The sequence below is a fragment of the Mustela lutreola genome, chromosome 10, assembly GCF_030435805.1.
Source record: "Mustela lutreola isolate mMusLut2 chromosome 10, mMusLut2.pri, whole genome shotgun sequence".
Lineage (NCBI taxonomy): Eukaryota > Metazoa > Chordata > Mammalia > Carnivora > Mustelidae > Mustela > Mustela lutreola.
This window is the reverse complement of record NC_081299.1, coordinates 27876380-28411389: the sequence shown is the minus strand read 5'-3', so window position 1 is coordinate 28411389 and position 535010 is coordinate 27876380. Positions and strand designations below refer to the sequence as shown.

At 51.1% G+C, this 535010-nt stretch overlaps 1 protein-coding gene across 1 annotated transcript; it reads left to right on the top strand.

Moving 5' to 3' along the window:
* Nucleotides 1–247639: 247639 nt before the first annotated feature.
* GRIK3 (glutamate ionotropic receptor kainate type subunit 3) lies at nt 247640–472770 on the top strand. The gene is made up of 16 exons (XM_059137080.1): nt 247640–248950; nt 380113–380289; nt 390962–391219; nt 397925–398106; nt 400665–400718; nt 410250–410423; nt 411009–411152; nt 416391–416498; nt 419587–419700; nt 428284–428487; nt 443757–443980; nt 449413–449531; nt 451935–452152; nt 462802–463024; nt 463539–463789; nt 466600–472770. The coding sequence occupies exons 1-16, from the start codon at nt 248836–248838 to the stop codon at nt 466792–466794; spliced, it is 2760 nt and encodes a 919-aa protein (XP_058993063.1). The 5' UTR covers nt 247640–248835; the 3' UTR covers nt 466795–472770.
* The last annotated feature ends 62240 nt before the right edge of the window (nt 472771–535010 follow it).

Below are 535010 nucleotides of genomic sequence, written 5' to 3'. Positions count from 1 at the left end.
ATTAACCTACTCACCACCCCCAACGTTAAGCATGGCAAGCATCACAGCAGCTAATGAGACAAAATACAAAGTGTTTGGTACACTCAATTATCTTTTCTCAGCTAATCCCTAAAAAGCATATAATCTGGTGCTCCCGTTCCTTCAGAGAAGGCTTTTTCTTCTCCTAACACCCAGGTTTGCTTCAGTTGGTCTCACCACCCCACTGCGGCTTCCTTCTGCTCTGGCTTCTTTTCACCTATTCAGCCAATACTTAGCATTCTTCCGCTCTGTGCCAGGCCCCGTGCAGTGTATGTTCGGTCCTGAACAAGCTCAGGGTCTAGCGGGGGCAGGCTTGATGCAGACAGAGCAGGAGGTCCCAACTCCAAATGCTACAGTGTCTGGGTGGGGCACAGAGATGAGTGCCGCAGGTCTGGGGTGAGAAGGGTAGGCACCTGGGGGGTCTCGGCCATCTGGAGCCTTGGGACCCAGCTACTGGGGGACACTGGCCACTCAACTCCACCTGATTCTGTTGTCAAGTGAAAAGATGGCTTTGTATTGCCAGATTATCCTCTTCTTCAAGAGAAATTAATATACTGATTTTTTTTTTTAAATATATAAGATCACTTACTTTCAATCTATTCCCAGGCCAATTCGGCCCTCGGGTTGTGAGTTTGAGACTGCGAAAGGGAGGCCAGTGGCTGGGCCTGAGGGGGCAGTGAAGAGCTATGTCCAGGGGACTGTAGGAGCCTGAGGAGGGGAGCCCCAGCTCTGTCCTGAGCATGCACGCATTCATCCATTCAGCAAGTGTTCATTGTCTTCCTATTGTGTGCAGAGTTCTGTGCTGAATACCGGGGGTTCCTAGGTGCCGTCCGCCCTTCACGGAGCACACAGCCCAGTAGGGGAGACACATACCCAATGTCGCATTCCGCCAGCTGTGGTTTGGTTGTAAATTGTGTCTCAGGGGCCGGTGTACTGTGCAGTGAGAACCTGGGGATGGGTCAGGGAAGGCTTCCCGAAGGAAGTGACATTTGGTCTGAGCTCTGAAGAATAAATCGGGGTTTATCTGATCCATTTCCCAGGCCAGCTGCTCCCTCCTTCTGAGTTCTGTTTTTCTCTCTGCAAGTTCCTGCCTTTCGCTGTCCTCACATTCACCAACTCAGAGTTTGTCCCCTTTCCCCACCCCTAAGCCCTCAAGGTCACATGGAACATCTTCAAGGTCAAAGGTCCCCACTCATGCCTGCCCCTTCTGTCCATCCTCAGCCTCCCCTGGGTTTGTCCTGACCACTCCTTTTGCACATATCTTTCTTTGAACACTAAACATTCAACAGAAAACACAACCATACATTTTCTGGTGTGTCCTCTTTGAAATGAGAACAAGGTCATGCCGGTCCCCAGCTGGGGCTCTCCGGGATCTCTGGGAGAGAGGCCCGCATCCTGGCTCCACCATCACAGGCTGTGTGACCTTGGGCGGGAGACCCTTTACAGATGGTACTTTGTATTTCGTGGACTGGTTTGTGACCGGGAGGTTTTCCTTGGCACTTTGCTATTGCTTCCCGCCCAAGTGGAAGACTCGAGCTGTTTCCCCCAATCCGATTGCTGAATGAATTCAGCGTGGTTTCCGTCAGTGAACCAGTGCACAGCGAAGCTTTGCCTTCAGCTGGGCTGGCGTGAGGCTCCAGGGTGAGAGGAGGGGGAAACGTGATGTCTTTGCTGGAAACCTCCCGGACGGGGCTCCTTAGAGGTGGACCCCAGTTCAGGGCCAGGTCCTCTGCTTGTCCGCTCTGGGACTGGCCGCCCTTAGCTGCCCGCCCTGACCCTCACCTTCCTCGGTGAGGTCTCGATGTTATCATTGATGACATGTGGGAAGTTCGCATCAGGGATTCAAGACGCCATTGTTCTCCCTATGAATCGATATTTACAAATGCAAGCACGTGCATGAAACCCATGCACTTACCTGATGCGGATTAGCTATTCGTAATAATCAGGCTCACAGTCATTATAAATACCGTGCAGACATGTTTGCGGCTGGGGGCGTTGGTTCTGAGTCCGTCCTTGGGAAAGGTGGTTTGGGACGTCCAGGGGGATTCAGATTGTAAACCGGTGTCCCAGGGCCTGCTGAGAGGTGGGGCACAAGCACAGAACGGGCATGGGGGGAAGCTGCCCCTTCTCCCCACTGTCGGTGCTCCCTGCGGTCCCACTCCTACTCCTCCTGGTCCAGGCTGGATGGGCGGCTCCAACACCGCCAGCAGCCTCTCTGGGCTGCTCTTCCCAGCCCATGGCCATCCTCGGACAGACGGGGCTCTCGTCGTGTATGGCTTCAACCTGGATCTGAGTGCAACTTCTCAGTCCCCATCCTGAGCGCCACCCTGACTCTACTATACCCAGAATCTAGGTAGGAGGAGGGCACTCTGGCCTCTGAACCCTCCTCCGCCCCCCCCCCCCCACCCCCGTCCCCAATCCCCAGCTGAGTGCGAATCCTCAGCCAGGCAGTTCCCAGGTGTTGGGACAAAGCCTGGTTGAGCTATGAGGACCGAGGGGCCTGTGCTCAATGCTCCCCCCGCCCCATCCTCCCAGGAGGCCTGGGAGAGCTGGGTATACTGTGAAGTTCCACTCTGCCTGCTTCGGGTGTACACCTGAATGCTCACATGCGTGTACCACACATACACTTACAGTCCATCATGTGCACATACAGAGGTCTCTACCCGGACAGCCCTACCTATCCCCAGGCCCTTGTGTGGGCCTTATGCTGTAGCACACTCATGCATATGCGCACACACGCATGCATACACACATGGAGCTACTGTTGGATGCTGTTGCACACCAGTGGAGGCTCCTGATATCCTGACACGCGCATCTGAACACACACCTCCAGACTCTCCCCTTTCCTCTCACACGGTACACATCACACCACCTCCTGCCCTCACTCACGGACACACATTTGCACCCCCCCCACACACAAAGGACGTGCACCCTTGCAGGGACGCTCCCTGCCCTTCCCAGGCACAGACACACAAAGGCATGTCCCCACACACCTGTGAGAACCTCCCACTTGCCGCAGACCCTCACACCCTGGCCCACTCCCTCCTCTAAAACGTGGCTCCGGGCCCCCCAGGGCCCCCCACAAGTACTCAGACAGCCGGCACGCGCACTGCCCCCCTCATTCGGGGGCCCTCCAAGAGCACACTTATGAAAACATTCTTCCCCGTGATGGACTGCTTCCTTTGGGCCTCTTCGGCTCGTAACAGATTAAAGGCGAACAGGCATTTGTCACAGGGAAGTGTACCCAGTTGTGCTGGAAAATGGACTTTCTGCCGAGCGTGAGAGCTTGAACCTGTCACAGAGGGGAGAGCCCGTGTTATTGCAAGCCGCTGGCTGCGGGAGCCGCGGCAGGCGTTATCGGCTGTGGCAGGCGTCACCTCCGACTGAAAGGATCCCATTACGGTAAGTAATGGCTTCATCATAGCCAGTTTGTAATGGAGATGACCTCTCCCGTGTCCCCCTGGCCTCCCGGATGGATGGCACCTCTCCATGCCGTGACTAACAGCACTCAGTTCTGCTCTCCCGTGGAAGGGCCACCGCACCCAGCTGGGACACGGAATCAGGTGGCGACGGGAAGAGGCTGCAGCCGGGGAGAGCGAGGGCAAGGGCGGGGTGAGGTGGAAGGCACCAGAAACTCCTGGGTGGGACTCTGGGTCCTGGTGGGGAAACAGACCTGGGGCTGCCGGCGCTAGCCCCTGTCCTGACTTGACTTCACTCCCTGCCTTGTCTCAGAGCATCACATTTACAGCAGAATGTGAGTGACAGTGAGTTTCTATTTCTTGGACTCTAGGGTCTGTTTGGTGTTTCCCATGCTTGATCTCTCTGCAGCCCCGGGAGGCAGAGCTGTTGTCTCCACTTCACAGAGGAGGAGGCTGAGGCTCGGGAAGAAGACAAGACTAGCCTAAGGTCTGGGAGCAAGTGAATGGCAGGACTGAGACTCGACCTCAGGCTGTGTGCCTCTGAAGCCAGTGTCCTTGGCTGTTACGTTCAGAGAGATTCCCATCAGCCTTTGGGGCTCCTTGTGTTTTTCTGCCTGGCAACTGTGTATGCTAGGTGTTTGACCTTCATTCCACAGCCAGCCATGGTGGGGGCCTGAAGGTCACCTTAGCCGCAGCCCAAAGTCAGGGTCTTCTGCAAGCCCGGACTGTGTATCCCGGGGGCTGCCTGGAGGGAGCCGTAGGGCTTGGGATCCTGGGACACCATCCCCCCTTGCTCCATGCTGTTCTCGCTCAAGCCAGTGGGACAGTTACCCAGCAGGGTCCAGGATCGAACATCTGGAGACTCAAGTGGGAGAACTAAAGGTCTTCAGGATCACAGTGAGTGCCTGGGGAAGAGGCTGGAACTTAGGAGCATTTGGGGTGGAGTCCTGGTTCCACCACCTGCGGACAGGATGAGCCCGGGGCTGGATGAAGCGTAGAAAGTGCCAAGTGGTCTCTGGCACCTATCAATGGGAAACGCTTGCTGTCATTTTTTTTTTTTTTTTTTTTTTAAATCTTTAAAAAATTTTATTTTTTATTAACATATAATGTATTATTAGCCCCAGGGGTACAGGCCTGTGAATCGCCAGGTTTACACACGTCATATCACATACCTTCCCCAATGTCCATAGCCCCACCACCCTCTCCAGAGGGAAGAAGTCTCTCTCCCTGGCAACCCTCAGTTTGTTTTGTCAGATTGAGTCTCTTATGGTTTGTCCCCCTCCAAATCCCCTCTTGTTTCATTTATTCTTTTCCTACCACCCAAACCCCCGACATTGTCTCTCAACTTCCTCATATCAGGGAGATCATATGATAATTGTCTTTCTCTGATTGACTTATTTTGCTGAGCATAATACCCTCTAGTTCCATCCATGTCATTGCAAGTGGCAAGATTTCATTTCTTTTGGTGGCTTTGGCTGCATTGTATATATATATATATACCACATCTTCTTTATCCATTCATCTGTTGATGGACATCTAGGTTCTTTCCATAGTTTGGCTATTGTGGACGTTGCTGCTATAAACATTTGGATCACTACATTTGTATCTTTAGGATAAATACCCAATAGTGCAATTGCTGGATTGTAGGTAGCTCTATTTTCAACTTTTTGAGGAACCTCCATGCTCTTTTCCAGTTGCTGTAAATGGGAGCCTCTGACAAGGCGGGGAGTGAAAGAACATCAAGACAGGGTCTGTGTGTGGGGAAAACCTCTGGGGGCCTCAGTTTCCCCACCTGGGCAATACCGAAGCCTCCCTCATGGAGGTGCGAAGATTAGATGGTGCTGTATGTTTGGAGAATCCCCAGGCCAGCCTGCTTAGCTGGTTGGGACTGGCTAAGTTGAGAAATACCTTCTACAAAGCTTCCTGGAGAGAGGCCAGGTGGGGGCTGTGTTGGGTCCCAAGAGTGTGGTCCATGGGTCGTCGTGATTGGAATCCACCATAGGATGGTGATAAGGATGGGAGGTAATGTCTGTTGAGCTCTGACTGTGACAGGCACGAGTGACACCCATGGATTTCTTAGGTAATTCTCCCCAAACTCGAGGCCATCGATAATCCATTTCTGTTCCCATTTTACAGATGAGGCTAGTGAGGTTAGCCACGTTGTCAGCATTGCCTAGCTGGAAGACCGAGCTCCTGGATACAGACTCAGGCCATGTGGCCGAGAGTCTGTGCCTTCATCCGTTCTATCGCGTTTGGGACATTTGGGAAGACCTCAAGCCTCTTCTCTTTGCCTTTGGATTACCATGTGATCACCCTCCCCCACCCTGGCCCCATTGCCTTTGGACACCAGTGTGATCAACATTTCGGTTCAGGGCAAGGATGGGACCCATGGGCAGCAGGAGGGACAAGGCCCGAAGGCTCTGGGGTTACAGACAGGAGGGGGCCTGGGTGGGAGGCCCTGCCTCTGAGTAGCTAGCCTCAGAGTCTGCAGAGAGAGCCAGGTCAGGAGATTCCAAAAATGAGGCCTACAGAGGATGGTCATCTCTGCCACAATGCTGTCTGCAAGGCTGCGTGAGACAAGCCTGCTGTCACGTGACAGGAAGGACCCAGCCACTGGGTCTCATTTGCTGAGCAACAGCATTCAAGGAAGGTCTAGCGAGTGCCTACTGTGTACCAGCAGTACACAGGGTGTACTGGTCCAAGCAGCCATAGGGTGTCATTCGTTTTGTGATATTTATTCAATAAGCATTTATTAAGTGCCCAGTGTGTCCTGGCCTGGTGCTGGGATTCAGTGGTGAGCAAGACAGACATGATTCCTTCCTTCGTGGAGGCAAGCCAGACAAGGAGCTACAAAGAAGGCCCAGCTTAGCACCCTCCAAGTGTTCACAGAGGATGTCCTCGGCCAGGGGCAGGGACATCCCCTCCTCGTGTTCTCCTCCCAGCGCCGGGAAGAGGTAGTAGCAGAGTGCTGCTCTGGTTCTCAAATGAGGCAAGCGAGTCTCAGAGAGCTTAGGTGACTTGCCCAAGGTTGCACAGCTGCCGTGTGCTGGAGCTGAGCCTCGAGCCCAGATCTGCGGAAAGCCTGTGCTCCGAGCACCTATGCGCGTGGCTCTGTGCTCCCGTCTCCCGGTGATGTCCCTGGGCATCCCGGGGCCACCCTGCCAAGTGGACTGGGTGGTGGGGGCAGCCCGGCCCTCTCCCTCTGGAGGGCGCTTTCTCCTCTCAACCCCGCTTCTCCCCGCAGCCAGACTCCCGCAGCCTTGCCTTCTCTGCGGTTGGGGAGAGCTTATTCTCATGCTAATTGCAAAACTAATTGTTCTTATTGCAAAATCCATTATATAGTATATTTATATTGCAGATAATGAGCTGTTTGGATTAAATAGCTCACTAAAAGTCAATAAAAAGAAATTTGCTTTACTGTTCCTCCCCTCGTTTTTCACGGGCTCCGTTAGCACAGCCGCCCTTCTCCCTGAAGGCTGGAATTCATTAAAACGCCTGGAGCAGCGAGGGGGTGTCGCCGTGCATTTCCTCCCCCTTCCTTTGAAGACGCTTTGGAAGGAGAAGGTGGGAAGACAAGAAGCAGGTTCTTTCCTCGTTTTAGTGACGCACGGTGACTAACCAAGAACAGTGCATCTTAATTTCTGGCAGCGTCGAAGAGCATGGCAGCTTTAGACAGCAGAACCTGGGGCTCGAGGGGGTGGGGTGGAGCTGGGTGTGGGTGGGGACAGGGTCAGAGGGGCTGCTGTCAGTCCCCTCCAGGAGACCTCATGCTGCTGGGCTCAGCAGGAGGACGCATACTCTTTCCGAGGCCTGGCTTGGGGACAGGAAGGAGAGGGCAAGAGGATAGCTCTCGGGTCACGCTCTGGGTCACGCTCTGGGACAGCGGATATCAGGTTTGAAGTCAAGGGACTGGACTTCCAGGTTCTGGCCCCTTCTGGTGCCGCAGCACCTCTGGTGGCTTCCAGAACTTTCCTGGTCTTTCTAGAACTTTCTCTGTCCTTGATTCTAAAGCTGAAGGTAGCTTGTTTAAGCTGAGCACCACCGGCAGGAGGCGTGGGGCGAGAAGCTGTGGGGTTACTAGCTCAGGCCCTTTGGTATCACTGAATTTCCCCGCAGTGAGGTGTGGATTTCCCAGGAAGGGCTGCGCTCAGGACTTGAACCCACATCCACGCCCTCAGCTGTCAGTGGCACTGCTCTGGGCCATCCAGGAAGGGCTGAGAAGAAGGGCCTGTTGCTGATTTCTTTCCCCAGGAGCCAAACTCACATGTGGTCTGCTGGAATGGCAGGATGTGAGCTCGCCGTGGCCTGGCCGAGGGCTGCTCGCTCCCTTAAACTCAAAACCACCGCTTCCTTCATTCACTCGGTAAGCAAGGTCCGAGTGCCTGTGATGGTCAAGACAGGGTGTTAGGCCTTGGTGACGGCTCTGAGTAAAAGCACACCAAGTCTTTATTCTCATGGAACTTAGTGGGGCAGCAGATTCCGATCACACAGGCCCAGGGATGAGTGATCCCTTATACCCAGGGAGAGGGCGGGAGCACGGAATCCCGGAGGACCGAGCCTGCATGCTGGGGCTGGAGACTTCCAGGGTCTGTACCATGGGATGGGGTGGACGGGAGTGGAGGGCGGGCTCAGGCCTGCCCCAGGGAGGGGGCAAAGGGCTGTGGTGGGACAGCAAAGAGGCCAGTGGGACACACGGGTCCCATGAGTGGCCCCGTGTGTCAAGACGTTAAGGGGTTTAACCTTCAGTGTGGGAACCCTGCGAAGCCATTGTGAGCCATTGCGAGGTTTACTCCGTGGGGGGAAGTGACCTGTGATTTGCAAAGCTCACTCTCACAGGGCGGGACATAACAGCAGGGAAGGTGGTGGAGGGGGCAGAAAGAACAGAGAGAGAACAGTTGGATGGAAGACACAAACTTGGGGAGGATGGGGGAGAGGCAGTTTGCCCGAAGGGAATCAGCGCCGCATTAGCAGGGAACAGGGATGCTGGCTGTCTTCCCACTCCGTGCAGTGCCGAGCCGACCATCACGTGGGGGCGCTGATCTGAGACTTGCAGACGACGGTGGTGTGGGACCTGGCTCCAACACCACAAAGAGTTCACCACACCATTGCTAGGAGCATTGGGACCTCGATGGCATCCCCAGGGATGCTTGGCTCAATGTCTGCAGAGCTGTCTCCTGGGAGCACAGCAAACGAAGGTGCTGGATCAGTTCTGCACAAATGCCCCAGCCTTGTGGTCTGGAGAAGCCCTGGCATTGGCCAACCTGGAGCAGGGTCTTCGGGGGACCCCCAGACAGAGCAAATAGCCTAAGAGCAAAGGGAAGACAGCCGGAGAAGGTCCTGCCCCAGGCAGCTGAAACTGCAGTAATCTATCATCATCTCTACATAGCAACTTCAAAGGGAGATGGGAAGGGAAAGGCGGCTGGGTGTCAGAGCGACTGGAGTGTGGCTGAGATCAAAGACAATGCAATGGACCACCACCTGCCCCTCCCAGCCTCAGCACCACCCCCCGCCACCGACATTCTGGCATGGAAGTGTTCTCCGGGGGGAAACTGAGTCCAGATGAAGGGGCATGAGAAGCCCCTTGCAGGGCAGCTCAGCCCAGCCCCTCCATAGGGTTCGTGGAGTTCAGGGTCCCCGAGTTCTGATGTCCCCCCAGATACCCCTGGCAGATGATCAGGGACCCCCAGGAGAAAACAACACTCTCTTTGAGTCTCCATGGCACCCGCTGTGTGACTTTGTGTGTGCCCGAGGTTCTCATCCAGTCCTTGGGGAAGCTGAGACACTGGTGTGGCAGTGGGATGTGGTGGAGAAGCACGACCCGATGGACGTGCTCCAGGAGAGGCTGGTTCTTTCTGATGCATCTCTGAGGTTGATTAAGAGTTGGAGACTGCCCTCCCCTTGCCTGGCCGGTCTGAGACCTGCCATGCTTGGGAGCAGGGGCATGGGTGAGTCGGTCCTTTGGTTTCGAGCTCTTCTTATGTCTCCATGGGACCCTGGATCGGGCAGGGTCATTGTCTGTTGACTTGTAGCCAGCAGTGTCCTGGTCCCGCTCTGAGGCCCCTCTCTGCCCTGGGATTTGGTGCTTCTGTGAGTGTCTGGGTCTCAGCAGATGGCAAGCTCCCTGGGGGCAGGCCCCTAGTACTGTCCATCCTTTTGGATGTAACTCAAAGTGAGCAATAATATGTGTTTGCTTAGTGAACAAATGAGGGACCATGGGACTGAATAACTATGGACGTTCTTAGTGGTCTGCGGTCAGAGTAATGAAGAGATAGCCTTCGCTGGGAGCCAGCAAGGACCGGGGGGGCCAGGGTCCCTAGGCTTTGGGGAGGGTTTAGTTTCCAATAAGCGGAAGTCAGGATGGGGACTTGGAGGAAGACCATGGGCCATGTTCCTGAGGGTCCAAGGTAAAGGCTCAGTGCTAATGTAGGTGACCAGAAGAGGGAGTGTGGGGAACCAGTGGGTTAGGAGAGCCTTGGAGAGTGACCGGTGTATGCTGGAAGTCTTTGAGTGTTACAGAGACAGAGGGAGCCCTGGGAGGAGCCCATGGGCTGCAGGGAACACAGAGCTCTCACATGGCTGGTGGGTCTGGAGACTGGAGGAGTGTGTACATGTGTGTGTGTGTGTGTGTCCTGGGGCTCTACAGTTTGGAGACATCTGGGAAGATTCTGGATCTGGGACTACAGGAGGCATTTGGGGGTTCCTCCGTGAGGTGCTGGAGTAAAGGGTGTGGTCCTGAGAGGTGGGGCAGCCTTGGGGCTCCTGGGATGCCAGACAGGGCCTCTGAGGGGGCTGGTGCAGGGTCTGTGGAATGTTGGGGGGGGGGGTTGTTCCGTTGACCCACGTCTGCCCAAGCATTAAGCAGAGTGGCTGGCCAGGGAGTGGCTGGGGCAGCGGGCTCCTTCCCCTTTGGCTGGGATGAAAGAGTTTCTGTTCCTTTCCAGTTCCCTCCTTAGCAACTTTGCCTAAGGCAGGAAGTGACCTGTGGGGCACACATGGGATCATCTGACCCCAGCTGGCACAGCAGGTGGAGGGAACCAGGGGGCTTTGCCTTGAGCCCACTCAGCCTTCCCCTCTGCCCTTTATCTATGAAGGAGGAATTGGACACAGAAAATATAGGTTTCTCTGTGTGTGTGTGTGTCAGAGTAAGTGTGCACACATGTATGTGGGGGACAGAGTATGTGTCTGAATTTGTGTGTTTGGGGGGGTTTGTGATGGGTAAACTTACATGAAACGTCTCTGCGTGTGTTTGTGTTGCTCTGTGTGTGTGTGTGTGTGTGTGCGCGCGCACCCCTACTGCACGGTCCAAGGGCAGTAAGCGTTGTGCTTCCCCAGGGCAGGAGGGGCACCCGGGAGGGAAGGAGTGTGTGTGCGTGAGCGTGCCGAGCAGCAGGAATGACAAATGATTAATCTATAGAAATCTATATTCTATTCTTCCATGCGTCCACTCCGCCCTTCTCACGCTCCCATGCATCACCTCCGGAAATCCATCACCCGACTCCCAGCCAAGGACAGGCTGTGAGGAGCGAGTGCTTGCCTTATTGATGGACTTGCCTGTGCGTTTTACACATTTGGATATGCGGAGAAGGAGCACTTACTCGGGTCTCCTCGTTCATTCCCTCATTCACTTATTCCTTCCTTGGATCCCTGGTCCAGCAAATCATTCCTATATGCCTACTGTGTGCCGGCTACGGAGCCAGATGCTCCGGGCACAATAAGGAAGAAGGGAGAGAGAGTCCTTACCTTATGGGCCAGTGAGGCTTCCGGACAATATGTGGGCAATTTTGGTAGAATGTGATGCAGGAGGTATGGGGGGCTCTGGAAGAATAGAGTGGGTGGGGAATTAACTTGGTTTCGGGGTTGCAGAGGCTCCTGAAGGAGGTGACACCTCCGGGGAGCCCTGAAGGGTTGACAGAACCAAATGAGAGGGAGAGGAGAGGGTGCACCAGCCCGAGAGAACAGCATGTGCAAAAGGACAGAAGCAAAGAGAACGTGCCCCCTGGGGGACACTAAGACTGGTTCAGTTGGCTGGGTCTGGAATGTGGCGAAGAAGAGGCGAGGGATGAGGGTACAGAGGTTGGGGACACCAGCGTGAGCCTTAAGAGCTCCGTTAGGGAGGTTGGATTTCACCTCAAGGGCAGTGGGGAGCCATGGAAATATTCAGGTCGGGGTGGCATGACATTGTGTTTTATCAGGCAATCTCTGGTTGATGGTGGGGAGACCGGAGGCCACAGCAGCCGTTCCAGGAAGGGAAGGTGGTGACTTGGGTCTGGGTGGTGGTGGGTACGGAGGGGAGGGGGCTGAGTCCAGAGGTATTTTGGAGGAGGACTGAACACTGGGGCGAGGGAGGGGCATGCATAACCCCACATTCCTGGGCGGGTTATTCTACCCCTCTCGGCCTCAATTTCCCCATCTCTAAAGTGTGGATGACGATCCCTGGGGGCGGGGCCATGTGACTCCGTCTGACTCAGTCTCCATTTCTGATCACCACTGGAGTCCTTTATGTCTGTGCTTCCTCTCCCACAGCTCTTTTCTAGAAGGTTTTGGGCGGATTCACCCCCAGGTGGGTGTTCCCAACCTGGGGGCAATCCCAATTGCGGGGGGGGGGGGTTAGCCCCAGAGGTCATCCAGGCCCGCCGCCGGTCCACAGAGGGACCAACAGTCTCTCAGAGCCTGTTGTCCACCCCTGCTGGTATCCCAGAGCTCACAGACATGTCCTCAGGCAGGCGGACTTTCTGAAGTCACTATGTCCCCACCCTCTGTCTTCAGGCCCCAGGATCTCTGCTTCGCAGATGACTTTCTGTTCCTAGAGGTTATCAGGGAGACTGGGAACTTCCAGGCCATCCTGGGGCAGAAGGGCCGCCAGAGGGGCCCCTCAGAGGCTCTGAGGGCTGCTGCAGTTTCAACCGGCCCCTGTGTGGTGTGAGGAAACCCCCAGAGACAACCTCCCGCTCTGATTCCTCCCTAGGGCGGCCCCTCGACTCCTCATCTAAGAAATCTTGCTTCAGCGGATGGCTTCTGCGTATTTGGATAATGTTCCGTTTTGCAAAACAACCAGTCCTTTTATATGCAGGCAGGGTTGACGCTTATCACAGCAAAAACATCTTTTTTTCCCCCCTCTTTCCTCCCTCTCCCTCCCCTGTGTGCTTTGGACTAACACTGTAAGGCTTCGGAGCAAAGGCCTCTCCTCTGGGGAGTGGCAGCGAGAGACAGCTGCGCCCCATGGCGGCGGCTGTGTGCGGTCCCGGGAGCCTGGAGGGCATCCTGGCTGGCATTTTTGTCCGGATCTTGGAGGCATTGCTGCATTTGGGGGGGACATGGGGGCTGTGGGCAAAAGGGGCCCAGGCTCTTTTCAGGAAGGGCTGAAAAGTGCCAAGAGGAAAGCCCTGCACACTTAGAATATTTTCAAATTAAGTGACAGCAGGTGCAACAGGATGAGAGAGACGGCTTGTGTTTCTTTGGAGCGCTCCCTCCCAATTTATCACCACCTAATTTTTTTTCCCTTGGGTTTTCTCTCTCACACATTTTTTATCCCCATCTGACAGCGAAAGGAGGAATCGCATGCCTAGGTTATCTGTTTTGTTCGGGAATTAATCCCGTCGTCAAACATGGACTGAGGGTGAGCGGAGCTGGGCTGCCCCACCCTGGGCAGCCTCGGGGTCAGCACGGCCCTTCTAGCTGCAGCTCCCGGAGCACCTGCTTGGAGAGGGCGGCCTGCAAGGAGAAACACAAGTTTTCTGATTTTCTCTGCCTGTCCCTGAGCCCCGGCCACGGCACCTTGGACAGAAAAACCCTTTAGGGATGGCTTTGCCCCAATCCTTGGTCAAGTTCATGGTGACGTTGGACATGAAGTCAGTGATTGGAGGTCATGCTGCCCCTCCGTCTGCCTCTGGTGGCTTTGAGAAGGGAGGCACGATCGCTGACCTCTTGGAAGGAGTTAATTCAGTGACAGTTGCCCTCTTGGGAAACCCTCCAATACTTAACTCTTTCCCCCACCACTGTGTTCCTGACGGCTGTCTCCCACCTTGCAAGTGCCCGGGGGGCAGCTTGAACTGCAGGCAGAAGCAGAGGAAAGCAGAGGGCTTCTGGGGTGCATTTGGGTTTCCAAAAGTGACCACGTGTCTTCCCTTTGTCTTATTCTTTTTTCCTCCTTACCTCATTTCTCTCCTTACTCCCTTCCTTTTCCCTCTCCGGTGCTTCTTCCCGTGCTCCCTGCCTTCCTGTGCTCCTCTTCCCGCAGTTTTTGTGACAGTGATGAGTAAGATCCAATGGCAAATAAGACAGACCTGGTCTTTGCAATTTAGTAATCGCATATGGGGTGAGTTCTTGGATGGGGAGGCACAGGGCAGTCCCAGACTGTGGTTGGAGGGGAAGCTGCGGGAGCAAGGAGATGGACAGGGCGAGGCTCGGGACGGAAAGAGTACATGGGGCAGGGGGGTGGGAGCATGCGGTCCCCAGACCCTTGGCTCCATTTGCAGACACACCTCCTAGCATGTCACGGCTTGACTGATGGTAGCCTCGCCCATAAAGCCACCCAAGTGTGCGTGAGACTGGGACCGTGCCTGGCTTTGTTCATCCACGCCACCCAGCTGTGAGCCCAGAGCAGGTGGAGGTGATCATAGGTGTTCCTGTTAGGTACGAGTCCATGAAGGGGTAGAGGAGAGAGGTGGGGGGCCGTGAGTGGAGGCGTGGGTCCAGCCCACCGTCCCCAGGTTCCCCCGTTGCTGGCAATTCCCTGCCAGTAACTGGCGCTTCTCAAATATTCTCATCTATCAATGTCACCTTGAATGGCCCCCAAACTTGTGCCGGGGAGGGGACACCACTGCGTAAGGGAGTGAGGGAGGGGTGCAGCCCACCCACTTAGGGCGAAACCCCACAGCCACGCTTCCCGGCTCAAATCCAGGGTCTGCTGCTTCCTGTTTAAGAGACTGCTGAGCCTCTGTTCCCTTCTCTGCGAAATGTGGATGGCATGTGGATGATGGGAACGGGTTCTGCCTTCTAGAGACGCCTCGGAGACCCCTCAGAGACGCCGTGAGGATGAGATCAACGACGAGGAGCTGGGGCCTGGCACCTCACCACCTACCCACTTACGGCAGCTCCAGCCCCATTTTAGCAGAACCTGAGGAACCTGGCCAGCCCTTCCCTCTCCTGCTCCAGCCCCCAGAGTGTTCTTGCCCTTGTCCTTCTCTGGCCAGCACGGTGACCTACAGATCCACGTGCCCCCACCTTCCCTTCATCCTGGCTAGGTGGGGATGCTGGTGAGGAAGCAGATGGCAGCTGGGGCTGAATGTGACAGTGATTATGCTGTGGAAGGGTGATAATTTATTCTGCTCAGCCTTGACTCCGAGTTGGAAGGAGAAATCTATTACTTCTGGAAGGCAAGGTTGAGGGCGACCTCCACTCTCTGACCTCTAACAGGGGCTGGCCCTTGTTCCTCTGGCTCCTTATCTGGGGGAAGGTAGGGAGCAGGTCTCGAAGGACCCCGGGGAGCTTCCCTGGGTGGGGACCTCCAGCAGGTGTTGGGGGCAGGGGGTGGGCTGCAAGGCTGGCCCCAGAGGCAGGAAGCTGGCAGGACCCCAGCCCCTTGTAGGGGGATGGCAGGCCCCGAAGTGTTCCCTTGGCCTCTCTGGCATGGCCGGGGGGCACCAGGCCCAGCTCACACTTGGGCCTTTCCCTCATTAATCTGCTCATCTTCCTCGTGAGTGGCGGCTGCCTTCTATGCAGTGAGGAGAAAGATGTAAAGCTAATCCCCACTCTAATAAAAACAGCCTCCCGATTAAATATGTATGAACACATATTGATTTGGGGATTACGCGGAAAATAATATTGAGCCTGTAATTGAGCCGGGGAACATGGACGGGGTGAGACTTGGGATGTACTTCTCCAAACACACCTGCTGGGGGTGGGCCTAGGCCCGGGGCTGCCTGGGGCAGGGGTGTGGGGAGCCATAGGTGACACTCAGCAGCACCCCAGGTGCTCCTCAGTAGGTGGGAGCGCCTGAGGAAATGAAGAAGCTGAGCCAGGGTTCAGCCTACAGCCTTCTAGCTCCAAGTCCGAGGTTGTGCTCCCTGGTGGCCAGACCTGGGCCGTCTCATGACCCCAGAGCTTGCAGAGTCGCAGAATTCTGCATGCTCCAGGCTGGAAGGGCTTTTGGCCTTGAATCCAGCCTCCTGTGGGAAATGTATCACCTTCCTCCACTGACACAAGGTCATTTGACTTTTCCTTGGATGTGTCCAGGGGTGGGGAGCTCACCCTCTATCAAGGGGGAGAGGAGAGATCTTAGAACTAGAGCCTGTCTTCCTACCATATCTGCTCACTGGGTTGAAAAAAAGGAGGACAGGGGAGACTGAATTGGTGATTGTCGAGCTCCTATTGTGTGCCAGGCCCTGTGCTTGGCAGCTTACATGGACTATGACCTTTAGCTCCCCAAGGACACTGTGACATAAATCTGGTTATTTCTACTCCGTAGCCTAGAAAACAGACAGGGAGATTTTTAGTAATCTGATCATCATCGCTGTGATCATAATGGGACCCATTTACCAAACACCTATTGGATGTCAGGCACGTCCCGTATGTGCCACTCCTCCCGTAGCCCTGCAAAGTAGATCTATTTTCTCGGTGGTACAGAGAGGAGCCCGAGACTCAGAGGCTAGTGACGAGGCCAGTGCTGTGCACAGCCCTGCCCCAGCCCGCCCCAGCCCGGCCGATTCTCGCTCTGCCCTGAACAGGTGCAGTCTCCTGGTCCCTGGCTGCTGGCTGCTAACCCCTCTGGGTGGTCCAAGCAGGACACCCCCTCTCTCCCTGAGCCTGGCCCCCACTCCTCCTGCTCACAGGTCCTGCAGGACTCCTCTCCCCCAGAATCTGCTAGGGCTCCTTCATCCATTTCCAGCTCAGGTCCCCTGCTTTGCCCTTCTCTGCCGCTTCCCAGCCCCACCCTGACATCTGCGGGGAGGCTGCCTTTCCCCTGAAGCTTGAGGCGGCCACATCCTCAAGGTACCTCTCACTCTGCAGGGCACAGAGCAATTCTGCTTTCTTACCTCCTCCGAGGTCAGCAGTGGCCTGACGCCCCCTGTAACTGATGAGGCACTTGAGGCATAGCGAGTGGGGCAGTTGGCCCCACGTCACAGAGCCAGAGAGTGACGTCGCCAGCTGTGTCTGCCTAGGTGTTGCTGCGCCTGTCCCAGGGCCCACACGGGACACACTGAGGCCACGTGATGGAGTGGAAGGAGTACATGGACTTGGGTTCAAGCCCCTGTGCTTCCTCTAGCTGGCTGTGTGACCCTGGGAAAATTGTGTAAGCTTCCTGGATTATAACTTTTTTAGGATTAGCTTGAAAGTTTTCCGGCTTGAGTCAGAACTTACACGGGCATCTGCTTTAGAGGTACCCCCAGGACTCGGGGCTTGCCCACACAGCGAATGGTCAGAGAGGTACCTGCAGGGACAGCTCCCCCCTTGGCATGGCCCTGGGAGAGAGGAGGGAGAACGGTCTCAGACCGGGGCGTGGTGGGACAGGACCACCCCAGGGCCCCGGGGCAGGCAGTGCCTCACGCATCAGATCCTCAGAAATGGCGGAAAGCCCGCAGGCCTCCAGCTGCAGCTGCCTCCGCCCCATGGATATTAAAGCAATGACTTAACTTTAATATGAGTGCGAAGAGTTCTTCTGGAAGCTGCTGCTACCACTTCATCCCTGATTAAAGGAATGAATCAGGCAGGATCCAGCTCCTACCTAGTGAGGCGGGGAACAGGAGCATCAGGCTGGGCTCTTTTTTTTTTTTTTTTAAAGATTTTATTTATTTATTTGACAGAGAGAAATCACAAGTAGATGGAGAGGCAGGCAGAGAGAGAGAGGGAAGCAGACTCCCTGCTGAGCAGAGAGCCCGATGTGGGCCTCGATCCCAGGACCCTGAGATCATGACCTGAGCCGAAGGCAGCGGCTTAACCCACTGAGCCACCCAGGCGCCCCAGGCTGGGCTCTTTATAGAGACTCCAGCATCTATAGAGGGAGCCCAGGCTTCAGGACCCTGTCCCTAAGGATGGGGGTGCTGGTAAGACGGAGCCTGGGGCTCCCTCCTGGCTTCATCTGCTCAGCTGCAGGAGTAGGAGTGAGGGACTCAGTCCCTCTGAGCCCATTTCTTCTGCTGTGAAATAAGTGTGAGAATACCTAGCTCGGACTCTTGGTACCATGATATAAAGGGGGAAGTCGGGGACACATGCAGAGCCGGTGCCTGGCTCACGGGCAGGTGGCCCGCGAGCCCGTGAAGCACTACCCCAAACATTAGAGTCTTCTCTCTCTTCCGCACTGTCTCTTGCACCTGTGATGTGCAGGCTAGGATTCAAACCCTGGGTTTCTGAGTCCAAGTCGAGGTGATTTATTTCCTTTGTCTCGTATCGCCATCACTTGGGCAGAGAGGGGGCCCGGCGCACTCCCTCCCTTCTTCTGCATCCCTGCCTTAACCTTCATGATGGCTGGAGAAAGAGGCACGTGGGCAGGCTCCCAGGGGCGGCTCCCCCCATTTCACAGCCTGGCAAAGCCGGGTCTGGGAAGGGCTTCTGCCTCCTGCTCAGGCTTCCTCGGTCGTTCTGCAGGAGGCTCTGGAGGAAAGCCTTGGGCATTCTCTGATTTCTTAGGGAGACCAAATTCTGTCCTGTTCAGGACGCTCTCCTGTGTTTGTCCCCCCGCAGGCTGGGGTCCCTGGGGTTCTTCCACTCATTTGTCTGCTACAGGCCTGCCCGGGGGTGAAGGGTTGGGGGGGGGCTTGGTTCCAGGACATTATCTCAACTTTCTTCTTCCTCCCAACCCCCAATGCAAAGTGCTTCTGGAAGACGTTTGGTCCAGACTGCCAAGGGCAGAGCCCGTTCCATTGCCTCCCTGTGGATGGAGGCGAAGGATCCTAGTGATATTTTATTGCTCTTATCCTTGGTATTTTTCCACTGTGCTTAGCCTGAAATCCAAACCTTTTACTGTGATTTTCCAGGTCCTCCATGATGAGAGGGCTGGACATTTTCCATTTGTCTCCTAAGATCCAGGCTTCTCTCTTCTCCAGGCTGTTCCGGATCTCAGGAGGAGGAACTGTGGGCATGTTGTCCGGGTCTCGGGTAGCAGGGGCCAGCGGCTGTCAGCAGCAGCAGAGCGGGGACAGGGAAGAGGCTGGGTGTGGGTTTCACTGGAACGTTCCCCGTGTGGTCACTGTGGCTGTGTCTGGGCTTCCTTCAAGGCAATCCTCTGTCTACATAATTCTGTCTGCTTCTGGTGGCTGCTGTGTCTTCTCGCCCTCTCGTCTGGGGTTGCTGTACTCCTAGAGATCTCCACCGGCCAGCGACTTCCCTGCACACACGTGCATCAAAGTCCCTTGTTTTCACAAGACCCAGCTGCTGGGCGCCACTGTGGTTCTGCTGGGCCCCCGCTGATGCACCTCTACCCATGGGTCTGGTCCCCCAGCACACTTATCCGCCAGGGGCAAAAGTCCTTTATAGCTAGGGGTTCCTTCTCTCTGAGCGGTGGTTGTGCTCAGCCAGCTGTTAACTATTTCGAATCTCCGACTTCATCTTCCCTCCTTCTCTCCCTCACTTAGCACATACTGACTATCTTTCTGTGTCTTGAACAACTGAGGCTTGATCCTGCTATCTTGCCTACCCTGTCTCTCAGCACTTTCAGCAGCATCCGCCTGTATCAGTCAGGGGCCCGGGAGGAAAGGCAGGGCATGCTTAGCTGGGAATGTGAAGAGGTATGATGAGGACAAGGGAACACAGCATCCAGCAACTATGGGAGGCTGTCAGCACCCAGGGCCAGGTGACAAGGCACAGGGGAGCAGAAGAGAAATCCCCAGACCTCTCTTCCCTGGGGCTTTCATTCCTGCCAGGTTTCCCGTTGTCTGAGCCCAGCTAGAAGCAGGTGGGATGAAAACCCAGGGATGCATCACAGGGCTCAGCCCCTCGGAGCCCAGAGAATTCTGGGGGTGGCGGGAAGGGGAGAGGAATGGAGTTGAGGTCAGAAGACCCAGCACAGGGGCACCTGGGTGGCTCAGTGGGTTAAAGCCTCTGCCTTCGGCTCAGGTCATGATCCCAGGAACCTGGGATCGAGTCCCACATCAGGCTCTCAGCTCAGCAGGGAGCCTGCTTCCTCCTCTCTCTCTGCCTGACTCTGCCTACTTGTGATCTCTGTCAAATAAATAAATAAAATCTTAAAAAAAAAAAAAAAAAGAAGACCCAGCACACCTTTGAGTCGCCTTTTTTGTGCTTATAACACCATCTGAAATAGTCTTATTTCTTTGGTTGGCTCATTGTTTACTGGCTTTCTTTTCTATAAGAATGTCAGCCCCTCAAGGGCAGGGACCTTTCCGCTTGGCCACGACGGCACTGTTGGTGCTGAGCAAGGTGGCTGGCACAGGGTAGGTCATCGATGCCTGCACTGAATGAAAGAATCAGGAAAGAAGGAGGCTCTGCATTAGGCTGCACTGTTGCTTGGGGCTCCCTAAGCCATCTTGGTCCATCCTGGGTTTAGGCCACCCAGGGGAGGGCCACCCAGGACAGGGAGGGGATGCGTGTGCATCCTGCCAGACTGGAGCCTGACATTGGCCCAGCGGGCTCCATGGCCATTGTAATGATGCAGGAGTTAGGCCAGGTGTGGGGGATGGGGGACAAGGGTCAGGCTTGGGGGAGCCCAAAGCTCCACTTTCCCTGTCCTCCGTGCTGAGCTGCTGGCTCAGCTTTGGAAGGAGAGTGGAGGGTAGACAGCTTCCACCCCGGGAAGGTCTGGCTTGGTGGGCGGGTCTCTGCAGGGATGAGGGGGACAAAGGTCCAGCCATAGTGTGAGGGATGCCTCCGGGCGGGCACCCTGTGTGATGAGCATAGGGACCACGGGAGGGTGCATGGAGTAACATACTTTGTTTCTCTTTGTTTTCTTTCTAGGCACAAGCCAGAGACTGAGGAAGAGAGAGCGAGAATGAGAGAGGGAGCAAGAGTGCAAGGGGAGATAGAGTTGGTTCCTTAGATGACCTGCTTCCATTGTATCTGTGGCCCCGAATCTGGGGCAGGCCCTGGGAGCCGTGCTGGGAGAAGCCCTCTTCAATGGTGGGTGCTGTCACCTAGGGTACCTGGGCGCAGTGCTGTTCACTGGGCTCATCCATCTGTTTGCCTAGCAACGATTTGTTGAACACCTACTATGTGCCAAGCCCCAGAGATAACCACGAACAAGGCTCAGACCTACTTTATCTGTACATTGCCCACGTTTCCAGGGCCCCCTAACAGCGGTGCCCCTCGTATCCCCCACCCTTCCGACACAGCGATGTACTTGCTGAAATCCCATCTGACAGAACAGTGGACCCAGTTGTGGGCGTTTCTCCACATTAGCAAATCACGGCAGCAACACGTGGAAACCTGACCCTGGCAGTCTCTGCCTTCCTCAGCAAATCCCTCCTCGGCCATTGCTTATGTTACTCTGTGCACCCTCCAGTGGTCCTCACGCTCATCTCTGAGGGTGCCCTTCCCGACGCATCCCTCACACTATGGCGGGACTTTTGCCAGGCACATCTCCCAGGACCTGGATCACATACGGTCTTTATGTTATGGAGCCCATAATGAACTGAGTCATTTCTACCTGAACCTCCCAAACCTGCAGGAAAATATTGTCCCCAGCTGTTGGTGGCCGTGGAAGGGGACAGAATAAACGGCAGAAGCTGGATCAGAAGAGGCAGGAGCCAAACGCTCTTGGAGCAGGAAGGGACTTTAAAGAGGGTAGCAGCTCCTTGCAAATGATGAATGAAATGCAGAGCATATGCTGTGAGTGGTCGTGGGCAGGAGCTTGGCTTGGCTTCCCAGACTCTCCCAGCAGAGCTGTTTGCTGCGGCCCCACCTACTCAGCCCCTACCACACTGGGGGCCCTCTGTGGGTGAGTGCCAGGACCCTCGGCAGACTGCGGCAAGCCCACAGCCCTTCCTCTCTCTGGTCTCTTCCCTGGAGAAGGTGCTACGTACACTATGTCTTCAACCCAGGCGACAGACTCTTTCTGCCTACCCTGGTCCCCCAAAGTCCAAAGAGGAGGAATGAGAGTCATAAGGAACTGAGGAGATCGTCAAGCCCAAGCTGGACATTTCCCAGATGGAGACCATGAGCACGGAGCTGGAGGGGAGCTCCCTCAAGGTCACATGGGGAGTGAGTGGCCCAGTGAGGGCTGGAACCTGACTCCTCACCTCTAGCTCCAGAGTCATGATGACACCCATGGGTGAAGGGCTTTGTTTCTCCTGGTGGCTCCCAAATCTTTATTTTTGAGTGCATTTTTTTTTTTTAAAGATTTTATTTATTTATTTGACAGAGAGAAAGATCACAGGTAGGCAGAGAGGCAGGCAGAGAGAGGGGGAGGCAGAGAGAGGGGGAGGCAGAGAGAGGGGGAGGCAGAGAGAGGGGGAGGCAGGCTCCCTGCTGAGCAGAGAGCCCGATGCGGGGCTCAATCCCAGGACCCTGAGATCATGACCTGAAGGCAGAGGCTTAACCCACTGAGCCACCCAGGCGCCCCTGAGTGCATGGTTTTGGTCAAGCCCTGTAACTTCCCTGAGCCTCTGTTTCCTCATTCGTAAAATGGAGACAGGTGTTCTAACCTGATAGAGTTTTTTACACAGTGAGCTGGGCTCAGGGCTTGGCTCACTGAAGGCACACGGAAAATGTTACTGATTTCCCTCCAGCCCTGAGCTCTCTGCAGAGCTCCAGCAACTGGTGCCTAAAATTTAAGACGTTAAGGATGAAAAGTCATACCCTCGGTGGAGCCTGTATGTCCCATGAATGAGGCTGCCATACTCCTAAGCACCTGGGGTGGAAACCCCAGAGTCCTTTCTCCCCCTCCTTCCCACTCCCCACCCAGCTATCTGTCATCTGTTAGTCTCTGTATTCATCAAGATTTTTTTTTTTTTTTTTTTTTTAGTGATAAAATTCCAGCTCAAATGGGCTTAAGCATAAAAAACAATTTCTTGAGGGGAAGGCTGGGTGGCTAAGTGGGTTAAACATTAGCTCTTGATTTCGGCTCAGGTCATGATCTCAGGGTCGTGGGATCGAGCCCTACCTCCAGCTCTACACTGAGCGTGAAGCCTGCTTCAGATTCTCTCTCTCCCTCTGCCCCTCTCCCTACCATGCACATGTGTGCACTCACATGCAATCTCTCTCTCTCAGATCTCTCTCTCAACATCTCCCCTCCCCCAAGCCAGTTTATTGGTTCGTGGCAACCGCATTCTTCCTGTTGTTCAGGCCAAAGTTCCTGACACCACCCTTGACTCTTCTCTCTCTTACCCCACATCGGATCCATTAGCAAACCCCACTGGCAGCATCTTCAGAGACCATACTCTGGGTCCTGCCTCACTGCCACTCCTCTAGTCCCAGGCACCCCCCTCTCTCACCCAGACTGCTGCAGTAGCTTGTTAACCGCCCTCCCTGCTCCTTCCCTCGTTCCCCCGCACTTGATCACCATATAGCCTGGAGCTGTCCTTTTAGGACCCACATCAGATCCTGCCCCTCCTCTGCCCATGACCCTCTGAAAACTGTCCATTTCCCTTATGTCCTCCAGTGGACCCTCGCTCCCATATCCAGGAACAGGCCAAGCATCTACCAGTCTCAGGCCGTCTGCACTTACTTCGCCTATGACAGAGAATGCTATTCCTTTAAGTACTGGTGTAGCTCATCCAGGCTCCACTCAAGCATCTGAAAGAACATTCCTGAAGATCAGATGTAAACCTAGCACAGCCTGCTCTGGTTTTCTTTTCTCTCTCATCACCACCTGATATGTGGTAGTTTATTTTATGTGTCCCTCCCCTAGAGTGAATCCTGCATGCTATAGGCACCTGGCACATAGTAGGTACTCATTTAAAATGTTTGCATGGGGGACGCCTGGGTGGCTCAGTCGGTTAAGCCGCTGCCTTCTGCTCAGGTCATGATCTCAGAGTCCTGGGATCGAGTCCCGCATCAGGCTCCTCGTCCAGCAGGGAGCCTGTTTTCTCTCTCTGCCTCTGCCTATGACTCTGCCTGCTTGTGCTCTCTCTCTGACAATAAATAAAAAATCTTAAAAAAAAATGTTTGCATGGATTGATGAATTGATGCCAGGTAATTGCTAGATGCTGGGGAATATGATAGAAAACAAGGATAGAAGGGTCTTGGACCTTTAGAGCTTGATCTCCTGGGGAGGTGATACATATTAAATGATAATAGAAATGATATAATTCTTGAGGAATGTACTATAGGGGAATAGCATAGGCCAATATGTCAGGGAACTAATCAAGGGCCCTGAAGCGGGGAGAGCGGAGGCTGAAGGTCCATCAGGGAAGGCTTCCTTGAGGAGGTGACATTCTGGAGAAGAGCTGAAGGATGGGGAGTTGTCTCTTTAAGCAGGGACCGGGAAAGCATTCCAGTGTGAAAGGAGAGAATGTTCAAAGTCTCTGACTGGGGAAAAATTCAGTGCTTTTATGGAGTAATAGGAAGTCAGGGCAGCCAGAGCAGAGTGGAGGGGCAGGTGGTTGGAGGGAAGAAGGTCAGGATAGGAACGGGGCTATGAGCTCCTGCTTCATATGTCTCCAGGGTAAGCTCCATCCTGGCATGCTGCTGGCCAGGCCAAGAGCACCGGACAAGGAGCACAGCAGATCTGGAATCTACTCCTCACTTGCTGTGCATCCTTGAGCAAGTCCCATTGCTTCTCTGAGCCTATCCGCCTCTCATCTCCTGCCATAAGGACAAATGATAATACTACTGTCCCCCATGTACCTGCTTGGTATCCCGCAGTGCCCAAGTGGCTAGACAGCTTGCCAGCTACCAGTGCTGCATAGCTGGGGACATTCAGAGCTTAGGAAACGTCCTTTCCTGGACAGCTTCTGGGATAGGAGCTAGGATCCTTGGATAGGGCTGGGGCCTCCCCACCCAGAGACAGAGTCAGAAACCAAACCAAACAGCCCTGGTCTCCAGCCACCCTGATCCATTCTCCTGCTCCATGACTCGGGAAGCCAGGGAGCCACGTCACCCTTGGTGCCTTCCCATCTCCCCCCTAAGACTCTGCCCGAGTGTGCAGCCTGCTTCGGACACGGTTTGTGTCTCCTGCCAACAGCGTGATGTTTACGGCGAAATGAGATGCTCGCGTCTTGCGGGGCTCGATCATAAAGGATGGTGATGACAGGCTGGAAGCAATAGGTCATGTTGATATTTTCACATTAGTTTTCTATTCTTATTACATTTTGATGGATGGAGAGAGTGGGGATTTTATCGTAATCTCATTCCTGTCTTAAACTGCTAATTCATGCCTGAGTTCCCTCTTCCATTTTGTTTCTACAAATTCAGTCAAGAGCTGATGGGATGAAGATTTAATACGCAGCTGCAAGACGGAGGCGCGGCCCGCCGGCAGGAAAGCGGGAGCTGGGGAGCGGTGTTTTTGAGAGAACAGTCTAATCAAGTCATTTTGTTACGGAAGTGCCTTGTTACCCTGGGAGGCTCATCTCCCCGTGTATAAATAGCCAGAACTGCATAACACTGGAACGGGGGCTTCCAATCATAGGGTGCTTCCTATTTTTTGTTTTGTTTTGTTTTGTCTGGAATCCTCCCGACGGCCCCGTGTGTGCGGGAGTGTGCTCTTAGTCCCACTTCACCGATGTAGAAACTGAGACTCAGGGAAGGGATGTGACGTAGACTCGGCACCTCTCAGAGTGGAATGAACCGGCTCGTAGGGGACCGACACCAGCTCGTAGGGGACCACCATTGGTGTGGCTCCTGTGCTGCGATGGGCCTTCCCTGAGGCTTCCTTTTAACGGCGCTCCCCCTGACTATCCACTTTGGCAGCTGAAACCTCCTTCTTCGTCCTTCCCCAGGATCCCAGAGTATTTGCAGGCTCTCCCGCCCCTCCTGGGGTCTCCTGGCGTACCTCATTTTGTCTTGCCCACTGATGCCCCTCTGTCTTTGGTTTCCCTTTCCCCTGGATCGAGCCAGCGGATGCCTCGTCTCAGCCCTGCTGAGAAACCCTCCCTGGTCCCCCATTCTCCCGCTGCCCCTCCACTCAGCACCCCCAGAGCTCTCAGTGGGACCTCGTGCCTACACCTTCACATCTGGGGCTATGTGGGCTGGATCCCCTACTGCAGCGGGCCAGGGAGCAGGGCAATGGGAGGAAGCAGCCCTTCAAATCAGGGGACAGAATATTGAAACAGATGCAGGAATCCTGGAGCCTTGCAGAGCCTTCTGCGCCCACGGCCCTTTCCAGTTACCAAGTGCCTTGGCAGCCCTGCACACTCGACCCTCATAACTGTCCCAGGAGGTCCGTCTTGGGACACCCGAAGAAACTGAGGCTCTGAGAATGTCCATGACCTTGTCTAAGGTCACAAGCCACTCTGGGCACAGCCTTAACTCTAAGCCAGGTCTTCTGACCCCCCCAGTCCAACGCTATCAGCAGAAACCCTCAGGGTGGCCTTGAACTACATCTGGGGCAGCTCTTTCTGGCAGCATTTATACCTTTCCCCGCATTTTGGGTCGGCAGAGGAAGTCACACTGCAAAGCCTTCCCGGCGGCTCCCTGCCAGCCTGCAGCACATAGTACGCAGCACTCTGTAAACATTAGCTGGGGACAGGGACCACATTGGCCTGAAACCCTCGCCAGATGCCCCAGCTCTCCCCGCCCCTCTCCAGGCTGCCCGGCTTCTCCTTCCTTTCAATCCCTTTCTCTCGCCTGCTGCTTTCCCTCTTCCTCTTTTCCCCTCTCCTTGTCTCTCTCTCTTTTCGGAGAATAAGAACGACCGGACTTGGCATTATCTGCTGGTTTCCATGGTAATAAAATCTGTTTCCGATAATGGCCCTTCCCTGGCTGTGGTTAGTTTTGGTAATTTTAGCAACACTGTTGCACAGAGGCCACCTGCATTTCAATACCACGCAAGCTGCACACGACTGCCGCTTTCAGGTTGAATAGAACTAAGGGAAAAATGCTGGCTCTAAAATTTCTAGGCTGGATAAATGCTCGAGAAGAAAAAGAAAAGTTATGTAAACCCTGCAGGCTTGAACGTGCGCCTTGCTTAAGACGTGAGTATGATCCTGTTACACTCCTGCTGAAAACCCTCCTCACACCATGACCTCACTGCCTGCAGCCCGAGTCCAGCCTCACCTATGACGCCGGCGTCCGCACAAACCCCGGCCTCCAGCAGCTCGCTTTGCCGTTGTCTCCCGGCCTCATTCTCAGAGGCTCTGTTTCTTCCCTTTGAGTCTTTGTATCCATCGCCCCATCTGCCTGCTGTGTCTGTACTACCTTGGCTGCCCGGTGAGCTCCTCCCCAGTCCTCAACAGTCCCTCCACACTGACCCACATCTCTCTCTCAAGCTCTCCTTTCTCGTGCCTCCCGGTAACAGGTCCATTGTTCTCTGCTGCAAACGTTTCCCACCGTATGGGCATTTTTGTTTACCTGTCTTGCTCTTCCACGTCCTAGTGAGCTCTTCGAGAATAGGGAGGCAGGTTGGCTCCCCCTGCGTGGGTCTGGGGCCAGGCGCACAACGTGGACTCCGCGAACACGAAATGCACCTAGTAGCAGCTGCGGCGCCTGGTTCACGGGCTCTGTGGGCCAGGCGCTTAGCTAAACGCTTTGTGGGCAACTTCTCATGGCTCTTCGCTCACCCTCGGATGTAGGTACCCTCCTGTCCCTCTTTTTACAGATGAGGAAGTCGAGGCCCAGACCGAGACGCTGGCCCCAGATGACCACGTTACTCAATGGGAAGGATAGGAGCTCAATGAACGTGCTCACGGACGGATTGGGGCGGAAAATGTGAATGACTGAGGTTGAGCTTTTTGGAATCTGCAGGAAGATTTTCCAGGAAATCCTTAGGAGGGGCTGTGAGGGCTTGGGCTGCAGGCAGGAGTCTGGCAGGGCTGGGGGAGGGGTGGTGGGAGGGCGGGAAGGAAGGAGGGAAGCTGGGGAGCAACACAGATGTGAGGGAGCCGCACAGGTATTTCACTGATACTGCAAACCTCTGGGCAGTGTCAGGCAAGGCAGGAGGGCTGGACCCTTGAGCTGCCCAGCCTGAAAATGGGCTTGCACCTTGGCCCCCCGAGCCGTCCGGGACTGCTTTGGAAGTGCTGGGGAAGGTCTGCTGTGTGTCGAGGGCCTCATGAAAGATTTAAGGCTGGGGAGCCTCTCAAGCCGCTCAGAAGGCAAGAAGAGAAAGCTCTGGAAGAGGCGGAAGACACTCCTTTCTGCTGTCTGGGCCGGCTGCGCTCTGATTCGTGTTGCAAGCCCAGCCCATGGATCCCCCAGGACTCCCTCTGCTGCCTCTGTACTTGGAGTTGAAAGGGTTCCCGGGAAGCACTTAGCTGGGCCCGAGCGTGTGGGGTGCGGGGGGACTCTAGAAGGAAGCTTTGTTTAAGCAGGTCACTGTCCCCCCAGCCCCTCCCAGTCCTGCGGGATTGGAACTTTCATGAGGCCGTGGGGCTGGGAGCTTTCATTCCCTGTCCAGAGTCAGCCAGGAGGGGCCTGTGGTGCTTGTCCGCAGACCGGGGGCTGGGAGGGTTGAGGGCAGTGGGGGCTGCTCTGCCCACCGCTGGCTTCACGAGGGCCAGGGTTGAGCTGAACCTCCTCCCCAGCCTCCTTCACCACACTAGCCGAAGGCATCTGGCATGATCCCCAAATTGGCCTGATGTTGCCTCCTCATTTGCCCTCATGTGAAATTTGGTAAGGTATCCTCAGGGGCTCTGGAACGAGGGCTGCCAGGAGGCAGTTATTGGTAATAATAGCCAACACCAATGGAACACTTACTATATGGAAGTGAAGTCCTTCCTAATGTTATTCCCATTTTACAGTTTAGAAAACTGAGGCCTAGAGAGGCTAATTTGCTCAAGGTCTCACACACTCACACACATGTTGGAGCTAAGATTTGAATTCAGGTACACAGTCTTTACACTACCAGGCAAGGAGTCACTGGTGGAAACACAACCAGAACCTTGAAGAACGTTCCCTCCTTCTTCGGTTCCATCAGTAAATATTTGTGAGGATCTTCCATGGGCTGGTGTGGGCCCCACGGCAGTGGGAGGGGAGAGTTTCAGGGAGGGGAGTCCTGCTGGTCTCCTGTGCCCTTAGGAGATGTTGCAGGCCAATGGGGCTGGGAACCCATTGAGGACCCACAGCTGGGTTTTGGAATCAGAGACCAGGGTTTGACTCCTGGCTTGGCCACTTCCTGTGTGCATGGTTTTGGGCAAGAGATTGGGATGCCTCTTAGCTCTGGTTCTGTGTCTGCCTAATGGGGACCACATATGTCCCAGTGGCTCTCCTGAAGGCTGACTTGTGTTCCCAAGACATGATGGTGTGGTGTGATGCAAATGTAAAGATCTTTTAGAAAATACACATTCTAGAAGGAATAGTCCACTTTACCTCACCATGGGGACCTTGGCCAGGGACCTCTCAAAGGCTCACTCTGTGTTCTAGATGCTTCTCCTTTTCCTCCACTAAGCCCCTTCTTCCTGGCTGGGTGTTGGGAATCGCATCTCTGCTTTGCACATAATGTCAATAACTATTGAATTGAGATGTGAGCTTGGAGAGAGGGCAATTGTTAGAGTGGCCTCTGGCAGACAAGGCCAGTCTGGGACTTCTCAGATTCAATTTAGATCGACTTTTAACTCTGGCATGGAGGATGGCTGCATACATTTACGCCTTGTCACTCCCATTTTGCAGAAAGTGAAACTGAGGTACGACCTGTCCAGCCGGTGATAGATCTGGAAAGTCTGGCTTGCAACAGGGGACACACCTTAGTTCCTGCTCAAGATTTTACCTTAAGCCAGGATCTTTCCCTGGGGTCTGTGTGGGTGGCGGGGCATTGACCCATGAATCGCCCCAAGGATTTAGAGGAGCTGGATGCTCCCCCACGTGACTCCTGAGGCGCCTTTTCTCTGAGCTGGGGCTTCCCTCTGTGGGTCCACGATCCCTGCTTGGCAGGTGCTCTGAGATGGCCTGCCTAACGTTCTAGCAAAGTGTCACCTTCCTATCAATAGGTAAGAGTTAGAAGGTCATAATCTCAGGAGAGGGGAAACTGAGGCCCAGAAAGGGGGAGGGGCTTTGCCCAAGGTCACCGTCCAGGTGTCCTTAGTGAGTGCGTGCCCCTTGTCATTTTGCCAAGCCAAGATCCTCATGAAAGGACACAACGCTCATTCCACATTCCCGCTTCCTGTCAGGTAATAAGTGTCTTGTTTAAACTGTCTCTAGGATTAGTCAAACAATCAGAGATCACAGCCAACAGCCACCCTGTTCTCTCATTACCCGGTGCCTATAATTAATATTTATAAACCAAGAGGGTGCTTGTCTTTCTTTGCTGAGAAGGAATTCAGGATTTCCAGCCAGTGCAAACATGCGGCCTCTTGTTACTCATCATGGAGAAAGAGCGGGGCTTCTTCAGCAAACATGCTTGCCATGTAGCTGGCGGGGAAAAGGCAGCCCTGAGTTGGGGTGCAGGGGGTGGGGCGAGGGGAGGCAGGCTGGGGGAAAGGCACAGAGACCGTGAGAGGGCTAGAGTCCCAGAGACAGGGAACATGACAATCTTGGGCAAGAGGGAGAAGGGCTGCTCACGCTCAGCGAGGAAAGAGATGGAGCCAGAAACCCCAGTGGAGTGATGGTGGCAGAGGGTGACAGAGCTCACGTGGGAGGCAGGGGGGCGGGGGAGGGGCGTGGAGACGCAGACACAGACAGAAAACTTCAGAGGCAGAGAAGAGAAGTAAGTGGGAGGAGAGCAAGTTGGCAGAAGCCCATTGAGAACAAGGGGAGGAAGACAGAACATCCAGAGAGAGAGAGACAGAGGGATGGCAGAGTGACTGGCCGGGAGGCGGAGGTGGCGGAGTCCTTGGGCTCTCTGTCATGGAGTAGGTGGCCTCTGGCATAGAACAGGCACATAGTGGGCTCTCAGCCAGCTCATGGCCTGGCCCCCAGGAGCTCACCTAGCCCAGGTCCTGGTATAAGCTCCCCAACACAGGACCTGACATCGAATAGATGCCCCACCCCCCAGCACAGATCTGGCCTATGGCAAGGTCCCCTTGCCTCAGGGTTGCCTAAGTCAGCAAAGAAGTAAATTTATCGGGGCGCCTGGGTGGCTCAGCGGGTTAAAGCCTCTGCTTTCGGCTCAGGTCATGATCCCAGGGTCCTGGGATCGAGCCCCACATCAGGCTCTCTTCTCAGCAGGGAGCCTGCTTCCTCCTCTCTCTGACTGCCTCTCTGCCTACTTGTAATCTCTGTCTGTCAAATAAATAAATAAAATCTTAAAAAAAAAAAAAAAGAAGTAAATCTATCCCAGCCTCCAACCTCTGCCTGTGAGCTGATCCTCCTCTGACCAGCAGGGGGCAGTGGAAGGAGCACTGAGCTGGAAGTCTGGGAATCTGGTTCCTGACTCTGGCTGGGAATCATTGACTTGGGCTAGTCTGTTTACTTCCTCATGCCTTGGTGTGTTCCCATACCTTAGATGACTTATGCCTCAGTTTCCCCATAGGCTAGATGAAGGTTGGTTCCAGGCAGTCCTAAGACTCCACGACTTGAGGCCCTCCTGTCTCACAGCCAGCTCAGGTGGGCCCCTTATATGGGTAATCCAGCCCAGCCACCCTCCCCGGGCTCACCTGAGCCGTCCTGGCAAGGACAGGGCTCTTCCTGGGGCTGCCTGCGGCTCTCTGATTTGCACATCAGAACCAGGGCGTTGGTGCAGCAGCTGGAGAAGAGGCAGCAGCAGTAAAGAGAGGCTCTCAGGAGCCATGAACTTGGCCTTGGGAAAGTGGATGCCGCATGGTTATTCATGAGGGCTGACACAAGGCAGTGGCGTGTGTCAGAAGGGGGAGAGGACAGAATTGGGAAGCTGGGAGCTGCCATGGTTAAAGAAAAACCAGAGACTTTGGATGGAGATGTTTCAACCAGCCCCAGGAAGCACCTTTATTTTATAGGCAGAGAAGATGGATATAACATGCTACCCCCAGATCACAGTGGCTTACAACCCCAGTTACTTCTGTTCCTGGATCTGGGGGTCAGCTGCCCTGGGTTGGGCTTGCCTGGGGGTGGTTCTCCTCCCCTTTCTGAGACCCATGGGTGAGCCTGGCACATCCTTGCCAGGGTGGCAGCAGATGTGCACAAGGTCTCTTGGGGCCCAAGCTCGGAGAGCCGATGGCCCTTTCCTCCTTATTCTACTGGCTGAAGCGAGCCATGTTGCCAGGTTCAAGTGGAGAGGTGGGGAGATCCATCCCAGCCACAGTGGGAGAGCACTGCGAGGTTCATGGCAAAGAGCACAGGTGCAGGGAGACCAAGGACCCGAGGCCAGTGACGTACTCTGCAGAGCACCCACCCAGCGCCGGGCACTGTGCCCAGAGCCAGGGATTCGCAGTAAACAGGCAGTCGTGGTGACTGTCCTCACAGGCTTACAGAAATCCGTGAACAAATGAATGAAGGCACAGATCATGAAATCACAGGGGGTTGGGATGGGGAGAAACTGAGGTATCACCTGCTCTGATATGATGGGCAGGGACAGCCTCTCTTGAGGAAGAGGGGTTTGGACAGAACCAGAGGGTAAGAATAAAGAGATGGATAAAGGATACAGCATGCGGAGGCTCCAATTTCAGGATTCTCTCCAGGGTGACGCTGCCACCTCTTGGGAGGGGAGCCCTGGGGATCCTAAGGGTACCCCTTTTCTCCATCACCATAGCCACTACCCTGATCACCTCTATCCCGATGACTAATAGCCTCTCCCCTGGGCTCCCACCTCCCGCCTCTCTCCTTCTCATTGGTATACCCCCATTATAATCCCTCTTTGTAAACCATAAATCCATGTCATAAACCATGAATCCAGGACTCCTGAGGGCCTAAGGGTTGCCATCCAAACCCCTGAGCCTCAGATTTTGGGCTCTGTTCAAACCATCCCAGCTCCCTCTCCAGCTTTATCTTCCTGCCCCAACCCCTTGCTCCTCTGTCTCCCACCAGATCAGATGGACTTCTAAACCCTTTCCTGCGCTCTCTCTCTTCTGCGACTTCTACCTGTGTTGCCTGGCCCTCTTGTCTGTTCAATGAATTCTTGCTTTCCTTCAGGGCCCAATTCAAACCTCAAGCCCTCTGTCAGGTCTTCCCTGACACCCTCCAGGAGTTAGCCACTCCCTCCTGAAGGCCCCCTGCCATGCCCCATTCAGCACCTACGGTGGCTCTGGCCACATGAGCTGACGTCATCTGAGGGCAGTACGATCGGCACTTTTAGGGGTTTGGTGCTCTTACTAGACACCCAGTAGGTGAGGAACCCAGAGGGGCTTTGGATGACCCTTTGCTCCATCTCCAGCACCATAGTCTATGTCTGCCACTGGACTGTGAGCTTTTCAAGGGCTGGGGCCGCATCTTAGCCATCTTTCTGCTCCTAACCCCAGCTCAAAGACTGCCAGTATTTGGGGTGATGCTCTGAGACATTGGCGTGCTTGAGGTCACACCATGGGCTGCCCAGAGGAAATGTTTAAGCCTTTCTTCAGCTGCAGGATAATCCACACTCTGGTTCAGGTGGTGGGCAGGGTCTTGGGGTGTGTGGTGGGGAGAGAGGCCTACCAGCCCCCCACCACCACCCCAAGCAGGCACTGGCTGGGAGAGATCTCTATTTGCCTTCATGTCTAAGGTAGCAGGATTTGGGGCCACGGTCAAGGGTGGGAAAGAAGCTGTGTCTCTACCGGCTTGAGGGAAAAAACTTCCAGGGAGCAGCCCAGGGCCTGGCCCAGAGTGGGGCTCCATGATTTGGTAAATGAACTCTCTGAAGATCTGTGAATACTGCTAAGCGCCTAGAACTTGGTTCTCAGGCCTGACATTAGAGACAGCTGGGGAGATTGAAAACACACCACAACCTTGGCTCTATCCTAGGGAACAAAGTCAGAATCTGAGGCCAGGGCTCAGGCATGTCCCTTTGGTGGCTGCCTATATTAAGGTGGTTGGGTTATGGACACTGGGGAAGGTATGTGCTATGGTGAATGCTGTGAAGTTTGTAAACCTGGTGATTCACAGACCTGTACCCTTGAGGCTAATAAAACATTATATGTTAATAAAAAATAAAAAAATTTAAAAAGTCCTATATTAAGGTAGCCTTAGGGATTCTAACAGACAAACTTTTGAAAATCCTAATGGCCTAGAGTAGGAGAAGGATTTCTTGCTCCTGTAAAGTTCATTCTGTCCAGAGGTTATGCTTGCACAGTCATTCAGGTCCCAGCTGTTGGAGGCTCTGTCATCATCAACTCATGGCTTCCAGGGTCACCTGGCCTTCTACATCTAGTCAGCAGATGGAGGATTGCTTGGGAGGATTTTACGGGCCAGCTCTAGACGCGATGTACATGACTTCTATCCACATTCCATTGGCAAGAGCTCAGTCAATGGTCCCATCTCTATGCAAGGGAAATTGGAAATCTAGTCCTTGCCAGGGAGGCTGCTTCCTAGCCATACTCAGAGGGAATCATAAACCTTGGTGGCCAGATGGCCACTTTGTTACAGCTTCCCAGGTGATCCTAATGTGTGGTGAGGTTGAGAACCACTGGTCCAGAGCTTCCCGGCATGATGAGAATATCATTCCAACTCTTCCCTGCCCAATCTCTAGTGCAATGGAGCTATGGATGAATATCCTCCTGGGTGGCCATGCCTTCTAACACCATGAGAAACCTGGCTGGGAAGCACAGGGAGTCTCAGGAGATAGCCCTCTTCCCTGAGGGAAGTGCACATCAGGGAGTCGTGGAAGATGAGGCTGAAACAGAAGGAGTCAGACCCTGGAGGACCATAATAAAGACCCAATAGCGTTGGTCTCTATTGTGAAGCCATCAATGTTTGGAGGTAGGCAAGTTACAGGATGAGAAGGAGCTTTAGGAGGACTGATACGGTGGAAGGGGATGTGCAGAAGCCTGGAGGAGGTGATGCTGGTCCATTGTGTTTGGATTCAGCTTTCTGTACAGTCCTGCCTGTTCTGGGGTCTCCTCAGTGCCTGGGAGGAAAAGAGAGTGGCTAAATCCAGCCTCACCTCCAATGTCCCCTTCTAGGAGGCCTTCCTTCTACTCTTCCTGATTTGTCAACCCGAGACTATTCAGAGGAATATATTATAGTGTCTGGAAGTAATTCTATAAAAGAAATGTCTAATGTAGTATGCCATGGGAGTTCTATTGTAAGAACTATTTATAGTCTCCCAAGAGGAGGTCTTTGTGGAGAAAACACTCTTTTGTATATGCAGGTCTGGATTGTTTGAAAGGGAAAATCAGTCCTCTTATCATTAAATTCATTCACTTGTTCATCCAACAAATATTTATGGCCCCCATTTCCCGCGGCGGGAGCCGGGGACACAAGAGTGAAGAGGACAGGCATAGAGGTCCCTGACTTCATGAACCTTGTGGTCCTTGTCTCCTTTGCTTAGGATTGGAATTGTGTCCATTTGCAGATGAGCCTTCCTGTTCCTAAATGCCCCATTACCAAGACCCATTTAGGTCTTTTCAAATTCGAGCAGGATACTGGCATCCTTTGATAGAGACCTAATCGGAACACAGACACAAAAGTACCTTTACAGCATGTGGAGTAAACAAAACAATTTTCTCTTGAGAAGGTGTTTGTAAGGTATTCAGGCTGAGAAAATTGTGCCCAAAGATGGTGAAAGTCACAGGAATAGTTTCTGTGCAGGCAATGGTTTGTTCATAATACTCAATTTCAGTCAGACTTAATGGCCTCGGCAGTTAAAAAAAAATAATGTTTATTGTGTTCCTGATTACAAAAGTAGTATGTACTCATTGTAGAACATTGAGAAATAACCAGCACTGACATTTTGGGGGTTTTCCTTCCAGTTTGTCTTTTAATGCTTACATTAGAAAAAAGTCATTATCAAGACGTTATGTTAAAAGCATTTCCTCATTTTATTAACATTCATCATAAGCATCTTTTAAAATGACTGCTTATGGGGCACCTGGGTGGCTCAGTCGTTAAGCGTCTGCCTTTGGCTTGGGTCATGACCCCATGGTCCTGGGATGGAGCCTAGCATCGGGCTCCCTGCTCAGCAGAGAGCCTGCTTCTCCCTCTCCCACTCCCCCTGCTTGTGTTCCCTCTCTCGCTGTGTCTCTCTCTGTCAAATAAATTAAATCTTAAAAAAAAAAAGATAAATAAAATGACTACTTAGCATTGGGATATATGATTCTATCATGATTTACTTAACTAATTCTCTGTGTGAAGCATTTAGGTTGTTTCTTTCTTTCTTTTTAAAAAATTTGATATTATAAGCAATGCTGGGATGTATGTTTTCATGCATGAAGTTGCTTCTCTGATTATTTTTCCAATATTGATCCCTCTAGGGCACCTGGGTGACTCTGTTGTTTAAGCATCTGCATTCATCTCAGGTCATGATTCCAGGACCCTGGGATTGAGCACGGCATCAGGCTCCCTGCTCAGAGGGGAGCCTGCTGCTCCCTCTGCCTGCTGCTCCCTCTGCCTGCTGCTCCCACTGCTTGTGTTCTCTCCCTCTCTCTCACTCTGTCAAATAAATAAAATCTTAAAAAAAAAGAAATTAAGTTGTCCATTTAAAAAATGGACAAATAATTTAAAGAAGCACCTCACAAACAAGATATACAGACAGCTATACACACATGAAAAGGCGTTCAGTATTGTTACTCATCATAGAAAGGCACAGTAAAACCACAATGAGATTTCACTCTATACCAAATGGTTAAAAGTCCAAATACCGACAGTGCTAAGTGTTGGCAGAGATAGGAAGCAACTGTAGCTCTCATACGTGGCTGGTGTGGTTGAAAATGGTATAGTCATTTCAGAAAATGGTTTTTACTCAAGTTAAACACATACCTATGCTATGACCCAGAAATTTCACTTCCAGGCACGTACTCCAGAGAAATGAGTGTGTGTCCATAAAAAGACATATCTAAGAATATCCATAGCATCTCTAGTCATCATAGTCCCAAACTAGAAATAATTTAAGTAACCACCAATAGTTAAATGGATTAAATAAGTTGTGTTACTTTCATACAGTGGAATATTATATAGCCACAAAAGGAGAAAACTATAAGCACACACGACCACATGGGTGGATCTCACAGGTATTATAATTGAATGCAAAATTTTTTTTTCATGACCTCATTTATATGAACTTCTATAATAGGCACAATGAGTTCATGTTTACTGAACCCAGAATAGTTGATCACGTCTGGGGGGAGACACAAACAAACACATGGCATATGATAAAAGCTTACAGGGTGTTAGAAATGTTGCTTATCTTGATCGTGGTGGACATTACATGAGTCTAGAGAACGGGAAAACCCAGTATCAAGCTACACAATGAAAACAACTACACTTCATATCTGTACATTGTGTGGCCTATCCCTCCATCAAAAAAAATACAGAAATTAGGGTGAAATTTCAATGCTGTTACTATTCCCAGGAATTCGGACATGCTGGAGTCCAGCCTTCCCCGGCACGGCTCATCTGCCTTTGAGGATACAGAGAAGCCATAGGGCAGGAATCACAGCAGGACTGGGATTAAGTGCCACTTTGTTCATGACCACGCAAGCACCCACAGTACCAAATTCTGACTCTAGTGCGAGGCCAAGTTGGGGTTCCTATTAGCGGTGGTTCTCTAGAGAAATAGAATCACAAGGGTCTGTATATATGTAAGAAGAGATTTAGTGTAAGGAATTGACTCACATCATTATGGAGGCTGAGAAGCTGCCATCTGCTGTCTGCAGGCTGGAGACCCAGGAAAGCTGGTGGTATGATTTTGTCCTAGTCCGAAAGCCTGAAACCAGGAGTGCAAAGTGCAGGAGAAGATTGATGTCCCAGCTCAAGCAATCAGACAGGAGAGGCTGAATTCCTCTTTCCTCCACCTTTTATTCTATTCAGGTCTTCAGTGGATTGGGTGATGCTTAGCCATGCTGAGGAGGACTAACCATTGACGGAGTCCATGGATTCAAATGTTAATTTCATCCAGAAACACCCCCAAATAATGTTTAGCTAAATCTCTGAGCACCCCACGATCAGTCAAGTTGACACATAAAATTAACCATCCCAGGGTATGGGACTTTGGCTCGAGGATCCCGTGGGGCCAAGTACTCCCCTTCTCCTTGGGTCTAAGTCTTGGGGCCATATCCTCAGGTGTGCTCACTGAGCCCATCGCAAGCATAGGGATCATGCCCCAGAGCACACTGCAGGGACCTGGCTTCAGGGTCCTGCTGCTAATGACCTTGGGCTGACGGATGCCTCTGACCAGTAAGAAGGTGACTTCTTCTTTTTGATGGGGTGGAGGGCATGGGAGTTATAAGGGGATTGGGCAAAAAGGGGTGTCTGGCATGCGGGGAGTGGCTGAAGCATGTCTTCCCCCTCCTGATTCCAAGAAGATAAAGGGAACGAACATTCTGAAGGTTTTGTTAAATTGTCCTCCAGAAGGTTGGCATCAATTTACTCCATCACTAAAGCACATAGGAATGTGCATTTCACCACATCTTTGCCAGGAAGGAGTATTATTATTTTGTCAGGTGGGCGATGAAGCCTCGAGGAGCTTGCTTTGGATGCCATCTCCAGGAGACTCTGGAGACTCTCACTTGTGGCCAAGTGGAAAGAAACTAGTCACTCCTGCCACAGTGGGTTAGTGCTGGGGTGGGGGAAGGAGTCTAAACCAGACCAGAACATGGCCCCAGGGAGACCAGAGGGGAGGCCCTTGTTGGGTGGAGTGACCATCAAACCCGCTCTCTGGGTACCATTCAGGCAGGTACAGACAAGCAGAGGAAGGTGGCTCAGCTGTACCCAGAATAGGCAGGGCCATTTCTTCCTACTTCAGTCAGGCTCTGTGCCCATAGGCTCCAAAAACACTGTTCCCTTGTGACCCATTCCACCCAGGTGTCTTGACGATAAACCCCCAACACCAAAGGAATCTACCCAGGATCTTATCTTTTCCTCAATATCTTCACAGGCAACATAAGCATCTCCCCCCACCCAAAACGTTTTCTAATTTCACCCACAAAAATGGTACTGTGGTTGTTGTCATTGGTATCCGACTTCTCGTGAGTTTGAACCTTCCTTCTTAGGTTTATTGGCGTTCCATTCCGTGGACTCTTCCTGTCCTGTACTCATTTCTCCCTGGAGGGTTTCCTGGAGTTTCGACTGGCCTCCAGAGCATCCCTCCCTTCCTCTGGGTGGGGTGTGGTCTCAGTCAGCACGGGCCTCTTAGATCCCGAGCCCTTATGAGTGTGCTGGATGTATTTTTGTTGGTGGTGGTAACACTTGGCATTTTTGTCTACAAGTACTTTCCCGGGAAGCTGTGTCAGCCCCGCAATTAGCTCCCTCAATCAGGAAAGCAGCTCATCGTGAGATTAGACACATCTCAGTGGCTGATTGCCGGGAATTTGGGAGAGAGCTGGCGGGTGATAATCTCCCGCTTTCTCTCTTTCTCTGTGTCTTTTTTCCTTTTTCCATTTTAAATAACTGCTTGATTGTAAAGAGGGATGATGATTCACCACTCGAGATTTCTTCTGTAACTTATTGGGGAGGTTAAGAGAAAAGAGCAGCCTCACCCTCTTGCCTCTCCCTTCCCTGAGTCCCAGATCCCTTCTGTTCCAGTTGCTCCCTTGGGAAGGAAGGCAGGGAGAGGGAGGCAGGAATGCAGCCCTGCCTGGCCTTCCCCACACTGCCGGGGGAAAACCAGATGGCCTCCCTCCCTCTGACCCTCGCTCTGCAAACACAAAACCTAACTGCAAATCTCCTCCTACCCCTACCCCCACCCTGCACCATCCAGCTCCAGGACCTTACTTATGACTCTCACTGTCAAAAAGTACTTCCTCTATCTAACTCCAAACGCTCTTACTGAAGTTCAGTTTGTTTGATCCTAAAGAGTAATTTATTCCCTAATCTCTCTGACGCCTTCCCTCTCCCCTTCTGCAGGCACTGGCCAGCCTTTTCCTCCCTCCCTCTTCCTGTCTTCCTGTCCTCCCTGCCTTCTCTTCCCTTTCTCTCCTTCCCTTCCTCCAGCAAATATTTATGGTGCACCTAGCGTGTTGTGCCTTGTTCTAGGCATTGAGCAAATCAGACACAGTCCTTGCCCTCACAGAGTTTACATTCGACTTGGGGAACAAGGCAGTACAAAATATATATACACATACATTTGCATTGTGATGGCAGGTAGTGATCAATGAAAACAGGCAGAACAAGAAGGTCAATAGCCACAAGGGATGCTGTTTTGTGGTGGGCAGTGATAAGCTCTCCAAGGAGGTAACCAGGCAGAGAGCTGAATGAGGTGAGGGAGAGGATCACATGAATATTCCCCGATGAAGGAGCAGCAAGTGCAAAGGTCCTGAGGCAGGAATGTCTGGCATGTTAAGGCAGGAGCACCAGAAATGAAGAACAGAGATTTGGCAGTAAGCCCAGACACGGGCAAGGACCAGATCATGCCGGGTCTAGCAGGTCACGAATAAGACTCAGTCTTTTGTTCTACATAGAAGGAGGAGCGACTAGCAGTTTTCAAGTAGAGGACATGATTTAAGACATGATATGACTTAAGTTTTTAAAGCCTCCTCTGGCTGCTCTCTGCTGATTAGACTGTAGAGGGGCAGGAGTGGAAGCAGGGAAATAACCCAAATAACCCCTTTTATCTCAGTGAAATCACCTCCTCCCTCCAGCTGACAGTAGGGGAACAAATTCAGCTGGAAGTGTCACAGGCAGCTCAGCGACTGTTCAGTGAGGCAGAGCCCAGAAGCCACCAAGGTGTAATTTGTCTTTTACAAAGAGAGGAGTTAAAAGGACAGATTATAAAATTCAGCCTAGTGGGTTTTTTTTTTTTTTTTATAAGCATCCACTGATTTTTTTTCTTTCAGATGTTTTGTTGATCAAATTATATTCTTGACATTTTGGGGACCTTCTATGTTTTCCCAAATGCCGTCTAATGATGCCAGAGTGCAATTAAGACTAATTTGTTGGCAGAAATAATGGGAAGTTGTTCGGTTCCACGAAAGAAGAAACCTCAGCACTCTTATTATTATTATCCTTATTATTGAGGCCATTATTATTGCTCGAAGCATGTGTCAGGCTGAAAGAAGCAGGAGGGAAGATGAAAAACATCTGGGAAGGGAAAAGAAGGTGCCTCGGAGGAAGTCAGAGCACTTGGAGTCAAACTTCCAGAGTTTGGATGTCACCGGCACCATCTGCTCATTGTGCGACCTTGGACGAGTGACTTAACCCCACCCAGCCTCAGTCTTCTCATCTATAAGTTGGGTGTCTTAATATTGTCTCTATCATTGGATTATTGAGGAGAAACTGAGATAATTGCCAGAGATTTATTGGGGGTTATTCTATCATTCAGGATTAAGTTTGGTTGTGACAAACTCGAAATAATAGTGGCTTAAACAAGTAGATATTTCTTTCTTTCATGTGCAAGTCTTATGCAGGCAATGGAAGGTTGGTGCCAAGTCTACTCCATCAAGCCCTTAGGGACCCAGGTTCTTTCTAGCTCCCTGGTTCAACCCATCATACCTACTGTGCAAGAATCAGTTTGAAAAAGGGAGATGAAGAGGTGGTCAAAGAACATTTGCCAGCTGCCTTTAAGGAAGGCTCCCAGAGCAATCACATGACACTTCCACTTATGTAGCATTCTCTAGAATTCAGTCACGTGGCTGTATCAAGCTGCAAGGGATGCTGGGAAATGTAGTCTTTATCCTGGGAGATATTTTGTCCAGCCAGAAACTGGGGATTCTAAAACAATGGGAAGAGGGGATATTGGATATTAGGAGATAAGTAGAGGTCTCGCCCACAGGTGGGAGGAAAGAGAAGGTAGGGAGACACCCACAAATACCAGATTTTGTTTCTCCTTCTCCCTCTCTCTTTTCTCTGTAGTCAGTCAACCACCAAACCCTGTTGGCTCTACATTCTAAAATTCTCTTAAACCCACTCTCCTCCTCCACCACCTGTCTCCATGGAAAGAGCCCTAGTTCAGACTTCATCGTTTTCTAGAACCGTTACAAAGGCTCCTCACTCCCCTTCATCCCAATATGTGGGGCCTCCTTTTGACTAGTGAGTTGTCTGTGACTGAGAGCCAATGGGGTGCTCCCTGCCTACGGGATAAACTCCAATCCCCTGAGCTCAGCCTTCAAGGCCCTATAAGACAGGCCCCAGTTTCTCGTTTTTCTGCAGCTCATAAGAAGACTATTTTACTGTTAGCTGAATAAGCCACCTCCTCTGTCTTTTTAAATTTTTTTTTAAGATTCTATTTAGTTGACAGACAGAGATCACAAGTAGGCAGAGAGGCAGGCAGAGAGAGAGAGAGGAGGAAGCAGGCTCTCCGTGGAGCAGACAGCCTGATTCGGGGCTAGATCCCAGAACCCTGGGATCATGACCTGAGCCAAAGGTAGACGCTTTAACCCACTGAGCCACCCAGGCTCCCATCTTCTGTCTTTGAACTTGGTTTTCCCTCCACCCTTTCTCTCTTTCCGGCTTGGAAAGCTCCTATTCATGTTTTAAAACCCACACCAAATGTCCTATGCCCTATATCCTCTCTCTGCAAAGTTTTTAGGACTGTGCCCCTGATTTGACTGTTTGCCCTCAAATCCATCCCTTGTTCTTTCCCTTTTTTCCTCTACCACAGGGGAAGGGGATGGCTGTCTCCTACTGGTTGTGTTTTCCAGGCTCCTGGCGAGCTGTCTTTTGGCTGGGTTTAGCAGATAAGAGACATTGGCAGGAGACTGGAGGATAGAAGGGAGAAGCTGGGGGCATTTCTCACCTTTTCGCCGCCTGGGATACATCTCTGGCAGCAGCTGCCTCTCCCATTAGACAGTGTACCCTCTGTGGTTCCAGATTCTTTTGGGCAGCCTTCCTGGGTTTAGGGGGTTGTCTAGCTCCCTGCAGGGCAACTCTGGTTTCTAGGATCTACTAAAACCATCTCCTCTCCCTATCGTTCTATTCCTAGGGGTTCTGGTGTCTTCCTGCTGTTGCTAATTTTTTGATTGTGCTAATTTGACCTCTCAACTCCTCCATCACCTGTGTAACCCATATCCTGCATTAAGTTCCCACGGTGTGAAATGCCTAGAATGGTTTCTGTTTTCTTAACCAGACCCTAAATGAGCCAAGTGCCTGGCACAGCACCTGGCAGAGAGTGCCTGTTCAATAAATAGCTGTTGAATGAATACACAAAAGGAGCTTGCCCACCCCATCTAACCATGAGCTTCCCAAGCCCCTAGGTCACTGGATGTGTTTGTTGGCACACCTGTCTCCCCCATGAGACATTGTTGGTAGTTGGGAATGTAGACACAAATATCCAGGCATCCTGACTCCTAAAGATTCTACTTTCTGCATCTGGGAGCTGGGAAGAAAAAGGAAGGGGAATGGAATGGAGGGGGGATGGTGGGGCAGAGTTCTCTCAGGGTCTCCCTGCCTCTCATTTTAAACACAGGGCTTTGCTTCTGGGTTCAGGCAAAGATTTATGAGTGTGTTTAGGCAGTAACACGAGGGGACCTTTGGCGAGAAATGTTCCCTGTCACGCTCTGCCAGCCTAAGGAGGGAGGCAGCAGAAAACATGAGAAAGATTTTTCTTGAGCCGGTAGAGACTCCAACCCAACCACTGCCACACTTCAAATACCACCTGAACACACTTGGGGGAAGAGAGGAGGCTCCTGTTTTTCAGGTGGGATGTGTTTTGTCAGAGAGGGGCACTCGATGAGTTTTCTCAAATTTCAGTCTGTTTTTCACTGAGGACAGAGCGAGGGAGTTGGAAGGATTGGAATTAGATGCTGGGAGGAGCTGTCATCTCATCCTATATGAAGATGTGAAGATAGACTCAGCGACAGAACCTCATTATTAGCTCCTGCCAGTCTTCCTGTTCTCTCCCCTCCCGCCAAGCTAGTCTTCATTTTGTCCCTTACATGTACCTCAGGGCCTTTGCACTCATTGTCTCTGTCTTGGTTACCCTTCCCCTTCATTATGGGATCCTTCTTATTCAGATCTCAGTTGCCATGCTGCCTCCTTAGGGAAGTGTCCCCTACCCACTCTCTCTAAAGTGACGGCTCACCATCAGTGAATCCCAGACCATTGCCTATTTTTTTTCTTTATTGCATATTACTCTTTGTAATTACCATAGTTCTTTATTTCCATACCTGTTCTTTTTCCATCTGAGCCTAACTGATTACAGGCTTCCCAAAGGCAGGAATCCTTTCTATTGTTTTTTTTTTTTTTTTTCCCCACTCAATCCCGGACATACAGGACAGTGTCTGCTACCTAGGTACTCACTAATTTTTTGAATGAGTGTGTAAATTAGTTATAATGCCTAAAAAAGAAAACAGAGGTTCAGAAGTGACCTTGGGTGTGCTTAACTGATGTCAGTCTGGGTGGGAATGGGAGCGAACAGGCGTAGAAACTGGACTCTAGATCACCGGTTGATACAGGAATTGGATGACACCGTGTCTGCAGTGCGCTCAACCCAGGGCCTGGCGTTTTATCAAGGGCTCAGTGAGTGTTGGCAGCTGTTAGGCTCAGATGTGCTCCCTGCTGCTCCATGTGGAGCCCCTCCTGAGCGTGGTGGGGTGGGAGGTGTGCTCTCTGGGCTGAAGATCGCTGGGTACCAGGCCTGGGCTTGAGGGTGCCTGAGGTGGCCCTATCATGGAGGCTGCTGGACCTGGGCCCAGGGGACAGCTTGCTCCGGAGAGCTGGAAAAAGACTGCCTACATGGACAGGGAGCCTCTGAGGGCCTCGCAGAGAGGCAACTGGGATTGTGGATTCTGGAGCCAGCTGCTTGGGTTTGAATCCCAGCTCTACTGTTTGCTAGCTTGGCACGTTACTTGACCTCTCTGTACCCCACCTTTCCTATCGGTAGAGTTGGGACAACAGCAATACCCGTCCTGTAGGACCTGCTCAGCTCTGTGAGGATTTCAGGAGACCCTGTAAAGCACCTAGACCAGTGTTGACAGCACCAACAACAGTGTCCCTATTAGTTCTCTGGGGGTTAAGGGCTGAGTTGGGCCTCCGTGTGCCTCCCCACCCCCACTCATTTGTTGAAGCTCTGACCACCCCAGTACCTTAGAAAGTGACTATCTTTGAACATAAGGGCTTTAAAGAGCCGATTCAGGGGAAATGAGGCATTGGGGTGGGTCCTCAGCCGGTCTGACTTGTGTCCTTACAAGAAGAGATGAGACACATGTCCACACCAGGAATGCGCCCGTGGAGAAAAGGCCACTACAAGACCCAGAGAGAAGACGACCACGTGTACCCACAGAGGAAGTCCACAGGAGAAACCCAACCTGATGAAACCTTGATCTTGGATTTCCAGCCTCCAGAACTGTGACAAAATGAATAATCTGGTGAAGCCACCCACTCTGTGGTCTTTTGCTATGGCAGCCTGCACAAGTGAACACACGGGGTCAGGAAACTCAGTGGTCTGGAGAACCTGTTGTATCCTCAGGCTCTGGGACCTCCCGGGTGTGGGGACAGCCTTGGAACAGTCCAGGCTTTCCTCTGCCTGGACCTTCCTGACTCCATCCACAGCCCACCCCAACCCCCCACCTCGGGGTGACAGAAGGGTCCTCCTGGATGGAGTTCATCACTTGTCCTGTCTGTGACTTGCTCTTCCGGTCAGGGCAGTGACAAGGAGGCTGAGGGCATCCTTCCTGAGATCTGTACCCGGTGATAAGAAAGCAAGCTAGCAAGAAGCCCGCCTTCCTGGGCACCTCCGCAAACACACCGTCACGCCCATCAGTCCATGGGTCCCGGACAAGCTCTGCTCTTCCCAACGACCTTACCACTTTTTTGCCTTCCAAACACCCACCGAACTCCGAACTCCGGCCTCTGCCTCGGTCCTTGGAATTTTATATTCCCCCTTCTTCAGCCTGAGCCAATCCTAGGGAAGTAAGTAGGAATGGGACCACCTGATTGGAGCAAAAAGTGCCTGGAGGCGGGGCCGAGCGGTTGACTGACCGGAAGGGGAACCCGCAGCAGTGGCCAGAGCTGGGGCTGCCGGGAGAGTCTGGGAACTTGCTGGAGGGCAAGGTGGGCGGAGGCTCTGGGAGCAGCTGGTCAGCCGGGGCCCTTGGCAGGGTCGGGAGCTCTGCTCAGCTGGTGAAGTGATGCTCTCCTCTGATGCAGCTAATTATGTTGATTGAATTTCCTCCTTCTCTCTCCAGTGCCTCCTTCTGCCTCCTCCACTCCCCTGTCTCTCCCCTCCCCTCTCTCCCTTTAGAGAGAAAGGGAAAGGTTTCCTTAATGTGACTGGTAATTGTTATGCACACAGTGTCAGATGTTAATGTGAGCTGTGATTGACAGCTAATCAGCCCATCAGCTGTACAAAAAGAGTGAATAACTCGGTAATTTGATTTCCCCTGATTCCCCTGCGTGGGATGGCAGGAAAGTCTAAATTAGCAATCAGGGAGCCCGTGGCAGATCCTGGAGGGCGGTGATGAGGAGCGAGGGGCTGCGGGTGCAGCTGTAGCCTTGCTGGTCCCAATACCTAGGGTGAGACAGCTTCTACATGCCTGGACCTGGTGCCAGAGGAGCTTTGTGAACTGCACAGGCTAAGTGTAGAGAGACTGGGGCAGTGGGTCAAGTCCTTGCCGGTGAGCTGCCCCTTCCTCCGTGGCAGCGGGAGTGGGGGGGTGGGTGGGTAGGGAGGGAAGCCTCAGGCTGGCCTCCCGGAGAGGGGAGGGGCCAGGGCTGGAGGTGCTCTCCCACTGTTGTCTAGGAGACCACCATGGAGGTAGATGGGATGTTGCAGCCAGGAGCCTCCCATCCCCCATCCTTTTGGAGCTGGTTGCCAGGGTTTCCACCCTATGACCCAAATTCTTCCAATTCAGGGAAATAGTTGTCCCCTCACTCAGCTTCTGGCAGATTCCATTCAGGTAAAATGGAGCACAGCAGAAGCACATTGGGTTATCTGGTCCCATCGGAAGCCATCTCTGGCCCTCTTGGGCAAGCAATAGTAGTTAGACACACGGGGTCCAAGGGACCATGCCAAGGGTTTCATCTGCATCCATTGTAAAGAGGAAGGAAGACTGGGTACCTGGCTCGAAGTCCCACAGTGAGAAACTGATAGAGCTGGGATTCGAACCCAAGGCAGCCCCGGCTTCTCGGCTGTGGAAGCAGAGGCAGCATGAGCTAGAGTGTCCACTTTGGCCTGGCCTCAGGTGGCCTCTTACTCCTTAGAAGGCCTGCCCATTCCCTGTGAGGTCCTAATCCCCAGACTCTCCAGCCAGAGAAATGCCCATGAGTATCTCTAGGCATATGTGAATGTTTGTCCTTTTATAGACTGGGAAACTGAGGCCCAGGGAAGACAGGGACGGGCTGGAGGGCACATACAGAGCTACTGACCCAGCTAGGGCTGAAACCCAGCTCTCCTGCCCCATCCTACCTGTGTCCACGCCAGACTTTCCCCTGTCTTAGCGCTCCTTCCACTCCTAGCCATCCTCTTCCCAAATCCCCGCCAAATGTGGGAGCTAGCTTGGAGCTGGGGGTGGGGCTGACAGCCAGCAGAGATGCCCAGGGATGACTCTAGGTGGCGACAGCATGTTGCTGGGTAGGAGCCAGCCCTCAGCAGCATCACTTGCTGCAGGAGAGGCTCTGGGGAGGGTAGGGGGTGTGGGATGGGTTCTGAGAACGCGGTGGCTGGCCCTGAGGGCCAGAAAGGCTGACTGTCCCTCCCATCCAAACTGCCTGGCCCACCTCCAGCCTTGAAGCCCTCAGTCCTTAATTCCTTTTCCTGGGTGCAGCTTGGGTATGGTGGGGGTTGGGACACTCCCTGATGTGGTTCCCTGAGTTCCATTCTCAGGCAGTGGGCACCCATTCCACTCCGCACTTCATGCGTGTGCACATTTAGCAAACCGGTGTGCATATAAAGCCATGTGGGTGTGCGTGAATGCTTGTCCTTGCCTCGGTGCTCACGGACTGTACAAGTGGGTTCCCGCGTGCACACACTGAAGCACACCTTACCCATGCTCATGCGGCATGTTGCAGCCCATGTATGGGGATCAGGACCCCTTCACGGGGCCTGGAGGGGTTGGGGAAGCTGGGCCTTCTTAGATCAGCCACTTGGATGCCCAGAGAGGGATAAAGGGTCTGGGAAGAGACATGAGGCAAGAGCCACAATCTTGGTCCTCAGGGATGCTTGGAAGGCTCAGTTTAGAGGGAAGCAACAGCTAGATGCCGCAGGAGTTGGTGTGAAAGCCATGGATCATGTCCTTGACCTTTACAGGGTCAAGGGTGGGGAAATGGCCTTGGGAGGGGCTGTGGTCAGATCTGAGTCAGAAAGAGGTGACGTCCAGTAGGGGTGGCATTTAGAAGACACATCCCTGGGGACAGTTGCAGAGCCTTTTTTTCCCCCAGCCTCTGTGCTGGCTACTGAGAGGTGTTACCTCCATGTACGGAGGAAGGAATAGGCTCAGAGGGGGACGAAAAGAAGTTGCTCAAGGTGACACACCTAGGAAGAAGAAAGTCGAGATTCTGCTTTATGCTGAAGCCCACCCTTGCTTCCCTGTAGGACCCAGCAGAGGCTGGCAGAGGCAGGGAGAGGAGGGGGAGGAGGAGGAAGCCAGAGTAGCCATCCGTCAGGAGCCAGAGCTTCCAGCAGCGCAGGAGGGCAGAGAGGAGTTGGATCCTCCCAGCTACTGAACTCAAATATTTACATGTCTTTCAGCCAACAAGTGTTGACTGGCAAAGTGCTGTGTGTAAGGCACCACCTCTGTGAACCACGCAGCTTACAGCCTGCTCTTGTGGGGCTTACGGTCTTTCAATGGCCTGTGCACGTACATGTGTGCCCTTGCATGTGCCCTGGTGTGTGTCCATGCACGTGCACATGATGGGGGGAAGTGGGCGGTGCTAGTCACAGCTCCAGCAGGAGTGATCATAGCTCACATAGATTGAGCTCTTATTAGCTCCTTCAGTCCTCTCTATCACTGTGGTGTTGCTCTGTTCTTCCCATTCCACAGGTGAGACAACAGAGGCACTGGGAAGGTAAGCAGCTTGCACTGGTTTGCATGGTCATAGGGCTGACTTCTGAACCTGGGCTGTTTGGCTTCAGGGACACCACTTTTACTCTTCATACAATAAATACTTACCAGCAAGTCAGATGGGTGCAGTGGAAAAGGACAAAGGGGAGTCTGACGGTGCAGTGTATCTGCAGGGTCTTAGTGTGCACAGAGCGCCCTAGAATTTGCAAAGTTCTTGCTGTTCATCATGGCCTTTCGTTGCCGCAGTGGCCCGGAAGGCTGGGTTAGGACCCCATTTATCAGATGGGGCTGGTGCAACTCACAAGAGGCAAGTCACATGCCTGATGTCATGCTCCTTGGGAGGCCTGGAGCTGACCACCTGAGCTCCCACTTCCAACCTATGGGCCGGCTTCCAGGCTGTTGAGGCGAGCAGGCTTTGTGCTCACCCTCCACACTCTGCAATCCCTGCCTATAGCCAACCTTGATGTTTCCTAGCGACATTTCTGTGGTCTGGCTGCTTTGGGTTGCCAGCTGTCCCCTGGGGCAGCCTGTCACACCTAAAGTGAAGGCTGACAGGGCCTCAGCTGTGAGAGGCATTTTGATTTTGCCTCTGAACTTTCCCCTTTCACTTCCTCCCCTCAATGCCAGCTGCTGCCTCCACCTTCTACTACTCTAGAAGCTGGCGGGGTCTGAGGCTGCTGCCCTGCGTCTCCTGGGGGCCGGGGCTCTGGGATTCTAGACCCATGGGCTCTATCTCTGGACTCCTGCTCAGCTCCTCTTTGTGACCTTGGCAGCCCCACAAGGACCAACTCTCCAGGAACACTGGGCATTTCCAGGGCGACCTCACCCTCTCCTGACCCGGTCTGACCCTAAAGGTTTATGTTCTCCTTGGGTGGTGTCAGGAAAGACCCTCCTGGCCTACTGACACTGTGCCTTTCCCTGGAAGTTGGTATCATGTGCCCATTTTTCAGATGAGGGAACTGGTGATTGGAGAGGGTGAGTGCCTTGCCCAAGGTAAGAAGTAGAGCTGACAACCCGGAACCCAGCATCTGTAGCCTAGAGAAAGATGTGCTTTCTCCATGCCTCCTTGTTCACTGCCCCTGTCCCAGAGGTTGGCTGAAAGTCCAGTACAGAGCATCTGTTTGGGTGGAGAGGCCTTCCTGGTAAAGCTCATCTGAGAGGCACGGGGAAGCTCTTGTCTCGAGTCCGAGCCTGGGTGCCTAGTGTGGGGTGAGGTGAGGGAGGGGAGAGGGGATATTTAGGATAAACTGAGTCAGAGGCCAGGCACAATGGTCTAGAGAAAAAAGGGCAGGAGGAGGTAGAATGAATTACAACACTCCATCTGTGTGTCCGTTGGTTCATCCATTCATCCATCCAGTAAGTATTAAGCACTTACACTGGCCAGGCACTGCTGTGAGCACTGGGGAAACAGGAGAGAATAAGATAAGAGAAACTTCTATATTCAGGAACTAACAACATTCAACAGGGGTAACAGACAAGATAACCGAATAAAGACAGAAGGGGAGAAGGCAGGGAGGCAGATGGGGGAAGGAAGCCACTGTAGTTAGAGACAGTGTAGCACCCTGACTAAGGATCCATACTCTGAAGCTAGAATACCTGGCTTCGAACCTGAACCATCTCTGTGTGGCCCTTGATGAGCTCCATGCGTCAGTTTGCTGACCCCTAGGTGGTTATAAAGTACCAAGTGCCATGCCTGGCATCTAGTGAGTGCTTCTTATTACATGGGGTGGTCTAGGAAGCTTTCTTGGAAGACGTGATCTTTAAGGTTGAATAGGAGCCAGACATATACAGATCAGGAGAAAGAAGAACAGCAAATGCAAAGGCCCTGAGGCAGAAAAAAGTTGGACTTGTTTTGGGGAACTGAAAGAAGGCCTGTGTGGTTGGAGCAGGTGCAGGAGGGAGAGGAGATCAGATTCAGGAGGGGCCGGTCAAGTGCTCTGGCATCGAGATCACTGTCGCTGGTCAGATTCCAAACCAAGGCCAATGGGGCATCCATGAAGGGCTCTAAATTTTCAGACTTGAGTGTGCTCTGTATGGAGGGAAGTTTTCAGGGAGCCAGAAGGAGGTGGGCAGCCAACCCTAGGCAGGGCTCTGAGCCAAGGCCATAAACCCAGCGGGGGGGGGGGGGGGAACTTGTTCCATAAGGTTGGTGGGAGAAGTGCCTCCTGACTGTTTCTGAATCTTTTTAATCCACCAGGGCCTTGAAGGGAGAAGCAAGGAGGCCCAGAGGGGAGCTTTTGAAGGATGTTATTTTGCATCTTAATTGCATGCTAAGCAGGCCCGTGGGCAGGGCCAGCTGCAGAGCAGTAACTGCCACCAAACTCTGGTGACTCAGGCCACAGAGCCTTAAAATATTTATTTTTTGCTGCATTTGGAATTCAGTGCCTGCAAGGGAGCCACCCCTGGGAAGCAAGATGGGAAGCGGGTACCTGTTGGCAGCAGCAATCTGGAAACAATGCAGGGCTGCTCGGGTCCTGCCTCCAGAGCAGGGAGCAGTGCGGGCAGACATGCACGCGAGGCCCTCCCCGCGTGTATGGGTGGCAGGTACCTGGCTTCCTCAGCTGGCCAGCCATCCTTGGCACCTCTGGGAGATCGTGGCTCTGTCTATTACAAATTGATTTTTCACTTTATAGCCTGAGCGCCTGTTTTGCAGCCCATCTCACATTCCTTCTGGGTCCATTTGAGGGAAAAAGATCTGACTTTGAGTCCTAGACCCATGAGGCTGGGAGTGGGCATATTCTGGGAGTGTATACATATAGCTGCATTGACATGAGGCCTTGACTGTCCCCAGGGATGCGTGCCAGTGGGCTGGGGCACAGTTAGCAGGGCGGTTCAGATGGTGGAGGAGCTGTAGTTCTCTCCCACTCCTTGTGGGCACTGCAACCTTGGCCAAAGCACCATACCCCACTGCCCTTCATCTGAAAAATGGGGTTAACACCCCTATTTCACATGGCTGTCTTGAGTCTTAGATGAGGTTACTTACTCATGCAAAGCACTTGGCCCTGTGCCCGGCTTGGCTTGGCTGGTTCTGAGGTCTCCATAAATAGTGGGCATTAGTATTGGTGCATTCTGTAGGTTGTGAGCCAGGCTCCCAGGGGCAGGAGACTGTATGACCTATGGGAAAGCTGACCACAGACCCTCGGACACCTGGATCCCCGGTGAAGGGCTCAGGCTGGGGAGGACAGGCAGCATCATTCTCTCCTCCTAGGCATGACTGCTGGGGGGATGGGGTGGTGGGGGAGCTTAAATGTTTGATGACTCAGTTCCAGCTTTTTTATTTCAGAGAGTCTGCTGAGGCGGGGAGCGGGGCTGGATTACCATGAAGTGCTCCTAATTTGCACAGAGAGATAAGGAGCTCATCATAGCTGAGAGAGGGGGGACTGTTATTTCCAAGCAGCTGCTGCGAGCTGGTCTAGGTGAGCCAGAATCTCTGTGCTGGGGGTAGGGGGACCAGCATGTGCTCTGCCTCAGTGGCCCTGCGAAGGGTGATCTCCGTCCTGGCCACCATGGCAGGAGGTGGCAGGGGAGGGACAGATGCCTCCAGGCAGAGGTGCTTGGGAGAGAGACTTGCATGCAGAGGAGCCTGAACTCATATTCCTGAAAACTGGACAAGTTTCTAGGTGTTGTGGATGCCGGTCTTGCCCGAGGGATATAAGGCTATAAACTGGAGCCTGGGCTGCCCTGTATCTATGCCCACCCCCAGGCCCTCCCCCAACCCTGAACTTGACTGAGGGTCTGCAGGGAGGATGATCCAGAAGCTTTTATTCATTGGGCTTGCTCAACCTGCAGTCTGGGCTCCCACTGCTGAAAGGACAGAAAGCAGATCCTGGGAAGAATTTCTTAAGGAAGCATCAAGAGGGGCCTGTGCAATCTTAGCCTCAGGTGGCCTTTAGGGAGAGGCCTCAGGCTGATGCCTCCTTTCCCGGCTTGGAGCCCCAGCAGACACTGGCTTTGCTGGCCGGTAGGGGGTGGGGGTTGGCTGGGCCTGACAAGGAGAGAGAAGTCACTAAACTTCCTTGGGCTTGGGAGGAGGTGAGGTGGGCAGCGGAGAGGTCTAGTGGACTTCCTTCTGGGGGGAAAATCTCCTCACATCTGAGCATGGGCATTGTAGTCTCAAGAAGTAGGAGTCATCAGCCCCATTCTGCAGAGCAGGAAACTGAGGCAGAAAGGGGCAGTCTCAGGAGGAGTGCTAGGGATGCTGCTGTTCAGGCATGCAGTGCTGAATGCTGTCCCACAAGGCTGCTCCCTGTGGGGCAACTGCAGAACACGAGACCTCTCACAGCGGTTGGGCCATCTCCCTGGGCGGCAGGAAGGATGGCTCTGCCAGGTGGGGGTCTTGGAGCCGAGCTATGTGCAGTGAGCAGGCTCATGGAAGGCACCTCTCAGCTGGTGTGTCCTGCTGCCCTGCAGGTGCCTCAGGGTGAGCAGAGTGGGCAGTGACTGCAGAGTAGGAAGAGCACTGGACGGGAATCTAGCCTCCATCCAGTTCATACACATTTATTGAGCACCATGGGATTACCCCCATTCAATTCCACAGCAGCTCTGTGAGGCGGACACTTGTTCTGTGGTTCACTGATTCTGAGATACAGTCTTAGAGGTGGGAAAGGTGTTCTGGCCAGTGGGATTATATTGGAGAGCATTTTTCCTTCTCAGTGGTCTATGCAACAGAGGCGTGTTTGATACCAACGGATAGTTCTATGAAATACAGAATTCTCCCAATTTTGCAAATAAGGAAATAATAAGGAATAATAAGGAAATAGTAACTATAATAACTAAGTGTTAATACACGTTAAAAATTTTTTTTTGAATTTTTTTATTTTTATTTTTTTAAAGATTTTATTTATTTATTTGACAGAGAGAGATCACAAGTAGGCAGAGAGGCAGGCAGAGAGAGAAGAGGAAGCAGGCTCCCTGCTGAGCAGAGAGCCCGATGCGGGACTCGATCCCAGGACCCTGAGATCATGACCTGAGCTGAAGGCAGCAGCTTAACCCACTGAGCCACCCAGGCGCCCCATATTTTTTTTTTAAAAGACTTTTATTTATTTATTTGACAGACAGAGATCACAAGTAGGCAGAGAGGCAGGCAGAGAGAGAGGAGGAAGCAGGCTCCCTGCTGAGCAGAGAGCTGATGCGGGGCTCGATCCCAGGACCCTGGGATCATGACCCGAGCCGAAGGCAGAGGCCCTAACCCACTGAGACACCCAGGCGCCCCGTTAATACACTTTTTAAGTGTTGAACACATGCCAGTTACTAGAGTAAGAACTTTATTGTTATGATGATGATGACTTCCATTTTGCAGATGAACAAACTGAGGCTGAAGAGGACTTGAGGCCACACAGAGCATGAAGGGTAGAGCAGGGATTGGAACCAAATCCTGCTGACTCCGGCTCACTGGGTTCTGGATGCACTGGGGAGGCCAGTGAGTCTATCTGCCCTGGGGGAGAGCTGTGAGCAGGGCAGATGTGGTGCTGGCCTGCTCAGACCTTCAGCAATGTGGCACAGGTGAGGTAGCATCACAGGTGAGGTTCCTTGGGGGTCCCTGAGGAACTGCTGATGAGGGTGGGGTGGGAAAGGGGGCAAGTCCAGTATTTCACTTTAAGTGTCTTTGCTGCTAGCATTTCCACCCTATAAGTAATTCGGTATCAAGCAATTTTGCCCTAAAGCATAAAAAAATTACCCATTGACGGGCTGATTTGACAGTTTGTTTCATCGACTGGTTGGCAGTTTGTTTTCATTTCTCCACTGAACCTATCTTCCCATTTTTATTTTATATCAATCTTAGCCCTCATAATGGTCTGGAGATGCAAAGTTTGAACTCACATTTCCTAGAGGACTTTGGATTGACTGTCAAGGGACATGGGACGATATGCCAAGAACAAACAACAGCGAAGAAGGATTTCACACCGTAATACGAAGTTCATTTATGAACATGTAGCCTAGTTTTGGGAAACAGATACTTCTGAAGGAAGACATTTTAGTAAAAACTGAAGAAGTGTGATGCTGGACAAGAAGTTGAATCCACCAGGAGCCTGGATGGCTCAGTGGGTTAAAGCCTCTGCCTTTGGCTCAGGTCATGGATTCCAGGGTCCTGGGATCGAGCCCCAAGTGGGGCTCTCTGCTCAGCGGGGAGCCTGCTTCCTCCTCTCTCTCTGCCTGCCTCTCTGCCTGCTTGTGATCTCTGTCAAATAAATAAATAAATATCTTTTAAAAAAAAAAGGTCGAATCCACAAGTGAAGAGAAATGTGTAATACTATGGCCAAAAGACTCCAAAGACAGTGTATAGGTACCATCCACTAAATAAAATCAGTTATTTGCACAGCATTGCCAGGAATCTATACATATTTTAAAGGCATTCAAATACTTTGTATTTTGCAATATAGTCTTTCTTTTTAGAAATATTTTATTTATTTATTTGTTTGTTTATTTTAGAAAGAGAGAGTGAGAGAGAGTGGGAGCAGTTGAGGGGTGCAGAGGGAGAGACACACAGAGAATGTCTTAAGTAAACTCTGCAGTGAACATGGACCCCCAAGATGGCCCTCAGTCTCAGACCCTGAGATCATGACCTGAGCCTAAACTAAGAATTGGACAGTTAACTGAGCCACACAGGTGCCCCTGCAATAAAGCCTTTTATTTTTTATTTTTTAAAAGATTTTATTTATTCATTTGTTAGAGAGAGAGAGAGAACACAAGCAGGCAGAGGGTCAGGTAGAGGCAGAGAGAGAAGCAGGCTCCCTGCTGAGCAAGGAGCCTGATGCAGGACTCCATCCCAGGATCCTGGGATCATGACCTGAGCTGAAGGCAGATGCTTAACCCACTGAGCCACCCAGGCATCCCTAAAGTCTTTTAGATTTTGTTCTTCATTGTTTGTGTTTCATTATGTCCCTTTTAGGCTGTGTCCCTCTTGTGGTTTTTTTTTTTTTTTTTCTTTTTTTTTTTTTGTGGTTTTATCTGTGATGGCAAAATTGCCTAAGGGCCAATTAATTTTGTGGTGAAAATATGACAAAAATATGTACAGCAAAGATGTTCATGGCAAAACTACCTAGAACCAGAAGGTGGGTGAAGTGACTACAACAGAATGCTCAGGAATGAGTGTTGAGGGTGCCTAGGAACGTGACAGGGGTGCTTTACAAAGGACATGACAATTGGCTCTCCTACCTCCTTGCCATCACTTCCCTCCCTCCCCTATTTCTTTGCCACTGTCTTGTACACCACCACCTTCTCCAGGCAGGGGATGAGGTCATGTGCATATATCCAAGGTGACATCAGAAGTCATGGGATTGCGAGGTCTGGGTGGCTCAGTGGATTAAGCCTCTGCCTTTGGCTCAGGTCATGATCCCAGGATCCTGGGATCGAGCCGTGCATTGGGATCTCTGCTCAGCAGGGAGCCTGCTTCCTCCTCTCTCTCTGCCTCTCTGTCTATTTAACAGATCTCTGTCTGTCAAATAAATAAATAAATAAATAAATCTTAAAAAAAAAAAAAGTCATGGGATCAATGTGCCTCAACTGACTCTCATGAAGAAGTGACTGAAACCTCAAAACCCTACAAAGGCAAATCCCTGAACACGAGAGCCACAGACAGATACATACAGGGGCTGATGATATAACCTCATAACATGTGATGGGAAGGCCAAATAGCTTTGGAGTGTAAGGCCCCAGAGTGGAGGCAGGAATGCATGGTGGACAAGAACGCAGACATCAAAGTCAGATAAACTTAAGTTCTAATCTGAGCTCCTCCACTTATTCCCTGTGTGAATAAGGGAGACAAGCTTGGTGATTTCTCAGAGTCTTGGTTTCCTCATCTATACAATGGGAATAATAATTTTATTAGTTTCCTATTGCTGTATAGCAAATAGCCAGCCCTCCCCCAAATTTAGCAGCTGAAAACCATTTACATTTATTATCTCACAGTTTTCATGGAAGGGTTTTTGTTTTTTTATTCTGGAAGTAAAAAATTTGAAGTTTACATTATTGCAAAATAAATAGAACTATGACTTCTCTTTCACAATTGCTGTAGCTCCTTTATGTACTTTTGGCAGTTCTAGCAGGTTACTGAAAGTTACAAGATTTTCTCTCCTTCTGGAAAATTGGGGGAAGGAGTCATGTGATACCTTCCCACTCTGAATGTTCTGCTCATTAAAGATGAGGAAACCATCACTCAGAGTGGTTAGGTGATTGGCTCAAGATCACAAAGAGGTGGAACCGGGATTTGAAGCCAGTTCTGTGGTTCCAAGCCCATGCATGGTCTTTATATTACCTTCATTCATTTGTTTATTCAGGAAACATTGTTTAATCTCAGCTATGTGCCAGTCTCTGTGTCAGGCACCGGGAATAGAGAGAGGCACAAATTTTTATTTCTGCTCTAAAATACTCCTAATGCTCCTCTTTTCCCCTACTCCCACTGGATTACAACTTTTCCAAACAGAGTCCTTAGTTATTCAACATCGTTCCTTCCCTGTGTCTATTACATGGTTTTGAATTTGAAGGGGGTTGTATTTAAGGAGGGGCTCTATCAGTCATTGGTTGGGGTGGAAATGTGGCAGGAAATGGCTTTAAGGTCTCAAGAGAGAAGGATCTGAGGGGATACAGATTTGGATGGAAGGTGGTTAGAGGCCCCGGAGAAAAGCAAAGCATGAAATCTACAGATGAAAGCAGCTGCTTGACTTTTAAGAGCAGGCCCTTCTCTATGCCTTGACGGTGCCAGACCTCTCCCCCATCCCCTCTCGCTTCCATGGTCCTCGAGGAGTTAAACCCAAGCTACTGCCTTCCTGCCCAGTGAGCCAGGTGATGGGATTGCAGTTAATGGCAATTCGAACAAGTTTGGTCAACTAGAAATACATAAGGAGATTGAAACATGAAAATGCCCTCAAAATTTATACAATTGATATATTGTAGCTCAGCCAGCTGTTAACTCCATTGTATGAAAGATGGCAGAAATAATTTGTAACCAGCCTCACATTTATTTACTGAACCTTTGCAAAGGAGGACATGGAGGAGTCAGTCATGTCACCAGGAATATCTCCACTCCCCCACCCCCCCATCAGAGCCCCCTAAGAGCAGTCCTTCAGCCAGGCACAAATTGCAGTTCAGTGGGACATTTGTGTGCTGGTTACTCAGCTAGGTACTGGGCATATGGTGGTGAACAACAAGGGAATGGATCCTGCCCTTTGGAGCTCACTAACTAACTAGAGAGAGACTGTAACAGAGGAATATATCAGTAATTAAAGTCAGGCAGTGAGAAGTCCTTTGGAGAATAGAAGGCAGGGTAATGGGGTAGAAAGAGATGGGAGTTGGTGAGGGGGGAGACTAGGAGAGCTTCCAGACACTGGGGCCGAAATAATTCTTAAGATTGTGTAAGTGTAAGCTTCACCTGGCTCACTGCTTTATATCTTCCTGCTCCATTTACTAGCTGTGTATTTTTGGAAAAGTGATTTTACCTCTCTGAGTTTCAGATGACTCATCTGTGAAGTGGGAATAATATGGGTGCCTGGGTGGCTCAGTGGGTTAAGCCTCTGCCTTCGGCTCAGGTCATGATCTCAGAGTCCTGGGATCGAGTCCTGCATCAGGCTCTCTGCCCGGCAGGGAGCCTGCTTCCTCCTCTCTCTCTGCCTGCCTCTCTGCCTACTTGTGATCTCTGTCTGTCAAATAAATAAATCTTTAAAAAAAATAAAAGTTAAGGTGGGAATAATAATATCTGTCATGGGATTATTTGAGATAAAATGTATCAAATCTCATTGTTCACTGTTCTCTATATATGAATTGTTAAGACTGCAATTACAATGGGAGGTCATTCATACATTCACCAAATATTTATCATGTGGCTTCTGTGTGCATTAAGGGGCACTCCACTCCTGATCTGCTATTCTGTCCCAAGCATTGGAAGACTTTGGCTTAGTTCAGACTGTACTGGAATATTTAAACAAGACTTTACCGGAGTATTGGGGATGACAACAGGGAGATAAACATGGTATAATTTGAAGGTTGTGTATAAATGAACTTGTTCATATCTCTGTGTCTGTGTGTATGCATGCATATTTGTGTGTGTACGGGGGTGTCTTAGAGGATCATGCTTCATCTCGGGGGCAAAGTGACTTTGTCCCATTTAGAGTCTGTAATATTTCTAAACCTCTTATACCCCATCACCCCATGGCAAGGAACAGCACAGAGGCTGCCATTGCCATTTGGCTGATGATGTTGAGTTTTCTCCGGATCTCTGGTTTAGAGAAACCAGCACCACGTGGCACCGAGCTCCTGCTCATCCTCCATCCCATATCCCCCCCCCCCCCCACAGCATCCTATATGTCCTTCTCCTTCTGCCTTGACTTCTCAGGCCTCCCAAACCCCATAAGTTCTCTCTCCTCTCTTCTGGGGACAAGGGAGGACCAGGCCTGACAGGGGGTTGGTGTGGCTCTTCATGCCCTGACCAACCTGACTCTGGCTTCAGTCCCAGGTGTAGACAGTTGGCAGCATGGTCCTCAGCATGGGGCCACAGAAAGAGCTTTGCAGTCACAAGCTGGGTATGACCAGGCAGGGCATGTAAGCTCTCTGAGCTTCATTTTCACATCTGTATATGAAATATGTTCATCACTTCCCCCAACCAGTACAGTGATCATTAGTAGTAAAGGGATGATGTATATGAAACCCCTGCACAGGGCCTGGCCTCTAGGAGCTGTGCAGGGAATACTCATTCCCTTCTCTCCAAATGCTTCCACTACTCCCATCCAGAGGGGCTTCTGGTTCTGACTGGTTCCTCCAGGACAGCATCTGAGTACCAACTTTGGTCCAGGAAAGTGGGGCCCTGGCTCTTTTGTCGAGTTCCTGCCAGACTCCTCCTTCCTGAGGGCAGGACCAGCCTGTCTCCTGTGCACCTGCAACTGACATGAGCCATGAATATACTCAGTCAAGGCCTCCTTGTCCCATAATGCTCTGATACTTCCATATCGCTCCGGAGTGTTGCTTCTGCCCAGGGACATCTGTCACACCACCCCTTACCCATAGGCCCCCCTGGAAAGTAGGAATCCTGGCCACATGGCTGACTCCTCTCTGTTATTGTTTCTTTCTTTCTTTCTTTCTTTCTTTCTTTCTTTCTTTCTTTCTTTCTCTTTTTTAAAACAAAGATTCAGTAGACAAATGTGAGGTTGATTGCAAATTATTTCCACCACCTCCACTCTGATTGTTCTGGCTGTCCTACCTGCTGTGCCTCCATTGCTAACACCTATAGAGGAGCCAGACATTGGCCCCGACACCTTACACCAGCTCACTCCATTCCCAGCCACTGCTGGTCCACCACCCTAGGATTCCAATGTCGTGGGACAGTGTCTTGGGACAAAAACTGCTGGCCTGCCACCACAGGATTCCAATGTCTTGGGAAAAAATCCATTCACATGTCTTCTGTTCTCTGGAGCTACACATGGTTAAGTGCTATCCTTCGTACCTGTGACAGCCTTTAGAGCAGTGGTTCTCAAATTTGGCTGTATGTTATAACCACCTGGGCAGATTTTAAAAACTACTAATGCCTGAATCCACTTCAGACCAACTGAATCAGAGTTTCTGGGAAGGAGGTCTGTGCATTGGCATTTTCTAAATGTTTCTCCATATGATTCTAAGAAGTAGCCAGTGCTGAGTATCACTGCCTCCCCCAATCCACATCTCCCAGGAGATACTTGCAACTCTCATAGGATTCAGTTTTCAGACCTCTCCTTATTCTAGCCACTTCACTACTCTGTTACTAGTCAATGTCACTTGGGAAACATGACTTCATATACTGACTGTCTAGGGCAAGACCAAACCTCCTTTGCTCATGATATTATACCTCTATTAATATGATCCTAAGTCAAATACATTCTTTCTGTCTATATCCTCCTACATGGTTTATTTAAGCTCACTCAGTCCCTTCCCTTTAGCAGCTCTTCTACTTCTCTACTCTGTTTCTACTAACATAATTCCTGTCCAAGCAGAGTAAAAAGTTAATGCCACAAATACATTTGATTAATTCTAGGAAAATCTGCCAGGACTTGATGCAACCTTCTGTAGGGTTCAGAGTGATTATTAGCTCCTCTGTTTCAACAGGTCCATCCTGAGGTTAGCTCCATCCATTGCTTCTGATTTGAGATGCACATAACAGGTATCTAACTCCCATATATTCGATACCTGCTCTTAAACTTAAATAACAGATTCCATTAAAAGAGCATTAGCATGGTAGTCCCGTAATTAATCTTCTCCGGAGAACTAATAGTTCAGAAGGCACGCAGTGGAGCAAGGGCATCATACATCACTAAGCTCATTTATCCTAATTGATTTATCTAAGAATTGCTGGGGCAGCCAACCTTGTGCCCGATGACCCGTGGTGGGGGCCCCACGGGTGCCTGGAGTTGGGGGGGAAAGAGCAGTGTGCGTGGAACTAGGGCTGGCAGGGGCTGGCTTCATCCTGATCACAAGGCAGCAAAACAACATAATGGGCCAGCCTCAGAGGCAGGCTGGCCCGGGAAGCTTTTAGAGTCTCTCAGCAGCCCTTGTAGTGCACCCAGATTACACATGGAGCTATTTCACATCATTAAAGCCCCCAATTTGGTCCCTGAGTGCTGCCCGCTCTCTGCATCAGGCTGGGCTTCAAAGTAACTACTTTGCCAAAGCAGGTGTAGCCACTGCGGCAGGCTGACCCTGGGGCACAGGGACACACTGGCTGGATGTTTGTTTGTTTGTTTGCTCGCTGGCCTCCCAGCCCTGGAGCTGGGAATGATGTGATGGGGACTTGTATCTGCTCAGCCTGCCTGGTTAAGTTCCTGCTGCTATTGGTGCAGGAGGCTACAGAGTGGGGATTGCTGGGCACCAGAGGCCACTGAGGTAATGACTCCTTGCCCTCCTCATCCCCTTCAACCCCAAACCCATAATTCTTCAGGCTGGCCAACAGCAGGTGGGCATTGGAAATGATCTCTTAGTATAGAACAAGTCTGGGTTCCGTGTAATCTTTTATCTATTTTCCTTAAGAAGCAGGAAATCGGGAGACAACAAGGCAGAATGGAGCCTAAAGAGACAGACCCTTGTGCCAGGTGACACCATCTCTGGTCTCTTGGAGCTCTTCTGCTTAGTGCTCTGTGCCAGTACTGACCCTTTCCCACATTCATCTGGTTTTCTTTCATAACCTTCCATGTGGAGCCCTTCCTGATGTCGAACCCAGAGGGTGTATTTAATTCTCCTTCTGTATCCACTCCCCAGCTACCATCTGCATTCTCCTCCCCTTGCATCCGGGCTCCAGCCCATCCTGAACTCTATTCTTCCAGACTCCATCTTTCCTGGCTTCTCCCTTTACAAACACAAGCTGGGTGAGCCCCCAGACTGCAAACCCCCTGGCCAGCCCCTGTGTTATTGCCTTGGTTTATGTGCCACCTTCTGCATTGATTTCCTGGTTGTGTCTCTCAGGTCCAAGCTGGAAACAGAGTCCTGCCCTGCATACCAGCCCATCTGTCTGGAGCACAAATCACCCAGCCCCCATTCAGATTTTGCTAGCTTTGTTCTCTCCTCAAGGCTGAATCCTGTTCTCTGTATCCCTGGCCAAACCTGACAGGCCGCAAGGAGTCATGATGTTGCTATCCTATTGACCCAAGTACCATTTTTGTATCATGCCCACTAGATATGACAGATCCTTGTTCATGTGACCAAGGTCACACCCTTGGAACCTGAAAATTCTGGATCCTATTTTGTCCCACTTTGCCCACTTTCCCTGCTATAGTCCTAGCTTGCATGAAGGCTGCAGAATGAGGGACAACTGCGGACTCAGTGGCTCATGCCTGTGTGACCTTGGGCAATTCCCTTTCTTTAAGCTTCAGTTTCTTTATCTGTGAGATGAGAAGGTTGGGAATAATGATTCCCAGGGGTTCTTTTACCTTTGAAATAAAATGGAAAACAAGAGACCTTGAAGACAAGGAGGGATTAATATGGTGGTCAAATCAAGCTGGTTCTACTCTCCCCTCTGCCTGGGGCTTCCACATCATGCAGAACTTGGCAGTGGATTTACAGAAGACTCAGCACAAGGGCCCTGGGCTTTCACCTTTGGAAAATGGTACAATTTAATGGTAATGCAATTACAGATGTGCTGAGATTGAAACAGCCCATCTTATCTCAAACTCATCTTCCCCACCAAGTATCAGGGCAGGTGTTGATCCCTAATAGCTGCTGAAATGAATTCACCAGGCAGCTGGGGGCTCCTAGAGAGGATATCTGTGTGCAGAGAAAGAGAGAATGGGAGGGGGAAGAGATATGGGAAGAGGGAGGAAGGGAGCAGGGAGAGAGTGAGAGAAAGGGAGAGGGAGAGAAACAACACACAAAGAAATGGGGTGAGATAGAAGGAGGAATGGAGGGGAAAGGCAAGAAAAGAGGGGGAGAGAGGTGGGCAAAGAGAGAGAAAGAGACAAAGCAGGGAGAGAAGGGGGATCTTGGAAGAGTGAGGGAGGGAAACAGAGAGGAACAAGAAAGTGGTGAGAGAGGAAAAGAGAGGGAAAAAGAGAAAGTGTAATGGAGAGAGATGAGATAGAAAGACTGGGAAGACCATGAGAGAGACAGAAGATGGAGGGCAAAAGGGGGAATAGAGAGATGGAGTAGGCTGGGGTTTCTGAGGACAGAGTGGGAAAGAGAAGGGAAGAGAGGGAGAATGGAGGGAGGGAAAGAGGGATTGAAAGTGTCAAGGAGGAAGGAGGCGTAGAGAAGGAGGAGGCAGGGCAAGGACAGGGACATAGGCAGGAAGGGGAGGAGCAAAGTGGGGGACATAACGATGAGACAGAAAGAGAAATTGAGGGAGAGGAAGCTTGAGTAAAGGGAATAGAGATGGGTCTGTGTTTCTAAAACATAAAGCTTCTCAGATCCACCAGAGGCTCTGTGTCATCTTAAGGAAGAGTTCAAACAAGAAAAGAAAGGAAAGAAAAATCATGAAATGACTAGTAGGAACGAGCTCCTCAGGACGAAGGCAGCCACCAGAGAGAGGGAGCACAAGAGAAGGCACTAGAGGATTGGATCCAGAATTAAGAGAGAGGATTGGGAGCTCTGGAAAGGAGGAAAATGTAATGATCCAAGACCCTAGAATAGGCACAGCTCCCCAGACAATCAGCCAGTCCCTCTAGCCAGTATTCATTTCCACTCACTGGCAATTCTGGGACAGCTTGGGTTCAGCACCACGGACAGCTCCAAGCCTCCCTCGAGGGTGCAAGCTCCACAGACCAGGGTAGCAGCAGACCGAAGCCCCCTCCCACGTTGGCCCCTGGCTTCTCCCGAAAATGGCTCTTTGGGGGCGGTTGGAATGCAGGCCTGTGAGCTGCTGACTAGATCAATTATTTTTCAGAACATGGATTTGATCTCGATGTTACTTCACTGGATCACTGAGTGGAAAGGGCTCGCAGAGAAAATGGCATTTTTTATAACCCTGGCAAAATGCTCCCGCGCTGATGAGATGAGCCACCCAGCGAGCGCGCGCGCGCACATATGATACATAACTAACCAGAAGCATAATCTTCTAAATTGAAAGCCATAATGTTTGCTGTTGGAGCTAAATATTAACAGGGCGTTGTCTCCCAATGACCCTCGGGAGGCAGCTGGCTTAGCGGGAGGCTGTCGTCATATTCAAGCAACTTGATTAAATTCCTTTCTGCCATCAGAATTAAGAAATGAATAGTTTTATGAGAGTCATACCACAAAGGACAGGGAAATGAAATGCTTGGGAAAGAGGGTGGGGCCGGGTGCCTGCCAGTACCTGCCTTCTGCTTCTGGAGGAGAGGCCTTCCGCTTCCTGGGGAAGGCTAAGGACTGCAGGCAGACTGATTGCTGGGTGTGATAGCTGCCCTCTTCTCCCTGCTGACCTGGCTTTGCAGCTTCCTTTTCCCCTGTTCATCTGAGAGCAATATGGATACGATCTTCCTCTGGAGGCCTTTCGATTATTCATACTGGAGGCAGAAAAATGTAGAGGCTTCAATCATGACCTCTGGAGCTAAACTACCAGGGTTCAAATACCAGCTCTTCCCCTTACTGACTATGCAATCTCAGACAAGTTATGTAACCTCTCTGTGTTGAATTTTTTAGGTATAAAATGAATTTATTGGGGGTGAATATGAATTTATTCATATAATAATAAATAATGAATTTATTGGGTGGCTCAGTCTGTTGAGTGTCTGACCTTCATTTTGGGTCAGGGTGTGATCTCAGCGTCGCGAGATCGAGCCCCACAACTGGCTCCAAGCTCAGCGTGGAGTCTGCTTGTCCCTCCCCCTCTGCTCCTCCCCACTCTCTCAAATAAGTGAATAAATAAAATTTAAAAAATGAATTTGTTGTATAACCTACCCTTAAGAGTTGTAAGGATTTAATGAGTACTAAGATGCTTAGAACAAGGCTCAGTACATAGTAAGTACTGCATAAGCATTTGCTCTTGTTATTACAGGATTTAGATTATTGAACTGTATAAAATTGGTGTTTCGTAGATAACATATCCAATATTGACAACTAAATATAAAGTTTGTACAGCAAGATTTTTCTTCTGGGGCCACTTGTTTTTGCCCCAGAACCCAGACAGAGGCTCAGCAACATTGCAAAGGTCTGTTACTTGAAGACATACTGTCAAGGTGCTATTTTTGTGTTCAAACAAGGTACTTTTTTATTAGAAAAATACAAGTTAACCTTAGGCTCAGAAAGTTGAACCTGCATTTGTTCTGAGAGGAGGAAGGCAAGGGGATTACTGTTTAGTGGCCACCTTACTACTCTTCATGCACTGTGTGGCTGTATTGCGTGGATTAACTTTGTTTAATTGCCCCAATAATACTGTGTGGACAGGTGAAGAAACTGAGGGGCAGGGAAGTTGAAGGCTTTGTTGAAAACCACATGGCTAAGGCAGCGGAACAAGAAATCAACCCCCCTGCATCATTCTGGAGAAAGAGAGTGAGGCGGAATTCACGTTTGATGAAACCTGGCTGACCTTCTCCATCCTTTTCTTTGGATTTATCTTCCTACCTTCCTCCCAGAAGACCCCTTGTGTCTGTGTCTCCCACTTGGGCCTCTTTCTTTTCCCTTTTGTGAAGTGATAAATCTATAAGATCATGTGGAGAGCCCTTCTGCCTACCTGGGAAGCCCACTCTGCCCTTTAATAACCTGGTTTTAGGAAGAGCCATGGTGAAATGGGTGGTCCAAAACTTCTAGGAGAGCTGCTCCTGAAAATAAAATCCTTTCCATAGTAAACAGTCCAGGAAAAAAAAAAGTGGGAGGGAGTAGGAATTAACAGAAATGGAATGAGTGGGCTGGTGAGAGGAGGACTTGGAAAAATCCCCTGAAACATAATTTATATTGAAAAAGAAATAGTCATGGGAGAATGGGAGGGAGGTGATATAGGAAATCCCATTTCCCCCTTTTACTCTGAGTCCAGTTTTTAGTTCCAGAGAGAAGCAGGTGGAGAGCATTGTGTTCTGACTGTGCACAGTCTGACCTGGGGAGCTACCTCTAGTGGTTCTTAGGAGGGTTACAGAGAAGGATGAGTGTCCTAGACAAGCTTGGGGTGGGCATGGAGCCAGTGGGAGGGCTGGCTTCTAACTTAGAAGGGAGTTGAGCCCCACGTGTGGCTCCCAGCAGGCGCTCAGCCTTGGAAGGCCCAGGAAGGGCTGTAGGGGCAACTGGGGACTCAGATGTGGGAGGAGGAAGAAGAAGTGATGTCATTCATGCACTCACATCATTTGTGCTCACCCCAACTCTGTGTGATCAGTATTGTTATCTCCATTGCCCAAGGTAACTCTTCATAAATAGCAAAAGTAGCAGTGGGGGTAGTCCTGGTGGCAGCTGAAATAGCCATTGTGACTACTTATGATGCACCTGAGACACTTCTGTAAGCATTTGCAGACTTGAGCGGACATGACCATAGGCTCATGTCCCCTTCCCCTCCCATACCGTAGAGCTGTCATTGGGAAGTGCTCCCCAGCCAGAGACTGTTTCTGTTTCTAATCCTTCTTACACCCAGAGGGGACCCATGACTTTCATCTCATGAATGGAATGGGAGGGGAGATCATGTATATTTATTCTGGTCCAACGTCAATGGGAATTACCTCTATCTTCTCTAACCTCTCTTTCCTGTTGATTGGCTGGATGCACAGGGCTCATTGCTTCTAAGCGAGGGAAACCCACTACACAGAAGTAGCCTGGGCCCCAAATCATCATGTGAAGGAAAGCCATAAACTAAACAGAAACAATCTTATTCAGCTATTATGGAAATGAAAAATACACTTCTCTTGTGATAAGCTACTGAAATAGCAGGGTGTATTTGTTACTTTAATACACATATGTAGAATTATCTCATTTAATCTTCAAAACAGCCTGTAGAGGGCTGGTATCAAGGACCTATTTTAAAGGTAAAGAAATCTAAACTCAGAGGTGAAGTGCTTTGTTCAAGGCTACACAGTTACTAAGTGATTCAGCCGGGGTTTGAACCTAGATCTCCCCGACTCCAGGTTCAGAGAGTAGAGTTCCTTTACTGTGACCTTAAAGTGAGGGGAAAGCAAAGAACAGATCGTGGGGTGCAACTGGTAAGAAGGCCTACCCTGACCCCAGAATCAGAACCAGTCCTGAGCATGGATTTCAGAATGACTTTAGGACTAACGAATCCGAAAGAGAACCCTGCAGAGAACACATACTGGGCTTAGGTCCAGGAAAAGGAAAGGCAGGGTAAAGAATGGCATTTTGGGGGACCTTGAACCTGAGCGTCCTGCCCTGGGTAAGGGGGCCTCCATGAGGCTAAAGCGGGGACTTGCTTCCAAGAGCATGAGTGTGATTTTTCCTCTCCAGGGTCCTTCCTCTGAGACATGGAAGACAAGACAAGAAAGACAATCCTAATCATTCTAATAGCAGAGGTAATGGTAGAAGTAGTAGGAAATGGTACTTACGCAGAATTTCCTACATGCTGGGGACTCTTCCAAGCTTTACATACATAAATTTAGTCCCGAAAGCAGCCTTATGAGGTAGGTGTTGAACGATCTCTATTTACAGAGGAGGAAACTGAAACACAGTTTGTAATACAGCTATTAGGAGAAGGAGCTGGGAGGTGAACCCAGGCACATACTCTGCAATCCACGCTCTTCACCTTCGAGGAAGCGTGGAGCTGATTCCTGGTTCCCAACTGGGCCAGCAGTGTTGGAGATCAGAGTCCAGGTCTGGCCTCTGGCAGAGCCACCTTATAAGACCAATGAGAGGATGGAGATCACCTGTGCCTGTCTTGGACGAGGCTGACCTTGGTGCCTGTATAGATTTGCCTGTAAGCCTTCCAAGCTCTTGCTTAGTTTTCTTGGGTGATTGTCCCTGAATTTCTGGCTGAATTCATGTGGGGTCTTCACGGGGGCAAAGTCAATTGTTACTTTTCTTCCCCACCAGGAATGTAGGTAGGACTTTTAATTCCTCACCTGGGAATTCTTCACTTTGTGGCAAAATCTCAGCCTCCAAGATGACTTAGCCCAGCTCCTTGCCCACCTCTGGAAGTGGCCTCACTCTTCACCGGTGTGCTCTGGGAATACGAAATCACTTTAATATTGGCTAGAGACAAGCGTAATTAGGAAGGTAAATCTGCTGGAAAAAAAATCACATTATGCAAATGTGATTAGCAGTGACTTTTGGATTCTTTGTTTTCTGAGAGTTTGTCTTCCTTGGCACAAATGCGGGCAGTTGGCTGGTGTGTTCACTGGGACGACTCTTACCAGGTGCTCAGGAAATGGGAGTTTGTGAACACAGAAGTGGGGAGAGGGGACTGCAGGCCTGGGCAATTGGAAGGGGAATCCCCTGTGAATTACCCTTAGGGGGTGTCTGTGGGTTTCCTGTCAGAGCCAATTCCTGTGGAGGAGCCCTAGGGAGCAGCCCTCACTGCTGATAAGGCTCCCCAGGAGGGAAAGGGCTCTTTGTTCCAGGCTAGAGCTGAACACACAGCAGAATGAGCTAGAGGTATAGTCCCAGGATGGCTGGTTCCTAGTGGGGCTCCCCTATTAACGGTCTGGTGAGACCACTATGGTTTGACGGTGTGACCTTGGCTGTGCCTATGTGAACCACCAGGAAGTAGTCAAAGTCTGGCATGGCTTCATGCCTGCTGGGGCCGTGTGTATTAATTTGCAGGAAGGATGTTTCTTCCCAGGATTGGAACACACAACAGGTTCTGCCAGATTCAGGCATTCTCTGGAAACTGCTGCGGATGTCACACTCTGTCTTTTAGAGCTTCTTTTATAAAGGTGATAATGTTGGGGACACCTGGGTGGCTCAGTTGGTTGGGCATCTGCCTTCGGCTCAGGTCATGATCCCAGGTCCTGGGATGAGTCCCCCATCAGGACTCTTGCTCCATGAGGATCCTGCTTCTCCCTCTGCCTGCTCATGCTCTCTCTCCCTCTCTCTCTCTGACAAATAAATAAAAATCTTAAAATAAATAAAGATGATAATGTTAAAAAAAGAGACATCTGCTTAGCTTACTAAATACCAGGTACTGGGGGCGCCTGGGTGGCTCAGTGGGTTAAGCCGCTGCCTTCGGCTCAGGTCATGATCTCAGGGTCCTGGGATCGAGCCCCGCATTGGGCTCTCTGCTCAGTGGGGAGCCTGCTTCCTCCTCTCTCTCTGCCTGCCTCTCTGTCTACTGTGATCTCTGTCTGTCAAATAAATAAATATAATCTTTAAAAAAAATACCAGATACTGTGCCCACCTCATTTAATTTTTCTAACAATTATATGAGGTGGGCGCCCTTATAATCATCTCTTTATTTAGATTAAGAAACAATAGGAGATGATGGATGTTAACTCAGTTTAACTGTGATCATCAGGTAACAATACATGTTACATCGTTTTGCTGCATGCTTTATCCAAGGCTATGGGTTAGTTACATCTCAGTACAACTTGGGGGAAGTCACTGAAAACCAAGAAGAGGAAACCAAAGCACAGAATGTTTAAGCAGTTTTCTCCAGGTACCCTCTGTCAGTAACAGAGGCAGGATTTGAACTCAGGCTTAGCTTCATTCTGAAGGCTACACTGCCAACCACGAGGCTGGTCTTTCCTGCGGGGCATCACGTGAGAGTGAGGCGTAAGTAACGCTCCCCTGCTCTCATATTCCTGTCTTGCCTATGCACACCCCTGACCATGCCCAGATGACCCCAGTGAGACTTCCAGAAGTTTCTGGAAGCTGGCAGTCACTGCTCTACCTGGGAGGGTGACTCTATCACTCCTGATCATAGTCTGCCTTCTGAGGCTGTTGGACATTTGGGTCTGGAGTGGATTAGATTTTTATCGGTTCCCTTATAACTTGCCCTCTAGCCCAGCCCCTCTCTAGACTTCTGGGAACCCACCATCTCTTTATGTACCCCCATTTCTCTCCTGTCCCCTTGGAGCTCCTCACCAGGGGTTCCTCAGTGTGGCTCCCTCCCCCACCTCTGGAGGGACCTCAAAGCCTCAGGGATGTTCTCTGAAGACTCACCCCTGCCCCAGATATGTTTCTGCTGGTGGGTCTTGGAGAGGCCAGCACCATGTCTCAGGGACAAGGCTTGGCCTGGGTGTGGAAAATTGCTGGCCCAGTCCAGCCCAGCTCAGGGCCCCAAGTTCTGTGCAGTCTCTCCCAGGCCTCTCTGGCCAGTAAGCCAGGCACACACAGGCCCTTCTCAGACCTTCATTTCCAGCAACCACTGGGTCACGCTTCTCCCTGGGGCTCTTCGGGCCTCTCAGACATGACATGTCCAGAGTTGGCCTCCTCTTGTCCACAGACCTGGTGTCTGACAGCACTCCAAGTTCAGGGATGGCATCCGTGACCCCTTTCTGTCCTTCACTGGCCACATTGAATGGAGGCCAAATCTCTCCCAGGCATGCTGTTTCCTCCTTCCTCCATCCCTGCTGCTTTGGATTAGCCCACCACTTCTCTCCTGCATTCTTGCAAAGACCCCCAAGGTCGGCACTTGGCGCCAGTCTTATCCTGGTTCACTCTGGCACTGCAGCCACAGTTGTCTTCTAACGCAATCCATCCGTGGCTCTCTGTTGCCTATGAGAGACAGCATCCAAGTCCTGCCATGCCTGGCCTCTCCCTTTCCAGCCCCTGGCCCTGAAGTTCCTCATGGCATGCTCCAGACCAATCTGCTTTTCCTTATTACAGACCCCTGTGTCTGCAATGCCTTCCTTTCTTTCCCCAGGGACAATAGTCTGCATCCCATGCTGCCATGTGAACGCTGGTGGCTCCCAAAGCCAGGGCATACCTTCCTTTCCACCTTTCTCCAGCACTCTGTTCGCTTCCCTATTACAGCCTGGATTACAACCAGTTATTGCTTTGTACACCTGCCTCCCAATTGGCTGACAGCCCCCGGAGGGCAGGAACACAGGCTTATTTATTGCTGAATCCCCAGCCCAGCAGAGGGCCCAGCACATAGTAGGTGCTCAATTAGTGTCAGTTGAATTGAATTTCCTCAGAACTCATGGAATTGATTCAATTTGGAAACAACATTGCATCCGTAGAATTGATTCTCGCCTCCCCCAAGGGCCTGTGATGATACAATTCACCTCCTCATTGGCTTCCCTTTTTTAAAAGTCTTTTTCCAGGAAACAAAACTCCCATTTCTGGACAGAACTGAGCTTGTAGACTGTGTGGGAGGGGCAGGAAGCCTTGAAGTGGAGTGGACCTTGCTTTTCCCAGGGAAAGGTGTTTGGCTGCCAAGGTACCCCATCGTGTCACGGAGATGAAAAAGTGGAAGATGCTATATTACTCTCCACAATTGAGCCAGAGGCTAAAAGTAGCCTTCCTTCCTCCTGGCTGACAAATAGGGGGAATAAATTACCCAGGCACTAAAAGTTGCATTAGGCAAATAAACATTTCGACAAGAATTATATGTGACATTCAAGAGAAAGCAAATAAACCCTAAGTTATGGGGACCTGTCAAAGCTCTAGGAAAATTAAGTAACTAAAAATCGTTAGAAGCTCTTAAACCTTCCCTGCTCCTGCTCCCGCTGTAGGGGCTCAGAGCGACACCACGAGTCACCTGTTGTGTGTCTCCTGAGAAATTCCCAGGTTCCTGGGACCTTAGATCTGGAGCAACCTCAGAAAGCCTCCAGACCAATGTTTTTAAACACTGTTCCATGGGACCATAGGGTCCTGCTGGAGCAGGACCAGCAGACAGGGCTCCCACGCCCTCCACCTAGGGAAGCTTCTCTTCAATCTGGATTCTATGAAAGAGGGATTCCAGGAAGTTCTCTTCTGGTAGAGGGTTCTGGTTCTGTGTGATTTGAAAACCACTGTATGTGTGAGCAAACATACACCTGATAATGAAATCTGTCAGAGCACTTCAGTAAATCATTCTTCAGCCTCTTTTGAGCACCTCCAACGACAGTGGAACTCATTCCAAGACTTTTAGTCAGACCCAGGTCTACCTCCCTCTGCACAGGATTCCCATCCCAGGACTCTGGTGTCAGAGGCTCAAGTTACTCACTATTGAATTCTGGGCAGCTACTGAAGTTCCCCATGTCTCAATTTCCCTATCTATAAAAAGGAGATAGTGTGTATTGTTTTCCTATGGCTGCTGTAACAGGTAACCACCAACCCTGAGGCTTAAAACAACACAAATTTGTTATTGTACAGTTTTGGAGGTCAGAGGTTGAGACTGGGTCTTAAAGAGTTAAATTAAGAGGTCTCAGGCCACATTCCTTCTGGAGGCTCCAGGGAGAACTCTTGCCTTTCTAGAGGCCACCTGTATTCCTTGGCTCATGGCCCCTTCCTCCGTCTTCACAACACATCAAACACATCACTTGAATATTGGTCTTCTGTGACCTCGTCTTCTTCTCTGACTCAGACCCTCCTGCCTCCCTCTTATAAGACCCATCCAGATAAGCAAGATAACCTCCTCCACTCAGGATCCCTAACCTAATCACACCAGCAAAGTCTCTTGTGCCATGAAGGTGACAGATGTGCAGGTCCCAGGGGTGAGGATGTGGACCTCATTGGGGGCTATTGTTCTGCCCACCTCAGAGGACCATGGTGAAGGTTCAGTGAGGAAGCTCACTTCATGAGCACTTTGCATGGAGCCCAGCAAACAGATGGAGCTCAACAGATGTAAGTTAAATATTCATTCTGTAGGTGACTCACCTCCTCCTCCACGCCCTCCTGCAGTTTGAGGACAGAATGTACCAGACCGTGGAATTTAGATAATGGGTGTCTTGTAGGAACTGCTCAGGAGTTTGGACTTAGACCTGTGGCTGTAGGCAGCTCTGGGGGCTTTGAAGGCCAGGGAGGGTCATGATAGATACATTGTTTAGGATGAACTTGTTGACCACAGTGTGGCTTGTAGGAGACGAAGAAGGTGCCAGCGCGATGGGATGGAGGCTGCACCTTGGTCCAAGTGAGATGAGCAAGACTGGACCTGGACTGTGAAGCAGTGTTTCAATTCAAGAACCATTTCAGAGGTGGAGGTGGGAGGCCTTGACTGGTTGGGGTCATGGGGTAAGGAAGAATCCAGGATGACTCCTAGCTTTTGACTTTAGTTGTTGGGGACGTTAGCATCATTGACTGAAGATGGGGAGCAGGGTAGAGGAGCAGATTCCAGGGGGTGGGGAATGGTGAGCTCAGCTCAGGGCCTGCTGTGTTAGAAATGCCAGTGCCAGGGCAGGAACATTCGAGGGAGTCAGATAGATGGGTCTGCCCCTTGGGGGAGAAAATGGGGCCAGGGACAGCTTCTGAGAGCCGAGGTGGGACCTGAAAGCCTGCTGGTGGGTCAGAGCCCCACAGTGGGAAGGAGAGGGATGGAGGATGGCCATCAGGAATCCAAAGTGTTCATGGAACTGAAGAAGAGTGGTCAATGACAGAGGAGCCATAGCCGTGATGGGGGTGGCCCAAGAATGCAGCCCCTCACACTCATCCACAAGCAGCTGGACCTGCCAGAGGACTCTCATCCATGTCTGTACACCTGGAGCCACACTTGGGTGGCATGAAACATCCCTCCCATTTTCGAGGAACTTACAGGTATAACCAATAGCATCACATCGTTGGGTTTAATCTGTAGAACCGACCTGCTCTAGAGGGATTTACCTCTTCTCTTTTAAGATGAAGATGTCGAGGCTCCACAAGGCCCAGACACTTTCTTGAGGCCCATAGCAAGTAGAGGTCTGAGCAAGGGTTTGAATCCATGTCTCCTGACTGCCACGGGTTCTAAAGCCTTCGTGCAGACCCCATGCATGTGGACATTCCAGGCTGCCCAGTCACAGGCCTTCTTCAGCTATGTTTTGAGTGAAGCTGAGACTTGGCTTTGTGCTCAGACTATAGACCCAGGCCCTGGTGTGGAGCATCCCTTGGGAATTCCAGTAACAGGTGGGAAGCCCCAGGGGGCCTCAGGGGTCTTGGGAGCCTGGAGACTTACAGAGATGGGGAAAGAACTTCAGACCCAAGACCCTTTCTTTTCTCAGAGGAAAAGAAGGTCCCACACTCCGCAGTCTCAGGCATCTCATTGACGACCCACCCATGAGGAGCTGACAGTGGAAGCTGTCTTTGGAACCTCAAGGTGGGATCTCAGGGCAAGGGTCCTAAACAGGGCTGGCCTCCAGCCTTCCAGAATGTCATAGTCATTTATAGTAATAGGGCTTCTAATATGTGCCAGGTTCTATTCTGAGTGCTTAACATAAAGTAACTCAGTGACTCTTGGAACACTGAAAAAATAAAATAAAATTTAAAAAAATTTAAAAAATAATACGTTATTAAAATATAAAACCTTAAAATGTCAAAAAAAGAAAAGAAGAGAAAAGAAAAGAAAAGAAAAGTAAAAGTAACTCATTGACTCCTCAAATGGCCCTGGGAAGTAGGTACTACTGATATTCCCCATTTTAGGTGAGGGCCCAGGTGTAATGGTCACCGGGCCACTTCTGCTCATTCCTACGATGTTAGGGACAGAGAGGTAGGAGGCAGGACAACCCAGCCTAGCTTCTCCTCGAAGAGGAGAAGGTTGGATGCATTTTGGTCTTTCGTTCCCTTGAGGCAATGGGAGGGGAGCGGGGAGGTCACAGGAGGAAGGGCCAGAGTTGGGCAGAGTTCCCTCCAGCAGGGATCAGGACTCTGGGACACCTTCTTCTTCTTCTTCTTCTTCTTCTTCTTCTTCCTTTTCTCCTCCTCCTCCTCCTCCTTCTTCCCCTTTAAAGATTTTATTTAGGGGCGCCTGGGTGGCTCAGTGGGTTAAAGCCTCTGCCTTCAGCTCAGGTCATGATCCTCAGGGTCCTGGGATCGAGCCCTGCTTTGGGCTCTCTGCTCAGCAGGGAGCCTGCTTCCCCCTTTCTCTCTGCCTCCCTCTCTGCCTACCTGTGATCTCTGTCTGTCAAATTAAAAAAAAAAATTATTTATTTAAAAGAGAGCAAGTAAGAGAGAGCATGAGAGGGGAGAAAGTCAGAGGGAGAAGCAGATTCCCCGCGGAGCTGGGAGCCCACGTGGGACTCCCAGACCACGACCTGAGCTGAAGGCAGTCGCTCAACAAACTGAACCACCCAAGCCGCCTCTGGGACAGTTTCTGACCCTGAGCAGCGCCACCGCCTCCCCCACCACCGCTCCCCTGCAAGCCTCTCTGAGCTTTAATTTCCTCATTCACAGAACAAGACAAAGTGCTCCTTCCTCCCACGGGGGGTGGTGGTGGTGGTTGTCCCCTCCCAACTCTCCTTCTCCTTTACCACCGTCCTCTCAGCCAGCAGGGACCATTACCTGCTGGCCAGGACCTGTTCCAGGCGCTTCTCATCATTGCCCCTTTCCCCCCTCCCTGCAGCCCTGCAAAAGAGGCGTTAGGATCCCCGCCCCCCCCACCCCCACACGGACAGAGGAAGACACTGGGGCACAGAAAGGCAAAGTCACTTCCCTGAGGCCCCCCCAGCCTGTAAGTCACAGTCAGGCCTGTACACCAGCCTGAGATGCTCCACCACACGGTCACCCAGGGATCGGGTCTGGCACCCAGCGGGCACACACGGCACACACGGGTTTCCCTTCTCTTCTGCTCAATATTCCCTTGGGAAAGGCCTCCCTCCTCAGAGTCCTCCCTGCCAAAAGCCACAGGCTTTCTGTTGGGAGTTAAAGATCCCCGTAGGCCTGAAAATGGGGCAAGAGGCCCCTGCTCGCCTCCCCCTCCACTCTCCTCTCCTGCAGCCCCATTGGACACCCCCATCCCAGGGACCCGCCTTCCCCACCAGCATCTTTGCCAGCTCCCCGGAAATTTGGAGCCCCTCTACAGCAGGGAATCTAAATTTAGACCCCGAGCTCTGTTAACTCTGTGAATAATGCTAATTAGCATAACAATTCTTCCTGCAATTAAGTTGGGGAGGGGGTGAGGAGGTGGTGCTTGGCCCAAGAGGAAATTACACAGGGAGGCCTCCCTTATTGCTAGTTTTGGGAGGCCTCACTCTAGGTGTCTACTTGGCGTGGCTCTCTTCTTGGATGGCTGGATTCAGAAAATGCCCATTTGGGGTGGAGGGAGGGAGTGTCTGTCTCTAACCTTATTGTGATGTGTTATTGGTGCGTGTATCAGAGTGCAGCTCGGGGCCCTGCATGGCAGTGAATTAGGTTTTGTAAGCAAGCTGTCACCTGCTCTGAAGGGTGTGAAAAAATTATGAACTGCATTGTCCTGGAAACCACGAAATAGCACCTCCTCCCTGAAGTAAACACATAAGTTTGGGAAAGAAAGTTAAAATGAAGTTATATTTGGAATTTAGATTTATCCATTTCAGGAGATTTGCCAACGCTCTTGTTTGACCCAGCAATGGCAAGTTGCCTAGCCGGGGGTCAGGATCACCCTCCAGTCCAGAAGCCACCAGCCGAGCCCTGAGACTCCACCTGCTGCTTCCATCCTTCCCTGGAGGATGTCAGGAAGTCCGACACCTCCACTAGCTGGGCCAAGGTGTGGCCTTTCCCTGGATTTCTTGAAGACTGTCATGGCCTTTTTTTCTTCCCCAGACTCTACCTCCATTCTCATCTCCTTCTCTGGGCTTTCTGAGTAGCATAAAACAGAGAAGAACTCTCCTCCATTGTTCTGGGGACTATACCTCTATTGATCCAGCCTAACTTAAGGTTACACTTTCATCAGCAGCCATAACTCTCTTGGTTCATTTGGAGCTTGTGGACAGCTAAAACAGCAATGAAAGTCTTCCTTTCTTCCTTCCTTCCTTCCTTCCTTCCTTCCTTCCCACGTTTCCTATTTGTGTTAGGTATTTTGCTGTTCTCTGGGAATATGAGTGAAAAATGAATCAGACCTAGTCCCAGCCTTGGTGGAAGGCACAGACTACACGGGGAGAGGGAGAATGGGCATGGGACCCAGTATGAGGGGCATTAGGAGGGAAGCAAGTGTGAAGGGGACCTCTGGGGAAGGCTGCCTCGGGGGGCGTGAGGTGAACTGGACCAGGAAGGATGACAGGACTTTGGCAGCTCGTGTTCACAAGACCTTCTGCCAGTTCAAGTCCTTTCATCTTTTGTGACGGAGACTCTAGTACTTGAAAGTAGGGGCAGGATGTTAGGCAGATCTTCATGAAAAGCTGTCTTGGTGCTGGACCATCCGTGGTGAGCCTGGGATGTGCCATTCAAATAAATGAGCTCCTTGTCTTGTTTTGGGCCATCCACAGAATTGACCCAGGTGCCCTAATATGTTCCATCTGTGCCACTCTGGAACATTATAAAGAAGAAAGGGCCAGTCTGAGAATCTTTGGCAAGTTCGTTCAGTGGCTCAGTTGCACACATTGATTCTTCTGTTCTCACTTGCCCCCCAAGGCCTTCTATCCGTTCCCTCACCGGGGGTTAGCCCTGCCCCTCTTCTGCCTGCTGCCCTGACCACTCTCCTCCTTCTGCGTGCTTACCTCGCTATCCCTTGCTGCCCTAGGGTTTCTCGGTGCTGCACGTTGAGTGCTTTCTCCTTTCTAGGCTCTCTGCTAGGTGTTGGGGACATGGAGTCCTTGGAGGTAGATACCGTTCAGTTTGGTCAGCTTGTTAGCTGGAACCACAGAAGTTTCTATGGCTTAATCCAGGGTTCCTGGGTCAGGAAGTGGGAGAGCTGGGATTTGGTACCGCATCCCATGCACACTTCCCTTTTCCTCAGGGCAGAGCCCTTGGAAAGAGATTCAAGTTCCGTACTCAGTTCAACGGCTGTCATTTCTGGAGCCTGACAAGCGACTGCTAGGTGGTCTGACCCACGTTCTCACTTACAGGCTGCTGAGAGGCCCGGCCCATGACCCACTGTCGCGCGGGACCCTCGGTCTGACCTCTACGTTGGCACACAGTCTAACATGTGGATAGATGAATAAAAAGCTGAAATCCAGCTCAGCCCTGAGCTTTGAGCTGTCCGATCCTCCCTGCTCTCTGGAGCCAAAGCCAGGGCAGAGGCAGGCAGACCGGTCTACCGTGAGAGGCAAGGCCACATTCTTCCTTGTGAAGACAAGGCCCACTGAAGAGAACTGGGCAAATGGGATGACGCTTGGTGTGCATGCACGTGCACGCGCGCGCGCGCGCGCGCGCACACACACACACACACACACACACACGTGAGGGCTGGTACCCTCTGCATCGCCATGCAGAGCGAGCTGCTGGCTCTCGGGGATGATGGATGCCTCTCCGTGTGTCGCTCAGCTCTGCCTCCCTCCTTATTCTGCACGCAGGGCTCGCTGAGTAAATGGCTCTACCCGGCTGCCTGGCAGGGGTGGTAGATGGAGGGACTGGGGGAGGGAGGGAGGAGGAGAGCCATTTGTCTGGGGCACCGGGAGGGGAGCTGGCCACTTACGGCTGTGATGGATGGCGATTCTGCTCTGCCATCTGTTGGGGCTGGCAGGCTGCTTAGCACAGTTCTGCACACCTGGCTGGGGCGTCCCTGTGGAGTGGGCCCCGCCTTGACTGGGGCCTGGGGACAAGGCTCCTGATGCCCTGGGGCAGGAGGCGGACAGGGAGGAGCTATGCAGTGCTCTCTGAGCCCCAGTGAGGGAAAGATGACACATACCCAGAGGACCTGGGGGGTCAGATCTGCCCACCCCTCACCCACTCACCTGCTTTCTTTACCTGTAGCCCAGGGCCTCCGTGAAGGGAAGCAGGGTCACCCCTCAGCATCCCTGGGCCAGGCAGAGCCCATCAGAACTCAGCGGTCTACTTTCCTTGGTAAGGAAGGTGTGCAAAGCCCCGGCACTGCATTTAGTCCACGCGAGCTGAAGAGAAACAGAGCAAGTTGGGCCACACTTCTCACCCAGCCCCCGTGAGCGTGGGGCCATAATGATGCGTTTAAGGTCAGCCGGCTGCTTGCATGGAAGACGGGAGGGAAGTGTCTTGGCCCTGCCAGCCACACTTTCTCTGGGCTGTGCCTACCCTCGAGGATTCCAGAATGTTCGCGTTGTCAGGGTCCCTGGAGGTCAGTGACTCAAAGTCATTGAATCTACAGGTGGGAAGCCCACATGCAGAGAAGGAGGCTCAGGCCTACAGCAGCCTGTCTTTCCTGTTCTAACTTCCCCTCGCTTCCCAGCTGGCCTTGACCAGGGGCCCAGAACTAGACCGTGGCTGCCAGGCCCTGCCTTAGTGCTTGGCCTCCCTTGGTTGCCCCTCCTCGGGGCTCTGCTGCTCCCCCCAAACCTTCATCTGCCGGTCTTACCTCATTCTCTCCTGCAGGTCACACCGTATGGGCTCCAGCCTCTTCCCAAGAGCTACCTCACTGCCCACGTCAGAGTCCAAACCCCATGACCGTGGGGCCCCCCTCCTCCAGGACGAGAAGGGCAGCGCTGGGGGAGCTCGTGCAGTGCCCGGCTCAGGCTGATTGGGGAAGGCACGGTGGAGCCTGGAATCTAGTCCTCCTGGCCGGTCGGCAATGAGCTGACCTTCAAGCTCAGCCCTGGGTGGAGTTTAGATCGAAAAAAAGAAAAACAGAAAGTGGGACATTTTCTGTTTCTGCCCTGAATCTTCAGGGGCAAACCCACAGCTGGTCCAGGCGTGGGATGCTTCAGGTGGAAGAGACGGGGTGAGCAAAGGCATGCTAGTGAGAGAGTCAACAGAAACCACAATTTTTGTTCGGTTGAAAGCGAAACAGCAAAGAGCCATCACCTGCTGTCCCTGCCTTCGTGGAACTGCTCCGCTGCAGAGAGGAGAGAACTGCTCCGCTGCTCCGCTGCAGAGAGGAGAGAAACAATGCAAGGGAGAGAACAAAATGCTCCTAATTCAGAGGGAATTAAGAAAGGAGGACATGATACCGCTGCAACCTAGCAGGGCTTCTTGGAGGAAGTGGCATTTTAACTTCCGGGTCTTGCTGGATCCTCCTTTCCTGTAGGATTTGGGGACAAGAGGCAAGAACACTCTCAGGGACCAGGGATAGCAAATAGAGGGTATCACCCACCTTCTCTCCCAGCTCTGAAAAAGGAAGGGAAATGCTTCTGGCCCCGTGTGTGTCTGCGCTGGGAGGGGCTCATTCCTCCAGAGCGCAGTTTTGGGCAACCTTGGGAGAGGCATTATTATTTCCCCTGCCGCCACAGAAAGGGAGGTTCAGAGAGGTCAAGTGATTTGCCAGAGGTCATGGAGCCTGGAGGTGGCAGATTAGGGATGGCACAGGCCAGGTCTCTGACTCTCTGACTCTAAAGACAGCCTGTGCTTTTCCGGCACCATTAACACCCTGTGGGAGACTCAGCCCTTGGCAGGTAAGTGGAGCTGCCCACAAGGCAAAGGGTTGGTTCCTCGGGTGGCCCTGGCCACCGGAGATGAGCACTGAAATGCCAATCCTGCTTCTCGAAGTGATAGCTGGGCTTTGTTTGCGGGGCAGCTGTGGGCTGCAGCGCTCCTATGAGCTGGGGAAGTCGGGTGCCCCAGAAAAAAGCAGGAGCATAATTTGGCTCCTCTTAATTGATTTGCAAATGTACTGAAGAATGGTGATAATTCCTGTAAATTTTACTCTCATTCAAATTTTGGAGGTAAACATAATGAGAGAGGAAAGTCAGCATCACATAATGGAGGAAGAAAAAGGTCTAGCATTTTATTTTATTTTTACCCTGGGCCCAACGAAGGCAAATTCACTATGAATACCTCATTATTTGAATTTCAAATATTTCTCGCGAGTTGAGCACAAAAGGAAACTTAAAAAAAATATTAACACACACTCACATACTTTTATACCCTGAGCCATTTCTCCTCTTGAATATGTGACTCAGAATGTCCTAGTTTAGGTTATAATAGCACGATTGCAAGAATCAATCAGCACAAGATAGGGGTGTTTACTCAGAAGCGCTTAGAAAGGACACCACTCAGAAGAACATTAATATCTTAAAACATTGAAATTATCTTTACCAAAGGACGTTAGCTAGAAGCATTAATATTTGGGAGTTCTCTTTTGCTTGCAAAGTGTGTACATGCACATAAGCCCAGAGGTCAGGGTGTAGAGGAAAGCCAGGAGGTATTTTCTTCCAATGAAAGCGAGGCATGCTGGAAAAGAGCTCCAGGACTGGATTCCTGGGGCCCCTGGGTGGCTCAGTCATTAAGCGTCTGCCTTCAGCTCAGGTCATGATCTCAGGGTGCTGGGATAGAGCCCCACATCAGGCTCCCTGTTTCTCGGGAAGCCTGCTTCTCCCTCTTCCACCCCCCACCCCCGCTTGTGTTCGTTCCCTCTCTGGCTGTGTCTCTCTCTGTCAAATAAATAAAATCTTAAAAAAAAAAAAATGAACTGGATTCCTTCCTTCCTTCACTCATATGTGCTTACTCAGCAGTGTAGCCTCCAGATTAAACCCCTGGGCTTTGCAGGCAAGCAGACCCAGGTGAAAAGCCCCGCCGAGCCACTTGATTAACCGTGCCACCTGAGTGAGTCACTAAATTGCCCAGGGCCTCAGTTTCTATACCGGTAAAATGGGATTAATAATAGTGTTAGTCCAGGAGTCACCTTTCAACACACTCAGCATGGGACCAGAACAAAGTAAGTCCTCAATAAATAGTCGTGATGTCGTTGCCTTTCCCATCGAGTGTGTGTCAGGGAGGCTGAGTGGGGACAAAGGATAAACGAGATGGCCACGGTATCTCGCCTCCTGGAGTTTCTCATCTAGAAGGGTAAAGGGGCAATTACAGTCATGGTGCTCAAAAGACTGGGCCTGAATGCTGGCTGAACCTAGCCTTTTGCTGTGTGACCTGAGAAAGCCACTTAACCACTCTGGTCCAGACTCCTGTATCTGTGACATGGTCAGGAAGCTCCAACCTGCTACTTAGGGAGGTGTGAAAACCAAGGAGATAAAGCACAAGAGATCTTGGAAACAAGAGTTCTACTGTAGCAAGGCGAGGTCCTAGCTAGGGAAACTCGTGTTCTGGTGTGTTTAACCCCTTCTGAACCCAGGACTCAGGACTCAGGAATGAACACTGAATAATTCTCTTTCTTCTGGGTCAGGTTTTCCAGGACTCTCTGGGTATAATTGACTTACCTTATGTGATCATCATACTAGGAGTTCATGTGTTATTCTGAGAAGAGTGCGGCAGGGGGCAGGGGGGGGGTGGGTGTCAGTTTAGATGAGATCAGACTGGGTTTAGGAAGACAGTTCTGGGTGTGGATGGAGGGTGAGCCGGAGGAGTGAGCAGGGAGACAGAGGGCTCAGGGAGAGGTGACAGAGACTGGGGCCTTGACCCGCTTTGGTTAGGCTCCTCTGAGCCCTTCTCTGGACTAGCCTTGACCCTGGTTTGCTACGCTTGGTCTCTGAGCCTAGTTTTACCAAGAATCCCGCCAAAGCCACATAAGCAAGACTCCTGCCTCCTTCCGTACCTAACCAAATTCCTCTTAGTCATTTTCCACACCTGCCCCAGCATGCTCTCACCCTGCCCTTTGGTGATAAATCCCCAATTTCTCCTGCCATATTTGGAGTTGAGCTCAGCCCTGTACTGACCTAAGATCTGTCTTGTCATTTTTAGCAAATGTCCGGTGCAATTTGACTTAGACACGGGGCAAATTCCGCACCAAGCAGAAGACGGGCCGGAGGGAGTCAGAGGGGAGAGAGCATGCTTTAAAGGTAGAGGAAGCAAGACTGGTTGCAGGGCAAGGACAGGAAGGCGTCATCGGGACCCACCGTAGGCTCCCCAGGGGAGCCGCGTTGTAGAATTGGCGAGGCCGTGTGGCTTTTGGCAGGAGAATGCTAAGTTCAGTTTGGGATTGTTGGATTTGGTCCGGTTTGCCTTTGGGACCTCCCTTTTGTGCTTCTCCACCTCCTTCCCAAGACGACCACCGAGTTCCATCTGGGCCTGCTACCTCTACCAGTTCCCCTTTCCTCTTCCCAAAACTCATGAGCCTCATTCCCTTGAGAAGCCGCTCTCCCTGGTGTCAGGTGTCTAATTTAAACAGCAAATCTGGGCTAACATGCACAGCTCCTCCGCTCAGCTGAGGTATTTGCATTTTAACAGGGACAGTTAGGAGGTAATTTCTTTACCCCACAGACAATGAAATGAGGTTTCAGAGGACACAGACTAATGGTGGAGGAAAGATTTCCAAAGCAGTGCCAAGGGCTTGGGCTTGGAAATCAGGTAAAACGGAGTTGAAATCCAGGTTCAGAAGAGTTCTTTCTCGAAGGCTGGCTGCTTCGGGCTGTGCCTCTTTCAAGGAGCTGACCTATCATATCTGGGCCTGTCCCTCAACTTTCTGGGTCTCATGGGGCCTCATTTCTCATTTGGAAGGGGGATGGCACATGCCTGAACAGGCACACGTATCTTCCCCATCCTAGTAAGTGCGTACTCATTCCCACCCCGCTCCCCAACACGCACATTGGTACTCTTCCTCATGGGTGGCCACCTGCTCACTCCACTCCTCTCTCCCTTGACCTTTGTGTGTGCCGGGTGTTTGGTCTGAATCTCCAGTGTAGCAGAATTCCAGCTGGAAAGCTTGTTGTTTCTAAAGATGGGTGGGGAGGCCCACCCTTGTTGCACTGCAAGGCAGGAGCAGCGGAAGCCAGGGCTCGCAGAAGGCGGCCCTATAATTAATCCCCCAGCCCTCACCACCATTGTCTCTTCCCTATTGAGATCGGCCAATTAGCAGTTCTGCACTCCTCTGTGTGGCAGCCACTTATTAGCGAAGACAAAGGCAGCATTGATTCCAATTTGTCCTGCATTTGGCTGTCTCTAAAGTTAAAGATTGCATTTGGCTATCAGTGCTCGGGAAGAAAACACAGGGGCAATGCAGTGAGAGTGCCTAAATTTAGTTGAAATAATTTTAGCTCTATTGTGAATGGCTAAACTAAATATAAACAGAAGAGAGAAGAAAAATCTCTGTAATGTTAATTACCATAAGCATTAAGTACCCAAAAATGAGGTGTACAATTTGTTTGGTGACACTCTGATAATTAAATCATTTTCTCCCATTGAGGCTCCTTGCAGGTTTATGCAGAGCCTGGCTCTTCCTGAGTGGTTTACTCTGGCTCCAAGGGGTGCTCAAAATTCTGTTTCCCACGTTTTTGAGCCTGCAGTGTCGCTCCAGTCCAGGTGAGTTGGGCTATGTTACTGCTCACTTGAGTAATCACTCAAGTGGTTACTAGATCTTGGTTGAGCCTGAGCCCATAGAGGATGAGCTGAGTTTGAGGTCTGGGCTGACGTGGACAGGAGGACTGCTCACTGCCCATCCATCCAGCCATCTACCCATCCATCCATCCATCCATCCATCCATCCATCCATCTATTCATCTATCCATCCATCTGTTGGTCTGTCCATCCATCCATCTGTCCATGTTCATGCACCTTTCTGTTGATTCATTCAACCAGCATCTTCTTTTGTGCAAGGCATTGAGGATACAGAGAGAAATAAGATATGGTTCTTTTTCTCAAATCTTCTTGTTGGGGAGGAGGAGGGTGACATTGCATAAAGAACCTCTTATAACACACTGTTAAAAGCCCTATGACAGAAGTATAAAGAAAGTATTTTGAAAGCATCATAGTGAGAAACGTTAATTTTGCCCAAGGAGTCAAGGAAGACTTCTCAGAGGAGGTAACATTAGAACGGGCACTTAAAGGAGGAGTAGGCATTCGTTGAGTGGGAAAGTGGAAGAAGGAACAACCCCACCAGAACAGACTGGGCAGAAACAAAGGCCCACGGTTTGGCAGACTTTAGTGAGGGTGAGAAGGCTGGTTTAGGAGGAGAAGAGGGTGAATGAGGGCGGTGGTTGTAAGAGAAGTGGGAAAAACATCCCTGATAATGATGCATTTATTCAGCGCTTACTATGTACCTTGCACTGTGCCGAATGTTTTACCCCCCTTATCTCATGTCATCCTCCCCTCTCGAGATGATTGTCTCCTCCTTATATAAGGAATTCTGGGACTCAGAATCTACAAAGCTGGGAAGACTGATGACTCACAACTGTGTTCTTAGCCATGACACATCCTGTCAGACTGTGGGCCAGACAGAGAAGGGCTTTGAAGCTAAGGAGCTAGGCTTCCTTCTGCAGCTGCTGTGGACATGTGTCTAGGAGAAGACACTGACCTGGAGCTATCCACCTCATCCAGTTAAGGAAAGAGGGGTCCATCCATTGTGGACGTAGGTGGGGTGGTTTTGCTGCCTGCTTAGTCCTCCTCTTGGCTCTCTTCTTGATTTTTTTTGTGCCATGTACTTGTCCTTGGTGTCCATGGCCCCACAAAGGCACCGATCCAGGCAAGGAGAAGGTGATTGTGCACAAGTCACTCTCCATGAAGCCCCTTTTATACGTGATCCCTTCTTGCAAAATGGGTCTTATCATCCCATTAATACTGGGAAGGCTCAGCGCTTAGAGAAGTCACATGACTTGGCCAGAATGTCATGGTCCTGGACTCTTACTGGCTCGAAAGCAAAAGTGACTCACTCTTCCATCCTTGCTTCCTTCCTGTTTCTCACCCATCCTGTATCTTTGTGGAAATGACACTCCATGGAGGGAAGAGGGCTTAGAGAATTCTCTCCAATTTCTCAGTGTCCCAGTGGGATGTGGGGCCTGGAACCCAAAGGAAGCATGATCTGAAGGTGGCCTGACCAGGACTGAACCAGGTTGAGTGTGGAGGGTCCACTGCCTCTGAGGTGACACCGTGCCCCTGCCAGCTACCACCCCATTTGCTTTGGTCTCCTGCGTGTCAAAACTTCCTGAAAGGCTTTCTTTGATTGTGGACTCCAATCCGTCACCCCCCCATTCTCTGCTTTGCCCTCTCCAATCAGGCTCTGGCCCCATCACTCCATGGTCAATCAATTTCATTAGGCTCATTAAGGACCTCATGGCCATCTCCCCCTCCTGTTGCTCCTCATCTCAAGGGACTCTGCTGTGGTGTACCCCGTCTCTCTGGCTCCACTCTTGCCTGCTTTCCTCCCTGTGCTCAGATCGCTTCTTCTGGGCTGGATCTTTTTCTCTTCCAGAACTCTGTTTCTTGCTTTGCTCCTTCACTCACTGTGCTCCAGACCCTGGTTCTTCTTTTTTTCTCCTCTCCTCTCACAGTAGGTTCCTTTTTCTTTTTTTTTTAACCACAATTCATAGTAAAAAAAGGCATTTTATGTTCCATCTCATTAACCACTCCTATATACCACTGAAACAAAGCATTACAAAACCACATATTAATCCTTACTAGGTGCAAGGCATGCTGGTATTTTCATTCTGTTCTCCTCTATTTTATTTCATTGGAAAAAATTCTGGGATCTTGACCCACTAAACCGATTTTGCAACCCACCAATAGGTTTTCGCCCATCATTTGGAAAATATGGCTCCAACATATCAAACATGTTGCACCTCAGGCCCTTTGCACTTGCCATTCCCACTACCTAGAATGTTCTTTCTCCGGAGAGTCTCATAGCTGCCTCCTTCTTTTCTTTCAAGTTTCAGCTCAAACATCTTCCTCAAAAAGTCTTGCCCTCACTACCCCATCTGAAGTAACTAACTGTATTACCTCTTCTTTCTCCCTCCCGCTATCTGCTCATCCATGCTATTTGAAATTATTATTATTCTTTTTTATACATTTACTCTCCATGATCCTGCCCTAGAGGAGAGCACTTATCTAGTTTTTTCATGAATATGGCTTCAGTGCCTAGAAGAGAGGTGACAAAAAATAGGTGCTTACTATGTGTTTGTTCATCGAGTGATAAACTCCGGCTCTATTTGGGCAGCAGCCAACCACACACACTCGTTGAGCAGTTGTGTCAAATCACTGAGTCATATCTATGGGACATTCAGGTCTTATGTGGTGACCTGCAAAAACACTCACAATGGAGAATCATAGAAAATGAGCTGACAGACCAAGTTCAAAGGTAAAATGAGGTAAGTAAACAAGAGAGCCAGTGTGTGTCAGTTAGGCTGGCTTTGGCTGCAAGTATTTAACAATGAACCTGTTTATCTGACATACAAGCAAGTCCAGCACCCACATTCCTTCTGTCTTGGTCCTGGTATCATTTGGGGGTGTGTGTATGTGTGTGTGTGAGTGTGTGTGCGCACATGCATACCTTATCCTTAGGCTAATAGCACTTTAAGGGATCATATCCAGAGATCCTGATGCTCCCAAAGAAGGAAGGCCACCTCTTCCTAGGAGAGTAGAAAAACTTTCAGATATGCCCCTTTCCCCCAAGCTCACTACTTCTTATTGCCTGGAATGAGGTCCCTTATCTACTGAGCCAATCACAGATAAGGGGAATGGAATTTCATAGCTGACCAATACAAATCACATGGGCTGGAATGAGTAATGGGGTATTGGGGTGACATACATACCATGAAATATCCAGAAATATACATCATGTGCTCCCTTACTGCTGCTAGAGGTGGGCTGCGAAATTACTTCTGAGTTTCCCAGCAGCCAAGGCAAAACAGGGAAGCCAAACTGTTTACATTTTTACAGTTCCCTTAGGTTTTAAATAAAGCAGGCGCTTGGAAGAACCCCAGATTTTTCTGAAACTGAAATCTGAAAACTTCTGCTGTTGGTCTTCGTAAGTACAACCTTGTGATGGGTCATTTCCAGGCCATACTCCCACGCTCAGTACAGTAGCAGACTGCGTAATGACTATCTCTTACAATGCCTCAGTGCAAGCTAAAGGAAAACTTTAAAGCCTTGGCACCAAAGTACAATTTAAAAAGTCATTCAGGGGCAGCAGAGAGTTCGAGGTTGTATTCTCTGGCAAGGACCTACGTGCAGATTTCCTCCAGTATTCATGTGTTTTGACAGTTGGCAGAGTAGGTGGGACATTTTTTGAATAAGAATTGAGGAGTCTAACTAGCACATGTACCCGAGTGGATGTCACAGATGTGAGGGTTGTCACATGCTGTCTCCCCTGTGCTTGTGAAATTGATACTTTAACGCTGTGGCCAGGGCTTCATCCCTAACTAGGGTGACCACGTCCCAGCATCCCATTTTTCAGTTGGTGTCCTTTGTACTCTTAAATGTGATCCATCTTTCAGAGAAATTATATGGCCTCTCTACACCCATCCCAACTGGAGGTGACCTTGCTAGCCCTCCAACCCAGCTGAACCTCTGAATCTTGAGTCTTTACAACATATGCTTGCTCCTCTACCTGCAGATCTGATAAAAAAGATGCCATCCCTGTCTCTATTGAAGGCCCACAGGTGAGAAACAGGTATAGAACTATGGGATGCTGCTGCTGCTGTGTGTGTGTGTGTGTGTGCGTGTGTGTGTGCATGTGTGTGTGTGAGTGTGAAGGGGAGGGTGAGAGTGTGTGAATGTTCTTCTGTGTGTGAAGATATTTCAGCATGGGTGTGTCCTGACTGAGCCCGTCTGTGTGTCACGGCATGGCATCCACATTTGAATATCTGTGCAGGTCCTGTCCCTTTAAATGAGCCATAAGCCAAGGTCAGATTGTGGGTTTCCTTCTTTTCGCTAGGGCAACAGACTCCAAACCTGACCCTAACAGCCTCTGTTCCCTTATATTCACATCCCTCCCGCGGAGTCTGGCTGGCCTATGGCTCAAAGAACAGAGAGAGAGCAGAGAGCTGGGGCTGTGTTGCATCCTGTCCTCCATCTTGGGAAGTCTGGAAGATTCCTCTTCTGTGCGTTTTGGAGTCTGAGCTGGGAACCACCTTGGAGAGATGCGGAGAAGATGACCCGGGACTCCCCAGAGGAGAGCCCCAGTCTGCAGCCACTCCCTTCAAGCACAAGGCATGGGAAGGAGCTGCCCTGCAAATTCCAGCCCAGCCGAGTCCCCGGATGACTGCCGGCATTCCTGGCTGACCTTTTGTGAGCAGAACCGCCCAGCTGAGCCCCATCAAGTCTCAGAACGAACCCTCCATGAACTGGGTGCTGGCTCGAGTGCGTCGGTTTTGGGGGAATTTGCGAGCCATACTAGAGAGTTGTGATACTTGGGTATCTCTCCCTCTCCCTAGCTGCACACAGGAAAGGGCTGCTGAGCTGGCTGGGGTTGGGGGTCAGGCGGTGAGGGGTTGTGGGCAGACAAGGTCCTGGAGAAGGCAAAGCCTTTCCACCCTCCCTCACGCCCCTTCTGTCCTGCTTTTTTTTTTTTTTTTCTCTTCTCATCCAGCCTGCATGGGAAGGAGCTCAGGCTCAGGTCTGCCAGGGTCTAAGCAGACGGTAGGCAGTTGGTACTGGGGTCTGGCCTGGCAGTGCCCTCGGAGCAGGGTCGTAGGCCTGTTGGAATTCCACTAGCATGCCACCGGGCAGACAGGCATCTGCTTAAGTGGGTAATTTCATCAAGGGGGAGAGGCAGTCTGCACTGTGCCTGGAATCCTAATGGGGGAGGCCACGCAGAGAACACACAGAAGCTCAGGAGTATGGTAGTTGGACCCCAGCTAGTGCCTAAGTTGTGGTTCCTGCCTTGAGATTCAGACCTTTCTGAGCTCTGCAATCAGAAGAAAGCAAGAGAGAGAGAGAAAGCAGATTTGGTATCTACAGACAAAAATGTCCAAGAGCCTCCTGGAAAAACTTGCCTTAAGAAAAGAGGGGAGGAGGGATACAATTAGCTCAAGGAAATAAACCAGCTGGGCAGGGAGAGCTGAGTTGGGTAGGAGGGTTCTCTTGCTAGGGTCCCCAGCACAACCTCTGGGCCTGCTTGAGTTCCGGGTCAGAGAAGCCGCTCATTTCTCTGCTTTCTTGGGCTGCAAGTAGCAGAAGCCCACTGGAGCTGGCTTAGGCAGAAAAGGATCTGTGTTGTACAGGTACAGGGAGTCTCCTGGGAGCCAAGGGTAGGGTTGCAGCTAGTCTGGGAGGGCAAGAACCAGGAGCTCTCCCGTTGTTCATTTCTGCTTCCTTCTCATTTTGCTGCATTTGGCCTTCCTCTGCTTCCTCAGGCCCAGAGTACAGCAGGACCCCTCTCAGACCCGGCATTTATCTGTGGCCACCTGCAGAAACAGATTGGTATATGGCCTCTGTCCAAATGCCTGGGAGAGATCTGACTGACCCGCAGGGTCAGGTGTCTCCTCTTACCCCGTCAGCGAGGGTTGGGGGCATAGCCTGGCAATATTCCAGATGTGGCTTTGGGGCCAGTCTGTGTGCCCGAAGAAGTGATTTCCAGAGCAGGCTGGGGCAATCTCTGACTTTCAGTCAGATGCTGGCGTGCTCAAAGCAGTCAGTGGAGGCCCACAGGGTAACACATTGCCCTGGGAGGATGTAGGGGGCACTTCTGTCATGTGTGGGATTGGCAGCACTAGGACATCATTTCCATGAGTCATAAAGTAGCAGAGGCTACACGGTGGCCCTAGTGTCCATGAAGGACTCCTGAGAGGTCCTGGAGGCTTGTGGGAGGTGGGAACTGGGTGACAGTAGAGTTCCCCTCAAGTGGACAGAGGGCAGAGCCAGAGAATTGCCAGCTTGTTGCTGTGAGTGTGAGCTTTTCTTACATCTGGAGCTGCAGTGGCTTGGAAAACAGGTCACATTGCCATGATGCCCGGTGTCACCTTCCCGTGCCCAGTATCAGCTGGTCACACCAACAGCCCTGGGCGTGGACGGGCATTATCATCTTGCATGCATATATGAGCCAAGTGAGGCTCTGAGGGGCCCCTTACTTCCCAGTTCCTGTCACTGACATTTTAGACAGGAAGAGTCCGCAGAGAGCTCCGTCGCCACCTGCCCTGTGTACAGGCAGGGAAACCGAGGGCCAGGACATTGAAACGTGTGCTCCCCATCACACTGGGAGTCAAGCAATGGAATAAACCCACTGAGCCTTTTTCTTTAATTTCTAGTTATCTTTCTTGCATCACCCAATGGAAGCTTGGCTAGCACACCGTGCATTTCTAACCTGAGGACAAATCCCCCCAACCTGTGGGGTGGACAGGCTCCTGCCCCTGTGGACTGTTTTGGGGCACACATTGGTTTTCTTTTCCTGAATCCCCCACATCAGCCCCCTACCCCCACTGCAAGTGTCTCTTTGGGTTTAGCTGATGTGGGACAGCTTAACTAGGACTCGCCACGGATCCTCCTCAGCTAGAAGATTGTAGTCCAGTTCCTGGTCATTCCCCGCTCGGGGGCTCCCCTCACCTTGAGGGAAAGCAGAAGGACAATAGCCGGCCAGGCAGCAGTGTGAAGGACACCCCCTCCTGGTCAGACGGCTCTTTGCCCAAGCTCCAGCCAGGCAGCCACTCAGTCTTCAAAGCTTGAGCCTGTGTTACTGCTCTTTTAAAAAAAATTTTTTAAAGCGATAAAATCTGTACATTAAACACTTCATCCTGGCGGTAGCATCACTGACTCCAGCAGCCTGGCAGCTTGATTTTGCAGCAGCTCTGCTGGGGGTTTGGGGGGGGGGCGCTCCATTACCTCCCGGCTCTGTGGAACTTCACCTCTAAAACACATTTGCAAGGGATATGCTGCGGGTTTGAAGGAGATGCAAAGCAATACTCTTCTCAATAACCCTCAGGTCAAAGAGGAAATCACAATGGAAATAGGAAAATATTTTGAATTGAACAGAAATGAAAATAGGAACAAATCAAAACTTGTGGGAATGCAGTTAAAAGAGTTCTCTGAGTAGGTGTTCTTAACCTGGGGTAAGAACCCGGGGACACTGTGAACTTGGGTGGAAAAATAATGATATATTTATTTAAAATAGCCTGGAGCAGAAATTTAGCATCTCCTTCAATTAGGACTGCCGGTAGAGGACCGCGATGGTATTAGTGGTACGTGTGGTGTCACCAATAGATATCACAGATAATGAATCAACACTGCCCTCCCCAATTTAAGGATCCAGCTGAGTCATTTTCCCCGCCTCACAATGTGGTCTCACAATGTGCTCCCAGGCTTGCCTAGATATTGGGGCACAAATGGCAACAGTTTATGTTTTTTCTTGCTTTATGAGCTATGTCAGCATAAGCACTCAGGAAAGATGTGGCAAATGTTGTCAAAGAAGCGGCATGGGCAAGATTTTCAGGTTACCATACGTAGAGACATCCACAGATGGACTTTGCAAAAAGGACAATTTGCTGGGTTCTTAGAGCAGCCTCCAAAGGCCTCAGATCCACAATCAGCTTCGTTTACTTTTTAGAAAACCTTTTCATTTTGAATAGATATAGATTCACAGGAAGTTGCAAAGTTGGTAGAAAGAGTTCTCACGGACCCTTAACCCAGTTTCCCTCACTGGTTACATCTTATGTAAATGTGTAAAAATCAGGATATTGGCATTGATAGACAGTGGTATATATTTCTTTTTTTTTTTAAAAGATTTTATTTACTTATTTGACAGACAGATCACAAGTAGGCAGAGAGAGAGGAGGAAGCATGCTCCCTGCTGAACAGAGAGCCCGATGTGAGGCTTGATCCCAGGACCCTGGGATCATGACCTGAGCTGAAGACAGAGGCTTAACCCACTGAGCCACCCCGGCGCCCCCCTCTTTTTTTTTTTTTTTTTTAAGATTTTATTTATTTATTTGACAGATCACAAGTAGGCAGAGAGACAGGCAGAGAGAGAGAGAGGACAGTGGTATATATTTCTATGTAGCTAGCTATATGTGTAGCTTTATGTAACCACCACAATCAAGATACAGAACTATTCTATCACCACAAAGGAAGATCATGCTCCACGCTCATACTAGCCTTCATCAGTAAAGATCTCACTCATGCTAGCCTTCATTACTCATGCCCAGCTGTGTTCTGTTCTCTTCGGTGAAATGCCTCCTTGTGCCTTTTGCCCCATTTCTAATTGGATTTTTTCTGTACTGGTGAGTTTTTAAAAATCATGGTAAAATACACATAATATAAAATTTAATCATTTTCACCATTTCTAAGCATACCACTCAGTAGTGTTATGTATATTGATTGACATTATTGCTGAGCCAATCTCCACAACTTCTTCATCTTGCAAGACTGAAACTCTGCATTCAGGAAACAACTCCCACTCCCCTTCCCCCATCCCTGGTGACTACCATCATACTTTCAGCCTTTATTAATTAGACTACTCTAGCTAACTTACATGGAAGAGAAGGGAATCATACAGTATTTGTCTTTTTGTGACTGGCTTATTTCATTTAGCACAATGTCCTCAAGGTTCATCTATGTTGTAGACTATGCCAGGATTTCCTCCCCTTATTATGGCTGAATAATATTCCATGGTAAAGATACACATTTTTTGTATCCACTCATTCACTGATGATCACTTGGACTCCTTCAACCTCTTGGCTATTATAAATTATGTTGTAATGAACAGGGATATACAAATAGCGCTTTGAAACCCTGCTTTCAATTCCTTCAGAGAATTAACCAGAGTTGGAGTTGTTGGGCCATGGGACAATTCTATTTTTAATATTTTGAGGGAATGTTATTCCATAGTGGCTGGACCATTTTACATCCCCACCAACAGTGCACAAGTGTTTCAATTTTTCCACATCCTTGCCAATACTCATTAATTTCTGTTTTTTGGTTTTTTTTTTTAAATAATAGCAATCCTAATGGATGTGAGGTGATATACTGTTGAATTTGAGAATTTTTTATTTTAGATGTTAGTTCTTTATCAGATACATGGTTTTCAAATAGTTTCTCCCCATCTGTAGCTTTTATCCTCTTAGCAAGATTCTTTTCAGAGCAAATTTTATAATCTTAGTGAAGTTGAATTTATTGATTTTTTTCTTTTATGGTTTGTGCTTCTGTTGTTCTAAGATCTCTTCACCAAGTCCTAAGTCCAGAATATTTTCTCCTAAAAGTTTTCATAGCTTCAGGTTTAAATTTAAGTCCATGATACATGTGAGTTCTTTTTTTATATAAGGTGTTCAGTTTAAGTCAGTTATTTATTTATTTTTTTTGCCTGTGGGTGGATATTCAATTGCTCCAACATCATTTATTAAAGACTATTGTATCCATTTCTTTAGCCTGTTAATATGGCAAATTACATTGACTGATTTTCAAATATTGAATCAACCTTGCTTCCTGGAATAAACTCCACTTGACTGTGGTGTACAATTCCTTTTATATCTTGCTTCACACATTTTGCAGCTCTTTTGTTTGGTGCATGCATACTTAGGATTACTATATTTTCTTGGTAGGTTGTCTCCTTTATCATTATATAATGTCTACCTCTGTCTGGTCTTTTTTTTTTTTTTTTTTGCTGTGAGTGCACTTTATCTGATATTAATGTAGCCAGTCCTGCTTTCTTTTGATTAATGTTTGCCTGATGTGTCTTTCCCATTCTTTCACTTTCAATCTGCTTATATTAATATTTTTGAAGTGAATTTCCTGTTGCTATCGTGTAGTTGGGAAAAAATTCATTCTGCCAATTCTCCATCTTTTATTTGGTGTATTTAGATAATTACAGTTAATGTAGTTGTTAATATGTTAGGGAGTAAGTCTACCTTTTTTGTTTGTTTTCTCTTATCTCTTTTAAAAATTTCCTTGTTTTCCCCACTTTTCTGTGGATTATGTGAACATCTTAAAAAACTCATTTTGAATTATCTATTGAACTATCTATTTTAAAAATATTTTATTTATTTATTTCAGAGAGAGAGAGAGTGAGAAAGAGCATGAGCAGGGGTAGGGGTAGAGGGAGAAAGAGACTCCCCACTGAGCAAGGAGTCCAATATGGGACTGGATCCCAGGACCCTGGGATCATGACCTGGGCCAAAGGCAGGCACTTAACTGACTAAGCCACCCAGGTGACCTGAAGTATCTATGATATTTTGAGCAATCTTAGCACAGATATTTTTTTAAGTGTTTGTTGTAGGCATTGCATTATATATACACAACCTTATCTCAGTCTACTGGTGTCAACGTTTGTCAGTTTGTGTGATGTATAAGAAATCTTATTTCCCATTGTATCCCTTTACTTCTTACATTTATAATGTAATTATCTTAAATACTTCCTCTATATATACTGAGAACCACTTCAGTGATAATTTTTGTTTCACTATCAAACATAATTTAGAAAACTCAAGAGAAGGAAAGTCTATTTTCTTTGCCCATAATTTTACTCTTCCATTGTTCTTCATTCCTGATGTTCAAAGTTTCCTAATTTTATCATTTCCTTCCTGTATTCTCTTATTGCTCTATCTTCAACTTAAATTCTTTTAGCTATTATTTTAGGGCACATCTCTTGGCTACAAATTCTCTTAGTTTTCTTTCAACTAATAATATTTTGATTTTTCCTCATTTTCAAAGGATATTTTTGCTAGATATAGGTTTTTAGTTTGACAGCTGTTTCAGCATTTGAAAAATGTCATGCCACTTCTTCTGGCCTCCATGGTTTCTGATGAGAAATCATTCAAATTGCTTTTCCTCTATAGAAAGAGTATTGTTTTTCTTACTTTCAAGATTTTCTTTCTTTCTTTCTTTCTTTCTTTCTTTTTTTTTTTGTCTTTAGTTCACAGAAATTTGTTTATAATGTATCTTGGTGTGGATTTCTTTGGGTTTATCCTGTTTGGGGTTGCAGCTTCTTAAGTTCATTGGTTTGTGTTTTGGCAAATTCATGAAATTTTTAGACATTATTTGTTTGAATATATATATTTTTTTCAGCCCACTCTCTTTTTCCTCTCCTTCTTGGACTCCGATGACATGAAATTTAGGACTTTTATTAAAGTTCCACAATTCACTGAGTTTCTGCTCATTTGTTTTTCAGTCAGTTTTCTCTGTTCAGATCTGTTTATTTCTATTCTAAAAGGTCACTGGTTTTCTTCTGTCCTCTCCATTTTACTATTGATTCAATCCATTGAATTTAAAATTTTTAGTTATTTTTCAGTTCTAAAATTCCCATTTTGGTCTTCTTTGTGTGTTCTATTTCTTTGCTGAGAACTTCTTTTTTTTTTTAATTTTTCAAATGTGTTTGTAATTTTTTGTTTTATCATTTTTATGATGACTGCTATTAAATTCTTGTCAGATCATCTTAATATCTGTGTCATCTCAGTGTCAGGCATCTGTTGATTGTCTTTCTCATTCAATGGGAGATATGCCTGGTTCTTGGTATGAAGAGTGACTTGATTGAAACTGGGACATATTGGGTATATTCTTATAAGATGCTGGATATTATTTCAATCAGATGTTTTAGCATTCAACCTCCATTGACAGGATAGTGGGGGAAGGATATTTGCCCCACAGTGTGGGAGCAGGAGTGCAGGCTCCCTACTAGGCCTCTGCTGATACCACCCTGGCTGGTAGAGGCAGAAGTGTCTTGTTTCTGCCCTCCACATGGCCTCCACTCACACAATATAGATTATGGTGGTGATAGTACTGGTGGTGGAGAGGCCTCATTAAGTTTGAGTGATGGTGAAAGTCTGAACTCCTCACTAATCCTCCTCTGACACCACCTCAGCAGGAAGGGGGAGGGAACTTTGACACAGCTGGGTGGGTGTATCTCTACTGACATAGCATAGAGAAGGCTCAATACCACTTAGTGGATGTGAAGGTCCCAGTTCTCCACCTGGTCTTTTTTGACACCACCTGGAGCGGGGGGTGGGGGGAGGATGGCAGAAGGCTGAGCACCTCATTTCATCCTGATGTAGATGGAAATCTAGGCTTCCTCCTCAGCCTTTGCTGGTGGGGGTGGTGATGGAGTCAAAGGTTTTCTTTGATGTTTGGTTGGATAGAGTGCTTATTATCTAGAAGTTTACTCCCTTGCTAAGATGCATTTTTCTTGATCTTTTGTCTAGAGAAAGCAGTCTTTACTCAACTTGTCTTTTTTCTGCACCCATTGACATTTCCAGGTTGCTAGGTTCTCTGGTATCCAGTGGGTTATATAAGGCCAAGAAATATCCAGGGAGCTCACTTGAATCATTCCTTGGTTCCCAATATCCTTAGCCAGTCTGTCTTCTTTTCACTACCTTTCAGAGCCTTATGTTTGTTTTGAATGTCATGTCCATGATTCTAACTATATTTAGTAGGAGGAAGAGGGAAAAACACATCTTCAATTTCTTTCTGGAAGCAGAAGTCCAGTCTCACTTACGAAGACTATGACCTAAGAAAGAAAGAAACACCAAATCAAGCTTTTTTTTTTTTTTTTTTGCACATGTTGAGCAATTTGATTATTTTGTTCTAAGACTATGTCAGCAAATTCAAGAGCCAATCTGCTGGCAGTTCGAGGTGTCCTCATAATTAAGACCAGGACTTGGTGTGATTATTAATAGTGTACCTCCACTGTTTGGCCTTAAAGATTTTGATGGAGTGTGTTCAACCTTGAAAGAAGAAACTTGCTAAATAAGCTGGTTTGGGGAGCCACTTTGTCATTAAGATAAGCCACAAATTCCTTCCGCTCATCAATGATTTCACACTGGGTTTTTGTGTCTCAGAAACGCGGGGCTGGGATCTGGCCTTATAAAACCAGTGTACAGTAGTGAGGTAGAACAAGCTTTTCAAGGCACCTTCCACCAGATGAGTGTTCTGCGATAAGGAGTTTCTTCCCCTTATTACAAAATTTACCCATTTCACTCCCTCACTGAGAACGTGAAGGCAATCAGGAGGCAGACCCTTTGAGGTGAAGCATGTAGATGACTGAAGCAGTGGTTCTGGCTCACTCAGAGTGTGCCTGAGCCTGCTACTGCCACTCTTGCAGTTGTGCCTGTCAGAATTTTACCTCCATCTGTTCACTTTCAACAGCCAATACCATGTTTTGCTCAGGAACTCATATTATCTTGGTGAAATTTTCTTAAACAGTTATCTTGCCATCAAGAAATTTGCATTTAATGTCTTTACAGGCATCATCATTATAAACATAGTGAACAAATACCAATAAAATGCCCTAAACATCAACATCTGTTCAGTCACACGACTGTAAGGTAAAGAATCCACTTAAGCCCCATCTCCTGACTGGTTGTTCAAATATGTCTTTTCTTTTATCTTTCTTTTTCTTTCTTTCTTTCTTTTTTTTTTAAGATTTTATTTATTTATTTGACAGACAGAGATTACGAGCAGGCAGAAAGAGGAAAGGAAACAGGGTCCCTGCTGACCAGAGAGCCCAATGTGGGGCTTGATCCAGGACTGAGATCATGACCTGAGCCGAAGGCAGAGGCTTAACCACTGAGCCACCCAGGTGCCCTCAAATATATCTTTTCAAACACATTATAATGTGGTGTTTTATGGTTCAGCCTATAAGGGTATGTTTTTCTATCTTGGCTACCCCTTTTGACCCCAGATCTTCAGACACATTTATGGTTTGGTCCCTCATCTTCTTTCCCTTTCTCCCAATATGTGGGGTCTTTCATCCCAAGGTGTTTTTTAGAAGATTGTGATAAAATGTACATAATGTAAAACTTACCATCTTAGCCATTCTTAAGTGTACATGGATGGGAAATGTGCTTTCATTTCTTGAGTTAGGATTTTCCCATGAAGTCTTTGTCTAACTTCTATTTGCTTTGTCACGATAGTTAGTAGTTTGCCACCATCTTTGTCTTCTCTTCTACCTTCATTTTTTCTGCCTTCTGTTCCTCCTTTCTCTTTTCCTCCTTTTTTTTGGTAGTATGTTTGGTGACTGTCCCATGTAGTGGTGGGCTCTTGCTTAATGTGGAAAATAGACCTTCTATTTTCTCTAACTCAGTGAGTACCTTCTGAGACAGACCAGGCAAAGTGAATTACACACTAATGACCAAGCTCCTAGTGGTATCACCATTTTAGAGTTTTCTTTGCTGGCATGGTGGTGACATACTCAGCACAGCTGCACATTTAGCTCAGGTAATAGTGATGCTGTCACCCAGATTCCTTGGCTCAGGATAAGACAGCAAGACAATGGGAAGGGACATTCTTAGTGTGTTTCCCCAATTCTAATAGATGTTTTCAGAGAGCAACAAGAAAATATCGCATCTATAAAACAATAAGATATGATAAAGAAAATGACAGAGGAGTAGGGAAACTCATTGCCACTGGTCCCCTGAATTGCGCTGGATATCTACCAAACCATCCTGAGCACCCACGAAATCAGTGTGAGATTGGTGGCTTCCGACCACTCTGGATTTTCCTTGGGTTCATCTTGTCTGGGTTGTGGTTGATATTTTGGATTCTGTACATTCCCTCAACCATCCCTCAAGAGAATGACTAGGAGGAGGAACTCCCAACAAAGGAAAAAACTAGAGACAATGGCCTCTGCCACAGACTTAATGGATATGGCTCTAAGGAAGACTTCAAAGTAACATTTATAAAGTTGCTATTTAGACTTGAGAAAAGTATTAGTTACAGTATAGAATCTCTAAGCGCAGAATGGAGAGGTGACCTTGCCAAAATTAAAAATGCTATAAAGGAGATGCCGTCTAAACTGGATACTCTGAATGGCAGGATAAATGAGAAAGAAGAACAAATTTGAGATCTAGAAGATAAGCTGACAGAAAGGAAGGAAGTCAAGAAAGATAGGGGTAAACAACTATAAGCCCATGAGATCAGAAATAGAGGGATCAGTGACAGACACCATGAAACATTCCAAAGTCAGAATTATTGGGATCCCTGAGGGGGTGGAGAGAGAGAGGACTAGGGTGTATACTTGAGCAAATCATAGCTGAGAACTTCCCTAATCTGGGGAAAAAAGAAGGATCTGTGACCAAGAGGCAGAGAGGACCCCTCCCAAGATCAATAAAAATAGACCAATACCCCTATATGATAGTAAAACTTACTAATCTTAGAGCCAAGGAAGCTATCCTGAGAGCAGCCAGGGGAAGAGATTTCTTATCAATGGAGGGAGGAACATCAGAATAACATTAGACTTGTCCACAGAGACCTGGCAAGCCAGAAAGGGCTGGCAAAACGCAATCAGGGTACTAAATGCGACGAACATGCAACCAAGAATACTTTATTGAGCAAGGCTTTCATTCAGAATGGATGGAGAGACAAAGAACTTCCAGGACAGGCAAAAAGTGAAAGGATATGTAATCACCAAGCCAGCCATGGTGGGGGGGTTCTATAAAAGAAAAAAGACCCCAAGAGTAATATAGACCAGAAAGTAACAGAGATAATCTACAGAAACAGGGACTTTACGGGCAATATGATGGCACGAAATTCATACCTTTCAATAGTTACTCTCAATGTGGACAGCCTGAAAAATGAAATGCCATAGGGTTTCAGATTGGATAAAAAGGACCCATCCATATGCTGCCTATAAGAGACTCATTTTGAACCTAAAGACACCTCCAGATTAAAAGTAAGGGGATGGAGAACTATTTATCATGCAGATGAACCTCAAAAGAAAGATGAGGTAGCAATTCTCATATCAGACAAATTGGATTTTTAAACCAAAGACTGTAGTAAGAGATGTAAAGGAACACTGTATCATACTTAAAGGATCTATCCCACAAGAAAATCTAACAATTGTAAGTATCTATGCCCCCAACATGAGAGTGGCCAACTACATAAACCAACTGTTAACCAAAATAAAAATTCATATTGATAATAATACATTAATAGTAGGAGAGCTCAACACTCTACTCTCAGCAATGGACGGGTCATCTAAGCAGAAGATCAACAAAAAAGCAAGAGCTTTGAATTAAACATTGGACCAGATGGACTTTGTAGATACATACAGAACATTCCACCCTAGAACAACATAATACTCATTCTTCTTGAGTGCACAAGGAACTTTCTCTAGAATAGATCACATACTTGGTTACAAATCAGGTCTCAACTGATACCAAAAGACTGAGATTATTCCATTCATGTTATCAGAACACAATGCCTTGAAACTGGAACTCAATCACAAGAAAAAATTTGGAAAGATTTCAAACATGTGGAGTTTAAAGAGCATCCTACTAAAGAATGACTGGCTCAACCATGAAATTAAGGAAGAACTTAAACAATTCATGGAAACTAATAAGAACAAAAACACATTGGTCCAGAACCTATAGGCTACTGCAAAGGCTGTCCTTTCAACAGTGTGGCAGGATATAAATCAAAACCACAATGAGATATCACCTTACACCAAATAAAGGTGGAAGGGCAAAAATTAACAAGACAGGAAAGAACAAGTGTTGGCGAGGATGTGGAGAAAGTGGAGCCCTCTTACACTGTTGGTGGGAATGCAAGCTGGTACAGCTGCTACTCCAGAAAACAGGATGGAGGTTCCTCAAGACGTCAAAAAGAGAGCCTATGACCCAGCAATTGAACTACTAGGTATTTATCCCAAAGATATGGTGTAGTGAGAAGAAAGGGCACATGTACTCCAGTGTTCATAACAGCAATGTCCACAAGAGCCAAACTGTGGAAGGAGCCGAAAGGCCCTTCAACAGATGAATGGATAAAAAATATATATGTGGTTCATATATACAATGGAATATTACTCGGCCATCAGAAAGAATGAATGCCTACCATTTACCCTGACTTGGATGGAACTGGAGGGGATTGTGCTAAGCAAATAAGTCAAGCAGAGAAACACAATTATCATATGGTTTCACTCATATGTGGAATACAAGGAATAGTGCAGAGAACCATAGGGGAGGGGATGGAAAACTGAAGGGAGAGAAATTGGAGAGGGAGATGAACCATAAGAGACTATGGACACGGGAAACAAACTGAAGGTTTCAGAGGGGAGGAGAGGTTGGGGTGTGAGGTTACTGGGTGATGGGCACTAAGGAGGGCATGTTTTGTGATGGACACTGGGTGTTATACACAACTAATGATTACTGAACACTACATCAAAAACTAACGATGGCTATACGGTGGCTAATTGAACATAATAAAAAAAAGTGAAAAAAATTATCTGCTGCTGAAAAAAAGATATGATAAAGTTCTCATGGAAATAAAAATGGTATTTCGCATTTCAAAAATGAGTAGAAGACAAAGTCAAGAAAATATGATATAAAGCAGGACAAAAAGATAAAATTTTGAACAGTAAGAGAACAGTAAGAAGAGACAGAGTATATGCCTTAGAAATCCCACATCTGACTAAGAAGTCCCCAGAAAGAAAGAAAGAAGAGAGGAGAGGAAAAGATGCAGAAGAAGCTGAGAAAAAAGTTTCCAAAATGAAAGACATCAGGCTTCTGATTGAAGAGGCTAACCTCATAAAGGGGACACATCAGAAAGAGAGAAAAAAATACCCATATCAAGAGACATCATAGAAAGGTTTTAGAACCCAGGATTAGGAGATCCCTTAAAAGCTTCCACAAAGCAAAAATAATGCAAAAAAAGTCACCCACACATGACTAGAATCGGAATGACATCAGACTGCTCGGTAACAACACCGGATACCAGAAAGCAACAGAAAAGTAGCATCAAACATTTACAGAATATAATTTTCATCTGGAAATTGTGTACCATGCTAAGCTATTAGTCCATTGTGAGGGTGGAATCAAGACATCCTCACCCCTCCTTAGGCAATTTGCTTGCTTGAAACTCTTTCACAGAAAACATTGAGAAAATGTTCTAGCAAATTCCAAGTATCATCCAAAAGAGGGGACATCATGGGATTCAGGCAACCAGGGATTCAACTCAGGAAAGCCTGGGGGAGAAGGTGCAGGTTAACAGCTGAGAGAGATTCCAGCCCAGAGTGGAAAAAGAGGATGGACCCAAGTTTGTGGAAAGAATTAAGGATATGCATACAGAGCATTCTGCAAGTAGAAATGATAATTAATTTTCAAAAACCACTTAAAAAAAACTACAGGAAAAGATATGTGATCATATACTGCCCCGCTCTGCAGAAAATCATAAATAATTTGCTGTGTATCAGAATGAAGCAAATCCTGAAGCTGGTGAGGAATCTTTGCTTTGCAAGTAACTCAAAGTGGCTTAAACCGTAAAGGAATTCTAGTAGGCAGCTCGCAAGATTGGTAACTTTGAAGGCAGGTTAGGCTCCAGATAAGCTCGAAGCAGGAGCTCCCTAAAATCTTTAATATTAATCATCCTCTGCCTTCTGCAGTATTTATTAAAGTAAGATTGCTTTTCCTTGTAGTTCCGAGGTGGTTTCCAGCACCTGCTGGGGGCTTCGAGTTTCCTCCTTCATGTCTATCAAGAGAAGAACACTTCTCTAGAGGCTTCTACAAAAAAGCAAGGAAATTTTGTTCCAGTTTCCACCAGGAAGCCTTTCATTGGTCAGTACTGGGTTGCATAGCTTTCCTTGGCCAATCACTATAGCTTGGGGAATTGGGTTCAGCCAATCAGAGCCTCCCTCTCCCCCCCACCTCCGGCTGGAGCCAGTGTCAGCATCTAGAAAGGGCGGTGCCTGTGTAGAGGAGCTGTGGATTCCCAAATGGAACTCAAAGCGCAGATAAAAGGGGAAAGAGAATGGTTGTTACGTGGCCATCAAACAGCAAATATGTACTTCTCAGCCCAAACTGTTTAACTACAAAGAATGAACTAGCTGTACGGGGTTATGCAGATTGGGGAAATGAAAGAGTCAAACCCACAGCCATCATAATTCAAAATCAATAGAGAATGTCTGAAATGTATGGATCAATAAAGAGCAGTTTAAACAACATTATGTAGAAATATGGAGATAGCTGGTAGGAAAAAAAAAAAAAAAACAGTTGCAAGAGTTATAAAGACTTATAAATTGTTAACCTCGGGGGATGCAGGCTGCCCGGGGGATAGAGTGGGATAGAGCAGGACTTTATGGTTTTTCATGAGAAGTTCTTTGTATGATTTGATTTTAAAACTGTAACTTTATTAAAAAAATACAACTGTAACTTTGTGTGTTACTTTGATTAAACGTTTTTAAAAAAACCTCCAAGCTTTCATGAAAAAATATGAAATTACACAAAATGGAAAGCAGGAGGGTGCTGCCTTTGCTTTAGGAGAAAGATGTGTGTGACTGGCGAGGTTCAAAACAGCTCCCCTGCCTCCTGCCAGCCATTTTTCAATGAAATCCGAATGCCACGGGTGTGTGCGGTATTCGGTGCCTTTATGTCCCCCCCAGTACGCCACTGCACATCCCTGGGGGAAGGGGAAATTGTGCCCTAGTTTGAGAAGTATAGATTAAGACACATCAGGGCAAAGAGTTTGAAATGCTTTAAAAAGGGAAAACTCAAACTTTACCCAGAGGAACTCCAAGGCCAAGGCTGCCTGTGCGCAGAACACAATGCAGTAACACAAAGAGGAGTCTTAAAAGACGGTGGTTTGGGGTGCTGTCAAGAGTCCTGCCCTGCCTTCCTTCCTTCCATGTGGTCTGATCGGTACTGCACTGTCCTTCCTTTGTTGCTGGCAGTGTGGCTGCTGGTGTGGTTTCTCCTCTTAGCACACAAAAACCTTTTCTTTAGTTTGTGCCACCAGCTTCATCCAAAACGGTTCCTTCCTCCAGGGACCCTGGACCAGCAGGGTAGCATCCTGGAAAGAGCAATTTCTGGGACAGAAATGTAGGATGCCCCCCCCTTAGGGAAGCTTAGGGGTGAGAGGAATGAGACAGTGGGGGAAATTGGTTTAGGTACCATCCGTCCTTCCCAGCAGCTGTGTTTGGAGATCACCTCTGAAATATAAAGGCAGACCCCAAAATTGATGTTTAGAAGTAGCAGGAAAAGCTCCTGTGTTAAAAAAAAAAAAAAAAGGATTGTATTTATTTATTTTTATGAGAGAGAGAGAAAGAGAGAGTGCAAGCATGAGCAGGGGGAGGGACAGAGGGAGAAGCAGACTCCCAGCTGAGCAGGAAGCCCGATCCTGGGACTCTGGATAATGACCTGAGCCGAAGGCAGACCCTTAAACATCTGAGCCACCCAAGCATCCTAAGACCAATCTTCTTATGGGACTTTTGGTTCCACATCTGTAAGACACAACATTCTTTTCTGAAATGGAGTTTTGTGGCAGTGAGGAATGAAACTGCTCTTCACAATGGTCTGGACACTTTGTCTTCACTGGGGGTGGAGTTACCTGTCAGCAGATCATGGGAAGCAGAGGCTGCATGTCTTCTCCTCTTGTTGGACCACAGAGGAGACCGGATGGGGACAAGGAGCTGAATAATGGTAGGGAAGAGAGAGAGAAAGCATCTGTGTTGTAGAGAGGGAGGTGAACCTGTTGGTAGAGCCTCAGACTGGAATCCAATGAGAGAGATAACCCCCTGTACCAGAATTCCCCTTTTTCTTCTGACAAGGCTTCAGTAAAATGTTGTGAAATGTTATAGTCTGGTCTCAGCTGTGTTCTATGTGGAATTTAGTGTGGGATTTAAAACAAAATTTTTTTTAAAGATTTTACTTATTTATTTGACAAATGGAGATCACAAGTAGGCAGAGAGGCAGGCAGAAAGAGAGACAGGGGGAGGCAGGCTCCCTGCCAAGCAGAGAGCCTGATGCAGGGCTCAATCCCAGGACCCTGGGATCATTACCTGAGCCAAAGGCAGACACCCAACGACTGAGCCACCCAGATGCCCCTAGTGTGGGATTTTTAAGAGAACAGAAAATTATTACAAGTAATTCTCATTGACTCCTGGGAAAACCTTAGAGTCTTTTTTTTTTAAGGAAAAAAAAAAGAATCAGAAAAACACAGAGAATTCTAGATTGGCAATCTTTCCTGATTTCTAAATAACTTTCATGTCATTTAGGATGTCAGATTATTTGCATGAACTACATTTTGTTTGTTTGTTTTTTATGATTTTATTTATTTGAGTGGGGAGGGGTAGAGGGAGAGGGGGAGAGCATTTCAAGCAGACTCCCTGCTGAGCCTGACACAGAGCTTGATCTCAAGACGACCCTAAGATCATGACCTTAGCCGAAATCAAAAGATGGACCCTTAACCAACTGAGCCAACCAGGTGCCCCAAAGTGACCTATACACTTAATGCCTACACTGGAATTTTGCCTTTTGTGTTGACGGCATAGCCCTCCCACAGCACACCAGGTAAGTTTGCTACTGCTAAAAATTTTCATTACACAGAAATAACTAAATGTATACAAAAATTTTGATTCAAACTATCATCATGAAACATAGAAACCCTGACCTAAAGACTGCCCCCAATTCAAATTATATTAGAGGAGTCCCAAATTTGTATTTCCAATTTCAGTGATTGAATCCCCCAGTTTTCCCATCATTTTGCTGATGAACAGAATGCTGGCTCCAAAGAGGGCTGAATTTTCAGGGAAATGGCCCCAGCCCCCGGGAAGCCTCACAATGGGGGACCCCTCCCTGATTGCTGAGCACCTGCTCTGTCTGGATGAAGGACATCTCTGGGGACTGGGGAGCCCCTCACAGATAGTATTTCCTCTTCCCCTCCCTTGCCTGGAGCAGAGATTCCCCAGGGTTATAGATTTTCAAGCAGCTGTCCCTTGGAAGCCAATGTCTCCTTTTCTCTCTGGCCGTCTGGTCCACAAGGTCCCTGCTCTTTGCTTGTGGCTGAAAAATTGACAAGTGCCTCACCGAGGCATTCAATGGGAAGTAAGAGAGTGCCACCATTGAGCACTGCCTTTGGCATCAGAGAGCCCGACTCAACTGTTTACCTTCCGTATGACCTTGTGTGAATGATTTCAATTCAGATCTGAAATAAGGGTTTGTACAGTCCTTGCTTACAGGGTTGCTGATGACTGAGATACGTGCAGATAGCACTTGGTACAGTGCCTGGCCCATTGGTAGGCATCCAATAAAATCCAGTTATGAATATCACTTCCTGCTGGAAAGCAGGGAAAGGGAAATCCTTGAGTTGAATCTTAAATATAAAATCAGTACCTCCGTGTGAACTTCAATTGATAATAGGAACTGTTAAGCCAAAGCCTTGATAGTTCTCATTTTTGGCTTGTCCCAGAGCCGAAACAGATGAAACAAACAAGACCGAATTGTTCAAGAACGGATTAACTCCTAGTTAATCAATATGTAACTAAGGTTGAAAGGCGAAGTAGACATTAGTCTGGCAGATAAGGGGCCGGGTAGAGACATGGCTGGGAGCCCGTGCTCCCCTGCACTCCCCAACCTCGCTGTGTCTCCCCTGCCTCGGGCAGACATCATGAATCAATCATAGCATCTTGTCTTGCTGAATCTCGATTCTGCCTTACGATAATTTTCTCTCTTTTCATTCCTCCGTATTGAAGTATTTCAGAGCGTATCTCAGCCACTGTGTCATTACAGCCCTGCGGGATATATTTCTAAAAAAGATAGATGTTTTCTTCCATAACAACAAGGCATTATCACACTTAACAATTAGCAAAAAATCCTTTGTATTGTCTGATACTGAGTTCCTAATCAAATTCCTCCGACTGTCTCAAAATATTTAGGATTATGTTTAATGCAGCTGTGCATCAGTGGCCAGGGTTTCAGGCGGGAGAAGTGACGTTTTCAGGCACATGAGTCAGAAGCATCACAAGCTGCTCTTGGATGAAAGGGAAGGAGGGGCCTCTCCTACCTCAGGATAGCTTTGTGCCTTCAAGGGTTTTTTCCTGGGGTGTGGGAGCATCTGTTGTCTCTCTTCCTTTCTGAGGATTGCCAGTTCCCTGAATCCTTTGTTCTGTCAGGAAGCAAGGGTGCCTTCTTATAAACAGGACTCTAGGACCCAAGGGCCCCCAGGGCTTTTCAAGGGTGACCCAGCTGATTAGGACCTGTGCTACCATGAGTGGGTGGAGGAGACAAGTAGGGGAGTTATGGGGACCCTCGGTCCTCAGGAAGTTGCTTATGCTACCCTGGAAGGCTGACCGTGGGAGTTAGACCTCCCCGTGCCCAGGCTGTCCCAGGTCATAATCCCCTAGGCACCCCAGGGAGTAGATGCCCTGTGTGATTTGGAATCAAATCCCAGAGTGGCAGCAGGGACTGGCATGGATTTTCCATTTCCTGTGCATGTTTGAGGGAAGATTGGAGACTCAATTTCAGGATGCCTGGGCTTGCACAAAGGCGGTGATGATGTCTATTGTTTGGGAAATGGTCCATTGTGGAGACGGGGTTGGGGGGGAGCAGCAAATTAGGGAGAAGAATCTCCGATCGATGATGACTGTCGATTCCTTACTCGGGGAACTGAGACTGTGCTCCCACAGACAAAGGTCTGATTTAGTGCAGGACACACTGGAGTCAGAGAGAAGGTCTTGGGGTGCTGCAGAGGATTTTAACTCAGATCTACAGTACTCAGTGTTTAGAGACGGTCAGGGGCTCAGGCGGCAGGGCAGGAAGAGGAGCAGGGCAGCCCAGTAAGGGGTTGCGGGGATCACCGGGAAACACTGGGATGGAAAAAGAGAGCCGAGGATTTGTATGTCGACTTCATGCTCTTTATGACACTGTCTCAGCCCTTCTACGGAGAGTGGGACATTAATCTTTCCTGTGTCTCTGTCCTTTTTGTTTCTTTTTGTTTCTCCATCTCCCTTTTCCTCTCCACTTCCCTCTGCCCCTCCCTCTCTCCACTCCCCTTTTTTCTTACTTCTTCACTCATTCATTTATTCACTCTTTTGTCCAATGACCAATTATCAAGGGCCTTCCTGTATGTCAGCCACTGTACCCACAACTTAGGTTAAGAAGATCAAAGAGGCAGACATGGCTCCTGCCCACTTGGGATTTACAGGCTCAGGAGGAGACAGGCACCAACCAAGTGACACGGAGGTAACTGTAATGAAAGTTGGAGGAAGTGTGGGAGATCATGTGTTGTGATAGAGCACTCCATTGTCTCCTTCTTCTGTTTCCACCTACATGCCATCCACTAGCCTTCTGCAGATATGCCAGATGTGCTGTGCTGACCTGTCCCCTGCCCCTGTCCCTCTCTTCCCTCACAGTTGTGACTATGTGTCTCCCTCCTATGACTTTCTGCTCCATGTTGAGCTGCCTGCCAGTGGTGGGGAATTTGAGAGCTCTGGTCCAATCTCCTGGGACTCTGTGTCCTGATTCCTTGGCTGCTAGTTAGGCCTTGACCTTTAGCCTCAGACCTATTTCTGTGCCAGAGAGCCCATCTTTTCTTTTTAAATTTATACAAATATGTATGTTATTTTTTTTATTGAGATACAATTCAAACATAGTGAGTGAAATACACAGATTTTTAGTTCAATCAATTTTTGCTTCATGTGTTTTGAGGTTGGTATTAGATGCATACACATTTGGGATTGTTCTGTATTCTTAGTTATTTGATTTTTTTATTGTATCATATGTCCCCTCCTTACCTCTAGTAGTCTTCCTTGTCTTGAATCCATTTCATCTGATATTAGTATATTCATCTTGGCTGGCTTTCTTTCTTTCTTTTAAGATTATTTATTTATTTCATTGTCAGAGAGGGAGAGAGAGAGAGACTGCATAAACAGGGGGGGTGGCAGGCAGAGGGAGAAGCAGGCTCCCTGCTGGACAAGGAGCCCAATGTGGGACTCGATCCCAGGACCCTGAGATCATGACCCAAGCTGAAGGCAGATGCTCAGTGAACTGAGCCCCCCAGGTGTCTCTCACCTTGGCTTTCTTTTAATTAGGGTTTTCATAGTGTATCTTTTCCCTATCTTTGTACTTTGAATCTTTCTGTATTTTTATGCTTAAAGTGAGTATCTTATAAAAGGATATAGCTGGGTCTTGTTTTTTATTGTCAATTTCTGCCTTTTAATTAGAGTGTTTTGTTCATTTACATTTAATGTAATTATTGATTTGGTTGGACTACCATTTTGCTATATGATATCTGTTTTCCCATTTTGTTATTTTTAAAAGTTTGTTCCCTTTTTTTCTGCCTTCTTTGTATTCTTGAGAATCTTTTGTATTCTATTTTTTCTCCTCTACTAGTTTTTTTTTTTTACATCTATATCACTTTTAAAATGGTTGTTCTAGAAATTGTCGCATACATTCTTAAATTATCAAGGTCTACCTTGAACTTATATTACCCCACTGTACACAGAATATAAGAATCTTAGAACAGTAGATTTCTAATTTCTCCCTCTTTTGTCCTATTTTTGGGATTTATTTTATTTTTACATATGCTAACTCCCAACATGCATTATTATTATTTTGGCTTTATTTTAATTTTTTTAATAATTGTTTTAAAGATTTTATTTATTTATTTGAGAGAGAGAGATAGAGATGGTGGGAGAGAGAGCGAGAGCGAGCGCACAAGCACAGGGAGGAGAGGGCGAAGGAGACTCCCTGCTGAGAACAGAGCCCGATACAGGGGCTCAATCCCAGGACCCTGAGATCATAACCTGAGCCAAAGGCAGATGCTTAACCGACTGTGCCGCTACTTTTTGCTATAAATGGTCATTTTTCTATAGAAGAATTGAGAAAAGTCTTCCACATTCACTCATACATATTACCATTTCTGGTGTTCTTTACTCTTTGATGGGAATCTTAGCTTCCTTCTGGTACCATTCCTGTTCAGGGGGAGAGGAACAGGGAGCCAATCGGGGGAAGGGAGCCTGGAGAAGGCAGTTGGGGTATCACTTGCTATATTTTGTTTATAGTCTCCCAGTGGGACCCCAAAGAAGGAGGCAGCTGTGTGTTATTGAGCTTGTTGAAGAGGCAGGGAGAGAGGGGGTGCTGGAGAGTGCAATTAGCCAACGGTTTGAGACTGATGAAGTGGATAATGAGAGGTGCTAGCACAGATTTTTGTGCTAAAAAAGGAGACAGAGGAGAGACTGTTGCACATTAACCGGCTCAGGCCTGATCTGTCAGGAATAGACTCCTTGCCAAAAGGCCAAGGGCTAGAGGACTCCAAAGCTGGGCCAGTACCTCCTTCCCAGGCAGCCTCCTTGGCGATTCCTACCATCATTATCCTCATCAGCAGTACCTGTGGTCATATGGGCCAGGTCTCATGCTGAGCAACTTTTATGTTTTACCTCACTTGATGTCCAAAACAACTCTATGAAGTCGGTTTTATTAGAACCCACTATGCAGATGAGCACACTGGAGTGTGAGGAATAAAGGAATTTTCCATTGTCACTGTGGTCTGATACCAGTGCCTGATATATACAGTCTTGATGTCTCTCTCATGGTAAAATTATGCTTGGCTCCAGTGAGTTGCCTCAGAAAAGCAGGGGCACATCTTCCAGCACCTGCTGTGCATGAGACTCTGTGCCAGACTCTGAGCCAAGCATGTTACGTTTCTTCTGTTCGGTTTTTTACTTATTTCTAACCACGCTCAATGAGAAAGGTACTATCTCACCCCAGTTATATGGAGGAGAAAACTATTAGAGAAACTAAATACTTTGTCCAAAGAATTAAGTCCAGCAAATTGTAGAATATTAGAATGTATTAAACTTCTAGCAAACAAGTATATATCGAATGCCTACGATGTGCAAGGTTTTATTCTAGGTATGAGAGATATAGCACTGAATAGAACAGATGAAAATCTTGTCCTCAGGGACTCTTGTTTGTGTGTGTGTGTGTATGTGTGTGTGTAGGGAGGGCATGTGTAGACAATAAACAAGCCAGATGAAGGTAAATGATATAGAAATATAGAGGAAAATAGGCAGCGGAGGTGGGAAGGGACAGTGTGATATGGAGAACACAATTTGGGGTGTAAAATGTTAGGAAGGTCTCAGTGAAAATGTGACTTTTGAGTAAAAACTTGAGGAAGCTGAGGGATTTGGACCCTGGATATGTACGGAAGAGTGTTTCAAGCTAAGGAAAGAGAAAGCGCAAAGATCCAGAGGCACAGAGTCACTAAGTTGTCCAACTCCATGGACAGCATTCCCAGAGCAAAGCGACGATATGAGGGTATCTTCTGGTGTTGTGCAGCAAGTGGGCCCAGAGTGAGGCAGAGGGGGTGCGTGGCTGGAGCAGAGTGACGGAGGGAGAGAGCAGTGGTCATGAGTCAGAGGAGTAACTGCAGTCAGGCTGGGGGGCTGTTTTGCTCATTATACAGACACAGAGTCTTCTCTCATGTGAATAGAGAAGATTGATCCCCAGAAGGGCAGTTGGCCACTTTGATAGCTTCCAACGTGCCCCTGAGCTTTGCCTTCTTTTTGGGTTCTGCCACCCTGCTGCCTCTTGCCCTCTGGTTGTAGTGACGCCACTTTAAATACCAAAGCATCCCATCAGCTTTCTCCCTTAGCCCAGGTAAGACAGCCTGACACAGAGAAAAAGACTCAGCCCAAACCTGCCACTTGCCCACTGGGTGATCTGAGCAAGCACCTGCCCCTGGGGCTGTCCTCCCCCACCTATTGAGGGCCAGAGGAGCACACACCTGACAGTGTGGTTATAAGGCTTGAATGAGGCAATGCCCAACCTGTGGCAGTGGGTGGAAAGTCATTCTCTCACCCCTGTGACGTGTAACCACTCCCTCCTCTTCTCCCACCCCTGGGAGTTTGGTCTCCTTTTTCTCCACTCATCAAAATCCTACATGTCAACTTTGAAGTCCTCAGAGACCTTCCCCCCATTCTCACTGATTAACATCTCCACGATTCCTAGGCATCATGTTCACTGGATATAGTAAGGATAAGGGTCTCGGCATTGACAGATTCCTGACTTGCCTCCACCTCTGGGTGACTTCAGGAAGGTCACGGAACCACTCGGGGCCTCAGTTTCTTCATCTGTAGACAAGAATCTGGTCATGGAGACATTTTGAGAATGAAATGAGATGATACGTGGAAAGCATTTAGCAAGGACAGCTCAACTCAATGTCACCAGGAGAATTTCAGTAGGATCTTATAACGTGGCCCTCAGATCGACCACCCACCCAGAGTTTATCTAAACCAGAGGTTGGCAAACTTTTTCTGTAAAGGGCCGGATAGTAAATATTTTAGGCTGTGCAGGCCATTCAGTCTCAGCTCCTCAATTCTGCCATTGTAGCTAGAAATCAGCCATAGAGGATATGTAAATGAATGGGGGTGGCTGTGTCCCAGTGTAACTACTCACTAAACAGATGATGGGCTGCGTTTGGTCATGGCTTACCAGTCTTTGATTTAGTTCAATCCCCTCACTTAAAAAAAGAGGCAAAAGAAGCCCAGAACCAACAAGCCACCCATCTCAGGTGGTTGAGTCACCCATGCACAGAAGGAGAGCAGGCAGGCAGGAAGCCTGACTTGGGGTTCTGTCCTGAATTGTTCTCTTATTGGTCCATGTGGGTTAGCTTCCTCTCCCCTTTGGTTTGTCAGTTCGTGCACATGCTAGTTACTCATTCAATATTCATTTGATGGGTTTAATACAACCATACATCTTTGACACCACCTTGGAAACATCTCAATTTATCCTTTGGAGATGGCCATGAAAACAGAGGTGAGGAAGGACTCCTGAGCTGGCCCAACATCCCGGGAAAGTCAGGAGTTCCCCGCTTCCCAGCCCCAGAGGGCATTGTCAACATGACAAGGACAGTCTTACAGAACCAGTGGGGCAAACCTCTGCAACCGTGAAATCCTTCCTTTGGTTTCTCCAAGAAAACAATCCTCTAAAAAGAAGCTCGTCCATTAATGTGATTATTAATCTGGAAAAAAACCACTTCTCAATAAAATGAATCTATGACAAGACAGATGTAATAAACCTGGTTAGGATTTATGATGTGCCCAGGCAGCGTTTTGCAAAAGATAATGTTCCCCTGTAATGTTGATTTGCCGGATGAGAACCATGTAATTTATTCTGTCAATGTACATAAGAAATGTTATCTGTGTGGGGAATGACTGATGGCCTCATGAAAGCTGGCAGGGAAACAAATAAAACAATTTGTGCCTTAAAAATATAATCATCTAATGATCATGTCCCAGCATTTGCAATGGGGAGAACAGAACTGGGGAGCTGTGTATGCCAAGAATTTGCTGTCCAGATTTAGGACCATTTACCCTTGGGCTTGGCACCAGAGGGCAGCAGGGAGTCCTAAGAATCTCTTAACTCCAGATTCCTCCCTCTGGGTCCTTGCTCAGGTTGTTCTGTCTTCCTGACTGTTCTTCCACTTCTCCTTCAAGGTCTAGCTCAGCGGTCTTTCTTCCATGGTGACTTTCTGTGCCTGGAGCTCCCCACACACATCCCTTGGCAACAACGGGGGTTTTTCCTTCTTAGACTCTTGCACTTACCCGCTGGGCCTCCTTTATTCAGCTCAGCACTTGTTCCCTTGGAACTGAATGATTGATGTCATCTCCACTTTGAGAAAGGTTCGTCTCATCTTGGTTCAGCATCCTCCAAAGGAAAGATCATTTCATGAGTGCTCATGGGTGTTTGCTGAGCGAATTAATGCGCAGAGGTAGAGCTAATGCTTGTTGAATACTTCAGATGTGTCAGGTGCTGTGCTAGGTGCTTTATAATAAAGTCACTTTAATGGAACCACCCTGGGAGGCAGGCACCGTTGTTGCTCCCTTTTGAACTGTGATGCAGCTCAGAGGCCACCCGCCTTGTCAAAGGTCATACATCTAACAAGAAGAGGAGCCAGTTTTCAAATCCAGATTGTAGAGTCAACTGTGATTGGGTATTGAGTGAAGTCCTCACCCTGTTTGCCTTCTTCATGGTGACTGCTGCCCTTCTTGAGGCCCTTTCTTCACATGGTTTCCATATTCTATGCTCTCCTGGTTTTTCTCCCAGTTTTCTTCCCAGTTTTCATGCCACATTCTTCTTTCCAGAACCTTTTCCCTTAAATCTTAGTGTCCATCAGGCTTTGTGCTCAGCCTTTCTTCCTCACTCAGCAACATCCTTTCACCACTCAGCTTTCAACGCAGGGTCTTGTCTCTCAGTTTTCTACCCATGTCCCAATCCCTCTACCTGCTGTGCAACCCAAGTGCACATTCCTAATGCATTTCAACACCAAAATGTCTAAAACTGAATTTATTACCCCTGATTCCATGCCTGGCTATTCCCAAAATCTGCTCCAACTTCCATGTTCCTATTCCCAGAGATTGGCAGCACTTCCATCTACCTAAAACAAAACATAGATTTCTGAGGAGAGGTCAAAGTGCAGGACTGAGGACCAGGCAGTGATCTCACCAGGGCAAGGCTAGCTGGGAAGTGACTGTGCAGCAAAGAGCAGTCCTGATGAGCATGTGATGGTCAAGGTGCAGCTGTGGGGCAGGAAAGCCTACTCTAAGATACAAGCCTAAGTCCTATAGAGGAACTTGGGTCTGAGAGGTATCATAGGGCATAGATTGGTAGGTTTAAGACCATCCACCATGACTGAGTCATTGGACCTTGAGTCTGGCGGATATGACTGTATCATTTGAGGTCTGGTGAGAAACAGAATTCATCCAGGATGATCTGAACGAAGAGGTCCTAATGGGTGGACTACTTACAGAGGTAATGGGCAGAATTGAAGGAATCATCAAGGGATCGCTCAGAAAGGCACAGCAGCAGAGAGCTGGCACCCACCCTAGGGTTGAAAATACAAAGGGAGGAAATAATGTTCCCAGGGCCCAGTGAGAGCTGGACCCAGGAGGATGGCTGGTAAGAGTTGTTAGTCACATGTGGCGCCTGGGTGGCTCAGTGGGTTGGGCCGCTGCCTTTGGCTCGGGTCATGATCTCAGGGTCCTGGGATCGAGTCCCGCATCGGGCTCTCTGCTCAGCGGGGAGCCTGCTTCCTCCTCTCCCTCTCTCTGCCTGCCTGTCTGCCTGCTTGTGATCTCTGTCTGTCAAATAAATAAATAAAATCTTAAAAAAAAAAAAAAGAGTTTTTAGTCACAGACGGAGGTAGGTACTGCCAGAAACATGGGGACAATGCAGGAAGTAGTGGAAAAGAAATGATCTGTCTTCTTTCTCCTCCTACCTTGCCAGGGACTCCCATTGGTTGAATCCAGTAGCAAGGTCCAATTCCTGGGTCATGGAGCAGTTGAGAAATGGAAACAGAGTTGATCTGGGGATAAGGAGAGACCAACAACACAGTGACTCATTATTGAGTCTCCTAGTGCAGAACTGACTCATCTACTGGCTGGTCTACTGGCAGGCTGGGCCATAAGGGAATCTAGCTTTGACATCTGGGGAGGCAGAGGCAGCAAAGGAAGATGGGGAGTCCCCTCATGGAGTGGGAGGTCTCCCTACTTGACCCTCTGTCTTTACCTTGCTTGATTTCAAACAAGGGTCAGATACGGGGTCTGGGCTGTGATGAGGCTGAGACCATGACCCCAGGATTTAGTTTTCCTAAGGCTAGAATGGAGCATTAAATCAAAGCAGCAACTCTCAATGGTAAAACACCAGAGCCCCAGAGCTTAGCAGAGGTGTTGGCGCCCCAGAGCTTGGCAGAGATGCTTCAAGGATTGGTACGTATGCAGAGGAGGAGGCAAAGAGAGTTAGGTTGGAGAGACCCTTGACAAATGCTGATCCAGCCAGGTGGTTAGTGCAGAAAAATCTTCCTTGCATTTGACTTCAGGAGAGCAGCTTGGATGAACTAAATTTGGAGCATTTCAGCCTCGATCTGGCTAATGCCAGAGAAAGAGGTATGGTAATAATGAAAGTTTTTGGCAGGCTTAGACTGTGGTCTATGATCCAAGAGGCAAGATATTGGGAGACAGTTAGGTTGGGTTCTGGGCCTGGCCTGGAAGATGCTATGCACCAAGACAGATTGCTGGGGGGAAGAGAGAAAATAAAAAATCATTCAATGGGGGAAAAAGATAGAAACATGTCCAACCAAGTGTATTTCTCTGAGGATCTTCTGGCTGAGCCCTAAGTTTCTATGCCAAATTGGTTGTTTCTTCAGACATAAATGGAAATTCTTTCAAGATAGGTAGAGAGGGACAAGTTTTTACCAAATTCTTTGATGCATAGAAATGCTGATCTTCAGGGAGAGCACCTGCCAACCCCCTCAGAACTTTCCAGGCCCCATTAGCACTTTCCCTCTTTCTGAAAAAGGCCCTGTTTGGATCTTCCCCAATGGCAGGCATCTTCTGCTCCCTGCTTGTTTGTACTGGAGTCTTGGGCAGCCAAACTCAGCAACTGTGGCTTTTGCCAGCCCGTCTCTGGCTTCTACTTCTTGGACCCTCTTTTCTTCCTTATTCTGTTGATGTCACCATGTCAGTGTCTCCCAAGGTTGACACCCTCCTTAGGGTTCTGCCCTGAGCAACACTTGCCCAGTTTAAAAGATTTCACCTCTGACTCCAGGTCTTAGGAACCCTCAGCCCTGCATCAGTCTCCCCACCTATCCTGCCAGGACCCATGGAATTTCTAGCATAAGCTTTAAGTCACAACCACAGGGGGGATCTGCTCTTTGCTTCAATGTGCATAGAAAAAAAACCTGAAAAAATGTTAACCAACACCTTTGCATGTACAAGATAGTTCAATTTGTTTGGATGTAGCTTCCATTCATAGTAGTGGCTAACAATTATTGAGCAACTACAATGAGCCAGATACTGTGTCAGGTGCTTCACACACATTACTTCAGCCCTCTGAGGGTTGTGCTCTTATTATCCTCAATTACACAAGGGAGGAGATTGAGACCCAGAGAGGAAGTACCTCGCCCAAGATCACACAGCTAAAAAGTGATGGAGCCTGGGTCTTGCTGTTGGAGACTGTGTGCTCAGTAACTATTCGGTATTATTTTGGGCTTGGGGAGGAAGTGCAAAGTTCCTCCACTGCCTCTGAAAGGGCCCTTCTCAGCCACAAATTGAGCAAATGGTACAAAAATGCAGATGAGTGACCCAGAAAGGCTGATCAATAAGGCATCATCTTCAAGAAGCAGAACAATTAACTGAGGGAATGGAATAGCTTTCCTGTCTCTAAAATAATGGGCTCATATTAATTTAAAAATATTTTCACCTCATTGTCCACGATAAGAAATCCAAGTTTGGTTCCTTCTGCTTGGATCACTCCTCCTTGTCTCTTTGCTGGCTGAGCTTTTCTCATCCTTCAGGTTTTGGCTTGGATGTCACCTCCTTCGAGAAGCCTTCTGTGACCTTCCAAACAGAAAGTAGGTCTGCCCCGAGGTTCTGTGCTAACCCTTGGTTTCTTTCCTTCACAGCAGTTATTTGCATATCGTGATTTGGAACTGTGTGTGTGTGTGTGTGTGTGTGTGTGTGTGTGTGATTATTCTGTCCCCCACTAGACTATAAGCTTGGTGAGGCTATACATGACCTCTCTTGCAGTCACCCCTGTAAACCCCACACCCAGCACCATGTCTGATACGTAGTAGGCACCTAGCAGGCATTTGTCAGAAAAATAGATGAATAAGTGTGATGTATCTTATTTACCAGAGTTCAGAAATCTGTTTTTATGTTCTCTGATCTTATTTAATAACATATCACTTAAGAACAATTTGATACCATTGCAGTATGTAAACTGGGAAATCATGTAAATGTGGTTACTACTTTCTGGCTCTCAATGATGCCTCTGTGTTCTTAGAAGGGAGAGATACAGAATAAGGAAAAGAGCATTGCCCTGGGAGTCAGAGATCTGGGTATGAGCCCTGGCTTTGTGGCTTACTAGCTGTGGGACCTTAGATATGACCTTTTCCCTCTCTGGTCCTGAGTTTCCTCAGCTGTAAAATGAGCTTGGACCAGCAACTCTCTAAGGTCTCTTTCAGCTGTAAAAGTTTAAACTCTGAGGATTACATAAACTGAACTTGTATGTGGCTGAAATGATTGGATTGGGGACATCAAAGCGTGTTCTGGTCTGTGCTGGAACTAGAATGGTATTTTCTTGGGATCCAGTCCCAACCTAATGCTGGATGGCTTCTTGTGTCATCTTTAGTGTGATAGGAGCCTTCCAGTCCATGCTAAGCAGAGTTGCAAATGCAGTGGAGGCAGAACTGTTCCCGTTCATCCTTGATTGGTCTCATCCTTTGTCTGACCCATTCCACCCTGAGAAGCCCTGCCAAAGGAAGCCTGGTAAGGAAGAAGATGCAGAAGAGGAAAAATTTCCCCTTTGTATCCCCCACTGCCATCTCCTTGTCCTCAGACCACAAGGCATCCAAATGCTACTTGATGACTGGACTTGAAAGACAGTCAGGGAAGATGCATTGTGAGTTCCCAGGCACCATGGCCCGAGGAGCTCAGAGGAGGCTGGGGTTGCAGGGTCTGTCTGGGCCAGTGCTGCAATGCCTATTAATCGGTATTTAAGTAGCGTGGTGTGGCTGCCGCCGCTGCTGAGCTCAGCCCGGGCCCAAGGAGCTGGGTTAATAACACCTTATTTAGCAGAAAATTCCACTCCACTGGAGCATGTTTCAGAGGAGTTTGATTTGAATGAGGATTGATGTCAATCCTGCAAGGCAAAGGCGCCTGAAGCTGCTGCCACAGTCACCACCATAAAACGAGCCATTTGCAGTGACCGTGGGGATGCACGTGGAACATTGCAGTGCCCCTCCTCCCTCCACCCCCACCTTGCCATGCAGGCTTGTCCGTCCTGGATGGGTAGAATGGACAGTCTTTAGAGCACTGGCCAGTGGGAACCCTGATGCACTGGAGATTCCTGGGCACATTTTTGGCTTTGGATCCAACAGACCAGATTTCAAATTTGGAGTTGCCAATTCTTAGTCATGTGATCCCGGGCAAGTTGCGTAACCTCTTATGGTCTTGGTTGACTCATGTCTGCCATAGAGATATTGATGCCTACCTCTCAGAGCTGATGGGAGGATTAAAAATGCTGGGATTCAGTGAGTTAGGGAACTAACAACTCTTGCCATGGAATTGACCCTAAATTTACTGAAGTCCCATCTCACTCTTGTGGGGATTTATGGGCTCCCTTGAACTTAGTGCTAGTGAAGAATCAGACCCTGTATACCTTCAGTGCCCAAAAGTGGGGTTGGCGGGGCTTGGTGGCTTAGGGTCCAGGGGTGTCCTGAGAGGTCCAGATTAGAGGTAGTATTGTTAGATGGCTGGGCTCCATAGATCTAGTGAGTAGAGGTGATGAATAAAGGTCTCTCCCCCCACCCTCTGCTCTTGCTGTATTCTCAACTTGCATTTTACAGCCCTGCATATGCAGTGTGCTGTTGGAGAAAGCAGTCAAAGAGGGAACCAGGAAGCCTGGGTCCTACCATTTCCTGAGTATGTGGCTCACTCTGGGACCTTGGGCTCTCCTCCTCTGGTTGGCCTCAGGGGTCCTATCAAAGACCCAAAGCTATAGTCTCCAGCAGCTATAATGTTCTCAGATATTTAATCCAAGCAGGGGAGAAGTTCTGTGTCATTGTCTTCACAGCCTTGCTGGGAGCCAAGTCCCTTCTTCAAGGCAGGAATCAAGGGCCAAGTCTGCATGATTTGCAGCTGTAGAAGGACAGGGCCCTGAGAGTGGGTGCATGGCTCCATTGTGTCTCCACAGAAGGGCCCAAAGCACTTTTCATGTTTATTTTTAAATCTCTTGGGGCTTGCTGTGCTTTGATGGTACTGGTTTTAATTCCTCTTCTGCTCTGACCCTTTCATGTGGGAGCTGGGTGACAAGGCATGGGCATGATCGTGTTTGCCCAAGTGCAGGTAAGATCAGTCTTGGAAGATCAGCTGAGCCCCAGCTGCCAAAGAGAAATGGAACATAATAAACAGGTACCATGGGAGATAAATAAGGAGGATTAAATCTGAACAAAGGTAGGAACATCTGGGACATACAAAAGCTTGTTCAGAGGATTTCTTGGGAAAAAAAGAAATAAAGAAGAAAACAGTGCACTTCACTCTTATTTGGCTTCTTTCCTGGGTTCCAGGAATACAATGCACTCAGGTACAGCCTCGTGAAAGGGGCAGATGAGGTTGGAGCAGAGAAGAATCGATGGTCCTCAAGGATTTGGTGGCAAAGCTCTGGTTGGCCCCCTGGCTGTTCCTACAGAAGAGGCCAAGGAATACTCAGGTCCCCAGTCCCTGATATTAGCCCTTGTTGTCCTTCCCCAAGACTTATTTCACCCCCCATGGGGGATCCCCTGAATCTCCTCTCTCACAAAGCCTCCTTGGACTGCCCAGAGATAAGTAAGCAGCCTCTGCTCTTCCTTTCATTGTGTTTGGGCTGATTCCCTTCAGATTTGCTTGTCAGGTAGAGCATAAGCCCCATTTCAGCTTCTGGTTGACAGGGTAGACCAGAAGAAAGGGAAAAAAAAATATATATATATATATATATATATATATATATATATATATATGTATATATAGTGAGTCTCTTGGACTGATCTACTTCTTCACAGTCAAATTGCTCTTACTGTTTTGGTTCCAGCAATCAACACTTCTCCCCAGTAAGATTCTCTTAACTGTCCTCTTGCTGCCTGTTCCATCCTTCCAATCTATTCTCAATGCAGAGGCTGGACAGATCGTAACAGTATGTTCTAATCTTGTTAGGCCCAGTTAAAGTCCTCATGAAAAGAAAGAACTTCTGTAATGGAAGAGTAAGAACCCTCAGAACTCTATTCTTCCATAAAAGCAAGGAAAACACTGGAAAAATAGTCAAAACCAATATTTTCAGAATGCTGGAAATTAATAAAGGCTTTCAACAATCCAAAGAATGTCTACTCTGGGAAAATGGCTTAATCTCAGCAAGAACAGTGAGCTTTGTGGCATTTTAACTTGTCCTATTCCTATGTCTCTTTCCACAGGTCTGGAGTAACCTTGAGAACCAGCAGCATGACAATCACAGTAGCTGTGAAAACCAGCAGCCTAGCAGTCACTGGATGGAGAAATATGAGTTTAGAGCTTCCCCAAAGCTCTATCCTCAGAGAATTTTCACTATTTGATTTGCACAGCAGTTTCCATAAAAGGGCTTGTCTTTGTTTTGAACCAAAGCTTGTTCAGCAAGACACTTTATCTGCACAGCATTTGTCAAAGACAATCATAGGCAATTGTTTAACATTACAGTTACCCGAGGTGGTAATACCTGTTGGGAAAACAAGAGGCTGGCCAAAATACTTAAATCTGGTGAATGAGATGTTCCCATAGGGAGCTTTGAAAAGCTCTGACGTATTCCTGGGAATTTAGAAGACCACATACATGTGCAGGGCTCTGTGCATCCCCAGGAAAGCCTTGAGAAGGCTCCAATGTCTCACCTCTGGCTGATCTTAGGACTCTGCACAAGCAGAAAATGATGGGTTCAGACAGAGTTGCAAATTACCAGAGACTTCAAGGTGTGTACCAACATACACAGAGAGCCCCTCAGAAAAAGATGGAAGACTTATTTGTTGACACCATATAAGGAAATCTCTTCAATCATTAGATAATCACTAAGCTAACTGAGCAGAGATTTCAGTGGCTGCACATGACAAATAATACAGGCTTTATAGCATTGTATCAAAAAAGCAACTAAATAAGCAGTAATAGTAACAACAACAAACAGCAACAATGAAAAACCCTATGTGAGGGAGGGAGTCTTATTTGAAGAGTTGTCACAATATATTATTTAAAATGTTTCATTCTCAACAAAAAATCATGATACCTACAAAGAAACAGGAAAATGCGATCCATACATAGGAAAAATGCAGTCAGTGGGAATTCTCCCTGAGGAAGTCCAGAAGTTGGATTCTAGACAGAGACTTTAACCATCTATTAGAAAGTGTTCAAAGAACTAAGGGAAAACACTTCCAAAGAATTAAATGAACATATAAGAATAATGTGTCACCACATAGAGAACATTAATAAAGAGATGGAGACTATTAAAAAAGAACTAAGTAGAAATTCTGGAGTTGAAAAGTACTATGACTGAGATAAAAAATTCACTAGATAGTCTCTACAACATATTTGAATTTGCAGAAGAAAAGATGAACAAACTTGAAGATAAGTCCATTGAGATTATCTAGTCTGAGGAACAGCAAGAAAAAGAAATTAAAAAAATGGAAGAACCTCAGAGACCCATGGGACACCATTAATAATAGCAATAAGTGCATAGTGGGAGTCCAAGAAGGGGAGGAGAGAAAGGGGCAGAAAGAACATACAAATAAACTTCTAAAACTTCTCAAATTAGATGTAAAATATTAATCCAAGAACCTCAACAAATTTCAAGTAGAATAAATTCAATGAGATCCACACCTAGATACATCATAGTCAAATGGTCAAAGGTCAAAGACAAAGAAAGAATCCTGAAAGCAGCAAGAGAAAAGTGACTTGTTACATACAAAGAATCCTCAATAGATTAAAAACTGGCATCTCATCAGAAACTATGGAGGCCAGAAGGCAGTGAGATGACATATTCAAGAAATGAAAGAAAAAGGTCAACCAAGACATTCCAGCAAAACCATGCTTCAAAAATGGAGATATTAACACATTCCCAGATAAATAAAACCTGAGAATTTGTTGGTAGCAGACCTGCCCTACAAGAAATACTAATGGGAGTCTTTTAGGCTGAAGTGAAAGGACACCAGACAGTAACTTGGAAACACACAAATAAATAAAGAGCACAAATAAAGATAATTACATAGGTTAATATAAAAATAATATAAATGTATTTTTGTTTATCATGTTTTTATTCTCCCTTCTGATTTAAAACTCAACAGCATAAAACAACAATTATAAAATTGTGTTGTTGAAGGGCTTGTAATATGTAAAGACCTAATTTGTATGACAGTAAAACAAAGGAGGGAAGAGATATATTAAAACAAAGTTTTTGCATATTATTGAAATTAAGTTGGCATCAGTTCAAACTAAATTGTTTAAGTTTAGATGTTAATTGCCATTCCCAGAGCAACCCACTAAGAAAATAACTTTAAAAATATGAAAAAAGAAACAATAGGGAATTAGAAATAATACATTTTCTAGTGTACTTCTAACATAAATAGAAGCACAGAGGGCCAAAAATCATAAAACATGTAGAAAACAAGTAACAAATTCCAGCTGTAGCTCCTATCTTATCAGCAATTACTTTCTTTTTCTTTTTAAAAAGATTTTATTTATTTATTTGACAAACAGAGAGAGAGAGAGAGATCATAAGTGGGCAGAGCAGCAGGCAGAGAGAGTGGGAAGCAGGCTCCCTGCTGAGCAGAGAGCCCAATGTGGGGCTCCATCCCAGGACCCTGAGATCATGACCTGAGCTGAAGGCAGAGGCTTAACCCACTGAGCCACCCAGGCACCCCCAGCAATTACTTTCAATGCAAATGAACTAAACATCCAATAAAAGGCTGAGATGGCAAAATGAATAAAAACACATGATCCAAGTGTATGCTCTCTATAAGAGACACGGTTTAGATTCAAAGACACCAATAGAAAAGGATGTGCCATGCTAAAATTAACCAAACAAGACCCGGAGAGGCTATACTAATGTCAGACAAGTAGATTTTAAGACAAAAATTATTAGTGGGGACAGAGAAGGACATTTTATAATGATGTCAATTTCTCATAAAGACATAACGATATAAACATACATGCACCTAATAAGGTCCCAAAATACATGAAGCAAAACATACTAGAATTGAATAAAGAAATAGACAATCCCAAAATAAGACTTGGAGGCTTCAACACCCCACTTTCAGTGGGATAGAACAACTGGGCAGCAGATCAACAGGGAAGTAGAGGACTTGAACAACACCATGAAGCAGATATCTGTAGAACGCTTAGCCTAATTAATAGCAGATTACATTCTTTTCAAGTATACACGGATTTTTCTCCAGGTTAGACCACATGTTAGGGCATAAAACAAGCCTCAATAAATTAGATAGAATTAAAATCATGCAAAGAATGTTCTTTGACTGCAAGGGATTAAAATTAGAAATCAATAACAGAAGGAAGTGCCAGAAATTCAAATATATGGAAATTAAACAACACATTTTCAGGTAACTGATGGATCAAGGGAAAAAAAATCACAAAGGAAATGAGAAAATATTTTGAGATGAATGAAAATGGAACCACAACATATCAAAATGTAGGGGCTGCAGCTCAGGCAGAGTCTAGAGAAATGTATGACTATTAGCATCTCTGTTACATCAGAAGACAGATCTTAAACCAATACCATAGTTCCCACCTGAAGAAACTAGTGAAAGTAAAGCAAAGTAAACCCAAAGCAAGCAGAAAGAAATAATGAAGAGTGAATAATAAAGATAAATGAAACAGAGACTAGAAAAATAATAGAGAAATTTAATGAAATCAAAGTTGATTCATTTTTAAATACCAGCAAAATCAACAAACCTCTAGATAAACCCGCCAAGGAAAAAAAAAAAGAGAGAGAGATTGTTTAAATTATTAAAATGAGGAATGAAAGAGAGGACATTACTACAGACCTCATAGAAATAAAAAGGATTATGTGGTAGTACTATGAACAACCATATGCCAACAAATTAGATAATCTAGGTGAAATGAAAAAAATTCCTAGATAGACACAAATGACTGAAAATGACTTAAGAAGAAAAAGAAACCCTGGGGGACCTGGGTGGCTTAGTTGATTAAGCATCCAACTCTTTTTTTTTTTTTTTTTAAAGATTTTATTTATTTGACAGAGAGAAAGCACAAGTAGGCAGAGAGGCAGGCAGGGGGGGGGGAAGGAAGCAGGCTCCCCGCGGAGCAGAGAGCCCAACGCGGGGCTCGATCCCAGGACTCTGGGATCAGGACCTGAGCTGAAGGCAGAGGCTTTAACCCACTGAGCCACCCAGGCACCCCAGCATCCAACTCTTGATTCTAGTTTAGATGGTGATTTTAAGGTCATGACCAAGTGCTGTGTCAAGCTCCATTTTCAGGAAGGAGACTGCTTGGGATTCTCTCTTTCCCTGTGCTGCCCACACCCCCACTCCACCTCAATCCCTCCCCTCAAAGAAAGGAAAGAAGAAGGGGAGGGAGGGTGGGAGGTGGGAGGGAGGAAGGAAGGAGGAAAAAAGAGAAAAAGAAAACTCTGAATAGACCTATTACAAGTTAAGAGATTGAATTAATGAGAAACAACAAACACACTTCCAATGAAGAAAAGCTCAGACCTATATGGTTGTACTGGAAATGCTACATAACATTTAAAGAAGAATTACTACCAGTCTTTCACAAATCTTTTCAAGAAACAGAAGAGGAGGAGGCCCTTGCCAACTCATTCTATGAGGCCAGTATTATCCCAACACCAAAATCAGACAAAAACATCATAAGAAAAGAAAACCACATACCCAAATCCCTTATGAATACAGACACAAAATCCTCACCAAAATACTGCCAAAATCAATCAAGCAATATATAAAAGTGACTATACACCATAACTAAGTGGAAAATATTCAAGGAATGCAAAGAAATCAATGTAATGCACCATATTAATAGACTAAAGGACAAAAATGACATGATTATCTCAATAGATGCAGAAAAAAATTCAATAAAACCCAATTCTTTTTCAAGATAAAAGCATTCAATAAAAAAGGAATAAAGGGGATCTTCCTCAACTTAATAAATGGTATCTTCAAAAACCCATAGCTAACGTAACAGTGAAAGACTGATTACTTTCCCCCTAAGACTCAGAGTAAGGCAAATATATCCACTTTCATGACTTGTATTTAGTGTTGTAATGGAGCTTCTAGCCAGGGTAGATAGGCAAATAAAAGCAAAAAAGAAATGTCCAATTGGAAACGAAGAGGTAAAACTATCTCTATTTGCAGTTGATACAATATTGTGTGCAGCTTATAATAAGAAATACACACACACACACATAGATAACACACAGACAGACAGACACACTATTAGAATTGGTCCAGTGTAATTACGGAACATATGATCAATATACAAAAATCAATTATATTTCTATACACTATCAATAAACAATCCAAAATGGAAGTTAAGAAAAAAAAATGCTGGTTTACAATAACATAAAAAGAATGAAATACTTAAGAATAAATTTAACAAAAGTACAAGACCTGTACATCAAAACTACAGCTGAAAAATACTATTAAAAAGTTAGAGGATCTGAATAAGTGAAAAGACGTTCCATGTTCATCATGGGATAACTTAATTCTCCTCAAACTGATCTACAGATTACATGTCACCCGTATCAGAATATAAATTGACTTCTTGCTAGAAATTGACAAGCTGCCTCTAAAATTCATATAGAATTACAAGGGACTCATAATGGCCACAAGTACCTTGAAATACAAGAACAAAATACGAGTACTCTCAATTCCTGATTTGAAAACTCACTACCAAGCAACAATAATCAAGACAGTGTGGTATTGGCATTAATATAGATGTATTGATCAATGGAAATAAACCCATATATCAATGGCCAGTTGAATTTTGACAAGGTGTCAAGACAATTCAATGGGGGAAGGAATGGTCTTTTAAATAAATAGTGCTGGGACACTGGACAGCCACATGCAAAAGAATGAAGTTGGAGCCCCTACCTCAGTCATTTATATAAAGCAACTAAAATTGGATCAAAGGTCTCTGCTATGCAGATGTCTTTAGCCTTTCCACCAGGACTATGAAGAGAAGTTCTGCCGCTTGGTCCCAGCATATAATAAGGCATATATATTTTTTTAGATTTTATTTATTTATTTGACAGACAGAGATCACAAGTAGGCAGAGAGGCAGGCAGAGAGAGAGGAGGAAGCAGGCTCCCTGCCCAGCAGAGAGCCTGATGTGGGGCTCGATCTTAGGATCCTGGGATCTTGACCTGACCTGGCAGAAGCTTTAACCCACTGTGCCACTAAGGCGCCCCAGGCATATTCTATTTTTTTTTTTAAGATTTTTTTTTAAGATTTTATTTTTAAGTAATCTCTACACCCAATGTGGGGCTCGAACTAACAACCCCAAGATCAAGAGATGCACACACTCTACTGACTGAGCCAGCCAGACACCCCTGATAAGGCATACTCTGTTGTTATTCAGTACACTTTCCCATTGAGCTTGCGCCCACGATTTTCAAACTCAAGCTCTCCTGCCGCAGAGGTCTCCCGGATGACAGCCTTGGACCTTTAAGTTCTGTATATTCCAAAGTGAATTCCTATCTTTCCCTTCCTTACAAGTCCCTCTGAACCAGCTACCTGTCAGGTTTTTCATTTTCTCTATTTTACAAACAAGAAATTTGAGGTTTCAAGGGGTTAAGTAACTTTCTTCCGTTCCTCACTCTGTATAGTAGGTCAGGCATTAAACTCAGGTCTGTCTGGCCCTTGCTCTTTCAAGTACACGGATGGGGTCAAGCCATTCCCCTGTTCAGAGAACTTCCATATGTCCTATGTCTTATTTCCCAGAGATCAAGGCCAAAATTCTCTCCTTGCCGCTCAAGACCCTCCATGAGCTGGCTTGCCTAATCTGGAATGCCGGCTAAACTGGCTGGCTGGTTGCTCATATTTTCCTTTTGTTCCTCTGAATTTTCATTTGGCTATTTTTACCTTGCAGAGAAAAGTTCTTCCTCTTCAGGCTGGAATGGTCCCCGAGTGCAGACAGGAGAGCCCCCTTTTGCTCTGTCGTAGGAGAAGGGCTTTGGCAAGGTCTGGACACGCTTCTGGGATGGGAGGGGCAGAGGATCCGGGGAGGGAGGGAAAGCAGCGCATCTGTGATGACCAAACCCAACAATCATTATTGGGAATTATTAGGATGTCTTTACAATTTATGATCCAAGGGGAATCACACGTGAGAGTTAAAAGGGTGCTATTCATAATTACTCTGAAAGAATCGTGTTTTGAAGCATGTAGCAAGAATTACTCCAAGAATCTCTCACGAAGCCAGGATGTGTGGCTCCACCTTGGTCACTTCTTCTATTCCGAATCCACCCTTCCCGAGAGAGAAGTCAGAGCTCGCTTTCCCAGCCCTGGTGTTAGGGTCCAGGGAGGCACATGACTTGGGATCCTGCAACCGGCTCCACTGGTGAGCAGCTTTGGTTCAGAAGATGACACACGGAAGAAAGAGGAGCCCTGGGGAAGCCAAGCTCTCAGCCGGGGGCCGGAGAGCCAGCGAGCTTTCAGACAGCCGCAACAGAGCCCTGGGGATGGCACTCCACCCTCCTGTGCCTGTGCGCAGGATGGAGACCCTAACTGCAAATGGGCCAGCTCCCCAGCTTGAGTGTAGTGTGGAAGACCAGTTCTCTGAGCGTCTCTGAAATTAATTCAGAGCTTCTCTGAAGTTATCTAATAACTTCTGGTACATTTACTTTCTTCTTAAAACCAGTTGAGAGTGGGTTGTGTGTTCTGACTCATACAGGAGGGAAATGTGTAGGTTTTTGTTGTTGTTGGTTTGTTTGATCTGTGTGAGTGTGTGTGTGTGTGTGTGTGTGTGTGTGTGTGTGAAGGAAGCAAATTTTCCAAAGTGTAGAAGATGGCAGCCTCAGGGCTGTAAGGACTAAAGTTGACGACAGCTGTTCACAGCCCTGGGCCTTCCTACGGGGGCTTGTGAAGATGCTTTTTAGTTCCCAACGTCCCAATCCCACCTAGCAATTAGACACGGTGTCTTGTTTAGAACTGTATCACATGTCTTCAAAACGATCGCATTTGTCTTGGGATCCTGTCTGGCTTCCTTGAGTAGATGGCAAGCTCTTTGAGGGAAGAGACAATGCCTTGTACTCCTAATTTCCTCTCCTTACCCCACCCCCTTGACGGCATTAACTGACTATCTTCCTTGTAGGAAATGCCCAAAAATATTTGTTGAAAAAAACAAACCCAAACTCAAGTATGAAGTCGAATCAAATGGGAAGTAAGAAGAGCTAAGCTGTTTGCTTTGGTTCTCTCTGCTTCTGCATTGTTGGCTGAAGTACTCAGAGGCCCGCTGTGCTCACATTGGGTTCAGGATAGGTTCTGTGTGCGTCCCCACGGGAAGGTTCATTCCCCTGTGAAGTCACAAGCCACCCGTTGAGGAACAATGCGACCGAAGAAGATATTCTGCTCTCTTCCACTCCTGGGGACGACTGCTCTTTGGAGCCAGCATGGGTTGCGTCCGCGTCTGCTGGGGCACACCCCATATCAAAGGCAGCGTGGTCTACAGTTTGAGAGCAGAACCTCCAGGGCCAGGTCCCCTGGCTTTGATGCCCACCTCCTCCACTCTCAGCTGTCACACTTCAGGCAAGTTATTGAATTGCTCTGTGTCTCAGTTTCCCCGTGTGTACAATGATGCTGGTAATCATATTCACTGGGATTGTTGTAAGGATTAAATTAGCTACGGTATGGAAATGCTTAGAAGGTACTTGGAAAAGTGCAGCTAGGAGCATTACTGAAAATTATAACGGGGGCACCTGGGTGGCTCAGTGGGTTAAGCCCCTGCCTTCAGCAGGTCATGATCAGCAGGTCAATGTGGGATCGAGCCCCACATTGGGCTCTCTACTCAGCGGGGAGCCTGCTTCCCCACCCCCCTCGGCATGCCTCTCTGTCTACTTGTGATCTCTGTCTGTCAAATAAATAAACAAAATCTTAAAAAAGAAGAAAAGATAATGTAAGGGGTGCCTGCGTGGCTCAGTCGGTTAAAGTGTCTGCCTTCGGCTCAGGTCATGATCCCAGGGTCCTGAGATCAAGCCCTGCATCAGGCTTCACACTCAGCAAGGAGTTTCCTTCTCCCTCTCCCTCTGCAGCACCTCTCTCTCTCTCTCTCTCTCACTTTCTCTCTTTCAAATAGATAAATAAAATCTTTGGAAAAAATAATGTTATTAGAAAGATAAAAAATTTGTGTGCAGAACCAGGGTCTAAAAGGAAGATCCCATAACACTGTGAAGAGGTTTACAAAATTCTCTAGCATGTGTGTGTCCCTATGCCGGTCTCAGAGAGACACAAGGAAACTGTGGCCCCCTGTAGGGGCCTGGGGAGAAGCCCACTCCCCTGGCATCTGGAGGCTCTATGTCAAATGACCCCAAAGGGCTGAGTGCCTGGCCAGATCCCTATTCATCCTAAAACAAGTGTTTCTTGTTCCCGAGTCACACGGGCTATCCCAGCAGAAAAGCAGCTTTAGTCTTCAATTGGGCAGGTCTTCTGTGTCTCATCCATTCTGTGATGCTCTTCCCTATGGCCCCCCCCATCCCCTCCTTTTTCATTTTGCCAGAGAACCCTCATTTCTGTTTTCAGGCCCACGGCAGACTTTGCTAGAGCCCACACGTATCCAGCCCAGCTTTCCTCCTGAGCGTACAGAAGACCGCAGCTTCTTCGCAATTACGCACTGACATGTGGTGGGTTCTGGCCCATGGGATAGAAGAAAAGGTGACAAAGTGTAGAGGAGGACATGCTGGTTCTCTCTGCACGTTCCTCCCCTGCCCTGCCGCAGGGACTGAGAAGACCAGGCTGCAAAAGGTGGCGTCTCTTGTCCTCCCCCGGGGTCCCTGAGGGAGACTGTAAGGGGCAGAGAGCCCTGGCCCATCCACGATGAGCCGGCAGGATGAGTAAGAAATAAAACAGGGCTCGTGAAAGCACAGAGGCTTGAGGTTTCCCTTGGTGTCCTTGTGTAGCCGACGCTCCCCTGACTAAGCCAAAGACCAGCCAGCGGAAGCCGCTCCTCTGGGAATTCGAGGACAGGCACATCCTCCGTGCGCCCCGTCCTGACAGCTCCCTGCGGTTCCCGCAGCAGTTACCTTTCTCAATAGCAACGAAAGCCAGGACGCTCTGCTGGCAATTTCACTCCTATTGAACTAGGTATTGTGTTCACTCTGTTATTATCTCGCTCCCCTCCAATCCATTCTGCACCCAGCAGCCAGAGTGATCTTTTGAAAAAGCACAAAATCAAATCAGATCATGTCACTCTCTTGCTTAGCGCCGGGCAAGTCCCCCTCCACCCCGCCAAGCCCTGTCCCCCCGGATTCCTTGCAGTGGGAGAAGAACCCCCCCCCACTTCTCTGACCTTGTCTCCTGCTCTTCCAGCCACATTTGTTCCTGTGTTATAGTCTTCTGGTCCTGCTGTCCCCTCTGCCTGGCTTGCTCTTCCCTCTTCTTATTAATCACGATGCAGCTTAAATGTCATCTCCGAGGGGCCTCGTCTTCCCTGACCATGGCTGCTACAATGCCCCTCACCCACACACTCTCTGCTCTCCTGCACCACTGTTAACAGCTGCTGTGGCCCTGATTGCCACGGAACAGCAACCGGCTTAATTCTCTGTTTATCTACTTCTCCTCTTTCTTCCTCACTAGAGTATAAGCTCAAAGAGGGCTTGTGCCTTACTGTCTTGTTTACCATCCCATCTCTGGTGTCCAGCACAGTACCTGATACGCGGCAGACACTCCGTAAATAGTTTTTTCAATGAATGGCTGAATAAATAAACAGATTGTCAGCAGTATTACTACTGATCAGCCCTCTTCCGTGAAGCTGCCTGCTTTTGAACTTGACCTTTCTGGTGGAACAGCTAGTTCCTTGATTAGCCATTCTGACCCCACACTCCTTCAGAATAGTTCTGGGGACATTCTCTTCTCTCTAGGTCAGTTGTGCCTCTGAGCCTTCGTGCTGCAGATGGATAGACAACACACCAGAATCGTAGAATGGTGATCTCAGAGAGGAGCCGAAACACTAATGTGTTTACCTTTGGCAGACGGGGAAACCGAGGCAGCAACCAGGAAGGGGAATTGCCTAAGGCCTTCGGCTCATTGGATCATTCAGCTGATTGCTGTGGTAGGTTTCCCATTCTTGCGAACCCCAGTCCTACGAATTCTCCACCTGATGACTCCCCCAACTTTCATTCAAGGAAATAAAAATGCAAAGTACTCCCAGCGCCAGGGTCTCTTGCCACGGGGGTGGGGGCCCCTGACCCAGACTGTGCCCATCCTGACACCAGCCTCAGTCAGGCTCTCAGTCAAGAGTTAACAACATGGGGGCGCCTGGGTGGCTCAGTGGGTTAGGCCGCTGCCTTCGGCTCGGGTCATGATCACGGGGTCCTGGGATCGAGTCCCGCATCGGGCTCTCTGCTCAGCAGGGAGCCTGCTTCCTCCTCTCTCTCTCTCTCTCTCTCTGCCTGCCTCTCTGCCTACTTGTAATCTCTGTCTGTCAAATAAAATAAATAAAACATTTAAGAAAAAATAAAGAGTTAACAATATGATGAAGCGGGAGGGACGGGGGGGAAGCAAGTTCAAGTTCCCAAAGGAACAGGGGCACGTGGTTGCTGGAGGTCAGGGGCCAAGGGTCCGTGGGTGGGGGGGAGGGGTGGAGGAGTCAGCAACAGGCACTCACTCTGCTGGACGATGGCAGTGGTGTCTGCACCGCAAAAGTCCAGGCAGGGTTGTGCTCTGTGGTCTTGAGCCTGTTTCTCTAGAGCTCCCGGGAGATAGCCTTTGAATACGTTGTTTTTTTCCCCCGCTTAAATCAGATGTAGTTGGCTTTGTTGCTTGCAACCAAGAATCCCAACTGATTTGTTTAGTCGTTCACTTAGGCAGTGTTTGCTTCTAGAAGACCTATTGTGTGCCAGGCCCTGTGCCAGGTGCTGGAGAGAAAATGCTGAACCAGATGGATTATGTGTGGCCTCTTTTTTTTTTTTTTTTAAAGATTTATTTATTTATTTATTTATTTGACAGAGAGATCACAAGTAGACAGAGAGGCAGGCAGAGAGAGAGAGAGAGAGAGAGAGAAGCAGACTCCCTGCTGAGCAGAGAGCCCGACGCAGGACTCCATCCCAGGACCCCGTGATCATGACCTGAGCCGAAGGCAGCAGCTTAACCCACTGAGCCACCCAGGCGCCCCTAAGTGTGGCCTCTTGAAGCTCACACGGTAGATGGTTAGATGATTGAATAGAGAAAATACACTAAATTGCATTACACACTCCACTGGCGGACATCTATGGGGACATGGCGGGGGGATTAGCAGCTTGATAACTGATGACAGTAGAGTACTTCCTGGAGGAGGTGACATTCAGGCTGAAGGATGAACAGGGTTTTCTGGGCCAAGGGGGAGGGAAAAGACAGCGGCAGGAACATCTCTGAGGGTCAGAAGAATAGGGAGCTGCTCATTGTAGCTGGAAGGGAGCATTCCTGAGAAATGACAGGTCTTGATGTGCTGTACCTTGCTGACCCCACCCCTCACTCCCCACCGCCAAGGTGTCTGGAAATCATCTACAGGACAAAAGTCACTGAAGATTTTTAAACAGGTTAATGATGAAGCTAGGATTGGAACCCAGGTATGCTTTTCCCCAGCTGTCTGCTGTCCCTGTGCCGAGGGCCTTCCACGTTTCCACAGAAACAGGACCTGGGTCCTGCAGGATGCAGCTAAGACAATTCGACACAAGAGGGGCACGTCACACGGGCTTCACAATGGTCTCGGAGGAAATGCAATTTCTTTGCCTATTTTTCCCTGTGACTGCAGGACTGTCTGTGCCTTCACAGTCCAAGGTGACACTGCCAGGCCCGAGAAAGCGCGATGATATGGGGAGGAAGATTGAGGAGAGCTGTGGCTGCCTCTGAAGGATGGTCCAGGGACACGTGGAAGAGCTGTCCTCCGGGCCTGCTCCATGCTGGGCGGAGGGATGGCCAAGGGGACGGGAAGGGGCGTGAAGAGCCCTGCTGGGAGATGAGTGGAAGATGCCCAGCTCTGGGCCAGAGCCTCTTCGGCAGAACCGCAGACACCGGGGATGTGGGAACGTGGGAAGGCGGGCCCTGAAGGACAGTCCCCGCTCTCAGGCCCTGAGTTTGACATTATGTAGCAAATCTGAGTTTCCTTCAGAGACTATTTGTATAAAGCAAAGGCTTTGGAGTCGGTCTGCCCTATGTCCAAATGCCAGCACAGCATTCTTTATTGTGTGGTGTCGGGCAAGTCACTTAACCCCTCTGTTCCTCAGTTTCCTCATCAATAAAGTGGGTATAATAAAAATAATAATAACACCCACTCAGAGGATGGTTGTGCAGTTTAAATGAGATAACGCCCTAAAACATCAATTCTTGACTCTGGTGACCTAGAGGGTGGGGACTGACATCGAGAGCCCAGGGACCCGGGCATTCACCTGCGGCTCCAGTCAGAGCACCTCCATCTTGGCGATGCTCAAATCAGTCCATCTGCAGCTGGGTTGGCTCTCTGGGGACCAACATACAGGTGTTCACTCTGCTCCAAGAGTGGGGACAGGAAAGGGCTTGGAAGGTCCCAGACTTTGAGTTAAGAAGGGCAGGGTTAGGGAAGACAGGCTCCTGGTCTAATCAGTTAAACTGAGGTAGAGATTGAGCTGTTACTAGTTCCCTCTGTGCTGAGGGAAGCAAAAGGTGCCATGGAGCAGGGGGTACCCACTGGCATGAGGAAGTCAGGGAAGGCTTTCTGGAGAAAGTGGTGTTTTAGTTGAGAACTAAAGGAGAAGTAGAATTCACCTAGAAAGGTGGGCAAGGCAGGAAGGAGAGCATTGCAAGCAGAGAGCACAATGTGTGGGAAAGACGCTGGCAGAAAAAACATGCTTCTTTGGGAAAGGGATATAAATCCAGTGAGACCAGAGATAGAGATGAGAGGATAATGTTGGGATATCTGTACAGGAAGACCAGATAGGGCACTGGGAACCACACTGAAGAGTTGTAGCAGTAGGCAATGGGAGAGTTGTCAAGAACTGTTTTTAGGGGCACCTGGGTGGCTCAGTGGGCTAATGCCTCTGCCTTTGGCTCAGGTCATGCTCCCGGGGTTCTGGGATCAAGCCCCGCATTAGGCTCTCTGATCAGCAGGGAGCCTTCTTCCTCCTCTCTCTCTCTCTGCCTGCCTCTCTGCCTACTTGTGATCTCTGTCTGTCAAATAAATAAATAAAATCTTAAAAAAAAAAAAAAGAGCTGGTTTTAAAAGGCAGGTGAATGGCACTAATGGGGATACATTCTCTAGAATTGTGCAGTGAGCAACCAGCACAACTGTATGAGGTGGTCCTGCGTGAAGCAGTGGGGCAGAGGTGGGGAGTGTTTCTTCCTGCCTGGGTCAGGATGTGTTCACAGGGCGTGGGTGTGGTCAGAAGTGTGGTGAGGTCTCCTTAGAACCTTGCAGAAGAGAAGCTGGCGGCCACACGAGGCAGGGAGGGTTCTCATGTGCCCTTCAGAAGAAGAACAGGAGGGCCCCTGTCCTCGAAGCAGTTGCTGCTGGGTTAGGGGTGGGGCGGGAGCCCTGAGGGGTGTGGGGAGTCAGCACCGCAGGAGCCCCTGCTGGGCCCCTTGATGGCACGGATGGAAGTTACTATGACGCTCCAGTGATTGACTTCTGGGATCAAGACATTTCTCAGTTTGAAACCCAGTTAAAAAAAAAAAATCGATGTTTCACATTCAGCGGTGTTTGGTTAAAAAAAGAAAAATAGCTCCAGCTTGTGCTTTAACGGCAGCAAAGAGTGAGCCCCATCAATTACAGTGGGGAAAACAACAGTGTCTTGCGGCAATTTTGTTCCTTCTGCTCCAAAAATATTAAGCCATTTAGCCCTACAAACTGTCCACTTGGCAGGCGGCAATGTCTTCATTCTAAAAGCACAGGGGCTGGCGTCCTGGGGACCAGGGCTCCTTCTCCCAAACAGGAGTGCGGGGAAGCCCCGCCACTCGCCTGACCTGAGACATGTCTAAGGGAACCCAGATTCATCACAGGGCCTGACCTCATGCCTCTCCCAGGCCATTGACCCCAGGCCCCAAGAGGCTCCCCCTCTGTGCCTGGCAGAATTTAGTACTGACTTTGAGTCCCACCTTTAGGAACTGACAAGCACCCCATTCCTTCAGCCTCTGTCCGGGTTCCCCATGCCTGGTACCCATCGGAATGCCCTGGGCTTTTGCCATGTGCCACATCACCCTGATCAGAATATATGAGGTGGGACTCTTGCAACTATGTCTTTACAAAAGATTGCTAGTTGAGTCCAATGTACAGTCAAGGTCAAGAACTAAGCAATGTAGAATCACCTGGAGGGTCTAGTGTGAGTCAAGTTCTACCCTTCATAGGCTCCAGTTTGTCTTGTTGAAGTTGAGATGTGATGGGTGGCTCTTCAGGATAAGCCTCATTAGGGGCTATATTTCGACAGGAATAGCCTGATTCAGCTCTACAGGTTCAGATACTAATACACCTGCAGGGAATGACACTCAGGCAACCCCCTTCAACTGACTAGACTCACAGGTGCCATATGTATAAGCCTGTTGCCATGTATTACAGTGCAAAGAGATGGGGGGGGTGGACAACTTTATATCTATGACTAGAGCTCTTATTCACCATTCAGAGAAACTTCCTCAGGGTAAAACAAAAAATCTGCTATTTATTTCCTTCCTAACCTTTTTCCATACTGTAGTTTTTTAAACAAACTACAGTCAAATGATTCTTTAAAGATTTTTTTATTTATTTGACAGAGAGAAGGAAAGCACAAGCAGGGGAGCAACAAGCAGAGGGAGAGGCAGTCTCCCTGCTGAGCAGGGAGCCCAATGAGGAGCTCAATCCCAGAACCCCCGGGGATCATGACCTGAGCCGAAGGCAGCCGCTTCACTGACTGAGCCACCCAGGTGCACCTACAAGTCAAATGGTTCTCACAATATTTCAGTTCTAAGTAATTTCTTGTGTAGTTGCATACTATTCACAGTCATTGTGCAAAAGTGCCATTGAGGAATTATACCATTGGATTTTTAGATATTTTATTATTTTCACATTTCAATTTTTTTTAATTTTTTAGATTTTTTTTTTTTTTTGAGAGATAGAGAGAGAATGAGAGAGAGAGAACATGAGAAGGGAGAGGCCAGCAGGAGAAGCAGACACCCCGCCAAGCAGGAAGCCCGATGTGGGACTTGATCCTGGGACTCCAGGATCATGACCTGAGCTGAAGGTAGTTGCTTAACCGAGCCACCCAGGCACCCCTATTTTCACATTTTATTTTTTTTAAAGATTTTATTTATTTATTTGACAGAGAGAGATCACAAGTAGGCAGAGAGGCAGGCAGAGAGAGAGGGGAAAGCAGGCTCCCTGCTGAGCAGAGAGTCCAATGTGGGTCTTGATCCCAGGACCCCGGGATCATGACCTGAGCCAAAGGCAGAGGCTTTAACCCACTGAACCACCCAGGCACCCCTATTTTCACATTTTAGATATGACATCATACATGTAGTTCTTTCCATGTTAAGCACTCTTCTTTTAGGCCAGATCCTCAGAAGTGGGACCTCTGAGTCATGACAGGACTATCTCTCGGACAGTCAAACATCCTGAATCTTCTCTCCACCATTGTGCATTGTGTGTGTGAGATACATTTGACGAGGTCAGTAATTTCCAAATCTTCTAGAAGGTGTAAATAGGTGTTGCTGAAGGGGATGAGGGAAACTGTCCTCAGAGTGAAAACACAAAGTTGGGCTAACCAAAGTTAATCATGTAAGTGTCTTTGTGTCTGACCTCTGTGAAAGTTCAAGGTTGAACTTTCAAGGTTGAACAACCTGGAAAGAGGACCGTCTTTGGGGAGGGGTTTGGGGGGGCGGGGGGTGTGCGCGGAGGGAGGCTGCGGATGTGGGGGGGAGGCGGGTGGGGCGGGGGAGACAGAGGAGGAGCCTCTCTGGGCCTTTATAATGCTAGTATGATGCTGGGTGGTTTTCCAGTGGAGCCAGTTCTCCAGGAAAGGAGTTTTGGAAAAAGCCAGACTCTATCTTGGATTCCTACACGCAACCACACTGAGGTTCTGAGACTTTGAATCCAAGCAAAAACCCCGTCTGCCGCCCCTCATAACTCAAGTTCATTCTTCCAGGGCATTTTCCCTGAGGGGGCTGCCCTGAGCCAGGTCAGCATTTCCTCTTACTTGAATTACTCCAGCAGCTGCCCCCTGCCCCTTCTTTCCTCAGCTCTGCCCTCCACAGCTTGGCTGACCCACCAAGCCACACCTCTCTGCTCCTGTCATTTCTGTACTCAAGAACTGAGGTCCCACCTCCCCACCAGGCCTCCCTGACCTGCCTTCTGGGGCCATACCAGCCTCCTTCTCCTCGCTCACTCCATCAGCACGTGGGCCAGGACCTTCCTCCCAAGGAGACCCAGCCTTATGGCTGCCCAGGGAAGTCTTGAAGGTGAGTGGGAGGCAGTGAGGACACCAGGGGGAGATGGGGGAGGACGGGGCAAAGTGTCCCCCCTCCATGCCTTCTTAAGTTGGATAAAATCAAGAAAAGAAGATGCTGACACTGGTGGAGAGGTCAGTGCCTTGGGCCCCTGCACTCCTAATCTCCATGGCAACGAGTGGAGGAGGTGTAAGTGATGGAGTTGTGGGGGGCCAGGCCGGGTCCTGCCCCTGACCTCCTGGAACCTGAGCACACACGCATGGGAGGGGCCCTAGACCTTGACCCTGGCATTTGTACTTCCCTCCTTCCTCTCTCTTCCTGCTCTCTCTGCCTTCCTCTCGTCCGCATTTATCCAACGCAGAGCTGTGGAGCTTCTCCAACTGCATAAAGATCAGGAAACGGTGTAGGCCTGGTCGCTGGATTCCAGCGGAGCGTCCATCAGGGGCTCTTGTGACACATGTAGACACAGCAGTAATAATGGAGCCCATTTATTGCATCCCTACCATATTCCAGGCCTCCTCCATATATATTATCTTATTTACTCATAAATCATGAAATGTCAGAGCTAGAAGGGGCCCTAGGGATGAGCACTCCGGTGGTTTTCAAACTTGCTGGCAGCGAAGAACTTTCTTTTCCAAAGTGAAACTTTGCAGCAGAAGCTCTGTACCCAAAACAGGGGAAAGAATTGCTGCTTGGTGGAAGCAGGGGAACGAAGTGCTGCTTGGTTGAAGCAGGGTTGCACAGAGCTCTCATGTTTGCTCCCCAGGGTCCCCTTTGCCTTTAGGGGACTCATGGGCCCACTGGAAACCCCTGGAAAGCCTCTGATTGAGCCCCACCCCTTATTTCACAGAGGAGACCTGAGGTTCCCAGAAAGGAGAACACTTCTGAGGTTACCCAGCCAGCGAGAGCTGCCTGGACACCCATGCCCCTGCAGCTGCTGACCCCACAGGACGTGCCGTGCTTCTCCATCATGTCCAGGGATATGCTGCAGCCTGGGCCACATTCTGACAGCCCCTGGCTGGCTGCAGAGGCAGAAGCCAAGCCTTCTGTTTATATGGTGACCCAGCTGTGTGCAAGATGGAGAGATGCCCGTTGAGCAGGTGGTGTGGGCGGCTTCCACAGATGCCGTCTGGGGTGGCCAGATGTGCGGGCACCAGATGCCCCTCACAGGGCAGGCTCATCTCTCATGAAGCTGAGATCCACCCAGTACAAGACCATAGCCATTCTGAATGTTTCTAACACCTCCTGGGCGATGGGTGACCCTCAAGTCCCCAGCATAGGCAGGCTCACATCATGTGAGGATGGACAATGGCTGCTCTTTGCCCCAGACGTGGCTGATCCTAGAGGCTCTGTTGGCCTTCGGCAAGTCCAGACTCCCAGCACCCTGCCCCCCCCCCCGCCCCAGGGAGGGCCTCCCTCACTAACCTGAGCTGTCATGTGCCCCAGGCCTACCCTGGAAAAATGTCATTGGCTGGCCTGGCGGCGTGTTCACAAGAGAGCACTGGGAAGTGCCAGAGTGGGAGGGAGGTGGGGCCTTTGCTCATCTCAAGGAAAGAGCTTTCTTCCCAGGCTCCTCAAAGGGCACCCACATCCCTCACAGGGGAGGAAGGAAGGACACCCCTGACACTCATTTGGGTAAAGTGAGGTGTGAGGCTGTCTGCAGAGATGGGGATGGCGTGGCTGAGAAATGGAGCAGGGGAAGGAGACCGAGAAGGAGAGGGGACAAGACGACTTCCTTAGTCACTGCACAGACATGACTCATGACGTTGTATGCCAGACTCTGTGAGGTGCTGGGAACAAGGAGAGATATCCACACTCCCCTCCAGGGCCTTCCCTCAAGCTTTCCCTGACTCTGTTACGCTGTTACTTGCTCTCAGGAACCATTGGGCTTTTTCTTCAGAGCACACGCCACTGTGTGTAATTAGATATTTGTGATTGATTTCTTCCTCTAGCCACCTGTAAACTGTGAGTTTTGCTCCCTGCTGTACCTTCAGGCCAAGTGCAGTGCCTGGCACATACTAGGTACTTACAAAATATTTACTGGATGAGTAAAAAGAGTCACCTTTGATGATCTCAATATGCACTCCCTTCAAAGTTCCAGAATTTACCCTTTAGAGTAAAGACCGTACCTTCACAGGCCAGGGACAGCACATGGCTGGTCAGGGACAAGCTAAATGAAGGCACTTTTGGATCAAAGGATGGAAAATTCTTGAATGCTGATGGGTGGGGTGGACACCATTGATAGCAGAGCCATGGGGTAGGAGGTCATCTAGGGAGGAGAGGGCTGTGGTCTTATCAAATGGAATCACCAGCTTTTCTTCTGCCTCTGGATCCTTAGTGAGAGAGATTTAGGAATGGGAATAGGAAGTGCATGGGTCAGGAAACCATGGGAAATTATCCCGCTCATTTGGACTTTAAGGGAGAGTAGGGGAAATTGAGGTCTCAATGTGGTGATCATGCACCATTGGCATCTAGATTCTCAGAAGTGGGCTGGGCATAGAATAGGCACCACAGCAGTCATAGTGGGGAGGGAGAAATCCTCCCACCCAGGGAAGGAACCATGTGCCTGTAGTGTCCACTATTGCACGCTGCTCCAGAACCTTCCTCCCAGAGACTGCAGAGAAGCTTGCTGTGAGGATGGGGGTGGGGCAGGGGCAGGGGCAGGGGAGTCTCCTCAGGTGGCTCTTAGCAGTGACTTCTTAACCCCAGAAGCTTGAGGAAACATTGAGACAGACATTTTGAGAGGAAGTGTGACACCTGGATATTACACACTGTAATGGAACCAGCCAAGTGGTAAATGTAGCTTTTAAATAGGTTTTGTGTTCCCCATTAGCTGCTCTGATGTTGATTAGCCCTGACAGCCAAGGAGAAGGGACTGGTCAGCAACTTTCCCCTGACAAGGCCTCCCTGCTCCCCAGGGCTGTGAGAACTCAGCTTACAAATTCAGCCACGTAGCAGAGATTGCATGGACATGCTTGAGGAAGGGAGGGGGGTGTTTTTTGAAGGAATCTGGTATGTGGGTTTAGCCCTGGTGCCTATTTTCTTTCCACCCTTTCCCCTACCCTTGCACCTCAAGTAGAGCTGACCATGGAGATTCAGAACCAGGTGTAAGGGCAGGGGGGACCTCCCTTTAGTATATATGTGTGGAAAAGGGGTCACACTAATGAGGGACTTGCTCAATCTAGAGGTGCCCTGGGAAGAGAATTACCCTCCAGATTTGAAGCTCTTGAACAGTCAACTGGATCTGATATCTTAAATGGTCTTCTCTGGATACACCTTCAGACTTGGTGCTGGAGATAGGTAGTTCCACACTCAAGAGTCAAGGAGGACACATGGAGGATAACTAAGAACTCAGGGACCATGCCACCAGGATACCAGGTTTTCTAAAACAAGGATAATAATTGAAACCATGGAAGATTCCAGATGTACAGTAACTCTCAGATGTATCCACCTTCATGGAACATCAGAAGAGATTATAATGAAAGAATCTGTGGGATTGTCCTTGGGGAGAAAGAGGCAGGAGGGGCTGGAGAGATTGAGTCCCATCTGGGAGCTATGATCAGGATTCATAGCTATGTTGGTAGCTCCAGAAGATGCAGAAGAAAGGATGTGTCTTTTGTTGTTAGGAAGAAAGAATTCAGAGAAAGTTGATCAGGGGCAGAGAAGTGACCCTAGAGTTTTAATCCCAGGGCCTTAAGCTTAGAGGAACAGGTGTGGGGGTTGCTTCTCAGCCTACTATTGTCATCATTTATTCCCAAAGCAGGGTTTTGTCAGCTGATCTTGTTTATGTATCACCCAGTTCAGGCCCTGGGTCCCAAGTATCGGACCAAAGGAGAACTATCCCTTTTATGTGCCTTTCTCTGGGTGAATAGATTTTGGTCAGCCCCAGATTTGAAGAGGCAAAGCTGCAAAGCCTAGGAAGTTTATCACAAGTAGCTCCTTCCTCTTTTTGCATCTGTCTCTGTGGGTGGCCTTGCTCTACCTCACAATCCTCTACTCCACTGCTCTGGCAATGTCTACCCCCACCCCATCTCCAGGGTGAAACCTCTGAGAACTTTTTCAACTCAAATAGCAGAGTTGAATTTTAACTCTATTCGATCTGACTCCATGTTCATGCTCCTTCAAGCACCCCATGTGGTTTTTATATAAAAGTGCTCATCATAGCACGATCTGTGAAATAAAAAACCTGGAAATAACCTAAATGCTCAACAATTAGGGGGTTGTTTAGTAAATCATGGCACATTCATTTGTTAGAACATTAAAGAAACATTAAAAGTATCATTACAGAGACTGCATAGCAACTTGGGGAAAGGTTTATGATAAGAGACTAAGTGAAAACACAATGCAAATACTACAATTGCTTCGATTGCAATGACGGAAAATATGTCAGTGTGTCAACAAGGGCTGAAAGATAATGTGCAAACGTTAAAAATGGCTGTGTCAGAGGAGAGGAGTAATGAGGTGGGTTTTTTTGTTTTAAAATAAGTTGCTTCTCTCTCTCCCTTTTATGTTTTGTTTGCTTTTTTTTTTCATTTTTTTTTCCTCTGAGATAATTTTTCAAGATTGGTATAGAACATACAGAATATAAGATCAGACAAGATCAGAATCTGGGAAAATCCCACAATGGGAAACTCCCTAAAATAGTGATGTAGTTAACTCCTTCACATTAAGTGGGGTCCAGCTCAGACAGACAACCACTATATTGTGGCTAGGAGAATGAGTGCTGGAATCAGAGAGACATGGTCCAGAATCCCATATCTCTTATTACTATCTGTATGAGCCTGAGCTAGAAAAAGCATCCTTAACTTTGCAAAAGTGCAGAGTCAATGCAATCTGATAGAGAAGATAAACCTCTCAATACATTTTAATTCCATAGAGCACCTTCTTAACCCCTCTTCTATTATCTACCATGAGTACTAAGTGTTTAAATTTCCCTGCTCTCTTCCAAAGCAAAACCTAATGTTTGGGGGGAGAGAGGAAGGATGGCTTAGCGGTTGCTGTCCATGGTTCTGAGTCAATGCTGCGCATAGGTACATGGTTATTTCCCTGGGAGGTTGTGGGGGCTGACACTTCCCCTGCCTATCCTATACCTCTCTGAAACTAGATTTGTGCTACTAACTTCAACATAGTCTTCATCAATGGGAGAATGAAAACCATTGGGATTTCTGGAGCTGGGCAAGAAAGGGAATTGGAACCAGCTACAGGTCAGGGACAGGGAAGGCAGATGGCATGTCAGCCCTGCCTGAGCTACAGTCCTGGTTAATGGCAATAAGACGTATCATACATTTCAGCAGGAAGTGAAAGTTTTAAATACTAGTGTTCTTTGTAAACATCAAAACCAGGAGTGAAAAACTAAAGGAAAAACAGTTGGTGTTGGTGCCACTTCTCTAATCTGCAGTTGTCACAGGGTCTTGGTATATTCTGTAAGGTGTAAAAAAGTGGCTTTGATGATCTATTTCATAGACTATCTCCAAAATGTTGCTTGATAACAACCAGCAAACAGCAACTCCAGTAGGAAGTAATCTGTGTTCACTCTATCTCTGTCTCTGTCATATTCCTTTTCTATTTATCTCTGTCTTTCTCTGTGCTCAGGTAGAGTCTCTCTCTCTCTCTCTCAACTGCATTCCTCCCCCTTACTCCCCTCAATCTATTTTTGCTTGTCAGAAAAATACTATGTAATTTTCTTTAAAAATTAATTCTACTCTACAAAACATGTCTAAAATATTCAAGAGGAAAAGAGTTTCCTTTAAGAGTAGTTTGTATTAGAACTGTTTCTTCCAGGATAATTGAGTTAATGAACACCCCCCTTGAATTTAATGCAAAGTAACTTTCACACTAGTGGTGAGCTTCAAAGATGGGTGAATAGAAGACTAATAACATGATTCCCTTTGGCAACGAAGGTAATCCTGATTGGGCAAAATAGTCCAAGAAAGGATGGAATTAAGTGCAAACAGCCATATTTGTCACCTGTGCTCTTTGAAGTAATGGGAAGAAAAGAAAGGCAATCATGGAAGGTTAAACAAGGTAGGAATGGATTATGAAGCTGAGGTGAGTCGCACAAGTTTTATTTTTGGTCTGGGCCTTACTGGAGAAACGAGGAGGTAGGAGTGACACCTAAATCCAATCAAACCAAGAACAAGAAAAAATTCGTTCCCGTGTGTTTGAATATGGAGGCTGGTTAGTCCATGAGTTGCTGCAGCTGGCCAACAGAAGAGATGATTCCATGTTGCTTATTAGCCCTGAGAGACAGAGCCCAAGATAGAGTACACACAATCCAGGTAGGTTGCTGACATAAGGACAAGTTCAAAGAAAATCTGCTTCCCAGTCAGACTTTGAAGCCTATGGACTCTATCTAATATCACTTTAATTCACCCATTTTCTCCATTCCCCACGGCCTTCAGTCAAGCTTTTATCATGTCTCACCTGAACTACTGCACAATCTTTCTAACTTATTTCTACATTGGCCAGAAGGGTTCTCCTCAACCACTCAAATCCGGTCAGACCATTCTCTACTTAAATCTCTTGGAAGGGACAGGGATACTTAACATGAGCATGCTTGATACAAACTCTCTAGCATTGAATATAAGGCCTTTCATGATTTCGCTCCAGCCTTCCCCTTGCTGGCCAGGCACACCTCTCATCTCTCCCCGTGTCCTGCCCCACCATGCAACCTGTTATTAGACATTCTGAACAATCTGCCACTCCACTAATTTTTGTGTTGTTCTCCCCTTTTTCTCTGGGTTAATCAATCTGAATGAATTCTCTCTTCCTTTCCTATCCATTTCCAACTACCTCATATGCTTTAGGATTCAGATAAGGTATCACTCTTGCCTTCCTTGACCACTATCTCTTTCAAAATATTAGCTGACTGTACTTACTATATATTTCCAAAACATCAGCACATACTCTATTGTAACCCTTATCACCTTCCCCCCTAACTGCTGATTTTCTTGTCTTTCTGTCTTTACTACTGGCCTAGAGGACAGGCACTGTGTCTTGCTTCTTGTGGCACTTGAGTTCTTAGCATGGTGCCTGGTATATGCTTGGCACTCAGTAAATGTTTGTTGAGTAAATGAATAAACCCAAGATTTCCAAGGCAAAATTAATTACAGACAAGGTTGAAAGTGAGAAGGGAATAAATCTGCCCCTTAACACTATGTTTGTTTAAGTCTTTCTTCAAATAGAATTTTCCCCTAATTTTAATATATAATTGAGAAATTAATGTGGCCAATATTTGTGAAACTTCATGCTTTCAATAGAAGAAAAATAGCACCTGTGTACAAACTGCAACTGTAAGGGTGCCCAGGTGGCTCCTTGATTGAACACCTGACTCTTGGTTTCAGCTCAGGTCAAATCTCGGGCATATGGAATCGAGCCCCACACCAGGTTCTGTGCTCAGCAAGGAGGCTGATGGTCCTTCTCTGCCCCCCACCCTTCCCCCTTAAATCTTTAAAAAAAAAAAACCCACCGCATCCTCGCCAGCATCTGCAACAACATGGATGGAACTAGAGCGTATCATGCTTAGCGAAATAAGTCAAGCAGAGAAAGACAACTATCATATGATCTCCCTGATATGAGGAAGTGGTGATGCAACATGGGGGCTTAAGTGGGTAGGAGAAGAATCAATGAAACAAGATGGAATTGGGAGGGAAACAAACCATAAGTGACTCTTAATCTTACAAAACAAACTGAGGGTTGCTGGGGGGAGGGGGGTTGGGTGAAGGGGGGTGGGGTTATGGACATTGGGGAGGGTATGTGCTTTGGTGAGTGCTGTGAAGTGTGTAAACCTGGCGATTCACAGTACCCCTGGGGATAAAAATACATGTTTATAAAAAATAAAAAAAATTAAAAAAAAGAAAAAAAACCCCACCCAGCAGCTGTCTGTGAATGATGAATGGTGAGAGGATGAAGTGCTTTGGGAGAGCAGAGGAGAGGGAGAGGTCATTATTGAGCATAACAACAGAGAGGTCCTTTGTAGCACTTAGGAATTGCCTACCCTGAGCTGGGACCTTTAACTCACATGGTACCCTCTCATGCATCATGACTGGGGGCTAACATGCTCAATTTCTGGAACCTCAGCTCTGGTCATGGCAGTGGGACAGTATCTTAGTTTTTTCCACCCCTATTCTTATCCTTAGTTGGTCCCAAGCTCTCTCTGGCTTTTGATCCTTCTGGTTTGTGTTTTCCCTCCTGGGCCCACGCCTGTGTAGAATATACACTCTCTATGCCTGCCTTATTGGAATCCTAAGGTTTAGGTCAAGTTTTCCCTGCTCCTAGACGTTTTGGGTAACCCCTAAGATCTTACATATGGAGTCCAGTTTGTTCCCTGCACCAGCGGTTGGAGAAAAAGGATCTTAAAGGATGGTAGTAGCTTAATAGACAGAAAAGAAGGATGGGCATAAAGTCTTCAAAACAAGGGAGAAAATGAGTAAACACCTGAGTGGGAGATCAGTGGTAGAGTGCTGATTTGGGCATGGTGTCTAATCCAACCACAGCTGGTACTCAGCAAGAGAGCATGGCATGAGGAGGGCTGTTGCTGAGAGTAGTAATAATGCCTTGGTGAATGCTCACCACTGAAGACACTGGGAGAAGAATACAAGGCAGAAGAATGCAGAGGAATACAGACAAGGCAGCGAGCTGCAAGAAGCACAGCCAGAGAACCTGACAGACATTGAGATGGGGGGTCAGGCAAGATGCCAAACCAAGGACAGTCCAACTCTTAGAGCCCAGGAAGCCATTACATACACCCTTCAAACCAAGTTTTTCCCACAGTTAAGAGGTTGAGGGCATGGCTAGGGTCACAGACCAGGATGACACGGTAAGAAATGCCAATTTCCATGGGTCATTTTAGGGCTCAAATTTGACAGGAACAGCCAAGAGACAAAGACCAAGACCAAGACCAAGAGGGATGTGTGGTTGGCCTTACCCAAGGTCATTCTGGGGGATCTGTCCCTACAGGCAGACCTACATTCACTGTGAAGTCTTCTGGATCAGAATCTAGCTTCTGCAAACTTAGGGTGGGAGGGCGGCATCCACAGTGCTGGACAACAGAGATAACTGAGTTTGAGAAAGTCATTGGTTTGGGCAATTTGGAGGACAGTGGGAGACTTTCCAAGAAGAGTAAGAGTACTGAGCCAAGTTATAGGAGGTCAGAAGAAAGGAACCATCCTCCCCTGATAAGTATGGCTATGGAGGAAGGCAAGAACTAAGACAGTAGTTAGTGGGGTAAGTGGAGGCTTTTATGCTATTATTTTAGTAGTTATAGTTTGCATGTAAAACATAGATACCATGGGTCTGTTTCCCGCCGTGCACTCCAAAGGAGGAGCCCACCTTAATGAGGACCTCTGCTCTAGTGGTGCAGCCCAGTGCCTGGCAGGACAAAGGAAATTCCTGGGACTGTCATCTGGAAATTGGGCCCGTGGCTCTGCAGGGATCTGTGAAGACAGCAGGGCCTCCCTTTGTGTCCTTTGAACTATTGTCAACATCCCCCAAAACTCTACACAAAGGATGCATTTACCTGTGATCAGGCTGCACAAGGCTGATGACTCAAATGGCAGATTTCTTTGCTTTTGGCTGGAAGTACAGCAACTGAGTGTGGCAACATGAGCGAGCTCCTGCTGCTCTGAAGCTCTGATTGCCAGTTATAGACGTCTTTGATGAATAAAAAATGGGAAAGCGAATTAATTATTACTTATGAAATGCAGATTGTTTGGTAGACAAATATCTTTCAAACTTTGGGGCCCATCAAGGAGGATAACAAAAGGAACGATAAGAAGGTTGGAGTCCAAGGATCCAGGGGCAACTTTGAAAACCCAGCTCCATGATGAATGATGGCAAAAGTCTTTGTGTCTCTCCCTCTGTCTCTGTCTCTCTCTGGGTTTCTACCCAGGCTTTCCATCCTCCTGACTATGGCTTTTGAATTTTCCCTGCTCATGCCCTTCTCATTTGGTTCCTATCTTCAGTGTCCCTGAGTCAAGGCATGACTCTGGTTTTCTCATTCACACAGTCTTGGGTTCTCAGGATTCTTGACTACTTTTGGTATCTGTATCGTGGCCTCCGCATCTCCTGGTTTCTTTGGTGGTGGCTTTTTCTTGTGGCTTCTCTATCTCTGTCTCCTGTCACTCTATCCTTCCTCTTTCCCTCTCACCTCCTCCTCCACCATCTACTCCTCCTCCACCCCCCCTCCCTCACCATCTCCTCCACCCCTTCCTCCTCTTCTCCCTCTTCTTCCCCATCCTTTTTGGTCTGCTCATGGTCTATATGACATTTTCTGTCTCTTCCCTGGCATCTCCGTCTCCCTGGTTCCCTGGTTTTTCTATCAAGTCACCCTATTTTATTTTCATAGTTATCTGAAGTCATGTTTTGGAGGGTTACTTGTGGATGGTCTGTCTCTCCGACCCTGACCATTACTCCACTGGACAGGGAGATCTGGGAGAGCAGGGTTTTGCCTTACTCATGTCTGTATCCCCAGGGCCTAGAATAGTGCCTGGCAAATGGTGGGGGACATCAATAAATATTTGCTCATTGACTGGGCTCTAGGTTTCTCAGGGTCTCTACTTTTGTTTTTATGTCTGTGTAGGTCTCTGTGAGTCTGGAGTCTCTCTCATGATCTCTATCTCTGTCTTTTTCTGTTCTGGGCTTTCTATCTCTCAGTTGAGGTCTCTCTTTCTCCTTACCTCCTACAGCTTTCCCCTGACCTCTGTCTCTGTCTAACCTGCCATTTACCTCATGTCCATCATCTCTCTCCTCTCTTGGCCATGTGGGAAGGCGTTGGAGGGCATTCTGGGCCAGCACAGCAGCAGACCCCTCCTCACAGACCTTGCCTTCAGTGCAGCCTACAGCTGAACCTCCCTCTAGGACCCTACAACAGGGACAATAAAAAGACCCCTCCTTTGCTCCCTGCCCCACTGCTTTGAACAGTCAGAGCTTTAAAGGGCTGCTCAGGACGGTGACTGCAGCTGGCTTGACGCTCACTGGCTGGGCTGTGGTGTGGGAGTCCCTTTCTTAGAAGTTCTTGCCTGGCTCGTGGACTGAATCATGGACAGATACCTGGTTACTGAAACTCACAGTTGCCTCTCTGGACCCATTACTCCGGTTGGCTTCATGCAAACATACTGCAAGAGTCTGAACCCAGGGGAAGGGTCAGCCCTGGGGCAATGTGGGATGAGGTTCCCTATCATTGTGGTTAAGAGCATGAGTCACACAGATGAATTAAAACCCCAGCTAAGACACTGACCTCACATCTCAGTTTCCATACCTGTAAAATGGGAATGGTGGGCTCTGTCTTGTAGGGAGGTTAGTGGATTGAATGTGGTAATACATGGCAAGGATGGTGTCCAGCCCGTGGTAAACACTTGGACAGCAGGAACTATTAGAAATGCTGGAAGGCAGACCTTACGCGTGAGGTCTGCTGAAGACAGCTCCTTGATGGCTGTGTGTAGTTTGAGCAGTAACACAGGAACTCTGGAGAGGGAGGGAGCCTCGGCTGGCCATCTGCTCCAGCCCCCTACCTCAGGCAGATGACTTTGCAGCCCACAGCAGGTGGACAGAGGTGTTCTGTTCTGGAAGCCCCCCAGGGGACAGACACTGCAGCCTGCCTCTGTCCCCTATCTCCAGCCTTTCTCCTGTGACAGTCAAGGAGGCTTCCTCTTGTCCCCATGCAAAGACTCTTGCTTCCACACAGCCTGGTGACTTGTGGCAAGTGCTCGCCAGACCTGAGAAGAGAAGAGCTCTTGTGCTCTTAGCCGTCATGGTGGCCTTCCAGTGACAGTGGCTCCCAGATGGGAGTCTTCACAGTCCCCCCTTTCAGCAAATTACAGGAAGTCAAAGATGACACAGAGTCTGCAATGCAGAGCCAAGAACTCACTTGAAAATCTCTTAAGTCTTTTCCCGAGTTCCTGGAAATTGACGAGTATTTCTAAGACTCAGCCTTTGGGACTGGGCCAGACTCGGCCCTGCCTTTCTCGCCAGCACCCCTCCTAAACCTGCGAGCGCCACCCCACGCCCTGCGCCTGTCTCAGTGTGGCTCTTCGCCACCCCTGGGCCCGCCACTCTGGGCTCCTCCATGTGGCCCCGCGGATCTCGGCACCTGCAGATGTCTGCAGAGTGGGAAGGGAGGTTGGGGCGAGACTGGTTCCCATCTTTGCTCCAGATGACTCACCACCTGCCTTAGCTTTTCTCTTCCCATCGTTACGTAATCCTGATTCCAGGATTAAAAATACTTCGCTGACTACCCCGTCCATCTGTCATTCTCCCTCTCTCCCATATACTTGTATGTATGTGTGTATATATATAATCTCATTTTAAAAATATTTCAGAAAGAGCGCTTTCATCATTCATATTATATCAGAGATGGGTTTCCGAGTCAGCACTGGCTTCCTCCAGAACAGCAGTCCTGGGGGAGTGAGACTTCCCCAAGCCTCTAGGATCACAGTCTGGTCTGTGTCTTCGTTCAGGGGCCTGTGTTTGAAGTGTCCAGTGCTTCCCTGGGGCAGCCCTTTGGCCCTTCCCACAGCCAAGGCTGGTATTTATGACATGGAGTTATCTTCTTCCCCAGCCTGGGAGTTGGAGGAAGTGGTGAACTGGGTCGCCTGGCCTAATAGGGGTCCTGGTGGTAGATGACCTGAATCCAGTCACCAGGATGGGGAGCCCCTCACTCTCTGTTCAGCTCTCACTTTACAAACCAGGTCCCCCATCCATGTACCAGAATCATCCCCGGACTGACGGAGACAGAGGGTAAGAGTTAAGCTCTGTTTTTCCTGTTTCCAAAAAGTCTGAGGACTCTCTAGAGCTGGACGGGGACACACACTCCTCCTTGGAAACTCATTCATCTTTTGCTCCTCTGATATATACTTGTTGGGGGATACTAGGCGCTTTGTGGGTCAGACAGATGGTACCTGCTGAGAGGCTGCGGAGAAGGTAGACAAGATAGCCCATGAGGACGAAGAAATTTAATGTCACTGATTAAGTGACAGGACCTGGGTGGGGTTCTATCTCCTCCCGATGCCATCAGAGGTCCCAGAGCCCTGCTGTCCTCCTCTGTGCAATGGGCATGACACATTCTGTCTCCCAGGGCTGGCACAACATTCATGGGAACAGAAGTGCCTTGGAGGCAGGGACATTGAGCAGGAACATGTTCGCTGGTGTGCATGCTTTCAAAACCTGAGACATCTGTCAGGAAAAAAAAAAAAATGCCTGTGGGAGCGGCCTCCCTCCTGACCACTGCCTCCAGCCTCACCTCCTCCGTCGGATCCATGATCCACCCTCTGCAGGGACGTCCGACTGATTTCTCCCTGCTGGTCACCGCAGTCAGTTTAAGTTCCTGAGAATGTGCTGGAGTCCTCCTCCCTCCCCTGCATTGCCTCAGGACCCCATGGCTAGCCGAATAGGTCCTGGCCTTCCAGCTCTGTGTGCTCCTGGTCCAGGGATTATGTCCCCGTGTCTCAGTTTCCTCAGCTGTATAACGGGCCAATGAGAGTAGGTCTCCAAGAGTGTAAATGAGCAAGCACATGAAGAGCAGTTAGGACAATCTCTGGCACACGGGTAAGGACCAAACGGCCATCAAGGTTTGTAAGGGGCAGCAGCTGCTCCTCTGTGCCTTGGAAAATGTTCTTTCCTGTGCCTGGAATATTCTGTTTCCACGACCTCCCCTCCCCGCAATCCGGCAAACTCTCACTTGCAGCAGGGTTTGTTGTAAAAGGTGAGCCAGTCCTGGTCCTGGCCTTTATGGTGTCCAGGCTCTCAGACACCCAGGCCTGCGCCCTTCTCTGGCTCTCCGCAGATCTGTGCACATCTTGGATTCTCAGCACGCTGTCTTCCACAAATATTTATTGAGGACTTGTCACACACCAGGCCCCCACCTTTCTCCCCCCACTTCCCCTTTATCTGGTGCTTGCTAAGTTCAGATTCTGTGAGCCAATCCTTGTTTACTTTTCGGAAAGCCTGGGTTGAACCATGTTTCCTTCCTTCCTAATGACACCACTGGGCCCCATGAACTCTACTAGGCACCAGGTGATGGATCAGTGACCCCTCCGAGTAAACCCAAGAGAGATTGTCCTACAGCAAAGGTGAGGAAAATCAAGACCAAGAGGACAAACCCCTGCCCCAAGGGGATGACGTTCCCTTACTTTGCTTCAGGATCCTGCACAAGCCTCCTGCCTGCGTGCTCCTGGCCTCCCAAACCTGGGGTGCCTAGATGTGCCTTCTCCATTCCAGCCTCAAACTGAAAGCCTGGCAGGGACCCAGCTCCGTCGCCTGGGCAGGGGAGACCAGGCCCCTGTCACTCTGTCTTGGCCCAAGCCGTGAGTCTGTCTCTCCAATAATGTGCCCTCCAGAGCAGGACCTGCATCCCAGTGAACCATCAGAGAACCAGAATCAGAGAACCATCACCATGCACAGGAACTTCTACTCTGGGTTCACATGACCTGGACCTACTCCAGCTGCCTGTGAAAGGCTGGCCTCAGCTTAGTGGAGAGGTCCTGCAGGAAAAGCAGAAGAAGAAAGGGAGGAAAATTGCTTTTTTTGCTGCCCCAAATATAATCGCCTCCAGGATGTTATATAATCAATAAAATATCAGAGCCTGTGATGGAGCTTTGGGCTCATACCCTTGAGAAGATCCAGCCTCTGTCTTGACCCAGTCAAAGTCTGCTCTGTGATTGTTGCTTGGCGACTGGGTGGGATGGCTCTCAGGACAGTTTGGTGGTAGAAGGTGGCCAGCATGCTCACTCCCCTGTTGGGTGAGCTTGCTGCCTTTTCTTCTTCCAACAGCTTTGGCTCTTTCCTCCCCACTCTGGTCTCCACTGTCACCAAAGCCATTGAAGGCCCAACTGAAGCTCAGTTTTGTTTGTGCCATTTGTCTGGTGGTGGGACTCGAGCAGATGACAGAGGGCTCACGAGGGCACACTCACACCTCTGCTCAGTTGTGCACGCATACACACTCTCCCCTTGCACACACAGCCACCCTCGCACACAGAGGTGACCTGACCACAGGCCCTCCCGCAAACCTACCCCAAAGCTGGAGACATACTCATGCTTGATCCCCTTGCAGACCTTCCTCACATCCTGCTGAACCACGAAGGCTCGTCCTTCCCCAAACATAGAGTTCTTGTCCTCTCCTGTGTTTTTGTGGTTTCCGTCTCCCTCTCTTCCCAGTGTTTCTCTCTCTCTCTCTCTGTTGGGGATGAGAGGAATTTGGCAGCAATATCTCTTTGTCTCTGGCTCGTGGCATCTGCACACACCCTCCCACCCCTACACACAGATGTGCAGGCCTCTCAGTCAGGGGCTCTGATCTGTGGGGTGGCCAGTGAGGGATTCCAGGAGGTGGTCCAGTACAGAAGCCTGGCAGACAGCCGTGGTGCCAGGCTGTCTGACAATAGAAACAACAATGCCCAGAACAGAACCAGAAACACTGGCATTCACGTAGAAGGCAGGTGCAGTGGGGTGATTCAGGATGGACTCACCAGCCAGCCTCCCTTGGTTTGAGCATGTGGTCCTTCCACTCCCTAGCTGTGCAGCCTTGGACAACTTTCATAACCTCTCTGTGCCTGGGTTTTGCTGTTTGTAAAATGGGAACATATCAGCACCCACATCACAAGGTGGTGATGAGTTCAGTGAATTATATGTGTTGAATGCTTAGAACACCAGACACGTCACACTAGGCACTGTGATAAGCACTATCTCTCTATTATCATATTTAATTCCCCCATCAGCCCTGTAAAGATATTTCCCCTGGAGATGAAATGACCTGCTCCAGGCCACATGGTTATTACTCGAGCAGCTCATTGATTCATAAGTTGTATACTCTGCTACTCACCTGTCCATGAGAGCTCTCCTTTCTGGAGGCAGAATCTGGGGTGGGAGCAAGAAGAGCAGCCTTGCGGAAGGATGGCCACAGAACATGGTAGGAACTAGGGCCTCACCGGGGACCAAGGTAAGAAATTCCATGCAGATGCAAGGCTGGGAAGCAGGGCAAAATTCCAGCAGAGTTGACTGGCCAGTGGCTGAGGGGAAAGAAGGCTTGGACTAGTCATGAGGTCTTGGTAGGGGTGAGAAGGGCTGGAGGACTTCAAAGTCTCCTGGGGCCAGTTTTGGGCTGCCTGCTTGGGTCAAGTGGACACGGAAAGGGATTTGGGGCTGCCCGCTGCCATCCCTCAGGCCCCTGTATCAGTGTGTAAGACAAGGCATAATCTGCTACTCTTCCTTCTTGGGGACATGATGGGGACCTGGGTGGGTTTGAACATGCAGAGGCAGAATAGAGCATTGCCAGGGGCAGCTGAAGGCCCAAGGAAGGACACAGAAGCTCACTGATATGTTCTGGGCCTCCACGTATGTAATCTTACTGAATGCTTACCAGAACCTACCCACAAACATACTCATTTCCATTTATAGAAGCAGAAACTCAGGCTAAGGGAGCTTAGGCTGCCTGAAAGCACCTGCTGGGCTGTACTTGGGCTCCTTGACCTCCTGCCTAGGGCAGCCTGGGGGCAGGACTTGGTGGGGGGATGGCTGAGTCATGTCCAAGTAGCCCCGGCCATGAGGGGGCTGGGTGTGGCATGGCAAATCAAGTGGATGCTGACAAGTCACAACGTCCACCTTTACAACCTGGTCTCATGACCCAGCACTGGCAGCGTAGGGCTGGGACAGGAATAAAAGCAGCTTTGTGTTTAGCAAATGACTACACATCTCTTCTATCCCCCAGGAGCAATATATTTCTTTTGCTTCCCTTCATCAGTGGGCACTGAACTGTTCCTTCCAACTGAGTGGCAGAAAAAGTCAAATTCCACAAGGCAGTGTAGGGAGAGGGAGGGTGAGGGGCAGGCAAGAGGGCTGAATCACCTGTCTCAGCTGCTGGGCACAGGATGCAACACTTGGATGGATTAACATTCGGGCTAATTAACATTTTTTTCTAATCAGCATTTCACATGGAAAAGCAGGGCTCTTGGGGATGGCGGCGCCCCTGCTCCAGTCTGGGACAGAAATGGATCTTCTGGCTCTTCTGCACAAGTGGAGTTATTGGCATTATCACATTTACAGTGATGGGCAGGGGGACATGGTGGGTGCTGGGAGGATATCGGGAGGATGTTGCCAGAATGATGCTATTGCCCTTGGTGACGGGGTCTGGGCGGAAAAGACCCCCTCTGAGGATCTCTGGGGCTGGCGGAAAAGATCTCATAGCCCCGCTGTATGGATGTAGCTCCTACCACCATCCAGAGCAACTTCACATTCATCCACTCAGGGCAGGCACTGCGTCTTAGTCATGTCCATCTATGTGGGCCCTGAAGACCTACTGTGTGCCCGGAGCTGCCCTAGACGCCTTGACCCCTGCCCCTGTGGAGCTTGCAGGCCAGGAAGGGAAACAACCCATAATGACAATACACCATGAGTTCCGTTATGCAGGAATACAGGAGCTGAGAAAGCATGTAGCGGACATACAGCTCTGCACCCAGAGCCCAGGCGGAGAGCTCCACAGGGCGGGGACCATTCCAGCTTTCCCCCACCAGGTCCCCAGGCTTTGGCACAGTAGTTTGCACAGTTTAAAAGGTCAGGAGATATGTGTCAGGTGAATGGAAGAATGAATGTTTGATATTCAAATGAGATTTGAAATATGAAGCGTTAACCAGACGAAGGAGAGTGACAGCGGTGTTCCAGGCAGAGGGAAGAACATATGCAAAGGCCAGGAGGCAATAAAATGCATAGCATTGGTTTAGCACTTCTGGAGGAATGGGGGCAGACATGGGGTGGACTTGGAGGAGAGAAGAGGAGCAGGAGATGAGGCCCCAGAGGAAGAAAGGGCCAGACATGATGGGCTTGTGACCCGCTGAGGAAATGAGGGATACACGTGACCTGCCCCGCCACCTCCGGCATGGAGGCAGGTTGGATTGGGGTACCCTGAGGGCAGAGAGACCCTCGGGGGCTAAGGCAGTATCTGGGAAGGGAGAGGATGGCGGCCTGCCAGGGCTGAGAGTGGGGGTGGGAGGTGGGGAGGTGGCCACAGGGTTGGAAAGAAGAGATGGGAAGGCCAAGCTTGCAGGCAGAATAGATGCCGGGGGAGTTGTGGGTACTCCAGGCTTCTGGTCAGAGCCATTGGACAGAAGGTGGTGTCCTCCCCTGAAACAGAGCAGGCAGAGGGTAGAGGAAGAGGCATGGAGCACGCATGGGAGCACGTGTGTTGAATGAATTAAACAGAGATGTCTCTGGACCAGGGATTGGACTTAGACACAGCTCTGCTCAGCTCTCCTCACCCCCCAACCCCAACTTCTCCAAGTAGACCAGAGGGATCTCTCTGAAGCACAGATCTCACTACATCATTCCTGAAAAACCCTCAGTGACTCCCTGATGCTCCCACCGCAGACTTTCATGTTGTTATCGTGTCCCCAAAGACCCTGTGTGATGTGGCTGGGCTCCTGTCCCAGGCCTTTTCCTTTTGCTCAGCACCTGGCAACCCTGCTGGCCTGGTTCTACTTCCCCTCATCCTAAGCTCCTCCCTGCCCGGGGGCCCTCGCAGGCTCTGTTTCCTCTGCTGGCTTGCTTTCCCCCTACTTCCTTCCTTGATCAACTCCTGCTCATTCTTTACATCTCCAAAATCACTCCGTCAGAGAAATCCCCCTTCACTCAGGCCAGGTAGGTCCCTCCGGTAGAGCACCCCATCCTTCCTCGCTTTCACAGTTGCCCCAACGTAGCAAAGCGGTATTTGCATAATTGCACCTGCTGCACCCCACCCCCTCCTCTAAGCTCTAGAGGAAGGCAACCCTGTCTGTTTAATTGACCCCCGAAGCCCCAGCACCTTGCACGGTGCCTGACACATAACAGGTTCTCAGTTACGATTTGTCAACGAGTAAATGTGCTACGTGATAGATTTAAGATTATTTGTACCACGGTGAATGTTTGGCAACAGCTAATCTCCAACATTAGTCAAGTCAACGGAGACCGGAATAGCAGACACATTCCACTTTAAATATAAACCTTTATGGAGATGACTCTCAGCCTGCACTTCCAGCAGAGGCTCTTTCCCGACTTCCACTCTGGGTCTTTAGCTGCCTGCTGGACATCTGACCTAGGATATTTTTGTGTAAATTGCCTCAAAGCACTTTGCTGCAGTTCCTGCTTTGGTCCCTGGCCTGTGTTTTGTCTTTCAGGGACCCCACCCCAAACCCAGGCTGAGCCTGGGCTCCTCAGGTCCCCAGCTGGCTTGTAGGACCGTGAATTAGTGACCCTGTACCACCACAAGGTCATCTCCCTTTCAGTGTGTTCCATGCACTCTTGCTAGGGGAGGTGGGATGCATGGGGCAGGAGATGGAGATGCCCAGCAGCAGGGAGTGGCTGAGAGCCCCGTGGCCTCCCCAAGGGACTGGTCAGTATTCCACGAAGGGGCTGGGTTCTGGGCAGGGCCATGAGGCCACAGTGGGAGTATGGGCAGAGGGTGTGACCAAGGAGACAAAAGGGTCTGCAGCTCGAGGCAGAGACCATGCAGAAATGCAAAGGCATAGGCAGAGAGTGCGTTCATTTATTTTTCTATAATTTATGATCTTGCCTACATCCAAAAATGATGCAACGTCACTTGCTACAAATATACTGGTAAAAGCCTACAAGGAGAGTCAAAATAGATGGTTGGAGATCAGCAACCAAATAGATGAAGGGGAAGAAAATGGCATTAGGCATAAAGTTTGAACTCCCATTAGGACAGCGCTTGTGGTTTCCAGACTTAGTCGTGACGATCCTGGCCTCACTTGACCTCTATGGTGTCCTCTGATTCTACAGATGGCTGGGGAGGCAAAGCCACTCCCATCCAAAATCACTCAGCTGGCCAGCACCAGGCAGGGAGAGGGGGCTGCAGCCCAGAGAGAAGGCCTGGATGAGGCTTTTCCAGAAGTGCCCCCTCCTCCATTTTTGCAGCTCCCCCCTACCCAAGCCAGTTCCCCGGTGCAGGCCTCTGCTCTGCAGAGACATCCTGCCACTTGGTCCACCCGGAGCACCCTGTATGCAAGGACCGGATTCATCTACTATGATCATGGACCTGTGGTTTAGAAACCCCAGCAACTCTCCATCTGCAGCAGCACCCCCTACCCCCCATGCCAGCACAGCTCAGGGCCTTCTCTGCTCAGGCCCAACTTGGAGGGTCAGCCTCAGGGCCTGTTTCCCTGCCTCTCCCACCAGGGAGCAGCTGCAGTGGAGTCCGAGCCCCTCCAAATCGAGGAGGGACAAGTCCCCACGTCCGTGCCTCTCCACTTGGATGGAGAATCTAGCAGAGCGGCCAAGCACACGGAACCCAGAGCCAGATGGCCCGCGCTCACGTTCTCGGTCCACCACCTTAGCTGTACCACCCTGGACATGTCCCATCCCCTCCCTGCTCCTCAAAGACCTCAGTTGTCAAATGGCCGCCCGACAGCTGTCTCTTTGGGAGGGGGTTGGGAGGTTGAAGGGAGGAGAGAGTGCCCGCAGAGGGCTCAGAGTTGTGCCCAGAGCTTCCCCGGGGCAGGAAGTATGAGCCGTGCCTGTCATTCACCCCTCTCTCCTGGCTCGGAATCCCCGACTCCCTCTCCCTCCACATCAGCCACTGAGACCCTGAACACCCTGAGGAAACATTCTAGGGGACCTCCTCTCCTGCTTCTGTGACCCCCTTTGCTTGCCGAGATGATTCCAGCTATGACTTACCCACAGTCTGAGCCTCCGTCTGAGTCCTAGGATGCTATCTTTGATCAAGAGGGTATTTTCTCTGACTTTCAGAGAGTGTCTTAATCCCTACCACAACGGTGAACTCCCAGGACAGGGACCCTCTCTTATCTCTCCGTAAGACTCATAGCAGGTGCTTTGCAAACACTTGTTGGGTTTACATCTTATGACATATGCCCCCTCTGCCCTGGTAAATCCCTCTGCTCCCTCTCAGAGGGGGATTCTCTGGGCTGGGGGTGTGGACACATTGGACAGGTTCCTAAATACATGTCATACAGAGGCTGCCTCGAGCAGCTGGAGGCAGGTGGGGGCAGGTGGGACAGAGCACGGCACTACCAGCCCCGTCAGATGGCAGGGAAGCAGCTTTCCAGACCCAGAGGGTACCATGGGCCAGAGAGTCAGACCAAGGCCAAGACAGGGCAGGTTGTCCCCACTAAGGACAAGAGTGGCCATGGGAGCTGGGGCCCAGAAGGCTGACAAGAGGTCACGGGACCGGGAGGGAGGAAGCAAGGTAGTCATCTCCTATCGTTGTAATCTGTTCTCTTGCTTCATTCATGCTGCACATCCCACCCCCTCAACCCCCACCCACCTCATTTCTTTACTCTCTTACTAAGCACTCTTCAGTTGCAGCCCCAGACCTGGTGGTTGCTGACCTTGGGAAAATACTTGACTTTTCCAGTCCCACGTAAGAAGAGGGACCGACAGCATTCTTCATTCTTCAGCATTCTGGTGGAAAATGCGATGTGAAGCATTGGTACCCATACCTAGGTGGGCGGGGGAACACCTCAGGGATTACCTACAGAGGCAGGTAGCAACCCCACCTCAGTTCAACCAAACCAGAATTTCCATGGCAAGGAGATCATGAATACGTAGTTTTAAAAAAATAATCCACAGGTATTCCAATATAGCTGGTCCTTTTGGGAACCACAAGAAAGAAAGAAAGAAAGAAAGAAAGAAAGAAAGAAAGAAAGAAAGAAAGAAAGAAAGAAAGAAAGGTATGAAAATAATAACTGAGGTTAATATCAGCTCTTCTTTCCTATTTTCCTTCCTACCTAATTAATAGGGTTCCCAGGCTTAATTAAGGAAAATTCCCCTATACTCAATTACTCAATGGTTTAAAAGAACTACTGCATGGTTGCTGGTCAGAGCACTTGCCCCATTGGGCCAGAGTGCCAGTAAGTCCCAGTGAGGCCCTCAGAAGACTCTGGTCACCCCCAGAATGGAGTCTGCAGGTATGGGAGGGACGGTAGGAAATGGGCTTCTTTAAACAATATTTGCCTCTCTTCAGGAATTCAGACCTGGCCATGATTTTTTTTTTTTTTTTTTTTTTTTTTTTTACCCTACATATTTGCTCAAAAACTCTCACTGATTCAACAGACACAGAGCATCTCCTGGGCACCAGCCCTCTGCTAGGGACCCAGAGATGAAAAAGCAAACACAGAGTCCCTGACCCACAGTCCAGTGAAGCAGATCAGAGAATGAAAGTGACAGATCCTGCTGAAATAGGCTGGAGCCTGGGGGAGGGTCCCAGAAGAGGGGAGGCTGACCTTGGACTAGAGCCCTTCTAGAAAGTCTCACACAGCAGGTGCTGTTTGGGTAGATGTGCAGTGTGGTGGTGGGAGGCATGGCCTCCTGAGCCAGGATACTAGCTTCATATTTGGCTGTGTGTCCTTATGCAAGTTACACAACCTCTCTGCTCCTGGATTTCCTTCACTGTAAAATGAAGATGATAATTTCCTTCATTTTTTTTAAGGATTGTTGTGAATATGAGAGAACTTAACATATGTAAAATACTTAGATCAGTGCCTAGCCCATAGGTAATTGTTTTGAATGTATGCACACATGCACTATTTTTATGACTATGTTGAGAATGCATGAGACCTTCCCACACGGAGAAAGGGAAGTCATGCTGGGCAGGGGATGTTGTATGGAATGTCTCACCAAGGTGAGAACATGCAGGGTTCATGGGTGGTGAGCAGTTTGGTGGGCAGGAGGTCAGGGGCGGGGTCAGATCTAGAGACAAGGTCCTTGGGATGCGGGTGAATTTTGGGGTGCTAATAGGGTGCCCTTCCCAGTCCCTGCCCATGGTATCACTAACTGGAAACCAGTCAAGGTCAGACAAACCAGATTTAATGGTGATCTGAATGGGCAGGGCTCCCTTTGGTAGGTATTGTGATCCCTTCCTGACCACTAACCTAAGTCTCCCTCAGCCCTCCAACCCTGCAAAAGGCCCTCAAACTGAACAGAGCTCTTTAAAAAAAAAAAAAAAGAAGAAGAAGATGAAATTATTTGTTTTAGAGAGAGAGTGTGTGTGTGAGCATTAGCAGGGGGGAGGGACAAAGGGAGAGGGAGGCAATCTCAAGAAGATTCTGCACTGGGTGCAGAGACCGATATGGGGCTCCATCTCACGACCCTGAGATCATGGCTCAAGCCAAAATCGAGAGTCAGATGCTTAACCGACTAAGGCACCCAAGCACCCTGGACTGAGCTATTACCTACCACTGCTTCACCTGATCTAGTCAAGGGCAGGTTCTAAATCAGACTGCCTGGTGTAGAGCCCAGTGGGGAGTGGACATTTGCCTTGTTTTCCATTGTCTAAACCCTTTGGCCATCCTGTGATGTTTGGATAATTCCCAGTTCCACATGCCCTGTGTGTCCAGGGGAAAACCCTGAACTTCTTGCAACAGGGAGGTGGCAATGAGCTGGGTTCTTACTGGCCAAACCCACGGGTCCTGTCTGTCATAGGAAGTGAGAAAATTGGGACAGGAGACTCATGGAATGCGTTTTGCTGTTGAGTGGGACCGTCAAGGCTGCTGACTCGAAGTGGCGAGGGTCAACACGGGATTCCTGGGACAGAAGTGGTGTTGATGCTGGAGCCAAAGGCAAGTTCTCAGCCACAGGGGAAGCAGCAGAGTGCGCTTAGCAGCTGCCTCAGTGGCACATGTGGCTTCTTCATCAGGCGAGATCTGTGGCATGTGTTTGGAATCTCAACCTCAAGCTGGTTCCATGGCCACGCACCACCCTTTGGATGACCATATTTTCTGCTTATGCATCTAGGATCAGCTTCCATTGCTTGCAGCGAAATGCCCTCTTGTTCCACAGCTCTGACACTTACTGGCTGTGCGTCCTTGGGCAATTTACTCAACCATTCTGTGCCTCCGATCCCTCCTCTATAACATGAACTACAAACAGTAGCTACCTTATCGTCTTGTTCCTCAGATTCAGTGAGAGACTTTGCACATTCTTAGCACATGTAGTAAGCCCAGAATCAATATTAGCTATTATTTTCACTAAATCTGAGAAAGATAAGGAAAATACTTTTGTTTCATAAAGAGGCACAGAGAAGTGGAGCGACCTATTCAAAAGCGACAGAGTGAGCAAGAGAGAAGGTCTCTGGTCTCCAAAATGCAGATTCTTGCCTCTCTCCTGCAACCCTACGTGTGTACGTGTGTGTATGTGTGTGTGTGTGTGCACGTTCTTTATTGCATAAAGTCACTGTATTATGTGTGCTGTCAGATATCCTATTAAAAAGCAAAGTGGAAAAAACAGTGAGCAGTCTTCCTCTGCCTGTGCTTCCACTGATTACAAAATTAAATTAAGCTCTGTGGCTTGCTGCTGCTGTTTGATGGGGAGTACAATGAATTGCTCTTTGCCTCCCTGTAAGAAGTCCCAGAGAACAGTGCTGTGGGAGCTCGGCCCAAGACAGTATTTCTTCCTCCCAATGCCCAGGGGGCAGAGCCTTCCTCTCTCCAGAAATGTTAAGCCCCTGAACCAGACTGCCTTTTTATTAGGTTAATAAAACACCAGGCCCATCAAGTCTCAGGCTCGTAAAGGTCAGTGAGTCACGTCTGAGTGCAAGGGAGAGCTCGTAGGGCAGCGGCCTGCTCCGGGGGATGGGGACGGGGGTGGGGTGCGGGGGGTGGGGAGGGAGGAAGCTCTCTCCCAGGCCAGCGCTGACTCTGGGGCCAGGACCAAGGATGCAGGCAGGGCCACAATGGCAAGATGAATAAGAATCTTTAGGTGCCATCGGGGCTTCGTGGGCCTCGTTCTAGCTGGGCCCCCAGGGAAGGGTCAGGGCCAGGAGACGGCTGACAAAGTCAGAGCAGGCAGGAGAGCAGGAGGTGGGCAGGCAGACGGCAGGGATCTACACCAGGGCGGCAGCAAATGAAGAGACTTTGATGTTACCTAGTTGGGTGGATAGAAGCAGGATCTTGGAGTCACTGAGTTCTGGGTTCAAATCCTGCCTCTCCATCTACTTCTCACCAGTTCCCTATTGCTGTGCCTCATACCACCCCAAAACTTAGTGGCTGAAAACAGCAACACCCAGTTGTCTCTCAAAGGTCTGTGAGTTGACCGGGCTCAGCAGAGTGATTCCTGGGTTCCGCGAGGCGGGGGCCGGGCTATCGTCACGAGCTGCGGTGGGAAGCTCAGCCGGAACCCGTACCTGGAACGCCTCCTGCACAGGCCTCCCTCTGTAGCTTGGGCTTCTCACAAAGATGGCTGAGTTTCAGTGGGTGGGGTTCCAAGACGCAAGAACAGAAGCTGCGCACTTTGGAAGGCCCAGGTATAGAAATTACACCGCATCACTCTGCTGCCCCCTATGGGCCAATATAGGTCAAGGGCCAGATCTAGGGGGAGAGGAAATAGACTGGGCCTCTCTGAGAGAAGAGCAGCAAAGAGCTAGTGGCCATCTTCAACCCTTCACATGCCCTGGGCCAAACAATGATTTTTAAATGTATCCCTGTCCGCTTCTCCCTTTGCTTTTGGATAAATTTCAAACTCCTTTGCCTTGGTGACCTCCAGGTATCGGACCCCTCCTTACCTCTCTAGACCTCATCTCATGCTACTCAAGACATTGCTCATTGTGCTCCAGCCCCACTGGCCTCCTTCCCTTCCTCCCACTTGGCATCCTCTTCCTACCTCAGGGCTTTTGCACATGCTATCCATGCTCTCTGGAGTTAGCCACTCTTTGCCTGATGAGCTCTTTCTTATTCCTCAAATGTCAGCAAAAATGATACCATGTGACTTTTTCATTTAGTCCGCCAGCAAATGTTTACTGTGTGCCTACTCTGTACTAGGGACCGTCTAAGGCCCTGCTAAGAATAGATCCTGTGCTACTTTCTACTTTAGCATCCTCTCCCATTTTTTGCTTTAATTAAAGCCTGTAATTACCATGTTGTATTTGTTTTCTCTCCTCATTATCTATATCCTCCAGTAGAATGAGGACTGTCTGGCTCACCGCAGTTTCCCTTAGCACAGGGCCCATCACAGAATAAGTACTCAACAAACACGTGCTGTTTGAGTGAATGTTACCTACTTAAGCATGTGACCTTGGCCAAGTGGCTTGCACCTGGCTTAGTCCCAAGTTCAAGGGCCCTGGGCCAATGTAAGGCAGATGTAAGGGGCAATGTTTTTGGCTTAAACACTCCTGGAAAAGCAGGTATGAGACTTGGCTTCACTGCAGCTTTCTGTGTGACCTCAGGAAAGTCACTTAACCACTCTGGGCCTCAGCTGTCAGAAGGAAACAGTAGTCTCCCATTGCCCAGGACAGTTGGGAGTCAAGGTGACAGCAGGGCATGGACACGGTGCTATATGATCTTGGCTGTCTGAGGCTGGTAAGGACATTGGATGTATGGGAGGGGGTCCCAGGTGCCCACTCTTCCTTCAGCAAGGCTGTTCCCTGGGTGGAGGGCCCAAGCAGCCACTCTTCATCAGAGTCCATGTCCACCTCCACAGACCCAACCTGGGCTAGCTTCTGGTCCTCGGAGGGGACAATGAGGTTTGCCCACCAGAGAGATGAGATATCCTGCATCGAAATCCTCATACCTGCCTCCAGCCTGCCCGGTCAGAGACTTGGCTCTCCTCCTTGGCTGGCACGCTGGCCTTGGGCGCTAAGGCTGCTTACGTCCTCCACCTGCATGTGTAAATGTTAAGAGCTGCAGAGGGCAAACACATTCAGGAAGCCCCCAGCTGCCTTTCCATTTACCTTCTCCTCCAGGCAGAGATCAGTCAGCCCACGAGATGGGATGCAAATTTCAGCCCCGGGACTGCAAGAAAGAGCAATGACCCAGAGACCCGTAGAGGAGGAGCGGAGAGAGACCCTGTCCTCTGGGAAGCAGAGGAAACCCTGCCTGGGCTGGCTTTGTGGGAAAACTAGATTTGAAGCAAGGACCTCAACCCAGGGACTCTCTCCCAAGTTCTACAAAGACACCTGCAAAAGAAGTGTCCTCCTGTGGGCCATGACAGCTCCTCTTGAGGACAGACCTCACACTTTCACCCATATCATCTCAGATGACCCTCACCACCGTCCTCTGGGGTGGTCACACATCATTGGGCAGAGGGGGAAACTGAGGCTCCTGTGCCCAAAGGCTGGAAGGCGGCAGTGGCTCTTCCCCCAATGCTCATTGCTGCACATCACATGCATGGAGGCAAGAGATGGTACAGGTAGAAAATAGGGCTAGGGAGAGAGATTTTAGATTAGTGCCTCATAACTGGCTATTGGGGTGAATCAAGTGGCCTGTCTCGGTAGTGAGCACTGGAAAATGAAGATTCCAGAATGCCCCTCTGGAGTTGGGAGTCTGGGGAGGGGCCAAGGACAAGGCAGCGTAATGGATGGGAAAGTGTCTTGTAGCCCGCACGTCTCTCACAGGAAGGCGTGTTATTCTTAAGAACAGCAAGTTCTCAGCAAACAGCCTTTCAAAGGTCAGCATGGGAAGGAAATTCTTTCAGAATCCTTGCCTCCTGAGACTCTGCCCGTGGGTCTCTGCCCATCCCCATGTTTGTGTGCATCTCCCCCACGTTTCTGTGCCTCTCCCTCCAGCGTGTCTCATCTCTTCTGTCTCTCGCACCTGTCTGACTCATCTCTGATCTGTTCTGCCTGCTCTCCGTCTGTCCTTCCTCTTCCCCAGGCCCCTCGCCATCCCTTCCACCACTTCTGCCAGCTGCTGCTTCCGAGTCTGCACACAGGTTTCTCCTGTCCCGAGTGATTTATGGGCCTGGCTCAGCCCAGGAAACGCTGAGTGGAGTCCGTGCTGTTCTGGGAGCTGGTGGCTTCGAGGCAAGCTCCGCCCTCGGTCCCCAGGCAACTGTCTCTGGGATGTGTTCTATTGTTTCTGCTTTCCCACTGCTGGTCCTCACAGATGCCTAGGCTTTGAGCTGCCCCCTCCCTAGCTGTCCCTGCTCTGTCTCTCTGGGCCCCAGCTTTACCTTCTGGCTCTGCCTCCATGTGTCTTTGCTCCTAGCGCAGTCTCTGTCTCTCTCTGTCTCTGCGAGTCTCTCTCCCTAAGCCCAGCCCCATCTCTGAGTCCCCCTCCACCCATCTGTCCCTCTGACTGTAGCTCTTATTAGCCCCCTCCTCGTCCTTCCCTGATTCAGCATACAACACTTCCATGAGGCCAAAGGCGGCAGAAACAACCTGCGAGCATGTTCTCCGAGCTCCAAGCCAGACTACCCTCAGACAGCTCGGACCTAACCTGGGACCTCGGGCCACACTGCCCCCATCCCTGCCCCCTCTTGTCTTTCATGTCACGTTGGGGAAGTTTCCTGAACTCCCGGTGACACTGCTGTCAGGGCCCGACTTACCAGGAGAACATGAATAATTAAAAGCTGTAGCTGAGGCTTGTTCCGATTTAAACTGTATTAGTGTTGCCAACTGTCCTGACCCATTTAATATTCATGCCATTCTTGGCTCTTCTAAAGAGAAGGGAGTTTGCTACCTGATTTAAATTGTGCCTGTCAGTTTCGATTAAAGATCAGGTTGACCACAGTTGCAGGGAAATTAAATGAACATTCTCTTAAGCAATATCATAGAATTTAATGTAGCAATTAATATCTATTGCAATGTGCTGCCCTCACGAGCTGCTTGGAGTAAAATCCCGGGCTTACGGAGGCGAGGCCAGCAGTGGCCCCAAATCTCTCGGATCTCCACAAACGGGGCCCCACCTGGGTCTGGCTGTTGACCCGCCTCTTCCTGGAGGAGCAGAAAGGACAGGTAACCGCTGCTGTTCTTGAGGGCCCTGGACTGATCACGCAGCTTTTTGTCCAGTTCACATTTGGGGAAACTGAAGCATGGGGCATCAGAGGTTTATTCAAGACCAGTTTTCATCTGTAACAGAGGTGGAGCACTGGACAGAGGCAGGACCAGCCGCCCCGGCACCAGAAGTGCCCAGGGGGCAGTCAGAGTCAGACACTGTTGAGGAAGACTGGCAAAGCTTTCAGACAGAAGGGCTGGGAAGGTCTCTGCGCACCTGCAGAAGCAGAGCTCGTTCACAGCCGAGGGGGGCCGAATAGGTTCCAAGGTGTGGGCCGACTCTGATTAATGGCACCTGTCTCCGGAGGGACCTGAGTTTGTGCACGAGCTGTCAGATGGGTCTGCCGTGGGCCTGGCAAGGGGTACAGTGTATGAATGGGCACTGCGCCTGCCCAGAGATGCTTTGGTTTCCTCTTCTGGAAGATGGGGAAGAATAAGCGGCCCCTGAAAGGGCCGGTGGGAGGATGAAACATGCTAATTGAGGCAAACCCCAGGCTCAGGAAAGGCTGTGCTGTCCGAGGGTCGAGGGCAGAGTCTCAGGAGCTGGGGGGGTGGGTATGCATTTTGGCGCGGCCACTTAGAAGGTGCATGTCCTCGGGCAAACGGACCTCCCTGACTCAGTTTCCCCATCTGCAAAGTGCAGATAATAATAGTACTTTATCTCATTAGCTGTTCATGGAGGTTTGATAATGTTAGTCCCTGCAGTGTTCAGAGCAGGCCCTGCTCCAATGGGTCCTACGAGTACTTGCTGTTATAAAAGTGGAATAAGGACTCAACAGGCAAAAAGATGGGGATTTCTTGTCCTTCTAATGTCAAGTTGCTTGTGTGGCACAATACGAGAATAAGGTGCTGGTTTAATGTCTCTTTATTTCATAGGACTCCAACAAAAGCATGTGTGTGTATAATACATATGTGTGGGTATAATATGTGTATATGTGTATACATCATGTGTATGTATGTACATATATGTCTTTGGCATGTACATCTATGATAATAAAATGAACGCCAATGTTCCCACCCAACCAAAGAACGAGAACATTCCCCAACCAATGAAACTCCGATGTGCTCCTCCCCAACTACGATTCCTTGCTCCCTGCCAGGAATAACTAGCTGAGTTTTGTGTGTATCATTCCTTTGTTTTCTTTTTTTTTTTTTTTTTTTTTTTTTTTTTTTTAATTTTTTATTTTTTATAAACATATATTTTTTATATACATATATTTTTATCCCCAGGTCTGTGAATCACCAGGTTTACACACTTCACAGCACTCACCAAATCACATACCCTCCCCAATGTCCATAATCCCACCCCCTTCTCCCCAACCCCCTCCCCCCGGCAACCCTCAGTTTGTTTTGTGAGATTAAGAGTCACTTATGGTTTGTCTCCCTCCCAATCCCATCTTGTTTCATTTATTCTTCTACCCACTTAAGCCTCCATGTTGCATCACCACTTCCTCATATCAGGGAGATCATATGATAGTTGTCTTTCTCTGCTTGACTTATTTCGCTAAGCATGATACGCTCTAGTTCCATCCATGTTGTTGCAAATGGCAAGATTTCATTTCTTTTGATGGCTGCATAGTATTCCATTGTGTATATATACCACATCTTCTTGATCCATTCATCTGTTGATGGACATCTAGGTTCTTTCCATAGTTTGGCTATTGTGGACATTGCTGCTATAAACATTCGGGTGCATGTGTCCCTTTGGATCACTACATTTGTATCTTTAGGGTAAATACCCAATAGTGCAATTGCTGGGTCATAGGGCAGTTCTATTTTCAACATTTTGAGGAACCTCCATGCTGTTTTCCAGAGTGGCTGCACCAGCTTGCATTCCCACCAACAGTGTAGGAGGGTTCCCCTTTCTCCGCATCCTCGCCAGCATCTGTCATTTCCTGACTTGTTGATTTTAGCCATTCTGACTGGTGTGAGGTGATATCTCATTGTGGTTTTGATTTGTATTTCCCTGATACCAAGTGATATGGAGCACTTTTTCATGTGTCTGTTGGCCATCTGGATGTCTTCTTTGCAGAAATGTCTGTTCATGTCTTCTGCCCATTTCTTGATTGGATTATTTGTTCTTTGGGTGTTGAGTTTGCTAAGTTCTTTATAGATTCTGGACACTAGTCCTTTATCTGATATGTCGTTTGCAAATATCTTCTCCCATTCTGTCAGTTGTCTTTTGATTTTGTTAACTGTTTCCTTTGCTGTGCAAAAGCTTTTGATCTTGATGAAATCCCAGTAGTTCATTTTTTCCCTTGCTTCCCTTGCCTTTTGCGTTGTTCCTAGGAAGATGTTGCTGCGGCAGAGGTCGAAGAGGTTGCTGCCCGTGTTCTCCTCAAGGATTTTGATGGATTCCTTTCGTACATTGAGGTCCTTCATCCATTTTGAGTCTATTTTTGTGTGTGGTGTAAGGAAATGGTCCAATTTCATTTTTCTGCATGTGGCTGTCCAATTTTCCCAGCACCATTTATTGAAAAGGCTGTCTTTTTTCCATTGGACATTCTTTCCTGCTTTGTCGAAGATTAGTTGACCATAGAGTTGAGGGTCTATTTCTGGGCTCTCTATTCTGTTCCATTGATCTATGTGTCTGTTTTTGTGCCAGTACCATGCTGTCTTGATGATGACAGCTTTGTAATAGAGCTTGAAGTCCGGAATTGTGATGCCACCAACGTTGGCTTTCTTTTTCAATATCCCTTTGGCTATTCGAGGTCTTTTCTGGTTCCATATAAATTTTAGAATTATTTGTTCCATTTCTTTGAAAAAGATGGATGGTACTTTGATAGGAATTGCATTAAATGTGTAGATTGCTTTAGGTAGCATAGACATTTTCACAATATTTATTCTTCCAATCCAGGAGCATGGAACATTTTTCCATTTCTTTGTGTCTTCCTCAATTTCTTTCATGAGTACTTTATAGTTTTCTGAGTATAGATTCTGTGTCTCTTTGGTTAGGTTTATTCCTAGGTATCTTATGGTTTTGGATGCAATTGTAAATGGGATTGACTCCTTAATATCTCTTTCTTCTGTCTTGCTGTTGGTGTAGAGAAATGCAACTGATTTCTGTGCATTGATTTTATATCCTGACACTTTACTGAATTCCTGTATAAGTTCTAGCAGTTTTGGAGTGGAGTCTTTTGGGTTTTCCACATATAGTATCATATCATCTGCGAAGAGTGATAATTTGACTTCTTCTTTGCCGATTTGGATGCCTTTAATTTCCTTTTGTTGTCTGATTGCTGAGGCTAGGACCTCTAGTACGATGTTGAATAGCAGTGGTGATAATGGACATCCCTGCCGTGTTCCTGACCTTAGCGGAAAAGCTTTCAGTTTTTCTCCATTGAGAATGATATTTGCGGTGGGTTTTTCATAGATGGCTTTGATGATATTGAGGTATGTGCCCTCTATCCCTACACTTTGAAGAGTTTTGATCAGGAAGGGATGTTGTACTTTGTCAAATGCTTTTTCAGCATCTATTGAGAGTATCATATGGTTCTTGTTCTTACTTTTATTGATGTGTTGTATCACATTGACTGATTTGCGGATGTTGAACCAACCTTGCAGCCCTGGAATAAATCCCACTTGGTCGTGGTGAATAATCTTTTTAATGTACTGTTGAATCCGATTGGCTAGTATTTTGTTGAGTATTTTCGCATCTGTGTTCATCAAGGATATCGGTCTATAGCTCTCTTTTTTGGTGGGATCCTTGTCTGGTTTTGGGATCAAGGTGATGCTGGCCTCATAAAATGAGTTTGGAAGTTTTCCTTCCATTTCTATTTTTTGGAACAGTTTCAGGAGAATAGGAATTAGTTCTTCTTTAAATGTTTGGTAGAATTCCCCCGGGAAGCCGTCTGGCCCTGGGCTTTTGTTTGTTTGGAGATTTTTAATGACTGTTTCAATCTCCTTACTGGTTATGGGTCTGTTCAGGCTTTCTATTTCTTCATGGTTCAGTTGTGGTAGTTTATATGTTTCTAGGAATGCATCCATTTCTTCCAGATTGTCAAATTTATTGCCGTAGAGTTGCTCATAGTATGTTCTTATAATAGTTTGTATTTCCTTGGTGTTAGTTGTGATCTCTCCTCTTTCATTCATTATTTTATTTATTTGGGTCCTTTCTCTTTTCTTTTTGATAAGTCGGGCCAGGGGTTTATCAATTTTATTAATTCTTTCAAAGAACCAGCTCCTAGTTTCGTTGATTTGTTCTATTGTTTTTTTGGTTTCTATTTCATTGATTTCTGCTCTGATCTTTATGATTTCTCTTCTCCTGCTGGGCTTAGGGTTTCTTTCTTGTTCCTTCTCCAGCTCCTTTAGGTGTAGGGTTAGGTTGTGTACCTGAGACCTTTCTTGTTTCTTGAGAAAGGCTTGTACCGCTATATATTTTCCTCTCAGGACTGCCTTTGTTGTGTCCCACAGATTTTGAACCGTTGTATTTTCATTATCATTTGTTTCCATGATTTTTTTCAATTCTTCTTTAATTTCCCGGTTGACCCATTCATTCTTTAGAAGGATACTGTTTAGTCTCCATGTATTTGGGTTCTTTCCAAACTTCCTTTTGTGGTTGAGTTCTAGCTTTAGAGCATTGTGGTCTGAAAATATGCAGGGAATGATCCCAATCTTTTGATACCGGTTGAGTCCTGATTTAGGACCGAGGATGTGATCTATTCTGGAGAATGTACCATGTGCACTAGAGAAGAATGTGTATTCTGTTGCTTTGGGATGAAATATTCTGAATATATCTGTGATGTCCATCTGGTCCAGTGTGTCATTTAAGGCCTTTATTTCCTTGCTGATCTTTTGCTTGGATGACCTGTCCATTTCAGTGAGGGGAATATTAAAGTCCCCTACTATTATTGTATTGTTGTTTATGTGTTTCTTTGATTTTGTTATTAATTGGTTTATATAGTTGGCTGCTCCCACGTTGGGGGCATAGATATTTAAAATTGTTAAATCTTCTTGTTGGACAGACCCTTTGAGTATGATATAGTGTCCTTCCTCATCTCTTATTACAGTCTTTGGCTTAAAATCTAATTGATCTGATATAAGGATTGCCACTCCTGCTTTCTTCTGATGTCCATTAGCATGGTAAATTCTTTTCCACCCCCTCACTTTAAATCTGGAGGTGTCTTCGGGCTTAAAATGTGTTTCTTGGAGGCAACATATAGATGGGTTTTGTTTTTTTATCCATTCTGATACCCTGTGTCTTTTGACAGGGGCATTTAGCCCATTCACATTCAGGGTAACTATTGAGAGATATGAATTTAGTGCCATTGTATTGCCTGTAAGGTGACTGTTACTGTATATGGTCTCTGTTCCTTTCTGATCTACCACTTGTAGGCTCTCTCTTTGCTTAGAGGACCCCTTTCAATATTTCCTGTAGAGCTGGTTTGGTATTTGCAAATTCTTTCAGTTGTTGTTTGTCCTGGAAGCTTTTAATCTCTCCTTCTATTTTCAATGATAGCCTAGCTGGATATAGTATTCTTGGCTGCATGTTTTTCTCGTTTAGTGCTCTGAAAATATCATGCCAGCTCTTTCTGGCCTGCCAGGTCTCTGTGGATAAGTCAGCTGCCAATCTAATATTTTTACCATTGTATGTTACAGACTTCTTTTCCCGGGCTGCTTTCAGGATTTTCTCTTTGTCATTGAGACTTGTAAATTTTACTATTATGTGACGGGGTGTGGGCCTATTCTTATTTATTTTGAGGGGCATTCTCTGAACCTCCTGAATTTTGATGCTTGTTCCCTTTGCCATATTGGGGAAATTCTCCCCAATAATTCTCTCCAGTATACCTTCTGCTCCCCTCTCACTTTCTTCTTCTTCTGGAATCCCAATTATTCTAATGTTGTTTCGTCTTATGGTGTCACTTATTTCTCGAATTCTCCCCTCGTGGTCCAGTAGCTGTTTGTCCCTCTTTTGATCAGCTTCTTTATTCTCTGTCATTTGGTCTTCTATATCACTAATTCTTTCTTCTGCCTCATTTATCCTAGCAGTGAGAGCCTCCATTTTTGATTGCACCTCATTAATAGCTTTTTTGATTTCAACTTGGTTAGATTTTAGTTCTTTTATTTCTCCAGAAAGGGCTTTTATATCTCTCGAGAGGGTTTCTCTAATATCTTCCATGCCTTTTTCGAGCCCGGCTAGAACCTTGAGAATTGTCATTCTGAACTCTAGATCTGACATATTACCGATGTCTGTATTGATTAGGTCCCTAGCCTTCGGTACTGCCTCTTGTTCTTTTTTTTGTGGTGAATTTTTACGTCTTGTCATTTTGTCCAGATAAGAGTAAATGAAGGGGCAAGTAAAATACTAAAAGGGTGGCAACAACCCCAGGAAAATATGCTTTAGCCAAATTAGAAGAGATCCAAAATCGTGAGTGGGGAGAAAGGGGATAAAAAGAGGTTCAAAAAGGAAGAAAGAAAAAAGAAAAAAAAAAAAAAAAAAAAAAAAAAAAAAAAAAAAAAAAAAAAGAAAAGAATTTTTTTTTAAAAAAGAAAACACCTAAGAAAAATGTAAAAAAATATATATATATATTAGATAAACTAGTAAAAAATCGTTAAAAAAGAAAAAGGTAACAGTTAAAAAAAAAAAAAAATTTTACCCGAAGGCGAGAAAAAAAAAAAAAAATGAAAAAGAAAAAATTAAATTAACTGCAAGACTAAAAAAAATCACAGGAAAGAAGCCATGAGTTCCGTGCTTGGCTTTCTCCTCCTCTGGAATTCTGCTGCTCTCCTTGGTATTGAAACCGCACTCCTTGGTAGGTGAGCTTGGTCTCAGCTGGATTTCTTGTTGATCTTCTGGGGGAGGGGCCTGTTGTAGTGATTTTCAAGTGTCTTTGCCCCAGGCGGAATTACACCGCCCTTACCCGGGGCCGGGGTGAGTAATCCGCTCGGGTTTGCTTTCAGGAGCTTTTGTTCCCTGAGCGCTTTCCGTAGAGTTCCAGAGGACGGGAATACAAATGGCGGCCTCCTGGTCTCCGGCCCGGAGGAGCCGAGAGCCCAGGGCCCCACTCCTCAGTGCGCCCTCAGAGAACAGCGCCCAGTTACTCCCGTCTGCCTGACCTCCGGCCGCGCTCCGAGCTCACCGAGCCTGCGACCGGTTCAAGGTAACACGGAGCTGCGAGCTTACTGTCGGCTCTGTCTCTGTAGCCGGCTTTCCCGTTCCAATACCCGCAAGTTCTGCGACACTCAGACACCCCCGATCCTTCTGTGACCCTGCGGGACCTGAGGCCACGCTGACCCCGCGTGGGCTTCGCTCCGGTTTAGCCTCTGGAGCGATGTCCCTCCGCGGAGCAGACTTTTAAAAGTCCTGATTTTGTGCGCGGTTGCTCCGCCGCTTGCCGGGAGCCGGCCCCTCCCCCCGGGGTCTATCTTCCCGTCGCTTTGGATTCACTTCTCCGCCGGTCCTACCTTTCAGAAAGTGGTTGTTTTTCTGTTTCCAGAATTGCTGTTCTTCTTCTCTTCGATCTGCCGATGGATTTTCAGGTGTTTGCAATCTTTAGATAAGCTATCTAGCTGATCTCCGGCTAGCTGAAGCAGTCTCAGCTTGCTACTTCTCCGCCATCTTGACTCCTCCCCATTCCTTTGTTTTCTTTAGCAACATAAAGTCTGGGGGTTTTCTTCACTTGTTTCGGTAAACAAGAAAGGTGTTTATTTTGCGACGTTTTCCCTCCACCTTATTCTTTAAGATCCCTTCAGTCTGCTTGTCCAGCTGCAGCTGGTGTTCAGGGCTGTGGCGTCTTCCACCGTATGAGGACAGCACCCCTCATTTGTCCGGGGTTCGGTTCTATGATCACTGCTGCTCTGAACATTCCTGGCTGTGCCTCCAAGTGCCCATGACAAGTGTTTCTTTAAGACGTGAACTTGGAAGGGAATCCCTCGGCAGGGGGATGGCTGTCTAAGACAGTCTGATTTTTTCTGACTTTAATCCCTGCTGGGTTTGAAATGACAGGGAAGTTAGACTAGGTCAGTCCTGGTCCCACCAGAGGCTGGGGATGGGTGTAAAGACCTCAGGGCTCTAGAATCCCGTAGCACCAGTGCCCACCCTTCTGCTTTTGTCCTATATGTTCACTTTTTTGCACTTGAACCTTGCATGGAGCTCCACAGACCCAAGCTCCTTGAGGGATGAAACAAAGGGAGTCCGGGGGATGCTGTTGAGTTAGCAGACTTGGCTTCTGCCAAGGGCTGGGGGAGCCCCATTTGTCTCTCACCTCTAAGCATCAGCATCAGCATCAGCAAGAGAAAAAAGGCAGCATTCGCAGAAAAATGGAAGCATTAACGACGCCTTATAAAGAGAGCTCTGCTGAATACTTGTAAATCTTATGGTACCACTTCCCTGTCTGTTAAATGGGATAATAATATGTGCTCATAGATAGTTAGGAAGATTGAATGAGTTAATACAGCGCAGTGTTCAGAACACACCTGGCATATAGTAAGCACCCAATACACACTAGGGATGATATTATCACACACACAGATGCACAAACGCACATCTATGCCCATAGAATGCATGCACGCGCACCCATGCACACACACGCATGGATTAATACGGCCCATTTGCTTCGCTCCTTGATCTTTCTAAAAACCCTGTGGTAGAGGGATTACTCTTCCCGTTTGACACCTATGGAAACTGAGGCCAGCAGGCAGTACTTGACAATTCAAGTGGAGGCCTCTCCATCCTCGAAATGCAGGCTTATCCTCTCCATGCTGTCCATGCTCTTGGTCCCTCCTGGTCATCACACATCTCCCAGGCAGAGTAGCTCCTTCAATTCGCTAACAATTCAATTCGACAACCCCTACCATGCTGGGGTGGTGAGTCTCAGGGCTGTCAGAAGTATGTCCTGTAACCATTGTAACTGTGGTAGGTGGTTATTATTTTATCTCCACTTGACAGGTATGACACTACCAAGATGAAATGGCTCACCCCATTTACCCACTCTGGAAGTGGCAGAGCTGGGACTCAAATTCATCTTGTGCCCTGGAGCCCATGCGGTCAGCCTTCATACCTTAAAGATAGGGGACAGTAAGAGTCAACATATGCAACAGGTATGGGCATCTCTGCCCTGCTTAGCTGTATGCTGGAGAGGGATGGTGAGGGGATGTTGAGGCAGGATGCGAATCTTCCTGGGAGGACCTCAAGGACGTCACCTAATTCATTAGCTTTGTTCCTGCCTGACCAGTGGCTGGGAAAGCAGAAGTGTGGCCAGAGAAGGACATTGTTTAAGTGCTTCTGAGTGGTCCCAGAGGAAGGTGCCCTATTTGGTCCAAGCAGGCCATCTCTCAGGTGAGTGGACAGGGATGGTTGGGGAAGTCTCAGGCCACATGGCTCAGGCTGAGATCCTTTAAAATCCCCTTTCTCAACAGCCTGGGGGCTGATTCCGGAGTGCCAAGTGGTCTTCAGATGGAAATTCAGTTTCTTTCATTTACACGAGTCCATGGAGAAGGAGTCCTGGCCAGCTACCCCAGGATTCCACTCAGTCCGACAGTATAATTTCTCACCCTAAAGTGATAGATTGGCTCCTTTGAGTGTGGCTGAGCAGTGAGTGGTTCTGAAACTTCAGGGAGAATAAGAATCTGTTCTTGATTAGACTGCTTGCTGAGATCAGGCCTCCCCAGGATCTGTGTTTCCAGGTCCTCCAAGGTGGAGCCAAGAATGTGTAGTTCTCTCCAGCTTTTGGGGGGATTCTAATGCTGGTTGTCCCAGACCACACTTGGAGAAACTCTAGGTGTTAACCTTCTATAGTCAGGCTGGCTGAGGCTCTGCAGCATCAATAAATACACTCAGAAGTCTTGGTAGATTAACACAACAGAGGTTAGTTTTTGCTTGTACCATGGTCTGAGACAGTTAGGACAGCTATCTTAGAGCTTTCATCACAGAAAAGACTCTGGGATCCATGCTCCTTCCATCTTGCAGTGCTACCATTGCCAACACATGGCTTCCAAGGTTATTGATGAAGGGGAGGAGAAGGTTGGGATGATCACCTAACCAGGGGGTTTTATCATGCAATGTAGAAGTGCCTGCTATCAATTCTGCACACAGCCCATTGGCTAGATCCAGTCACATGACCTCAACTTAACTGTGAGGAATGCTGGGAGATGTAGTCTTACTGCATGTCCAGGAAGAATGCAATGAAATGGGATTTGGTAAGCATATAGCTTTGTCTCTGTCACAAAGCTTGGTCCAGTTTGGGTGCATTAATAATACCAAGTTTCTGCACCCACAGAGCTGCAGACAAGTGGCTGGGCTGTGTCTGTCCCTAGGAAGCCCTGTTTTCTCCCACACCTTGTAGGGTAGTTTGAAAGAGGGTCCATCCCTGCTTCAGTTGACCATTCACAAGATGGTCACAACTCATACATCCTGTCTTTATGGTGAAGGACTGGCCTAGAGGATTCCTCTTCGACTGAGCACAAAGTTGGGTGGATATTTGGGAAGAGGATATTTTGAAAGCCAATTGCACCAAGAAGATCTAACAATTGTAAATATTTATGCCCCCAATATGGGAGCATCCAATTGCATAAGAAAACTGTTAATCAAGATAAAGAGTCATATTGATATGAACATTAATAGTAGGAGATCTTAACATGCCACTCTCAATAATAGACAGATCATCCAAGCAGAAAATCAATAAAGAAGAGCATTGAATGACACATTGGACCAGATGGACCTCAGAGATATATACAGAACATTCCACCCTAAAACAACAGAATACACATTCTTCTTGAGTGCACATGGAACCCTCTCCAGAATAGACCACATACTGGGTCAAAAATCGGGGCTCAATCGATACCAAAAGATTGAGATTATTCCCTGCATATTCTCAGATCACAATGCTTTGAAACTGGAGCCAATTTGGATTCAGTGAGCCAAGTTCCATGATTCAGTAGTGATGTCTGCCATAGGCTGGGAGGGGTGAATGGTGGCATGAATGCTACACATTTACCCTTATCATGGCCATTATTAGGGCCGAGTCTGACTCTGTAAAGCCTGCAACCACTCCTATACATCCAAATCTATTCTGCTGGGAGAAGAGTTAAGAATAAGTTAGGAGTGGCATCTGGCACACAGTATAAAATCAATAAATGTTAGCTGTTATCCCAGGTGGATTCTCTGAACACAAGCTAGTCTCTGATTGTCTCTTATGGTAAGATTTCTCAGAGTTAAATTTAACTTTGTTGATGTGGACTGATCGAGACAGTAGAACAGGGTTTTCACCTTGCCTTTTCTACACTCTACCTCTATTCTTCCACCAAAGACTAGACTCATTTTTTGGTAACATCATTCTAGTGACACACAGTGATCTGTTTTCTAACCCCACAAATCTGTCTCATCTTTATTGCCACAAAGCCCTGTGTCTCAGCCTCCCTGTCTTTGTTCAGGTTTTCTTTACCTGAACGTAGAACTTTGCATTTACTCTTGTTTTATTTTATCTTGTTCAATTCGCCTTCCAGATCATCAAGGTCTTCTTTTTTTATGCCATGAATTCTCTTTTGTCTGCTCTTCAATTAACTTTTCACAACCAGCGTGAAGTCTGGGTTGGCTGGCAAAGAAACCCGAGCTGTAAGAATAATAACAATTGTCTATCCAGCATTTTCTATGTGTCTAACATTGTGCGCTTTACATACCTTATCTCATTTGGGCTTTACAACAACCCATGAGCTACATATTACATTCACTGCTATTTGATAGGTAGAGAAACCCATCTCAGTCCCAAGGTCTCATCGGTAGAAAAGAACCAAGCTGACTTGAACCAGTGTCCTTGTGAAGCTAGAGTGGATGCTCCTTACCGGCATACATACAGCTAGAGAGGAAGGAAGTCCAAGGGAGAACTTGCTGCTATCTTTTGCAGACAGAGTCTACTCCAACTGCTTGAAATAGAAAGGGATTTATTCTAGGAATTAGGTAGCACACAGGATTTCTTGGAAGGTCAGGAAGTAAAGCTAGGAGGAATGTCCTGCCATAAAATAGAGCTCTTCTAGTGAAGCCCCTTGGCCACTGCCTCCCACTGCTCAGCACATATGACTAGAAACTTCACTGTGGACACTGAGTCGAAGCTTCTGTAGAACATCCCATAGCTACTGCCTCCCCTGGCTCATTTTCACCTTCATGCCTCAACTGAACTGTCTGCTCGGCAAAACCTAGGTCACATGAAAAACCTAATTAGCAGACGATGTCTATTGAACAAGAAGACATCTCTACAGGGGAGAGTGACGTACCTGCCATCCTTGGGACGCTCTGGGAATTTAAGGACAGTTCTGGCATCCTGCCCTCTGAATAAGCTCTTACTCAGCTGACCTGTCACTTCCTGGGTGAAGCCTGCTCTAATCCCTCAGACTTGACTCAGCATGCCTTTCATGGCCCTCTAGAATCCTTTATACCCACCTCTGCTAAAAACTACTGCACTGTATTTTATTTCTGTGTTTCTATGCCCCACTAGCTGGAGCCTTTCTCAAGATCTGGACCGTGTGTTTTTATCTGTATCTGAGATACACAGCATACGATCTATCAGAGAGTAGGTACCAACAGACGTATATTGAAAGCATGGATAAATTGGTGGGTGTTTGTAGAAGAATCTCCCCTTTCCTTCCTGTTTTCAGAAGTGTGATTCCTGCAGGGAGGAGTATGGCATGCTCTTCTCTGAGTATGAGGGCAGTGCGGAGATTTGACCACTCTTGCCAGGAGTGCGTGTCATCTTTATTGTACTCAGAATACAGAACATTCCTTGGGAAGCCTGGAGTGAAGTATGCAGTGATCATAGCCATCAGTCTGCCTCACAGAATCTTAGGAAACTCAGTTGATCTCATAATGCACAGGGACCATGGGTCTAGGCAACACTACCTCTGAAGACCAGCCCATGGAAGTGAGCTTCATAAAAAAGTACAATTGTCCAAATCCTTTCCTTGTTTGTGGCTGCCTGCCAGGTCAGGCTCTCTCCATGGCCACTGCTAACTGCATCCCACAGTAGACCATACTAAACCATTATCCCAGGGAGTTTTTGTGTTCATCTCAAGGGGTCCCACCCCGCTGTGGTCTTTGCAATGTGCTGGTGTAATTTCATATATGCTCTGTGTATGTGCATTGTGATCGGTTCCTGGTTGCAAGTAACAGAAACTAACTTCAAAAATGTAATAAAAAAGGGGCTTTATTAGAAAACTCATGTGAGGGACGCCTGGGTGGCTCAGTGGGTTAAGCCACTGCCTTCGGCTCAGGTCATGATCCCAGGGTCCTGGGATCGAGCCCCAAGTCGGGCTATCTGCTCAGCAGGGAGCCTGCTTCCTCCTCTCTCTCTGCCTCTCTGCCTGCTTGTCATCTCTCTCTGTCAAATAAATAAATAGAATCTTAAAAAAAAAAAAAAAGAAAACTCATGTGATAATTGAAGGGATGCAACTTGGCCTTGGGGAGGACTAGAACTTCCAGGTTTTCCTGTCTCTCTGTTTCTCTAACTCCCTCACCTTCATCTTTGTCACACTCCATCTTGCTCATCTTTTTTTTTTTTTTTTAAGATTTTATTTATATATTTGGCAGAGAGAGAGAATGAGCACACAATCAGGGGGAGCAGCAGGCAGGGGAAGAAGGAGAAACAGACTCCCCACAGAGAAGGAAGCCCAATGCAGAACTCAATCCCAGGACCCTGATATCATGACCAGAGCCAAAGGCAGACACTAAATCAACTGAACCACCCAAGTGCCCCCAACTTGCTCATCTTTACATGCCAACATTGTCCTTGCCTCAGATCAACTTCCTCCACATGTCAAGAAACAATCACTGACATATTCCATGCCTTGCACCCCAATGTTTAGCCACCACCAAGGACCAGCCCTCCTTCCCTTAGCTCTAGTCCAGAACTCTCAGGGAGGACCTCTCCCTGGCCCAGTGCAGGTATCTTGTCCACGCTTAGTCAATGTCTGGACTCAGTGCAGCCGTGAAGTAGTTGCTATGACTGGCAGCCCCCACAACCTCATTGTGAAGAGAGAGGAGGAGTCATCATGCCAAAGAAGGCTCAGCTGCTCCCAGAAGATGAGTGGTGTGCTGGGGAGACAGAAATTAATGAGCCCCATCCAAGCAGCACTTGATAAGACTAGAAGTGGATCAGGTGTGTTCAGCCTTCTGGGGCCAGACTTACTTCTTGGAAACATCAACATCTTCGAGGGCCCTGTACTAGTATGTCAAAGCTAAAGCAAAGGCTGAGTAAACCATCCTTTGTGTCCAGTAGTGGGAAGGTCAACAATTCTCACTCTGACCCAGCTTAATCAGAAACGGAGCTTATAATGCAGACTAGCAACTAGGCTTTATTTCATGTGTGGTTGGTTGTGGCTAGCTGGAGCTCTAGGTTGAAGTAGTCTGAATCTACATCCAGCCTTAGTAAGGAAGAGTGCTGGGATTGATTAGTGATGTCTGCCACAGACAGAAGAAAGTGGAGGACAGTCGAGTATGCCACATCTGCTTTAAATTCTCCATAACGGAAGGGATTGTGGAATGGAGCCCCAAATACTGACAGGAATGGGTGCATGTCTAGGTGTCCATTGTCAACCTTTGCAGTCTCAGGTCAGTCTCAGTGCACAGTTAGCCACAGTCCCGTCTGGGATTCCTCTTCTTTGGCCTCCCTTGTACTCACAAAGGCTGATTCCCAGGTAGAATTGTGGCTTTGGCTGTGTACGTGGATCTGGAGGCACCTTGTGATTTAAAGTAAGCCACTCACATTCTGACTGCATAGTCATGGGGTTCCCTAAGTGGTACTGAGATGACTTGGCTTTTCCCGTGGGCTCGGACTCTAGGGATATCCTTAACAGATGATTGTCTCTTTTGCTGCCCTAATTCATCTTAATGGCCGAGGGTGGAGGGGTTAACTGAGCAAGTGGGAACCCTTGTCAGGCTGAGCAGAAGCCCAAACAAAACTTACTCCCTGTGTTCTGGAATAATTGCAGTAGTTTTTTAGTAGCACCTTGTTGATGGCTCAGCTGCTCAAAAGGAACTCTGATTCCAGGCTTTCCTCTTAATCAGTTAAAAATAGTCTTGAGTCTTTGATTAGATTGTTCCAGGAAAGCAAGAGGCTTGGGCACTGAGTGGTGATGACACCCACATCCAGGTTCTGGAGCATTGGTTGGAGCTGTTGGTGAGCTGGGGCCAATGCTGGCAAAGACAGTGTGCACAGACGTGGTCTGCATCCTGTCCTCTGTGAGCTGAGGACTCTGTGGTCCTGGTCACGAGCGGCCAGCATCGCGAGAAAGGAGGATACTGTCCCCAGTGACCTAACTGGCTCCTAAACCAATGAGCCTTGAAAGTGGTTTTAAAGCTCTGCTAGAGATTTGCCCTTGACTTCCAGGGTCAAGTTCAGTCTGGCTTTCCAAGACCTGAAGAGTTTTCCTATTGCTAGAGACTATCTCCACTAGGAGCCCTCAGGGTATGTGTGGTCATCTAAAAAAACCCACCACCCAATCTTATCAAAAAGGAGTGTGATGATTGATTGGTGATGTCTGCCACAGATGGAGGATGCAAGATTAGCGAGTGTGCCACCAGCTGGGCTCCATCTCCCTGGTCCTGAGCCCTCTGGAGCTTGTGTCACTTGTTTGCCTACCTCCCTCTGAGGGAGGGAGGGAGGATCTCTGTAATCAGGGTATCCATTTTTTTCTGTTTCAGGGAGAAGAAAGAACTGGCCTACCCCTGGGCTCTGTAGGATGGTCCATTCATGGGAGCCTATAGGGTTCCAGGTCATGTTCTGTCTGTCTCTTCTCTGATCTCTCTACATCTGTCTGTCTCACTCCAGCCAGTCCCAGGTCTTCTCCAACCACAAGCAGCGCTCCCAGAGTAACAGGCCTTCCCCTCCCCCAGGCTGAGACCTCTGGGTGGATGGACCAGAGACACCCCACTCAAACCTGCACAACCCAGGTTTTTTTTTTTTTTTTAAAGATTTTATTTATTTATTTGACAGACAGAGATCACAAGGAGGCAGAGAGGCAGGAAGAGAGAGAGGAGGATCGATGCGGGGCTTGATCCCAGGAACCTGGGATCATGACCTGAGCCAAAGGCAGAGGCTTTAACCCACTGAGCCACCCAGGCGCCCACCACCCAGGTTTCTAAGTCCTCCTTTGGGACAGTGGGCATGAGGGATGCCATGAGGTAGTATCTGGAGCATTGGCAGGAAGCCTGGTCCCCAGCAGCAGGGAGGCCCAGGAGGAAACTTCCAAGTCCTCTGCACCATGGACTGTGGAGTCAAGTTCATTTGTGTGTGAATCTGGTGGTCGCATACTAGCTCTAGAGCATCATGAGGTTGTGAGCTCCCTGTCAATGGAGGTTTGCAAGAGGCTCTGGCAAATGGTTTCTTGGGGATTTTTCGCCAGGCAGAGATCCAGTACACTTATTGTCTTCTATGTAAAAGGAGCATAATAGCATTGACCTCACAAGGTTGTGTGTGGGTTAAATGAACTGTACTCAGTGCTCTGGGATCTGTAGAAGACAGTGGTCCCCTTGTGCTATAAGGCCCCACCTGGTTCTAAGATGTCACCCCAGCTTGGCAGCATTCTCCCAGGGCTCTTCTGCCCCACCCCCTTGCAGGGCTGGTGCTTACCCAGCGGGTAGCTTCTCCAAACCTCCTCCTGCTGCTGTGAATTCAGGTCTGGCTTCCTCTCCAGTCTGACTCTATCTACTCTCCTCCTGCTCATCATTTGCTTCCCTCCCCCAGGCCTTAATCTTTCACCCACTGTTTTGCTTCCTACCAGTCAACCTCCAGCCCACTCCCAATTTGCATTTAATCAACCTCCTCTACATAGAACACCCATCTGAGGGCTCCTGAATCCTGGGAACAGGTGCGTGCTACTGCACGATCCTCTGGGAAGGACTATGCACCTCACTTTTTCCCACTTCAGGGCAACTCATTGTCTTGACAGCAAAGCCCAGTTACCCTGCTGATGTTTATGTTAAGAGATATGGGAGGTTGAGGAAGCTATAAGCTTTATGTGAGCCAATGGAGCAATGTGGCTGTGAGGCTATATTGATAGAGGTCTGATGTCTGGAATGAGGGAGGAGATGGACTGTTCTGACCTTGCCCTTGCCTGGGCTTTTAACACCACGTTCTCGAGCATGCCAAGCTCAGCCTGGTAAGGGCTATTGTGGCATCCTTTGGGGGGAGGTGCTGTGATGGCCCCATTTTACAGATGGGAAAATAGACTTGGGGTAGTTCATGTACCACGTGCAAGGTCACTAAGGTCGTGACTAAGGATTTGAACCTCCACAGTCTAACCCTGGCCAGATTGTCTTGGGAGAGAGCCAGGGAGGGCTGGGCACTCTGGGTCCTTAGTGCTGTGAGGACAAGTACTAAAAGGCACTGTGGAGTGTTTTATTAATAGACTGGACTGCAAGTCTCATCTTTGCCATTTCCCAGCTGAGTGACCTTGGGAAGTCACTTAATTTCTCTGAGTCCTACATCAACTGTAAAATATGGGTGATGTTTGTCTTGGGCCTGTAGCTGTTTCAAGGACTAAGTGAGTTCATGTATGTAGAGGGACCAGCACAGAAAGTCTGGCCCGTGCACACAATCTGTGGGAGTCAGAGGTTTGTCCCCACATCGTCCCACCCCCTGTCATCCCTGTGGAACCTGAGCACAGGAGCAGAGGGGCGGAGGGAAAGAGGCCTGAACCAATTGCTGCTTCTCCTTCTCATCCCGCAGGTACCTGAAGGCTCGGAAATTCTGTCTGCCTTTCTCTGAGGGGTCTGACAAGTGTAATCACACAGTTAAGCAGTAACACCAAAGAGTCTCTGGATAGCAGGTTCGTCGCTGGCTGCGAGCAGGGCTGGCTGCAGGCACTGCCTCCAGAAGACACCTGAGGACACCTGCAAGGGATTTCTACTTGATTCCCAGTCCCGCCCCTCTCCCCTCCTCATCAGAGCTGGAGCTGGCCTGATGGGTCGGGCACATGTCGGACAGGGTCGGGACCTCTGAGCCCTCCTGACCTGTTTCTGGAGAAGCTCATCATGTGGAAAGCTGAGCCAGCCTGTGGAGGGGCTGGATGCTAGTGGTGCACTCTTGGGGCCCCTAGGGTCCTGGATAGGTGTGGGAGGGATGGGCAGCTCAGGGTAGAGGAGGTTGTGTCCTTTTTACCCCCAGTAAGTCAGGATTGATGCAGGGAGGGCCTGCCCGTGGGCTGCTGGACATAAGTAACCTTGGGGAGGAATCGCCTCTGACCCCTCCCCGCTGCTCCTCACAGTCAGTTGGCCACATTCCCTTTTATTTCCCTGAGAAAACAGAACAACCCGACATGGACTTCAGGAACACCTACCACCACCTGTGCAGAGCTCCCGGGGCTCCAAGGTCTGTCCTCCTCCTGTGACTATGGAGGACCCAAGTTGCTCCTGTGCCAGACCACCCCCTGCCCTTGCCTGCTGGATTTCATCGTCTTGAACGACTTGTGGAGATGGCCCTGCCATTGGCCTCTGCTATGTCATCTTTTCCCACCATGACTGGATCCTTCCCATCAGAAATACAAAGCTCTATCCCTCTACTCAGTCTTCTAGAAACTGATCTCTTGACCTCACCCTTCCCAACAGCTCCAAGCCTGCTTCCCTGACAGCTTCCAGAGAGAAGGCTGGTGCTCATTGGGTCCAGACCTTCCCGTCATGTTCTCACATGAACCCGAGGTCTTGGTCCTCCTCCACCTTCATGCTGCCAAGCCCAGTAGGCAGTCCTCCACTGGCAACAGGTGCCACACCCACCATGCCCTTCTGCCCATGTCCTCCCTGCACTGAGTTTCCTCCGTGGGATGCTCCTCAACCCCACTGGCAGTTTTCTCATCATCTCCCGGACCTGAACATCAAGGGACCCCAGAGTGTGGGTTGCAGTCCATCCTTCTTCCCATCTGTACACAGCCCATACACGATTCCAGTCCATTCCAACTTCCCCTCCTGCTTCCAGTACCTTCCCCAGATCCAAGTTCCCACTGTGACCCCAGGACATATGCATGATCAAACCCCACTGATCTCATCTCCAAGCATGAACAGTTGTTCCGTGAACAAGAGGAGGTCATGACAGCCAAGCCAGGATGCCACACTCCCTCCTGCCTCTCTAACCCTCCAGCTGCCCTGCCTCTGAGCTCCCTGCCCCAAAGAACCTTGGAGCCCCTTTCCCTGTCCTTCATGGGATCCACCTTCTCAATGCCTAGCCCAGGCGCCTCCTCAGATGGTCTTGCTGGCTTCCTCAGCTGCTGGGCTATTCCCTTTATTCTCTCTTTCCATGATGGCCATGGGGGCAGCTGGGTCAGTCCAGGTCAGGCTTCCTCATACTCCTGCCCCTTTGCACCTGTACACCTGTACATCTGCCTGGAGTGTCTTTCCATCCCGGCTGCCCCTATTCTTTCTGCACGACCCAGCTCAGGTGTGGTCTCCTTCAGAACCCCTTCCCTCAGGCGCACCAGCAAGGGGTGCCTAGGGGACCTCGTTATCAGAGACCCTAACTCGCTGTGGGAAGCTTAGAGATGTGGGGAGACTTGTTTAGAACTCCTCTCAGCCAGGGTCCTGGGAGACATCCTTTGCGAAGCAGTTGGGGGTATGGGTGTCAGTGGGGAGAGGAGAGTGGGAGGGTCTCTTTCATTGTTGGGCTTTTGTTTTGAGAGATGGGAACACAAGCTGGGAGGCAGAGCTGAGTTGTTCAGAATCTGGAGGACAGGCTGAGGCTCCAGTCAACACATTAATAATACTGGTCTAACTCGTGCCATATCATGTCCTCTGCAGGCTCCCATGGGTGCCCATTGGCTCTGCTTGTCTGACCTCTCCAGCCTGGACTGGCAGCCCCCAGTTCTCCACTCACTTAGTGTCTTCCATCCCAGGGATGGCTGCCATCCACTGTGAACTTCGATCTACACATCTGTCTCTTTCCTGGACTCTGGCCCGTTGGAGGCTGGGTCTGTGTCTTTTCTACCTTCACAACCCGAGCTACTAGCCTAGAAGGCTGGCATGCAGTAGGTATCTAAGAAAGGTTAGGTGGCCTGATTTTCCCCTTTCCACCCACAAGTACATAGGCTTATTTCTTCCCACATGTGAGGCTTGAGGCTGGAATGGCTTCCAGCTGTGTGTGCTGGCTTGCAAGATTAGACTTCACCTGTGTTAATAGACGCTTAGGGAACCCTAGAGAGGCACTAGACTCAGACCCAGCAAACACACGATGTGGTCTCGAGTTGGCCATTTTCCTCTAAGGATGTACCGCTCCTGAGCAAGAAGTTGGACTGGCGTTTCTCAGAGGTCCTCACTCTGGGAGAAGCTGTAGAGGAGGGGAGGGCTCCCAAGATTTGCAGTCGAAAGAGCTGACTCGTCCTCTGGAGACCCCTTTCCCCATCTCTAAAAGGGGGGCAGTGGCAAGGATGTAACCCCCTAACACATGGGCACTGGTTTGCAGAGCTACGTGGGGCCCCGGGCACAGAAACAGCTGTGGGCAATGGTTGCCACACATGATCCCAGCCGAGGTCTAGCAGGTGCCATCTGCCTTGTACCTTGTACTCTAACCAGGGTCCATGGCCCTAATGGCCTCGGAAGCCTTCACGCATACTCTCACTCTGTCCTCCATGTCGTTCCTTCATTCACGGCTTTTACTGGTGCCACTCTGGGTTAGGCCCTGGGGGACAGCTGTACAAAACAGAATGGAACCGAGGATAGCTCCTGCTCTTAGGGGCCAGTGGGCAAGAGGGGTGAGAATGGCTATTACCATTGTCGGGGCTTCCGTGCCAATCCCTGAGTCAGAGGCTTTCATCCTCATGTGTCACTGGCTCCATTTCTTAGATGTGTAAACCGAGGCACAGAGACACTGAGTTCCCTGCCGAGCTAGAATGGCAGGCATTAGGTTAGAATCCGGGTCATTTGTCTCAAAAGCCTGAGCACCCTCCTATCGAGCTCTACAACCTCACGGGAGGAGCGCGTGACATCTGCCAGGAGCACCTGTCCTCCGCCCCCAGGAGTGAGGCGGCCCAACCCAGCCCAGGGGCAGATGCCACACAGGGCCTCCTGCGGAACAAGCCTTCCCGGGCCCTTGAACGCCTGCTCACCAGGGTGAAGCAGTCAGGACCCAGGGTGAGAGAACCTTGGCCGGTGCCCCTGGGACCCCCCCCCCCCTCGAGTTGAGCAGCCCCTCCCTGCTGCACCCACGGCACTTCTGCCGAGGCCTTTGTTCTTGCTCTCAAGTCACTAAGTGACAGCGCGCTCCTCCTTCCCTGAGAAGCTGGAATCTGAGTCAACACTGGGGCAGGCCTCTGCCGGAGCTGCTCAGAGTTGGGGGGGGGGAGGACAGAGTGTTGAAATCTATAAAATAATTTTGTGGCAAATACCTCGCACTCCCAGACTCTCCACTGGCACCGAGAAAGAGCCCTCCACCATGCCTCCTGAGATGGAGGTACCCTAGGGTAGGGTTTAATTCCCACTGTTGTCTCCTACAAGCCCTTCTGGGACTAAGCCGGGTTCTGAAACCGGGCATGTGCAGAGGCATGCCCATGTGTGTGCACGGGGCCTGTGGGTGTCTGTGTACATGTCTCCGTGTGTAGGTGTCTCCCTGGATGTGTTTGCTGGTGAGCTCTGGTTGCGGGCAGAGCTCACCAGCTGCTGGTGTCCATGCATCGGGACTGCGTAGGCTTGGCTGATCTGCACTGGGCTTGGCGCCACATGTCTGTCCCCTCCTGCTGGGACCAGCAGGCCAGCCCAGGCATGTTCTTTCCAGGTTGTTGGCATGAGGACGAGAGGGCACGTGGAGGCCTCACCCCGGAGGCGGCCATCCATCGCATCTGCCTGACTCTGTTGCCCAGAGCCGGTCATGTGGCCAAATGCAAAGTTAAGGGAGGGTGCTCTGTTCTCCTCAGTGGGAGACACCAAAAAGTCAGGCAGCGAAGGACTGGGGCTCACACCGTGTTCCACCTCACCTGCATGTCTCTGTGTCTGCACAAGCTCACGCACGTGCGGGGAAGTATTTGCACGTGTGTAAGAGAGTGGGTAGATGCCTGCGTGCACAGCTGCCTTATCACACGTATCACACGTATCACACGGGCAGAACGTTGTACGTGTATGAGGATGCTGAGCTGAGCGTGTGCCTGCCCAGAGCCTCCCTCAGGCACACGGAGGTGTCCCCCAGCCAGGGCCCGCCGGAGGAGTGGACAGGCCAGCCCTGTGGTGTGAGCTAAACCCTCGCAGAGATACCTGTGGGACCTTCCGCCACGTCTCGTGCCATTTGCACGTGCTGAGGTAGATCTGGCCCTGCTCGTGGCCCCGAGAAAATGCACTGGTCAGTTGCCTTCTAGTCTGTTATTACCAGATGTATGTGTGTTCCAAACAATTGTTTTTAAATTGCTTCATTAGTCTGTCTCGGCAGACCCAAGCCTGCTACACTTGGCTGGCTCAGACTCTCCGGGACGGAGCTCTGGGCAGGCAGCTCGCTAGCTGATGCATGTCCTCCGAGGGGTGCCGAAGGGCGTGTCTCCGGAGGTGATGAGGTGAAAGTGCCCCCGCCCACTCCACAAAAGAGGTGGTACGAAAAAGCGCGGACTCTGGAGTTAGAGAGGGCCGGTTGCAACTCCAGAATCTGCCATTTACAAACCGCATGACCTTGTGTACGCTCTTTGAGCCCGTTTTCCCCTCTGCAAAATGGAGTCATTGTCCCAATATTGTGGGCGGGGGCAAGGATCGAAGGAGATGATGCGGTGTGCAGAGCCCCTGCCCAGCCTAGGGTCCCCCTGCCTGGGCTCAAATCCCTGCTCTCCGCTCCTAGTGCTGTGACCTTGGGCTAAGTGAGTATCTGCTCTAAGGCCCCTTGTGCTCCTCTGCAAGCAGGGATCCTACCAGGACCCAACTCACATGGAACTTTTCCACATAGTCGAAGCTCTTTTCCCAAACCCCTGAAGTTCACCTTATTCTCTGGGATGAAGACCATCCTAAAGTCTACCCCATCCCTGCCTCACCAGCCAGGGATCTTGAAGATACAGTCTGTCTCAAGAACTCAGAATACTGGTGTTGGTACCCACTGTGCCATGCAGGGAGACAGCTCTGGGCTTCTGAGTTGTTACCTCCTCCTGTCTCCAGCAGCTGGGGCACTCCGGAAAGGTCCTTGCAGCCCCGCTCCTAATCCACGGTGGACACCTTTTCTGTAAAGGGCCACATCATAACCATTCTAGGCTTTGTGAGCCACATATGGTCTCTGCCATGTATTCTTGTTTAGTTGTTTGTTTGTTTGTTTGTCTCAACCTTTTAAACATGTAAAGCCCACGCTTAGCATGATAGCCACACAAAACCACCATGTGCTCAATGTGGCCCATAGGACGGGCTCACGGACTCCCGGAGCGGCAGGTAAACGTGCCAGTTAAAAATGTTGATTCAAGGGGCGCCTGGGTGGCTTAGTCAGTTAAATATCTGCCTCACATTAGTTCCTGAGCTAGGTTGTGACCCTGGGGTCCTGGGATTGAGTCCCGCATCAGGCTCTCTGTTCAGCAGGGAGCCTGCTTCTCCCTCTCCCCACTGCTCGTGCTCTCTCTCTCTAGCTATTTCTCTCTCTCTCTCTTTCAAATAAATAAATTAAATATTTTTTGTAAATGTTGATTCAATAAATGTTGTCTTGGCTCTGGGTAGAAATGCGGCCTGGCTTTGGGTAAGTAATTTCAGGTAGCAGAGAGAGGCTGTGTTCCCAAGGCTTCGAGCTCCTGAGTCTGGCATGAATGTGGGCCAATGGTTACCAGCAGCAAACATTCATTCGGTCTGGGCGATGCATGAGGCACAGTCCTGGGGCCTCCCCATCACTGATCTTGCTTGTATCTACAACAATCATCTGAAGTCAAAATCCTCATGCCCATTTCATAGACAGGGAGTCAGAGCTGACATTCATTCTGGTCACCCCACTCCAAAGCCATCGCAGCAGACAGACTCCCACATAAGTATTTGGGGCGGCCGCAGGGAAGGGGTGGGGAGGGGAGACGGAGGAGGAGGAGGAAGGCGGACACTCCTTCAGCCCTGGTCTTAGATTAGAACACTGATTAAATTGCACAGTGGGTTTTTGGCACGCATTTTTAAGGTTTTGTTGTTGTTGTTGTAAAATAGGATACGTGCTCATTGTTATAAAAAAAAAAATAAAAACCACTTCTTTCATTTGCTAAAAAAAAAAAAAAAAAAAAATCAGTCACAGAAACAAACCAAGAAGAAAGTAAAAAATCAGCCCGAGTCCTGCTCCCAGAGACAAGCCCTGGTACTCTATCGGTGAGAGTTCTCAGGCACCTCTCTCTGATTACAAACACGTATGCACATGGTTTTAAATGAACAGGAGCAGACTCCACAGGCTGTTGTGTAAAATGCCTTTTCCTCTCGACAATATGTTGTGGATATCTCTCCATGTCAATAAATACAGAATGGCGGTTTCGTGTTAAGTGGTCGCATACTGTTCTCTCCCGTGTGCAATTGGGATGCATAAACACACACACACACACACACACACACACAGTCCAGTCTACCAAAGGGGCTACCAAAGGGAGCGTTTGTGGGACTGTGCTTGGGGGCAGCCCTGGTGGCAGAACCATACCACGGCTGCCATGGTTGCCATGGCTGCCTCGGCAGGGGTCTCAGACTCGCCAAGTGAGAGGGTGAGTCCCTCGAGGGTGGGCCCCCCGGGGCGGTGTCGGGCAGGGCTGTTGGAGAGGGTGGGTGGCCCCAGTTGGCTCCCTGGAAAGGCTTCACTGTCCTCGAGGACCCAGCTCCCCTTGGGGTTCTTTTTGAGGTGCCATAGTAAGGCATGGCAGATGTCTCCATTTTATACAAAGACCATGCTATTCCAAACCTACATGTCGGAAAAGCAGAGACAGTTTTTCCTTGGGAGAGTGTGGTTAGTGATTAAGAGCATTTCAGTGCTTTTGTGATCCTGGGCAAGTTGTTGAAATCTCCAAGATGCAGCTTTCCCACCTGTAGAGTGGGCGTAACAGTGGTCCCTATGCCATGGAGCAGCTGTCAGGAGTACGTGAGAGTCTGGGACCAAGTCTGATCCTGTCTGGCTTGTGTTCAGTGACTGTCGCTTCCCTCCACCCCAGCCATGCCCCAACCCCTCCTCTTCCTCCTCGTCCTCCTCTTCATCTTCCCTGGAGATGTGCAGCTTTCCTCTGACACCAGCCTAGACAGACGGGGGTTGGGGGCAGGGAACAGAATCTCCACTCTGGGATGGGCTTCTCCAAGGAAGGCCTAGGGGTTCTGGGGGTCAGATGGGAGGAGACAAACCTTGGGGCGTGTCATTATTTCTCCAATCCCTGTAGGAAGCCAACAGGGGAGATGAGGGACTGGGGATCAGACCTCCATCCTCAGGGGAACTGCTGGGTCTCCCAGGATGGTCAGTAAGGAAGGGCAGAAGGGGGGTAACAAGTACCCATCGCTGCAGGGCTGTGGGTCTAAGTGGGGATGAGCTGAAGGAAATCTTTCAAGAGCAGTCTGTGAGAACAAAGGTCAGTGGACGCTCCCTGCTGAAGCTCTTGATGGGAAGTGGAGGGTACAGGGGACAAAGACAGAAGGTGCTGCTTCTCACCTGCTCCCGGGGGGGCAGGCGGGGCCCCAGCTGCCGCTTGGGTGATTTGCATTCAGCCCTTGTCTCTGACAAACTCGGCATGCGCAGCCTGCTCCCAGAGATGTGCTATTTTAAGTGCTTCCCCTCCGCCCCTAAGGGTGCCATGTGTTTATCTTGCTTTCGAGTTAAAAGGGAAAATCAATTTCACTCTTACCTTAGGAAGGTTTGGGGGTGGGGACTGTGGGGTGGCTTCATTTCATTAAAATGAAAGCAGGAGTGGGGGCAGGGAGGCCTTCAGAGTCCCGCCACCCCACCCCGCGGGCTAGTTATGAATAGACAACAGCCTGGTCCACCCAGATTGTGGGGTCCCTGGAGGCCTGGGGCTCACCTGTAACCCTGGGGCTGGAGCTAGTCTAGGGATGGATGGATAGATGGGCCTGGCTTAGACCTGAGCTTTGGGCACCATTCTCTAGGATGGACAAAGGGCTCTGGTCTGGGCTCTGGGTCTTAGCTGGGATGTTTTAAGCTTGGTTAGGCTAGGCTGGATCATCCCCCCACCATAATGGCTGCCCCCTTTGGTGTCTGCATTTCTACCACCCATCTTCTCAGCAGCCGATGAGAAATCCCAGCTCCAGCCTTTGGTCCAAGGAGGCTGCTCATGCTGCCTCCTGCTCTGAGACTCAGGGCCCAGGGGGCTGTCCTGCTCCAGAGAGAAGCTGAGGCAGACGAGGGGAGCTTTCTGTCCATAGCGCAGAGACGGCTGACCAGAGAAGGACCAACCAGAGGTCCCTCTTTCCTGTCTCTGAAAGTTTTCACTGAGAAGAACATGTGGAGTGGAAGGTGTAGGGAAAGGGGCTTCTTGGGGGGGATTCTGGAGAAGGGGTCTTCCTGCAGAGCAGTAACCCTCGTAGTAAAAGGCAGTCGTCTTTCCCCAAAGATCACCAACCCTGATTAAAGGCTGCTGGGTTAGAGCGTGGGTTTGTGAGTTGCTTTTCTTTCCCATCCATCCATTTATTTAGCTAACATCTAGGGAGAACCTTTAGGTTCCAAGCCATTTAAAAATCTCCTTACCTTCCTACTGAATGCCTCCTCCCATCCATGGGACTGATAGGGACTGCAGCAAGGGCCAAACAATGCTTCTGTCCTCAAGGAGCTTCTGATCCAAAGGGGACCAGACCCGGGAACAGACTCATCATGTCAGGTGCTCTGAGAGTGGCATGAACAAAATGCTGTGGGAATGCACGTGTGCTAATGATTCCCTCCAATGGAAGGAGAAGAGGGAGGGAGAAAGGCTCAATGGGGGGAAAGAGAGCTTCAGCTGTCCCTGAAGGGGTGAGCCAGGATTTAAAAGTGCCAGAACAGGTGAGGAGTGACCCAGCCTAGGGGAGTGGCCCTGACAGATGATCAGTGATCTGAAGTGTGTGGTGGCCAGGTGGCAGTGATTGGGCGGGGGGAGGAGCGGGGGCAGGGGCAGCGGTGGTGGTGGGAACATGTGCCAGAACCATGGTATCCTGAGGCCAAGGGGGTTTGGTACTCTGCTTTCTCATTTTATCATTGTACTTATCCTTCAAGGTCAGCATGAGTGTCCCCAGTTGACAGATAAGAAAACTGAGGCCCCCAAAGAACAAGTGACTTACCCAAGGTCAGTGAAATGGTAAGTGGCAGAACCAGGATTCAAATTTGAGTGCCATCTGACCCCAGAGGTCCTGCAGCCAGAAGCAATGGGTTTAGGCATTTGGGATTTATGATGGAGGCAATTGGGAGGGGCCAAGAGTCTTGAAGGTTTTGAGGAGAGGAATGGAAGAGTTTCAGCTGTTGCCTTGAGAAGATCACTTGGTAAGATTGGTGGGAGATGGACTAGCTCCCGGGAGAGCAGATGGTTTGGGGAGCCATCACTGGGCTAACCAAACAGCCCAGGCTAGAGAGAAGGAGCGATGGCAGTGGCAATGAAGGCTCTGGGGAGGGCAGGAGAAGCAGAGCTTTGTGATGCTAGATGGAGGGGAAGGGACAGGACTTGTGGAGCTGATAGTGGTGGGGTTCCCGCCACCATCTCGCAGAAACCATGGGTTAGAGGTACCCACAAATTCATACCCATAAATTCATGCGGTCCATACTCCCGTCCCTGCCCCTGTGCCTGAACCCCCAGGTAAGCCACCTGGACTTTGGGAATCCAGAGAATGGCTCCTCCAGGATTCAAAAACACCTGACCACTCCACCTCAGAGCGGTGTTTACATCCTTCCGGCTGTTAGAAAGGTCACCTTTCAATTTAAATGAAACTTGCTTCTCTGCAGCCTCCCTTGGTCTGTCCAGTTCTATTTCTTGGGATAAAACAGAAACGGTTTGATACATATATCATATGCCTGGTCATCAGATACTCGGTGACAATTCTCCCGTCCTCCCAAACTATTTTCCTCTCTAGGCTGTATAGTAAAGATGGTAATAATGTGAATAGTTACTGTGCTTTTCCTATTCCGGGGCTGGGCTGAGAGCTTCACATATGCTATCTGGGGGCTGGATCATGAGTAGCTTTGAAACAACTTCATAAGGGGTTCTGTCGTAATCACAAATACATGAGGGCTCTTTGCAGAATTTTAAGTAGGAGACGGGATATTTTGGGAAGACCACGCAGGTGGCCAGTGTGAAAAGTACCTGAAGGGATGAAATAAAGTGGGGAGGTTGTTGGTGAGGAATAAGGGTCTGAACTTGAGTGGTGGTAAAGAGTGTGGCAGACAGGGATAATTAGAGGAACATGCAAGGGTCAAGTCGATAGAAGCTGGGGAGTAGTTGGACAAGGGGGATGAAGGGGAAGAGGCCAGGGTATCTTCAGATTTTTGCCCCAGGTGGATTCTATGAAACAGAAAGTCTAAGAGAAGTGTCTGGATCATTTTGAAGGTGATGAGAAGGAAGAGAGATTACATTTGGCTTGCCCGTATTGTGCTGTACATGTCAATGGGATAGTATGTATTGATTTTTAACAGGCCTTTATTGAGGATCAGCTATGTACTAGGCACTCTGCTAAGGTTATGAAAATTTGGGCACTCTGTTCTTAATGGGCTTGTTATCTATATGGAGGGAAACATACGTATAAATTGTTCGGTGTAAAAAAGATTCGTATTATAAGATTTTCTTTAGTAGGTGAATGGATAACCTGTGGTACATTCTTGCAAAAACATATTATTCAGTGCTAAAAAGAAGTGAGCTATCAAGCCATAAAAAGACACGGAGGAAGCTTTAGCATATATTACTAAGTGAAAGAAGACAATCTGCAAAGTCTACAAACTCTATGATTCCAGCTACCCGGCATTCTGGACAAGGCAAAACTATGGAGACAGTAAGAAGATCAGTGATTGCCAGGAGTTGGGGGAGAGAACAGCATGAGTAGGCAGAACATAGAGAACTTTTACGCAGTGAAACTGCTCTGTATGATACTATAATGATGGATAAATGTCACTGTACATTTGCCAAAACCCTTAGAAGGTACAGCACCATGAATGAACTCTAATGTGAACTATGGGCTTGGCGTGATAATGACTTGTCAATGAGGTTCATCGATTGCAACAAAGGCACCATTCTAGTGGGGGAGGTGGATATAGGGGGGGATGTGCATGTGTGGGGACTGTGGGTATATGAAAAACTATCCATAATTTTTGCTTAATTTAGCAGTGAACTCAAAACTGCTCTAAAAATAAAGTCTATTTTAAAAGTTAGTATTACAAGATGTGAAGATTGAAATCTGTGTAGGGAATAGAATTCTGAAGGGGGAAGGGTGGTCAGGAAGGGCTTCATTATGGAGGGGATCTTGATTTGTGAGGGTCATTCAGTGGAGGCCAGTGGATAGCTCAGGGAAAGGGCTCTAGGTAGGTGATAACAATTCAGAATTCATCAGGTCATCAGTGGAAGCCAGGGAACCTGGGGAAGAATGAGTCAAGATCAGAAGAAAGGAGTTATGAAGGTGAGATCCCAGCTAGGCCAGTGGCTGCGGGGAGGGAAGACCTTGGGGAGGATGAGACAAGAAGAGCACGAGATGAAAAGAGGGTGCTGGCAAGTGGAGAGTGTACTAGAGTGGGGCTGGGTACCTGGGAAATGAGGGAAATAGTTAAGCCACTGAGATTCATTTTGAAGCCATGGACTAAAGGAGAGATATGCTGGATCATCTAAAAATGAAAAATAGCTCAGGGACTGGGAGTCCTGGACTGTAGCCCATTTTGTATGTCTAGGAAATCTAAAATAAGAATGTGTTAGCCAGAAGGAAGTCGGTCACAGAGCAGAAGAAAGGGAGAGTGGCCAGAGAAAAGATTGGCAGTGGCCATCCCAGGGCTGTCTAGAAAAGAGGAGACTTTGACCTTTATTAGCAAATTCAGCTCCTAAAGACAGGTACAGAGGGTTTAAACCATAACACTTTGGGTTTTCTTGTCCCAATGCACGACCATCTCAAGGACAAGATGGATGGATGCAAAAGGCTGTGGTGGCCTCTAGATCCTTCTTTTCACCAGCCATTTTTGCTGTGAGTCTATTCATTAAGGAGCCATCCAGCACTCATGCAAATTTGCCCTTAAGTTGCCAGGTCCTAGTCTAGCCTTTCCCAGTGGAGACTTAGAAATTGGAATTTGTGTATTTACCTCCAGCTGCTCACCAAATCCCCCACATGTCTTTTCTTCTCCTCACTTGGTCTCATATTTCATTGACAGAATGAAACTCCCTCATCGTCCACCCTCACCACCACATCTACTAATCTACAGATATTTGTGTCTAAACCTATAGTCAGAGTCTTCCCTTTCATAACAGGGATGAAGGACTCTTGCCTTTATGTCTTAATCCTCCATTTATGCCCTGGACTCATACAACTCACCTTCTCAAGGACATTATTCCTTCCATTTCCTCCTGTCCCTCTGCCAAATCATCCTCACCTGCAGATGTACAAGTTCTGGAATAACCCATCTTTTGAAAACCCCTCTAACTGACCAGACATCTCCCTCCAGATACTGTCCTATTTCCATGATTCTCTGCACAGCAAATCATATCAAATACATAATTAGCTACAATCACTCTCATCATTCCTCCACCTCTGATTCTCCCTTTGAGCTTTTCTAACTTGTCTTCCGTTCCCACCATTCCACCAAAACTCCTCCTGTCAAGATTACCTATGATCCCCATCTTGCCAAATCCGACAGTTGTTCCTCATTGGCACTCAACCCTAATGACTCCTCCCTCTTCAATAAAACAGCTCCTCTCTTGGCTTCTGGGACACCTACTCTTCTTAATTCCTTCCCACTTCATGGCCTCTCTTCAGTCTCTTTGGCAAGCTACTCATCCTTAACTTGTTGGAAAACCACTAACTCCCCACACAATGTCCTCAGCATTGACTGCCACTGAGCCTCATACTCGAACTGTCATACCGCATAGTTGACAGCTCTCCATGGATGTCTGTCAGACCTCTGGGATGGCACATAGCCAAAGCTGAACTCTTAATTTCCTCACAAAAACCTGTGCTCCATCTTGGGAATGGGATCACCACCCTCCCCAGTTCTCAAACCAGACACTTGGGAGCCACATTTGACTCCACCCATGTTCTGTCCTACAATGAGGCCAACTATGAGTTCCACTGGTTCTACCCAGAAATGATATTCTGGTTCTGTCCGATGCTCCACATTTCTCTAACCACCACCTCTAGTCGATGCCATAACATGCCCAGGCACTTATTCCTCCAGTGGCTTAGTCCTTCTCCAGGAATTCCTCTCAGCTGAAGAGAACCCTCTTGACCAAGGCTGTGTTCCCCCCAGGCCTACATCCCACCATCCAGGGACTGGTTGATTCTAAGGTGTGAACACCTGACCCTCTGTCCTCCATTCAGGACAGCCCTGCAGGGGTCTCCCAGCTCAGGGGGCATCTTTTGCCATGGGCCGAGGGCTCTGCTGTAACTTCTTCACAGCTTTATTTCTCCCTGTGCCCAACCCTGTTTTTCTCACTCCCCTACAGGGGTCACACCTGAGTGCAGTCCCCAGAAAATTACCTGTATGCAAATCACAGAATTCCAGAGTCTGTCTCCTGGGAAACAATCTACACCATTCTAGTCAAGATCACTGACTTTCCCCCACAGCAACCACTCAATTAGTCTCTCTGCTTTGGCCCTTGCCTCCCTATAATCTATTCTCCGTGTAACCACCAGGCTGTTCTTCGTAAAACAAAAATTGCATTGACTCCCCTGCTTAAACCTCTTTCCATTCACTGTTGCACTTCTACTAAAATCCATCCTTCCCACCACTGGGCCCAGAATGGTCTGAGGTTAATGACATCTCTAGCCTCATCTCTCACCACTCAGCTGCTCATGCAGCTCTGCTGCAGGCAAGCTGGGCTTCTTTCCTTCTTTAGACATCCCAAGCTGTTCCCCACTTTAGAGACTTTGCATTAACTGCTCCCTTGGCCTAGAATGCTCTTCCCCCGATCGCCCCATGTTTTGCTCCTTATTTTCATTGAGACCCCAGCTCAAACGCCACCTATCTAGAGAAGCTTTCTCTGACTACCTGGTCTAATGTAGGTTCTCTATGTAGGATGCCTTCCCACCCTGCCTTATTATCATCATAATACTTACACACATGAAATCTTACAGTTTGTCTATTTCTTGACCTAATTTAATCAGTGCCCTATGCCTCAAATGCAATCTTCATTGAGAGTGAGGACTGTGGCCATGTCATTGAGTGTTTTAGTGCTGTATCTACAATATTCACAAGTGTGCAAGGGGTAAAAGGATAAATGAACAAATGAGTGAATGAGTGAAGGACAATTTCCAGGAGCCAGCATGCCAAGATCTAATCACTCTTGAGTCCTCCTAAAGAGGTTTAGATACAATGAATGTCTCCTTAGGACAAAGCTCTAAGCCCCTTTGGTCACCAACATCAAAGGCCACAGAGAAGTTAAGTACAGGAAGGACACAAATCATTCATCAGATTCAGTAACTAGGAGATTATTGGTGACCTTGAGAAGAATAGCTTCAGTGGAGTAGAGGAAGCAGAGGAATTGAATTGCGGCAAAACGAGAGGGCAAGAAATGAATACAGAAAACTCGTAGAAGGAATTTGTCAGGGATGGAAAGTAAAGGCTTACTTGTTTCTGTTGATTGTCTGAGATGGGCTTTGCTTGGTTATAGTCTAGGGGAAATTTACTGACTTGGTACCTTTAGGAGCATCCACTAACACTCACAGGCTACTGGGCAGTGCCAGACTGTCTTCCAAGCTCTTTATGTGTGTATTTGTTTTCTGTTACTATGGAACAAATTGCCACAAATTCAGCATCTTAAAACAACACATATTTATCATCTCATAATTTCTTTGGGTCAGGAGTCCTTATATGGCATAGTTGGGTCCTCTGCTCTGGGTCTCACCACCTACAACTGAGGTGTCAGCTGGGTTGCATTTTCATCTGGAGGCTCAACTGGGCCAGAATTCACTTCCAAGCTTACTCAGATGGTTAGCATAATTTATTTTCTTGTGTTTGTAGCACAGGGGGCCATGGATTCCTGCTGGCTATTGGCTAGAGACTCCCCTGAGGTCCTAGAGGCCAAGTGCAGTCCCAGGTGACCTGAGGATGTGCAGGGTTCCCTGGTGTGGCTGCTTATTTCATTGAGCCAGCAAAGAAAGTGTGTATCTCAAGTCTTCTAAGACAGAGTATTATGTAATGTGACATAATTATGGGAATGACATCCCATCACCTTTACCAAATGCCATTGGTTAGGAGCAAGTCACAGGTCCTGCCCCTACTTCTGGAAGGGGATTTCATGATGACCTAAATAGTAGGAGGTGAGGATCTTGGGGGATCTTAGAGTCTATCCACTTAACTCATTTAATCCTCCCAAAGCACTATGAAGTAGATCTTATTGTTACCTCATTTTATGGAGGAGAATGCTGGCAGTGAGAAAGAAGAGGTGACAGGCAGAGCAAGACACCTCAGGCAGCAGGGATGGGGACAACACAGAGCATAGCTGGAGAATTCTTCTGTAATTGGAAGAGAAATTCCTTGGCCACTGATCCTGGAGAAGAATGAGGGAAGGATCCAGATTAGCTTATAATATTGGGGTAAATTCCTAGGTATCTACTCAAAAGAAATAAAAATATGTGTCCAAAAGATGTGTATCAAATATTCATAGCAGCATTGTTCATAGTAACCAAAAAGTGAAAACAACTCAAATGTCCATCACCTGGTGAATAGATAAACAAAATGTGTTTTATCGGATGATGGAACACCATTTTGCAATAAAACAGAACCAACTTCTGTTGCAGGCTACACCATGGACAAGACTGGAAAATGTTATGCTCAGACACAAAGGATTACATATTGTATGATTCCACTTACATGAAATGTCCAGAAAAGTCAAGTCTATAGAGACAGCAAGTGGATTTGTTGTTGCCTAGGGCTGGGGGGGAGGGATGGAGCATGACTGGAAGTGGGCACAGGATTTCCTTTTTAGGTGAGGGTAATGGTCTAAGATTAGAATGGGTGATGATTGTACAATTCTGTCAATACATTAAAAATCATTAGATTGTACACGTCAGCAGATTAATTTTATGCTACGTAAATTATACCTCATTAAGCTGCTAAAAAAAAAAAAAAAAAGACTGGGGCAATGAGTTGGCAGAGTACTTCCCACCAATTGGTCTTTTTCTTTGCCATGGAAGGAAGGTCATAGGCTGAGAGTGAGGGGTGTGGTGTGGGGGGTGCGGGGGGAGAGGGATTATCCAGAGGTCATGAAGACTAAAAAGCCAGGAGTGGCAGGGGCGCCTGGGAGGCACAGTCATTAGGTGCCTGCCTTTGGCTCGGATCATGATCCTGTGGTCCTGAGATCGAGCCCCACATTCGGTTCCCTGCTCGAGGGGAAGTCTGCTTCTCCCTCTCCCACTCACCCTGTTTGTGTTCCCTCTCTCACTGTGAAATAAATAAATAATTTTTTTTTTAAGTCTAGATTTAAAAAAAAAAAAAAAACAGGCAAGCCAGGAGTGGAGACAATAGATGAAGCTGATGTGTGGAAGGTCATCACCAGCAGAGCTGAAGGTCCAGGCCTGGGGGAGACAGTCAGTGGTCATGCCCCCGTCTACAGTATATTTTACAAGTCCCTAAGGGGAAAAACAAGAGTCACCGGATTAAACTGGTGGCATTTTGCTGGATGAGATGGGGAAAAGGACGAGGAGGTTGAGGGCATTGGAAGAAGGGGATCGATATGATGGTGACAGCATCTCAGATAGACAGGGAAGGAAGAGATGCCGGGATTCCAGGAGTAGCTGATGGATGGGACCCTGCGGAGAGTTCAGACATAGGGGTTGCAAGAAGGCCAAGGGCCAAGCACAGTGGGAGTGGGAGTCTGCAGGGGCAATCAGAGGTGGTGTTGCATATGTTTTTCCTTTCATGAGGCCTGGGTGTCCCATCCCAATGTGCTGTAACCCAGACAGAACAGAACAGATGGCCACTTCCCTTAGGATAGGCCAAGTTTAAATAGTCTTTTTGGCAGCCCAAGCAATAGGCTTTGCAGCCAGCTTGGGTATATTTCAAACCCTGCTTCCACCACTTTCTGGGTTCCTTGGGAAAGTTGCTGACCAGCTCTCAGCTGGTTTGTTTCCTAGCCTGCAAACTAGGAATAATATAGTATTGTGTCTTGTAGGGCCATTGTGAGGAGCAGATGCGACTTGGCCAGAAGTGCGGAGTATGATGCTGGCCTGAAGGGCACCCTTACCAAGTGTGTGTTGACACCAAGTGTCAGTCACAGCCTCAGAATTACATGGTGGGGCCTGCTGTAAGCCCGCAGTTGGGCTTGGGACCCAAGAGCAAATTGCACACTTATGCTTGCGACATTCATCTTCTCAATCTCAGCATGTTGGTCCAGCTTCAGGACGTCTGTCTGATCCCAGCTCCTCGGCGATGGGAGACTCCGTAGTCTGCGCAGACTCCCCCTGCCTGCAAGCAGGTACCTTCTGGTCTTCTCTGTCACTGGTAGAAATGCAGGCTCCTGGGCCGCCAGGGCTCTTCATGCTGACTGTGGCTGGGGCCCTTGGATCATCCATCTGAGGAAGGAAAATACAAAAAGACGCAAGACCTTGGATCTTCAAATGCTTGCTTGGGGAATGGGGTGGGGGTGGTCTCCCATCAAATGCCTCCCTGGGGCTCAGAATCTCCTCTTGCCAGCCAGCTGGGCTTTGGAGGAGAAGGCAAGTCCACCCAGCCTCCCTTTCACGCTCCAAGTCCCACAGGAAGGAGGATCGATGCTTTTTGCATCTCCTGGAGACAGACCGCACATTCCTGCAGGCTATTGACAGCCTAGCCGCTCTCTCGTATCTTCCATACTTCATTTGTGAAAAGAACTGTAATTACCCTCAAGGAGTCATTGGAGAAAAGTGTACAAATTGAAAAGGACTGGAAATGGGCACCTCTGGCTGCGGAGAAAACACTTTCCATATTGAACCGTCCTCTCCCGGGCCCGTGTGTTCCCATTTGCTCGGCCCTTAACATTTCTGCCGAAAACTGTGGCAGCCTTTGTGCAGACCCCGACAATGGGCGTTTGACATGGAGGGCAGCGAGATTAATGAAAGACCCGAGTTTTCTATTTCTCCCTTCCACAGCTAACTACTTTCCTTTCAATTCCTACTGCTAAATAGCTCGGACAATTAATAAAGCTCTGGTTTTGCTTCTTTTTTTTTTTTTTTTTTTTTGTTACTCCCTTCTTTTCTTCCCACAGAGTTGGTTGTTGACACTGCCTTAACCTGACCATTCAGTGGCCTTGTTAACTGGTCCAGAGACTCAGGTCTTGCCAAGTGTGGACAGTTATAGGATCTGGGGAAGAAAAGGTCCCTGTTATGGGGGCAGTTATCTGAGGTCAAGACTCTGAGAGTCCTGTCCCAGGTCCTGAAAGGTGACCTTGGGCCAGAGCCAGCCACTGAACTCCCAAGCCAGCTGCCTGGCCTCACAGTGCACTTGGCCTTGAGACTTTTCTGTTTGGGAAACTGTATTTGTTTCCTGGGGATGCTGTTAACAATGGACTGCAAACCTGGTGGTTTACAGCAACAGAAATTTATTCTCCTGAAGTTCTGGAGGCTGGAAGTCCAAAATCAAAATGTCGGCAGGGCTGGTTCCTCCCAGAAGCTCTGAAGGAGAATCTGTTCATGCCTTTCTCCTCACATTTGTTGCTGCCCACAACCTTTGGTGTACCGAGACTTATACCAATCTCTGCTGTCCTCACATCACACCCTCCCCTTCCCACCACCTCCCTACTTCTCCATGTTTCTCAGAAGGACATTCGTTTGTGGGTTTAGGGACCACCCTGATCTAGGATGATGATCCCATCTTGAGCTCATTACCTTCATCACTTCTGCAAAGACCCTCTTTCCAAAGAAGTTCACAATCAGAAATGCCAGGTAGACGTATATTTCAGGGGACACGACTCAAACCATGGTAGAACCCACACAACTCCTGTGCCCCTAGAATTCAGAGATTGAGCTGCTTCCTACTCCATTCCTTGCCTGGTGCCCCAGGTGAAAGCCCATCATGTCACAGCAGCCATCAGTGTGAAAGTGGGGCCGGCTGTGGGACAGGCTCGAAAGGAGGAGTGCAAGTGCAAACCACCACAGTGGATCCCCGTTCCTCCTCCTGCTCCTAGGCTGTCCACACTCCTCCAGCAAAGCCTCCAATCCTGCTAGGAAGTTGCTCAGGAGCCCTCTCCTAACCCTAGTTCCACTTCATCCTCTTTCCCCAGCTCTAAAAGCTCAGCTCCAGGACACTGAGGGCAACTTTCCTTGCTTTTGACTTCTCCCTCATTTCTGTCCTTGGACCTCTTCTTGTAGGCTCTCTGGGCTCTTTCCCCTTGCCCTGTGCCCTTCTCCTGCCCTGAGTGACAATCACAGCATGAGTAGCCCACAGGCAGCATGAGTAGCTACACCAGGCCCTGTTCTAAGCACTTGGTCTACATTAGCTCCTTGAATCCTCACAACAGCCCTATGAGAAGGGTGCTGGCTGTGCTGGTCCCATTTCAGTGATAAGAAAACTGAGGCACAGTCATGTTTGGTAATTTGTCTTAAGCAGGGTTTCCCAACCTAATGATTCTTTGTTGTGGAAGCTCTTCTATGTGTTGTAGGATGCTTGGCAGTATCCCAGGCCTCTGCCCACTAGATGCCAGGATTACCCACAATCCCCTCAGTTGTGATGATCAAAAATGTCCCCTGGGGGAGGGGGCGAAAGCACCCAGGCTGAGAACCACTAGCCCAAGGCCATATAGCAGTGAGAGTCAAAGCTAGGATGAAAACTTAGCAAGCCTACACCTGGTTCTCTACTTACCTCTATTTGATGTCCACTCTGGATTTGAATCTGTGCAGACATTCCATGTTCAAGGTCCGGCACCTTAGTTCATATTGCATGAAATCTAATGTCTGTCCTTGTCTTTCATTTCACACCAAGACAGGCTAACCAGGCACAGGGAGGAGGGGGGCACACTCTTTAGGACAGCTACAGGTCTCCAACCCTGCACAGTGTTCCTAGCTGTGGCCGTGCCCCTTAGCGGCCCAAATGGCTCAGCATTTGGGTGTGAACCCCTCAGCTCCATGTGCTCCCAAGAACTCGGATTTCCAAGCACACCCCGGGATTCTCCCTCGTCTCCTGTTCTCAAGACAGGGTGTAAGGGGCTTTGCCCTAACGCTGGCCTCCTAGGGAAATTCAGGGACTCCACCTGTTCTCCTTAAGAACATGAAAGATTCCTGCTTGTGCTCACTGCGGGAAGGGATGGCCTTTCAAGGTCCCTTCAATCCTGGCTTTTGTTGATTCTAGAAATGGTGAGGGTTTGGGAGTCTTCAGAGAAGGACTAGCGATTAAAAGACAGAGTTAACTGCCCCTGGTGGTCATGACTACTGCCCTTGGCTTATGTCCATTCCTTCTTCTGCAAGGGAGAAAGGAAGGTAATAAATGAGGAGAGCCAGAGAGGGTGGATTGCTCTGGGTCCCCTCCCCTCCAACACGAGCGTGTACAGTGATGGCGAAAATCTCTGCATTTCTTTAACAAGAGCTCCTCTCTGCCTGATTTCATAATGAAGGAGAAAGGACCAGATCGTGTCATTCTCGGGGGAAATGTACCCACTCTCTCTAAACATACAGTGGCTCCGAGGCGCTGGCTGCTTTTCATCGTCTGCTATAATCGCTCGTTTTTTATTGGCACATAAAAGGCCTTCCTGTAAAACATATTAAAGCTTCCAATTCTGAATGAAAGGCACTTGATGTAAAAATCTCTCCGTGAACAGGAACCACAGTCAGCCGGGGCTGGTGGCATCTCCCCTGTGCGGGAGGGTCAGAGCAGCCCAGGGCATGACCTGCGCCCCCCACCCTCGTCCCAGGAGCTGGGGGCAAGGAACCCATCCTGGGGAAGACACAGCCTGGCCAGGCCCCCACAAAACCTGGGCTTCTGCTCCCTCTCCTACAGCAGAGCCCTCTCCAGATGTGTTCAGACACGTACCAAGGAGGATCCGAAGCCCCAGGCAAACATGATACATGGCTCCCGGATGCCTGTTTTATTAGAAGATTCAGGGAAAAAAATGTTATTATCTTTATGTGCAAATAAACATGGCAATATTAGGGAGTAGAATACAAAATATGTATGCATTTTTAAGATTCAAACGCAGGATTTCAGAGAAACCGCCTGGCTCTGGGCAATCCTCCTAACTAATAGGGGCCGTTTAACGGAAAAGTTTGAGCAGCATTGATGTTTGGGCCCAAGCTCTAATTCCTGAGTGTTCAGAATCCTTTATGGTCTGGCTTCATAGCTGGGGTGGATAAGTCCACTGCCTAGAACAGAAGCTTCCTGAATGCAGGTCTATTTTTTTCCAGTTTAAGAGAACTCTGGCTTGGAGGGAGAAAGGATTCCCACATCACACAGCAAGCAGATCACTGAGCTGTCTCTGCCCTCACTGAGGCCCCCTGCCACAGGCCAGCCCCAGCTTCCCTGGTGTCACAGTTAAGAGCTCTGAGCTAGGGACGCCTGGGTGTCTCAGTTGGTTAAGCAGCTGCCTTCGGCTCAGGTCATGATCCCAGGGTCCTGGGATCGAGTCCCACATCGGGCTCCTTGCTCGGCAGGGAGCCTGCTTCTCCCTCTGCCTCTGCCTGCCTCTTTGTCTGCCTGTGCTCGCTCGCTCTCTCTCCCTCTGTCTCTGACAAATAAATAAATAAAATCTTAAAAAAAAAAAAAAAAAGCTCTGAGCTAAAGAGATGTTCGGGGATGCCTGGGTGGCTCAGTGGGTTAAGCCTCTGCCTTCGGCTCAGGTCATGATCTCAGGGTCCTGGGATGGAGCCCGGCATCAGACTCCTTGCTCAGCAGGGAGTCTGCTTCTCCCTTTGCCTGCTGCTCCTCCTGCTTGTGCTCTCTCTCCCTCTCTCTGACAAATAAATAAACAAAATCTTAAAAAAGAAGAAGAGGAAGAGGAAGAAGAAGAAGAAGGAGAAGAAGAAGAAATAGAAATAGAAACACATGTTCTCGGTCTGCACCCTGGATCTCCTGAATCAGAAAACCCAGGGCTGAGGAGCTGGTGTCTGTGATTTAGAAAGCCACCCCAGTGGTTTCGTTTCCTGCTAAAGTTTCCTGCTAAAAATCACTGCTTTGGAGGGTTAAAATGAAATAATGTTTACAAAATTCTTAGCACAGCATTCAACAAATGTTGGCTATTATCATGACCGGCTTTATTTGATAAGAGTGAAAAAACTGTTGTGAGGAATATAAAAAAACACCTGCCTCCTTGGTAAAGCGCCATAGAAAGCAACTTACACTGGCAGAAAAAGAGGAAAAGTATTCAAGCGCGCTGGGGAAGAGAGAGGCCGACAAAACCATCATGGCACACCTGCCACCTGGAACTAGATCCAGTCCAGAGAGAGGCAGCCCCTCCAAAGGGGCAGAGCCCATTTTGTCATTTGAAGGACGCCGACACCTCCTCCGTGAACCCAATGTGATTTGCTTAATGTGCTGGCCCGCTGAATCGCCGGCTGGCTGCGGCGCTGGACCCCAGTCCCGAGTCCCCTCCTGGGCACCCCGATCCCTGCCCGTATGGCGTGCCAGCTCAAGACATGGATGCCACACCCCTTAGCCCCCTATGCTTGCTCAGATATCATGCAGTCCCTTCCCTGTGGGCGTGACCTGTCCCTCAGTAGGGTGATGGGACTTTCTGTCCCTGGGCCGGGTGTGTAATTGGCCTGGCATTCCCCAGCCATCTCCTGGGAATTGCTTCTGTCAGGAGCGGAACAAGCTTATCTGTTTAGCTTGAATTATGTCACCATGTGCTCAATGTAAATCTGACCGCCTTCCCGAAGCGCTGGTCCTGGATGGATTTGTGAATAATTTTGCCACCACAATTATTTTATAATTTTGAATCTTCGCTGGCAACTTAATGCATAGTTTGCAGCAAGAAGCTGCATAAATCAGGACTTCAAACAAAGGCTCTCCAATCAGGCGAGGAGCTCCCAGTGCTGGGAGGGGGGCAGGGCGGGGGCGGGTGAACCTCGAAACTCAGGGGGCGGGGGCTGGGCTTCCGGGCCCACACTCCCCCAGAGGCGCCAGGGCGTGGAGCTTCCATGTGCCCATGGGGCCTTTCCAGTGCTCTCCAGGCTAGCTTTTTCTTGTGATCTTAGTATTTAAGTTGATTTCCACTTTTATAAATGGGAATGCGGTGGGGGGGTGCCTCACCTTTCTTTTTCCTGCTTCTAGAGTTGCCTTTCCTAAGCTCCTCACCCTCCAGGACAGAACCTAGCCGATAAAGATTTCCAGCATTTTAAAAAAAGAGATTTATATATTTTAGAAAGAGACAGGGGGAGGGGCATAGGGAGAGGGAGAGAAGGAATCTGAAGCAGACTCCCTACCTGAACTGGGGGCCGGGCTTGATCTCACGACCTTGAGATCGGGACCTGAGCTGACATTAAGAGTCAGTCACTCACCTGACTGAGTCACCCAGACACTCCTCCAGCATTCTTAAATGTCTGTCCTCCAAGGTCCTAGAGGTGCCTCAGGGGCTGCCCTGGGGACAAGGGCAGTGGGGGAGAGGCTCTGGGCAGTTCCCTTTGGATTTATTTCACACATTGGGGTTCTGTCTGAATAAAAGTGTTCAGCTGCTAAGCCAATGCTGAAAACCTCTAGTCTAATCTAATCCTTTTGTTTTACAGAATAGGAATCTGAGAAAGTGACATTGCTAAGTGCATTCGCTGTGAGAAGTACGTTCTCACCCAGGGGAGAGACGCAGGCTCTGGCAAAGGCCCCCTCCGCAACCAGCTTCTTCTATTTCCTGGCTTGTGTGACCTTGAGCTCAGGCTGCTTCCCCCCACTCTAAGGCTCCGTTTCCTCATCTGTGAAATGGGAATAAGGGCAGATTTGTTCCGTAGACGGAAAGACGTCCCATCCAGAGCGCCCAGCCTAGGGTCGGGCATATGGTAAGTAATCAACAAATGGATAAATGTGAGCTCGGAGTATAACTTGGGTGGGCTAAATCCCCACTCCAAGAACACACGTGGGAAACTGTGTGTCAGGAAAGAAGAGACTGGCGTGAGCAGAGCACCTGCTGCCTGCGCGGGGCCTGTCATTTCATCTCCATGCCTCTGGCCTGGGGGTCTCCTCTTCTGCGATTTGCCGGGGAGGAAACTGCACTCCACAGGCAGACGGATTGACGCAGCCTCCTGGACGGAAGTCCACCCTCCTGAGACCAGACATGGGCTGGGCAGGGCTCTGCAACCATTTCAGTAAAAGGATTTGGCTGGCACCCAAGCTGCGTTGTTAGCGGTTTCTTGAAACCCCGTGAGCTGTGCTCCTCAAGTACATTTATTAGCAGACTTCGGTGTCTCTGCCGCCTTCTGACTGTGTTTACTTTTCTAGCATTCTTTTCCGGCAGTATGTTGTTCTACTAGCTCCCTCTCCTCCCTAGTTTTGTTTTGTTTGGATACTCTCTCCACTTTCCTAAGCGATGAAAGAGACCCGTGAGGGGCCTCTCACTGGGGAGGGAGCCCCGGGAGAGTGGATGATGCGGAGGTTTACAAGGTTCAAGGCTGGAGACACAGGAAGGGTATTCTTTCTCCGCACAGACAGAGAAATTCATTCCATTACTTAGCAGGTCTTCGTCAAGCCCCTCCAGATGCTCCTTGCAGGGGTAGACAGAACAGACCTGGAACTGGGGGCCGGTGGGGAGTGGGGGAGGGCAGATAGTCTAGCTGCAGGTAAACGGAGCCGTGTAGCTGGGAGGAGGAAAGTCCTTGGTGTGGTTCGGGGAGCACCTCACCGGGGCCCCACCTCTCACCCAGCTCAGGCATGGACCAGAGGAGGTCTCAGGAAAGATGCTGAACCAGGACTTGTGAGAAAATCCTAATGGCATCAGCTCCTCACCTGTGAGCCCAGACCTTTCCCTGGGGTCCACAGGGGGTGTCTGCTCGGGCTTAGAGGCATCCAGGGGAGCCCTGGATGGATTTTTGCTCTGCTTATCTTCAAGCCAGTGTCCCGTGCTCAGGCCATTCTGGTGACCTTGACTTTCCTTCCCTGGAGTCTGCTGGACATCTGCGAGATCCCAGCTAGGGCAGGGTAAGCCAAAAAAATAAAATTCCTGCCATTTCTCATACATGTAGATACACTTACATACATGTATGCGTCTCTCCTAGCTGCACAGACTTGTCACTTAATTCTTCTTGAAAACCTGCATACACCAGACTCCATTCAAGGCACAGGGAATAGTGGGGTTTCAAAGAAACACGCCATATCCTCACAGAAACAAAGAACGGGTGAGTTAATGCAGAAATAAATGTACAGTAACAAATGCGCCTAAGTGCCTTGAAGGAAAATAATAGAACGCAATGAGAAAAAATTGCAGGGACCATGTTCTTTAAGTTGGATGAGGAGGTAAGTAGCAGAGGAAGTATTTGGGGCATGGGAGCATACAAGCAGAGGCCTGAAGAAAGAAAGAGTTCTGTACATCCACGGGGTCAAAATACAGAATCAGTGTTCATATGAACAAAGACATATGTACATATGTACATAGGAATCTACACAGATGAACCTGTGCCCCAAGCACATGGACCACACACATATAGACAAGTGCATGGAGCACTCACGCCAAGTCTGGTGTGCATGTATCAGTGGGGATGAGCACACGCATCCACACACCTATGAGTATATGCATGCACCTATGAGCACACGTGTACACACACCTATGAGCACACACACACGCACTCACCTATGAGCACACACATGAATGTACCTAAGAACACACACCTCTGAGCACACACAGGCACATACCTATGAGCACACACATGCATGCACCTATGAGCACATGTATGCACATGCCTCTAAGCATGCACATGCCTCTGAGCATACGCATGCACCTATGAGTACACACACACACCTATGAGCACACACACGCATGCACCTGTGAGCACACGCACACACCTATGAGCACACGTGTGCACGCACTTATGGGTACACAGGCACATACCCATGAGCACACACATACACACAGCTATGAACAGACACATGCACGCACCTACGAGCACACACATGCACGCTCCTGTGAGCACACACACACGCATCTACGTATACACACAGAGCAGTACAAAGCAGTACACGGAATCAAGTGTGTTGCTGGCCTTGGGACAGACATGCACAAATGGACAGAAGAACGCACCTAGAGATCCTAAGCACATACACGGGTCTGCCCACAATCACCCCCCCCATGTGACATGCACACACAGGCACACACAATATGTTTGAGGAAAGAGCACGTGCTCCAGAGTATCAGAACGCATGGGGGTTCCCGGCCCCGGGTCACTAAAGTCAATGGCCATTAAGTAGCTGATCCCTCATTTAATTCCATGAGCACTTGAGGACGTCATCGGTGGCCCCCTTCCTTTCTACACAGCTTTGGAAGGACTTTGGAGGGTGGGAGGAGGGAGGGAGATTGGGGTCTCAGAGCATGGACATTGGTAAGCCTTTCCCGCGGCAGCTCTTTACCCCCTGCTGCAGGCAGAGGAGCTCTCGTGTTCCAGAGCGGGCTTGGCTCCTTAATCCATTTTCCTTGGCCTTTCTGTGGAGATTAGCCAAGTGCCCTGTTGGCCATCGAGGTCAGCTAACATTCCCTGGGAACCAGAAGCTTTCTTTTTCCAGCTGGGGAGGTATTGCTTGAGCGTCTAGACATCCCTTTCCACTGCTGGGGGTGAGCGAGGTGGAATCTGGGAACCTTGCTTTCTGGGGACATGAGGGACCCAAGAGAGGCAAAGTTCAATTCTCAAGGTCAAAGAAGTGGCCAACGTTTAAAATGAACCTTAACAAAATCAAGTAAGCCCTGTCTGGGAGCTGCAGTAGGAGCTAAAGTGTCAGCTGAGCAGCCCAGACAGAGTCCCTTATGCTTCCTCGCCTTGGTTTTGTCCCCTGTAAAATGCATTTCTTCATCTGATACCTTGGCTCTCACCTCCGCTAAGAAGACTAGAGGACAAATGGGATAAGGGACCCCCAGTTTCTTTGATGGACCTTCAAGGCCCCTCTATGACCCAACCCCTCTTACTGTCCTCCTCAATCTCAATGCTAACCTCTCCCTCCCACTACAGTCCAGTTACACAAAACAACCTGAAGTCCTGCAAACACACTCTGGTCTTCCTTGGTGCTGCATCTTTGCCCATGTCCTTGGAATGCCCTTTCCTTACGTGTCCCCTCAACAAATTTCTTCTGACTTACTGAGATGCCCCCTGAGCTGAGGTGACCCCCTGAGGTGACCTCTTGCGGGGAACCTGCCCTGATCAACCCACGCAGCAATGGACATTTCCCCCTCTGTGTCCCTGGCCAAATCTCTGCCCCTTTGTTGTAACTGGTCACTGTGTGGGGTGCCCCATGGGGGGCCCTATAAGGACAGAGACCATGTCCTGGCCATCCCCAGGAGTCCATAAGAGCTCATCTGATGCCTGTGGATGATGAGTGCACTGAAAATGTTGGGGCATGTAGGTTTTAAAAAGAGAGCAACTGATTTCTTAAAAAACAGATGCAGAATTCCTCTAACAACCACTTTTATTTAGCAGTTATGTTTGGGGAGTGAAAGGTGATGTTTGGAGCATAAAAAGTGAAGTTCACTGCCATCCTCTTCATCTCAAGACGTGGTCAGAATGGGCTAGAGAGAGAGGGGGAAGAGAGAAAGAGATGAATTGTTTTACAAAACTGAGTGGAAGAATTTGGAGTTTCTGGAGCAGCTAGGAAAGAGGAAAGCCAGGAGCCAGGAAGGGGCGGTGGGGAGGAAGACCTCCCGACACTGTGGGCCGTCAGGGCTCCTGGGAGGAACCCCAGTCTCTCTGATGCTCTCAGAGTGGACTTCTGGTTTGTGCCTAGTGCTGGCCACAACGTAAACCTCCCCAGCCCACCTTCCAGACCTCAGTAAAGTCAGTTGCACACAAACGCCACGTGTTGGTGGTCCTTGGAGGACACCAAAGGAAAGGGGCCGTGTTGGGTGTATGTGTGGGGGGAGGCCAGCAGTTCTAGAAGGAAGAGGATGCTGCAGACACCGTGAAAACCTATCTCCGCTGATGGGCCCGACCCAGGCGAGGCTCTCACCACCACAGTGGCTGGGGGGTGGGGTGCAGGTCCAGCACCTGCTGGGAGGACTTGGCGACACTAGGCAGCCAAAGGTTTATTAGCGTGACCATAGGAATCACTGGTCTGCAGAAGCCCTGTGGCCTGGGGGGTGGGACTGAAGTGGGGGTGGGGGTTGGTGGAGTGGGGGAAGGGACTTCCCGAGGTCACATGCCCAGGCCTGGATGCGCTCTTAGGAGGAGGACCAGAGCAGTCTAGCAATTCCTGAGGATCTGCAGGGAGACTGGCCATGCTGAGCCTGCAGTTAATGGGGTGCACTGGGAGGCAAGCAGGAGCTATGCTGGGGGCCTACAAATCTGGGAGAAGGGGAGCCTACTGGGGATAGGCCCCCACATGCCCCCTGGCCCAAATGGGCTGGACCTCCATTAAGACAGCTCCAAGCTGTGCAGCAGCCTCTGTTCCAGCCCCCCTACTGCCGCCTCCCTCCCCAGGAGACCCACACAGTGAGCACGAGTTTCCCAGCATGTTCATGATGCTTGCCCCTGGGGAGGCTGCAGAGAGTACCCAACTCAGCCATTCAGCACATCCATGAAATTAGACTGAACCATCGGGCTGTATTAAAGATATGGGGCAGGAGTAAGTCATGCCAGCCAAGGGGTCCCCATCCCTACTTACACAGCGAAGCCATGCTCACAACCACAGAGCATTGCGCCTCCCCTGGCCCATGGGCTCTGGGGTCCTGGGAGCTCAGGTCAAGCTGGGGAGAGAACTGTCCGAGAAGGAAGAATGAGAAACATGAACCATGGAGGGAGACAGCTGGAGGCTCTGAATCTGGTTGATCAGAGAGGAGGGTGCAGGGTGTAACCATAACACAGGGAGTCTGTGAGGTGCTCCTTAAAAACCACTCATTTTCAGGAAAGGAAAAGAAAGGGCTTCATTCAATCCCCAAACATTTCCTCGGCACCTGCTAATGTTCCAGTTCTCGGCATCCATAGGAGTTCAGGAGAGCAGTGAGGCTGGAATTTCAATGTCTGCACAAAGAGCAGAAACCTGAACCTGAGCAGCGGACTTGAGCCCCATGTTCGCAGGCTCCAATTTCCTCATGATCCAGAGAGTTCAGAGGAAGAATCCTTGGCTTGATGGGGAGGTGGGGACCAGGAGAGAAGCCAAAGGTGGAAGTAGGAAGTGGACTTGGAGACATCTCTAACAGCCTAAGGAGTCTTCAGCGCCCACCCAGCAGAGGTGGCTGTGCCCGTGGCAAGGCCACGTGTGTGCTGAAGACGGCAAGATGAGAGGACTGGGGGAAATAAAAGCAAAAGGACAAAAGGCTCACTTGGGCAGTGGCAGGAAATGGAGGCAGGGCTTGCAACCCTTTGCGGGATGAAAACCGTATGGAACCCCCCTTGGAGGTCCCTTTTAAAACCTTGGTCCAGCTCTCCCAGTGCGCCCTGGGGTGTCCCCAAGTTCCATCTACCCCTTTTCTACTGTCTCCTCGCTCCTACCATGACCCCATTACTTTCTCCGGGCATCTCTCTGAGCTCAGCCTTGAAAGGATGTTCTGAAAGCAGAACCATGGGAAGAGGGGACCCCTGAGATGAGGGTCCCACGCTGCACCTCCAGACTGCAGTGCAGGGAGGGCTACTGGCATTCAGTAAAGAGTGCGTGGAAGAATGGCTGTCCCCATGTCTGAAGTTGGTCCTCATCTTTCTCCCACTATCGGCGACTTTCTGATGTCCCCCACAGCGCCTTAGTGCCCACGACAGGTTGTGGTCAGTGTTGGGGGGCACTTCTTGTCAAAGATCTACAGTCTCCAAAATTAGAGAATCCTACCCCTCCCCCACGTCCCTGTCCCAGCCGCATCACTGGCTCCTCTTCTAGAACTGCATTGATTTGTTCAGATGCACTTGGTTAGAGTGCCCTTGTGTGCCAGGCGCTGTCCCAGGTGCTGAGAACGCAGCAGTGAATAGAAAAACGCTAACATCCTTGCCCTTGGGGCACTTGTCTTCTTGGTGAAAAGGACATTTTTGGGTGATATATAGGGTAGTGAGTGTTGTGGGCGGGGAGAGGATATCAGGGCTAAAGAGTCGGCTGCCATTTTAACCAGAGAGGCCAGGGATGACCTGTTGAGAAGGTGACATTTGTGTATTGATCCAAAGGAGGCAAGGGGGTGAGCTATGGGGATACCATTGGGGTGGGGGAGGAAACTTCCAGGCAGAGGGAACAGCCAGTGCAAAGTCCTCTGCAGTGAGGAACTAGGGAGGGGAGGCGAGGTGACATAAGAGCCAAGGTAAAGCGGACAGGAAAGGAGACGAAGGTGACACCTGGCAGGGATCAGGAGTGACCTGGACCAGGCTGGTGGCCGTGGAGGTGGTGAGAAGTGGTTGGGTTCTGGATGCACTTTGAAGGTGGAGCTCATAGGGTGGCTGTGGTGTGAGGTATAAGAGAGGGGTCAACGATGCTACAGGCTTTTAGTCCTGAGGCCCTGGAAGGAGGGTGTTGTCATACACTGAGATGACAAAGCCGAGCAGGACTGGTCTGAGAAAGAGAGGAATTCCATTTCAGATGTGTCAAGGCAAGATGGCTGTGGGATGTCCAATCCAATGGTCAGTGGGCAGTACGAAGGATAAGTGGGGAGGCAGGGCAGAGCCCTGCTTCCAGAAGACTCAACGTCCCTTTACCAGCCACACCCCCATGGGCCTTGAGGCTCAGGGAGAGCAGGAATCATTGCCTGAGCATCCTGGTTTCTCAGTGCCCACTACAGGGCCTGGCCCATAGGCAATAGTGAATGAATGATCGAATGAATGCTAGAGAAAGAAGAAGGTGTCCCCTTGCTGGTCTGACCCACACTGACCGTGTATGGACAGAGAGGAGGAGTTGAAGCAAGGTGTACATAACTACAGGCCCATTTTCGGAGGGGTCTGTCTAGAGACAGTGACCCATTCCCCCTTTGAGGACTCTCCCAGGCGCTCGGGTGAAACTTGACTAGGGGGGTGTCAGAGAGGGTGACAGGGGTCAAGCTGGGTTCGGGGTGCTTGTGCTGACATCATTGCCTCTACAGCGCCTCATCAGCCCCAAAGAGGGGAGCGAGACCTCTGCAGAGGACCTGGCGTCTGGGCAAAGACAGTGTCTCCTTTCCCCTGAGGTCTCCAGGGGCCTCCCTGCCCTCTTTCCGATGGTTTGGTCCAGAGCAGTGGTTTTCAAACATTCTCTTTTTAAGGTCATGGAGCCCTGTAATAAATCTCTCTGGGAGGAAAGAGAATCCCTAGGGGTAGGGGGATCCCAGGGGGCACTGAGCACAGTAAAAGGAAAGTGGGGTCCCCAGTGCCGGTCAGGGACCAGCTATATTCTGCCACACAGAGTCCTAGGCCTTGCTGCAGAGACCCTGTGGCTGTTCTTTGCCTGATGGGTAAGTTCTCAGCCTCCGGTTTCCATTCCTGTTCCCCAAGATCCCCTTCTCCACCCTGAGCCTCAGTTTGCTTCTCTTATAAAAATCCAGATTCTGGGAGTACCTTGTTTATAGACAAGGATTCAGCAAGACAAAGGCCCTAAAGCTTTCTCTATTGTGATTCTCAAAAGTCTCCTCCAGGCGGAGGAGCTGGGAAGCCACCACCCCACGGAGGACACCATTGTCAGATTTCATGAAGCATCTCCACCATCTTCAGAGCGTTCAAGCACTTTCCCGCAGCTGCGATGGTCTGCCTCTCTCCTCGCCCTTCCTCCCCCTTCCTCCCTCCCACCTGCCTCTCACCTGCCTCCTCTCAGCCCTGCCCTGACCCTGGAGAGGGACGCAGCCGTTCTGCACAGCATCACCTGTGAGACTAGCAGGTGCTACGGGGACAATGGACTTCTGGCGCAGCCTCCTCTTCCCGAAGCCTCTCAGAAATTGGGGGCAGCTTCTGAAGACGCTGTTTTTGGCCCAGGCACCAACCAGCACAAACAAAGGCATTCTCTACGGCTGCTGAGAAGGCGACAATTGTTTTCATTCAGCAAACGTTCGCTGCTGATGCCAGTGTTCCCTCTTGGAAGCCAACGTTTGGTGGAGCAGACAATGCCAAGCTCAATATTTTCTCTGCATAAAAATCCCTTTAATTTTTTAATCGTTTGGCAAACAGCTCCTTCCTCCCTCCCCTCGCCCTTCTGTTCTTCTCCCCTCCTCTCTCTGTCTCTGGCTGGGTCTCTGTCACACTCAACATCTGGGCTGGAAGGGAAAAGTTCAGTGGACCACACAAGCATTTCTAGACCTACAAAGGGTGGGCTTTGTATGGACTCACAGCTGGTTGACATGTTCACATTGTTGTTTTAGATGTTTTATCTGGATAATTGAAGTTGATGCAGCCTTTAGCCCCCTCCCTGTCCCATTCCAGCTGCTTATATTAAGCTCTGGCTAAGAGAGGCCAACCACACAGCGGTGCGGGGTCCCTATGCTGCCAGCCAGGGCTGGGACGAGGGTAGTTCTCCATCACTCTCTGGCTGATGGCTGAAGCAGCTGTGGGTCAACAGGCTCCTCTTGCTTCCCGAGTACCCCCTGGAGAGGATACCCCCATCTCACTCTCTGTGCCAAGATCCAAAGGTTCTCAGAGGTCTGGGCTTCCAAATTCCCTAGATCTAGGAGAAAGAGTGCCCTGCCCTGTGCCCTGCCATGCCTCCTTCCCAACAGCACCACAGCTGGGCCTGGACCATTCTCTCCCATCTCCATCATGGTGTCCGTCCTTCTGGAACTGTCCTCTCACATACCTGGCATCAAACCTCCTCCCCATCCTCTTCAGATTCTAATGTATATCAGGAATACCTCAATTTGGAGTGGACTCCTGTCCCCCCCTCCCTGGAAACTTGTGTGAACACAGCCCATAGGGAGACGTGTATCTGGGCAAGAATGCATATCTGCAAGAATCTTGCAGAAGGAACGGATTAATGGGTGAATAAGTCCAGGAATGGATGGATGGATGAACACGTGAGGAAGTGAATGGGTGAGTGAATGAATGACCCACACTTAGTGTGGGAGACCAAGTGAATAAATGAACTCAGCCTTGTGTTTGTGCCCACAGGCACTGTGTGCGCCCTGACACTGGAGCTGAGTCCGATAAATGTGAAATTGTGGGGAACAGGTCTCCATGGAGCTGGTAAAGGGCAACTGTGTTTGTTCCTCTTCATTGATAAAAGCTCCACTGTCCGCAGGAAGAACACCAGCTTTGGACACGGGACCTTTGCTGGGTTCGACTGCTGGCTTTGTCATTTTTTTGGCTTGTGACCTTAAGCAACTCACTTCATTTCTCTGAGCCTCAGTTTCGTCATCAGTAAGACGGGATGAGTGGGTACCTATCTTTTGGGTGGTGTGGAGGATATAAAGATTTGAACATAAGGCACTTGCTGAGTGTTCTGGTATCCCTAAAGGAGGGTGAGGTTTTCAGGTCAATGGAGTGGCAAGACAAGGAGTAGCTGATCATTGCCTGGCAGTGGGTGAAGGTTTTCAGGTCAATGGAGTGGCAAGACAAGGAGTAGCTGATCATTGCCTGGCAGTGGGTGAAGACCACCTTTGGCTCCAAAGGAACATCTCTCTCTCTCTCTTTCTGTGGAAAGACATCTGGCTCCAAGGACATCTGATGGAACACAGATATGCCCAGAGGTCACTGCCAGACTCCTCTGTCTTTCCCCTTTCTGTCCTAGCTCCCAGGGGATGTTTAACATCACATGTACTAAGCCAGAGTGGATGGATTTAGGATAAATCCTTCTCGATGTGAACGATGGAACTTCCTAGGAAAAAACCACTACTAAATATTAGCAGGGGCACACCAAACGGAACGTTCGGTTCACTGGGGCTGAATAGGCTCATTGCCAAGGCTTACTGTTAGGTCCATTATTAAATGAAACGAGACTGAGACAAAGTGAAAGTTATTTAAAGCTTTATTTTATGATAAGTATTAGAAGTTAGACTGATTGGTCAGGGGAACGAGACTGAGACAAGGTGAAAGTTACGCAAAGCTCTATTCTAGGCCAAGCATTAGAAGTCAGACTGATCGGCCAGGGCCATCTCTGAAGAGAGCGACCACCCCCAGCTTACAGGCTCAAGAATTGACTGACTGACCAGTCAGGGCCGCCTCCGAAGAGGGCGACCCCTCCCCATCTTACAGACTACCTTTTATAGAGCAAAAGTCTGTCCACACATAGGTGGCCAATGAGATTGTAGTCATGTTAGGTCACACACAGGTGGCCAATTGAATTACAATTTACCCTATAGTAGCTGTTTGACCCAGCCTATTACTCTGGTCAGAATTGGTGCTCAAGGTTGGCACCCAAATGGCGGGGTTTACATTCTTTGGTGGTTAGGGAAAAAGTATGTGTGTTTCTTGCTGATTGGATATCTCCATCTGGTCCAACTCCTCCTTGTATCCTTGGCTCTGTTATCAAGAACTGGCTGACCTGGCCTTGTATTCTGGGCTCTGTTATTAGAAACTAGCTGACCAGGGTGCCTGGGTGGCTCAGCCTCTGCCTTTGGCTCAGGTCATGATCTCAGGGTCCTGGGATCGAGTCTCGCATCAGGCTCTCTGCTTGGCAGGGAGCCTGCTTCCTCCTTTCTCTCTCTGCCTGCCTCTTTGCCTACTTGTGATCTCACCCTCTCAAATAAATAAATAAAATCTTTAAAAAGAAAAAAAAAGAAACTAGCTGACCATATTTTACTGGTTTCCCAGACTTTTTTCTAAGTAAGTTTCTCTGGGGGTAGGGGGGACAGGGTCAGTTTAAGTTTTACTGCACAAACAACAAAATGGCTTTTAACCAAGATGGAGTCACTCTGGCTAAATAGATCCTTAACACCTACCATCACCATGAGCACCATGATGGAGAGCCTGGACACCGCTGCTGAGGTGCTCCCTGGCTTGTGGCCTTGGCCATGGGATTTCGAGGGTTGACCTCTGTTGACTCGATGCTTGGAGTAGAGCCTGGCACACAGCAAGCGATGTTGCAAGTGTGAGCTAGTACGGTAGATGGGTTAATGTGTCTTCTTGTGAGGGGATCAAACAAGCTCTTGGGCACGTGACTTGTTTTGACCAATGGTGCCTTGGTAGGTGGGACAGTGTTCCAGTTCCCAGAAGAGATTTTAAGAACATCTTCTGACGGCTCTCTTTCTCTTGCCTCTCCCATGAGAACAACATATTCTAGACACTGGTTTTCTTCAGCCAAGGTCCTGGTACAACGAGACACGTGGAGTCCAGCCAAGTCTGGCCAAGTGCAGGCAAGCTGCAGCCCCCATGCAATGAAAGCAAGAACAAATGTTTGCTAGGATAAGGCATGAGATATTGGTGTTGCGATCACTGAAGCAAAGCTGACCCGTATAGCTGCTGTTACTGTCATCCCCATTTTACAGACGAGGAAGCTGAGGCTCTGAGAAGTGAGGGTATTTGCCCACAGCCACCCAGTGAGTAAGGGGCACAGATAGAGTTCACACTCAGAATCACTCATTCATTCAACAGCTAGCAACTGGTCCTGCAAAGGTAGGTGGGGGGGCCCTGCTCTCGGGAGCTTACATTCGGCTAGGCAGAAATAGAAAAATACAAGCCAACCAGTAAATAAACAAGAAAACTGGGGCCAGTTATAGATGATTGGAAGGATGTAAAGCAGGGTGATGTATCGTGCATGGGGAGCGGTGAGGGAGGAGCTCCGACAGGACAGTCAGAGAGGATCCTCCATCCCCCCACCTCATAAAAGTCACATCTCCTTCAAGATGCCAAGGATAAGAAGAAGGTGGCTCTGAAGACAGGGGTGCAGGGGGAGAAGAGCCAGTCACCTGTGCTTTGTCATCCCTGCTCCGGAAGGCGGGTGGCAATGTATTCTGAAAGCCTGGAGGATTCTAAGCAGAGGGGAGATGTGTTTGCATTTACATTCTAGAATCACCGTGATTTTGGATGGAGAAGCCTTGCAGGAGGCCAGCTGGAGACTATGGTGGTCGTGTAGGAGGTGCTGGTGGTTCGGCCGGGGTGTCAGAGTGGAAACAAGCAAAGCGAACTGACTGTAGGTACAGTTTAGAGGGAAAGGCTGCTTGTTCTTTGGAGGTGGAAATGAGGTAAGGAGGTAACTCAAGGATGACCTTCAGGTGACCTTGGGTGAGGGTATTAGACTCTGACCTGGGGAAAGCTAAAGTCCAGATAGATCTGGAGGGAAAGCAGTGCCTTGGGGGAGGGGGTGCCTGGAGGGGCCTGTTTGCCACCAGGGAACTGTTAAGCGGGCATTGGGCTGTAAGGGCAGGGTGGGAGTTCAGGTCTAGAGGCACATAGGTGTAATTTAAAGGGACAAGGTGTGGGCACCTGGATGGCTCAGTGGGTGGAGCATGTGGCCCTTGATCTTTGGGTTGTGAGCTCAAGCCCTGTGTCGAGTGTGGGGATTACTTAAAAATAAATCTTCTTTAAAAATACTTTTTAATACAAAAATAAAAATTAATAAAATAAAATGATATAAAATAAAATAGTTTATTGACATTACAGGAGCCAATAAAACAGTCTGAGAAGGAGAAGCCAGCAAGGTACTCCTGTTCAATTCCAGAAGCGGGGCTCCTTATTCAGAAGCTCTGTGATCCCTGAAGTCTGAGACTACGCCCTGTCTGATCCAGTAGCTGCCAGTCACAGGTGGCCACTGGGCACTGGAAATGTGGCCGGTCCCCATGACTTGCACTCAAAGTGTAAAACACCCCAGTCTCCAAAGACATATTGTGACAAACAAAATGTAAGATATCTCATTAATAATTGTTTTATTGATTACATGTTGAAATGTTGATATTTCAGATATATTGGGTTAAATAAAATATAAGGACACAATAAATTTTACCTATTTCTTTACATTTATTTTTCATTTTTATTATGACTTTTTTTTTTACCTGTTTCTTTACTTTTAAAACTATAGTTAACCAGAAAATCGAAAATCACAATGGGGACCCCATTTGTGGCTTGCACTATCTTTCCACCGGGCTCTGTTATTGTAGAAGGACCTCCGCAGAGTGCCCCCCACAAAAAGGCATAATTGCTGAAGCATCGCCCAAAGACGTCCCCAAGACTCTCCTCCTCTTGTCCTCCAGGGTCCCTGGGCTCCTCCAGCCAAGACGAGGTGTCAGGTTTCTCCACAAAGACTGACAAGTTCTCGCTCCAGCCCCTCCGGACCTGTTTCTGCCTAGAAACCACATGCAGTTTCCATCAGAAAGAAAAATACACACAACATGAAACTAAAGAAAGGAGCAAAATTTCCCTGACGCACTGCCAAGCAACTGTTCCATTTCCCACAACGCCCTGCAGTTTCTTCAAACACAAAGACGTTTGCCACATGGTCAATGAAATCATTTGGGAAAGTGTCAAAAGACCATCCACGGCTCTGGGAAGTTTGGAGCCCTGAGATTTCCCTATTTCTCTCAATAGTGTTGGGGTCATTTACCTAGCTCAGAGCTCTCCCCCGGGGGGGGGGGGTCCCTGAGATCACACCCCTATAACTCCGCACCCCCTTCAAGACCTTGCACTCACAGGGATTGCCGCTGAGGGTCCGCATGAGCCCTGGGGGCACCTTGGGACTCTGAACAATGATCATTTCTCTTCCATAGGAGGTATTTGAGCACAGCAGGGTCAGGCAGTCTTTGAAAAGTGTCATCTTCCATGCCTGCCCACAGCCTAGACTAGATAGGTAACCTTGCCCTGGGGCTGTTAAGGTGGACTCTCAGTAGAGTGAGACAGAGACTTTAATGTTATAGGAGAGAGACAGAACCCCAAGAGATCGCACAAAGAGAGATCCCAGAGACAGACAGAGGGAACACACAGCAAGGAGGATACCTTGGGTACTTAGGTAGGGTCAGGCCTGAAGAAAGCTCAGAAGGGAGTGAATTCACTCATTCATTCACAAAAATGGAACTGAGTATCTTTTACATGCCAGGCACAGTCCTGGGCATGGCTAACTCAGCAGAGAGCATAGCAGATCTGGCGTCTGACCTCACAGGCTGGCAGACCTGTTGGGGAGATTAAACAAAGGACGTGTGCATGTATTTATAATGAAAACTGTAAATGCTTTGCAAGATAAAGATAGGACGCTGTGAAATCCCAACCAGAGATGTTTGAGCCAAACTGGGAGACCAGGAAAACCTTCCTTGAGGAAACAACATTTGAGCTGAGATCTGAAGGGTGACTTGGGGTTAACTGCACAAAAAGGAAAATGAGCATGCCAACCAAGCAGAGGAAATGGCATGTGCAAAGGCCCTGTGGCAGAGGGAACAGAGTGAATTTGTGGAACGGACGGCAGAGCTAGCTAAGGAAAGCTTGGTAAGAGATGAATCTGGAGGTGAAGGCAGGGCCCAAGACCACACGGGACTCACAGAGGCTTCAGAGTCAGGTCAGAAAGTAGAGCTGAGATTCTGAAGCCACAGGCTAGAAAGAGGGAGAGACTTGTTCATTGCCAAGGAGAACAGGTGCGTGGCGACACATGGTGGAAGCAGTGATAGAAATGGGGACTATGCTGGGAGTCGGTTGCACCTGCAGCCAACCATATCTGGGTTCACAGCCCCAAGGTAATTTGTACTTTATGGGGGTATCCTGATGACTAGAGGAAACGATGCCTGGAATGCACTTGGCAGAGTGTTGGCACCTGGTGCATGAACACACTATAAGCAATTACATATTGGTCTATTATTCATATTGTGTAGATGGGATAGCAGCCCTGGACAGGGAGCCCCACAGCAGAGCTGAGAACTAGTGACAGGATGGTTTAGGTCCATGGAGGAGCAGGGTTGGTGAGAAACAAAGCAGTCAGGCACAAGGTGCCAGGCAGGGCACTGCCAGGCGTCCCCAGTCCTTGCCACCCTAGTCCAGGGACCTTGGTTCCTGCCTCCCCTTCCCACCCTCCTGGGAGTTGTTTGGTGTTTCCATGAGGGTGGCAGACAGAGGTGATGTCCCAGGGCTCTGTTTGGCATCTCCCCCTAAGGATCTCAGCCTTGGAGTTTGAATTGAGGAAAGAAGACCCTTGTTCCTCCTGTGACCATCCTGGCACCAGCTTCTTAGTCCTACCCTGGAAGGCAGGCGCCCTTTCCCTTCTGGGTGGAGCCTTCAGGGAACCTGTGAGGTTAGCATCAGGGATGTGAACAATGGCTGGTGAAGCACCCCAGGCTTCTTGAAGATCCCAAACTTTTACTCTGCCTTAAAAAACATTTTTTTTTTCAATTTCTAAGGTTTGGGGCTTTTTGGATTTTTGTTGTTGAGTTAGGTCAGAAGAAATCCAAATGAAAGACCCTGGGGATTCAAGAGGCAATTAGTATACATGTAAATTTTTTTGTTTGTTTTCCCTTAATTATAAAAGTAACATATACCCAACCTGGAAACTTGTAAAACACAGAACAAGACAAATTAAAAAATTGACCTAAACTAATTTTCCACAGATACTCACTGTTAACAGTATTAACGTATAATGTATGTGTGTGTATATATATATATATATATAGAGAGAGAGAGAGAGAGAGAGAGAGAGGGAGTCAGAGAGAGAGAAAGTTCTTATTACAGGATAGACTACCCACTTCCCTTGGAGCATTTTATGCATGATCTTATTATTTCTTTTTTTAAGACTTACTGACTTTATTTATTTATTTATTTATTTGAGAGAGAAAGGAAGAGAGAGCACAAGCAGGGGGAACAGCAGAGGGAGAGGGAGAAGCAGGCTCCCCACTGATCAGGGAGCCAGATGTGGGATTGGATCCCAGGATGTTGGGATCATGACCTGAGCCAAAGGCAGATGCTCAACTGACTGAGCCACCCAGGCGTCCCAACTCACGATCTTTTATTTTGTCCTTACAACAGCCCTATAAGGTGGTAGTAGTAGTAGTATTCTCATTTGAAGGATGAGGAAAGTGACTCTCAGGGCTTCTACACCGTTTGTTCAAAGTCATTCATATTAGATGAGGAGAAGTAGGTGTGGAATCCAAACCCAAGCCTGTCTGACCCTGAGCCCCACCCAGACCTCCAGCACAGCCAGCTCCAGACGTGGGTCACGACCTTGCCTTCTTCCTTCCTTTCTTTCTTTTTTTTTTTTTACTTTGACACAGAGAGAGCGAGAGAGAGCACAAGTAGGCAGAGTAGCAGGCAGAAGGAGAGGGAGAAGCAGACTCCCTACTGAGCAGAGAACAGGACGTGGGGCTCGATCCCAGGACTCTGGGATCATGACCCCAGCCAAAGGCAGCCGCTTAACCAACTGAGCCACACAGGCGCCTGCCACCTTCCTTTCTACACACACACTTAAACACACCTCTAGTAATAGTAACCCTTATACTGATTGCACAACCCAGATTATTTTGCTTTTTCATTCTACAGCATGTCGTGTGTATTTTCTCAAATCAACGATATTCTTCTATGGCGCCGTTGCGAATGTCTGGACAGCAATCTACGGTGTGGACAGGAAGCGGTTCTCAAACCGTGGCTCCGGTGTCATCTGGGAACTTGTTGGAAATGCCAATTCTCAGGCAATACCCCCAGACCTACCGTATTAGATACACTGGTGGCAGGGTCCGGAAATCTGTGCTTTAATAAGCTGTCGGAGGATTCTGACACGGCGGACATTTAAAAATAGACCCTTCAGACGTTCTGGGTTTCTCTGAACTAATCCCCCATCATAGGCGTGTTTCGATGATTTCCAGGTTTTGGTTATCCACAGCCAGGCAAAATAAGCATCTTCATTTGCCCACATCTGTGAAGATCAAAAAAGCCGTTTTAAAATAAAACAGGTGTTGAAACCAAATCCAAACAAAGGAAGAAACATGGATTACTAGATGTTATGCTCAAAAAAAGGAAACTAAAGAAAAGCACGAGAGGTTTTGGTCAGATCCAGGAAGGACTTTCTTTCCTGGCAGGACGACCTGGCAGGAAGAAGGTCTCCAGAGCACAAGAATTGCCTGTGCGGACAACTCTGTCCCGTGGGCAGCCCAGGAGGCACCGGGCACGGCTTTTCGCACTGTCTCTGGGCTTTGGAGCGGATGGGCAAGACGTTTATGAAAGAGACAGCTGCTGTCTGGCCCCACCCAGTGGAGGAGGGCAGAGGGGCCGGGAGCCTCAAAGACAGATCTGGAGGGCAGGCTGGCCCTTCACCTCCCAGCTGGTGATTTCATTAAGCAGGCGCCTGATGAATGGGCTCTGCCCCATTGCTCACTGCGGCTCGGCCATGGCCACACCACATGGGTGGCTAGCCTGAGTCCAAGCCCAGACTTAAGAAATCAACTCCAGGTTGCTCCCCGGGGTCTCGGAAGACACCCTCCATCTGATGCCGAGTGGAGATCTGTTCTGGAGCGTCGGGCTATCACGAGCGCCTGCCAGTTCTGATTCCTGTCTGCCTTTCTAGCCTGCCTGTTGGCAGGAAAACTTTCCTGGAACCTGATGGGCCTGAAGAATGCCTTAACAAAGAGTTAAGAGAAACGATTTCCCCTTTCCTGGCATGTCTCTGTTTTCTCGCCTGTGATGTGGGAGCAGCAATCACCATCCGGTGAGAAAAGGGACTGCATGGGGGTTGTAAATGGTAAAACTTGCCTATTATGTGGGGTTTGGACGTTGCTGCTGCTCCCTGTGATTCTAGAAGGTGCTGTTGTGGCTGGCTCCTAAGAAAAGCACAGATCTTTGGGGACAGGTTGGCCTGGGGTCAATAGAACTCTTCTGCTTAGTTACTGTGAGACTGTGGGCGAGTCCCGTCTCCTTCCCGAGCGTCCATTTCCCTGTGGGCAAGCAGAGGCAATGAGGTCTTGCTCACAAGATGACGGAGAGAGCCCCACACAGTAGGATGCTTGGCAGCGTCTGTCCCTCTGTCTGGGAGACGGTGAGACACAGCAATCTGTGTTTTGACCTCAGACATCTGCAAATATTTTTAACTGGCTTTTCCAGTTAGTGGGCAGCTTTGGACGCATTACTTTGCCTCTCTGTGCCTCGGTTTCCCTATCTGTAAAATGGGGGGAAAATCACCTACTTTCTGGGGCTCTTGAGAGAATAAAATGGTATCCTTAAAAATGGGGGTGAATGTTCAGTATCGTTATTACCATTTCTCCAGATGTGGCCCAGCCTGTACCAGCCAACACCTGGAAATAGGGACACCCCGGGAGAGCCCGCGTCTCGTTGGGATTGACGGGACGTTGCATCGGCAGAAATTCATCAGCCACTTACTGATCCCCGGGTACCTTGAGTTTGGGGTTTGTGAAGGCCGTATGGCAGAGAGGCCTCAGGACCGCACAGGTAGGAGGGTACAGAGGGGTCCCTGTGAAGGTCAGAGGAAGTGCACGGACCTCGGCCACCCTCCCACAAGGAAGTGGAGCTCTCTGCTGGTGTGGTTGCGTCTCAGGGCCCGAGAGCCCCTCTCCCACAACCTCCAGGAAAGCAAGACCTTGAACAATTGCAGGTTAAAAATCAGCTCTCAGATTCCACGGGAGGTTATTGAAGGGAGAAAAAGAATAAAAAATCAATGCGAACCCAGTCTCTGGTTCTGAGAACCAGTCGCATCTTGTTTGTAACCTGAAGGGATCAATAAGAGATGCTTCTTTGGGTCCATTTTTAAGCTCAATACCATGGATGCAATTTGGTTGACAATTATGAGCAATCAATTATCTTGTAGAGCCTTGCTCCCACTGCCAGCCGGCCGTTCAGGCAATCATGAGCTATTACTGGGATGGGGGGGGTGGCGCTGGGTTGGTGAGGGGCTGCCTCCTAGAATGCGCTCACCAATGATCACTCAAAAGTAAACAGAATTTGCTGATCAATTAAGTCGTTGGGATGGAGAACTTATGAGTGCTCCAACGCAGAAGCCTCGTTTTTTTTTTCTGTTCATATCCATTAGCCAAGACTAGGTTGTTATTGATAAAATGATCTGTCTCCTTGGCATTGGCAGTCACAGGGGCCAAGTGTCTAGGTTAGGACTCACAAGAGTTCAGAACATCTAGTGCCCCTTGCTGCCATCAAGAACACAGAGGGATAGTCGCCTTCATGACACAGAGAGATCTGAGTTGGGTGGATTAAAAATCTATGGGGTGCCCCTGGGTGTAAGGCTTTCCACAGTGGGGCCTGAGCTAGGGCTTGGCAATGCCCTGGTGGGGAGCTTTCCTCCAAGATTCTTGGCTTGTGGCACACAGGAGGTGCCCTAGGCAGAGTGGGTGAGCGCCGGATGAGTCATGGGCTGCTTTGAAAAACGGGCACAGGCTCTTCATCCTTTCTCTAGAAAATTGCTCAGATCACCCCAGTTTTGCATATCAAATTAAGGCAGCCTATGAAACCCGTGATAAGAATGTAAAGCCAAAGTTTTTGGAATCCAATAAATCTGAATAATTCCTTCCCATTGCAAGCCATGGGATCCTGGGCCAGCAACCTTAGCTCTTCAGCCCACATTTCCTCCCTGTAATGAAAATGATAATAGTATTGACCTAATAGAATTGCAAGATGGCCCATGTGAAGCAGTGATCCGCATGCCTAACCTGTAGTAAGTGCTTAGTAAACATTAACCAGTATCATTATTAACATGAATAATAACTACTATAGGGAGTAACTATAAATCATTTACTCTCTCTAGGCAGCATCTGTAAAATGAGGATATAATGGTTCCTGCCTCTCAGACACATTTAAGGAAGTTACTTAAAGGGATGTGTGGGAAGCACTTAGCCCAGACCTGGAACATTGTAGGTGCTCAATAAATAGTAACTGTTTATCATGATTCTGATTGTTCATAATTTTATCCTAATGAATAGGACTGATTATTTCCTGACATCCCCTGCTCCCCGGTCTCCCCAGGACAGGCTTGGGCAGTGAGGGATTCTGTTGAAGGCCTTGGCAGGTGGCCTATGACAAAGATGGTGGTGTTCATGATGGACTGTAGTGGGGGATAGGGAGGCCACAAAACAACCCCATGATGCAAGCTCCCAGCCCCAACTCTGTGATGGATATGCTGTGTGACCTTTGCAAAGCCTCCTTCCCAACCTGGCCAGCACTTCCCAAAACATATGCTGGGCAACAGAAGTTGATGATTTGCAATGGTCTACACTGCAGTTGGCTCAGCCCATCTAGTTAATTGCTGGAGAGATTTCCTGTAGCAGACTGGGTCTGGACCGGTGTGCCCTGATGCCAAGGGTGGACCGTGGGGAGGCAATAACTTGACCAAAGGCAAAAAATGCCCCTCCTTTGCCTTCTTTCCTTGGGAAAAATAGGGCTCACTGACTACAGGTGTCTCTGGAAACCTCCTGGCCATTGTGGGTCATCTCCTTCTATCACATCTAGAAGCTTCAAGTTGGGCCAAGATTGCCCTTGTCACTATCCCAGCAGGCCAGGCAGCCAGGTCCTCTCTCCATTCTTCCCCAGACTTACTTGAGACCAGGAACCAGGGGCTGCCTTGTGCTCAATGCCTCGCCAGGGTGTTGGGATTCCCAGCCTGTGCTGCCTCCACCATTTGCTTACAGATCTCTGACGGCCTTCATTTCTCCTTCTGGGGAACAGGATGAATAGTCCTTGCCTCGCCTTATTTCTGTGGCAGAAAGTCAGGACCTCTCCACGTGGAGCAAGAATAGCAATGTGACCACCAATGAAGCCACCATCCCCCTGACCAGCCCTTGGAGTGAGCAGGTGCACCCCAGCCATCTCTCTTTAGGGTCCGATGGAGGACCAGCTGAAGGTGGTGTAGACGTCGTTTCTCACCCTGGATTTGCTCCCTCCAAGGCCAGCCCCCTACTCTGGAGTGTTTCTCTGCAGGAAATTCCTAATGCTGTCCCTCCGCCTTCCTCCTCTGTCTCCCTGCTAGTCCCTGATTCCATGTTCACCCTGTTAACCTTAAAAATCAAACTGCTCGTTACTTTACCAGGAAAAGATGGGTTTATTCAAGAACCACAAGTGACCGTCAAGAATACACAGGCTATGGTAAAACCACAAGCAAACCAGGAAATGAAGGAGAGAAACTCTCTTTTATAGAGGAAAGTGGAGAGTTGGGAGGGGCAGTTCTAAACAAAAAGTCCATTGGAATTAACCTAGGAGCTGGAAGTCTAGTGGCTTTTCATTAGCTGAGTCGTGGTGAAGGGTCATTGGCTGGGTTGTTGCTGGGGAGGAGGAAGCCTGCTTACTTCCTGCAGGACAGTACAGTAATGAAAGTCCTTCCCTTTCTGCTGGGTCTGCCGAGGACTTCTAGTGGTAGGACTTGTGAACTCTAGACTCCATTCTAAATGAGGTTTGCCTTCATGAATTTTCACAATCCGCACCCTTTCCTGGCACTGCCTCAGCTCCCACACTGTTCCTGTTGGCCAGTTCCCGACCTTCCATCTCAGGACCCCTACCCTAGTCCCAGGTCCTTCCTTGGGCACTATTTTCATACATGTTCACGGCCAGTGTCTCAGTCTGTCTTCCTAGGGCAAGTGAGAGCAAGAAGGTCTGGGGTGACTCCAGATATCCTGGGCTGCATTGTTAGAAGCATAGTATGCAGGAGGAGGGAGGTGACAGTCTAGCTCATGGCTCTGATGGGCCACCCAGGTGTTATATTCAGTTCAGGTCCCTTGTTACCACTTCCAAAGAACTTCCCTTTAGAAAACACATCTCGCTGTCTGTAATTATTCACTTCAATGACAATTTTTTCACGTATAGCTTCCTCTCTAAACTGCATACTCCACGAGGCGAGGGGCCATATACATGGGTGTAGTTCACCTTGTGTTTACAGTTCCTGCCCACATGTTGCCATGTAATAGGTACCAAATATCAATTTATTGAATATATGAATGAATGGTAAAATGGATGGAGAGACAAGTTAAGAGGTAAAGACTTTCTGTAGAACCAGCCCCATACAGGTGAGTTTAAAGGAAGTTATGTTAACCTCAAACACAAAGCTCTCTGTTATTTTTGGAGCAAAATTGGTTTATTTGGGGATAATAGAGAAAGGCAATTCAAGACAAACAAGCTATGCCAAAACCATAGGCAAGTCCAACAAACATGGGAGAGGAAACTTTATGGAGAAATGGGAGGAAGCTGTGAAGGGTTGTTTTGGTAAGTCCGCTGCAGAAAAGCAAGAGTTCCTGTTGATGATGGTTTCTCATTGGCTGAGTTTTTGGGGTAGTTGATTTCTTCTAGGAAATGTAATCTACATCTCTCCCCCTTAGGACTGCTAATTGATGACTCTTTCCTCCTAATAATTCTCCTGTTGAGGTCTGTAACTAACAATCCTTCCTGAAATTGAGGCTGAATGGTATGGCTCCCCCTCCAGCCTCCCTGTCTAGCTTCACAAATCTACTTCAGTGAGGTTTCCTTTTTTAAAATGTCATAGTTAGAAGGGGGAGGAGCCCTATATGCAGAGGTCAGTGTTCTGTCTGGAAAGGCAGCCCAGTTCTGAACCAGAACTCAGGTCTCCCCTCCCCCAGCTCAGGGCAGAGTTGGTGGGGAGGTCCAAAAAGAAGAGTCTGGACCATGGGGTCCTGGATATGCTTCTTCCCGGCCCCAGACCACCACCACCACCACCACCACCACCACCACTTTATCCCATGGGATGGTAACCTTGTGCCCCCAGCCATCTTGCTTTCAGGAAATTACATGATCCTTTTAGGAACACCTGAGACTCAACTGGATTCCATTCTTGGGGTTATTTGCATTTTAATGACCAGGAGAAAATGACTTCAGTCCAAGGGATGATGCAGATGGGGTGACAGCAAAAACCCTTGCATGAGGCTCTTTAGGGCTTTAGAGAGAAGTCTCTAGGTGAGGAGGGCTTGATGGCTGGTGGTCTGGCTGATGTCCTACTGGCAGTTTTGTTGGCCATGAAGATTCTCATCCCAACCCCTGTTCGCAACACGTACTATTCCAGAAACATTCTTTATTTCCGGAACGGGGCTGTTTCCTCAATGGTGGGCATCATGGCAGCCTTTCAGAGCCCAGCTGCAGTCTCTCCTTTTCCTCCTTTCCTCAGGCGAGGGCTTCTCTACATGCCCAGGCCACCCAGGCTGGCCAGAAGCCCCAGTGCAACTCCTCCCAGAGATGCTGGCTCTGCACAGGGACTATAGCTTTTGCAGAGATGGGACGGGAACAGCCAGGCTGCTAAACAACCAGGAGTGGGTTTGCAGCAACCCCCAACCCCTCCCTGTAATTAGGCAGGCCCTGGTGGGAAAGAGGAGGGGAGTGGGAGCAGGCAAGCAGCACCAGGCATCAGAAAAACAACCACATGACGGGCCTGAGAATTCTCAATGTAAACAGTCTCCCAGAAGGCCCAGATGGCTATCTGTGTCCCCAGAGAGCACCCTGGGGTCCTCTGGGGAGGGCAGAGATGGGTTGAAAGAAAGGGGCTTTTTCCCAGCTGACCGAGGTGGGTGGAAAATGCTCTCGCAATAAAAAGCAGACCCACTTGAGCCTAAGTGGCTGGTCTGTGTAGCACATTCATCTGGCATTCCTGAGCCTGGCATTAGCTCTGATGGCAAGGCCCCGTGGGCTGTGATTGCGATACTCAGCACAGCCATGCCACCCCCTTCTCGGCCACTCTGTGATTTCCCATCAATGAAACAAATAGGCAGAACTCAGATGACAGTGGCCTGGATGGCCGGGCATGGGCATACACACACACTTACACATGTCCTCCGCACACATAGGCACATTGGCCTGGGTTCTGACCCAACACCTGGATGAAGAACCCAGCTAAAGATGCTCAGGGACCAGCTTGGGAGCTGCTCCGTCACAGAACACTCGAGAACCCCAAATGGAGAGCAACGGACTTGCAGTCTAGAGAACCGGGTTCGAGTCCCAGCTAAGAGCTCAGAGTTGCCAGGGGTTACTGTACCCTAACACTGTGCCACGGGCCGAGTGTACCTTCTGTCCTCACGTCTCAAAACAGATGCTCCAGCAAATGTCCTCAATCCCATTCTACGGATTAGGAAACTGGGATCGACTTGCCGGACGTGTCAGAGTGAAGAGGCAGCGCTGGGATTCAAATCAGATCTGTCCGAGTCCATTGGGACACAAGCTGGTCCTGTCACTCTGCTGCCTACTCACCCCACACCCTGCCGGAGTCTCAGGCTCCTCCTCGGCGTACCGGAGGTACGGACGTCCCCTACCCCCATGCACGGGACTGTGACGACGCTAGCAGGTTCCACACATCCGTCTCCTCACACTGAGCTTGTTAAGTCTCTTGACGCACAGTAGATTCTAGGCCAGAGATTCAGACTGTCTGAGCTCACAGAGACCATTTTCACTATGAAAACTCTACTCTAACAACTCGAGAAACTTGCCTTTCCTCGTGAAAAAGAACGTGCCAGAAGCAGCCCCAGTCAGTCTTGGCAGGGCCTGAGCCTGAAAGGACTCCAGGGGATGAATTTCGGTGAGCTTGCCATTTGGCCTCCCTTATTCATTGTCTCTAGGACAGAAGAAGGAGCCAGGGGGAGGAGGTCAGAGGCAGCTGACCCTCCAGCAAGCTCCCCACCAACTCTGGCCCACACTGGAAATAGGGGAGCCGCCCCTGCCTTCATCCGTGGAACCCTCTTTGTCTTGGGCTGTCTCCCTGGCCTAGAGCAAAGGACACTTTTTTTTTTTTTTTAAAGATTGTATATATTTATTTGAAAGAGAGACAGTGAGAGAGAGCATGAGAGGCAAGAAGGTCAGAGGGAGAAGCAGACTCCCCGTGGAGCCGGGAGCCCGATGCGGAACTCGATCCTGGGACTCCAGGATCGTGACCTGAGCTGAAGGCAGTCGCTTAACCAACGGAGCCACCCAGGCGCCCCAAGGACACTTATTTTGTTCATCCCTGAATCCGCAGCCGCCAAGAAAGCAGGAGGGGTCTTTCTGGGAAGAGGGCTGGGTGGCCAGGAGGCTGAGTTCTCCCGTGTCCTGGTGAGCTGTTTTCCCGTGATGGCTGAAGCCACCAGGTCTAGGCTGAACTGACAAGACTGAGGTGGCAGATTCCCATCCCGAACAGCAGCCGTCTTCTTGCAGCGTCCTGAGCACGAGCGAAGAAGCCCCAGCCACCTACGTGGTGGAGTTGGAGGGCTGCCCAGCCCGCCTGTCTGGCAGCTCCACGCTGAGGCGTCCCAGTTACAGGCACACGGAGACACATGTGTGCCGAGGGCCAAAGGCACAGGGAGACACAGCCGTGTGACGAAGCTGAGTTTCTTGGGGAGGCCACGGCCCAGGGAGGGGGTGGGTGTGCGCAGCGCTGGGCCTCCAGGAGCTACCATCTGGCAAATGCTGCCCGACTGCTTTCTGCTCGGGCCCCAGAGCAGAGGAGTCAAGAGTCTCCTTGTCTTGCTTCACCGGGAAGCCTCTTCTCACTTCGCTTTGCCAGAGATTTTGCCCCAGGCATGCATCTGGTCACATCTGGTTGTATGAGCCAGTGTGCATTTATGAAAATGTGCATATATACACTTATTTGTGTGTGTGTGTGTGCAGATGTGGGCAGGCTGGTGTGTGTGTGTGGAGTGTGGACACATGGAAGTACATGTGTGTGCCTACCAGTTGTTGCAGACAAGCACAAACCTGTGTGTTTGCACGTGTGCGTGTGTTCTCAGCCTGCCTGCTCCCAGACTCTTCTCCCTGCCTGGGTAGGGGGACCTCCAGGCTGCTTCTCTCCTGGGTCTACACTCGCATAGGGGATCTCATCCTGATCTGTAGCTTCTTTTCCTCCCCCGTGAGGATAAAACTCCCAAATCCCTACCTCCAACCTCCAGTCTCTTTCCCAAGCTCTAAAGCCTTGTTTCCGATGGATGACTTGTGTACCTCTCAAAATCGACGGTCCCCAACTGTCTCTTTTCACCCGTTTCGCCAAACCAGTTTTCCCTCCAGCCCTGCGTATGCCAGGGACTGGCATGGCTACCCTCCCAGCCTCCTTCGTCCCTCATGCCTTGTGACAGAGGCCTGTGGCTCCTTCCTGTGAAATCTTACCTTCTGATTTCCCTGCTGCCGTCCTAGGCCATGGTGGTATCACCAAACACCCATCCACCCACGAGTCCTTCACTTGTCACCTGGGATCCAGGCTCCGTGGCTCCATTATGCCCAGTTGCGGTGAGTGTGGCTCTTTTTAAAAGCACAAGTCTGGATCATACCACTTCTATTAAAACCCTTTTTAGTAGGTTTTTAGTAGAAAATCTATTTAATTTAATAGAAAACCTGGGTTCCTCTGGCCTTTGAAGTCAGCTATACCTGAACCCAAATCTGTCCCCTGCTACTTGCCCCTGTGGGACCGTATCCACTTTATCAGGGATCTCTGAAGCACACCATGGTTTTCAGACTTACGGTCAAAACTAGCAAGACGACATACGAAAGTGCTGCAAAGTGTCTTTTCTGTAATATATACATTAAGAAATATGTTTATATATATGGTATAAATATGTGTACATATTATATAAAATATGTATTTTCTTAACTCCAGTTCCTTGGTTTGGGGGGAGAAGTAGGCGCCCGTGCATGTGTGAGTTTGCAAATATGTAGGAAAATGAGGGTTACATAAACTATATGCACACAAACACTCTTATTTATCTCTCTTGTCATTCATTCATTCATTCATTCAGCATGCAAGCATGACCCTACTCTGTCCCACATGTTGGTTCAAACTATAAACAAAGACCCAAGCTCTAGCCCTTAAGAATTTGGCATCACATTTGAACTTCCTCTCAAGTCATATACCCTGAGCAAAGTCCAGAGTCATCTGTCAAATCTCACTTCCTGATGAGTCCCAGTTCAAGGAGGTGTGATTCTGTTTTCCAGGAGGGCAGTCCTGGTCCCTCCATCCCTGAGGGCCCCTCACCTGGAGTTATTGGTCTTGGAAATCACCAGGCTCCACAGAGCCCTTCGGGAACCTGGCCAGCCTGTCTTCAGTCCCGCTTTGCTCTACCTACGGAGAGGCCGCAGTCCATACAGACAGTGGTCAGCACCAAGGGGCAGAGGGCCGGTGAGGGCCCTCTCCACAACCTTCCAGAGAAAGCCATGCTTGCCTTTGTTGGGGGCAGGGAGGTGGAGGTCGGCCAGACTCCATCAAACGGAAGGCTCTCCAATTTACTTTCAGGAAGGAGCTCCATTAACGCGAGCGTTTGGGGAAAAAAACAAAAACACTAATCACCATCCGAAATGTACATGCTATTTCCCATCTGGTGTGCGGAATTGGATCGTCTCGGGAGTCTCGGGAAAATGCAGCAGATGGGCTGGGTTTGGAGCTCGTCTCCCCACAGGCAGTGGGGAGAGAAGGAAGAGGCTTGGCACAGGCAACCAGCCTGCATGAGGAATGGTGGGCCCCGCCAGGCCCCCATCAACTGGGTCCTGGAGGAACCCTCCCCACTGTCACAGGCCTGCTGCAGCCAGAGCAGCTGTGTTGGCTGCCCCTGTGGCTTCTGGTCCATTCTGGGAGGCAGTGGCCTGTGCTCACAGTTTGCAGGACCTCTATGGCTGCTCAGGCTGCAGTGGAGACAGGGAACATTTAAGGGGCTCAGACGCTGGCTGGTACTGCTTCCTAGCTGTGCAGTATGGGCCTGTCACTCTCCAGGGATCATAACCGGTGCCTCCCAGAGTCACTGAGAGGCTCCATGGGGCCAGGGCTATCACCCCACTCTGGGCCCACACACATTATTACTTGGTTTGGATGCCCCCCAGATGGGAGATTTAAGGGTGCTCCAGAGAGGATGGGGGCATCATTGTAGACCTCTTTGGGGAGGAGGCCTCAGCCTCCAGCTCACGGCCAGGTCCCCACGCTGCACCCCACGCGGCAAAGGGGCGTGTGTGTCGCAGACAATTGCTCGTCCTGTGACCTGTGAGTGGAGTCAGGAAGGAGAAGGGCAGGAGACTCCCAGCAGGTGGACAGAGAGACACTGGAAGGGAAGGGAGGACCGGGCTGGGAAAACAGAGCTCCTGCAGAGAAGGACAACAGAGAGAGAGCGCAAAGCATGAGCTATGCTCTCAGAATTCTGCGTGGTGGGGTCCCTTCTGGAGAGGGGTGGCCCCCCTCCTCCACGTGACCCCCACAGATGACTGCTGTCCTCTCCAGTGGCAGAATGCCGACAACACCTTTCTTGTCGGCAGTGACTTTCAGTCCCCCTCCCTGGGCCACCCCTCCCTGCAAGATCTAATTAAAAGGAGGAAAGTAATTAAGGAAGGGCATGTAACATTCCCTGTAACACTGAACTTAATAACACCCCCGCCCCTCCCCCACTTCCAATCCATAAATATGACACACAGAACAACTCGCTGCAACACCAAATTGTTTATTGCTTGCTAAGCTGGAAAGCACTTGAATTAACCTCCTGCATAAGTGGAGTTAGGAAAGATCCAGGCATCTTTAAGTGGAGGGAGGATGTGAGCCAGACAGAGTCCTTTTCTGGGAACCCGGAGGCTGAGGCTTCACTCACTCTCTCACGCACTCATTCATACAAGCGTTTGAGTGCCCACTGGGTAATAGAGCATTTGGTCGTGCTCGGGACACAGAGGAGAATGAACCAGCAGCATCTCTGCAATTTGACACATGTTGCCTTCTGCAGCTTTGAGAGTGGCAGCTCTGAGCCAGTGAGGGGAGGGGACCCTCCTGGGGTGGGGGCTAAAAGGAGACAGCCAGCGGGACAGCCCCTTGTTCCTGGCAGGGCCATTGTTGTTCACCAAGCCTATCCTATATGCAGGCACCGTGGGGGGTCCAGAGATGAAGCAGCCACTGTCACCTAGAGAAGCTCACAGTCAAGTTGGGGAGAGCGATGAGGACTCCGCGGGAATCCCAGCATTAGAACTGCCAACACTTAATTGAGACATGTGCCACGTCCCAGGAACACAGAGGGGCAGAAGCATCCATTTTGTCTGGGGGAGTGCTAGGAAGGATCCCAAAGGACCTGACATTGAAGGTAGGTTTTGAAGCATAACCAGGAATTCCCAGCGGGGAAAGGGGTGCGGGAAGAGCTGGGTATGAGCAAAAGCTGGTGCAAAAGACTCAGAGGTGTGAAAGGGGAGGTGATAGGCTTGGCTGCTTGGCTGAAGTTGAGAGGGGTGGGGACAGGTTGGGGAGTGGGAAGGCATGGAGGTAAGAGAGAGGAAGATGCTCTGTCCTAGGAAGAGAAGTAGGGTACCGTCTGCCGGTCGGGTTGCCTAGATTCAAAACCAGGTTCTGGCACTTCCTAACTGCGTCCCAGTTTCCTCATCGGCAGAGTGGAAAGGATAATAGCACCTACCTTATGGGGCAATCGTGTGGAATAAAGTAGTTGAGACCTGTCAAGTGCCTAGGACCTCACTCAGCATGACACCTACACGACTCATGCCTCTGATTACTGTCTGTTTCCTCACCAGCGCCCTGCCCCACATGATTATCTAGCAGACAGCCGTGGGTTTTGGACAGAAGGACAGCACCCTCTTTTAGCATGTTGCATTTCGGAGAAGTCTGTCCTGCAGCGGTTTAGTTACATTGTGTCCCCGAACATCCCTGCCCCGAATCCCCTAGGAAACGTGCTCAAAACCATCTTCCCAGACCCCGCCCCAGAATGACTGAGTCAAAGCCCCTCAGGTAAATGGGCCACCAGGGATATTTTGGGGATGACGGAAATGTTCTAAAACTAGATTGTCGTGCTGGTTGCACAACTCTGTAAATTGACTAAAAACTGTTGAATTGTTTTTTTTTTTTAAAGATTTTTATTTATTTATTTATTTGACAAGAGAGAAAGATCACAAGCAGGCAAAGAGGCAGGCAGAGAAGGGAGGGGAAGCAGACTCCCAGCTGAGCAAAGAGCCTGATGTGGGGCTCAATCCCAGGACCCTGAGACCATGACACCAGCCGAAGGCAGAGGCTTAACCCACTGAGCCACCCAGGTGCCCCATTGTATTATATTCTTTTTTTTTTTTTTTTTTTAAGATTCTATTTATCTGTTTGACAGAGAGAGAGAGATAGATCACAAGTAGGCAGAGAGGCAGGCAGAGAGAGAGCAGGGAAGCAGGCTCCCCGCTGAGCAGAGAGCCCAGTGCAGGGCTTGGACCCAGGATCCTGAGATCACGACCTAAGCCGAAGGCAGAGGCTTAACCCACTGAGCCACCCAGGCAGCCCCCCCCCCCCAATTGAATTATAGTCTTAAAATAGATGAAGATTATGGTATGTCAATGATGCCTTAAAAAGCCATTGAAAACCAATCACTTACAGGTGATTCTGTAAGCAGCTCTGCCTTGGAGGTGGGGGCAGGCCGGGGCGCAAACTCAGAGCCTGACTGCAGAGCTGGTGGATGAGGTGGAGGAAAGGGACGGAGAGGTCACGGAAATCCTGCAGGCGGCGAGTGCCGCACTCGCCTGGACTTGAGGCCGCTTCGCTGGGCTTAAACCGCTCTCTCATCTTTATCAAGGAAGCCATTGGATTTTGCTGAGGGCTCTCCATCCTCAGGGTTCCCCCAGCCCCGGCTTAAGTCCTCCTGCCATGCGCACGTGGCCCCACTGGTGGGCTGCTCTGCTTCCAGGCCTGGTCTCCCTCCCACCAGTTCCAGGAGCTCCTCAACGTCAGGTGCATGGGGGCACAGACTAGGTTAGTCCCCTACCACATAGCGGGTCTCCGCGCCTATGACACCCGGGCTTCTTCTGTACGGGGTGTGGATAGTGCTTCAGAGCTTAGGTGGAAAAGGCACTAAACGTGGCCTTCACATGCCGGTTACTCTAAAACCACTCTCCTCTGGCCATCAGCTTTATCTGTGGCGTGTCTCTTCTTCAAGGCCGGGAGCTGCTTGGGGGAGGGGGAGGGGAGATGTCCCCTCTTGGGTTCCCAACTTTGTCCCCTCTGCTCTCTCCTGAGTTACCACCATTCCTAGCTGTCTTTCTCCAACTCTTGTCTGGGTTCCAAGAGCTCCTGCTTTGGATCTGGCTCCTTGTTTGCCCCTTCGTCCCCTCTTTGGGTTTTCAAGTTCTCACCTGTCCCATCAAAGTGTCCACATGTTACCCTTCTGGGACCCTATGATCTCTGCCTGCATCTCCTCTGTCCCTCTCTGTGCCATTGGGCCTCGGCCACTTGTCGCCATGAATGCCACCTCTGGCCTTACAGCCCTCCCTATATCACAACGGCCCTTCCTGGCCTCCCTGGGACAGAGGGTTGCCAGCAGAAAGGAATAAATGCAGGAATGAGGGGAGCAGCTTGGCAGAAATTTGGAACTAGCTGCAAGTGTGGTTGGTGTAAAAGGGTTTTCCATTGAATTATCTGGAAAATTGTTTCTATGTTTTGCTCAGTGGTATGTGAGAAGATGCAAGCATGGGCCTCGACACCACACCATGCTCTGTGGAATTCTTGTCCATACCCTTGTCCTTCTGCCTTGGCCTCTGGTCACAGGACAAGAATCAGCAAGATAATAACCACGTAGCTAAGGGCTCTTGATTCCCTGGGGCACATCCCACACATCAGCTCTCTCTGAGGACATCCAAGGAGTGGGTGTCATGGAAAAAGCCATTTGGGGCCCTTTTAGCTGCTCTGTCAAGCTCCTCTCTTCCCTGGGGCATTAAGGACACCATTAAAGACCCAACACATAGGAGCCCTCTTGTCCTCGACATGGAGAGCCTGTGCGCCATGTCACATTCCCTCGTACCCCAGAATGGGCATCAGAACCTTGTTCTCTGGTTCCCAGCTCTCCTGAAGCTGCTCAGAGCTTCTCTGGGCCTCTCTGGGTGTCTCTGAGCATCCTGGTTCTTGGAAGGGACGCAGGCGCATGCTTGAGAGCAAAGGGACCCAGTTGGCAGAGTCAACAGAATGTCATAAAGTCAGATCAAGGAAATGAGGCTGTGGCCACTGGCACCTGTTCCTGCCCAGCCCCATGAATTCAACCCAACCAAACCCAGGTAGGGGGTGGGAGACTGGGATTAACTGATGAGCAGAACCTAGACCCCCTGGTGCCTCAGAAATAACACAGAGCTGGGGCTGGCTCTGGTAGCCAGGCCTCCTCCACCCCAAGTCCAGGTTACTGCCCAAACTTCCTCTCCCTGCTGCATCCCCCAGCTGCACCCATTCTGTCCTCAGCATTAGCAGCAAGGGAGCTAGCCTGGGGACCCCAGTCCTCCCTGAGGCTTCTGAAAGCTCCCAGTGCTGGATGGGAGAGGCAGGCATTCTCTTCCTAAATAGGATCTCCTGAATTGTTTCTCAGGCCAGAGGCCAGAGAATAGCCCTGGAGATGAGAAGATGTTGGACTGAGATGCAGGGAGAGCACGTCATCTATGTCAGGACTGAGAGGCAGCCCGGGCTGGTAGGGGTGGGAGCTTGGTGGGAAGGAGCCTGGAGAAATGTCCAAGCCTGGCAGCAGGTTTGGGGTACAAGCACCCCTCCTCCTCCCGACGGTAGCCAGTCTGCCCACTACAGAACATGAAGACCCCCCCACCCCCACTGCCAGCAACCCCAGCTTCTATGGGCATTCCACGCAGTGTTGGTGGGTGGGGGAGAGGGGGAGAGGGTCTGGTGGACACAGCGTTCCTTCTGAGCCCTTCCCCACCCCAGGAACCCTGGAAGGCCTGGAGTGTGAGTGATTGTGTGTGTGTGTGTGTGTGTGTGTGTGTGTGTGTGCGTGTGTACACACCATTCTTCCTACTAGATGCTTACAAGAGAGGAGGGTTTTCTCCCACAGCCTCCTCAAGGCCCACCATGGCCATGCAGCAGAGCGAGTTAATCACTAAGAACACACTCTAACCAGGTGTTGGGGACTATTCCAAGCATATCACATGTGTTAACTCATTTAATCCTTACAACAACCCTGCAGGAAAGATATTAGTATCGGGCCCATTCTGCAGACAGGAAACAGAGGTAAATTGCCCAGAGGCACTTAGCTGGGAAGATACAGGGCAGACGGGAGCCAGTCCGCCCTGCTCCAGAGTTCATGCTTTCCAGTAAAACAGGCCTGCCCAGCTCATTCAATGAAACCTTGAGGAATCTGTCCCTTCTCCTTCCCCCAGAGGAGTCTATAGCTCCCCCCTGCCCAGGCTGCCCCTGCCTTGGACCAGCTCTCTGAGGATGGTGCTCCGTGTCACCGTGCCCTTGCTGTCCACGGACAAGGCAGCAGGAACAGCCACAAAGCAAAGACATGTCTGAACTCTGAGTGCTGGGTTTCAGGATGAGCTTGTTTTTAGCCCCCGCTGCAGCTGGAATTTTGGCCACCCCCAGCCCTCTTCCCGGCGCAAACACCAACACCTTCTGCCATGTTGGGCAGTTGCTAGAGGAAAATCTCTTGCCGGAACAAGGTTGGGTAGGGGCTCTATCACTGGGGATCTGCCGCTCCATGGGGTGAGGGCTGAGACTGCCAGGATCAGAGCCCGGGACTAGCCTCCTGGGGAGTTTAGGACTATCCACCCTGGACCTGGAGCAGGGAGGCACTATCTCTTCTCGACAGCCCATCATCCTTATCTCCTTCTGGGTGCTCCTCTGAGTGTCGCGGTCACGTGCTCCTCTTCACGCCCAGCCTGGTTGCCTGCCGCCTTATCTGTCTTGCAGGCAGAGAAGGGCCATACCTGCGTGCCAGAGAGACACAGGTGTGCCTGCGCCGCTCACACAACGTACCACCTGCTGGAATCTTGGCGGAGGGTGGACTGGGGATGGGATCCACGGGAGAGACAGTTTGTGGCATAATTAAGAGGGAGCAAAACACAAAACAAAACAATGTTTTCCTTCCTCTCTTTTCTACCACTTGCTCTAATTATTTTCCCACTTTAAAATTCTACATCAACTTTAATTAAGCTGGCCTCGGGCAGGGAAGTCTGGCAAACTTGGAGAGAAGTTCACTTGTTTATTTTCTTATCACTGAGTGATTGGGTTTTTGAGGCTCTCTCGCACTCTCTCTCTCTCTCTCTCTAAGGGAGGATGATGGCAGCCTCCTGCCTGCGGGGGGACAGGTGCGGACAAGAAGAGCTCTGTGCTCCCTCTGAGGGAGGCATTTCCCCCAGAAAACTGTACTGCTGGCCCGCTCATGCTCTCTTTCTGCCTCACCTTCCCCTCCAACTCTGCTGTTACCCTGCAAGGTCGAGGTGTGGTCGAGGGGAGCAACTGTTGAGCAACTGGGAGAGCACTGGGCCTGGAGCCCAGAAACTTGGGTCAGAAGCCCCGTTTTGCCACTTGTTCGTTGGGCACAAGTCGTTCTTGCAAGTGCATTTGTTAATTCATTTGCTCATTGATGCATTCATTATTCTCCCTTACACATCATTTATTTGTCCATTCATCCCTATCTCCCTATCACACGGAGCCAAGGCACACGCTTGCTTCTGCCACACTCGCCCCTAGCAAGTTATGTGTGGGAACTTGACGCTCTGAGCTCATTCCTTCAACCCTGGGTTGTTTTAAGGATGAAGCCGTCACATGAGTGGAAGCCAGTGTGGTGTCTGTGGCCCAGGGAGGTGGCATCAGGTGACACCTCTAATATTACACCCAACATCAGACCTGGGCCCTGGGTTTTTGTGAGTCCTGGATTTGCTGGCAAGTCCAAACCCAAGACCGACTACCAACTCCACAGTCAGAGGTGTGAGCCGGAGGCTGAACACTGCTGAATTTCGTGATTCAGCGGGGGACAGGAGAGCTGGGGGCCGTGTAGGGGCCAAGAAGCCCAGGTGGCTGACCAGGGAGGGCTTAGGACACCGCGGGGAGCACCCCAGGCCATCCCATGAGGTTGGATGGTGTCGGACACCCAGCCTGAAAAGTGGCCCCAGGGACAGGAGCCGCAGGTGGGTCTCTGCCGGGGCTGGTGGGCAGAGAGTGCATGAATGACTGGGTGAGGGAGGGAAGGAGTGGGCGTGTGTGTGTGTGTGTGTGTGTGTGTGTAACTGAGCGAGTGGGTGATCGAGCAAAGGACTAAATACATGAATGAATGTGTGGACAACTGAGTGATTGAAGAGAAGAGTGGATGAGTAAGCAAATGAATGAGTGAAGGCGTGAGCAAGTAACTGAGCGGACGAGGGAAGAATGGGATGAACGAGTGAAGGTCTGAGCGAGGCATTGAGGGACTGAATGAAAGGATGGGTGGACGGGTGGATGATGGAAGAATGGGGAAGGAACTGGGTAATAAATTAATGAACGAGTGAATGACCGAGAGCATGAATAAATCAATTAGGGAACGACTGAGTGACGGACTGACTCTCATCCACTCACCAGGAATCAAGGCCCACCGGACAGGGAAGTGACCCCTGGCTGCGGGCATTGTCCCCTGCTCCCCTCCCCCTCCCCCTCCAGCAGCGGAGCGTCGGGCCCATCAGCGGCTGCACGGTTATGTACAAATACAAACAGGATCGCGGCGTGTCATTTACCCCTCCTCCCACTGCGCCCGCGCTCCTGAAACGCACGTGTCAGTAAAATAACATATCTCTGGTGGCTTGTCTACCTGTCTCCCTCACTGCTGAGAAATAACTCACAGCAGCGGGTTAAGCTGACAATAAACACAGGAATTGACTTCAGTGGGAATGAACTTGCTTGACTGTTGACAAAAATCTAAGGTGATACAACCTTTGCGGGGCCTGTTGCCTGCTCAGGGGACAGCAGGGCCGCTGCTGTGCTTCTCCCTTCCTGGGACAGGGACGAAGGACGAAGGCTCCAGGCTGAAGAATGAGTCTCCCGTCCCTGGGCCCAGAGGCAAGTCTCGGTGTCCTGTAAAGGGTGGAGGCTTGGTTTTTGTGGTTGGACCCACTTCCCCGTGGAGAGCATGCTGGCGAGCCAAGCACGGGTTTAGGGATGTTGTCTCCCTCCTCCTCCCTGCTCTGGCAGTTCCCAAAAGATCCGGGGACCGCTGACAGTGGCCTCCTTCTGGTCCAGGCCCCCTCTGGGGTGAGAGGAGGTAAGGCAGCCTGTTCCCTCATCCTCTAGGAGGCAGCCAGCAGGCAGGTGTGCACAGCAATAGCTGGGCGGGTAGTGGGACACCGGCAGGAGGAGGGGTCTCCAGCATCCAGCCGCCGCCCGCAGACAGCCCGCCGGGGCAGCCTGAAGGGAGATGACGGGAGGCAGGCTTCAGCAGAGGGCACTCCAGTGCTAGGAATCTGCACTCAACAACCGCAAGCCGGTGCTCGGTGGTTTCCCTGGGAAGCGGAGATCATGAATCTCGGTAACTCGAGCCCAGGGCCTCATCACTCACCGTGATTGTGGGGGGATTGAGGGCTGGAGTGGATCGGTCTAAACAAAATGCACACATAGGGGACTCGTCCAAATGAGCCTGCTTGGCCACCACTGGGAGTCTCCCGCAGAAGCCGGGAGGGGCCGGGAGGGGCCGGGAGGGCCCAGGGCGGGTAGGGCTTCTTCCTCCCCTACCCCCACCTGTGAGCCAGCGGGAGACATGAATCTCGCTGGCAGGGACTTGGGCCAGCTCAGCCATTTTCGGGGATGTTAATGAAATGCGGGAGCACTTGTCCTTTCAGACAGCGGCCCCTTTTATTTTGGAATGAAAAGCTGCATTAGTCTGAATGAGGTTTGGAGGCCTCATAAATCCGGCGCTGGCTGCCTCTCGGGGGAGCTAGGAGCCGAGCCCTGGCTGGTGGGTAGACTTGTTTACCAACAATTCGAAAAGCCAGGACTGGTGGCTCCCAATCCCATGGGATGCAGCTTGAGAGCCCGCCAGCCTCCGTGGCTGCTGGTGGCAGGACAGCCTGGAAGAGGCACCACAGCAAGGGAGAGGGGGCTGCGGGCTTCTCCACCTGAGCCTGGGGGAGTTCCAGTTCCCTCTAGTAAAGGGCCCAAATCCTATTCTACTCTAAGCCTTTCCTTCAAACAGCCAGAAGCCCCAGTGGGCCTCCAGCAGAGCTGAGGGGATCTTCTGCTAGAGCCTGTCCCCTGCTCAGTCCAGGCAGGACAAGACAAGGGTCAAGCCTACCAGCTTAAGAAGCAGAAAGGACCACATGCAGACGCAGGCTCCTCTCCCACAGTACCTGGCAGGGATGGCGCATGTGTGTTACAGGAAGGAGGGCAGAAGGAGAGAAGAAAGAAGGAAAGAAGGAAGGAAGGAAGGAGGGGGGAGGGAAAAAAGAGGAAGGAAGGAGGAGGGTGGAAAAGGGGAGGAGGGAGGAAGCGAGGAGAGGAAGGTCACATACTAGCTGTGTGACTTTGGACCTCTTAACCTTCCCGAGGCTGAGTCTTCCCTGAAAAATGTAAACATCACAAGGATTCTAAACTGCCAGGCTGTGGACAGGGTTAGATGGAGCGATGCACACCCGTAAGGTAGGTTGCGTGAGTACGTAGTCTGGAATATAGAAGACATGTAACAAATACTAGCAGTCATGATTACCATTGCTGCTGTTTCTGTTGTGATAATGCAACCCACCCTTTCCCAGACCGGAAGGGAGCCGGCTGCTGTCAGTTTGGGAAGACCACCATGGTACCAAAGGGCTTGCAGCTAGGTCCACAATAAGGCCCAGCTCTGGGTCAGGGACAGCCGGCTTCCTTTTAAGCCCAGGGCTCCCAATGGGGTGCGGGCCCCATTGAATTAGCCCTACAGCCTCTGCAACTGGAGGCTGTTTCCCACCGCAGCCAACGTGGCAGCAGAGGGAAGCCTCCCTCCGCAGAGCTCGATGGCTAACACCTGCCCACTCTGGGATGCCGCAGGAGTGAGGCCCAGCTCCTGCTGCTTCTCTGGACCAGGCGAGGGTCCAGGGAGGGTCTCGCAGGGGCCAGGGGCACATCATGCCCTGGGGCCCTCAGATTCCCCCTCTGCCTTTATCCATTGACTTCTCTAGTCCCTCTCTGCTGCTGGTTTTCTTGGAGGCTGCTCCTTCTCCTGCTCCCCAGCTTTCATCCCTCCCTCCCTCCCACTGGCCTTTCACTGGCTTCTAATCTAGGGTGCAGATCTGCCCATTCCCCCCAACTCCCCCCTCTCCCCTTCTGCTTGGGCAGTTTCCCTGCCAGGCCACTTCTTCCCTGCTCCCTACCCCTCTCCTGGCAACAGGCTGCTTGCTGGACAAACAGACAGAACTAGCATCCAGGCTCTTCCCTCCTACCCAACCCCTACCCATCCTGGGGCGCTGTTGGTGGTACTCTGTGAGCCCTCGGTTCCGGTCCCTTGCCTTAAATTCAGGTCCCGCCAATCCCCATTCCCATCCCCCATTAGGACACTTGGATCTCCTCCTTCCTTAGAGAAGAGCCAGGATTTTTTGGTTCCTTGGAGCAACTAACCCAAGTGATGAGGATGGGGTGTCCCATCTTCAATGAAGAGCCTCCCCCCGCTTTGTCCTGGAGGGTGGGGCCCTCTGCTCGCCTCTCATGTGCTTCCTCCTTGCTGGTGCCCACTGGGGCCCATTACTCTCCACCAAGGGGTGGTAGCTGCCACTTCTCTGGCTCTGGTCTGCATGGCCTTCCTTCTGATCTCTTGGGCAACATTTTCCAGTGGCTGCTTGGGGGAACCAGTGGCTCCTGCTGCCGGGTGAGGAAGGCCCAGGTCCGGCAAAGAAGGTGGCTTTAAGGATGGCCTCAAGACCTGTACACCTCTTCCCCTTCTCAGAAGAGCCCCAGGGAAATCCTCCTTCCACCACCAGAGCTGCCTCCCCCATCGGGTGGGAAGGAGTCCACTTGCAATGGGTAGGATTGGCCACGATGGAATGTTCACATCTCCACACAATGCCAACGTCCCTTACTTCCAGAAAGCAAGAGAAAGTAAAGACAGGGAAATTAACAGCCGGAATAGAGCTGGACTGATGGGCTATTTGTAAGAAAATTAAAGATTCGCTTTTCAGATGTTGGGGGCCACGCTCTTACCAGACAGCTGGCAAATGGGAGAGATTGGGAATGATGGAATAGATCAAATTATTTAAATGAGAAAAATAAATTCACACACAGCCTAGCCGCTGCCGGGTGACAGATCCGTTTATTTATCTACTGTATCGGCACCGCTTTGTCTCTGTCAAAAAGGTCATTAAACTCGCCTAACTGCGTAATTCCCAGCCTCCTGCTCCAGACTCGCTCCACAGCCCTTCCTTTCCCTCGACACCCAGCGCCACTTGAAAAAAAAAAATTTATTATTGCTAATAAACAAGGTTTTTTTTTTTTTTTTTTTTTAACCCTTTCTAGTTTGCTCCCCCTGGGTCTTGCTCCATCTCACGGAAATGACAGTTTCTCTTTATTCTTTTCTCAGGGGGGAAGACGAAGGGGGCTAGCCCTTCCTGCATAGTAGGGGAAAGGCGGATGGGAAGTACCAGGGTGCATCTCAGATGCCCTCCGAGTACAAGGATTTAGCCATTTTCCTCCGAAAGCCCTGTCTGTGGCTGCAGTGCGCGGTCAAGTCCTGCCTTCCTCGGTAGAGGGTCTGGCCTGGGCAGTCCCACCCCTATCAGATCCTGCAGCTCCCTTAGCCCAGCGTGCACAGTTCTCTTCGAAATCTGTCTCCCCGGAGCCCCAACCCCAACTGTGCCTCCCCGAGGGCTGGACTCGGAAGGGCAACCGCTTCCCGGGTCGGTCTCCCGCCGCCGCCGTCCAGCCTGCGCCCGCTGCGTGGGAGCTGGGAAGAGAGACTCCGCAGACGGCGGGCTCCGCATCCCTCTGCTCCGGCGGGCGCGTCTCCTCCAGCTGGTCGGGCCGCTAGGCTACCGACGTCGCCCAGCTCGCGGTGCCAGCTCCCTTGCTCCACGCCCGGCTCCCAGGCTCCGTGCCCTCGCAGATGAAGGGACTGGGGGGGGGGGGCAGGGCGGATGGGGACATCTGGGAAGCGAGGAGAGTCCTCGTTCTCCGGGCGTCCCCCTAAACCGGGTCCAGGGTCCCCTTCCCCGCCCCCTGCGCAGGTGTGAGCGCGCGAGTGTACGCCTCGGCGGGCGTGAGTGTGAAGTGTGTGTGCGCGGGGGAGTGCGCGGAGGGAGCGCGGGCGGCGGGCGGCGCGGAAGGCGGGAGGCAGGGCGCGGGGAGGGGGCTGGGAGGGAGTGTGTGCGCGCGTGCAACTCCACTCCGGGGCTTTGTGCGAGCCCGGGCTATAGCATTGGCGGCGGCTGGAGGAGGAACGGCCGGAGAGGCGTGCAGCCCGCCCGCCAGCGCCCGGCAGCCAGGGCAGGTGGGAGCCCGCGCGGGAGCCGAGCCGAAGCGAGCCGGAGCGGAGTCCGAGCGGAGCCCGGGCGGAGCCCAAGAGCCTCGCTCGCGGGCGGCCCGTGGGCGGCAGCCGGGCGGGGCGGACGCCGGCGGGGCGGCCCCCCAGTAAGATGTGCGCGGCGCCGCGGGGCGCCCCCCACTCGCAGCGGCGCTCCGGAGCCGGGCAGCTGGGCCAGGCGGCGCCTCGGGGGCTGCTGCGCGCCCGCGCCTAGAGCTGCCGCCCCAGGGAGCCCGCCACGGCCGCGCCCCGGGCAAGCTCGGCGGCGCCCAACGATGACCGCTCCCTGGCGGCGCCTCCGGAGTCTGGTTTGGGAATACTGGGCCGGGCTCCTCGTGTGCGCCTTCTGGATCCCGGACTCGCGCGGGATGCCCCACGTCATCCGGATCGGTAAGGGCTCTCCGGAGCCGCGGGTCTCTGTGCGACCGGGCGGGGGCGGGAATGGGGGGGGGGCAATGAACGCGATCCCAAGAGATTTTCACGATCTCTCCGGGCAGCCGGGGCCAGGTGACCACCGGCAGCTCATCCCGATGAGGACAAAGTTCCAAAGCCGAGGTCACGGGGCCTTACTTAGTGGGGGAGGAGGCGGCCGGGCCGAGGCGGGCGAGGGGCCCTTGGCGCGCTAGTGAGAGGCCAGACCGGGCTGAGAGTAACGAAGCGTTCCAACCCGAACCCGAGTGGCGGGCGCATTCCCCCGCGACTGCCAGCACGACCGGCCGCAGACCGAGTTCTGGGACCCGGCTTCCCCGCGGAGCGGGAACCCTGGGGAAGGCGCCAACTTCTCTTGCCTTCTGACTCCCCGCAGACCCCTCGCCCCCACCGAGGACACGGTTCCAGCGGCCGCGGCGGGGACGCGGGCGACGGCTTCGCAGGACGGGGGCATTGGGTCTCCTCTCCCGGCGGCCGCGCACGTCCTCGGGGGCCCCATCCGGCCAGATAGCTTGGGGCAGAGTAGGGGCAGCCCCCCGCCGGTCGCTCCTGCGGTCGCCCGCGGCTGGGGGAAGGGAGCGACCGAGCCTAGCCGCCGAGGCTGGGAAGGCGGCGGGAGGGATGCGAGCGGCTTTGAAAGTTAGCCGAAATCCCTCCGCAGCTGGCGGCGGCTGGCGGGGCTGCGCGCGGCTTTCCGGGGCTTCCGCGTCTCCGCTCTCTTCTCTTACTCCGGGCTTTAACTTTGTTGCGGCCGCCCCAGGCGCCCTGTAGGCAGCGCTCTGGGCAGTGCGGGGGGCCGTGAAGGGGGCCCTCCGGGTGCGAGGCCCGTGCCCGCCAGGGCTGGGCCCGGCCTGGCCACGCGGGAGCCTCGGCCACGCAGGGCCTGCGCCCGCCGTCAGACCGGACACTTGAGCCGCTTGGGTTCTCGAGGCGCCACCACCACTTCTGGCCCCGGGCGGGCCGAGCTCTGCTGAGCCAGGGCCACCTTCCTCCCTTGTGGCTCTTCTCCGGGCGCGGACTGCTAGAGGCGTGAGCGGGTGCAGGGAACCAAGGTGGGGCTTCGTTTCGGTACTTGAGGTTTTCCTAGGAGGCAGTCAGGAATCTGGGGGTGGGGGTCTGTCTTCGTGGCTTGCTCTTGGGCCCCACAATCTCTTGAACTCAACATCGGGTTGGGGGTACAGCGCAGTTCCCAAGCGCTGCCCACGCCGGGGTCTTTCAATCCATACCGACCGGACTGGCAGACTCACACAGATCCAACCCAACCCCGAGGCAGAGGAGGCCAGGCACGGGGCTCTGGGGACAACCCTCACGGTCAGACTTAACCCTTTGCAGTTCATGCTGCTCTTGCAAGCCAAAAACCAAACAAAACAAAACAAAAACAAACAAAAAACCCCACCGTCCTCTGTCTCAGTTCTTTTGCCTGCTCCAGCTCCCAGTCTGGTCACCATTCCAGGGGCAAAGCAGTCCCTTAGTAGTGGGCCAACACTTCTTTTATTCCATCCTTCCTTCCCTGTTTTTAGGGTGCCCTTGGGAGGAGGGAGGGGAGACCAAAAGGTGCTGTGTGCCCATCCCATGCATTGCAGGTTCCTCTTCTGTGGTTCTTCCCTCTGCAGGGGGAGTGGGGGGAACTGGTTATGCTGTAGCCCTGCCTCAGGGATGGAGGTCTTTTGAGGGCCTGGGAAGTCAGGAGCAGATGAGGACAGCCCCTAAGGATGAGCCAAGGAGGGGCAGAATGATGTATCCTTACCTGCCCCCTCTTACTGTGAAATTGACTTGCACTGGGGGCTCCTCCCTGCTCTGAGGGGAAGCCCCAGCCTGCCTGCCCTTTCTTGGGTTCAGCTTGTAATAATGCAATTAAGGATGGCAAAGCCCTCCTCTCTTCTAATCTTCTTCGTATTAAGCCCCAGGATTAATTAGCGTGTCGGCCCAAGCCATTTATATCTGAGAGCCCTGCCCCATTTGATTCCTAGCCCGAGGACTGGGGTGCTGTGCAGATGCCAAACGTGACCACCGAAGCTGTGCCAGCTTGGACGGAGGATGGGAAGGCTCTAAGGCCTCTGGGTTTCTCTGGAGCTTCCTGGGGAGCTGAACTCCCATCGTTCTGAGCCTAGGCTGGAGCCTTAGCTGGAGCCAGGGAACCGCAGTGGACATGGTGTTTGCATGTGGACATGGTGCTTGCACACACACACACACACACACACACACAATTGTATGCCGAAACCCAAACATACCGCCTTGGCTGGGTCTGACACCATCCTTCCTTTTCTGATCCACTCATGGGATTCCAGGGCTCTGGCTGGGGCTGCAGGAATTGAGGTTCTGGAAATTGGACTCTGGAGCATGCTGGGTGCTTCTGATTCTCCAGACGGGTGCCTGAGCCCCTGTGCCTGAGCCTCCAGCAGGCAGGCATCCCTGAACACCAGCCTGAAAGTGGGTTTTCCTGCAGGTGTCTGAGGGGCTCTGTGGGCCAGGGAGCAGCGTACCCGCCCCTCTCTTTGTGCCGTTTTTTTGGGGGCTGAAATTTCCTCTTAGACAAGGAGATGGATAGCTCAGCAGTGTGACAGAGTGTTCAAACAATCCATCTTGAATAGATGAATTGCATTGCTCTGTCTTTTTGTAATTGTGTCTATCAGAGGGAGAGGTCAAGGCATTGATTGCTTGGATGGTTTGCAAGTAACAAAGGAGAGCGAGGAGAGAGCGAGGGAGAGAGAGTAATTGGATTGTAGTCTACGGGAAAAAATGATCATTGATTATTTTTTATGAATATGTGGAAGATGTATCTGCGTGTGATTATCAAGTGTTGCTCATTGAAGGTTTTCAAGGCATATTGTTCAGCATTTTATTATTACTGTTATCATCGTTATTATTGTTGAGATGGATTCTGGTCTTAACTCATGGAAAGCAGTTTAATGTACGGGTCCTCTCAGCCAGACGGGCTTTACTGACCTCACGTGGGAACCTGGATCCCCTGGTTACGTGACCTAGAAGCTGAAGCGGAGGGGCCTTAGGGTGGAAGCTAGGAGGCCTGGGTTTCCTGCTCTGTCTTCTGCCCATTTACTAAGCCATTTTGGTCAAATCACACTGTTCTCCCCAGCATCAAGCCTCAGTTGCCTCATCTGTTACCTGTTGGGTTGGCTGTGACAGTTTGAGATATTCTGCGGCTTTGAAGTACGTCTGACAGCAGACTGGTCGGGACTGCCCTGTCCGTGACATTGTAGGTTTCGTGTTTCCCCGAGGAACCCTTGGGTTATATGCACACTGTAGGATTGAGGGCCAGCTTGGGACTTGAAAAGGGAACCAGACAGTGGGGGCAGCAGCTGGGAAGCTCTAGTGGATGATGATGCTCTCTAGCCAGGCAGGGGGAGGTTCAGAGCCAAGTGACTGCAGAGACATAAAGCAGGTGTATGTGTTGGGGTGGGGGTGTCAGGGAAGGGCTGGCTCGGCCTGAGAATGTCCGAGCATCCACAGACAGAGCAGGACAGATGAGCCTCGAACCCCAAGCCTGGGCTGGGGAGCCCAGTGGGCAAGCGCAGCAGTCTGTCCCTAGGGAATGAGATCCCATCCCCCAGAGATCCCCCCACCTGCCCCGTCCACTGTCCACCTCTTCTGCGATCAGTTCACCCACATGGTCCTGAACGTTCATCTCCTGAGTTTGGGAGCCGTGTGTAAAACAATGAGGAATTTCTCACTGTGACTGGTGATGCGCTGAGACGTTGCTGCCTTGTAGGAGCAGACAGGAGCTGAATGAAGATCAATAGGGCTTTCCCCCCTGGAAGTAAATAGCTTCAGACAAGACCTGGGAGTGGCCCGAGGGGCCTTGGAAAGCATTAACTTGAGGAATTTCTGCCTCCACTTTACAGCCCAACCACTCCTGTCAGCCCGGGCTTCCCTCCTCCTCCAAGCTGGAGTTTAATTTCTTCTTGATGCCTGCCTGGCACTGCACTAAACAGTCTTCCGACGTCAGGATGATCTGGGGTTTTTGGAGGTGGCTTATGCAGGGCGAGTCAGGCATTGTGTCCTGCCTGGGCTCTTCCAAGGTCACTTGCATCCCCCTGTTGCTGGCATGACAGCTGACTTCAGAAGTCCAACTCGCTGTGCTATTTTGAAAGGGCTTTGAGGGGCAGCTCTTTGTCCCCCACCCCTTCAGGAAGGCAAGGCTGCTTAGCTGCTTTTAGGATCCTTGCTAGGGCTTGTGAGCCTCCCTGAGTCCCTGTGTTCCACAGACTCTCTGTGTTCCGGCTCTAGGAAACAAAGTCCCCCCAAGGAAGAAGCACAGAGTCTCCTGTGGACGTTAGAAGTCTCCCTCCTCTTAGGGCTGGGCTCCAAGGCCATATATAAGGGAGGTGGCCTGAGGCTGCTTGGGGTGCCCTTTTGGGAGGAGACTCGGTTGTGCTCAGCAACTCGGTTTGTTTATGATCTGCTGAGGCCACACTTCCTCCATCCCATGACAGACAGCTGCCCCTGCCTCCTGGGACTTGAGCCTGAGCCCCGCCTTGTTTTCTCCAGACCCTCTAGAGGGACAGTAGAGAAACTAGAGCCAGGGCTCCATTTGACTGGGCAGCAGCAGCAGCAGCAGCAGAGAAGAGCCTGGAGCGCTCCAGGCCCTGCCCAGCAACAACGAGGAGCGAAGTTCCAGGAGCAGGGTTTGTCCTCCTGAGGCTGGTGTGACTGGACTGGAGCTCTGCATGGATGGAGGGGCCCTAGGGCCAGGTGCACACAGCGTCGGGGGCTCCTGGGCTGGAGTACCCCTTCTCCCAGGTGCCAATTCCCCCTCAGCAGCACCAGGGGGCAGTGTGCCTGTGTTGAGGTATCAGTGTGTGTCTCCTGCCTGGGGCCCCACCTGGGGCTGGAGCAACATCACATCACACACATCAGGGACAAAAGGAGGGCCGCAGGTTACAGAGCACTTACAAGGTTCCAGGTACCGTGGGGTTCCAAACGCTGACCAGCCATGCGGGGGGATACTAAGCATTCAGTAAATGCAGCTGCTGCAATGTCCCCGCCCCCTGCCCCCGCTCCCCCATCTTACTTAGCCTTCGCTGCCCAGAAGGCATTGTTTCCTTTTTGCAGATGAGGAAACTAAGCTTGGCAAAGTCGCTTACTTACTTGCCTGAGATCCCAGGGCCAGAAAGAGAGATAGACGCGGGATAGGAACCCCTGGCAGCCTGACTCCAGGTCCTGTGTGTCTGACTGTGTGATTGGAAGTGTGAAAGCACCGGGTGGCAGAGGTGCTGAGCGGAGCTCCCCAGCCCCCATGGCTCTGGGTGCTGCATGTGGCCTCGTAGGGCTGGGCTCTATCTGGCCTGGGGTTGGAGAGGGCTGTGTGGATTCTGCGACGTTTAACCCTGCCAGTGTTGGTTTGCAGAGTCCCGCTGTCCTTGCGGATGGCCGCGTGGCAGATTTGCTTCGTCTAGAGGAAAGGATGGGTGGTCTTTGCCACCCCTCCCACCAACACACTCATATGGACTCCATCCCACCTTGTTCGGGCTTCTGGACTCTGTCCAATGCTCCAGTTCAAGCCTGAAATGAAGGATGGCCTTTCCCTTGGGGATGGATGTCCCCCCCCCAACCCCTGCCATAGGAATCCTTCTGCTCTGGGGACTCCTGCCTACTCACTCCCTTGGCAGCCACTAGGCTGTCCTCACAGACATCGTCAGAGCCTTGCGGAAAGGGCCCCATGGCTGTGTCTCCCCCCACCTCCATCCTTCAGCCAGTGAGCTGGCAAGAGCAGGTGGTCGGTGAATTGTTCTTTGTTCTTCCTTTTCCCCTCACCTCCCTTTACCCTCCCCAATCCCAACCCCTCCCCCTTCCAACATCCTTTCCAGGCTAATAGGTTTTATGGTCATTTGATTTTTTTAAGCAAGAGTCACATTCCGACCTTCTAGATAGAGCCCGCTTGCCAGGAATTGAGACCAGTGGACAGAATGCGGGGCAGGCCCGCTGACGCTGGGCTCTGGAACCTGAACTCTCTCCCAGATTCTCTGGGCTGGGTGTGGGCACCTGGGTGCAGCCCTTCTGCCAGGCCACCTCTACAAGAGCAAAGGCAAATTCAAATTTACCTTTCTCATTCACATGTTCCTTCTTCCTGGGGGATGCAGGGAGACTGGGGTGATGGTGGCCACCAGGGATGGAGTGGTTCTGAAAGTGGGGGAAAACTGCACTGCTGAGAGCCCCTGGAGAGGTGACAGGTTTGAAACAGGCACAAGCAGATGGGTCATGTTATTTCCCAGGACCTTGTTTTCCCCATCTGTAAAATGGGGATGATACCATCTGCCTCCCGGAATCAGAGAGGTAGGATGTCTTTGCAGAAGAGATTAAATGCTGCCCAAAGACTGGCCTTTCTTCTTGCTGGTGTTCACGGGGTGTGACAGCATCATAGGGCCTGGATGAGGGGGAGGTGAGTGAGCAGGCTGGGGGGTTCAGCAGGCTCTCACATAGTGACCCTGGGCCAGTGCCCCTGACCGCAAGAGGGGGCCCTTGCTGAAATGTTGTGCCCCTGAGAGCCTCGTGGGCTGGACCAACACCTATGCTTGCTCATGGAGTCTCTGCTTTCTTCTGCTTCTCCCTGTGCCCCAGAGACAAAGTTCTATTAGAATGGAAGTGTGGAGACTGGGTGGAGGCCCAAGGTGTTGGGTTTGAGGATCACAGGTCCTTCTGATCTTGCTTTTGTTAACCTTTGGCCCCATTCTATGGCAGCCATGACCAGAGCAGCTCAGCACCCCACCCCCACCTGGTTTTATTTCCTTTGGAGTTATGTCTGGGATCCTTCTGCCTCTGACTATAAGCCTGGCAGTCCCCTCTCCCCAAAGGTCACTCTGTCACGTTCTCCGCCTTGCTTCCTTGGATCTCTCTGCCTTGTTTACCAGGGCTGACCGGTCTTGGCCGGGGTTAGGCTTGTGGGTGTGTCTAGGGCTTTCTCCTGGGCATGAGTGTGTCTAGGGCTTTCTCCTGGGCATGAGTGTCCTGCCTCCCCCGTTGGACAAGAAGCTGCTCCAAAGGGTAGAAGGCCACCTCTCCCCCCATCACTACCAAGAGGCGGAATGAGTTGTTTTGGAGTCAAATAATATATTTCGTTGGTTCTAAGATGGACTTCCTGCCTCCACCTTCTCACTTCCCTGAAATCACTGTGTGTCGCATGTCATAACTGGGATCACATACAGGATTTTTTTCTTTCTTGGCCTCTCAACACATCACGGTGCATCCGGGGTTTGGCAAAATGTGGTGGATCTGAGTTAGGCTGTGAGTCTGACATGTCTGCGCCTTGTGACGTTGGGCAAGTCACGTGACCCCGGAGCCTCCGTTTCTTCCTCTACCAGGTAGAAATACTACTATTAGGCAGAACCGTATTCAGATGTTTTTGACCTGCAAAAATTTCATATGGTGGAACCTTACAGTATCATCTTCCCAGAGTTAGTGTGAGGATTAACGAAGATAAAGTGTCTAAAGCTGTTTGCACGGTGCCTGATGTTTAATAAATGTTAGGAAAGAAAGGATCCTCTCAGGGAGGGGGCCATGTCTCTGCCGTCAGACTATGAGCTCTGAGGCTTATGTACCCTCTGCCTTGGGGCCAACCCTGGTGCCCAGTACTCCGTGCAGCTCAGTACATGGCATTCACCCACTGCCTGCACACCTGTGTGTCCCACAGCGGAAATGGTAGGATCTGGCTGTCTGTGACTATTATCCACGGCATTAGGGAGAGAGAGAGAAAGAGGTGCCCTTCAGGATGCTTCTGCATGTTAGCTCCCAGACTCCTCCTGGCCTGCTATTTATCACGTACTTGCAGCCCATGGGCATATTTGCAGCCTTTTCGTTGAAATGTATTTTGCATGTGTTCAGAGCTGAGAAGACCCTGGCTGTGGGATGCTCTGTAGGAATTGATCCCGGAGAGTCCTGATCCATCCTTCTTGGAGATGAAGTTCCATCTTGCATCTTGGGCAGGCGGGTGCAGCCCAGAGAGGGTCTGCGGCTGAAGGCTGGACCTCAGGGGATAGACACTGCTGTCTCTGCTGGGAGACATCAGGTAATGAGGCCACGGCAAGAGCCGGGGAGGAGAGAGTCCCCATGGTGATCATACAGATCGGGGATAATGAGATGGAGTGAGATCCGGGGGGAGTGGCAGCTTCGACTCCAAATCCTTTGGTGCCATGCTGAATGGTGGCTAAGGAAGGCAGGGGAAAAAAGGGAGCGAGAAGGAGCTAAGATTCTAGTTTGTGTGAAGAGGGTTCCAATCCATAGGAGACAATTAAGTCTTGCGCTATTAAAGGGACGGATGTAGATAGGCTGCTGATGGAAGGGGGTTTATAGAGTTCTCAGAACAACTGCAGGGATGAGCTCTTTAAATATGGGAACGAGGGGGACTTGTGCAAAGCCTTCCTGCATCTGCTTTGCAGAACTGAAATATGCTATTCCAAAAAGCCTGCCCAATTGGGCGGAAAAGCAGGAGCAGGGAGCCAAGGACTTCCCAGGGCTCCACGGCATCACAGCATCACATCTCCTGTCGGTGGTGGAGAATCACAGGATTGAGGCTGAAAAGGACCCCAGGGGTCATTCTAGGCCTCTGGTTCTCAAACATCAGCATGCATCAAAATCACCTGGAGTGCTCGTTAAAATCCAGATCACTGGGCCCCACCTGCAGAGCTTCTGATTGGGTGGGTCTGGGGGAGGCCTGGAATTTTACATTTTTAACAGGGCCCCAGATAATGCTGAGGATGCTCATCTGTGGCCTACCCTGTGAGGACCACTGTTTTAAGTCACTGCAGGACCCCCCTCCTTACGGGTGGATCTCTGGTCTCTATTGAATACCACCTGAGACAGGAAGCTCACTACTTCAGACTCTGTTTTGTTCCTGACTGCAAATGTTTTGGCTGATTATCATCTTTGTTGCAAGTTTCCCCCTAAAATTCATCTCCCCGCAGTTCTGGGGAAGGCCACAGAACTTGGATGTTGAGAGTGTAGGTTCGGAGATCTACCTGTCTGAGTTTAAACCCTCTTAGTCCTCCAGACTCTGACACTTTGGGTAAGTCACTTAACTTCTTGGCCTTAGCTTTCTTCACCTGACAAATGGGGATAACAATAGATTTGACCTCATGGGGTCATTGTGAGAATGAATCTGCCTGGCACCAGAGAAGTTGTCCGTGCACTTTCACAGTCCAGTATTGTGGGTCAGTTCGCTGGTTCTGGAATCTGCCAGCCCCTGACTTCAAAGCCTGCCTCCATCATGTACCCCCCTTCCCACCTCGGGTGATCTTGGGCAAATTAATCTCTCATAGTAATGATAATAATAATAACAACAACAATAATAGCATCTGCCTCGCAGGGTTGTTGCAAGGCTTAAATGAGTTAATGCTATACGGTGTTTAGACCACAGCCGTGGTGAACACTTAACAAATGCTGTCCATTAATCTTATGTTACAATCCCCATGCCCACTGATTCTGGTTCGTGTTTGCTTCCTGTCCCACCATGCAACCCTATAGAAATGTAAAGGCATTTCTCCAAATTAAAATTTTCCAAATTGAAGATGCTCAGTTCTAAAAAAAAAAAAAAAGTCTTCGTTCTTCCCCCAAAAAAGATGTTCCATTCTTCCTCCGAGGTGTTGAGAGCTATCCATGGTGCTGCCTGTGAGTTGCATCCAGTGAGTGCACCGCTTCCTGGGGTCTCGGCTGCCACGTCTTCTTGTACAATCCAGACCACCATCTCCAACCTTTCAGCAGTTATTCCGCCTTGCCGAGTTGTGCTGAGCTGGTGGTCTCTTAAGATCACCTGGTCTTTTGCACAGGCATCGCTGCTGATCTATAACTTCTCTCATCTCCCCTTTGGCAGTTGATCTTTGGAGACTAAAGGCAGGACCTGTCATTTATCCTCAGTAAATCCTATCACTGAACCTTCAGGCGGTTATTCTCACTTATTGTTTCTGGATCACCAAAGCCCATTCTGGGCCCTCCATCCTCAGGAGGTAGACATGAATTTCACCCTCTTGGTCGTCCCGCCCCAGGGGTCTGTGGTGGGGGAGAGGCTGGGTGGTTGTGGGCCTACACTACTGTTGGGGCTCGAATCCTGTGCTCTGGGCGGTACGGCTTTTGTGGCTCCCTTTCCGCTCTGTGCTGTCGGAACCTGGGATGAACCCGCCTGCCCTCCCTTCAGTTGTATCTGCCAACAACACGCCAGGCAGGGTATGGCCAATGTCAGAGTCTTGGCTTAATTCAGTGATCTTTGGGCCACTATCCTATACTTTAACCAGCTTCAAAACCCCGCTAGCTTGCTTTTTGCTTTCAGATCCTTCATCTCCTGCTCTGGTTGGCAGACTCAGACTCTGTCTCTCCTTGCCTCACCCATACTCTCTGCTCCCCTCTGCCGAACACCCAGGTCTTCAGGGGTCACTGTGCCTTCCTTCCCACCATGGGCCTCTATTCTTGCTGCTCTTTCCAAGAAACTCCTAGTCATTCTTCAAATCTCAGCAAATGTGCCTCTTCTTGCAGGAAGATTTTCTTGACTACTGCCTGCTTCTGTGGGTCCCCGCAGCACCCTACATTCCCTTGTCATAGCATTTACTATACAAGCAGGGACCCAGATGGCTTATTCCCAACTTTATCCAGTGTCTCTACTTAGTACGTGACTAACAACTATTTGTGGAATAGATGAACACATGGGTGGATACAGTCATTTGAACAGAATTCACCCACCTGCTCTGATATTCAGCTCCACACCTTTTCCATCTGGTCAGCAGGATTGTGTGAAAGACACCATTCGATTCTTCTACCAAGTCAAAGTTCTAGTGAAGTCTGTGGTGTCCTGACATGCTAATTCAGCACCCTCTATGCTAAGACTTTTTCCACGTAGTTAGCTTGGGCAGAACTGGACTATTTAGAGGAATAGGTCCTTCTTTTCCCCAGGCCTAGACTGGTATTTACATCCATTGTCTGGTTTGTATCATGATGATTCTCCTCTTGAGAGGGACACAAGCTGTCTACTTCAAGGAGAAACTGAAGAAGAGCTCACGGTCTCACTCGTCCCTCCTCCCCACTAGCCCCTCAGCATCTTTCCTGCTCCCTCTGGAAAGTGAGCCAAGAAAGGGAACTTTGGCTGTTTGTCCTTACCAGGCAGACCACTCTGGATGGCTGGAAGGCAGGGTTAGGCCTCTCTGTTTTCTGTCTCACCACGTCACTTCCTTCTGCTAGGGTGTGTGTGTGGATAATAGGTCTCCTTGTCAGCTCTGTGTAAAGCAGAGGTATTGATAGTTGACCTGGAGATTCAGGCTGTATAGACAGTCAGCCTGGGCCTGGGGATGTGCAGCATCTGTGTTCTTGGGAGTGTGAGTGTGTACACATATATGTGTTTGTGTACTTAGAAGAAATGACCACTTGAAGATTTGCTTCTCTAGCATACACTTCCCAAAGTGCAGCTCAATAGCCATTCTTTATCCGAATAAGCCCAAAGAGTGACTGTAGTGACTTTCCTTTGGGTCACTGGGAAACTGAAGACTTCAGTGGTGCTTCCAGTTCCTGGCAGACTGGGCTGATGGGTCTGCCATATTTGTGTAGCCGAGAGTGAGGCCGGGCCAGATTCGTGCTAGAGCCCTGGGCTTCCCCTCTTGCACTGCACAGCACTGGGCTCTCCCCTGAGGCCATGCCCTCCCCTTTCTTGCTTCCTTCCCCAAGGAAACAGATGACACATTATGAGCAGAAAGAGCCTGTTGCCTACATGGCCATTTTTCCTGCCCAGTTTAATAGAGGTGACAGCCGTCTATTTTACTTGTCTCGTAACATCGAATCAGTAAATAAAATATGGGTGAACTCTCAGGTTTAGCTGAATTATGGCTGGTCCATGGGGGCGGAGGGCTGGGGAGAGCTGAGCAGAGAGATTGAATCCCTGGCTTGTTGCAAGAGAGGCTGAGCCTTGTGTCCTCTTCTGGCTCCAGGAAATCTTTCAGTGATGAAGAAGGCCAGGCAAGGTCATCCTGTTGACAGTCTCTGAGTTCATGGAAATCCAGAACACAAAGAGGGGGTCCCCAAGTGTTGGAGCTAGAAGAGTATAGGACCTATTTTTACTTTTTCCTATCATAGATTGGGAAACTGAGGACTAAAAGAGGGACATGCTTTGTGCCTCATCCCTTGGGGAGCCATAGGAGAATCAGATGAAAACATGGGTCTCTGACCCCCAAGTCTATTGAGAAAACTCCCTCCCCATTCCTATCTCACACACACGCTCACATGCACATAGGCATGCACACATTTGAAGCTTTACATTTACAGTTTTGAGATAGAGACTCAGTTTTTCCAGTGCTGAGAAACAGACCTACGAAACATTTTTCCACGTTGAGAGGAAATACGAAACCAGATTCATATGTGTTTAGAAAGGCTCTTAGATAATTGATACACCCTATGTAGTTCCCCAAGAGACCAGGAGATTAAGGTTCACCCCTAACCTCTGGGTTCAGCACCACGGAGAGCAGTCAGGCCCTGGGGTACGGAGTGGGCATCATCTCCCACTGACTCTCCTAGCAGGGGTGATGTGGTTGTTGTCAGGTCTTGCTAAACAGGCATTCTTTTTCCAAATGCTATTCCTCTAAGACTCTGGTGTTCATAAACCGGACTGAGATGTTTAGCAGGCACACAGTAGGCTAAGAAGAATGATTATCTGTGGTCATTTAAATCAAGTAATTCACAGTAAAAGAAAATGAAAGAGAACAGATAGAATTTTCTCCCTCCTCCTCCCTCCCCCAGCATAAATTGTTCCTAAGCCTTTGGTGCCTTGTACGGCTTGTCTGCTAGGGAGCAGTAGCAGATGACAAAGCGAGTGAACATTCTATTGTCAAAGATCACACCTGATACCAAGCGTCTTTGCTCAGCTTGTCAGCGTCAGCTTTCACATTGCATTTGGTAAGCAGGCTTGTGTTATGTATTTTTATCCTGCTAAATGTGATTCCTTAAAAGTATTTTGTGTGTTATTATTTCCTGAGTTGTGGAACCCTGCATACCTATAATAGAGCCACATTTTCTGCTAGTAAATAAAATTACTCCTCGCTCAGGTGATGGGAATTAAACGTGTCACAGCTTCGTGGTTTTCCCCAAAGAACCCCACAAGTCCCAGGTGCTCCGCCACCTGGATGTGTCTGAGAAGCCTGGCGATGGGGCTGGGGAGTGACAGAGGTCTCTCCTAGACAGGAAAGGCACTCCGGGAGTGGCCTCCATCTGCCTCAGAGAAAGGGAACCTTTTGTCAGTCACTGAGATGCTGGGAGCTGGCTGGAACACCTGGCCTAGAAGCCCAAGGGCACAGGATTCTGAGAATATCTGAGTGACAGAGGCAGAGGAATTGGCACTTGCCTCTGAACAAGGAACGACATTTAAGCCAATGGGTTCCGAGGAGGCAAGATGGCCCCTTTCAGTCAGAGCAGATTGATGTGGATTAGGCAGAGGGGACATGGGCTAAGGTGCCTGCAGAACAGGACTACTTCCAGGCCCTGGCTGGAGAGATCTCAGTGAGAGGGGATGGAGGGGATGAGGGTTCTTTTTTTTTTTTTTTTTTATTCCTCCTCCTGCTTAGATTCACAGAATCAGAAAATTTTGCTTTGAAAATGCGGCTATTTTTATGCTGTTTGTAATTTAGTGTTTATTTCCTGCTGTTTTCACATGGACTCTGGGCTGACTCATTGATTCACCAAATATTTATGGAGCGCCCACTCCGTGGGCTGTGGAGTGCACAGGGAAGGGGGTTGTGGAGGGTCTGGGGGTGGGAGGCAGCCTCCCTGGACCTGGTGGTAACTCGTTGGCCTCTTGGTAAGTCCATGTAGGTAACTTTCAGGGATGGCTCTGGTTCCTTGAACAAGAAGATACATGGAATGCAGACCAGAGCCCCACACTGAGATCTTCCTCACTCTCCTGGGTGCTGGGGAGGAGCTGTAAAGCTCAGAGAGGAGAAGGAACAAGCTAAAAGTCACACAGCAGAGCCAGCTGGGAAGCCATGTCTCTTCCCTTGCAACGTTCATGCCCATACTCCTGCTTGCCTTGCTCCTTCGAAAGCATGTTACCCCTTCCATTGTTCTGAGACTTCCTTCGCTCCTGAGCTGTCACACCCCATTCTCAGATACCCACTCAAGGCTCATTTTGGCCAGTTCTCTGTCTCATGTCAGAACGGAACCTTCAACTTTTCTAGATGGGACAGGTACATGCATAAGTAGGGAGGAGAGGTAGGGGTAGGGGGTGGCATCCCATTTTTGTCTCCAAAGAAAGGCTTTTCTTTCTGGCTGATTCAGATTCTTGCTGCTGCAATGTAAATCCGTCTTGTCCATGACATGATATGGCCATTTGTGGAGTTTGGGAAGGAACATCTCGATTGGGAGCCTGTAGCTTCGGGGACTGTAGCAAAGAAGCTCTCAAACAATTAAGTTGAAATGGCTACACTTGCCCTCATGGGGGCTTGGACAGATTTATAATATTTTCTTTCTTAAAAAATTGGGATTTTTTTCATGGAGACAATGATTTATGGAATAATCAATTTCTTTATCTACCTAATACATTGGAGCGATCCGTCAGCACAGGCATCCATCTCCTCCAGGGGCTGGAGAGGGCCGACAGCCTTTGAGCCTGACTCACCCAGCAGAAGGTGGCTTTTTCTGTATGTTGCTTTGATCCCAGAGTGTGGATCTGAGGCCTGCAGAAAGGAAGGTCTGGGGCTCTAGCTTCTGTGCTAACGCTTTCTCCTTCTCCATGTCAGCCCCACCTGGAGAGGAGCAAGGTCCAGCACTCGCTGGCCCCATAGTACAGGTACAGAGACTGAGAGGAAGGTCAAAACCCAAAGCTTGGAGATATGAAGGCAAGGGTTGTCATCCCTTAATCTCTGAAGGCTGTTGTGTAGGAGGGTGAGCAAACCTGGTCTTAGAAGTCCCAGCAGAGAGAATTGGAGCCAGTGGGAGGATGGCCCAAGAAGGCAGAATTTGGTTCAATACCAGCCATCTCATAGGGCTATTTGAAGATTAAGTAAAATAACCTCAGGGGAAGTATGATAGTGAGCTTCCTGTTAGGGGAGGTAATCAAGAACAGATTGGCCAGGGATGTTACTGAGGGGCTCTGGATTCCTTTCACTGTGAAACTGCAGGCATCCCTAGCTGGGCAGCTAGAGAGGCTATAAAAACCCAGGCTTTCTAAGTTGCCTGGAATGAACATACCTGGTCTGATGATACAAACTCCTCGAACTCACATACTCTGAGCTCAGAGGGGTGGTTGTGAGGAGACATCTTAAGATCAGACTCTTTTTGTCCTGCCTATCTCCTGGAGCAGTTTGTCCCTTGGCAGTGCCCAGAGGTCAGGAGGAGACTGGTGGCTACAGCCAGCTCCAGGAAGGACCTGTCAACAATTTTGAGCAGTCTAACGCCAAACACACTGGCACGCCTGATGTCACGGCGTCTCTGTGCAGTAGGTGTGATAACCTTCTTTTGCAGAGGTAGGAACCAAAGTCTACAGGCGATGGATGGTCCAAGGTCATACAGCTGGTGGGGGTGGGCCTCTGTATCATTCACATGAGTGCACAGCGGCTATTTCCTCCTCAAGCCTTTACTGCGCACATACTACGTGCCAGCCCTGGGCCAGGTGCTGGGACCATCAGGGTAGCAGTGTAGACATGGTCCTTCCCCTCATGGAGTTTGCAGTCTGGCGGGAAAGACAGACATCAAAGAGTCACTGCAGGTTCAAGGCATGTTATAGAAGGGAGGCACAGACTGCACCGGAGAACATTGGGAAAGACTTTCTGGAAAAAGTGATATTTGGGCTGAGACGTGAGGGAGAAGGAAGGCACAGTGACATCACGGTGATGGGGAGAAGTGAAGGCTGTGTTCTAGGTGGAGGGCATAGCCTGTGTAGACAGCCAAGGAACAGACAGTTGTGTTGAGTTGAACCATGCAAGACAATCAGCTTGTAGGTCGAAATGTGGCCAAAGAGCAGCATTTCATGTGTTCCAGACTTGTATTTAGAAAACTCAAGGAAGAGTTTTCTAAATGGAGTGGATAGAATAAAGGGAGGGGGGTGTGGAAATAGAAGCCCTTAGTAGTGGGCCACATGTAAGCCTCTATAAGCCATGGGAGAAGGCTAGAATTTATCCCAAGGGTACTGGGGAGCCATTGAGAACTGTCAGAAGGGAGCAACACAATCAGATTTGTTCCTTTGCAAAGTCATCCCTGTGGCTGTGTAGTGTGACTACAGGGGCAGGGGCTTTGAAAGTGGAAGCTGGGGAGCCATCAGGAAGTTGTTTAAGTAGTCCAGGTGAGAAAGGGCAGGGAGATGTGTGGGCAGATGGAGGGTTGTTTAAGAGATCAGGTGTCCTCATTCCTGGTCCAGGGCTCTCCCCAGAAGCCAGCTGTTCCCTTGGCCCCAGGCCTGAACCCAGGAAACCAGGCCATGGTACATATGAATGGACCCTCCACAGAACTCTGCACTTGTTTTCTGAGCCCTCTGTCTATGGATATCACACCCGGTTGTCTGACAGCTCAGCTGGGCCTCCAGCCCCACTGCATGGTTCCCTGGTTGGACCAGAAAACCCTTGGTGTGTTCTGTCCCATGGTGTGCAAGACAATGAGCACTCCATGGGCTGTGGGCTGCTCACAGTCTCTTCCAGCAGGCCGATGGGACTTGGAAATGTGGTCGCCTGGCCAGACCTTCTGCAAATCCTAGCTCTTTCTGACAGCCTGGCCAGGAGGCTTGAGAAAGGAAATCCTGTCTGTCTCCACTTTCCTCTTCAAAATCTATGAGGGGCTGGGAGCTTCTCTGTGGGTGAGCTGAAACCCTTCTCCCACTGAGGACGGAGCCCTCCTTCTCCTTGGCAGAAGATGGAGGGAGTAAGAGCTCAACCTGCAGGACAGACGCCGGGGTCAGTGCCCCCGAGGACTGCAGCATCAGGCAGGGGTGGGGGGGGGGGTAGGGACAGCCACATGCAGATCTGGCTGGGCTGTGCTTCCCTTATAGTTTCCATCTCCAGCCCCAGTTGCTAACACACTGTTACTGTGCTCCTAGACATAACAAGAGTGATCTGTTAGAGGCTCGTGATGTGCCAGACGCTGTGCTAAGCATCTTCCTGACATTCATTCACTTAACACAGCAAATCAAAGAGGTAAGGACTTTGTTCCCACTTTAGAGACCAGGAAACAGAGCCTGGAGGAGTGCATGCAGAGAAAGCATTCAGAAGGGTTCATTGATACCATCATTGTCATCCATCATCAGGGCTGGCAAATAATGGATCCAGGACCTGTCACAGAGCTTGGCATAAAGTGGGGACTCAGGGGATATTTCTTGATTTTGCTTATACAGATTTGGGCAGAAAATGGGGTGAGTGGCCTGGGTCAGGAAAGGGGGAAAGGGAGATGGAGTCCATCTCCATCTCCCTTTCCAGCTTTCTAGATCATTGAGAATCTCTTGCTCCCATCTCCCACCCCTGGCAGGTGGGGCTGTTTCTGCCTTCTAGCATCTTCTGTGCTTCACACCTGGATGCCCTTCCCTCTGGCCTCCTGCCAAATTTCTATTTTCTCATACTTCCTGTTCTGTCACCTCCTCCAGGAAGCCTCCTTTGATGCACCTGGGCAGAGGCATGACTTCCTCTGCGCCTCCTGGAGCCTCACTCCAGCCTCTTTTTTACAGCCTCCTTTTTACAGGTGCAGAAATGGTCTCCTTCCCCTTGAGCCCCTGGTGGCCCCAGAGCTCACAGGGAAGCTTGGGTACCTTGTGTGTTTGCTTCCAACTGTTTTTTTGTTTTTGTTTGTTTGTTTGTTTGTTTTTTGTTTAGTTTTGTTATTAAAACAACAACAGCAACATCTTTGGCTGGTGTGCTCTCTTGAAAATGAACTTCTTTGCCTCAAATTTAAGGAATTCCACTCCTGAACTCTTTTTCTAGGTTCTGCCCTCTCCCACCTGTACCCCCATCAATTTAATTTTAAGCTGAATTAGTTTTCTAAGTTGAGTTAGCCAACATTCCAAAATTGGGATGTTTTATGTAACAGTTTAGGTTTCTGGCTTCTTTTACCCCGTTGCCACATGCCACAGCCCCCACCTGTCCTTACAGCACATCCTCTGAGATAGGGCCATTCACGGTCATGGTCAGGCATGAGCTTGCATGCAGCAGCATTGAGCGGGAAAGGGGAAGCATTCTTTTTTTTTTTTTTTTTTTTTTTTTTAAAGATTTTATTTATTTATTTGACAGAAAGAGAGAGGTCACAAGTCGGCGGAGAGTCAGGCAGAGAGAGAGAGAGAGAGAAGCAGGCTCCCGCCGAGCAAAGAGCCCGATGCGGGGCTTGATCCCAGGACACTGAGATCATGACCTGAGCCGAAGGCAGCGGCCCAATCCACTGAGCCACCCAGGCTCCCCAAGGGGAAGCATTCTGTGTGACTGTGTTTTTATTATCAGGAGCAAAGAAGAGGCAGAGCAAGGGGGCCGTCTATTTCAAATGTCTGTGTCTCGCCAGCCCTGCTTCCCAGTAGGGTTCCTTTTGTCTCCCCACAGGCACTGGGTCCCTGACCCTCACCAGGACCAGGAGCTTCTCAAAGGCAAGGACCTTATCTCATTCCTCTTATCATGATGGTAAGAGCGAGTGTTCTCAGAGCCTTCCCATTCCCCCCTCTCCATCTCATTTAACCCTTACAAGGTTCCTAAGGTCGGTGCCATTATTCCATCTTTCCAGTGGAGGGATCTGAGCCTAGCACAGGGAAGGACCCATTCCGGAAGGGATGGTTGACGGATTTGAATGCTGGTCTGCCTTGCTCCAGCTTGATTCCCCTGAGTGAGCCCAGCATCTCACCAAGCGAGGCCCACAATAGACAATTCAGTGCCTCACAGATCACACTCAATCCCAGAGTCATGGATGGACTGGAGCTTGGGATAGGTCCTCCCAGCAGTGGGCAGTGAGTGGCATGTTTGGGATGCTCCTGGCTCTTCTTTGGGCGCCTGGATGGCTCCAAGTGGTGCTGTGCATCTTGAGGCAGCATTACCCAGAGTTAAGTTAACATGTTCCAGGCAGAAAATCTGCTGCGAGTCCCTTCACATTACCATGTCTCTCAGGCACCAGGAGATGGTGGGAGTGTTCTAATAGCCTCTGTCCTTGCCCACTCCCTGTAGGCCTGGCCGTGGCCACAGGCGCACTGCGCCGACACATTCCCAGCCACTAACCAGGCCTGGAGAAGAGGCCACGCAGACACCCACTCTTTCCCTCCTGCCTCCAGACTCTGAGCAGGGGACACAAAGTAGGAGGCCCCGCAGAGCCTCCATTTCTGCTCGGCCAGGGTTGGGGAGAGCGGGGAGAGACTGTGCCCACAGCCCGGCAAGGGTACCTACAGGGAGAGGGTGGGCTGGCTGGTGTCATGGGTCAGGCAGCAGCTGCAGAGGGAAGCTTTAGCAAGAATGAAGGGCCGGCTCTGCCTGGGAGAGTGTCTTTGACCAGACACATTCAACTTGAGATTCTAGACATCTGGCCTTTCTGGGTCTGGCAGCGGGTCCCCTCACGAGGAGGGCAGCCGTGGCTGATGTTGTTAGATAGACATCACCGCAGGTATGAGGCGTGGCTGCCTTATTCCTGCCACCCACTCAGAGCCTGCCTGAGGTCTCCTGGCTGCACAGTCCAGGGCCTCCGCCCCCCCGGCGACTGAGCTCAGCCCCGCCCCACCCCACGGTGGGACCCGAAGGTCTCCATTTCTGGAAATTGTGGTGGCCCTTCAGATCTGATTGTGGAAGTCCATTTGAGTAGCCTTATTTCTTCCCAGTGCTAAGCAGTCATGCGGGGGTCGTCCAGCCCCAGCACCACGTCAGTGAATCTTGGGTTTCCACCTCCCGGGGTCTTAGGCCTGTTAGAGGAGTGAGAAGACCATGAAATATGCCACCTCCCTCAGGGTCAGCACTTTGGAAGTGACTTGGGAACATTGTTAAAGGTGAGACACAGCCCCCTTGCCTGGGGTCATGCCAGCCCCTCGGGAGGACATGAGAAGAGACCTGGCAGGGGACCTTCCAGAGCCCCCCAGCTTCCCTGTGCTTTAGCTCATGGTCTGCAAGGAGACAGGCTTCCTCTGCCTTGGGGTGGGCAGCATGGCCTCTGTCATCGACCCATCCCTGCGGACAGGCTCCCACTTAAAACAAAGAAGCAAAAAGAGAACTGATAGACCAGGACCAGGAAAAAAACAACTGCTGCTTACCGGGCGCCTACAGCTCTGGGTGGTATAGAGCAATTCCGAGTGCTCATTCTTTAGTCCTCATCAAGACCCTGTGTGATGGCCCAAGTATCCCCATGTTGCAGGTGAAGAGCTTGTTGGTTCAGGGAGATGAAAGGATGGGCCAGGGTTACTCAGCCAGCAGGCGGCAGGGCCTGGGTGTGTTGCGTCCTGGAAATCAGCCTCCGAGCCCCGGCCCTCAGCCATTATGCCAGGCCATGACTACCTCCTTAGAGAAAACCCGGGATACTGGGGAGTACGGATTTTTCCAGATTCCTGAACCTAGAGTCCTGATAAAACCCAGGCAGGAGCCTCCTGGGCTTTAGGATCCCTTGATGCTAAGACAGGAACAGGATGTTTAGACTCTATTTTGAGCCCACTGTTTTCATCCCCGAATGAACCCGTGTAGATGAATTCTGAGCAAGAGACAAAGAGTGAGTCAGGAAGAGGAAGCCGGTGTTTGAGACGGAGACACTCAGAACAGAGGAGAAAGGGAGAGACAAAGAGATGGGAGAGAGACAGAGAGGAGAAAGGGAGACTCCGCACGTTCGGTACCGAGACAAACCAGCCCTCAAGTCGCCTGGTGGGATCAGAACGACCTCATAGTCAAAAGGGCAGGTGCAAGTGTCTAGATGCCCACTTGGGATTGCCTCTCTCTGGTGCCCCACCAGTGCCTCAGGCTTGCCTGCTTATCTCCAGCTGCTCAGCAGAGGCTGCTGGGTGTGGTTTATCTTCTGTTGGTGGATGGGCACCATATGCAAAATCCTTGAGGTTGTACCAGCCTGGCAGGGCAGGGTTCACTGGGCTACAGACAGAGTTGTCCCGGAGGAAACAGATCTTCTAAATGGGATCTGAAGAGATGTCTGGGAGTCAGCCGGAAAAGGAACTCTTAGGCCTGGAATACACCCATGCTGGTCGGTTCTCAGAAGCTGGTCTGCAGCTCATCTCGCTCGCCTGGCTCCTTCCTGCCTTTCTCCCTCCCTACAGCTTTTATTCCTTCCATAAGTGCTGGTCGAGCATCACTATGCGCCAGGTGCCCCAGGTACTGGGTCTAGAGGGATGAGGGTCCCTTCTTCATGGGATCTTGTCTAGTCTATCTGGGATGACGAGCACTAAGCAAGTAAATGCACAGTTGGAGATTAGAGCAAATGCTTTGCAGGAACATACTTGAGAGGCCACTCTGTGCTTCTGGAAGCAGGGAGGGCCTCCCTGAGGAGGTTGCATTCAGGCAGAGGCCTGCAGAGTGGGAGGAACGGCCATGGGAAGGATGCAGGGGAGCGTTCTCAGCAGAGGGAACGGCCTGGATGAGGGCCTTAAGAGTGGGAAAGAGTGTGGGCTGGCCAAAGAACAGAGAGAAGGCCCGTGGGGAACAGAGTGGGGAGGTGGTTTCCAAGGTTCTATGCTCAAAAACCAAGCTGGCACAAGTTCTAGGCCGAGGCACTGGCCGGCTTCATACCACAGACCATTGGTTTCTCTTGGAGAGTGACAACTTTTCCCAGCATGAGGGCTCACCCAGGCCTGCTGGGACAGCAGTGGAGGAGCCAGCACTGGCCCACAGAGTCCCAGGCTCTCTGCTGTTGGGGGGGGGGGGGGTAGTTAAACATTGAAGACTCTGATTGGCTTGTTCCATGCACCGTGTGCCAGAATGTGTACCGAGGCTCGGCCCAAGCCTCGACTGGGGGGGAGTCCCCATGCTCTTTGAGGCATCTGGAATTTTGAGGATGGGTCACCAGGCCATCTGGCTCAAGCCACTGATAAATGATTCAACACATATTGGGGCCTGGGTCCAGGCTGGGGGCGCTTTGAGGAACCCTAAGAAGAGGGTCCATCATTTAAGGTAGCAGAATTCTCTCCGGCTTGCCAAGTGCATGCACGTCTGTGTCTTGTTCAGTGCTCCCAGCAGTGAGCTCCGCAGGCAGGGGAAGACGGAGGCTCCCCAGTTCGCTAGGAAGAGATGGAGGTTCTGTGAGGCCAGCTCATTAATTCAAAGTCACATGAGTAACATCAAGAAAACCCTGGTTTAGGTTTGAACAGTGAGCCACTCCTTCCCCATTTAGGGGCTCTGCGACCTCAGGAGCACAAGGTCGGCCTCATTTTTCCTCATCTGTAAATGCAGGAGACATGCTAAGCATAAAAGCACGTAGCTGGGGGCCTGGTAAAGAGTAGGGGCTTTGGAAATGGTCAGCTCTGCTTCCCTCTGGCCCTCTGACCCAGCTGTGGGGGCCTGGGCCTCTCCGAGCCCATCCGTCCTTCTCTGCCTCGAGAGTTTCAGGTTCATTGTTGTGACCTTGCACAGAAATGTCTTGATATTTGCTGCCAGGTAGACAAAACATCTGGAAGATTGGCCCATCTTTTTCCTCTCCATCCCAATGTTTTGGTGTCATGAAGATAAAGCCACGGAGACGAAACTGCCAGGGCCCGGTTCCCAGAAGGCCATAAAACACGGGCGGTTCTGCCTGGCGCCATTCCCCACAATCCAGTAAAGTGCTCCTTGCATCCAACACATGGTTATTTTTTACAAAATCGCTGAACTAGCCGTGTTAGCTGTATTGATCAATAAATTACTTTGATGAAAACTCAGTAGGCAGTGTCCCCTTGGCACTCGTTCCTACACAAAGGAAGGGCTCTCCACACTTTTCACTTCTCAAAAACCTTGGTGCCATTTCCTGTCCCATTTCTCTTCTCTACATAGGGCTCCCAGGGCCACTGCCCAAGCCAGGACGCACCCAGACAGGAGAGCAAGTATTCTGGGACCACTGGCCGGGCTCCGGTCTGTGGCATGGAGTCTCCCTCATGGGACAGTTCGTTGCTCCATCCACCTAGACCTCCAAAAACAGACTCGCTTTCCAGGGCACGTTGTACCCAGAGCCACCTGCTGCTGGGTGTCCTCCCATCTGTGAGAAACTCCTCATTAGCGGCCCTGCTGTGGGGATGACAGCCAGTTACAGCATCAGTCTTCTTGCTTGGAAGAGCCAGGAGCCAGAGCGGACCCACGGTCTTTCCTTCAGTTCTTTCGTTCTTTCATTCACATGACATACTTTTGAGCCCCTGCTATGAGCTGGGAACTTTCTGTGTCATCTTACCGAATCATTACCGAAAGGCAGGTGTTGGAAGTTGACTTGCCCCCTCCCCCCCACCTTTAGGTGTAACGACACCTTTATTGCATGTTTAAGGAAAGCAGGTGTTGTCCTAAGCGTGCCTGCATTGGGCGAAGCAGCGGGGCCTGCTAAGCAGGAGTCCAGACATGGGGCTTTGCTGCCTGGGTTCAAATCCTGGCTCTTGACCTTGGGCACGTTCTGAACTTCTCCGTGCTTCAGTTTCTCCATCTGTAAAATGAGGATGAGAAAGCGTTTACCTCCTAGGGTTATAGTACAGACTGAGTCACTGTGGGTAAACACCCCGTGCCTAGAACTTCTGAGCCCCATGCAAGTGTTGGCCACTCCCAGCTGGTGATTCAATGGGCTAATATGGCAGAAGTGCTTATAGCAGTGTCTGCCACATAGAGCTTGGAGCATGTAAGCTAAAGTCAGTCTCATCCGATCCCCCCAGCCACGCTGGACCAGGAACACTTAGCCTCCCCGTGTTACAGATGAGGGAACTGAGGCCAGGTAGATCACCCAGGATGTTGGAGCAGGAATCTGGCCATGGCTGGTCTGATCGCAGCCTCCGGGCATTTTTCTGTGGAGCGATCATGTGCTATTGTGGGGGCTGGAAGGCCCCTGGGAGATGCTTGGGCCAGCAGAGTACACATGGTACAGAGCGGGGAGTCTATCAACTAGAGCGGTAAAGTGACTGGCCCCTCGGGGAGGGGTGGGGGTGATTCCTGGGTGCTTCCTGCTTGCATTGTAGGCAGGGACCTTGTGTCTGGACGTGGACTGGGCTGTCATGGCCACGCATGCCCCCTACCCTCCAGGAACATCTTGAGAGCTCCCAGCGTAGCTGGTAGGCCAGTAGGTTCTTGAATCAGACTTGCTGGGTTTGATCCCGGTCCCGCCACTTCCCTTCTGTCATGCTTTCTGTGCCTTGGTTTCCCTTGCTTCTAGAAAGGACCGGGCAGGAGAAGATGCCTGGTGTGTAGCAAGCCCTGGGTAGATTTTACCTCATTTTTATTCGTCTCAAGAATAAACACTGAAACAACAAGAATAAACGTCCCTTTGTACAGCTCTAAACATTTACAACTCCTCCTGACCCTTGGACAGCTCTGGAAGATAGAACGGGTACTGTTGGGTCCTTGGTAATTTGTAGCTGAGTGAAGAAAGGTCCAGCTTAGGGGGCTTAGGGGCTGGGTCACACAGCTTGCGGGGGAGGGAGGACAGTATCAGACGATCTGCAGGCCTGCAGGGGAACCTTCCACCTTGCCGCTGCAGCTGCCCCCCTACGGAGGTTCCCAGCCACCCCCAGGACACCCCCCATGGAAGCTGGTCTCCCAGGCCGCTTCTCACCCACCCTGCCCCAGGTGTGGGTGCACTCTCTTGCAGGCACAGCGCCGCCCTGTCACAAGGGGTGGGTGGCCCCACTCTTGCCCCCTCTTCATTATGGGGACATTGGCTGCCTCCAAGCTCTGTCTTCCCTGCTCCCTGTCCCCTGCCCCCGCCCATCTGCATCCTGGGGACTGTGGCTGCAGGCCAGGGGACATTTTTCCCAATTACTGCTATCACCCAAGTTCCTGATTCAGCCTGGCCCTGCCCAGCCCCATTTGCATACCATTAGCTATGATGCCATGCATTATGGATTCATATTTAATTTTAGTACTTTTTGGAGGCAACTCTAACCTAATTAAAATCTCCTTCTCCAAGAACCTGACATTTCCCCGAACTCTGGTAACATGGGTTCTGCACAAATGGACCACACACACACACACACACACACACCCTCCTCCAGCCATAGACCCACACTGCCATTTCAGCCCCCGTTTCTTAGATTCTTTTTTTAAACGAAAAGGGAAAAATGAAAAAAAGTCTCTCTCCTCCAAGTTGATTTGTATGCAGACTTATCTCTGCGAGCCCCCTGGGGCTTGTGCCTGGAGAGGCTGCCAGAGCTGGGCTCTGCAGAACATCTAGGGCTGGGGGAGTGAGGGGACCCAGGCTCCGGCTCAGCCTCGACCTGCTTCACTCAGAGAGTCACCGTGCCTGCCCGTGCCTCAGTTTCCCCTTCTCCTTGAGATCACTGCAAGATAAAAATCTCAAGCACATCGTACCATTATCTTTTGCCCGTTCGCACTCAGGTAATCTGAAATGAAGTATGTGGAATTCTTTTTCCTTAATCGAATGAAAATAAAGTAGTGGGGGGGGTGAGGGATGGAGAGGGATAGATGAGTAAGTGGCACACAGGGGATTTTTTAGGGCAGTGACTGTCTTCAGTATGATACTACAATGGTAGATGCAGGTCATTACACATTTGTCAAAAACCACAGAACATACAACACCAAGAGTGAAGTCACTGTAGGCTCACGATTGTACCAAACCTACCCCTCTGACTGGCATTGTTGATGGGCATGGAGGCTGGACACGTTGCAGGGGTAGGTGGAAACACTCTCTGTTTTCTGCTCATTTTTTCCTATGAACCTAAAACTTACCTAAAAAATACGTTTTTAAAAAAATAATAAATAGCTCAATATTTCTTTATTTAAGACTTATCTATTTTAGTGGGGGAGGTGCAGAGGGAGAGGGAGGGAGAGAATCGCAAGCAAACTACCCACTGAGTGTGAGCCGGACACTAGGCTCGATCTCGTGACCCTGAGATGATGACCTGAGCTGAGCCCAAGAGCTGGACCCTTAGCCAACTAAGCCACGCAGGTGCCCTGAGCTCAGCCTTCCCCATATGTTAAGCATTTCACATGCATTAACTAATTAATTCTCGTGGCAACAACTTGAGGTCACTGTATAATTATGACACCCCCACTGGGCAGATGAGGAAACGGAGGCTTGGAGGGGTACATGGCTTGCCCAAGGTCACACAGTGAGCAAATAATAGAGATGGGATTAATTCCTAGTCTGTGGCCTTGACTATCACCCAACGGCCTCCTCCTTTTCACCAAAGAAAGAATCAATTGCTTCTTTGATCCAATTCTGTGGTAATGACTTCCTTCTTGCCTGACTTGGGAGCAAGGGATTGGTCACTCTCCAACTCCCGGATGCTCTTCAGAAATCAGCTGGTCAGAGTTTTCCAATCGCACATTGGAGGTGCTCGAGGTGCTGAAACACAGACCCCACCTGGGCAAGCTGGGCCCTCCCTTGTCTGGGATGGGCGTGGTGAGAGCACAGACGTCCCCAGGAAAGGGGGACCATGCACCATCCCCAGGCTTTCACCATGACCTTCCCACATGTGAGAGAGCCAGAAAAATGCATCTAAGTGGGTGGCTTGGTCTAGGGCTGACCCTAGGTTTGCAGTGTCAGGGGAAGAAAATAGGGTATTGACTTTCCCCCAACTTTTTTTTTTTAAAAGATTTTGTTTATTTATTTGACAGACAGTAGGCGGGTGGGGGGGGAGGCAGGCTCCCCACTGAGTGAAGAGCCTGATGTGGGGCTCAATCCCCGGATCCTGAGATCATGACCCAAGCTGAAGGCAGAGGCCTTAACCCACTGAGCCACCCAGGTGCCCCTCCCCTAACTTTTAATGACAAAAAAAAATATATATATATATATATATATATATATATATATATAAATGTACAGAAATGTTGAAAGAGTTAGACGTGAATAGCCAGACACTCATGTGGTATTTCTTTAGTGATCGTCTGCCTTGTGCTCTGGCATTGGCTGCCACTGTGGACAGTCATTTCAGCCCTCGAGCACGACCCGGGGGAGTAGGGCTTCTCACACCCACTTTACAGATGAGGATACTGAGGCTCAGGCAGCCAAAGTTGCCTGTCCAGTGCCATCCGGCCTGGCAAGTATAGAGTCGTAACCAGAGCTCTCTTACCCCCAAGGCTGCTCTTTATCACTCTTCTGTCTGTTAACCCATGAGACTCCGAAGCCCCCTTTCTTTCTTTCTTTTTTTTTTTAAATTTTATTTATTTATTTGGCAGAGACAGAGAGAGGGAATACAAGCAGGGGGAGTGGGAGAGGGAGAAGCAGGCTTCCTGCTGGGCAGGGAGCCCAATGTGGGGCTCCATCCCAGGATCCTGGGATCATGACCTGCGCCGAAGGTAGACGCTTAGTCAACTGAGCCTCCCAGGTGCCCACGAAGTCCCCTTTCTAGTGGCAGGCAAAGCCATCCTCACCCAAGCCCCCTTGGGTGCCAGGAGGACATATGTGTGGCAGTCAGAGAGCAGAATGGAAGCGGAGGCAAGATGCTGGGTGTTCCTCTCAGGCAGACTTGTGCTGGGCCCATCACCCTCAAGGACAGGCGCTCCTTCTCCTGAGACTCTTGGCCTCGGAGGGATCCGGAGCTCTGGAGGGCAGTAGAGGACTCAGATGACCGGGCAGCTCCTGGGCTCCAGGGTTCTCCCACCTTCCCACAGCTGCCTAGGCTTAGGGTTAGGGTTGTGACCCCCTTGCCACCCTCTTCAGAAGGCTTCTCTGATTCCCACTATGCTCAGCCCTCTATGTGGGACAGCTGTTCTTCAACTGTCACGTGAAGAAGTGATTGTTGGACCAACTGCACCTGGTTGAGGGTGTTGAGGAAATGTGTGGAAAGTGCCTGGCCCGGGCCTGGCACCCAATGTGGGAACTGTTCTTGGGGTCAGCTGGAGCTTCCCGAGATTTGTGTTCCTGTCCCCAGCCAGGCCCGATGGCTCCCCAGTACCACCGCACATGCAGGCCTCCTCTCCTGTGCTCCTTTGGTCCTCCCTTCCTGGAATGCCTTGCCCAAAAACCACCAAAGTCAGATCTCGTCTCCTCTGGAAGGTTCTCCAGTGACCCCCTCCCCCTCCCCTGGCACGAATGACTTCCCTCCTCGCCTTCTCCCTGGCCCCTGAGCTCCATGACGATGAGCACAGTCTGGTCCTGGAGCTGTGTGGCTTGACTTTCACCTCTGTCACTTGGTGGTGGCCTGACCTTGGATAAGTTACCTGGCTGTTCTCTGCCTCAGTTTCTTCATCTGCAAAATGGGTGTGATGATAGTCCCTCCCTCCTCATGAGACCTGCCTGAGTTAATGATGTGAAAGAACATTTGCCCGGGGCCCCAGGGAGCGGGGGCGGCGGGGCAGGGGCGGGGGCGGGGAGGCGGCTTCCCATGCTTCTCTGCAAAGCTGAGCTGACTGCATTCGCCTCCCCACCCCCACCCCATGGGAAACTCCATGAGGAGGAGGCCCCACAGGTAGACAGAAATGTTCCCCCAGATGGCAGAACTCAGGATAGCCCATAGACAGGGGCGGGGAGCGAGCACAGCCAGGGGAGGGGTTGAGGCAGGGCCCTCTCCTTGAAAAGGTGGGCTTCCTGGGCTGCAGGACTGCGGAGTGGGGGGTCAGGGCTATGGAACCCCAGCTCCAGTGCCTGTAGGCCCGAGTTCAAATCTGGCCTGCACTGCTCTTCTGCTGTTGTAGCCTCGGGCTAGTTCCGTGGCCCCTCCCAAGCCTCAGTTTCCTCTCCTGTGACTGGGAGAAGCAGTCGGACCACCTCCGAGGGGGTTCGGCGCAGCAAAGCTGCAGAGCTTCTCGCCCTTTCCATGACTACAGTTGGGCTCAGGCCCATCTCGACTGCCTGCCTCCCTCACCGGGACCCTGCCGGTGACTGTAGGCAGAGCGCCGACGTGTGACCCACGTGCCTGGTTTGCATGGAGACCGCCCTTTGTCCAGAGGGATTTCGATTTTTAGATTTCTCCCGAAGAAGTTCACCTGAGTCCTGCAGGGCATTGACCGGGAAGGTCTTTGACTCGAACCTCCATTAGCTGCCGCCTCCTCTCACGCTGAGGCTTTTGCAGAAAAATCATTTAATGTTTTCTCTGTGTTTAAAGAAATCTCCGAGGACCCATCAGGCTCAGCCTGGCTGCCGTGATCCCGAAACAAAGTGCGGTCCCCAGAGGAACAAGCCAACCTCTGCTCTTAAGTAAATTCAGGGGAGCGTTTGTGCACGTGGCCTGGCTGGCTATATTTAGGCCTTGCCAGGCCTTTGAGTTCCTCCCCACTGCATTATTAAAGCCACTTGGAGCTGAGGCGCACAGGGTGGGGGCGGGGGAGCCCCACCCCCGTGAGCAGAGCTGGCGTTTGCCCGGGAAGGTCTGGGATTCACACTTGGCTCCGACAGGTGTGTGTTTAGAGACAGGAGAGAGGGCCACAGACCCCAAGGAAACAGATGGTCTTCCCGAGGAGGTTCCCCTCAGCATGGGCCTCCTGAGTTCTCCTTTCCCTCCCATTGACTCATTCGCACATCCTTCTGTTGCTCCGTTTTCATCCCTGCCTCGACCTAGGTCGCCTTCCGTGTCCGTGATTCTCAGTCTCTGGTGTGTCTCTGCAGGTCAGCTTATCCTCACTCAGAAACCCTAGAGGGCTCCCCAGTGTCTGCACGATTAAGCCTAGCCTCCTCAGCCCAGCATGCAAGGCCTTCCATGATCTGACCTCCGCCTACATCTACATTCTATGGGAATAACGGCTTTTGTGTGCTTTATTTAACCACAATATGTTAGTGCTTTGAGGACTGCCTGGAACACTGGAGGTGCTTGATAAATATTTGCTGAATGAGAATGAATGAATGAGTGAGTGAGTGAATGACTAAATGAATGAGTGAATGAGGCCGTGATCTGCAGTTTCCCTGCCCTCGTGTTTTTGCTCTGCCAGCCATGTGTTGCCAGGCAAGCCTTCCCACTTCATTGCCCACCTGTGTTCTACCCTTTAAAGCCCAGATCAGGTCTGCCTCCTCCAAGCCCCCTTCCTTGCTAACCCAGGCCCTTGGTCCCTCCTAGTAGCTTTCGCACCATCTGTTGTTAGACACGCAGTGCCTTCCTTGTTATCTGGCTTTCTGGAGGCCCCAGCTGCCATTATCCTTGGCCTCACACCACTGAGGTCTAGGACGGGCGAACAAGCCTCCACACCCTTGTCCCTCAGTGCTTTCCAGAGTTCCTGCATGGCTTTTAGCAGATGAGAGGGAAGGGTGGTCCAATAGGATGAGACCTGTTCTGTCCAGGAGGGCAGAAGTGGAAGGTGGGGGCAGAGAGGCAGCCGCAGGTGGGGAATGGGCTTGGTCCTTTCAGGGCAGAGCGCCCTGTCCAGAGGGGTGAGCCACAGACTTCAGGTGGGGAGGAGTCTTAGAAGCAGGTGAGGTCCAGAGCTTCAAGGCTACAGACAGAAGTGAGCCAGGGTTAGGGGGTGCTATCACTGGAGAAACTGTCCTTAGGGGGAAGAGGCTGTCAGGCAGGTGTCCAAGACTGGCCCTGAAGCCCAGGAACTAAGGCAGCAACCCCGTGTCACGCTCGGCGACGGAGGTTGGCGCTCCAGCTGGCCAAAGGGCCGGCTCCACGGTGGGCTCCCTCTGCCGTACTGGGCTCCTGGGGAGGGCCCCAGAGATCCGGAGAGCTGAGCTGGGAGGGCGTCCAGAAGTCTCACAGCGGAAGGCAAAGGAAGAGGCCCCAGGTAAACACAGTAGGGGTTTTGTAAACGTGGGTTTCAGACACTGCAGATACGGGTCATCTGTCCCCACCCCCATCACCCCCCCCCCCCAAACCACACATGGGAATTCTCCATGGGAAGGCATTAAGGGACAAACAGGTGCGCACACACATGCGTCTACGTACACACAGATATACACACATGTACGCATGTAGAGAGAGACACAGACACGCACACAGACACCCCCCCCCCATAGTTCAGTGACAACAAAGAGACACCAGGCATGGAGCACAGGGAGGGACCAGACGACCGCCCATGCCTCCGAAGGCCCCTTCCCTGAAGCTTGTTGATTCAAGGGCACAACGGTGAACAAAGGGAGTGGGGAAGGGGGCTGAAAGCCTCCTGGACAGGCCCCCCCCCACGCCCCTACTCCACTCCAGATCCTGAAACTCAATATTTCCCTGGTTCTTCTGGGGTCACTTAGCTCTCAGAGGCAACAATTCTCTGCTTCTTTGTGTGATTCTTTATCCTTTTTCAAAGCCCTTTTGTGCACCGTTTTCAATTTGATACCCCCTCCCCTGCGAGGTGGGCAGGTATTCTTATCTCTGCTCTATAGATAAGGAAATCGAACCTCAGAGAAGGTGCCTGGCTTGATGGGGCCCCTCAGAGGGTGGGCTGTGCAGCGGGGATTAGAACCAGGAATGTGGGCCTTTCTGCCCCCATCGAGTTGGCCTCTGCCCTCTGATGCGTGCCTGTGTCCGAGGGCCGCCTCCTTCGGCTGCAGGCTTCCCTGCTGTTTTTTCCTGGGGCATGTGTGTGTGTGTGTGTGTGTGTGTGTGTGTGTGTCCCCCAGAGAGTGCTGATGGCTGTGCTGGGGCTAAGTGCTCTCCTAAGTATTTTATCTCCCCTCCTTCAAGTTGGCTTTGGGCGTCCTGTTGGCAACAGGTACCCATCCCAGCACCCTCGCTCCCCCCCCCCCCGCCCCTGGGTGCAGCACTGGGAAGAAGACAGTGGGAGCTGGTGAACCGGTAGGGGGTGACCACAGGGATGGTGGGAGGAGAGATGGCCTTCTCAGCCTGGAAGGGTAGCAGCCGGACTCAGAATCTGTCAGTTTGAGAGAAGCAGAACAGCCCTGCTCTCTAGGAGCCACGGTAGGGGGTCTGTCTTGGAACCCAAAGGACAAATTCCAGGAGAACTCAAAGAAGATGTTAAAATTCTTTCGGAGAGACGTGGGTTTCAGTCAATTGCCTAGAAAGGCCAAGAGTGGATTTAGGGTACAAATGAAAATGAAGTGAGCGGGCATTCTATCTGGATAGAATTCTATTTGGAGGGGCAGCGAGGTGGGGGCTGGGGGCCTCTTGGCCAGACCCAGGCCCCTCCCCCACTCCAGATCCTGAAGCTCAGCCCTTTTCACCTGTTGAGGCTGATCCCATGGACATTAAGCAAACATCTTTCTCTTTCTCCTGTGCAAGGCAGACTCAGCGTCTGAAACTTCATGGCGCTGACCTGGGAGGGCATTGTTGATATTTTATGCTTGGGTCCAAAACTGCAATTTGGGCTATCAGCTGGGATTCATTTTTTAATTAATGAATTAGGAATTAGTCCATCTTATTCCACAGAAATAATTTGAGGCTGTTTACCAGAATTACCTTTAATAAGGTCGCTAACATATTTTTCAAAGAACCCGGGACCAGGAAAGATATGAATTTGAAATTAGATGTGTCCTGGGAAGAATAATGAAAGACTGTTGTTAAGTCGTGATGTCCATGATTGTTACCACAGTGGGGCCAAATATTTGACTCCGCGCTTCCTAGTGGCCAATACTACTGGTTATAAAAATTTTACCTTTTCTTTATAGAAAGATCACCCTGGTAGCTCTATGACAAAATAAAGCATTTGTTAACCCTTCATTTTAGAGTAATGTCTTCGTCTAGGGATTTATATAGAAGGTTCTGAGAGTTGCAAAATCCTTCTAGCAAAGGACAGTAGCAGATTTCCTAAGACTGAGGCTGGGTCTTGACCACTCTCCACGTCTGCTGAAGCCACATGACAAAACTCGTAATGACAAGATGAAGCCAGGAGCCTACGTATGCTCCAAGCACACAGCTTGATCAAGGAGAAATGCTAGAACGGCTGGCCTGCCCAGCCTATTCTCCAAAATGCTGTTTTTCCCCACCAGACTTTGGGTTTGTGTTGGGCAAGAGACACTTGATGCCACCATCCCTGGGAAGATCTGACAGCCAGGTGGTTGTTTGCTCGGGGGCTGCTCCATTTCATTGCAAGCAGGGATTGCTAGGATTCTTTGATTGATCATGATCACCCCCTACTATCAGACTTTTGCATGCACCTGGATAAATGTTGCTTATTCTTTATGTATTGTATACAGGTATGCCCAGCTCTATATGCTATGTGCCTTAAACCTTACATGTGGAAATAAGTAATTGAAATGGATGAGATTCAGATCAATGTAGGTAGAAGCTAATTATTTACATATATATTTCATATATATATATATATTTTTTTTTTTTTGAAAGAGAGAAAGAGAACACAAGTGGGTTGGGGGGAGGAGGGGCAGAGGGAGAGAGAGAATCTTAAGCAGGCTCCCTGCCCAGCCTAGTGAGGATTGGGGCTCAGTCTCATGACCCTGAGATCATGACTTGAGCTGAAATCAAGAATCAGATACTTAACCCACAGAGCCACCCAGGCACTACTAGAAGTTAATATTCTTATTCCTCTTCCCCATGCCTTGTCCAGTGTCCTCCCTGGTCTGGGCATCATCTCCTTTGGTTCATCTGCAAGGCCGGACTGCTTACCCATGCCTGCAGCTCTGGCTGGGAGCAGGACCGTGCAGTGAACCCTCCCCCACTGGCAGGCAAGGGCTTCTCATCACTACCCCTGCCTCCTCTCCCCTCCACTGGGATAGCCCTGAGGTGGGCTCCCCGCCGTCTCCCAGATGTTCCCCATGATGGCTGGGTTGAGCCCAGCTGCCCACAGTGGTAATTCACTTGAGAAAGCATCCTCTGTAAGCCACCTCTACCTCTGTCACTTCCCTCTCCCTACCAGCGTGGCCTGAGATCCTCTCTCAACTAAACTATTGGCACTCAACCCTGTGTCTTGGATTCTGCCTCTGGAGAAATTCAGATCCCCTCCAAGCTTTCTTTTGAGGGATTGAGGAATCTATCTAGATTCTCCTGGCCTTATTTCAGCATGAAGGGGGGCCCTGAGTTTTTCTTCTTTAAAACGTTCCCAAGGCAGGCTGGCGACAGAGCCTTGTGCCTTCCTGCCAGGGGAATCGGTTGCAGGACACCCTCCCCACCATTGCCCAAGTGAGTAAGTTAAGTTCCCAGCCCTACATAGTTATTGAACATAAACTCATTAATTTTAAGAGGACAACTGCCAAATGCAATTGATGTTTGCTTTAGATCCATTGATCTCGGACAATTCCTTCTGACAGTAGGCCGATGAAGGACCCTTGTCCGGAGACTCCTGGTTTGTGATAATATGCTGGAGCCATTGGCTCATCTTTCTGAGTACGGTGGGTGGCAGGGGTCCCCGGGAGACACGGAACATACCTTTCTAACACCTAAAGGTATTTTGACTCTTGAAGTTGGGAATGAAAGTTACTGGTTGGTAATCCCAGGAAAACCCTTGGATGGTTATGGACAGAATTGAAGTAGGAGCTGCAGCCAAAACCACTTTACTCGTTCACCTCTGCAGCCAGGGAAGGCTGCCAGCTTCCCTCCCTGGGGATTCTGTAAAATCAGGGCCCCCCCAGCACCGTACTTTGGTGGGTGCCCGTGGATGTTTGTGGAACGTGGATTTTAGAGGTGGAGGAACTGCCCACAGGCATTTTGACCCAAGAAAGGAATTGGGATCAAGGCCATCATTTCCAAAGCTTACCATCTTACCCACTCTGATGTCTATTCCCTCTCGATGTGGTGGGAAGCTTCCTGCCCGGGTGGGCATAGGGGATAGTATTTGGATTCAGAGAGATGTGGAGTTGAATTTGGATTTAGAGAGATGTGGGGTTAAATCTTGGCTGTGCACCTTGCTAGGTGGGTGACCTTTTGACAGGTCACTGCATCTCTCTGGGCCTCCGTTTCCTTTTCCATAAAATACAATCATTGCCATGTAAGAGAGTCATAAGCATTAAATGATCTAATGTAGGTGAAGCACTTAGCGTGGTGCCTAGCACGTGGCTGTGTGACCTTGGGCAAGTGACCTTACTTCTCTGAAGTTCCCTTGGGTTAATAGCACTTACCCTCCTAGGGTTGTTGTAAGGATGGCCGAGATTTATGTGTGTACAACAATGATCACTGGACCTGGCACCTAGGAAGTGCTCAATAAAGTTGGCTATTAGCACTGTAATTATTATTCACTCCTATATATAATTATTATTCCCTCCTATATGTGATAGCAGTCATAAAAGGAACACCTGTCTTGCCGACCTTAACGATAGGAAGGCTGGAAGGCCACGTGAGACAGCAATTCCTGAAGGTCATTCATTCAGCGGGTAGCTCTTGAATGCTTACTGTGTGCTCGGTCCTGTCCTGAGCACTGGGGAGTGAGCGAAGAGCAAAACAGCCAAAGTCCTTGCCCTCAGAGAGCCAACATTCCAGCAGGGACATTAACCGCAAGCGTAGTAATTACAGTAAAATACGGAGTGTGCTTCATCATATCAGGTGTTTAGGAGACAAAATAATACAGGAATGAGGAGGAGGTGGAAGGGGCAGTCACATGAAATCAAGGTCTGCCCCCTCGCTCCCCAGGACCTAGAGAGAAATCTGTCTAAGCAAAGACAGGAAGCATAGAATAGAGCCTCAAGGCGGAGAGGGTCCAGGGGCAGGGGCTGGGCCTTCCCTGCAGATGTCTTCTGAGAGGTGTGGGCCAAGGGGGCAGTCCAGTCCCCAGACCCAGCCAGAGGACTCTGCCTGGGACTAGCTTCTGGGGTCGGGGGAGGAGCTAGAAAGTCTAGGCTGGTCAGGGCAGGGAAAGAGAGCGCTTCCTAAGGCCCCTGTCCTGCTGCCTCCAGCCTCTTTGGGAAACTGACTTAGATGTGGGGCCTCCTGTTCAGAAAGCAACCCTGAAGGTCAGATGCAGAGGGCTGAGCTCCCTGCCGCCCCTGGTGCTCATCTGGTCTGCCACACCTGGCTCCTGACTTGCACTTTCTTTCCTTCCTTCCAAGACGGGAGCTTTGGTCCTGGTGTGGGAGAGTGACCTGCTCCTCCAGCTGCCCCTGCAGCTGTCCCTGTGCCTTAGTGCCCCTGGGCCCCTTCCCCAGACCATGCACCTCATTCCCCCAGCTCTATGCTCCCAAGCCTCCCTCTGTGATTCTGGTGTCCCTCCATGTGTAATGGGCTCACCTTCTGCATCCAAGCCCCCCAGCCTCAGGCCTCGGAGCCTTCTGCTCTGTACCCCATGTCCTACCTCTTCCCCCCAGCTGCCCTCATCCCTGCTCCTTCCCTTCCCACCCCCCCAGCACACATACACACATCCACATGCACCCCACTTCTGAGACTCTGCAGAGCAAGCCCAGGGTGGTGGGGATGGAGGAGGTGTGATGGGAGCGGCAGCTCCTGGACATCCCAGGATACAGCAGGAGGTTCAGAAACCCCTGGGGCTTTAGCAGGAGGGGCCCTTCACTGGTTCTGGGGTCTTAGGGACTTGCCCTGCCCTGCTTCCTGGGAAGGGAGGGGCTCCCTTTACCACCAGCTTGATTTAGGAAGAACAGTGGAGGAGGAAAGGGAGTTTCTCAATAAAATGGAGATGGAGGCTCCTGGGCAGCACAGTCAGCGGTGTCCAACTCTTGGTTTTTGGCTCAGGTCATGATCTAAGGGTCGTGGGATTGAACCCCACATGGGGCCCCGTGCTGAGCACAAAGTCTGCCTAAGTTTTTCTCTCTCTTTCTGTCCCTCCCTGCCTCGTGCTTTCTCTCTCTCTCCCCACTTCACATAAATAAATAAATCTTCATTTAAAAAAAAAAAAAAGATAAGCAGACATCACAAAGCTGTCGGGAGAGCCAGGTGATGTGGGCAAGGAAAGCTCTGCGCACAGCGACTGGCCCGCGGTGGCGAGGGTAGCCAGTGACCGGTGCCGCGAAGAGGCTGCTTGTCCATGCACCTCCCTCATCGGGTCCTTACAGATGCCCCTCACAGGCACGTAACGTCTAGATCCTCCCTGATATGGGAGAGTAAAGTCGACGTGGGGCCGCTTCTCAGGGAGACCACGGTCTTACTGGGGAGGCGGTGTTAAGGCTCCAGGGCTGTGTGCTCAGGTTCTACTGGGGGTGAGATGGAGAAGTGCCGGGGAGATGGGCAGTAGGGCGAGGTCAGGGAACAGCTCCTGCTTGAACCTGATAGGGAGGGTCCCTCATGGTGGGGTTTAGGCCGCTTTACGGCCTTTTTAGGAGGCGACATACCAGCCAGGGCTCTCCAGCCCTGAATTCGGATCCGGCTCATCGCCGCCTCTTTCCTTTGTACCCTTGACTTCTCCAGTCAGAAACCTGGGCTGAAGGGAGTGGGCTCTGGTCCCTATAAGGTGGGCCCAGACACCACTGCCTCCTCCCCTGGACCGGTCAGCTCATGCCTACTGGGTGCCAGGCATTGCTTCATGCTCCAAGGCAGGGAGCCGAGCAGATCGGGGTCCTTGGCTTAGGTTGGTTCTAGTTTGTTCTAGATAGGGGAGAGATGGCCAGTAAGTGGGCACAGGTACCCTTGGCTCCTCCCAGCCTGGGTCTGGCAGCTCTTCTTTTCTGCAGAAGTAGCCAGAAAGGCAGGAGCTGACAAGGGCTTCGGACCGAGTCCCTCTGCCCGGGGGCACCTCCGCCGCTCCCAGCATGGCGGCAGTCGGTCCCTCGTGGCCAGCGTCACGGCGATGGGGGCCAGTGGCTCCCCCTCACTGTGTGTGGCATTGAGCTCTGGAATTATATTTCCTGATTTAACAACTGCAAGTGTTTGCTGCGGCTTTACTGCCTTAAAAATGTTTTCTAATAATCCCCAGGTGTTTCTCTCGCATACAATAGCCTGGCTTGTTACAACCCAATTAAATCCTTATTTGAGACGCTTAATTAAAACTCTGAACGGAACAAGCCATAAAGCTTGCTCCTTGCCAGCTTCGTGCCAAAAGTGCCTGTCCCTGCCCCCGCCCCCACCCCTTTCCAAGGCAGGCCTGCCGTTGGCATTGGCAACTTCCGGGTTTGTCTTGGTGGAGGGGCGCACCCAGTTTCCTGTCGGGGGGCAAGGAGGGGGTGTGAGTGGGCTCTGATTCTGAGCTCCTGACCTAGAGACGGCAGGATAGGCTCCTCGAGCTCTTGGTTCCCAGTTCCCCACCCAGAGTCCCCAGACTCAGCCTCTTCCAGCGGCCCCGGAGCTGGGGCTCTCAGCCTCGTAGCTTTGGGCCAGATTCTCCATGACGGGCTGCTGTCCACAGGTTGTACCGTGTTCAGCGGCCTCCCTGGTCTCTACCCAGAGGACGCCAGTGGCACTCTCCCTCGAAGTTGTGACAACCAAAAATGTCTCCAGACATTGTCCAGTGTCCCCTGGGGGCAAAATACCCTCCCTCACTGAGATCTTCCTTTGAGAACGGCTGTCTTAAAGGGAGGCACCATCCAACACCACCGATCCCCAGAAACCAGGGCCCAGCTTGGGAGCTGCCAGAAATTCATTGTCACCCCTCTCCCCACATCAAGGGCTAACAGAATAGGGAGATACAGGCGACAGAAGTGCATCTCTTCCCACTCCAGGACACTGGGAAAGGGTCTCGTGGGGAGCTGAGAGAGGAGGAGGGCCCTGCCTTGGAGCCCGCAGACACACATCTCTGCCTGGAGAACCAACCTGTCTTCACAGCTTCTTGGTCTGCCTCTTTTCTCCCGTGCCATGCTCAGCTTGGGACAAAACTGAGCCAGAGCTCATGGAGGATACCCTCAAGGTCAGGCAATGAACTTGCCCTGGTTTGCTGTGACTTCTCCAGTTCTAGCCCTGAGAGTCCAAGGTCCCAGAGACTCCGTGGAGCCAAGTGGGATAGTGGGGAAGGTCTGTCCATTACTCACCCCACCATGGGGCCCATCAGGGGCTAAGAGAATTGCCCTGTAGGAAGGAGTTCTTTCTGAGAATCCATGGGCCCTGCAGGCATCAGCTCCCTTCATCCCACAAACTGGTGGGCTACAAGCTTCATCTTCTGCATGGAGAAACCGAGGCCCAGAGAGACTTGCCCACAGCGACACAAAAAGCAACAGAGAGCCAGGGTTTGAACCAGGCTGGTCTTGCCCATGCCACTCTCCCATGCCTTTTCCATAAGTTCCTGGAAAGGGAGGACTTGGACACTCTGGGTTCCAATACATGAAGCTTTTCTCCTTGGTCTTGGCCTTGACCTTGGCCATGGAGGAAGTGGAACGTCTTTCCTGGTGCTACTGCCCACTGATGCAGAGGCAGGGGTGGTGGGGACAGGGAAGCCGGACCTCCCGCAACAGCTGGGTGAACCCCTGGTTCTGCACAGAGCCTTGAGGCAGTTCTAGACCTGCCTTATGATAGTCGCAGCTCCCGGAGCAAAAAGAATGTGACCAGAAGAGCCACTCGGGACCAAATACTCACCCACAAGAAGATGACTAATGAAGGGACATGATGGGGATCAGCTCTGTTTGTGGTTCCTGGGGAGGCTGCAGCCTGAACTTCAGCGAGGAACATATCAAAGCTCAGAGGACACGTGAGCCCGTGTCCGTGGCCTGAGTCCGTTGGTGGCGGGGTGGGGAGGGGGTGCTCAGAGAACTGGGACCATTGCAGGCTCCTGTTTCTGACACGGTATTTGCAAACTGACCCTAGGAAGTAGAAGGGGTCTGGGGCCGTTCCTAAGGAAACCTGTGTGATGGCTTCGGGAGCATTCTGGATAGGCTAGGCTTACAGTGGTTGTATCCCAAGGATGGATAGAAGAGAGGTTAATTGAGAAGGCACATCAGAACAGATCTGCTTCCGGGAACCTGTCATTCCCAGGAGAGGGTCAAATGCTGAGACTTGAAGCAGTGTATAGAATATGTTTAGAGACAAGTAATTGTAAGTCATAACAACAGCCATTCTTTTTTTTTTTTTTTTTAAAGATTTTATTTATTTATTTGACAGAGAGAAATCACAAGTAGATGGAGAGGCAGGCAGAGAGAGAGAGGGAGGGAAGCAGGCTCCCTGCCGAGCAGAGAGCCCGATGCGGGACTCGATCCCAGGACCCTGAGATCATGACCTGAGCCGAAGGCAGCGGCTTAACCCACTGAGCCACCCAGGCGCCCATCAACAGCCATTCTTTATTGAGTGCTTACTGCATGCCAGACAGGATGCTAAATGGGTCATGGCTGGAACCATCCTCACAACAGCCCAGGAGGCGGGAAGAGTCGGCTACCCTGGTTTTTTAGATGAGGAGATGGAGGCAGACAGCGCCTAGTCCGGGGTGGAGGCAAGATTGCAAACCCACAGACCTGGTTTCAAGTTACGATTTGGTCACTTCCTTACACGGTGTGTGGCCTTCACTCACTCAGCGGTGTCTCGTTTCTAGATCAAGGGTTGTTTGTTCATCCACGTCGACATGTGAACACAGAGATGGGTCTGTAGTCTGTGTCCAGGAAATAAGAGATTCCCTTCCGTGTAAGGGCCATGGGAATGTCAGAACAGCCTCAAGGGGGAGGCCCTGAATGGGCTGTGGAGCAGAAGAAGAAGGGAGCAAAAGTAAGGCAGGAGGAGAGTGCAAGTCTTTCCAATTTCTGTGCAGAGCAAGGGAAGGATTTCATGATCATGGGTGAGAAGGGACTCACAGGTGACACTTCACACCCCTGAGGGGAAGGATGGTCAGCCTGAAGGCGTCAGCCAGACCTCAGGGGGAGAGGGCCCCAGGGTAGTCACGGGCACGGAGACAACGTGCCGCATGCCTCCCTGAACCGCAGATTGCTGGAGAACGGAGGACGGGAGAGCCCTGGGAGACCAGAAATGGCGGATCCCAGAAAGGAGAACGGTTTCCAGAAACTACAGATCAGGGAGCTTGCTCGAGGCTGAGGTTTGTGAACAGTCATAGACCAAAATGAAGCTTTCTTAAAGACCTGTCATGGGTCACATGTCAGGTGTAGGTTCAAGTTCTGCCCAACTCAACTTGCTCTCCTGGGCAGAGACATTAAACTTGAGACCAGGGGCAGGCATTTGTCTGAATTCCCCAAGCATTCAGATAGGCTTCTCAACTGTCCTTGTGGACAAGGCAGAGAGGCTCAGATATCAAGAGGGACAGCTAGGTGCGTGTGTAACTGGCCTGGTGATTGCATTCCAAGCGTGCTTGCTTATCAATGGTTCTGACCACAGATAAGGGGGTTTCTGCTGGAGAGCCTCAGGGCTCTGTCCTTGGTTCACAGGTATAGGGCATGGGCTGCTAGGTTTCTGTGTGCAGGACCCAGGAACTGTGAAAGAACCAGGGGTCGCTCAGGGCAGGGGAGAAACTGAGGGGTGGTTCAGATCTCTGACCAAGGTCTGGAGACCTCAGCCACAGTGGTGACGCAGGTTCCCCAGCTTCTGCTTTGTCTTCCTGACTGGCTATTTCTTCCTCCCCTTATTCTCTGGCTCAGAGCCTGTGCTCACGTGTTGTTCCTGGTCCCCTGTGCTTGTCACTTCCATGTGGTCTGTCATGACCTCTCCCTCCTGTCCAACCCAGTGACCTTTCAGCTCCCATGGGCAATGGCTTCGTGCTCAACATGGCCTTGTTGACACTTCTATCAGAAGGAATCTGATGGGACTGTCAACAGTTCACACGGGGCCCTTGTCGGGGGCCTTGGCCCCACTGCAGACTGGCCTCCATCCTTAGTCAAGCACTTGAAGCCCTGGGGGATGAGGGCTGGAGGGGTCACAGGATGCAAATGAGAGGGGACCGAGGGCTGCCCTTTTGGCAGGAGTGGTGGATTGAACGAAACCACCGTGAACAATAGTGATCAGTTGTCATTAATGGCGGTGTGACAGGTACAAGGATGTTAATTTCGCATTGTAACATGAAATCGTGGGAAATTGCAATTATGTCGGGTGACAGCAGCAACATTCGTGACTCTCTTGATGGCTCTGTCATTTTCATAACCAGTCCTCCCCCCGGAGGGGGCATCTGCACCGCCTGTCATCAGCAGCACATTGTCTGTCCCCACCACTCTGCTGAGGTCACCGGCAGCGTCTGTCCATCTCATTTGTGGGTTCTCTCTGCCATCACGTTCATGAAGGACTTTCACTGTCATTTCCTCCAACCAAATAGCAGAGGCCTGACTGGGATGGTGCCTTGCACGCAGGTGCAGCATCCAACCTGAGTTCAGAGGCAAAGACACGCGATGAAAGAATGTGTGCAAGTGTTACAGGAGGCTTGCGTATCTGTGTCTGTTTTCTGCCAGGAATCCCAGAATGAGGCTTAGTGTGTGATGGCTTAAAAGACCCATTCTCCAAAAATTCTGGGCAGATCCTTATTCAAAGTAAAGGATCTGAAAGGTAGGTGATGCGCCTACACCTCTCAGCACAGGAGAGACCATGGCCCAGAGTAGTGTGTTTGATTCTGGGTACCAACTGATGAACGAGTTCTGAAAATAACTGAAAATAACATTTATTGAGCACCTATTGCATGCAAGCCACTGTTCTAGGGTTCTCTATGAGATTGATGCCATTTCGCAACTCTTAAATCCGAGGAACAGAGAGATTATGTAACTGGCTTAAGGTTGCTCAGCTTAAAGTAACTTGAAACCTGGGCATTTGTATAATTATCTTGAGAAATTGGGAATGAGAAAATGGAACAAGCAGATGGTTGGAAGGCAGAACCCAGGTTACATAGAAGGCAGGGCAGGAATATCTTAAAAGAACACTTAACACCTATGAGCAGTAGGGGTTACTGGGCTGATTTGATGGAGGAGAAGGCCAACGCTCACCAGCATAAACTGACATGTCCAAGGTCCCAGAACTAAGAAATGGGAAAGGGGGTGACGCTGATGGGTGTTCACCACCTGGCTGGATGATGTGTGGGACCCTCAGAGCGGCCAAAGCTGCTGCCTGTTGGAAGAACCCGATACTGCCTGGGCAAAGCCACTGATGGTCTCGGCCACCCAGGGTGGTGGAATCTCCATCACCGTCACCGATGGAGTGGGCTTGGTGAGCTGCTGGCAGGATGTTTATCAGGAATGGCGCTTGGGACCCACATCTGCAAAGGGAGGGGATGGGATGCGGGGCTCTGCTGAGAACCATGTTGCTGTGGTGTATTGGCAGCCCAGGTCCCACGAGCCCCACAAGGTGCTCCAGAGCTGGGATGCCCCTTCCACGGCCCTGCACCCTTGTGTTGATCAGGCATTCTGCACAGGGCCACCCCTGGAGGCATGACCTTGGGCAAGGCCGTTTTCTACAGGAGAGGATTCCCAAAGCAGGCTGCTGGCAGGGGGCTGTTCCCACGGTGGGGGATGATCTTTCTTATTTCTAATAATCCCAGCTGCCCCCACACCCCCTCCTTGTCTTGTACACACCTTGCCCAGGCTCCCATCACATTGCCATTACCGTGAGGGTGCTTATTAATATCCATCAGATTTCCTGTGAACAAAAGGCTCTTCAGTGTTCTGTTGCATCTTATCCTCCCAAAAGCCCCATGAATGGAGTATGATTAACGCCCCCACTTGATAGAAGATGGGCTTGAGTGCTCAGAGTTAAGAAACTGGCTCAAGGATGCGCATCCAGCAGGAAGTAATGCAGGGCTCCCTGCCCCCAGCCGGAGCGCTCCTTGCACCAGGCCCCGGGTGCTCCCTCATGGCACACGTGTAGGTGGCACCTTGGACTTCCACATTTGGTCACTTTGCTGGCTTTCCTATATGGCTGGCCTGTTGACCCCCCCCCACCTCCGCTGTCGGGCTTCATCTCTCCTGTCTGTGCTCATGTCTCCAGAATTCCCCCATCCCTGATGAGATTCAGGCACGCATTTTCTCCCTCTTAAGCCACCCGGATGTCCCAGAGACAATTTGTACTTGTACTTGCCATATCCAGCACTGGCCTTATCATATGACCTCAGGGCTGCAGGGCAGGGAGGTGGCAGGAGCTCAGGCCCTGGAATTCAGCTGGGTTCTCATCCTGGCTCGCCGCTTAGGCGCCATGGCCTTGGGAGGCTACTTGCCTTTTTGTCCTCAGCCTTCCCATCTGTAAAATGGGGATGAACATGGTGTGCACCTGCCTCATGGAGGTGTGAGGGTCAGTTGAGCTACTGCATGCAAAGTGCTGACAGCTGGGCATAGCTCATAGTTAATGGTCTGAAAGTGCGAGAGTCATGGTGCTTATAAGTGCTGCCGACCACCGAGTCCCAGGCAGGAGCAGGTGCTGCCTCGTCCTTGATGCGATTGGTCTCTGCCTCCCATGTCTTGGGCGCAGGTCCCTCCTGGCCTCCCCCATCAGCACTGCCTCAGGGGTAGCCGGCTTCATCTTGCACCTGGACTCAGTATTTCTTCGGAGGCTGCTCAATCCATCCCCAACTATTCAGGTACCAGAATTTGGCTTTTCTGATGTGAATATTTGATCATGACTCTCTTCGGCTTCCAGGCTTTCCATGGCTCCCTATCACTCTTAGGGTAAGGTCCAGCCTCCTGAGGGGGGTGCTTGTGGCTCTCTGCCATCCCACCCACAGCGCCCCCCCCCTCCAGCCTCATCCTGTCCACGAAGGCCCCCGATCCTGCCTCTCTTAAGTGCCTGGCATCTCTTCTGCCTCGTGACCTCTCTCACCTGGGTACCTGGCCTGGAGATCAGTCTCCTTTTCATTCCCCTACTCCAGGAAGGGTGGTATATTGTTTGTCTCTGTGTCTTGGGGTCCACTCGTTATAGTTTAGTAAACCTGAGCACCGGAAGAGCGGACAGTGGGAGGGGTGCCGTGTCCAAAGGAGAGGTGGAGTGACGCTGTCTGCTGGGCACCCTCCCCGTCAAGCCCCATCTTTTCCAGATCCCCAGGCCCCGTTCCAGTCCCGTCTGTCTCCCTGGCAAGCCGCACACTCTGTGCTGCTGGGAGCAGCTGAGCACTGGCCACACGGGCCAAGCCTCTTCACCGCAATGGGATAGGGCCGGCAAGCCTCTTGATAACCTCACTGTTGTGCTCCCCCTTTTGTTTCCTGGGCCTGGGCTGAGCCTTCCGCTGATCAGAGGCAGACGGCCAGATGCTACAACCCTCCAGGATCTTCGGGCTCAGCTGGGAAAAGGCGGATTCCTGGGAAGAGCTCCTTTGGGAACCCGAGAGACTGGGGTTCAAATCCCAGCCCTTCCCCTTGCTGGGGGTGTGCCGAGGGTGAGGCACAGTGCTTCTCCAAAGCCTGGTTTTGTCATCTGTAAAATAAAGGCTGTTACCAGGAAGCTCATAAAGCAGCCTCTTGTGGAGATGAGCCCAGGGGGGCAGCCAGGGTGCTGGGGATCTCGGTTTGAGTCTGGCCTTCTGCCACTGATTTCTGTGTGTTTGAGGCTGCTCACTGCCTTTCTCTGGGCCTTCCAAATGCAGGGCTGATTATGATGGTTTCTGTGGCCACTGATCTGTGATGGTCTAGGACTCCTGCAAAGGGGAATTTGAGAGAGGTGAGAGGAAGTATCAAGGAGCTAACATTTAAGAAGCACCAACAAGGTACCAGCACTGTGCTGGGTGCCCTTGGTGCCTGATCATCTGATGAGCTGAGGGCTGTTATTCCTAGTTTATAGATGAGAAGACAGGCTCAGAGAGATGCGGTGGCTTACCTGAGGTCACAGCACGGAAGTGGAGGTGCTGATTCTGGGGCCCATCTGCTTCCCTCAGGTCGCTCAGGAGAATCTGCAGCCCCATTTGCCTGCACACACCCAGGAAGGGGTAGCGGGGAAGTAGGGGGAAGGACAGGTGGGTCAGGACCCAGGACCCAGTCTCCACTACCCACATGGACTATGGAGGCCAAATCATTGTCCCTTCCCAGGAAGCTCATGACCCCAACAAGGCCCAGACTAGACCTTGCAGCTGAGCACCTTGCCTTCTCTCTGCTCCCAGTGGCCCTTGAGATCATCCTCCCCACTCCCTGGGACTCTGGCTTCCACAGCCCTAGGCTTGGAGGTATGCCGCTGCCCAGCTGTCCCTAGTGACCACACCCACATTCACGAAGGAATGGTGACATCCATTCCTTTAACAGAACCGAAGATCCTGTAAATGCCTTTATTTGCCATTAAAGATTTATGTATTTGTTTTAGAGAGAGAGAGAGAGACTGGGAGCGGGGGGAGGGGCAGAGGGTGAGAGAGAGAATCTCAAGTAGCGATTCCCTGCTGAGCACGGAACTCCACACCAGGCTCGATCTCATGGCCCTGAAATCATGACCTGAGCGTTTGAGAGTTGCACGCTCAGCTGACAGAGCTGCCCAGGTGCCCCTGTTTCCCCCCTTTTTACGTTGGACCCAGCCTTGGCCGTTCCTTGGAACTCAAATATTAAAAACAGCAAATTAATGGGAACTTTCTGGCTGGAGCCCTGTATGGGTCCAAATGCTTCCCTGGGACTTCTCGCCAGCCCTCCCAGTGGCCTCCGTCTGGAGCCAGCAATGCCTGGACTTCTCCCAGCCACCCGGGATGGGGGCCCATTGCTGGCCCTGGTGCTGCGGGACCAGGTCTTCCCAGCTAGGGCGTCAGGCAGGATCTCGTGATGAAAGAGCCAGAGAGGGTAGCTGTGGCTGTGTGGAGGATGTGCCCAGAGAACGAAGCAGGATGCAGGGGGGCCGGGGGGTGGGGGGTGTCCAGACTGGTGGTTCCAAGGGCTGGGCAGGTAGCTCAGGGCTCGAGCCCCTAGGTCTGGGCTCTGCAGAGCTATAGTCACAACGGGTCTGGCAGACCAGCAGGGACAGCCTTACCGAAATGTGCTGTTTCCCTAGGGCATGTGCTCTGAAGCTGGGCTGTTGGGGTCAAATCCTTACTTTCTGTTACTTGGTCTAAGATCTTAGACAAATTACAGAGTCCACCTGGATGTCATTGGCTCCCCCCTCTGGAAATTGCAGATGAGAATAAGTATCTGCTTCATGGAACTTCAGCGAGGCTCGGGGGTGTGCTGTGGGGATGAGGCTTAGCATGGTGGCTGGGATGAAGTCAGGGTTGGGGGGGCTGTCATTGTCATTGTGCTGGGGGTGCCATATGGGAGAGATTGTGATTTAGGATGACCTCAGGCCAAGACTGTGGTCAGGACATGCTATGGTCCCAGCAGGACATGCAGGAAGAGGACCCCGTGGGCTCCAAAGTGGGTCAGCACGAGGGCAGCCAAGCTTTCCTGGGCCAGGTGGGGAGCTGGCCGGCATCCACAGCAAGGTGGGTGAGGCTGGGAAGGAAAGCGGTGGGGGCCCCGGTTTGGGCTCCCCCGGAGGATCAGAGATTGGAGCATGTGATTCGGATGGGGCCATTTTGCTGACAGCTCCCTCTGCTGCACCAGACTCCAAGCAATTAACCAGCCAGGCCCCTGGGAGGAGTGCTCGGCGGCAATCAGAGGGTAACCTTGACCTCCTTTGCACACTGCTGAAGCCGCCTCCTACTTCCCCGTCTCCAAGGTGCTCCGGTGTTGTTGAAGGGCAGCTCCTCCCCAACTCGGGGAGCACTGGTTCCCCTCTGACAGCAGAGCAGTCGGCACGGGCTCCTGGGCCACCGACACTGGCTCTTGGGTCTCCTACCGAGACAGTGGACCTCATTGAGCTATGGTCCGGGGTGCCTTTCTTGGAGATGCACAGCATCCTCAGCTCTGTGTGTGTGTGTGTATGTGTGTGTGTGTGTGCACAAAGGGGAGGAGAAGGGATGGAAGATGTGCTTTGGAATGCAGGGGTGGAGGCACCTGTATGCCTTTTGCATGAAGGGAGAGGCTGTGTGATTGCTCTGCTGCAGGAGCATGGATGGAGTTTGTAGGAATGTGGAGGGGGTGTGAGGGATGTGTCTGTGGGGGTGGGTGGGTTGGAGTGGGGGACACGCATTGAAGGGACAGGAGCTGCCCTGGGGAGGCGATGGGAGTGGGGAGTGGGTCTGAGCATCACGGGAGTTGAGGCTCTGGAGGGGGAGGTGGGTTGAGGGGTGCGCCGGGCTTCGGTTTCAGGATGTAGGGACAGTATGCTCCCTGCCACCCCCTCTCCACCAGCGCGGGCCTGTACGTTTCAAATACTTCATTGTCAGTCCTGGTAAAGCCTTTATTTATAAAGCGCGGGTGTTTCATTCAGCTTAACTGAAAAGGCCTTTAAATCACCGCAGCTGGGATGGGCTAATTGCAGTTAGAGTTGTCAAGGACTCTCTTGTCTGCTTTTGCCATCTGTGACATAGTGAATGCAAAGATCATTTTAAACATAGGCAGTTAATGTAGAGAATAATTTGAGAGCTTTAGATATTTATGGTAAATTATTTAACTTTATAGTTGAGTTTTATTGCCTCATTATTCTATGTGTGAAGAATCTTGGCGTTTTCTGTGACTCTGCACTTTGTGGAGTTTCTCTTTGCGACACTCAGGAGTGAAGTTCCTCTGTACTTAACTGACGTGAGATCTGGGCACATTGCTAGTCCTCTCACGGAAGGGGCTCTCTGATCTTTGCCCATCTGGCCACGGCTGCTTCTGGCTCCACCATCAGGGTTTCTGGGCGGGCTTGGGTGCTCCGTGAAGCTTTGGGGTGCCTCTTGCCACCAAACCAGCCCGACTGCTTCCTGCTGCCCTGCAGGGGGGAGGGGGGCAGGGAACAGCGGCTCTGCCAATCATAGCGTGGCTCTGCCATCATCCATCTGTGGGCTCCATGGTAATGTGGGAGGTGGGGGATACAGGTGGGAGTCCGGGCTCTGGGAGCATGGCACGCAGGTGTAGGTTTTCAATCACTCTTAGGCACCGCTGTCCTGGAGCCTTTTGTACCTGCCTGAGTTCCAGTAGGGCAGGCACTGGTCATCTTGATGTCACTGATGGGCTTGAGTTGTCATCGATCGCTGTTTGGAACCGAACCTTCCAATTATACTTAGATTTCTTCTGAGTGTCTGAAACTTAAGACTGCCTTCATGCTAGACGATAGCCCATCTCTCCTGGCCGCGAGCAGTGGGGGTCCTGGCATGGGCATCGCAGTGCACGTACTCACTATTCCAGGGATGCTGGCAGGGTTTGGTGGCCAGCACCCGAGACTCCTTCCCCAAACCAGGGTCCCGGGGTGCAGAGGCTGCAGGAGCAGCCTTCAGCCGGTGTTGGATAAGAATTGGAAAATAAGTACCCTGCCTTCTTTGCTCCTCTAGTGGGATAATCCTGGGGCATAATGTGTTCTGTCTCCCAGCACGGCCCAGTGAGATTGAGCCCAAACTGCCGTTGGCCATAGCCTACTCATCAACACCCCCTTTTTGGCTTCCTTTCCTTCCTTCCCTCACTGCCCCTCACCAATGTTTCCTGGCCTCAGCCCCCAAAGAAACTACTCCAGCTCAGATACACATCTCAGGGACCAAATTTTACAAGCTTTACTAGGCATACATGCACTTGACCCCTACCACTGCCCACTTGATAGACTTGGGGTGGTGATCCTTGAACTCTGCTCCCCTAGCCTGCTGGCTGGGACATAGCATGCCCATTGCTTTGGACTCTGCTCTGACTGTTCAACCTCAATCAGGGTTTCTGTGAGAGGAAAGGAGTGCTTAGCTAGCCCGAGATCAGCTAGCACAGCCCCCTAAATGAAGGTGCTGGGATTTTCACAGGAAGATTATGTCCTTCAGAAGGGTGAGTGACGATTTTCTGCGAGGCTCCAATTCCTAGTTCAAGGTCTCAAATGAGTGCATCAGGTCCGAGCTCAATGGCTGGGGAGGATTCAGTTTGAACCCCAGAGTTATTAGTTGTGGAGCTATAACTGTCACAAGATACCTGTAAGGGATGTTGGAATGAGCTCTCCCCCACATCTCCCGCGAGAAGACTGCCACTCATTCTTCAAGACTCAGCTGAAATGTCACCTCCCCTGCCAAGCCTTCCCCAGCTCATCCAGGCTCCGGCTGATGTGTTTCCACCACCCTTTGTTCAAGGCTCGCTAATTGTACAAGCCACACTGTCTTGCCATTTATCTGTCTCCACATCTGGTCCCTGATGAGGCTGCGAGCTCCTTGAGGGCAGGGACTGTTGAGTCATCTATTTTGTTCACAGAGCCCAGGGCTTGGCACAGCCGTAGCTCAGGAAATATGACCTGAATTAATGGATGGATGGGGATGGGTGGGTGGATGGATGGATGGATGGATGGTCAAATGGGTGGTTGGATGACAGTGGGATGGATAAATGGTGGGTTGGATAGATAGATGGATGGACAGGTGGACCGAGAGATGAAAGGATGAATGGCTGGATGGACAGAGGGAGGCCGGGTGGGAAGGATGGGCTTGTGAGTGAGTGAGTGGATGGAAAAGTAGGCAGATTGTTGGGGGGATGTTGGGAAATTGTGGCACTCTGTGTTCAAGTTGAGCTTCAGAACCAAGAAACAACTTTCTTCAATGACTATTCTTTAAGCAGTAGTCTCCTCAGGGTTTTCCCTGGAAACTCAGCGGGGAGAAGGTAGTGAGTCTGGGTCCTTGGGATTAGCATGTGAGCTCCTCTAGGCTGAAGGATGGGGGCCTTTCCTTGGGATGAGGTAGCTGGGCTGGGAGCTGTGGTCCAGGGAGACCCTCCTCCTTCTTCTCTCAGAGCCTGCCTATTTCTCCACTGTCCTTGCCCTGTCCCTTTGCAAAGATACTGCAGGGAGGAGCTGGGAGGAAACTCAGCTGGGAGGGGACTGCCAGCACCCTTTACTGAGTTCCTACTTGAGGGGAGACCAGAGAAGAGTCCCAAGTGTAGGATGCTCAGCAGGTGGAGAGGGAGCCCACACAAAGCTCCAGGGCTGTGGCAGGAGCTCAGGGAGCAGGGTGGGGTGGCTGAGCAATGGCCTAGAGGCAGGAGGCAAGAGTGGCTTTGAAGTTTAATGACAGCTGGGGACTTAGGGCACTCTGAAAAGCTGGCTTTTGCCATTTGATGGTTGCATTGGGTGGGAGGAAGGTGCCCCAGCAGGAAAAGTCATCCCACCGCCATACCTGAGACCCATCCCTGCCGCCTCTGGGGGCAACACCCACACCTCTCGCCAGCCGTGACCCCGGAGGCCAGAGAAGACACAGGAGGCATGCGCCCGTGTGCGCGCCCAGCCTGCGTGTGCCTTTCTGTGCACGGCACTGAGCACGCGGGTCTGAAATTCACCACGCCCGTCCCCGCTGCCTCTGCCCCAGACATCAAGATGCTTTCCATGAAGACTGCCCTCAGGCCCCCGCCCCCGAAGGATGGCAGCCCCTGGGAGGCAAGCAGACATGAGGGGCTCGTGGCTGGTGGGGAGCCTCTGCTGCAGGGGCACACCAGGCTTTTAGCACTTCTGGCTGATTTATTAGAGACAATGGGGAGGAGGCAGAGCAGGAGCAGCACCCCAAAGCCCCCACTCTCTCCCCAGGGTTCTGAAGAGGAGGCTCCACTTGTTGTCACCTGTCCCTTGCTCCTTTCTCCCCATCCCCTCCTTGTTGAGTCCAGTCTTTTCCCTGACCCCTCTGGCCATCTTCCAGAGCCTAAAGTGGCCCCTACCCTCATGGGTGCTGGACATCCACTGTGGGGGTGACCCTGTATGTGGAGAGGGGGTGCTCTGAACATCAGGGCCCATCAGGGAACATCTTTCTTCCCCAGCTTCATGGAACCTGTGGCCACTGCACTTGTCCCTGCCTGGCTTTAAGCCAGGTCCCAGCCTCCTTTCCAGCTGTCCCACCACCCCCTCCTCGGCCCCTTCTGTATGTGCTAGGCTCTGCCTGAGATGTCCCTGGATCACCCTGATTAACCCTTGGCCCGTTCCCCGTGTTCACTCCAGCCCTCCTGGCCTGGGCCCCATGCTCTAGTCACACACATGGTCCCATGATTCTGGTGTGGAGGCGCTGACCCTTTAGAGGGGGCACCGTGGAAAGGAAGGGTTTGCTCCCTACCCTTGGGCAGACCCTGGCAGCCACCCACTGCCTTCTGTCTTCCCTCCTAGCTGCCACCACCACCACCCCCCACGTTCTTCCCACCCCACACCCACCCTTCCCACCCACAAAGCCCCTCTTACCCACACAGGCCCATCTTCCTGATCCCCAGAGCCCCTTTGTCCTGGAGTTTGTGCAAACTGGGAAGCTGGGGGCAAGACTCTGGCTGCCCGAGGGGTCACTTCCTGGGACCAGGTGCCCTGAGCTATGACTTTCCTTTCTGTCAGCTGATGAAGTCCTGGAGTCACCCCCCTATCCCCACCAGTGTGGGGGTGGGTGTGTCTGTGCATGTGTCAGGGCACCTGTGAGGATACAAGTGGAGTGATGGCATGTGGGTGCTGAGGCTGAGCGTGATGTGGCCAGTGTGTGAGGCCTGGAACCCCAGCTGTTGCCTGTGAGCCTGTGTGCGCAGACACAAGAATGTGTGGTTGTGGTGTTGTCTGTCTTCCTCATCCTCTCCCACTAAGTTGCTGTAGAGCGTCTGCTCTGGGCCAAAGGTGCCTGTGGGCGGTCTGGATGGAATCTGGATCCCCGTGCAGAGAAGGGGGGGCCCCACTGGGAGAGACGAAGACCCCCCCGCCCAGAACAGGGCCTGGCAGGGCTCTGTCAGTGTTTGTAGAATGAACGAGTAAAAATTAAAACAATCTCATAAATGTACCATTAACTGTGATCATTGACTTTGAGGAAAAGCCCAGAGCGCCCCAAGACCATATGTTAGAGCAATCTAATTTAAATGGGGGGTCAAGGGGGGCCTCAATTTTGAAGGTTTCTTGCTGTAAGCATCAGGATAGAGTCCTGGTCAAGAGCTTGGATTTGCAGGCCGGCTTGGCCCAGTATCTGCTGTGTGATGGGAGTAAATGCCTTAACCTCTCTGGACCTCCACATCTGTGAAATGGGACTGATGATGGCTCCTGCCTCCTAGAGTCACAGTGAGGAGTAAAGCCACGGAAAGCACTTAGGCTGGGGTCTGGCCTACGGGAAGCTCTCAGGGTTCCCTGGGATTCTTGTCCCCCCCATCCTAGGTGTGCTGGAAGGACTGGGTGCCCTGTATATGTGTGGGTGTGAGCAGGAGCACGCATGTGACCGAGCATGTGACCGAGAAGGTGTGGACTTGTGGTTCCATACACCCCAGTGTGTGTATCTGTTGGAACTCTTGTGCATATTGGACAGTGCAGGTATGATAGGGCCGGGGTGCATGTGTGTGCACACGTGTGTGTGCATGCGTGTGCATGCATGTGTATACTTCAGGCCAGAGGAGGCAGCCATTCTGCTGGTAGCCGTCAGTGTGTGCGTGGGTGAGAATTGCCTGCTCCTTGGGTGAGCATGTTCATGGCGCACACTGCTGGGCCATGGCAGGGCTGCGGGGAGGAGCGGCTGTGTGCGAGCAGGACAGAGCAGGACCAGGGGAGGGCTGGAGCCAGAGCCGTGCATGGCCGCAGCAGCAGGTGGGCCCAGGGCTCCTTCGGAGACAGCCGGGTTTTAATTGTCCGTGGAGAGGATGGGGCTCTGGGCAGTTGTCAGCAGCCCTCTGAGAGCCACCACTGGGCTCCTTGCCCTACTTGTAGGCCAGCATCCTTCAGCGCTGCTGGCAGCCTCTCCTCTCCTTCCTCCTCCTTCCCCTCCTCCCCCACTTCCTGCTCGCCTCCCGGCTCCCTCCTTCTCCCAGCCTCCTCCTCCTCTGGGCTCTGTGTCTGACCCCCTCTCCACCTCTTCTCCCTCTTCCCGTCAGCTTCCTGACTGCTTAGAGACCCCTCCCCACCCCCGCACCTTCCGTTCTCCGTCTAGAGACAAGCGTGGGTCCAGGAACAAGACACTGCTCCCTGAAGACCCTCTTCTTCAGAAAATGACCTCATGTGGTTCTCCAGCTGCACACATGGATTGTTCTCATGCACATCTGCCTCTGTGGCCTGGGGTAGAGCCTGAGACCCAGCATTTCCAACAAACCCTTAAGCTGGTGCTGGGCTGGTCTGAGGTCCACACGGGACAGGAGGAGGACCCAGCCTTGTGCCAAGTGGCCTTTCTCAAGGACTCCAGTGGCCTTTCTCAAGGACTCCATGTCCTCCCCACTCATCCTCTCTGGGTGGCTGGCCTAGCCAGGCCACCTCCTTTGAAAGCTATAGGAGCAGTGGTTGCCCTTGAGACCCTGGTCCTGGGGGACAGTACACGTGTGCCTCTGGCTGGCCAGCCTGGGAACCCACCGTGGGAGTCCTCCCCTGGGGTGCTGCCTCTCACCGGCACCACCTTCCCACTCCACCTGTCCCACCCAGTTCCCCTGGACAGCTCGAGATGCTGCCCTCAGGATCATAGGAAACGTGCCTTCTAGGGCATCCAAAGCTGAGCTGGCTGGGGTGGTGACAGCAAGAGTGGGATCCACAAGCTGGGGCCTATGGAGGACTGAAGGGTAGGTCAGGGAGCCTGGGCAGGTTGGGATGACTCCTTCCTGGCCACCACAGTGCCTCCCCCCCAGCACCTGCAGCACTTCCACCCCCAACCCCACCCCCCTTGCTGTTTGCAGTCATACCCCAAGGGGGACACAGACATGCTGTTCCCTTGCAGCTGGGCTTGGTGTCATTGGCTACTTGACATTCTATTCTGCATTTATTGGCTGATTGCCTGACCCCTCAACAAGACTCTAGACTCCAGGAGGGACTTTGTTCAATATAACGTCTTCACTGCCTAGAACAGTGCCTGGTACAGGGTAGGTACTCGAAAACATTTACTGCTTGAGTGCCCTGGACAGCCTGTATGCCCTCCTAGAAAGAATAAACAAAAGTCATCAAGTCAAGGCTGACTTGCCCCTCACCCCCCATTACCTCCAGGAGGAAAGACCAGGCTGGCTTCTGGGAGGTAGAATGGAGCAGTTGGTAAGCAGATTCTGATCACACGAGCCTGGCAGCACTCCCTAGCATGGCCACTTACAAGCTGGGCGCTGTTAGGCAGATTGTCTTAAGAACTCAGTTTTCTCAACTGTGAAATGGGAGCAATGATCTCCAACCCATTGTAGCTGTGAGGAGTCTCAAAGCACCATTTAAAGGGAGCTTCCATGGGGTTTCCCTTAACCTTCCCTTCGGTCCCCCCTGACCTGGATGGCTGGTTAGTGGCTCCACCACTCCACCTCCCTGGTCACTAGGCAACCAGCTAAGGGGGCATGGTGACGCGGGACCCACTCCCCCTGCGCGAGATCCAGTTCAGAACACGGTGGTGACGGCAGGGGAACACCAGCTGGTCCCTCTCTCTTCGGGCACCCTCCAGCTGCTTGCTTCCTTCCATAGGGAAGTCCCAACTTGGCCTGAGCTGATTGAGGCAGCCCAGATAGTAGAGTGGACACTTGCTTTCCAGCTGAGTTTAACTACCTGAATTTAAATCCTATCATCACTTAGTGAGTGGGAAGAAGTTAAAACCTCCCTGAGCCCCAGTTTCTTCACCTGGCTAGTGTGATGTTGTAAGAATGAAATAAAATCATCCATGTCAGACATTTTGCTCACTGCTTGGTGTGTGGTCAACACTGAGTTCCTGCAGCTGTCATTATTTCCTTTGGATATAGCTCATTATTCGTCCAGCCAAGCCAATGAGACAGGAAAGGGGAGAAAGGCTAGATGGATGGTAAGAGCTTTAGTTTCCTCTTCCATAAATAAAATAGCAGGACTGTCCTTCATATGATTTCTTGCTGTTGTGGACCCTAAACTTGGCCCTTTTTTATCCATTGCGTGTCCTGACCCCTTTTCCCTGGGATGGGAGAGTCAGCCCCACTGAGAGAGTCTAGACCTAACTGGGACTCGGGGTGGGCAATGCCAACTCCCACATAGGTGGGGCCTGAGCTCCCTTGGCCTGTTATAAGCACCTGCCTACTGTGGGAGGCTGGTTCCTGGATCTGCATGGAAGGGTTCGGGTGTCCTCAGGTATGTCTAGTGTCCAAACCACACAAGTTGATCCCACTAGTCAGGGGGGCAGATGGCACCTCAAGAGGAGGCAGAGTGCCAGGTATAGGGAGCAGCAGGGGCAAAGACCTTGTATGAAAAAGAATACGGGGGTGCCTGGGTGGCTCAGTGGGTTAGGCCGCTGCCTTCGGCTCAGGTCATGATCTCAGGGTCCTGGGATCGAGTCCTGCATTGGGCTCTCTGCTCAGCAGGGAGCCTACTTCCTCCTCTCTCTCTCTCTCTCTCTCTGCCTGCCTCTCTGCCTACTTGTGATCTCTGTCTGTCAAATAAAATAAATAAAATATTAAAAAAAAAAAGAAAAGGAATACGACACATTTATGCCAGGGAAGCTGGGTACCTGCGTGGGACCCATCTCTCGGGGGTAGGTGGGCTGGAGGTCTGGGCAGGGGCCAAACCCACGCTGAACTCCATAGGGCTTGGGAGGATTTGGGGTTTATCTTAAGAGCAGTGGGAAGTGAAGTGGGTGAGAGTTTTAAGCAAGACTATCGCCTGATCAGGTTTGAATTTTAAAATATTCTCTGGCTGCTGTATGCAGAATAGTTGGGGTCCATGATTTGGTCCTGCTGGTTCTGCCACAGGCACATCACCCCCTTCCAAACGGGTTTTGCTAGGACACTGAGAAGGATGTGAGGAGACCCCGATACATAGGAATGTGTATCTGTGGAGTGTGTGCTCAGGTGTGCAAGGAATAAAAGCCCCTTGAAGGGACTTATGGTCAGGATGTATGTGGATTTGAACTGAACTGGTGAGCCTTGGGAATCCAGAGGCCTCTGGAAGCAGCCTCCCTTTTGGTCTGGGTCCCTCTCCCACCCACCCTCCTCCCCCACTCCATCTCAGGCTCTGTGGCTTCAGCCCTTTCATGTAGGAGTCCTCTTTGTTCTCCTCCCTCCACCTCTACCCTCTGCAGTCCAAAGTTTCTGCTCCCCATGGAGCCCTTGGCCTCCATGGCCTGTCATGCCCTCTCTGGCCTGACCACTCCTCATCTTTTGTCTGTGGTTCCTGTCACTGAACAGCGAATCTTTTCTGTGTTTCTCAGCTCAGATTCCCAAGAGAAGAAATTTGATTAGATCAATTCTTCTTTATGATCCGATTCATAGGTGGTTTGTTGAGAGTCTGCCCCTTTGTCTGGTCAGTTGTGTCCAAGGACCAGAACCCAGACTCCAAGGCAGCAAGCACTATGAATGGGGTACCTTCCCTTGGGGAGGGCGTGGGTAGAGCAAGCACATAACCAGCTTTCTCTGGATGTAGACCATTCTTGCACCAGACCTCCGAACTCCAGGCCTCCTGGGTCTGACCACTTAATCGGTCATGCTGGGAAGCCAGAACCTTTGAGCTCTGAGTGACCAGAACTGAACTTATATCCCCAGCCATAGTAAGACAAAATTTGGCCTGTTGACTGTCTATCCCATGCCATTGGTTCCAGCAAGGGAGTGTGACTGGTTCCTTGCAGGCCAGCCTCAGGGTCAGAGTACATCTTCTAGTGAGGGCTAGGGGATCTGGAGTCCTTTTCTGTCTCAGTGATAGACCCATTAGACTAGGGCTGGATACCACACTTAGAGCAGAGATTCAGTTTATAGAAGTCACCATGGCCAATAACCATTCATCAATCCCTGACCAACCTAGCAATTGGTACTACTCCTTCGTCATGAGATGGTGTCTGACCACGGTCAATGCTAGCCCCTCTTGGTCTTCAAATATGCATTGTCCACATATCTCCGGTAGTAGGTTGATGGCAAATGGCTATAAATTTTCATTCCTTTCTGTTTTCCTGATCTACCTAAGATGACCGCAGCATCTCTCCTCAACAGGTGGTTTGTTTTTGGCCAGTAGAATTTGGCAGAAGGAGCATTAGAACTTCAAGACTTTTTGCATGCTTTTACATTCTCTCCATTGGAATCCTGCTACTGCCATGCAAACACAGCCAGCGTGCTCACTGCATGATGAAAGATGGGTGACCGAGTCACCCCATGGTTGCAGTTGACACAGTCAGCCACCTGCCAGTCATTAAATGAGGCCATCGGAGAGCAACTAGCCCCTTCCTACCACAGACACACAAGCAAGCCCAGCCTAGGATTGTCTAGCTTGGCTCACATCAGTACAACCATCCCCATGATCTGCAGACTCTTGAGCCGTAGCAGATGCTTATTGCTTTCTGCCACTGAGTTTTGTTGTGCTTTGTTATACAGCCATAGCTAGCTGATACACATTCTTGCTGGGAGGTCCTCTGAGGATGTGTCGCTAAGTGCTGTCTAGCTCAGCCTCAGAACCTGGGAGGTTCACTCCTTGAAGGTGAGACGTGAATCGTGGTCGGACCCAAGTTGCAGTGATGACTCTAGTATATTGATAGATGCCCCGTAGTCTGGGTGCGGGGTGTGCCAGGCAGCTGCACTTCCTGCCACTTACAGAGAATTTGCTGTAATGCATTGTGATGCATTAGCATAATAATTGCTAAGCATTCGCAAATGAATAGCTCACTGACTGATGGATTTTGTACAGAATCTGTGAAGGTTACATCGAGGGTGAAAACATTTCACTGTGTCAATGAACATACTTAATTTTTCTGGAAGTGCTATTTAAATTGCGGCGTGCTATGACATTAGCATAACAAAGACATAATGCATTCGTTTATGCTGTAGTAGGGAACACTGCCTTAATCAGCGGACACCATGGAGGGGGGAAGGCGGGATGTGCAGAGAGTGGTCTGGGAGCTTCTGAGAGCTGTCCCATTGGATCCCTGTGGCCAGGCAAGGGAGGTCCTGCTCATGCAGGTCCCGCCCCCCAGACGTGGCTCCAGAAGTCCTGGGGGCTCTGGCAGTGGGTGGACTCTGTTTATTGGCTTGTTTCTTTTTCACTGATTTCTCTTCTCACTGTACTGGCCAAGGAGTCCTGCTAATGGGTGGGTGGGTCTTGGCTGTCAGAAGAAAAATCCTCGGAAGAATTAGGAAGTGTTCAAATATGACAGGATTCACCCGCCCCGCTCAGCAGGGCAGGGTGCCCTCCCCAGAATCAGCTAGCTGGTCCTGGGAAGCTGTGCCTTGGGACCTTGGTCTTTCTAGCTCCCCTTCCCTCAAGGGGCCTTCAGAGCAGTCACAGAAAAACCTCACGAGGAGGATGGCTTTATTACTTTAAATTTCTTCATTTTTCTGCATATCTGGCTCTTCAGGGTTGGGGGGTATTGTTTGGGGAAGAGAGAGCCTACTAATTGAGCATTTACTGCTTGCCAGTGAGATGTCTTTACTAGCTCAGAGCTTCTCCACCAGCTGTGCACAGCTGCTGGGTCTTATGGTCCAGCCCTGGGTTAAACAGAGTGAGACAGATTTCTCTCCCTCCCTCCCTCTCTCTTTTTGCAGAACTTCTCAGAACCTTTAGTGTAATAATGAATCTTAAGTATTTCCCTTAACAGTATCCCCCTTAAGTATCTCCCTTAAGAGGGAGATAGAAGGGTATCAAACCTTTTAAAACAATGGAACCTGGTTTGAGAGAGACAGACTTGGTTTCATTTGTTGCTTTATAGGGCTTCAGTGAGATAAGGATTGTTAACCCCATCTCAAAGCTAAGGAGATGGAGGCTTCACAAAGAAGTAATTTGCACAGAGCTGGCAAATGGCCCAGGTGGGATTTTAATTCACATCCCTCCCACACTAAAGGGATGATATGGACTGGTTTCCTGAGGGGACAGGAGGGGACTGACAGCCAGCCTTTGGAGGGAGAGACTACACTGAGGATAACTTACAGTTGGTTTTGGTCACACCCACTCAGTTACTTAGGACCCTGACTGTCTGCGGGAGCCCATTCTGGAGAGGTGGGGCTGAGGTCAGGATAGAAAGATGTTTGTCCTGTGTCCTGTGGCCAGGGGTCCTTCTGGCAAAAGGCACACTCTTTAGAAATATGAGTGACTGGGGAGGAAGTCGGTTGGTCCTCCCTGACTCCTGAGGTGGAGCTCACAGAGGAGAGCACTTGAGTGTTTTGGTGCTTTGGGGCTGGGCTGGTATGGAGTGAAGGAATTGGGGGTGATTTGGAGCCCCAAGAAGAAGGGAAGGGCCAGGAGATCTAGGAGACATGGAGAGGGGAGTGGGACCAGCAGTGTCCCCTTTAGATACAGTTGATTTCACACTCCTCAATCCCAGTCCTCAATCTGGATGACTCTGAGGTCTGGAGAGTGGTTGAGCTCATTGCATGAGCCCTCCACTCTTGCCTCCAGAGTCTGGGGCCAAGTGGTGGGAATGGGGGACAAGTAGTGTGGGGCTCTGTCCAACTGGCTTTTCCCCAGAGCTAGGAACTTCTCATTCTTTTAGGGATGACAGAGTCCTTTTAGAATCTGTTGGAAGCCATGGACGCTTTCCTCAGAAAATGTACATTCATGTAATGAGTTGCATACAAAATGAAGGGTCCCAGATGCCCTGAAGACCATCCCGAAGTATGGCCTCCTGTCTTGGGGAAGAAGTAGTTGAGACTTGAGACTCTGGCAAGAGGGAAGAGGAGGGGAACCCTCCCCAGGCTTGTAAGGACTCATCCAACTGCCTCAGGTTGGTGTTCGAGGGCCCATGTGGCCTTACATCCTCTAGGCAACCACCCCAGCATGCACTCCCTCCCACATCCCAACCACCCATCCTCTGCCAGCCCAGCGTGACAGCTCATTGTCTGTGGAGTGCAACACAGGTTGCCCTACTTGGGGATTCTGCTTAGGATGCTCTTGTGCCTCTGCTTCTAGGAGTGAATCTTGCCCCTTTTGGAATCTCTCCTCTTCTGGGAGACACTTGAGATAGTTTCTAACTCAGTCCTATTCAATCGAATGCTTATTTACTGATGACTTCTCATGTGATTCATGCCAGAATACAGAAAAGAGCAGGAGGGATGGGTCACTGTTCTCATGTGACCTACAGGCCAGTGAGGAATCAGACAAGGAAAGAAGCATTTACAGGTGTAATGGGTGTTATAAAAAGGAGAAAGCGGAGGGTGCTCTGGGCCTATGTGGCAGTGGGATTTCATGGGAGCTTCCAAATGTCCATCATTGGAATTCCATCTTTACAATTGTTGCCGTATCAGCATACTCTCTGTATTATTATTTACTTCTCATCTAAAAAGATAAACATTAAAAGGTTTACTGACCCTCTTAGCCTTGTCCTAAGCAATATTATCTGTGAACTTATGGGGTCTTAATGTGTTACTTATATGTTTTTAGAGTTTTTCTTATTGTGGTAAAATATACATGACAAAGTTCACCATTTTAACCGTTTTTAAATTTATGGTTCTGTGGCCTTACATACATTCACAATGTTGCATAACTATCACCACTGTTCATTTCAACTTGTTCATCATCCCACACAGAAACTCTGTACCTGTGAAACGATAATTCTCCATTATATATATAAAAAAAAAAAAAAATCTACTTTCTCATTCCCTTCCAGCCCCTGGTAACCTCTGTTCAGATTCCTGTCTCTATGAATTTGCCTATTCGATGTAGCTCATATAGATGGAATAATACAATATTGCCCTTCTGTGCCTGGCTTACTTCACTGAGCAGAATAGCTTCAAGGTTCATGCATTTTATAGCCTGTGCCAGAATTTCCTTCCTTTTTAAGGCCGGATAATATTCCATTGAGTGTATATAGCACATTGTGTATGCATTCGTCTGTGATGGACATTCAACTTGTTCTCACCTGTGGGCTATATGATATGTGCCTTTTTGTATTTTAATTTATGTTAAAATATATACATAAATATTAAAATAAAGAGCTAGTTTCTTTGATTTCTTGTCTTGAGAGCAGAGCCTAAGATAAGGACTTGAGAGTAAGCAGTTTATTTGGGAAGTACTTCTAGGAAACAGGAGTGAAGGAGCAGAGAAAATGAAACAGGGAGGGGATAGAAGCCAATGAAATAATGAACTGCTTATTGTGGGCAGTTGGGGGTCCATCCCATTACAGCTTTCTGACAAGCCAAGTAGAACACCCTTCAGAATTATCCCACTGGAGGACAGGAGAGTGGGGCACATACCTTCAACTCCAGCACCTATTGCTTTATCTACCCCCAGACTTCCCAGTGGCTCCTGCGGGGCTCAGCAACCTTCCCAAAGTTCAATGAGAAAGGGAGACTCTAGGACCTGTGCTTGAGGTAGGACATGGACAGGGAACTGTCCACTACAGCTGTGCTGAAATCAGGTGAGCTGAAGGACTCACCGTAAATGTCTGCTGTGTTATCTACAAATATTCCTTATACTTCAGTTGACACTTTGGGAGTGTTGGCCCCTAAAGGAAGCGATGTCTTACACTGTCATCTGAAGAAAGAGTAGGAGCTAGTCAGGCAAACAGTATGGGAAGGCATTCTTGGTGGAAGGAACAGCTCAGACAAAGGTCTGGAGTACAGACATAGCTGGGCATATTTCCAGAAGGCCAGAACTGCTAGAGCAAGGAGGAGGAAGAGGGGAGGTGGGCAGGCGATGGACTGTGGAGGGACCTGAGTGTCCCAGTGATGTTTGTATGCTTTTCAAAGAGCCGTGGGAAGCCTAGGAAGGATTTGAATAATCCTTTGCTTTGTCTTTGTTCCATTCTCTTGGGACAGAGACTAGACTGTCATGGGTCACTCACTCACAAGACCTGACTGCCTTTCCAAGGGACTACAGTGGGAGCCTCTTAGTTTTCTGCACTCCCAGGGCCCAGCTGGTACCTGGTGCATGCTCAGAATTGATGGTGCTGATGGTGGAGTCTTAGATCTGGTGGACTCTTGGGCCTTGGGCCCTGGGTCTTAGGTCAGACACCGCCCCCCCCACATGCAGTTCCTTTAGTGTCAGCAAATTCTTCCCTGGACACATGTGTTCAACCCCATCCTTTGTCCTCCAGTGTAGTAGAAGGGAAGGAGTTCCATGGAATTGGTTCCTACCTCTGCCGCCAGCTAGACGAAAGACCTTGAAAAATAATCTGAGTTTTTTTCCCCTCGCCTAACTTCAGTTTCCTAGTCTGTTAAGTGGGACTAATAATGTCTGTCTTGCTTGGTTCTTGGGCAGATTCCATGAGAAAACTCTACCAAGAGCACAGCAGAGAGCTTGGGAGTATAGTAAGTGCTCAAGACAGGGGGGTTTCCTTTCCTACTATCCTCCATTCATCTTGGTTCTGTGAATATAACCTGGCCCAGCCTGCCCAAGGGAAAGGTCATATAATAGTGGCAGAAGGAACCTCTGGAGGTAGGCACAACCCTTATTAAGCTAGGATCCGTCTCCCATTGCTCAAAAGTCTGCTGCTAGCCCTTCTGTCCTCCCCATTAGTGGGCATTGTGTCCTCATCCAGGGACTGGCTAGGGTAGGATGGGCGTGGCACTTTGCTCCCAAGGTACTGAGGTCAGGAAAGGCTCAGCTACTCCAACAGGACCTATCTACTTCCAATTTGGGTGGGCTCTTTGGACCTAGAAAGAGTGGCTCCAGCCCCAGCAAGGTTCTCACGGCAATTCCCAGGGCTCCCAAGCCCTGTGAATTCCCTTTCAGAAATAATGGCCTTGTTGGGATGCTGTGCACGTGGTGGCATCCGTGCCAGAGATGGATCAGGAGCCTCTGCGTGTGGCCCGGCTTGGATGATTACTGCCGCTAAGTAAATTGCCAGCGCCTCCTCAAGCCCCCTCCTGCCTGGCTCTGTGATTCATTTCCGTTCAGAGAAGTTTAATAATTAGCAAAGGGGATTTCTAACAACAGATGGTGCCTGGCCCTGGGGAGTGGTTCTGCCACAGACGTACTTTGCAGAGAGGTAAGCTGGAGATGTTCTCCTGCTTCCTCCAAACAGGTGTCTCGGGGGCACTGTTGAGTAGTGGGTCTATTTGCATAATGCAGCTGCAAGAAGAACAGAAGGGAGGGAGCATATCCTCCAGGGGCACACGAGTACTGGTGGGTCTGCTGGAGAAGGGGACACCAGGCAGTGGTTTCCTTCACCCTGCTACCCATCTGGAGGTCTTCAAAGATAGAAGATCAGAGCTGCCAAGAGTCATGAGAGCCCACTCAAGAGCCTGCATGGGATTGGGGCCAGACAGAGTGAATGGGCCAGGAGCTTCCAAGAGCTCCTAAGAGGCTTCTGATATCCCAGCATAAACTTTCCCCCACAGACCCTCTATGAAAGCAGAGCAAATTGCTCATCCTTTACCTCCCTCCTGGTACAGAGCGAGAACTGAGGCCTTGAGCTCTCTTGATTTTAGAAGTCCCAAATCAAAGCATCCTTGGTAAAAGGGGAATTGGCAAGCCTTCCAAATTGGATAATCTCAGGGTAGATGGGCTTCAGATAGGGGTAGACCTAGGGAATCAGGCCAGTTCATTCCTTGACTTTGCTTCTCTGAGGTCTAGCAGAGGCCTCATTCTGTTCTGCAGCATAGGCTTCCCTCCCTTTGTGCAGGCAAGATGTTGCCTTGCTTGCACTAGCATAAACCCTCCAGACTGGGCTGGACTTGGTCATGTGCCCATCCTGGACTTGATCTCTGTGGCAGTGGGAATGCTGATGGCCAGTTTGGGCACTAATCATTTCTCTATGCCTGAGGGAGAGCCCTGATCGACAGCTCCACCAGAATCACAAGGAATAAATTGTTCTCCAAAGGAAGAGCTGCAGGAGACCCAGACCATGCGTGTCCTGGATCATGCAGCAGCAGAGCTGGGATTAGGAAATTATAGTTGGCTTGGCCAGTGGCTTCTCAAGCCTCAGTATGGCTCCCCAGTCAGGGCTTGTTATGATCTTCCTGCACCTACTATGTTCCTACTGGGACTTACCCAATGGTCCGGGATTGTCGTGGGATAACACACAGGGTATTTCCTTTGTGATAGTGGTAGGCTACATGGAGAACAGACATGAAGAATGATTGCAAGACCAAGAGCGATGTAAGATATTGCAGGGTCAGTCTGTAGAATCAAGGCATGATTCATATTCTGGGGAACATGACAGACCCAATCCCAGGAGTTAAGAGTGACAAGTAACCATTGTGTGAGGGGATGAGCTGGGGGAGGGAAGGGTCCTAAAAGGGAGAAGTCTTATGAGTCAGGAGTTCAAGGATAGGCCAGATTTAGACAAAGAGTTCCAGGCCAATCAAATGGCATGGTGGCAGGACCTACCCAACCATTCATTCACCTATCCATCCTTTTATTCATTCTACAAGATACTTACTGGGTACAATTTATGTGTCATGTGGTAGTGGTGATCAGAACATACAGTGTGCACGGAGGACAATGAGTAGAATGTCCCAGCCAGATTGGAGAGTAACCTAGTGGAAATGTAGTTTGGGTCTGGGTATGGGGGGGATCTCAAATACCAGACTCAAGGTTGTAAGGATTTCCTTGGGAGAAGCCATTCCTGATACGCGAAGCTGACCCTCCTCACCACACATGGACACCATGAGGACATTCTTCTAGGTTGGGTTAAGGGTTTCATGAGCAGAGGGAGCTCTAAACATAGTATTCTTTTCCCAAATCACAGAAACTGTGCTGTCAGTTGATAAGATATTCTCAATCATCACAACTCTTACGCATTTTTAAAATTAAACCTTTGCTGCCTGCTAACATGGGTCCCCAGAGAGCAATACCAGATGACATGACAGGGGCTGTTTAGTTCTGAGATGTCACACCTTACTCAGCCTTTTGACCTCAACCTTCACACTGTTGTTGGTGAGATCGGTGTTCTGTGTTTCCCCCTGCCAAGATGGGATTTCTTTTTTTTTAATTTTTAAATTTTTTATTAACATATAATGTATTATTAGCCCCAGGAGTACAGGTCTTTGAATCTCCAGGTTTACACACTTCACATACCTTCCCTAATGTCAATAACCCCACCTCCCTCTCCCTACTCCACTCTCCCCAGCAACCTTCAGTTTGTTTTGTGAGATTAAGAGTCTCTTATGGTTTGTCTCCCTCCTGATCCCATCTTGTTTCCTTTATTCTTTTCCTATCCCCCAAACCCATCACGTTGCCTCTCAACTTCCTCAAATCAGGGAGATCATATGCTAATTGTCTTTCTCTGATTGACTTATTTCACTAAGCCTAATACCCTCTAGTTCCATCCACGGTCATCACAAATGGCAAGATTTCATTTCTTTTGATGGCTGCATAGTGTTCCACAAGATGGGATTTCTTAACAGTACTTCCTATTAATTTTAATACGATCATGTCTGTTGGCCGAATTGTTCTTAGCTTGTGCAATAGAGTTCAGTTCATACACGTTTTCACAGTGCCCCCAAGAAAGCACTGTGATTCTTGGGTATGCCATGCCCTAGATGGGTTTAAGATTTGTGTGGCAGCCTGAAGCCAGGACCCATGATTTTTATTGAACTCTGTGAGATTAGTGTCTCCCCCTTGAGCCCACTGAGCCTTCTAGTACCTGTGCCTATGTCCCTCAGCTCTGAAGTCCTTTCTAATAACCTCAAGAAAGAGTATATCTTTCCCCTCCAGAGGCTCCCAGGGCACCTTGCACAAAACTCCATCCTAATTCTGACTATTTCCATCATTAGGATTTTCATGTCAGTACCTCCAAGGCCTCGCCACAGGCCTGGCACATGGTTGGTGCTGAAAAATGTTGAATGGATGAATGAACGAAGCTATCTGTTAGTAATTGTATGTGAGGAGGTTAAGCTGTTGCGATCAAAACTCTGCAGACTCTTCCCAAAAAAGCCCGGCAAAACAAAAGCCAAGTCTGTTCCCAGGCAACAAATATAAACACAGGTCCCATGCTCCTTATTAATGTCTGCCACTGGTCTCCCCAAGGATATCATGGGGTGAAGAAGACCAGCCACAGCCCCCTGTATTGGTTGCCAGAGACAGGGTTGATCTCTTTGAGTTGTTTGGATTCACTCCTCCCCTTTCTCCCTGGCTGTCCTGACAGGCTCCTGCCATGGGTGGATCCCATAAACTCAGCCCCCAAGGAAACTCTTGGCAAGGGACTCAGCAAGGACTGATTGAGGAGATGGGCCAGAGGATGCTTGCCTGTTTTTCTGGAAAGGATGCTTTGTCTTGGGAGCCAGAGTAATTTGGGAGAAGGGACGGTGGCATTTGCAGTCAATTCCATTAATCTGGCCTCCTTGTGGGGAACAGAGTGAGTGGAGAGTGGGGGCTGGCTCCACAGCGGGCATTCTGACGAGGCTTTTTAATTAGTTTGCTTCCCTTGGGAGAGGGTTGGAAAGGCTCTCTGCCTGGGTTTTGTCTTTGGGATGAGTCATTGTGTTTGCTCAAATTGTTAACCGTCAAACTACAGTCAAGAGTGCATCTTGGGTAGAAGTGTTGGTGCTGTCTGTTCCTGAGACACCCACAGTTGGGAAATGGGGGCCATGTTGCTATCAAGTTATTGGCCTGAATGTCTTGGCAAGGGTCCCATGAGGGCCTGGCCAGTGCCATGCGGAGCTATGGTTGGGGGATGGGAAGGTGGGGGTTTCCGGGCTGAGAGAGGATGCAGCTACTCTGACCATGACTCGATACTAATAGACTAGGAGAATGTTGATGTGTATATAAGAGGGGGGAGGGTCTATAAATCAGAGCCTTTTAAAAGGGCAGCTTAGGATATCTTCCAAGCTGTCGAAAGCTTGACTGGAAACAGGTTAAAATTTTCTTTGTTTTGGGAGGAGTATCGATACCTGTGGGAAGAATACCCAATCTCCACCCTTAACAAAGAGCTTCTGACTTGCCTTATGAAAACATGTGTCAATCTCAATGGCCACCAATTATCCTGCCCTGCAGGACAGTGGTGATGATGGGGGTGGGGGAGAAGAAAAATAAAGAGAGAGGGAGAAAAATAAAGCTGGAGAGAGAGCCTGAACAGATGGAGACAAAACAGAAAACACAGGGTTATAGAAAGAAAGACAAGAGCAGGTGAAACTGTGGGGGAAGTGAATAATAGAACTCCCATGGCTCGCAGTGGAAGTTTCTAAGGATACTCTTAACTGCAAAAGACAGATAAAGATGGGGCAGCTAGGGCAGGGGGGCGGGGTGTCTGTACCATCATAAAATGCCTGCACTCTGCGAGCTCAGCTTTTCAGTGCTATAGAGAGACTGGAGATAAATCTGGGCATTTCTTCCTAGGTGCCTTGGGAGCAGGTCCTTCAGAACAAGCTCAGGAGACAAGCCCGTCATTTTTTATCAATGGTTTTACTGTTTTTTATTGAGTGTTTACTATGGGTCATAGATCTGTGATCTCAATTCTTACAAGAAGGATGTATTTTTGCTAGAATTAGCCACATTTTACAGATGAAAAACCTGAGTCTTCCAGAGTTTAAGTAACCTGCTTGTCAGTGGCACAGTTGAGCATCGAACCCAGGCCCATCTGGCACCAAAGTGCATCTTCTTTACCCTTCTGTCTTCTACCACTCATCGTATACCTTCTATGGGCACTGCCTAAGGAACCCTCCTCTTGCCCACACCACTCTGTCATGCTGGATTTCTTTTTTGGTTTTCCTTCTTGCTTCCTCTTCATTTCCTGTTCCGTCACCTCCCACCTTCCTAGATCATAGCCTGGGGGCTGGACATCTTGGTGTTGGCTTTTCCAGCTGTCCATGGATGACCCAGGATTGTCTGCTCCCTCATTTCTAGTTATATTCTCAAGGGGTCTGAGATCTGCATTGTGGAGTGCAGAGCTCAGGGGTTATCCAGGTCCTCCTGGGTATGGAGATGGGAGCAGAAAGCCAGTACAGGCCAGAGGAAACAAGAGTTGGAAGAACTTCTCAGAACTTTGTGGTGCCCAGCAGAAGGGACTTGGGCCTGAGCCCTGGTCTCTCAGCTATTCATGGAAAAGGGAGGACCAGAGGCTGGGGAAGAGAATGAAGGACCAGAAGGACTCTTGTATGCACCTACAAGCCTCTTCCACTCTATCACAGCACGAATTAAACTATACTGTCCTTGTCTCAAGGTTAAAAGGGCAGGCCCTGGAGTCAGGATTCCTGAGTTTAAACCCTATCTCCTCCTTTTGCTAACTGGGTGACTAGATGATAATGACACCTCCTTCATAGGGCTTCTTAGAAAATAAAATGAGATACTCTCTATAGAGGCACTAAGCACAAATCTTGCTACTTAGAACTCATCAAGTATTAATAATTATCTTTAACTTACTTGTTCTTTTTATCTAAGAAGACAAAGATTCGGGATGCCTAGGTGGCTCAGTTAGTTAAGCCACTGCCTTCGGCTCAGGTCATGATCTTGGAGTTCTAGGATCAAGTCCCACATCAGGCTCCCAGCTCTATGGGGAGTCTGCTTCTCTCTCTGACCTTCTCCCCTCTCATGCTCTCTCTCTCTCTCTGTCTCTCTCAATAAATAAGTAAATAAAATCTTAAAAAAAAAAAGAATACAAAGATTCAATAGATTTTTAAATAGTTGTAACCCCCAATGAACACATTGCCTGGCAAACGGTGAGTCTTCATACACAGTTGTTGAATGAATAATTGAGAGACAGAGCTCATCTGGATCTATTATCCCTTCCTTCCCTGGGCCCAAGTCTAAAGGTTAAACCCTCCATGAAGGTGAGTGCCAGGGGGAGCAGAGTGGGGTGGTCTCTACCCAGGAAGAAGGTTCTGAAGATGAGGATCCTCAAAAATAAGCTGCCACTGAAATCATGCTGAACCAGTGGTGTCCAGAGTGGTCCAGGAGTGTCCAGAGACACCCAGCTACATGGGGATGGGAAGAGAGGACTCTTGGTGTGGATGAGGATGAACCCTTTCCACAAAGATTGGGATCTGCCTTCCCAGTCTTGGCCTTTCAGCTAAAATGTCTCTTATCTGCTCTCCCAAGGCAGGGTGCTGACCTGAACCTCATAGAAAGTCAAAGGCTGCAGTCATCCCCAGCCTCAGCCAGCAGAGCCTTGTTGGGAGCTGTCCCTGGTGCTGACCTACCAGCCCCACCTTGGTTCTGGCATAGAGGCTGTGGTCCAGACTGACCTTGCCCAAGCCGGCCTGTTTTACTGAACCTTCCAAGGCCCCTGTTGACTTGGCAAAGTCTTTAGGCTCAGTCTACACCAAATGCTGGCTTGTCTGACATCTGTCTGGTAGCCTGTCTGGTCTCATCTCCTGCTTCAGACGTCACAAGTCTGCCACAAGCTGCCTCAGCTGATGTAGACTGGGTCTGTGGAGAGCAGATTGGGAAAATGACAGGAAAGCTCACTGGTTTTCCTCTGTGCTGTCCTCAGTGCTTGACTTCTGACACCAGATCTGGAAGCTATGCCCCTGCACCAATCAATGTTCCTGTTCTCCGCAGACACCAATGGGGTGTCCTACCATTTCACTTGATTCTAACAGTGTCTTTGCTGGAGATAATGTCATCTCCCACAGATTAAATGCTCAGTCCCACAAGAACTACCCCTGATGCAGATGCCAGTCTCAAGCAATGGGTTCCCATGTTACCCATGCTTTTGTCTGACTTGGCCTGTCTGAACATCCTCAGGTTCGGTAATTTGCTATATAACAGTTCATGGAACTCGAAGAAACCCCAGTGTTTACTGGCTTATCATAGTATGAAGGATACAATAAAGGATGCAGATGAATAGCCAGATAAAGAGGTACATGGGGCAAGGTCTGGAAGGATCCAAAGATACGAGTTTCTGTCCTCATGGAGTTGGCATGCACCACCCTCCCAGCACATGGATATGTTTATCAGCCTAGGAGTTCTGTGAACAGTTTAGGAATTTTTATGAAGGCTTAATCATGTAGACATGATCAATCATTATTTTTTTTTTAAGTAGGCTCCACTCGCAGTGGGGAGCCCAACTCGGGGCTTGATCTCAGAGTTGTGAGATCAAGACCCAAGCTGAGATCAAGAGTCGGACACTTAACCCACTGAGCCACCCAAGTGCCCTGACATGATGGATTATTAACTCAGTCTTTAGGCCCTAAAGTGGGACTGAAAGCTCCAAGCTTCTAATCCTGGCTTGATCTTTCTGGTGACCAGCCCCCATCCAGGAGCCCAGTCAGAGTCACCTCATTAGAACAGAAGATGCTATCACACTGTGAATTCCAAAGGATTTAGGGGCACTGTATAAGATGCTCCTATCACCTCATCACTGAGGAAGTTACAAGGATTTTAGGAACTCTGTGTCAGGAACCAGACTCAAAGATCAAATATTAGCAGGAACTGGAGGCAGAGACCAAATGTTATATTTCTTATTATGTCACAGGTGATGCCTGAGGACAAAAGATAGGATACATCAGTGTACAGTTGGCTGGACCTGCACCTTTGGCTGATACCTGTCACTGGCCAGAATGCCCTATGGCCCAGTCTTTTGGGACTATGGACCATATTTCTTTCAGGAGCGAAACTTGCGCCATGGGTGGGGCTGAGAAGTGCCATCTCAGCATGATGCTTCCTGGCTAATATAGCAGTGTGAAGGCTCATCTCTGGAAGGGCAGATTAATCATTTCTGCCCTGAGTCACCATCCAGGCCAGATTTATGGTGGCAGGAGCATGGGAGCCCCCGACTTTATGGTCTTGTAAATTACAGAGCCGCTTGTGCAAGAGGAAGCCTGGGCTGTAAATCATGGGTAATTGCTTGTAAATCGGGAAACAAATAGTATTTTTGCTTAAATTACCCTGTTTGCAATGTTTCTTAGGGAACTGCAGTTCCATAGAGGACCTTTAACCTCTCTGGGACCAAAAATTCCCTTTGGGACTCAATATAAACCATCTCAGAGTCTCTCAGAGCCACCGCAGCAAGTCTGGAGGCCTTTGGGTCAAATGGAGAAGAATTGACTGTGGTTGTCATAAATTCCTCTTTGAGGCAAGCTTAATCCACATTCTCCTGGGACCTCCTCCCTCTCTGCCTCCATTTTGAATTAACCCCAAGAGTTCCATCTGGGCCCTGGCTGTGCCCAGTCCTCTCCAAGGCTCAAGGAAGACAAGCCCACGTGAGCTCCGGAGAATCCAATTTCATTCCTCCTTCTCCCCCAACGCAAAGGCAGTGACTCACTGGATGCTGGTAAGCGTGGCCTCTGTGTTAAGAAGCTATTTGCTGGCTTCTTCTCATTTTTTTCCCATTTCAATGAAATTACATTTATAATCTCTTTTGCCTGCCTTGGTCAACTTTGAAGAGTCATTAAATTCACTGATAGGCAGCCTGGTAAACTTTAATTGAATTGTGAATCATAGGCTCCTAGAAGGTTCAGCCTTCAGGGGACCTTGGGGACCACATAATTCAGCTCCTTCATTTGACAGACGAGGACATAGAAGTCTGGTGTGGTTAAGTGACTTGCCCAAGGTCATACTCTGAGTGAGGGCAGCTCTGGGATGAGAATGGCATCTTCTTTCTTGGGTGCTGCACCTTTTCCCTCCATCATGCAGGCCTTTGGATTTAGCTCTCTCTTGCTGTGTGATAAATCTTAATGGGATCAACAAGCCTATGTCTCATAACTGGGGAAATTTGTATTTCCTTCCCTAGGAAACTGAGTCAGCCCAGGGGCTAGGGCTATGATTGTGGCTCTGGCAGCTATGGGACTTTCCTTATGGGCTCTGGCCTAGGACCCTTGTTAGATTCCTTCAGGTCTCCACTTTTCAGAGCGGCACTTGAGGCTTGCGTTCGATGCTGTTGGTTGTGTTTGTCCTGGTCCTATTGAGTGGGGTAGTTGTGGGACGTAGTAAAAAAGACATGAATAGTCTTGGATCCCAGCTCTGCTACTCTCTGTGGACACCATAAAGATGAGGTGGGAGAAAGCACCCAGGCCAGGGTCTGCATATGGGGGTCCCCCATCCCCACTGTGTCCAAAGGGTGGAGATGTGGGGCTCTTGGTGCTCAGTGACCTGAACTTGCCTGTAGATGCTCTGCGTATAAAGAGGGCAGGAGGGACTATGGTGTGGGGGTCACCCTTGGTCATAGGGAGCCTGTGGTCTGATTTCTTGTCCTTGGGGGGCTTCATCAGCCGTGCTAACAGAGGCTGCCAGGCCAGAGCTCATGGGCACCCTCTAGCAGAGATCACAGGAGCTCTGACTAATCTTGAATCCTCAGCCAGCACCTCTTGAGCAAGACAAGGGGATTACTGTCTGGGGAATAACTTCAGTGCTGTCCACAGAGCTGAAGTATGTCAGCCCAACCTACCCCCATCGTCCCAGGTTGAGCCTGCAGCTTCTCAGCACCTCCCGCATCCGCATGCTTCATCCTGTGGGCCCTCCATGGTCAAGGGTGTTCAGAGAGAAGAGTGGTGGGCTTCTGCTTGAGAGGAGAAGCCTTCCAACTCTACACATCATCTCTTCACTCTCACCAGTTAATTCCTTGTCCCCGGGGCTGGGAGGGGGAGGTGGGCAGGCGATCTAAGACCAGTTTGATACACTGAATGCTTTGCGATGCCCTTGTCAATGACAGCCGTTCAATGCCAAGGTATTCTGGGGGCCACACCAATTTGAAGAGTAGGAAGGGGGATATAGGGGCCTCTTGCCAAGGATCACTTCCTAAAGGACTCTGAGCCTCGGCAGATGGGTTGCCCCATGGAGACCAGCACCCTCTCACTCCTCTTTATAGATCCTAAGGAACAGAAATTCAAAGTAGGGGTTTAGGTTCCGCTTCACCAACTTCCAGCTGTGCAGCTTTGAGCAAGTTCCCAAACCTCTCTGGGCCTCCCGTGTTCAAAGGGGTGGATAAGGACACACAGCTCAGGAGGACTCCCTGGCATCCTGCACAGACAGAGCTTAGCACAGTGCCCCTGCCACAAGGAAAGAGTTCCTCGACATTGTGGTTATTGATGTAGGTCCTCAGCCTCCTTCTGGGCCCGCGGGAGACCATCAGGAAGCGTGACGGGTGTGACTTTCATGTTTAGCCTGGCGTCCTGAGTGTCCTGGTCTCAGGAGGCTGAGCAAGATTGTTTATTCCCGGAGCTGTTTTCTCCACCGCCCGCCTCCCCCAGACATCCTCCAGGAGCCAAGTGTGCAGGAGGCACGAGGGAGACCTGCCAGCCTGATGGAGTGGAAGACTGTGCTCTGATCTGGCTCATGTGGACAGAAGGAGTAGAGGACACTGGACACATGGCTCCCTGCCTTGGACCCCAGCCCCAGGCGTGGCCTGGCCTGGATAGGGACACTCCCCCTCCTCGGCCCCATGGCTGGTTGCTTCTCTCTGCTCGATGCTCGCTGGTCCTATTTCCCTCTATCCCTCTCCCTCGTTGTTCTTGCCCCTCCTCCCACCTCCAACCACCCCAGATCATTTTGGGCTGCTTGTTTGTTTCCCTTTTCTTTTTCCGCTTCTCTGCCTCCCTGGCTTCTTTCTTTCCTTCCTTTTTTTTAGCCCTCTCTCCATCTGGCTTGGTCCCTCTCCTTGCCTCTCTGTATCTCCCCCTCTCTCTGACCTTCTATTGGCTTCTGTCTCTGTCTCTTGATTTCTCTGCCTCTGTGTGTGTATGTGTGTGTGTCTCCTTCTTTTCCTTTCTCTCCATCTCATCCTCCGATATATTCCTGTTTCTTCCTTCCCTGCTACCCCAAACCCTGCACTACCTCCCTCTCCAGCGCCCCCCTGCTCCAGGGTTAATCAACCTCCACTATAGGCGAGCGCAGAGCTCTTCTAGATGAGCTGGTTTGTTTGGCTGTCTTTCTCCTTCCCTGCCCCTTCCCCCAGAAACCAAAGCATCACTTTAATTCTTTCCTGGAAGGTGGCATTCAGGCTGGGACAGACCTCCTGCGGCATGTACCTGGACAAGACCCTGAACCCCTTGGAGGAGAGAGAGTAGGAGGCACCAAAGGCCTGTGCCTAGGACCCCCCACCCACGGCCCTCCTCTAACCTGACCAGAGCTTCTGATGAAGCCTGCTGCATGCCTAGGGCTGTGAGGGGTGTAGGAGAAAGGAGAGAGGGCCTGCTCCCAAGGATCTTTCAAGGAGAATCTAATGGGCGTGAACTGGTTCACAAGTGGGTCGTGGATGGTTAGGGAGCAACAGTTATCCACCACGATGTCTGGACTTACCAGGGCCAGAACTGATGTTCCCACAACCACCTGCCATTCTGCCCATCACTCAGTCCTTCCTCAGGCCTCCCTTCCTTGAGACATCTTTCTGTGCCTTCCCCCAGCAAGCTGGACCCTGTGTCCTTAGTCTGCAGTCACAGTCACCTATGGTTAGACTCTCAGACCAGCCGTAACAGGGTATTGAAATCATAGGCTGGGTCTCTCTGTCCTCCTCTGTCAGGCTGGGAGCTCCCCAGGAGCGAGAGTGGTTGGCTGTCCTAGTCCTCACCGAGTCCCCAGAACATAGCTGGCCCTGGAGCAGAGGAAGTGCACATTCTGGGCTCTTCCTAGGAGGGGTTGAGAGTTAAGCATGTGCAACTGGACTTAAAGCAGGACAACCTTGCTGCAAGGCTCTTTCTTTGCTTCCTTTGGTGAAACAGTGGTGTCTCGCCCATCCAAGTTCTGCCATCTCTAGGCACTCAAGTCAGAGGTGGTAGGACCTTAGAGATGGCTCTGTCTAGCCCTTCCTGTTTATAGCCGGGCCCTGCAGCCCGCACTCAGCATGGCTTGGCCAGGAGCAGAGGAGGGAAAGGCCCCCTCGGGGCTCTGCTGAGGCCAGGGTCTCTGCTGGGGCCAGCAGCCCTGTTCACTCTTTTGGGCAGCTGCTTCCGCTGAGATGCCTTGTCTCCTGGTACCTGTGCCTGTTGCTGTCTCTGTTTGCCCCAGACTGTCTCTCTGTCTGCCATGGTCCTCATCCTCTCTCTCCTGTTTTTCTTCCTTCTGATGGGATAATTATGCTAATCAGCCTGTCAGAACAAAGATAATTGTGGTGGACTATTTCAGACTTCGGAATTCAGGCCGAGACCCCTTTCCTGCTTGCTTCTGCATGCCCTTTAGTCCCCAGCGCGGGGCCCAAACGAGGCAGGTCTGCAGCAGGAACGGTGGGGGACTCCGGGGGGCAGTGGCAGAATGGGGGAGGGAGGAGTGCGTGGGTGTGCACACACATGGACACACACCTGCTCTGCCCAGGGCCCACCTCTATGGACGGGCACACGCCGCCCCGGATGTCTGCAGAAACCAGCAGAGCACGGAGAGGCTAATCAGAGAGTGGCTGTCCCTGACGTGTGATTGTTGAGGGCAGGTCATCTCCTTGGGTCTGGCTCTAGCTCTGGGGGCACCCTGAGATGCCCCAAAGCAGGAACAGTAGTGACACGTGCCTGGCGGTTCCCTGGTCAAGGCCAAATTGGCACTCTTTCTTCCTTGGGGACTGTCTCCCACCCCCACCGCAGCTCCCCAGCCAGTTGCAGCTGGAAGGGGCTTTGGGGTGCTCATTCCTTGTGCACTGTAAGTCATCACAGGCTGGGGACCGGAGGCGCTGGTTCTATGGGGTCATGGGGGGTGGTGACCCCAAAGAGCCGGGCTTAGCAGCAGGAATCCTGGAGGTGCGGATCAGGAGGGGATAGGGGCTGACATGAGGGTCTGGGCCACCCGGCCTGCTCTCTTGGGAAGCATGGGCTCAGCCCAGGAATGGATTCAGAACCCCTGAGGCCACCATCCAGCCAGTCAGGTCTCTTTGCATACCTCCCTCTGTCCTTGGTGTCCCCTCCTTCTCCAGGGGCCTCCAATCCCTCACCTGGCCTTTCACTTTCATGCTCTCAACAATATTCTCCAGCATGGAGCAGGTGCCAAGCCCTGGGGTGACAGATGGGGTCCCTGCCCTCACATAGCACGCCGACTTACACCTCTCCCCACTTCTGCCCTGCCCAGGTCCCTGCAGTGTCAGCATCTTCTCTTTAGTCCAAGTGCAGGCCCCAATCAGTCCCATGAGGCTTGGGACCCAGCCCAGATTTATTCTGGGGCCCCTTTGTTAGAGCCTCGGTTTCTATACCTGTCCCTGGACATTGTGCTCCCTGCCTCCAGCAATATATACGAGGTGGGGGATGGGGGGATGGTGCCGGGCACACTGGGGAGCTCAAAGTGTGGCAGAACCATGCTCCTTTCCCCCTGCCACCAGCAAGCCCCCCCACCCGCTACCACCCTCTTCCCTGCCCTGTGCCAGGGGCCCAGATCTTATAAAGGACCCATCTAGAAATTTACTGTTAGGCCCAGCCTCCACTGCACTGGCCGACCCCCTGCCCACTCAGCCCCACACACTCCCATGCTAACAAACGGCATCAGGTCCCCAAAGGAGCCAGCGTGTCTGCTCTAGGGGGAGGCTGTCACCACCCCCATCACTCTGCAGGCATGTCCTTGCTCAGGACCCCAGACCAGCTCAAGGCCTCCAGTTCCAGCGCAGCACTCTTGCTCCTTGAACCCCATGGGTGCCAGGTCTCAGCCAGCATGTCACAGACGAGCCTACTCGCAGGCCGGTTCCCCCCTAGATGGGGAGATCTCTGAGGGCAGGGCCCCCAAGCTGCCGACAGATTGAATGAATGTGTGATTAAGTGAACCACTGATGAAAGAATATCATCGCTAAGAGAGGAGATCCAAAGCTTAAAAAAAAAACAAAAAACAACAACAAAAAACCTTTTATTTTAGAAAATTTCAAAACATACCCAAGTAGAGAGACTGGAAGTCACACGCTCATCAGCCGGCTGTCATCAGTGGTCAGCTGCCGCCCGGTGCCCTTCTGTGCGTCCCCGCCCACCTCTTGGGACCAGCTATGCTCTGAGCCCACTCCACCTGCCTGAAGAGGCTGGCGCTCAGGTCTGGGCTCCGTTCAGAGCCCCTCAGGGCCTGGCAGAGATGGTGATGCTGTGTGCCAGCTGAGGGCATGGTGTGGGAGCGGACGTGGCCTCAGGCAGTCCTTTTCCCAAGACAGAGCCTGTCTGCGTGTGTGCCGGCATAGAAGGGGTTAGCCGCGTTTTCCCCTCTCTCGGGTGTGTGCTTGGAATGTCGCCGTCTGGGTAAATTGTGGCCATTTCACAATCGAGGCTTTGAGTCATTTAAATGGCTTTTGGGGAGATGCTACACTGACTCATTTAATCTTCCTAAGTAACTTTCCTCCTCTGCTCTCTGCTTACGCAGCATCTCTGCCCAGCATCGAGCCAAGGCGGCTGCTGGCTGCACGGATCACGCCTGCGTGCCCCAGCCCCAGCCCTGGCCCTTCTCCTCCCGGGGCCTCTCCCCAGCTCTGCCGTCCTGGCTCGTGTGCGGGCTTGCCTGGAGAGGGAAACGGTAGATGGTGGGAAGGGCGTGTGTCAGAGCGCCCCAGGGACACCGCTCGCGGGGCTGAGGGTGGACACAGTGAGCAGAGAGCCAGGACTCAGGACTCCTGCCCCGAGGCCCTCCACATGCCCACGGGCAGCGAAGGGAGACCGGCTACTTGGGAGAGGAGGTGGCCCCCCAAGGCCCTGCTGCTTTGCCCTGTTACCTGTCAGTTCTGAGAAGTGATTCTGGATGCTGAGCCTTCACTCTGGGGGCCGTGGCCTTGACCGTGTTTACCCCACACAGGCGACCAGCCTAAACCCCAGCCCCTGGCCCTGTTGGCCGGGAGGCAGGGGAGGAGAGGAGACCCTCATGCAGAAGGTCAGGGAGCACTCTGGATGCGCGTGCGAGTGCCCACGTGTATGTGTGTGAGGTGTGTCTGCATGTGTTTGTATGTGCGTGAGTGTGTGTGTGTGTGTGTGTGTGTGTGTGTGTGGTGCTGGATGCCTGGGCGTATTTGATGGATCTGAGTCTGTACGGCACGGGCCAGGATGTTCCTGAACCTTCTATGGCGTCCGTGTACACATGTCCTTCAGTGTGTGTATGTTTCATGTGTTCTGTGTACACGTGGATATGTTTGACCCTTGGGCATGCAGCCCATGTGAAAGCTGTGTGTGTGTCTGTGCCAAGGTGCTTGTGTGTGAATGTGTGTGCCTGCGGGCCCTGCTTCCAAGTATCTGGGCTACGTGCATGTGTGCACGCACACGCATGCACATCTAAGGGTGTGTCTGTGTGCAGGTGTGCAAGCCTTGTGTCTGTGCCTCTGTCTGTGGGTGACCTGAGGTCTCTAACGACTCAGGACTTGTGTCTCTGTGGGTCCTGATGCCCTGTGTACATCCATGCCTCTGTCAGCTGCTGTGCGTCCGTCCACGTGTTTGTGTGTCTGCCCACGTATGCACACGTGATGTGTGCTTCTCGGGGCTGGGGAGGCACTGTCACGGCAGTGTTGGGCCAAGCCCCGCCCCATATCCCACACCTGCCCTTCCTCCCCTCCCAGTAGGGTCGCCGGGCCGTTGGCCCATGGGGCTGTCACTTCCCCGCTGCAGCTGTCCAAGCAAGGGGAGCAGCTGGCTGGTGGGCTGACATGTCCACCCCAGTCTCAGAGAACAGGTAAGCTCATGACCCGGGCTGGGTACCCCCTCGCTCTGCTGAGGGTTGTTTAGAGCTGCCTGGGCCTGGGGGCCTCTGTGGCTGAAGCCTGGGCCCGGCCGTGCTGGAAACACCAGCACCACACACAGAGCCAGCTTGGCCTTCCTGCCTGCTCCTGTGGGCCCCTGCATGTGTGAGTGTGTGTGAGTGTGTGTGTGCACATGCAGGCTCACACAGGAGTGCGTCCCTCTGTGCATACCTGCAGGCCCTTGTCGGTCTGTGCTTATGTGTTGGTTGAAGTGTCTGTGGCCTGAGCTTGGGTGTCCTGTGTGTCCATCTGGTTTTATCTGTGATGTGTGTATGCACGATGTGTCCTTGTGTGTGTGCAGATGTACACACGTGTGCTTGGACCTGTGAGTAGAGGTGAGGTGTGTACACTCCTGGCCTCCTTACACTAACCAGGGTAACCCCAGGGGACCTGTCTTTGGAACACAGGCATGTTCTTCTCTGTTTTCCTGCCCTCTGGCCTCAGGCCCTCTCCCACCGCTGAACATTGGGAGTCCCCCGCATACCTTTCAGCACTGACCCCCTCAAAACCCGCAGCTTGCCAGTGCTTACTCAGTATAGACCACCTGCCTTCCCAGCGAGGCTGCTCCAGGCTCCCTCCCCCTGACGCCTCGGAGGAGCTCTCAGTCCCTGCCTTCACTTGTGAGTTCCTGCACAGAAGGGCATCTGTGAAGTTTCTTGAGCAGGTCCTTGGGTGTGTGCTGGGCCCTGGGAGATACAAGCAGGAGTGAGTCCTGCCTAGTGCCCAGGGCCTGTCAGGCTGGTGCAGTGACAAGTCCAAGTCTGGGACGTAAGGCATACCAGACACACGAGGGCTCAGCCACGGTCTGGTCATCCCCCTAGGAAGTCCCTCTCTCCATCTTGGCCCGCAGAAGCCCTCTGTTCTTCAGAGTCCTCTCGCAGCCCCTCTTCCCGGATTCTCTTCTGATTCCCCAGTGGCCGGTGTACACTTTGCCCTCCTTGTGCCCACCCAGCATCAGACCTCACATTCTGGGACGTCCTTTGGCTCCTCGGGACAGTAGGTTTCCTGAACCTGGGCTGGGCACAGCAGCCCACACAGAGGAGGGAGGCCAGAGGCTGTCGGACTGCAGACAGAGAGGGGCCCAGCTGTGGTTCCCGTGTCCTCAGCACCACCCTGGGGGTCCTCTGGCCTCTGGTTGGGCTCCTCCCACCCCAGGCAATGTTTCTTATTCAAGCTGTTCTCTTGGGGGTCTCTCTCTGTACTTCCTGCTAGGGCCACCCATAGCTGTTAAGGTAATAAAGCCCGAGTGAGGGTCTCCTCTGAGCTCCAAGTCCTGCGTGTTCCCCATCCTTGTTCCGCATCTCCATTTAGATGCCTCAAAAGCACCCAGCTCACAGTGGATGGTTTCTTCACGTGTTCAGTTCCACAGGCTGGAAACCCACGGGATCGCAGGGGGCCTGGCCCCATCCTTCATTCTCTCGCAGGTTTCCTTTTCCAAGCAAGCCTCGGTCAGTGTCCTCCTCTCCCTCCGGTCTGCAACAGCTCCCCTGGGCCACGCTCATGGCAGTGACGCTGTTCTCCTTGCGTCTGTGCTGGCCCCCACCCCTCCATCCTTTCCATGGTTGGTATCTACAGATTCTCTCTTGGAGCCTCCCCCAAAAGCCATCCATAGCTCACCATCACCCTGAGAATAAGCCCCGAGTTCTCTGCTGGGCCCACCAGGTCCCTCACACTATGGACTTCCCTTCCTCCGCAGATGTCAGCTCGACTTCCTGTCCGTAGCTCGCTCTCCTGCCATCTCTCCCCTTCCCCCAAGTCGTGCCTCCTGGGGTTCTCCTGCCACCTGCTCTGATCACGCTAGGCAGCCCTCGGCACTTCCAGAACCTGAGCCCCGTGCTTATGGTGGATTATTTCCTTCACTGGCGTCCAGCACCCCCTCCCCACCACGTGAGCTGCGAGGCCATGGGGGTCAGGGGCCAGCCCCCCAAACTGTGGCCTCGGGGTCAGCAGGGTAGTACGCAGCCTGTGCATGCATGGAGTCCAGCAAACGTGTCCTGAGTGAGCAGACACGCGGAGGGCACGTGGGCACCTTCTCTTCCTCCTTTCCCTCCTTCTTCCTCCAAACAGTCCTGCTTCAGTGTGGCTGGGCTCCTTCTGGGCCTTCAGATGTTGGCTTTGAAGAGGCCTTCCTCGATGGCTCCCCATCCCCCCCCACGCTCTATCGTGTGTCTTGCCTTTTCCTTCCTGGCACTTCTGCTGTTAAGTAGTTATTCATTCAGATACTTTCTCTTGTCTGTTTGCCCCCAGCAAACTGTAAGCCCTACATGGGCATGGACCACACCTATTCACTCCCTGCCGGGTACCCAGGGCCCCTCACAGAGCCTGTGTGGCACACAGTAGGTGCTCAATAAGGGTACAAGTGAATGAATGGGGGATTGCATTATGTAGTTTATTTTCCAACCCTGCGAAGGATCCGTTTCAGAGATAGAAAACTGAGGTTCGAAGGGGCTGAGAGTCTCACCAGTGGTCACAGTTACCAGGAGGCAGAGCGGAGATTCAAACCCAGATTTGCTTGACCTGAAAGCCCAACTCCGTTCATTCATTCACTCGTTCATTTATTCCTTCATCCCCTCACCGCCCACTCTGTGCCGGGCAGCAGGGCCCGGGAGACGAATTGTCAGCAGGGCTGTCCGGGCGACGTCTCAGGGCCACAGGGGAGGGGACTCCAGACGTTGGTCAAGAGGGAAGCACTCTTGCAGGTTGTGGGGGTCCCGAGGAGACTGCCCAGAGGAGGGGCTCTTTGAGGAGGGTTTTGAGGGATGAGTAGGTCTTCGTCACTGTGGGGTACGTACTGCGCGGCAGGAAGTGCCCTGGCAGGGAGCCAGGGGGCCTGGGCTCCACTCATGTACCTCCACCTCCACCCTGACTGAGGGAAAGTCCCTTTCCTCCTGGAACTGGCTTCCACAGCTCGAAAGGGAAGTGGCTGACCGGCAGGACGTTCATTTTCCTAACCCCCTCACTAAAGAGCCCACCTCCAGGAGATCCTGCCTGGGCAGTTTGGTGCAGTAGGAGAAGCAGGGGGCAGCCCCGAACTTTCTGTCCCCGCTCTTCTGCCCCCTTACTGGCCTCTCCTCCTTCTTCAGTCTCTCCCCATTTCTCCTGCCTCCTCTCCTCCTCCTCCCCTGCTTCGTCGCCCTCCTCTCCTCCTCCCTGCTCCCTTCCACATACCCCTGCCTCCTCTTCTTCCTCTTCCTCCCCCTCTCGCCTCCGCCCTCTTTCTCCTCCTCCTGTCCTGCCAAGGGGGAGAGCACAAAGGGTAGTCAAAGTTAATTTAGGCTCAAGTGCCTGGTCACCTGGAAACAAGGCCAGTCCCCTGGTGCAGGGCCTCAGCCGTGGCCTCATTAATCTGCTCGAGACCAGCATTGGCGGTGCCGACGTAAGTAAGTAGGACAGAAGCCTGCTGCTGTGGAGAGGGGCCTTGGGCTCTGGCCACTTGGCCCCCAGCAGTCACATGGCCACCCCCAGGAGTGCGGTGGGAAGAAGACAAAGAAGAGAGAAGGAGAGACAAAAGACCCCAGGGTGTCTACTGTCCCTTCCTCACTTTGTCCTTGCTCCTGGCCCAAGGACCCCCCGGGTGTTTGCTGTCCCTTTCTTGCATGTGTCCTTGACCGTGTGTCCTTGCCCTGAATGCAGGGCTCCTTGGCTCCCTCCCTTCAGAGGGCGCTGCAGGGGCTCAGAGTCACCAGCCTCTGCTCACAGGCACTGACCCCCTGGGTCTGGCCCCACAGCTGTGAGCCTCGACAGCCCCACAGCAGGTGTGCTGGGCCACCCCCAGCACCTTGGCCTCCCTGGCCAGCCAGCTTCCTACGTGAAGCCCCCTCCTCCCAGCTGCGGGCTCCAGCCCTCTCCTTTCCTGGGCCCTGCTCCGGGACGTTTTCCTTCTGGGCCTGAGTACATCTGCTCTGCTCTGGCTTCATCTCTGAGCCCAGCCTGTCGCTGAGGCTCTGATATGCACCCCCACCCCCACCCCAGACCTTAGGCAGCCACTAGCATTAGGGCACCGGATATCCCAGGGGGCTAAGCGTGTAATTGGCAGGTGCGAGCACACAGTCATTCGTGAGAATCTGCTCCCACAGACTGTGACCCCAAAGTTCCAGCCCGGTTCTGGTTTGCAGCAGGGTTTCCAACAAGTGTTTATCAAGACAGTCCCTAGAATCAACAGACCAATCTCAGGGAGGCCCTTGCTTCATGAGAGTGTATTGTGTGGTGGGATGAAGGGTCCCAGCTGGGCCGAGCGTCCCCTGCGTGGCCTGCGTGGCCCTTTGCCGGCTGCCCGCCACACAGCCAAGCCCATTCTCGTTTGATCTGCTGGAAATCTGATCTCTCTGAGAGTGGGGGAGGGCTTCGGTACCGAGTTCCCCACCTGTGTGGAGAGGTCAAGGAAATTTTGCAGCCCCCACATGTATTTATGGAAAAGTATTTTATTTTATTAAAAACAGGTATTATTGTATAAATGGGGTAAAGGGTGGAAGGTCCCATACCAAAATATGAACAGTGGTTTTTCTGGATAGTGCAATTATAAGTACTGCTATTTCTTTTTCTTTATACTATGGGGTGTGCGTCTATTTTGTAAGCAGGAATGAGTATATTTAAAAATCCGAATTTGAATGCCAGCTCGATCGAGTCTCAGCTGCGCTCTCTTGGGCAAGCCAGGTCTCCTTCCAGACTTCCAATTTCTACACCTCTAGGACTGGGGTAATAAAAACCATTTCAGAACATTGTTCCGAAAAGGAAAAGGAGATTGCATGTGTGTGTGTGTGTGTGTGCATGTATGTGTGCGCGTGTGTGCGCACACACATGCACTGAAGCAGGAGCTAGCGGACGTTTAGAACAACTCCAGTATCACGGGCACACACAGGCGCTCTAGTGCCAGGTGGTCTGGATTCGAATCCTGACTGTGCTACTTACCAGCTGTGTGTCTTTGGGGAAATTGCTTAACTACTCTGTGCCTCTCTTTCTTGTCTGTGAAATGAGGTTGTTGTTAGGAATAAGGGCATTAATACACGCAAAGCACTTAAGATGGTACCTGGACACAGCAAGGGCTTGATGAATGCTATTTTTCTTCTTCTTTGTATTTTATTACTGCAGGCACGTTCTTTTAGGTTCTTTCTAGACCATTAGAATTCAGAGCCCTGTGTGGCTCATGGGATTGCTTTTCTCCAAGAGGATTCTTTCTGCCTGTCTGTTTCAGAGTCAAGGGAGACAGAGGTCCTCCAGCTTCAGTCAAGTAAATTTGGGGTTCAGTATAGAGCTGGGGTCCAAGGTCAGGATGAGGTTAAAGTCAAGGTTCAATCTGGTGTCAGAATCAAGACTAACTTGTAGAAAGATGTAGGTCTTCTGGGCAGGGGCCCAGCTTCATCTCTCGCGTTTCAGTGGAAGCAGGCAGGGTCTGGGGTCTGCTCCATGCTGCCGGCTGGACATTCTGGAAGGACCTTTCCCTGGGTCCCAAGCGCACCCTTCAGTGAATTCATCCTCATACTCATTTCAGCCTCCCTAGTGGCCATACAGTATCTTCCTTCCCAAGCAGTCGGAGCCCCTCTGTTGGGGGCAGTGACTCCCATTCTCTTCAGGGAGTCCCCAGGAGTGACCGACCCTCTGTGTCCTGGTCCCCCATCTGCCAGCTTCAGGAGCGGCCACCTCAGCTCTGGCAAGAGGGAGAGGCTCCCTTATCACATCTGTGCCAGGCCTTGGCTGTATTTTTAGACTTGCTTGTGCCCGTCCACCTGGTGGGCAGTGGGCTGGAGGGCTGGAGAGGAGGAGGCTGAATGACTCTTCCCCTCGGCGGAGACACGTGGATGGAAGGCCAGGCTGCTCCCTAGAGCTGTGCTGGGCTCCTGTGCTGGGCCTTGCTGGTGACGAGCGGGCATGCAGCTATGTGCACAGATGGCCCTACATACACTCATAATTTGCCAGAATAAATAGTTGTTATTAATCTCCCCTGTGCTTTCCTCCTTCCCCTTCCTCTCCCATTTACTGCTTGCCTCGGGCTGATGGTGAGGCGCTTGAAGGCAGGGGCTGGGTTTTCCTTATCTTGCTGCCTGGTTCAGGGCCTAGCACACAGTAGGTGCCCTCTCAGCATGAATCCAGGTAGCATGGGTGCCCCTACCTGCCATCAGAGGAATTCATCCAAACCAGATCTATACGTAGTAGGCTTTCGGCCATCTCAGGCTGGCCCGCAGGAGGTGCTGTCTTGGTGTGGATCCTGGCACATGGTAGGTCTCTCCCAGTATAGGACCTGGCACACAGAAGTCTTTCAGCATGGTGTCTAGCACATAATAGGACCTTAACCAACCCAGGGTTTGGCTGGAGGAAAATCCTTGCTGCATCAAATCTTCTACCTCTGTGCTACACTCAAGAAATAACTACTGACTACCTAGTACATATCAGGCTTGGTACCTGGTATTCTGTGGGGGAACAGTATAGGTAAGACATGGACCTTTCATTCTTATTTAAGGAAACTATAACCAAGCAATGAAATATTAGCCCTTATAAAGACTCTATCATGTGGCTGACAGGTAGGTGAAAGGGGGGGGGGGCTGCCTGGAAGAGGAGGCACTGAAGATGGATCCCGGGTCCCACTTGAGCTTCAGTACAAAGGCGAGTGGCAGAGAGTGGGTAGGGCCCATCAGGACAGCTGCAGTATCATGAGTCGCTGTGGCCAAGAGTTTGAAGTGTGGGGTGGCAGGGCTGTCATTCACTTGTTCAACAAGCCCCAGATGCCCGGGACAGGCTGGCACAGCTCTGCGCCCTGATGCTAGGGCCACGAATAAAACCATCCCTGCTTTCAGGGGGCAAGAGGATCAAAAATCCAGTATGTTGAATCTTAGCTGTTGATACTGCTTTGCGGAAAACCTAAAGCAGAGTAAGGGTCTGAAAGCCCAGAGCGGGGTAGGATCCTTTGGACGGTACCCCAATACGATGATATGTAGACATGTGAGCCAAACCCGAGTCCAGCAGGAAGGGAGAGCGCATGTGGTGTCAGGGAGAGAACACTGTAGGTAGGCAGAAGGCAGGGAGGGCCCGGGGTGGGAGCCAGACAGGGAAGGGCCTCGCAGGCCAGCATGGGGAACTTGGACTTGATTCTCTAAGCAGTGGCCTGCCTTTGAAGGCTTTTGAGCAGAGGGAGGCACGTGATCAGAGCCTCCGGAGGCAGAGCCCAGGAGAGCTGGGGACAGCAAGGTGGTGGGGGCCACTCTGGGCGGGGGACGACAGAGCCCCGATGCAGGTGGTGGTGGGCAAGAGGGGCAGATGCCATAGGCCATTAACAGTGGAACCGTTTGGGGGTCTGAGGTTGAAGGAGGAGGAGAAGCAAAAAGGCAGATGAGGGTGAGTGGGACCCTCGCGATGAGAAATGGAAACACCAGGCCCCAGAGTGGGCTGGGGGAGCAGATGGTCCCTTCCTTCTGGAACAGTTCTTGCTTCTGCTTCTCTCTCCCTCCCCTCATTCCCCAGCAGCCCCCCATCCTCTGCGCTCCTCTTCCAGTGCCTTCCCCTACTGTCTGCAAACTCCACAGTTCAAATCCCGAGGAATATCTTGCCTTTTGCCTTCCATGCATCTCTTTCTCCTCCTTCTCTGTCTTCCTTCACCCTCCTGAGAAAACCTTCTTGGAGGAGAGCGTGAAAATCAACTAGCCGGGGTCTCTGACAGCCTGATGGGATGTGGATAATATCAGAAACAGCTAAGAGCTCTGGGTTTTGTGCTGGACGGAGTAGGGTTTTCAGTCCCTGCTCTGCTGTTTACAAGCAACGTGACGTGCAGTGAGTTACTGAACATCTCTGGGCCTCCGATTAATTCTCTGTAAAATGAGAGGATGGAGGTGCTGGCCTATTGCCTGGCCCAGAATACGGCTTCAGAAAGCAGTGGCCGTTGCCATTGTTGTGATTCATTATTCACATGTGAGGCCATTCACCCTGACAGGTCCTTCGGGTCCCAGAGCCACCTTCAGGAGAGTATGTGTGGTTTAGAGTCAGGCTGATCTGCTCAAATGACACCTGATGAAGCGCTTGTCCCAGTGTCCACTCAGGCCACCTGGTGAGGGAGAAAGTAGCCACTGTCCTTTCTTTAGTGCACAATAGACACTAGACCCCCAGGTTCCCCGCAGCAGGTCCCGCAGGTGCCTGGAGACTCCTTGCTGCTTGCTGGGGCTGCGTACCCTCCCTTGTTCCAAGGCCATACACCCAGCCTGCAGTGTGTGACCCCAGGGCCCAGGGTCCCTCAGGCAAAGGACACATGTCCCATCTTTCCTCTCAGGGTGCAGCCCCGCCTCTCAGCCCCAGGCCGCAGGTGGCCCTGGTGCAGATTCAGCTCAGGTCCCTGGCCGGGCCTGGCCTCTGCTGGAGCCTGGGCTGTAGCTTTAATGATGGGGTTTTTGTTTCCCACTGAACACAGGCCCAGCCAGTCTCCTGGCTGCATTCCCTAGGCTGCCTCCCAAAGTTCTGTCCTCTTCTGTCACTTTCTAGCCTTTCCATATCTATTCCTGGCTTTTCAGCCTGGGCACCTCTCTGCCTCTGCCATCAGACAGGAACTTCCTAAGGCCCAGGGCTTGTCACCTTAGGAAAATAAGGGCACTCCATATAGTGAGACTCTTTGGGACACAAGACTTCATCCATAGGGGCCCAGGGCAATGCAAGACCTATCCTCACCCAGCATGGGGCGGTAAGAAGAGCAGAACATCCAAAGCTGCCACTCCACTGTGTGACCTTGGGCAAGTCCCTTGACTTCTCTGAGCTTCTGTTTCCTCAACTCTGAAGTGAGAAGAGTCATTCCATCCCTCAGGGCCCGTGTGTCGATTAAATGAGATTTTAAACACCAGAAGCATCTTTGAAGCCGCAACATGCTGGGAAATACGGGTTATGTATTTTTATTTATTTTTTAACTTTTTTTTAAAGATTTTATTTATTTATTTGACAGACAGAGATCACAAGTAGGCAGAGAAGAAGGCAGAGAGAGGAAGGGAAGCAGTCTCCCTGCTGAGCAGAGAGCCCGATGAGGGGCTTGATCCCAGGACCCTGGGATCATGACCTGAGCCAAAGGCAGAGGCTTTAACCCACTGAGCCACCCAGGCGCCCCCAGGTTATGTATTTACACCTGAGTCCAGAGCCCAATTTGATGGGCAACTGGGAGCCATCCGACTGTCTCTTGGGTCACCAGTGTCTGCCTCTCTCTGTTGCATAAAGGATCTGTCTAAATGATGCTGCAGGATCCGTTTTAATGCTATTGCAAGGCCCTCTGCCAGCTCTGAAAGCCCATGATGGACACCTGGACTTTCCCATTCCCTGGAGGGAACTTCGAGGCCAGAGAGCCCATCTCTGCCCAGGCCAGGGGCTCAGACCATGCCTCCAGCTGCCCAGTCCCAGTCGGCTCCCACCGGCCCCTCCCCTACAGTGCCGCCCCTGCTCCCCTAACCTGGAACCTTGTCCAGAAAACTAATTGCTGTGACTCCAGTGTTTATTTGGAGACAATACAAGTCAATTGAAACTGCCGCATCAGGAGAAATATGTTCCACTTAGATCTTTAAATTAGCTCGGCGCTGGCCTTTGATGAGGCCGACTTGGGAGCGGCGGCCACCCGCGTGCTCCACTGATCATTGGCCATTGTAGGCCATTTGCTTAATGAACAGTGTGGCCAGCGGCCAGCGGGGGGCGGGGCGGGGAGCAGCCAGGCACACCTGCCCGCGGGCTGGCCAGGCGGGGTGGCCTCACCGTGCCTTTGTCTTCGCCCTGCTCTTGGCAGACAACCCTTCTGGTTGGAGAGAGCACTGGGGTCAGCTCAGCTGCTGCTTCTGGGTGGAAGAGAAAGGCGGCACCGGCCACTGATCACGAGGCTCTGCCTGTGTTCCCTGCCAAGCACGGGCCGAGCACTGGGAGCAACTATATGAGGTCAAGGTTGTTGCTCTCCCATTTTACAGATCAGGAGACTGATAACGGTGGCATCTCTCTGGCTCAGAAGCCAGTGGAGGAAGGGGGCTGTGGCAGAGAGTCCCTGCTGAAATGCCAGGTCTTGAGGCATTTCGGGGAGGAAGAGGAGGCCCCACTCATCTTCCCTTTTGTCTCATGGCCTCCGTCCTGTGGGTTCTCTGTAGCCTAGAACAATCTTTGCTGCCTTTCCTCTTCCCCTCCTGCCCCCTCCTCTTTTCTTCTCCCTGCCCCGCCTTCCCTCCCCCTGCCCTGATATCCTGCAACCTTCAGTTTTCTGCTTTGCCCCCAGATTCCTCTGTGTGGGGGGCTGTAGAGATTCATGGAAGGCCAGTGAGCCTTTCAGCCTGCAGGACCTTCCAGCGGGAATGTCCCTTTGTCATCTCTCATATCGATCTCCAGATGATTCTCAGATGCTCAGATTCCCCTGTGCCTTCCAGAGGTTCCAATCAGTAGTGGGGCTAGCTCTGGGAAAGTTCTTCTCTCTCCTTTCTCTCCTTCCGTCTTTGCTCCAGGCCTTCCTCCCTTGGGGTGCGATTTAAAAGTCACAGTTGTAGCCCTTTGAGGAGCCTCTCGTCTGGGCTGGCGGTGTGCATTCCGGGTAGAACGGCATAGGATCCCAGGCCCTGAGAGGGCAGTAGCTCAGGTTTGCTCTGATGCCCTGGGGGAGGGTCCTGAGCTGGCCTAGAGCCCCAGCACTGTTGCACCTATAGGCCTGTCTGGGGTCACTAAGAGCGCAGCCTTCACATGCAGCCAGGTACCCAGCATGTACCGGCCGGGCCCATCACACAGGATAGATCCAATACCCGAGGCAGACCAGCCCCTGACTAAGCAGCGTCAGGCAGAGATAGGCCTCCCTGGCTTCACAGGCCTGCCCCCCAGGACGGGAAGCTCCTTGCGGACAAGGCCTGCACCTTCTCATTCCGGGGCCCCATGACTCCCATCCTGCCGGCGGGAGCAGACCAGGAAGGAGTGAACAGTAGCTATCGTTAACTTGACTACTATTCATTCAATTTTCCCTTTATTCATTTGCTCATCCGTCGTCGGCTCTTGCCAGAAATTTTCTGGTCCAGATTCTTAACATGTAATTATCTCCGGGGCCAGGATGAGAGAGAGAGACTAATGAGGTGCCTTGGGCACAAAATTTAAGGAGACACTCGCTCCGGAGGTCATGGGAGTGCCTGCTTATCTCAGCTCCTGAAAATAACCTTGCTGGCAGGTATCGTAATTTCCATTTCAGAGATGAGGACATGAAGCCAGAGAGGGGCTAATTTACTTCCCCTGGTCACCTGGCTGGCAAATATTTACTCCCAGATCTGTGTGATTCCAGGGCCTTTGTTCTTCCCTCTGAACAGTCCTCAGTTTCCCTGCCTCGCCCGACCTCAGAGCAGGGCCCTGGTGCACGGGAGGGAGGGCGAGTTGCCGCCACTCACGTCCCGTGTGTCCTGCCTCCTCCGCTCTGTCTCCTGCTCCCGGAGCACAGACTGGCCGCCTCGGGGCTGGTCCTCTCTCTCTGACCCTGAACTTGAGCAAGTTACTTAAACTCTCAGCGCATCAGTGTTCCCATCTGTAAACAGGGACAAAATGATGGGCCCTTTTTCGCAAGTTGCCGAGAGGCTCCTGACGGGTAGGGGTATGAAATACAGACAGCACTTAGAACAGTGCCTGCCACACAGCAAGCGTCATGGAATTCTTAGCTATTTTTTAAATTAATTGATTAGTTTATTTGAGAGAAAGAGTGAGAGAGAACGAGAGAGAGCAAGCGCAGGAGTGGGGAGGGGCAGAGGGAGAAGGAGAGAGAGAATCTCAAGCAGGCTCCACACCCAGCAGGGAACCCTATGCGGGGCTTGATCTCAAGACCCTGAGATCATGCGCTGAGCCAAAATCTAAAGTCAGACGCCCATCCGGCTGAGCCACCCAGGCACCCCTGTTGGCTATTATATTCAACAGCCGGTAACCTGTGGTCACCCTACGGTGGGCAGTCTGTGGCGAGCCTCAAATCCTCGGTCCACTGAGCCCTCAGGGTTCAGTCCCCAGCTCCTTCTCAGCAGCGCTGGCCCTCCCCTCTCCAGGCTAACAGTTCCCAGGCTGTCTCTCTCTCTCTCTCTCACACACACACACACACACACACACACACTGGAGGTGAAATGATGGGATGGGCTTTGGTCCCTGACACCCGGCTTGCCCTCTAGATCCATGCAAGGGAGCTGCCTCCCTGGCTCCTTCCAGCTAGAGGTCTCCTGGAACTCACCGGCTTGCGCTTTGGAGAGAGAGAATTCACACTTCAGTAAAAATGTGTTTCAGACAATTAGCAGGTCTTTACTGTAGGAGCCTTTGAAGTGGAAGCCCAGACCCGTCTCTGTGAAGGATTTTCCCAGAACTGACAGGCTGGCAGACTCCACGGCAGCCAGCTCAGCCCTTCCCTGAGAGCCTGGGGCTCCTGGCTCTGGGCTGGCATCATGGGGCTCCCCTTGCCTCCCTCCAGTCGGGCAGCTCCAGTGTCCTCCTCTCCAGCACAGAGGACTGCTGTGACCGTAGGTGGTGCCAGGGAGCTGGGGTCCTCCTGGGGGCGGGGGGGTGCTGTGTAATGTCCATGGGATTTTTCTGTCCCAAATCTCCCAACCCACTGGTGAGAGCAGCTAAATCTCTTGACTTTGAACTTGGAGCCCGTGCATCCTTGAACGGTGCCTAAAACTGAATCAGATAAATGTGGGGATTCCTCCAGTGATTGGCCCTATGGTCTTAAGCCATGCTCCATTTCCATGGGCAAACTGGAGACAGGGTGGGTGGGAGAGGGGGGACTATCTGGTCTGTAGGACTCTGAGCTATACATACGGCCTTTCCTTAGAAGGGCTCGTATTGCAGTGGAGTGGAGACCCCATCCTGACTCTGCTCCCCTGTTAGCTACATGATCTTGAGCAAGGCAGTCAGGGCATCTCGGGCTCTCCATCTGTGAAATGGGTACGCTAATCTCTACCTTGCAGAGCCAGGGTGCAGATGAAAAGAAGTCTCCCCTGGAAAATATTTGGCACAATAAGTGCTCATGATTGATGGACTACAAGCCAGAGTGGATGACTGTTAGCTACGGTGGGAAGGGCCCTTTCTGCATCATCCCTACTTCACAGAACTGGGGGCGAGGGAAGGGTGTTGGGGAGAGCCAGCCAGGACGGAAGCTGAAAGGATCCTGGCCCCACTCTCCTGCCCCATGAGGCAGCCCCCAGCCTGGGCCTCTAGGCCGCTGTTTGATTCCCTTTCCTTGACATTCCATCCATCATCATAATTGCTTCTCCCGAAAAATGAATTTGTAGTTGATTTCTTCAAAAGAGGGAATCCGCCAACAGATAAAAAGGTTGTTTTATTTAATTTGCATGAAGAGACCGCCTGCTGCCACCCAGCTGTGCCAACTGGGCTTGGGGAGGGTGCCTGACAGCACGTATGTGTACAGGTGGACGGCTCTTCCCCAGCTCGGGGTCTCCCTTCCAGGTTGTGGGGATCCTGGCCCCAGAGAGCGGCTCTGTGGTGTCCACACTGGGCTGAAATCATTCTAGCGCAGGAGACCAGCCCCTTGCCGCACATGTCATTGCTGGGGCAGGGTGGGGTTTCTAGCTCTCAGAAGCCTGAGGGCCAAGAAGCCAGACACTCCTGAGGACCATGTTTCGGAGGTCAGGGGCTCTATCAGGCCAGGTGTGATGCCCATGTCGGAGGTCATTAGGTTTTCTTAGGAGAAAGGGGTATTTCAATTGCATGTATGTTTGGTTCCAATCAGGAACCCCGGGTTCCTCTCTGAGACATAGCTCACCTAAGGCTATTGTGTTTCCTCTCCAGTTTAGCAAAGACTTGGTGGTGCTTTCATGTGCCCAGGGCATGGCTGATTCTCTCCAGAAGCTTCCATGGCAGTGAGCAGGAGCTCTGGTCTTCAGGAGAAATTCTTGGCAAGGGCAAGAGTCTGTGGACAAGGCAGAGCCATAGCTGGGGGACACTGGTGGGGCCAGGCAGGGAAGGCCATCAGAAGAGATCTTCAGGGATTCAGAAGCCTAGGTACTCCATGGATGGGGGTGGGGTGGAGTGTAGTTATAATTTATGGTCTTAACCCGGATGCTTTTGCTTGTGAAAGTGGGTTGTATTCGTAATTACTCCAAGACTGTTCCTGGCAAAGCAAACATCCGTGTTCAAGTCTGCCATGTGCCATAGGCAGTGGGGACTTAGGGCTGGGGCACCCTCCCAACTGCTGCCAAAAAGAGGATCAGACATTTCTGGATAGAACCACGGGTCATCCCTGGGGTGGCCAGGGCCATAGAATGGAGGTGGGGAAGCAGCTGGGGGACAGCAGTGTGGGGGGTGGGTTCCATTCCCCTCCCCCGCCCCGGGGCTGCGGCTCAGGGCTAGCCACTCACCTGCTCTGGCCTCCATACCCTCTCCCTGGGTTATTGAAGATGCGAGGGACACCTATATTGATCGTGTTTGTACTGGCTTTGCTCCTTTATTTGTTTACTCTTATGCGTGTGCTCCTGCCTGTCCCAGGAGTCTCTGAGGAGGCCCTGCCTGTGTCATTCACTGCTGTGTCCCCAGCTCCCAGAACAACACCTAGCACGGGTGGACATGTGGGCGCGGAGCAGACTGTGACGGCTCTTCCTTGCACACTCGTCCAGGGAGGGCAAAGACGAGTGTGTCAGGATGGCCCAGGAGAGGTGTAGTACACACAGGTGGTAGAGTATCTCCCCAGTGAGCTCCTTCCTGGTCTCTGCCATTGGGTTTTTGGTCCCTTTTTCTGATTCACATAGAATTCTTCTACCCGCCCCCCTCCCATAAGAAGCAGCAAAATTCTGGATGCAGAATCCTGGTTACAATTATTAAACAGCAGGTTTGGGTGGGGTGGGCTTTATGAGGATGGCAATGGTTAACTCAAAAGGCATTATGAGCAGCAACAGTGGTTCCCCCGAGGCCGGGGAGGGAGGGTGGGGGGCCCTCCAAACACTCATCTCTACGTCTTGTCTTCTTCCTTGAGCGGTGGGTTATTTGCACAAGCTCCGTCCAGCCACCTAAACCGCTCCTCTTCCTGTGTCTTCCCTCCTGTGTGAACTCTCTCCTCTGTGCTCCCCTTAGCTCTAATTCCACCACATCTCACCTGGGAGGGAGCAGCCCCTGTCGCTCGCAGCAGAAGGGGTCTGTCTTCCGCGGGCAGGTGCACAAAGCCAAGGGCACGACCTTTCCTATTGTTTTGTTTGGGAGACTTTCTTCTTTTGCTGCAGCCCTCCAGGAGAGAGGATGCCTTTGGACCTTTCCGCTGCCCCCGAGGGACTGGGCTCCATCATGGGTCACGGTCCATGTTGCACGTTCTGCCATGTGTGTTGTGTGTTGGAGGGACAGCGGGGCTGTGACAGAAGGTGGTGGAAAACTGTCAAGCATCTGGCACATCCGTAGAGACATTTACCAGCTCGGGTAGCCACGTGAGGGGAGGCAGGGTGGGCTCAGCCTTAGGGACCCCCAGAACTGGGGACAAGTCTGTCTCTCTGCCCTCCCCCCACCCCTGCCATCTTGCTCTGCTCGTGAGCCTTTCCTGAGTCAACTTTCTTCTCTCAGGTTGGCTTCTCCATCAGGTCAGAACCACAGCCTCTCGGAACTCTAGGCTGTCATTCATTCAAGGGTTATGTCAAGAAAGAAGTGTCTTCTCTCCCATCCCCTGTCTGAACGTCCCCAAGAGAGGACTCTTGATGGAGCTTGGGTTGGCTGCTGACCCCCTCCACCAATTTCTCCGACCCGGCAGCTCAGGCCAGAGGACAGGAGTTCCCAGTCAGAAACAGGTCACGAGTAGGGGACCAGGTATATGGAAGGTCACTGTCCTGAAAGAGGTCGCAAGTGGTGGTAACGGGGACCTGGCTGTCCAGAGAATGGGGTCAGCTGGGCGACATTATTCCAGTTTATGATGGGTACAGGAGGGCCATTCTCCAGCTCCTGGCCTTTCAGCGGGAGAAGAACTTTGAGAGTCAGTCTGGGCTGAAAGCACATTTCTCCAATGAACAGAAACACAGGCACCACGGACTTCCTGACTGACATTATCGATTCCTTCCCTGGCAGCACCAAGCCCAGGTTTTACTGTTTAATCATTTCAAACCCTTGCTTTATGGCCAGCGATTCAGCTCAGGGCTCCAGAGAGGCTGTCCAGAGTGGAAAACTCCCCAGTGCTCTTTCGAGGGAAGGAAACCAGTGTTTACCCCCATTGTCTGGCACAGAGGGGGTCCTGTCTCCCCATCCTCACCCTCTGCTGGGTCTGGGCTAGGAGCCAGCCACAGAGGACCCATGAGGCAGTGCCCGTCCGTTTCCACTTGAGAGCCCCCCCCCATGGTACCCCCCCATGCTTCCTGCCCTGTGCTTCACCTTCAGCTCGCGCCCTCCGCCTCTGCACTGGCTCTCCTGCAGGTGTGACCACCTGGGAACAGTGCCTGTCCCCTCCTACCATCCACGAGAGTCTGGAGGGCACAGACTAGGTCCTGCTCCTTGGTTTGTCCCTAAAACATGACCCAGGGCCGGGCACCCAGCCTGTCCTTACAGGAATGATCGTTTACTATGTATTCGTGAAAGGATGTATTTGCGCTTGGAAGGCACGCAGGAGCGTGAGGTTAGCAGAGGTGTCTTGCGGGGCGCACTCGGGCCGTCCCGGCTGGCTGTGTCAGAGCATCGTTCTCCGGCTACTAGTTCATGCTGTGGCCCTGGGGTGTTACGGATAGGATAGCTGAGCCGCTTGACTGTGCGTTATAAACTTGAAGTGATAGCAGCTGAGAGACCTGTTCCTTAGCACTCCCCCCTCCCTCCGCCTCCCTCCTTCTCTCTCCTCCTCTCCCCCCTCCCCTCCTTCTTTCCTTCCTTCCTTCCTCCCTCGGTCTTTTTCTTTTTTTTCTTTCATCTCAGTCTCTCTCTCCCTCCCCCTTTTCCCCCTCCCCGTCTCGCTCACCTTCCCTCCCCCCTTCTCTCTCCCTCTCTTCCTTCCTTCCTTGGAGTCTGACTTGTCTCCTCAGCAGGACTGTGACCTCTGCAAAGGCAGGAAGTGGCCCTGGGTCACCTCTGCTCACCACCTCTACCCCGACTCTAATCATACAGGGAAGTGAAGGGCAGGACATGGCTCCGGCCCTTTTTCTCTCCCAGGATTTCTGTTTCAGTGAATCACAATAAACAATAAACTCATTATCTGTGAGGCCTGAGATAGTCCTCTCTCTCTCTCTCTCTCTCTTTTTAAGATTTTATTTATTTATTTGACAGACAGAGATCACAAGTAGGCAGAGAGGCAGGTAGAGAGAGGAAGGGAAGCAGGCTCCCCGCTGAGCAGAGAGCCCGATGCGGGACCCTGGGATCATGACCTGAGCTGAAGGCAGAGGCTTTAACCCACTGAGCCACCCAGGCACCCCGAGATAGTCCTCTCTTGATGAGGCAGAGCTCACAAGGTCTGAGGGCATCTGTATCTTCTGGCTTCAACTTTTGGAACTCAAAACGGAGCACAGTTCTGTCAGTGCATGCGGAGTAGAGCGAGATATCACCTCTTGCCTCCTAGACTCTCTACTTCCATTAACATGACCACTGATGCCCTGACTTCCTGGGGAGCTGATTCATCCTAGGCATAGTGAGAGCTTGAAAGTGTGTCCCTGTCCCATCCTGCCCTGTGCTCTGGGGATGTGGCTTCAGTGGATTCTTTTTAGAGTTAGTCCATGTTTGGAACTCACTCAGATTCTCCATCTGATTCACAGTGTCATCCCTCCAACTTTGTGGACCCTGTGACACGCCTTTCATTCCATAACAGATTGGGGGAGAAAGAGGAAACCCTCGATTAGGTCTCTCAGCCGAGCTATAGCTTCCAATATAACACTGCCTGGAAAAATCTAGAAAGGGGAAGGAATGGGGGTGCACTGGACTCGGGCGTAGCTACTTCCTGACAAATGGTATATCCTCTCTTTTGACTTCTCTGCTGGCTTGCACACACTCCCTCCACCCATCGGGAGTCCTGCTGATTCTTGCACCTGTCTGCTCTCTCAGCCAGCGTGCAGATCTGGCTCCCCTTCCCCTGCATGCTGGCATGCTTCTCTCTTGCAAGCACAAAAGGAAGTATGGAAGCAGGACTCTGTTCCTGGGCTAGAGTCTGTACCCAGCCAGTTCCGCTGCCTCTCAACTCCCCTGCCCCTTTCTGGGGCTGCCCTGGGCTTAGGGAAACCTTCCCTTTCTTGTGCACAGCCTGATAGATGTCCCCGAGATCTCTGTGCCTGCCTTGCTTTGGTGCCCCTGCTGTCCTTGCAGACTCCCGGGACATGACGCTCTTTTCCTGAACACCTTGAATCTCACTCACCTTCTTCCTGACTCAGCTGGCCATTTTCTCCTGCCCCTGCTGTGATGACTGTTTAAGTTCTGGAGCAATCAGGTCCATTGCCTGTCTAAGGACTTTCATAGTGCTCTTCCCTTGGATGGAATGTTCTTCCATGCATCCATCTCAACTCATTCTTGTCCTTCAGGTCTCAACTCATAGGTCCTGTCTACAGATAAGCCTTCCTCCACCTCTGCCCCACCTCTGCCACCTCTGCCTCTTTTTTTTCCGGATAATTTATTACAAGTCATAATTATACATGAAAACGAAGGTAACAGACCCCACCCAGGACCACGCTGAAGCAATTCAGCCTCTCCTAGCCCTGTGCCACGCCGCACCCCCCTGCCACACACTGAATGTGGGGAACAGAGCTGGAGATCGGCGTCTGTTCCCCAGCGTGAACTCGTATCACTCTGTCCCCAGTGCTCTAACCCTTTGGCAGCCACCACTCTCTTTCCTCCCTTCTCTCTCCCCTTGTGCTGCTGCTTTCCTACCTTCCCTTCCTGGCTCCTGGACCACCTTTTCTTCTCTCCCCTATCTGGAACCTTCCCTCCGAGGTCTTGATTTCCTTATCTTAATTAGAGTAACGTGGGCCTCCCTCCGTCCTTCCATCCCTTCCTCCCGACTGCCCACCAGCCCAACGAAAGGTGTAAAAAGAGCGAGAGAGTATTTGATGATCGGTTCGTTTTCTGTTCCCCCACATATAGGTATACTTGTTTGATGACCGTCACCCTGAGTTTAGTGCAAGTTCTGTGACACATGGCTTCACAGATGCTTTTATTCATTACTCTACTGTGTGGTGCCTGGCACGTAGGAGGGGGGTCAGTAAATATTGATGGAATGAATGAGTATCATGTGTCTCTAAAGAAACTCATTATTGATTTCAATTTGAATGTCCAGAGTGCTTGGGTCTCGAATCCCGGGTGCTCATAGACCCCGTTAGACTGTCACTGTGGTTTAATGAGAAAGATATTTGGTCTTTGTCCCCAGTTCCTGGCAGAGAGCAAACTCTTGAAATCTCCTGAGTCATGACGGTGAAATTGGAGTATCTTCTGGTTGAATAAGGCGACTCTCGATGGGCCTAGATAGCTTCAGGGTGGGCACTGGTGGCCTGAAAGATCAAGCCTTGACTGGAAGCCTGGAGCTTTCAGTCCCACCTCCCAAGCTCCTGGGAAGGGAGAGGGGCTGGAGATTGAGTTCAGTCATCAATGGCCAGTGATTCTATTAATCATGCCTACATAATGAAATTTCCAGAAAACCCCTAACAATAATGTTACAAGAAATCCTAGGTTGGTTAACACATTGGGTGCTGGGAGAATGGTATGCAGCTCCCCGCCCCTCTGCTATATGTCTCCCGATGCATCTCTTCCATTGGCTGCTTCTGAGTTGTGTCTTTTTCAATAAGCCAGTAAATATCAGTAAACTGTTTCCCTGAGTTCTCCGAGCCCTTCTAACAAATTATGGAACCTAAGTGTATGTATAGCCAGTGTGTTAAAACACCAGGTGGCCCAGGATTCGGAGTTGTCACCTGAAGTAGGGACAGCCTCATGGGACTGAGCACTTAACATGTGGGGTCTATACTAACTCTGGGTAGTCAATGCCAGAACAGCATTGAATTGTTCAATCCCCGTGGATATCAGAGAATCAGAGAATGGGTTGGGTAGAGAAAAAAAAAACCTTCAAAATCACTGTTAGACCATGTCTAACTCTTTTTTCTGGATCTTAATCTCCTGGTGCAGACATTAGCATCCAGGAGTCCCAACCACATGTGGATTACACTCATCCTATTCAATCAGGGGGCCTCTGAATCTGGGATCATCTGGGGAGCCTGTGGCAGTTCCCCTCCCCCTCTCTTCTCTCCCCTGCCCTGCCCCCACACCCAGTGAAGATGAGAGTGACTGAACAAGCGTGAAAGATATGGAAACTTCCCTCCTGAATGATCACGCTAATGGTAAATTGATGGGATTGAATACATTCAAGTCGGAAATGATCCAAATATATGCTAATGAAGCTGAATATGCATTATTTAGACTAAAACAAACTAACTGCGAGTCAGGAAATAAAGTAGGTGAATTATTAGTTTGGCAACTCAAAGAATCGGAGAACTCAAGCACCGTTCCAGAGACAGGCAGAGGCAGGCAGGAAAATGTGGTTAATGAATTCTAAACCAATTAACCGCAAATTGATGGTGTGCTCGGAGACCCGCCACCCCCGACTCCCTCGGATTGCTTTCTGAAAATTTAAAAGAAAAACGCCATTGCCATGCACTTTTCTTGTTTTCACTTCCTAAAGGTGCTCTCCTGGAAACTTGAGTTTCAGGGGGAAAAAAAAAAGGAAAAGAAAGAATTACAAAGAGATCCCAGACATGGGAATGGGGCTATTTTGGCCACAGGGAGAGATAAATAATGCAAAGAGAAACCTCTCAACTCTTCTTTGTCAAAGGGAATCATCCTCAGACTGAAGAGCGGAAAGCGAGCCTTAATGAGAGGGAATTAAAGCCTGGGATGAGTGAAGAAAATGTAAGAACATACCATCCTTGTCCAGACTAGAACAACTCCAACTGTCCTGGCTGAATTCCACTCCAGGGCACAGAAGATCACAAATGAGCTCCCCCACTCCTGCCCCAAACACCCACCCTCTGAGACTGAGGAGTCACTAGGAAGGGTTTAGAGACAGGAGGTGGCATTCTGCTTTCCAAAGATAGAGTTTCTACATTCCATGGTATTTGATGGGGATCATAGAAGAATCTCAGGTTCAGTTCATAAAATGCTACAGAGTTTCAGCTGCAGAGATCTTAGGAAGTAAGTAGCGATCAGCTGGAGCCAGCATGGGTTCACTGTGAACTAGATCTTTGCTTCAAGGGCACCTCTGTTGATGAAGGCCCTCCTGCTGGCTCTATAGGAATAGCTCCTCCCCTCCACCACGCCTCTCCACCCCCAACCCCACACATCCCTGTGCTTGTTTTTGGCTTCTCTTCCCACTGGACTGGCAACTCCATGACTGGAGCTTTGCCTGATGCAGGGTAGGGTTTCCGTAAATATCTGTGGAATGAGTGAGACTTCCCCCTCATTTCACATTCCCTGAGTGTGGCCAGGCCCACAAGGAGGACCGGCCCCCACCTACTCACCCACTTGCAGACCCAGATTGGTGGAAATGAGGACTGGAGAGTAGCCCTGGGCCCTGACTGCTCAGGCCTTGACCTCTAAGGCACATATCCCTTCCCTCTGGGAAATATGGCCCAGTGGACTTGGAATTCTCAGAGTCACAATTTCTCATCCCCCATACTCAGGACTCCCCTGCTCTATCCAATCGAGGAAAGGGAGGAAAAGGACTAGCTTGGGTGTTCTGACTCTCAGCCCTGTGCTCCTTCTACTTTGCTTTGCTGCCTGTGAACTCGGAAGTCTTATTGGAGAAAAGTTTAAGGCACAGGAAGGATTGCTGCTGCCTCAAGGCAGCCAAAGCAGGTGGAGATATTCTACCTTTGATTACGATAGAGCCACTCTGTTATCTGCAGGTGAACCCTGCAGCTGCACCGTGGGAAAACACAGAAGACTACAGAAAATAATGGAGGTGGGGCAGGTGGGAAAAAGAGTCCAATTGATCACCTATCTGTAATAACATCTCTCTTTCTGAAGATGCCAGCTCTTCAGAGCTGCGTAGTTATCTTCAGGCCCACATTGTGTTCTTGGCAACATGGCAACGTGCCCCCATCAGCACCCTGTTCAGGCAGCGTGTAGATGGAAGAGAAGCAGGGAGCACACTGAAGCAAATCCAGTCCCGAGCGAGTCTCTGGGACACCTCAGCACCAGGACCTGACACCTTGAGTAGTATGAGGGCACCTGGCAGAGAGTTTGGGGGGGGGGGGCACGGTGTGGGTGGGGAGGGGCCGCTGGCAACCTCAAGCCCCAGAAGCTGCCGGGCTTGGTCACCATGGCCTGCGCAGGCTGCCGAGCTGTTTAGAAAGCAAATAGCTCAGCCTGCTCAGTGACAAACCACGTTAGTGTAGGCTTTGTTCTCTATCCACACACAAGAAAGATAGCTCAGATAGAAACAGACAATGTAACAGACCGCGGAATGAATGGTAAATGTGTTTCTACATATTGGATGTGAATGTAACTGAATCAGCTGACACTAAGTGTCTCGTTTGGCATGTTTGGGTGATTAGTGGTAGCAGTGACTTGGGGATCTCTATGACCTTTTCCCCTCTGCATTATCCCAGTATATTCATTCCAGATAGATTTGTGTGCCAGGCGCTGGGCTCGCGATGAAGTGGGGAGCAAACAGATGTGGGAGCTGGCCTCGGACGTTCACAGGCAATCACCACACGGATGTACCTGCAAGAGTGATCAGGTGTACCCGCCTCTCTACTCCTCTTCAAAGATGTTCAGAAGTAAAGAAAAGGAGGGTGCCTTTAAGAAGTGGAGTGGATAGGTACAAAGTGGGAGTTTAGAAAATAATAGGAATCTTATTTGAGCCAAGAAACTTCTTAATGGAGGAGGTATCTCTGGCTGAGATATGGACATCATGGGTGTTAACCCTTTGCTCGGAACATTGCCTTCCTGTCCTCCTTCCAGACCAGAAGGGGCATAAATTCCAAGTGACTCTGGTACCAATGGATAAAGAAAGTCAAGGCAAGATTAGGAGTGTCAAGGTGTCTCCAAAGTCTCCTCCCCAGTGGAGGAGAGGACTGTGACACACCCAAGTCCCTTGAGCCAGAGCAGACTGCATCTGTCACTTGTTTAAGAGGGAGGCTCACCGGATTTCTAGAGATTGGGCACCACCCAAAACGCAGGGTCAGCCTTCTATGCCTAGAAGTTCTAATGCATGCTAAACCTTAAACCAAGAATTAGATTGTCATGTAGAAATTATTATCAGACCAATTAGAGTGAAAGTCAATCATGAGAAATTGTCAACATCAGGATTCACAATCCGTGGACCCTTTGTGCCGGGGGTAAAGAGAGAGGAACTGACTAGGAGGCCAGTAGGTGCTTAGGGTGTTAGTCCCCAAGGAAGCCCCAAGCATAAAACAGGTTCATCCAGGAAAGGGAGAGAGTGATGAAGCCAGGCCGTCCAAGCAAGCATCGATGTCAGAGATGGGTCTTGTCTCAGGGTGCTGGAGAGGGAGGAGCAGGCTGACATCAGACCCAGCTGGGACCAGACAGGATGAAGATGTGATGGAGAGTCCACTCCTGAGATGTGTGGGCTGACAAGAGCAGGGTCATCAAGTCAGCCCCAGGCAGTCAGCTGGGAACAGGCAGGTCTCCTTTCCAGATGCCAGAGACACAGCCTCTGAGACCCAGACAGAAGGGGATACATGCGTCTCTCCATGGGAGTGAGCTGGAGAAGCTCTCATCTGGTCCCAGTGCCAGATTAAGAGCATGGCCTCTCCTCCAGATGTCTTCAGCGATCCGTCAGATGGCAAAGGAAAACAGTCTTCTCTCGAGTCAAAGAACAATCATTTGTAGCATGCCAGTCTTGTGCTGGATGCTGAAGACAGAGTGGGGAACCTAATGGTCCTGTCATGGGTCATGGTCTTATCCCCATGAACCTTGCAGTGAGGGAAATAAACGATAAGGAAATAACTACCTGGATGAGTACAGCAGGTATTCTGCTTTCTGGAGGAACAAAGAGGATTCACAATGAGGAAGGACAGGGTGATGAGACCTTAGAGAAGGGGTCTGAGAAACTGCTCTGCAGAGGGTGAGGTTTGAGCTGAGGCCAGTGGAGGGATGAGGACCCACACACACCTCTCTCCAGCGTGGTCAGGCATGGAGAAGGAGTTTTACTTTGCTAGTGAGGGAAGGCAGGTGCTTCTGTTTCTGTTCAGCCTTGCTCCTCGTGGAGTTTCTCTGTTTATCCTGCTTTTATTGAGGCATCGCAGGTTCACTATAATCATCTGACAAATAGACTTTATAGAGAAAGAACATGTTTGTGGAAAGTCGGGACAAATACTTGGAGTCGCAACAGAGTGTTGGGGAGACCCTTCAGAACTGGCTCCACTGGCCACTTGTGACTGACCAGAGAGGCCACTCTGTGCCTGGAAGGCTATTGTCCCCAGGAACGTGCTGCACAGATCCAAGCTGGGCCGGAGATATGAGGTCAGCAAGCATCTCGGTGCTCACCCTCAGCTCTCATACCCATACAGGTAGCTGCTTCTGCTGCCTATGTGGTTGGCTGAGCTCGGGTTTGGAGAGAAAGCTCCAGGTTCCTGTTGTTCCTTTAGATGGCAGTCACAGAATCACTCGGAGATCAGACAACTAGGAATGGGCTCCCCAGGGCCCACCCCATAATGGTTCTTCCCTACCTCCACCTCCATAAAGTCTCTACTTACACCATCCTTGGCCTGGAGCCCTCTGAACCTTAGGCCCATGTGGTGGGGTCTGTGGAAAGTTCAAGGCTTTCAGTAGGGACAGGGAGCATGCCCGGAATTTCAGGCCAGTAGATGGACCTTCAAATCTGGTTAGGCATATGTGATGGACAAGGGGCACAGAGCCTGTAAGCGATGGTTTGCCACTGACATGCCCTGTGACCCGAGACGGTGTCTTTGCTTTCACTGGCCTCCATTTCCTTACCTGTGGAATGAATTTGGACTGGCTGGCTTTGGCTCTGACACTTGGGATTTAGGATTCCAAAAGGTCAAGAGATTTAGGAAGACAAGAGAGGCAGCTAAGGAGAACAGGATGTAAAAACACTCCATAGTAGCCACTGGACTGGACTATGAGAATTGAAAATAGAAGTCTGTGTTTACCTGCAGACCTGAGGAGAGGAGACATGTTCCTATCACTGGGGGCCAGAAGTGTAAACCAGAAGGCCATCTGGAGAGCCAGCCTCCAAGAAGGTTCCATGGTGATCCTTGTGTGTCAGTATTCATGCCTTCATGGGTTCCTTTCCCACATTGTATGAGGGTTGCCTAGTGTGACCAATAAAACATGGTGGTCCTAATAATCTGGGACTCCTACTACTAGGTCACAGAAAACATTGCCAATTCCCCTTGCTCTCTTGGATCACTCATTCTCGGGAAGACATATCATGGGGACACTGGAGCAGCCCTATGGGCGGTCCATCTGATATAGAATGCAGGCCTCATGCTGGTAGCCAGCCTGCTGTGTGAGTGCGCCATCTTGGGTCTTCCAACATCAGTGAAGCCTTCAGATGACTCAACTGACATCTTGACTATGGCTCATGCAAGAACCTTAGCCAACGAAGTTGCTTCTGAATTCCTGACTTAGAGAAACGGTGTGAGCTAAAACTGATTGTGGTTTTAGGTTGTCAACTTTGGGGAGCATTTCTTCTATAGCAGTAAATAAGGACTATGCCGTCCCTTGAAGTCCACCAAATGGGCCTCATAGATGGTGCTTCCCAAATTCGGTTTGCTGGGGCTCTGGTCCCAGGAGATGCTTACCACCCAAAAGAACTTAAAAAGGCCTGATGTAAAGAAGTCTGTTTAGTTTTATCTAACCTGGGATTCTCCAAACTCACTTGACTGTGGATAGCCTTTTGTGCTGACATTGCTAGGAATTCATGCCTGATAGAATGTGTTCTGGGAACTGCTGTTCTAGGACAAATGGAAGATTGGATGCACTAATGTACTTAAGTACCAATGTACTATAATCTTACATACCTGTTACCGCGGGTCTCTTTAGCCTCTGAATACATCGGCCTTCAAATGGATTTCATCCATCCATTCATTCCTCCATCCAGCAACAATCACGGATATCTCATTTCTGCTGGGTACCAGGAGTACAGAAATGCATCCTCCAGCCCCTGCCTTCAAAGGCTTACAATCCAGGGGCTAGAGTGAGGGTTCAGATCTCATACTGCCTGATTCTGAAGCCCAGTTCTGCCCCTTACACGCTGGATGGCCTTGGGCAAGTTTCTTCACCTCTCTGATTCAGGTTTCTTCATCTGTGAGTTGAAACTCATTGTTTCTATCCCATAGGGAATATTTTATGGATCAAGGGAACATAGGTGCTTGACACATACTATGTGTTGAATAAATGTGAGCTGTTTTCATTATGCTTATTATTCATTCTCTAAACTTCAAAACAAGTGCATCTCTTCTGGGGAGTATTCTTTGACACCCGTACCCCCCAAGCTGACTGAGGCACCCCCATGTCTTCTTGCTTGAGAAGATCCTGCCCTTACTCCCATCACAGCATTTTCCTGTTGCATAACTGGGGGCAACGAGGGGCCCACTATGGCCCAAGCAGAGGATATAAGGGAGTGAGGCTGAAGACGGGGGTTTAAGGTATTTTTCCCCCAGGGTGAGGTCTAGGTTGGATTCCCTGGGTGATGGGGAACCAGAGGGGGTTGGGGAAAAGGGTGTGGCCAGCTGGTCCTCCGTCCCCAGGCATGGCTCAGCCTGCCATCGGAAGGATGTCTCGCGAGGCTGCCCTTACGCTCACAGGAGCAGAATGTTAGACTGAGTCCTGGGTTGGCAGCCTGTGGTTTTGCCTGGCAGGGGGTGACCTCATCGCACCCGCCCCCATGAAACCACCACTTTTGTTCAGGCACATCTGAAATAACAAGGAGTGTCCTTCTTTGTTCCCCGGGGGAGCCACAGTGAAGTCTGAGTGATGATAAGGAACCTGCTTAGGTCCCTGGGGCCTGCATCCCTGGGGTGGAGGGAGCTATGAGCGAGACTGTGATGCTGGGGTTTCTCATCTTTTTCCAGCTGCATTGCCCGCTCAGAGGGCTTTTGCAAAGAACAACTGGTAAATTCACTTCAGTATCTGCTTCCCCCAGCCCTGGCCTCCACTCACCTCTTCCCTCCCTTCCCCTCGAAGTAGGCAGTTGCCTCTCCACTGAGCCACAGCTCTGACGGAGTCTCAGTGATGACTCCAAGGCCTTCCGGGTCTCCAGAGATGGTTTGCAACCTGCAGCCTGGCTCGGAGGTGCCTGAACCCCCACTCCCCCTTCCAGCCCGCTGGCTCTGAGCAGGATGGTGGCCTTGTGCCAGCAGCTTCAGGGGGTCCCGGCGAGGCCCGGCGCCCCCACCTCTGCTCTCTCTCTTGCACACACGATTCCAGAGGCAGAATGCTAGACAATCTCTTTTTCTTCTCAAATCCGTGAAATCAGGAACCAGAGGGCAAACTGGGGCTCCGGGTCTCCAATTATCTCTCTCCCCCTGCCTCTCAGGGAGCCTCACACTCTCCCACTCGGCTCCAAGCAGTCAACAGCCTCTCGGAACCTGTTGAAATCTATTACCGACCTTTGGTCTCATCACCACAAAGGCGCTTTCTGCAGCGCGGAGGTGGATTAAACAGAAATGAATTGGCCGACAGAGGCTTTAAGACCCTCTCCGTTCTCGCCTCCCGTTTTCCCCCTTCTTTCTCTCTCTCTCTTTCTCGATCTCACTCTTTTTTTTTTTTTTATAGAAAACCAGCTGGGCAGAGCCAAGACGAGGTGATGGGGCCCGAATGGACTGAGGTCACAAACACCTGCACGAAATTCGCCTTTTTCAGTCTTGCAAACTAGGGCGCCCGCAGCTCCACGGCACGGGGCCTGTTAGTGCTAAATTCATCGCGTCTGGCAAAAAGGAAAATAAAACAAAATGAAAAGCCCATAAAGTCGAACCGTTAAATATTTAGGGCTCGTGATGAACAGCATGTCATAATATTTGTTGAATTGCATTTGCTATTCAGTGCATCTTTTCCACTTAAGGTCCCAGTTTGGGGAGGTAGAAGGAGAAAACCAGAAGAATCAGATTGTGTCCAAAATGAAACGTGGGCTTTAATTTAACCTCAAAAGACAAACCTCTCTGTCTGCTGGTCCTGGGCCACGTGGCTGTTAGCACTCTCAAGCGGGGGTCTTTGCCTCCCCGGAGCCTGTCTCCTGGTGCCCACACACAGCTCCGTGTGTAATTAGCAGATGCTCTTCGACGTTCAGCTTAAATTATCAGATGTCAGGACATGACACTTTATTTGTGTATGTTTTCCTTGCTTAGCAATTCAGGCGGTACCTGGGGAAGGGAGATGTGTCGGCTCAGCTCCAGCCAGGAGCTCCTCCTTGCAGCTCTGGGTCTGAGAATCTGCTCTTACAGTTCACTTTTTTGGCTTATGATCTCTTTTCCTGCAGATTCCCCAGGAGAACCCAGACAGGCTCAGTTCCTTGCCCCATCAGAGGGAGGGTTAATAAGATCTTTTCTTGAGAACAAAAAGTGGGCATGAATATAAGAACTGGGGGAGTCTGAGAGGTGGGGAGACCCTGGCTCTGGCCTGGGAAATGATAGTAGATTCCTTCTTGACAGGCCTGGGAGATTCTGTTAAATAGAAGGGAGTGGCAGGAGAGAAGAAGGCAAGGAGAGAGAGCAAAGGAAGGAGGCGTACATGTATGTACACTGCGTGTGTATTACCAAGTTCACCTGAAGCACAGACCACCATCACCCCCCATGACCACCTCCACTCCAGCTCTGTGGTGCTAATCATCTAGTTGGGGAGTTTGCCCTGCTCACGGGGCTTGCTTTTCTGTCAGGAGCCCAAAGGGCCAGGGCAAAAGCCAGTGTTGGATCTTCCTAAAGTAGAAGTAGGGCCCTAAGAATGTTGGGGGAATGTTGGGGCTGGCTCCAGGAATTACTGTGATCTCAGGAATCCACAGGAAAGGGTCTTAAAGATCTCTGTTCAATGACTACCCAAATCATTATGCAGTGACCTTGGAAATCAGAGTAGAGATCTGGTGAATCAGAGCCTGATGGCTCCCAGGGAGGGTGTTCAAGAGCCTGGAGGCAGTAGGTCAGGCCCCAGTGCCTGAGTGAGCCAAGCCAATGAGGGGCTGAGGCTGTGGACATTGCTTGGGGTTCCCCAGCCAGGCTCCTGCCACACCAGCACCAAACACCCTTTTCCTTCTCTCAGTTACTAGGATTTCAATAACCTTTTGCTAAGCTGCCCAGAGCTCTGGAGATGTCCAGAGGCCAAAGCTGAGCCCTGACCATCTGTCACCGGGCTCTTGTGCCAGGCTCGGCCTGGGGTAGTGGCCACACTGGCTTCACCCTCAGCAGAGCCCCAGCCTCCACTCTGCAGGGCCAGGCTGAAGCTGAGCTCCCAATTGCAGCAGGCTTGTTTGTTTCCATACAACATCTGGGGCTTACTGCCACCATCTGGACTGGCTCCCAGTCAAAGCCCACTCTCTCTTGCTAGCTGCCAGGGCTGTTCCCGACATCAGCCAGGTCTCCCAGCCAGAAGCTGGGCAGCTTGCAAGCGAAGGGCTCAGAGGGCATGAGCTGGCTCTCTAGAGTGGTGTGTCCAGGCCCCTGGGGAGCATTGAGGCAGAGGCAATACATTGGCTTGGAGGAAGATGGTCTCACTCTGTGTGTGTGTGTGCATGTGTGCATGTGCGTGTGCAAGTATGTTTGTGTGAATGCACACGTGCAAGTCCAATTTTGCCTCTATGTGCTTCTGTATCCGTGTCTATGTGTATGTGTATGTGTCTGCCTTTGGGTGTGTATCCATGTCGTGAATGGTAAGAGCACTAGCTCTGGAATTGGCCTGCTGGAGCCTTAATTTTATCATCTAAAAAATAAGATCATGCTCATAACTGAGGGTTGTCAGAAGAGTCAAAGAGGATAATGCATAGTCACTGCTTGCAAACAGCATTCATAGTAGGTACTCAGTACTGATGCTGTTATCTTATTACCTGAGAACATGGGTTTGTGTGTGCATGTCTACATGTGTGTATTTGTCTGTGGATTGGTGTGTTGTGTGTCTCTAGGTCTCTGTATGTGTCTGGGGAAGAAGTCTGTGTGGCTGTTTGTATCTGTGTGTTGGCATGCTGATTCCTGTGCGAGTAGGTGTGTGCACGTGTGCTCAAGAGCTGGGCGCCTACTAAATATTTGTTTTGCCGGGCCCTGGGGAGTGCAGTTGGCAGAGCTGCCAGAGCTGCGTGCAGTGTTTCTGACAGCTCGAGCGCGGCCTCCAAGAAGTGTGAACTTTCTCAGGGTAAACAGCTAATGATACTGCGATACCAGCGCTGACCCACCCCTGGCAGGCCTCCTCGCATGCTGGGAGTCATTAGGAGTCTTCTGGCTGGCGCCTCCCTCCCTCTCCCCCAACATGGCACCTGGCGGCTGGGTGAGGGATAGGATAGTGGGGTTCAGGACCCAACCCACATTCTCACCACCACCCACACTCCCCACAGCTGGCAAGCTAGCAGTGGAGGAGAGAAACAACTTCTCTTAGCCAATCTCCTGCATTCAGCCCTCAGTACCTTGGAGAGCTCCTGGAGCTTTTGGGGTGGGGTGGAGGAAGAGGCCCAGAAACAGACCCTGCTTTAGCCCAGGTGCAGCCAGGACTGGGGCTCTGGGGCTCCAGCCACTCTAGGTCTCTGGATGAAGGGAACACCTCTTAGGGATGTGATTACCTGGCTAATTTATGCAAAACCTCACTCTTATCTAAATTAGGTCATAGCCTCTGAGAACTCCTGAAACCCTGGTGTGAAACGTTTCCTTGATGAGGAAAGTGGCCCTTGATCCTCCATCCCAGCAGTGCCCTCCCTGTCCCTAACCCCCAGTGCTATGTCTGAAATGGGCCCAAGCTGCCCGTGCCCAGTACCCACCCTCCTGTCCGGGCATGACCGTAATATAGCTTTAGCTTTTATTCGGCTGTGTATGCACGGGTTTGCACACATGCGTGGGAGCTCTGGGTATGGCTGTGTCTGTGCACACTTGCTTGTATACAGACAGGTGCCCAAATGGGGCCACCAGTACATGGGTGTACATGTATGGATATCCACGTGCATGTCACCAGCTGCATAGACAAAGGAGCGCCTTTTTGTGCTTGTGTCAAAAGAGGGGTTTTCCAAAAGCCATGTGAGGGCCGGGCTATCCAGACACATTCCAAATGAGGCTCAGCTCCCCACTAGGTTATCTGCTGAGGGTGAGGAAAAGGTGAACACTGAACACTGGGATTCATTCTAGAAGGCTGAGATGAGAGAGAAGCCATCCTGGGAAAGAGCACTGAAGATTTTCATTCTCCTCCCCATTTGACAGATGAGGAAACTGAGGCCCTGCCAGAAAGTTTGCTTATGGGAAGTCTGCAGGGGCAGAGCTGGAGTCACATCCCGTGGTCCTGCTTCCTGGGCAGTGTTCTTCATCTTTTTGCCACACACACCCCCACACACAATTCCCCAACCCCACCCTGGGAGTGTCCCACTGCTTCTGACTTGAGCCCTCTCTGAGGCTCCAGCAAATTGGGGGCCAGAGTCCAGATTGCTCAGGTCTCCTGTCAGGCCGGAGGAAGCCCTTGTGGGTCTCTCCCCTCTCTACCTCTCCTGTGCCAATCAGTGGAGGTCCCTTTAACAGATGGATCAGGCCTTCCTTCCCTAGACCCCCCGCTGCTGCTGCTGAAGAGAGAGAACCTTTCCAGACAGCCCCTGTCTGTGTTTCATTACAAAGACGCAGCCATATTCCATTAATTCCTCATTTGCTGTGGGCAAAGCGCTGATACGTACATTTTTACCTGGGGTGGTTTTAATCAGTTAATTTAACCAGAAACATTAATAATGTATTTCTTTGCCACTCGACTGCCCATCTGTTGAACAACTTACCTGTTGGAGAGCAATGTCACCTCCCGTGACTCAGAGCCCTCGGCTGCCCAGGAACAAGATGGGATTCTGCATATTTTATGGCTTTGTGGACCAAGGGTGAGGGCCTGAGGTGCTGCCCCCTGCCCTCCATGGGCTCCCAGGCTGTGGGGGCTGCCTGGCCTTCCTTCCCTCCAGGCTCCAGACAAACGCCATCTCCCTGCCTTTGATCATCGCTCTGTTGGGAGATTCTGGGCTGCAGGAGAGGTTGGAGCCCAGCTTACCGGTGAGGAGTGTGCGCTGGAAGATGCCAACAGACACATCTGGGCTTCTGAGTGCAGCTTACTGCTTCCTGGGCAAGTGGCTGCAGCTCCCAAGCCTCTGTTTTCTCATCCCCCTCTTGGATCTGTTGGAAGGAGTCAGTGGAGAGGTCTGTGTGAAGATCACGCACAGGGCCAGCCATCAGGCGGGTGCCCCCTATAAGAAGGTTTCCTCCTTTGAGACTAAATAAGCCCAGGGCCCCATATCATCAGGACCAATCCCAAGGAGGCTGAATGTCTGAATTTCCTGGGGGGCTGTCCAGGGTGATATTCAGAAAAGGTACCCTCCAGGCTGGGAGGGGAGGAGCAGCAGCCAATCAAAGCCCCCTGTGGGGCCTGATGTTAAGCACTTAGGTTCTGGGTCTTGGGAAGTTCAAGGAGGGGGTTGGAGCAATTGAGGCAGCAGCGTAACCTTAAATGCTTGGGGATGCTGCTTGGCCGAGGAGGTCAGGGGGTGCCTGCTGTAAGACAGACCCGCTACCTGACTTCCCCAAAATTGTGGCTTTCCTGGGTTCTCTGCTTTCTCCTCTTTCCTCAGAGACCAAGAAGCAGCCAGAGCTCTGGGTGCGGGGTCCCACTTCTAAAGCTGCTTCTCAGGGACGGACACCCAGCTGACTCAGGTCTTGTCCTGTCTTCCCATAGTCATGGGAAGAGCCACCGTGCTCCTCGCTGGTGGTCCCAGGGCATGCCCACAGCCTGACCATCCAGCTCTCACTCTCAGCCTGGTGCCGTGAACTCAGGCCTCACACTCGGCAGGGCCCCGGGGGAGCAACAGAAAGGCAGAGCATCGGGGCACCTGGGTGGCTTAGTGGGTTGAGCCTCTGCCTTCGGCTCAGGTCGTGGTCCCAGGGTCCTGGGATCGAGCCCCACGTCGGGCTCTCTGCTCAGCAGGGAGCCTGCTTCCTCCTCTCTCTCTGCCTGCCTCTCTGCCTGCCTGTGATCTCTGTCAGTCAAATAAATAAATAAAATCTTTAAAAAAAAAAAAGAAAGGCAGAGCATCTTTCTCTCTACCTAAGGTCTTGAGAAGGACACTGACCTCATTCCAAGAGACAAGAGCAGGCAGATGTCAGGGAGAAGAGGAAGAGGCGTGGATTTGGGAGGCGGGGGGTGGGGGAGGTGGGGGGCACACTGGTCCCAGGTGACCAGAGAGATTTGTCTCTGGGGCCCTGGAGGTGCCCAAGCAGGTGGGAAATCCTCAGGAACTACAGAGCCTGGTCCTCCGAACTTTCCTTCTTGCCTCCTCTGCTATGATTTCATCAATTCTAAAACACCCTGTCTGTAAGATGCATAATTTTATGTATTTCCCTAAGAGGGGGGGGGGGATGTCACCGATGAAACTATGACACCATGCTTTGAAAGTATGACACCGTGCTTTCTTATCATCTATTACAAACCCATCCCCATTTCATGGAAAAATGTGTGAGTGGGAATCCCTGAAATAACGGTAATAAAAATCAACATCCGCTGCTGCTTATCCGGGGTTTTCTGCGTACCGGGTTCTCTGCGGAGCGGAGAATAGCAGCTCCAACCTCACAGACCCTGGGTGTCAAGCTGGCCTTCAGAGAGGTTAAGCAATGTTACAGGGTCACAGACGATCCTAATAATAAAAGATATTTGTCTATGCTTATATACTGGCAAGATCCCCCTGGGAATCTGTAGGAAGGACTTGGAGACACACACAGCTCCACAGCTCCACAGCTCCACGAGCTTGCCAGCGGTCTGGCGACTGTTAAGAGGCAGAGGCGCTGGGTTTGACTGACAGCTCCGCCATCCTGTTATCAGCTGGCAGGGGCGGAGCTCCGATCCAGCTCCCGCGGCCTCCTGGCTGTGCTTCTAACCACTAGACTTCATGGCTCCTTTTCAGAGGATTCTGGAGGGGGTGGTTCTGTGTCGTCGGGGTCCACCTTCTCGGGACTCAGCTTCTCCCTGGCCTCCCAAGTGCCCTGGAGGCTGCTCCCCACACGGTACCCCAGAATGGGCGTTTGTTTTCCCTCTGGCTGGCCAACAGAGGGAGAGTCCCACCTCTCTGGCCTCCCTCGGAATCCAGAGTGAGCGGGGGCAGCAGGCAGGCGGAGATGAGGCAGGAATGGGGAGAGCGGAGCTGCTGTCGAAAACTCATAAATTGGTCCCAGAGAGAAATGGAGCCTCTATTTTGCCCATCAGCTCCCTTCCCCAACCATTACCAGGCAAGCAGCATGAGGGCCTTGGTTGGAGCAAAACCCAGGCATGGGTGTGGGGAATGGCTCTGGGGAAGCCGGGCCTCCCTTTTAGAAGGACACAGAGACTCCAAGGGCCAGTCTGGGCTCAGCCTCCTCAGGGAAGTGGCCTGGAGCTGGGGACACTTGACCCCAGGGAACCTCAGGTGAACCGGAGGGCCCAGACCCACGTGGCACAGGAGAAGGGGAAGGTGCTACATGGCTAGACCCAGGGTGACAGGGGGCCCCAAATCTGTGCCCGGAGTAGATGATAGTCCCTGAGAACCCGGCATTGGCAGACGCTGGCTGGCCCAGGGATGGCAAGTTCAGGAGCAGGGCTTATTCCAAGGCTCCCGCAGAGAGCCGCAGGAAGGGAGAATCAGGCCGCAAGGTGCGTCAGGCACGGGGCCAAAGGCTTTATGGGCAGCATGGCCTCTAGCCTGCACCGTGGCACGGTTGGCAAGATTCCCATTTCACGGATGTAAAAACTGATAGGCAGAGGAGGGGAGCCGGGGAGTGGCTGAGCTGGGGTGTGAACTGCGCCTGACAGTCTGACTCCAGACCGCTGTGGTCTTGTCCCTCTGGGGACACTGTGACCTTCAACAAGTGAGCTGGGCAGATGAGCTCCCAGAGCTGGGACGCACATCAGCACAGATGAGCTTCGGGGGCTTAGGGTGCTACAGCCCCTTAACTCCCTTCCAGCACTGTTCAGCTGTGGTTCTAGGCCTGTGGCCAGGTTCAGCCAGGTGCAGTGGGCGGGGCGGGGCGGGGTTGCAGCGGGGGTGTGGGAGGGACATAGGGCCTTGCCTTTGAGAACTGGGAACCCAGCAGCATGCCCTGGGCATGCGCACTGCAGCCTGCCTGCTTCTGCTGATGGTGGAACTGGCTAACCAGCTGGAGGGGGTGCTCCATCCTTTTCCTCCCTCCTAAAGATGAGGATGCTTGCCCGCAGCAGGCAGGACTTGGGAGGCCCTGGGCACTGTGCCTGTCCAGTGGACTCTCTGGTCCTCCGCTGCAGGATTCCCTGGCCGGCCCAGCACCTATGGGGAGCTGCTGTGGAGACCCATCATCACGGCATGTCAGCTGTGAGCAGAGCCCAGCCGTGCTGGAGGGAGGAGCAGGAGGGCTTTCTGAAGCAGGGACTGAGAAAAACAGATGCCAGGGAGGAGATGGCCTGGCAGGTGGGGGCCTAGGTAGGACCACATCGGCCTCTGCCCGCTTGCTGAAATCACCAGACTCTTTCATGCTCTGCTCCTGCTGTTCCTCTGCCTGGTCCATCTGCTTCTACTCACTCTTCAAGGTCCAGCTTAAACATCACCTCCTCCAAGAAACCTACTGGGATTGCTCCTGGTCATTTTCATTCCTGATGCGCTCTGTACTTCCCACAACAGAGCAGTCATCAGCCTTCTGCTTATTGATTCATTTCTTTGATCCAGTCCTGCTTTAGTCTGTGAGCAACCCAGGGAGACAACAGATTTATCCATTCTTAGGTTTCCCTCACACTAAGATAGCAGTGAACCTCCCTAAGAGAGCCAGAAAAACCAGTCCCCTGCAGGCACGGTGTTTACTCCTTTTCTGGCTTTTATGACAAAGTTGGTACCTCAAAGGCAGGGAGCTTGCTTGCTTAGACCAGCACTGTCTCCCCAATGCCTAGAATGGTCCATCACAACATAGCAGGTGTGCAGTGACTGCCCAAGATGGGGGCTTTCTCCCTGCCAGCTCAGTATGTGGGCCCCACACTGGGCCCTGGACAACAGCTCTCCTGAAGGGCCCTGCCATCGAGGGACCAGCACAGAAGCAGTGACGAAGGTCAAACTCCCCATACACCAATGTGGTGTATGGGGAGGGCTTACCTGGCCACACCTGGGTTTCTGGTGTGAACTGGAGGGAAGTCACACTCCCTCTGAACCTCTGTTTCCTCCCTTGAGGAACACAGTGAGAATCTAGTATTTAGGGATGTTGTCTAAACAGAAGGATGTTCATAAAGCCTTTGGCCCAGGATGTGGTGCACGGAAAGGATCGAGTACTTTGTTGCCGCTGATGAGAGGCATAATGTCATGAGTAAAGGCATGAAGACGTGGCCGTTCTTGGGGCGGGGCTGAGAAAGTGTCCGGGATGGGGCTAAAGCACGCATTGTGGAGAGAGGTTTAGTGGGAGACAAGGTGCCGGGATAGATGGGGCCAGCTTTATGAAGACATTTGAAAATCAAACAAAAACTGGGACCCTGAACCTCTGGGCAGGTGGAAGCTATAGAGGGCGTGAGGCAGAGCATCAGCACCACTGAGTTTGGGCTTGGTGGTCCATGGGGAAGATGCAAGGAGGGCGGACAGGGAAGAGAAAGGGAGGGAAGGGAGGGCCTGGGGAGGCTGGCACCCTGGGGTACGGCGTGGGCTGGCAGGGGGTACCAGACAGAGCAGTGACAAACCCCAGAGTCATCTGGGGACCTCAGGGTGAGGAGGGGCTTGGGCTGGGAGGTGAAGACCCCAAGGTTTCCAGCTTGGACCCCTGAAGGGCTCTGGTACCCTTCTCTGAGATGGGAAGCCCAGGGGAAGAGCAGGTTTGGGGAGAAAATGCTGTGTTAGATTTCAGCGATGTTGGGTTAGTGGAGGGCTTGAAAGTACATCCCAGGACGGAGAGCCTTGCCCTGACAGAAGCCTGCTTCTCAAGCGAAGCCTGGAGGCTTCAGCCTCTCGGCAAATGTGACACGTGTTTGGAAGCACCCCTCTCTTGGGTGAGGACGACAGACAGCCCACCCCAGCACAAACACGGCTCTATCTGGAAGGGGGCATTTGCTTGATCTTTTTTGGCAAACAAGAGTCTGCTGTTTTATTCTTGTGGCCTAATTCCCTCTGCTTGGAAATACTTGAAGTCTGTTGTTGTTGCTGTTAATTATAGCCTTATAAGGCAATGAAAGAGTGAGTGGGAAACCACTGAACCCAACGTGTGGAATGAGAACCACACACCATTTCCTCAATAGTTAAACATCCGTCTAGCAACACGGAGCCGCAGACTTAAGCGCTGTGGGTGCTGGTGTTAACCTTTCTCAGATGAGACTTGGGGAGGAGATTGCAGCTTGGCTCAGAGCTGGATGCTCTCTATTTTATCACCTGTACTCTCTTTGCAGTCTGAGGCTCCTGACGCAAACCAGAGCACCGGCTAAGTTCTGGCTCTGCAGAAGCTGTATGATTTCGGACAAATCGCTGACTTCTCTGATCTTTCATTTCCTCTTCTGAAAAAAACAAAATGTGACTAAGAGAAGAATCCCGGTCACGGGGTCGTTGCGAGGATTAAGTGAGCTAATGAGTGGAGAAGGCAGAGAACATGGGCTCCTTCCCGTTAGTACAGCTCCTGAACTGCTTTTGGTCCCCCAGCTAATCCACACCAGATGGTTATGCAATTGTTCAAAGTGCAGGGTTTCGTGGATGGTGTCTTTAAACCTTTATTTTTAAAATTCAAGCTGCTTTCTCCACATTGGCTGAGGGTCCATGCAGATTTTAAAATTGCAACTTTGTTCCCATTCTCGAAGGCACCCGCTTTCCTGCCTGTTCTATATAGCCTTGGGCTTTCGGAGTGGCTGGGACCAGAGGAGATGATGTATCTTTCTGGCTTTTGGCAAGAAGCGCTCGGCTTTCTGATCTGGATGCTCCTATAGCCATCTCCCCCACCACTTCAAAGCCCCAAATTACATTCTGAATTTGTGTGGTGTCCCCTTCTGACATATTCTGGTGTGCCCCGCCCGCCCCTGTCACCACAGAGGCAGCCGCCCTGGTTGAAAGCCTCTGTCCATGTGTTACCTCCCTGGGGTTCTGTTGGTCAGTCCTGTGATGCATGCTTATACCTGTAAGTTTCACACACCTTCAGTTACACCTGATACTGGCTCTGTGGCGCGCACTGGAGACAATGTGAGAAACCAGCTCCATGGGCTCAAAGAGCTGATGTTCAAATGGTGGCAGACTGTCAACTAGATGGCAAATACTGGGGTTCATTTCAGTTTGCATTAAGAACTTTGGGGAAATAAACAAGGTAGAGGTCCCCCTTACCCTTGTGGTACTGTATGCCAGGTGCTCCCTGAGTGCTGGATGAAACGAAGGGCTGAGTAGTTGAACATCTCTATCAACAGAGTCGGTGGGGAGCAAGGTCACTTGGAATTCCTTCGTTCGAGCCTGGGATTTCTTTATACAAGCGTAGAGCTTGTGAAAGATGCAAGCAGCCTCATTTGCTAATGATCATAATTAAGCCAGAATCTCTTCTTCCAGCCCCTCAGGGAGAGAGGCACAAAGCATGGGGCTGATGATTTGGCTCCCTGGGTTTCCCTCCCTGCTGTGTCCCTCCCTAGGTGAGATGTTTGCCCGCACCTGCCCAGGTGCGCTTGCACACAGCCACAGGCTAATGGGCCTGGCTGGGTAATCGCACCTCGGCGAAGCTCTGTTAAAACAAGCAGACACTAGTGTCCCAGAATCAGTCCAGGAAGAGACAAAATGTGTCACATGGGGTCCCTGGTGTTAAGTAGATCGAACACCTTCAGTGTCATACTTTATCATGCTTTCTTCATTCTTTCTGGGTGTCTGTGGGGCTCACGGCTGGGGACTGGGTGTGCGGAGTAGACCGAGATCTGAAGGCTCGGGCTCTGGACCTCGAATAGCTCACACCTCAGAAGGGGAAAAAAGACCACTTTTGCCCAAAGCACTGTAACGCAGCGATTCCCAAAGCATGTTTTCAGTGAGATGCTCTGCCAAAAAAGGTTTTCACGGCTGTCAAATAAGTTTGGGAAATGTTGCTTATGCTACCCCCAACTCTGAGACTGCACATGAGCAGAATAAATGCCCAGAGAAGTCCTGCAGGAAAGGAATCTGCTCGACCTTATTGAACTTCTAGTTCCCCAAACATACAGGAGACTTTAGCCTCCCTGCATGCAGTGGGTGGTTTCCTGGTGTCACCAAACTAGCAGAGATGGAATTTGGCCTCCAACCAGGCCTGAAGTGTCCGTCCTCCACCCAGTGTGCATAGTAGCTGGACTCAGAACTTGAGCAGGGGGAAAGAGAGAGGGTGAAAAGGAAGTCCAGGCTCTCATGAGATCGAGGCCCCTGGGGCTCTAGCCTGCCCCCACCCCCACACCAGCAATGAGCAGGGAGCCATTGGCAGGACCAGAGCGACCCCAGGGCAAAACTGGGCTGGACCATCTCCTTCTGGGAGGCCAGCAAAACGTCACCAGCCAAGAGCGCCGAGGAGGTCAGGGTCTGTAAGAAGTGGACCTGGAATTTCTTTGGCAGCATTTGGGTTGAGTTTGTGGGGGAAGGTGTTGTGGGGCCGGGGACTGGGCCAGTTGGGTAGCTGGGCTGAAGGCAGCCACCTTCAGTGGATTCAGGCCAGTGGTGAAGTGTGCTTGTATTTTCGGCATCTGTGGGTCCTCCCTCTGAGAGCTCCTACCTGGGAGAGGTGTGTGCCCAGGAGCTCTATCTGGGTGAGCTCCTCTCAGAGTTTGGGGCCTGGCACCTCTGTGTGTGTGTGTGTGTGTGTGTGTGTGTGTGTGTGTATGCGCGTGCATGCGTGCTAATGAAAACAACATGTGCTCTTGCCACACCGGGCCCTGTCACTCCAGCGGTGCTGTCAGAGCAGAAACAAAACAAAACAGAGAAGTGGAAGTTGATTCTATAATTAGTGCAGTTTCTTCACTGTTCATTCGGGATCTCCAGAGATCAATTAGCTTGCTTTTAAGCTAAAAGGCATCTGAATAAGTATTTAACCTGCATAGCAATTGATATTTAAAACAGATGAGGATGAGAGTAATAATGCAGAACGGGCTGCTCCTGTCTCCTGCACTCCTTTCCCTGGCTTCTGCGCCCCCTTCCCTTCACCTCTGCTCACTCCACATCCGGTGTGGCCTTCTGTGGGGCCTCCTGACATTCTTGGGGCAGGGCTGTGGGTGGGCAGGTTGGCACTGAGGGGCTGCTGGAGGCAGGGCTGCTGTTCACAGGCTGACTCCGTGCAGCAGGTGGCCCGGGGGTGGGGACATGATCCCCAGGTAGAGCCGCCAACCCCCTCCCCGCCGGGCAGAGCTGGTCCTTTCCTGCCACCTGCCAAGCTGCCAGGCACATAGCACCTCACCCTCCAGGCAGGGGGCAGGGGGTAGCAAGCATGCTTCCAGAGAACATGTCTGCAGAAGCTTCCTCATCTAGAAAGAGCCAGCCACTGCCAGGCTGGGGGCAGGGTGCAGCCGGGAAACTGCGGAAACTGGTGCCCTCCTGGCTGAGCATCTTCTATCAGGTGATCCTAGGATACCTGTGTGCTTTTTGCTTTGTCACTGAAATATTAACATCCAGAGCTGGAATTTGCTTTTTAGAACAAGCGCTGTGTGTGTGCGTGTGTGTGTGTGTGTGTGTGTGTGTGTGTGTGATGTGCATTGATAAAGGCGTTTATTTAACAAATGGGTCTTGACATCCTCTCTGTGCTAGATAGTGAGTTGGGCACTGGGGGAGGGAAAGAGACACCAGGATGGCTAAGGTCTGTCACGACCTTGCAGAGACCACAGCCTAATTGGGGTGGGGGGCACCCGCTGCATCACAATACGCATGAGCCTACAAAGGATGAATTTGGAGCTCAGGGAAGATGTCTTAGGAACTCCAAAAGCAGACCCGGCAAGGGTTCCGGTTCTGGAGGTGATCCCAGGCAGGTGGTGCTGGACAGGGAAGCAAGTTGGGGAGGGAGGACAGGCAGGGGAAGATGCGTCCACCAGTGGGCTATGCTGTGGATACCTGGGACTCAGCCCCTCTGGGGCCCTTCAAGAAACTGTAGCTCATACCTCAGAATTATGCCTCGGAGGGGCAAGGAAACGAATGCACCCATCTATGCCCTGCTTCCTAGGCAGGGATACTACAAAGTTCCTAACTCCCTGGCTCTCATGGCCTATGCTGGCCATGCTGCACCATTGCTGGAGAATGTTCTAGACACAGAAAGCCCCAGCTGTGCAGAGGGACGTGTCTACGGGCGGCCCCTGGGTGGGACTAGGGCATAAGAACCGTGTGACACAGGCTGAGAAGAGAAGTGTGGGAGTCAGGTTTGGATGGGGATGGAATGGAGGAAGCAGGGAAGGTGATGCAGGCAGAGAAAAGCACGCTTGAAGGGACAGGCACAGACGGGCCAGCGAGCTCTGTTGTGGGGGTGGGGGACATGCTATGTAGAAGAGCCGAGGCTGGGGGAGGTCGGACTGGACTGGGAAGGGTTTCAGAGGCCAGCTTGGGGCCAGTCCTTCTGCTCTGGGCATATGTGCGTGATGGTGCGCTGCGTCACGGCTCTATCCCTCCAGGAGGCGGGCCAGCCTTTCTGGGGTCTCAAGGATTCTGGGTCTTCATTCCTTCGGTCCCTCCGGCAAGGGCACTCACTACTGGCTGTGCTCCTCTGCCAGCCCTGTCCCCAGCAGCCTGAGCTCCTGTCCCTCTGCCTGCTGACAGCCCATCGGTCATCAGGATCTCTGGGCAGCATTGGAGCCTGCAGCCATCCCCCCGACATGGTCGATTCTACAGTATTTGACTTGCATGTCCCTGAGTTGTACAGACAAAGCTCCACATATTACCAGATCAATTAAAACAACTGCCACCAGGCCCCAGGTCTCAATCAGGAGACCCTCCCCTGGGACCCTATGGGGTCTGCTGCTTCTCTGGATGCCCAGTCTCTGGAAAGTGCTCCCCAGCTTCCTTGGGCCTTCACAATAGTAACTTCTTACCCCTCTCAAGGACTTACCGTGGCCCTGAGATGATTTTTACCATTTAGTTCTCAAAATAGCTCTGTGTTGTAAATGCTGCTAATATCCTTCTTTTCAGAAGATGAATTGGAGACACGGAGGAGGGAGGGCAAAACTGGAGGGCAGGCGAATGGGATCCAGGCAGGAGGTCAGTGAGGAGGTGCCAAAGGGACACGGGGTCTGGGAGAGGGTCTGGATGAGGACAGACATATGGTCAGGTGTGTGGGTGCTGCACTAGATGGCTGGTTTCAGTGGACCTCACCGCTTCCCAACTGTGTGACTCTGGGCAGGTCCCCTCCCTCCTCCTGCCCAGGATGCCCATCTAGGGCCAGTCTCCCCACTCGCCACCAGCTGCTGCACTCCCTCCATAGCTCAGCTCTCAAGCCACTCAGATGCCATCTCCTCCGTGAAGACCTCCATGGCACTCTTATGAGTTTCACCAGCTTTCTGACATTCTCATCACATGGAGAATTTTTAGCCATATAGTGTTTTGATTTGCACCCCTCCTCTCATCTCCTTTTCCAAGCTGTGAGCTCCTGAAGGGCTGGGAGGATGCCCAGGCACTGGCTGACTCACGCAGTGACCAGCATAGAGCTGTGTCCCCAGCTGTAGCCAATAAACTGCTTGGGGAATGAATGAATGAATGAATGAACTAACGAATGAACATGAGGGGAGACACACCTACTCCTTGCCCCATCTCCTTACCCATAACCTCAGAAAACCCATCATTGGGCCTTTCCTGCTAGGCACTACTTGCCTTCTACAAACCCCACATTATGCCCAACAGGGAAAGCCAGCGAACTTGTCCCCCAACTCCTCCTCCTGCTGAGACAACAGCATACAGAGGCCCAAAACCAAGTTCAGAGGCACCGTCACGGTCCCCCAAAGGCTGGCTAAAGTAGAGAGCAGAGCCTGCTTCTTCCAACGCACAGGCTGCACAGAGCCGCAGGGGCCCTGGCAGGGAGAAGAGAGAACCTGATCAGAACAGACAGGGAGGCGGGCCCCGTGAAGAGGCTGTTAGCAACAATCTCGCTGATCAGCGTCTCAATTAATCTCCACGACACCTTGGAAACTTCAGAAAAAGAACAAAGCGGACCAGAAAAGAAAGAGCAGACTCAAGCCCCGGAGGACAGACAGTGCCTGGGCCTGGTAGTGGGAACGTGGGTGTCTCCTGGGACTCTGCTGCCAGACAGAGGAGGGAGGCAAGCGCAGGCCCTGCCGAATCTCCCGGGCTCCCCACGCTCAGGGCTGGGCTGCTTCTGCCAAGGCCAAACTCAGGAGCACAGAGTTGTTCAAGAGAAAGGACAAGCTCAACAGGCTCTAGAGCAGCCCTAGACAGTCGCGAGGTCGTGGGCTTAAGCAAAGAGACTCAGCCTTTTACCATTCTTGCCCTAAGACCTGTAACTCTGGGTGTCTCTAGGGCCATCTGACGAGAGGGAATGTGTGTGTGTGGTGGGGTGGGGGGACCGCCAGGGTCCTTGCCCTTAATGTTGCAAGGAGGAGACCTGGCCCGGCAGCCGTGAAAGTCTTCCCTCCCGTTTTCTGAGGTCACACGCAGACAGTCCTGGGCTCACCTGGGAGGCAGAGAAATTCCACCATAGGGCACATTTCCAGAGATAGAAAAAGGAATTTTTAAAAATAAGGGTGTCTAGGGGGTATCTGGGTGGCTCAGTTGGTTAAGTGTCTGACTCGTCTTGATCTCAGCTCAGGTCTAAATCTCAGGGTCATGAGTTCGGTCCGGTCCCCTGTTGGGTCCCACACTGGGCGTGGAACCTACTTCTAAATAAAAAAAGAGGGCATTTTTGCTTAAGGTATTCAGAATTTTTCTCAAAACATACAACAGCACATCTTGGTAGAGGGAGCGAGAAGCAGGTTGGTTCTGGTTGGCACAGCTAATTCAATCCCTCCTTCCCTGACCCCTGGCCCTCAGTATCACGCCGGAGATCAGGGGAGGTTTGAACTAGTGTTTTTTGCGCTGTGCTTGGTGGAGCCCTGGAGGCTTGCAGAGCCTTCTCAGGAACCATGCTGTCAAGACTCTAAGTGCCCAGATGGTAGAAAGAAGCTTGGGCAGCAGTATGCTGGTTAAACACATTTTCTAGGGAAAAAATCCCTAATTTGCAGCATCTGCTTATTTCCGTGGTGTAAATACTCTCACCGTGGCTGATTTCAAGCTGTTGGATCACTTTGAAAATTTCACAATTAACTCTAACAAGCTGGCTTTGGTTGCAGAAGGGAATCTACTACCTCCTGAACCTCCCTGGGCCTCAGTTTTCTCTTATGTGAAATGGGACAATAATACTTTCTAGCTAATGGGGTTGTAGAGGTTTTGTGAGTATTCAATGAAGAGTGTGGAAAGCACTCAACATAACTCTGACACATCAGTTTTATTATTATTATTATTATTATTATTATTATTATTTTTACCCAGTGGACTTCCACTCAAGGTTTTGTTTGAAGAAAATGTTCCTGTTCCAGTTGTGCCCCACCCCTGCTTACATCTTCTGGGACTTAATTCTCTCTCTCCCTCCCTCTCTCTCTCTCACATACATACACACATCCCACCCCAGTTCTTCTGCAGCCCTGGTGTCTCTGCTCCATTTTATTAAAGCAGAAAGCAGTGACAATTATTTTCATAATGAACTGGCTCTTCAAATTAATGCCAATTACACTATGCAATCATGATTAAGATTATGCATTAATCAACGGTGCCAACCTACTTATTAGCCTCTTTAAATAACGATCATGAGGAATGTATGGGAAGGGAGAAAAAGGAGAGGAGCCAATTGAGTGGGGGAACTGTCTCTAAGTGGGGCGGGGTGCTCCCTCCAGAAACCAAGACCCAAAGCAGTTTTTCTTCCACGAATCAGAACCCTAGCCCATCAGACTTGGAGCTTCCAAAGGTCCTGGATCTGTACAGAACCCTGCACAAAAGGGAAAGGGGTCAAGAGGTAGGTAGGGAGAAGGCAGAAGAACCGTTGACATTTTGTCAATTAGGGAGGTTCACTGCTCCCTTTCCCTTCCTTCAAAAGCATGAAAAGATAGAGTGTGATTGATACTTCCCCTGGAGCCATGCCACTCCCATCTTATGTTAGGTCTCCCAGATGCAGAGCCTGAGGCAGGGATTGAGATACACAAGGTTGATAGAGGAGAAGAGAGTTCTTTAGGAAAACCCTGTCAGCAAATAAGCAAAGCAGGGTGGAGACAGGGACAGGGTAGGCAAAGATGCCGCCTTGGGTGAGATCTGGATTTGCCTGACACAGCATGGAGGTGCTAGGGGGGCTGTGGGGCATGCATGCATCCCAGAGGCCAGGGTACCACCCTTTTGAGCCCCAGTGTGCATGAGTCATCAGTGACTGCAGACTGCCCCCAGGGTCAAAGTGAGTGGGCTAACCTTCTGGGCAAGGTGTCTCCCTTCAGCTGAGAACAATTCTCTAGAGAAAAGTGCAGCCTATGTATGGAAGGTTCAAACCCAGTTCTGCTGCTTCCAGAACCCACTCTCTGAACCTCTATGTTGTACCCAAATATTTGTTGCTGGGGTGTCCCGAAACACTGAAATGTTTGGGGTCACCTGGCCCTTGACATGTTCGAGTAGAATGATGCCTATCCTTGCGCTGGGTTTGGGAGTGGGAGAGGGGCAGTTTCTTCCTGACAGCATCTCTGAGACTGTTCCTGGGTTTCCAGTTTCTCTAAATCTCTGCTTATTTTGACTTGTCTTCTCTCTCATCCCACGTCCTGCACCTCCTATCTTCTTTCTGCCCCAGTTCACCCTGTGCTGGACCCTGCCCTCACTTTCCCCAAAGAGCACAATCTGGTGTCCATTTTCTGTGGCCGAATTTACTCATGGTCAGGTCTCCTGTAAGGAAGGGAGGTGACAGCTCAGTGCGGGCTCACTGGAAAGGAAGCACTAGGCACCATTGTGCTAACCTGGCCCCTTCCTGCCATGGAGGATTTCGTCCCGGCCTCATGCACCCTTGGCCATGAGTCATCGTCTCCTCCTTTCTCCCTTTTTGGGTCCACGTCCTAGCTGTTGCCTTCATTTTAGGCCCTTCTCCCCTCTTCCTCATTCAAAACTCAACATCACATTTTGGGATCCTTTGCACAGCAGGTTAGTACTATCATAGTCTTACCTTCTCCGGGCCCTCCAGGACTTTTCCCTTTAAGATAAAGGCTGCCCTTCCCCTAGAAGACGGGATGGACTGCAGCCCACTGGCCCAATCTAGCTGGCCCCCTGCTTTTGTAAGTAAAGTTTTGTTGAAACGCAGCTGTACTTGTTTGCAAACCTATTGTCTATCACTTTCACATTCCGAAAGAAGAGTTAAGGAAACCCATCTGGTCCACAGAGCCAAAATATTTACTGTCCTGTCCTTTCCAGAAAAAGTTTGTCAACCGCTGGCCTAGAACGGAGAAGTTTAAAATTGATTTTGTTCTTCCAAATGGCATTCTTTTAAGCATTGTCATGAATTAAGCTCTCTCCACATGACATGCATTTCATTACATTGTTTTCTTTCTTCCTTGCAATGGTCAACCCTTGGAAGTAGGTGCCCATTTTTCAGATGCAGAAACTGAGTCTCAGAGAGATTGAGTAACTTCCCCAGTGGGAAGGGCTAGGGCTCAGACTGAGGCATAATCGTCACCAGAATCTGAGTTGGGAACAGTTCCGTTTTTGCATCTAACAGCTGAGCCCCACACATTGGCTGGTTATTGTCTGCTTGTGGTTGCCCGAGCTTTCCTGCGGGTCAGAAGCCTGATGTTAAGTTTTCTTGATGTGCTAGGACTCAGTGGCATGTTGGAATGTGGCAGAGATTAGTGGGTGTTTATGGAACTGAATGGCATACCCCCCAGGCTGGGACCTCAGTGCCTGAGATGTGTCCCCTAGTGAGCTCCTTTGTAGCCCAACTGCCAAGATGTGAGAGGCGGGGAAGGAGTAAAACCCTTGGAAATGTCTCCTTGTCCCCTGACCTTTGACCCTTGTTGAGGCTGGAGATCTGTAATGACTGCACTTCTTCCCGGGCTCCCTTGAATAATTTTTCTTTTTGTTTTTACATTTTAAAATAATAAAAAGAATGCATATTTATTGTAAATAACCTGGAAAAATCAAGATAATACAAGGAACATGCTACAAAATTTATAAACCCCTTCTATCCAGAAATACTCATTGGTCAAATGTTGGTACAAATCTTTCCAGTCTTTTTTCTATAGATATAGATAATGTGTTTTCAGTTTGATAAATAGATTTCAAACTATAATATAATTTTGTTGCTTTGTTGGGGGCATTTGGGGCATTTTCTGTATCATTAGGTATTCCTTAAGAGCATTTTTTTTTTTAAGCTTTTTTCCTTATTACCAAAGCTCTTGCTCAGTGCAGAGGACTTGAGGGAAAAAGCACTAAGCAAAGCAATCCATTATCTTTTTACTTTCTAGAAAGAACCTCCATTAACATTTTGGTGTATGCCCTTCTGGTATGTCCTTTTTGATTTTAATTGGAATTGCATTAAATATATAAATTAATTTGAGGAGAACTGACATCTTTACAATATTGAGCCTTCTCTTCCAGGAGAAAGTTATGTCTCTCCATTTATTCAAGCCTCCTTTTACGTCCTCCAGTAAAGTTTTGTAGTTTCCTTGGTATAAGAATTGCACATTTATTGTAAAGTATTTTATTTTTTTCGTTGTTGTCTTTGTGAATAGGATCTCTCTGTTTCCTTCTAATTTCTCACTGTTTATTGCTGATGTATAGTAAGGCTGTACATTTTTTCTGTATTTGTATGCTGGCTCTTTGAGGAGCTGTCTGGCTTCTAGTAGGTTTCCATCTGATTCTCCTGAGTTATCAAGAAAATAGTAATAAGCGTTTGCAAATAATATTGTGTCTCTTTTCTGATTGCACTACCGTGATTTGTTCATTTTGTCTTATTTATACAATGATTTTAAATAATATTTTATTACGGAGGATGTCTGCCATATCACTTAGGGAAAATGATATAATGGATCCCTGTGTACCCATCACCTGGCCCCAGCAACCAGGAACCCATGACCTTTCCAGACCTATTTATATCCCCTTCACACCTACCCCTCCCCTATGATTTTGAAGCAAATCCCAGATACCATGTTATACCATCCTGTACCCTTACTCTTAATGCCTGCAAGTTGCTCTGCCATATGGATGGCTTTTAATACATCAAATAGTCTCCTACTTTGGGACATTAAGTTGTTTCTATTTTTTCAATATTATGTCAAGAATATCCTTCGACATAAATGTGTTTATGTATCTCTAAGTTATTCTAAATTTATATCCCTAGAGATGCTAAATCCTGAGCAGTAAATTAAAATCCCTAGAATTACTGGATCATATGGTATTTTGATCATTTATTTTCCTTTAAACACATACACACCATCACATGATGGCTCTTCTGATTAGAAATAGAACACATGTTCGCTGCAGAACTTTTGGAAAATACAGAAAAACACAAAGAAGGAAATTAAAGTCTCCCATAATCCTGCCACTCAGAGAGAAGCCCTCTTGACATTTTGGGATGTATTCTTCTCATCCTGTTATATGTGCTTGCCCAGCCTGTGTATGCACACCCACGCAGACTCCCATGCATGCACACTACGTGTTACAGATTGTAAGCCTGCTGGAGGACTGGGTTGGGGGGCACATTGATTTGTTCACTTTTTAAAATACTCACTTTAAAAAAAAATTTCTTAATGGTGGAAACAACCCAAATACCCATTAACTGGGTGGTGAATGCGTAAATAAAATGTGGTAGAAAGTACTATTATTTAACAGTTAAAAAGGAATGAAGCACTGAGATATGCTACAACGTGGATAAAGCTCAAAAATGTGCTAAGCAAAAGGACCCAAAGACTACCTACTGCATGATTCCATTTATGTGAAATGTCCAGAAAAGATAAATCTCTAGAGACAGAAAGTAAATTAGTGGTTGCCTGGGTCTGGGGCTGAAAACCGTGATTGACTGTAAACAGGCTCAAGGGAGCTCTCTGGGGTGATGGGAATGTTCAGAATTGTAATGATGGTCACACAATGCCATCAATTTATCCAAAAATCATTGTACACTTAAAACAAGATGCATTTTGTGGAATTTCTTAACATAAATAATACCGCGATGAAGTCGATTTTTTAAGAGTAAAGACATTAACATAAAGCTTCATTTGGAAAATAAAGAGTAAGCACAGAGAACGAAATAAGAAATCTACCACATAGGACGGTTCGCTTGTGCTGTTTAGAAACCTCTCCTATTTTTCAGTCAATGGCATAGATTCCTCCTTATCTTCCTTCTGTTCTCCCTCTTCTAACGTGGAATTGCCCTGCATCTCCAACTTTATAACCTTTGTATTTCACTTAAAAATATGTCGTGGGTATTTCCCAAATCATTAAATGTTTGCTATTATGTGGAAATATATAGCTTATTACAGTTATGGACTCCTTCTCTGGTATTGGACATCCCTAGATCCTCCTTCCCATACGTGATCAGTGTGTCCATTGTTGCTATCAGAGTCAATTCCTAGAAACTGAAGTATTGAATCAAGGAGAAATATTGAATCAAAGACCTAAGCATTTTTGAAGCTTTTGGTATGTGCTGATGGCCACCAAGAAGGGGAGGTATACCAGTTGCCACTTCCACCAACAGTCAAGCAAGTGTCTGTTTCCAAACGCCCTCAGCAAACCTTGGTGTTTTAACTTATTTTATGTTTGCCAGTGGGACAGGCAAGACGTGGTATCTCACTGTTGGCTGAAATGGAGTTTATTTGATTTTTAGGGAGACACACATTTATTCATACGTTAATAGCTGCTTTGTATTATTTTTTCTTTATCAAAATGCCCATGCTTGCCCTTTGCACCTTTTGCTCTTGGAGTATTTGTGGTTTTTTGTTGGCTTTTTAGTGTTTATTTTTATAAAATAAGAACATCAATTTTTTTTAAAGACTTTATTTATTTATTTCACAGAGAGAGAACATAAGTAGGCAGAGAGGCAGGCAGAGAGAGAGGAGGAAGCAGGCTCCCCGCTGAGCAGAGAGCCCGATGCGGGGCTCGATCCCAGGACCTTGAGATCATGAACTGAGCTGAAGGCAGAGGCTTAATCCACTGAGCCACCCAGGAGACCCAGAACATCAATTTTTATACTGCCAAATATGTTAAAAATATTTTTCTAAGTTTGATGTTTGCCATTTAATTTTGTTCATGGTAGTTTTGATATATTATTACTCAATATATATTATTTCTGTGATGTTATCAGCATCTCTTCTTTGTTTTCTGACTTTATTATAATGCCTAGAAGGAGCTCTTCCACCTCAATATTGTGTAATATTCACTTACATCTTCTTTTTTGGTACCTTTATACTGTTTTTTTCCTCCCTCCTTCCCTTAATTTCTTGCTTTTTAATCTTTAATCCATTTGGAACTTATTTTGATATATGGCTTAAGATTGGAATCTAACTTAAATTTCTCCCAAATAATCGAATAATTGTCTCAGCTCAATTAATGAATAATTTATATTTTACCTACTGATTGGAAACAGCCACCTTTGTCATGTCTTAAATACTTATCTCTCTACTTGAATCTCTTTCTGGGGGCTTTTTATCTCATCCCATTGATCTGTCTGCATTTTCATATGTCATTAGGACATGTTTTTAATTATTTTGGCTTTTATGATGCTTTTTAAATCCGGCAGTGCAGATCACCTGTCATCTCTTTAGGCTGCTATCTCCTGGTTAGTCTTCCTGATGCATTTTAAAGTCATCTTGTCCAGTAAAAGAAAAAACCCTTCTGTGATTCTGATTGGAATTGCATTAAACTGAAAAATTAATTTGGAATAAACTGACACCTCTATTCTTGAGCCTAACTGTCATGGACAACGCCATGTCTCCTCATCGAAGTCTGCTGTTACATCCCTCCCTTGTAGTGTTTTTGTCATTTTCTTTCTTTTTTTTTTTTTTTAAGGATTTTATTTATTTATTTGACAGATCACAAGTAGTCAGAGAGAGAGAGGGGAGGAAGCAGGCTCCCTGCTGAGCAGAGAGCCTGATGTGGGGCTTGACCCCAGGACCCTGAAATCATGACCTGTGCCGAAGGCAGAGGCTTTAATCCACTGAGCCACCCAGATGCCCCAGTTTTTGTCACTTTCAATGCTGAGATTGCTCACTTCTTATTTGTTTTCTTATTCATTGTGTAATATTTTTGTTGATCTTAGAAAGGAGATCTTTTACCATTAAGTTTTCTTACAGTTGTTGCTGATATAAATAAATGGTATTAATTTGTGCTAACTGGTTATTTAACTTGACCCTCCTGCTCCTGCTCCTGCTACTTCTTCTTTTTTTTTTTTAAGATTTTATTTATTTATTTATTTATTTGACAGAGAGATCACAAGTAGGCAGAAAGGCAGGCAGAGAGAGAGGAGGGAGCAGACTCCCTGCTGAGCAGAGAGCCCGATGCAGGGCTCGATCCCAGGACCCTGAGACCATGACTGAGCTGAAGGCAGAGGCTTTAACCCTCTGAACCACCCAGGTGCCCTGCTCCTGCTACTTCTTAACTAGTTTTTGTGTTTGGGGATTAAGGTTTTGCAGGAAAATATTTATATAATTTGCAAGAATTTTTTTTCCTTCCAAGAGGTGTGTCTCTAAATTCTTTTTCTTTCTTGTTTTGTTGGTTAATGGTGTAGTGTGAATCTTTACCCCTCCTTTATCTCTTTAATGAGAATGTCTCTAGTATTCACCATTAGTGTGATATTGAAGGCAGATTTGAGCTAAAGGTGCTTCAAGGTAGTAACTTTTCTGGTGCTAGTTTATTAAGCATTCTTAACAGCAGTGAATTTTGGATTTTATCAGATGCCATTGTACATCTTGTGAGTTGATCATATGTTATTTTTTTTCCTTTGAGCTACTGATGGAATGATATTCATAGATTTATGTTGAACCTCCCTTTCTTTATATTGAACATAACTATACCTGGTCATGGTATGTTTTCCCGGTAATATTCTAATACATTCTACTTGCCAGCACTCTATTGGGAATTTTCATAGCAATATTACTAAGTTGGTCATTTTATTTGGCTGTTTGTCAGTCTGTGGCATCAGTCTCTGTTGCTGGCTGAGTGAAATAAACTAGGAGGATCTTTGTATTTCTTACGCTCTAGTCAATTTCTATGCATGGAATTATCTAGGATAATATTGAACACTTTTGGGGGGGGTGAATCTTGTCCATAAAACCTTCGAGCCAAGCATCTTTGTTAACATGCCCTTCCCCTTCCGCAGCACACACGATTTTACCCATCTCTTACAGGAGGAATCTTCGAGTATGCGGATGGCCCCAATGCCCAGGTCATGAATGCTGAGGAGCATGCCTTTCGATTTTCTGCCAACATCATCAACAGGAACAGGACTCTGCTGCCCAACACAACCTTGACCTATGACATCCAGAGGATTCACTTCCATGATAGCTTTGAGGCCACCAAGAAGGGTGAGTATGCAGTCTTGACTGGGGACAGAGGCAGTCTTGTTTGCTGTCCAGGGTCCTGACACTGGGTCCCAGCTTTTGGTGGACTTGAGGATCAGAGTCTATGTCTCCTGGTTTGGGAATCTGCCTCATTTCCAGTTCTGCTTAGGGGGAGTCATTCCCCAGGCTGTCCACCAGGAATTTCACTGGCAGGTGCCATGAGGGAATGAGCGACCATGGGAGGAGGTAGAGAATGAGGCCTGAGATGGGGCTGAAGAGGTAGAAATGTAGAGGTCAGCTCATATCCCCTACACCTTTGAACTGAAGCTGGAATTTTCAAGCTTGTTTTTCTTTCATTGAAATCCTACCCAGAATATCAATAATTAAAATATGCAACATTAAGTTGCCATAAAAAGACTTACTAAAAAACAATGGAGCTGTGTCTATGGCTCACACAATTTGACCCCAGAGGCTGTTGGTGATACTTGAAGTTTGACATTAGCCTCAGCATTCAGTACATTTCCATATTTTGTTTTAGCTGCACGATAGCAGGAAAATTGTGAGTCATAAAAATAAGCTTTACTAAATCCAGTCAGTTTTCCCCACACCTGAATTTTACAAAATAACACAAAACAAATGTCGGGTTGCATCCTTCTTTATTCGTGATACATATACAATAAGCTTCAATGACTGCACAGAAAGGACTGGAGAACTTTATTCCAAGATTCTCAGGGAGAAAAAAAAAAAAGCAACTTGTCAATACCTGAATGAGCTAGCAGTTTCCAAGGTGGCATATAGCACATTTGAGTATACACATATGCTCCTTCGTTACTCTTTTAAAAATATAATTTATACACACACATATTTAATTGAAATTAATTTAGAGGCTCAGATAACTCTAGAAATAGCTTCCATATATCCCTAGAGTTCCCTGGAACTCCATTTAAAAATCTCAGACCTAAGGAATCTCACTCCCAGGGAAGACAAGGTCATTTTTCCTACAATTTGCCATCATAACCCTTTGCTTTTCTTCTTCAAGACACTTACCACAATTTGTAGTTAAACAATGGTGTATATTTGATGTGTTTCCCCTTCTCTCCAATACTACTGGAAGGAAAGCTCTTTCTTGTTAACTGATAAAACCCTAGCATCTAAAAGACTGGTATGTAGTAACTACTCATTGAAATATTTATTGAATAAAACAATGAATGAATGATGTGAGAATGGGGCATGAGAGCCTGAGCAACATTACTCAGGGCTCCTGTTGGCTGAACTTAATGATAGTGTCCTTCATGCATGTTGGGTAGACTGAGGCTCATCCAAAATACCCCCTTGGTCTTTCTAAGGGGCTCCCAGTAGCTAATCAAGGTCTCCTGGACTCCCAGGTATAGACCTGCCCAAGTGCTCCCAGGAATGGGGGTGGCTCTGTTTTCCAAAGCCCCATTGTGGGTAAACATCTTAGCATAGAAAAGCAGTGTAGCATGAGCTTGGAGCCAGACTGCCTAGCCTTGCACGTTGTCCATTCTGATATTAGTTGTGACCTTGAACAATATACCTTGTGCCTCAGTTTTTTGTGCCTCCGTTTTTTTTTTTCTTCTATAAAATGGACCCATTTCTGTGAAGTGCCTAGAACAGTGTCTGGCATGTACAAGGTAATTTTGCTCGTATTACTTTGGCTGGTTTGCTCTCTACCCACTGAGCCATCAGGTTCAGGGCCTCATCTACAAGTACTTTCTCCACTGTTGGTCCCTCTCTCACCTGCCCTGCTCCTCCGTGCCTGGTAAACTGAAGGGCACAGGATCCTTGACATTGAGCACAATACCCCTGACCCTTCCCTGAGTCTCAGAGCCAGCCTGCACACAAACTGGAAGAACCCCACCCTGTTAGCCTTGGAGAGTGGTCCTTTGCCCATCACCCTTCTCCTTATGCTGGCCTGTTGTCCTCTCTACCCGCATCCTCTCAGCTCTCTCTCCGCATGCCTTGTGGCCAACACTTACAGTCAGCTCTCCACCTCCCCACTGAGAGCCCCTGCTGGCATCCTCTGCCTGGCCTCGTCCAGCTAGAAAGTGACTGAACTCAACCAAAAATGCTCAGTGAAAAGGTGAGGACACAGAACAAACGCCTGGAATCAGAACAGAGGTTTACGTGGGCACGATGACCCCAAAGGGCTAGGCTGGGTATTCTGTCCATTTTTTCTAAAAGTCACTAAAATAATATGACGACTCTTCAGTAGCACACTTGCGAGTGAGCGCGGGGGCCTTCCCCAGCCAGCAGTGAGCCCAGGGCAGAACCCCAGAGTCTTCTGAGGTACTTCCTCCAGTGGGAACTTAGAGTTCCATGCGATGTGGAACTGCCAGGTAGCGGGTGAGTAGATCTGGGACAGAAACATTCAGTTTTGGAAGTCCAGCCAGAGGGGGTCATGGGACCAAAGCCATACTCCCTCATCCCCCACCACCTGACTTGTTTGCTTAAAACTCCAGCTGGTGTGTCCTGTTGTTCTTTCTCCAAACCATCAGAGCCCATGGGGTCCAGTCCAGCCCAGATGTGACTTTCCAACCACATCTGGCCTCTGGGCTCTAGCCCTGCCTGCGGTCCTGCAGGTTCCATGCTTTCTCCTACCACAGGGTTTTTGCACTTGCTATTCTCTTTGTGATGCCCCTTCCCTATCCCACCCCTGCCCTGCTACTTGTCTAGGTCTTCAGAGGAGCCCACCCCAAGTCCCCAGACAAGGTCCAGTCTTCACCTCTTAAAGCTCTGGACTTTTCCTTTACAACTGTGATCCCTGGATGCTTGTGTGTGTGTGTGTGTGTGTGTGTGTGTGTGTGTGTGTGTGATTATATGATTATTGTCCACATCTTCTCCTCTATTATGTCTTTTTGCCTCTTCACTGCTGTCCTAAAGAACCATTGTTCTGACTACCAGTGCCATACATATGCTCCTCTGCCCATTTTTGAACTTTACACAAATAGAATACCAGTGTGTATATTTTGGCAATGTGTAGAATATACCCTTGAGATTCATCTATGTTATTGGATATAATAGGAATCCATTTATTGTTGTGTAGTGGTCCAATATACAAATACACCACAATTTTTTTAAAGATTTTGTTTATTTAGTTGTCAGAGAGAGAGAGAGAGAGAGCGAGCACTGGCAGATGGAGGCAGAGGGAGAAGCAGGCTCCCTGCCGAGCAAGGAGCCCGATGTGGGACTCGATCCCAGGACACTGGGATCATGACCTGAGCCAAAGGCAGCTGCCCGACCAACTGAGCCACCCAGGCGTCCCACACCACAATTTTTAAACTAAAACGTATCATTGGATATTCAAGTTGTTTCCATTTGGGCCCAGAAAGCAGTGCTGCTATGAACATTCTTGTAGATATCTTTTGGTGCACAAACGTGCACAAATGTTTTTTGGTGGGTAGACACGCAGGAGTGGAAGTATGAGGTCACAGGATGTCATGTGTTCAGCCAGATGGCTCTCCAGAGTCCGGGCAGCAGGACCCTGGGGGGCTCATGGCAGTGGGGAACGGTCGACACCATCATGAACACTTGATAAAGTCACTTTTATTTCTGGTGGTCGTGTGGTGGATATCTCATTGTAGTTTCACTTTGTATTTCCCTGGTGACCGGAGGTCCTGAGCATCTTTTCAAATTTTCATAGATTATTCAGACCTTCTCTTTCCTGGAGTGATTTTTGAGCCTTTTAACCATTTTTAAAATGGAGCTGCTTGTCATTTTTTTATTGACTTGTAGGAGTCTTTTACATATGGTGGGTAGGAGTCCTTTGTGGGACTTGTGCATTGCCTGTATTTACAGCAAGGGAGCTTGCCTTCCCACTGTCTTAGAAACACCTTTTGAGGAACAAAGTTCTTAACTTAAGGAGGTCTGATTTGTCAATATTTTCCATTACAGTTAATGGCTTTGTGTTCTATTTTTGTCTATCTTCGAGTCATGAAGATTTGCTCCCACATCCTAGAAGCTCTGTTGTTTTGTCTTTCATGGTTAGCTCTAGGACCTGTCTCACACTGATTTTCTCTGTATAGTGGGAGGTAGGGGTTGAGGTTTATTTTTTCTACACAGTGTTGCTGAGAGTGAAAACTGGTTGAACTTCTCAGGGGAGTTTGGAAGTGTCCACTAAAGTGAGACATATGCCTGCAAGAGAGTTCCTGTCCACTTTATTGATAATAGCTGAATGTTACAGGAAATAAATTAAAGGATCATCGACAGGAGAATGGATAGATTGGGGTATAGTTGTTCCATGGAATTTAAGTTAACAATTAAAAAAAAAAAGGAAAAAATAATTCTCCCTCCACAAAACATCATGGATGAGCCTCGCAGGCATGATGTCGAGTGAATAAACAGTAGTCGTTTCTGGGAAAGGGAGGAGTGTGCAGCACATATTAACTGGAAAGGGGAAGAGATAACCTTCCTAGGTGTTGGGAATGTTTTATATTTTGATCCAAGTAGTAGTTACATGGATGCAATTATGTATAAAATTTCATGGAAGTCTGTACCTAAAACTGATGCACTTTACTATATGATATTACATCTCAATAAAAAAAGTTTAAGAGGTTCCTCTCTGCCATCACTTTCCCTTAATGACCCTCCTATGGATACCATACCCAAGACAGACCCCTGCTGTCGTTAGAACCACCACTGTCTGGTCCTGGAGGCATTTCTTCAGTTGGATCCTGCTTCCCCCTTAGGCATACTCCATCCCTTGGGGAGTCCCTTGTTCCCATGATCTTTATTTTTTCTTTTGATCTTTGGTTTTTGTAAATGTATTCCTCTGAAGCATCATTAGGGCTCTTCTGGGGGATGACCTTGGGCTTAATTCTAATTAACCCAATGAAAATGATTAATCCTGCCATCACAGCTGGATCTGGCCACCTTGGGCCACGTCGGGGGAGCGGGCGCCGTGCACAGAGCCTGGCACGTCCACCAGCTCCGCTCGAATTAGTCCTTCCCTCCACGGGAGGTCCAAGAGGCCTTTCCCCCATTCAAAGGGACTTTCACTTATTGTCTTTATTTTTAACTGTTTTGTGGAAAATTAAAAGATGAGTGACTGCCAAACAGTGTCTGAGCCAGCAACCCAGAGAGTGCCTGTGTTTTCTTCCAAGCCTGACCAGAGCAGACCTGGAATCGACCCAGCACTCCCCAGGCTCCTCTGCCTTCACTTATTCTCTGGGCTGCTCAATTCCTTTTAAGAAACAAATTGATTGGGGTAATTTTTGCTATAACTACAATTGCCATGGAAAGGGGGTGAGGGGGGCTGCATTCAGGCTGTGGACTCCTGCAATGACTGTGAACCATTGAGCTACTGTAAAATGACCAGAAAATGGATTCCAAATTGAAGCTACAAATAATGTAATTACTGCAGTGTGTGCTCAGGGCTGCCAGAACAAGAGTTGGCTGCTGCCCTGGAAACATCTGGAGATAAAGCTGCTGCTGCTGCTGCTGCTGCTGCTGCTGCTGCTGCTGCTGCTGTAACCGCTGCCCTGGTCCCTCAGGGGCAGCAGCACTCTTCCAGGCTGGAAGAGCTTCCGAAGGTGGAAGGAACATGGAGGGGGCAGAAAAAGGGATGAGGAGAGAGGTGAAAGAGAAGAAATAGGTGATGGACAGGTGCTTCCTGGCACCCAGCCATGAGATATAATCACTGTATCTCTGGTAGGATGAACCTCAGCATGGCCATCATCCTCCTATCACCACCGTTGTCACTACTGTCAATGCCAATGCACCATCACCAGTTCCTGTTGTCACCATCAACAGTGGTATCACCTCCACTCTTCACACCATCACCACCACCATCACGGTCACTACTATCATCATCACCATCACTGCCATACATCCACAGCTTCATCATCACCAGTCTCATCAGTGCCAACACCCTCGCCATCATTCCTACTACCATGGTCAGTCATGACATTGACATCTTCATCACCAATCTCATCAGTGCCAACATCATTATCATCTTTCCTACTACCATTGGCAGTCATGATATTGACATCTTCATCAACATCAATCTCATCAATCACACCCCTGCCAACATCCCCACCCCATGATCATTCTCTTCCTCATCCTCACCATTGTCATGGTGCCAGAATCTTCATCATCATCAGTAGCCTCATCAACACCAACATCATCACACAATTACTGTCATCACCATCAGACTGTTATTACATCCTCTCTCATCAATGTGCATATCACCATCATTATTCTTACCATCACCATTGCTATTACATCACAACATTGACATTTTACCATCATCAATCCCATCATCATCATCACACCATTATGCCACAATGTCAACATTATCATCAGTTCCATCTTTGTCGGTGCCATGGCCGTGATCATCAATAGTATCGTCATCGCCCTCACCGCCATCACTGTGGTCACTTTTAACTTTGTCTTCACGGTTGAGGTCAAAATCAAAATTGCCCCCTTCAAGATCATCCTTATAATCCTCTGCAGAACCATAATTTGTGTTTGGTCTACTCTCCCTTGCCTCAGCCAAACCAGATACCTAGACCTTGGACCCAGGCAGGGGACCATGATCTAAGAGGCTGGGCTGGGTAGGGGTGAGAGCATAGGAAGAATTTGCCTGCCTGTTTCCAGGCAGTATCAAAGGGGGAAATCCAAAAGGCAGATACTTGGAAGTGGTAGTGGAGGGAATGAAAGATAATAGTCGTTTGACCAAGTTATCCATTAGAGGGTCCCAGAGGCAAAAGGAAAAAGATAGAGATAGGAGGCATAGGATGGAAACCAAGGATATCAGAGGACAGCTAGAAGGTTCAAAATAGGGTTAGAAGATAGTGCATGAGAGAAAATTACAGATTTTATAGAGTGTCCACAGCTTGAGGGGAGTGACCAAGCCTGGACAGCCATCACTCACTGTTGCTATCTCCTTCATGTTTTATCTAACCTCCATGGCTACACAGTAACTCACACATGATCTCTTCCTCATGGAGCACCTGCTCTCAGGGGACAAAGTGGCCAGAGGGACACTCAACACCCAGGGAAGCAACATGAATAAGCAGTAAGTGGACAGGTCAGGGCCTGGCCTCCTTGAGGCAAGAGCCCTTAAAAGAAGACTTCCTGAAATGGGACAAATTATCGACAAACCCAGGGTCCTATTTTGGAAGCATTTATTTTCACTGGGGTTGATCCACACGGAGTGCTGCTCCAGGCTTATTGACTGTAGGGTGACAAGAGTGGGGACAGCAGCACTTCTCTGACTTGGACTCCAGTCCCACAGCTGTAGGAGCACGAGGGAGCTGCCACGTGCCCCACTGGGTGTCTTCTCCTGCACTTGGTACTGGCCATAAGGAATCCCAGTCACCCAGGAGATGCTCCCTATGTTGGTCTTGCTGCTTCCCATGCATGGTTGCCCTGGCGCATGTTCCATGTGGCTCCAGCAGCCTCTTGACAATAACTAGCTCCCCCCACCAAGAGTGCTGTATCTTTCACCCAAGGTACAAGTGGCATTCTCTGGTGTTCTTGAGGGATGTACAAAGTTCAGGGAAAATACTGTCTATATTTCCTCCTGGTCCCAGGAGACAGTAAGGGAGGAGAGGTTGGAGGGTCGAGGAAGAGGAAAAAATACACTAAAGACTACCCATTCTGATCAACTGAAAACCACTCCATATCTCTGCATCCACTGGGACCACCATTAGCCCAGGCAAGAGGGCCCCTTTCTCTGGGTCTGTGCTTTGGGCAGGAGGCTGCCCTTGCCCTCCCCTGGTCAGTATCTCCTCCCAGGACAAAGGGTCAGTGGGACAAAGGGCACTTGCTTACCAGGAGCCTGTGCCCTGCCATTTTAGACTTTGCTCCAAGTATCTAGAACCCTGAATTTCCTACCCAGTTGGCCCTGAGCCCACCTCTAGGCCTGCATGAGCCTTTTCCCTGGGCTGTTCTCCAGAGGGAGAGCCATACTGCCAGGGCACACTTCTAGGCCCCTTCCAAGGGGTGAGCAAAGGGCAGCTGTTTGTAGGGGTATGGACAAAGCTCCGACATAGGAAGGGGTATCCACATGGAGAGCAAGGTCCTCCTTACGGATTAGGGTGAGCCAGCAGTAAAAGAGGGGGACAAGCTTGAGCTGGTGCCACCCTTCCCCACATCTCTGTGTATGGGAAGTCTCCACACCCATCTGATTTTCCAGGTTGCTAGAGAAGTGTATTTGTTAGGGTAGGAGGAAACGGTGTGTTTTATATAACAATTTGTTAGCTTGGCTTATAGTGCTTAAATATTTAGCCATATAATATGTGGTCTGGGGCCCTGCAAACCTTAAGGGTGGCCTGAGACCAGTAGGTCATTCCCAGAGGCCCTCGGGACGGCCAGGATGTGTCTAAATCCACCGCCCCTCAATGCTTAGGCGATGTCTTGCCTCCTTCTACATGCACCATATGTTCATAAGTGTGCACGTGGCACCATTCTCACAGCCACAGGCTGGTGAGTTTGTGAACACTCTATGGATAGATCGGTTAGGGCTCTTCTGGTTGCGAGGGACAAAACACCAAATCCTCCGTGGCTTAAGCAAAAAGAGAACATACCAGTTCACATGCCCAAGGTCCAAAGTTGAAACTGACCAGGGGCTCTTATTTCTTCCTCCCCTTTGGCTCTGTTCACCTGCCTACTGACTCTGTTCCCAGACAAGCACTGCATTTTCTTTGGGAGCACAGGGTGGTTATCACAGCTCCAGATCTTATTCCCACATCCCGTTGCAGAGGGAGAGTCCTACCTTCTGGGTGCGAGGTCCCGTGGCTCCCCATTGGCTCTAATTGGTGACATGACCATCCACCAACCCAGTGTCTGGGGCCTGAAGAAGGCCTGTTTCTAAGGCATGCTCTAGCCCTCATAGCCAGGGCGTGGGAGAGGTGGGAGCCAGAAGGAAAATCAAAGTTGCCAAAAAAAAGGGCGAGAGCTCCTGGGGAGTCCTTCTCCTGACTGCCCCCAGAAAGGTCCCACTTTAAGGATCTTTGAGGCACAATCCTTAAATGAGCCTGTGTCTGCCCTTGGAGCCCCAGCTGTCTCTCTCTCTCTCTCTGCCTGCCTCTCTGCCTACTTGTGATTTCATTCTCTCTCTGTCAAATAAATAAATAAAATTTTAAAAATAAAAAATAAATAAATAAATCTCTGCTGTGCCTATCAGGGTTTGCCCTCCCCAGAAGCACCTGCCCTCTGACCTGCCTGAGCCCCTCCCCAGGAGGGGAGCGCCTTTCAGGAGCCCCTGGGCTTCCTCCCCCACCCAAGAATGTAAACTGTTTGAGGGCAGGGAGTCAGTACTGGTTCATTCAGCAGAGGCTGGTGAAGCACCTGGTCAGGCCAAGTACTGCTTTGAGCACGTTTAGGTGCTATTCAGGTACCGTTTATTGTTGATAGACCGATAAGCAACATAGATCAAGCCCTTGCTGCCTTGACTTACATTCTAGTGGGAGGACAAAGTCAACAAACCAGACTTCTGGTGATCATTTAATAAAGAAACAAAGCAGGGTATGGGATTTTGGAGTCTGGCTGGAGGATTCTTATTACAAGTCGGGCAAGTGATACTTCTTTAGTAAGACCACGTGGATGCAGAAACCTGAGGGAAGGGAAGGAGGAAGTCATGCAGATATCTGAGCAGAGAGCACTTCAGCTAGAAGGGACCATAAGTGCAAAGGCCCTGAGGCAGGAGTGTGCTTAGCGTGTCTGCAGAGCATCATGGAAACCAGTGGGGATTGAGGGCTGTGAGGAAGGGAGAGAAGGATGGGAGTTGAAGTCAGAAAAGTGGTGATGGTGATGAGGACAGGGGTGGGATAGGGGTGGGGAAGAACTGCAGCGAGCAGGGCCTCATCTGTCGCCATGAGGATTTCGGCTTTTAGACCAAGTGACATTGGAGCCTCTGGGGCAAACATGTGATGTCACCACTTGAGGCTGGAAGAGGTAAGAAGTAGGGAGGGTCCCTGAGGAAGCTGGGGCCAGCAAGGATGCGCCAGCAGTAGTGCCAGCGGAAGAAGATGGTGGCTGTGGCAAGAAGTTCTGATTCTGGAACATTCCGAAAGTGACACAGCAGGAGTGGGATGTGGGACAACAGAGAACGAGAGGAGTGAAGAGGAAGCCAATGTTCAGGGTCTAAGCCACTGGAATAGTGGAAGTGGTTTACTGAGGAGGGGAGCCTGGAGGAGGAAAGGGGGTGGCGTTTGGGACACGTTTGGTCTGAAATGCGTCTCGGACGCAGGCACATGGTAGTGTCCTGCAAGACAGGAGATGAGCACGTTGAACTTTGGGGAACAGACTGGGGCTAGAAGTTTCACAGTTGCCACAGAGAGATGTTTCATCCTAGCTGTCTCTTGGCCTTTCCCCCGCCGCCCAGATCAGGGCCGGTCCCAGAGCTAGGGGTGCTCAGCACAGTGAGGACAGCATCAAAAGTAACCCCATCTCTGTTTCATAAGCAGGGCTAAGGGTCTCGTATGCACAATCTCACTCAACCTTCCCAATATCCATGAGTCAGGGTGATTGTAACCCCAGCTTCCAGAGGAGGAAGCCGAGATTCAGAAGGACCCTTCCTCGTCTGCCCTTGGAAGGTTCCAGCTGCTGTCTCCCCTCGCTGTGTTTATGGGATCACGGAAATCACTGCACCCCTGTGTGCACAGCCCCCAGCTGCCTGACGAGGCCCAGCACTGAGCCCCTCACCATCCCCCCACCCCCGCCTCTGTTGCAGCCTGTGACCAGCTGGCCCTGGGCGTGGTGGCGATCTTCGGGCCATCACAGGGCTCCTGCACCAACGCCGTCCAGTCCATCTGCAATGCTCTGGAAGTGCCCCACATCCAGCTGCGCTGGAAACACCACCCTCTGGACAACAAGGACACCTTCTACGTGAACCTCTACCCCGACTACGCCTCCCTCAGCCACGCCATCCTCGACCTGGTCCAGTACCTCAAGTGGCGATCGGCCACCGTGGTCTATGACGACAGTACAGGTGGGTAGCCGGGAGTGGTTGGACTGAGGGTAGGGGGTGAGGGAGGTAGAGACCCAGGATTTGCTCGCCCAAATCAACTGCCCCTGAGAGAGGGTGCATGTTCACGCCCAAGCCTACCTGGACGCCCAGACACTTGCCCCCCTGCACTGCCTCGCAGCCCAGGACCCACCGGCCACACTCACCCTTCACTCCGCCACAACCCACCTCACACCTTCCCCACACTCCCACCTCCGCCCCCCTACAGCATGCTCTTAGCCCACCCAGCGCCCGCACTCACCCTGCACAAAACGTGCCCCCCCCACCCCGCCATACCGCCGGCTCTCTTAGACTCACATTCGCATCTGCAGCAAATGTGGGCGGCCCCATGCTAACTGCGGACACAGGCTCTGGATCCATGGGCAGGGGTGCGTGCTGGATCTGACACTTGCTAGCTGGATAGCACAAGGCTGTTTCCTCTCTTCTTCTTCCTTTCTAAAAACTCAAGTCCCAAGACATTTCTTAGCCTGGCCTCTTAAGAAAAAGTGACCTTGGCAAGTCACTTAACCCATCTGGCCCTTCTCTGGGCACGTGTCAAGTCAAGAGCTATAGCATCTAAGCTGGAGAAAAGCCTTCTTCGGCATTCTGCAGCCTGTGATTCTATGTCAGCTCTTGATTACCCTCTAATGGGGAGTGGGAATCACAGGGAGTGAATCCCTCAGAAAAGCTGTCTGTTTAACTTGGGATTCTACAAGCCTCTATTGTGTTCCTGCTATGCCCACAGTACCAGACAGGAGATCAAGGAAGGCAGGGCCCCTGCCCCAACTCGGTGCCCCCAGCATGAGCTGTCTGCCATTGAGGGGCATGAGGACCCCACACCAGGTCACGGCCAGCATTCCGGCAGCCCTGTTAGATGGTCTTACTTAGCACATTGCCAGGAAGGGCTGTGGTGGCTTGTCCAGACTATGAGCCTTGTGTGCCCGGTACAACAGAGATGTTTTTAAATGCTTATTGAACTGAACTGAATTGAATTGAATTAAAAATCAGGATGAAATCATTAAATATTGCAGGAAGAGAGTCCTGGGCACCGGTAAGGGAGAAGAATGAGGATGTCATAATCCCATCGTCTTAGGAGGAGTGAATCCTATGGTAGGGGTGTGAGCACATCCCCAGAGGTCACTGGTTATTCCAGGCCATCATAGCTGAGAGTCAAGTGACAGGTACATACAGTCAGTGCCAAGGCACTCAGGGAGAGGAAGCCCGGTGGGCTTGGCTGATCTGGGCTGACTTACCAGAGGGAGAGAGACAAGAGTGGGGCCTCGAGGGTGAACAGACAGAGAGAAGGCATGAGGGCATCACCAGTGGCTGGGACAGCCTGAGCGAAAACCAAGGAGGACCGATTGTGCGTGGCAGCCTCCTCAAGAGTGCAGCCTGGCAGGGGGAGAAGATTCAAGTTTGGAAGATGGGAGGAAAAGGTCAGATAAACAGAGTGTATCAGGCTGTGCAAAGGTTCCACTGTCTGACTTCGGAGTTCACACCTGATCTTGGGAGCAGCCAAAGCGCACTGAGTGTTGTTGAGCACAGAAGTAGAATAATGAAAGCAGAGTTTCTCGGAAGGTGGCTATGACGGCATCTCGTGGGGCGGGTGGCCGGGAGAGCCAGGAGCCAGAAGTCACGTGGGGGTTGGCCACCTTGTTGTGGGCAGGGACAAAGGAGGCCTGGGTTTGAGGGGCTGCCTAGAAGAGAACTCGGGGCCAGGACGGCAGGAAAGAACTAGACATGAACAGGGTGATGCCGCGAGGGTCACAAAGCAGTGAGAAGAGACGCAGGGGCGGACCACAGCCCCGCAGTCCTAGGGTCTTCGGACTAGAGGGGCTGGGGGCAGAGGCTTTGTGGAGGAGGGATGCCCTGCTCTGAGGTTGCTCAGAGCAGATGCTAACGCCTGGAGCTCCCTCTCCTCCAGTGCCTTCGCTCTGAGGATATGAGCGAGCCTCTCAATTATCAGCTCGGAAGGCCTGGTATGCCCGGCCGCCTCTGGGGGTGGGGGGGGCACACACTCTCCTCCAGCATGATTAACTTCGCAAAAGAGAGGGGATCCCATCTTCATTTCTTCACTCTTACCAGTGCCCAGAACACCCTTTCTTGCAGGATTTAATTAGAGTTTAATTCAACTTGATTTTCAATTCGGTTCAATTCAGTTTAACAAACATTTAAACACACGAGGGAGTCTGGGAGGGAGTGGGTTTGGTCAAGAACACACTGGGCACTAGGGATTCAGTCAAATAATAGGAAGACTTTGATGAGTACTGGCGGGTGGTAAGAGGTGTCCTCCCAGAATCAGGATGTTTCAAAGGGACAACGTGGCAGGTCATCAAGCCCCCCCAGAATGGGAGGCAGTTCAGAGCAGGCTTGGGCTGGATTTGCTTTGGGGGCAGCATGCCTTTGGATATTCGGGCTGGACTCACAGATATCCCGGTTCCCACTGACTCAAGCAATGGGCACTTCGTTCTCTGACGGACAGGAGTCTGGAGGTGGTCCTACCCAGGGCTGGTTTAGCAGCTCAATAGAGCTGGGGCACTGGCTCCATTTCCTTCCAGGTCTCTTGGCTTCTCTCTCACTGTCAAAATAGAGCTGCTCCAGCTCCAAGCAGCTCATCCTCACGTGCTAACATCCCAAGAAATAGAAGGAAAGAAGAGCCAAAGAGATTGTTCTTAATGTGACTCATGCCTCTTATCAAGGAGGAAAATTTGTCTAGGAACTGTCCAGCAGACCATCCTGGACAGCTCACCGAGTCGGTGGTTACTACCCTGAGCACAGTAGGATAGGAAAGGGAGTGCCCCCTGACTGGCTTTTAAGCAAGCCCCCGTCAGCTATGGGCATTGGCACCCTGCCACCCGAGCCATATCCTGGTTCTCTCAGCATGTTAGAAGAGGGCACGCCCATCTCTATAATTAGTGGTGCTGTGTCTGCCAACCACTCCCCAAAATTCAGTGGCTTTGAATACAAAGCATGTGTTTATCTCACAAGTCTGTGGGGTTGCTGATTGGCTGAGCTTGGCCAGGTGGTGGTTCTGATCTCAGCTGGATCCCTCCCCTGCTGGGGGGGTCATTGAACTGTTGGTGGAGATGAAAGGCATGAGCAGGCTAGCTTTGGGCACATGGTCATGACAATTGCAGAGGTGCAAAAGAAGAGACCCAGGGTGCCCTTCCATTTCTACTGTCTGCTTGTGACCCGCCCGCTGATACACCATTGGCTAACACAGGTTACATGCTGGAGCCCAATATCCTGTGTGAGGCGGGTCACCTGCGTGCAGTCAGAGATCACCTGCAAAGTTACCTGGCTAAGGGTGTAGCTACAGAGTGGGGTGAAGAATTTAGGTCATCCCTACAATCTACTCTTTTTGAGTGTGCCTGGGGCCTCACGGATGACAATGGCCACATTATGACACAGGGAGGTCAATGGCATTGAGAAAAGAGTTGTTAACAGTTTCTAGAAGGAGGGGGGTGTGGTGTGGTGCCGCAGCCTCATGGAAAAGCACCGGGGTTAGTCAGGAGGCAGGAGCAAGAGGAAAGCATGGGCAAGAGCCTTTCTCTACTCTAAACCCTTTGATTACCTCATGACCATAAGATAGCCTAGATGACAATAGGTGGGATTTGTTCAGTGGGAATGTCCTCAATGCGGCAGGAAGCAAAGCAGAAATTGGGGTTTGATTGGAGGGCTTATTATATGATCTTGTGTACCCATCAAAAACACAGGGACAAGAAGAATGGAAACAACTTTGGCCCATGATTTCAGGAACATCAGTGAGAGAATTTCGCAAATGATTATATTATAGGAAGCAGCAGGGTTTGCCCTGTGACCTGTGACAAGTGGTCACCTTTGTAACCTCATCTGCACACAAAGGCAAACTGATATCAAGGGCAAAAGGAAGGGTCTTAGAAAAAGCCGAGGTGAAGGACCCCAACGTAAGAGCCAGAAGGTTGGGTCTCAAATCCCAGTCCCACTGCTAGCGTGCCGCAGAACCTTACCCTCCGTGGGCCTCTGTTTCTTTGTAACCCTGGCACAGTCGGCGTGCCTTCTAGGACAGGGAGATGTTTAAATAGGGTAATGAATGCAGAAGTGCTTTGTAAGTGAAAAGCATGATTCTAACAACCATGATTCACTGTAGATATTTTGAGAGAGATTGATTAGGGAAGCAGCGAGGAAGGAAGGCTCATCTCGGGCAAGTAAGAGCCTCGTCCTCTGCTGGGGTGGGCTGAGATGAGCCTCTGGTCTCCTTCGGGAATACACTGATGAGAAGGAGGTCTGACATTTGCTACCGGAGAATGTGGGTCACTGTGCATTACACGGGGCAATGCACTTGGCTGACAGGAAGACTCCGGTGGTCTCTGCTCCAGCGTGCAGGCTGTCCCTGTCCTCACGTCCTGGATCCCCAAAGCTCACGTGCCTGCTGCTGCCGTGCATGCCTCCCAACACTGAGCGAGTCGGAGCGAAGTGAAGGCGGGGTGCCTCCCAGGGTAACAAGTGTGAGAGGGCAGCATGGTTCAGCCCCACTGAGAATTTCTGGTGCCAGATGGGGAAAGAGGATGACGCTGGTGTGTGTTCCAGAGGAGATGGTGGTCCCTCCCTCCTCGGCGCGGGTCAGCTAATGGCCCCTTCCGGCTCCATCTCGAGTCTGGTATTGGGAAGCCCTGTCGCCCCTATTAGATCCAGACCACTGCAGACTCCAGAGCCCTTCGCCAGCCCGCACACCTGGGTATGGGACCTTCCAGGGGGGTGGGGGGAATCCTGAGGCCGGTGGCCATGGCAAAGCCTGTTTGGGAGCTCCTTGGGAAGCTCAGGTCACGGGGATAGATCTCTGTCCTCCCCAGCCGAGGGGAATGGTGTATGCCAGATGGCCTCCCTCACGTCCAGCCCTCCGGAATTCGAAGAAGAAGCTGAACAGATCCAGGCATTTGTAATCAGAAATGGCTTTGGAAACCCAGAGGCTCTGTTGGAAGGCTTTCAAAGTAGGCGGTCTGTGTGAGGGGGACTCCGTCCAGATAGGGGACACTGCGATAGTAACTTTAATCCAGAGCAAACTAGCTTCACCAAAAAAAAAAGGGAGGGGGAGGGGATTTGAGGAAGCTCAAGAGTCATTTTAGCTTCAGGTACTGTTAGATCCAGAGGCTCAAATGGGTATCATTAGGATTTATTTGGCCTGACTTCTGCCATGTTGGAATCCTTCTCAGGTTCTATGTGGTGATGCCTAGACTTACTGCCTCCCTATTTGGAGGTAAGTGGAAAAGGGTGTATTTCTTACCAGTTGCTCTGGTACCATTTCTGGAAGTCATCTGATAGGACCACCTGGCATCACCCACCCATCTCTGAGCCCATCCCTATGCCTAGAGGAATGTGCGGGCTGATTGGCCAGGCTGGGGCACGTGCTGTGCCCTGAGAGCTGGGGATGGACTCCTCGGAGTCACATGGTCCAAGCACGGGGGAGGAGTTGCTCCCCAGAGGAGAAGCAGACTGCCGTTCGTGGGGGAATGGAGCAGAGCTGAGTGGAGTGTGCAATCGAGATACAGACCCTGAGCCCTGAGCATGGGCAGACAGCCCAGTGGGACCCCGGCCCCTGTTGGCTCAGCCCCTCCCTGAGTGGGGAGGGGGTATCAGAAGGCTTACTCCCAGGCTAAACAGAAGGGAGTCAGCAAGAATGGACCTTGAAATAGCAATGGAAATCAACTTAATTAGACCTAAGTAAGCCATTTGTCTCCAGGAAGTGACATTCAGTTTTCCCTGGAAGTCCCCAAATTAAGTGGTTTTGCAAAATGCCAAGGTGGAGGATGGATTTTTCGGTGTAGGGAGGAAAAAACAGTAAGTCAGTTCAATTATGGTGATTTGTGTTGAGGGCCTCGTAAGTGCCAAGCCCCATGCTAGGGTCTGTGGGGACCCAGCCCATGAGGTTAAGGCCATGGCTGGACGAGGGAGTGAGATGAGGCCAGAGGACGCTAGTGCTGAGGGAGGAGGGAGGGGGATGGCGTGTCTTGTTTGGAAAGAGCAGTAAGGGTAGGCTTCCTGGAGGAGGTGATTGCGCAGAGCCTGGAAAAATCAGTCAGGTTTACTGAGGTAGGCTGCCCTTGGGTTGGGGGCACAAATACCTCTTTGCCTTACATAGTCCAACAGTTGGTACACCTGAGCCTGCAGCCTTCACTTGTGCCCATGTCCTGGAGGCAGGTTCCCAACTTCCCAGTGTCATACATGGGGTGACGAAGAGGGGTGACCTCTGGTTTGGACTCCATAAAGGCTAGTGTAGAGGGGAGGATGTAGACGTGGTTTGCAGGAATTTGCTGTCTGTACCTACTGCTAAATCTGTACATGTGTCTGTGTGTCTGTGTAGGCACAGGCTTTGATGTGCACGTGTAAGGAAGTCCCAACATATGTCTGTGTCAGCAAACATGTCTCTCTAAGCATGTGTTTGTACGTGCCCACATATCCAGGAACGTGTGCCGGCATGTACAGCCTAGTGCACACGGCCATACCCAAGAATCCTGGTGCCATGTCTGGACCCACGTGGCTCTGTCCACACACCTGCCCAAAGCTCTGTGGGCCACGCATCCGTGTCTGTGTGTCTGTGTGTGGTCACAGACCTGCAGCCACAGGCCATGTGCTCACCCGAGTCCGTGGAGGGTGACAGCCGTGTTTACCTGTGTGTACATGTGTGTCTTTTGCACCCCGGGGACCTCCCAGGGCTCATCCGCCTGCAGGAGCTCATCATGGCCCCGTCGAGGTACAATATCCGCCTGAAGATCCGCCAGCTGCCCCTTGACTCGGACGACTCGCGCCCGCTACTCAAGGAAATGAAGCGGGGCCGGGAATTCCGCATCATCTTCGACTGCAGTCACACCATGGCCGCCCAGATCCTCAAGCAGGTGTGTGAGTGCCAGCCAGCCCAGGGCATGGAAGGGAGGGGCGGGACCTGCCTGGCCCTTCCCCCTCCCCCACTTTCCCCATTCACCCACAGCCAGGAGGTGACTGGAGCCGGATGGGGGTGGGGGGAGCCCAGCTCTGCTTCAGTGTGGCTGCGTGAACTGACCCCTGTGTGTGAGTTTCTGCAGCGGCAGAATGGACACGCATGGTCTCCACGGTCTGAGCCCGCATGAGGACGGAGCGATGCCAGGGCTGAGCCCAGCCTAGTGCCTGGTGGCTCTTGCCTCAGTGCTCGCTTCTGGGCTATGGCTGCAGGTGGGAAGCAGGGGCTGAGGCGGTGCAGGACCAAACATCTCGGGAAGCCCTGGGAGGCCTCGGGGTGGCAGGAACAGTCGCCGGTGGGGGGAGGGGGGACACTGCGTCTTCTGTGATGAGTTCCCCGTGGCCCAGAACGCTTGTGGTTATTCTACTACTGGGAGGTTTATTGAAGTTCCCCGTGCCATCTGCTCAGCTCTGCAGCGACCGTGGGGGAGGGAGATAGCTCTGGGTCCTGGATGGGCCTCTGTTCCTTTCCAGACACAGCCCAGTGTGGCATGCTGGGAACCAGAGCCATCTCTGCCAGCTACCTAAGAAATAAACAGCAAAATCGCCCACAGCCTCCTTGGAGGGTGCCGCAGCTGAAACCCAGAACGCTCCCATTTGAGCCTGTGCTTTGTGTAAAATACGGTCCCAGAAAGTGGCCTTGGTGATTGAAGGAGGCGTTCTGTAGAGCTCTAAGTCCTGACCTGGCGGGGTGGAACTGGAAAGGAATTGACCTAGCACAGGGGGCTAGGTGCCGTGCCAAGGATACGAGTTTTCAAGTCCCAGATCTGGTTAGGGTGGGGACATTGGTCCAAGTCCCACCTTCCAGTCCAGCCCTACAGGGGGTACGTAGGGCCCCCAGACTCCCTCACCCCGAGACAGGTGCATAGCTCACTTGGGGGTTTGAATCTCACTTCTGTGCACCTGAGAGAGCCCCAGTGCCCTCCCCTCCTCTGACAAAACCAGTGATCTCTGCCTCAGACGGGGACGGAGGATTTTGAGATGAAGCAGAGAAAAAGTGTAGCCCAGTGTCGGCACGGTGTGGGCCTCTGTGGGGTCACTGTGGAGGAGACCGATGTCCCCCAGAGAACCCTCACCCCTCCTCCCTGGGCGACGGCCCACACCTAGTGCTTCCCTTCTCTTCCTGGCACATGTAGCAGAGACTGCCACAACCCTGGCTGGTGACGCTGAGGAGGGACCATGTGCCAGGTGTCCGGAGCCCCTCAGTCAGCGCCCCCCTGGCAGGTGGCAATGGTTATCATGCTCAGTTTACAGGTGAGGAACCTGAGGTTCCCAGGGAAAGGAAGGGGCCCAGGTCATTCAGCCAGAGAATGAGAATTTACTCCCATGTCTGTCTGACTTGAAAACATCCAGAATTAAACCTGGAAACTGTGTGCCCCTCTGAACCCCAAGCTCTGCAGAGGTAACCATGGCTGCTGGCTGAGGCCTGGTTTGAGCCTTGATCTTGCTGACATGGGCTGTAAGTCTCCAAGAGGGCAAGAGAAGGAATGGCACTTTCCACGTGTACCTGACCCTGGGACCATTTTCTTCCAGAGCACTTAGGGGGCCTGGCATTCTGAAGAACTCTGTAGAAAGTGCATTATGGTCATTAGTAATATAGATTATAGGTTTCTAATAAAACACGTAAATGTAGGTAATGCAGGCTTCGTAATGACACCTGGTAATAATTCCATGGCAACGGAGCGACCTGCCGGGTGGTCACCTGGAACAGGGAAGCCGGGCTGCGCTGTCTCCACCCTCCAGGGAGATCAGCCCTAGCACAGCCTCTCCTCCTGGGGCCTGGCTGGGCTGGGGCCAGGGCAGGGGCAGGGGCAGGCTTTCACACATGTCCCTCTCAAGCCAGGACAGTGAGTGCAGCTGGGTGGAGCCAGAGCCCTTGAGAAGACAGTCTGGGGCTGATTCCAACTGCACTTCTCTAAGTGTAGCAAGCACAGAGATGCTCGTGGAAGAGCCAGAAGACTGGGCCCAGCCCAGCCCTGCAGAATTTGGAATCTTTGCATGCAGAGTACAGCCCAAGGTTCTGCATTTTTTTAAAAGATTTTGTGTATTTATTTGAGAAAGAGAGTGAGCACAAGCAGGGAGAGGGGCAAAGGGAGAAGAACAAGCCGACTCTGCTGAGTGGGGAGCCTGACGTGGGGACTTGATCCCAGGACCTGGAATCCTGATCTGAGCCCAAGGCAGATGTCTAACTGACTGAGTCACCCAGGAGCCCCGAGATTCTGTATTTGAATGTGTCCCGAGGACTTGGCAGCACATTCCAGGGAAACACCACCACACACACCCCCCCGTCTGCCAGCCAGTCATCACTTTGGGGAGGTGGTCTCAGAGGACATCCCACTCCGAGTGGCCCACCTTCCCCAAGCCCCCCCTCCCAGTCTGGTCTTCACCGTTGGGGTGCAGATGAGGAGGGGGCTTCTGGGTACTCCCTGCACACCGCTGACGTTCTGCTCTCCTGCAGGCCATGGCCATGGGCATGATGACCGAGTACTACCACTTCATCTTCACCACTCTGGTAACGTACCCCTGGGTTCCGACACGGGCTGGGGTGGGACCCCCTCATAACACGATCAGCCTGGTGGGGACCATTGCAACAGCAAGAGGAGACTCAGGGAGGCCTTGCTTCCAAAGGCTCTAGGTATAGCCTCAGGCAAGGGCCCAGAGACATCTCCGTGGCACACCCACTTTGAGAAACGCCCCAGAGCTGTGACTCAGGACAGGGAGTCTAGACCTGCCGGTGTCAACACAACCCCTTCTGAGGACTAGTCAGTCATTAACTTCCTGGCCTCAGCTTCTTCGTCTGCAAAATGGGTGCGATAATGGCTTCTACCTCTTAGAATGTTGAGCTCTGAAAATAAAATGCTGAGGGCAGTCCCTGATGCGGGTGAAGGCGGTAAAAGTATTAGCTGCTCTTATTAGGAAGACTCTCGGCTTCCAGCCCACACGCTTCCCCGAGGATGTCTCAGTCCTCACGCAACAACAGGAAATACTACTTTGGATTCCTGCAGCATCTGTGCTAAGTCTGCCCACTCACTCTCAGCTGGGCCAGCCCACCTGCAGGCTCCAGATGGGTCCTGTCCAAACTTGGAGAACATTGAGGGCCATTTAAACCCATTAGGATAATTAGTTGTGGCCTGAAATCAGCAGAATAAAGAGATCCCTGTGGCAAAGGGGCGCCCACACCCAGCCACCCTGCCTTGGAGTAGATGTCCTAGCACCTCGCTGGGGCCCTGGGAGGACTTTTCCACCCAGCCCGGTTCTGGGGCACGTGGAGGCATCACCGACAGCGCGGCAGGATTCTGTGTTCACTCATCCATCTGGCACCCAGGAACCCTCCTTCCCCAGTGCCTGGGCATCGGTGAGGGTCTCAGGACGACTGCGTGGAGGCCCTGCCCTCGAGGAGCTCCCATCTTGTGCCATTCCCACCTTTGCATCTAGCTCCTTTGGCAGGCCTGGACACAGGCCTCCATGACATGCCTGGACACGGCTGTGGTGCACTGTGGAAGGAGACACCGGGTGCAGAGGGGCTGGCAGAAGGTGGGAAATTTGAGGCAGGAAGATAGATGCTTAACTGGGCCTTGAGGGATCAGTAGGAGTTCACTAAGGAGAGAGAGGAAGAGTTTGTCATGCAGAGGGAACAGCATAAGCAAAGGCCAAGTGACAGGTTAGAGTTTCACTGAGGAGCTGACTGATTTCTAGAACCCATTGTAGTCATCTCCTCCCAAATCCACATTCAGTGATAGCATGGAGCTTGGAGTTGGCTGTGGTGGAAGGAGTATTCATACCACCAAAGTTGGTGGATATTATGAAGAAGGATTTGCATCCACCCCTCCCCTGAGAGCTGGTTACTGAGTGTTTACCAGCACACCATGGCTTCTTCCCCACCCACTATTCCCTGTGCCCATGGTGGAGCTCAGGACCACCTGCACATGCTCTTGATCCAGGGCTCAGCTCTGGGCGTCTTCCCAGAGTCATGTTGAGAGAAAGGGATTCTGGAACCTGGTGACTAAGATCAGGCACCTTTTTCCCCAAGTTCTTTCTGGATTTCTGCCCACCCAAGTTGATTTTTCCATGTTGTGCTATATCCTGGAAAGTCATTAGAGGCTGGAGGATAAGGTCCCCAGATCTCCCATATTCTACCTCTTTTTGGAGCTAGGAGCTGGGTAGAGGAGCAAGGCTGAGAAGGTGCAGAGGGGCACATTCCAGGGGCCCAAGGCCCTGTCCCCAGGCATGGCAGCCCTGGGCTTCTAGAGTACCAACTTCTGGGCCCTTAGCCCTATGGACCTTCAGGCAAGGCTCTAGAGAAGGCTCTTCCCATGTTGCTCTCATTTTTAAAAAAATATTTTATTTATTTATGTGACAGACAGAGATCACAAGCAGGCAGAGAGGCAGGCAGAGAGAGAGAGAGAGGAGGAAACAGGCTCCCTGCCAAGCAGAGAGCCCGATGCAGGATTTGATCCCATGAGCCCGAGACCATGACCTGAGCTGAAGGCAGAGGTTTAACCCACGGAGCCACACAGGCGCCCCCATGTTGCTCTCCTTAATGCCATTGCCTTCCTGGGGTCAAGGTTAGAGGTCTTGGAGGGAGGCTCAGGGCAGGCTCCTAATGCCGCAGGGCCTCCTCCAGCCCTAGACAGCATCCATTTCTCTTACTTTTTCATCTCCTTAATTCAGGCATCCATTTACTCACTTGCAGCAGGCATGTACAGATCCTCTCAAGGCCTCAGGTACTGAGCTGGGCGTTTGGGTGGGAGAGAGTGTGCGGAGATGGACCCAACAACGCTCACCAGCTGGCAGGCTTCCTTCATGCATATAGAGATCAAGGACTGTGCCCTGTTCACCTATCCATCTCCAGCACCCAAAGATTGCCTGGTATGCAGTAGGCGCTCATGAATGCTTCAATGAGCAAATGACTACCATACAAAGTAGAAAGTAATCCATGAAGTTATCAACAATCTTGTCATGGCAACAGTTAAGACCATGGACTCTGGGGTCAGCCTGCATGAGTTAGAGTCAAGATCCTTCCACTTCCCCGGACATGCTACTAAACCTCCCTGGGTCTCCTTTTCTCATCTACACAGTGGGTACAGTAACAGCGCTACCGCTGTGTCAAGTGCCCGGTATTTATTTGAGTAGAGTAGGAGGTAAGAGTTCGGTGGGTGAAGTAGCTCCCGCGTAGGTCTTCTCTGTATTCAGCTTACAACGTCTCATCCACAAATCCAGAACGCCTCTCCAAGGGAGGTATGATTGCCCAACTTTATAGCAAAGTAGAAACCGAGGCTCGAGAGGTCACCCAGCAAGAAAGGGGCAGAGGGAGCGCTTTTACGAGCTGGGAGCTGTCCAGCTCCGAGGGCCTCTGCTGGGAGCTGTCATGCTGAAAGCCTGCACGAGGCGGGGGCTGGCCTCCTCTGGCCACCCAGCAGCGATGGGCCAGACGTGGTGACTGACACCAGTGGGGAGGGGAATGGAGCCTCCACAGATCTCAGCAGGGCCCACACTTCACAGGTTCCCAAGCCCTTTCTCACATCTCAGCTTTTCCTCTTCCCAGGGCAGGGTTTTTGCTCCTCTTTGATGGAGGGGCCAACGAGGGACCAGAGAGGTTGAGGGAGCTGTCCAGAGTCTCGTAGCAAATCAGGGGTAGAGGCCTTGGTGCCGACTGCCGGTCTTGTGCATGGCTGTCCTGGCCCACTGCTCGTCCTCCCCGTGCCTCTCTGAGGGTCCGGGAGAGTGGATCTTCCCAGGGAGGGACAACCCGCACACCACGCTCGGCTCTGCTGTCTGCGTGTGTCGGCGGAGAAGGGGTCCACCAGCCTCTCCCCCAGCTGCCCCCTCCCCGCCCACCTTCCAGGGCGGCAGCTGTGTCCCTTGGGCCCTCCGCTCCGGCCCTCACCCCGCTTCAGCCTCGGCTCCCGCTCCACGGTCCTCTTTCCAGCCCCCGTTGGCTTCCCAGCCTACCTCGTGATGCTGCCTCCCTGCGCCCATTGGTCCGTCGAGGCTGTATTTCAGGAGGGCGGCGGCATTTGGCATTTATCTCCTTCCCTTTAGGAAACCCACATCACCAGCGCCTCGCCTCTAAAAAATTCTCCAAACTTGCTTCTTTCACGCAGAAGACATTTTAATTACCCCAGCGGCCATTATCTGCTCCAGCCAGCTTCGAGCCTTTCCCAGATAACCCCGCGTTAATCAGCCCCAGCTGAGCCCCTGGTACATGTCATGTGTAGGTAAAAGCCTGGAGGTGAAAAAAGAATTATAATAAATTAATAGATAAGCAATCACAATTAATGCCACTTCCCGGCAATAACAGTTATATCATGGGAAAGATATTTTCATCTGTCATTCCTTAAGGCAATGTTTTCCGAGCTTCAGCTTCTACCCAGTCAGACCCATGGGGTGCTAATGAATTAGTCTATTATGTTATGCTGAATGTTTCTAAAAGGTCCCTCGTCGATACTGAATTCAGTGTGTCAACATTTGGCATCGAGAACAGCAACTTTTTGCCAAGCGGCAAGGTTGCCGACGGTTCACTGTGTACGGCGCTTGGGGTCTCAGGGCAGTGTGGACACAGACTTGGAGCTGGACAAAGAGGCCTCTTTAGCAGCTCCTCGTCATCGCTGCCCTCCCGTCATGGGAGTGGGAACGCTTTGTGCCCCAGGCTCGGGGTGACAGGGAGGGAAGCAATCCCAGCAGTGACGCCCCATCCCGCCCCTCTCCCTGGGCTCAAATGGCTGCGGACACAGAGTCACAGAGTGAGTGTCAGCAGACCACGTGCTACATCTGGAGATGGGAAGGGTGCTGTCACCAGCCCCCAAAGCCCCCCACCAGGGCCAGAGCTGCCACACTTCCCACGGAGTCCGGTTGGCCTCTGGTCCTAGAGGAGGGCGAACCGAGTCTCGGACACCCTGGTCAGGCTGATGCTTTGGCACCCTTCGGGCCTTAGCTATTGGTCAGCCCTGCTTTGGAAAGGAGGCTGGATCCTGTGCAGGGGTGGAGTGAGGAGGGGGCCCCTGGAGGTAGAAATCAACTTCTCGTCCATGGACCCACAAATTAGCTCTGGCCCAAACTCACATTCTCCATTCTGCAGAACAAAATGGCTCCACCTCCCCTTACCTGCCTTCAAAGATGATTTGGGAGAAGATCTCTTCATATTAAAGCAGGCCCCTTAAGGGTCTCACCCTCCTCCACCCCAGGCAGTTTGCCAAACCCTTCCTAGCCTCCAGCTTCACTGAGAACTCCCCCTGAGAGGAGGATGTGAAACACTAGTCCCCCATCCCAGACCCTCCCACTGCTGTTTAGGTGCCCCAGAGAGCTACTCGGCTGGCTGACCTTTCTTTCCATTTTGGGTGACAGGGGTATTTGGCACAGGGGTTCATGGGGGAGACAGACACAGACACTAACAGTTGTTATCGGTGGAGTGAAAGCCAAGAACTCCCAGGATAAGAGCAAAAGCCCCCCCCCCCGACTCCCCTCCTATTGTGCATGTGTAAAGGAGAAGTCAGGGGAAGCTTCCTGGAAGAGGTGCCACTTGAATTGAATCTCAGAAAATAGCCCACCCAAGAGGGTTGAGAAGACAGACGGTCCAGCCGGAGGCTAGAACATGCATAAATGCTGGCACAGCGACAGAAGCTGCATGAAGGGGGCGTGGACAGTGGTCAGGGAGAAAGGGAGGGGAACGAAAGTGCTTTGGTTCCCGAAACAAACATGGGAGGGTGTGGGAAGAAGAGTGGGGCTGGAGAGGGCTGGAGAGCCTTGTGAACTAATCTAAGGAACTCACATCTCATTCTGAGAAGGCATGAAGGACCCATAAACATGGGAGTGAGGGGGTTGGATCCCAGAGACCGTTCTGAATGCTGTGGATGGCGGGCTGGTCATGGGACAGAGGTGGGGCTCGGGAGCTGGGCTGCCCGGGTTGGACTCCACTGCTCCCCGGGTTAGCCATGAAACCTAACCTCTCTGTGACTCATTTCTTTCTTTCCAAATGAGGTGATGGTAATACACTCTTCGGATAAGGTGGAAATGAGAATTCAGCGAGTTCATTTACAAAAGGCACTTAGAACGCTGCCTGCTGTGCTGGGGTTCACAGGTGCTCAGTAGCTATTACCCATCGAGATTGTTCCTATGTTGCCAAGACGGGTAAGCAGGAAGGACCCAGCTCCTGCCTGCTCTTCTCCTCCAACATCTGGGCATGTCCCTGGGGCCATATCTCATGCCCGTCACCCAGAGGACCGGCAGCCAGAGAAAGCAGAAGAGAAGCATCGGCCAAACATTCGCCTAACGTCTCCCATACGGCACACATGTTCTGCACACGCCCATGAACCCTCTTCTTCCTCATCACAACCCCACCTGCTAGGTCCTGTTATTATCACCTGAGTTTTGGCAGCTGAACCCACGGAGGTAAGGAAGGTCGATGCAGCTGAGACCCAGATGGCTTGGCCTCGCAGTCAGACTCCCCGGCTTTGCCCAGGCTGTCTCTGTGCGCTGAGCTCGGGAAGGCACTGCGGGGAACGAGGCCTCCTTCTGGGCATGCCCTTCCCCGCACCCCTCCGCTCCTCTCTGATTCTGCACCTGTCCCCAGCTCCGCCTGTCAGGAGTCATGACTAAGATGAGGGGCTTCCCAAATCACAGAGTTGCCGGGCCGCACCCCAGACTGTCTGCAGCTTATACGCCCTAGAACAAGCTCCAAAGACTGATCAGGTACATGTCACATGTTCGGCGATCACTGGGGCATAAAGCACAGGAGTGTTTGAATAAGACAGACGGCAGTGTGCCACCCGCTGTCCAAGTGTGTGGGAGGGAAACCCTGGATCTGGAGCGCTGCTAATTTCCATGGTGTAAACACTCCCACCAAGGCTGGTACCAAGCAACCAAGGAGAGGTGCCTGGAGGCAGAGGCAGGAAAAAGTGTGATAGTCAGCTCCCCGAGGCCAGCACGAGCCAGCTCCCCCACCCACTGAAACCGACCTGAATGCAAATTCTGCTCTGCCTTTTATGAGCTTTTTGAGCTCAGGCTGCTCACCTCATGCCCCTGAGCTTGCTTCCTCATCTGTAGAAGGAGCATACTGTTAAACAGCTACTTTGCAGGGGTGTTGGGATGGGATGGTGTCCTCCACGTGCAGGGCTGAGCGCGATGCCCACCCTCCCCTCCCCACTGAGACTGGGGCAAGCAAACTCGGACCCACTCAGTAAGAAATCCCCCATCTGCTGAAGATCCCCCCTTCAAGTCTAGGCCCACCCCAAGTCCTGGCCTGGAATCAGCGCCCTAGTTGTCTGAGCAAGGCTAGGATGAAATTTTCTTGCCCAGGGCTCAAGTCTGCTCCAGATCCCTCCCGGACACCCTCTTCCCTAAACCTTCCAAGAGGAAACCAACACTGTGCCTTCCAGAAGAAACCCATTTTGGGTGTGCAGCTAGAACAGGAGGAATTTAGCAACAGCTGGGAATACCGAGAGACCAAAGGAAGCCAGCACCCTGCGGAAGAGCTGCCCCTCGAGCTCAGCGTTCCTCGAGCCACCGTTGAGTTCACCGAAGTCTGGACTGTGATGGCCCTGACGGCTGCAGGCGTGCAGAGAACAGTACAGCCCCCTGGGTGTCCTGCCTTTCTCCCAACACAGGATGCTGCATAGGAGTTGAGGGGCCCAGGAAAGAGGATGGACCAGGGGCCAGGACAGAAGGCAGCTTGATGAGGGTAGAGCATAGAAAAGAATAGAGAGTTGACCAGGAGGACCTTAGGACTCCGTTTCCAAACCACTAGTAGGAAGGGACCAATCTAGATCGTCATAATAATATGTTTTCTCAAAAAGTAAAAAATGGTTCATGCAAATATAGGATGAACATGTGTCAAAGGTATATCCAGCTCCTTAGCAAGGGAGCCAGTAGGATGGTAAGACAGGCTCAGAGAGCTTGGGAGGAATTTTTTTATTGGGAGGGAAAAACACCAAATAAGACGGCTCAGTTGGTTACAAAACATGTTAATGTCCTGCAAGGGTAATAAAGCCACCACATCGGGGTTTATCTTTTCAATGGGCCACGATCTCTAAGTTAACTCAGAGTCTGGACCTTCAAGCAGCAGCTGGCCGTGAAGTCAGACCTGGGCCCCTTCTCCCGGAGGATCACAGGGCTGGGCTGGCCTGGTAAGGGATGCTCCCATACTGCATTGAACAGAGATGCTGCTCTCCTTCTGCCTTTTTTATAAGTTTGGGGGGTTTTTCTTAACAGGAGGGAGCTCTGCTCTGCTCTCCCTACCTCCTCAACACTGCCACTTCTCCTAGATTAGCACCTGGCTTCTCCCTCCACACACACACACACACACACACACACACACACATACACACACCCCTCCCCTCAATTCCTCACTGCCACCTTGCCCCAGGGCTCCCCTTGCCCCAGAGCTGGAGCTGTGAGGTGCTGAAGCTCGAATGCCCCATGCATTAAGGCCAGGCTTCCTGGCCCCTAGGCTGGGGTCTACTCCTTACACCAGACTGGACGCCACCTGATTATGGACAGAAAGCCTGATTGTTAGTCCACTGCTCCCAGAACACAGCAAGTGATGAGTTCTGGCTGGTGATGTCGGAGGTGAGGGGAGAGAAAAAGGCAGCAGCATTCCTTGGGTCCCAAGAAGAAAGACCATTTTTTAATTGAATTATAACTGAGCTACAATATTATGTTCATTTCAGGAGTACCAGACAGCCAATCAGTATTTCTATACATTACAAAATGATCCCCACAAAAGCTTTGGTTATCATCTGTCACCATACAAAGCGATTACCCTATTGCTGACGGCATTCTCTACGCGCATGACAGCCCCATGACTTACTTATTTGATAACTGGAACTTTGTACCTCTTCATCGCCTTGACTTATTTGACCCATCCCCCCACCCCTCTCCCTTCTGGCATCCACCATTTTGTTCTCTGTATCTATGAGCTTGTTTTGTGTTTAGATTCCATATATGTAAATGAAATCATACAGTATTTGTCTTTCTCTGCCTGACTTCACTCAGCATAATGTCCTCGAGGTCTAGCCATGGTGTACAAGTGGTAGGACGTCATTCTCCTTATGGCTGAGTTATATTCCTCTGTACGTATACACCACGTGGTCTTTATCCGCTGTCCGTGGATGGACACTTCCACATCTTGGCTCTTGTAAGCAGGGCCATAGTGAACATAGGAGCGCACCTCTGTTTTCAAATTAGTTTTTCTGCTTTCTTCAGATGAATACCCAGAAGTGGAATTGCGAGATAGTAGGGAAGTTTTAGTTTTAATAATTCTTTGAGGAGACTCCGTACCGCCTTCCAGAGTGGCTTCACGGGTTTGCGTTACCCCGACCAGTACATGAAGGTTCTCCACATCTCTGACGACACTTGTGATGTCTTTTGATCTTAGCCATTCTGGCAGGTGGGAGGTGATCGCTTCTTGTGGTTTTGGAAAATGGGCATTTCCAAAATGATGAATGACAGTGAGCATCTTCTCAAGTTCTTCTCCCTTTCAGCCTTTTCATTTGGTTGATGGTTTCCTTCCCTGTGCAAAAGCTAGAAAAAGGAATTTTTTTTTTTTTTAATAGTCTTTCGTGGGGGATACAACAGCTTCCCTCTGGGTCACTGGGAGATGCCCAGGCCCAGTGCTCTTGGTCCTCCCAAAGTGGGTGTCCCTGTCATTGGACATGACCTTTATGACCATTATCAAACTCCTCTGATGTTCTGGGCCAGGCCTTTTATGTGAACTGCTGTCCTGGGTCCTATCAAGGAGGCATGAGGCCCATTTTGTAGACGAAGAATCCGCAGAGCCACCTGCCCAGGGGTGGGGGCAGTGGTGAGTCTGTGAGGTCAGCCACTCGTCTGAGGACATTCTAGTTGATTCCCCATCCGGCCCTTCTGTGGACACTCCACCAATGCTGAGCCTCACCTCGAGCTGGGAAGGGCTCTGCAGGGAGTTGCAGCCTTGGGCTCCCAGCACTCAGAGAAGGGAGTTGGGGGCGGGCAGTGGCAGCCAGGGTAAGGAGTGGCTAGAGCTTACAGCAGGCCGCACCTTTATTAACTTGAACCTCTTTCCGTCCAGGATCTGTATGCCTTAGACCTGGAGCCCTACCGCTACTCAGGGGTAAACCTGACGGGATTCCGGATCCTCAACGTGGACAACCCGCATGTCTCAGCCATCGTGGAGAAGTGGTCCATGGAGCGGCTGCAGGCGGCTCCCCGGGCCGAGTCTGGCCTGCTGGACGGCGTGATGATGGTATCCCAGCCAGGCGGGCCACATCCGCGGGCGCCCCTTCCTCTGCAACCCCTACTCCATTCCCTCTTCAGTCCTCTCTTCCCTACCTCTGTCTTCCCTGCCACCATTTCCCTTCTTAAGACCTGTCCTGTATCAACCAGACCTCGGACCCTGGGAACACAAGGAATCAGACACAGTCCCCCTCAAGGGCAATAGAGGGGATGCTTATAAATGGGGTATTACAGAGTGTGAGGATAAAGACCCGTGGGTCCTGGCCACAGAGGGCTCTGAGCTGTAACCAGCTGGAGTCTAGGAGGCAGGGAAGGAGAAGGTGTCGATAGGGCCTGGGAACAGCAGGAGCGATGGGATGAGGGAGAAGGACCAGGAAGGAGGAGGTCTGAGCTGCAGACAGGCTAGGAGTTGGGTATCGGCTGGACAGCAAGGATGCCCAAGACTAGCCTTTGCTGTGGGCATGGGTGGGGTCACTTTGGGCCTTTCCCTTGTCAGGACCCCATGTGCCTGTTTGGGGAGGGGAGAGGGGTCAGAGCAGTTCCCTCGTGGCTGGGGAGCTGCTCTCAGGCAAGCCCTACATATCCTGCCCTCTAGACTGATGCGGCCTTACTGTACGACGCTGTCCACATCGTGTCCGTGTGCTACCAGCGGGCCCCGCAGATGACCGTGAACTCTCTGCAGTGCCATCGGCACAAGGCCTGGCGCTTTGGCGGCCGCTTCATGAACTTCATCAAGGAGGTGAGTTCTGCCCCGCTGCCCCCGCCCGGGCCTCCTTGCTGGGGGTCTTCGGTGCTGCAGAGCCAAGGCACAGGTGTGGGAGGCAGGCAGAATCGAGTTCCAGTCCACACGAACCTGGACACATTGATTCACATCTCTGAGCCTCCGTTTCCTTGGGTGAAAATGGGCTGGACAGGACCAATCTCACAGGGCAGTTGAGAGGCTATGGCCCTGGTGCTTCCAAGGGTCGCCATGGGCAGTCTGCATTGTCAGCAGAACCTGCGTGGGCTTTCCAGTGTGACAGATGAGAGTCTCTGCCCCTGGCTGTGTGACCTTGGGCAAGCTGGAGAACCTTGCTGAGCCTTGGTTGCCTCATCTGCAAAATGGGGTACAAAGCATGCCAGGAAGCTGAGACGAGACCCCTGTGTGGAAAGCGGGGCAGGGCTCAGGGCAGTGGCGGGGCAGAGGAGGCTAGCCGGATAATCAGCCCTCCAAACCCCTCTTCACATCACGGGCCCCTCGGGACCCAGCTCTGCTGGCTCCCAGGCAGCTGAGGAGAAGTCCCATCCTTAGGGCTGATTCAGAGGGACCAGAGAGCAGAAATCTGTCCTGCTGTGAGACAACCATTGACATGCACAGTCATAGCCGATAATTCCGAAGGACTCTCCATCATTCTTGTCCTTGTAAGCTGCAGATGGCAGTTCATCGTTCCCATTTTACAAGTGGGGAAGCTAAGGCCAGGACCAAGCAGTCTGGTGGTATCGCAATAAGCTGTGTGACTTTGGGTGAGAGGATCAATCTTTTTGGCTGTAAAATGGGCATAAAGAGTATTGGCCTCGGTATTGTTGAGAAGATGGTATATAAACTGTCCACAGAGCATCTTGCCAGGACATGGGCAGAGTCAAATCCCAGTAAATGGTGGATCAAGAAGGCTCGGAGAGGAGATCGGGGCAGGGTTAGCCCGGGTCAGAGGAGTGACCATGCCCAGGCAACTCCAGGTGCCATGGAGAGAAGCCCTTAGAAAGGGGTGTATGACGATGGCTCCGTGGCAGTCACACCGGACCCGTGAGTCAGGCTGCCTTGAGCGCTCATTCTGTTATTCAGCAGCCGGCTGTTGTGGGCCTGCTGGGCACCAGGCCCGGGGATCCAGTGGGGCCACGACGGATGATCCCCTGCATTCACCGAGCTCACAGCCCCAGGAGGGAGCAGATGTGAATTGAGTCCTCGTCTTCCGGAACGTACCCCACTTGCAAAGGAAGACAGCTCTAGGAGGGTGTATAGTGAAGAGAGCCACCACCTTACACGCAGCAGACAGGGTGGCTTTCCCGCAGGTCCCGGGGACCCCATCCCTGCTTGGGAATGGCGCCTAAAGGAAGGGGAATGGCACGTGGGCTGTAGAGTCTGACGCACATGCCCGTGGAGCTCCTCTCTGCCTCTCCCGGAGGTGTGGCTTCACCCGCGTTCCTAGACTTCCCTGAGCGTCCATTTCCTCCCATGGCAAACATCCTCTCCCCATCGTGGTGAGGGAAGCATGAAGTCCTTGCCACTGGCTCCCCTCATGCCCAGAAGGGGCTCCATCCAGTGTCAGCTGTGTTGGCATAAGGGGAATATGAGAGTCCCTTCTCACCCAGCCCCTCAAAACTGCAGAAGAAGGCTGATTGTCCAGTGACCTGAGCAGGCCTGGTTACCCTGGGGGATCACCCACTTGTTCTCTGGGAGCCCTGAGGCCTGACTCCTAGCCTGCTGTATCTCCTTCCTCGGCAGGCATCCGGCAGAGGGGCCAGAGGCCAGAGTGAGGGGGTCGGTGACCCAAGCCACAACCCTGGGTCCCTTATGAGCCACACAAAAATACCTTTGAATTTTTACCCATTTTTTAGCTGTGTGACCTTTGACAAGCTCTGAACCTCTCTGTGCCTTAGGTCTGCCTCTGTACTCTGGAGACTTTCCTAGGGTTGTTGCAGGAGGAAGTGAGTTAGGGTGTGTGTGCGGAGCACTTAGGCCAGAGGCTGGCACTGAGTCAATACTCAGCAGAGGGGCGACTGCTATGTTCTCTGTTACTATGACTGCCTCGCTGTGGCCTCCCATTCCCAGGTGGGTTTCTAGCTAATGAGGCTCCCCAGGCCACATCGTTTTGGGGAACCCCCACCGTGCTTGCCCCCTCACCTCTTGGAATTTTTGAGGCTCAGTTCTGAAACCTTGAGGGGACCAGGTTCGTCATGGTATACACCAGAGGAAGGGGCCCCCTTCTCCCTCCCGGCGGGGCTGACCGGCTCACCCGGGTGTACCTCCTGTTTCCTGGCTGCTGGCCAGGTGAGTGGCTCTCAACACTCACGCTCCTTTACAAGAGCCCCTTCAGGGACATCTCCGCGTCGCCTGCATCTGAGACAGAGGCCCAGAGCATCCACGTGGCTTGCCCGCAGTGCCACAGCGGCTGGAGCCTGGGACCCGAGTCGCCCGCCTGAGCCCAGCACACCGTCTTCCCTCTGACCATTTCCAAGCTGCCCGTCTCCCCCATCTGACTGTGTGACAGTAAATCATTTTAAAGACTTGGCATTTCCGAGAGGAGCTGGAAAATACCAGGCCGAAGTTCAGAGCGTGTGAAGCATCTTTCATTTAGCGAGTCTTGAGCGGTGGCTGGAAGGGGCAGGCAGGCCGGGAAATGTCACGGGGAGGAGCTGCCAGCGGCCCCTGCCCTGCCCTGCCCTGCCTGCCCGCCCGGCTGCCCGCCCACCGACAGTCCGCGCCCCTGCTGGCATTTCATTCCTCCACAGCTGACAAGGGGGAAGGCTTCTGGCTCTGAATGCAGGTTTGAAGGCACCTGCTGTGATTTCCCTGGGGGGCCGGAGAGAGCCTGAGGGTGCAGAGTAGGGGAAGGCAGCCCTCAGCGACAGGAAGCTGAGCCGCTCTGTGAAGCCATAAACAGTGGTCTTCACCTTCTCTGATCTTTCCATCTCTGTCCCCAGCCCCATTTCCGACCCCCTGGGCTCTAGAAGCCTCTCCCTCAGAACTTGGGCACGGTGAGGCCAAGCTCTTCAGCTCTGTTCCTGCCGCCCGGGCTTCTGCCCTGTACCACCATGATGTGGGACTTTGTGTATAGCTCAGTCCCTCTTTGAGCCTCAGGGTCCAGGACCATGAAATGGGAGTGACAGTGACACCCACCAGGCAGGAATGTCATGAGACGAAATCAGTGCATTCCGGGAAGGAGGTTAGCTTTCTGTGATGGGATTTCTGCTGAGGCCTCAGGCCCTGGCCCCAGTAACCAGCCCTCCTCCCAGCCAAACGCCAGCCCTGGTCCAGGGGCGCTCCATGAAAGGAAGCAACAAAGGAGAAACAGCAGTATAGACCACATAGTCACGGGTGCGAGTATAGACCACACAGTCACAGGTGCGAGTATAGACCACACAGTCACGGGTGCGAGTATAGACCACACAGTCACGGGTGCGAGTATAGACCACACAGTCACGGGTGCGGAGGCCAGGCGCTTGCTACGCACTTCATGCATCTTTTTTAACACCTAGGAAACAGGTCATTTCCCCTTCCCGAAGCTCGGAGAGGTTAGATCACATTCTGTCGATCTTCTTTGAACAACCTCCCGGACCACTTCCGGGCCCCACCCCTCTCTGCCTCAGTCTTCCCACGCTGCCTTGGAGCTGCCCAAGTGTTTGGAGAGCCCCACAGGCGTCACTGTGGCCTCCAGGGATCCATGATCCCATGAATTTGGCTGTCACGCTGCGAGTGTAAGCATGACTGTCATGGGTGTTCGGCCAAGGAGAGGCCCCGAAACCTTTTTCAGAACCTACAGGGGATCCCGACCCGCGTGTGGTTAGGCAAGGACTAAGGACGGTGGGAAGGCAGGGACTGCGATATTCAGGACTTCCCACACCCTCCAAACCCCCGCATGCTCTGGCGCCTCCTTCCCAGTCCCATCAGCCCCCAACTCCCCTGATCCTCAAGGACTCCAGAATGCGTGGGTTTGTTCTCCCAGACATAGAGAGCCCGTGGCATGCGGACGTTCACCTGGGCGCCTGCGGCCTCCCACCTCTGCGGAGAAGGGAGAGAAAGGACATAGCTCCAGCCTCGGAGGGAGGTGGGACCCGGGGATCCGAGCTTGGATGACGCTTGGAGGGCGCTCTGCCCTCAGGCTGCTTCCTTGTCTGTGACATGGGGATGGTGACCTCACCCGGCCTGCCCACCAGGCGGCAGGTTACATGCTCTAAGCGGTAGGAAATACTTCACAGGTAAACTCTGGGCCCCCCCGGAAGGGTATTTTCGAGAAAGGAGGTCGCAAATCTTTTCTGTCATAGGCCAGAGAGTAAATATTGAAGCTTTGTGGGCCAGATGGTCTCTTTGTAACTATTCAGGCCTGCAGTCCCTGGGCCAGAGCCACCAAAGACAATAAGTAAACACGTGGGTGTGGCCGCGTTCTAATCCACTGTTTACGGAAACAGAACAGGCAGCGGGGAAATTGGGGCGGTCAGCCACAGATCACCTACTCCGATCTAGACCTCAGCTTGGGTCCGGGGTGTTCTCTGAACCCCAGACTCTCAGTGTTAGCGATGTTGATGGCAACAAAAGATAAAAAAATCTGCCATTTGCCCAGGGCCCGGGTAAGTACCGCGCACCGTTCTAAGTATTCTACAGAATTTATCTCATTCCTCCTTCGTGGCATTTTGGTACTATTACGGATTCCATTCTGTAGTTGAGGAACCTGAGACAGAGAGGTGAGCGTAATCCCCCAGGTTGCACAGCAAATTGTGGTTGAACCTGGCATTCCGTCCCCCAAATTCATAACCATAACCCCATGGAGCAGAGGAGCAGGGGACTTCTCTGTCTCCTCCTGCTCTCCTCCAAGCCTCTGGTCCTCTAGCCGGGGCTGGCTTGGCCCCTAGGCTTTCCCACCTCTGTGCAGGTCTCTCCTGCCCCACGCCACCCGCCTGCCTCCCTGCCCCTCTCTGGGGACCTGCCGCGGGCTCCCCCTCCTCATGGCTTCAAGGCGGGGGCTCATTTGAGTGCATCTGAGATCGATGTTGTACACGAGAAGGTGCAAATGTAACGCCGGCTAAAGAGCATAATAGAATTTATGGAAATCGCTGGCTCGCACCACAGCCCGAGCAATGATGGAGGTGATTATTAATTAATCATGGTCTTGGGGGAACAGTATCAGTGCAAAGAGTAATTAAAATGAAGCATTGTACAGTTGTACCGAATGATGATTTATGAGCCCGAGGAATTGCCGCTCTGCCCTCTCCCTTCCGGCAGGCTCAGTGGGAAGGATTAACAGGACGAATTGTTTTCAACAAAACCAGTGGCTTACGGACAGATTTTGATCTGGACATCATCAGCCTGAAGGAGGACGGCCTGGAGAAGGTACGGGGTACTCAGGAGAGGGAGGGACCAGACCTGGGGGATTCGACATGACCTGGCATGGCCTGTGCCTTGGCCCTTCGGAGAACCTGAAGGCATGGTTGGGCTGGAGGGGTGCAGAACACAGTGGCCATGGCTGACAACCCAGCGGTCACCCTGTGAGCACAGGCCCCCCGGGGGTGCTTAACCTTGGAGCAGTAATGTAAAGCTTAGGGAGGGGGCAGAAGGACAGACCTGACTTTGGGTAACAAACTTCAACAACTAGGGGGTGCCTATCTGGGGAGTAGTAAGCTCACTGTCACTGGAGGCATTTAAGCAACAATTAAGCAACATGATTGCTTATGTGAGAACCAGAGTTGGTTCTTATCCTTGAAGACAGGTTGAAGCGTATGGATTCTGAACACTCCACTCTTGGTTTCTAAGGCCTCAGTGATTCCGGGGGTCTGGATGAGGATGGTAGACCCTTCTGGGGCTGAGGCCTCCATCTAGCCACCAGCAAATGTTTATAATGAAGCCAGTTCTGCTCTCTGGGAATCATCCACCTATTCTGTCAAGTCAGGCTGTCGGGTTGAGGAGAAGAGTCCACATTAGCCCCTAATTCTGCACATCCCTGGGACCTTGGCCCGAAGGCTCGGCCACCCTCTCTCACACCTGGGCGACTGTTCAGCCCTGGGAGTGAGGGTACGAAGTGCGGGGAGCAAAAGCCCAGAGAGGGAGGCTCTGATGCTTATGTACCTTTAGGATGCCCTGATTACTCTCCCGTCCCCCGCTGTCTGACCTGGGTCAGGCCTCTCCCTTGGATGATTTCAGCACCCTGGCTTCTCCACCTCTACCCTGAGCCTCCCGCCTTCCTGAGTGTACACACACACACACACACACACACACACACACACACACACACACACACCCATGCATGCACAGCTTCTCAGAGCATGACCCTGCCCTGCTCCGCTGGTGTCCGTGGTCTCCCAGCGCTGAGTGAAACCCCAGCCTCTCACCTGGGCCTTTATGGCTCTCTAAGAAATAACCCAATCTGCCTTTCCAGGCCCAGGCTCCGAGCCCCCAGAACATTCCCTATGGCCCATTCGCACCCACTCCCACGGGCCCCTTTTTTGCCCTTGGGGCTCCCTGCTTGTATGAGTGGCCTCTGTCTCCTGGGTTCCCTCCGTCAGGCACACACCTGGCTGTGGCTGGGTTGTACCTCATGGCCAAGTTGATTCCATTCACCTCTGAGTCTCCCCATAGACTCCTGGGGGCCCCTGGGCAGAGGCGGCCAGGGAAACCCCACCTCTCCTCTATCACTCTTTCATGCCACATCCAGCATCAGCCCCTGAGGCACAGGGGCTGCGGCCTCTGCTCCTAAAATCAGGGAGACCTGTTGGTCCAAGTTCTCATGGGGCAGTGCTTCGTGCTTCAACCTGGCCGCGCAGGGGGGCCCTTCCGCGTCTGCCAGTGTCGCTGCAGTGATTCCCACTCAAATGGGGTCTCATTTGTACTCTGTCAGCTGTCGGCCTCTGGGGCTGGCCTCAAATTCTGAGGAGGGCTTCCGGCTACCCAGACACCCCCACTAGGTGCTGCCGGCCCTGCCGCAGACCTTGGCAGTGGATCATAACAGCTCTCCCTCTCAGCCCATCCCAGCAGCCTTCTCCCAGGGACGGAGCGACTACAGCTAACACCCAGGAAGAGCCCTCCCACGGGCCCTGCTCACAGCCATCTGGACTTAGGGCAGACAGTCTCTGTGGGGGCTGGGGACTCTTCGGTCCTAGCCCTTCATATGTCCCCAGGGCACCTGGTGCCTCACAGTTGGAAGTCATAGATGTTTGTGGGGGACAGGATTCCAGCTGCTCAGGAACCTCTGGACAGATGTTTGTGGGGTCTCCAGGTGGGCTGCTGGGGCCCCTCGTGAGCTCAGCGCACCTGAGAGAAGGGTCTCTCTGACACCATCCTCCTCTGGGCTCTGCGGGGTTCTGCGAAGACAGAAATCCTGCCTGGAGAGGGTGCTAAGCCCAAACACAGCCACCTGCCTCTTGTCCCCTGGCTTCTGTTTGCTAAGCCGGGTCACAGCTGATCCCACCAGCTCCCGCCCATGGCTCTGGGAGGATTAGGGCAGAATTACCCAGGCATAATTACAAGGCCCCCTGCTATCTGCTTTGCGCAGCTCTCTGAATGGGATGTTTGCGTTCGGCCTCTCTGTTTAATTGATTAAGTTTCCTGAGTGCCCCCCAGCTAGGCCAAGGACAGAGTGGGCATGCCAAGACCATCCTTGAGAGCAGGGGAGCAGAGCTGGGCAGCAGAGCACCTTCCCAAGGCCCCAGATATTAGAAGGGTTAGTCAGCTGGCTCTTCCCTGGCCTTCTCCAGCTTCTGGCCTCGTAGCCACCAGGGCACTGTGGGGACACCAACGATGCCACCTTGGCCACCCCACCCCATCTGCCCACTTTACGAGTAAAACCACAAAGCAAACTGCCTCCAAACCCGGCAGCAATCGGGCCCGCAGGGAGGGCCCTCCACTCTGGTTTGCCATCCCCAAAACGGCTACAAAGACCCGCTCCTGCCCGGCCTGGCTTCCTGCAGGGGACACATCTCCTCCGCTGTTAACTCATTCTACAAATGCTTAGCGAACATCTCCCTGGCCCCAGGCCTTTCCCGGCTATGGAGGCTGCGTGGGTCTAGGAGGTGGCACCTGAGTGGAGACCCAGTGAGTAAGTGACTGGGTGCCCAGCATCTTCCCCAGAAAGAGGAGGCGCACCAGGCTTGGAGTACCTCTGCCCCAGGATCTCTGATTTCTTAGTGCACCTGCTTCACCTCTGGCTGGGCTGAGGTTTCCAGGCTGTATCTGTGCTTACCTTCTCCTCTGCATTTTCCCACCAGCTGTGCTGGGGTTGCCAGCAAAGGGGGGTAGGTGGCAGAATTCAGGAGACTCGACACCTTAAGGGCCTCCTCCTAGAAGAAGAGAGGCAACAGGGTGGTCTGAAAGGTCAGCTCCCAGCATGTTACCTCGTGATGCTCCTGAGGAAGGGGAATGAGCAGACAGCCTTGTGGTTGTGGAGAAAAGCTGGAAGGCCCTGTTCTCTGTCTGTCTGTCCATCCAGGTGGGTGTGTGGAGTCCTGCAGAGGGGCTCAACATCACGGAGGTCGCCAAAGGCCGAGGCCCTAATGTCACAGACTCTCTGACAAACAGATCGCTCATCGTCACCACTGTGCTGGTAAGAGCCTGCCACCCCTATGTGACTATGTGAGCCAGGGATGGGCTGGAGGGACCCAGACTGGGCAGCACAGACCGGGCATCTCTCGGGGCTGCTTCGAGGCTGGGAGGTGGGGGACGTGCTGTGGAAACACAGAGGGTCCCTCAGAAAGCCCCGCAGTCATTGGAACACAGTAACTTGTTCATGGTCACAGGCCAAAGACCCCAGGGGGTGGCTGTCAGTGGCCTGCTCCGAAAGGCGGGGCAGACTGGTCCTCACACCTGTCTGAGATCTGCTCACTGCAGAGGCCTGTGTGTTTGCATCTCCCACCACCCACCCACCCCTGAGCCCAAGTACAAACCACGATGGGGTAGACAGGGTAGCTGCCCTCTGCCCCAGGACTCTGGGCCCCCCCTCTTCACCTCAGCTCCCAGGGAAAGGCCCTTCTCAGGGGTCCCCCCAGCTGTGGTGGGTGCTGTGGCCACACCCGGAGAGCCCAGCCAGTACGGGGAGCCCACAGGCCATAGGCCACAGTACCCATCCCGAGAGCTCAGGTCCATGGTCACTCAGCTTGCCGTCCTCCCTCCATTCCCCAAACCGAAGAGCGCCTCCTTCTGCCCCAAGGTGTGGCTCTTGGCATCTCCGAGGTTCTCTGTACCTTGGAACTCAGCATGGGCAGAAGGACACACCCACGTCACTGCCCTCTTAACTGGCCAGTGTTGTGCCCCCTCCCCGTGCACCAGCCCTTTCTGAAAGGCCTCCAGGGGATCCAGAGACTCTGAACCCGCCCTTTCAGAGACGCAACACCGTTTTGGGGGACCCATGCTGGGCCATGCTGGGGAGAGGCAGCCTGATCACCACCCAGTAGCTTCTGACCAAAGATCTTTGGAGGGCAATTTTGGTCAGCTTCTCCTTATAACTGTTTATAACTAAGCACATACAATACAATAAATGCATGAATATGAATAGAGCAAATCCTGTATAGAGTGGAGGGCTCAGCTGGGTTTGGAGGGCTCGGACCAAGTAAGGCTGCCTGGGATGGACCCAGAGAGCAGGGCTGCACACCCGGCTCAGGACCCCTCCAGGGCGCCGGGGTACAGTTGCCCCACCTGCTTCCCACTGGTGGGAGGGGCAGCTCAACTGGGCACCACGGAACGGTCCTGTGCCCTCCCTCTAGTGTGACTCACCAGACATATGCTTGGTGACAAGTGGTGGGCACCCCGGAGCAAGAAGGGGCATGGTAGGTAAACCCCATCCTCCCAGTAAGCGGCAGACACCAGGGACACCAGTGTAGTCAACGTAATCAAGGGAGCACCTGTAGCCCGTGGGCCTCACCCCCAGTGTCCAAGGTTGTACCACTGAGAGGATTTGTGTCAAAGGTGATGGAGCCCTCACAGTGGTTCTGGACATACTGGTGACAGAGTCAGGACAGGAGGGCTGGGGAGATGCCTGCTCCCCCTCCCCAGGTTTGGGCATGAGCCCCCCTCCCCCAGCATTGCCCTCAACACCAACACCTGCCTTTATTGACCAAATAAAAAAAAATATAAGAATCAGACTCCTGAGACCAATAAGTCAAAGGATTTCATCAGGAACAGGGGAGAAATTGTTAAAAAAAAAAAAAAAATCTAGAAAGATTAAAAAGAAACAAACAAAAAAGAGCAAAGGGACTGATGAGCCATTGAAGAGGTATTGATGTGGATGCAAACAGAAAGGGAACAAAAGAAAAAGGTGAAAGGGAAAATAATAATGAGAAAAATGAAAATAAGGCGCGAGATGAAAAGGGAAGCCATCACGGAAGATGAGAAATTAAAATAAATAATTAACAGCTCCAGCTAGACAAGGTAAAAAATGTAAAACCGAAATGTCAGAAAGCAAAAGGATAAAAGTGTGACAAAGCTAAAATATAAAAGGGTAAAAATAAAATAATAAAAAGGTGGTAAAAGATTAAAAACAGAGCTGCATAAAGTGTGAGATATAAATAAAACACTTCGCACAAGACGAGATTAAGAAAGGTAAAACGAGTGTGCTCGGAGAGATTAGGAAGCAGAGTGATGATGTGGGCCGAGATGATTCAGCCACAAAACAATGCCCTCAAGGGAGCGGCAGGCTAGACCTAATGCACCGGAAGGAAACCGGATACACACACCTTGAAAGACCATGGACGTGCATTTTGCTAAAATGGCAGCAGCAGCCTGATTTCAAGGGCGTGAAACCCTTCTGCAAAGGTGCACGGAATTTGTCTACGCCTGCAGTGGCAGGATCCGGCAGACATCCTATGCCCTTCTGGAAGCCTCTTGATCAACACTCACAGGTTCTTGCAAAGGTCCCAACCTGATGCACTCAGTCCCTTTCTGGAAGTTTCACCGCAGCATCCTGCTGGCTCTCAGGCACCCCTGGGGATGGGGAAAGAGAGAAGCCCCTCTTGGCCCATGGCCCGCACCCAGCCCTATCTGTCCCCCCGCCCCTCATCCGGGCGAACACTAGCTCAGCAGCCGCTAGGGACTTGCAGTGTGACCGGGGTGCAGGGGCAAGACTGTGAGCACAGACACTTGGGTCTGAGCCCTGGCTTCCCAGTTAATTAGCTGTGTGACCCCAGGAAATTGCTTCACTGCTCCATGCCTCTGTTTCCCCACCTGAAAAAGAAAGGTGGTACTAATTGTATCTACTTCATGGAGTTGTCGGTCTGGGGGATTAATCTGAATGACACCGAGTGCATGCGGAATGAGAGCTGCTGTTGTTCCTCATGACTGAAATTTGATCACAAATCCAGGCCCCAGGGAGCTCAGGTCTAGTACAGTATGCAGAGTGTTCTAGAGAAAGCCTCTGCTTCTGTCCACCCCTGAGCCCTGAACTTCACTGAAGACTGTCCCTTGACCATGACCTCGACCATGACCGCAGAGGTTCTTCCCAGCACAGGGTAGCTCAGAGGCTTCAGACTTGCCTTCTGCAGAACCTGCCACCCCCACCATGGTCAACACTACCCTGCCTCTTGCTTCCTTGTTTCCTGACAGGCCTTCAGGGCCCCTGAAGGCGTTAGGGTCTGTGACCTTGACCTTCTGTGTCCCTCAAATCTCTGGTCTCCTGTTGATAAGACAGACTCCAGACCCAACCACGACGTCATCATCTGCTTTGCTCAAAGTCTGCGCTCCTGGGCCTGACATCATAATGATTCCCTCCCCCACCCTCCCACCCCCGCCCCCGTTGGCCTTGACCTCTGACATCACAGCTCACCCACCCAAGTCGATGTCCCGCGCACTCTTAACCCCATCCTGCAGTGTCAGATACTCGCATGGGCAGGGGGCGGCCCATGATTGCTTTCTGCATTCCCCGATGCCCAGAGCTCACGGAGAGTAGGGTTTGCTTCTCCCTGTGGGTCAGTGAGAGAAGTCCAGTCTTTCCTGGAGGAAGAGAAATGGCTCGGAAAACATCTGGAGGATCCCCGACGGGGACGGGCTATGACACACAGCCTTTGCGCTGGTCTCTGAGAAACTCTCTGTGCCCAGCTGAAAATGTCCTCAGTCTCCCGAGCGAGAGAGAGGCCCACTCCCCCATGGACGGACCTGAAGCCTCCTTCCTGAAAACCTTGAGCTGGTCCAGATGCTCCTGAAAGTCTCAGCATGGTCCACCTGTCTTGGAGTCCTGGGGGGTGCTCTCAGGTTGAGGCTCTTAGGGGCAGGGGCGCCAGTTGTGAAAAGGGGCCTAGCCCTAGCTGCTCTGGATGAAAACCCAGCCCAGCGGTTGGCAGCCTGAAAACAGGGCCAGCACCTCCTGCTGAGAGCACTGTGTGGGGGGGTGGTGAGGGGGCCAGCCTACAAGGGTGTTGTCTGGGAAACGGCACTTTGAGTGACAGGCAGATACCCAAGCTGGGTTCAGGAAGATCAGACTGCTTTGCCCCCGGAGAATAGGGCTGGGCCCTTAATGAGAGGGGTTTCTGCTCGCTCTTTTCCCTGGAGTCTGGGCACAGGGGAGGGGCGCAGTTCCCTGTGGGCTGTTGGACACCTGCCTCCTCTTCTCCCCTATCCCTAACCCTGGAGTTAAGAACAAAGGCTGCCTTACCCTGGGCACACAGATGGATGGAGCCCTAACTGCATCCACCCTGGCCCTCAGAGCTGCAGATGGCCTTCCCCGTGTCTGAGGTTGAGAGCCTGGAAGCCTCCCATCTCTCACCCCTTCTCTGCCCAGCCCCAGCTTCTGTTCTGGTTCTGCTCTCCCATGGGCTCATGAAAAATTCATCCACTCCAACCTCAGCTCACATGCCGAGAAAACACACCTGCCTCACTCCTGGGGGCCCTGCCTTTGAAGGTTCAGAGTTCTTTAGGCTGCTGAAGAAAGCAGCGTCTGGGTGCGTGTGTGGGTGCGGGACTGGACCAGCCGCACACGGGTGTCTGGAGTCACACCGGTGGGTGTATTTGTGCCCTGTGCACATAGTGACCTCATAAGACTCAACGGCCAGGCAGGCAGAACCCCTAGCACAGGGCAACAGGAGAAGCAGAGAAGCCAAGGAAGGCCAGGGTGTGTGGGCTGGGAGGGCGGTCCCAGGCCAGGGACTGCTCTAGACCCCACCTCTGGGATGGACAGGACTCCAGTGCTCTGTCCTGGTTCTAACAGGCAGAAGGCAAGGTCTTGGGTCCAGAGCCTTCAGCCTCTGCGGCCAAGCAGGGCCAGGCAGACAGAACATCGAGAACGTGGTACACCCGTGCTGGTAGTATTGTGTATACAGGTGTGCACTTGTGTGAATGTGCGTCAGAGGGGAGCCTGGTAATGCGGGTGCCGGGCAGCTCACCCTTGCATCCTCCTCTCCCCACAGACCCCTTTCCAACTCCACAGGTCCTGCAGCCAGGGGAGAAGCTTAGCACACGGCCCGGCTCTCCCGTTGGTGTAAGTGATCAGAAAGAAACCAGACAGAGAGCTCTGGCCGCGAAAAGTCGGAAAAGGTTATTTTTCTGGACCCCTGTTTCCTGTGACTTGTTGAAGAGAAATATTACCCTGCTCCTACGGCAGTTCTCCCAGAGCAATAGGGGAGCGTGAAGTTATGAAATTGAGGGCACCTTCACCGAGCAATCGATTAGCAGCCGAGAGAGCTTGTGAATTGGCTGTCTGGACATTTCCAGTAATAAATTGTGAAATAGTCCATGAATAAGTAGTTGGCGGAGTTCAGAATTACCCCCTAGGAAATGTTGCAGGTCTAGAGACACATTACTAAGGCGAGCACCATTTTAATGCTCTGGGCTTTGGCTGTTAAATATGTATGCCATCCGCAGAGCACTTCCCGAAATTAATGGCATTTTACAGCTGCTCCGAAGGCAGCGTATTTATATGGAGATGTATAGATTCTGGGGCTGCGTTGGCTTCACAAAGGAAGTGCTAATTTTAGAGAATAGACCCAGGGAGGGGCGTGGAGGGAGGGTCAGGAAGTAAGCCACCTCAGGGACCTTTCCCTGAAATGGTTTTCCAGGGCCAGCTAGGGTGTTTTGTTGACCTTGGGCATGGTCTCTAGGCTGGAAAGGGCACTGCAGGCACAGGCGACCCAGCACACGGAAAGACGGTAACGATATTAACAAAAATCAATCCGTCGATCACATTGGCAGCTTACCTTTGCCAGGCGCCGTTGTAAGTGCTTTTCATAGATTGGTTCTTTACTCCTCCCAGCAACCCTGTCTGGTGGGGTCCAGGATTCTCCCCATTTTACAGAAGGAGGTCGATTTTGTCCAGGAACGTGTGTTTGGTTGGCCATTCTCCTGGGAGAGACCGTACCTTCTCTCCAGTTCTTTCTTGAGCTCACATCAGGGCCAACTCGGACAGTGGTATACTTTGTTCACTGCACAAGAATGTCCGACCAGAAGGATCAGGGGGAGGGGTGGGTTCCTGAGGCTCCTGCCCCCAGGCCGCATGCCAGGGTTGGGGCAACACCCTCCCAGAGACGGATTTGCATAATGACGTGTGTGTGTGCTAACCACAGCCCCCTTCCCTCCAGGTAACCCCTGCCCCTCCCTGATCCACCTGCGCTCTTCTCACCAACTTTGTGAGCTGCCCACTTGGTTGCAGGGTGGGGATGGGAGGCACAGAGATTCAGCATGGACTCTAGCCAGGGAAAGGGGTCCGGTGGAGCCGGGGGGAGGACCAAGGGTCAGTTGCCCGATATCTTCTACCTAATTAGACTGAGAGATGGTTTTTCTCAGAATTCCTGGAGAGGCAGGAACCCCTTGGAGGTTCACACACGCTCCCCCATCCTTCCTCTGAATCTTCCCAAAGGATTGTTGAAAATCTAGAGCAAATGAGTCCTAGAGTGGGACTAGGATTTTGAAAGAGGGAGGTACTGGGGGACCAGGAGCAGAGAATCCAGCCCTCCTACCACAGCGGGAGCCCAGCAGGAGGATGCTGGTGGGTTTCTGCTCTGGAGGATCTCCAGTGAGGGTGTTCTCAGGGCCTTCCATGGCTCACTCTGTCCCCAGGGGCCCATAGTGTCAAAGGAATAGCCATGCTGGTCGACAGATGATGAGAGGCCTCCACAATTGGGTGTGTGCCCTTCTCGTGGGCCTGTGCAGATGAGATTCCCAGTACATGTACTCTCTGCCAGCTACTGCTTATCACCTGTCGGCTGAGGACCTGAGGCAATCTGACATGGGTAAGGGGGTAGGGGGTACCAAGGTGACCTTGGGGAAGGTTAAGGCACAGGAGGAGGCCAGGAGCTGCAGACAGGAAGCAGGGGAGCCAGACTCTATCAGACTGCAGTTCAACTCCTGTGTGACCTAGAGCAACTTACTGACCCTCTCTGAGCGTGTTTCCTCATCTGCAGCATGGGTCTGATGTCATCTGTCCTGCAGGCCTTGGGGGCCTGAATCAAACAGCCTGTGTGAGACCCTGAATTGGTGTCTGGTGCATAGTAGGAGCTCAGAAAGATACTGAGTTGGCTCAGGGGTGACCCATCCACCATGGCCCGGGGATGGGGACTTGTCAGTGAAGCTGGGTGGGTGGACCCCGTAGAAACATGGACTTGTGCACTGACCTGGACTTTGGGTCCCTGCTGTAGGCCTGGATTTTGCCAAGTCAGAGCCCACAGTTCTCACCCCGTGGACCTCAGACTAGACCAGGTCAATGGCAACTTCCCACTGTCTTGTCCTGCCTCTTCCCCCAGTTCTCTGCAGGGAGGCAAAGAGCTTGTTTCTCTCTCTCTCTCTTTCTCTTTTTTTTTTAAGATTTTATTTATCTTTTTGACAGACAGAGATCACAAGTAGGCAGAGAGGCAGGCAGAGAGGGGGAAGCAGGCTCCCTGTTGAGCAGAGAGCCCAGTGTAGGGCTTGATCCCAGGACCCTGATACCACGACCTGAGCCAAAGGCAGAGGCTTTAACCCACTGAGCCACCCAGGCGCCCTGAAGAGCTTGTTTCTAAATGAGAAATCAGACCGAGTTGTGCCCTCATCACAGCCCCTTGCTGGCTCCTGGTCGCCAGCCAGGGAGGGAGCCTGAGCTGGGACAGGTGGATGTGGGTCCTGGCTACTGAGCTACCTGCCGAGGGCCCCTTACCCACCAGGAGAGGTGCCCTGGATCTTGGGGCCTCTGGCTCAGTGAGGGGGTTACAAATGTGCACTTCAGGGCTACACCCACCTGAATTCAGATGCTCTCCTTGCCAGTGTAATGGTGTGAGCTCAGCTCGCACCAGTCACGCGTCCTCGTCAGTTCACTCTCTGCATCTGTCAGGTGGGACTGTGGGCCCCTCCCCCCACAGGGTGACATCAAGGTTAAATGAGGCAATGCCATTTGTCTGTCCAGCACGCCCTTGCTGGGCTGTGGGCTAGGCCCTCCACAGGCGCTGGCAGTTGCTGATTTCCTCGTGCAACCCAGGTCCACATCCCTCACTTACCCAGCAGATCCTCAGGCTGGGGACTGAGATCCTCGGGAGGACAGAAATATATCAGGGGGAGGAGTCAGGGAGCGTACTGGATGGAGGGTCTGGTGTGGCAGGGTTCTCACGCAAGAGCAGACATCAGAATCCCCTGGAGGGCTGCATTTCTTTTTTTTTTTTTTTAAAGATCTATATATTTATTTGAGAGAGAGAGTGAGTGGGGGGAGGGGCAGAAGGAGTGAGAGAATCCCAAGCAAACTCCCCACTGAGTGTGGAGCCCAACAGGGGACCAGTCGACCACCCTGAGATCATGACCTGAACTGAAATCAAGAGTTGGATGCTCAACAGACTTAAGCCATGGGGGCGCCCCTCCCCTGGAGGGCTTCTTGAAATAGATGGCTGGGCTCCAACCCCAGAGTTTCAGGCCCAGTGGTCCACGTGCAGCTGAAAAGTCTACATTTCTCACAAGTTCTCGGGTGCCGCTGAGACTGCTGATCGGGGACCACACTTGGAGAACCGCCGGCCTTGCGCGGATGGTGTGCTAGAGAGCATGGGATTCGAATCCCGATCGCCTTGAGTCCAAATGCCTGTCCCACCCCTTACCAGCTCTGTGACCGTCAGACAGTTCATCATAAATACCCTTCAAGCCCCCGCCTCGTGCCAGGGGCCACGACAAAGTACAGATGAGCAGAGGCTCCAGACCAAGCTCTCCCCCAGACCCACGCCGCCTTTATCAGCCCCTCTCCCGTCTGTCCCTGCAGGAGGAGCCCTTCGTCATGTTCCGGAAGTCTGACAGGACCCTGTTCGGGAATGACCGCTTCGAGGGCTACTGTATCGACCTGCTCAAGGAGCTGGCCCATATCCTAGGCTTCTCCTACGAGATCCGGCTGGTGGAGGATGGCAAGTACGGGGCGCAGGACGACAAGGGCCAGTGGAACGGCATGATCAAGGAGCTCATCGACCACGTAAGCAGGAAGGGAGCCCCTGGGGCTAGGGACGCCCTGGGAGGCTTGGTCAAGTCCAGTGCATGTTGGGGTGGGGCATCCCAGCAGGTGAGAGCCCTGGAAGCAGGGGAGATAGAGACAAAGGTCCTTGGGAAGGACCCACTCCCATGCGCCTGCCTTGCTCGTGCTCCCCAGCATCCAGACACTGGCCTCCGCACAAGCCCACGTGCACTACCTCCCTCCCCTTGTGACTGAGTCTTTCCCGCCGGTATCTGGTGAGCTCACTTGGGAGGACTTCCCCAGCTCCTCGCTGCCTCTCGCTCCTTTAGGGGAGACCAAAGGCTGTCCCAGTCACGTGGGAAAGGCGCCAGTACAAAACACTTCCCAAACTCCAGGACGCAGAGCTAGGTCTGTCCCTGCCTTGAGTGGCTTTGGCTGCAGGGGAGAGACCGGTGGTGCAGGAAGTTGAGGGCTGTACGAGGGGAGAGGCAAGGCTCAGCTGGGAGCTCTATGCCTGAGGTGAGGGAGAGTACGGGGGAAGCAGCCAGGCAGGGCTTTGGGAAGAAGGAGCAGCTGTTGGGAGGGGCCTGGGGCTTGTGGGACCCTGGGAGGAAGACAGAAGCCATAGTGTAGGGTCGCCCCAGGCGGGGCAGGCAGGGGCCCTGGGTTCGAGGGCCAGTACCCCACTCAGCAGCTGTGTGAGTAGGGGCCCGTGAGGAGAAACCTCTCTAAGTGACTTCCCATCTCTGGAACGGGCGTCATTCCTCAGAGGATTATTGTGACCCTGGATGGAAGGACTAGGAGCAGGGCGTGGCCCACCGCAAGGCCTCAGGAAGAGGGAGGCTTGTCAGGTGCCCTGCAGATGCGGTCCGCGGGAACTCAGGTTCTGGCCCCATGTTAGCACCTCATAGGTGTATGACCAGGAATGTTCGTCAACCTCCCTGAGTCTCAGTGTCTCCACGTCTAAAATAGGAAGGGACAACCATCAGAGCTCCCGCAGCTGCTGCAGGAATGGAAGGAGGAGCCATTTGCACAGGCTCAGCTGGCCCGTAGCAAACGTTTCCTGCCTTTCCGCCCAGGCCCCTCAGCTTTCCAGAGGCATCTGTCAGCAAAGAGCTGCTAACGAATGCCAGGACCTGATCTATACCAGACCCCTTATGTTCTCCTCCCTCAGTTATCCTCACAAGATCCTTGTGAGGTAGGTCCTGCTCCCACCACCCATTTTACAGATGGGGAAACTGAGGCAGAGAGCAGCAAGGACCCACGGCTCGTAAGTGGTGTTCAAAGTGGCAGAGTCTTTGGAGGTTCTCTGCTTTCGGAAGCCCTGTGCTCCAACCCGTGCGAAGAGCCATCCTGACCCCAGGAGCCAGGGCAAAGTAGGCTCCTGTAGTGTAGATCTTGGCATGGAAAGTACCAGCCATGGGAATTGTTACCGTGCAGGGGAGATACTCTACAGGGAACCTAGAGCCTTGGAGGGGAGGGAGCAGCGGGAAGGCTCAAGCAAAACCTTCATTTCCTAGGGCCTCCAGAACTCAGTGGAAGGCTGGTGGGAGAGGCTTCTGGTCGGTCACCAGCACGAACTTGGGCTGGGCTTGACTGTGCACGTCCCCTGGACAAGTTTCTTGGCCTCTCCCTGTCTCAGTTTCCCTATCTGTAAAACGAGAATGACAGTCATAGAGGCAGCCCCATAGGCCGTGAGGGCTAAGCTCACACACGTGCGTTATGTCCTCTGCACCCTGTCGGTCCTTGTCTTCTTATTTTTATCTGTATCGTACGGTTACTCCTTCGAGGCCGGGGAGGGAACTTGAGGCCTTCATGTCCCCGGGCTCCTAGGTTCTAACGCAACATCGAGAATACGAACACTGAATATGGACTCCCCACCCTGTGTTCTTCCCAGCAGGTTGAGCGGCTGGGAGGAGACAGCTGGTGGGGAAGCTCTCCTAGATTGTGGAATCCAGTGTAAATGGAAGGGAGTGGTGTTGTCACCATTATTAGTAATAACTATAATTATTATGGAAATTAGTCAGCAGGCCCCAGAGGCATCTCCATTTATCAGCTCCCCTACTCCTGCTTGGTGCCAGGGCCCTGGAATGCGGGGTCCCAGTGGGTGCCAGCGCCTGTTGTTTGCAGAGGTAGGCTGGACCGGGAAGTGGGGCGGTCCCGTGGAGCGTGGGGGCCACCTGTGGAAGGGAGCAGGGCCGGCGCCAGTCCTGGTGGCCACAGCATCTCCATCTCCAGGCTTTGAAGAGCATTTGTGAGGGGGCAGCTCAGAAACACTCAGCAGTAAGCCAGACCTTTCTCAGCTGACCCTCTGCTGGGGAAAAGAGGGGAGGTGGCCTCATCTGCGGCCTCTGTGCAGCGCAGTATCCATCAAGGCGCGGGCCCTGACGGGACAGGCAGGGGACCTTGTTAAACCCGATTCCCTACAATTGATGAGCCTATTAATCCTAGCTTGGTGCCATTTTTAATAACATCATAACCATTTATTAGTGTCGTCAGATAATTAGTCTTCTCGCTAGCTCATAGATAGCGTGGTAAAGGCTTGGCAATATTATTACTTTCTTATTAGGGATCTGAACGCAGACGTAAAAGTGATGAATGCCTACCTTTGTGAGAATCTGCCCCCCGAGGCCCATTTGGAGGCCCTGGGTGGAGCCTCTGACCAGCAGGACTTAAGAGGTCCTTCTCGGGCACTCTGCTTCCTCTGTCCCATGCCAAACGGCCTTCCAGGGATCCAGGCTCACGGAGGAAGACGGGACAGGTGGGGGTGTGACCCCTCCTGCTGACACACTCCTCGCACCCCTGTCCCCGCTCAGTGGGCTCCAACGGTGCGAGCAACAGACAGATTGGACGGAGCAGTGATTTCGCTCTCTGTCACCCCGCCTCTCGCAGATTCTTGCTCTCCCCAGCTTTACTGCCCGCTCCCTCTCATTTCTCCTCTCTCAAAGGTATTCTGCCTACGTCCACGTCCGTGCCTTAAATTACTCTCAGGTGTGTTAGTGACCCTGGAATCCAAGAGAGAGGACTTCAGATTCCAGGTCTAGCCCGTATGCAATCTCTCTGGCCTCTCTTTCCATATCTATGAGATGGGAGTAATAAAAAAGCCTTCCTCCCAGGGATTGTAGGATGATTTAATGAGATATGGCCTGAAGATGCTTAACAGAGGGCTTGGTGCTCAGTACGTGAGCAGCCCCTGGGCGCTGTCCTGTGGCCTTCCCTCCAGGGTCAGCCCTGCTGTCTAAAAGTACACACGTGGATGAACGCAGTGGCCGGGCCCGGCCATGATCATCCTGGTGGGCCACAGTGACCCGGGATCTAAACCTTGCCCCTCTGATTCCAAACAGAAGCCTTGGGAAACTGATTCACAGGGATCAGACTCACAGAGAGCGGAGGCACACGGCAAGGCATCATCCCCCTACTCCCCTTGGGGACCTTGGCCTTTCCTGACCCCTGCCATCCAGAGCTTCTGTCCTGGGTGCTAAGCGGAGGCATTTGGGTTTCAGCCTGAGAGCTACAGGGGTGGACACAGCTGGAAGGGAGTGACAAGAGCATCAGGTGGAGGAAAATCACTGTGGTGGGGCTGCCCAGGAGCCAGTCTGGAGGCCGTGGCTGGGGCCCCGGTGAAGGAGAGCGTGGTGGAGAGAAAGAAGGGAACGCTGCTTTGGGAAGGGACGAGGTGGGTGGCTTGGCACAGTGACGGGAAGGGAGAATGGGGAAGATTGGTAGATGGGCTGGATTTGGGAGGTGAGGGACAGGGAAGATTTTTGCATGAGGACAGGTGTGAAATTCCAGCTGGGAAGTTGACAGTGTCATCCCCAAATCGAGGAGTGGAGGAGGCACGGAGGTCATGCTGGGACTGAGGTGCTGGGAGGTGGTGGCTGGCCATATAACTGGGCCGTCAGAGGAGACAGCGGGGCAGGAGTTCAAGGCTTGGGAGTCACCAGCCCAACCTTGGAGGGGACCTCAGGAGGCAGCCGGAGGCGGGATTGCCGGGCCGAGGACAGATGGGACCCTGGGGAGGACCCGAACGACAAGGAAGCATAAGGAGAGAGGAAAACGAGGACGCCACAAGACGCCGGAGCCACCAAAGCCAGAGAGGAAGGAGGAGAGCCAGGAGAGCAGGGGTGACCGAGGCCAAAGGAGGAGAGGTTCCCGGAGAGGTGTGGGCACAGGGTCACACGTGGCAGGCAGGGAGCTTTTCAAAGGAGAGGCGTGAATGGTGAATGGCATCCGCGTGCAGGCACAAGCACAGGGTCAGCCCCAGGCTGGGGACTTTCTTCTCTGTGAGCCCAGAATCCTGTCCTGGCTGCTCTCCGAAGCCCTGGAATCAGAGGGGCCCGGTTTGGCAGAGAAGAAGCAGGAGCGTGGCCTTAAGGGAATGCGTACAGGCCCTCCAAGTCACAGCAAGCCATGGTTCTCCTCTCTCCATTGTCACGTCTCACTTAGAGCAGGTGAGGAGGTTTTCCTGGCTCGTGGATGAGGCTGGACCAAGACAAGGGTTAGAACGGGGAGGAGCCACAGAGCAGTCGTGGGTAGCCTGGGCTTATCATCCTTTCCCTTGTGAGAGAAGTAGCACCGTCCAGACATCCCCTGTACCTCCTGGTCATGCTGAGTGCTGAGCAGAGGGGATGGCATCGCTCCAGGGGCCCATCCCCCCTCCCCACCCTTCTTCCAGACAGTGAGCGCCTGATGAACAGCTCTTGGCTGCTGCCTGAGCACCCGGCGTGGGCCAGGCACATGGAGCAGGTGTCGATGAATTAGGGTGTGTGAGGGAGTGCATGGACTCACACACCCTCCCCAGGGGCGAGGCTGCGGGGTCCTAAGCATTGAACTTCCCATCCTGTGCCTGCGGAGGGTCAGGTGTCAAGGCTATGGCTCCATCACGTATGGTGTCCCCTGCCATTCAACCAGTAATCAGATCTTAGCTCTGGCCTCCATGCATTCTTGGTAGCAGCCACCCCAAGCCCCTGTTCGTGTGGCCAGGAAAGGCTCTGGCGAACCACCTCCTCCAGGCTGGCCAATGCCCTTTAAAGCAAGACGTGCTGGGAGCTCTCTGGGGGCAGGTGGAGGCCTGGGTGGGACAGGGCAGTGGAGGGCAGGGGATTCCCCAAGGGCACGTGATTGTGGACTCCTGGGAGGGCAGCCCAGTTGCCAGGGCAGTGACCCTGAGCTGCCTGAGAAGGGGCAGGGAAGCAGGCCCGGGATGTAGGAAGGACCGGGCCACACTGTGATTCACCAAAGAACTGTTAGCTGCCAGGACCCAGGCAGCAGGGACCAATCTGGGAAAAACCTGGAAGAAGCCTGGCTAGAGGTTGGGGTCCAGCCAACCCAGGGCCAGAACAGTCCAGGCACAGGTACAACAGCGCTTCCAGAGTGAAGGGGGATTGGAGGGAAAGGAAAGTCAGAGGGAGCGAGAGTTGCACCCTGCTGAGGGTCAACTATTCCTTCATTCGTTCCACAGACTTTTCTGGAACAGTCTCAGCTGGGCTCCTGGACAGCAGGAAGAGGCTGAGGAAGAGGCTTAGATGCTAACACCTAGCTCTGGGGTGTGGTGCCAAGGGAGCGAGTGAGGGCCAGGGGTGTGGAATGCCGAAGCAAGAACTTGTTATTGAGCCCGTCAGCACTGAGTGGGACCAGTCCCTCAGTCGACACCCTGGAAAATACTTGCAGAGTGTGTCTCAGGATGAGGGGAGACGTGGTGGGGGGAGAGGTTTTTCCACAGGCTCCTGATTTCCAGGCGTTTCTAGATTTGACACGGCAGGCATGGGAACCCCCGGGGACCCTCAGCGGGCTGGGCGGGTCGGAAGTGAGTGTCTACTAGTGCCTACATGAGGGTGGTCAGGGCCAGAGCCCACAACTTGGTGCTCAAGGGCAGGGGTCCGAACCCAGTCCCCGCAATATGTCAGACTTGGGGTGGTGACTAGAGAGATGGGAGCAGCCAAGGTAGATGCCCATGGCCCTTGCCCCTCGCCTCTCACCCCCACCCATGGGAACAAACAGTGAATCACCCAAGCTGACTTGTATTAAAACAGCAGTTGGCACCATAGAGCAGTGTAGGAAGGAGACTTGGGAGGTATAAGACCAGGAGAGATGACTGGGCTTCTCTGCCAGAGTGACTCTTCAGCCGAGACCAGAGAATGAGGAAGAGAAACCGAGGGACAGCTATCCGAAGCACAGACTGGATAGCTGAGCTCACGGAGCTCCCTGGGTGAAGGCCTGCAGCATTGGGCCAGGCCTGGGCGGACCCCTGCCTTGTGGTCACGCACGGTGTGGGGAAGGGAGCTTCCTCTGGAGGTGGGAACAGACATGCGGCCGCCCCCATCATGTGCCACAAAGCGGGGGACGCCCGCCCTGCTGTGACTTTGCTGGCACTCAGGAATCAGACCCTTCTCGCAGGCCTGGGAAAGGCACCGACTTCATTTCTCACTGCTGGCCGTCCAGCAGCTCGGGGACCCGTATATGAAGCCTGGGTTGGTGACCCTTCCATCTACACAGGCATTTCCTAGCACCTGGCCTTCGGCTTTGGAGTTATGTAGGGGTTTTCCCAGGCTGTTCGTGGCCACGGTGCTGATGAAGTGTGACATCGGTGTCACACCAATCGATGTGTCCCACACACATCGGTGGGACATCGCCGGTACCACCCGTAACTAAGGGCACCCCTGTGAGAACTGCAGTGTGGCAGGCCAGCAGAAGTGCTTCCTGGGTGACCTTTCCACTCCAAAAGTTGCTCTTTCCAGTGTTCCCTGTGATGAAGCTATTCTTTTGGCCATTAAACGTATTGAGGTAAGAGCCCCATGCTAGCACAGAGGATAGGACCGTGGACAAACAGGCAGGATCGCTTCCCCGAGCTTCTGGGTCTCAATTCTAGCAGGAAGCAGTGCATGGACGGATGAATCTGTGTGACTCTTCAGCCTGGGAACGTGTCCTGAGAGACGGGTGTGTCCAGGTAAAGGCTTCCCTGGCTCACAGACCGGTGCCCGGGCTAGGAGCCCTGGGCTCGGAAACCGGTGGGAAGTGGCCACTGATCTATCCCAGGAATCCCTAGAGGAAAAGGCTGGAGACTTGGGAGAGGTGGGAGTAGCTCCTGAAATGTCTTCCCTGTCCTGTGGCTGGCAGCATGCAGAGGAATTGAGGGAGGGCACAGGGTCATTTCCAGCCCCCTGGCATGCAGCGGCAGGTGGCTCATGTGGGTGAATGAAGGAAGACACAGACTTGGGAAGATGTCTCCCAACACGGCCAGTGAGCCCAGGCAGACTGCAGTGCGACAGGAAGATCCGGTCTCAGATGTACTGGCCATCACCCCCACTGTGTCCCATATTCTCCCAAATACAGAACAGACCTGAACTCTGGCCTATTTCCAAGGCCAGGGAAGGTTCTGCCCCTGCCCCCACCTCTGGCCCCCTACCCAAGCCTGGGCCAAGGCACTTGCGAGCTAGGCCTACTGGGAGCTCACCTGGGGTGGGGCAGAGTCCTCGATGGAGCAGGACAGGCTTGGGGGGGACCACAGATGAACCCAAAGGGTGGACCCTCCCCAGAGTGGCCAAACAGTCTGGGCAATGACCGGGGCAGGATATGGAGCTTGAAGACGTCACTAGGACCTACCTAAGGATGGCCATGAGGACAGGTGAGGGCTTTCAGGGAACAGACCGGAAGTAAGGGACCCATCAAGGGCCAGGGTGCAAGGAGAAGAGGCCTCACTCTGGAAAAACACTGGTGAGAGACAGGCCTGGGTTGGGGGGAGTTCAGGACCCGGGCAGATTGGCATGGGTCACATGGCTTCGGGGAGAATGGGGGTGCTGAGCAGGGAAACAGAGGCCAGAGCTCAGTCCCCTTAGGCTGTGGTCAGGGTTGGTCGGGACCCTTGGGGGTACTTCATTGCTCAGTCTTGCAAAAGAACTTTACTGAGCCCCTTCTTGGGGCCGGACTTTGAGCTCACCCGAGGGATGCATCAGTGTGCGATCCAGGTCCCTCCCCGACCTCCTAGAGCTCACACACCAGCAGAGGAGCGAGGGAGGTACTAAACAGTGACTTACAAATAAGAATTTAGTTGTGATAAGGACATGGAGGAGCAGCACAAGGGGCACTATGGGAACGTATCACCAGGGCCTCATGGCATGTGGAGAGGGGGGGGGGTCACTACCCCCAGCAACCTGCTGGGCAGGGCCTGTCTGGGCTGATGCCACCTTCAGCCCATGAGGTGGGGAAAGGGGCAGGTGGTTGGAGATGCAGCTGTGGCTTGTCCCTCCTGGGGCCCCTGGGGTCCTGAAGCAGGGAACACCCGCCCTTCCTTCCTGAAGGAGAGAGGCTCAGCAGCTCTCCTGGGCCAGAGAGAGGTGCGGGCATCCTTCCTCACTGGCGGGTAGTGAGGCCACTACCGCTCAGAAAGCCAATGTGTGGATTACAGGTGTTGGGAGGTGACCCATCTGTGGACACTGAGGAATTCACCAGCACCGCTTCCCCTCTGTTGTAATGTGTGGGTCGTTGAGGTTGCTGGTTGTCAGGTCAGTGTCCATGGGCTTTCCGGGAGCACTGTGTTTTCTTAAGGATGGAGTCTGGGAGTCATCAGCAGACACCCACCCCACCCCGCCCCGCCCCGTGACTTGCTTTGTCCCCCTGTAAACTACCACGTGCTCAGCCAGGCAGCTCTGCAGATGTGCTTACTGGGTATCTCCCCTACACATCCCCATTCATCCAGTCCCAGAGTCTACAGATGGCGGGCTGTGAGCCAGGCACTGTGCCAAGCCCAGGGTGCGTGGTGGTGGAAAGGCACGGGCTCAGATCCTGCTCTCATGAGCTTATGGTCCAGTGAAGGAGTGAAGGAGAAATCAGCAAGCCTCTCTAAAAACCCAACTGAGGTCAGTGCTAGGAACGAAAATACTTGTGCCATGAGAGGAATCGCCAGGGAGACCTGACGTCACCTGAGGATTTTAATTAATTGATTTAATTGAGCTGAGATCTGAAAGAGAAGTAGGCATTAGCTGGACAAAGCGTTTGTGGAGAAAGAAGTCCTAGGTGGAGGAGCTCACACGTGCAAAGGTCCTGAGGTGAGAGAGAGCTGGAGTTGGGGAGTCTGAAAGAAGCTAGTAGAAAGCGAGCAAGGGGACATGAGGTAAGGAAAGCCTGGAGAGGCGGGCAGGGCCGGGTCTGCACTTGCCGGCTCAGTAGCCACTGGTCATGGGGGTTATTGAAATTTAAAACTTAAATAAAAATAATTTTTCAAATTCTTTCATTTGAAATTAATTAAAGTATGAACTCAGTTCCTCAGTTACATAGCCACATTTCAAGCTCTTGGCCACATGTGGCTAACGGTTACCATATTGGACAATGCAAATAGAGAACATTCCCACCGTTATAGAACGTTCTCTGGGATGGAAAGTTCTCTTAGATCACGAAAGGCTTAAGGAACCCCTAATAAGAATGTTTTATCCTAAGAGCACTTTCTGTATATGAAGCAGGGTTGGGAGTGGGGGGATTCTAGCTGGAGCAACACCACTTTGAGAAAAGACTGAAAGGGGAATTCCAGGATAGCATGTACGTGGGCAGAGAGCCAGCAGACAGAGCCCCGGGGAGAAGTCCTGCATGTGCAGCAGGAGTGAGACTGGCTTTGGGGGGCTGTGGAAATGGAAGCAGAGGGATCTGGAGGGAAGTGAGAGTGAATCTGCATGTTTCTGCAGCCATAGAGCTCAACAGCCCAGCCAGATGATACAAAGTGTATGCTGGGGAGACCCTGTGGCACCCTTGGTGGGCAGCCAGAGTCAGGTTCATGTCACTGGAAATGCAGCCCAGGTTCAGGGCAGGCAGAGTGGGCCTGGCCATAGAGCCTGCTCATTTGAATGGGGTGGTGGAAGGAACTCTGAGCATCCTGTCCTGGCCCCAAGTGGCAGGTATAGGAGTGACCCAGGGCTGTCACAGCAAATGAGCACAAGCTAGGTGGCTTAAAACAACAGAAATGTTTTTTCACTCAGTTCTGGAAGCCAGAAATCAGAAATCAAGGTGCTGGCAGGATTGGTCCCTTTCAAGGGAGAATGTGTCCCACGCCTCTCCCCTGGCTTCTGGTGCGGCCGGCATCCTTGGTGCTCCTTGGCTTGATCCTGCATTACTCTGGTCTCTGTCTCCAGCATCACAGGGCCTTCTCAGTGTGTCCCTGTGTGTCCTCTTCTCTGCTTACGAGGAGCCCAAAGCCTAGGATGTAGGGTTCACCCGAATCTAGTATGACTTCCATCTTAGCTTGATTACTTCTGCAAAGACCATTTTTGCAGAAGTTCTGGGTTGGTGAACCCATGGAAATGCAAGAAGGGTGGCGCGCCCCAAGAGAGAGAGGACATGGGAGCTTTGTGCTCCTTCCCACATACCTTGCCCAATGCACCACTTCCATGCAGCTGTCCTGAGCTCCATTCTTCTCTAAAAACCGACGACCTGAGGGGTTGCACCATTTTACATTCCCTCCCACAACCCAGGAGAGACCCCGTTGCTCCACACCCTTGTCAGCACTTGGTATTATCCGTATCTTTTTTAAAATTTTGGCTGCTGGGATAGGTGTGCAGTGGTATTACGGGAAATTAAAACCACCTGGGGAGTGTTCCTGGGGACATGGGAGGGAACAACTGTGACACGGAGACCAGATGCACACGGGCTCCCACCAGGAGCCATCGCACGGTCAGAACCCACAGTGCTGCACGCCCAGGAGCGGCCGTGAGCTCACTGATGAATTTCGGGGCATTCAGCAGGAGCCAGAGAGAGCCTGATCTTTGGGGAGGTGAACACGCCCACTGAAGATAGACTGTGTCCTCCCTCTGCACAGCCCAGGATACTCTCCTGGCAATCTATCCGACGCTGTTTAATCTCAGTGGCAAGAATAAAAGACTGTTTTAGTGGGGGGAGAAAAGAAGACTATTTGTTTTAAGATTTTATTTTATTTATTTGACAGAGAGAGATCATAAGTAGGAAGAGAGGTAGACAGAGAGAGAGGTGGAAGCAGGGTCCCCGCTGAGCAGAGAGCACGATGCAGGGCTCGATCCCAGGACCCTGAGATCATGACCTGAGCTGAAGGCAGAGGCATTAACCCACTGAGCCACCCAGGCGCCCTGAGCCTATTTCTAAGTAAGGTCACATTCACAGCTCCTAGGGAGTAAGGACTTGAACCTGTTTGGAGGGGGCGCACAGTTCAGCCCCGTACGTGTGGCTTGCGTGGCTGGTTTGAGGTCACGGTGAAGTGGGTCCGAGTACTGGCTTAGCCATTCACCAACATGGAAGGCAGCTATGCTCACTCCTATGCCACCCACACTTGTCACTCAAAGGAGTAGAGCTTGAACAAACATCCTGGCCTTATTGAGTCATGGCACCCTCATCTAGAATGTGGTGGTAACCCTTACTGCCACACGGGGCTGTTGGAAGGATCATCTGTGATGGTGTACATTAGCATGCTTAACCATGCTTGGCATATGGGACTCATTCAGCAATGACCATGCTTCTTACTATTGTAACTGCAGCAGTTCCCAGTCTGAGCAACAGGACACCCTAGGGAATCCCAGACAAGAGGCAGAGCACAGAGATGTGGAATCTGGTAAAGACCATGCCTAGAATGCAATTAGTCAGGGGCCAACAGGGGCACCAGACTCAGGTAGCAAGCTGGGGTTCAGGGCATAGACTTTTTCCTCAGGGAGGACCCCTGGCTTAAGAGAAGGCTTAAGATGGGCGCCTGGGTGGCTCAGTGGCTTAAAGCCTCTGCCTTCGGCTCAGGTCATGATCCCAGGGTCCTGGGATCCAGCCCCGCATCGGGCTCTCTGCTCAGTGGGGAGCCTGCTTCCTCCTCTCTCTCTCTCTGCCTGCCTCTGCCTACTTATGATTTCTCTGTCAGATAAATAAATAAAATCTTTTTAAAAAAGAGAGAGAAAGAGAGAGAAGGCTTAAGAGAAGGCTGATGGGTGGTAAGTGGCCAGAAGTGGGACCATGGTCACAAGTCCACTCTTAGAATCTGAGAGGAGGTTTTCCTGGTTTCACTTTCTGGGACAAGGCTAGTGTCCAGCCAGAAGTCAAGGTGGCTGGACCTCTGGGCTGAAATACAGAGTTGCAGCTGGTTAAGTCCTCCTCACCTTCATTCTGGTTCCTAGAGACGTGGTGGCTCCAAGGGGCCCCGGGCAAGTATGGAGTATAGTATGAGAGGCTGGTGCCACGTGGGTCCAAACAGATTCTTGGGAAGTGGAAATCTGCTTATGGGGATAAAGTAAGGTCCTGGAAGGGTTGCCCTGCCCAGCTGAGAGGGTTAGAAAAGGTATGGAAAGGTCCTCAGGCAGACAGGGCCAACAGATCATCTGTAAGACCCATGACTGTGTTGGACAGGTGAGACGTTTAGTTTGTTCAAGGACCTGATTACTGTAAATATGAGAGCAAAGGCCTTGGCTCTTCTCTGAGCCTCAGTTTCCCGCCATAAGAAATAGAAGTTTGGAAGAGATGTTCTTAAAGACCTCTCGCCCAGGTCTGACAGCCTCTGATTTCATGAGTCGTCCCCAGAGAAAACTTGCTCAAGTGGGAAGAGCCTGCCAAGGTTGGGCCTTTCATTCTGAGTAATGAACTGACACAGCAGAGACTTGACATCTATTCTGCTCTTTCAAGGAAAGCTGGACAAAATAATGCCTTTTTCAGAGAAATCGTAACCAACGGTGAAATGCAGTGTTTCCTGCCTAAACCCAAATCAAAGTGGAGAATGCCAGCCTTCTTGAACCCTAAGGGAGAAGATGCACCAAAGCTCCCCATGAAGAAGGGCAGGTTGACCAGCTGACTCACTGCTGTAGGTACAGAATGCTGCGGAAGCCCGCCTCCCGACTTATGAGACCTCCTGATCTGCGAGAGCCGGGAGAGAAGGATGAGGGTGGGAAGATTCAGAAGGTTCCAGGACAGTGCTGGTGAAGAAGGAGGTCCCACAGCCCTGCAGTTGGCTTCCTCGCCAGTCCTGGACCGCTTCTCATGAAACAAACGTGGCTGCAGACACCAAGATCCTCCCGTCGCTAGTCCTTTCATCCAACCTCCTATCAAAGCCAGAGGAAGATTGGCACATTGACTTTGAGGCTCTCCCAAACCAATGTGCTTTGAAGGGACAGGACCAGGGGAGGCCAAGTTCTAGAACAAAAGCCCACTACCCCCCTCCCCAATGCCAACATTATAGAGGATCCTAGAACTCAGGAATCAAAAGAACCTTCCAGGATATCCCAGCCAGGTCCCCACCCCACTGAGTCCTATGGGCACCCCCCAGTAGGGGCTCACTTGACTGGAAAGTCTGTAAGAGCAGGAGCTGCTCAGCCCTGTATACCAGACTGTAGTACAGTTGGTATCAAGCAGGTACACATTACTATCTCTGCACCTTCCCTGATAGTTCCCTTCTTTTTGTTGTATTCCTTTGTACACACTCTGAGGACCCCAGGGGGCCAGGGTGGCAGCAGCTGGACATTCTCCTTCCTCTGCCTTCAAAGCTAGGCAATTTCCAATGCCCACATTCAGAAATTGACAAACAGAAGGTCCCAGTATGATGAATGCTTTTTAATAGGCTCCCCCTCCCCCTCCATCCCAAGTCCTAAGGTTCACTGAACGCTTAGGCTCTGAATGTCAATAATCAACTGTGGGGGCTTCTTTTAAAAGGAAAAACATTGGCTTGGCAATGTCAAAGTTGTGTGTCTGCCAGCATCCCCCACCACCAGCCTGGGGCACCTGCGGAGTCTACCCAGATCAGGCTTCCCTTCCTTAAAGTCTGATTTCAATTGGTTGCTGGTTCCTAATCTAGGATTGGTGAAGTCAGAGTTGGCATTAGCAGCTACCACTTAGTAGATGGTTTGATCAGTGTCCGTCTCTCCGACTAGATTGCAAGCCCTGGGGCAGAAACCATGTCTTCATGGCTCAGCTCTGTATCCCTAGTGCTTAGCAAACCTCATAAAATGAATGTATGAATGAATGAATCTGGACCAAGACATTGGGTAGTTGCCTAGAGACTGTTGCCTTGGAAAGGGGTCTCAGAGCAGCCATCCCACATTTGCAACAGGGTCTTTAGTGCTGGTCTTCAGGACCTGGCCTCTCTTTCTGTCCAGCCCATCCCCGACACCGGGAAGTGATAACTCAGTTCACATTTTGATATGTGAATATCCACAGGAGCCATCCCAGAGGAAACTCTATTAACAAATATTACAGAGTTGAGATGGGGGTTAGGAATGGACAAAGCAGTGCATCAGCTATGCCCTGACTGCCCTTAGGAAGACACAGGCAAATAGGCAGGTAAGACAGAAAGTCACATGACCACAGATCCTGAATTCCAACTGAGCCAGGTAGGACCTTACTGTGAGGCAGAGCAAGCTTCATGGGGGTTTAGCATTGGAGGTTATCAGGGAGGGCTTCTTGGAGGAAGTAGCATGTGCAAAGAAATATAGAAAGCTGGTAAGAGCCAACAGGGAGAGGACATTCTCAATAGGGCATGGGTGTGCAAACCATGGAGGTGAAAAAGGGAATGTGGGAAAAAGGAAGCCGTTGAATGGGGCCTCATGGGGCAGGAGAACAGTGGGGAGACTGTTCATCAGGAAAAGCTCAGACCAAGGAGATAATAGACCTTTAATTAGACCCTCATTAAAATTGTGATGAGCTAAAATTGACCAGCACAGGAACATTCCTAGCCTTCCCCACCCCCTTCCTTTCTTCCTCTTCTTTGCCCTCATCCCTCCCCTCACCAATTGAAGAGGGCGCTGGACTCACTTCTGCCTCCAAAGAGGGTATTATTTTTGTCCAACTGGATTTTAAGGCTTTTAGGAAGTATAGAATATCCAAAACAGGGAGAAGCAGTCAAGAAGTGGCTAGGAGAGGAAAGCAGATTCAAGCAAGGTCTGTTCTGGATTCTGTGTCCTCTTCATGATGTTTGAAAGTCACCAATAAAGAACATGAGCTATTTTTAAATGTTTGTAGATTGCTGAACTGTATCTATTTGATCGCGCACCATTTTGAGGATGAACCACACGGGTATAGCTTTCCTAGAATTCCTCTCTGCATGTGGATGCCACTGTCCTCTTCCTGAAGGCCATGAGGCTCGTGGAGGACAGGGGTTCCATCTAATTCATCACTGTCTCTGCAGCACGCTGGGGGTAGCCTGGCCCAGGAGAAGGACTTGTAAACATTGTGGTCAGGTGACCCTAAGGCTTTGGAAATGACTCCACTTCCCACCCTTCCTTCCTCCTCCTCTGAGAAGAGGTGCCTGTCCCCTGCTAGTCTGAAGCTTTACTCACATCTGTCTCTGTGTGTGTGTTTCCCTCTCATTGCAGAAGGCAGATCTGGCCGTGGCCCCCCTGACCATTACCCACGTCCGCGAGAAAGCCATCGACTTCTCCAAGCCCTTCATGACCCTTGGTGTGAGCATCTTGTATCGAAAGCCCAATGGCACCAACCCCAGTGTCTTCTCCTTCCTCAACCCCCTGTCCCCAGACATCTGGATGTACGTGCTCCTCGCCTATCTGGGGGTCAGCTGTGTCCTCTTTGTCATTGCCAGGTAAGGGACATGCTTTGGCCAGAGTTCTGGCCCAAGGTCAGGGTTTCAGGGAGCCAGACTGGTCCCCACCTCAGCAGTCCTTAGCCACTGGCTAAGGTTCAGGCCACTGCTGTGCCTGCTCCTCTCTCCCTCGCTGAGGCTCAGATCCCTTTATATCCTTCGAGGAATATTCCATAGATCACCACCCCCCCATACAAGCATACATGCCAAGCTTGTATTCCCCAGGCCATCCCCTGGTCTGTGTCCATAACCAGGAGGCAGCAGTCCTATCCCAACCCTGTGAGCAGCCTTGGAGAGGCTAAGTCATTGCCCAGAGCTGCACTGCCTGGCTAGGTACCCAGGACAGCAGACTTAGGTGTGTTGGATGGTCCAGCAAGTGGACTGAAATGTGCAAGGCAGATTGTGTCCTCCTGGTCCACACAGCAGGAGGAATTGTGTCACATAAGCACACACGGGCGCATGTGCGGAAACTTGGCACGTACGCCCCCGTCCCTAACACACGCAGGCCACACCCTTGCACATTCGGTAGTTCACACAAAGGAGACACAGCACATACTTGCTGGTGGATGGTGGGAGGAGCTCACTAGGGCACAGGTTTAGCTCAGTGTTTGCTGAGCACCTGGTGTTTGCCAAGCACTGTGCTCTGTGCTTTAGAGGCATTACATGACATCATTATCTCATCCCTCCACCCCCAGGAAGGGAAGACATCTGAGGCTCACCGAAGCCATCCTAACGACAAGTGATTGGCATTTGATCTCTCACCACCTAGGATTCTGTCTGTAATCCACATCCCTGGCCACCTGGACATTTGTCCTTTGCCCCGGCCCCAAGTGGGTGGCTCCTGGGCCCTGGACCCTCTGCCCCCTCCTTTCAGGCTCCCGCTGCCACTGCTCTGGTTCTTTTTTCTCTAAACCCTTACAAAATATGAAGAGAGACTTCTCTGGAGAGGCAATTTGAGATCCAAGGACTTCGTGTTTGGGCCTTTCCTCCTCCTAAGTCTTCTTTGAAAGCCTTCACTCCCTCCTCCCGCACAGAGAGAGACCAAAGGAAAGGATGTGAGGCATGAAATTGTCCTGCATCCGAAACCCTCGGCTGCCAGCTGGCGGGGGCCGCCTGTCCACCCAGCCCCGCCGGCCAGCCTTCAGGAGATGCCTGTATTACGCAGCTTCCTCTAACAGCCTAACAAGACTTAGAAAGCAGGAGACACTCTCCAGAGCTCTCGCCATAATTTTAGCAACTCCGACCCCCTCGGGGCTCCCTACCCCTAGAAAACAGCTCCGGCTTCTCCAGCTTGACTCTAATGTGCGCCCAGTCCCCCCTCCAACCCCTGGTCTTTCAGCCTGCTTCCCCCTGCCTCCTGTCAGGGAAGGTAGGGGGACCACTTCGCCCCCTACCTGGGGAGACTTTCTGGAAGAGATGAGACTTCTGCAGCTGCTGGAATGACGCAGGGCACCTGAGGGGACAGGATAGGGACAAGGGACCTAGCCACAGGGCCATGAACAGCGTCACAGTACAATTATCCTATTATGTAACAGTCACTTAATTCACACCCACCCCGCCTGATCCTTACGAAGGTCCTGTGAGGTGGGGATAATTCCCCCCACTTTGTAGAAGCAGCAAATCAGTCTCAGGGAGGCTCAGACAGTGCCCGAGGTCAGAAAGCTTTTTCTTACAGAGTCAGACTCCCGAGGAAGACCTGTCCAGTTTAAATGGGCGTGGCAAACACCGGTGCCCATGGGGCTGGACAGGAAGCTTGAGGGAAGGGAGGCAGGGAAGGGGAGAGGCCACAGCGGCCCAGAGGACACACACTTGGCCAGAGGGACAGCGGCTTGTCGCCCCCAACCGACTGCTCTGGGCTGGAACGTAGGCCCAGTGCTGCAGCATTCATGGTGTTTAGACAGACTCAGATTTTTTTATGTGACACCTCATGGTTTTTATAGGTAGCCACTAACTCGATTTTGGTCCAAGACTGTCAAGATCAAGCACGACACAGCTCTAGGGTGGCTGTGGCCCTCTGTCCCCTCTCCATGTGGTCTGTGTCCTTCAGACCGCTCCATGCTGGCAGCAGGAGAGCTGGACACCGCTGCCCGAGAGCTGGAGTCCGCGAAGCGTGGGCAGGGCCCCAGACTCCCTGCAGGGCGGTTGTGGCATGGTCCCGGGCTGTCTGTCTTGCAGACTCACCTGGCCTTGCCTGTGTCTGTCCAGCACCAGGGGTCCATGCCTTGACTAAGGCCTTTCTCTACCATCGGGATAGTCTGCTTTACACCTGGACACATAGAAGGAGAGAGGAAGGGAGGGAGGGTGCCTTCTCACCACAGAAGGCAGGGAGCTGGGACTTGGGGGAAGAAGATAACCCTACATGCCTAAAACCGGAGGCAGAAACAAGGGTGAACTGCCAGCAGGTCCAGTCCTGGGTGCCCCATTCCAGTCACATCTGGGGAAGAGATGGTCCCAGCCAGCCGGTGCTCTGTCTACACCTCTGTCACTGGCTGAACGTCATCTTCTTCCAGGAATGGAGACTGAGTATCGCTAGGTCAGCCTCCACTAGCTCCTACCGTTGTGCAAGATGGTGACAGTCCTTTGCAGCTGCAAGCCATTAACCCAAGACCATCACTAACCTCGGGGACACCTTCTTTACTGTCCAGCGTCCAGCCCGCTCCTGTTCTCTCCTGTGGCCTGGGGGTTAGAATCCAGACCTTGCAGCTCCCGGATGGCAGGGGTGCCCTCACCTGACTGCTCCAAACCACCTCCCCATCTGTAAAATGGGCCCCCGTTGCGCTGTCTACCTCAAGGGGCAGTGAGGAGCCGGGTCCCTTATATTACTTGATGACCAAGAGGCTCCTGGGTGGTTTGAGCATGAGAAACAGGTCCACCCCCTAGGAATTTAGCCTATTGAAATCACCACTGAGCCCACGTTATAATGCCCCCAAATCTAGAAAGTCTCTCCTCCGAGGATAGGGCCGCCCATCAGCATGGGTGCCCATGGAGGGGTCCCCAGGGCTCTTTCTTCCAGCACAGTGTGCGACAATGGAGACAGGGACAGGCCAAGCCCCGCAACAGAGAAGTGGTTGAAAACACCTCTGAAGTAGTTGCAGAGAGCAAGGAGATCCAGAAGAACCGCTCTGGAAAGAGGCTGGTGACTTAGTAAGAGGAAAAGTCCCAAGTTCTAGGTAGCACTACAGCATGATACTTTCTTGTGTTTAAACACGATCACAGGTATCGTGTGTGTGTGTAAGACACTCAGGACCAGTGAGGTCTCATCCGGAATCATTTTCACTGGGTCTCCCCCTCCCCCAGCCTCCCAGTGTGCTCAGGGCTGAGGCTCTCCTTGCCCCATGAAAACTCAGCCTGGGGTCTGTCACTTTTTGGCTCATATCCAGGTCACAGAAACCCCAGGGGTCTCTCTAATCACAAACACTGTTTCCATTCAGAAATGAGAAGGTTGAGTTCAGTAGAGTCCTCAACATTTCTGCCTTTGATAGCACATCAGACCTCTTACCTGGCCTGGCCCACTCAGGGGCCCACTTCAGCAGGACCTGCCCCATGGTCTCCCCTGTCGCAGTCCCGTTGCCCTTCTCGGACAGGACACAGGGTAGAGCTGGGCTGCATCTCTCTGCTGCTTGGGCCCATCCGGTCCAGGGGAAACGCTGTGGGCCTGGTGTCCTCCCACCTGGCTGCGTCTGGGCATGCAGGGGCCAGTACCCTGCGGCAGGGACTCCCCCCTCCTGCGTGCACCTGGGAGGCACGCATCAGCCCAACCCCTGCCCTCCGGACCCCTAGGCGGGGCCCACCTCGTTACAGAGCCGCCCACCAGCTCCCTCAGCAGTCCCACAGACACTCCTCTCCCAGGACGTCACGTGGGGAATGTGGGGACCACCAAAATGCACAGCTCTCCTGAGGCTTTCTCCAGAAGCTTCCCATAGCAGCCTCCGCCTCTCCTCTCTTCAGCCTTTATCTCTTGCCTGTGGATCTGCAGAGCCTCCAGCCAGTTCGTGGTCATTCCCTTTGAATATCCCCGTCTTGGTTGGAAGCCTCACTTTAAAATTTCATATGTGTAGAATCTTCCCACTTTGTGAAAACCAAATTCTTCTCACGCGGGCTTTGGCGATCAATGTATAATTTATTAAAGCTTTTTAAAGGGGGATGGAAGAGTCACAACATCACACTTAAAGCATATCATACGTTAAAAAAAACAAAACAAAATTCCACTGGACATGCCTCTCCTTCTGGGCATCTCATGTCAGCATCCTACCCCACACCAGCCACGCCAGCCACGTCAGCCATGCCGGCCACGTGGGCCTCTTGGGGGGCTCTCTCCAGGGTCTCCCCGTCTCCCCCAGAGCGCTCTAGCTTCCTCCAGCTTCCATATCCCCACCTGAAATTCAGGCAGCAAACAAAGATCCCTCCGGTTATCAGGACTTCTCTTCCTTAGAAGTCAGTGGGAGGCTTTAAGGAACCATCTTTCCCTGTCATACAGGTATTTGTATATTCAGAGAGAAAAATCAGAACAATTACGTAACACGTTGTTCTCATCGGGGGTGGATCCTGGAGTACTTTTGTTTTTTCACTGTATTCTTCTATACTGCTGGAATATTTTATGAAGCATATGTTTTGCTTTTTTTTTTTTTTTCCATTTTAAGTATACAAGTAATTGAAAAGCCCGTTCTCATTTTTAAAAAATTCTTCTAATCCACCTAAAGCAACAGGCTGCCCAGAAATTCCTGCCGCCCTCCTAACTCCCTTCCCCAGAGGCAAACGCTGATATTTTTTAAATTAGGACTCTTTCCAGACTCTTCCAACGTATTTGTATACGCATGTATCTAAAGAGACATAGCACTTTATCTTTAGGAATCTATTTATATAAATGTGATCATATCATTCTTATCTTTTATCACTTTTTTTTTTAAGCAAACAGTACGGGTGGAAAATCTTTCACTGTCAGGACCTCCGGACATCTCTCATCCTCCTGTCTGAGCCGTGTGACATTGCAGAACACGCTTCTGACGGAGTTTACTTAATCATTTTGTTGTTGAAGGACATTTAGGCTGTTTCCAGTTTTTCGCTATTACAAACAATGCTTTGATAAACACTCTCGCGCGCTTCGCTTTATGCTCCTGTACGGGTGTTTTTTCTAGGCTGGATAATGAGTCTCAGAATTGCTAGGTTGAAGGGCATGTGCGCTTTTAATTTTAAGAGATGCTGCTGAATTACTTTTACAACCAGAAAAGGGCACTAACAATAAAGAACAAGAAACAAAATGGCCCTGATTTTCCATTCCCTGCCTCCCCAGCAGAGCACTGAGTAAATTGATGCTGAAGTGACGGCCCAGCGATGTTGGCTAAGCAGGCAGCGCCCCGTGGCATGGGCGCCCCTTCCCTCCTGCCCCCCCCCCCCCCGGCAGCTCTGCCCCACCCCCCCTCTTCCTGTTGCAGGTTCAGCCCTTACGAGTGGTACGATGCTCATCCCTGCAATCCCGGCTCCGAGGTGGTAGAAAACAACTTCACTCTGCTGAACAGCTTCTGGTTCGGGATGGGGTCCTTGATGCAGCAAGGTGGGTGCCCTCTCTCCCCAGGGATCTCCTCTCCGGAGCGTGGGGGTGCCTCCTTTCCTGAGTCGGCAGAGCCTACCCAGCCTCCAGGACAGCCTCAGACCTGCGGAGCTGCCAGCAGGTTGGAGACACCTGGGGACTTGGGTGTGTACCCTTGTCCCAGGTCCCTGTCCTCCACCAGGCCTGGGGCTGGACTGGCTCAGAGTCTGAGGCGAAAACAGAGAAGCCATCCCACTCGTGCCGGGCAGGGCTCTATCCCTAACCTCTCCTGCTACAGCCGCGGTGGATGGACAACATCCTGCTTGCTGGAGCCCCAACCCCACTGTTGGCCCCATCACCTTAGATGCCAGCTGGGTCAGGCTGAGCAGAGGAAGGGGGAGACTGGAGGCAAGGAGGCTGGGTGGGAGGCTGTTGCAGAAATGAGAGGGTGAGACCTGAACGGGGGTCGTGGCCATGGGGGTAAAGGACAGAGATGGACTACAAGAGCTTCAGGGTGTAGCAGGAGCAGGACTCGGTGACCATCTGGCCATGGGGAGCGTGGGAGTGAGAAGGGTCATGTTTAAGGGGATGGGTGCTTCAGGGATGGTATGCACAGAAGGAGAGTGCTGTCTTACAACCTCCAGAGGGAGGGCAGGTATATTGCACCTGCCCCTGACCAGTTGGCCTGCCCTTTGGCCCGATCCGCAGCTGCTCAAATGTCTCAGGGAGCAGAGCACCTGCACTGGGTGCAGAGACACCATGGGCTGAAGGACAGGTACCAGGAGAGGAGACCTCCGCCCAGGGAGGACTCTCCTTCCCTAGCCTTGCTGAGCAGGAGCCACAAGCTCATTGTTTCTGCCTGTCGAGTCACATGTCCAGAGCCTCTTAACTTGGGGAGGGGAATGGGGACAGAACCAAAGTCTCTGCCTCTATTAGGATCCCGCTAAGGGGCAGTGGGTGACAAGGGGTCAAGGAAGGGAAGGGGAGCCAGGAGCCAAAAACACCCTGTCCCTCACTCACCTGTGTGTGTTCTCAAGGCCCAGTCCAAACCCTGGCCCTCAGTAGACATCCATCAGCAAATGCCAAATGAATGCTATTATCCCAGCGTGTCCTGAGTGACCACTACATCCCAAGCCCTGGGCTGGGCGCTTGAATGAAGGAGGAAGAGGAGAGAGAGAGAGAGAGAGCTGCCCCCAATTCAAGCAATCTCCCAGCCATGACACAGGCCAGGGTAGGAGCCTGGGTCGGGGTCCAGCAGAGGCTGGCACAGTCCACCAGGCCAATAAGTCATTCTCCCCCGTGGGGGCTGGGGGGACAGCTCTAGCCCTAGCTTGGAGGAATCTGGGAGGTAGCAGGGGGTGGTGGGGCAGATAGATGAGGTTGCATGTGGTTGGGGAGGGAGGGGACCCTGAGGAGCCTCCATGGTCTCCAGAGCTGGGAAGCGGCAGGCGGCTTTCAACGGAAGTGTTCTTTCTGTCCCCTCTACTAATGAGTGTCCCGAAGCCTCACCTTGCTTCTTCGTACATTTTCCTTTTTCAGTGACAGTAGGGAAAGACCTGACAGCCCCCCAGTGCAGAAATTGCTTCTCCTCGCCCTCCTCCAGCTGCTATATTCAAAGCCCCAGCCCCTGATGTATTCCCCCACGAGGTTTTGATTAGGAGGGAGAAAAATAGTTCTGTATTTGAAAAACTCTCTCCTTTGAGTGATTTCTTTGAGGAAAAAAAAAAATCATCCATATCAAAGCAGATACTTTTCAGATTGCAGGTCCAAATATTCTGGAAAGTTCAGGAGTCACTTGCTATTTAAATCTCTTGAAAGCCGCCTAGTTAATTACTTCAGTTAGAAGGTTTCATCTAAATTGTGCTCCACACCCAAGGTCGGGGAGGAAGAGGGATCTGTTTCGGCGACGAGCTTCAAAAAATGTTGATTTTTCTCCCCTTGTAAAGCACCAGCAGGCAATCTTGTGTTTGTATACCACCTGTGTTTGTAACACACTTTCTCCTCCAATTATGCCGCAGCAGCCTCACGGTATTTGTGTGAGGCTGGGACGGAGGAAGGACGACTCTCCGGGCTTTGTGGGGTCCCAGAGAGGGAGAGCATCTGGTGCGATCACAGAGGGCTGGGAGCAGAAATCCCTCCAGAGCCCCATGGTTTCGACCCCCCTGCGTTCTGAACCACGGGTGACCGGGGCCGACCAGCCTGTGAAACACATGCACGTGTGTGGCCCTAGAGCAGTGGTTTTTCCATTTCAGCCTGCATCAGAACCACCTAGAGGGCTTCCCAAACCCAGATTGCTGGGCCCCACCCCTCAAGGGACCAGTTCAGGGAGGCCCGGGAGGGGGCCTGAGAAGGTGCATTGTTAACAAGATCCCAGGCACTGCAGCCCTAGAACACATCAGGGACCATCTGCCTTTTCCATTCTCCCAGGGTCGGAACTGATGCCCAAAGCCCTATCAACCCGCATCATCGGGGGCATCTGGTGGTTCTTCACACTCATCATCATCTCGTCCTACACGGCCAACCTGGCTGCGTTTCTGACCGTGGAGCGCATGGAATCGCCCATCGACTCTGCTGATGACCTGGCCAAGCAAACCAAAATCGAGTATGGGGCTGTGAAGGATGGGGCCACCATGACCTTCTTCAAGGTGAGAGCTTCTCCCTCCCTTGCAGTGCCCCAAGCTGACCCTCCCATGCCCTTCGCTGTCCACCCCTCATTTCACAGCCTCAATGGGTCAGGAATCCCCAGGGCTCGGGCCATCCCTCCCTGTTTGAGACCAATTGGCTTTAGAGAGCTTTGATGAGGATGTGGCTACCTGAGTTGGTCCCAGCACAAATCTTCATACCTGGGACAGGCAGGGTAAGTGTGCTGTTTTCTTCAATCCTTAGAGGAGGACAGGTGGAAAGATGAGACTGGAAAAGAAGGAAGGGGAAGCATGGCCCAGACACACAGACAGGTGTGGGAGCCAGGGGGCTCTCTGCCCTTGGCTAAGGTCTCAGTGGCATCTGTGTCCCAAGAGCCTGACCTGCCCTTGGCCGGGAGCTCTCCACCACTGAGAGGGCAGCAGGGGGCACATCCTTCAAGGAAAAGAGGAGGTTAAAACTTAAACAATCATTTAAGAGCATTTCTTCACATGTTACGCTCTTGGACTGCTGATGTCTGGATAAAGACCCCGTCACCTGCTCAGGTCAGTTTTAACGAGGATCTGGCCATGGCTTTCTTGCTCCTCCTGCTTTATAGTGTCCTGACTCAGGTCCCCAAGGTTTTCCACCTGCTAGCGTAGCTAAGGTTTAGGAGACTGACAGACCCTGAGAACTCGTAAATGTCCTTCTGGAAATGAAAGTAAAAATCACAAGAGCCATCACCAAGAGCTCACAGCGGCCCATACTCCTGAATCTTCATGACCAGTCCTGTGAGGTACGCACTATGATTATTTCCACGTCACACATTTGGGAACTGAGGCTCGGAGTGATGAAGCAGACTGTCCCAAGCACTCACAGCTGAAAGGCCCAGGCCTGCTTTCCCCCAAAACCCCATGTTCTAGGCCACGGTTCTCAGACTTGAATGTGCATCCCAATCGCCTGGGAAGCTTGGGAAAACCCAGATTCCTGGGCCCCACCTTCTGGGTTTCAGGTTTAGTAGGTCTGGGACAGGGCCAAGAAAGCAAGTTTCTAGGGAGTTCCCAGGTGCTGCTGCTGCTGCTGCTGCTGGTCCCGGGGCCACCCTGAGAACCTCGGCTCTCACGGTTTCTCTGAAATGGTCAGGATTCAGGAACTTGGGGGCTGTGGGTCCTTTCATCCCTTTATTTATTTATTAGTCACTTGGAAGCTTGGGCCCTGGTTCTGAACCCCCAGCTCTGGTCTCCTTCCAGGCTAAGCCTCGGAGGGATGGACTGAGCCTCCATCCGGGCCTGATGGAGGAGAGGGGAGAGGAGAGGTCCTCCCTCCTGCACACCAGAGCCCCACCAGCATTCTCCCCTCCCCTGTAACCCTCCTGGAGGGTGGAAGCAGATGTTTAGTGAAGAGGAGAGAGAGAGGAAAGGGGCACCCCTCCTATGACATTGCTGCTGCCACTGAGAAGTAGCCAATGTGGCCTTCCCGAGAGGTCACTGTCATGCATTTGGGGCGGATAGAAGCATTGTCACGGGCACGGTAGGAGCTCTCTGGGACCCTGGGTGTGTGTTCATGTGAGCAGTTTGTCAGTATGTGTATGGACATGTGTGTGTATGTCACACCTAAATGCATGTGTGCATGGAGACTGTATGTGTGTCTATCTGCCTGAATGTCCCCATGGGTGTATCTAGACAAGTGAACATGGGGGGGATGGGCATCCGTGGGTGTCGTAGTCCATGCATGTATATGTGTAATAGCTTGTGTGTGTGTGTGTGTGTGTGTGTGTGTGATGGCCCGTGCATGCATGTGTTTGCAGGTGTGATGGTTCGGTTCGTGTGTGTGACTGCTCATGCCTGTCCCCAGGCTGTGGTCCAGCCCTTTGACTGAGCCAGAGAATCTCATACATTACACATGAGTCCATCTCAAGGCAGGGCTCCCGATCAAAGGGAAGCAGCATAAATAAGCCCAGTGCAGGCTCATTGCCGCGGATTGGATGCCTTTGCCTCCCTCCACGCTAAGATGCTCAGATTGGCTTCCAGGAGCCTGCTTCCAGCTCCCCACCGAGCTGCTGTCCTCGGTATCAGGCAGCACCTCCAGCAGGCTGCTCCGCCCTCACGCGCCTTCCCTGCAAACAGTTCAGCAAGGAGGGCAGAGGAGGGACACGGTTGCTGTCACCCAGCTGGGATGTGGGGGCACCAGGGCCCCTGCTCACAAGGGCTCCTGGCCAGAATCAGCCACTCCGCATCCCTCTGCAGAACCAACCCCCACTTTCTGGCTCTCCCAATCAGCAGTTAATTTTCCTAGAAGTCTGGCCACATTGTCTCCTGCTTGAATTCAAGTGAAGTTCTTCTAGGCCAGGTTCCCTTTCAGGGACCGCAGCAATGGGACCGCTTCATAAGCAGAGAGGGGCTTGAATTTGGGGATACCTCAGATCATGAGCTACAAGTGTGGCACCTACCCAGAAGTTCCCTGGACTAGCTTCCTTCCTCCCCCACCCTCCCAGCCCCGGTCCTCCATAGCTGGGCTTTCCAGTCATACGTCCCCCTTCCACTCCCCAGCCCTCTCCCCAGGGAGATGGTAGTCTCCTCATTATCATTTTCTAATTAGAGCTAGAAGAAAACCTGAGGTTTATCTGGAGAAACAGAGAAGGTGGGTGATCTGCCCATGATCACACAGCAGATCAGTGGTGGAAGCATGATGCAAGGACAGATAATTCCGTGTGCACACGCAGCACCCTTCCGCACACCCACTCTAGGGTCTCTGGAGGGCTAGTCCTCCCCGCTGCTGCCTGTGAGTGGATATGGCACTGGGGTTGAACAGGGATCAGCTTCAGAAGTAGCCACAGGATGTCCGGGAGACATTGGCCAGGTCAACAGTAATAGTAATATTTGTCTAGCACTGACTCGGGGCCAGCCACGTTCGGCACTCGACCCGCATTCACGAGTCTCATCCTCACAACATTGGTTGGTAGAGACCGTTATTATCATTCATCTCCACTGGACACCTGAGGAAGGTGGGATCCGAAGGGACCTCACTTCCCACGGACTGGCCTGCCATCGACAGCTAGTGAAATGCAGAGCTGGAATTCGAACCCCCGCCATCTAGCACCGGTGCCCATGCTCTCTGTCCCTGTGTGCCTGTGGCTTCTGGAAGGAGTCAACCACGGTCCGGGAGTTGGTGGGGGAAAAGCCAAGCCACACAGCCAGTTGCACTGTCGCCCCAATCCAAGCGGTCCTGCCGCCTAGGACGTAGCCGCTCGAGGGATTCACGTCCAGTGGCCACCTTTTCTGAATCAAAGGATGAACCAAGAGGTGGGAGGAGCCAAGGGGAGCAGATGCAGGAGGTACATTAAGGACAGGAAGTGAGCAGGCCGAGTCCTGGGCATCCTGGAGGGCATGGCAGGGTACCTCGATCCTGTGGTTAGCGTGTGTTCCTGGCTAGGCTGCGGCCCCTCAGGCAGAGCCCCTGGCTGAGAGGAGAACTCAAGGGAGAGAACCCACTCCATCCAGAGGCAGCAGCAGAAAGGGGGATGTCAGGCTCAGAGGAGGGCGGGCATGAAGGTTGGGGGGACCAGAGCCCTCATGCCCACCCTGCAGCCTGGGAGATGCACAACGTCAGGGGCACCGGTGCTCCAAAAGAAATTTCATTTGAAGAGTTGTCGGGGAGCAGCAGACATCACAAACAGCGTCTCCTGTGCTGTCCTCCCTCCGTCTCGGAAGATAAAAATTAATTAGGAGATGAAAAAGGAAGTCTTTGAAAGCACTGTTTGGCTGTAAAAATATGTAGGCAAAATGTAAAGGAGAACATTGGGGAAGCGTGTTCAGTGGGCAGCTTTGAAGGGAGAGGCTGTCGGAGGAAGGCTTCTCCAAGGATTTAGCCCCCTTCTGTGTTGCAGTGGGGGTGGGGGCCCAATACAGTGGGAGGGACTGTGGGTGAGGGAGCCCCGCTCAGGGAAGAGACCAGAGCTGGGGCCCAAGAATCCCAGGTTCCCCAGGGCTCCAGCATCATCAAACCCTCCATTCCTTAGTGCAACTTTGTCAGGTCCTAGCGACGGAGCCTGGAAGATGCCTGGAGAGGGCTTCCAGTCCAACAATCCGCCTTCCAGGTGCTCGGCAGACTCTTGCCTGAGTGGGAAGACTCACCCCATCTCAGCTTCCAGTTTCTCCTGGCACATCTGCTGGCCAATCCAGCCTTGGACCCCCCCTGACTTCAAGGAGAAGTAGGACCCCCAAAATGCAGGGACTGGGTAAGATTCAGTGTCATGTAGCCTGGCACAGTCAGGTCACACCGGTCTTAAAAGTCAGATCAGGACTTAAGTCCTGGGTGTTGGCTCTGCTGAGTGACTGGGGTAAGTCCCTTTATTTCTCTGAGCCTCAGTTTGTCCCCCTGTATGATACGGATATGGATTCCCCCCACATGGCAGTCAGCGAGAGGACTGAGCCCACGGCTGGATGTAAGGTGGTTAGCCCAGTGCCAGGCACACAGGAGCACTCGATTCCCATACCTCTCCAGCTGGTGGACCCAGAAGACTAGGAAGCAGTCTGAACTATTTTCTCCTTTACCCATTAGTCCCCAGAGGACTTAACTAGAGCACTTTGGAGAGGGACCAACTAGTAGACACCTGGAGAATGTCCCGTCCTCTGAGTCTCTCTAGAGGGAGACCAGGGGCTTTGGGAGGGACCTTGGTGCCTCTCATAGGATGACCGTCTACCTCTGCACAGAACTAAAAACTTAGGAGGAGCCCCGAGATCCTCAGAATAGAAGAGACCCCAAGAAGGCAGGCAGAGGGACAGGGATAGGTGCGGGGCTGGCCCAGGAGTGAGGGGAAGCAACTGAACATTGGAATTACTGTGGACCTTTCTGTGCCTTCCTATGGAACGGGTCTGACAATAGTACCCACCTCGCAGAGTTATCAAGATGGCAAAGTGGGATAATTCGCGTAAACGGCTTAACAGAGTCACAGCCGAGCACCTGACACAGAGTACACACTGTAGGAAGTGTTAACCATTCTTGTTGTTTGTTGTTGAAAGTGGTGATACATAGGCCTGCTCAGCCCCCAGACACGGTTTTGGGGACCATACATTGCTTACATTTTCTTATGTGAGTTGCCAGCATTTTAAAATTGAGAGATTTTTGCATTTTAAAAAATTCACATTTTGAGCTTCTTGAAAATGTGAAGGATCTGGCATCACGGAGCTGCTCTCCCGCTGAGCAACAGTTGTGGAAGCCAAGAGGCAACAGCTTCCCTAGGCTCTCAGAATTCTACTCAGCACTCTCTCCTTCCGTATTTGTGGTGCCCTCCCCAGCCCCTGTCAACACTACCCAGGCATTCTACCCAGGGCATTGTATCATTTAATTTCTGTAGAAACTCTGTCCTGTAGAAATGATTATGCCCAATTTCCAAGTGAGAAAACAGAGCCTTTGAGAGAAATAACAATGCCAGCCACTTATCCAGTACTTCTTAAGGACAGAGCTCTGTGCTCAGCTAATGCCCATTTTACAGATGCAGAAAATGAGGCTCAGAGATGGGATGTCACTGGCCTGCGGTTGCAGAAGGAGCTGACCTTTGAACACAGGTTGGCATGACACCAGGGTCCAAGTAGCAGAGCTGACCCCTCCGGCTGCCTCCAGCCCCAGCCTGCAGCCCTCACCTCCAGACTCGCCTGCACGGGCCAGTCCGCAGTACCCACCTGCCCCCGCCATGCACACACACAAGCCTCAAGGGGCACCTGCCAATAGCAGGTGTTACTGCTGGACTGGAGGGTCTGTCCTGGCAAGGTGGGCTGCAAGGGCAGGCAGAGGCAGCAGACTCAGGGAGGCTGCTGGTCCTCATGGAAATTATCCGAGACATGGTTAACTGCTTGAGTATGTGGATCTGATAAGGCCAAAACCTCCACACCCCGGGATAAGCAAGCCAATTAATTTGAGGAAAAGTCTCCTTTCCACCATGGAAGATACCCAAGGTCTCGCATGGAATCACATTGCCACTGCCTCTCTGCACACGTTCCCTGGGATTCAGCTCCCTTTGAAATTGATATATATTTATATATAGACCTATATACATTTTTCTTGTACAGAAATGTTAAATTCGCAAGATTAAGTATCTTCAGTTGGGGAAAATCAATTTACTTCTTTGAGGAGGCTGGAATTGAAAGTCGTGAGCCTGAAACTTACTTTCTTGCCAATTTTACTGATAAAAAAAGCCTCTCCATCCTGGCACGTCGCCCTGTATTGGCTGCTCCAGACGATTCCATTAATTGATTTGGGTGACTGGCCCTGAAGCAATGCTTATTAAGGTTCCCAGTGGAGCTGGGACAGGCAGGATGACGTGGGAGCCGTAGATCTGTGGGACTCCGTTCCCTAGGGTGGTGATTATAGCTCAGTCCAGTGACAGGAACTCAGACCTCTGGTGACTAGGCCTAAGAGTTGGGAGAGGGACCTGAGGCTCCAGGCATGGCCCTGGCTATATCCCTCCCTGTCTCAGACCAGCGCTGCTAGAGGGGAGATTTTCGGGGCTGGGTTCTAGAATCACAGCATCACTGGAAAACAGGAGGGAACTTAAAGGGAAGCAGAGACCATGAGTGGATATGGTTGAACATGGGAGCCCCAAGATACAGAATATGCACTGTCAGTGACCATTCTAGGAATGTGGATTTCAGAGCCACCTGCCTAAAGTTGGTGGAGGTGTGACTTTGTTGGCACTGGAGCTGGGAGAGTAGAACCTCTTGGAATCAGCATCGCAGCCAGCTTCACACTCTTCTGTCAACTGGCCTGAACTCTCTGGTGTTCTTCCGTCTTCCTCATGGCATTGCTTCACCCTCTGGAGGCTTTTATGTGTCTTCCTCAAAGCCCATCAGCCTCCACAGCTCCCCAACCCCCAAAAGAAATTTCTGTCTCTATTTATGGTGGGGTGTTACTGGAAAGAACCTATGTTTTAATGTCAGAACCCTGTTTCTGCTCAACATGCTTGTGTAAAGGAGGAATGGGGTGTTAGGGAAGGATACAGGGAGGAATTTGCATCCCTTTCTGAGACAGAAGTAGTGGGGCAGGACTTCCTGAGTGGTTCATTTTCGAGTTACTTATGCCAGTGTTTGAGGTTTACTGATGGATGACTGGCTTCATGAGAGAGTGAGTGGGTAAGATGGGTGAAGTGGCCAAGTGGATAGATGGTTAGGTGACTGATAGAAGGGTAAGAGAACAGATAGATGGGTGGTTGGACGCATGGATGAATGGATGGATAAATAAGTAAAAGGCTAGATGGATAGTTGAGTAGTTAGTTGAGTGAATTAGTGCCTAGGTAGTATATGGGTGAGAACATGGATATGACATATGAGACGATAGATGGGTGGATGGGTGGAGGGAGGAATGGAAGGATAGATGGATGGATGGAGGAATGGGATGGATGGATGAATAAATAAGTAAAAGGCTAGGTGGACAGTTGAGTGGTCAGTTGAATGAATTAGTGTGTAAGTAGTATGTGTAAGTAGTGCACAAGTAGTATGAGAACATGAAAATAATGAATGAGAAGATGGACAGTTGGATGCATGGATGCCTGGTTGGATGGATGCTTGGATAGAAGCAGGAGCAGGATAGAAGGTTCCTACTACAGTGAGTCTGGGCAGGAACAGTCACAGAGTGAGAAAGTTCTGAATGATAAATGGAGCCAGAGAAGGAGAGTCTGGGTGGATGCATGGATGGATGGATGGATGGATGGATGGATGGATGGATGGATAAGTAAAAGTCTAGGTGGATAATTGAGAAGTTAGTTGAATGCATTAGTGTGTAGATAGTATATGGATGAGAACATGAATATGATGTATGAAAGAATAGATGGATGGGTGGATGGATGGATGGATGGATGGATGGATGGATGGATAAGTAAAAGTCTAGGCAGATAGTTGAGTAGTTAGTTGAATGCATTAGTGTGTAGGTAGTATGTGGGTGAGAACATGAACATGATGAGTAAGAAGATGAGTGGATGGATGGTTGGAAGGTTATATGATATGTGCACTAGAAGATGTAAGGGGAGCCCTGATAGTCTCATCAATCCCTAGTTCCCATTGGAGAATTTGGAAGGCAGGAGAGACTGGGATGGAAAAGGGCTCAGGTGCTGGAGCCACCCATAGGGCCATAGTATTTAGTTGTAGTGACCTCGAGGGTTGAGTATCTGAGGAGTGTGCGTCCCTGGCAGCAGGGAGTATTGGACTTGGATGATCTGATTAGAGGAATCATTGGAATCAATTATCTGAAAAACAATCATTTGGGGGCAGAGAAGTAGCTTGTATGTGTACGTGGGTAAGAGAATATACTAGCTACCTCTTGCTGCATAACAGATTACCCAAAACTTAGTGTCTTAAAACAACAGCATTCTGATATCACCGACTGGGATGGGAAGCGGCACTGCTTAGCTGGGTGCTATGCACAGGGTCTGGGACAGGCTGCAGTCAAGGTATTGGCTAAGCCTGTAGTCATCTCAGGGCTCTGCTTCCGAGCTCACTCACGTGCTTGTGGACAGCGTTCAGTTCCTCCTGCATGTTGGACTGCGGGCTTCAGTTCTCTGCTCCCTGTTGGCTGGAGGCATGCCCTCTGTTCCTGGCCACGTGGGCCTCTCCACGGGGTGACTCACAGCACGGCAGCTGGCCGCCATCAGAGCAGCCAGTGAGAAGAGCCAGAGAGAGTGTGAGCAAGAGCTGCAGTCTCTTGTAACCTCATCTCAGAAGTGACATCCAATCACTCCTAGGGGGCAGTTAAAAGCAAGTCTCTAGACCAGCCCACACTCAAGGGGAGGGGTTACATAAGGGGAGGAGTACCAGGCACAGGCATCATTGGAGCAGGATGGAAAGTTGGATAGAAACTTCCTGCATCTAGGCAGGAACAGTCAAAGCATGACAAAGGCACTGAGGGATAAAAGGAGCCAGGGAAGGAGAGTCTGGACATCAAAAATTATCTAGAAAGTTATCTAGAAAATGTCTGAGGGGTCAGAAAAGCTGGAAATCTAGAATGTTTTTAAGAGCAAGAGTAGCTAGTGGGGGGAGCATGTCTGGGGCTAAAGGAGGAGCTGGGCGGGGAAGAGTAGCTGGCAAGAAGGAGTAGCTGGCAAGCAGAGGTTTGAAGGTAAGAGCTAAAGAGGCAAGAGTAACCGATGGTAGACTAGTTGGACACAGACCTGGCAGAAAGTAGGATGAGGACAGGGAGGAGCTGGAAGCATCTGAGCTCTTACAGAACTTCAGCTTTGAGGCAGATAAATTTGCAGGTAGGACAGTAGCTGCTTGTCTGTGAAGGTGCCCCAGACCCAGAGGAGGCATCATTGGCCCTTGATGGATTCTGGGTTCTGATAAAATTCCAACTGGGAGCTTGCCTGCTGCTTCAGGGCTCCCTGCTCCCCCAGGCATGCCTGGGTCTCCAGGAGCCAGTTTTAGAGAGGACAACCCTTAGCAGAGCTGGGAAGCCCCTGGAGAATAGTTGATACACTTTCCTCCTGGCCACTGCCCCCACCACCTGGACTCCTGGCAGACACAGCTTCTTCCCCATCCCCTACCCATCCCCCAGCCCTGCACCAGCCTGTTCAACACATCCATGCTGTCACGCACACCGGAGCTGGGCTGGGTGCCAGTCAGACAGGCTGACATCACAGACAGGCACAGCTAGACTTGGAAGCAGCCGGGTACAATGGGGCCTGCAGAGCCACCTGCTCCCCTGGGATCCGTGGGAACAGGGTCATTCCCTGCTGGGAGCAGGTAGCTGGCTGGCTATCATTTCCAGAGAAATCTCATGAATGCCATGCACCCTCACCTGTCCCTGTCCCAGCCCCAACACCTCTGAGTCTCCCCAGCGAGGCAGAACACGCCCAGCAGCCCACCCCCTAAGCCTCATCTTACAGTTCTGCTCATCCAGCAGTGCCCAGCCCAGGATGCTTTGGGGACAATCACAGTAAGGAGGTAAGGGGCCTGCAGACCACGTGCTCTGACAGCCCCCACTTCTCGCCTCTCTTGTTAATTAAGTCCAATGGAGAAAAACCTTTGTCTTCCCTTGGAACACAGTACACGGGATGGGCCCCTCTTTGGTTGAAGTGGGAGTGGGGTCCCAGAACCCACCGAGCTTTGCCTTCATTTGCATCCACCTCTCCCTTTCTATGCTCACAGAGTTTTCTGGCAGGCAGTGCAGCTAAGTGGTTGGGAACGTGAGCTCTAGAACCAGATGACCTGGGTTGGAAGCCTAACTTTGCTACTTAGTGTCTGAGTAAACCTTGGGTGAGTGACTTAGCCATGGCTTCAGTTTCCATAAAATGGAGCTAAAGGTAGCCCCCCAGCTGCTATGATTGTTGTGAAGAATCAGAGAGTTAATGAAAATAAAGTTCTTAGAACAGGGCCAGCACATGGAAACCTTTAACAAATGTTAGAGAAAGAGAATGCAATTTTTTTTTTAAAAATCAGTCTGAAAACCACCATGCCTTGGCAAAGAGCCAAGGGTGTCTGAATCCTGGCTTCATCCCTTACCAACTGTGTGTTTTGGGACCTACCCTCCCAGGGCCTGCTTCCACAGCTGAGCCAGGGGTGGCCTTCCCTCCCTCAGAGGGTTGGAGACAGAGATTGGTGACCAGAGCCCTGTTAAGTGGGGTCTGGGGTGCTTGGCACCCCGGTGTCCTCAGTGACCACGTGCATTACCCTTCCCCCTCATGGCCCAGAAATCCAAGATCTCCACCTTTGAGAAGATGTGGGCCTTCATGAGTAGCAAGCCATCGGCACTGGTGAAGAACAATGAGGAGGGCATCCAGAGGACCCTGACGGCCGACTACGCCCTGCTCATGGAGTCCACAACAATCGAGTATGTCACCCAGAGGAACTGCAACCTTACCCAGATCGGGGGCCTCATCGACTCCAAGGGCTACGGCATTGGCACGCCCATGGGTGAGCAAGGGGCTGCGGGAGGGCGGAGAGATTGGGGGACAAAGGACGGCCAGGGCCCCTGCAGCCACTCATGCACACCGTCTCCTGCTCCCTCTCCCAGCTCATCCCACTGAGCCTCAAAAGGTGGCATCTCTTCAATCCAGAGACAAAGGAGTAGAGTCACAACCTTGTGAGATCAGCCTGGGCCTAAGCAGTGGAAATCTGAAGCCAAAACAGATATGGGGGGGTCAGTTCAGAAGTCATGCCTGCTCTCTCTGACCTTACCCCTGTTGATGCAGCCCTGACACACAGGGCCCTCCAGGGGCTGATGGAGACAGGGACTCCTAGACAAGACTCCCCACCCCCAATTAGGACCTTGCTCTCACCCAGACCTCGTACAAAGATTTAAAGAGGGGCCTGTGGTAGCTATTGGAGAGGTGAGGGAGGGTGGCCGGCGCTGTCCAGGGTGCTGGCAGGGGCACATGCGCAGGGACCGAATGCCCCTGCCAGCCAGACCCCCCGCTCCCGCACTCAGGCTCCCCGTACCGGGACAAGATCACCATCGCCATCCTGCAGCTGCAGGAGGAAGACAAGCTGCACATCATGAAGGAGAAGTGGTGGAGAGGCAGCGGGTGTCCGGAGGAGGAGAACAAAGAGGCCAGTGCCCTGGGTATCCAGAAGATTGGAGGCATCTTCATCGTCCTGGCCGCCGGGCTGGTCCTGTCCGTGCTGGTGGCTGTGGGCGAGTTTGTGTACAAGCTCCGCAAAACAGCAGAGCGAGAGCAGGTAAGCCTCAAGAACTGGAGCCCCCGTGGGGAAGGGAGGGAGTGGGGAGCACAGGGTGTGAGCCAGGGGCCCACCTCCCAGGCACACGAGGTGTCAGAGCCCACCCTGCCTCTGCTCCAGCACCTCTGCTCCAACTCTGAGCACACATCCCCACCACTGTGGCTCCAGGCTAGGCCAAATTCCCTCCTCTCCAGCTGGCCCATGCCACAGCTTCCACTCTGGTCTTCCTGCCTCATCTACCCCATTCGCTCCCCAAACACAGCCAGTGCCCTGATTAACACTTCATTCAAACCATGCCAGTCCCCTGCACAAAACCCTCCAGGGTAATTGTTGAAGCTGGGTGATGGTTACGTGGGGGTTCATTATACAGCTCTCTCTACTTCTGCATATAGTTGGAAATTTCCATAATCAAAAGTTTAAAAAAGAAAGGAATGTTAAGAGGTCTGGCCCAAGCATCCAGACAGTAGAACTCTACTCAACCCATCTGATTAATTCCAGTGTGGTTGAGCGGTGGTTCTGGGTCCTGGTAGCAAATTAGAATCACAGGGAGAGAGTTTTTTAAGTGCTAATGCGCTGGCCTCACTCCCAGAGACCGTTTTAATTGGTCTGTGGCAGAGCCTGGCATTGGTGTCTTAAGAAAGTGTACTTACAGGGTGATTTAAATGTGCACATGAGGGCGCCTGGGTGGCTCAGTCGGTTAAGCGTCTGCCTTCGGCTCAGGTCGTGATCCTGGGGTCCTGGGATCAAGCCCCACAACGGGCTCCCTGCTCAGCGGGGAGCCTGCTTCTCCCTCTCCCTCTGCCTGCTGCTCCCCCTGCTTGTGCTCTCTCTCTCTCTCTGTCAAATGAATAAATAAAATCTTTTTTAAAAAATAAAAATTAAAAAAATCAATGTGCACGTGAGTTGAGGGCCACTGGGCTGGAGGGAGGCGCCTCTCATGGAGAAGTCCAAAGGGACACAGGGCCAGGAGATTGCAGGTATGTCCTATGTCCTTGCAGGTATGGAGGGGACTGTTCAAAACAGGCACTTTTTCCATCCATCAGAAATGAAATAGGACCCTTTGTAATAGGTAAGCCAGAGTCAGCAAAGAGTCAGCAAAGATCATTCTTGGTGTCACAGTTCTCATGGGCTTGAGGAAAGGGACACGCTCCTGTCTTGGTGGGAGCCGTCCATGTGAACGTTTCTAGAAGGCAACTTTGCCATGTGGACAGAGTCTTAAAACTGGCCACACGTTTTTGACAGTGAATTTCTGCTTTTAGAAAGGCACCCCTTGGAAGTGGCCGAGAACAGATGCAGGTTTACCAACGAGGATATTCACCGAAGTGTTAATGAGCACATGAAAAATGGAGGGGAACACCCCTCTCAGTGTCCAGTAATAAAGAAGGGTTAAAAAAAAATTACAATACGTTAAAAAGAGAACAACCAGATTCTCTAGGCATTGCCATTACCATTGGAATGAGCTCCATAATCCACCTAAAAGCCTACAACAAAATCTGGTCCTGACCCACTAGTCTGACTTCCTCCTTCCCACACTTCCTTCCTTCACTCTCCTCCAAACACACTGGCCTCCTCTTCGATCCTTCATGCACCAAAAACATTTCAGCCCCAGGCCTTTTGCACATGTTCTTCTGTGCCCCTGCAATGTTCTTCCTCCCTGAGTACCATATTATTAGCATGTTCTGGTCATTCAGGTTTCAGCTGAAATGCCACCACTCAAGTAGCCATTCCCAATGCCTCTCTATCTCATTCCACTGCTTTATTCTCTTAATAACAGTTACTGTGCTCAGAAATGCTTTATTTGTTCGCATGTTTATTACCTGTCTCTGTCACATCATAGACCATGAGCTCCCTGAGGGCTGGGACCTATCTGCCTTTTCCATGTCTGTATGCCTGACACCTAGGACAGTGCATGGCACATAGTAGGGCCTCAGTAAATATTTTCAGAATGAATAATGGCAGGTGAGGAGGGATGCCATTCTACGTTGAGTGGGCAGACAAGGGGAAGCTCAGAGGGGAAGTGAGTATGAGGCAGAGCCAGAATTGAGAACTCCCTCGCCCTGCACAGCCTGCACATGGCAGCTGGGTGCTCCTGCTCCAGACTTACTGCGTAAATGAGACTGTCAGGAGCCCCCACTGCCTTCCAGACAAGCTACAGGACAGCCTCTGGGTATGGGTCTCCTAGGAGCCCCTGCCGTCAGATACCAGCCGGCAAAGCTATATTTTGGTATCCCTTTCTGATACCTGTAGAGACCCAGGCCAGAAGCTGTTGCCACCCAGCTGCCCTGCAGGGAACTGCCTCCCACTAGCACACCTTGAGAAACACACTGGACTGTCCTGTGTGGGAGCGTGGGGAGTCTGCCCTTAATGGGAAGCCCTCCCAGGGGGAAGGTTAGTCATACATTCATCAGGTCTTTCTTAAGCCAGACCCTGGGCCAGGCCTAGTGCTGGGAGCTGGGCTTACAGGAATGAAACTGGCCCGTTTCTGCCCTTAGCATCTAGTGGAGAAAAATCAGACAGGTCACCTCCTCAAACTGTAATGTGCATGCCCATTAGAACCACAGTTTCCTCATCTGTGAAATGGGGACAGGATGCTACTACATGCCCTGTCTACCTTAGTCTCCTAACAAGAACGTAACGCTCTGTAGGCTGCTTCACATACTAGTCATCTTGCATGGGCAGAGGGGGGTGGCCTAAAGGTGAGAGCAAGACAGGCAGCCTTGGCATTAGCCTTGGGAGGAAGGGGAGGAGCTGGCTGGCGTTGCAAGGCCGGGCCTCACCCATGTGCCCCTTGCCCTCCCACCCTGCCCCAGCGTTCCTTCTGCAGCACCGTAGCCGATGAGATCCGTTTCTCCCTTACCTGCCAGCGTCGGGTCAAGCACAAGCCACAGCCTCCCATGATGGTCAAGACTGACGCTGTCATCAACATGCACACATTCAACGACCGCCGGCTTCCGGGCAAGGACAGCATGGCTTGCAGCACATCATTGGCCCCCGTGTTCCCCTAGGCATAGGTGGGGTGGGGACCAAAGCCTGGGGGCAGGGCAGAGGAAAGCAAGAAGACAGGAAGGCACCTCCCTGTGCCCACACTGGGCTTGGGGGCCAGAGCTGCTGCCTGCCTACTGGGACAGGAGCCCTCTGCCCTTACCTCCCAGGAAACCAGCAGGCCCCTAGGCCAGCTGCTTGGGTCTCACTTGCCTCTTGTTTCTTCTGTGGGTTTCTAAAGCTGCCAGTCGAGACAGCCAAGGCCAAAGGAAGCACATGCCTCTCTCAGGCCAAACTCACCTGCCCCTCAACTCTCCTCAACAGTCAGAAGTTTCTACCATGGCCTTCCAGAGGCCAAAGAAAATGGGAAACAGCTAATATGTTGTCTCCCCCTCCCCCGCAAGCCCAAGCCTCCTGGACCATGGCCGTGAGACCAGAGACACAAACCTTGGGCACCTTAAGGATTGTAGTGTGGCTGCCAGTGGAAGCTGAAGATGGGGCATGGCCACCCCACTTGTCTTGGGCAGAAGAAAGACTTGGTCCCTTAGGGGCTTCTCACATAGCCCTGGTCTCTTGGCACCATGTGTGGCAGCCTCCATCTTGGCTAAATTGTAGGCAGAGAGCCCCATAGAAGAAAAGAGGAGTCTGGGGTATGAGAGAGAGGAGAATGCCCAAAGGCCGCCATTTTGAATTCTTATAGATGATGTCCCAGTGGCTCCCATTTCTCAAGGAGGTCTTCAGGAGTATAAGGTAGAGGAGTGGTCAGAGAAAATTTTCTATTTTCTGGACAGAGGCTAAAGACTGCTTGAATCTGCCACAAAGGATGACCAGAGATTCGCCGATATTTGAAGCCAGAGGAACAGTGGATTCCATGGAAATCCTGTAGGCCCTTGAGCCATTGGGTCTTATTTTGCCGGTTACTGAGCTGTTTTCTAAACCCTAGTGGCATTTGAGAGCTTAGGTTCTTTGCCATCTACTCATCAACAACTCCCTATTCCTGGCCAGTTGACCTTGACTCCCTTCTGTCACCTTGGAAGGAGAGGAAAAACCAAGATTGAAAGTGAAAGTCGTCACCCCTCCTCAAAGAAGGATCCAGGTCCTACTGCACAGGATAATTTGGGGGGGTAGATGGGGAAGGCCAGAGGGGTCCTAAAGAACTCTTGGCCTCCTGGACTTACCAGACCTGAAGATGTTCCCCAGAAAGGAAAATTTTTAGGGACAGGATATCAGAGCTCATAGAGGCCCCAAGGATGGGGAAAGAAAAGCTGCCTCCTGGAGAATTAACCAAAGACCCCACATAGAGACACAGGCCATCTAGGTCCTGATCTCTTGTCCAGAGCAGCTTGGACCTAGTGGGGTTTGGGGGTACAGCAAAGAAATAGTACCAGATGAGGTACCAGTGAAGGCCAGACCAGATAAAAATAACCTGTGGGTTCTAGCTAGGTAGAATGGATGCTCTAGAAGTCTGACTAAGATTCTGGAAAAAGAATGAGACATGGAAGGGTTAGGAGCAAAGTGTCCTTAAAGAGAATATGACAGGACCAGCAGGGCTTCCCATAGCCAAGGGCAGAGGGCAGTCTCGGAGCAGAAGAGGGAAGGCTGAAGATTCTGGATGGGGACCCAGAAGACACTTGTATCCCCCTTCCACCTCTCTCCTGTTTCTGCCTGGGGAGTCTGGTTAAGGAAGAGCTACAATTAGATCTCAAGGACCTTCTCAGCTGGGGTGAAGGATAATCTCTAGCTCCCCCACTCCAGGGGCTCCCAAAGCAGGAGAGCGCAGTAGGCTCATGTGATAAATACCATTCCTCCTCCAAACTGTGAGCTGCAGGACCAAACCAGCTGGTTCCCATCCTCCCAGCAGCGCCAACAGGCTGTATGCTGGGGAGGTGGGAAAAGAGAGCTGGACGCACAGCCTTGCCAACACACTTAATGACAGGAGAAGCCATGTTGTCGTGAGCTTGTGTGTGGGAGTGCGTGTGGATGCACTTATGTGTATCTGTGTGTGTGTGAGCTCTGGGGGCTGGGGGTCAGGGACAGATTTGGACATGAAAGAGAGTCCAAGACATGCAATAATAGAAGCCTTTGGATTCTGAGGTGTGTGCACACACGTGTGTGAATTGGGGATGAGGGAGACAAATCTGGATAAGCAGCAGAGCCCCATACACAGAAAAACAGGAGAAGCCATGTCTTACTAGGGTCCTGGGGAGTATACACATGTATACACCCATGAATGAGTGTGTATGCTTATGTGTGCATGTGTGTGTGCGTGCATGCAGGGGTGCACATTTATGCACCAATGGCAGAGGGCGGAGGACAAGAGAAAACCCACAGTGTTGCCAAATGTTTAAAAGAAGAAGCCATGTCATCAAGGAGTCCACGTGTGAACATGTGTCTGCATGTGGGGGTGTGCGTCTGCAGCGGAGAGCAAGACGGAGGACAGAACCAGAGAGCTGTGTAGTACAGGTCAGTGCACATGTGCAAGGAGCCATGTGGCACTGGAGTTTTTGGGGGGGAGAGCATGCTTACACATGGGTGTGCAAACTCACCCCTGTGTTCCGGCTCACAGCAGGAGCAGAGATGGACAATCAGGACAGCAGGGAATCAGGGTCTGTTTGCGTATCTGTTGTAGGGAGAGATCATTTGTCACAAGGCTTTGCCGAGACAGGGTGCTTTTGTGTATGACACTCCATGAGCTAGTCGTGTTCATCTGAGGTTGTACATGCACAGAGGCTAATGGGGAAGAAGGAAGTGGCATGGTTTGGGGAAGATGTTGCATCAGTGGAATGAAGATTAGTGGCAATTGGAGGCACTATTCAAATAGGGTAATCCCCCAACAGGTACTAAAATGATTTTTAGACTTCCAAATGAAAGTGGGGTGGCATGCTACCTGACCCCCCCCCATCCACTCAAGCCTTATGTCCATGTGTGTGGTTCATGTTCAAACTCTGTTTGGTGTCCTTGGTTTGCTTTCGAGACCAGCCCAGTGTTCCAAGTACAGTGGAGATCGCTTCTGACCAAACAGGAGCTGTCTCTCTCCCTAGCAGGGGGGAAGGTGTTTGCATCCTGGCAGATCAAGAGGAATTAAAGGCAAAATCAACCGTGCCAGCAGGTGCACACCTGAGCTGCAGGGGGTGTGCAGGGGCACGCCCACCACAGTGGCACCGAGGTTGGTTGTGGAACCATCAGAGTTGGTTTCGATGGAACAGAAGATGGGACTCGCCCGAGCAGGTGCTGGATTGTCCTTGTCTGACTCCACATGCCTTCTCTTAACAGACGATCGCCCCCACCTCTCACCCCCATCTCCCACCTGAAATGCCAGTGCCTCCTCTCAGCCAGCTCAGACTGGCCAAGTTGAGGGGCAACAGTGAGGAGACCCCCCACACACACACACACACCCCGCCAGTCACCAAGGCCCTGGGGCTTTCGAACAATGAACCTTCCTCCTCCCCCTCTCCCCTTGACCTGTTACTCTAAGGACAGATAAGAAAACCCTGACTGCTTGGTCACCATTCAGGTGGCCCCGCTCTGCGAGTGTCTCTCAAGAGGAATCAGGCTCTCATGGGTGGTGAGCTGACTCCGAATCTTGGAGGGGTTGGAGGGTCGCCCCCCACCTCCCAGCCAAGACCGTCTCAACTAGAAGAGCACACACTGGCCCCTCCCCAACACACTTGCAGACAGAAGTGCTGGCCGAGGATGGGGAAGGGTCTGTCAGGGTTGGAAGAAGGTTCCCCACAGGGAGAAGCCCCTGCGCTCCTTACCCTGGAGGGGAGCATGAGTCTGAACTGGGCACGAGCTCACTGAGCACAGAGGCTCCCTCCCAGCCTTCTTTTCCAGGGGTACGTTGTGGATGGGTACAAGCTGCTGCTTCGTCACTCGGCATGAAGCAGGGCCCTTCCCAAGCCATTCTCAGCTGTCTGCACAAACATCTGGAAATTGGCCAAACTCTAGCCCATGTCTGGACCGGTCCTGTGTGGATGGCCATCTGGAAGGGCCTCGTGGTCTGGACAAACAGCAGGATGGACTTAAACGTCCAGAATGGGCCCAGCCCCGTGGCCAGATGCACGGAATGAGCCCAATTCTGTTGGCAGGACTTGAACGGACACATCTGGAAGAGTCTCCCAGATGGGATGGACACAGCTGGAACGGGCCCAGCTGCTTGCCACGGCAGGAGAGCCCAGCCCCGTGTCCCCGTGCCAGTCTGGATCAAGCTCTCATTTTTCAGTCCTGGATTTGCCCTGGAGTTAAAATTTCAGAGCTCAGGCCATCTGTGAAGTCACCAAACTGTTTTTGGTAGAAGGTTAATGTTCTGTACAATATATATATGAATGTAAAAAGATATATATATATATATATGCTGTATATATATATATGCACAGTGTATATATGACCTGTAGTCCCATGTGTATACGCACCCCCCCCCCCCGCACGTCTGCACACAGAGTGTACATAACCCAGCCAGTGTGGGTGGGGACCAGGTGAGGGATCGGGCGACAGCAGCCAAGTCTGGAGTGGAGGCCATCTGGGGCAGGGGCCCTGTGGGGATGGGGCACACATCAGAGCTCTGGACTGAACCATGGGGGCTGATGGACAGGCCTTGCCCAGCTGGTGCCTCCTGGCGAAGGATAGGAGAGATCCAGGGGCTGTATCTCTATCCTAGAGCATCTGAGGCAGGACGGCAAGCAGGGACTGTGTCTAAGGAGTTATGTCATGCTGGCACTGGGCTCCAAGACCTGTACTTGTCACAGTGGCCAGGTAGGTGTCAGGCTTCCCTTGGAATATCGTAAAAGTTTGGAACATTCTAGGTGTCAGAGACCTCAGATTCTCATCCACACACAAAGGCACAGTTCACATCTAGGGAAAATGCTTTTTTTAAAAGGGAACGGCCCCAAAGGCATTGTCCGCATGCCAGTGCAATGTCCCTGTGCCCTACTTATGGTCCTGTCGCCTGCCTTCTAGAAGACATCCAGTCACCCTGCAGTGTGTCTCTATTTTCTCTGGGGCCTCCAGCTACAGGGCAGCGGCTGCACTAATGCCAGCAGGCTCGTCCCACTGCAGACGACCTCCCCAGGCCCATCTGACCCAGAGGCCAGCTGTTAGCGAGTGACGGAGGAGCCAGAAATGTGAAGGGCTCAGTTACACCAGGGGGAAAGAGGAGAAGCCAGCAAGGCCCCTCCCGCCCTAGCACAGCCCAAGCCATCTGTCTGCCTTTCCTCCCCGTTCCATCTCCCCCAGCAGGGACAGTGGGCAGGGAGCACCCCCACCTTCCCTGCTGACCCTGGGGCCCTGCTCTGCCCCTCTCCTCCTGTCTTCACTACCCCAGTCCTTTAGCTAGCAGTCTGGCCCCTGTCATCGGTCAGAGCACCTCTGGAGTCTTGCAGGGGAGAGGACACCTGGAGTGAGCTTCCTTCCATGTGGTCGACAGCCTGCCTTCTGCTTGGGCCCCACGCGTCAGGCTGGTATGCACTTGATCTGCCTCTGGGCACCCCCTACCCCCGCCGCCAGAGCACATCTGAATCCAGCCTCCTGAGGAGGGGCCTATCCTGGCTCCTGGGGCCCTCACACCACTGTGCTCCAACCTCCCACCCCATCTCTGCCTGGGCCTCCCTTGTCAGGGACTTGGGTTCCCAGCCCCAGGGCTGAGCCCCCAGACAGCGCCATGTGAGACCCCTGGCCTGTCCCACCACCCAGACCAGAGTGCCTGGATGTCCCCCACTCCCCCTCGACATGGTTCCCACACACTGGTCTCTGGGCCATTCAGGGGATGCCCTTTGTGGACATGCAGAATTTCTATGAATATAGTTTTTTGTAAACATTTTGTAACAATTTGGGTTTCATAGTAACTGTGTTACTTGCCAATCATTCTAGGCTGATGTAAATAACTTTCCAAACAAATCTGATTATTTTCCTTTTTAAGACACTGTGATATATCAAAGTGCACAGTTTGCTGTATGAAGTAATATGGTTTTAAATTTTAAATAAAGAAACGTTTCTAGAAAACAGTGTCCTCTTAAGGTGCGTTTTCTGTTTCGCTTCTCTCTCCTTTGAACCAGAGGGGGCTGGGCAGCTGAGTCACCTCCGGCTGACTGTGCCCCAGGCAGGGGACCCTGGTGATGGGGGGGGTCGTGGGGGGCTCCAGCTCAGGTCCCCGATTCTCATTTTAGATATCAAGGGTGAGGCATCTATCTTTGACATTGTCTTGACCTCTGTCTTCTCATGGGCACATCTGTCCCCAGTGCCTCAGCATCCACATAGCTACCCTACTGGTTGTCACACCCTTATGGGACCCTGTCCTTTTGGCCACAGCTGGGGATGTCAGGTGGGCCTCTTCTCCAAGCTTGACCGATCAGAGATCTTACCGTAGCTTTTTCTAAGAAGAAATAAGGAAGCTCTAAGTCTGTTTCTCCTGGGAGCCAGAAACTGTACACATAACCAGGGCTCAGGACAGGGCACTTTAAGCAGGAAAGGATCAAACACCGGTCCTTACAAAATGGTGGAAGAGATGAGGGAGCGAGGCCCAACCAGGCCTCCAGTGGCTCACAGAGCTGACCCACCCAGGGAGGAGCCACCTCCAAGAGTCTTAGACAAGAGCTGCGAGGCAAAAGCACACCCCAGGGTTGCAATCCGGGGCTCAGCTTGCCTGGGTCAGGAGGCTGCTGCCACCATTACCCCCATCATGTTGCTTCTCATCACCCTGGAAACAATCCTGCTGAAAACCTTCATGTTTCCATGACAGAGACAGCCCAAAATGGGGGCAGAAAGATGGCCTCTGCCTCTCATCTGCCTTCTAGATCTCATGCAACATTGGCTTGGTAGAGGCTAATTTGCATCCAGAACCTTCCATGCCCCCCTATGACACCATCATAATCATAATAAGTCATAGCATTTATTGAGCCTTCCTACCTGGCAGGCGCTATGCTAAGCTCTTGACATACATTATCTCCTTTACTGCTTGCCTCAGAATGTGACAGAGCTCACACCCAGATCTTTTAGTCCAAATCTCCACCATCATTGATTCAGTATCCCAATGTCCCCATTCTCATTCCCTGGAGAGTGACTATTATTGGACCAACTCTGGTTAGTTTGTCACCTGTGATCCAATCAGCTGTGGCCAGTGAGAGGGAAGGATCACATAATACAATCATGGTACCCAGGCTCTTTACTTTAGGAGGATTGAGAAAACCTGGGTTGAGCAGGTCTTGTAAAATATCCACCCTCTTATTCCATCAGTGAAAGTGCCAAGTCAAGGCTCCAGAAATCCCTATAGAAGGGAGAGGAGACCAGGACCCAGGGGATTATAGTGTCTGAGAACTCTGGTCTAGCCTGAAGCCACAACCCAGGAAGAGGCTTTGGGGTTAAGCCAGGGAAGAGCCAGGTAGAGGCCCTGGGTTGAAGGACATCTGTCTGCCATTGGGAGGCAGAGGTGAAGTCCATCACCAAGGAGTGAGCACACTAGGGTCCAGGATGGACTCCAGGTCCAGCAGGGAGTAGGATAATGTGGAGAAGAGAGAGGATAGAGATCTAGTAGGAATGAGGCCCACATTACAGGTGAAAGAACAGGTAGATTACCCACTCATCCATCCATCCATGCATCCATTGACCGACCCAACCATCCATTCACTCATCTGTCCATCCATCCATCCATCCATCCACTAATCTGTCCCCTTTCCCCTGAACATCTTTCTCAGATGCTCAGGGGAAAGGGCTACCAGCTACGGATTCATTGAACACTCCACTCAACTGTCTATCCATTGATCTGTCTGCCTACCCTCAATCCATCCATCCATCCACTCATAGACTTGAACATTTTGTGTATGAGTCCACCTATTAGCTATGTAACCTTGAACAAGCAACTTCATGCCCTTGAGCCTTGGTTTCCTCATCTAAAACGCATCGTCATGAAACCCACCCTTGTGGAATAATCATGCGGGCTAAATGAGAAAATGCACGGTAAGTACTTAACATGGGCTGGGCATGCCATAAGCCAACAAGAAGTGACAGCAATTTTCATTAAGAAAAAGGAAGAAAGGAAGGAAAGAATTAGGGCCTACTATACACTGAGCATCCTCAGGGGATAGTCTGGTGAGTAGTGAGACAAGTCTCCATCCCACTGGGGCTTAGAGCTTTGCCCAGAGATCCATTTGACACTCTGGGCTCTAATTGAGGGCCAGCCAGGCCTCTCAGAGTACTGAGGTGGCTCTGATTGTCTCTGGATTGGACAGGGAGAGGACAGAAACTCCCCAGTCTCCCAGCATCTCTGAGAGCCCCTGACTCTACTTCTCAGAGCCTGTCTCTATCTGGCTGGCTTTCCCAGGCACAAGTCTCTGCATGGCCCTGTCTTAAGGAGCCAAGGAAAGGATCCTAGGCCTTGCCTCTCCCTCCCTACCTCAATCCCAAGTGCAAGAGGTGGTGTTCTTCCCCTTCAGAGAGGGTTCTCGCTGCTCTCTCCCAAGGAAGGCAGTGGAGCCCATATTACCTGGCACCCATACAGTACAATTGATATTTTTTAAAGATTTTATTTATTCATTTGACAGAGAGAGAGAGCACAATCAGGAGAAGTGGCAGGCAGAGGGAGAGGGAGAAGCAGGCTCCCTTGCTGAGCTGGGAGCCCGATGTGGGTCTCGATCCCAGGACCCTGAGATCATGACCTGAGCTGAAGGCAGACGCTTAACCCACTGAGCCCCCCAGGTGCCCCCGATGATAGTTTTTATTGTGGAGGAAAATAATAAATAAGTGGAGCCCTCTCCCATCGCAGTCCCAGAACCCAGGCACAGAGGAAACAAAGATGCTCAAATATCCAGTTTCTAAGTTCAAAGGTCTGGGTCCCAGTCTAAGACCCAACACATCTGGAAGGATGCATGATCCTGTACCCCCGCCACCAACAACCAAATCTGGCCAAAGACTCCACAGATGAGGAGGGAACCTGGAGAAGAACCACCAGAGAGAAACAGAGTCAGGTGCTAGGGGGCCCTTGGGTCCTTCCTGAGTGTCCACGTTCAGATGCTGGCCCCAGAGAGCGCCAGGGAGTGGATCCCAACCTCTGGTGGCAGGAGTCCAGGGCAGACACATCCCCCTAGACATCCTTCTTAGGGCCCCCTTAAGGACAACTTCTGCAGCAGCCAGGTGACTCTGCTGGCCGGCTTGCTTGATTGAAGCTCCCCTGTATCCTGGGAATTCCCTTAGACCCCATTCCCCCCACCCGCTGTGGCCACGCCCTCCCGCACAGAGTCAGGGCCAGGCCCCTGTCCCAAACACGTAGAAGGAAGGTGGTAGCGTGGCAAGAAACACACACACACACACACACCCCTAGCCAAGTGGGACCGCTCTAGAGCATTCCCTCTGAGCTGGAGGAACAAGCCCCTTCTTTATTTTATTCATCATCATCGTCACCGTCATCGTCATTGCTGTTGTGGTTGTTATTTCTGTCGTTATGCAGTCCCTGTGGAGTCCTGGTGGCTTGGAGATGATCGGTCCAGATGGTCCCAAAGCAGACTCTGGTTGGGCTCTTTTCGCCCCTTCTCCCCGGGAAGCCCCATCCCAGAAAACTATACTCTTGAGGTCAAAGGGTCCCTTTCCTTTGACCCTGGTCGTCTCACCCCTTGGAGCACGGGGATCTGAGACCTGCTGAGCTGGCTCTCACCCCACTCCCCTCAAGGTCATGGTCCAGCTCTCCCTCCTGCCATTTCATGTGGCACAGGCCTCCTGTCACTCGTGGCAGGAGACAAGCACTCAGAACTGGAGACAAGCTTCAAGTCCCCCCTTAGTTGAAGCAGGCAGCCTTGGTCTGCTTATTGCCTTGCTTCACTGTCCTGTGCCTCAGGGAGCTCATAGCAAGTGGGAAGAAAGATCTTCCGTGAAAGCACACATCTAGTGTCATGGAGCCGGCTTACTGTTTGCGAGGGTCCTTCTCTGCCTTTCGCTCACTCCCCTTCTCCACGTCTGTCCCCTCTGGGTCCCTCCGGAGTGAGCAAAGAGCAGGAGGAGGCCAGGGGCCGGGCACTCCTGGGGGCTGCAGGTCGCCATTCCGTGAATCAGGCGGCAGGGACACACGGCTCCCCTGGGGCCTTGATGGCACTTCCTTGAGAAACAGAAGCCGAGTGTATAAGAAGCATCTGTCATTATGGAAACAAAGTTGCCAGGCCATTTTTTCTTTTACTATTTTTACTGCGGTTTCATTATCTTATGCAAATGAGGCCGCTGATGAAGCCTTTCTGCAGGGTGGCCCATGCTGGGACCAGCTCCACCGAGGGGATTTATAGCCTGCCTCGGCCTCCAGACAAGATCTGGAATGAGGAGGTCCTGTGGAGATGACTTCCAGAGCATCCGACCTGCCCCAGAACACACGGGGCCTGCCAGACCAGCCCCCGCATCCTGCCTCGGTCCCGTGTCCTTTATTTCCAAAGATCCAGGTGTCAGCTCAGCTTGGTTCGGGCCTCTGTCCCTGACTCCTCAATCGTTGGGGCTCCTTGGAGACTGAGTTGTCAGTATCCAGCAGGATGTAAGGGAAAGAGAGAGGGAGCAAAGGAAGCTTCATCCCCCCAAGGACCTCTGGGAGCTACTTATAAGATGCTACTTGGTTTTTCATTCAAGCGGAGAGAGAGTAGGGGTATGTATACACCAATCTCTGGTCCAGGCAAGTCCCCAGAGGTTGTCAATGCCCAGTACTTCTGGAATGCCACAGATGGCAAGGCGGGATCTGGAGCAGGATGAGGCTTCGGGGACAGCACGGCAAGTGGTAGGAAAGCAGTAGGAAATGTGGCCATTTGTGGGGAAGTGGTAAGGACAGGGGACGTGGAGGGCACTGACCCCCTCATGGAGGTGAGCAGCCTAGGGTTTAGAGAAGCCAAGTAACTTCCCCAAGTTCCAGGGGGTAAGCGGCAGGCCAGAGCTAACCCAGGGCTGTTTGCCTTGCCAGCTCAAGGAGCCACCATTGCCTTGTGACCTCCTGGCATCCCGCCCTGGACTCCCCCATGCTCCTTACCCCAGCTCTGGCCTGGCCAAGAGCCCCACAGTCCCAGCCCTGTCCAGCCTGTCCCCCAGGCCATCTCTCCCAGGGTGAAGTGTGTTGCTAAAGCACAGGTTCCCCCAGGCGTCCATGGGCTCCCAGATTTTCCTCCAAGAGAATGTTTCTCTCTGTCCAACCCCTCTGGCCCAAAGCCTTTACATTTATTCTGCCCCAAAAACCAGTTTCCCCCCAGTCCAGCCTCAGACCCCAGCATTTAGTAAAGGCCTTCTGCCGTCGGCAGGTACTTTCCTCCTTGAGGAAGTCTAACTCTGTCCCACATTTCCCAAGGTCTGGGCCGTGGTGAGACCACAAATGTGGAAAACTAGAAGTTTCCCAGCCTCGTTCACCTGTGGGTGAGCCTGAGGGGTCACAGCAGGTGCCGTCACCCAAACGTCACCGGCTCCGGGCATTCTTTCATAAACTGCCTCCAGGTACCTGCAAAGTCCGAGGGACAGGCCTGCTCTGCACTCAGAATCCCCCTCTGACCAGAGGGCAGAAAGCTTGAGAGCTCTTTGCACTGGTCTCTTTCTCTTTGAGGAGAAGGTATAGGTAATAAAATCATTACCATCATAATACTAGCTTCCAGCCAACTGAGTGGCAAGTCCAGACCCAACTCTGTGAGTGGTGTGCTGACCTCAACTCCCGGCATTCTCCCCATATCCCTCTGAGCTAGAGGACACCATGCCCATTTTACAGATGTAGAAACAGAGGCTAGGAAAAGTAGAACAACTCATCCACAATCGCCCAGGAAGCATCAGAATGAGACCTCCAGGCCAGGATCTCCATTTCAGAGATTTGATAAACTGGGAAGTGAATAAATGAACAAGTGAATTGGAAAACAGTCAATAACCAATGCTGTTTACAGACACTGGGGAACATCTATACTTATAGGAGAAAAAAAAAAAAAAAGCCGAACTTGATTGGGCCAAAAATGAGAATTACTAATTACAGTCGCTCACAGGAACGACCTACCATTTATGCCTAATTGCAGTGCAGTCCAATAACAATTATGCACATCAATAAATGTGTCAGATTAACTTGGTTGTAAGTTTTATTTGATTGCAATGCTAAACCCTGTTTGCAGTCCCTCGGACTCAGGAGGCCGTGGCCACCCTGCCTGGACCTGTTGGTCCCTTCTGGAAACGAGGAGGGCTGTTGGTGCTGGAAGGGAAGTGAGAGACGGGAGAAGAAAGAACCGTCTCTCTCCTCTGCCGCAGTGTGCCTGCCCTGGCAGGCTCCGGGAAAGAGGTTTGGCAGGGGGTCTTCGCAGGACGTGCAACGTCATGAGCCTCCCCTCCTTTCCTCGATGCCAAAGGCAGCTTCCTAATTAGGACATCCATAACCCTCAGCATCTGCTCCAAGAGAATTCAGCTGCTCTAAGATGGAGAAGTCCATTAACTTTATTGCACAAAACGTCGGACGTGCTTTTAGACAGAGGATCACTGCCAAGTGAGACAAACTGCCAGGACCTGACGGAGGAACAAGCCAGAACTTTCTGCTGTCCCCAGCTGGGTCCTCGGGACTCCGTCCTCTCCCTGCCCCGTGCCCCGGGCGCTATGGCATCCCGCGGGGAGGCTGGGGCAGGGAAAACGGTGATTTGCGAATGCAGGTGCAGCCTGAGCACCCTGGCCTCCCTCGCAGGAGCCTGCAGCCTGCGGAACGGCCGTGCCAGACAGGCACCATCTGACTCCCAGAATGCATCAGGATTCCCACCCCGGAGTCCGGGCAGTCGTTCCTCTCTCAACAGGAGCTGCGTGAGCTGGTGTCACCAGAAGCAGTGAAGCAAGGTGGCTAAAAATGAGCTTTGGATGCAGAGATTTCTGGGACTGAATCTCTGCTCTGCCATTTACAAGGTGCAGTGTGAGCTTGCAAACACGGTTTCACATCCCGAAGCTATTCTATGAAGTGGGCTGAGTAATACCCACCTCGAAGAGGGTCCGATGAGCGGATGCCAGGAATGGCAAGTGCAGTGCCTGCCACCTCGCAGGCTCAGTAAATGACAGCACCCCTCCCAAGTCTCCAGAGTGGACAGAGACAGGGACCAACCTGCCACCTGTGCCAGGGACACAGGTCCCTTTTGGTCAGACAGCCCTGGAATCCAATCCCTGCTCTATTATGTGCCTTGGTCCCCTAAGCCCTCAGTTTCTTCATCTGTAGTATGGGGCTGATCACCCCTGTCCTCCTCTCCTCACAGGAGAATCAAGAAGACATGACAGTGCTTTGAGGCCACCGAAGGAATGTTGGGTGAGCAGCTTTATAGCGCCTGGGTTCTTGGTTGTCAAACCTTACGTCTAGTGCCCCCTGGGAAATGCCAGACCCATGGCTGGCTGCTGGCTGGGCCCTCCCAGCTCCCCAGCCTCCCATCCACATCTGCCTCTGTACCCCGTGCCACAGCCCTCCCACCTCATCCAAGGCACCCCAGATCCCCCACAGGCAGCAGCCGCGGACTTCCCGGTCTTCAAAACTGTCTCACCAAGCGAATCTCCTGGGTGTCCTTTCTCAGATTCTGATTCTTCTTAATATAAATAATTAGCAGAAACGGTCCAAGGGGGGAGTCAGCAGCCATAGCAATCGACCCCAGTGATTTCCAAGCCTCGGGGAGAGCCCAATTTCGCTCCAATCCGGGTGCTGTAAATTCCCATCAAGCTAAGAAAATATAGTGCAATTTAGAAACACTGATACGGCAATAAAACACAGATCTCCGGCAAATGGAATTCAGCAACATCTAAAAATGGAGCCATACATTACTCCGCCTGCAAACTCCCTCTGGGGACATAATGCTTGGAGATGTTGGGGGTGCTTTATGTTCAAGTTGATCTTTCTTTTCCGGATGAAGGCAGGAGCCACCTGCCGCTGGGCCCCAGGTGGCCCTCTGGGGCAGGCCTCCTGCATGGTCCAGAAAAGGGTCCTAGGTGAGCTCCCAGCTGGAGACGACCAGTGGCCTGGCCCCTGTCATCTAGGGGCTGCTGGAGGGAACATTGTGGAAAGGGTAGGAAAGGAGGAAGGGAGAGAAACTCACCTTATGCCGGCTAGTCCTCAAGGGCGGCCTCCAAGGGAAAAGCGATTATTCCTGCTTATCAGATGCAGATACTGATGATGGGAAATAAGGAGACTTGTTCAAGGTCACTCGGGGGCAAGCAGTGGAAGCTGGATGTATACCCACATCCATCTGCCTCTTTCTAGTCTACGTGCTGTCGTCCCCCCGGCTCAGGGCTCAGCCCTCCATTCATCAAAAGCTAAAACTGAGCCACACACCGTTACTCTCTGCTTCTAAGAGTGTAGGTAGGCCACGATCCACACCCAGGTTTGTCATGAACCCCGCTCTATAGTCCGAGAAATAGGAAGAGGTACACTTGTACTGTCCCCTGCCTCCTAAACACAAGGCCAGGGGAAGGCAGACCTACAGCCCTAGTGGAGGCTAGGGGGTTCCGTCTGGTCTCTGGCCTGGGTTCCACCCTCGTCCCGCCCCCCATCCCACACAGCTTCCTCTAGCAGGCTACCAGGCCCATCTGCTTGCTAAACACATTCCGTCCCACCTTCGCTCGTGTTCACACACATACACACACGCTCACATTACTCACTCCAGCCTCCACACTGTGCCTGGCTCGTGCCTCTGCTGGACCTCCAGCTCCATGGGAGCAGAGACTGGTGTGCATGTGACCCTTGACTTCCCGGATCAGGGACTCCACTAATGCTGGCGATAAGATACTCTGAAGATGGCTTTCGCATGCTCCCCCGGATCCTACCAAGCCCCAGTGTGGGGAGCCCAGGAAGGAGCTTTTGGGTCAAGAATTCCAGTTGTGGAATCTGCACAGATCTGGGGCTGGACTTCCAGCTTGCCATCTACAAGCTGTGTGACAGCTCCTGGGAGTCACTTACTCTCTCCATGCCTCAGTATCCCCTCATCCGTCAGACGAGAGTAAATAACGGGTCCTCCCTGGAGGGGGCGCCGCTGGACATAGTGAGAGGATCCGAGTCCAGTACTTCCCGCAAGCTCAGCACTCGGTGTGTAATCATCAGACTGGAACTGCGTTGGCCAGGCCGGGCTAGACTCTGCTGTGACGAGCAATGGCCCCAGCGTCATTTGAGTTGGCCAACAACGTCTCTTTCCCTGCAGTCCGGTCACCCCCTGAGACAGCTGTGCTCCGCTGTGAAAATTGCTGAAGGAGTGTGGCCCCCACCATCTCCCCCAAAGAGAAGGTGTCCTTCCCTATCATTGGCTCAGCAGAGGGAGACATGGCTTTTCACTGCCTCAGCCCAGAAGTGACGCACCCTCCTTCCAGTGACATCTGGTAGACCAGAGACCTAACCATACCCGCCCACCAGCAGGGGTCATGGTGTGTCTCCCACATAGCCTGGGTGAAGGAAAGAACAGTCCTGGTGAGTGTCTGTCAGGCCTCCCACCACACTTGTTACTGTCCCTTTTCCGGCCCCCATGTCCGTCTTCTTTGCCTGGATCCAGGACCCAGCGGTGACCCGTCAGTCGGGATGCCAGAGCCCCTCCTTCGTTTCTGTCATGTGTCCGGTGAGCCAGCTTGCTGCCCCGGCTGCCAACGCTCAGACCTGACCCCAGGGGAAGTGGCTCTTGCTGAGCACAGGCGATCTCTGACCGACGCCCCACCCCTCTCCCCTGGCCCCTTTCCACACTGACGGAAGAGCCCTGGTCAATTTGTTGACAGCACAAAATCTGGGTTTCCAGCATCTGATTACAGTGGCACCTCTGACTGTCAGGGATAAATGTCTGTTGTCTTTAGGAAGATCTATGCTGATGGAGGTGCCAGCAAAGACAGTGGTGACGGAACCGGATCCCTCCCCAGTGAGATGTCATTTGTGGGCAAGTCAGGTATTTCTGGCTCCTGGCAGAACGCGGGGCTCTGGAGATGGAGGGGGTAGGATCCAGGGGAGAGGGGCAGATATTCAAAGCTGCAGGAGGGGGAACCAGAAACTGTAAACGAGTGGCTTCTGGGGGAAGAAGGACAGTGGATGAAACGGAGTCAGCAAACTAGAGGGGAAGCCACTGAGAAGAGGCTGAACAGTGGGGCTGCAGGAGATTGTGAAGGTCCCGCAGAGTGGAGTCCCGAAGAGCTAACAAGCACATGGACTAGAACGCAGTGCCAACAAGATTTTGGAAATTAAACTGGAATCCTAGTTCTACCATCCAACAGCTGTGTAACCTTGGATTCATTGCTCAACCTCTCTGAGCCTCCTCAGTGAATAAGCGTTCAGAAGCCGTGCCTTGTGAGTGTCTTGTTAAAAAGTGCAGTAAGATGAATATGGAATGTTCAGCACGGGGTCTGGCCCACAGCAAGACCTCAATCAAAGATAAGTGGAAGCCTGGTGAGAGGGAGACAGGCCTGTTCTGGAGATGCTGGGCCACTGCTGGCAAAGTCGTTTCCCTGCCCAGATCACCTTCACCTGAAAGGTGCTCTCGTTCCTCTGCCTTTGTGAGTATTGGCTGGTAACAGCTCCCAGCCGGCCACTTCCCAGGCGCCTCCTCACCCACGAGGTTATGGTTCCCATCTCCCAGCACCTGGGACAGTTCCCAGCCAGGGACCTACAACGTGGACGTGCAGAAGAAGCCTCCCTGTTTCCTTAACATGGGTCCATGCCATGGTGCTATCGGTGCCCCAAGAGCTTGGCAGTAAGATCACCCTGAAGCCAGACTCCTGCTTCCTCCCTCCCCTTGCCCGGAGATCATTCCCTCAGTCCATCATGCACACTGGGATCCCCATCACATGCTCTGTTTCTAGAAAATCTGATGCACACAGACACATAGCAGGGGTGCGAGAAATGAGATCTAAGGTCCTGGCAGGGGAGTGGCAGCTAGATCTGGCCGTGACCAGGGGCTGTCCCAGGCTGAGCAGCCAGGCAGGTCCTCTGCCCAGACACAGCTAGGTCCCCTGGGGTCAAATTTGATCCCCCATCTGGGGATCTGGTATTGGCCCAGATCCTGTGGGGGTTGGGGCACTTGGTTGAGCTTTGGGGAAAGCAAGGGGCAAAGCAGGGAAGAAAAGGAAACTTACAACCCTTCCGATTTTTCTATTTATTGCTTCATTCATTGCAGACTTATCCCCATGTCCTTAAAAAGGATTTGAGGAGCTTAAAACTAAATGCACTTAAAAGGGAATGGTTGTAAAAGCGAAATGGCACAAAAACCGTGTCAAAGGAGTGAAATATTTTTATTTCCTTGGAGGCTAACTGGAATAATGAAGACAGAATTTCTTACTGAGATTGCCAGGAAATCTCATCGTTAGAAGCAGGGGCCCCAAAGAGTCACCAGACCCCTTCATTCTCCAGGCAGTTCCTCTGGAGGCCCAGGTCCCTCTCAGATACCCTCCCCGCCTAACTCCCGAACCACACCTTCTGCCTGTAAACAAAGGAGGCAGGGGATCCAGGCTGTGTCCTGGCTCTTTGCAGAGCCTGGGGAGAGTCCTTGTCCTGTCCAGGCCCCCAGTGTGCCCCTCTGACAATGAGCCTGTTGAGCCTGCTGATGTCAAGGCACAGTGCCCTCTCCAGCTATGATGCTCAAAGACTCTGTTTAAGAAAATCAGTGGCCAGGCACTCCTGGGCCTCCTCAGGCAGGTGGAATGTGAATTCTACACTCCCAATCCCTGGGGTGGGAGGTGAAGGCACCACGAGATGCTGGGGACCCAGCAGTGAGTCAGGACCTGAAGGCCAAGGGCAAGGGAGTTGGGTACAGGCCTGCGCTGGACTGAGGATGAAGAAAGCACAAGAAGCGGGACAGGGCAGGAGGACAGAGGGGTGAGCTACAAGCTCAGAAGAGGGCCAGGAAGGCTGCAGAACCTCTGTGTTATAGGGAAAGCGGCCCAAGCAGGGCCTGGAGCCAAGAGAGATGAGCAGAGGCAGACCGGCCACTCTGCCCTGGGCTGGGCTGTCCCGGCAGAAGAAAACCCAGGGGCCCTGGGCCCAGAGGTCCCAGGGTCTCAGCCTGCGGGAGGAGACAGGCACGGCACTAAGCATGTGACGACGTACATTCTCCCACAAGGTCTTCCCAACCTTATTTGAGACGGTTTCCATCTGTGGCTCCCTATGAGAGGGGAGGCCAGCAGTAAGATGCTGGCCCCCGGTCACCGGCTACGGGGAGGCAGACTCTGGCTATGCTTGGGTCACTTCTGACTCTAAGCCAGGGCTCTGGACATTGCCTCAGTGTCTCCCTCGATGGGACTCACGGCCTTTCCAGTCCTGGGAGAACCCAAAAGGAGCCAGGTCCTGCTCTGCCGATCTCACCCATTTTAGATTCCCCATTCATATTCTGACTTGCCTTCTGGAATGGAGCCCTTTACTGTAAGGGCACTAAGGTTGGGGGTGAGGGGAGAAAAGCATTGGATCAGATTGGGATGGGGAGAGCATTTTGGCAAGGTGGGGTCCTTCGGTCCCCATAGAGCTCAGCTTATCAGCAGGGACCCCTCCCTGATCTCATCCCCACTCCCCCCAGCAAGAGCTCTGCCCAAAGCACTCACTTGCATCTCCCAGGACCAAGGAAGCAGCCTCCGCATCTCAGGATGGCTGCGGTGTGGACTGTGAGTACTCCCGGGGCCTGCTGGCACTGGAGAGACAAACGCGGACGTGCCACTTTAAAAGCATTTCTGAGAAGTGCAGAGGCGGCGGGAGTGGAGTGCAGAGAGAACGGTTGGTGCTCAGGGATTAGTGGGCCGGCTCACATTCTGCAGGCAGCCGGGCTCCTCTGAGCTCTGAGACAAACGGCCTCTCACAGGGAACATGGTCCAGGGGCAGAGCGGCTCTTGAAAGAAAATCCCACAGGGCGATGTGTGCTCCCCAGGAACGGCATGTTCCGGACAAGGCAAGGCCTTGTCCAGAGGCCATCAGTGCCCACCCCAGGCTGGGGCCTGGCATCAAAGACCAAGAGAGCTTTGCCCTCGTCCCCTGTCTCTTTGAGAGCCCGGAGAGATTCCAGGAACCACCATGCCAGGCCATGAGGTTGGTTGGGACGATCATTATCCCCTTTCTACAGCTGGGGAGACCGAGGCTCAGATGAGCAGAAATAGTTGAGTGGGGTGAAAAATGTGGGCACTGGGCCACCCTGGGTGGTCCAAATCCTGGCTCTTCCATTTTCTAGTTGTGTGTCTTTGGGCAAGTCCCATGACCTCTCTGGACCTCACTTTCCCACCTGTAACACAAGACAAATAATAATACTTCTCCCAGAGGTTACTGTGGGAATTACATGAAAAATGTAACTGACACGTCAGACCTATTAGTTCCTCAATATACTGTAGCTTTGGTTCTTATTAGATTATTCAGGTCAATTCAGCTCAATACTTACAGACCACATGGTTGAATTCATTATCGAGTCAAAATAAGCCACTTCTTTTCTTCTGGTTGGTGAAAAGGCCCCACATGTCCCCCTCAGGCCACTTGCTCTGGTCTTATGTGGATGACAGCTACTGGACCATATACTGACCTTGGGAAGACAGAGGTCACCAGAGGTCACCACCTCCTCCACCCATCCTCGCAGAAGGGGTTGAGAGCCATTCACACATAAGAGGCTCTGCCCGTGCTGGCCCACAGGACACCTGGGGGAGGTCCAGGTTGGGGAGGCCCCAGGTAAGTGCAGGACATGAGAGGCTAGATGACTGCCCTGAAGACCAGATGTTGGGGTAGGAAGCTGGCCTGAGTAGGGGCAAGTCAGAGTTTGGAAGTGGACCTCAGGAGGTAGAGATCAGAGGTGCATTTTGGGGGTGGGGTACGATGTCAGAGAGGAGCTTCAAGGATCAGAGGTCAGAAATGGCTCTTGAACAGGCAGAGCCGGTGGAGGGCCCTAGAAAGGAGAGCTTACAGGGCCCCCCACCAGAGCCCCGCTGTTGGAGGTGAGCCTTGGCATGTCTGGCTCAGAGGCCAGAGGGGGCAGTGAGATGCTGCCTGTGTGTCTCATGTTCTCTGAGTTTCCTAATCCTGCTATAACGAACTTAGGGTCTTTAAAATACCAACTGCATTTTCTTACAGATCTGGAGGCCGGAAGTCAGATATGAGTTTCACGGGGCTAAAATCAAAGTCTCAGCAGGGCTAGTTCCATCTGATCATTCTAGGGGGGGAATCCATTTCCTTGCCTTTTCCTGCTTCCAGTGGCCATCCACCTCCTTCAGCCTGGGTCCCCTTCCTCCGTCTTTAGCATTGGGGCCTCCTCAAACCCTTCCTCTCTGTCCCTTCGCTCTGTTGTCACCCCTTCCTATCTGACACTGACTCCTCCTGTCTCCATCTTATGAGGACCACCCTGATTACCTCAGGCCCACCCAGATAAGCCAAGATAGTATCCCTAACTCAACACCCTTAACTTGACTGCATGCACAGAGCTAGCTTGGTCACACAAGGTAACATCCACAGGTTCAGGGATTAGGACACAGTCATCCCTGAGAAGCCGTTATTCACCTACTACAGGAGGTAGGAGATCGGCTGAGAGCCTTAGCCTTTACAGATCTCTAGCAAATGGGATCCCTCAGGGAGGAGAGAGCACAGTGCCGCACCCAGGACACAGCCCTCAGGGTTGGGGTCTATGCAGGACCACAAGGCCAGGACTTGGGCTCGAGCAGGGCCCCAGGAGGTGGTGGTCAAGCCCAGGAGGTGAGGAGATGACCAGGTAGCAAGTGCAGCAGACAGGTCCCTGTTATGCCCAGTGGCTGCTTTAGCAGGCCGAGGCTGCAGGGCTGGCTTTGCCCATGGTGTCTCAGAGGCACCACGGGGCACAGGGGAGGTGGGGACGGGGCCACAGAGGCCCAATCCACAGGTTTCCACGCCCACGCCCAGCCCAGGCTGCCCAACTGCTCCTGGTACCAGGAATGGCCAGTGTGCCCAAGAGTCTGCTGCTGGGGGTGCCTGGGGAGCTCAATCGGTTAAGCATCTGCCTTCAGCTCAGGTCATGATCCTGGGGTCCTGGGATCAAGTCCTACATTGCTCGGCGGGGAGCCTGCTTCTCCCTCTGCCTCTGCCCCTCTCCTTGCTTGTGTGCTCACTCTCTCTCTCAAGTAAACAAATAAAATCTTAAAAAAAAGGGGGGGGGATCAGCTGCTGGTCCAGGAATGCTGAGCCAGCCTGGGGAGGCATGGGGGTGTTCCTGTGGGTAGGGGGGCAGCCCTGACTACTGCACCCTGCAGTGTCTTCAAGACACTCCAAACTTTACAATGTGGGGTCTGCATGTCTCCATTTTTCAATCTTTCCCTCTTTCTGTCCCTCCCCCTTCCCTCCCTCCCTCTCTCCCTGCTTCCTTCCTTCCTTCCCCACCCCATCTCTCCCCCCACATTCAAGTTAAGAATCTAAGACAGCTTGAAACAATACACACACTAAACGAACATTGAAGGAAGGAGACATGAGAAAATTCAGAGCGTAGGGGTCGGGATAGACCATACAAACCATAAGTCACTAGAAAGAATTTGGCTCCAGGCCAAAGCAGAAGGACATGGGATCAGTCGCTGGTTTTGGGGGGGGGGGTCCTCGGAATACAAGCAAACAGACTGCACGTGTGTTCTAGCTCTGGAGGCCGCGCAGACTCCTGGATGCTCCCAACAAGAACCCGCTTCAAAATCCCACCCTCAAATCCCCGTCCAAACTCTGGGAGCTGACAGTGAGTGCTCTCTGGCTCTGAAGCCCGACCACCCTCCCTGGAGAGATGGCGGGAATCCAGGCCCTGGGTCCTGTCCCCAGAGGTTCAGCATCCCTCCCTGGCCCTTCTAGCTGGCACCCAGCAGACAGGACTGGTGCCTCTCATCCTGGGCAGTCGCTGTCTGTCCCCTTGGACCACTGAGAACCAGAAGAGGGGAGAAGGGAAAGGAAGGCACATTTACTGAGCTCCTACTGTATACCAGGCATCCACATTACTGATGTAGACCTCCCAACCTCTCTGGCCCACCTGCGTCTTCGACGCTCCCTCTGCCTGGAACGTTCTTCCATTCCTTTGCCATTGGACAAGCTCCTAGCCTCCTGCGTGCTATTTCCTCCCTAGAGGTCCCTGACCACCTCCATCCACGTCATGCTCCCCATCCTTCTCTCATAAACCATTTCCTTTCCCTCCATAGCGTGATCACATTTATGATGCTTTTAATAAATGGTTGCTAAGTGTGTGCGTCTGCCTTTCCTTTTACTCTGTTCTTCCGAGTGCCTGCAGCGTTTACGGCAGTGCTCGGCACCTAGTAGGTGCTCCATAAATATTCATTGAAGGAAGAAGATATTATTTCTGTTTATCCGATGTGTCCTGGGGAAATCAAGCTGGCCTGCTCAAAGTCATTACAGAAGGGCAGAGCTGGGGGCCAGGACTTGAGCCCCGGTGATGTGCCTCCAAAGTCCGCTCTCTTTCCGTAGCATTAGCTGCCGTGAGAGGAGCCGACACCCCAGCCAAGGATGTGCGAAGAGCTGTTTGGATTTGAATCAGTCCTGCCACCACGAAATGCGTTTCAAGGAACATTTCCTGCCACCTGTTATTCATAAATTCTAGAATCATTTATTGGGCGCCAAACACTGAGCTCAGTGGCAAGGATCCAACAGTGAGTAAAACCAAGACCCTAGACGGAGGTGGCCCTGCCTGGGGACTTTGATCCAGCAGGATGCTCCCAGACCTGCCCTCTGTGGTGTGCAGCGGTGGGCTTGGGCCACCGCCCAGGGCTTGTAATTAATTTTGCACAGAGTTTTAAGCCCACTGTTAAACCCAGCCCTTACCAAAAATTGAATGATGTAAACTAACAACTAAATAAACTATATTACGAGCACTGGTAATCAATGCTCAAAACTCACCATGCCTTCATGACTTTACCATTATTTATGACCTTGAACTTATTTACATGTACCAAATCTGGGAAGGACTATACAATGGTGTGTGGCTGAGCCTGTCTTCCCAATTCTGAGCTCAATGGCGTCACACTAGTGCTTTGAAATTGGGAGTATTTCTACCGCAGGACTTGAGAAATGCTGCACATCAGGGGTTGGTCTGTTTTGGTTCGGTTTAGGGGCCAGTGCCTGAATGCAGCCCCCCACCCCAGCCCGTTCCCCATCATACCGTCAGACTACCTTGGACCTTCTTGGCTCAGAGCTCGATGTCGGTGGGCTGGGGTTGGTGGGAGGTGGAGACCCTGGCAGGAGAACATTCCACTCACTCCCTCCCCATTCCCACCTTTTTGGCCTCGATGAGTGTACAGACGCGTAGGACTCGGTTTTCCTCCTCCTCATCTCGCAGAATAAGGTCTAAGCCTGGTTGCTGTCTCCCAAAACAGCTGTTTCCACAAAGCTTTCAGGGCTTCTTTCCGATCATAGACACAGCTGGACTGCGGCTCCCACGCCGACATGTAACTAACTCTCACTTTACTCACATTCTCAGGAAAATTGACGATTTTCTGCCGTTTTATTACACTTGACGATAATTTAAAAGGCAGGTTTAGTGCATCCATAAAACCAACTTTGCAACAAGCCTGTGATGGTGGAAAAATATATTTGGCCGGGGCCTCTTGATGGGAGTTGCCATCCTTGGCTCCTGGAACCCCACAGCCCATCGCTCTCCCACTTCTGGGAGGCTTCCGGCCGGCCTGAGTCTTTTCCCTGAACGTCCCCGTCTCAGCCCCAGCAGAACACCCCCTGCCTCCATCCCTGGCCCCCTTCTCACTGACCACGGAGGTTGGACAAACTGACCCAAGTTCTAGGGCACGCAGGCACTGATCGTTCTGCTGAGGCCCTCCAAGGGCAGTGCTGGCTTCCGAAAGGGAATTTATAGCTGGCTAATCAAAGCTTAATTACAGCAGCTCAGCGGGCTCCAGCAGGAACTCAGGCCGGAATGGTTTTGCTAGGAAACTTTTTACGAGCTTAAGCAGAAGCAGCAAATTAGCAGGAATGAGAGGAAAATCATCCTACCTTAACAGTGTCCCCGAGCTTAGAGTCTGCGGGCATCCTGAAGAACGGGGCTCTGGGTGGCTCAGGGAGGCGGAGGAGGGGAGTGTGGGAGCAGCCTGGGTACGGTCCCCGAGGGTCAATGGGCTGGACCCCTGTGACTCTCGCTCCCGCCACTCTCAAGGTGAGGGACACGAGGGGGCTGATATCTGGTCTCTCGCTGCCGTCCACCCGCTCTCCATCTCTGCGGCTACTGGCACAGCCGCAGGCCACCACACAGCCTTGGCACCTGGCCTCTCCCCTCCTCTCCACTCTTAACTCCTTCTCTGTGCTTCTGATCAAGAAACTCTCCCACCCTCCTCCACCCCACCCCCCTTTTTAAAATGCCTCTGCTCTCTGTAAATCTCTAGTCCATCACTCAACGAATTCCTCCTCTCTTGCTCAGCCAAGAACCTGCCTCCCAGTTCCCAGAAAAGTCATAAGCTGTGAGGAGGGCCTCCAAACCCCCACTCTTCTATAGCCCTGGACCCCCTCCCTCCTGCACGCACGCCCCCTCCACCTCTCCTCCCTCACCCCTCTAAGGAAAAGCTGCTTAGAGCAAGTAAGAGTGAAAGAAAGCTGGGATTGAATCTTGTCATGGCCACCAACTAAATCACCCTTTGTAAGTCAAGTAAGTTAGTCTCTCTGCACCTCAGTGACCTTATCTGTACAATGGGCACCATAGAATCCTCACCACGAGGTGGCTGTGGAGCATTACACTGAGTGATCCGAACGCCCTTATATACCACACCCGCATGTGGCCGCATTCAGTAAATGATGGGTACTCATTTAACTCTAAAATGGTCACATCTATGGTGATTATGGTTGTGCCCTAAAAAAGAGAGCCTGAGGTTCTAGAGCTTCCAGATCCCTGTGTCTGTTATTAGCAATCAGACCCAAAAGGCACTGGTGCTGCAGCCAAACCAGGGAAAGGGAACCCCAAGGGAGAGAGGATGACAACAGCAAAGACAAGGAACGCAGTAGCTGGGGGTCTTGGGACAAAGATAGGCAGGGGCTCCGGAGCTGGCGGGGGCAAGCAGGGCAGGGGCTTCCTGCAGATGCTGGAGGGACAGCCAGGAACTCCCAGAGGGCTGCAGCGCAGGAGGGAGGGGCTGCGCAGGGCTTCCTCCTCCGCTTGTCCCATAATGTGGGCTTCGGGAATTAATCATCTTGTTTACAAATTAGGAAAGGATGAAACCCGGTTTGCGCTGCCCTAGCCCACGCGGATGCTTCTTTCAACTTTATGAACTTCTCTGACAATGAATAAAACCACTCTGGCATGACAGGAGCCAGTATTATTCCGCACGCATTCCTTATTCTTAATGTCATCAATTACAATAATCAGATAACCGTAACACCGGGCTGGAGCCGGGGTGCTGCGAAGAGCGGGCGTGCGAGACCACGGCTCTTCAGAACCACTCGCTCGTGCTTTTAAAGCACCAGAAGATGGCTGGGAAATGTGATTGCCCTTAAGTTTTAAATTACCTGCAATCATTAAAATAATCTAGTTCATATTCATAAAGCCGTGATTATATTTTACATACCCAGTAAACACTTTATGAGAAAAACCCACGATTCCGCAATGAAATAGAGAGGTTCGATCGGGTGGTGTCAAAACGCCGAGAGACAGGTTGGCACGGAATCAGCCCGAAACACTGAGTGAGAGGTTGATCGTTCTCTGTGGAACGTATTCCGTGCCCCTGCGGAGGGTGGTGGGGTGGGTTTTGGGAAGGATATTAAGCCGATAAGCAAGAGAAGGAGAGGGGAAGGAAAGACAAGCCCATTTCTGGAGCTTCCAGCATTTTACGGAGCCCGTGTCTCTGGGTTACCTCCATCCATCTGACCCTTCTGGTACCAGCGGTGAAGGTCACCACCCATCCTGGGGCATGCCTACCTAGTACCACGAGATGCTAGCTGATACCACTGAGGGAGAACCCTTGTTATTCTCATTTAGTAGATAGTAAAACTGAGGCTCAGAGGGGTTGAGTGATTTTTCTAAGACCACACAGAGTGTAGGGAAGTCACAGTCCAACCCCAGGTTTTGTGACTCCAGGTCCACATCCCACCCTTTCATTTAGGTGCTTAGTCCAAGGCCATGTGAGAGTAAATGGTAAGCTGTGTGACATGTGTGGCTCAGCACAGTCGGGCACTTTTTAAAAAGATTTTATTTATTTATTTAACAGAGAAAGAGAGAGAGCACAAGCAGGGGGAGGGGCAGGTAGAGGCAGAGGGAGAAGGAGGCTCCCTACTAAGTAAGGAGCCGGATATGGGGCTGGATCCCAGGACTCTGGATCATGACCTGAGGCAAAGACACCCAATGAACTGAGGCACCCCAATTCAGGCTCTTTTTATTGTGCCCTGTCATACTGAGATAAAGTTTCCTTGGCACTCCATGGGGTATCTTATGTGAAGCATCGGGGACACTGGGCACTGGGCGCTAGCTCTGAAACCAAGTATTTTGCAAAAACTCCCTGACATTACAACATATATAACCATTTCCTTTTTACATTTTTTAACAGGATTTTTTTGGGACACCAATGAGGCTTAGGAATGCCTGAAAAGTGACAACCACCTCCTCCCACCAGAATTAGACAGAGACCAAAACACCAGCTTTAGTTCTTAGAGAAGGCAGTGTGGGTAGAAGAGCCAGCTGGCCTATGTTTTGGGGGCTCCTCTCTGTCCCTCACCCTACATGCCACCCACCAACAAGTCCTGTTGACCATCCCTCCTAATACACCTCACAGGTCGGCTGCCTCTCCCCAACCCCAGACTCCCCCTGCTCAGGTCACTGCACTCTCTTGCCGGGATGCTTGCCTGCCTCCCTCGGCCCCCAACTGTTCTCTGTGCTTACACTCCAACCCCTTCTCCTTCTTAAAGGACATTTAGAAACACAAATATGATCATGTTTTAAAACCCTCACCATGGTTACCAGGCTTAGCAGAATCCGAGCCGTGTCTGCCCCTTTACCCTCATCTCTACAACCTGCCCCCCAGCACTGGGCCACCTCGCCACACACACCATCGAGGTTTGAGGGAAGGACAAATAACATTGTCTTTCTTTCCGTGTCCAGACTCAGATTCCTTTGTGAGAAAGGGCTTAATGGAGCACTCAGTCTCCCAAACACAGGAGTGTCTCATGTTCCCTAGACGCGAGCAAGGAGGGAGGAACAGGGGGATAGAAGAACAAGGTTACTTCCCCGCAAGAAAACATTTCCTCTCCATTCCCTAGCAGGGGAGTAGGGTTCTCCCTGGGACCCTGGAGAGGTCACACATGCTATTCCCACACCCACCAAAGTGCTTGCACCAAAAACCCCTTACTTGTCTCCTTCCCCCTCGAGCTCAAGTACCCAGCTTGAGCATCTCTTGCTCCCAGGAGCCTTCCTGATTCCCCACATAAAGTGTCTCATTGCTCCCCAGGGATCAGGGATCTCAATTCTTATTAGACACACAACTGAGAAAGTGCTTCTTTAATGCCTGGGACCCCCTGTGAGGAGGGCAGGGTCCTCACTTGGCTGCATCTCTGTGGCATCCCTGGGCCATTGGCTCTAGGACACGCTCATTCAGTGTTGCTGGATGATGGATGAATGGAGTCTTCCGTTCCACCATCCATCTATGCCAGCAAGGATTCGTTGGTACATGACACGGTAACAAACAACCCCAGGGCATCAGGGGCCTGCCACAAAAGTCTACTTCTTGGTCATGCTGTGAGCTCATTACAAATCACCTGGGTCCTTGGCCTTTCCCTCTGAGACTCAGGGTGGCAGAGCAGCCACCACCTGGAGCATTGTGGTTACTAAGCAGAGGACAGGACAGCATCGTGAATCCCACACTTGCTCTACAAGCTTCTGCCTGAAGACACATCCACTCAACTGCACGGGCCAAAGCAAGTGGTGTCGTCACCTCTACCCAAGCAGCGTCCTATCCTGTGCCCAGAACTGGAAATAGCTAATGGACAACACTAATGACCACCATCCAGTCAGTTCAGGATACGCACCCTAGACCTGGCTCTATGCAGGCGCCGGACATAGACATGAATCCCAGACAGCACTATCTAGACCGGCACTATCCAACATGGCAGTCTCATCCGACTTTTGAACACTTGAAAGGTGGCCACATTCAAAGACCTCCTGTGACAAAGGGAATTTAAAATTGTCTCTTTCGTAATTTCAATTTTGATGACCTGTTGCTGTTCAGGATCTAGGGAGTTAAATAAAATGTATTATTAAATTTAATTTTATCTGTTTTCCGTTTGCCTTTTTAACGGGACTACCAGAAGGTTTTAAACTACTTCCATGGCGGACATTGGTGGCTCATGTTGTGTTTCTATTAGACAGGGCTGCTCTAGAATGCCTTATCTCAGCTAAGGATGTGGCCAAGAGGAGGACTTCACTTACAAATGAAGTCAAGTGGCCTGGCCAAGAGAGGGGAGGGAGCCAAGGAGGGAGCTGGAGGGTAGGGTGGCTCAGCCACAAGGTTCTTCGTGAGCCTTCTGTGATGACATGAAGCCTCTACTCCAGCCCTGGTTGGTGGGGGGAGGGAGGACCTCATTTCCTGGCCCGCCTGGGGGCCCCCTTGCTGTTTAACACCGGCAAGCTGTCGGGTGTGGCACAGAGCTTCACTGCCACTGTCTGGTGCCCAAGGAGCCGGCAGCCAAGAAGGCGCTCTTGCCTGCGGAGAAGTGTTAATAAATATTTACCGAGCCCTTTGACAGTGCCGAGGGAGAATACAAATCAGCCCCAGCAGGCGCTGAAACAGGCCTCCCCCGGGGTCTGGTAGCCACAGGCTCCGGCAGTGCGGGGCCGGGCAGCCCGCTGACCTTCCCTGGCCTGCCCCTACCCCTGAGTGGCCCGCCAGTCCCGTTTACAGAAGCCGTGAAATAAGACAATCTCTCACTATTGATTTTGTGCCTCTCCCCGCAACCGCCGCCCTGGGTAACTCACATTGTATGGATTTTTCTATAAACCCCAAATTAATATCTGTAGGGGGAGGGAATATACTGTTGCTGGATGTGGTCAAATCTTCTGGCCCTGCTGGGCTGGGGCTTAGAGGACACGGGGCCCAGGGCTGCCCCTCCTGCACCGGGGTCCATGGCCTGCCTGACCTCTGCTTTGGAGCAGTGGGGAGGCTGAGGTCCTAGAGGCTCACCTGCTGGCATACTCACTCAGCTATCAGGGACCCTGGGAATGAGGTTGTGCATGCAGGAGTGTCACCTCAGGACCCTATATTCATTAAGAAGAGACTCCCCAGGAATAGCAGGAAAAGAGTAACATCTTTGCATTCACTAAACTTGGGTTCACTCCCTGCTCCACCACCAACCTTCTGGGTCACCTTGGAAAGTTACTTAACCTCTCTGCACCTCTGTTTCTCAAGTAGTTAAGCGGGGGTTAATAATGAACATTGTAGGGCTGCCGTGAGGATTATTTACCTACCCAAGAGACACAAAACAACTTATCCCCGACTGGATAAGAGCTTCGAAGGCAAAAAGCAGGCTGATGGTCTAAAGAATAACTTGGGGAGGTCGCTTGTGGTCAGGTTGTCAGGGAGGGTCTCTGAAGAGGGGACATAGGAGTTTAGAGCTGGAGGGTGAGAAGCAGCTATGCAAAGAGCTGGGGAAGAAGTTTCCAAGTGGAAGGACCTGCAAGGGCAAAAGCCCAGAAGAGGGAGTAATGAAGGTGACATGGCCATGGGTACAGCCCATTTTCCTGCAGGGAGTGGGGACCAAAGGATGTGGAGTCCTCTCTTTGCTTCAAGGGATAAGGACTGGGGACAGTGGAAAGAGTCCAGTCCCTCAGGCTCTCCACTCCTGGGTCCAGCCCCAGACCTGCCAGGGGCCCTCTCTGCTGGTTAGGGACACAGAGAAGCAAGGCACTGTCCTGGAGAGCTGGAGAGGGGCAGGGAAGAGCAGGCAGCAGCAGAAGAGGGTGAGGTGAAGGAAGAGGAGAGAGGCAGGTGGCGGGGGCCGGGGCGGGTGTCCAGCCAGCCAGCCGTGTGCTCCAAGGACCGACAGTGGAGCGGAGAGCAGACACATTAATGAAAAATGAATAAACTCCCCCAGCTCAAGCCAAGCAAACGTTTGCTGCAGACACATCTAATCCAATTGTCCTTAATAAAACCGCTAATTGGGTTTAGGTGTCTCCGCGGGGCCTGGCGGAGGCTGTGGGCTGCTTAGTACTCCCCCATTCCCCCCCCCCCCCACACACACACAGAACCTGCTCTGTGGCTATGAATTCACCCAGCTTCACGCTTGGTGAGGGCAGGGAAGAGAACGGAGAGTTAGGACCAAAGGAATTGGGGCAGGTCCAAGCACACGCTTGGGTCTAGGTGTGCATGTGGGCATGCCCCCAGTACACACGTGTGCTGCCTGGATAGGAAGTGGCTGTGGATTCAGGCTCTGGGGCCAGGCCACGTGAGTTCCCTTCTCAGCTCCCTACAGCCCTACGCCAGTCCCTTAACCTCCAGGGTCTCAGTTCCCTCCTTTGTAAAGTGGGGATGAGAATCACGGTGTGAGCCTTAAACCATAGCTGCTGGCACTTGATCCTTGTACAGAGCTCCATGGCCGTGAGCACTACCCCCTGGCCTACGCTGCTGGCCCTGTCCCAGCCTAGTCTTGGACTTCAGTTTTCCTGCAAGTATTTTTGGGCCTCCTCCGGGGGGTCTGAACCATCCTGCTGGCTCACACCCCTCAGAACTGCAGCCTCACCAGGGGCAGGACCCAGCACAGGCACTGCACTAAGCCCTTCATTTGCATGAATACCCTCAGTGCTACTGGCAGCAAATCCATTTCAGAGGTACAGAAGAGGAGGCTCAGAGGGAGGGAGGAAGGGACTTTCCTGGGATCACACAGCTAATTCCACTGAGTTACTAAAGAGGACACTGAAAGACTGAGAGGTTGTGGACAAAGACAGGGAAGAGCAATGAAGACTGCATCTGCTTGGAGCAAGGAGAGTGTCCAGGCAACACCTGTGACTGAGAGCCCAGGCACCGGACTGCTTGCCCATGTGACCACTGAGCCCCCAGCATGATAGCAGGACTCACAGGAGAGGAGGGCGAGGGTCAGATGCCAAAGTCATCAGGAGATTCTCTCCCACCCTTTTCCTCCTTCTTCCTTCGCTTCCTTTCTCCCACTCTTTCTCTCTTCCTACAACCCAATATTGACTGAGCCCTAGGATTCCAGCAGAGAACTAGATAAATTGGCCCTCATATTTTGGTGGGGGAGAGACAATGTGAAGAAATAAATAAAAACACATCCAATTAGTGATAAGTCCCTAAAGAAAATGAGAAAGAGATTCGACTGAGAGTCCAGGGAATATCTCCCTGCACAGGAAGCCAGTGATGGGAAGGAGCCAGCCATGGAGGGATCTGGAGGAAAAGCATTCCAGGCAGAGGGTGCAGACAGGACAGCATGCTTGAGTGAGAAGGAAGGAGAGGACTTGGGTTACCAGAGCTAGAGCATGAAGGGCCTAGAAGGAGCTGGAATTGATTCTGGTTACAATGGGAATCCACTGGAGGCTCTTAATCAGGGAAAAATATGATTCGTATTTTGATTCGTATTTTAAGAAATCCACTCCAACTGCTGTGTAGACAATGGACCCTAGGGGGCAAGAAGAGGAAGTGGAAGGGGAAGAGGGGAGGTCCTGGTCCATCCCAGGGAAGAGAGAGGCTGGTGGCCTACAAAAGGGACAGGAGGAGGGAGGGAAAATTGGGGAGATACGTGAACAAAGAGGGGCCACCAAGAAGGTGGCAGTTCCAATATCTCCCTATGAGCTATGGGGTTGTATCCATCTGTCATTCATCGTCACTCACATTTAGTGAGTGGCTAGGAGGGAATTGCTGTCCCTGGTGCTGACGGTACAGCAACAAACCAAAGAGACAAAACTCCTCGCCCTGCGGCAGATTCCATTCTACAGGGAGGGAGGGTTTCTCCAAAAGTGTAGACTCTCAGGTGGCAGTGGGTGCTGGAGAGGAAAACAAAGTAGAGAGGCGGGATGGGGAATGGGCACAGGGAGAGGTTGCTGTTTTAGATCAGTTGGCTGGAAAAAGCCTCACCGAGATGATGACACAGGGTGAAAAGCTGCATCAGCTGAAGGAGATCTGGGAAGGACATTGTAGGCAGAAAGAATAGCAAGTGCAAAGGCTCTGAGATGGGAGAGAACTTGCTGTGTTTGAGGATTTGTGAGGCCAGGAAGGCAGATCCAGAGAGACCAGGGGGAGAAGAGGAAATGAGGTCACGGAAGTGATGGTGCCTCTCGGAATCCCCTCTGCGAAGCTGCCAGGAACTTAGCGTTAACCCCACTCCACAGATGAGGCACGGGAGGAGCAGAGGAATGAAGTGCTGGGCTGTGGTCAGGTTGCATGGTGCCAGACTTCAACTCTGGCAAAGTCAGTGCACTTAAAGTCAGTGCACTTAACAAGGACATGCTGCTGCCCTCACTGGCTGTCATACACGGGGAGGAACAAGATGAGGGATGACCCCCAGCCATCCAGAATATCCGCCAGCTGCTATTATTTTAGAATTGGCCCCATTTTATAGATTGGGAGACTGAGGCCAAGAGTGGTGGTCAGTTGCCTGAGGCCATGCTGCCAGAGAGTGCCAGCATTGGGCTTCCAGCCCATCTGCCTAACTCTAGTGCCCCACTCCCACCAGCTGCTCAGAGGTTGATCCTCGAGCATGGGCAAGGGCAGCCCCCAGTCCAGGAAGAGGGGGGCTAGTACAGACAGAATGAAGCACAGACTCCAGCCTGTTGGGATTCGGCCTGGAACCCTGCCATCTGCCCATCCGTCTGTCCACTCAGCCTTCCATCCACCGTGTTTAGCCAGCTCTGTATCTCCGTAATGGGCACCTGCACCCAGCCTTGAGGGTTTCCTTCCCGCTCAGGGGCTGGCATTAGGGCTGACCCCTCGGGTCAGCTCCCAGCCACACTCCTCACTCCAAGCCAGTCAGGCAGCCCCACCCACCAGCCGCCCTTCAGAATGACACATCCTGGGACTTCTTGTCATTTCCCATCCAAGATTCCATTACGAGGCGTGATTGCTGAAGTAATAGACAGATAACGGATCTGTCCGAGCCCCGCCTGGAGCACCGGGCAGCTGCCGGGTTTTTCCCATTAGCCAGAGGGCTTGACGGACAGTAATGGATTTCATGCTGATGCCGGAGCCTGCGGTGGATAATTCCATGATAACGGTTTATCAGGCACTGACGGGAGGTAATGGGTAATCACCAGGCAGAAAGCAAACCCGTCAGGGAGCCCTGGCCTCCGCCCAGCCTGGCCCTACTTTTGTTGTGCCAACTGCCACCTTCTCAGTTCACAGGCCACCTCCCCTCTGTGTCCCTCAGGCCATTGGCACGCCAGTCAGCTGGGCACGTGTGCATCCCAGCCCAGCCCAGGTCCGTTTGCAGAGGACAGGCTGGTGGGTGACAGCCCTCCAGCCAACCCCCACCACCTTCCTGCCCAGTGGGACTTGCAGGAAACTTGGGAGGAGGACAAGGCAGCGCATTGTGTTCCCCAAATTCCAGCCTTCCTGCTGCACCGAACCCGAGTCCAGGTTGAGAATGTCAAAGGGGCGTGAAATGGGGGAGGGGGACAACCGCACAGCTGAAGCAGGGAGGGGGAAGGGCAGGGCACAGGGCTTAGCCTTGCCAGGAGGAGTCAGAAAAGCCAAGTTGCCCATTAGGCCCAGAAGACATCGGCCTGAGGCTCAGCGGGGCCAAACGTGGCCCAAGCAGACCATGCACCAGCCTCCCATGCCAGGGGAGCACCCAGGCAGCAGCGGGAGGGAGGGGCTCAGACAGCTTCTGGAGGTGGCCGTCCCTCCTGACTGCCTCCAGTGAAGCTGGCCATGGAGGGCCTGTTGATGGAAATCAGCGAATGTCACAGACCAGGCCTTCTTTTCCTTCCCTGAAGAGCCCTTTGGTAAATGTTTGCCAGGCCACCCCCAGTTCACAGAGGGTGGGGGAGAGGACAGATGTCTGTGCAGGGTCAGTGAGTGAAGGAAGGAAAGAGCAAGCAAAACTGAGAACCCAAGACTTCACTCGTTCGCTCATTCCTTCCTTCCTCATTTATATAGTGTGGACGCGGGCCCTACAAAGTCAGGCCAAGTGCAAGGGGAGCCACAGATGTGGGAACAAGGGGCAGCCAGGTAGCCTCCATGGTGGGCAGCCGGCAGACGAAGACAGGGGAGGGGAGAGCCCAGATGACTCTAAATGAGCTCTCCCGACCTTGGGTCAAGTGGGAGGGGGCAGCGTTCCCGCAGAGGGAAAGGTGGTCTCCACGCTGCAACCAGGCCATCTTTTAAAAATATAAGCATCATGCACCTGCTGGAAGCTTGCAAGAGTTCCCAGAGTTTTAGATCAGAGCTGGGGATGGCCACCCTGCCTCCAGCCCCCACCTCCTCTCAGGCTAACTCCTTCCCCAACCCCAGACAGAGGCCGTCTTTCAGGTGCACAAGGGTACCGGGCTCCCTCCGCTCAGGACCTGGGCGCTGGTGTTCCCTCTGCTCGGAATACCACTGACATGCGTGCGTGCGTGCACCCAGAAATGCACGCGCACATGCCCTCACACTCACACACCCATCCCCGCCCCGCCTGAGTCCCCATTGTCCTTCAAATCTCAGCTCAAATGCCATTTCCTCGGGACCCTCCTCTCAGCCCTGCCAACCACATCAAGCCCCAACACCGCCCGCCTCTCTCTGTGCCTAAATACCCATCTGCGGGATCATCTGGCCAGTACCTGTTGCCCACCTCTAGACTAAAACTCGGGGAGGCAGAGCCTTTGCCTCCTTCATGCCAAGAACCATGCCCGGCAAACAGGAGGTGCCCCTCTGACGGATGGGATGCCGGGTTGAGTGAGCAGATGAGTGCAAAGGCTTGCTCGCTCCAGCACAGGTGAAAGCAGGAAGCAGGGAAGGCACGCCAGGTGGTCCCCTGCAGCTGGACCCACCCATGCACCACACATTGAGGGACGTCACAGTCGTCCTCCCTTGGGGAGAAGCAGAATGAGTTCTGCTCACTCCAGGCCTGTCCTTCGACCCTTGATGGCTCAGCGCAGTGAGAGAAGGGCTAGGACAGACAGGCAGGGACTACCCTGGCGGCTCAGGTAGGTAGCAGCAGTTACCCCCTCCTGTGACCTCCCCAATCTGTCCCCGCCCCAATCTGTCCCCGCCCCTGGCGGGCTGAGCACCAGGATAATTAAACTGGGTTTGCTCAGCCAGGCCCTGGAGGGGCTGGCTCCAAGCACTCCAGATGGGCTTTATTTGTCAATTTGAAAACTAATCTCTGACTATTTAAATAGCAGCTTATCCCGGCCCAGACCAGGATTAGCATTTGGCACCCTGACTGAAGAGGGTGGGCAGCGTTCCCCAGGTGTGAGGGAAGGATTTAGGGTGAATTTCCATCCAGAAAGAGGAAGAGCCCAGAGCTCTCCTTCCACTGCCCCCCACCTGGTAGGCAGCTTGCCTCGCGGAGCCCTCCAGCTCCCTCACACCTATATCCCTTCTGTCTCAGGAGCCCACCCCCTGCCCTGGGTGCCAGTGAGACTGTGTTTGTCTCTATACCCTCATCTGAGAGGGCAGGGAAGTCAGCTCATGCCACACACCGCAGCTCACATCTTTGAGGCCTTAGTCTTGCTCCAGGGGAGTTTGGAAAACCATGGTCTGGGGTCTCTGGGGAGTCCCAGATGTCCCTTGACTGTTCCTTAGGGTCCATGATCCTTGACTCTCAGCACCCTGGGAGCAGGTTCCCTTCAGTCAGATCACTTAGAAACAGGGAGATGTTGTGCAAAATGGTGGGCTGGCCTTGCCTCTTCAGCTCTCAGTTGGGGTGTCAGCCTTTCCAGTCTCCTCCTCCTATCCAATCCATTAAAAATGCTGTAGAGCCTCTATCACGTGCCAGGCACTGAACTAGGCCCTGGAGAATGCACAGGCGGTTCCTGTCCCTTTGGAGGTCTCGGTCTGGTAAGGGAGGTAGGCACGGACAAGTAACCCTGTCGTTTTGGGCCTGGAACAAAGGGATAGTGAAGGTGGCTTTGTGAGCATGAATTCCCCAGGCATTCATTACCCTTGTTGCATTTTCCTTAATAGTGTGTGTGTGTGTGTGTGTGTGTGTGTGTGTGTGTTTCTGTCTGTGTATTTGTGTGTGTGTGTGTTCCATTCACCCATCTTGGGCCCTGGATGACCTCCATGGACCAAACCTACTTGGTCAGTTCTGGGACCTCATCCTGAACCTGAACCCTCTGGAGCAGTGGACCCAGTAGTCACTCGCCCCTTCCCCCCAGAGTCTTTTCTGCTTGCTTCTCGGAAGTCACTCTCCCCTGATCTCCCCTTTCTGGTCACCCTCTTCTCTGTGCCCCGTGCCCCTGGCGTAGATCAAATGGTGGCCTCCAAAAAGATCGAATGGTCCACATTCCAGAAGCTGTGAGTGTGAATTTATTTGGAAACAGGGTCTTTGCTGATGAAAGAAAGTTAAGGACCTCGAGATGAGATAATCCTGCGTTATCCAGTGGGTGGATAAATCCAGTAAGTGTCCTGAAGAGAGACAGAAGAGGCCACGCACAGCAGTAGGAGGGAAAACTGTGTGAAGACAGAGCCCCCAGAGCCTGGAGGAGGCACGCAGCAGGTCCTCTGCACGGCCCTGCAGACACCCTGACCTCGGACCTGTGCCCGTGAGAGGTTTCCATTATTTTAAGCCACCCAGGAAACTAATACATGCCCCCACTAGCCCTGGCCTTCAGCACTAGTGGGTCCCAGGGCTCAGACCTTGGACGTTCCCTCTCCTGTCTCCACCCTCAGCCACTTCACCCAAGGACATGGCCCTAGATGCCTCCTATAAAGCGAGGATACCCCAGTGTTTATGTCCAGAGCTAATCCTCTCCTTGAACAGCAAACTCATATATGCAGCTGACTACTGGAACCCTCCCCCCATTGGCCAGAGAGGCATTCCAAGTTTTATATAACCTCATTGCCACTCTCAGTCTTTCCCAAAAACCTGCCTCCCGAAGTCTTCCACATCTCATTAGTGCTACCCAGCTGCTCAGGCCAAAGCCATTGCTGGCTTTTCTCACACACCCCCTATCCAGTCTGTTGGCAGATGCCCCTGGGTCGACCTTGATACCGCTTCCAGAATCCAAGCCCAGGCCCCGTGGACGCAGCTATTATCCTGGCCCCAGCGGGGTCCTATCTGCTGAGGCCTCCTGCATGGCCCCTGCCGGTCTCCTGCGTCCGCACTCTGCTGCCCACAGCCCATCGTCCACATACCAGCCAGAGGGAGCCTGTAAAAATGGGGATCAGATCATATCACCCCCTGCTTAAAAGCCCTCAGTGGCTCTTATTGCAAAACCCAATAGAATCTCAAGGTCATCCTGAGACCTCCAAGGCCCTCCTTGACCCACACCCCTATCTACACCTGTGGCCTCACCTCCTACTGCCACCTTTCCCTGGGTACTCTCCACCCACCCTGGCTCCCCTGGACCTCAAGCCGGCATCCCCACCCTCTGTCTGGAACTCTCCACCCTTGGATTTCTGAAAGGCTCTTTTGTCATTTCACAAGTTTGTGCCCAGATGTAACCTCAGAGAGTCGTTTCTCTAACCATACAATCTGAAATTTCTCATCCCCTTCCCCAGGCATTCACATTCATTACCCATTTTCCTTCATTGTGTGTGTGTGTGGGGGGGGGGGGGGGGTGTTCCATTCACCCATCTCTAACTGATCTCATTCACCACTGGCCTCCAGGAAAGTGGCTAGCATCTATTAGAGGCTCAATAAATGTTTATTGAACCACGAAGGCAGATAAGAAAAGGTTTCCCTGAGAAAGTGATATTTAAACTAAAGTCTGAGAAATAAGAAAGGAATAGCAAAGCGAAGAGGGGAAGGGTAGAAAAAGCATTCCATGCAGATGGAACAGCATGTACAAAAGCCCTGAGACAAAATCTGATGGCACATTCCGGAAACTGAGTAGGCCCGTGCGGCTGGACTATAGTGAGCTAAACAGGAAAATGTGCTGTCCAACCCCCTTAATCGGCCTCAGCCTTGTGGTCCTCCAGCCTTCTGTGCTGACACGTGGAGGCCTCAGGAGGCTGCCCTGGCCATGGAATCTCATCCCTGCTGAGGCATCTTGAGTGGTAGAGGGACCACGGGGCTGAAGTCCAGAGGCCTCGCTCCCTTTATGCGTGAGCTTGCCTCTCGAGAGGCCTTTCTGCATGCCTCTCTCTTTCTTTAGCTCCACTTTGTCCCCAGGAGCTCCCCTCCTCAGGTTTCTCGGGGTTTCCAGATGGCCACAGTAAGTCCGAGCCCTAGGGCCTCCCAGGTCAAAGGAAGCGCAACTGGAGAGGTCAGGACAAGGCAGAGGAGCTGAGGGATGAGCCTGCAGGGCAGGACCCTCAGAACTTGCAGCTCTTTATCCTGAGGCATCCAGGGGATGACCATGGCTGAACTGGGGTGGAGTTTCCCCTAGCCAGCATCAGCACTGGCCCAGACCAGCTCTGCCCCCGCCCCCGGGGCTGGCATTGGGAAGAGGAGGTTACAGGGGGGACCGGCTCAGACAGCCAAACAATCCTCTCCTAGAGGCCACTCTCAGAGGCCCGGGGGGCTGGGGAGAGTCTGCTGGTTGCCGAGCATTTCGAAGTGGGGGGAATCATAGGGAAAGGAGAAGCAAGTAACGGAAGGCAGCGAGAGACATGGGGGTGCAGAGTTCTGGAGATGGACAGACCCAGTCCCTGTGGTAGATTCAGGTGGCAGTAAACTCTTTGGCATGCCTCCCATGGTGTCCTAGTCCTCTCCCCCAGCATCTGGGTGAGCTGGGATAGATCTAATAGAACATTCTAGAAGTTTCCAGCCCTGCCCCCTAAAACACTCATTCTTGAGCCCTCAGCTGCCACATCAGGAGCGCATCTGCCCGGTGTGCAGAGACCACACAGGGAGACTCCGGGGTCAGGAAGGGGGTCCAGCGGAGCCCACCAATATACCAGACAAATGAGAGAAGCCTCCATGGACCCTCCAGTCCGGCCTAGCAGTCAGCCGAATACCACCAAGGGGACCCCAGGCAATGGCACATGGTGTTGATACATCACCGAGAGACACCCGGCTGAATCACTCATATTAAAAATGACCAGATACAACAAATTTTTGCAAAATAAAACAAAGAAAAGGTGACTCTTTTAAGCCACCAACTTTGTGAGAGTCTTTTACCCAGAAGTAAGTAACCAGAACTGCCCCACCAGTTTTGTGCCCTTGGCTAAGTGACCGTCATGTATACAATGAGGAGAATAAGAACTGAATCATAGGTTTGGGGGTATAATTAAAGAGGTGATGAAGGTGAAGCCATTAGCATGATGTCTGATACAGAATTAGTGCCTGGAAAATTGCACCTATATTTTAAAAAATAGTATTTTATTAAAGGTTGCAGGGATAGGGCTGTCAGCAGGAATAGACTCAGTCTGAATTCATGTGGCAGTCTCAATCTAGCGGTGTCATTGCTTGGTGCATAAGAGCACAGGTCCTGAAAGTAAACTACTTGTGACTTGACTACATCTTCATTTTACTGTCTCTGGGCTGTGTGACCTTCAGCCAGTTTTTAACTTCTCTGGGCTTTAAGAGTCTGCACAGGTAAATAGGGATCACTGTATCTATCTCACAGGATGGCTGGGAAGATAAAATTATGTACTACCTGCAGAGCACTTAGAACAGTGCCTGGCACTAGAAAGGGCTCTACAGCTATCAGCTGTTATTATTTCTAATTCTTCTTTTTTTTTTAATTTGACAGACAGAGACCACAAGTAGGCAAAGAGGCAGGCAGAGAGAGAGAGAGAGAGAGAGAGGAGGAAGCAGGCTCCCTGCTGAGCAGAGAGCCCAATGTGGGGCTGGATCCCAGGACCCTGGGACCATGACCTGAGCCGAAGGCAGAGGCTTTAACCTCCTGAGCCACCCAGGTGCCCCTCTAATTCTTTTAATGAGCTGAGTTGAAGATGGTCTGGGACTCCCAGACTAGAGGATAGAAAAAATAATCACCATGAGAAAAGTGGAAGGATCTCTTGCTGAGAAATCTGCTCATTCCCCTGCCCCAAGTTGACTTGCCATGATACTGTCCCAATGACGGGAATCTCCCAGAGCTCTGGTGTGCAGACCCTCAGAGGATCTACATCATGGCAGAAACACAAGGTCTTACCTTTCAAATAAGCCAAGACCTAAGTCTGGAGGAGTCCCCCTGGGGTCTTAAAAATGGTGGTGACTTACCCCACGCACATCAATGGACAGATCTTCCAGATAGAAAATCAGCAAGGAAACAGTGCCTTCGAATGACACATTGGACCAGATGGACACAGCAGATACATTTGGAACATTCCATCCCCAAACAGTGGAATATTCATTCTTTTCAAGCGCACGTAGAACATTCTCCATAATAGTTCACATTAGGTCACAAAACAAGTCTCAATAAATCCAAGAAGGCTGAAATCGTATCATGCATCTTTTCTGACCACAGCAATATTAAACTGGAAATCAATCACAAGGGAAAACCATCAAAAGAGCACATAGATATAGAGGCTAAATAACATGTTACTGAACAGTGAATAAGCCAACCAAGCAATCAAAGAAGAATCAAAAAATAAAATACATGGAGACAAACAAAAACGAAAATACAGAGGCCCAAAACCTTATGGATGCAGCCAAGGCTGTCCTCAGAGGGAAGAGGATAGCAATACAGGCTTACGTCAAGAAACAAAAAAAATCTCAAACAGCGCAACATTAAACTTAAAGAAACTGGAAAAAGAAAGACGATGGAAGCCCAAAACCAGTAGAAGGAAGGAATCAATAATGATCAGAGCAGAAATCAATGAAATAGAGACTTAAAAAACAACAGAAGAGGGACGCCTGGGTGGCTCAGTTGGTTAAGCGGCTGCCTTCGGCTCAGGTCATGATCCCAGCGTCCTGGGATCAAGTCCCACATCAGGCTCCTTGCAGGGAGCCTGCTTCTCCCTCTGCCTCTAGCCTGCCACCCTGTCTGCCTGTGCTTGCTCTCTGTATCTCTCTCTCTAACAAATAAATAAAAATCTTTATTAAAAACAACAACAACAACAACAGAAGAGATCAATGAAACCAGGAGCTGGTCCTCTGAAAGAGAAAATGATCAACCTCTAGGCAGACTCATCAAAAGAGAGAGAGGGAGAAAGAGAAGTCAGATAAAATGAGAAATGGAGGAGAAATACAAAGGATTATAAGAGAACATTCTGCAAAATTACATGCCCACAGATTGGACAATCTGGAAGAAAGAGATCTTTTGAAAGAAAGAAAAGCTATGGCAGCAGTTGACACCAGTCTTGACTCCTTAGAGAACTTTCTTTTTATAATTTTCTTAAAAGATTTTGTATTTATTTACTTAAGAGGAAAGAGAGAAGGCACAGAGGGAGCGGGAGAAGCAGACTCCCCACTGAGCAGGGAATAGGATGCAGGGCTTGATCCCAGGACCCTGAGATCATGACCTGAGCTGAAGGCAGATGCTTAACCCATTGAGCCACCCAGGCACCCCAAGAACTTTCTTTTTATAAATTCCCTGACCTCCATCAGAGCAGCGAGGAGAAAATTCACAGCTACCAAGCCACCGCAGTGGACACTACAGTGTGCTGCTCAGATTCCACCTTCCCAGACAAGACACTCATTCCCTGTCAGCCTGCAGTGTTGACAACTGACAGCTCCCAGCCGCGTCCCTCTCCAGGGATTAATCTCAGTCAAAGAGAGTCACCTTGGCCACGGTTAAGTCCCCTTCCTGGAGACAATCCACATCCATTGGGATATAATGATCCAGCCCCTGTGCCACAAAAGCAAGACAACTCAGCACCAAAGGACGACCTCTGTGTCCCAGTTCACCTAGGACTCTTCCAGCCTTAGCGCTGAGAGTCTTGTATCCTGGGAACCCTGCAGATCCCAGGCAAACTAGGTCAGTTGGTCACCCTTTGATGCAAGTTCATCAGAGCTGCAGAGCTCCCTGTGAGCCAAGACCTTGGGTGTAAGATCATCACTCCCCAGCTCCTTCTTTCTCCCAGTCCAGTGTCCTGCCCTCCCCCAGAGCCCCAACTCAATTGCCTGCATGCAACGCCCCACTCTGAAGAACTTTCTTTTTATAAATTCCCTGACCTCCATCAGAGCAGTGAGGAGAAAATTCACAGCTACCAAGGCACCGCAGTGGACACTACAATGTGCCGCTCAGATTCCACATTCCCAGACAAGACACTCATTCCCTGTGAATTAAATTTCCTAGGGAAAATTTCTTAGTGAACTAAATTTCCTAGTTCTCCCACCTCGGAGAGCACCTCCCCTGTGCTGGGCACAATGATAGCACATGCCTTGCCCTGTTCTGTCCTCATCAACAACACTGGGGGTGGGCGTTGCTGTCCCTTGAGAAATTGAAGGCTTGCGGACCCAAAGTAACTTGTTCAAGTTCGAGTGGCCAGTGCAAACCGCTCCCCACGGTAACCCCGATGTTTTTCTTCTCTGATTTTATTCCTCTCTGCATTGCTCTAATTGTGCCTTACTGTTTGAAAATAAATCAAGACGTTTTGGAGATGAACTTCCTCTCTTTCGTCCCCTTGACCCACAACAAGCAGGGAAAACAAGAATCTGTACCTGTCCTGCGTTGGAGAGAGCAACACGTCTGCCTGGTGCCCCCTGCAGCAGTTTGGGGAGGCAGGCGGGGGAGGAGCAGCTGTGGGCCAGTTCTGCCAGCTCTGCTTACTTGCAAGACTCCTGGAAACTCAGAGGTTTCTTGCTTTTCTTTTCTCTAAGAGGCAGCTGCCCTTCCAACTAGAAACGGTTCCCCCCTTATATGTGGATCGTTCCTGTACTCGTCCTCATGTAGCCAACTCATCCCCCTGAAGATCTAGAGCCAGCTCTCACTCTGAAGGCAGAAGAAAGGACCTCTGGCTCTTCCCCCTCTTCCTGTCCCTTGTCCCTTGCCCTCCCCCGCCCACACTCAGCCCCATCTCCCTGCCTTCCTTTGCTCCCCTCGGTCTGCCCTGCCCCCTTTCCAATCTTTCCTCTCTCCCCTTCTCTTGCCCTCCCCTCTTTGTTTTCCTCCTCTCTTCCTCTCTCCCCTCTAGGTTCATGCTTTTCCTTCCTCCCTGGATCTGTTTCATCCAAGGCCACATTCCCAGATGATCCGAGGCTTGCAAGTCAAACACATTGGGTTCAAACCTCGGTTCTGACACTAAGCTTCACTTTTCTTGCCTGTGAAATAGGACAAAAAAGACCCACTTCTTGGGGCTATTGTGCAACTCCGATGTGATCATGGAGATGGCAGTTCCTGCCCTAGGACGTTGGCATACGGGAAGAACACCATCTATTTTTATTCCTGTCTCCCCAAGGGATAGAACACAGATTGGAGTTTCCTCTGAGAGGGAGATGACCCAGAAAGCCCCCCTCTTCTCATTAGCACTTTGCAATTTGCTGAGAGTGAGGCAGTCCTCAGGACTCCATGCCACCCCCTCCCCGTGCCCCCAACCCTCCTCCCAGGGTTGGGAGCGACGTCTGGCACGGGTTCCTCTGGGACAAGCCATCAAAGTGCCACCACACCATCTGGTCTGCCCATATCCTCAGGCGGGATTTATTACCTAGTCCCTTTCATTAGCATAAATAATATGGAGCTTGGGTTTCATGATGGTTTACATAATAAATAAAACAGGTCAATTGCCCACAAAACTAGTCTCTGTGAACAGTAACAGATTTAATTAGATTTATTTTACCAGGGGTTTTCTGGAGTGAGGCGAATGTCTCTCATGCCAAGTATAAACTTCCCCATAAACTTCTATTTCTGGGAAGGCAGCTCCCCATCTTCCAAGGAGACAAAAGGAAGAGGGAAGAAAGGGAAAGGCAGAAGAGAGAGGAAGGGGGGCAGTTGGGGACAGGACAGACACAGGAGGGGGAGACGTGGGGGAAGACAGGCATGTGGCCCTGTGAGTACTCTTCACCTTCCACAGATCATCAGTCGCTCCACCCATGCCCAAACCACCTGTGGGACTGAATGTCTGTGCCCCATAAAATTCCTAGTTCAAAGCCCATCCCCTCATTGTGATGCTCTTTGAAGGCAGGGCCTTTGGGAGGTAATTAGGGGTGGATGAGTATAGGGGCCTCGTGATGGGAATAGCAGCCTTATAAGAAGATGAAGAGAGAGAGATCTCTGACTCCTTGTGCACACACCAAGGAGAGGCCATGTGAGGACACAGTGAGAAGTCGGCCGTCGACAAACCAGGAAGAGGGGACTCTCATCAGAACCTAAATTGGCCGTACCTTGAATTGGGACTTCCTAGACTCCAGAACTATGAGACCCTCCACTGTTTAAACAGCCAGTCTGCAGCCTTTGTCTCAGCATCCTGAGCAGGAGAAGACATGCATCTGTCTGAATCACTCTCTCACTCGGAGTCCTGACTGGCTTCCGGTTGCCCAAGGTCAGGTCTAAGCCCCTTGGCAAGTCCGTCCCTCCCCATTCTTTTCCTTTTTCTCAGCCCTTGGAGCCTCTAGCCACCCACGTCTGCATAAAGTCTCCATGAATTCTTTCCCCACATGTCCCCCCACCATGCAGGCCCAAGTGCCCATGGGCTGTGAAAACCCACTGTCTCTGACCGTGTACCCCCCACACGGATGGACACTCTCTGCAGGCAGTGCCCCCTGGGCCTACAACAGAGCCTGGCCACGCTCCTGGCTTGGAGAGGGTTTCCATCTGTAGCAAAGGATTCTCTAGAGGATTTCTAGGCTTCCTTGGTCCTCGTCTCCACAGTCACTGAGTGATTGCTTAAATAAGCTTTGATGGAACACCAAGAGGGTTAGAAATGTCCCTGCTAGGAGTGGACATCATGGGGCTTACTGGGCAGCATAAGACCTCAGTTTTCCCTTGGGAAGCCCCCTTCCCTCTCTCTTGGTCTACTGGTTTGGATGGACAATACCTCCAGCCTTCAGGAGTAGGTGTGTGACCCAAGATCCAGGCCAACTGAGGCACTGTGTTGTCTCCCCACCTTCGGTATCTGATTCAGGGACACTAGCCGGTCCAGAAACTCAGCCCAGGACTTATGAGGACCAAAGAGTTAATAGATGTTCTCTTTGGGGGCTAATGGCTGAGCTGGAAAGATAAGAGCTAGAGCTTCCAGGAGACGGTGCTGGGAAGAGTATGAGCCCCCAATGACATTGACTGAGTCCTGGGCCCCACCATGACAGAAGCCATGTCTACCCCTGAGCTTCTCTGATGCAGGTGCTTTACTACTCCCCCAACTCACACTTGCTTAGTCTTTTCTTTTTCTTTTTCTTTTTTTAAAATATTTTATTTATTTATTTGCAGAGAGATACAACAAGAGAGGGAACACAAGCAGGGGAAGTGGAAGAGGGAGAAGCAGGCTCCCTGCTCCCAATGTGGGGCTTGATCCCATGACCCTGGGATCTCATGACCCGAGCCAAAGGCAGACGCCCAACGACTGAGCTACCCACACACCCGTGAATCTGGCTTCTTTAGCTTAGTGTACGTTTTCATTTCTCTTGGGTGAATGTCTGGGGGGTAGACTTGCTGGATCACATGGTCCATGTATGTTTAGTTTTATAAAAATCTATTGGATTTTCCAAAGGTACGCTATCAGTTTGCTTTCTTACTGGCAATGCAGGAGAGTTCCAGTTTCTCCACGTGCTCACCAGCACTTGGTATTGTCAGTTTTGGTTTGTTGGGGTTTTTTTTGTTTTGTTTTGTTTTTTGGCTTTACCCATTCTAATAGGAGTATAGTAGTATATGGTAGTCATTTTATGAGTTGATTCTTTAAAACAAGTGATAAAAAAGTGATTTTATAATGCTCCTTTCAGCTGATTTTTGGCTTTGGGCAAATGGGCAGCTCCAGCTAATGGTAGGTGCATGGAAGTAACAGTGTGTGAGTTTTGAGCCACAGCCTGAACAGTGGTTCTCTGTGGCCCCACCCCCTGGACTCCCATCTGTTTTCCTGGGAAGGAGACAGGGACATTACGCAAAAATAAAAAGACCAATTTGACTAAAATCCCTCTAAGAGCTGGGAGACATTAGCATCATCCTTTGGCATTCGACTGAGAAAGAGAAATTTGACCTGCCTGCCTGCTTGTCTGCTCCCTTCCCTTCTTCTGGGGAGCTTCTTCATCTGCTCCTTCAAACCTGTGGTTCAAGGGGGAGCTGACAGCCACAGGAGTGAACCTTATGGCTAGATGGGAGAGGGCATCACGCAGGTCTGGCCAATCAGGCATCTTCTCTGAGAATTTCAAATCAGAACCAAAGGGAAAGGGCCAATCTTTCTTTGAAGGCAATTCATGAGACATGATCCTTGAAATTATTAGTGACAACCCCTCCCACCCTGTTGGAGAGATCAGTCTGAGTAGAGACAATAGAGCCAACACATCAAGAGAAGCAGAGGTGAGAAATGGAGTGAGAGTTTTTGGAGGACATCAAACTCCTGGCTCTGGTCATTTCTGAACTCTCAACTTTCTACATCTCTCTACTCCCCATGGATTGTGAACTAATAACTTCTCATCTAGATGTTTCAGGTTTGGATTCTTGAACTTGACAGTCCCAGCTATGCTTTGGTACTGGGTGATTCCAATGCACTGACGGTGGGTCTGGCTGGAGATGCTGGAAGTCCATGGAGGGGAAGGGTACCTGTGAGAGGGGCGGTGCCCAGCAAAGCTGATGTTGTCCTGGGGAAAGGCAGAGACCCCAGGAGGGAAGGCAGAGCTTTGGAGACAAGCAGCAGCTGGCAGAAGCAGCAGACAGTGTGGGGGGGGGGAGGAGAAGAGACAGGTCATGTAATTGAGCAGACTTACTTGGACATTTATCTCCCATAAAACAGTAGAGTCCAGTAGTCTATCTCCACTTGACTTTATATCTTGGGCATCTACCTGAAAATTAAATATGATGGGAAACATGATTTTTTGATGACCTTATAACATTCCATCATATGAATCTCATGTAATTTATCTCCAAGTGTAGGGGATCCTAAGTAAATTTTCTTCATTTTTCTGTTTGTTTTTATTCTTTTGTTATTGTGTACTGTGCCACCAGGAACCTCCTTGGAAATAAATCTTCACACACATGTCTAATTATGTCCTTAGGAGAAATGGTTATAAATGGAGTTGTTTTATCAAAGGATCTAGACATTTTAAAGCCTTTGATCCATGTAAATAAATTGCCTGACCGGAGAATTGTGACAATTCACACTTCCACCGTAGGACAGAGGAATTTCCTTTCCTTCAAACCTTTGCCAGCCCGAAGTGCTATGATTTTTTAAATGCTTAGCTAAGATGACAAGCATGCTATAAGTCTCATTGTTTTAATTTGAACTTCTTTTTTTTTATTAACATTTAATATATTATTTGCCCCAGGGGTACAGGTCTGTGAATCATCAGGCTTACACACTTCACAGCACCACCATAGCACATACCCTCCCCAATGTCCATAACCCAGTCACCCTCTCCATACGCCCCTGTCCCTGGCAACCCTCAGTTTGTTTTGTGAGATTAAGAATCTCTTATGGTTTGTCTCCCTCTTGATCCCATCTTGTATCATTTTTTCCTTCCCAACCCCCTACACCCTCCCACTTTGCCTCTCTAATTTGAACTTCTTTTATTGCTAATGATGCTGAAATTTTTCATATGTTTATTGGCCGTGTGTCATTTTCTATTATAAATTTCTGATTTATGTCCTTTGCTCGTTTTTCTAATAGAGTTTTGGATTTTCTTATTGATCTGTAAGAGTTCTTCACCTCAACTATCATATATGTTATAAATATTATTTCTTAGTTTGTTGTTTGATTTTTAATTTTGTTTATGATATTTTGATCTACATTATGGTTTGAATTTTATTTGTTTTCAGATTTGTCATTCTTTCTCTTTGTGTGTTCTTCAAAACACTGTGCTCAGAAATACTTTACTCCCTACAAAATCAGATATATATTTGCCCATATTTCCTCCAGATTCTTCTAAAATTTAATAGTTTAAACAATTCATCCATCTAGAATTTATTTTGATGACGCTGAGGGAGAGGATCTAACTTTTTTCCCTTCCAAATAGTCAACCAGTTGCCCCAATGTCACGTGGTAACTAATCCATTCTTAACCGCACACTCAAAAGGGCATCTTTCCAACAATTTTAAGTGCTAGGATCTGCGTCTGGGCTTTCTCTTTGATTCCTCTGGTTTATTTGACTATTTAGTTTTATAGCCTAAATAAGTTGACATTTTTTTTTTTATCCAAGCCAAGAATTTTTTGTTTTGCGTCAGGGAAATTGAATCTAGTTGTGTTTGTTGTCAAAACTGGTAACAGAATTTTGCATTCTTGTACTATTTATGCTTTTCTTCTGTTTTCTTTTTCCTGTCTTGTCCCCTGCTGTATCGTCAATGCCTAGAACAGTGCCTGGCAAAGAGCAGGAATTCAATAAATGTATATTACATTAAGGGATATATGAGTTTAGTGTAAGATAAAGGTGGCCATTTAAATAAGCAAAGAAGAATTGGATCATCATCCAGAAAATAAATAAATATAGATTCTTACCTCATATCATGCACAAAACCAAATTCAGATGAATTAAAAGTCAATCTTTAAAATAAACTAGACAAATATTAGACAGAAGGATAGGAGGATATATTCATCACAGGTTTTATGTTTTATAAACTTCACCTCAATAAAAAAGAGAGAGACAACGTCAGCGAAGCTCATAGTCCTGAAGCTAGCCCAACACAAGTGCTCGTGTTGGGGAGTTAATGTTCCAGACAGAATGCAGGTTTAACACCTCTAAACCCCAAACTGCCAGCTGCCACCATAGGGTAGGCAAGAGGGGATGCAGAGACGCTTCCCCGAGGACTAAAACTTTAGCCCTACAGAGGACATGAACAGACATTTCTGCAAAGAAGACATCCAGATGGCCAACAGACACATGAAAAAGTGCTCCATATCAGTCGGCATCAGGGAAATACAAATCAAAACCACAATGAGATATCACCTCACACCAGTCAGAATGGCTAAAATCAACAAGTCAGGAAATGACAGATGCTGGCGAGGATGCAGAGAAAGGGGAACGCTCCTACACTGTTGGTGGGAATGCAAGCTGGTGCAACCACTCTGGAAAACAGCATGGAGGTTCCTCAAAATGTTGAAAATAGAATTGCCCTATGACCCAGCAATTGCACTACTGGGTATTTACCCTAAAGATACAAACGTAGTGATCCGAAGGGGCATGTGCACCCGAATGTTTATAGCAGCAATGTCCACAATAGCCAAACTATGGAAAGAACCTAGATGTCCATCAACAGATGAATGGATCAATAAGATGTAGTATATATACACAATGGAATACTATTCAGCCATCAAAAGAAATGAAATTTTGCCATTTGCAACAACATGGATGGAACTAGAGTGTATCATGCTTAGCGAAATAAGTCAAGCAGAGAAAGACAACTATCATATGATCTCCCTGATATGAGGAAGTGGTGATGCAACATGGGGGCTTAAGTGGGTAGGAGAAGAATCAATGAAACAAGATGGGATTGGGAGGGAGACAAACCATAAGTGACTCTTAATCTCACAAAACAAACTGAGGGTTGCTGGGGGGAGGGGGGTTGGGAGAAGGGGGATGGGGTTATGGACACTGGGGAGGGTATGTGCTTTGGTGAGTGCTGTGAAGTGTGTAAACCTGGCGATTCACAGACCTTGTACCCCTGGGGATAAAAATATATGTGTATAAAAAAATAAAAATTAAAACTTTAGCCCTAAACCCCATCCTGGTGGACCACAAGGGATTTCGGGGGCTCAGTCCACTTCCCAGGCTCACAAGAGTGACCCAGTCCAATGTTTAGCATGTTTTGCCCCATTCATGCCCCAAATCCTTGCCCTCTAAATCTCACCACAAGCAGGAAAAGAGACAAGGAAAGAAGAGGAGAATAAGCGTTGTCCCAATGCCTGGAGAAGAGCTGGCCTGACCACTCACCCCGGGCTTTCCCAGGAGAGGCAGTACTTGTGTACAAGGCAGCCCCCAGACTCACCTTACCTCATTGGATGCTCTATAGACACCCATCCGAGATGAGGCCAAGAGATGTGTGCTCCCAAAGACCTAGAACCAAGGGAGGATGGGGCAGACTTGAAGCTCTATCCCTGGCCTGGTCAAGCTCCATATCCCAGCCGCTAAATGTCTTTGCCCTATTCCAGTACCCACCCACCCACCCTGGGAAGGGGGAAGGCAGTGGGTACAGGAAGAAATTGAGTGATCCATACAATCTATCTGCTTCCTTCATGCTCCCTCAGCAGCACCCTGGACAGGGCTGAGCACAGGGGAAGGCTAATCCCAGCAGATCCTTACCCAGGGGGTCACCATCAGGACAGCCCCTCCCCTCCCAGGCCCCGGTAGCCTACAAGTTGATGCTGGGCTTGCCTCCTTCTCTCCTTCCTTCCAAGCCCACCTCCGCTTCCCATAAGGAGAGACCTGGGATGCTGAAATGAAAGAATCCCCTTCCCTCTCACCCTGCAGAGCCTCTGAGCCCTGTCCTCCAGAGCTGGGCCAGTACTGAGCCGCTTTGAAATAGACTGGCTTCCTCTTCAATTAACCTGGCACTGGGGGGGCAGGGGGTGAGGGAAGGAAGAAAATTTCATGATATTCTTCCTAGCTCCAAGATGAAGGAAAGCCCGCAATTCTCCACCAGGAGCCAGAAGCTTTTTTCTTACCTGTGATATTAGCGAGGGTTTGTTGTTTTTTGTTGTTTTTTTTTTTCTTTTTTTCATTTAAACTCTCCCAAACTTAATTTAAAGTTTCTTTCTTTTAAATATGTCCTGGCTACAGAGTGAACAGCGACAAGCTGCCAGAGGAAAGCGGACGGGGAGAGATGATTGCCTGAGCAGATATTGCTGTAGCTTAAATGAAACCCTGTGCCCTTGGGAGAAGAGGGAGAGCAGAAGGGTGGGAGGCAGGAGGTCAGCTCCAGGACCAGGACCAGGAGGGCTCAGAGGGGAGGGGGACCCAGGAAACCAGGGCAGGCTCAAGGAGCCCCAGTCAGTGCCCCCTAGCTCCCTCCCACCTGTCCTCTCTGCCCAGTCCAGACTTTGGGTGGCTACCTCTTTCCACAGCTGAGCCCCTGCTGCTGCTACCCCCAGGCTGCCTGGGGCACCCAAGGGTCCACGGCAAAGCTAGGTCACCCAGTCCCCATGCGGAAAGGACTTCTTCCAGGTAAACCTTGAGAGGAGGGAAAGAGAGGAACTGCCAATAAGCACTACAGCCCCTGAGGGAAGGCAGCTCATCCAAAACCAGTCCACACCCAACCCATGCCTTCTCACAGACCCTTGGAAGGGAGACACTAGGGTCACTAGTGACAGTGGGCAAGTGACTCTCCTCTGTGGGCCTTCTAAGAGCCACAATGAACATTTGTGGGGTATTGATTACCCAAGACCCAGTTCCTAATATCACCTGGATTTGGGGAACAGAGAGCAGGGTGAGAGCATCTCTCTCTCAGAGAGACACCAGGAGATAGGGGACTGTTGGAGAGTGGCCTGGGCCCCAGCTGCCCACCCTGCCCTGTCCCAGCCCGAGTGCACACTCCATTTCTCCTGGCCTGCCACCTCCTGAGTTCTGCCCCATGTCTGAAGCCAGGCATCAGGTTCCCACTTGAGTCTGAGAGAACCTCAAGGCTCTGCCGCTTAACTTGCCCAGAGTCCATCTCTGTCTCTTTTAAACGAGACCAAATTGGCCCCACCTGACCCAAGAAGGACCGGACGTTCCATCTCCAAATGACAGCCTTTCGTTCTCACAGGCTGTGCGTTTATGGGATTGGTCGAGGTCAACAGGCGGAGAGCAAGGGCCTTGTGTCAGGTCTGTTTGGAGAGAGGGCTGGCGGCTGCTTCCCCACCGCCACTAATTGCCTCTCACCCCGCCCTCCCAGAAGCAGGCTGTGCGTGTCCTTGACTGCTCAGTGGTGCCTTCCCTTGCAGCCATTCAAAGGCCTCTCCCAGCTTTGTTGTGTCCTGCAGAGATCTCATTAGTTTCTGCTGTCTCCCTCGGAGCGGAATCTGAAGGTTCTGTTCACCTTTGCGTCCTCCTCTCTTCTCGTGCCCCTCCTGACTCGTGCTGCTGTCAGCACGCAGGTCTGAGGAGGGACACAGAGGGGACACAGCCCTCAGTTGGGCTGCAGGACCCCCAGCACTGGCCTTCGCTCGCTCTGTGACCAGGGGGAAACCTCTATCTCACTGGCCTCGATTTCCCCGTCTGTAAAAAGATGGGCCAATGCCCCACAGAGATCTCAGCCTTGGTGGGGCGGGTGTGCTGCTCTGCAACGGGCAGCAGAGAGGCCGAGAAGCCAGCTCGGGTCGGCTGATGGTTGTCTTTAACTGGACGGTTGACCACAGCCTCCCGAAGGTCGGCCTGCCTCCAGCCTCCCCGGGGCTATTCCCGTGTCCACAATTGCAGCCCTGTTTTGTTACTCCTCCGCTTGGTGACCCCAGAAGCTTTCCCTCGCCCTGTGACCCATTCATCCAGACTGGAGGTGCTGGGCGCAAACGCTGGAGCCACCAGGACTGGACAGCGACTCTCCCCCACAGGAACGTGTTTGAGAGCATTATGCACCGGCACTATTTGACGTCCCCTCCTTTCCGCCCTCCATGGGACCAGTGCCCTGCTTTAAATCCCTCCTGTCCTACACGCCCACTGAGGCTCCTCTTTCCCTGGCTGGATCTTGAGTGATACAGCATCTGAGAGCAGAATTCCTCTTAGGGAAGTGAGCGTCTTTGTAGAAGAAAATACCTTGATACGGCACTTGGGGGGAGGTAGCATCCTGAGGGTATGATTTGACAGGAGACAAGGAACGGAAAGACCTAGTTAAACTGCTCTGCATGGGAAGTAAGTGGGAATTTGGAGGTAGGAGAGAGACGGAAGGGAGCAAAGGGGAAAATAATAAAACAATGTAGCAGGAGGCTACAGGAGCCTGATGCTCAGGCGGTGGAAATGCTGAGGGGCTTTTAGGAATGGAAATATCAAAGATGGCCTTTTACGCTGCTGGCCTTACAATCTGTAAATCCCTTCTTCTAGCCTTCCTTTGGAAACATCTGCTACCCACAGGGACTTTGTGTGCCCAGCCCTGCTTTGTTTTAGGGGTGAGGCTGATTTTTTTTTTTTTTTAATGGAACAGAAAGGAAAGGATGGAGGTCCGTCAAGAAAAGGATTGAGCACAGACTCAGGGTAGAACTGACAGCACCAGCAGGGGGGTGAAAAGATGCACAAACTGAATTAATTCGATGCAAGCAGGAGCTCGGAGCTAGCAATGACAATGAGAATAAAGAGTGAATCTTTCGCGCCAGGCTCTGCCCTAAGTGCTGGCTACATGAAGCAGGTACCACTCTGGGCTGCCTTCAGGGATGCGGAAACCGAGGCACAGAGCCAGGGAGCTCCGTGGGTCACTCTAGCAGTGGGCAGAGCTGGGCAGTCTGCTCCCAGTCTGTGCTCCTGACTGCTGTGCAGGAGAAAGCCTCCAGGCACGTGCAGGAATCCTAGGAGGCTTTGGGCATCCAGACTGTGGAACAAGGGTTTGAATCAATGTGATCTTAAGGAGCAGGAAGAGGCTGGCCAGCATCTGGGCTTACCTACCTTCCCATCAGTGGTTTTGAGTAGATCTGAGCTGCCCCAGGGCAGGGACCACATCTTGTCCCTCTGTGTCCTCAGATCTACCCAGGGGCCTGGCATGGAGCAGGAAGAGGGCACAGTCCACGTTTATTGTGTGAACCAGTGGGAGGGACAGAGGAAGGGGGGACAGAGGGAAAGACCCAAAGAGAAACCAGCCCGTTGGTCCAGGCCAGGCTGGGGCTGAACCCCTGGGCAAGGGCGGTATGTGTGGGCTCTATTTCCCCCCACCTTCCTCAGGCTAATTAGAGCACTGCCACCTCCCACATGGGGCAAAGAGCTGTGGATTTTTCCTAATCGAGAAGGAAAACACCTTGTCTCGTCGAGGCAGCCTTATCCAGGCAGGACAGCGGAGGCGAGCTCCATGAGCTGGCGGCAACCACTCAGCGGGTTCTGGAACGTGTTTTTCAACGTGGCGGCACAGTTAACTCTCCTTGTGGTTTTAAATGGAAGAGCCGTGACACCCTCTTTGAAGGCCCCAAAGAGAGAAGAGTACTGACGTCTCAGCAGGGACAGCTCTTCAGGGAGGCGCAGAGGGGATCGGGGCACTCAGCAGCAAAGGAGTTTTCTCTCTCTGCAGTATTGTTTCTTCGGGAGCTGGTCCAGCGTTCTTTATTTCATTTTCATGTGATAAAAATTGAGATGTACAACGCGCGTCTCGGCAAACATGGGCGGCAGTCAGCTGGAAAGAGCTTTGTTCTCCCGTGTAGGCGGGTGACGGGCAAGAGACAGGCTCTTGGGAAACATCTCTAGGGACAGTGGGGATGGGAGCCCTTCCTGAATCACACCCCCTCCAGTGGGCACACACATGTGCACATACAGGCAAGGCACACACGTGTGTGCACACACACGCAGGCAGGCACACTATATACACACATGCGTGCCCACGCGAGTACATATCCCTTCTCCCCAAAGCCAGGCCTCAAGTCACAAGGAAATAGAACCCCTGATCTGTCCCAGGTTCCAGAGGCCCGCATCAGTGATATCTGTAGCCACCTCCTCTCTTCCCTGGGGCAGAGCCCTGTGCGCGCTGCTGGCCTCTGGGGATTCGAGGCTGGGACACCGGGAGGGGGGGCAGGGTGAATGATCTAAGCAGGAGATATTCCTCCCAAACAGAAAGGAAGGGCAGGTTAGAGAGAGATCTGGGAGGTAGAGCTGGCGGGACCCAGGGATTGAATGGAAGTAGGAGAGTAAGAGAGGTAAGGAGTCAAACGGGAAGGGCCCCAGGTTTCTGGCTTGGGCGCCTGGGTTGGTGAAGTTGATGTCACCTGACGCAGAGAGCCCTGGGCAGGAAGGTGAGAAACTCCGTGTTGGACGTGGTGAGCGTGAGGGGCATCCAGATAGAGCTGGCCCACGGGAAGATGGATGTGCAGGTCTGGGGCTCCGGATGGAGACCCAGGCTCGCGGCCGAGACTCAGGAGTCCTTGGCACGTACAGTCACCCAATGGGTGGACTGACCCGGACTGTATAGGAGTAGAAAGAGAAGAAGGCCAGGTGCAGACCGCTGGGGGACATGACTACTGGAGAGCATCATGGAGCCACATGGGGACAGAAAACCAGAGCCACGAGAGGCAGGACATGAGCCAAGGTAAGAACTGAGTGGTGTCTGTAGGGCCTAATATCACGGATGTTACTGCTGACCTTGGAAAGGTCTTTGTGGGAGCAGAAGGCGTGGGAGACGAGGAAGTGAGGATGGGGAATGGAAGCTGCTGGGGAAATTTGGCTTCAAGGCAAAAAGGACAGGATCAAAGCCCCAGGAACCCCTGGGTCTCGGGAGGGCTGTCATTATTTGTCTCTTTGTTGGCTTATTTTATACTAGAAGAGCCTTCCACAGGTTTGCAGTCTACGGGGGAAAGGAGAGGTTATGATATCCAAGAGAGTCACGCACCAGGAAAGGCCCCAGGAGAGGAGAGGAAGAGACAGAGTCGAGGACACGGGGGAAGTGGAAGTTGAAGTTCCTTCAATCCAGCTGTTTACTGCTCTGATTTCCTCTCATGCAGCCCCGGCAGCAGAAGGCTCTTAGACCTTCCCAAGACTGTCTGGGGCCAGGGGGCTGATGGGGCCGTGGAGAAAGAACTCAACCTAGCTGAGGGAGCATTCCTAGCAGAGCCTCTGGCGATGCCATGGACTGCAGTGGGAGGCAGTAAGCTCCCTATCAGTCAGGAAGTCTAAGCCCAGAATCCCAGCTGGGGCCTGTCGTGGGGATCCCAATACCAGGTGGGAAGTGAGACTAGGGCCCTCCGTGTCCTATCCTGCGCTGGGTCATAGAGGCGTAGGATGGGTTCTGATTCCCTGTCTTCTGCCCCAGGTTCAGAGGCATAACGCTGAGTCTAGCCAAGTCGACAGCCTGATGACATCCTCCTCAGACCCCCATGGCCCCATGTGGCTCTTGGGAGTCCCTATAACCCCCCACCCACCTGGCATTTTGAGAGGACCTTTAGAACATCTCCAGGAGGTTCTATTTTCAGATAGAAAAGCTAAGGGTCAGAGAAGTTAGAACTTTTGCCCAGGATCACAAAGTCAGTGGAGAAGCAGAACTACACTCATTGGTTTCTGGTTTTATCCCATCTCTTCCACTATGCACGGCTGGATCTGCTGCACCCTGACCCCTCACATACGTCCGGTCTAGCCCTAAGCATCTGGACATGACTGAATAGTGACCTTGTCCCCACCAAGCCTCTCCATGACAATCACTGAAGCTAGCCACAACCTGGAGCCTCCAAGGATGAACCCCAGATGCCCAGGTGCCCTCAGACTTTGGCTGTCCCCCCATCCTGCCTCAAGAGGTGGTCCAGAGAACCCCCAACCCAGCCAAGGGTCCTGGCCCCACCAGCCAAGGCAGCTTCTCTCACCAGCTCACTAATGCCCATGGACTCCTCATAATGCAGGTGATCCGGGCTCACAGATGAAGCACTGAGGCTCAGGAAGGTGGAATGACTTCCTCCAGGTCACACAGCCAGGAGCACCCAGGCTAAGTCGAGAACCAAGTCTCCTGATCCCTAAACTAGCGTTGGTTCCCTCTGCCCCATTCCCTCTTTAGCCCCTCAGGGAGCCAGACCTCTTCCACTCTCCAGCCAAGTTCCCTGCAGCGAGGATTGTTGCCCTAAGATGATGGACCATCTTGCTTTAGGAGGGAGGAAGCTCCTTATCCGTGCGCCAATCAAAATGCCAGAAATTCCTGCCACAGTTAAAGGTCAAACTAAATGATCCCAAATGCCCTTTCTCACTCTGGAAAAATGCAGCCTGCAATTCCCAATCTCTTTCTTTCCGTCCCTCCCACACTGGCCCACCCGTCTCACACTCACATCTGCATGCTTTTTTGTGAATATTTAAATGTCATCTGATTGCATGATGCGTCATGAGTCCTGAAAGGCCCCCCTCTGCCCGTCCCCCTCCCCTGCTGCCTCGTAGGAGCCAGAAAAATAAATCCATCCCTGAGTCACGGCTCCTACAGCTTCCTTCTTCCCCACTGTGCCCTACCGGCAGCCTGGCAGCCTCGTGAAGGCCAGGACCTGATGTCCCTGGTCCTCTGCTGAGGTGGGAGTGGGGGAGGGGGAGGGAGAGTCGGGGGAAGGGGAGCCGGTTCACTAGTCACAGGCGGGAATTGGGGGTGGGGGAGCCTTGAGATTCCCCAGTGTTTCCTCAATCCCAGCATCCAGAAGGTCCCATGTCAGGGTCACGAGCCTTGTTTTCACGACCCCCTCCCCCAACCCATGCCCTGAACATGGTCCCGTCACCATCCTTCCATCCATGCCAGCCCTTCCTCTCTGCCTGAGTCAGCTCAGGCTTCTGGGACAAAGTCCCACAGACCGGGGGGCTTGTACACAACAGACATTTACTGCATGCGGTTCACAAGTCTGAGCTCAGGAGCCAGCACGGCCAGGTTCTGATGAGAGTCCTCTTCTGCGTCGCCAGCTACGAATTTCTCCATGTATCTCTCATGACAGAGGACCAGGGGAGCCCAGGGGGTGGGGGTCTCTTTATTCTGGTACTAATCCTGTTGATGGGGGCTCCGCCCTCATATCCTAGTCACCTCTCGAAGACCCTGCTGCCTAAGACCACCACCTTGATGGGTAGGTTTTCAACATATGTATTTGGGGGACACAACACTCACTCCCAGCAGTCCCCTCTGTGGTGGTCCACTAGCTAGACGCAGACAGTGGCCTCCTGTTCTGAAGTCTTACGCCGACTGGTGAAGTCACCCCAGCACCCCAGCAAATGGGTCTGGCTGAGCAAGAAAGAAGCAGGACGGCCTTTGTGGCTGTCATTTGGGGGGATTTGGTGGGGGGGCCTCTCGACAGGAAGGGACCCAGAGAGTAAACCCCCCAACCTCTCCCCTGTGCTCTTCTTGCCTGGCAGCACCTCCCATTGGCCAAATACAACCAAAAGCCCGAGGCGGAGAGGCCTCTGAGGTCAGGGCTGTTTAAGGGGGTCAGGCTTGGGGCCCAGAGCAGGGCGGAGAAGGGAGGGGACAGAGGTGGAGTGCAGGTGGGGAAGACCCAGCACCCCAGCCTCCCGCTGGAGCTTTGGCTCTCCCTGGCCTTCCTCCTGTGTTTTCTCTCTCCTCTTCCCTCTCAGGAGTAAAACTAATTCCTGTCCTTCTGCAGAGCAGTTTGGTCAAGTCCCGTTCTTCCTGCCTACCTCCTGCCCACATCTGCCATCAGGGCCTCTCCTTCCCACCCAGGCAGCTCACAGAGGTATTCCTGCCTCCCACTGCCCCCCCAAACAAAGACCCTGAAAGTAATCATTGGTTGCTGTTGTTGTTGTCCACCTTAACCATAAAAGGAGAAAGGAGGAAGAGAGGGGAACATTCCCTAGGAGGAAGTCACTGTCATGGTCCAGAAAACTTCACAAAGTCTAGAAGCAGAGGGATGGACGTTTGGCTCTGGCCAGGCCTCTTGGGTCCTAAGGTCTTGATTGAAGTCCTGTTTCCTCCCCTGGGCACCCTAGAAAAATTGGGGTGCTCTTTGGACCCCGATCCCTAGGCTCTCCACCTATAGAGCTATCATTCCTTCCCACCAGATAGGCCACTCCTGCCCTTGAGGGTCTGTCTGTCTGCTCAGGGCCTACCCCACCCTGGCTCCTCTCGCTCCAGGCCCAACCACCAACCACACTGTTAACAAAGGCTCCCCACGGGGGCCTGAGACTGTCCTCCAGGAGCCACTTCACTAGCTAAATACCAACCTCTCGATATTTGGTAATGACCTTTTTAAGTCTCTACTCTCCTGCCTTGGTATTTAGAGAGCAACCTGGCCTCTGGGGAGGGAAGGGAACTGAAGACTTATATTCATGGCACTTCAGAAGGCTGGCCCCAAAAAGGGAAAAGCGATAAAGCTCACCTCGCTCTGCCGGGGGCCGAGGCAGCCATCAGAACCGAATTCTTCCTGATCTGGAGCAGGGACTTGGCAGAAGCCCAGCAAGGCCGCGGTCTGACACCTCTCTCTCAGCCGTCCCACACTGGCATGTGCCAGGTGTGCACCCACACCAACGCATGAGAATGTCGGTGACTGTCCTCGCATGTGTGCACGTGCATGTCATCAGGAAGACAGGCCCTGCCTTTGTGGGCATGGAGCGGGGGTGGGGGGAAATTAAGAGTATAGACAGGGACTGTAGGGTGTACACTGGCTTGTAGCGTGCCCAGTTGCAAGCGTTTATAGGTGGGGAACACAGATGCACCTGCGGGCTCTCCTCTGGGAGAACCGGAGGCATCTCCTATTCATGCACAAGGGACACTGATCTGTTTGTGGACGCATGCACCTGTGTGTGATTCCAACTCCCCACTGAGCCAAAAGAGACTGCAGGCCATTTCCCAGGGCAGGGGAGCAGGCCTCAGCAAGCAATGCCAAAAGATTCCCCGGGGAGGCAAGCAGGGGCTACATGGGGTGGAGGGGAGGGCACCCTGCTCCACTATCCCTAAACCTGAGTCATCAGAGCCCCTGCCTGCCCTGGGCCCTGAAGGCTCACTTCTGCCATCATCCCCACGGTGCTCGATCTTCCATTCCTGCCCCTGCTTGGCTATGAGGAGCCTCCACAGTGAGGGAGTGGGGTGCTGCCAGCCAGAGCAGCCCAATACACCTCTCTGGATGAGCAGGCTGATTCCAGGCCCAAGAGCTGACTTGCATTAAGCCCTGGCCACGGCCCCAGGGCCCAGCACAGTGTCTGGCCCAGAGCACGCACGCTATCAACCTGTGTGGATTGAATGAGTGCAGATAAGGACAGCTCATCGGCAGAGGGGAGCAGCCGTGTCCCCAGCACGCTGCATTTGGGGAACTGGAGTGGGCATGGAAGAATGCATGCATAACACAGGGCTGTAAGTGTGGTGCTTGCTCCGGAAACGGGTAGGACGGTCACTTTCTTAGACTTGGGACTGGATCTTGGATGCTGTGGTGCTGTCCGGACACCGCTTCAGGACCGAGGCTGACTTTCCCCTGCTGCAGGGAGCATTGGTGTCTGGCTGCTCTCGATGGACCATTTTTTAGGATGCTGGGATCGAGTCCCGCATGAGGCTCCCTGCTCAGCGGGGAGCCTGCTTCTCCCTCTTCCTCCCAGCTCCTGCTCTCTCACTGTCTCCATCTCTCTCAAATAAATAAGTAAAAATTTTTTTAATGTTTTCTTAATTCAAAAAAAAAAAAAAAAAAAGGAAGCTTTTGCCTGCAATTCAGTTCTCCATCTTAGAGCCTATTTCTGAGGACCTTGATCTAAGACAGGGGTTGTCGCTGAATAGCGTTAGATAAATGGAGGGGGTGGAGAGAGCCTAGGGCCAGGGTGTCCCGTGAGACGAGAAAGGAAGAAAAGGAGAGGGGAACCAAAGACGAACCTCTGAGAAACAAGGATTGGTGAACTTCAAACCAAAGAAGGAGTGGTCTGAGAGGCAGAGAGAAAACCAAAGGTCCTATCGTCAGAGGGCTGAAAGAGTCAAGTATTCTAAGGAGAAGGTAGTCCATAACATCAAATTCTACAAAGAGGTCCGGCAAAATAAAAGCTTAAAAAAAAAAAAAAAAAGTCATTGGGCTAACAACAGAAGGTGGCTGATAACCTTACCTGGAGCTGTCCCCAGAGAGCAGAAGCAGGTGCCCCTGGGTGGGTGACAAGAGGGAGGGGCATAATGGGGGAAGGACTTAGGTCACTGGTTGCAGAAGGGAAGGCCAGAAGGAAGGTGCTGCAATGGTTGTCATTGGCCTTACCACCACCATCATCATCACTGGTTTTAGATCAGAGAGGCTAGGAACACCTGGGTGGCTTGGTCGTGATCTCAGGATCGTGGGATCGAGCCCCTCATCAGGCTCTGAGCTCAGCATGGAGTCTGTTTGTCCCTCTCCGTTTGCTCCTCCCCAACCACTCATGTGTGTTCTCTTTCTCTCAAATAAATAAATCTTAAAAAAAAAAAAAAAGTGAAGAGGCTGGAGCACAAACCTTGAGAATTTTCTAGCCAGAAGGCTGAATCCATTCACAGCCCCCAGAGAAGTCTCAATGTCTGACCATGTGGGTTTTTCTTTTGCCAAAACCAAAATTAATCCCAACCACTTAAACAAGAGGGATCCATTACTTTGAACCGAAAGGACACTTGTCATTGTAGGAACACCCTTCCCATGAGTAAAAATAGAGTGCCAGCTGGTGACTGCTCTGGCAGATTTCTGGGGTCTCCCCAAGAACCCCCTCCATTTGGTCATTGTTGCAGTCGTCATTTATCTGTCATTTGGCCTTGGAGGGCAGCCCAGAAAGGATGCTCAGAGGCTACTGTTCTTATAGTGAGATGACATATGGAACTGCAGTCTCCGGCCAAGGGACTCCCAGATTGTCCTCGCCTGAGTTGGGTTTGTGGTTTCTGTAGACCTGGAAGGTGACCACTTACTTATTTGCCAGTCCAAGCAGGTGGTCCCATTTCTCCTCCCGTGCCAGCAGCCATGGAGGGAGTGTGGAAACCAGCTTCAGGCAATATGGAAAGTATGGGATTGGCTGTTCTCACAGTACAAACTGGAAGGCTGGGTGGGGAGTAAACTCAGAGCCCAGGCTCTGGTGCCAGGCACACTAAGCATGAATCTTGACCTCATCACTGTATCAGCTACAGGAACAGAAACTATCATGAAAGATGTCTACCACCATGTGGGTCAGCACTGGTGTGGTAGATCTACACATTCATCAGAGAATCCAGTTCCTAACTTTCTGTTCCGAAAACAGAATGTGCCTTCCATCCTCAAGGTCTCTTCACTGTCCAATGTGGCTGAAAGAGCTCCAGCCATTACATCTGCATTCCAGGCATCAGGCATAAAGACAAGAAAGAGTGGGGGAAAGGACTTGCTCCTTTGTTTTAAGGGTGCTTTTAAAAGTGGTTCTTATAACACATCTGCCTCTGTGTCATTGGCCAGAATTTAATCACATCTAACTATAGGGAAACATACTCTCATCTGGGCACATTGCCAGTCCAAAAAAATTGGGTTCTGTTAGTAATGAGGAAGGGAAGACTGGACGGTAGAATGATAGAGGAGCAGCCTCTCCCACAACCTGTGACTTCAAGACAATTTACTTAAGCCCTCCGGGCTATAAAATGGTAATAATGGCCCTTCATTATTGTTGCTATTGATTGTTACACAAAAACTCCAATGTCTACAGAGCTCAAGAAGGTAATGTAAATAAGAGGCAACTGGGAGTCCTAAGGCCTGGGGCTAACTGGAGTGGTGAGCTTTGTCTAGAAGGGGAGATCCATATTCAACTCTAGCCTCCTGTAAAGTTGAAGATGCTGGCTTAGTATTTCCAGATCATCCAATTTTTCAAAACAAAAAACAAAAAACTGAAAATCAGGATGATACATTAAATCTCTCTAGTTTTAACCTACACACATGGACACACATATGTGTTTGCTGACTACTGCTCTGCGCAGTCAGCTGCTGAGACACTACCCAGCATCAGTGTCATCCCTGTTCTTTGCCTGTTCTCAAGACGTCTTGATTTCTTTTTGGTCGAATATATACCCCTTCTCTGGTAACAAAGGGCAGCGTGGAGGTGCCGTCAAAAATCTATAATGAGGGGCGCCTGGGTGGTTCAGTGGGTTAAGCCGCTGCCTTTGGCTCAGGTCATGATCTCAGGGTCCTGGGATCGAGTCCTGCCTCTGCTCAGCAGGGAGCCTGCTTCCCTCTTTCTCTCTGTCTGCCTCTCTGTCTTCTTGTGATCTCTTTCTGTCAAATAAATAAGTAAAATCTTTAGGTAAAAAAATCTATAATGATAAAATCTGGGTTTTGTGGATCTGACTGTGTTTGTGTTTATGACAAGCATTGAACACTAGATACAATCAAATAAACAGCCTGATTCTTGCATGCACTTTAACCCTTCAAGCATACACTTGGGGCAAGTCAACAAAAATTTGGACTGGCAACCTTGTTGCTGGCCACAATTTAGGTGTGCTCTCCTAGTCGTGTGCCTTGATCCATATCCCTTTGTAAACCATATTGAAAACCGACGGTACACCTTCTAGCTGCCCCTGGGATACTTCCTATTAATTCTCATTTTTCTATAGCCTGATAGACTTAAGCTCTTTTATGGACTTACTTTGTTTCTGCCCGTAATTCTCAGTTTTTATGCTCAGATTGTCCCTACTTGGTCATCCCAACAGGCAGTAAAAGATACCCTCTTTGGGCTGGCCTCTGTGTACATTCCAATATCCCTATAGGCGTCTTTGAAATCATCTTTGAAAGCCTTCTAACACTGAGACATCGGCACCCCAAGACCCAGTGCAGCTTATCCTCTGAGGAATCCCTGCTTCCTTTTGGTACAAAGTGTTGTAAAAGACAGCTCCATGGTCAGGAGACCCCACGGCTCTATCACGACACCCGGGGCAGGTGCACCAGCCTAGAGCCTGGGCTCTCTCTGTGCTTGGGTGGAATGTTCAAGTCAGAAGTTCATGTTCTTCTTTTCAATTCGACTCCAAGGCTTCTGAATTCTTTCTTATCATGCTCCAATACGTCTTTCTCAATTTCTCTTCTCCCTTCCCTTTCTGAGCAGCTAGTTCTTTTCCTCTCTTTTATATATGACACGCTCATCTCAGATTCAGCATATCACACGAAATGTTGTCACACCAAACCATGTGTTGAATTACGATGCTGCCCAAAGCTTGAGAAACATCAACACTTAAATGCCAATCTGTTAATATCCCTTTGGGCCAGTGGGCCCACGCTTCCAAGGCTCCTGCATTTAACTTCCCTACTTTACTCAATTTATTAAGAGCAGTTTCTGTAACTGATGGACTCAGGATGGTTTGTAATGGTGCCAATTCTACTCAAGGCTCTGTATCTTCTGTGGAGGAGATTGGACCTTGTCCACATGTCTCATAAAGAAATACTCATGAGCTATGTGTCTGTGTATAATGACATGATTACAAAACTCTGCACATTGAAAATTGCCTTAGACACAATGCATTCGCTTTGGTCAGAACGGCACCCTGGTAAACAGCATGGGACTTTCTGGGCAGGCTGTGTATGCTGGCAGCTGGAGAACCGGGGCCAGTTTGGATTTTGCTAGTGGCATCTGCTCTAACCTAACCAGAATCATAGCTTCAAAACATAAATCAGATTCCCACCTCTCCCCTACTTTAAACCGCAATAGCTTCCCATCCCACTTAGGAGAAGAGCCAAAGTCCTCATGCCTATGTGCTCTGCTCCAGCCGGAGTGGCTTGCCTCTGCCTGGTGAACACTCCGTGCTTGCCCCACCTGAGGCACTTAGCCCTGGCGGTGCCCTCTGCCCAGAGCTCTTCCCCTAGACCCTACCTGGGAAGCACAGACTTGTCATTCAAGGTCATGTCCTAAGAGACACCTTCCTGATCACCCACACCAAAGGGGTCCCCTGGTCACTCTCCCACAGCTCAGGTGGAATTCTCAACATAGTCTTCGAACTTTTTATTTCTTTCTGCCTTTGTTGGCTTCAGCCCCCACTGAACTCAAAGCTCCGCAAAGGTAGGCATCCTGGGGGTCTGGGTCCCTGCTCGATCCCCAGCAGGGGAGCTGGCGCAGCCCCTGCGAATAATAGGGGTTCTGTATTTGTGGGATGGATGGATGAGTAGACAAGAAAGAAAGTGAGGAAGCGGTGTTCCCCACCAGTGTGCACTGGGTGGTCAGGAGGGCGGGAAAGTGGCAAACATCAAGCTTCCAACCTCCACATCCCTTCTGCCCGCCTGGCCAGGGTCACCACCCCTGTGCCCGGCCCGGCTCACTGATCAAGTTGCCCTAGAGGTTTATGGCACCGGCCCATCCTGCTCTCTGCTTCACTTCCCTGGAGCCAGACTCGCTTCCTCTGATGGCAGGTGGTGGGGCAGAGGCTCAAGGAAACAGGGCATCCATCACTCAGATGGAAGAGACACAAATTCTGCCGTCTCTGTCTGCACCTGTCATGCTCAAGGGTAAACTGGCCATGGCCATGGGGCAGGGCCACTCCTCCCTGCTGACAGCTGTGCTGGCTCAGGACGCACCCGGTGACGAATCTGTTGTCTGCTCAGCAGCATCGCCTGACCGAGGCTGGGGCCAGGGCCGGGTGGCTGCAGAACGCGAAAAATTTACAGCCAAGCTCTCCTTGGATAAACTTTGCTGGGGACAAGACAGGGAAGTCTTGTTGTGAATGCCTGCCAAGGGTAGGGGCTGCCCCTGCAGAAGGCATCAGCACCGTTCCCTTGGGCAGGGTCTAGATCGTGGACCTACCTCCTGACCCCTCAGGGGATCCCCATGCCAAGCTCCTCTGCTGACCTGAATCAAAGAGGAAGACCCCGTCCCTTGATCTTGAGTGGAGGTCAAGAGCATTCACTTTGGAGTGAGACCGACCTGCATGGGAATTCCTGATTCTTTCTCTGCTCACCACATGACTCTGATCCAGGTGCTCCTCCAGCTCCTCATTTGTGAAACGGGTGATCACGGGCCAAGGTCTATCTACTTAGTCCTATGTCTTGTGGTTTCCTCTAGGGTGAGATACAGGAAGGGCGAGTGGAGCTCTGCCTGGGCAGCTCCAGGCCTGGAGAAGCTGCAGCCTGATTCCCTCCTTGTCAGCACAGTTCTGTCCCCTTCACAACCAGCCTAGGGCCTTAAATGAGGACCCAGAGGTCCCCCAAGACTCCGGGGCGGTCAACCACAGTCACCCAGAGGCAGGAAAATGGCCCGCTTTTCATGCAACAGGTTCATCTCATACCTCTTCAGCAGACGGTTGCCACCCATCCCAACCCCAGAGACTTCCCTCCTTGCAGAGTGGGGCACAGGGTGCCCCTAGGCTGGCAATGTCACGCAGAGCTGCATCTGAGCTAGGTCTTTGCCAAGAACCCCTCTGTCCAGAGAACCCAGCAGAGATTAGTCAGTACACCCTCCGCTTCCAGCACGAGCACAACGAAATGCCTTAGCCTCAGTGGGACCCTGAAGGAGAAACTTCCTTGTGTCACTCATTCATTTATTGGACATCTAAATCTGGACATAGGCATCTGTGGCCCACGCTAGGCAGGACCATTCCCTGGCCACCAGACCTGGTCTCCCCTCCTATACAATTGAAAGGATGTCTCAGGGTCATGTCTGAGGCTTTGGTGGCTCTGACATGGGGGGGCCCCGCCACCCTTCCCAAATCCACCACAAACTTGTGTTAACCCAGTTCCTTCTAGCACTCGACAGAATCCCCTTCCCCATCCCTCACGACTGTCCTAGTGTCTGTGATGTAGCACTGTGTCCCCAGTACACTCTGGCAACACCTTTTCTGACTTCTCCAGCCACTAATACCATCTATTAATTTTGGGTGAAGTTCCTGCTTGGATGGCACAGGTATGGGATGGCAGAAGCAGAAGGTACTGGCCACTCCCGGTGGCTGGACAGGATGGGGAGCAGCTGGAGTCCTTCTCGGTTGCTGATGGAGAGTCAAGGTGGTTCAGCCCCTGAGGAAACAGGCTGGCCATCTCCTAGAACATCTATCATATGACTCAGCAACATTACTCTTTTAGTTTGTTTAGAGAGAAGCAAAAACTGGTGTTCACACACCCAAACACCCATGCACAGACGTTTATACGGTGTTAGTCATTATCTGTCATTACCAAAAACTGGAAACAACTCAACCGTCCTGTAATGGATGAATGAATAAGCAAAACGTGGTAGAGTCATGCCATGGAATATTACTTGGCCATAAGTAAGGACGAACTGGGTTTGGTTTTTTTTTTTTTTTTTTTTAGGTTTTATTTATTTGTCAGAGTGAGGGCGAGTACAAGTAGGGGGAGCGGCAGGCAGAGAGAGAGAGAGAGAGAGAGGCAGGCTCCCTGCAGGGCTCAATCCCAAGACCCTGGGATCATGACCTGAGCCAAAGGCAGATGCTTAACTGACTGAGCCACTCAGGTACCCCAAGAATGAACTATTGACACCCCCAGTGTCGTGGATGAATCTCAAAGGCCTTATGTCTAGTGAAAGAAGCCAGACTCAAGAGATTCCAGACGGATGATCCTATTTGTAGAACATTCTGGAAAAGGCAAACACTCTAGAGACAAAGAGCAGATTCATAAGGACTGATCACAACAGGCCAGAATGGGGGATTCTTTGGAGGTGCTGGAATTATCCTGTGTTCTGTTTGTGATCATGTTTTCAAGATGCTTTGTGACAGCTAAAAAGTATAGAATTTAACAGAAAGGGAACCTTTTGGGTATGTAAGTTAAACATTTTAAATAAGTGGAAAATTACCTTAAACAGACACACCAGAATCCATGTTTGCCTGCTTAGGAGGTGAGCGGTCTGAGTTTGAGTCCCAGGCTGGCCACAATAGCGGTCTCCTGCTGGTTTATGCCCACGCCCCCTCGGTAGTGTCAGTTCTCTGCCCCTCTCGGCCCGTGGCCCTGCGGAAGACCAGCCATCCCTAGGCTCCAGGGCTCCAAAGAGGCATGGGAACAGGCCTCATCAGCACATTCTCTCCCCCGACTGTGATTGGTTTAAGAAGGTGGCACAGGACCCAGGTCAGTCCCATGTTAGTCAGATGTGGGGTCTTTCAGGGATGGGCCGGGTGGGAGGGGTTTTTCACCACCTGGAATTTCTGAAGGTGGTACTAGCGGTGCACACACACGGTCAAGTCCTCTTCCTGCTCCTTCGCACTTACAAGCTCATCACAGCAGCCCCACGAGCTAAGTCCTCTTACCCCCCTTACACCAACAAGGAAACTGAGGCCAGGGAAATGGGGTAACTTGTCCAGGGTCACACAGCAAGGCCAGAGCTTGACCCAGCTCCTTCGACTTCAGAAACCGGCCCTTAACTTCCGCACTATTTATTTTTTAACTCAGGGTGAGAGCCCTCGCTGTCCGCAGCTACTGTGGAGTAAGCAGGCAGGGGGGAGAGGTGGTGCTGAAGTGCGCCTGGGTCCAGCTCCCCCTGCACCGTCCAGATATGGAAGCCACCAACTGTCTTTTCTCCTGAAGCGCGTGTGAGTTTCATTTCTGTGACGGAGTCCTCAGGAACATCATCACTCTGGCAAGTGCTGTCGGGCAAGGTACCCCTCTGTGCCTCGACTCTGTCATCTGTAAAGTGGGAAAAATAACAAAGCCCACATCCTTAGGAGATTATAGAGCTGTAATGAGACAGCAAATAGGGAGTGCTGGTCACTGCCTGTGCAGTCAGCAGGTCACCCTCAATGTTAGCTTTCCAGGTTCAAAGAACCTCCTTTGTCTTTCAAAAGTCACCCCTTGCTCATTCCTCCTAACAGCCCAGAACTATCCTTATTCAACAGAACCTTCATTGATTCAATAAATGTGG

Coding starts and splice junctions, on each gene's coding strand:
- GRIK3 (XM_059137080.1), top strand. CDS start 248,836: ATGACCGCTCCCTGGCGGCGCCTCCGGAGTCTGGTTTGGGAATACTGG. Junction 452,153..462,801: donor CCACCATGACCTTCTTCAAG/GTGAGAGCTTCT, acceptor CTCATGGCCCAG/AAATCCAAGATCTCCACCTT. Junction 463,025..463,538: donor CGGCATTGGCACGCCCATGG/GTGAGCAAGGGG, acceptor TCCCGCACTCAG/GCTCCCCGTACCGGGACAAG.